At 50.0% G+C, this 572,523-nt stretch overlaps 6 protein-coding genes and 1 long non-coding RNA gene across 13 annotated transcripts; 3 read left to right on the top strand and 4 right to left on the bottom strand.

Moving 5' to 3' along the window:
- Positions 1-144,675: 144,675 nt before the first annotated feature.
- On the bottom strand, positions 144,676-167,511 carry CYP26B1 (cytochrome P450 family 26 subfamily B member 1). Its single transcript, XM_085059342.1, has 6 exons — positions 166,164-167,511; positions 164,075-164,299; positions 151,948-152,223; positions 150,832-150,987; positions 149,469-149,750; positions 144,676-148,090 (listed from the first exon to the last, which is right to left on the bottom strand). The coding sequence occupies exons 1-6, from the start codon at positions 166,365-166,367 to the stop codon at positions 147,698-147,700; spliced, it is 1,536 nt and encodes a 511-aa protein (XP_084915468.1). The 5' UTR covers positions 166,368-167,511; the 3' UTR covers positions 144,676-147,697.
- Positions 167,512-174,382: 6,871 nt separating this feature from the next.
- Positions 174,383-178,892, bottom strand: LOC146438562 (uncharacterized). Its single transcript, XR_014852096.1, has 2 exons — positions 178,585-178,892; positions 174,383-175,050 (listed from the first exon to the last, which is right to left on the bottom strand). It is a non-coding gene; the product is annotated as an uncharacterized LOC146438562 (long non-coding RNA).
- Positions 178,893-192,298: 13,406 nt separating this feature from the next.
- On the bottom strand, positions 192,299-446,834 carry EXOC6B (exocyst complex component 6B). 5 transcript variants are annotated; one of them, XM_085059335.1, is made up of 24 exons: positions 446,618-446,834; positions 407,462-407,627; positions 401,552-401,599; positions 400,594-400,684; positions 400,411-400,456; positions 397,096-397,300; positions 361,591-361,662; positions 338,027-338,203; positions 329,014-329,082; positions 302,701-302,784; positions 302,530-302,576; positions 300,949-301,069; positions 299,066-299,137; positions 298,540-298,640; positions 297,873-297,978; positions 296,588-296,697; positions 292,516-292,627; positions 290,852-290,986; positions 288,573-288,752; positions 283,317-283,346; positions 269,608-269,749; positions 258,848-258,921; positions 202,183-202,295; positions 192,299-196,378 (listed from the first exon to the last, which is right to left on the bottom strand). In XM_085059335.1, the coding sequence occupies exons 1-24, from the start codon at positions 446,728-446,730 to the stop codon at positions 196,252-196,254; spliced, it is 2,541 nt and encodes an 846-aa protein (XP_084915461.1). In that variant the 5' UTR covers positions 446,731-446,834; the 3' UTR covers positions 192,299-196,251. The 5 variants fall into 5 exon arrangements, with proteins under 5 accessions (XP_084915461.1, XP_084915462.1, XP_084915463.1 ...); XM_085059336.1 differs by having other exon boundaries at positions 298,540-298,637; XM_085059337.1 differs by lacking the exon at positions 283,317-283,346 and having other exon boundaries at positions 446,618-446,833.
- LOC146438561 (uncharacterized) lies at positions 315,376-318,277 on the top strand. Its single transcript, XM_085059341.1, has 2 exons — positions 315,376-315,544; positions 316,014-318,277. The coding sequence occupies exons 1-2, from the start codon at positions 315,476-315,478 to the stop codon at positions 316,464-316,466; spliced, it is 522 nt and encodes a 173-aa protein (XP_084915467.1). The 5' UTR covers positions 315,376-315,475; the 3' UTR covers positions 316,467-318,277.
- A 7,759-nt stretch (positions 446,835-454,593) lies between the features above and the next one.
- Positions 454,594-458,203, top strand: SPR (sepiapterin reductase). The gene is made up of 3 exons (XM_085059334.1): positions 454,594-455,041; positions 455,912-456,202; positions 456,956-458,203. Exons 1-3 carry the CDS (start codon positions 454,639-454,641, stop codon positions 457,144-457,146), a joined length of 885 nt encoding a protein of 294 aa, XP_084915460.1. The 5' UTR covers positions 454,594-454,638; the 3' UTR covers positions 457,147-458,203.
- A 15,021-nt stretch (positions 458,204-473,224) lies between these two features.
- Positions 473,225-482,156, top strand: LOC146438558 (homeobox protein EMX1-like). Of its 3 annotated transcripts, none has more exons than XM_085059344.1 (3): positions 473,225-473,770; positions 475,573-475,757; positions 481,482-482,156. In XM_085059344.1, the coding sequence occupies exons 1-3, from the start codon at positions 473,410-473,412 to the stop codon at positions 481,647-481,649; spliced, it is 714 nt and encodes a 237-aa protein (XP_084915470.1). In that variant the 5' UTR covers positions 473,225-473,409; the 3' UTR covers positions 481,650-482,156. The 3 variants fall into 3 exon arrangements, with proteins under 3 accessions (XP_084915470.1, XP_084915471.1, XP_084915469.1); XM_085059345.1 differs by having other exon boundaries at positions 473,268-473,770; positions 475,573-475,779; XM_085059343.1 differs by lacking the exon at positions 473,225-473,770 and adding an exon at positions 474,220-475,462.
- A 1,175-nt stretch (positions 482,157-483,331) lies between these two features.
- On the bottom strand, positions 483,332-569,636 carry SFXN5 (sideroflexin 5). The gene is made up of 14 exons (XM_085059346.1): positions 569,504-569,636; positions 562,484-562,552; positions 554,064-554,141; positions 540,530-540,556; positions 539,357-539,411; positions 537,780-537,805; positions 532,454-532,507; positions 530,799-530,855; positions 529,854-529,919; positions 519,318-519,408; positions 515,161-515,276; positions 513,037-513,122; positions 504,581-504,698; positions 483,332-488,513 (listed from the first exon to the last, which is right to left on the bottom strand). The coding sequence occupies exons 1-14, from the start codon at positions 569,558-569,560 to the stop codon at positions 488,436-488,438; spliced, it is 978 nt and encodes a 325-aa protein (XP_084915472.1). The 5' UTR covers positions 569,561-569,636; the 3' UTR covers positions 483,332-488,435.
- Between the last annotated feature and the right edge of the window lie 2,887 nt (positions 569,637-572,523).

The raw sequence follows: 572,523 nt of genomic DNA, 5'->3' as shown, positions 1-572,523 counted from the left end.
GCTCAGGGAATGGGATTTTCATCCCACTTTTCCTTGTCCCAGATCCTCACTTCACCTCCTAGCTGTGCTTTTGCTGGAGTTTCCAGGGGGCCAAACCTGGGATGGTTCCATGGAGGGGGATGGCATGGAATGACAGGACAAAGGGAATGGCCTGGATGGCATGGAATGGAGGAGGGAAGGTTTGGATGAGATGCTGGGATGGAATTCTTTGGATAAGGGTGGAACGGAGAAGCTGTGGCTGCCCCTGGATCCCTGGAAGTGTCGCAGACCAGGTTGGACAGGGCTTGGAGCAGCCTGGGATTGTGGGAAGTGTCCCTCTCCATGGATGGCATGGAATGGGATGAGTTTTAATATCCTTTCCCACCCAAATCATTCCATGATTCCATGATTATTCCAATTATCACGAGGGTGTCCCATTCTGCAGCACTAGCAGAGGGGTTCAACCCAATCCATGTTTCCTGCTTGGCTTCATCCCAATCCTTCATCCCATATCGAACAAAAATTTAGGGAGACAATCCAGCGACACCTCCTAATGGGAACTGCACCAGCTCAAAAATGGAAATGGAAAAATCCCTGAGGAATTTTTAAAAATTGGGGATTTTTAACATTGGACATGAGGATGGGGAAAACCAAGGAAAACTTTACAACATGAGATTCGTTCCTATTGCAGAAGGAAAAACAAAGCCATGGGAGAACAAAGAAGCCTTTTCCAAATAATCCTATTTTTTTGGGGATAATTACAGATTCAGAGGTGTCTCTCCCATTTCTAGATGGTTCCGATGGGAATAGCAGCATGGATCAAGGGCCCCAGACCTTGGGAATTCCACAAGGTCTCCAGCAGAAATGGGGGAAATTTTTCCAACCTGAAATCCAAATTATCCATCTATATTCCGGCCCCTTGGATGTATCCAGGTCTCCATGACCCCCAGCAGGGATAAACTGGGGATCAAAGGAAGTGGCCGGAGTGTCTGAGTGTATTTACCAGGATGTTTTGGGGTAAGAATTAAGGAAAAAGGGACTTTTCCTGAAGGGGAAAGTCTAAACAAGGAAAGGGTGGGGATGGACATGGATTTGGATTCCCGACCTTTTGCACTTCCCATGGGAATACCAACTGGAAACAGGGATTGCACCAGGGCTGATCCACTGCAAAATCACCCCGTGGTGATCCTAAATCCCAGAGAGCCTCGGGGGAGCCCAAATCCATGGGATTTTCTGTCGTTGTCCCTTTGGAATTTGCGTCACACCCCAGTGAACTCAGACCACAGGTTCCTGAGTCCCTCCTGGCGATTTCCATGTGTCACCGTTATCCTGCTGATTTTTTGGGAATCCAAACCAATTTTGGAAGGGTCAGAGCAGAGGAATGTGGCTCAATCTCCTGCTTTAAACCTTTTTCCAGCTTTTTGGAATCATGTCACCCTCACTGAAGCTCTGCCATCAGCGCCCGTGGAACAATATCCGAGGGATTCAAGAATTCCTGGAAACCATTCCCGTTCCTTCAGCTCCATCAGTGCACAGAGTTGCTCCAGTGCTCAGAACTTCACAGGGTTTGGCCTTGAGGCAGGAGGAGAAAAATCCCAGAATCCCAGAGGTTGGAAAATCTCTTCAAGATCATTAAATCCAACCTGTGCCTGATCCTCACCTTGGCATGGGAATGCCACATCCCTTCTCCACCTGCTCCAGTCCTTGGAGCTTGGATCAGCCGGAGAATTCCAGAGAATTCTCTGGAATCTCAGGAAAGCACCTGAACCCCAAGATGTTTCCCTGGAATGCTCCCGGATCTATTCCAGGTTGGCTCTCACCAGCAGCCCGGGGAAATAATTCAAACTCAAATCGGGAGACTTCCAAGGATCCTGAGCATTATCCTGGATAATCCGGGGGGGAAAAATGCCAGGTGGAAAAATAAAAGGTGCCAACCTTTTTCCACGACGTATTTGTGCTGCCTTGACACAGCTCCGCTTCCTCGCACCATTCCTTTGTACCCGGCTGACGGATATTTTTCCATAGAGTGGGAATGCTGATCTTGGCAGGGGCTGAGAGCAAATATAGAAGCTCCGAGGAGTGCCTGGAGATTTCCGAGCCATCGGGAAAGCTGCCGGGAGCAGCAGGAGGAAGCAGAAAAGAGCCGGAGGGCTGGAGAGGGCTTGTTCCGCATCCATAAATCCCGCGGGATTCGGGAAGGTGAGGGGAACCCTGCCATCCCAAATGGCAGGAGGCTGCCAAGGAACACCGCTGGCAAAATTCCCCCTCAATTATGATCCGATGTCTTTTATTCCTGCTCCTGCTCCGGATCTTTGGCTTCCATCATTCTAATATCCAACCCCTGCTGTCTTTAGTGTCTTTATCTTCTTTATCTTTTCCACATCCTTCGGAGCAGGATCCTGGTGCTGATCCTTGGATTCCAGGAGCACAAAAAGACTGGAGAGGCTCAGGTTTAGGACTTGGAATTCAAATTTCCTTGAAGCCAGGCTTTGGAAGCAGCTCCCAGAATCCCCATCTCCCCACTTGAGGCTCATTCATGTGTACTGGAATTTGGGATGGGACATTCCAGCTGGTTCCTGCTTTTGGGAATTGCTGGAGCGACCTCCACCACTTCAATCCATGTCCCTTCCTGCTCTGGAGAGATCCCAGCAGGGAATTGTGCAATATGGTTGGGTCAAGCTGCTCATTTTCCTGCAGGTAGATCTTCCCGGGAGGGAGCCACAGAAAAGATGGAGAGGGACAATTTCCAAAGGCCTGGAGTGACAGGACAAGGGGGAATGGCTTCCCACTGCCGGAGGGCAGGGAGAGATGGGATATTGGGAACGAATTGCTGGCTGGGGGGGGGGGGGGGGGCTGGGCTGGAATTGCCAGAGCAGCTGTGGTGCCCCTGGATCCCTGCAGTGTCCAAGGGCAGGCTGGATCCACCTGGGACAGTGGGAATTGTCCCTGAACATGGAGTCTGAACGACAAAATCTTTCAAGTCCCTTCAACCCAAACCATTCCATGATTCCTTGAAGGTCTTTCCAGGGGGATTTTTCCAAGGGATCCAAGCTGGGAGAATCTCAGCTGTGCTGAGGTGACAATGTCCAGGTAAAACTGCTCAGATCCCATTCCCAAGCCCTGGAATCTCTCAGTTTTCCCTCCGCATTTTACCGTCAGTGCTTGGACAAAGCCAGACTTCTTTTTAAGGAAAATTGCCAGAACTTAGATGTTCATCCGGGGATGGGGGAGAAAAAATTCTTAAAAAAGCAAACTCTGGATCTTCCAACGGTTTATTTTTGGAGTCCAGAGAAAAATGTCCTTGGATTTATTTTTTTTCACTGATCTATTTCGGTGGACTTTTTCCCTTTTTTTTCTTCATAAGATGGAGCTGTTGACTCCTTTCTGCCAAAAAAATGTAATTCCCATCTCTTTCATTGTTTCCAGAGCCCTTTTCCAAAGGTTCTCACACCCACACAGGAGCCTCTCCCAGAGCCAGGCCCAGACTCCGGGTGACCCCTCCATAAATCCTGGTGATTTATGGATTATAGTTATTCATAGCCGGCAGAAAAATTCCAAAACTCCAGGACTTTCTCTTCTGGCTCCTTCCGAACGAATCCAAGAGTCTCCACAGAGCTTCCCCCGTGTCTTGTGGGAAGTCCAAGAACTTTTCCATGCTTAATTAGGAGAGTGGATTCAGGGAGGAACGACAGAGGGAGTGTGGTTGGTTATCCCTGTTATCCATGATATCCCTGATTTACGATCTGCCGTTCCCAGAGGTTTGGAAGGAGGCTGGGATGAAAGGAATGATGTGACCACCTGTCATTCCGAGGTGATGGAGAGGTCTAGACTGGAATCCGCTTCTGGAATTCCAGCTATCCTGGAGAAACTCTTCCTGCTGGACTCCATTCCTACCAGGCCCAAACTCGGAGCTCCTCTCGCAGCAGTTCCGTGGAAAATAACCGGGATGAGCTTTCCAAAGGGTGTCCTCCCTTTGGAACAAGCTGGAATGTTGTCAGCCGGGAAAACATCGGATGGAACCACCAGGTGTCCTGAGGAACCAGGAAAAACCTGGATGAAAAAACATGGAGAAATCGGGAGTAGATCTTAAAATGCTGGATGGTCACTGTTAAATTCCCAGTTGAGGAGGGGAGTATCCATAAAGACAATGCTTGATCCTGGAAAAACATGGAATAACAGATGTCATCCACCCATATGGGGTGAAATGAGCTGGAAAAATCCCACAAAAGTGACATTTTCCTTGGATATGGGACTAACCAGGAACTAAGGCCTGGAAGTGTCCAGGTTGGACAGGGCTTGGAGCATCCTGGGATGATGGAGGTGTTGGATTTGGAATGAGATGGGATTTAAAATCCCTTCCAACCCAACCATTCCACAATTCCATGATTCCCTGGCTCCTTCTTTTGAGTGAGAATCTCCACCCTTCCACGCGCTTTTCCCAGATTCTCTCCGTGTTTTCTGCTCCTTGGAGAGGGAATCGCTTTCCTCACTGACCTGCACCTCCTTAATCCATGGATGAGCTGATGGAAACCCGGAACATCCGTGGAGGAGCAGGCATGGAAATTGCTTGTATTTTCCCATTTTCCTGACTAGCACCAACTCATTCCCAGGTGTAAACTGGGAACATCCCAATTTTTGACCACTGGGGGAGCAGGCATGGAAATTGCATGGATTTTCCCATTTTCCTGACTAGAAGCAACTAATTCCCAGGAGTAAAATGGGAACATCCAAGTTTTTGATCCGTGGAGGAGCAGGCATGGAAATTGCTTGGATCTTCCCATTTTCCTGACTATCAGCGACTCATTCCCAGGTTTCCCCTCCACCTTGGAGACCAAGAGCACCTTGGCCTCCATCTCCTCCATCCTGACATTCCCTCTATCCCGATTGTCCCTTTTCCCACCCCACATCCCCCTGGATCAGCTGCATCCAGCTGGAATTCCCTCCACATCCTCTTCCCATTCTTCCTGGCTGCCCTTCCCATTCCCTCTCCCAAAATTCCCGTGGCAAAAGCTGAAGCTCGGTGATGGCTTTTTATCCCAAGGCTTTGGAAAGCCACATTCCTGCCCTTCTCTGGTCCCATCCCGCTCCAGCCAAGTTTTCTTGGGATAAATCCAGGGATGACAGAGCTCTTTCCCAGCCACCCGCTCGCCACACCGTGGGGGGCTTGGAGCAGCTTGGGATACAGAAGGAAATAAATACTCGATTCTTGGATAATATTAAAAATTATATTTAAAATGCTATAAAATTATGTTTAAAATGTATTTTAGAATTTTATGTATTTTGGAATTCTGTTTAAAATTTAATTCCAAAGCGGGATGGTGATGACACAGCAGGGCCTGGGTAGGAATTTTCCTCTTCCTTGTCCTGCTGCCAATGTCTTTGACCTCTGGATGAACTTCCCAAAAAGTGTCTTTGGAGCCAATCTCGCCCTGTGACATCGGCGAAGGCTTGGGATTGAAATTCCCTTTTTTTTTTGGGAGAGGGGGAGGGAATGAGAGAGGAGCGAGGAAGGGTGGGAGTTAAAATGGAAAAAAAAATTAAAGTAAAAAGGAAAAAAAACAAAACCAAAAGATGGATGGGAAGAAACCAAAGCTAGAACTCAGGGAAATCTTGTGGTTGGAAAAAACTCGGGAAAGAGTGGGATAAGTCAAGGGCTCAGAATATATGGACATCTTTCTTCCAAGAAAACAGCGGGAAAAGGTAACAGAGCCTTATCTTGAGCCAGTTCCTGCTTCCCATGTTCCCTGGCAGGGTCATTCCCAGGCTGGGAATGTTGGAAATGTCCCTGGCTGAGACCCTGGAATATCCAAGCTCCCGTTGTGTGACCAGCCTTGGGAATCATCCATCCATCCATCCATCCATCCATCCATCCATCCATCCATCTCCTCTGGAGCCCAAACTCCAGAATTTTGTTCATCAAAGCCTTCAACAAAGAGCCAAATCCATCCCAAAATTCCAGTGCTGTCGGCACCACCTGGATCGGGATGGACTGGAGAGAGGTGGAGAAGAAAATGGTCTAAAGTTGCTGGGAAAGGGAAAATTGACTCTTTCTGGATAAAATTTTCCGAGGATCAACAATTCCTTCCCGGAGTGACCAGGAAATGATGCTCTGCCTCTGTTGAATTTATTTATGGATTTGTTTTCACTAAATCCAAGAAAAACTGCACCGTATCCATTGGGAATTCCATGGGATGTGGAATTTCTTGGACTTCTTGGATTTTCCTAATTTATGTTTAACAAGGACCTGGGTAAGAGCAGCTTTTTAAAACTCCAAATTCCCATTCCATGGGAAATTCCAGCATTTTGATTTTAAAAGGTTTTCTATTTAAAATTAAATTCCAAAATATATTTTAAAATAGAGTGAAAATGTATTAAGAGTCCTATTTAAATTATGTTTTAAAATGACACTTAAAAATCTACTCGAAGATTAGATTTAAAAATGATATTTAAAAAGCTATTTTAAGTTATATAAAATATATTTTAAATTATATTGAACATTATATGAACATTATATTGAAAGTGTCTTAAGAATTGTATTTAAATAATACTTTAAAATCACATTTAATATTATATTAAAAAATAAAATGTAAAATTATATTCAAACATTACATTTAGCAATGTATTTTAATTATATTAAAATTTTAAATTATATTTAAATAATATTTAAAATTATGTTTAAAATTATATAAAATGTATTTAAATTTATGTAAAATATATTTAAATTACACAAAAATACAGATTATATTGAATATTACATTTGAAATTATAGTTAAATTATATTTAAAATTATATAGAATTCATTTAAATTATATTGAAAGTTATATTTGAAAATGCATTTTAAGTCTATCTTAAAATATTTTTTAAATGATCTTTTAAATAATATAAAATATATTTATATTACAATAAAATTTGCATTTAAATTATATTTAGGATGATATAAAATTATTTCAAAGTTCAAATTACATTGGATATTATATTAAAATATATTAAAGTTATATTAAAATTTTATATTAAATTATATTTTTTAATTGCTTAGAGATTATATTAACACATTTATATAGTGTTTAAATGTTATTTAAATTTTATTTAAATTAGTTTTTAAAATGATATTAAAAATAAAAGATTGATCAGAAATCCCACAGCATTTCCCAGGCTGATCCTGGATAACGGGACAGGGACATCCTGAACAAGCCACTCCCTCATTTTTTTGGGATATCCCACCCAGATTTAGGGAATGCCACCTCCCACCTTCCACAAATCTCGGGATGCGGGATTTTTCCTTTGGAAAACCTGGGAATGAGATCCATGCTGCCCTTCCCGAGTTTTTCGCTGTCACCCAGGGACAAAAGGTGACAGCCAGGCCAGGGCTGGCGATGACGTCACCGACATTTGTCCCAGACATTTGTCCTCGGGAAGAGCCAAGCTCGGGATCGTCACCACCAACAAAGATTCCCTACAAAATCCGGGAGTCGGGACGTGCCGACCCCGCCGTTCCCTGTCTTCATTCCCGGCGCTGTTTGCGCAAAGCCGCCTTGGGAAGATCCCAATTATTCCTTCCCTAATTAATTCTTGGCCCGTGGAGCCTCTCTGTTAATGAGCTCCCTGCTCCAGCCTCGTTCGCCTTGGAAAACACTGGGAGATGGAGCCAGGAATTCTCACCCAGCTCCAGCGGGCTCAGCCGTGGGAATTGTTGATCCTGGGAAAAAAGGAGCTCCAGGGAAGGATAACAAGGATCCACATCCCGAAAATCCTACAGGGATCAGGGCAGAGCCAAAGGGAAAAGAGGAGTCAAAACGCTGGAAAACCAACAAGGAAACATTTCCAGAGGCCAAGGGAGAGGCGGAAAAGGGACTCAAAGGCATGGAAGTCACATGGAATTCCAAGGGAGGAGCTCAGGGTGGAATCAAAGCCATGCAGGTCCCAGCATGGAGCTTTTTCCACAGGGAAGGCACAGCCTGGATGTGGTTGGGATGAGGGGTGGGAAGGGATTTTATCAATGGCCATGGAATTATGGATCCAGGAGAGAAGAGGGATGGGCTTGGTCCTCCTGGTGCCAAACCTTCTCCTCCTCCTTTTCCCAAATCGAAAAAGGGGAGGAGGAGGAGGAGAAGGAGAAGGAGAAGGAGAAGGAGAAGGAGAAGGAGAAGGAGAAGGAGAAGGAGAAGGAGGAGAAGGAGGAGAAGGAGGAGAAGAAGGAGAAGAAGGAGAAGAAGGAGAAGAAGGAGAAGGAGGAGAAATTCCTGAGCCAGGAAAGGTTTGCAGAAATTCAAACTCCCATCCTGGAGGTCAGGTCAGACCTGGAATGGTCTGGAAAGGTGGGATGCACTCTGAGCATCCCGAAGCTTGGGATCTCACAGCAACAATCCCAAAAAGCTGAGCCCCCTGTTTTGGGAAGAAGCTTCCCACAGGTGTTTTTCCAGCAGCGGGATGAGGTTGCCCTCTCTCCTTCACCTCAGCCTTTCCAATGGATATTCCTGAAATTCCCATGGGCATTCCTGTTTTCCTTGGCGTTGGTGTTTTGAAGGAAAGCGATGGAGGGACTTCCCCCCTCCACCATCATTCCTGACTCCAGAACTCCAACCCAGGATTCCAAAGGTGCCACCTAAAGTTAAGATCCCGCTGATTCCAGCTTGTTTTCCATGTCAATCCTCCCTGGAGCCTCCAGCCCCTCTGGAAACAAGATTTTTCCCTCCTAATTTTGGCAAGTTTTGCTGGAAGTGTACAAGGCCAGGTCGGAGAAATCTGGGATAGCAGGAGGTGTTCTTGCCCATGGGAGGGAATGGAATGGGATGATCCTTAAAGTCCTTTCCAACCCAAAAGTTAATGGGAAATCATGCAGAAATTGTGGATCTGCAGGATACAGAAAACCCCCGGAATTTGGGAAGTTCTCTGTCTGTTGTGCTGATAAATTCCTTTAATCCCAACTTCAGGATCACTGGGAGAACCACAGGTGCCCTGGTTTATCCTTGAAACACAAGAATCCCAAACTGGATTCCATGGAATCCCATGATTCATTGCCCAGCCCAGCTGGACTGGGAAAAGTAGGAAAATCCATTTGGTCCTAAATCCTTATTCCAAGTCCCAGTGGAATTGCAGCTTCCAGGTGGGTCACATCCCTTTGAGGAAAATTAATCTTGGTTATCCTTGGGATCCATGGGATTCCCTCCGGAAGCCATGGGAACACCTTCAGTTCTCCCAGCATTCCCCAAATCCTGATCCAGAGCCCAAACCCACCTCTGGAATAACCCAAAATCCACATCCCAAAAATCCTCCTGCTGCTCTCAGCTCATTCCCAGCTTCCCTGCTCTTTTCCCCAGCCTGATTTCCCCTCCAGTAGTCCAATCCCATTTATTAGGAATTTATAGTCCTCCATAGGGTTTTTATATTTAGCTGCCTCCCCTGGAAAACCACATTTTTATGGATGTTGGATCCCAACCCTTTCCCTGCGGCTCCTCCAGGCTGATTTTCCCCCCTTTTTTCGTGTTTATATTCCAATTTTGGAGCTTAACACCGCTCCGTGTCCATCCTTCATTCCCATCCACCCATCCCGGAAATTCCTTATCAACAGGTCGGGTTTAAAAGGCCGCAGTTTTTCTGGGATTGGGTCATCCTTGGCTGCCGAAGCTGTTTGGCTCCCACAAAAAAAGTGGGAAAAGGGATCAGTTTACTGCCTGCTAAAGGTCAGCTGAGCCACTCCTGGTTTTTTCAGAGGGAGAGAGATGGAATCCTTAAAATAGAAGGATAACATCCCTAAAATAAAACCTCACACAGCCTGATCGGCTCCCTGTGCCAGCGGATTTTCCTCTGGGATGGGCAGGATTGATCCGAATCCCAAATTTCTTGGTCCAAACCCAGAGGAAAGCGCTGCCAGTCAATGATTCCCTGCGTTATCCGGTTATTTAAAGCTGGATTTTCCATGAGGAAACGGAGGGGAGAGAGGCCAAGGCCTCAGTGATTCCTTGCTTGATTCCAGCAGGGAAGTGGGAATGCAAAGCTGCCTCTGTTTTCCAAATCTGGATATCAGGGAAAAATCCCACTGATTTGGGATTTCCTTCAGGAATTATCGCAAATATAGGAAAAAAGAGGAAGGGAATGACCTCGTTCATTCCTTGGGATGAGGTTTTCCAGAGGGAGTGTAGATGCTCCATCCCTGGAAGAGTTTAAGGATGGAAATCTGGGAAAACCGGGAAAGATGAGTTAGGGATGGTTAAAAAGGTGGAAAATCAACTTCACGCCAAAAACATGGGAAAATCTTTATTTCCCTCTATATATCAAAAAATTCCATGGATTTCTCTAGAATCCCAGTCCTTATGAAAAGTTTTTTTCTGGGAATGAGAAAGGATTGGAGCTTCCCAGATATAAAACATGTCAAGGATTAAAGCAGAAAACTTTGGGATTTTGGCACTTCCCACGTTTTATCTCTTCGGGAATCATCCTAATTATTGGTATTTATTCATATACATGGAATTTCTTACAGATAAGGAGTTGGCAGAATGGATATCAGGAATCCATGGAATTCCAGGATACTTTGGTGACCGGGATTTCTATGGATTTTTCACTCCATACAAAGAGGGTTGTCCTAATCATGGAATAATCCAGGTTGGAAGACATTCCTGGAATTTCTGCTCCCCCATTCCCAACTCAGAATCGATCAAACTAAAACCAGATCCGAATTCAAAATTGTGGATTTTTCCCATTCTGTGCTTCCAAAGAATTCCACTTGTGGATGAATGACTTAATTGAACTCCCAACTTGTTGGTGATGTTGTGGAAAAATGGGAAATTGGGAATTTCAGGAGACTGAAGTCCTTCTGTCACCTTTTCAAACAGAGGGAGCCTTGGAAGGATGGAATGGTGAAATAAATTCCCAACGGAATTTGGGAATAAATCTGGGTGAGGAATTTCAATCCATATCTCTTTCCCCATGATCCGTTCTTCTACCCAGGCTGTTCCTCATGAGAGGAAAAACAACTCAAAGCTCTGGAAAAAGTGGAATTTTTCTGCTGATTATCCCAAAAAATCCAGTTTCTCCAACTGGATTCCAGGCTTCTCCAATTCCATGCATAAATTAACATAAATTAATTCCAACACCATTCCATGATGACAAACAGTCCAAGGATGGTATTGGAATGAAGTTTTTGGGAATGATTTATCCTTTAATACATCCCTGTTTTTATTAAAAACCTGGATCCCAGTATGGATTTCACATCCCATTAATGGTTTTGCCCTTAATTAAAGAAACCCTTGGCAGCTCATTAATACCTCATTAGGAGGTGAGAGTGCAAGATGGATACTTTGGGGAAAAAAGGGCTGGAAAATCCAGCTCCTCCCAGGTGAAATTCCGCAAGAATTTATCAGGAAAGGGCAAATCTCCTCACTTCTGGCTCGCACACAGTGGCTCCCTTATTTGGGATGACTCAGCCTGGAAAAATCCTATTTATTCCCAAATTTTGGCACTACGGCAGTTACCAGGCTCGGAAGTGATACCAGCCAAATTTCAGGATTTCTAATTCCCGGGAAATTCTGGTCTTTGGAAATTCGATTTTAGCCGGGGTTAAAAAAATAAAATTCTTTCCTTTCTTCTTGCCTCTGACTGGAATTTCTGACTCCAAAAAAATCCCGGCTTTGGAAAGCTTGACCTGGGATCATTGTTCCCATCCTGGAAATGGGCAGGGTTTGGAAGGAAGACTTTTTTAGGAGCAGGACTAAAGCTCCTTCAGGGATGTTATTCCCGGTTTTTATGGCTCTGGAGTGTTTTTCTTATCGTGGGAGGGAATAAATGCGGATTTGGGAACACATTGGATTGAAAAGGAAAAACAACGGGATGTTCTGGGAGGTTTTGCCGATGAATCCTCGGTGTCTTGAGGGATGAGATGGGAATTTCCAGCCTGGAAAAAAAAAGGATTCAGGGCTGGGATCTTGGGAAGGAGTCGCTGGCTGGGATGGAATTGCCAGAGCAGCTGTGGTGCCCCTGGATCCCTGGGAATCCTGTTCTGATGGAATTTCAACTTTTGCTCCCTCCCATCTGTGAGATTCCACCAAAATCTGCTCCACATGCAAATCTTTCAGATTTGCATGGAAAAGAGAGGAAAAATGTTGTCTCTGGAATATTTTACCAAAAATCCCAGTGTTTGGACATTTCTGGATCAGTTTTGTTTTGCTTCGTTGAACCACAAGCAAAGTTTTCCCTTCAGCTTAATCCAGGCTGATCCAAGTGCTGCACAGCAGGATTTGGGATGGCTTTTCCTGGGAAACCGAGGGACAGACAGGGAGCGAAAAAGGTCCCAGAAAAATCCATCCTCTTCCTCTTTCTGCCTCCAGTAAAACAAATTTTATGGATGTGAGCAGCGCAGGGGAAGGGGCTGGGCAGGTGCTGCAGTTAAAAACTGAATTTATCCCTGTTTTTCTGTCCATGGAATGGGAAGGAAATGAAATTCATTCTGATTGAGTCCCAGAATCCCAGACTGCTTTGGGAGCACCCTGGGATGGTGGGAGGTGTCCCTTTGGAATAGATGATCCTGAAGGTTCCTTCCCACCCAAACCATTCCACGATTCTGTTTATCTCCCGCATCACTCCAGGATCCTGGTCCATGATTTCCCAGGCTCCCCTTGGAAGGAAAACAGTAATTCCTGATTTCTTTTTCAAGGGAAGATCTTCAGGAACTCATTCAAGCCAATCCTCTAATCTGATCCATCTGGATTTCCCCATCCCACCTCCCACTTCCCAGTCTTTTCCCTAAATTCTGAGCTTCTCCCAAGCCACCCAACACCCACAAACTGCCAAAACTCCTCAGTGGGATCTCTGTCACAATTCCAGGCACTCGGATCCGGGTTGTCCCTGTCCCTCCAGGAAACCACGGGGGATGAGTCAAGGTCATGCCCACACCAAGGATTTTGGGATGGAGATTTGACCACTGTGGTTATGGACCAGTCTGAACCAGACAACCCCGGGATGAGTCTCATTCCCCTCCCGAATCCCACAAATCCCAAATTTCCATCCTCACTCACACAGCTGGGCTGAGGGAGTGCAGGGAAATCTCCCTTTTTGGGCGAATTTTGTCTCTGTCCCTCACTCAGAGTTGCTCAACCAGGCCAAGGCTTGGATCCAAGGTATCCATGCCCCAATCCACTGGGAAAAGGGCTGGATTGGGTTTTCTCTCCCAACCAGTTCCTCCGCAGGCATTTCCCAACTGGAGCAGTGAATCCCACATGTGGAATGGCAAGGGAAGCAAAGCTGAGGCAACTTCCGAGAAGGAAAGTGGCCAAAAACCACCGAAAAGCTGTTCCTGAGGTGGTTTGGGTCATCCTAAGGGAATCCAGGAATTCTGGAGGTCCAGAACAAGGAATTCTGGTGTACAAGGGCTTGGAAAACCAGGATTTCCGGGATAAAGCTGGGAATAAGATTGACCACACACTGACCATGCTCTGACCTCTCACATGGAATGGGAGGAGAATCAGCACATCCTCTTTATAACCTCAATCCCATTCACCCCCCAAAAATAAATGTGGATCCAGGATTTTCCTTCATCCGAAGAAATCCCAATCCCAACCACCCATTTTTAGGAGCACCTTTTATTTTTGATATTTCCTGGGAAAGATGGAAAATTTCCACTGTCCTGAATTACAGGAGCTGAGTAGGTCTGGGAATCCAATCCCTCCTTGCTTCCCATCTTGTTTCCCAGGATGCTTGAAGCCATCCTTTCACCAACCAACTTTTCATAGGGAATAAAGTCAGGAATATTTCTCTGCTCTGGAATAGGATTTCGGGGCCTCTTGTCCTCATGGATCCTGAAGGAAAAAAAATCTCAGTGCTTCCATTCCTCGACCAAAGTCCTCACCAAAAGTGAGGATTGTGCTCCAAGGGAAAGATTTGCAGCTCCAGGAGTGGATAAATAAATCCAGGGAAGGCTGGGAGAGGAGATTATTCCCACCTTGTTGCCCCATCCTGTCAGGGAATTTCAGAGAGGGAAAATGATCCCTCTGGATTCTCCTTTGCTCCAGGCTGAGCTCCTTTCCCAGCTCCCTCAGCTTTTCCTGGTTCTCCAGCCCTTTCCCAGCTCCATTCCCTTCCCTGGACACCTCCAGCCCCTTCATGCCCTTCTGGAATTGAGGATCCCAGACCTGGACATGGAATTCCAGGCGTGACCTCACAATTGCCTGGCACAGAGGGAAAATCCCTTCCCTAAAGGATCAGACAAAACCCAAATCCCTTTTAAAGGTGGATTTTGGAAGATCATCCTGCTTGTGGAATTCCAGCCCTTCATCCTCAAGGAAGGAGCTCCAAGCCCACCTCACCTGCTCCCCTCTGTGTCCAAAGTGTCCCAGAATGATTCAAGGAAACTATGGAGTGGAAATTTCAGGATTGGAAATTTCAGGAGTAGAAATCAGCATCAAAATGGGACAAAAATGGCCCAAAATGGACCCAAAATGGTATCGGAGAGAAGTCCATGGGGTGGGACATCTGAGGGACAAGGAGTTGGAGGAAAAGAGAAAGGAAGAACTTGGACAATAAGGATGCACAAGATTGTGTCAGAATTCCCTTCAGACAACTCCCAGGATCCCGAAAATCAGTGGAATTTGGACACGGCCTTCCCAGCTCTCAGTAAAACTGAAACCAAGCCCAAGAGGCTGGAGGAGTTCATGGCACAAATCCCGGGAAAAGGGGGAAAATGCCATGGATGAGGCACTGCCCGTGACTCACTCCGGTGACTCATCGGAGCAAAGCCGAGGTCAGGAATACAGAAGGAAAAGCTGCCACCTTTCCCTGCTCTTTTCCCATAAATCCGATACCCAGAGCCGTGTTGAACATTCCCAGGATTTCTCACCTGGAAAGTGACATGGAAAGGACACTGCAGGTGCTGTTTCCATGATTCTCATGCTGATTCCATGTTTCTCATGATTCCATGGGAAGAACTTCCCTGTCCCAAAACCAAATCCCAAAACATCACAAATCCAGGGAGAACCCCCATGGATTTATGTTCCCATTTTAAAGATGGTAAACTGAGGCATGGGAGGAGGGTTGACCCGAGTGTGAGCCACCAGCAACGTCAGGAATCCCACCTGGAATATTGTGGGAAGTGGTCTCTGGGACAGCAGCTGGAAGTGCCTTCAGATGGTGTCTCAGAATTGTGGGAATTTTACAGGGATTAGCACATCTCATTTGCCTGGAAAAGGGAAATTCCAGGAAATTGGCTTAACCCAGTGCTCTGCCCCTTTCACTCCAGAATTCCCAAGAGCTTCCATTGCTCCAGCCTGTCCCATGTGGATAGCTCGGGTATCCCACGGGATTTGGGAATTCCAGCAGGGAATGGGATCACACCCCTCACTATCAGCATGGAATCCCAGAATCCCAGAACGTACATCCAATCTATGAGGATCATTAAAATCCAACTCCTGGCACGAACACCCAGGGATTCATGGATCAAAGCCTTTCTAGGATGGGAAGAAAGGGCGAAGCTGAAGTGCCACCACTTCCTAAACTATTCCCAGCCATGGATCCCATCCAGCTGCTTCCCTCGGGAAGTTTTGCAGGAGTGGGAGGGGTTGTGCTCTGAGGTGGGAGCTGGTGGATGAGGAGATGCAAATTCCAGCCAGGGAGATTCTGGGATAATCTTCCCTCGGATCACTGGTTGTTATGGAAGGAAAACCTCTTCATCCATGAAAACCTTCACACTTTTCCTACAGATCTCCTGGGAAAACATCTCCTCCTTTTCTTCTCCATCCTCCTCACATTCTGCTCATCCCAATGGCTGAGACAATAAACCCCATTCCAGTCAATCCATGGATTTATACTCCCTGCATCCCATATTTTGTGTCTCCACATCACTCCCTTACCAAGGAAGAGATCATGACTTCTGCTCCGTGGATTTGCTAATCCTGGGAAAAAACAAAATGAAAAAGTTCTTGTAGATACCACTCACTCCCAGGGGAGATTCCTGCTCTTTTTGCTGGATACAAATCCTCTCCAGGACTCTGACCTCGGACTAAGTGGCTCTCCAGATGTTGGCACACGATGACTCCGGTAGGTCTCGGCATTCATGTGGCCACCGAGCTCCAGATGTTGGCCAGAAAAACTGCCTTTGGAGTCAACTCCTGGAGGAAAAGAGGGAATGGGGATGGATCGGGGTGAGTCAAGCTGGGTGTGGAGAAAGGAATTTCCCTCCAAGGTGGCTTTGATTGCCTTGGAACTTGGGATTTATCCCTGATGGACACAGGGATGGAAGATCGGCTCTCCCAGTGGATCTCGGGAATTCCCTTCGGACAGAAGGGACAAAGGCTTTTGGGAATGACATTCCCTGCTTGTGTGGAGCTGGAAAAGATACAAAGGTTTCCTCCATTTGGCTCCCAACCTCTGGATTGTTCCGGGTGGGAATGACTCAGCCGAGTGACGGGGACAGGATGAGAGGGAATGGCCTCAGGTTGGACCAGGGGAGGATTGGGTTGGATATTGGGGACAATTCCTTCCTGGAAAGGGGTGGAGTGTCCTTCCATGGAAATATTCCAAAGCCTGGAGCTCCTCTGGAGCCAGGCTGGGAAAACTGGGAATGTTCCCTGGAGAAGGGAAGGAGCCAGGGAGAGCTCAGAGCCCCTGGCAGGGCCTAAAGGGGCTCCAGGAGAGCTGCAGAGGGACTGGGGACAAGGCATGGAGGGACAGGAGACAGGGAATGGCTTCCCAGTGGGAAAGGGGAGCTTGGGCTGGGATGTTGGGAATGAGGGATTGCTGGCTGGGAGGGTGGGGAGGGGCTGGGCTGGAATTGCCAGAGCAGCTGTGGTGCCCCTGGATCCCTGGGAGTGTCCAAGGGCAGCTTGGATCCACCTGGGACAGTGGATCCCAGTCCCTGGATGGGGCTGGAATGGGATAAACTTGAAGTTCCCTTCCATCCTAAGCCGTTCCATGATTCCATGATTTTCCGTATTGTCTCCTAATTTCTCTGGAGCCCATCCTGCTTTTCCACATTCCAGGCTGAGCATCCCTCTTCAGCCTGGATTTCTTGGGAATGTGTGACAACACTGAAGTTTTAGGCCATTTTCTGTTCCCGATTTTCCTCTTGGATCAGCAATGGAAATGTCCCACTGCCAGCTCTGGGATAAAAATAGAAGCCTGGGATGTATGGAAAAGAGTTCATGACCCTGCTGGGAGAATTCCAACCCTAGGCCGGTTTGGAATTACAGGGAACACTGATTTTTTTCCTGGTTTTTATTGGCATAAAGGCAGCAAGTTCTATTTATAAAGGAGAAATAAAGCAAAGCCATGGAGCAGAATACCTGGGATGTGGTTGGGATCACTCCAGGATCCACTTCCCAGATATCCATCGGAAGCTCCAATCCCTTGGCCACATTCCAGAGGTGTCTTCCAGCATCTGAGAGAGGGAATATCCACAAGCCCAACTCTGATGCCGGAAAATATTCCTGTCTCCAGAGTTTCCAGTCATGCCATTTGGCCCCAGGGCTTTTTCCCAAGGCGGTGGAGGATCAGGGAGATGGAGAAACAGAAGAACACCTGGATTTTCTTGGGATGCAGGGCTTTCTCCAGAAAATGGAGATGGTTCTACCTCTTGGGTATTACCTTGGATATTGCGTTCCTTGAGAGATAACAGAGCAACCAAAGAGGGCTGAATCCAAGGAAGACTCAACATCCGTGTTTTCCTGAAAATCCAACTGGAATCTGGTTGTCCAGAGCTGGCTGCACCCACCCTGACCTGTCCCTGATTGGCCACCCAGAATTTCACCAGATATTTGTAATTTCTTTCCATCCTTTCCAGAATTTCCCGGGATTTCCGTGGCTCCGAGGGTGGAAAATGTGGTGGCGAGGAGCTGAGTTGTTCATCTGGAATGTTCTACATCCTCCTGAGTCACTCTGGCAATTTCCTGGAGCTCCCTGAATTATGGCCTGGATTGCCCGTGCCCTCCTGAGGGAAACATTAAAAAATAAAAAAGGGAAAAACAGGGAAAGAAGAAGAAAAATTTGGAAGAAATGCTTCTCATCTGGAGCCAAGGAGAGGGAGAGGGAAATTCCCCTGGTGGGTGTCAAGTTCTGGTTGGAAAATGAAAACAAATGGGTACTTTAGAGGCACCTTGGCCTTCCTGGGACTTTTCCTTGGAAAATTTCTCCCAGGCAGGGTGGCAGGGACAGCATTCGGCTGCCTGGGGGTTCCCATTCCCATGGGATTGTCCTCTGGAATGAACAGCACAGAGTCTCCTCTTCCAAGGTCCTTAATCCGAGAAATACAACTCAGAGCAACTTGTCCGTGAGGCTGGAATTTCTCCAAGCATCCCCAGGAAGGGGAGGTGGCTGTGCTGGATTTACACAATCCTGGAATCGTGGGATGGGTTGGGTGGGAAGGGACCTTAGAGATGATCCCATTCCCACCCCATCCATGGCAGGGACAATTCCCACTGTCCCAGGTGGATCCAAGCTGCCCTTGGACACTGCAGGGATCCAGGGGCACCACAGCTGCTCTGGCAATTCCAGCCCAGCCCCTCCCCACCCTCCCAGCCAGCAATCCCTCATTCCCAACATCCCAGCCCAAGCTCTCCTTTCCCACTGGGAAGCCATTCCCTGTCTCCTGTCCCTCCATGCCTTGTCCCCAGTCCCTCTGCAGCTCTCCTGGAGCCCCTTTAGGCCCTGCCAGGGGCTCTGAGCTCTCCCTGGCTCCTTCCCTTCTCCAGGGAACATTCCCAGCTCTCCCAGCTTTTCCTCCCAGCAGAGCTTCTCCACCACTCTGATCACCCAGAGAAACCAAAATCCTGAGCAGCTGCAAAACCTTGATTTTAGGGAGCATTCCTGGTGTAATTCCCGAGCAAATCCAACCTCTGTGACATTTCCTACAAGCACAGATCCCACTTCCCATTCCAATTCCAGGCTCTGGCTCCTTTGGATGAAATTCCAGCGTGTGGAGCTCCATGGAGTTAACTGGCTGATGTGATTCCAGAGTAATTCCTGTGTGGACAAGAACTTTCAGGGAAGAGGCATGACTTATTCCATTTTTTTTTTTCCTGGAGTCATCAGTAATGAGCTGGATTTGAGGGAATTTCTTGGAATGCAAACCCACAGACAGGGATATGGTTGTTTCTCCTGTGGTGTCTCGGGATGTTGGACTCAGCAACCCAAATCCCACTGTCCTCATCCATGGAGTCGGGAAAAGCAGCTCTGGAATTGGATCCTTTTGTCTCTTCACCCTTGGCCAACACAAAGTTATTCCCACTGTTTATTTCCACAGGTTTTCTTCTGGATGAGTCAATCCAAGGAATTCCACTGCTGTCCTTCAGCAGCTCCTGAAGTCCAGGAACTTTTCCTTTACTTTCCTTTACTTTTCCTTTACTTTTCCTTAATTTTCCTTTACTTTTCCTTTACTTTCCATGATTTCACACTGTGACTCCTCTTTCCAATCCGTTCTCCTTACAAAATTTCTTTTCCTTTCTGCTCTGGTCCTTTCCTGGGATTCCTGTTTCAGACAAGGTACTCAGATTTCCGCAAGGAATTTTAGGAGAACTTCCAGTCTGTCCTCTGCTCCCATTTTCTCTTGGATATTTTTGGTAGATCCAGCATCTACCAACAGGCTGGAGTGATGGAGATTCCAACTTTTCTTCCCAAAAGAAGCTTTGCCTCCTTTCCCTGGCAAAGGTGAACTTAAATTCCAATCCAAATTTCCTTTAGAAAACTTTTGGAGATAAATTATTTCCATTTTCCTTGTAATTCTTGATATATTCCAAATCTTCAGTGAGTTTTTCCTTCACCCATTTCTTTGGATTCATTGGAGTGTTACTCCTGGGCCATCTCTTTTATCATCCCATTCCTATTCCAAGGGAAATTTCCAGTTTCCCCATAAACTCCTTGCAATGGCTTAGCCAATCCTGAAACACTTCATTCCGTCAGAAAGACATTTTTCCAATCCTTTTTCTATACAACAGCAGGAATTTCTTGATTTGAGATCAATTTGTTATCCATCATTTCTCCCTCAAAAGATCCAGAGTTCTTCTCCAGCTGAGATTTATCCAGGCAATGAATCTTCCTCAAGAATAGTCCCTGCATGGGATTCCTTGAAATATTCCTTGCTTTTTCCATCCAGGTTTTTACTGCTTGGCTATGGATTCGCTGCCTGGGCCAGGAGAGGCACAAATTTGGCTCCCAAATTTCCCAGGTTCAGTGGCCTCTCCGAAAATAACTGCTCCAAACGATAGGAGCAATCCAGCCCCTCTGGAAAGCTGATATTCCAGGTGGAATAGCATCATCATTCCCAAATTTCCTTCATTTTCTCTTCATGGCTTTTGCCATAAAAATAGGAATTCAACTTTGTGTTTGGGTTCTGTGGGATCCATCGGTCAATAAATGTTTTTTTTTTCCCTGCAAGGAATTTCCTCTGCTCCAAGGGAAATCATCCACAGGGGAAAATTCCTTTCCACTGCAAAATACCAGGCTGGGAATATCAGGGAATATCGTAATGTGGGCAGGGAAAAGCTGGAGAGATTCCCTGTGTGAGTGATGGGAAATCACTCAGGACAAAACATGGAATCATGGAATGGTTTGGGTGGGAAGTGACCTTAAAAATCATCCCATTCCCACCCTCCTTCCACGGACAGGGATGCCACTCACTGTCCCAGGTTGTTCCAAGAATTACCCTTGGATATTTCCAGGGATGGAGCAGCCACAACCTTTTCAGGTCACACTTTTACCTGGAGATTCCCAAAGTGTTGGAATTCCCAAAATTCCCTGCTTTGACTCCTGCATTCCCGAGAAGAATGCGGAAAGCTTTCCTTAGGCAGGAAACACCTTTTCCTTGGACACAGAGCCCTCCCAGCTCCCACATCCCCCCTGCTCCACATCCACACCTCTTTTTTTCTCCTTGCCTGCTTCCCAAATATCATCCCAGTAGCCAAACCCCCAAATCCCGGAGCCAGCTGTGCTGTCGTGTGTATTCCAAGATGTTTGCGGAGTTAAATCCCAACAAAACCCTCCCCTACCTTCCAAAGGCCATCCCAAGTTAAAAACAGATGGGAAATGCTGGCGACGGAGGAATCAGGATTTTTTTTTTAAATTATTTTTTTTGTCATGAGTGATTCAGAAGGTCTGGAGCAGCCCTGTTGAGTCATGGCTGATGGCTGCACTCTAAGCTTGGCTTTGTTAGGACTTGTCAGCCAGGCTTGGAGCCCAAAATATCCCCCAGCCTGCCCTGCCTCGGGAATTCCAGGATAAATCCTCACCCTGGTTTCGGGAGGGCCAAAGGGCACGGATGGGAGGCAGGAAAACACATGGATTATTCCTTATCCTCTGGCCTGCTCCCACTTTAAAAAAAAAAAACTGCAGATAAAACAATGTTGGTTCAGCCAGAAAAAGAGGCTTTGAAGTGCCAGCATTCCCAGTTCCAGGCTGTCACTGGTTTTTTTCCAGGATAACAGCAGGAATTTTATCTGCCACTGGGTGATACTCTCTGCCCACGGACAAGATGGGAATTTGGGAATGCTGGGGAGGGGGATTAATTAAAATCCATCAAGTTCTGGAGGGTGTTGAAGTGGCTCTTGACCTTTAATGTGGTCATTTGGAAAAATTCCCAGAGGCAGGAAAAGCCCAAATCCAGCAAATCCAAACCTCTCTCTGGCAACACTTCCCACCAGATTTTTGGAAGTTCCCAAGAGTCCATGGATTTTCCCGCCTCCCTCCCTGCAGAGATCCCACATTTCACCCTGATGCTGATGGACAGATAAGGATCCAAACAGGGCTGAGCTGAGTTTAAGATTCCCACTGGAAAATTTCCCAAAATCCCCAGATGGAGGGTTTTGCCTGGCCTGGGTTACCGAGATAAAGCACATTTCCCACTGCACATCCAGCCCGGAGTTCAAACGTTCCCAAAACTCAGGAATTTGCGGCTTTGGTCCCAATCCACATCCACCGTTCAAAGGGAGATCTCCCCGAGATAGCAGCGAATCCATGGATTTCTCCAGACCTCTCCTATTTTTGGGCAGTAGCTGAAAGCCTCCGAAATTTCCCTTTCCAAGCTCTGGAGCACTTAGCACTTGGAAATTTTTTCCCGGTGAAACGCTGGGAGCTTTGCCACCGATTTCAGCGGAGCTTGGATTGCCTCCTAAACGTTTAATCCTCCATATGGGGGAAGGATTTTTCCAACTTTTTTTTTTTTTTGCGGATGGGGGAAATGGAAAGGAGTCACGTGGGAGCTGCTCATCCCAGGCCAAAGCACGGTCAAGGAGAAATCCCTAATTCCCAGGCTTGGATTGTGTGCCACGGTTTTCCTGGAGGAGAAAACTCCAAAGGCCACACACGGAGCGTATTCCTGCTCTCTTTTCCCTGACTTCTCGGATCTGGGAGGAAAAAGGCCTCCTGTGTCTTCTCCAGAGTGCAATCCAACCCTTGGGAATGTGCACAGGGACAAAAAGTGTCCCCAGACAGAATTTTTTTCCCAAATAAAACACAAAACTGGGACACGCTGGGGTTGAATTTAACACCCAAACTGCTTTTTTCCCGGAAAAACTCGGAGGTGATGGATGAGATTCCAAAAGCCCACCGTGCTCCCTGGTTTTTAATACCAAAATGGTTGTCCTGGAGGTGCCCAATCCCTGCTCCATCCATCTGGGATGGGAAATCCCAGAGAACTGAGCATGGATTTAAGCATTCCAGACAAGCACTGGGAGAGGTGGGATGAACCCAGAGCCTGGAAAAAAGGGATGGGGATGCAGCCCAGTCCTTCTCTGGGAACTTGGGAGAGAGGGAGAGCCCTGGCACAGAAAACCCGGAATTCTTTTGATCCATTGGTCACAGGATCATGGAATAATTTGGGATGGAAAACATCTTTAAAGGTCTCGTAGTCCAAACCCACTGGAAATAAAATTCCCAAATCTGTATGAGAATCCTAAGAAGGACTCTCTGGGATATTCCAATTATTTGGGAACGGGGAAGAGAAAGCCCTTGTGGGTCAGGCTGTGTCCCAGAAAATTCCTGGGAGTAAAAACAATTTCCTCAATTAGACAAGATTAAATGATTAACCTTTGGATCACTTTTCCCGGTATCCCCAGATCCCAGTGGGATCTGCAGCTATGGAATATGGAGCTGAATCCACTTGGGAAGGGAAACAGTGCACAGGACGAGGAGGACTGTGGGAAATTTGGTAAATCCTGTCCTTTTCCATGCCTCAGTTTCCCAAACGGGAAGATGGGAATGATGAAATCATCTGGGAGGTGCCGGAATGACAAAATAAAATAAAAATAGGGAAAAATTTTAAAAAAATTATATTAAATTAAATTATTTTTTTTAAAAATAAGGAATATTTGTTGCTAATTTTACATGGAAAGTTCTTGTCCTTGGCAGCAGGAGAGAATCCAGGATAAAGAATAAATAATAAAGGATAAAGTATAGATGATAAAGGCCAAAGGATAAAGGATAAAGGATAAAAGATCCCAGGGTGCTCCAAGCCCCATCCAACCTGGCCTTGGACATTCCAAAGCCATTCCTGATAGGTGGATTAAATATTCCCAATTAATACAACTCAATTATTAATTAAAAAATTTAAAAACCCTAAATTAAATGGAGCATTTTCCACTCTTTATGTCCCCCTTTTTTTTAACCCAGCCAAAAAAATTCCTTCAAAAGCTTGGCTGATAAATAATGGAAACTTTCTAAAGTTTCCTGAAGTTTGTTTAGGTTGAAATTGTCCAAATTTTATTCCTGAAAGAAATTCCAAACCTAAATCGAGTGGCTGATCTGGAGTCAGATTTTTGGTTGGATATTTTGTTTTAAAGGAGAAAACACCGATTTCCCTTGATTTCCTTAAAAATATGAGATTGGATTGCTGTGACGAGGGAAAAAATATTGAAAGGGAAAAAAATATTTCAGGAATGAGGGAAAAGTGGAATTATCTGAACCTTTTCACCAAAAGAGAGATAAAATATTTTAGGGTTTGATGTTTTTAAAGCTAAAATTCCCATGGGAAGTCAGCACAATCACTTCTCCAGTTTAGACTTTTCCTTTAAATCTGTCTTTTCTAAGAAATTCCTTAAAAATGAAGGATCCCACTGTATGGAGATCTTCCAGCTCAGCTTTAAGCAGGAGAAAGGACAGGACAACTCCAGAGATGCTTCCCCACATTAATTTTCCTTAAATTCCTAAATGACAGAGCTCCGAAAATCCTTGATTTTTAGAATATGAACACACTGGGGAGGAGAAATAAATGGGATGTGGAGGAGGGAATTCATCCCCGGTGGAATGGCCATGATTCCCGGATTTCAGGGAGCAAATGGATGGATTTTTCCAGGTTTGGAATTCGCAGGAGGTGCCAAATGGAAGGGAAAAGATGCAGGGTGAAGTCATGGTTTGCTCTTGTTTTTTAGGACAAATTCCCTAGGATTCCATAGGGTTTTGGTCCATCCTGGGCACAGAGCTGGAGTATTCCAAAACCGGGTGGAGAATGGGAATCCAAACCACACCAAGACATGGAATAACTCCTGAGGAGAACAATCCACATCCCAAAATCTGCATGGAGAACCATCCCAGAAATCTGGCCACGGCCACTTTATATCCCTTTAAATTCCCATATTATCTTATTTATCCCTTTTTATTCAGGAATGCAACTCCAGGATCCATTTCCAATGCAGGATATTCCAATTCCTGCTTCTCCCATGGCGTTGGGATCCCCCAGGTCTCCATCAGCATTTTTCCCTCTTTATTCCTGGTCTTGGGAACACCAAGTGATGGAAATTCTATCCTCTTCTCCGTGAGTTTTATCCAGGATGGAGCCGAGGAGGGAGAGATGTGGACACTGCCGGTGGGAAAGGAATAAAATCCCTAAAGGATAAAATCCCTAAATTTGACACCTGCTGAGTGAATCCAACAGCCACAAATCCCAATCCATGGGTGTTCCCATTGAAAGGAAAACATCCAGGCCTTCTCCTGAGGTTGGAGAGCAGCTTCGTTTCCTGGGAATTATTAGGACCCAATCCATGGAATTGAAAAGCCCAGGGAATTTGTGGTGCCCCTGGATCCCTGGAAGTGTCCAAGGGCAGGTTGGATGGGATTTGGAGCATCCTGCGATAGTGGGAATTGTCCCTGCCATGGATGGGGTGGGAATGGATTTCAGATCCCTCCCAACCCGAACTATTCTGGGATTCTGGGACTCAGTCAGAATAAATTTCATTTCTTTCCTATTCCATGGACAGAAAAACAGGGATAAATTCAGTTTTTAACTGCAGCACCTGCCCAGCCCCTTCCCCTGCGCTGCTCACATCCATAAAATTTGTTTTACTGGAGGCAGAAAGAGGAAGAGGATGGATTTTTCTGGGACCTTTTTCGCTCCCTGTCTGTCCCTCGGTTTCCCAGGAAAAGCCATCCCAAATCCTGCTGTGCAGCACTTGGATCAGCCTGGATTAAGCTGAAGGGAAAACTTTGCTTGTGGTTCAATGAAGTAAAACAAAACTGATCCAGAAATGTCCAAACATTGGGATTTTCTCTAAAATACTCCGGAGCCAACATTTTTTCTTCTCTTTTCCATGCAAATCTGGAAGATTTGCATGTGGAGCAGATTTTGGTGGAATCTCATACACAGGAGGGAACACAAGCTGAAATTCCATCAGAACAGGATTTCTTCTGGGCAGAAATTCCAAGCTCAAAACAAAATTATTGTTCCCTCAACAACGAATCGTATTTTTTTTTTTTAAGGAAACCTGGTCCTAGAAAGGTGGGGTGACTTGGAATCATGGAATGGTTTAAAAAGTTATGGTAAAATGTTTAAGTTTAAAAAGTTAAGTTTAAAAATGTTTAAAATTAAAGCCCATCCAGGTGCATCCAGGGACAACTCCCACTATCCCAGGTTACTCCAAGCCCCATCCAGCCTGGCCTTGGACACTTCCAGGGATCCAGGAGCAGCCACAGATTTTCTGGAAAACCTTTGCAATGTCTTGGAATCACCCTTCAGTCTCCTTCCATGGATCAGTGTTCCACTTTAACCCCCTTCCCACTAGTAGCTCCTGTGGGATAAAGATATTTTATGGATATTCATATTTTATGGATATTTCTATTTTATGGCTATTCCTATTTTATGGATATTTTCCTGTTCCTGCTCTAAATTCCTGCACGGTGTTGGCAGAGCCGCTTTCCTCCAGCAAATCCCTCCATTTCCAAATATTCCCTGTATTTTAGAAGCAATTCTGTCATCCTCAGCATCCCAAACTCTCCCCCAGTCCCGCAGGAAGGGAGGAGGTTTTTCTCCAGGATCTCCATTCCTATCCCTGCTGCTCCCAGGTGGCATTTCCCTTCTCCAGGATTATTTATAAACCCCAGCTCATTATCCGGGAGCAAAGAGCCGAGGAAACTTTCCACGGAAAGGTCAGGAAGTGGCTCTCAATGGCCAGACAGAGCGGCAGCCTCCGCAGGAGCCTCGCGGGAAAAAGGAGGGATTTTCCCGTCGTGAGTCACGGACTGTTGAGCTGGAAAAAACCAACGACATCCAGGGGGGGGAGGTCCTGGAAAAAGGGTGAAATCCATGGATTTGGAAGGGTCCTGGCAGGGGATTCACTGTCTGTTATCCTAGTTTAATCTTTTTGGTAGCAAGGCCTTCCAATTTAAGCCACTAACGCAGCATATCCTGGGAATTCAGAGGAATTCCTTTTCCAGGTGGGAATTGCAGGGAGGACACAAATAGGATACAAATTGGGACACAAATCCCATCAAAAGCTTGGATGGAGAAAGGGAAATCCCCTTTACAGGGGAGATTTATTTAATTTCATCCAGTTAAAAGCATTTATTCAATTCATTCATCCAATTAAAAGCATTTATTTTCATCCAATTGAAAGCATTTAATGCAAATTAATTAGTGTGCTGGGCAGTGGTGGGGTCGCTCCTGGAATTCCATGGCCAATCCTGAGCTCCCAAATTCAGGACCTGGAGGGGCTGGAGGTGTCCAGGGATGGGAATGGAGATGGGGAAGAGGCTGGAAAAGCTGAGGGAGATGGGAAAGGAGCTCAGCCTGGAGAAAAGGAGGATCCAGAGGGATCCTTTTCCCTCTCTGAAATTAACTGACAGGAGGGGGATTTGGGATCTTATCCCAGGGAACAACAGGAGGAGAGGGAACAGCCCTCATCTCAGGGTGGAGATGAGCAGGAATTTCCTCATGGAAAGGGTGGTCAGGCCTTGGAAGTGCCCAGGGAGGTTTGGAGTGTCCATCCCTGGAGGTGTCCAAGGAATTCCTGGATGTGGCACAAAGTTTCTCTGGGCAGCCTGAAGCTCTCCCACCCTCCCAGGGAAGAATTTTTCCTGGTATTTAAGAATTTTCCCTGCCCTTTGTGGGCTTTTTATGTTGATCCCGAGTGGATCGTTTGTCCCTAAGTTGGTTTTTGGGATCCCACTTGGAAGACTTTCCTTCTCCCTGATGGTTGCATTGGGATTTTAGGAGCCAATTCCCAATTTTAGGCATATTCCAGGAGACAATCCCTCAATTCTTGGGATACTCCAAGAGTCAATCTATCGATTCTAGGGATATTCCAAAATCCCTCAATTTTGGGAATACTCCAAGAGCCAATCCCTCAATTCTAGGGATACTCCACAATTGAGAAAACAAATTGGGAAAACAAATCCTATGGAATTGTTTGGGAACAGTGGCACCTGGAGAAGCCCTGAGGACTCTGAAGTTAAATTTGCTCTTGGAAATGACAGCTCTGTATCCATGGGTGGTGAAAAACCTGGAGGAATCCTTGTGGAGAAAGGGCCTTTTAGGAAAACCAGGGACGGTGACCAGTGTTGGACCCTGAATGTCTTGATCAATTAATTGGAATTAATTGGTGCATTCCACGCGATGGAATTCCCAATCTTCCTGAATTTCCTCCTTTAGATCCCTTGCTCCAGGCTAATTAGGGATCCTGGGAAAAAAAAAAAAAGGATATTTTGGGATATTTGTGGATCTGTTTGCAGCAAAATCCAATTAATAATCCACTGCAAATGAAATCTAGTAATTAGGATTTAACAGAATCGCAGATCCATTAAGGTTGGAAAAACTCTCCAAGGTCATCAAGTCCAACCTGTTCCTGATTCCCACCTCACCAAAAACATGGGAATCTCCACGTCGGCCGTGGCAACGAATTTATTTGTTGATGGAGACCTTCTCTTTCCAAGAGTTGCTGGAAACAACTTCTGACCTTGGAGCCGGCGGCACGGAATGTTGTGGATGTTACTCAGCCCCTGGAATTGCCCAGTTTCCTGGAAATTCTGAGAGAAATTCAGGAAGCTCGGTGGACAATGCGAGCGATTCCTGATTAGTTTTACGATTATTTTCATTATTTTTATGATTATCGGTATGAACTTTGTGCGTGGCGGCAAAAACAAGGGATGGTGAATTCCACGAATGTGGGAGAAACTTCTCTGGAACAGAATCCCTGTGGATTTTCCGAGGCATCCACCAGGTTAAGCCTGGTTTGTTTGTTTTTGGAACTCTGAACAAAACATCCTCTGAACACCAAGGCCGGAGCAAGGAAAGGCAACTTGGAGTAATTTTTGTTTATTCCCACATGGAGAAACCCGGAGAACCTGGGAATGGCAGATCTGCCACCACATGGCTCCGAGTGCTGGTTTGCCTCTGGAATGAGTGAGGGGGGATCAAGAGGAACTTGGCAATTTGGATGCCTGGAAGTGTCCAAGGCCAGGTTGGATTTAGATTGGAGCAACCTGGGATAGTGGGAGATGTCCCTGAACATGGATGAGGATGGGAGTGGGATGAGATTTAAGGTCCTTCCCACCCAAACCATTTCAGGATTCTGGAGCCCCTCAGCTCTGGGATTGCTGGGAATGTTCCCTGGAGAAGGGAAGGAGCCAGGGAGAGCTCAGAGCCCCTGGCAGGGCCTAAAGGGGCTCCAGGAGAGCTGCAGAGGGACTGGGGACAAGGCATGGAGGGACAGGAGACAGGGAATGGCTTCCCAGTGGGAAAGGGGAGCTTGGGCTGGGATGTTGGGAATGAGGGATTGCTGGCTGGGAGGGTGGGGAGGGGCTGGGCTGGAATTGCCAGAGCAGCTGTGGTGCCCCTGGATCCTTGGAGTGTCCAAGGACAGGCTGGATGGCAGGAATTTGGGAAAACAGTGAGAGTCATAATCTGTACTCAATCCATAAAATATTCCTACAATCCTGTTCTGCACTGCACATCCAATACCTTTGGATTTTGGGTTTCCAGGAATTTGAGACCTCATGACTTTAAATGTCCTCACAGGGCAGCAAGGAGGGAAGAGCCCAATGCCCCTGGATATTGGGATGGTGCTTCCCAAATAAATCCAAGCCGCAGAAATCCAGATTCATAAATCCCTTCAGAACAACAAAATCCAAGTAGGATCTGAAATCCGAGGGGGTTGAGGTTGTCCAGGGTGAGTCTGCCTGGGAAGGGGTGGAAACAGAATGAATTTAAGGAAAAGGAAAATTTCTGCTGAATCTCAGGAAGCGTTTCCTGATGGTGAGAAACACGAGGATGCGACGGCTCCCCCAGGGAAGCTCTGGGAAGAGCAGCAGAGAATGACAAGCGAAGGAAAAATCCGGGATTGCTCCCGTGGGATCCCAGAGGTGACATCAGAGGTGTTCTTTCCATCTCCAGTCTCCCCATCACCAGTCTGGGAGTTAAGGAAATGTGGGAATCACACCCTTTGGATCCCTGGGAAGAGCCTGGGGACAGAAATGGTGAATCTGAAGATGCCAGAGGGAGAATGGGATAATTCCAAAGGAGGTGGGAAGGGGGAATTGGGATAGAGTTGGAATCCAGCAGCTCCTTGTCCCGGAGCACATGGAAAAGAGGAAAGGAAAAGAGAGTTTGGGGATTCCCCATCCCTGGAATGTCCAAGGCCAGGTTGGATCCACCTGGGATAGTGGGAATTGTCCCTGCCATGGATGGGGTGGAATGGATGGGATTGAAGGTCCTTTCCACCCAAACAATTCCAGGATTCCATGATCATTCCTTGTCCAAAGTCCCTCCCAGCAGTTCCATAGTGGAGTTATCCCTCCTGACATCCCATCCCAGCCTCCAGGAAGCTCCAGTCACCTCCTGAGGGTCGAATTCCCAAAATCCAAGCCATGGATCTATCCTCTCTCTCTGGGAGGAGAGACCCTCACAGCCACATCCTGGGGGCAATTCCTGGCAGTTTTCCAAAAGCAACCTGGAGAAGGAATACAGCTGGACTGACACCTGGAAAATAAAAAATGAAAATAAAGTAATTTTAAAAATAAATAAAAAAGAAAAATAATTTTTAAAAGGTAAAAAAAATAAAAATAATAAACTTTTAAAAATAAAATAAAATAAAAATAGATATTCCACCTCGTGCTTCCATCCTTTTTCCAACCAGCATGAAGAGCAAATTCCCATGGATGCTCTGCCAGGGAATTACACCTGGATCAAAGTGGAATCTCTGATTTTCATTCTCTTCCCAGTTTTGGGTGAAGTGTGGATTTGGGTGAAGTGTGGATGCCTGGAGCAAGGAATAATTTTGGATCAGGGAAGCAAGGAAGCCAGGGAAGCCAGGAATTGTGTTCCCCCTTGGAATTCCCCCACCATTCCCATGGTGGATTCAGGAGCAAGGAAGCCTCACCACATCCCAGTTAAAATCCTGGAATTCCCTGGATCCATCCTCACCTCCCAGAGCCTTGGATTCGCTCCAGGAATTCAGGATCAGACCCAAGGGAGCCGAGCAGCCCGAAATTCCCTCCTCTCCCAAGGATGCTGATCTGATCCTGGATCAGCAAAAACCAGGGATTTTGCCTTGTTTGGCTTTCCAGAGAGGCTTGGAAAAGTTTCACCCCAAGCACGCGTGGTTGTTTTCCTTTCACTCCATGGGATGAGGCTGATTTTGAACTCTGCCTGAGCTTTTTGTTTTCCAGGGATGTTTGAGAGCTCTCCGGTTTCCTTGTTTATGGAACGGCCGGGGCTTTGGGGTGCCATAAAAACCCCATCCAGGATTCCGATGATCCCGATTGTTTTGTTGATTCCATGCTGGCTGAGCCAGGAATGAGAAACCTCCGGGATATGTCAGGAATGGGGAGCAAACAGAGACGCTCTGCGGCATTCCCTGGAAAAAAAAAAAAAAAAAAGGGATAATAAACCGAGATATCCTTTCAAATCCACTCGCAGTTGGTTGGGAAAACATCTGTGTTTGTTTTATCCCGCGGTGGCAGAGATAAGGATCTGGGACAGGGATAATTTCCATGGAATGTGTTCCTAATAATCTGCTGATTTTTAAACACGCGATAACCATCCTATTAAACCCCCCGCGTCGGATTTACGGGATAAGGATTTTCCCAGGCTGCCATTCCCGGTTTTCGAGGATTATCGAAACCATCCCGAAGATTAGCAAGGATTTTTATCATCCCACGTTTCCCTCGTTAATCCTTAATAAATCTGCTCCCAATAATCAGCTCCGAATAAGCAATCGCGGCTTCGCGGAGTTGGAATACGATAATTCCCAAGGGAATCGCGAACCTCTCGGAGCTCCTGCCAGGAGCTTCCAGGTGGGAAGGTTGGGATTGTCCTGCTCACCTGGTCAGGCCCTGCTGCTGTTGGGAAGTCGGTGGCTCCTGCAGGATGGGATAAAAATGGGATGGAGAGGGAATTTTGACAGGAGACAGGGAATGGCTTCCCAGTGGGAAAGGGGAGCTTGGGCTGGGATGTTGGGAATGAGGGATTGCTGGCTGGGAGGGTGGGGAGGGGCTGGGCTGGAATTGCCAGAGCAGCTGTGGTGCCCCTGGATCCCTGCAGTGTCCAAGGACAGGCTGGATCCACCTGGGATAGTGGGAATTGTCCCTGAACATGGCAGGGCTGGAACAGGACGGAATTTAAGGTCCTTTCAACCCCAATCATTCCACAATCCCATGATTCCGTGGGAATATCAATGGGATATAAATGAGCCTTCACTGGCACAACCTTGACATCAGTGAGGAGCCTAATCTGAGTTCCCAACTCCTGACAATGTCCCAGAGCCGAGCCAGAGATCCTTGTGCTCATCCCCAAAGTGGCTTTCCCCATCCTCCTTTTCCCTTTTTTCCATTTTCCCTTTTTCCCTCTGTTTTCCCTGCTCTCCCTCCTGCCACACTCCGAGGGGTGACAGAGGTCACCTAGAAACCCCGAATGAGGGCACAGCACTTCCAAAATTCCCTCCCGGAGGAGCTCCCGGGAATCTCGCCCATGTCCATATTATCTGAGCAGAGTCAGCACCAGAGACAGAAGCTGCATTTTTTCCCCACTCTCCTCCTTTTTTGTGCTCATCTCCAGGTTTTTTTTTTCCAGGGAAGTGAACTCCAGGCGGGAACACAAATCCTGCTGCTGCCTCAGTGTTTTCTGTCCTCTCTGCTGTCCTCTTCCTGCCTGGCACAGCCACTGCTGGGCTGGGAAAAGGAGAATTCCGGCAAAAACGCTCTCGCTGATGGGGAAAAAAATTCCATTTGTTCCGTTGCAGGACAAGGAGCAATGGATTTGAAGGGTAAAAGGGGGAATTGAAGTTGGATGTACAGGAGGAATTCCTTCCTGTGGGGAGTGGCATGGCAGAGGTTTCCCAGAGAAGCTGTCCCTGGATCCCTGGAAGTGTCCAAGGGCAGCTTGGATCCACCAGGGATAGTGGGAATTGTCCCTGCCCGTGGATGGCGTTGGAGTGGATGGGATCTAATGTCTCTCCCAACCCAAAACCATTCCAGGATTCCCTGAGACTGCAGGAAAAGCTGGAATTCCATGGGAAGACAGGAGAGCTGCCCAGTGCTCTTTTCCCTGATAAATCCAACCCCAGGCAGAGCAGAAACAATGGAATCACCAAAGGAGCCGGAATTTCACAGCCCAGACTCTCCGACTGGATTTTTCCCAGTGATATTTCCCAGTGCCAGAGTGTCAGAATCCCTCGGGAACAATAATTTTCCAGCAATCCCGGAGCTGGGAGTTAATTCCAATTAAGTCTCCACACTGGCTGCTCCCTCTGCCACTTCCAAGCCTTTGGAATTTGCTGCCAGCCCTGCTGGGATATAAATTATCCTTTGTTTTCAACCCTCTGGAAATCTTCTGTTGGGATCAGCATGGCTGGAATTATCCAAGGAGGATCTTTGAGGAATATTTTCCAGCAGGATGGATGGAGCTGTATCCCTATGATCTCCTCCAGGGATTCCCAGGGAATTTTAGGAATATTTTTAGTCCTTATCCAGGTTTTCCCAGGCATTTAATCCTGGCTCCGGCTGCAATTGGAGTTATCAAATCCATAATGAAATGGAATACATTTGAATAATGGAACAATTTGAAAAATATTTGGAAATGGACTAAATTCCAGCCTCTAGCTCGGGAATATCTGGAGTTTTTCCAGGAATGGGAGCCAGGATAATCCCAGTGACAAATTTCCAGGGGAGCTGAACAATCCTGGTGACAATTCCATGGCTCCCAGGGGATCCATCTGCAATCCCAGCCACAACCACGTCATCCTTCATCCCAGCATTCCCAGGCTGATGATTCCTTGTTTTTTTCTGGGAATCACAGATAAGGGAGTTGGGAAAACCAGACCTCCCTCTCTGGATCAGTTTTGTCAGGATTTTTTCCTAGATTTTTTAGGGATTGTTGGAAGATTCTGCTGGCAATGATCTGTTCCCGGAGCCTTAGGAAATGGGTGGATTCCACAGGGATTCAGGGATATTTGGCACCAAAATTCCACCTTCCAAAATTCCACATTCCAAAGCATGAACCTGGCTCTGCCACCTCAGCTCTGACCTGGAATTCCAGGTTTTTTATGGGATGAGCCGAGTGTCCTTTGGAATAAATTTATGGGAAAAGGATCCATAGCTGTAAATCCTTCCCTATCCAATCCCAAATCCTGCTCAGGGAACAAAGAATTATTCCCACCAAAAGCCATCAGGGATGACAAATCCTCTGGGAATGAGCATTGAATTCCATTGGGAAAAACGTGAGGGAATTTTCCTGTCTCCCTTGTTCAAGGAGATGGAGAAATCCCTGAAAATTCCTTAATCCAAAAGGCCATGGATGAAGGAATTCTGCTAAACCCACATTTTTCATCCAGCCGGAATGTTGTTCCCAACTTTTTCCCAGCGTTTTGCTGGAAATACGATGGATAATTTGGATTATTTAATATTAAATCCATGGTATTATCAATTACAGCTTATAACAATTTGATCATTAATTTGAATCTCGATTTTAATCCCAAATTTTATCTCTTCAAACCTGGAAAGGAGCATCCTAAAAGAATTTCTCCCTATTTTTTCAATTCCTGGATGTATGACTGGAATATAAGGATCTGGAAAATCTCTTTCCTGCCAGGAGCACCAAAAAATTCCAGAATTCCAGAGGATTTTGAGGCACCGAGTGTTAGACCCTAGAAACAGAAACTGTTTTTTTCAGGAATTGTCTTTCCTTTGCTCCAAGATTTTTTTGGGATTAAAAATCCCAACAAATCAGACTCAAGAAAATCCCATATTTAAGGTTTTTTTTTGCTTTTTCCATGGTGTTTTTTCACTCTTGGGAAGACTTTAGAGTTGGGAATATGCATGGAAGGGGTGTTGGGATTAATGAGGGGGAGGAAGGGTTTATTCCCACTTTTCCTGAGGAAAACCAGGATTAGAACTGGATAAACCGGATTAATTCCCTCATTTTCCCACCTGGGGTTGAGGTTGAACACCTCAGGTGTTTAAAGCGTGATGAGAAAGGGTTACTTAAAGAAAAAAAGCTGATTAATTAAAAAAGGGCTAATTAAAGACAAAAAAGCCAATTAATTAAAGATAGAAGCCAAAATTAAAGACCAAAGAGCCAATCAATTAAAGAAAAAAATACAATTAAAGACAAAACCCCCAATTAATTAAGGACCCAAAAGCCAATCAATTAAAGAAAAATAGACAATTAATTACAGACCAAAAAATCAATTAATTAAAGAAAACCCAGTTAATTGTAATACCAATATTAATATATTAATATATTAATAAATATATTTTACATATTATATATATTATAATATATTAACAAAATAACCCAAACCCAATTAATTAAAAAAAACCCAATTAATTAAAGACAAAAAATGAATTAAAGACAAATAAACCCTTCCACAACCTCTGGAATGAAACTCTTTTCCTTCTGCTCCAATGTTTTCCTTGGTTTTTTTCTGGAACAGCCAAGTTTGTGTTTGGACAAAATTTGGACAAAATTCGGACTTGGGATGTTTTGGAGGAAACTTGATCCTGGTGATTCCTGTTTTTCGTTTCCTTAGGAAAAATCTGCTCCCTGTTTTTTTGGAGTCACAGCTTGGACAAATATTTGACCTCTGGAATCCTTCGTGATCCGGATTTGACCTGGGAATGACTGATCGTTACTTCCAGTTCGGAATAAATCAGGAATTCATCTCGGAATTCCTGAGCCAAGGGATTTTTGGAGAACCAAAATGGAAAAGAAAAAAAAAAAAGTTTTATTTCTGGACGGATTTAAAAACTTTTAATTCAAATGGGCGGAAAATTCCAAATCAAATGGAATTTGGAGGGAAAATGGAACATGAGAATTAGGAATTTAGGAGTTCTGGCTCTTCCCAATGGTTTTTAAATTCATTTCTTTGGGATGAGCTCTTTGGGATTTTAAAATTTATTTCTTTGGGATGAGAACGACACCATTCCATGGATATTCCCCTGAGTTTCCAAAACTCCAGGAAAATTCCAGGATGCTTCAGTTTGAGCCCCAAATTCCCTGTGCCTGGCAGCTTCCCCAGGGGAATGACATCCCAGCCTGGATTTCTCCTGGAGGAAACTCAGGAATGTCCTTGGCTTTCATTAATTCCTTTCCGCGCCAGGATTTTCCCGGTTTTCCATGTGTTTGTGGTATTCCAAATCCAAGGATTTGTGCTCCCAGGCCTGTTTGGAAACAAGGATGAAACATCGCTGGATGTTCCGGGAAAATTCCACTTTCCCTTCCCACATTTTGAGATTAGGCAAAACCCAAAAGGCTTGGAGCCTTTTCCAGGGATTTCCTGGATTTCATTCCCAGCACTTCCAGGATCCAAAGGGGTTTTGTCCAGTTTTAGTGGAGCCAAGAACTCATCCAAGCACCACAAACAGGAAAACTCCACTCCGAAGGGTGAGAATTCCCAAATAATCCTTCTAAACAACCAACGCTTTCTTTATCCACTTGGGACAACTCAAGAAAGTTGAGTTGTCAAAATTTCCGCTTTTTTTTCCCCCTGGAATAAAAGGCAAAAGGCACTTTTTGACGGTGACCTTTCCCAGAAAATCGACCCTGGGCAGCTCCGCTGACATTTCCGAAGCGCAAAGCTCCGAGGAATCCGCGGGGAGAGCGGCTGGAATGACGCTGATTCCATTGGAAAGGCGCCGGATCGCCGGAGGTCATTCCCAGCCACAGAGCTCTTTGTCACCTGGTCCTTTCCCAATTCTTTTGGCAGAATTCTTTTTTCCCTCCTCGAGATCCGAGGAAAAGGAGAAAAACTTCGGAAAATAAAGGTTTGGGGAGGGAGTGGAATTTTTACTCGTTTTGAGTTCTCTTTGCTCCTTAAATCTTGGATTCCTTTTTTGAATCTCCACCTCAAATCCCGGGATTTTTGGGGGGTTCTCAGGCAAAAAGGAGCATCTGCTAAAATTTAAAAAAATTACAGAGGTGGTCTTTTAAATTTATGGAAAATGCAGGATTTTTTTCCCTCTCCTTGAAATCCAAATAATTAAAGACCAAAAAAACCAAATTCTGCAGCAATACCCCAAAAGGGGGAACTTTGTCCTGAAGGGAAAACTCCTGAAAGTTCTTCAGTCTGGAGCTGATCCCAGTCAGGAAAACACTTGGAAAAGGCACTGATTTGTAGGGAGTTGTGATTCCTGCTCATTTCTCATTTCACAATGCTGCTTTGCTCTAGCAGGACAGTCCGAAAAAAGTGGGAATATTCCAACCTCAAAGTTCAATTCCAGTCTCAGTGTTCCAGCCAGGGCAGGTTTGGGTTGGACATTAGGGAAAATCTCCTCATGGAAAGGAAATTCCTCATTGGAAGAAGCTCCCAGGGCAGGGGTGGAGTCACCATTCCCAGCGGGAATTAAATCCATGTGGAAGTGGCACTTGGGGACATGCAGCAGTGGTGGCCTTGGGCTCAGTCCTGGAGGGTTTTTCCAAACTCAATTCCATAATTCCAGGATCACGGAACCAAATCTTTCCTTCGGACCAGAACAGAGGGTTTGGTTTCTCTTCAATTCCCGGTTTTCCCACTTCATCTCTCCCTGAAAATCTGCCCGATCCTTCTAGGAACATTCCCCAGGATTCCCTGGATGAATCCCAAACAGCCACATTTTCCAGCTCCATCCTGGGGACAAAACAAATCATGGAGCACAGGAAAAGCTGGAAAAGCTTGGACACGAGGAAGGATTTCCCACAGCTAAACTCAATCCTGAGGGAATATTTTCTTGGGGAAAAAAGGGGATTTCTGCCACGTCAACTGGAAAAATAAAGAATTTTTTCCTGTGCAGGTTGGCAGTTCATCCAAAAGGTCATTTCTGGCCACTTTTCCGAGGTTTCTCAGCTCTTCAGAGGTTTAAGGGGAGTGAAAAAATTTCGGGAATGATGGAAAACCTCATAGGAGGGAATGGAAGGAATCCTTTTCGGGTGTCTTGGATTAGGGACAGCTTTTCCACCTCCATTTTGGAATTCTGATTTGGAAACTCCTCCTTCCTTCCAAAGGATATTCCTCATTGAAAACTTGACGCTCCTTCCCAATTCTTCCCTAACCAGAAGCACTCCCAGCTTGTTCTCTTCATGGCAAAGGAAACAGAAAATCCCAAAAATTCCAGCTTTATCCACTTCCAGCCTGGGATGCAGTTGGATTTTTAAGGGATGTTTTTCCCTCTCCTTTGTCCCCTGCTTGAGTAATTCCTTCCCATATCTTCCCAAAGTGGAATCATTCCTGGATTGCTCTCTTTACTGCAAAGGAAAAGGAAAATCCCAAAAATTCCAGCCTTGTCCACTTCCAGCCTGGGATGCAATTGGATTTTTGGGGGGCATTTTCCCCTTTCCTTTGTCTCCCACTTGAGTAACTCCTTCCCAAATCTTCCCAAAGTGGAAGAATTTCCATCTTGATCTTTTTTTGGCAAAGGAAAATCCCCAAAATTCCAGCATGGATTTCGGCTGGATTCAACCCCCGAGTGCTCCGAGAAAACAAATCCACCCCACATGAGGAAAACACGGAAAACATCCCTGTTTGGGGCCAAAATCTCTCCCAACTCCCCTTTTCCCAGGAAAACCTGGAGTTCAGCGGGAGGCACAGCGCATTCCCGCCACGCAGGGCTAGGATCCGGCACAAGATTCCTGGATTTTTCCTGGGATTTGGGCGCAGGGACAGAGTTCAGGCAGGGGCCAACCCCTGGATGTGTCAAAATGAGGGATGGCTCCGGGGGTCACCTCTCCTTTGGACTCCAGCGCCGCTTTTCCGTAGGCTGGAAAATTAAGAGGTGGGAAGGAGATTTATTTGTCCCCCCGGCCCGGTAGTTCCTTGTTAGGTTAAATTCCCTGATTTCCGGCTACAAAAGTGCTTGTTAAAATAATCTCCCTGGAAAAATTCCTCCGGGAGAGCTCCATCTTCCCCCAGTCCGACATTCCTGGGGAATGGAAGGGGCGAGGCGCGAGGGATTTGTGGAAAATTAAATGAACCCCCTCAGGAAAAAGGAGATTGTTCCCAGTAATTTTGGGGAATTCTGCTTGCTCCGGGTGTTTTGTGTGGAATTCCAGGTTCCCTGGGGATTTGCTGCCTTTCCCACCCTCCCAGGTTTTCCCACAGGTAATTCCCATTAATTTTACCTGGCTTGGCTCTGTCCTCTGTCCACAGATCCTGCTGGGATTGTCCCAAAGAGGCAGCAGGAAAATCCATGGGCTCAACATTCCCCTTTTTCTGGGCATTCAGAGGGGCTGATCCCAAAATTTCATTTATTCACATCCCTTAAAATTCCGTGGGAATTCTGAGCCAAATCAGACACAAATCTCACCCCAAAATCGAGAGAAAAAAATCAACCCAGCATCGTGCCAACCCCATTCCCAAAATCCTCCATCATCCCCCTTTTCCATCCCCTGTGGTCCCATTTTCTTCTCAAATCCCCCCAGACTGAACTTGCTCCAAGGATATTCCATATTTCCCATCCCAACCTCCCTCCATCCCAATGTTTTGGTCCTGTTGCCATTTTCCCAGTCCAAGATCCTGGGAAGATCCGTGTGGAAAATGGGACCTGAGGAGCAAATCCCAGGCTGGTTCAACCTCTCTGTATCCAGGAGATTGGGATTCCCTCCATCAGTGCTTTGGGATGGAGCTGCACAGCAGAGACCTGGATTGGGATCTCCGGCTGGCTTTAAACAGTGTGGACTTTTCCATGTTTTTCATGGAATGGTTTGGGTTGGGAGGGAATTAAAGATAATTCCATTCCCACCCCATCCATGTTCAGGGACAATTCCCACTATCCCAGGTGGATCCAGCCTGCCCTTGGACACTCCAGGGATCCAGGGGCACCACAGCTGCTCTGGCAATTCCAGCCCAGCCCCTCCCCACCCTCCCAGCCAGCAATCCCTCATTCCCAACATCCCAGCCCAAGCTCCCCTTTCCCACTGGGAAGCCATTCCCTGTCTCCTGTCCCTCCATGCCTTGTCCCCAGTCCCTCTGCAGCTCTCCTGGAGCCCCTTTAGGCCCTGCCAGGGGCTCTGAGCTCTCCCTGGCTCCTTCCCTTCTCCAGGGAACATTCCCAGCTCTCCCAGAGTAGAGACTCTCCACAATCCTGGAATGGTTTGGGTTGGAATGGACCTTAAATCCCATCCATTTCCACCTCCATTTCATTTTCAGGGACACCTCCCACTACCCCAGGTTGCTCCAATCCCTGTCCAACCTGGCCTTGGACACTTCCAGGATTCCATGGGATGAGCAGGAATCTCCCTCAGGTTTTCCCTACAGCTGAGGCCTCACAAACTCATCCCATCCCAGGCTGTGCCTCTCTGCCATTATCCCTCCCCTTCCCTTTCCCTGCAGCCCCTTCCCAAAAATCCCTCGGGATGCTGGAACCAAACCCTCCCCGCAGTCACAAATCCTCGGCGCGGTTTCATCCCGAAAGCCCGAAGCCGCGGGAGCACAAAGCTCCCATTGTATTCCCGGATTATCCCGGCCGCGGAGCGGGGAAAAAGCCGGGAATGCCGAAGGATGCTCGGGGAGAGAGCAAAGGGCACATCCCGACCGAGAGAGCGAGCGGAGATCCCCGGGGAGCTCCTGTCTTGCCCCGGGAGCGGAGATTGAGGAGCTGCTCGCTGCTCCCAGACATTACATCAGCTCCAGCAGCTCCCGGCCCCTTCCCGCCGCTCCCGGAATTCGGCAGGATCCGCTCCGCCACCGCCGCGGCCCGAGCCATGAATCACGGCAGGCTCGTTCCCGACAAACGGGGAAGGGAGGAGGCACGGGAGGGAGAGGGCCGTGCTCTTGTCGCTGCTGCGGGCAGAAAAAAAATTAAGAAAAAAAAAAAGAAAAAAAGAAAAAAAAAAGAAAAAGAAAAAAAAAAGCTGCTTTCCCCCCTATTTTTCTTTTTTTCCCCCTCTCTTTTTTCCTTTTCCCCCTTTTTTGCCTGCTCCCTCTTTTTTCTTTTCTTTTCTCCTCTTCTTTGCCCTTTTGGCCCTTTTTTTCTCCTTTTCCCTCAGGTTTTTTTCGCCTTCTTTTCTTTTCCCCCCATTTCCTCCCTTTTCCTCCTTTTCTCCCTTTCCCCCCTTTCCCTCCCTTTTCTCTCCCTTCCTCACCTTTCTCTTTTTCCCCTCCTTTCTCCCTTTTCGCCGTTTTCTCTCCCCTCCCTCCACTTTTCCTCCTTTTTCCAGTTTTCCTCCCTTTCCCCCTTTTCTCTTTCCCCCCCTTTTCTCTTTTATTCTCCAATTTCCCCCCTTTTTTCCCCTTTTTCTCCCCTCTTCCCCTTTCCCACCTCTCTTTCCTTTTTCCCCTTTCCACACCGAGGAACTCAGCGAGGTTTTCCCTCCCTTTTTCCCCCTTGTTCTTTCTCCTCTCAACCCCTTTTCCCGGATAAAACCAAACTCCCACCTCCCCGATTCTAGACCCTAAACAGGCTCAAGCCATTCCATGGGGGATAAATTTTGTTTTGCAATCCCAATTTTATCCCAACTTTGTCCCGGCCGTGTCCCAGGCTGATCCCGCTGGACCCGCGGGGAGGTTTTATCCCCATTAAGGGTAATTTACAGCCCATTCACAGCTCAGAAAAACAGGGATTATTGCCCCGGGATCCCGCAGGGAGGACAGGGATGGTGGGAATCGCGTCCCGCTGCTCCTGACTGCTTTCCAGGGGGATCCCAAATCCAAGGAGGTCCTGGGGGAGTTGGGAATGGGATGGGTGCGATTTTGGGGACTTCTCCAGGGTCACCCCAGCCGGGAATCCTCACAAATCCCATTCCCACCTCCCTCCACGGGGACGATTCCCAGGATTTCCGGGCACTGCCAGCTCCCCGAGCCGCGCTCTCCAACCCCGCAGGAGCATCCCCTTCCCTGCTTCCTGCGGCTCCATTCCCACCACTCGAAACCCCAGGAAAGGCATCGGGAATTTCGCCCCGACCGCGTTTTCAGAGTTGAAAAGGCGAAGGCTGAGGGGAAGAATCCATTAAGGAAGTTTGATCTTTCCCTGAGGTCCTGCGGTTTGGGAAGAAGGAGGAGGAGGAGGAGGAGGCTCCTCGCAGTGCTCTGTCTTCTGGACAGATTGGGTTTGTTTTTTCCTGTCCCCGCGCGAAAAATTTGGGAATAAACCCAGTGTTTGCCTCCAGCTTTCCCCTGGATATTCGCGTTGTTCGGGAGCCCAGCGAGCATCCATCAGGCTTTGTCATTCCCAATCCTTGCCTTTTTACCAGGAAAAACAGCAAATAAAAAACTCCAACTTCCCCCACCTCCAGCCTTTCCCCCTGTTATTTAAACACACCCCAAAAAAACAAATCAGATTTTGGCGCTAAAAATGGCAGATTTGGGGTGGTTATCTCCCATGGAAAGCCTGACTAATCCCTCTGCTCCACCGATTTTGGGATGGATCCTTCTTTTCCTTCATCCCTGGCTGCGCGGGAAGGAAGAGCTGCCCAGAATCCTTTAAAACAACATCTATTAATAGCCCCAGCTCCAAACAATTCCTGATTGCTTCTACATTCCCGATGGACATCGGGAATCTCCTGAGCTTTGCTCCAGAGCTTCCCAGAACCTCTTCCTCCAAGGACAGCGTTTGGAAGGGATTGTGGGGCTGGTGCTGTGAACAAAATTCCCCAAAAAAAAGCAGGAATTCCTTATGGAAAGCACTGTCAGGGATGAGAAACAGGGATGCTGCATCCTCGGCTTTCCCCTCATCCTCATCGGTCACGAACCAGGAGGTTTGGGAAGATCCGTCTGGAACCCCTGGGAATTCCAAGAGGAACCAGCGGGAATTTCTCCAGGAGTGCAGCCTGTTCCATTTATCCCACTTTCCCTGGCTAATCAGGGTGATCCGTGCGGGACTGGATGCCCCAGAAGGCGTTGATGTCACCTCAAATCCAGGATTTTAAATGGAATTTACCAGGCTGAACTTCCGTGGTCAGGATGGGTCAAGTGAGGGCACATCCTGGGAAAAATGGGAATTCCAGGATTGGTTTTGTTCCTTTGGGAAGGGGATGGATGAGGAGCTCCGGAGCTGGTTTGCTCTACCTGGTGGAGGGTGAGGAAATGCTACAAAAAACCCCAAAAACCAGCCAGGATAAAGAGGTTTATTATGACATCGATGCCTCTGAAGGGCCTGTGCTTAGGAAAGCCCCAAATCTTTGGAATTTTAGGTGTTTTTAAGGATCTGCCTCAATCCCAGCCGGCAGCTGGATCCCAGCAATTCCCTCATCCTAAAGATCTGCACTAAAGGAGGGGAGGAACCCTCAGCACTGCCAAATTTGATGATTTTTTGGAAATTCACAGTTGTCAGTGTTCTTCCCATAAAATCCCAGCTGTTGGGTTCGGGGAATGGCAAAAAAAAAACCCATTTTTTGGAAAAGAAGAAAAAGTATCTAAAAAAAGGAGAAAATTTGTGATTGGAACAGAAGGAAATCCAAAATGAGGAAAAAATTTTCAAGCTCCAAAGGTGGAAGAGAAATAGGAGATAAATCTGGGAATTCTGGAGGAAATCTCCGGATTGGGGTGAGATAATTAGGATCATCTCATCCCAAGGGCAGGGTCACCTTCCACAGCCCGGGATGCTCTGGATTCCGTGGAATTTTGGGATGCCAAGGCCAACGGCGTTCCCGGGGGATGGAGAACACGAGGTTTATCCCATTCCTGCCGATGCCCTCGGGATTTCCCGGGAATCTGGAGAGAGGGGAGGGGCTGGCGGCTTCGGCAGGTGGCGCTCCTGGCCTGACTAACGCTGGCAATTAGCAAATTAACCTAATTAAGCGGTGATCGGGGCCCTTTCACTCCGAGCGTGGTGGGAGCAGCCGCGAGAATTCCAGAGGGAACGGAGGGATGTTCCGAAGGCAATCCAAAGCAAACAGCAAGGAATTTTCCTCCCTCAGCATTGGGATGTTACTCTGGAATGATTCATCCCACCCCAAACTGTCAGTGCTGAGGCTGAATTCCCTTCACCTCCAGTGATCCCATGCTTGTCCCACTTGGATCCCTGCTCCGTCCCAGATTTCCCACAGCAGAATCCCAAAGTTTGGTTCCTTTAAGTCTTTTAACTTTGGTGAAATGATCCCAAGGTTTTCCATTTGGATCCGTGTTCAATCCCAGAGCAGAATCCCAAAATTTGGTTCCTTTAAATCACTAAATTGTGGTGGAATGATCCCATGGTTTTTCCATTTGGATCCCTGCTCAATCCCACAGCAGAATCCCAAAATTTGGTCTCTTTAAGTCATGGAATTGTGGTGCAGGGATCCCATGGCTGTCCCATTTGGATCCCTGCTCAACCCCAGATTTCCCACAGCACAACCCCAAAGTTTGGTTCCTTTAAATCAGGGAATTGGGGTGCAGCGATCCCATGGCTTTTCCATTTGGATCCCTGCTCAATCCCACAGCAGAATCCCAAAATTTGGTTCCTTTGAGTAATTTAACTTTGGCTAAAAGCTCCTGAGTGAACTCCTGATCCAATTTTCCACGATTTCCAGGTGGGAATGGGTGAGGGATGAGGGGAATGAGCACCAATCCTGGCCCAACAACGAGCACTGTGCCCTGCAGCTCCCAGGAGCTCTGGCGATCCAAGGGAAAGATCCTATCCCAAAATCCACTTTGGGAATGGCAGCATGGACCAGGAAGGTGCAAAATCCCACGAGGAGGGTCACCGTGTCCCTGGGAATGTCACCGTGTCACTGTGCCCTTGGGAATGTCACCGTGTCACTGTGCCCTCGAGAATGTCACCGTGTCCTTGTGCCCTCGGGAATGTCACTGTGTCCCTCTGCCCTCGGGAATGTCACCGTGCCACTGTGACCCCGGGAATGTCACCGTGTCCTTGTGCCCTCGGGAATGTCACTGTGTCCCTCTGCCCTCGGGAATGTCACCGTGTCACTGTGGCCCCTGAGAATGTCACAATGTCGCTGGGAATGTCACCGTGTCCCTCTGCCCCCGGGAATGTCACCGTGTCACTGTGCCCTCGAGAATGTCACCGTGTCCTTGTGCCCTCGGGAATGTCACCGTGTCCCTCTGCCCTTGGGAATGTCACCGTGTCACTGTGACCCCGGGAATGTCACCGTGTACCTCTGTCCCTGGGCATGTCACCCTGTCCCTGTGCCCCCTGGACTGCCACCCTGTCCCTGTGCCCCCGGGAATGTCACAGTGTCCCCGTGGCCCCGGGAATGTCACCCTGTCCCTGTGCCCCAGCACTCCTCCTCCTCCACGCGCGTCCGGAGGCGAGCTCTTAATGGCTCGCTGTTAATTGGCGTGACCTCCGCTTGCCCCGCGAGCACGCCCTTGCCTTTGTCAGCTAATTGCCCGGGCTTTCTCATCTCTTATGTAAATCGCCCCGGTCTCTGCGGCGCGGTGGCGTAACGCTCCGCATTCCTGCCATCCTGCGCTCCTTTTTCATGGAATTGCGGCTCCCAGCCCCGGGCGAAAACAGCAGCGACAACAAGAAAAAAGCAGGCGAGCCTTGGGGAGGCTCCGGAGATGAGTTCCAGAAGAAAGTGTTCCGGGCGGGAGTTCAGGGCATGGAGAGCGGGAGCAGGGGGAGGGAGGAGGTTGGGGACAGCGGGAAAAGCTGGATAATCCTGGCCTTGCGTCACCTCTGGCTGCCCCACGCGCGCAGGTAGGGCTGGGAATGGGGCCAGAGGTTGTCCCGTGTCACATCCCCGGGGGAGGAGAGGAGGAGGGAGGAGCGGCTCTGCCCTTCCCTCTGTGCTGGCAGTGCCTGTGATCCCAGTGCTGGGTCATTCCAGTCGGGAAGGGCTGGAGGTGTCCAGGGACGGGAACAGAGCTGGGAAAGGTCTGGAGAACTCCAGAGGGAGCTGGGAAAGGAGCTGAGCCTGGAGCAAAGGAGGCTCAGGGGGACCTTGTGGCTCTGCACAACTGCTGCCAGGAGGGGACAGCCGGGGGGGTCAGGCTGTGCTCCAGGGAACAGGGACAGGAGGAGAGGGAACAGCCTCAGGCTGGGCCAGGGGAGGCTCAGGGTGGACATCAGCAGGAATTTCCTCATGGAAAGGGTGATCGGGACCTGGAATTGCCCAGAGAGGTTTGGAGTTCCCATCCCTGGAGGTGTCCGAGGAATTCCTGGATGTGGCACTTGGGCACAGCTTGGACTCAGTGATCCCAGAGGGCTTTTCCAACCTCTGTGATCCCCACTGCAAGCACTGCGCCCAGGTTCCCTCCTGTGCTGGGACCAGCAATTCCAAATTGCTGGAATTCCATGGTCCCTCAGAGCCTTATCCATGGAAGCTGTAGTTTTTTTAAGGAATTTAAAGATATTTTTAATGATATTCCAGGAGCTGAGGAGTTCATGTGGCCAGGAAGTGTCTGTTTGACCAATCCACTGGTGCAGACAATCCAAGGAATCTCTTCCCATCCACCTCGGGAGATTCCACAGCAGGAGGAGACAACAAGAGCTGGAATGAACCTAAAATTCCAACAGAGATCCACAGGATGAGTTTTTCCCAAAGGGAACATTTCTGTTTTGGGGTTAAAGATGGCCTAAGTGGGTCTTTTCCAGCATTCCATGTCCTACAAACAGGACAGCTCCAGAGAGGAACCCCAAATATCCCAGCCAAGGTGGCTCCCCAAAATATCCACCAGTGTTTTCCAGAAGGGACACACAGAGGGAGGGAAAACTTCCAAACGATATTTATTCCCCAGACAAGCAGAGCTGTAAAACAAACGAGCAGAGTCGCCGCTCCGATAAATCCACTTAGAAATCCAAACCCAGTAGCAGCAGGATAATTTACATCCCGCGGAGAGAGGTCCAGGGGAAAATGGATGAAGTCTCGTATTTGGGTAATAAATCAGATTCCATTAATGGAACTCATCCACAAATTTATAAACACAGCCCGGAGCCCAGGCTGGTGCTCAGCTACCGGGAAGGAGGGGCTGGAGAGAAAAGGGGGATCTGATCCATAAACTCCTTCCTGATAAATCCAGGAAGACAATCTGTGAAAAGATAGCCGGGCTGGATTTATGGCACCTGAACGGGAGCCAGGCGGGAGTAAATCTTGTGTGCTCGGAGAAATAAATCTGGGAATGTTCTCCTCTTCTTCCCTGTCCGGAGAGCCACTCGCAAATCCAAGAGTGTTTCCAACTCCTCTCTGCTTTGGCCTTCCTGTCTCCAGTCCTGGGAGTGATGGGATTTTTGGGATCGTGGAATGGGTTGGGTGGGAAAGGACATTAAAAACCATCCCATTCCACCCAGGGACAATTCCCACTATCCCAGGTGGATCCAGCCTGGCCTTGGACATTGCCAGGGATCCAGGGGCAGCCAATTCTCTGGGAATTCCATCCCAATCAGGAATTCCTAATTCCCAAGATCCCATCCATCCCTGCCCTCTCTCGGTTTAAAATTAATTCCAGGGACAGGACAGCGTAAAACGGAGCCAAATCTTTTTCTTGGAGCAATCCCTGCATTCCTGAAGTCCATTTCATGTCAGATTCTCAGTGCAAAACCTGAAAACTCAGGAGGAATTCTATCCAGGACCAGGATACTTGACTGTCAGCTGTGCCTCATTATGCTCCTGTCGGGAAAAAATTCTTCCCTGTGAGGGTGGGGAGGCTTTGGAATAGAATTCCCAGAAAAGCTGGAAGTGTCCAAGGCCAGGTTGGACATTGGGGTTTGGATCCACCTGGGATAGTGGGAATTGTCCCTGGGTGGAACTGGATGATTTTTAATGTCCCTTCCCACCCAACCTATTCCATGATTCCGTGATTTACAGATCTGGGATTTAGGGATCTGGGAATGGAGATGAAGCTCCCCTGAAATTCTGGGATCACCCTAAGTTCTGGTTTGAAGGTTTGGGATTGCTCAGCTCCCAGGAATGTCTGAGACCCTGGAGAAATCCCATTTCCTCCATTTCCCGTGGCTGGGGAGTTATCGATGGATTCACCTCAATCCCCAATAAAATCATCTTACAAAATCATCAATCATTCCAGAGAATCCCAGGATGGTTTGGGTCAGAAAGGACCAATCCTGAAAAGATCTAGAAAGATCCTTAATTCCAACCAGGCTTGGGCAATGCCTGGAAAAAAATCCCTCAAAATCCTACAGGATCTTCCCTAAATCTTGACAAGCGTAGAAATTCCCAGGTGGGCTTCAGGGAAAGATGGGAATAACACCAATTATCCCAAACTTTTTGAAGTCCCTCCAGCCCAAACACCGAGGGCTCAGCACAGCTGCGATTCCTCCTGCTCTGCAAACAACCAACCGGAATTTCCAAATGGGGGGAAAAATGCCCTTCCCATTCCATCAATGCTCAGGAAAGCTGAGGAGAAATCCCGAATTCCCCTTGTGGGAAAAACTCCTTGGAGCTGCTTGGGGGTGCAGCAAAATTCTGCTGGGAATGAGCTGGGAATGATCAAAAAAAAAAAATATTATCCCTAAAAAATATTCCTTAGGGAATTTCCCCGGAGGTGCTGGGAATGAAAGGAGTGTTTGCCACACTTTCCTCAGGATAAATCCCCATCCATCCCCGTGAAGTTCCCAGGGAGGTTCCCAAAAATGGAGCTCCGAGGGAATTTCTGGGCATTCTGTGGAATTAATCATGGATGTTACACAAGGCAATTCCATGTGGAGAACATCCAGCAGGAATTCCCATTCCTTTGGAAAATAGAGGGAAAAGCTCCAGCCAGCACTCCCTGCTGCACTCGAAGCTTTATGGGCATCTCAAATCCAGGAAAAAAGGGGGAAAATGGGAATTTGCTGCTTTTTGACTCCATCCCAGGGTTGGCTCCGCATGGAATCACCAAAATGGAAAATGGGGAATTGTTGGATGGAAATTTTCCTTTGCATGGAGAATCCTTGGATGGAGATATCCAGGGAACTGATGATGAATGTGCTTTATTCCAGCTTCATTCCAGCTTCATTCCAGCTTCATTCCAGTTTCATTCCAGCTTCATTCCAGCTTTATTCCACCTTTATTCCAGCTTTATTCCATCTTTATTCCATCTTTATTCCAGCTTCCTTCTAGCTTTATTCCAGCAGTATTCCAGCTTTATTCCAGTTTTGTCCCAGTTTCATTCCAGCTTTATTCCAGCTTCATTCCAGCATTATTCCATCATTATCCCAGCTTCATTCCAGCTTTATTCCAGCTTTTTTCCATCATTATTCCAGCTTCATTCCAGTTTTATTCCAGCATTATTCCAGCTTCACTCCAGCTTCATTCCAGCATTATTCCTCTTTTATTCCAGTTTGTTCCTGCAGTGGGTTGTTTGGGAAGGGTTCCTGGAGGAATTGCTTCCCTGTTATCCCAAAAATTTTATTCCCTTGTGCTTAAGACCTCTTTAAAAAGTCATGGAAGTTCAGGGATTATTGCATGCGAGACTGAAGTGGTGGCCAGGATTTTTTTAATCCTGGAATCATGGAATTCCATTTTTATAATGGAATCATGGAATTCCATCTTTATCCTGGAATCATGGAATGGTTTTCCAAGTTTTCCCGGGGAGCCGCCGCAAGGCTTTGCCATCAATTTTCCAAACCCGCCTTGAAACCAATCCGTGGATTCCTCTGGAATGGACAACATTGGGAAAGGATTTTGGCCTTGGATGGAAATTCCGTCGGGACTTGACTGGAATTTAATCCCGACGGGGCACAGGGATAAAAATTCCTGTTTTCCTTTGAGGACACCGAAGGCAAATTCTGGCAGCGGGATAATCCAAAGGGAGGGATGAGTGAGGATTAAAATCTCCTTTGTAGAGGAATTTCGTCACCAAATCTCTGCCTTTCCCAGCTGGAAATCCATCAGGGATTGTCTGGAATGCTTTGATGAGGTGCCCTGGATTGGGCTTGGAATTCCAGAGGAATTACCTGGGATAGAGGTGAGGGAATTGCAAAAAATGTCAGAAAATTGAATTGGGATTAAAATTTAATTCCTCTTTTTCAATTTTCCCAGAGCTTGGAGGAGCTGTGGGAAGATTTCCCTTATTCCAAGGGGAATTTTTCCGTTCTCTTCCCCCCCCAGAAAAAATTGGATGTGTTTTAGGAGAGATGTCTGGAAATTTTAATGCCTTTTAATTCTTTTTTTAGATACTTATAAGTTATAAATTTTTTTAAAATTAAAATTACTAAATTTATTAAAATTAAAAGCATTACATTTATTTAAATTTTTTAAACTAAAATGAAAATCTGATTTTATTTCAAATTTTAAATTTTAAATTTTAAATTTTAAATTTTAAATTTTTATTTTAATACTAAATATTTTAAAGATATCCACTAAAACCAAAAGGGAATTGATAAGGGGAAGAAATAATGGGAAAATCCATAATTTTTATCATGAAATGATTCAGGAATAAACCTTAAAGATTTACTCCCAACCCTGGATTTCTCCAGATATTCCCAATTCCAATTCTCAGACACATAAAAATGAAAAATAACTCCAATTATTCCTCACACTTGGGATTTTGTGGAATTTTTTAGGTATCCTGAGGTTTCTCTGTCCTTTTGGAAGGAAGTGGATATTATAGGATATTGGTCACTTTGGAAAACAGGGAATTTTCTCCATTTCAGAGCATTTCCTATGAGTTTTCCCATTGTTTGAGACCTGGAATATTTGGAATATCAGTGGGAAGGGATTTAAAAGATCTAGGCTTGTGTCCATATTTTCATATCCATAGATTTTGAGGGATGAATTAGGTGGAAAACAAGGATTTTCACCTTAAAATCCAGGCTGGGATTTTTTCCCTTCCCAAATAAAAACCTAAAAACAATTTTTCCTCTAAAACCAAAAGAGGAAAAGAGCAAAGGAATGGGAATTAATGAATTAAAGAATTAAACCTTTGCTTTTACATCTCATGGTTTCAAGATAAGCTGCATCCCAAATATTTCCTCTTGGGATTTTATCTTTGTTCTGACCTGGAATTTTATATTCTGGGGGGATTTACAAAATATTTTCCAGTGGAAAAGCTTTAATTTGAGACTCAGCCAGGGATAGAAATTACTCATTTCCTATGAGTTTTCCCACTGTTTGGGAACTGGAATATTTGGAATATCAGTGGGAAGGGATTTAAAAGATTTAGGTTTGTGTCCATATTTCCATATCCGTGGATTCTGAGGGATGAATTAGGTGGAAAACAAGGATTTTCACCTAAAAATCCAAGCTGGGGCTTTTTCCCTTCCCAAATAAAAACCTAAAAATGATTTTTCCTCTAAAACCAGAAAAGAGCAAAAGAATGGGAATTTTCCCTGCAGGATTCTCCCACAGAATCAAACCCTTGCTTTTGCATCCTGTAGTTTCAAGACAAGCTGCATCCCAAATATTTCCCTTTGGGATTTTATCTGTGTTCTGACCTGGAATCTATATTTTGGGGGGATTTAAAAAATATTTTCCAGTTGCTCACGTGGCTCTGATGATTCAAACAAACATTTTCCCACCCGGTGGGGTCTGTCGGTGATCCAGCAGCGTTTCCCAACGATTATCCCGAGGAAAACATAAATTTCCAGGGTGGAATTTTGCAATCCTGTTGGAGAGGTCAAACACGGACAGGAAGGTGACTGGGAAGAAACTCCTTTTTGGATTGTGCTGAAGCCAAGGACAAGTTGGGACTTTTTAGGGAAGGAGACAAAGCCTGGGAAGCTCCAGGAAGGTTTGGGATTAAGAGTGGATAATGTGGATATAAATCCATGGAAACAGCAGGAATGTCCTCAGCTGGGGTGGCTGAAGTGATGATGAAACACCTGGAGGTGAAGCAGGGATGAAGTTGAAATTTTGGGATGGATGGGAGGTTGGGAATTTCCGTCCTGGAATCTGGGATGTCTCCAGGGGCAAACTGTCCTGCAGGAATTCGGCTGAGTTTTTCCGGATCCGATGGGATTGGAGTTGGATTTGCCTCTGGAGGAATTTTTGGGTTTGGAATGGTTTTGTTGTGCCTGAAGGAATGGAAGGTGTGAGTCCAAAATCCAGTCTAACCACAGAAAAGTTATGGGAAAACTTGGGGATGTTGGGAATACCATGGGATTAACGTTCCCGTGGGATCATGGAATATCCTGAATGGGATGAGATCCACAGGATCATGGATCCAATCCCAGCAATCCCATGTGGATTTAATATGTCTCCAAAATATTTAGAATTCAAATTAAATGGAATTAAATCCAAATTCATTTAATTTTATTTATTTAATTAAATTAATTTATTTAATTAAATTCAAATTAAAATTTAAAAGTTTTATTTTAAAAATTAAATTTTAATTTTAGTTTTCATAAATTTGAATCAATTTATTAATTTCAATTTAAAGCTCTGGCAACCTTGGGAATGTTCCCTATTCCTTGGGGAACCTTTTCCCAATATCCACCTAACCTTCCCCTGGAAAAGCTCCAGCTGGAAAATTTTATCCCTGGAAAATTTAGAGTTTCCTACTTTTTTTTTTTGTTTTTTTGGGTTTTTTTAAGAAACATTTTCCTTGAGATGCTCAAAGCATCCAGGTGTTTTTTCCTTTTTTCCCACTTTTTTTTCCCCCAATATATCAATATCTTATTTTTTCTTCCCAAAAAACTAAAACCGTTTTTGGCTGTGTCCTGACTAAGAAAATATCCATAAAATATCCATGTTGGAATTGAATTTCCTCTCATCCTGAAGCCATCAGGCTCAGGGCAGCAACTTCCCACATTTTTGGGCTCTCAGCATTTTTGGGAACTTTCCCTGATGGATCCAGAGAGGTTGAGAATCCAGAGAATTCAGATTTGCCTCAAGATTAGGATTAGGATTAAGAACATTAGGATTTTTCATCCCATTCCCGATGGATTCATTCAGGGAATGAATTCCAAGAAGGGGGAAAAACCACCCTGGATTGACACAAATCCATTTCTTAGCCATGAACCAGCAGAAGCAACTCCAGGAATCCTTTCCTGAGGGAAAAAACCCATTTTTTGGGATTTTTTGGCTTTTGGGTCAAGCACCTGGCTGGTGTCCATCAGAATTTTTCCAATGCCAGGGAATTATCCAGATTTTTGCCAGCTGGAATTCAAGCCGAGGATGTGGAGTCACTCCCTGTTCTGGTGGAAAAGAGCAGCTTTCAGGATGGATTTGAACTCCTCCAGGTGTTTAAAAAGAAAAAAATTGGAATATTCATTCCCTCTGGAGCCTCCAGACTCTGAATTCCTACAGAGACAGCGGGAAAAAGTGGATCTGTGGTTACAGCAGGAAAAATCCAGGGAAAAGCTGAGTTTGAAGGTGAATTGTTTGGGATTTGCGGATTATTTCCACGTTCTCCAGTGGGATTCAAGCCTGGCAGGAATCATCCTTATCCCATTTTCTGGCACAGTGATTTGCCCTCCCCTCAGCAGAGAAACCAAAAATTTGGGACACAAAAATTTGAGACACAAAATTTGGGACACAGAAATTTGGGACAATTTTGGGACAAAATTTGGGACACAAAATTTGGGACACAAAGTTCCTTCCTCAGTGGGAGTCTCTGAAGGGAAATGGAATTTTTGCAGCTCCACCTCTTCATTTCCTTGGGGTTTTCTGCCTTCCCCAAGGATGATCCCAAATCCTGGATGTGTAGGGATCAATTCCTGATTTACACCCATTTTTAGGGTGTCAGTGCCTGATTTTTCCAACCAAAACCAGCAAAAAGTGGAGATCTCGGGCCTTGAAATTTGAATTTTTTTAAGAATGAGTCTGAGGAAAAGACCAAAAAGAGATGAGCAGATAAATTCTGACATTTCAGGACCTGCTGGATGATCCGAGGGCTCGAGGGCTCCTCGTCGAGGAACTCATTAAATGCCAAATCCCTTCGCTGTCATTCCCACCCCTGCTATTTCGGGATGCGTGGAAATATCAGAAAAACAAGGTCAGGAAAACAAGACAATTCCGAATTTCTGCTGGAGCTGGGGCTGAGCAGCTCCAGGGGATCCAATTGGGAGCAGCAGGTTTGTCCTGGGAAGCCAACCTGGACACTGATTTGGGATGAATCCCAAAATTCTGCTCCCAGAGATCCAAAAAACCACAGCAGGGATTCCATTTCTTCCATTCCTGCAGCTCAGACCTTGAATTCCAAGGGCCACAACACCTCGGATCTATTTTCAACCATATTTCACTTTTTTTCATGGAAAAAGTGTCCAGCTCCGGATTTTTCCTGCAGGTGAAAATTGCTGGATGTTTTCTTTTGTCCCAGATGAAGGAAAGGACACTGGCAGTTGGAATTGTTGGAATTAAACTCAGAATTCCCGATTTTCTATGTCATTTTCAGACTGTTTCTGATGAAAATATTTCACTTTTTTTCATGGAAAAGGTGTCCAGCTCTAGATTTTTCCTGCAGGTGAGGAATTGCTGGATGTTTTCCTTTATCCCAGATGAGTGAAAGGACCCTGGCAGTTGGAACTGTTGGAATTAAACTCAGAATTCCCGATTTTCAGTGTCATTTTCAGATTGTTACAAATCCATGCCAGGAACAATCCTCACAATTCTGATTTCCTGAGCAGGGAGACAGATCTAGGACTTGGAGGGGATGAGGGTTTCATTCCCTGTGTCAACAATTCCAAAGGATTTTCCTTGGAATCTTCCCTTCCCTGGCACAGGAAAAGCCTCTCCAAGCCCTCATTCTTTGCACTGTTGGCTGAAGAAAAAATAAAGAAAATTCAAAAAATCCCAAACTCCCTTTTAGAGTTTTTCTGCCATCCCTGATTTTTGTGCTGGACTTTGACACCAGTGTGAATCCAAACTGCCCTGGAATTTTGCTGGAATTCCCTGGATTTCCCAGCAGGATTGGATAACACAAACAGGGAATTTGCTACTGGTTAAAAGGATAATGGAGGGAAAATTTTGGATCCTGCTTGGATTATGATTATGGTGGAGGGAAAGAGGAAGGAGAAGCTTTCCAGATCTCCATTCCCAAAGCAGGTGGATTTCCCTGTTTACTTGGGAGCTGTGCCAGCATGGAAATTGGGGAATTCAGGCTCTGGGAACTGTGCTTGGGAATCAGGATTGCTTTTCCTCAAGCGACCATTGCTTGGGGGTGCAAGGAGCTTTGGGAATTCCCAGTGATGGAGAAGGGATGGAGAAGGAATTCTTGTCCCTCTCACCCAGCTGAGGCTCTGCTCTGCCCTCAGTGATCTCAATATCCAAGGAGTGAATGGTGAAATAATCCCAGAATTCCAGACTGGTTTGGACTGGGAGAGACCTTAAATCCCATCCATTCCACCCCATTCCATGTTCAGGGACAATTCCCACCATCCCAGGTGGATCCAAGCTGCCCTTGGACACTCCAGGGATCCAGGGGCACCACAGCTGCTCTGGCAATTCCAGCCCAGCCCCTCCCCACCCTCCCAGCCAGCAATCCCTCATTCCCAACATCCCAGCCCAAGCTCCCCTTTCCCACTGGGAAGCCATTCCCTGTCTCCTGTCCCTCCATGCCTTGTCCCCAGTCCCTCTGCAGCTCTCCTGGAGCCCCTTTAGGCCCTGCCAGGGGCTCTGAGCTCTCCCTGGCTCCTTCCCTTCTCCAGGGAGCATTCCCAGCTCTCCCAGCCCTGCAGCAGCTCCAGGGCTCCTCTGGATTTGCTCCACACCCAACATCTCTCTTTTTTTGGGGACATTTTCCTTGTAACTCAGCCTGTTTGGCCTCCCCATAAATCCACACCCTTTAATTTGGGGAATCACAAGGACTTTTCCAGGTCATCCCGAGATGGGAACAACCCTTTTCCTCGGGGCTCTGCCGAGGGTTCAGGAGATGATTCCTGGTTTCTCCCTCCTGGAGCTGCTCTGACTCACCCACACCGAGCAGACACAACTTCCTTGGTCTCATTCCCACAGCAGCAACTGCCGCCGTTGGCTCAGCTTCAAAAAGGCTCCATGGGTGCTAAAATCCCACGGAACTGGCAGGAATCAGAGCCCAAAATGTTGTTTTTTTTAGCGCTGGGTCTCAGTCTCTGCTCGGAGGCTCTGTCTTGTTGCTCCTGGCGCCGGTGGGAGGCTCCGAAGGCTCCGAGATTGGGGTTTTTTGGGGGAAAAGATAAGAGGATCTGTCTGTTGTGTCTCCCAGCTGGTTATCCAGGCTCCAAACAGACTCCAGCAAATTGCTGTGGCTTTTCCTGCTTGGAGCAAGGCTGGGTCACTGGGATGAGCCTCACTGGATTTCTTTCCCGTGTCACTCGGATGAGGATTTTCTCATTTTCCCAGTTGTAGGGAGGGATCTGGAGATGGAAAGTGACTCTGCTTCATCACCAGATATTCCCTTTTTTTGGGGGGGAACGAGCTCTTGGTCTGGCACAGAGATGGTGAATTCCATCCATCTCCTGATGGGATGGGGCAGCCAGGTGGGATTTGGGATCTTATCCCAGGGAACAACAGGAAAAGAGGGAACAGTGTCAGGCTGGGTCAGGTTGGAGATCAGCAGGAATTTCCTCATGGAAAGGGTGGTCAGGCCTTTGAATTGCCCAGGGAGGTGTTGGAGTGTCCATTCCTGGAGGTGTCCAAGGAATTCCTGTATGTGGCACTCAGGGCTCAGGATGGGGATCAGGCACAGCTTGGACTTGGTGACCTTGGAAATCTTTTCCATCCCAAACAATTCCACAAGCCAGGTGAGATCCATGTGGTTCACTCCTTGTTCCTGGGACATCCCAGCCTGGGGTATGTGAAGCCTCCAAATCCACCTTCCCTTTCCACAGCCTCATTCCATGGGGGCAGGGAAGGAGCAGAGGGTTTGAAAGGTTCCCAGGGAAAGGTTCCCCATCCTGAGAGAACAACACCTGGACACCAATCCCAGATTGCTGAGACCTCTTTGCTGCGTGAGGTCTTTTCAGAAAGGAGAGATCCACAGTGAGATCTGGATTTAGATCTGAAAAAGATCATGATTTTGGTCTGAGCAGCCTGGTTTGGTGGAAGGTGTCCCTGCCCATGGCAGGAATTGGAATGAGAGGAGCTTTAAGGTCCTTTCCAAGCCAAACCATTCCATGATTTTTATTTCAAGGTCCCAGCCTTGTTTCAGAATCTTGCCATAAATTGAGGAGAAATCTCTACTAATTTATTTCCCCCTCACTCTGAAAAGGAGTTTTTTTATTTTATTTTCTGTATTTTCTCTTCAGCCAGTAACACAAATAATGATCAATTGAAAGCACCTTTCCCATGCTGGGGAAGGGATGGATCAGGGAATGCCAGCAAGGAACAGGTGAGGTGACTGGAACAGCGGGAAGCAGCAGGAGCTGCTGTGCCCCAGCCAGAGCCTTGGATCCCTGCCCACCTCTGAGGAACACATCCTGAGTTATTTATTCCTCCCCGGAACCAGGGCCTCTCCCGGGAGCCTCCACAGATAAGGAGTTCTTGGGAATTCTGCAGTAATTCTTGGTACCTTTGCCCTGCTGGTGCTGGGAGTTCATCCCATGGAGGGCTTGGGTGGTGGGTGATGTTTGGGTGGTGGTGGATGATGGTTTGAGTGGGTGATGGTTTGGGTGGTGGGTGATGGTTTGGGTGGTGGGTGATGGTTTGGGTGGTGGTGGGTGATGGTTTGGGTGATGTTTGAATGGTGGTGGGTGATGGTTTGGGTGGTGGGTGATGGTTTGGGTGATGGTTTTGGTGATGGTGGGTGATGGTTTAGGTGGTGGGTGATGGTTTGGGTGGTGATGGGTGATGGTTTGGATGGTGGTGGGTGATGGTTTGGGTGATGGTTTGGATGGTGGTGGGTGATGGTTTGGGTGGTAGGTGATGGTTTGGGTGGTGGGTGATGGTTTGGATGGTGGTGGGTGATGGTTTGGGTGATGGTTTGGATGGTGGTGGGTGATGGTTTGGGTGATGGTTTGGGTGGTGGGTGATGGTTTGGATGATGGTGGGTGATGGTTTGGGTGGTGGGTGATGGTTTGGGTGATGGTTTGGGTGGTGGGTGACGTTTGGATGGTGGTGGGTGATGGTTGAGAATGTGGTGGGTGACGTTTGGATGTTCCAGGAGACACCTGGAGCTCCAGGGACCTCATGCTCTGTCCCAACCTGTGCTCTGAGCTCCGTGGTGGGGCTGGACACCCCCAGCCCAGCTCTGAACATCCCCAAAAACCCCAATAAATCCACCTCCCCAACCCCCTCCTCCCTGCCGCTCCCAACCCGCCTGCGGTCTCCCGGCACGGGGCAGATCCCCCTGAGGAATTCCCGGGAACAGGAGCTGTTCCAGGAACTCCCGCGGGATGAGAGGCTGATAACCCCGGGCGCGTGACGATCCGGGAGGGCTCTCCCGGGTTTTGGGGTTTTTGGCACGGCCCTAATCTCTGATCTCGCGTGCGGTTTGCGTCCCCACATGGAGCGCAGCTGGGGCAGCAGCCCGATAAACGGGAATGGGGAAAGGGGTGGGAGAAGGGAGGCATTTGGGAGGGATTTGGGAGGGGTTGGATCCAACGTGCCGAGCTCCAGCTGCGATTCCCGGGAAATCAATTAGCCGGGGATGGGCGTGGCCCTTGGCAAACCGCGGGATTGGGAGGAAAACATCCCAAAAAGGAGGCGGAGGGGTTAGGGGGGAGAATGATCCCAGAAGTTCCAGCAGGAGTCGGTAGGGAAAAGCTGGGATTTTGGGAAGCAGGCTGCTGATTAGGGCGATCAGGAGATGGGAGTGAGTGGCTTTGTTTGAGGGAGATGCTTCCCAAAAGGTTCAGCAGTAGCCGGCAGGGAAAACCTGGAATTTTGGGAAGCAGGTTGCTGATTAAAGGGACCAGGAGATCGCACTCATTTCACACTGAAATCCTGGATTTGTGGTCTGCAGAGGCAAAGGCTGGGAAAATCCACATTTGGAATCTCCTCGGCAGTTTGGAAACTCTGGTAGTGTCAGATGGAGCATTTTGGATATTTTTCCCTCAGGCTTCAATTCCCTCCCAGAAGTCTGGAAGGCCTGAATTCTTCATCCTACTCCTTTGGGAATTTGTCCAGAGCTGCTGCATTCCTGCTGTTATCCCATGTGGAAATGGAGCATGTGGGAAAAATGGGCTGCAGTTGGATTTGGGGATCTTCCCTCTCCTTCTCCTCCTCCTCAGAGAGTGAAATTATTTTAAATTAAATTTTAAATTATTTCAAATTAAATAAATCTTTGGGTCTAGGTCCCTCCATTCCCAGTCAGATCTCCCCTCCCTGGTTTTCAGGGATTTCTAACTCCCATTAAGAAGGACCATGGAATTTTTGGGATGCAGCTCACTGCTTCGGGAGAGGGACTGCTGCTGGCAGGGATTGTCCTCATGGAATGTCTCATCCCACAGAATGTGGAGAGCTGGATTAGGGAAAACCTGGCCTTGCCCTTGGCTTTTCCCTGACAGGGTTGCTCCTCCGGAATTTTGGGAATTTTTCTGCTGGCACAAAGTGGGGAATGTGATTTAGGGTCCCTTGGACACGTGATGATCCCAACTACCAAATTCCCAAACCAGTTTGAAGGGACAACAGAGCTGGGATTGGTGACAGAGGAGTGAATCCCACTGCTCGGGGATCACATCCATGGCCCTGAGCTTTCCTTCCCAAAAAAAGGGAACTGAATCCCCATTCCCATGGGAATTGCTCTGAGCACAGGTTTGGGGTTTCCTCATCTTTCTCCTTTTCATTCCACTGGAATGGTGCCATGGGTACAAGGGTGGGAAGAAGCTCCAGGACACCAGGAACCTCTCCCTGTGGTGCTCCAAACCCTGTGGAGCTCTGGAGAGGATGGACCCGGAAACGAGGCCTCAGCTCCTGGGCTTGGAGCTGTGTCCTGGCAGGAATTTTGGTTTTCCTGGGCACTGGAGTGAGGTTTGAACTCCCATCCCAAGCTGGAAAACTGGGAAACAGCCCCTTGGGATTGAGCACTTGGGGGAATTCCATGGATCAGTTTCTCTGCCATCCATGTAGGAATGGTGACCCTGTGCATGGAAGTGTCCTTACACCTTAATCTGCATCGTTATTCCCAAAACATCCTTCCAAGATTTTTCCTCTTGCATCTCCCTGACTTGTAGGGTTTGTCAGGTCTGCTCGTTTTCACTCTGGGTTTGTTCCCCTGATTGAATTCCCTTGGAACTTTCTCGAGGATCTTCCCAAATGGTTTCTCTTCATAAATTCCCCTGGAACTTTTTCTGGGATCTCCCAAACTGCAACTGGGATGTTTCCTCTTGTTAAATTCCCTGAAAACATTTCCTAGGACCTCCCAAATGGTTCTTCTTACTAAATTCCCCTAGGACTTTTACTAGGATCATCCACACTGCTGTTTGGATGGTTCTTCTTGTTAAATTTGTGGAGAACTTTTCCTAGGATCTTCCAAGCTTCTGCTTGGATGGCTTCTCTGATTAAATTCCCCAGGATCTTTTCCTAGGATCTTCCAAAAGGTTTCTCTGATTCAATTCCCTGAGAACTTTTCCTAGGATCTTCCAAATGGCTTCTCTGATTAAATTCCCCTGGAATTTTTTTAGGATCTGCCAAAGGTTTTCTCTGATTAAATTCCCCTTGAATATTTTTTAAGATCTTCCAAATGGTTTCTCTGATTAAATTTCCCTAGAACTTTTTCTAGGATCTTCCATACCTCTGCTTGGATGGTTCCCCTCATTAAATTCCTTGAGAACTTTTCCTAGGATCTTCCAATCTTCTGCTTGGATGGATCCTCTGATTAAATTCTCCTATAACTTTTCCAAGGATCTTCCAAATGTTTCCCCTTTTTAAATTCCCCTGAACATTTTGTAGGATCTTCCACACTGCTGTTTGGATGGTTCCCCTTATTAAATTCCCCTGGAACATTTTCTAGAACCTTCCAAACTCTGCCTGGATGGATCCTGGGAGATGAACCTGCTGAGAAGAGGGACTTGAGCCAAAAGTTGGGCAGAAGAAGAGGGAAGTGCACGTGGCTGGGAGAGGGAGAGGACTTGGGAATGAGAGATCCTGATACCCTGATAGTGTCCCTGTGGGAGGCGGGTTGGTCCGGGGGTGTGAGAAAGGAATATTTGGAAGCATGTGGGCGTGAGGTGTGCGTGAGACTGAGCCCGCCTTTCCCTCCCCACACTCTGAGAACCTTTGGGGTGTTCCAACAGGCCCCAGTTCCCCAAATAATCCACCCATCCCCAAAAATTCCGGAGTCTGTGGCTCCCTGGAGGAGAAGGATTTGCTCCTGAGCCTTGGGACAGGTTTGGTGCCCAGGGGTGGTTGGGGTATCCCAAATCCATCTCCTCACTCCATAGCCTTCCCTTGCTGTCTTCCAAGGGATGGACAAGTGGAACATCTCCAACCTGTCCTCCATCACTTCCCATCGTGTCCCCAGAAAGCCATGGAAGAAGCAACTGGATGACCACAGGCTGGAGATGGCATCACTCCCAGAAAAGAGTGAAATTGTCCCTTTTTTATGTCATTATGACAGGCTTGGTTATTTTCCCCTTCCAGAGTGCTACTAAATCCACCTAAATCTTCGTATCCCTGGATTTAAGGCATTGGCAGCACGTGGAGCACGGAAACCCTTTTGATCCCAAAAAGTGCAGGCATCCCTGCAAGGGGATGAGGATTCTCCCACTGTCAGCAGTTCCCCTCACCAGCCTGGACATGTGGAAAATGCAGGCTCAGGTCCCTTTTCCCTCGGGAAAAGGCCAAGCCACATCTCCCACCTGGAGCCATGCGGTGGCAGGTGCCTCTCTGCACCCATTTTTTCCCTGTTTTGGGAAAGCCGTCCCGCCTGGAAGAGGGAAAACCGGGATTCAGCGGGTCAGCAAGAAAGAACAAGCAAGGCTGGCTGTGTCGGCGCTCGGGGAAATTCACCCGGGAGCTGCTGGAGCTCCAAAGAGTGTGGATGTGTTTGGAAATGAAACAACCCCCGGTGCTGGCGACTGGAATTCAGGTCTCCCCACTCCCAGGGGAGTGTCCCGATCCCAAGGCTCTGGAGTCATGCTCACTCTTGTCCTCTGGAGCTTCAGGCTTGGATTTGATGGATTTTTTCTTTCCTTGCTGAGGTGTTTCTCCCAAAAAAGGGGGGTGAGCCCCTCTCTGGCTCTGCTGCTGGGAAGGACAGGCAGGATTTGGAGGATTTCTGCCTCCAACATCTGAGTTGGAGTTTCCCAGATCCAGGGAGTGCTCGCTGGCATTTCAGTTGTTATTTGGGAAGGGATTGCAGGAGTTTTTCCTCCTACTGCTGCACATTGTGGGAATCTGCTGGATGTGGAGCATGGGATGGGAACAGCCATGGATCAGACCTCAGTGGTGCCACCAGGGAGGGACATGGGACACGGACTGGGACACCTCTGACCATGTCCTGATGCTTTGGGGTTGGGAATTTTCCCCAAAAACGGAGGTTTTCCGCTGACTGTGCTGCCCCCGAGGTGAGGCAGCAGGTGAGCTGGGGTGTGAGAGTGAAATCTTGGATATCCATGGATAAACACACCGGATTTGGCCGTGCAGACCCTCGTGGGAGAGTGTTCTTCCCGGTGATTTACCCTGGCAGCCTCCAAAGCCTTCGGAGAGGCCCCTTGGAAAGCAGCAGTGCCTGCAGCCTGGCAGGAAAATCCACCACGGAGCTCTAAACAGGAAAGCTTTGATATTCCTGGCGTTAGGAATGGCGAGCGAGGAGAGGCTCTCGCACAGCTCCCGCCGAGCTCGGTGCTCCCACATCCCCCTGTGGTTTTAAAATCTTTCTAGCAGACCCTAAATCCCTTAGGATCTCTCTCCTGACCCTTCATGCTCTGAGCTCCCCTCCGAAATCTCAGAGGGTCCCCAAATCCGCCACCGCCGCTCCCCCAAGTCCTGCTTTGCTCCCGAGCGTTGAGTCGGCGCCTGTGGGCAAATCACTTCCACCACTGTAGGATCTGGCCGTAAAGCAGGGTTAATAACCCCAAATTACCAACCTGTGAGCATTAATGAGCTCGGCCCTTTGAAGGCAGGAGGCATTCCAGCAGCACCGGGCCATTATTGCCGAGTGTGGTTTTCATCTCGGCCTAGTTTCACTTACAAATTGGAGTTCTGCTCCCTTTGCGCTGCACGGCACTAATTAGCCAGGGAAGGGAGGAAATAAAGGTTTCCAGTGTTGGAAACCAGTTAATTTTAGGGTGCTTTGCTTTAATTGCGTCTGCAAAGACATCGGGAAAACGTGTAATGAGCTGAGAACGCTTGAACTCGGCTTTTATTGGTCCCTAAACCCTTGCTTCTGCTAAGTCACAAAATGCCAGTAAAAGAGTGGAGAGCTCGACCCCTCTTTTATTTATTTTTCTATTTTTTAAAATTTTCTTTTGGGGAATGCTGAAGTGAAATAATTCCTCCTCACCCCGTTTCACGTCGCCCTCCTCCTCCATAAATCCCGGATCACTCCACGAATGCGGGTGAGGCACTCACTCCTCTTTTTTGGGAAGCACAGAGCCGAGGGAGGTGCTGGGATTTGCCCAGGGTGGCGTAAATGAGGCTTTGGCTCCGCGAGGAACATGTGGCGATCCGGGAAAACAGGTGGAAAACACGCTGTGGACACTTACCTCATTTCCAGGCTTGTTTTCCCTTCAGCCAATTCCTATGGATTTCAGCTGGTTTTGGCTTGGTGGGTTTGAAGGGAAGCTTTGCTGGGGTTTGTTGGATCTGGATCTGTCTGGCTCCAGCTTGGGAAGGATGTGGAGCTGCTGGAGAGATCCAGAGGAGGCACCAGGGAGATCAGAGGGATGGAGCAGCTCTGCTGGGAGGAGAGGCTGGGAAAGTTGGGAATGTCCAGCCTGGAGAGGAAGAGCTTTGAGGTGACCTCATTGTGGCCTTTTGGTGCCTGAAGGAGCAGCAGGAAAGATGGAGAGAGACTTTGGACATGGGCTGGAGGGACAGGACACAGGGAATAGTTTCCCAGTGCCAGAGGGCAGGGATGGATGGGATATTGGGAAGGAATTCTTCCCTGTGAGGGTAGGGAGGCCCTGGGGAATAAAATGGGGAAACCCCAGGTGGGATCTTTGGGGAAAGTGCCTGAAACAGCAGGACTGGGGAGAGCTGGGCTTTGGCACAAGGAGATTTTGGGGGATGAATTTGGGGCTGGAAAAGTGGTGGATGTGGTGCTGGGAGCATCAGAGAGCCAAGGCCATCCTTCCCCAGGCTCTGGAAAAATCTGGGAACACTTCCGGAATTATTGGACCAGTTTGCAGGCGACTGGGAGCTGCTGGGAGATGATGGTTTGGCTGTGGCAAAGGTGAAGAAGGGAAGGTTTTAGGGTCATTTACATGAATTTTAGGATCCAGACATTCTGGGGTTTCTGTCCAGCTCTCCAGAGACTTCCTGAGTGACCAGAGCATGTCTGTCGTGTGTACAGTGGGATCATGGAATGGGTTGGGCTGGGAGGGACCTGAAGCTCATCCCGTCCCAGCCCCTGCCATGGGACAAATTCCATCATCTCAAGGTTCTCCAAGTCCTATCCAGCCTGGTCGTGGACAATTCCAGGGATGGGACATCATGCCCTAAACAGGATTGGCAGAGAAATGAGGAGAAATGAAGGTGTCTTTAGACTGTGGTGTTCTACCCTTGCCTCTCCTTGTCCTCTGGGATTCCTGGAGGGATCCCAACCTGCCTCTCCTGGGACACTCCTGATCCCCCACGGTCCTTCCTGGAGGAACAGGACACATTGTCCTTGCTGGGCTCAGAAACCTCGGACATTTCATGGCACCATCTTCACTCTCTTTTCAAGTATGGAATCATTTCCAACTAAAAATCCAGTGGAGGCCCAGAGGTGTTTCCATGGCTGCTCCAGCTCTCCGTGTGTGGGAATTGTGGTCATTTCATGGGAATGGACATTTTGTCAGGCTTTTCCAGGAAAGCTGCCTTGCCTTTGGTCCTGAAAGAAAGACTTTGTGAGGTTTTTTATGCTTTGGAGGTTCTTTTCAGAAATGTATTTAGTTTTTAAAGCCCCCAGAGCAGATCCTGATGAGAATAAAACAGGTTGTTCCACCTGGAGAAGAGAAGGAGCCAGGGAGAGCTCAGAGCCCCTGGCAGGGCCTAAAGGGGCTCCAGGAGAGCTGCAGAGGGACTGGGGACAAGGCATGGAGGGACAGGAGACAGGGAATGGCTTCCCAGTGGGAAAGGGGAGCTTGGGCTGGGATGTTGGGAATGAGGGATTGCTGGCTGGGAGGGTGGGGAGGGGCTGGGCTGGAATTGCCAGAGCAGCTGTGGTGCCCCTGGATCCCTGCAGTGTCCAAGGGCAGCTTGGATCCACCTGGGATATTGGGAATTGTCCCTGCCCATGGATGAGGTGGCACTGGATGAATTTTAAGCTCTGTTCCAACCCAACCCTTTCCAGGTTTCAGGGATTAGTGTCACCCGAGAGCCACGCACTTCACTTCGGGAAATCCCAGCAGTCCGGGCACTTCCAAGCGTTTCCATCCCCCTTCTCCTTGTCCTCGGTAAGGCTGCGCAGCCCCGCGGCAGCCCCCGCGGCTCTCGGTACCATGGACAGCGCTAGGACGGCCCCGCTCCCCTGCCGGAGCTCCTGGTGGGACATTGTCCCCGCTCTGCTTCGTGCCCGCAGATCTTCGGAAGTTTTCTCGCAGTAGCACCTTTTATTTTTCCTGGATTAGCTGTGAAAAATCCATAAAATCCTCCTGATTTGGGAGGGCAGGGTGGGTTTCTGGACCCCTGAAATCAGCACGTGAGGGGCTCTCTGTCTGCCGCAGGAAAAAAAGGAGCTTTTCCTCCAGGAGCAGAGATTTTGACTTCTTAAAATCCCATACGGATCAGTGTCCCTGTGGATCATGATCCTGTGAAATGTGAGGGGGGAAAAATCTAAAATAAGGGGCATTTTTGGGAAAGGGAATTGGAAATTTCCCTTCCAGCCAGGGAAGATGTGGCTGCCCCTGGATCCCTGGAAGTGTCCAAAGCCAGGCTGGGCATTGGGGCTTGGATCCACCTGGGATAGTGGGAATTGTGGAATAGGGGGTGGAATGAGATCTTTAAGCTCCTTCCAATCCAAACAATTTTATCCTTCTGCGGCTCCTTTCTGGAGGTGGGAATCTCCCAGTAATCCACACCCTAAAGGTTCAAGGGCAGGTCATGGAGCTCGTTCTGGGAACACAGGGAGGTTCCTTTCCATGGAATCCCCTCGGCTCACTGGGACAAAGAAATGCCAGGAGCAGATCCGTGACATCTTTCAGGTCTGACTCCCCTAATTTAATGTACAGAACAGCTCCACCTTGGAGCCTGGGGAGCACAGAATGTCTAGAGATTCAAACCCAGCTTAGCCTGGAGAACAGAGTGTCCAGAGATTCAAACCCAGCTTGGCCTGGAGCACAGAGTGTCCAGAGATTCAGACCCAGCTTAGCCAGGAGCTCAAAAGAGCTTAAATTGCAAAACCTCAGGTGAGGATCTCCCCTCCAGCCAGGATCAGGATATGGGTGCTGAGCACAGGGAATTGAGGACATCAAAGGAGCATCTCTGCAAAAACTGGGAGTGTTGGAATTCCTGAGGAACTCGTTTGGCTTCTCGGAAACACGGGAGGGAAAAAAAGAGGTGCCAGGTCCTCAGGGAGGCTGTGGAGATCACCTGGATCTCACTGGGCCTGATGGATTTTAAGCTGCTGATCTGTGCTGAGCTGGACTTTAACACCAAGTGGACACTTGGACACCAGCTCGGTGATTCCATGGGTGCTTCCCATTGGGGTCAGATTTAAAGGGAAATTTGCGGATTTAAAGGGAAAACCAGCACCTGGAAATGAGTAGTTGTGGGCTCTGATGGCTTGCTGTGAGAAGAATTCTATTCCTGGCCTTGTCTGAAGCTTCACTCAGGGGGAGAGGTGGTTCTGAGGCTGAGGATGTCCATGGGGGATGGACAAGGTGATTTTGGGATGGACAAGGTGATTTTGGGATGGTTGTCCTGGGAGGTGTCAGCGCAGTGGATCAGGCACTGGGAGGATGTAGAGCCACAGGATGGTTTGGGGCGGAAGGGACCTTAAATCCCATCCATTCCCATCCCATCCATTCCCACCCCATCCATGGAAGGGACACCTCCTGCTATCCCAGGCTGCTCCAAGCCCCATGTCCAACCTGCCCTTGGACACTGCAGGGATCCAGGGGCACCACAGCTGCTCTGGCAATTCCAGCCCAGCCCCTCCCCACCCTCCCAGCCAGCAATCCCTCATTCCCAACATCCCATCTAATCCATCCCACCTCCTTTTGAAGCCATTTCCCCTTGTCCCACCACCACAATTCCTGATGAGGAGCCCCTTTCCATTTCTCCTGTCATTTCCCTTCAGATCCTGGAAGGACATCCTTAAACATCTGATCTGTATTTCGGAAGAGCCTGGAGATTCCATCCAAGATCATGTGGAATGTCCCAATTCCAGTTCCAGTGGAAGGTGTCCCATCACAGGAGTGGGAATGAGATGGTCTTTAAGGTCCCTTCCATCCCAAACAATCCCGTGATTCCCTGGTCATGGCTAGGTTGTGTTTGGTGCTGGACAAACACAAACTCCTTGTTCTGGGAAGTTTGTGATCCACACAGGGACAGAATAATAGCTGGATCATGGATAATTCCCTTTCTCCATTGGGAAGTGATTTAGAGTCTGCAATATCCAGTCATTCCAAACGGAGGGATGACTGAGGAGAATGAGTTGGATTTCACGATCTGTTGGAATCCAGGACCCTCTGGAATAGGACAACCAGAGCAGGTCCTGGATACTGGGAAAAGATGGTCCTGGGAGAGACTTTTTCCCTGTGTTTGACAGCTGGATGATGGAGCAGGGATGAGAGAGGATGTGGTGATCCTGGGAATGATGAGTTCTTGGATTCTTTAATCCCCTGGAGCTGAGGGAAATGGAAAGGATTCACCCTGGAAGACAGCTGGGAAAAGAGACATGGAAAACCCCAAACCATGAAGATCTCAGCTGGACTCTGCCATGGAAGAATCTCCCATCACCTTTCCGAGGAGTCTCCCAATTCCTCCCAATCCATTGGCTGCTCTCCTGCAGCTCCAGAACTTTCCTTGGGTCCCTCTGGGTGCTGCTGGGGGTTGGGCAATCCTGGATCCACCACTTCCATGGGACACTGGGGACAAGCTCCCTGCATGCCGGGACACGCCACCCCAAAACTGTTTCTCCGCGCGACTTTCCCACAGCCGGAGGAATTCCTTGCTGGAGCCACACCTGCCGCGAACTGGTTTAGCACCCGTTTGCTAAATGGGAGAAGCCGATAGGGACTGGAACTCTCTGGAAAACACCCGGCCCAGCCCAACCCGAACATCTGCACCCCGGGCAAAACTTCCCTCGGCACAGGAGGTGACAAATGTCACCTCCAGCGCTCCCAACGTCCCCATTCCACGCTGGGGAAGGGAGTTGGGACCCACGGGAGGAATTCCATGGAGAATCCCAGTGCTGGATTGAAGAACTCTGCAGGAAGGGGATGAAAATCATTCCTCAGTGCAGAGCTGGGATGAATCTCTGAGAACTGGGATCAATCCAAGCTCCGAAGCCCCTCTGGAAGTCTTGGGTGGGTTTAAAGCTCATCAACAAATCCACCCTCTTTGTTTTTCACTCGGAACAAGTTTTTCCGGGTCTGGAAGTGTCCCAAGTGAGAGGAAAAAAAAAAAAAGTAAAAATTCTCTCAGCTGCTTAAAGGAACACCTTTGAGAGGTTTTGGTGTCCTTTTTGCTGAGCCTGAAAACAAAAGCTGGGCTGGGTTTGGTTTTAAGCCAAGCCTGACATTTAGGGCAATTTAAGGCATTTTAGGCAAAATGGGAATTTTAGGTTCGAAATCTTCCTCTCATAAATGGTTTTACCCCATAAGATCAGAAATCTTCCTGATTATGGACTGGGAAAACAGAATCAAGTAAATGATATTTTCCTTGTTGCCTTTTCCAAGTAAATCTTTCCTGCTTAATTTTTTCAATTTCAGTTGAATTTTTTAGATTCAATTCTGATCTTTTGCAAAGGTTAAATTTTACAAATTGGAATTAAGGATTTCTTCCAACTCGATTCCATGAAATTATTTCCTCTTGTTGATTTTTTTCCTCCTGAACGATGGAAAAGGTTGGGTTATTTGGAAAAAAGATGGAAAAGGACCTGGAGTTTTCCTGATGAGTAAGGAATGAGTGGACATGGCAGGGAATGGGACAATTTCTCATCCTTCATCCCAAAAAACCTCCAGCCAGTCGAGCTGGGGGAAAATCCCAGTGTTCTCATTCCTTGGCTCCCTTCATCTTTGCCAAAAACTTCCCTCTTTTTTGGGGGGGAAAAAGGGAGGGATTTTCCACCTCCTTTTCCCTTCCGGAGAACTTTGGGATGTCCCAAAGGGAGACATCCCTATGGATTCTCAAACCCTTTGGCTTCTCCCACCTCCTCCCACCTGTGCCAGTGAAACTCCCCCTGATTTTGGCCCAGGGCCACCTGAAACCTCAGAGTGGCAAAACAGCGGAAAATCCCAAATGGAATCCCACGGGAACGAAAGGGAGCACCCGGTGTGGGGTCTGGAGCTGTGTAGGGCAAGGCATGGAGATCTGGAATGAGGAATTGGGGTGCCGGTTTTGGCATGAGCTCCTGGAATTCTGAGGGGTGATGGATTTTAGGGAAATGGGAGAGAAGCTCCTGAGCTTTGGAGCCTCCTGCTGGATCCCATCCCCAGGTGAGTTCCCTGTGCCAGGTGGGAATCTTCCCTTTCCCGGTTTGCAGCTGGATCGGGAACGCGTCACGGCTGAACTCCCCTGCAGGTGAACGCTCAGCCTCACCTGGGCTTCACCTGCCCCAGGTGAACGAGTAATCCCAGGATCTGAGGAACAGGATGGAACTGCCGAGGGGATTTTGTGTCCCAAGGAAAACCTCTGGAATTGTGGGGTTAATGGATACTCGAGAGACCCCACATTCCCACCCCATGTGGAGTAAATCCCATTTCCCACCACGCTGGCACTGGGAATTTGAGTCAGGCTCCCCATGGTCAGGTCCCTGACCCACCCATCAGGAATATCATTCCATGGGAACACCAAGGGGGGATTCCCAGGCTTTTAACTCCATACAAACGGCGATGGAGACACTGTAGGAAAAACAGGAAAAGAATTGTGGAACTTAAGCCAGGTTTTGTTCCTGAACCATCCCAGTGGGTTTGGGAATGGCCCTGGTGCCACACAGAAGCTCTGAGTTGTTTAAAACCCCCCAGGGGAATCAGATTTAATCACTCCTGGATTCATCTCCCTCGCTTTTCCATGACCCTTTGGAATTTAAATTCGCCCTGGCTCTGACTCACCCCTGTCTGAGTCGTGCACTGGAATTGGGTCAGGCTGGGAGAGAGGTCCCCGGGGTTGCTTTCTCTCCTCCAGGCTTTCCATGGGGAAGAATCTGGGGCAGGGGTCAAAAACCAGGAATTACTTACTGGAATTGTGACCGGGGAAATCGGAGGTTTAGAAGCAAATAGGAAACCTGCTGGTGCTGGGAAGGGGAGGAGGGGATGGGGCAGAGAAATCATGGAATGGTTTGGGTTGGAGGGATCTTAAATCCCATCCATTTCCATATGGGGACAATTCCCACCATCCCAGGCTGCTCCAAGCCCAATGTCCAACCTGCCCTTGGGCACTGCAGGGATCCAGGGGCACCACAGCTGCTCTGGCAATTCCAGCCCAGCCCCTCCCCACCCTCCCAGACAGGAATTCTTTCCCAACATCCTACCCAAATCTCCCCTTTTCCAATCTGAAGCCATTCCCTCTTGTCCCAGCACTCCAGGCCCTTATCCCAAGTCTCTCTCCTTTCCTATCCTTTCCCTCCAGGTCCTGGAAGGCCACAAGCAGCTCACGGCTCTCTGAGCAAGGTCCTTGCAGCTAAACCAGGGTTCCCAGGGCTTGGGAAGGAGGACAAGCCCCTCTGGAACTGAGAACTCCAGGAAGTTCCAGAGTTCCCCGGGAATTTTATCTGCTGGCTCCTTGTGCCATCAGCTGGGACAGGATTTTTTTAAATTTAAAAAGGGTTGATTTGGGATAAATAAGGAAGGGGTATTTTTTCCGGTGAGGATGGAAAAACCCTGGGAGACGTTCCTCGGAGAGGTGGTGGATGCCCCATCCCCGGGAACATCCAAGGTCAGGCAGGATCTGGTGAAAGATGTTCCTTCAGAGGGGTTGGGCTGGAGGAGCTTTAAAGATCCTTCCCATCCCAAACAATTCCAGGATTCCAAGCTGGATTGAAGCTCTCCTCACTCCGGGAATTGTTCTGGAATGATTTCATCCTGCCTGGAGCAGGGACACTTGTCCGGAGATGACCTTGCCTTCCAAAATCCTTGGGCCCTGTGGAGGACGCGGCTTTGGGGACAATGGGGCTTTGGGGACAATGGGGCTTTGGGGACAATGGGGCTTTGGGGACAATGGGGCTTTAGGAAAAACAGGGATCCTGGGTCAGGAATGCAGTTTGGGAGAGGCCTTGGGAGTCGGGAAGGCAGGAATTAAGGAGCCAGAGGTGACAGCAGGCTGGTTTGGATGGAGCCTCGGGAAGGCAGGCCCTGCTCCGTGTGGGATCGACGCCTCGTGTTGGAACGCGCCTTGACCCCAAACCCTCGGCTGCCTCCAGGGAATGCTGAGTCCGGCAACTCCTCGGGATTTGGGCCGCTGGACCCACCCTGAGATGGATCAGATAGGGAGAGAGAGTGAGACAAGGATCTGATGCAAGAGCTGACCTCGCAGGGGTGCTGACTTCCCCAAGGATTTTTTTTTTCCCCTCTCTTTGATGGTTCCTTGCAAAGCTTTCCCACAGCTCGGGGTGGGTTTGCTCACTCTGGAAATGCTGATGGTGCTGAAACTCTGGATTTGTGTCCCTGGGATGTGTCCCAGGAGCTGGACTGGATGATCCTTGGGGGTCCTTCCCACTTGGGACATTTTGGGATTCTGGGATAAAATCTCCTGTGTCAAGTCCTGCACTCCAGGTTTGTGTTTGGCAGACAAAATTTGTGCGTTCAGCTCATGTTTTGAGGCCAAAAGGAGGCACTTGGGGGAGTTTTCTCCCAGTGCAGCTCCTCATTTGCTGTGGATCATCCTGTTTTAGGATATTTTTCTGTAGGTTGTCCTTTTTTAGGATATTTTTCTGTGGATCATCCTTTTTTAGGATATTTTTCTGTGGATCATCCTTTCTCAGGATATTTTCTGTGGGTCATCCTTTTTTAGGATATTTTCTGCGGGTCATCCTTTCTTAGGTTATTTTTCTGTGGATCATCCTTTCTTAGGATATTTTTCTGTAGGTCATCCTTTCTTAGGATATTTTTCTGTGGACCATCGTTTTTTAGGAGATTTCCCTGCTTATCATCCTTTTTTAAGGCAGGGCTGTAACGGGATGAGTTTAGGTCCCTTCCAGCCCAAACCATCCTGGAATTCTGATATTCTGTAATTCCCCAGACGCAGCTCCTCTTCTCACTTCAGGGCAGCAAATCATAAAAATACAACAATGACAACCCAGACTTGATTCCATCTGCGGCACCCAGCGAGCCGGGAAGTGTCTCCTCGCGGCTCCGATTTTATTCCCTGAGCGTTTCTGCTGGAAAAAGCCGGAGCCAGGTCGGGTTTTATGGATGTCTCCCAGCACAGGGAAGGAATGAAGCCATCGGGGTGGCTCCACCCGGCCGTAAATCTTTTATGCATTGAAGAGAAAGACCAAACAACATGGGATTTGCAAGTCCCAGGCCGTGCTGAAGGTGGGACGAGGCTCCTGTTTTCCAGGGCAGGAAAATTTTGGGGTTTGCCAGAGGTCAGAGAGGAGACACGGAGCCCAAAGTGCCTTTGTTGTGGGAAATGTCCCTGTCAGGGCATTCCCCGGGTTTTATCCCTGACAGAAAGGTGGTTTTATCCCTCCAGAGCATCTTTAAATCCCTATTTTCCTTGCTGATGGTGATCTCTGCCTGTGGTACCTGTGCAGGGAGCAAGGGATGAAACCGGGATGGAGCTGGGATTTGGGGATTGTGGAATGGATTTTTAGAGAAGGGTTTTTAAAGAGTATTTTTCCACCCCATCCATGGCAGGGACAATTCCCACTGTCCCATTTTGCTCCAAGCCCCAGTGTCCAGCCTGCCCTTGGACACTGCAGGGATCCAGGGGCACCACAGCTGCTCTGGCAATTCCAGCCCAGCCCCTCCCCACCCCCCAGGGAACAATTCCTTCCTAAAATCCAACTTAAACCTTCCCTCCTCCACCTTGAAGCTCTTTCCCCTTTTCCCATCACTCCATTCCCGCAGGAAAAATCCCTCTCCAGCCTCCCTCTCCGATCTCCCCATCCCAAAATCCCAAAGCCTCCAAGGAGAACCGGGAACGGAGATTCAGCAATCCCGGGAGCTCAGCTGATTTATGGCCGCGGAGAGAACGGGGCCGGAGGGATCCCAGCTCCCTTTGGGGCGGCAGCAGACGGGCAGGGGGGTCAGCCGGGGCTCGGGGCAGTCTGGAGCTGCCGAGATGGGGGGCGCGACCCCCCTGGAGCCGGCGGTGCCACCGCGTCTGGCTGCACTTGGTGGAAATCATGGATCTGCAGCTCCCACTGGAACCGGGATGAGCCCGGGAGCTGCCACGGCTGGGGCAGCCAGGGGGTGAGGAGAGGGGGTTTGGGGACACAGGGAGTGAGGACAGGTGGTTTAGGGGCACAGGGAATTTTGGGGCACAGAGGGTTTGGGGACACAGGGAGTGAGGACAGATGGTTTAGGGGCATAGGGAATTTTGGGGCACAGGGGGTTTAGGGGCACAGGGGGTGAGGAGATGGAGATTTAGGGGCACGGGGAGTTTAGGGACACAGGGGGGAGGAGAGGAGATTTAGGGGAACAGAGGGTTTAGGGGCACAGGGGGTTTAGGGGCACGGGGAGTGAAGAGAGGGTGTTTAGTGGCACAGGGGTGAGGAGAGGGGTTTAGGGGCACAGGGAATGAGGAGAGAGGGTTTGGGGTCACAGGGGTTTAGGGGCACAGGGAGTGAGGAGAGGAGATTTAGGGGTACAGGGGGGTTCGGGGCATGGGGGGGTTAGGGGCACGGGGGATGAGGAGAGGGGATTTAGGGTCACAGGAGGTGGGGAGAGGGAGTTTCGGGGCACAGGGGGTAGGAGAGGGGGTTTGGGGGCACTGGAGGTTTAGGGGTACAAAGGGTTTGAGGTGACAAGGGACATTCCCAAGGCACAGGGAGTTTAGGGGCACAGGGGGTGAGGAGAGAGGGTTTAGGGGCACAGGGGAGAGGAGAGGGGATTTAGGGGCACAAAGGGTTTAGGGACACAGGGGGTTTAGGCGCACAAAGGGTTTGAGGTGACAAGGGACATTCCCAAGGCAGGACGTGCCCCAGGTACTGATAGGGAGTTCCGGGAAGAGCAAAAAGCATCTCCACCGGGTCTCCCTGGGAAAACTGCCCCTGCTGCAGAGCGGGAAGGCGAATCCCAGCTGCCAGTCCCTAAATCCCCCTTTTCCCCCCTCTTTCGGTATTTTCGGGGCTCCGTTCCCCGCGGAGGAGGCCGGGCAGGTGCCGCAGGTGACATTCCCGGTCAACCAAGCAATCCAACTTTTACTTTTCCCTTCCCTAAACGGAAGCGGCAGCCAGGGCCGGGCAGGAATGCTGCTCCCGATTCCTGTTCCCTAACGAGCTCGGGGGCGGAGGTTGGCCAGAGCTGTCCTTGGAATGACAGCAGCGCTCCCCACTTCCCACCTTTTACCTGCTGGATAAACATCCCGGCCGCTCCTGGCAGCGGCAGCCTTTGATCTGCGGGAGGGGTTGGGAGAAGGGAGATAAGGACGGGATAACGAAACCCGCTCCCGCCCGAGGGGAGAGAGCTGCGCATCCCGGCAGGAGCTGCGTCGCTGCCTGGCTGTGACCTCCCGGCGGTGACCTCTCCGCGCTGGCCTTGATCCTGACCTCGGGAAGTGGCTCGGGATAATGCCATGGCTCTGCTGGTGCTGCTGAGCTGGGATCTGCCTGAGGGAACAAAGGATGCCAGGATGGCTGGGGTTGGAAGGGACTTTAAAGATCCCATTCCCACCCCATCCATGGGCAGGGACAATTCCCACCATCCCAGGTGGATCCAAGCTGGCCTTGGACACTGCAGGGATCCAGGGGCACCACAGCTGCTCTGGCAATTCCAGCCCAGCCCCTCCCCACCCTCCCAGCCAGCAATCCCTCATTCCCAACATCCCAGCCCAAGCTCCCCTTTCCCACTGGGAAGCCATTCCCTGTCTCCTGTCCCTCCATGCCTTGTCCCCAGTCCCTCTGCAGCTCTCCTGGAGCCCCTTTAGGCCCTGCCAGGGGCTCTGAGCTCTCCCTGGCGCCTTCCCTTCTCCAGGTGGAATGCTTCATGTTCAAAGACACCTCAAATCCCATCTCACTCCAGCCCCGACATCTCCCTAGGCTGCTCCAAGCCAAATCCAACCTGGCCTTGGACACTCCAAGGATTCCAGGGCCACCCACAGCCATGGAAGTGGCAGGAAGGTTCCCTGGATCAGTGCCAAGGGTTTGGCTATTTGGTGCCACCTCGCTCCTTGCCCTCCTTCCCTCGGTGCTCCCGGGGGTTGTGGCACCTCCTGTGGTTCCCTAAATTCCACCACGGTGACCCTTTGTCCCTCATTTCCAGCAGGGTGTGGCAGTGGCCGAGCTGGTTCCGGGCAGGACCGGGAGCAGCAGGAGGAGATGCCAATGGCAGGGGCAGGACAGGTCACGGATTGTCCCAGATCTGGTGGCTTCTCCACCTGGAATGTGAGGCCACGGAGGAGCCCTGGATCCACCAGAGGTGCTGTGGGGACATTCCGGGATGGGATGAACTCCAGGAGGCTGGAAAGGTGGAGAGAGCCAGTTTAATGGAAGGTGAAATGGGCTGAATCCCTGACTAATTGGCTCTGTGCTGGGAGAGATCAGATCTCCATTCTCAGCTGGAGCTCTCCTGGCCCTCCAAGCATTCTTTGGAAAAAAGAAAAGAAACAAAAAAAAAAAAAATAGAAGGTGTTTATCCCAATGAGTTTGGAATTCATGCCTCAAAAAAACCCCAAACCCCAAATCTGATTGGGATTTATGGCTCCAAATCCATCCTGCTTTGGGATGGAGCCAAGGAATGCTGGCGGTGGGTGTTTTCTTCCCAAAAAAATGTTCCTGGATCCCTGGCAGTGTCCAAGGCCAGGATGGACACTGGGGCTTGGAGCAGCCTGGGATGGTGGGAGGTGTTTGGGTTGGAATTCAACAATTTTTAAGGTCCTTCCATGGAATTCCATGATTCCTGGTCCTTGGATGATCCCACACCCAGCACTGAGCACCAGATTTGGTTTTTCCCTGAATTTGAAGGATTGAACCCAAAATTACTCCTAATTTCCTTCTGGACTAATGCCAGGACCAGGGATAACGAGTAAGAATTTAATAATAAATTAATCACTGTATCTGATGTCCATGATGTGTTTGAATAATAAAACCTGGAATTACTCCTTGGATTTCCAGAAGCTGGGATATTTCCCCTTCCCTTCCCTTCCCTTCCCTTCCCTTCCCTTCCCTTCCCTTCCCTTCCCTCGGGGCTTGCAGTCAAATTTAATATTGTTTTTATTATTTCTATATGATTTCATTATTTATGTTATTTATATTATATATCAATCTCTATATTATTATTTATAATTTTATTGTTTTCTTTACATTATTTTATTATTTATAATTCATAGCTAATATATCTTTCTATCTACTATTATTCATATTTTTGTTATTTTACTTCTATTATTTTCATTATTTGTATTTTATATCTAATACATACTTTACATATTCTTTATATTTTTACTATTTATTTATATTATTCTATTATTTACTTTTTATACCTTATATATATTTTATATACTACTGGTTATATGTTTATTTTATTTATATTACTTTATTAAATATATTATATATAAAATGTATATTATATATTTTTATTTTTAATTTTTAGAATTTTATTTCTATCATTTCACTCCTTCAGCCTTTACCATTCCAAGGCTCTGAAATACAAAATTCCCACTGAACTGGGGAATCCAAACCATAAATTGTGGAGAAATCCCTGCAAAGACATTGGAAGTTTTGATTATTTCAAATCTTACCCTAAATTACAGATTTATACCATTAAAAATCAATATTTCCACCATTAAATCCATATTTTCCTCATTAAATCCATATTTATATCCTTTGCCGGTGGGATTTGGCTCAGGGGTGGTTTGGTGAAAGATAAATCGACCCAATCCGGCTAAAATTTGGGATTTACATCCCAAATTACCTAATTATTGCCAATTAGGTTTTGGCAGCAATTCTGTGATTCTGCTGTTGGGAAAAGCACAGCTGGGATTTGGGATTTGGGATTTAGGATTTGGGATTTGGGACGGGAAGCTCCTCAGCCTGGCTCTGTCATCCTCACTGGGTGAAAATTGGGATCCAGCAGAATGATGGCAATGGAATTTGCTCAGCTGGATCTGAAATCTGGTCCAGGAGATTGGGAAAAAGCAGCTTTCCACTCCTTGTCCAGAGAAAAATTCCATGGTGGTTCCTCTCCGGAGCCGCTCATTTGGGAATAGAAATACAAAAATTTATTGATATCAAAAGTGATTCATGAATTTAGGGGGGGAAATTCCCTGGGAATAACATGGAATACAAAAAAACCCCACAACAATCCAGGTCTCCCCAGTGTCTTTCCTGGAGAGGGAATTTTTTCCTCCAAGTTTGTTGCTCTTCCCATAAAAAAATTGGATTGAGGGAGGTGAGGTGAGGATTGTTTGGTTTGGAATGTTGTGTAGTGCTGGGAGCCACTGGATCAGGGAATCCTGCATTCCTTTGGGAATGCCCTGACCCCAAACCAGACATAAAACCCCTGTGGGATCACAGATCTGCTCCAGAGCCACATCCCGGTGTCCTGGTGGGTTGTGCTTCCCTTGGATCCCATGGAGCAGGGATTGGCTGGGATGAAGGGCTCAGACAGCCCCAAGAATTCCCAAAATTGTCAGAACCAGGAGCAGGAAGGAATTCCAGAAGTCACTCAGTCCAGCTCCAAGAATTCCCCAAACCATTGGAGCCAGGAGGGAATTCCAGAGGTTACTCAGTCCATCTCCTTGCCCCAGGGCAGGATGAGCTTTCCCTGCCTCATTCCCGACATTGCCCAAATCATTCCCGAAAACCTCCAGCGATGGCTCCTTCCCGGCAATCCATTCCTTTTCCTTATCTCCGTTCTCCCTCCCATCCATCTCTGCAGTTGAAATTCCAATCGCGGACTCCTCATCCCGAGGAGGGAGTGGTGATTGGATCATCTTCTCCCTCCCCATCCCTGATTCCTTCACCTTTTCCGTGCTCTCCCCCTCATCCCGGATTTTTTCCAGGGTCACTTCCAGGCTGGAATTTTAGGATCAGGCTGCCTCATCTGCCTGTCGCCACATCATTCCCAGGGAATGAGCACAAATCCATGTCTCCTGGCTCCTGCATTCCCACTTTTCCCCTCCTCCTGCTCTGTCCATCCCTCCTTTCCTCCAAGGATCCTCCTCCCTGTTTCCTTGGGATCTGCCGTTCTGCTTGGCTGGGGGAGGGATGTCATGGAGGGTTTTTTGGGATGAGGGTGATTTTCCTAGGATCAGGAAGGCTCTGGCCTTAATCCTGGCCTCTGCCCAGATCAGGTCTGGCTGGAATTTAAGCCCAGCCCAGGACTGGGAGCAACCAAGGGTGTCCAACCCACGATTAGCTCCTGGAATTCCATCATGGATCAGGATTTCCAAAGCTTTCTGCAGTCAAACCTGTCTTGAAGGAGCAGAAATTCCATGGATTTCATGGCAAACCCCATTCCAGGGACATCCCTGTCCCCATCCTGCTGTTGCTGGGCTGGGCTGGGGGTGGGAATTTTGTGTCCTGAACCAAAATCCCTCTTATCCCATGGAAATGTTGGCTTCCCAGTGGGAAAGGGGAGCTTGGGCTGGGATGTTGGGAATGAGGGATTGCTGGCTGGGAGGGTGGGGAGGGGCTGGGCTGGAATTGCCAGAGCAGCTGTGGTGCCCCTGGATCCCTGCAGTGTCCAACGGAATGGGATTTTCATCCTTCCAGCCCCATCCATGATTTTCTGTTCAGCCCAAAAAAGAGGCATCACTTCATCTGAACCGGGAATTCCATCGTGTTGATTTCAGGGAATCTCCCATCCTTCCTATTCCCGGTTTTCCCCCGGATTGCTCCTCCTGCAGCAGCACAGGGACCCTTTTGGGTGACACTGCAGCAGAATTCCTGGATAAGGTGGGACCCCCAAATTTGGCCACTTCCAGGATGATTCCAAGCGAGGATTTTGCAAGAGTGGGTGTGGAATCCCTGGCTCGGCTCCAGCGTTGCTGATCCCATGGAATCCTGGAAAAGAGAAACCCCAAATCCAAACCCCAAAGCCCTCCCCGATTCAATCTGGGATGTGTCCAATCATTTTCCGGAGCTGCCGCGCTGTTGATTTTTAGGAGTGGATGAGGTGATTATCCAAGTGTTAACGAGCTAACAATGATGGATCAATATCCCAGTGGTTTTTGGGATTGGCGCTGCCGTGGGTGATGGGAAGATAGATAATATCCCAGCTTTTTTGGGGGATTTGTGCTGCTGTGGGTGATGGGAAGATAGATAATATCCCAGTGTTTTTTGGGGGGGATTTGTGCTTCTGTGGGTGATGGGAAGATGGATAACATCTCAGATTTTTTTAGGGATTTGTGCTTCTATGGGTGATGGGAAGATGGATAATATCCCAGGAGGTTTTTGGGATTTGTGCTGCTGTGGGTGATGGGAAGATGGATAATATCCCAGGTTTTTTGGGGGATTGGTGCTGCTGTGGATGATGGGAAGATGGAAAACATCCCAGATTTTTTTAGGGATTTATGCTGCCATGGGTGATGGGAAGATGGATAAGCCAGGCTTTGCTGAGCTCCTGGTTCTGCAAATCCCCACGACTGTTTGTGCCAAGCTCTGGGATCAAAGCTGCTCCCGAAATGGGAGTTATTAATAATCCTAATTATTGCATGTTGGAAAATTGGTGCTGGGTGTTTTCCCATTAAAAAATAAAAGGGGAAGGATTAATCCCTTTCAACTTTTGCCCGGGAATATTAACTTCATTTATAAAACAATACTAAGGAATTGCCTCGAGGAGCCTGGAATTTGGGGTCATTTCTGGGGATTTTATCAAACAATTCCCAAACTGCAAGGGGAGAACTTTTGGGAGCTGGGATTTAATCGCAGTTTATAAATCCCGACGTTCCCTTTTTCATCCCGAAAAATCCTAAATCATTTTCCAGGGCAGGAATAGAGGGAAGGGGTTGCTCCCATCCCGTTCGAATGGGGTGGAACTCGGGAATTCTCCCGTGCCAGCGGGATGAAGCAACAGCTCGTTTGGGAGGTGAAGTCATGGGATCACAGGAATTAGGGCTGGGAAAAAGCTCGTTAAGGAATTTGCTCCATCCCTCTCCCCCTACGTGCTCCTCGCTCTGTCCCGAGCTTTGTCCGGACTAGTTGGGAACATCCCAGGGGAGCTGAGGAACATCGGAACATCTCCAAGCGAAACTGCCGCGGCAGGCGGGAGCAGACGGAGGGGTTGAATTCCAGCCAGGAATGGGAATGTTCCTCCCCAAAAAACCAAGAAAAAAAACCCCCAAAAAACCCCAGAAACAAACAAACCAAACCAAACCAAACCAAACCAACCACAAACAAACAAACAAAAAAAAAAAAAAAAAAAAGAGAGAAAGGAAGAGAGAAAAAGAGAGAAAGGAAGAGGGAAAAAGAGAGAAAGAGAGAAAGAGAGAGAGAAAGAGAGAAAGAGAAAGAGAGAGAGAGAGAGAGAGAGAGAGAGAGAGAGAGAGAGAGAGAGAGAGAAAGAAAGAAAGAAAGAAAGAAAGAAAGAAAGAAAGAAAGAAAGAAAGAAAATTCCACGAGATTTCCAGGCTCCCAGGAATGAGTCTCCAGCAGCGCAAGTGTTAAATCCCAGGATCATTTCCCAGTTGGAAAACCCCTGTAGGGTCGAGTCCAGCACAGCCAAATCCACCACTTGCTTTTCCTGCTAATTTCCCCCTTCAGATCCCGACAGATCCCATTATTTTTTTCCGTGTGGAAGCAGCGCGTGGCTGCAAATTCCAGGGAGAGCAGGAATGCCGGAGGATTCACGTGCACCTCAGGAATGGTGTCGGTGAGCTCGGAATGAGCATCGCTCCCACAAGGGTCATTCCGGGTCGGGAAAGCAGGAACAGCAGTTGGGATCTGCGGTGGGAAGGAAAAGCTTCACCACACAGGAAACTGTGGATGTGCTGCTGTTGGAATTCAGGCTGGAAAAGTGCATTGCAGGCTGGAAAAGTGGATTCCAGGCTGGAAAAGTGGATTCCAGGATGGAAAAGTGTCCCGTGTTGTATGTGCAGAGATGGGAGAGCCACCTGAACCCCTGGAAATCCAGGATGTGATGGAATGGAAAGTGCTGGGGGAAGGAAAGGAGATTTTTTTACCAAATTCTTGAGCCTGTGGAGAATTCCTCACCCTGTTAGGCCTCTGGAATATCCCAGAGGCAGCAAATTCCAGGTGCTGCTGTTCCCTCTGCCCCCAAATTTCCGAGCAAATATCCCAGCCAGGCCTTTTCCTGGACAAATCCTCCTGTTCTCCCTAAACCTTTCCTTGGCTGAACACTCCGTGTCCTCAGGGGCTCTTCCCTCCTTTTCCCAATGGATTTGGAATTCCCTTGCCCCCACACTCCCTCTGCCCCTAAATTCCCGAGCAAATCCCATCCAAGTCTTTTCCTGGACAAATCCTCCTGTTCTTCCTAAACCTTCCCTTGGCTAAGTAGCCTCAGTGGCTCTTCCCTCCTTTTCCACTCAATTCCTACGGATTTTTTGCCCCTGGGATGAGCAAATTCCTCAATCCTTTGGGATCCTGGGCTCAGGACAACCCTTCGGCAATCTGGGAATGAAGAGTCCAGGCAGGATGGGATGGGATGGAATCAGTTGGCCAACGTCAGTTTTTTGGGAATGCTGAGGGGATCAGTTGGCCAACGCCAGTATTTTGGGAATGCTGAGGGGATCAGCTGGCCAACGCCAGTTTTTTGGGAATGTTGATGGAATCAGTTGGCCAACGCCAGTTTTTTGGGAATGCCGAGGGGATCAGCTGGCCAACGCCAGTATTTTGGGAATGCTGAGGGGATCAGCCGGCCAACGCCAGTTTTTTGGGAATGCTGCCTTGCCCAGCTCCTGGCCACACCCATTTTTTCCAGGGTCGACCTTCCCGCCTCGGGATATTTAACACACAATGGCTGGCGCGGCGCGGCCGTCATTTTCCAGGCAATTATGGAATTCCACATTCCTGCGCCGCTCCTTTGATGTCGGTGATTTCACGGCGCTTAATGACAGGACACGGAGCGGGGGAAGATCCGATCCTCACCCTCTGGAATCAGCCCCCATTCCCGCGGCATCATTCCTCCCTCCACGTATTTATCCGCAGGATTTGATTCCCTCCCCACACGCGGCAGATGGAGTTGTTTTGAGCCTCGTTACTCCGGGTCCTTAATTAAGGCACCCTCGTTAATTATCCCAGGGGACACTCCTTCGCCAATTACCGGTTGGAGAGGGAGGATGGCTGCTCCCATTATCCAAAGGATTGGGAGATGTTCTGCAGGATTGGGATTTCCTTTTTCCATAGCTAAAAACACTTTTTCCTCCATAATTTGTGTTTTTAGGGATGGATGAACTCTAATCCTGGGCCTTTTTTTTTTCCCTGCGAGTAGCCAGATGGAAAAAAATCCATTGGTTTTTGGTCTGTCCATTGATTTTCAGTGGATCCTTTGCCACCTGTTCATGGATATTCAGTCTGTCCATGGATTTTAGTCTGTCCGTCATTCCAAGCCTGTGAGTGAGGAAAAGCTTTGGAAGTTGAGGAGATGCTTTGGGAGCCTCTGGAAGCAAAGGAGCTGCTGGGCAGGAGCAGCAAACTGCTCCATGTCTGGGAAACATCCTCGGGAAGTTGTGTCCTGAATGGTCTGGGAATTAAACCCCTCCTGGGCTGGATTTCTGGGAAGATGAGGAATTTTGCCACCTTCCCATCCCGGTTTTCCTCGCAGGAAATTTGCTCCAGAAATTGGCAGGGATTTTCTCCTCTTCTGCTCCTTTCCCATGCTGGGAAGATGAGTATGGAGCAGAAACATCACTGGGGTGGACGAGGAATGAGAACTGATTGGAAAATTCCCTGCTTGGTTTTCCAGAGAACATTCCAGCTCTGGTGGACACAGCGGATTTGGGAAACCCTGACATTCCCTCTTTTCCCCATCCCCATCACCCTGGGCTCCTGCCTTCCCATCAGAGGCCTTTTCCCAGAGGAACTGCAGGTTTGGGAAGACAAGGTTTTTGGGAATTGCAGATGAGCTCCTGGGAATCTGGGGAACAACATTCCCTCTTAATGGACCCAGCTGGCCAAAAAGCCTGGAATACCCCTGGGATTTTTGTTGTTTGAGAGTGAATTCCCATATTCAAAACCCAAGTGGTTTAATGACTTTCTATTAATCCAGGATGATTTTCCATCAATCCAGGGATTTCTGGGAGTCAAAGATCTCTGTATCCCCTTGGATTTCTTCTCCTTTATTTCACTTTTCTCTATTTCTGTCCTTTTCCCTGGAGAATTCCCGCATGTCCCCAGATTTCCTCCTAATTTTGGGATCACACATGGATAATGCATTAACGATAAAGGTTCATCCTTCCAACCTCCTGCAGGAGCTTTTCCTTTCCCCTCTCATGTTCTGGGAACACCTGGAGAGACTCCAAGCTCCAGAATTTGGGATTCAGAGCTCAGGAATTGTGGACATCCCCAGTGGCCAAACCGGATTGCAAATATCAACATGGATCATGGAATTATGGAATATCCTGAGCTGGAAAAGATCATAAGGATCATTGAAATCAGCTGCTCTCAAGCTTCCATCCCTGGAAATTCCATCAGCTTTAAGATCCAGACTCATTTTTCCTGGTGAAACCTTTCCTTGGAGAAAGTTTTCCTTGGAGAAAGCTCTCCTTGGAGAAAGCTCCAAGAGTGGGAGCCAGGATTGCTTTTCCCTGTTTTCTTCACAGTCCGGGATGGATCCACCCTCTGGAACTTTGGTGTCCTTGGGAATCCTCCCATTCTTTCAGGACAATGAGCTCCTAAATTCCTGACACCGGGACAAAACCCAAGGCTTTGGTTTGTTTCCCTTTCTGCTCCCGATCTTCTGCACCAGGAGACTGGAAGTGCACTCTGGAATTGAGCCTGAAATTCCCTGTAGAATTCCATATTTTTATTTTATTTTATTTTATTTTATTTTATTTTATTTTATCCAATTCTCAGGAAAATCAGCTCCAGGTTATTCCCTCGTGGGGAAGTTATGGTTCCATCACATTCCCAGAGGAGGTTTCGGCTCCATCCCAGAGTCATGGATGCATTCCAGGAGTTGAGGGGAAAAAGGGAATCTCATGTTTGTATCCAAGTGTGTTTGTGAAGGATGGAGCAGCCTGGATTTCCATCCTGCAGGGATCCATCCCTGGATGTGCTGGAATGGGACAATCGGTGTTGATCTCACAGCCGAGGCTGTCCAGGTGTGGATTGCTGGGAGAGATTGGAATTACGGAATGAATTTTTCCAGCAGTGCTTTCCCAGGAGGCCTCTGAGTTCATCCGTGTCCTGCAGATGGGATTAAACCTCTGGAAAACCCAAACGGGTCCCTGCTGATTCCATCCCCAAAATCCCATCCTGATCCCAAAATCCAGGCTGGGATCCTCCTCCCAGGACATTATAGGAGCGAAGTTGGAAGAAATCACGGAAAGTCTTGGCTGGAAGGACCTTAAGGATCATTTCATTTGGAACAACCCTTTCTTCCTGGGAGAATCCTTTTGTTCCTGGACCTCCTCACCTGTTTTGTGGTGTTATCCCTGGAAAATTTTTGTGTCAGGTTTGGAGATGACCCCAAACAAACCAAAGCCTTTCTCAGGTGAGGATTTAGGACCAAAAATCGGGAGAAGACAATCTCTGAGCTCCCCTGGCTGTAGGAAAAACTAAAAATTAAAAAATTAATTTTTTAAATTTTTTAATGAAATTAATTTAGTTATTGATAATTATTAATAAATATAAATGATAAATTAAATAATTAATTAAATAAACTTAAATAAATTGAAATAAAATTTTAAAAAATTAAAACAATTTTTTAAATGTAGGAAAAAATCCACCCCACTGATGGGAATTGTGGACATGGGATATGAAGATCTCTCCATCTTTTTTCCCAGCATGCAAATCCATGAATTATAAATTTTGTAAATGAGGGAAATTTGGGATTGAAGTCACTGATTGTCCATGTTGGGGGGGTCAGACCCATTCCCAGAAAAACTTTTAAATATTTCTCATAGATTCACTGAGCTTCCAAGGGACTCTGAGGTTTTCCACCAGGCTCCTGCTTTTTTTGGGAATTGAGACATGTTGGATATCCAGGTTGTTTGGCTGTTTATTCCCAGATTTTGGGGATAGTTTGGAGTCTCCTGGGGCATCCCATGGGGTTTTCTTGGTATTCCTTGGGGTTTAGGGTCCATAACTGGTTTATCCCACAAAGCACCAGACTGGGACTTTCTGGGACCTGGAATTGCGCACAGGAATCCTCCCTTGGCTCAGGGAATGTCATCCCATGAGGATAAAAGGGTGAACACAACCGTTCACATTTCCCTGACTTTCTCACCAGCTTACAGGAATTCCGGCTGGAATTCCCAGCAACACAAATCCCCAAAATCTCTCCCCATTGTCCAATCTCGCTCCTTCTCGGAATGTGAGCCTCCAGCACTGCTTTAACTGAATTTCCTCCCTGTATTCCATCATTTATCCCGTTTTTCCAGGAGGAGGATCAGCCTGGAAGGAACCTGCTCCAACATCCCCCCGTTCTGGAGAGGCTGCAGTTGGATCAGCCCAGCCTGCTTGGGAAGCTCATTGATTCCAGGTGCGGAGCCGCAGGAATATTTTCGGGATAATCCAAAGCAGGACGGTCGGTTTAGATGGGACGTAATTGCCGTAATTTGGGCAAGATGGAACTCGCTCGGCTCTTAAATCAAAAATGAGGCTTCGCATTTCATCCAGACACGGCTCCGGTCATCCCAGGGCTCTTAAATCCATGAGTTGTTGATTTGGGAGATAAACAAGGGATGGGTTTGAACCAAACACGAGGGGGAAAAAAAACGGAATTTCTCAACCACCCGAACTCCTAAAATTCCCTTTCAGGACGAATGGATTTCATCCTTTGACCGGGAGGAATTACAGTAGGTTTTCATCTATAAACACATTCCCGTAATTAAATTTCAGGAGAATAAAATTTCAGGAGAGGAAATTTCAACCATTTCATTTGGTTTTTGTTTCATTCCTCTGACTTAGGGGGGGAAAAAAAAAAGTATTTGTTTACCCCAAGCAGCTCAAATAATGGACCTGAATTTAATATATTTAAATATTTTATGTCTTTATTTGATTTTGTGGCAAGTAAAATATTCCCTGAGGGAACGAACAGGGTTTGGAAAAAGTGTCCCTCGGGATTCCTGTGGCCTCTCAAGCTGTTGTTCCTTGGTTTGGATTCTCAGCCCCATTTTGCATTCCCCGGGTGATTCCTCACAGGGAGAGCTGGGAAATGGGGGAGATATTCCGGTTTTTCCCTTTTCTCCTGCTGTCCCTGACCTGGCACTGTGTCCTGCCCTTTCTCCCCCGCGGATTGCCCAACTCTCCAGGCCTCTGGCACCGCTTTGCCTCCCACACCCTGCGGCTCCACACCCCTTTCATCGCAATTCCACACCTCCTCCACTTCCCTGGGATCGTTTTCCAACCAGAGCCGTGACCTCTCCTTGTTTTCCAGCCCTTTCCCCACATCCTTGGCTCGCTGTGTGTTTGGGACAACTCTTACTTCACCTGCCCTGCCTTGACTTGTGGGTTCCTCTGAAATCCCTGCCCACTCCTGCTGCCAACACCTTTGGAAAAGCCATTTATCATGGAGTGATGGAATGGCTTGGGTTGGAAGGTACCTTGAAGATCATCCAGTCCAAAATCCCACAGGCAGGGACAATTCCCACCATCTCAGGCTGCTCCAAGCCCCAATATCCAAGCTGCCCTTGGACACTGCAGGGATCCAGGGGCACCACAGCTGCTCTGGCAATTCCAGCCCAGCCCCTCCCCACCCTCCCAGCCAGGAATTCCTTCCCAACATCCCATCTAAATCTTCTTAATACTCTCCATTTGTTGGTTTAGGAGCACAAAGCCATCTGGATATTTCAGGATTGCTGTCCTAGGACACAGTTTTTATCCCAGAGGTTTTCCAGTAGAAGCAAAAATTCTTTTCCTTGGATCACACAGCAAATCAAAGTATCCCAGATCCCAGCTTGGCCCAGGAAGTTCATTATCCCAACACCTTTGGAAGCACCAAGAGAGAGGATTCTAAGGCAGTGGTGGCATCTCAGCTCCATCCTGAAGCAGTTTGGGGATCTCGTTTCATTCCTCATCTTCTGCACGGATACTCCAAACTGACCAGTCAGGTGGCCAAGGTGTGTTAATTAATTAATTAGTTAAGGTTTGTGAAGTGTTTTGGATCACCCGCAGCGATCTCAATCCCAAAGCACCTTTCCATTACGAATTCCCTGGCTGCAGGGAGCCGGAATTGTCCAGTTGCTCCATTAAACAGGAAAATTGAGCTGGCAGGGGTTTCTCTGCTGCAAGGTGAGCAAATCCCAAGCTGAAATTCAGGGATTTTCCACTTACTCATCCCCAGTCCAGCCTAAAGGTCCTTACTCAGCTTTCACCACCTGCAAATAAATATAATTATTGTCAACAGGGGATTCCCTGGAAAAATAGGAGCAATCCAGAGGAAAGGGCAAATGTGCAAGGCCTGATTCCTTCCCAAAAAAACACCTGGATTGAGGCAATGCTTCATCCTCCATGGCACAGAGCAGGAAGGTTTCCAGGTGTTTCCAGAAGTTGAGATTCTGGTTTTCTCTTTCCTCTCATCCCAGAGAAACGAGGGGAAGGGAATGAGCAGGGATCCGTGTTCACTGCTGATGTGTGAGGCTGGAAAAGTCCTGAACTTTCCCTTTGAGGATGAAGGAATTTATTTTTGTATTTTCCGCCCATCCATTGTTTTTTACAAAATTTGTGGACAGCGATATCCTCAAGATTCCCTTTTCCCACTAAAAGGAAAACCAACAGATCAGGAGGAAGGTTCTGGGTGTTGGCAGAAGTGGGAAGAGATTTCAGATCCAGCAGGAATCCAGACAGACATCAAGGAAGGGAAGGTGAAATAAGAGTTGTCCCAAAGTGGTGATGGGATATACAGAGAGAAAAACATGGGAAAAAGGCTGGAAAACAAGGTAAGTACAAGGAATTTCCTCAGGGAAAGGATGGTCAGGCCTTGGAAGTGCCCAGGGAGGTTTGGATTCCCCATCCCTGGAGGTGTCCAAGGAATTCCTGGATGTGGCACTCAGGGACAAGGTGGGGATCAGGCACAGCTTGGACTCGGTGATCCTGGAGAATTTTCCAGTCTCAGTTATCCCAGAATTCTGTGAAGTTTGATATTTTTGCATCTGAGCTTCACCTGGAAATGATCACAGCTGGGTTAAAAAAAAAATTGCCAAAATATCCGGTGCATCCACCCTCGGTGGATGATACAAACACACTTTCCATTTTCTGGGAATCTTGGCGGTTAAAAATCCCTGTTTTATTGGGACTGGGATAGGCATTTTAAACTGCCAGAGGGCAGGGATAGATGGGATATTGGGAAGGAATTCGTGGCGGGGAGGGGCTGGGCTGGAATTCCCAGAGAAGCTGGAATCCCTGGCAGTGTCCAAGGCCAGGATGGACACTGGGGCTTGGATATACCTGGGATAGTGGGAATTGTCCCTGAACATGGAATGGGATGGGATTTAGGGTCTGTTCTGTCTCAAACCGGTCTGGGATTCTGGGAAGAACACTCAGGTTAGTGATCACCCCAAAAATTAAACCTGATCCAAAGAGATGAACTGAGTGCAGCAGCAGGGGTTGGAATGGGAAGCAGAGCAGGATCACTGCAGGCCGTTCATGGAGGAGGAGATTTAGGGGAGATTTAGGGGAGATTTAGGGGAGATTCCATCCCTGCTATCCCGGTTGGAATGTGGATCCAGGAAAACTCCCCTTAACCTCAGCAGCTCCATCCCAGCTCTACATCTCCCACCTTCCTGAGATCCATGAAAATCCTGGCTGGATCCAGAGGCAGAGCTCCAGTGGGGCTGAGCTCAGGAAAAACAACAACAGAACAACCCAAAAATCCTTTAGGATCACGGGAGAAAGCACAGATGGCCTGGAAAAGGGCATGGAAGAGAGGGTGGGGTCACCCTTCGCCTTCCTCAGGGCCTGGAGCATCCCGAAAATCCTTCCAGAGCCAGGAGCTCCACATGGATCCCAGACCTTGGCAGAGGAGGGAGGTTTAATGGAGTCTCACACCTGAGGGCAGAGGGAATTTGTTTATTTGGAAACAAAAGTTGTTTTTCCCATATTTTCAGGGTTGTTTTGTTTCAGCCTCCAGGCCCTTCCAGCCGGGGCCAAGTCAGGGAGCAGGAGGCGTGCTGGGATTTAACTCTGCTCCTGCTGCTTCCTGGGAAATGCAGGAGAAATCAATGGATTTCCTGCAGATTAAATCCAGAAAAGACTCTCAGAGTGTCGTCAAATCCTGTCAACAGGGCTTTCCCTGGAAAAATAGGAGAAATCCAGAGGAAAGGACAAATGTGCAAGGCATGGTTCCTTCCCAGAAACATTCCTGGATTGAGGCAATGTTTCATCCTCCATGGCACAGAGCAGAAAGGTTTCCAGGTGTTTCCAGAGCTTGGGGTTTCGTGTAGTTCATCCCATAGAAATGAGGATAAGGATGGATCTGTGTTCACAGCTGATGTGTGAGGCTGGAAAAGTCCTGAGCTTTCCCATGGAGGATGCATGGATTTATTTATTTGTTCAGTGTTGTCAAATCTTTCCTTCCTTCCTTCCTTCCTTCCTTCCTTCCTTCCTTCCTTCCTTCCTTCCTTCCTTCCTTCCTTCCTTCCTTCCTTCCTTCCTTCCTTTCTTCCTTCCTTCCTTCCTTCCTTCCTTCCTTCCTTCCTTCCTTCCTTCCTTCCTTCCTTCCTTCCTTCCTTCCTTCCTTCCTTCCTTCCCCAATTCTGGCTTTTTGCCACTTCCTCGATGAACATTTTTGGGGATTTTATTTTCTCCTCTAGTGCCTCAGACAAGAAGAGGACGTTTTGATCACGGGGAATTCCATGGAAAAGAAAAGAAAGTGGGAATATTAAAAACCAAAAAATATCATTTTGTTCTTGGAATTACACCTTGAAAGGAAAGCAAAAAATTCCATGGGCATCCGAGGACAATTCCATCACCTCATCTTCCTCACGTGCAGCAGGTTCATCAGCCCAACAAAGCAAATTCTGGGCTTGAGCCTGAAATTTCTGGGAGCCAAAAGTCGAGGGAAGAGGGAGATCAAGGCAAATATCCAGGATTTGTTGTTCCCAATGTCCAAGGGGTTGAAAATCCATGGAAAGCTTTGCCACACCATTTGGTTTTCCAGGGTTTTCCAGGTTTTCCAGCAGCTTTGCTGCTCCAAGTCAGGAATCAGAGGAATATCATCCTTGCAGGGGCTTTTTTTAGGGCTTGCTCCAAGGAAATATCAAATCCCTCATGGAAAACAGAAAATCAGCCCATTGAACAACTGATTCCAGGGGTGAGCACCACAAAAGAGGCTGGAAAACATTCCTGGCTGGAATACTGAGCCTTTGGCTTCTCACGTTGCTTTTTCATGGATTTGCCTCATGACTTGGATTCCGTTTGTCCCATCAGCAGATGGGAGAGGAAGGTGAGGAGTTCCAAGGGTGAAATCAAAGGAATTTCTTCCAGGTCAGTGTCTCATTCCATGCTAAGGTTTCAGGAGAGGGAGCACTGGGAAATGTTCTCATTCCAGAGGTGAGCAGAGGGATTAAATATTTCCTTTTTTCCCCCTGTGTTTTCCAATTTGTCACCATGGGAACATGGAGGGGACCAGGAAAAGTGCAATGGAAATGGGAAAAGCCATATTCCAGCCACAGAGATGCTGGATGAAGCATAAACCCCATGTCCAGGTGAGGCAATCCTTGCTCAATCCTATGGGAAATGTCAGTTTTCCCCTTCTCCCAGGCTTCACCCCATCTCTGGATCCAGGATATCATCACGAGACCAAAGGCGATTTCCAGTGTGGATGGAACCCGGGATACAGGGAATGCCAGGGACGCAGGGATTGATTAACAGTGCCTTTGAGCTATTTTTCCTATCAAAACACAGAGATGAAAAGTTACAAACGATCGGGAATTCTGCCAAGGGGTTGCACAACCAGCGCTGAGGCAACAAAGCCGAAAGCGCGACTCTGTTGGGTGGGAATCGCTCCCGACCGGAAGGATTCCGGATCCTCCCAGAAAATGTGGTGGAGTGAACTCTGAGTAGGTGACAGTTCACCAGGAAGAGATGCCACCGGGATATTTTTGGAAGAGGTCCTGGCCAGGTGGAACCTCCGGGAGCTGACTGGTTGCCCCACTGAGCCGGAATTGCATCCGGAGGAAGTGTTTTAATCCGTGAGATGTCTCAGTCTGGGAGGTGGTTGGGGCTCCCTGTGTGCTCTGGAAACTTCTGGAAATGCTGGAGGGATCTGAATCCATCCAGTCCATCCTGTGTGATAAACCTGGATTCAGGTTTTCCTGGAATGTTGGAGAATCCAAGTCATGGAAGACATTGAGGGTCATCCTGACTCCAGTTGTTTCTCCACGAAAAATCAGTCTCCTGTAAATAGTGATGTGTCCACAGGTCTCTTGAGGATTTCCCGGAAAGTTTATGGTTGGAGAACCATGGAATTCTGGAATGGTTTGGGATGGAAGGGACCTTAAATGGATCTAACCTCAATCTTCCACTATCCAGGTCACTTCAAGCCCTGCCCAGCCTGGCCTTGGACACTTCCAGCCTGGGAATCTCTGGGAATTCCTGTGCCAGGGTCTCGCCCTCATCCCAACTTCCAGACACTGGGATCCCACACATTCCAGGAGGTGTCCCTGCCCATGGGGAGAGTGGAACTGGATCAGCTTTGAGGCCTCATCTCACCCAAACCATTCCATGATTCCAAGGGAAGCAGCCATTGACTATCCTATGGCTTTGGATGCTCCCTGGAAGCTCCAGGATGCTCCTGGATTCCACAGGGATGGGAACATTGGGAATCTGTCACTGGAAAATTTAGGAGAAACCCAAAAAGCCCAGCCCAGCAAACTGAGCCAGGCTCAGACTCCATAGTAAGGGTAGGACTTGTCCCACATTGTCCCAAATCTATCCAGGACAGCCCTGGCTTGGCTTTGGATACTCCAGGAGCTTCCCATCCCAATGAATCCCACTTATCCCAACATTCCCACTTATCCAACATTCCACATCCCGTTCCTTCCCCAGGCTGGACTTTGGGTTCAGCTCCAACCACTTTTTAAATTATTTTTAACTTTAGGACTCATTTAAACTTTTTCCCCTTTTTTATTGTAAAAAAGAGCCTTTAACACTTCGCTTTTCCCCGATTTATTCCATACAGGTGTCCAGTGGAGGGGTCCATGATTTTTGGGACAGGATTTGCTTTTCAAGGGACAAGGGGAGGATGGAAAAAATTGGAATTTTTCCTGGGAACAGCTGACTTAGGGCACCTCTCAGCACCATTTTGTGGGCAGGCTGCCCCAAAAAATACTCTTGGAAAACCTCTGCCATGAAAATTCCTAACTGAGAACAGCATTTTTTTGGACACACCACAATTCCTGAATTTCCCTCATGGAAGTGAAGACATTCCAGGGAAAGAATCACAGGGAGATGAATTTCAGAAAATAAGGAAAAACCACCAGGATCGTATTTCAGATTTCTGGGGCATTTTGTTTGTGTTACTTTAATTCCAGAGGAATAATTTTGATAATTTTCCATGGATCCATCAGGCAACGTGACTCAGGCCGTCATGACTCAGTCATGGAAGTATTCCCTGATTTCCTTTTCCAATCGTTCCAGGCAAATCTCTGATCTCCCTCTGGAGATCAAAGCCAGCCCTGTTTGTGTTGTAATTAATCCTTAACGAAGCACCTTAATTACAACACAAACAGGAGCTCCTTTGATCCGGGAGGGAGGAGAAGGAATTTTCGGGAGCAGCTGCTCAGAAGGATTGGGGAAAAGAAAATAAAAATAGGATTTTGGAATTATTTCAGGGCATTTTGGGATGCCAGGAGTGCCTTCCATAGCATAGGGAGAAATAATATAAATATAATTAGATGTTACTGAAATCCCATAAAATAACCCAGGAATTCTTTGAACTTTGAGCTTTGAACACATCCAAGATTCCTGTGGGATATTTATATGAATATAATAAAATTGTAGAAAAATATTATAGAAGAATATATAAAATTATATAACTATATATAAATATAAATATAAATATATATAATAAAATTCAATGGGGTGATGTAAAAATGGTGCTATTTAAATATTATTTAAATTAAATTATTTCATGCTTTTTAATAAGAGAAGGCAAAAATTAGGAAGAAAAAAGAAACCTTCTAAAGTTTTTTAAATTAAAAATTAATCAGAACACTCAACTTTTATTGAAATTGCATTAATTACAGGCAAGATAATTCCATCAACAGCTTCTCTTGGATTTTCTTATCCAACTTGGATAGGGAAGAAGAGTTTGTAAGGGCAGATGTGGAGAAACAAAGACAATTCCACAGAAAAGTGTCCTTGAGCTGGGCCAGGATTTGAGCTTTGCCAAAGGCATGGATCCACATGAAAATTCCATGATTTTCTATTCCAGTCCCGCCAGCTCCTTTAGGAAGTTCTCCTGCAGGCCCAGAGTTATCCAAGGTCATGGGAAGGCCTCTCCTGGGTGGTTCCTGCCTGGATTCCCAAGGATTTTCCTGCATCTCCCCCTGGCTGTGTTTCCTCTCATCCCAAAGGCAGAGCTGTCGGATTTCTCCGTCATCCGAGGGAGCTGAGGATGGTTTTTCTGGGAAAACCGAGTCCTGATCCCACCTGAGCTGATGGCTGGGAATTCACCATGTGGGTGGAAGCCAAACAAAGCTGTCTCTGGGATCAGAACACATTCCCAGCTTTCCTCCCTCTTCCTAAAGGCCCATCTTCTCCCAAGGGTGAGGAATCAGGAGTTTTCCACCCATCTCCTGGCTGAGGTGGGGAAGATTCCCATAATCCCTCCAGAATTCCCAATGGGAGACAATCCTGCAGCTTTCCAAGCCCAAAGGAGCACTGGAGACTCAGATCCAGGGGGAGAATCAGGATTTGCCCTTTGGTTTGCCCCACAAGGAAATCCTGGGCTTCTTCCTTGCATCCCAAACTTCTTCCTTGTTCCATTTGGGAAAGCTAAAACTCCAGGGGATGGGCCTTGAGAAAGAGAAGGAAGCAGGAATCTGGGAATTCTGATCCCAGAAACAGCTTTGTTTGGCTTCCACCCACATGGTGAATTCCCAGCCATCAGCTCAGGTGGGATCAGGACTCGGTTTTCCCAGAAAAACCATCCTCAGCTCCCTCAGATGACAGAGAAATCTGACAGCTCTGCCTTTGGGATGAGAGGAAACACAGCCAGGGGGAGATGGAGGAAAATCCTTGGGAATCCAGGCAGGAACCACCAAGGACCTGGATATGACCTTGGATAACTCTGGGCCTGCAGAACTTCCTAAAGGAGCTGGTGGAACTGGAATAAAAAATCATGGAATTTCCGTATGGATCCATACTTTGGCAAAGCACCAATCCTGGCCTAGCTCAAGGATGCTTTTCCATGGAATTGTCTTTTTTTCTCCACATCTGACCTTACAAACCCTTCTTCCTATTTTTTTCCCACTTTTTGCCCCCCTCCTCTTGTCCCTTCCCGTTTTTCCCTTCGTGCCACCAGCATGAAACAGCTCCGGGTTGGATCGGGAGCACCGAGAAGCTGCAAGGAATCAAGCGGGATAATGGGAAGAAAGGCTCAACGGCTCTCCCGGGGATTTCTCAGGGTTTTCTCTCCAACTGTTTTCCACGGAGTCGAAAGTTCAACCTCCCATTTGCTGGAAAGGAAGGGGAAAAAAAAATTTAAAAAAAAAAAAAAAACAACCCAAAAAAAAAAAAAAAAAGGAGAGAAAGAAAGAGGACAAGTCGTGATGTGGGAATCTTTGGCCTGGGATGAAGATGGAAGGCGCCACTCGGAAAAGCGGAGCTCTTCCAATGAGATCCAGATGTTCCTCGTGTTCCTAAACACATCCAGGCCGTTTCCAATTAGCCTGGAATTAGAGCAATAATGGGAAACAAAACAGGGGTGGTGCTTGGGGTTGTTTTCCCTCTCTCTCCGCCGTGTCCTTCCCTCTCTGCCCCAGCTGGATCGGGAATTTTTCTCCAGCTGCCATCTCCCAGTGCTTCCTGGAACAATCCCCATCATCCCATATTCCACCCATCCTTCCTTTCCTCATTTTCCCCAGACAATGGGATATGGGACGAGGCCTTCAAATGGATGAGAATGACCCATTCTGCTCATTTTCTGCTCGTTAGGAGCTCATGGATAACGACACTTTTATGGATTTTTGGGGGATTTTGTTGTTTTTTCCAAACAAAGCTTCAACCAAATGTCTTTTCTCAGCTGTGGGATTCCTCATTAGGGCAAGAAAAGGGGTGGATTTGTCTGCAAATGTTGAATTTTTGGGATTCCTCATTAGGGCAAAAAAGAGGGAGGGATTTGCCTCTGAATATTCGATTTTTGGGATTCCTCATTAAGGCAAAAAAGAGAGAGGGATTTATCTCCAAACGTTGGATTTTGGAATCAGAAATTGTCCTGAACTACTTTGTTTCCTCTTTTTTTTGTTTTCCCCAAAGAAATTAGGGAATTTTGTTGAGGATTTTTTGGTGGTCCAATACAAGTTCAGAGGGAAACCAAATTAAAGGAATCCCAAACCCAACCCCTCTTTCCCAACTTCCCCCAACTCCTTTGGCAAATCCGGATTTTAAACCTTTTCCTCGGATTTTTTTCAGTGGAAGGTTCCATGCCCATTGCAGGGGATTGAAAGGAGAGGATCCTTATCCCAAATCATTCCATGATTCCGTGATTTTATGATTTTATAGTGGGCGAATCATTAAAATAGTTAATTAATGAGAAAGGGACCATGTGGGGTAAACAAAGAACAAAGAATAAAATAGTAAATTATAAAATTAACAAGAAATATAAGTCATAAAATATTAAAATAAGAAACAAGAAATATAAAGAATAAAAACACACAGTCAATAATAAATATAATTAATAAATAGTAACAAGTGAATTATAAACAATTGTGGGGTGGGAACAGTCCTGGCAGGGCTCAGGTGGGAACATCCATAATTCCACAAATTCCATGTCCATAATGCTCCTGGGCCTGTTCTCCATGGCTCTTTCCATGTGGCTGCATCCAATCCCCTTTCCCGTGTTCCTCAGCCATGAACTGAGAGCAAACACTTTCCAACATCCCCATTTTTCCTCCCTCCCTTTCCTCTCCTGCAAAGGAGATCCAGCAGGAAGCTGAGGCCTTTTCCAGGGAAGGGCATGGAAGAGTAGGATTCTGCTTCCCAGGCCAAGCTGGAATCCATTCCACTTCCAGAATAAGAATTCCCTCGTCTCCACACCCCTGGATTGGGCAGGATATCCCAAACCAGGAATAACCTTACAAATTCCGTATCCCTAACACTCCCTGGCCTGTTTTCCCTGGTTCTTTTCATGTGGCTGCATCCATTCTTTTTTCGCATGTTCCTCAGCTGTGAACTGAGGTCAGACACCTTCCAAAATCCTCATTTTTCCTCCCTCCCATTCCTGCAAAGGAGATCCAGCAGGAAGCTGAGGCCTTTTCCAGGGAAGGGCATGGAAGAGTAGGATTCTGCTTCCCAGGCCAAGCTGGAATCCCTTCCACTTCCAGAATAAGAATTCGCTTGTCTCCACACTCCTGGGTTGGGCAGGATATCCCAAACCAGGAATAACCTTACAAAGTCCATATCCATAACACTCCTGGCCTGTTTTCCAGTCCCCTTTCCCATGTTCCTCAGCCATGAACTGAGAGCAGACATCTTCCAAAATCCTCATTTTTTCTCCTTCCCATTCCCACAAAGGACATCCAGCAGGAATCTCCCCGCTGCGCATCTCTGTCCTTCCCAACCCCAACCCTCATTTATCAGGAGCTCAATCCCTTTCTTCTTTCCCTTCCTCTCCTTCCAAAGTCCATTTACAGGAAGCCGCAGCCTCCACACGGACATTGTTCCTCTTTTTTTGGAGCTTTCCTTTATTTCCCCGGAGATTGTTCCAGGAGACAGAGGAATAAAATAAAACAAATGGATTCTGAATTCTTCGCTTTATTTTTTTCCTTTTTTGTTTTTCTTCTTTTTTTCCCCCCTGCAGTTTGTGTGTTTTAATTACGGAGAGCAAACCAAACAATGGAATCATCCCATCAGCTCCTAAATGTGCTGGATGGGATGTTCCTTGTGGGAAAGATGCCTCCTTGAAGGGAAAAACAGGAGATTCCCTGGGGAAACCTCTTCCCTGAAACTCAGTTTGTCCTGGCGCAGCCCAGAATGCTCAGGTCCAGCAGTATCCCAATCCCATGATCCCGAGGGTTTATTCCCTCCAGGATGAGACACCTGGACACCCTCCAGGTCCAGCTGGCCCCAATCCAGGTGGCTCCCGTGTTTCCAAACCTCAATTCCTGGCTTTTCCAGGCCTGGTTTAGCAGGGACAGGATTACCACAGGATCTGCTGGATCAGCTCCACGGCAGAGCTGATCCATGCTCTGGAAAACCTGGAAGCTACTGCTGGCATGGATCTGCCCAAGCAGCAAAGCCAGAGGGTGCTCTGGGATCTTGGAGATGTGTCCTGGCTCCAGGGAAATCCCAGTTTGGAGTCAGGACATGTCCAGGGATTTACTCCCTCAGGTGGCTGGAGGATCCCAGGACAACCCACCTGCTTTTTCCCACCTTCTCCAAGGGATTGGAATTCCTCCTGTTCTGCTGGAGAGGATTTCCACAGGACAGACCCACTGCCAGCTGTGGATGAAAGCTTGGGAAGTGCTGGCTTTGCTCCTGTGGTGCAGGATGGGGAGCCTGGAGATCCTTCCTGAGCTCCTGCAAAATCCCAGGTGGCTCCTTGGGACATGGAGGGGCTGGAGGTGTCCAGGGATGGGAATGGAGCAGGGAATGGTCTGAAGCACCAGGAAAAGCTGAGGGAGCTGGGAAAGGAGCTCAGCCTGGAGAAAAGGAGGATCCAGAGGGATCCTTTTCCCACTCTGAAATTCCCTGACAGGAGAGGGATTTGGGATCTTATCCCAGGGAACAACAGGAAAAGAGGGAACAGCCTCAGGCTGTGCCAGGGGAGGCTCAGGTTGGACATCAGCAGGAATTTCCTCATGGAAAGGGTGGTCAGGCCTTGAAACTGCCCAGGGAGGTTTGGAATTCCCATCCCTGGAGGTGTCCAAGGAATTCCTGGATGTGGCACTCAGGGCTCAGGATGGGGATCAGGCACAGCTTGGATTTGATGATCCTGGAGAACTTTCCCAACCTCAACAATTCCATAACTGAGCAATCCTCCCCTGAGCCCCACTGCTCCCTGCTCAGCTCCTCCACACCTCACCAATCCTTGCAGCTTCTCATTCCCACAGCATGGACAAGACCAAAGCTGCTTCCATAGGCTCTGGACATCAATCCCCAGGAGCTCCATCTTTCCGATGAGCGAGGAGAATCCCGATTTCCTCCATCCCTGCTGTTCCAACCTCGCGTCCAGAGGGGAGAGCAGCAGGAGGCTGCTGTCAGATTTCTCCCACAGCCTGTCACACTCCAGGAGCCCAAGAGGGAAAAATGACCTTTGGAGCTCCACAGGAGCCGAGTCTGAGGAACTCCTCCCGATCCTGCTTCCCACCCAACCTTTCAGCTCAGGCACATTCCCATCAGGAACATGAGCTGTCAGAGCTGCGTGAGAAGGGCAGGCAGGGCTTGGAGAAAGTTTCTGTGGATCTGGCTGAAGTTTAAGCCTGGCCTTGAGCGGGGAGTGATCCGAAGCAGGAGAGGTGAGGGGGAATCCAGGCTGGAATCAGCTCCCTGATACGGGAAAGGGTTGGAGGTAATCCCTATTTTTACAAAGGCCTGGATTTTGGGGGCAGAGATGGGATCATGCCTTGTTCCCTAAACTCTCCTGGAGGTGGCTTGGAAATGGGGATGAGGTGAAGTCCTGGAATGTTCCAGAGGTTGGGTTTGCTCCTTGGAGTTCCCATTTTCCCAACAACACAAAAAAGGAGAGGCCTTTGTTCCTTTTAGCATGGGAAAAAGGGATTCTTTCTTCCAGCCTTTATCTTTAGGAAGTATTTAAAGTTCAGTTTGCCCTTTGGAGGAGTTAAAATAATCTAAATTATTTATTTGCATTGTAATCAGAGATTTGAGCCCTGCTGTGCTCCCAGATCAAGGAATATCCTGGAATGACCAGGGCTATCTGGGATCCTGCAACGTGGAAACAAACAGAAAGGAAGAGGAAATAAGTGGAAGCTTTTCTGGGAATTTCCTGTTATCATTCTTTGGAAAAAGCAAAGGAATGGGGTGTAGGATAAAAGCTGGATCTTGGAAAGATCCACCTGGGAGCCAAGCCCATCCTGATTCCCAGGATTCAGCTCCAAGCTCACATCCAAGTCCTTAGGGAGCTATGGCTGTGAATTGGGAAGGAGCAAATGGAGATTTTGGATAAGGCACCAAACTTGGCCTCTTCCATCCCTCAGAATCCTCTTTCCACCCCAAAATCCATGGATTACTCCATCAAACTTCAACGAACCTGGCACAGGCTGCCCAGAGATGTGGATTTTCCATCCCTGGAAGTGTCTGAGGCCAGGTTGGACGGGGCTTGGAGCAGCCTGGGACAGTGGGAGGTGTCCCTGCCCATGGAAGGGGCTGGAATGGGATGATCTCCAAGGTCTCTTCCCACCCAAACCATTCCATGATTCTTCCCACTTTTAAAAATCCTGCACCTGCATTTTTTCCTCTCAGTTAGGAAAAGGATTTGGAGGAAAAGGAGCTTTTCCCACAGATAAATGGAGTTGCTTTGAGCTTTTAAAAGCAATTTTCCAGCTGCAAAATACATTCCCGAGTGACTTTAAGAGGGATCACCAACCTGTGCTGCTCCTTGGAATCTAAATAAACAAGGAATGAACTTCCCAACTCAAACACCAACCAGCACAGGTGGCTGAGGGATCCAGAAAGAGAATCCAAACTTTTCCAATCATCTCCCACTGGAGTGACCGTTGTCAAAGCTCGTTAATCCCAGTTCTCCATCTCTGCCTAATTAATCACTGGGATTATTCCAGGCACCACTTTGAAGAGTTCAGCTCAGGGTTCATCCTGGGGGAGCAGGAAGAGGAGAGAAAAGAAGGACAAATTCCAAATTAAATCCATCAAGAAGAACAAAACTCCAAAGGACCCCCCAACCCAATATTCCCAAAGCCCTGTTCCTGCTGGGAACTCATTCCTGGTGCTCCTGATTTACAAGGGACATATGGAGGCTTGTTTACATTGTGCTCCTGGTTTATGTTCTTCCAGAAAAGAGGAATTCCTCCAGTAGGATTTGATTGCTTTCCTGCATCCCTCTCTTCCCCCACCCCACGGGATCTGGTTTCGTTTAATGTGCCCAGAAGTTTCCGGAACAAAACAGCTCCTTGGATTTTATTTTTTTCCCCTTTTTAATGGCTGAACAAAAAGTTGGCTCTTTTTTTTTTCAGGAATGTTCAGGCTGAGTCCTGTTCTGTGGATCCATGATTCCAGACTCTTCCCTGTTTCTGGGGAATCAGGGAAGATTCCATGTAGCACATGGGTGAAGAGCTCTGGCTACCAGCACCAGCCAGGAAGATCCCGATGGAAACCATTCCCACACAATTCCTTTGGGAATTTTGGGTTCTCCAAGTTGAGCAGGACTCCTGGCCTTACAATCCCACTCTAGAGATTCCAAAACTTCCACAGACCAAGGAAGAAATCCAAAGGATTATTGTTGTTCACTACACAAGGGAAAAAGAGGATTTTTTTTGCTTTCCAAAGGATCCACACCAGAGCTGAAGCTCCTCCAAGATTCCCTGGAATTCGGGTTGTGTTCCTGATCCACGGATAATCAATGATCAAACTGTCCAACCAGTTTATTCCTTAAATTCCTGGAGACAGAGGACTTACTGGTGTGAATTCCAGCTCCGTTCCCATAGGATTTGTATCCCAGGCTGGATCCCAGGTTGCTCCAAGCCCCATCCAGCCTGGCCTTGGACACTTCCAGGGATGGGGAGTTCACAGTACAGATGATCCATGAAAAAATCTTGGCCTTGGCCAACAGAATTCCAAGGAGCCACGAAACTGGAAGATGTTATGGACAAGGGAAAAGGTTTTTGCTTTAGGAAATTTTTGGATCCCCGTTCCGAGTCAGAGCAACCAAGGGCCAGCAGGGCTCTCATTCCATGGCCTTTTCCATGAGTTTGGCTCCTGACAGCCCAGGAAAACACCTGGAAACCTCGGCTTTGTTGAGCCAGCCTCACCTGGGAAGGAACAGACCCATTCTTACATGGATTTTTCCCAAACATTACTAGGGTGTTAAACTCAATCCATCAATTCCTGGGTGCAAAATCTTCCACTTTGGGCATTTCTGTCCATCAAGTTATGAATTTTTAACAAACAAGAGGCTCTTTGGGGGGTTAAATCCCTGGATATACCTTGGCAAAGGAGAGGGAAAAGCATCCAGTCCGTCCCTGGATATCATCCTCGTCTCCAGGCAGGAATTCCCCAGCAGGGACTTTATTTCCTTATCAGAGTTATTATCCGGTGAGCTTGAGGCTTTGGGAATACAACAGGACTGTGACAAATATTTGGGATCAGACATTCTGATTTTCCTGGATTCCAGAAAAACACTGGAATTCAGGCCAGGTGAGACTCAAATCCCACCTATGTAAAAACAGAGGGAATGGCCAAAAAAAGGGGATAAAATCCCACTGAAATTTAGGGCAAATCAGCTCCTTTTAGAAAGGGGCAGCTGGAGAATTTGGAATTCATTTAAATAAGGAACAACGAGGATGGAATTGCATCTCCTTGGCTTGTCTGGTTTTTATTTACCCTTCCTCCCTTCCCTGGAAAAGCATCCCAGAGCAAAAAAAAAAAGGGAAACAAGCCTTATAAATGGACCATCAAGAGGGATAATTACTCCAGATAGGAAAATTCAATCGGGGCAACCACTAATCAGCTGCTCCTGCTGCAAGGAGGAGGCTGGGAAAGGAATTTCATTCTTGGAGGAGTCTCTGAGGCAGAGTGGAAAGGAAAAATCCAGCTGGGAAGGAATGAGAGGAGTCTGGGAGCACAGAACAGGTGGAATTGGTTAGGGAAGAGCTCCCTCCCACCCGGCTTTTCCCCTCTCCTGTTCTCCTCCTGATTTTCCTCCTGGTTGGCAGCTCTGGGAGCTGGGAAGGAAAAAATCTCTCTCTGCAAGGTGGGGAAGTTGGTGCAGCTGGGAGAGGCACTGGGAGCAGCCTGGTGGAGCGCCCAGCTCCAGAGGGATCCCAATCCCAATCCCAATCCCAATCCCAATCCCACTCTTTCAGGAATGGTTTCACAAGAAGAGGGGAACTCAGCATCCCCAGAAGGCTGATCCCAATCCTTCAGTGCTGAAGGGAATTCAGCACCCCTAGAGCCCCAGTCCCAATCCTTCAATTCTGGCTTCACAAGGAGAGGGGAATCTGACACTCTCAGAGGGCTGATGCCAGTTGTCCAGTGCTGGGAGGAACTCAGCATTCCCAGAGTCCTGATCCCAATCCCAATCCTTCAAATCTGAGGGGAATTTGGCATTCCCAGAGTCCTGATCCCAATCCCAATCCTTCAATTCTGAGGGGAATTTGGCACCCCCAGAGCCCTGATCCCAATCCCTCAGTCTCAGCCTCACCAGGAGAGGAGAACTCAGAACACTCAGAGGTCTGATCCCAAACCTGATCCCAAACCCAGGGGAAGCTATTCCTGGGAAAACCAATCCCAAATAATCCCAGTTCCTCGCTCTCCCAGGAGATGAAGTTTTGGAGGATCCACCACCAAGGCAGGAAGAAGCAGCTCCAGTTTTTCCAAAGCTGAAGCTCCCCCACGATTCCCTGGAATTTGGGTTGTGTTCCCGTTCCACGGATAATCAATGATCAAACTGTCCAACCAGTTTATTCCTTAAATTCCTGGAGACAGAGGACTTACTGGTGTGAATTCCAACTCCATTCCCATAGGATTTACATCCCAGTTTGGATCCCAGGTTGCTCCAAGCTCCATCCAACCTGGCCTTGGACGCTTCCAGGGATGGGGAGTTCAGAGTACAGGCGATCCATGAAAACATCCTGGTCTTGGATTCCCTTTCCAGCTCATTCCTCATTCCCTTAGGCTCTGGGATCTCCCTGCTCCTCCCATTCCCGTGAGGAATTCCAATCCAACCCTAGCTGGGATCACCATCCTTGGGGAATCTAAAAAGGCCACCATGGACAAGGAACCACGGAAATTCCGAAGGGAAATCAGGATAGGCAAGGCTTTGGAAGGCAAAGGGAATCCCTCAGCCCAGGGAAGGTTGGGATCTTCATCTCCCATTCCATTTGGGATAATTTAGCTGCCCAAAGCCCAGGGCTAAGCAAACTCTCATCTCCCGGAATGGAATCCATTCCAGAGCTGGAATGTCACAAATTATCCTGACACTAATTACTTTGGCTCCCAAAATACCTCTGGAAGGGATAAGTTACAGCCATGGGATGCAGGCTGGGGATTTCCAGGGAATGCTGGCAGGAGGGGCTCAGGGAGGAACACAAAATCCTCCTGTTCCACTTCCATGGGGGAAAATCCGTCTCCATCCCATCCGTAAGGAACAGACGCTTGAGCTGCAATTTGGGAGCCCAAAAGTTGGGATACGGGAGAAAAGAGCTGGAAGTTTTGCCTCTTTTTTTAATTTTCTCCACGCAATTTAGCCTAAGCAGGAATGTTCAGGTTTCCTTCCATTCCTATATGTGAAATTATGGATCTGTGAGTGGGAAAGCTTTGAAAAAAACCTAATTTTCCCCTTTTAAAGATAATTTTCTCCTCAAAATTTATCCTAAATAGGAACTCCCAGTTTTCCTTCTCTTCCTAGAAGTGAAATCATGGAAAAACTGGGAAAGTTTTTTAAAAACCCTCAAATTTCCACATTTTTATAAATTCTAAACACCAGAATCCAGACCTTTGTCTACCTCACACAGAATTTGGGAATTTCATCCCAGGTTACATCTGCCAGTGCTTGAAAACCAGGAATTCCAACAATCCCTCTCTCCTTCCTAAGGGAAAATTACCGTCCTCCAAGGAGGAAAAGGGAACCTGAAGAAAACCAGGACCGTATTTTAGAGAGGATGGTTTTTTTTCCCCTAAATCCAAGATTTTCCATAGAAAATTCCAATTCTCACCCAAAACAGAGTTGATTCTCTCTCATTCATGGATTGGGATGAGAGGTGGGAATTTTTTTTCTTCTCCTCATATTGGTGGGAACAGCAAATGGGATTTTTCCAAGCGAAGGTCACAGATTTCTCTTAAGATTTTTTATCTTGGAAATATTGAAGTTTTGGAAATGTTTATCTTCATCAGAGTATTCCTGCCATATTCCAGAAAAATCTGAAGGGATTTAAGGGGTTAAGGATGATATTTGGACACGGAATAAAGTGCGGGGAAAAAGTGGCCAATTTAAAAATAATCAAAAGTCGCAAGGCAGAGGATTTCAAATCCAAATATTCTCAATTTGTCAGGATTTTCTGAAGAAGACAAATCCAATTATTCCCCCTATCCCTGGGATAATGGGAGGTGTCCCTGCTCATGGAAATGGTGGAATGGGATGAGCTTTAAGGATCTTTCCAACCCCAACCATTCCACGATTCCATGTTCGGAAAAAGCGATTTCCCAAAGGAATTCCCAGTTCCAAGCACGGAGGGGCTCTTAGCCATCCCAAGATTTTTTGATCCAATCTCCAACCTCCCACCTCTTCCCAAAGACCCCTGAGATGTTTTCCAAGGTAAACACACAAATGTCCCCACGTGGGAATTAAAATTTCCAAAAACTAAAGACACTTAATTGATTAAAACCCCAAAAATCCCAAAAACTAAAGACACTTCATTGATTAAAACTCCAAAAATCCCAAAAACTAAAGACACTTCATTGATTAAAACCCCAAAATCCCAAAAACTAAAACACTTCATTGATTAAATCCCCAAAACTAAAGACACTTAATGGATTAAAACCCCAAAATCCCCCCCAAAAAAGAGATTTAAAAACCCAACACACCGATGGAAAAAGACATGTCCTGAGTTTAAGAACAATTCCTGAACAGAAAAGCCCAGAATTCCTTGAACGAGTGACTTCATCCCAAAAAAAAAAAATCAAACTTAGACCAGACAGACGTAACAAACCTGGGAGTCATCCCGGGGCCAAACGGAGGAACGAATCCGAGTCCAAAAGATCAGGAAAAGGTTTAGGATTTGCCTCGAAAGCTCCACTCTTTCCCACATCAACATTCCTGCGCAGTTAGGAAGAGCTCCAGGATCATCCCAGGGTTTCCAGAGGCAGCTCAGGCAAAAGGAGAGGAAATTTGCTGTGCTGGGAGAAAAACCACAAGAGAAGCTCTGGATGTTTCAGTTATTCCTTGAGCAAATATCGGGAGCCAAAATATTCAGGGATTGGGTTCAAACGTGGCCGAGGTGGGGGAGAATTCCAGGAATTTCCAGTTTTCCCGGGATAAACGGTGGCTGCACAGGAGGAGGAGGTGGATGGACACGCCTGGCTGAGGTCAGCATCGATCCTGACCCAGCACGGAGATTTTGGGATTAATTATTTATTCCCTGAGGAAAAAATCCCCCAAAATCCGGGTTTTGAGCCCACCAAAAATATTTGCAAACTCAGGGAATATCTTCCACCCAAAGCCTGAAAATATTTTGAGGAATCAGTGTTTGTTTCAATCTTTTTTTTCCCCTATTTTTTTCCCTCCAGTGCCTCTGCTTGAAACTGAATTTTGGGGCTAAACTTGAGTTGAAGCAGACTGAGCTTGAAGATGATCCCATTTCCCACGGAACAGCCCCAAAAAATCAGGGATTTGCACATCTCTGAGAGGAACTGCTGGCACAACCCCACCGGTTCAACATTCCCAGGGAAAGAATGGGAAGATCCAGAAGGAAAAGCCAGAAGATCCCATTCAGGAAAAGCCTCTCCATGACCTGCAGCAAGGAAGAGGAAGAACTTCTGGGCTGTGGAAATGTTGATTTAGGCTAGTCAGGGATCCAGGAACAAGAAAAGCTTGGAAAAAGGTGGGAAGGAGCAGGAAGGAGCCCAGCTTGGCATTCTGAGAGCAGAACTCTGGGAAGGAGATATCCCTGGAAATAAAAATCCACTGGGATTTGTGGAAAAAATAAAACCCACAGCCTCAGGAGAGTCCTCCAGACAAGATCCATGCTGAGATTCCATCCCCAAAACATTCCCAGTTATCTCCTGCTTAGGGATTCCCTAAGCCAGAGGTGCTATTCCTAAAATCAGCAGCCCTTGATAGAATTTTATGGGATTTTCCTACTCCATGCTGGAAGAGCACGGGAAGAAAACCCACCTGGATCCAAGGCAGGAATTGTGTCCTCGGTGCTTCCCTTTGTCCTGTTGGGAATTTGCTGAAGGAAACTGGATCCTTTTTTGGATATTCAGGAATTTTGGCCACCACCAGAGACTTTTTGACCTGGAAATCCTGGAATCTCTTCCCTCTGTGGAGTCTCCTCTGGAGGCACCAACAATTCCTGATATCCCAAAAATAGGGGAAAAAAATCTAAACAAACCCTGATTCCTTAAAATGTTTTCAGGCTTTGGGTGGAAAATATTCCTGATATGAAATCCTGATATCAAAACCAGTCCTGATTCCAGCTTTTCCTGGGGTCTCAACCCTCTGGCTGGGCTGGGAATGTCCCTGAGGGCTCTGGAGAGGTCTCTGGTCACACCCAGCCAGGTCAGAGGGAAAACTTTTCCACGCAGCCACATTCCAACCAGGAAAACCCTTGGGAAGGAAAAATGTTGCTCATTCCCAACGCTGGAGAAAACCAACCTGTGCCAGCTGTCACCTCTTCCACCTCGAGGCCACCAGAGGTGATCCCAACCCAAAATCTGGGATAGGAATTTCCTTCATCCCAAATTTGGCGCTCATCTCAAATACCCCTGGCTGGGAAAAGCAGGAACTGGGATAAGGCTGGAATCTGCCTGGAGTTGTTCCAGGAGCAACACCTGAAGGGCTCCTGGAGCAGGGAAAAGAAAATGTTGGAGTGAAAAGGGAATTTTTTAAGGATTTGGAGTTGGTGGCAAAGGGACATTTTGTCCCAGTGCCACAAAAACTCCCCATGGTCACCAATTCCCACCTCATTCCCGGGAGAAGAGGCCTCTGGAGCCTGAATCCAACCAGGAGAATGAGTCAGGCACCTGGCAGCGCATTCCAGGGACGTTTGCCAAGGCAGGTTCATTCCCTGCTCCTTTCCTTCCTCCTCCCCTCCCCCTTTCCCCACCTTTGGTGAGTAACCAGAGCCAAATCCTTCAATCCGCGGCTCTGGCACTGCCCTGGATTTGGCAGGAAGTTTCTCAGGTGAGGCAACACTTGAACTTTGACCTTTCCGTGCCTTTGCCGAGCTTTTCTCCTGGAATATTTCGGATTAACCCGGGAAACCTCCTGTTCTCTGATCCGCAGGGAATGGGGATACAGAGGAGGGCAGATCCCATTTTTTTTTCCCTGATTATTTTACGGTGGCAGGTTTTGGCACAAGGAGGTTGGGATGAGATCCAAGCTCTGCCTTGACAAGTCCCAGAAAAATTCCTCCCCATCCCAGTTTTGCCAGGCTGGATTTGCACTCCAGCTTGACTCCATGCACGGGGGACATTCCCAGTGTCCCCATGTCCCTCCCAGCAGATCCCACCAGATAAATTCCCACTCCCAACCAGGGAGATGCCTCATTGAGGAGTGGTGAGCACGAAATCCATGGAATTATGGGATATTCTAGGTTGGAAGTGACCCACAAGGATTGAAGTCCAACTCCTGGCCCTGCACTGGGACAGATCCAAGAATCCCCCCTGCTCCTGGGAGTGTCCAAGAATTCCTGACTCCTGGCAGGTTTGGAAATGGAAAATTCCATGTTCAGGGACAATTCCCACTGTCCCAGGTGGATCCAAGCTGGCCTTGGACACTGCAGGGATCCAGGGGCACCACAGCTGCTCTGGCAATTCCAGCCCAGCCCCTCCCCACCCTCCCAGCCAGCAATCCCTCATTCCCAACATCCCAGCCCAAGCTCCCCTTTCCCACTGGGAAGCCATTCCCTGTCTCCTGCCACTCTCCCTCCTTTTTGTAATCTCCCTTAAACTCCTGGAATACTGGGATAGGTGTCCCTGCTCCATTTTCCCATATCCCTAAAAACAGCTGGATGTGAGATGATCATTATTGCCCTAATTCCTCCTTTTCTCACTGATGGAAAAATGGGATCTGCCTCCCATTTTTTTTTTCCACCAGCAATCCTCAATTCCAAAGTCCATTTTAAATTTGGCCCAGCTGCGTTTTCTGGGATAAAAAGGACAAATGGGATCTCCTCATTTCTTGGGATGCAGGGAAAAAATTCCTTTTTTCCTCCACAATCAGAGAAGGATTTCTTGGTTATCCAGCCATGGCACAGAAGTGGAAGCAGCCACCTTTTCCTGGTTACCTCATCCCAACCCTTTCCTCACCCCAGGAATTCAGAAGAAATCCTAAAAATTTTGGGTTAGATGGAACCAAAGTATTTTGAACCAAAATCACATCTTAGGCTGATTTGAATTTTCCCTCTTATTTTCTGGCCTTCTCAAACCAAAGAATTCTAGGTTCATGTCCAGCAGTTCCTGCAGAGGAATCTCCCACATTTTGGGTCCAGTCACATAATTTATAGGATTTTGAGGATACAATGTCGTGATCCATGAACTCCAAGCAGAAACCTCTAAATAATGGGAAAAGAGAATATTCTGAGTGTGGAAATCAGGGGAGTTTTCAGCCATCCATTTTCAAATTATTCAGGATCCTGATAAAATCCTTGGGTATCGTTGACACCATTGATTGCTCAGGAAAAGAATTTCCCATGGCTTGGGAAAAGAATATTCCAGGAGCATCAAGAAATTTGGGATTTGAACAGTCAGGAGAAAAAGGGAAAAGAGAGGAAGCAGAAAAAATCCTTGGAATGCAGGGCAGTCCTGATGGAAATTGGGAATTGTTGCTGTGCCGCATCCCAGGAGCACAACTCCATCTTCCCAGGAAAGACTGACACAGGATAAGAGGTGAGGTCATTCCAGAAGAATTTTCAGAAGGAAAACTGATCCCTTTCAGGGCACTTCAATCCACCTGTCGAGGAGGTGACGTTAGATGGACAAAATTCCCTCCTCTCGACAAGGAAAAATGCTTGGAATGTGAAGTGACGGGGTGGTTTCACAGAAACCTCTCAAGGATCTCCAGCTTCCTCCTCGCCCTCCATGAAAAACAGGGAAAAAAAGCATAGAAAGAATAATTTTCCCATCCATGAAGTAATTGAAGTTCCTTGTTCAGGGTTTAAGGAATGTGGGATATTTACCAGCAGGGCAGGAATCATCCAGAAATGGAAGGAGTCCGTTAATTATAGAAGCAAATGCAATTAATACAGAGTTCCCATGAGCTCCTTTTAAAAATTATTCCCTTCTCCCCAAAATGTGGCTCCGGAAGGGAATTTCAGCAGCTGGCAGGAAAACAGCCAAGGGGACACATTCCCAAAATCCTGCTCCTCACTTGGGCTGGAGAAGAAAAATGCAGGGAAGACACTGAAGCCATCAGCACAATTCCCAGAGTTCTGAGCACTGGAGATGCTGGGAGGGAGCAGGAAAGGGAAAAACAAGGGAAGAGGGAAAGGCAGTTTTCCCCAAGAAGCAGCACAAAATTCCCTGGAATTTCTGTCGGTGCTGACTTTGGGATTGTCCTTATCCAAGTTGGGAATGATCCCCCTCGTTTAATCCAGGTGTAAACCTTTTAATTAATCCATTAAAACCCTTCTGGTCCAAATCAACTCATTCCCAGCCGTTGTGCACAAGGAATTGTGATTCCTTCATCTGGACAGCAAATTCTGTCCCAAGTCCCACCTGAGGACACTCTGGAAAAGCCCTGTGGAGCAATCCAGTGTTTTCCAGCTTTGTGCCAAAGTTTGGAAGGTGATTCTCTTGTGCAAAGCTCCTTGGCTTCTGCAGAATTCCAAGATTTTTTCTCCTTCCTAGTCCAGGAGCAGCAGCCTGAAAAGGCTCACATCTCTAAATCCACGTGGGGCTGGATGGGATCAGCCAGGACAGACAAGATTTTAGCTGGATTTTGAGGGAAGTCATTGCAAGGATCCAGCAGGAATTGTTCAGCATCAGGATAACAGATTCAGGCTCCTTGGCCTCTGCAGAATTCCAATATTTTTCCTCCTTCCTAGTCCAGGAGCAGCAGCCTAAAAAGGATTCACATCTCTAAGCCCATGTGGGGCTGGATGGGATCAGCCAGGAGGGGTAAAATTTACCTGGATTTTGAGGGAAAGCACCACAGGGATCCAGACAAGATTGTTCAGCATGGATCTAGGATAACAGATCCAGAGGTTTTTCCCAAATCCAAGAGGGAAGAGGCAGCTCTGATGTCCCTCCAGCAGCAGGACAGACACAGCCTTGGGAGGAAAGAACCTCCGGCTCACTCCAACCGTGCCAAGAGGAAAAATATCCGGCTTTTCCAAGGGATGAAAGGCTCCAGGGATTACAGCCCAGCCTCCTGCTGCCTTTCAGAGCCACTGAACCGTGCTGGGATCACTGTCAGCTCTGTTGGTTTAGTCGGGAGGCACAACAAAGCAGCTCAGCTTTCCCGGTGCTCACACCTCCAGGGAGGATTCCCAGATATTCCCGAAAACCCCACTGGGGCCAGGGCCAAGGAGGGGGCGAACAAAAGGGAAAAAACTTCAACTTTTGACCCTGCTGAGGGCTCGTGGCACAGGCAATGAGTCAGGAGGCTCTGGAGCTCTTCCCCACCCCACACGTGCCTCGGCTCTTTGTCACTCCTGTCACGGTTTCTCCCAGCCCCACCGGGTTGGGAAGGGGGATCCTGGGAAGTTTGGCTATGGATGTGCCCATCTGTGGTGGCAGCAAAGGAATTAAAGCCCTCAGGTGCCAAGGCCAAGCCATGTCTGGGGTGGATGTTGGTCTTGAGCCACAAGATGAGAGCAGATTTGATAAATCCAGAGAATTTGAGGCTATCCCTGGATCCCTGGAAGTGCCAGGTTGGACAGGGATTGGAGCAACCTGGGATAGCAGAAGGTGTCCCTGCTCATGGATGGGGTAGAAAAAGATGATTCTTGAAAGTCCCTTCCCACCCAAAGCATTCCACGATTCTGGAGCTCTGCTTCTCTGGAGCAGGCTGGGAGAGCTGGGAATGTTCCCTGGAGAAGGGAAGGAGCCAGGGAGAGCTCCGAGCCCCTGGCAGGGCCTAAAGAGGCTCCAGGAGAGCTGCAGAGGGACTGGGGACAAGGCATGGAGGGACAGGAGACAGGGAATGGCTTCCCAGTGGGAAAGGGGAGCTTGGGCTGGGATGTTGGGAATGAGGGATTGCTGGCTGGGAGGGTGGGGAGGGGCTGGGCTGGAATTGCCAGAGTTCCTGCAGAATTCCCTGCAGTGTCCAAGGGCAGGCTGGACATTGGGAATTGGAGCAGCCTGGGGTGGTGGGAGGTTTTTAGTGGAAGGGGTTGGAATTAGATGATCTTTAAGATCTCTTTTAACCCAAACCATTCCATTATTTTGTTTCCAGCTTTTCCACGCCTCCCAGGAAATCTCCAAGGAGCCCAATTCCCTTCTTTATCACAACAACAATGATCAGTGATGATGATCAGTCCCTGGCTCTGTTGAATTTGGGGTCACCCAACCTCCAAGAGGGGCAGAAGCAGCTCCTTTCCCAGGCCAGAGGACACAGGACAGCACCGAAACTTTTCCTGAACAGATTCCTCAGTCTGCAAAGCTGCGGCTTATCCCAAAATCTCCCCAAAGCTGGTTTTGCTTCAGCTGCACATTCGGGGTTTGGTGGTGCCTGCTCCGAACTGCCTTTGAAGTGGGGCTCAGACGAGAAGCCCTGAGTCACCTCCCGAGGGAGCTCCGGGCGAGCGACATCCGCCAGGCTTAGCTTAATCCCGACCTCGGGAACAACGGGTGACTCACAAAGCCCAGCCTCACCTCACCTCATCCCAGATCAGCCCCGGCCACGTCCTCGGAGATCCCAAACATCAGGGAGTTCCTGCCCGGGATGATTCAGAGGAACGCGGGAGAAAGCCCCAAGCCAAGCGGAATCATCGGCAGAGCTGAGTTCAGCAGGAAATGTTGGCCGTGACTCCAAGATCCCATTATCCCTGTTATCCAGCCCGTGGAAGGTTTTCATCAGGGCAAACAGGGAAGGTCACAGGGGATAGGAGGTGCTCAGTACCCTCTGCAGGAATCACACAGGGAAACTGAGCCCTGGTGAGCTCTAAGCCAAGCTCTGCTAATCCGAGCCTGAGAACCAACTCCATCCTGGACCTCCTGGTCCATCAGCAGGATCATCTCATGAAGTCCTGGTTTTAATCAATATTTTCCAGAGAAACACTAAAAAGAGGTTTTCAGGACTATTTCAAGCTTTTTGACAAGGAATGAAAGGCAGCAGAGCTTAAAATATCTGAAAATACAAATTTCCTAGTGTTTTCCTTCATGTTTTTACCCTACGGCAGGAATTCCAACTTTCTCAAAGGCAAAGTAAAAATAATTTACTCAACTTTTTAATCCTTCATGTGGTAAAGAAAGAAAACCACTCACACAGCACAAAAATCTCCATCCTTACCTTCACCAGCTGATGCCATCACCCCATCCCTGACTCAGCTCTCCTGGATTCAAAAAGAAAAACAAACCCACACAGCTGCAAATAAATTTATTATTCCTTAATAAATCCTTTTAAAAACAAGGCTGCTCGTCACCCACATGAATTAATTGCACCCGAGGTCTGCCCTAATTAGCTCCTGCTAATGATAGAGTCTCACCTGTGCTGGGCTGGAGGTTTACCTGGGAGGAAAGGACACCTGGAAGCCAAAAGCTCAGCAAAATCCAGCTTGGACCTGCTTGTCCTGTTCCACATCTCCTGACCCAGAGGGATTTGCTCTGTTTAATTCTGTTCGTGAGGAGGAGAAGTTGTTATTCCCTCGATATTTCCTTGGGATAACTGGGCTGGACAGTTGTCACAAGGCAAGGGCAGCAGATGTCACTCGGTGGCAGTGGTTTGGGTAAAAAATATCCTTTTTTAGGAATTGCTCCTTGGCCACTCCCTTCTTTCCCTGCATCCAGGCTTCTCAAAATTCCAGTTTTCCCAGTAAAACAGCTGAGCTGGCTACACTCACCTTAATCTGAGGATCTGGAAGCGCCTCGAGCTCCAGGTTGCTCCAGCCAGGTGGTTTTGATGGTCCCAGTGAGGTGATTCCCAAATCCCAGCACTGCAAATTCCTGCTGCCTCCTGCTTTTCTCATCCATTGAAAAAGAATCAGCAAAATCAGCACCAATAATCAATATCATCAATAATGCCACTGGAACCTTCTCCACAAAAAGAACCCAAAACCAGAGGTCCCTGGGTAGCAGGATCCCAAAGACTTGGAAATTTGTGGAGATCAATGAATTATTCAGGTTGGAAAAGACCTCTGAGGTCACTGAGTCCAAGCTGTGATTGATCCCCACCTTGTCAACAGCCCAGAGCACCGAGTGCCACTTCCAGGCATTCCTTGGACATGGATGGATCAATCCATCACCTTTGGAAGTCAGCTCCAGCCTGGATCCTTCTTTTCCCTGTACTGATCCCTGTTCCCAGCACTCCAGGCATGATCCAATATCCCTGAGGATCCAACTTGTTCCCAGAAACAAGTGACAGGATGAGAGGAAATGTGCTTAGGAGAGGTTAAGGTTGGATATTGGGATTTTTTTTTTCCACAGAAAGGATTTTCCCGCATTGGAAAAATCCCAGGGAAACGATGGAGTCACCATGCCTGGAAGTGTTCAAAAGATGTGGGAATGTGGAGGATGTGGGTTAGTGGTGATCATGGTGGTGGTTGATGGTTGGACTTGATGATCTTAGAGGACTTTTGAGAATTCCATGACTCTACATTTGGAATTAAGAGACACAGACAGAAATCATCACTGGCCTGGAGTGCATGGAATCATGGAAAGGTTTGGGTGGGAAGAGACCTTAAATCCCATCCCGTTCCCACCCCATCCATGGGCAGGGACACCTCCCACTATCCCAGGCTGCTCCAATTCCCAATGTCCAGCCTGCCCTTGGACACTGCAGGGATCCAGGGGCACCACAGCTGCTCTGCCAATTCCAGCCCAGCCCCTCCCCACCCTCCCAGGGAACAATTCCTTCCCACCATCCCACCCAAACCTCCTCTTTTCCAGTTTGGAGCCATTCCCTCTTTTCCCACCACACCAATCCCACTCCACACAACCACTCCATCCAGAGCCTTCAATCCATGGCTCTGCTTGGGTGACACCCAAATGACAAGGAGTAGGGACAGGAAAACCTAGGGAATCACTGACCCTTGGCTCCAGGTGAGTCCATCCTCACTCAGGAGACTCCAAAAACCTCACCCAGGCCCTGTGGATCCATGGAATGCAGCATTTTCCTGCTCTGGATTCCCACAGCCAATCGGTGCCCAAATCCCGCTTTCCCCTGCCTGTGACTCCACAGCCTCATCTCCAGTTCATCCCACACGGAACCAGTGAGGACAACCAGTGGCCACCAGCCATCCCCTCCTCCCTTCCTGGGAGCTCTGGATTCTATTCCCAGCTTCCCCAGGGAGCAAACAGCCATGGCCATCGGATTTGTTTTAGGGTTTGCTGGAATTTCCTGGGGTTGGAGCGAGGTTAACCACAGCCAGCTCTTGTGGCCACGTCCTCAGCATTCCCTATTGTTCCCTGAGAAGGTGGCCAGGCCTGGTTTTCTTGGAAGGCCGGGATGGCGTTTGGCATTCCTGGCTCGGTGCTCCGTGGTGACAGAGAGGAGGAAGGAGAAGGAGCAGCGCTTCCTTTTTTAGGCCTGTGGCTTTGAGGGAGGGCCTGGTGTCACCGAGAGGTCACCCCGAGCTCCCCGGGATGGGATTTGGGACAGCAGGAGGCTGGAACCGACTCTCTGCTTCCATAGGATTCCCCCGAGAGGCTCCAAAAAATGTCCGGAATCTCCCGCTTCGGCCTCCTTCCATGGGGTGTTCCGAAAGGCTCCTCTCCCGGGAAAAGGAGGAGAGGGCCGTTCCATAAAAAGCTTTTCCCCGCTGGGACAAAATCAGCCACATTCATGCTCTGTCCCGACCTTTTGCTACTGGAAAGCGGAATTTCCTCGGCTCTGCCAGGAGTCCATCCCTGTCCTGGCTGCCGGCGGTGCTCCCTGGTGGGAGGACACTCTCCTTCTCCGGCCACGGGGAGACAAATTCTTCCCAGCCTAAGAGTGGAAACTTAGCTCATCCTCGTGGATCATCCCGGAGCCAAGGGCTGGGACTCTGATTCATGCCTGGAGGGGAGGGAAGGAGCCAAGGATGGCTCCGTTGGCTCCACTGGGTTATTCCAAGGAGTTGACAATGGGAATTCTGTGATCACATAGGACACGGGAGAAGGAATAAGGAAATCTGTCTGATAGATGAAATCATGGAATCATGGAAAGGTTTGTTGGGAAGGGACCTTAAATCCCATCCCATTCCACCCCCACGATCCCAAGCTGCTCCAAACCCTGTCTGACCTGGCCTTGGACACATCTCCCACCCTGCTTTGTGATCCAGGCGATGACACAGAGCTTTTATTCCCCCTTTCCCACTCTTTTTCCAGGAATTTCAGCCCCAAGTGGAAACACTGGATGGAGTTGCTCATCCACAGCTCATGGACTGGAGAGGAGAAGATCCTGAAGGAACAAAGTCACCTCAGCCCAAAGCTGCTGCCTGCTGTGGTTTGGAGGAGGTGACACACACCTGTCCTCCTGGTGACATTCCCAATCCTTTGACGAATCCCTTCCAACTGGAGAAATCCCATTATTCCTTGAATTAATTAATGAATTAATTGGGAGAGCCTAAACCAGACAGTTGCCAGATTAATCCAGACATTCCAGAGGGGTTGTAAGCAGAGCCCTTGAGTAGCAAGAGGTACTGAGTGACCCATATTTGACTTCGCAGTGGTAGAATTCCCTTGGAATGGCGGAATTCCAATGAAACTTGGAAAACTGGCTGGAAAGGAATTTCAGGGAATCATAGAAAAGTTTGGAAAAGGATTTAAAGATCATCCCGTTCCATGGGCAGGGAAAATTCCCACTATCCCAGGTGGATCCCAACCCCAATGTCCAACCTGGCCTTGAACATTCCCAGGGATCCAGGAGCACCACAGCTGCTCTGGGAATTCCATCCCAGCCCCTCCTTCTCTTCCTGACATCTGATCTAATTGGGTTTTAATGATTTTAATTGGCTCTGACTTCAGTTTTAATTGCACCCACCTTCTCTCCCCTTCCCCAAAATCCACCATCACAAGATTCCCGGAAGACCTCTGCACTGTCCTGGCTGATGGGACAAATGGCAAATGTTCCCCAGAGCTCTCAGCTCTGTACCAACAGGCCCCAGGTACCTTCACCTGCTGGGAACAAGATTTTTGTGGAATATTTGGATGCCAATCCCGGGAATTTTCAGCCTGGGATGGCTCTGCTGTCAGCAGGATGCACAAGAGTGTGAAAGTGTCACAATCCTGAGGCCTGGCCAGGGAACAGGGGACATTTAAACAAAAAAATGAAAAAAGGACACTTCAAAATCCCAAAATCCCCCCAGGAAATGCCCAGAAACCCCAAATCCAGCCAGGAGAGAAAGCTGTCCCCCTCTCAGGGGGCACTGCCACCCAAACCCCTTTGAAAACCTCTCCCTTTCTCCTCCCAGGCCCGGCGCTGCCTTGTCCCGCTTTGGGGACAATGTAGGGAAGATTTCTGTGGCTCAGTCAGGCCACGATCCTGGATAAAAATGGCTCTGAAAGCACAGGGATGAGTCACCCATCCCAAAATCCGGGAGTCGCCAGGCCTGGCCCCGGAACGAGCTGTTGACACCACTGGGAAATGACTGCCAGCACCCTTGACCTTGCTCTGCGATGTCACCAGTTGGGACACATGAATCCAATTATTTTTTTCCCTAAAATCACCATTCAAGGGCCTCATTGTGCTGTCAGCCCCCACCCTCGGCCCAGATTAAAAAAAAAAAACCTGGATAAACCCCATTAAACGTCCCCCAGCAGCCACAGCAGGGCAGATCATTATCCCTGTGGTTAATTATTAACTCCTGGGATGATCCAGGGAAGGTGGAAAATGGAGGGAGAGGGAACTGTTCCCTCTTCCCAAGGGTTTTTTTTGGGGTTTTTGGGGGGTGGAAAACCCCACGGATCCCTCCTGTGGGAAGCAGAAGGGAAAAAAGAAAGGGGAAAGAGGAATGGGTGCAGAGATGAGGAGGAGGAAGGAACCAGAGGAGGCACCTCCTGTTGGAACACACGGTTCTGCCACAGTTTCATGGAAAACCAGGAAAAAAAGGACTTCCCTGATTTATTGGCTTCCCTTTCCCTGTGCCTGCTCCCTGAACATTCCCAGCTATCCCAGTCTGCTCCGGTTTTGCCCTCTGGAGCAGCTTTGGGCACTCCAAGTGCTTCCTCCAGCCAGGGCTGGAAACCATCCTTGGTTTTGGGCAGGGAAGAAGGGCTGGAGCATGGAGGAACCTGGCTGAACATCAGGAATTCCAGCCAAGGAGGTCAAAGCAGGGCTGGAGTGTCCAAAACTTCCTGGGAAGCTCAACTCCGGGGCTGGGAATGTGTTGGAGAAGTTTGGGAAGAGCAGCCGGGCCCCCTGAAGGTGCAGCTCCATCAGGAAGGAGGAAAATCCTGGGAAGGAGATTCCAACTCTCCCTGTCTCCATGTGGGAAGGTCTGGATGTTCCACTCCCGCTTCTCCCTCTCTCCAAAGCTTTGCTTTCCATGGCAAACGTGCCAGGAGAACAAATCTAGCACTGAGCTGTCCAGGAATATCCAGAGCTTTGCTGGGATTTGCCGCTGGGATTTTCACACGTCACCTGAGTGTTTTCCAGTTGCAGCACCACATTCCCAGTTCCAAATCCTGTGTTTTGCAGTTGCAACATCTCAAACCCAGCTCCAAACTCGTTTTTCAGTTCCACCATCTCATTCCCAGTTCCAAACTCCCCATTTTCCAGTTCCAGCAGTTCATTCCCAATTCCAAACTCATTTTCCAGTTCCAACAGCTCAAACCCATTCCAAACTCCCCATTTTCCAGTTTCAGTAGCTCATTCTCAGTTCCACCATCTCATTCCCAGTTCCAAACCCCCCATTTTCCAGTTCCAACAGCTCAAACCCATTCCAAACTCCCCATTTTCCAGTTCCAGTAGTTCATTCTCAGTTTCACCATCTCATTCCCAGTTCCCAACCCCCCACTTTCCAGTTCCAGCTGCTCATTCCCAGTTCTAAACTCTTCATTTCCAGTTCCAGCAGCTCAAATCCACTCTAAACTCCTCTTTTCCAGTCCCAGCAGCTCATTCCCAATTCCAAACTCCCAATTTTCTAGTTCCAGAGTTCATTCCCAATTCCAAATCCCCCATATTCCAGTTCCAGAGCTCATTCCCAGTTCCAAACTCCATATTTTCCAGTCCCAACAGCTCATTCCCAGTTCCAAACTCCACATTTTCCAGTCCCAACAGCTCATTCCCAGTTCCAAACTCCACATTTCCCACCCTGTGCCAGAGACGTGGCCAAGCTGTGCCACGGCCAAGCAAAGGACAACTCCTTGTCACACAAGAGCCACAAGTGACATCAGCAGGACATCCAGGACCCCTGGATGCCACCAGCCACAGGGACAATATTCAGGTACCTCTTCCACCAAAAAAATCAGGGGAAAAGGTGTAAAAAACAGATGGAAAAAAAATTGGAAAAAAGGGGGTGGGGACAGAAAAATAAAAAGTTCTGGAGTGTGAACTGACAGTGACCTGTCAGAAAAATGTTGCATCCAAACTTTCCCATCGAGCCCTGGGAATTTGTTCCTGATTAAAGAAAGAGGGGGTGTATTCGGTTCAAAGGAGAAGCTGGAGCAGGGAAGAATTCCGTGGCTGCTCCTGCGGTGGATTTTTTTTTCCATTTGCTTCCCCCCCCTTCCCCGCTCCCTCCCTTTCCAACCCCGATTTGCTCTGAATCTCCCAATTCCTGTCCAGTGCAAAAAAAAAATAACTAAAAAAAAAAACTAAAAAAAGGGAGAAAAGTCGTGGAGGAGGGAGGGAAATCTCCAATTTGTGGGAACTGCTGGTGCTGAAGTGGGAATGCAGGGAGGGGTTTGGGTTTTCCCAGGCTTGGAGCTCGGAATTCTATTTTTACAGAGCACAGGAGAAAGTGGGGGGTGGGAGGGATTAAAGCAGTGTAAAAGCAGGAAATAAATGGAAATGTCACGTAATTTGGGAGCTGTTGGTATTATTTATTATTTAAATCCTATTTATTCCTCGGGGGATGCACAGTAGCTGGAACACCAGGACAAAAAATTGGGGGAAAAAAAACCCTCAGAAGGAATTTTGGGACACTGACCGGAGTTTCCTGGTGTGTTTTACCTCAACGAGGTGGCAAAACTGCAGTGGAGGAATAAAATGTGGATAAAATCACCTGTCATTCTTCAGGAATTGTCCTGAGCTGGATCTCCATGGAATCATGGGATGGAATCAGCAAAGCTGGATAAAACTTCTGAGAAAATCAAATCCAGTCTTTGCTCCAACATCACCCTGATCAATTAAACCACAGCAATGAGCGTCATGTCCAATTGTCCAGTCCTTATTAAAGACTTTTGGATTCATGGTAATTTCCTGGAGTGCCCAGAAATCCCCTGGACTTGAAAAAATGCTCAAAGGAAGAGGGATGTTCATGGGAATGCTGCAAATTCTCCCAAAAAAAAACCTCCCTGTGGAGGATTTGGGCTTGAGGAGACACTTAAGGAGCACCACGTTCTCATGGAGATCCCAAAGACAAATCCAAGGGTCAGATCTTCCTCTGGGAAAGCAGGATGGGCAGGGAGAGGAACAGAATCCATCCCCAAATCCATGATCTGGGTTAATCCAAAATTCCAGCTAAATCCTAACCTCAACTTCAGGCCAAGCCAGCAGCAGATGCTGAAGGAAAACCTAAAACCTGGGAAATCACGGAGTTTTCCCAGTTACCAGCTGGAACTTCCACAGAAACCACATCCCTGGACTGATCTGGGTCCATTTTATAATTCCTGACCCACACTACTCTTCCTAGAGGGAATTTCCTGAACCTCCCGGCTCCTCTTCCTCTGAAATCCACTTATGGTCCCTTTATCCCAAATCAAAGCCTCTGGAGTGACTTTGAGCACTGCAAAAAGATCCTGGAAAGGCCAAATAAAAGGCAGAGGAAGGTGGGAGAAAGGAGTTACCTGGGATGCAGTTTTTGGGCTTTTTCCCAGGGAAAAATGGAAAGAAAATTTCCATTTTTTGGCTGTGAGTTAGATAAGGTCAGTGTTTGATTCTTTTTTTTTTTATCCTAATCTCTGTGATGTGGGAATTGTTCTCCTTCATCCCAAAACAGGGCCAGGCTCAGATAAACACCTTATCCTGATATTCATGGAATCATGGAATGTTAAGGATTGGAAAGGGCCGGAAACTTCATCCATTCCCACCCTGCAGGGCAGGGACACCTTCCCCAGTTCCAGGTGGATCCAAATCCTGTCCCACCTGACCTTGGACACTGCCAGGGATCCAGGGGCACCACCACTTCTCTGGGAATTCCATCCCAGCCCTCCCCACCCTCCCAGGGAACAATTCCTCCCCAGCATCCATCTAACCCACCATCCCTCATCTTGGAGCCATTCCCACTTATCCTATCACTCCATGCCCACAGCTGTGTCTGTGCCAGGAAGAAGCAAAGTTTCCTTGGAAGAGCTAAAGAAAAATCCCACTTTTTCTCGCCTTGCTGCTGCCAGATTATCCATCCAGGAGCCCACGGGAGCTCAAATCAATCTGCTCCTCTCCCGTGGGTGGGAGAGGAACAACACAGGCTTGGATCCAGGCAATGGAATGAGGTCTCCATCTGGGAGAGCACCCAGGAATTCTGCTTTTGGCAAAAAAAAATAGGCATAGAGATCCAATGTTATCCCACTTCTTTCTGTCTCCCAGCTGTGTCCTCGGAGGAAAGGGGAATTTGGGATGTGCCAGGTTGGCTGGGATGGAGTAAATATTCCTCCCAGGAGCTGGAATGGGGCTGAGTTTGGGATTTGGGCTGGATTGGGTGTTGGGAACACAGGGATGGATCCGTTATTTTTTGGAAGTGCTTCCGCAGAGCCAAGGACATTCCTGTTCCTCATCCCTGCCAGAAGTTTAGAAGTTGGGAACTCCTCATCCCACCAGGAGTTGGGAAGAGCCACAGCCATGAGCATTGGGATATTCCAGAACGTGGGAATCATCCTCAGTGGATAAACCTGAGGGGGAAAAGAAGGAATGTGGGGACATTCCAAGTGATAGCATTTTGCCTTCCCAGGTCATCATTCCCGGGATGTTGCCTGGTTTTCCCAGGGATGGGCAAACACCTGCCTGGGATGAGAAGTGGGGAATGAATTCCTTGTTTTGCTTTGCTCAGGTGGATTTTCCTTTCCCAATTCATCTTTCTATCAATCCATGAGTTTTCCCATTTTTCCCTCCCCCATCCCGCTGTGGATGAATTCCCAGTGGAGGCTAAACCATTCCACAGGTGTTTCCCACTGGCACGGAGCTCATTTTCATCCCAACTTTCCTTCCTTCATCCTGGTTCCCCCAGCATTCCTCAGGGACCAAATTCCCACTCTCTGGATCCAGGAGCTGATTCCTTGGGAAAATATGGGAATAAAGATGGGATGGCAGAGGATGTGCACAAAGGAGAAATTCCTTGCTGAGTCAGGGCCTGGGCAGCAAAATTAAATACAAATAAAAAAAGGATGGATTTTTTTAGGAAAGTGTTTGTCTCCCTATTTTTAGGAGAAGCTGTTGTTTCCCTATTTTTAAACCAGGCTGGAGGAGCAAAATGAGAGGTTTTGTTCTAAATCCGAAGAGGAATTTTCAGATGGGTTGAGCTACAAAAAAGCTGCAGTTTTGGGACACTCACTTGGAATTTGTATGGAGGAAGCTCAGGATTGCTCCAGAAATCGGGATGGGATGGGATGGGATGTGACCTTAAAGTCCATCCAGTGTCACCCCCTGCCATGGCAAGGACACCTCACACTCTCCCAAAGTGCTCCACACCCCTTCCAACCTGGCTTTGGACACTTCCAGGGATGGAAATCCACAACTTCTCATCCTAAATTCATTCTTCCTGCTTTTTCAGGAAACCCTGGAATAGGTTTTCTCAGTCCTGGATTAGAAAACACTTAAAAATACACAAAGAAAATGAGGTGAGCATCAGCTTTGGCTTGGGACAGATGGCACAGGAAAACTTCCTTTGTTTTTAGGCAGCAAAAGGATCCCGAGGGAAATGGAAAAGGCAGTTTGGGATTTTTCTCTGTCAGGACACAACCAAGCTGTGCCACTTGATAGGGAATTTTTGGGTTCCTTTATCCCTGCTTTTCCTGGGACCAACCCTTCCTCCTCCTCTCCCACTCTCTCTCCGCGACATTGACAAAAATAACCCAGCAGGACATCACGCCTTGGCTGTTCCCAGTGCCTGCATTCCGTGGAATATTTGGATGACACGAGCCAGGCCTCATGGGGAACACCAAACCCTCATTTCCACCCTTGAAAAAGAGGGATTTTCCCATAAATAAGGTTTTTCTGTCAAGCTCCTCCTCAGGCTGAGATCCCAGGGGATTTGATGTGCTCCTGGTCACCTCGGCAGCGCTGGAATTCTTGGAGAGAAGTCCAAGTGGGACAAAACGGAGTGGCTGGAAGGATGGACTTATGAGGAGAAAAGCTGGAGAAGCTAAATATGGATCGTTTGGGGAAGGAGGACAACTGTCTGCGGATGGACAGAAATATCCGGGAGAGGCAGGAATTGTTTGGGTCAGACCGGCTGGGGAATAACCAGGAATCACGAGATGGATTGAGGAATGGAAAATGAGCAGCGGCTGTCAGGGGAAACATTCCTGGCAGTGAGACCCAAGCTCTTGGATTGAGGAACATCCGCCCTCCCCGGGGCTGGGTGGGAATCCTGCTCTGGGTAAAAATGGCCTGGAGGGCTCTTGGGAATGATCCCTGGGGTTGGGATGGGGTGGATCCGGGCAGGGTGTTCCCTGCAGGAAGAACAAGGGGATGCCGAGAACACACGGACCATGGGAAGGGGCTCAGGGAGCAGGGGCTGCCCAAAATCTGGGAATATTTGGGAATGGAGCCATGGAATCACAGTATGGTTGGGTTGGAAGGGGTTCAGGTAGCCCAGGCTGCCCAAATCTGGGAATATCTGGGAATGCAGTCATGGAATTGCAGCATGGTTGGGTTGGAAGGAGCTCAGGGAACACATACTGCCCCAAATCTTGGAATATTTGGGAATGGAGTCATGGAATTGCAGCATGGTTGGGTTGGAAGGAGCTCAAGCTGCTGAAATCTGGGTAAATCCCAGCATGGACTCATGGAATCACAGTACGGTTCGGTTGGAAGAGGCTCAGGGAACACAGGCTGCCAAAATCTGGGAATATGTGGGAAGGGAGTCATGGAATCACAGTATGGTTGGGTTAGAAGGGGCTCAGGGAGCACAGGCTGTCCAAATCTGGGAATATCTGGGAATGGAGTAATGGAATTGCAGCATGGTTGGGTTGGAAGGGGCTCAGGGAACACATACTGCCCCAAATCTTGGAATATTTGGGAATGGACTCATGGAATTGCAGTATGGTTGGAAGGGGTTCAGGGAGCATAGGTTGTCCAAATCTGGGAATATTTGGGAATGGAGTCATGGAATCACAGCATGGTTGGGTTGGAAGAGGCTCAGGGAGCCCAGGCTGCCAAAATCTGGGAATATCCAGAAAGGGACTCGTGGAATTGCAGCATGGCTGGGTTGGAAGGAGCTCAGGCTGCCCAAATCTGGGAAAATCCCTGCATGGACTCATGGAATCACAGTATGGTTGGGTCGGAAGAGGCTCAGGGAACACAGGCTGCCCAAAATCTTGGAATATCTGGGAATGAACTCATGGAATCGCAGCATGGTTGGGTTGGAAGGGAATTTAAGGATCATCTCGTTCCATTATGGATATTTCCCACTATCCCAGGTTGCTCCAAGCTTTATCCAACCTGGCCTTGGGCACTTCCAGGGATGGAGCATCCGCGATTTCTTGGGATATATGGATTGCTCTCCATGCTGGGAGAAGCTCCATGAGGTGTGGGAAAAGAGTTGCTCCCGTTCTTCCTTCTCTCCAAGGCACCTGGAAATGAGGGAATATTCAGATATAAAGCTGGGAATTGTGTTTGGAATGTTCACCGTGGGTTATCCCACATGGAGGGCTGGCCTGGGCTTCAAATGGGCCAGAAAAGTCATTTATGGCCTCAAAATCCCTGCCAAGGGCCTGGAGCATCCCGGAGATCAGGGAAATGGATAAACAAGGAAAACAAAATGAAATATAAAAGCAATGGTAAAACCAAGGAAAAAACAAACTAGAGTAAAATAGGAATAAAATAAAATCAGGGAAAAGGATAGGGGAAAAAAGGGGAAAATAAAATGGAATAGGAATAAAATAAAATCAGGAAAAATAGGTATAAAATAGGGGGGAAATAGGGGGAAAGAGAAGAAATAAAAAAGAGGAAAAAGTAAAATAGTAAAAAATAGAAGAGAGAGGATAATAGAAAAAAGGGGGAAATAGGGGGAAAAGGAAAAAATAGGAAAAACAGGAAAAAAAGGGAAAAAATAGGTATAAAATAAAATCAGAAAAAGTGTGAAAAAAATGAATAAATGAAATAAAAACTAAGAAAGAGGAAAAAATAGGAATAAAAGGAAAAATAGGAAAAATAAAGAATGGGGAAAATGAAATACAACATAACAGGAATAAAATATTATTAACTTTGGGAAAACAAATAAAAAGAGAACCACACTTATGTAAGCCAAACCCACTTTGGTCCATTTTTCCTTGAAGATCTCCCTCTAATCCCTCCTGCTGACAGCAATCCTTGTCCTCCGGGGTTGGGAGAGATACAGACAGCTTGGAATCCCAGAATCCTGGAATAATCCCGGCTGGAAGTGACCTCTGGAGGTCTCCATCCTCTTGCCCCAAGCAGAATCAGATTGCTCAGGGCTTTTCCAGGCTGATCCTGAAGATCTCCAAGGATCTCCTTGTGTCTCCTCACCCTCCCCTGTTGGAAAACACAGTTTTCCAGCAAAACTCATGCTAACTGAGCAAGCCTGAGCAAGGCTTCAGCATGGTCAGGCCTCAGTAAAATTCCAACAAACTACAGTGGTTTGTTTGCCTGAGAATGTTCTGTGGGAAGAATGTCATGAGAAAGATTAGGAGTCAGAAGTGTTATGAGAAAAGAATAAGGGAGTTTACAGGAGGATCCCTGAATGTGTGAGAACAGCTGCAGGTGTGTGTATCTATAATTAGAAACATCTGTAACAGTATATAAGTTTCTCGTTTGGTGAAATAAAATGGAGCTTACTTTATATCTCATATTGAGACTGCCGTGAGTTCCCTCTCGTCGTTTCTCTTTACTCCCCAGCACCTTCTCCAGGCCCCACCATCCTCCCAGAACTCCCCAGTTCAGGAATGTCTTGGCTGTACTGGGAGAGCCCCAAACTGGGCACATCCTTGGGATGAACTCCGAAAAATGCTGAGGAAAGCAGTTTTTTAGGATTAGAGTCTGAAAAATCTCCAAAATCCAGCTCCCTGTGGGGTTTCCACCCGAAGGGAGAAAGTTGGGGACAATCATGGAGTGAAGGCCTTGGAGCTCCACCAGGGAATGGATTTTCCCAGCTCCCTGCAAGGTTTCCACCCCAAATGGAGAAGAATGATGGAGTGAAGGCCTTAGACCTCACCAGGGAATGGATTTTTCCATTCCATCCTTTGTTCTCCTTTACCCACAGAGATGTGACCATGGGGGAACTTCCCACCACGTTGGTGACCCAGAGATGTTTGTTCTTGCTCTGCACAGGACAAAATATTCCTGGCTTGGGATTCCTCCTCCTTTTGGAGGTGGTTCTCCACCCTCAACTTCCATCCCATGTTCCTAACCATGAGAGCACCACAGCAGGATCAGAATCCAACCAAATCCAGAAAAAAATTAATGAAAAGAGGGGATTTTTTCAGGTATTTTAGTCCACTTTTGTCCCTCCTGGGACCAGTTCCACCCCTCACCATGACCAGCCTTCTCCTCCTGTCCCACACAAACATCCTGCTCCAGGATTTGGACCCCAACAGGTTCTCCTCCCCTCTCCCCCAGTCCCCTTTTCCACACTCCCAGTCTCCCAGCAAATCCCTCTGCCCTCATCTCCCCTCCAGACTAAACAATCCCAACTCTTTCCATCCTCCCGTGGAGGTCATGTTTGCCGGACCTCTGATCGTTCCTGCCGCTCTCCCCTGGACCTTGTCCAGCTGGCCTGGGTCTCCCTCGGAATGCCTTGTCCTGGACAGTTGGGCTCCAGCTGAAGCCTTCTGGGACTCCTCAGCTTGGAGATCTCAGCTCAGCCCATCGGAGAGGGAGATGAAAGTTCCTAAGGCTGGGTTTGGTTCTGAATCGCGTTTCCTCCGTGCTTGGGATGTCTCTGCTGTTCCCACCAGGGACTGTGGGGAATGCAAATATCCCAAATGCTCCAAGAGCTGAGAGTTAACCCTGGAGACTGAAGAGAGACGGAGCAGAAAGTGTTCCCAAAAACGCCTCAAAGCACAGCACACCCGGGGATTCTCCAGCTCTGTGCACAGGGTTTGAGGTGGGATGAGGGAATTCTGTACCCAAATATCTCCCTTTTTACCTCGGCAGGTGATAGGAAGAGAGGAAATTAATTTAGACTAAAGGAGGAGAGGTTTAGATGGAATTTGGGAAGGAATTCCTGGCTGGGAGGGTGGGGAGGGGCTGGGCTGGAATTGCCAGAGCAGCTGTGGTGCCCCTGGATCCCTGCAGTGTCCAAGGGCAGCTTGGACATTGGGGTTTGGAGCAGCCTGGGACAATGGAAAGTGTCCCTGTGCATGGCAGGGTGGTGGAACTGGATGGTCTCATCCCAAACCATTCCATGATTTTATGGTGTTCCCAAATGTCTTTACACTTTGCAGATTTGCAGCTCCGCCTGCTAGCTCGGAAAAGAAGTCCAAAATCCAATAAATCCAACCCCAAAGTTGTCCCCACTTGCCTTCATCCACAACAAGATCTGTCCTTTCTTGAAGAGAAACCCATTCCCAAAAAAAACTCCATTTATTAAAGGCAATAAATTGACACTAATTAATGATTAACCGCTAATTAATGATTAACCACGTTAGAGCCCATCCAGGACTCAGTGAAATGCAAAAGGGAATAAAAAGCTCCAAGGATGAACCAGGAGATTCCTGTAATCCTTGCAGCTCCGCTCATTCCAAATGTTTCGCAGGAGGAGAATTCCAGGCAGACTCACACAATTTTTACCCTGGCCTTTTAATTTAATCATATTTGTTATTAAAGCAAATAATTAATTTGCTGCAAGCCCCCGTTTGATTTGGTTTTCCTTTTTTCTCTCTCCATTGCAAATTAATAGGTCCCAAAATGCATTTATTTGGTTTATTTGTAATTAAAAGCCGCTAAATCCTTGGCTTTTCCTGCACTTCATATATATCCACTGTAATACCAGTGCTATTCCGGTCTCCTTGCTTTTATTCCTTGCTTTTTATTCCTTGCTTTTTATTCCCTTCTTTTCTCCCTGGAAATGGAGGAGTGTGAGGACAAGCAGGAGCAAAAAGTAATTTTAGGTGAACGCCAAGTGCTCCACACCCTGTTCCTGATGGGATCATCCCAGAGGTGACACTAAGACCTGGCTGGAGTCACCTGCATGGATAATCCCTGAGGGAATCACCCTCTCCACCTCCTTCCTTTCCCTTTTATCCATGTTCAGCTCCTGTCTCTTGTTTCCTTATCCATGGATTCATGGGAGAAATCCCTTCCTTATCCCAGCTGGAGTTTTCAAGGAGCTACAACACAGACAGGGATTGTTCATGAGCCACCCATTATCCAAGCACGGAATAATCTCCCTTTCCCTCACACCTGGAATGAGACCTTGGATGATCCCATCTTGAGGAACCCACAGCAGGTCAGCGTTTCCTGGATCTGGGAATTCCCAGGAGCATTCCCAGCGGCTCTGCCCATCCAGCTCCCAAGGCAGGATTGGGAATCCCGTTAGCATTTCCATCCTCTCTCCATGGGTGCTTTTCCCTCCAATTCCTCTTGCTCCCGAGGCGTTTGCTGAGGGAACACCACGTCCATTCCCAGCTGGGTTGGTGCACAGAGCTCATGGATCAAAGCCTGTGGAAAGCTGGAAAAGAGGGAGCAATCCAACAACGCTGCCCTATAAACTTAGGCCATGTCTAAACTTTCTGGATAAAGGGAACGGGCACGGAGGGAATCTTGGAATTGTGTCCTGAGGATTCATCCTGAAACTCCGCAGCCTGTGACTCACAAGAGTCCTGAAGGGGAACAACGCATTTCCCAACGTTTGGAGCAAACCTTGGGAAAGCCATGCCAAGGTTTTCACGGGAGAGGCAATTTCACTGGGATAACTCTGCCTCCAAATGAATCCCTGCTCCTTTTCCCAGTCACTGGAGCCAGGCAGGCAATTCCAAGCAATCATCCCGCTGGGAGCCAGATGTCTGACCCAGATTAGGTGATTCAGCTCCTGGAGGGCCCGGGGAAGGAATTTGGGTCTGACACCCAACTGGAATTTGGATAAAATTATCCCAGGTGACACCACTCCGCCTCCCCAATAATTACACTGGCAGCAAGTGCCAGTTCGTGTTTTCCATGGGAAATGGGCCTGATCTCCTCCCAGAGGGAGGAATTCTGCTCATCCAAGGGGTTTTTCCAGGTAGAACTAAAAATTCGTGTGATACTGGAGGTTACATGGCACAACCCTGAGCTGGAACAGCTTCTGCTTGGGAATAAACCTCACATTCTATGGATTGGGATAGGGGGGAGCTGGGAGCTGCTATTCCAGTGGGAAATGATATTTGGCATGATCTGCTGCCTTGCCCAGAGGTTGTCATCAGCTGAGGTCACAGGAGGTGACAAAGTGACAAACAGAAGCAAAGCAGGATTATCCGGGTGCTGAGTGTTTTGGCTCCAATGGAATTTTTAGGGAATAAAATCCAGTGGAACATGCAGAAAACAAGGAAAAGCCACCATTTCCAGAGAGCAGAACAACAATGGTTTGAGGGCTTGAATATTTAAACAGGGACCAAATCTTTTTTAGGGCTTAAGTATTTCAGTGGGGAAGATCAACTTGATTTCCCAAAAAATAATGGAAAACAGGATAAAAGGAGAATTACTATGGCACAGAAACCCCTGACAAGACAGACACTGAAATTCTGAGTACAGAGTGTAGAAAAGCTGGATAGATCCAAGGAAAATCCAAGAGAAAATGCCGTGGTGGGAGACCTTGACAGCCCAGTCTAAGGAGAAAGGATTATGATATTAAAAGTGGAATTTCTCTCACCTTCCTTTAGGAGTTTAAAAGGCAACCCAGGCTGGATATTTGGCTTCCTGCAGAACCAGCACAGAGGGAATTCCATTTCCACCTTCCCTTTGCGGAACTCTCCGAGGTGATCAGCCCCACATTTCTGACCCTGATTGTACTGAATTTAGGGCAGAAAAGACCAGATTTAGGGCTCTCCGTTTCCATATCCCATTCCTTTGGAACCATTATCCCAGGTCAAGTCTCCCTTGTCTCCTCATTCCTCAACCCATGGAATGAGTTATTCCAAGCTGGAATAACCCAGCCGGGAGCAGGGAGGGGAGGAAGAGCAGGAGGTGTTCTCCCCACCATGTGGAAGTGATGGATTTGTGGGGAAAGCCTCCAGCTGCCAAGGAACATCGGGAATAACAACATCAAACATCTCTGTGCGCAATTACGGGAAATAAAACTCCACTCGCGCATTCTGAGACGAGAAACATTTCTATGTGGACACATCCTGGACAGACCTCCTGCTTCCCATCCCGGCTTCCCTAGGCTGGGATTAAATCCAGATTGGAGCAGCCTGGGAAAAGCCATTCCCGTGTCCTAACTCTCTCGTTAAACTGTAGGTGGTTCATCCTTCCGTGTGTTGGATGTCACGGGATTTGCTTTTCCCCATCTCTTTGGATGTGTCAGAACTCCCCACCCATCCCCAGAGAGTTTGCCAAGGAATTCCGTGGTATTTCCCTCTCCCTACCCATCCTGGTTAACCAGAGCACAAGGATTCCTCAGGCAAAGTTTGCTCTGTGGACATGAACAATCCCAGGAAATGTCCTTTTCCTAAATTATGTCAATTATGGGATCACTCAGGCAGAGGAAAGTGGGGCAGCTTCAGCTAAAAAGAAAAGGCAGGAAAATTTTCCCAGCCTTTTGTAGAACAAGGTGTTCAGAATCTGAAAAATTTTGCTCATCTGTACAAGGTAGTTCCATGATTATATCAGGAAAACATGGAATTAGGGATAATTTTTGAGTTGCAAATGGTTTTTCCCCTCTGCCTTTCCCAAGAAGGTGATTCCTCAGAAAGATCCATTTATCACCAAAATCCCAATAAAACTCTGGCATTCCAAAGAAGAATGGGAATAAATTTAACGATTTTAAATTATTTACAAATAATTTCATTTGTTAACACAAATGTAAAAATTACAAACCACGGAACAATGAACACCCCGTGAATTTGGATCTAAAAGATCTCCAAGGTCCTTCCCAATCCAAACCATTCTGGGATTCTCCAAAAAAAAAAAAACCACCGAGGGGAAGAGCTTTGGGCATTTCTCTGCCAACATTTTCAGGAAAACGAAACAAGGGGAGCATTTCTGTGCACAGACAGAAAATTACCTTTCTAATCCTTGAAAAGCCTCGTTTCCAACCTGCTCCAACCACAACATTCCCTGGGAATCCCACGGAGCATCCCACAGTGCTCTCCTCATCCATCCATGGCATATTCCAGTGCCAGTCATCCCTGGGGTGAATCCAGAGGAAAAAAGGCATCTCCTGTGGGGTCCAGGGGGAGGGATTCCACAGATTCCAAGTGCCCAGAGCTCCCATTCCCGCTCTGGTGGGTGGGAAGCAGTTGGATCCATGGCTTTGCTCCCCACAAAGCTCCTGAAGCGGCACAGGAAGTCCCACACATCCAGGAATTACCTAGGATTGATCCAAAACCAAGGATTTGGTCTGGTTTAAGGACTTGTACAGAGGTTGGATTTGATCCCTAGATCTCCAATCTATCTACCGGAGATTCCCAGTATCTCCAAACCGCTGGGAATGATCCGACATTCCACCTTGGATATGTCACCTGTGACACCCTGAGGCTCGGTCAGGTCACCTGCAGAGGGGCAAACAGGGCCTGCTCTGCACCCTCAGGGAATTCCAAAATCCACCCTTTCCAGCCTCAAGAAATTCCAAAAGCCATCCTCTCGAACGCCAATGAATTCCAAAATTCACCCTTTCAAACCCTGATGAAATCTGAAAGCCAACCTTTCCAACCCCAAGAAATTATGAAAGTCACCCTGTCCAACCCCAAGGAATTCCAAACCCCATCCTTTCCAACCCTCAAGGAATTCTGAAAGCCATCCTTTCCAGCCTCAAGGAATTCCAAAAACCACCCTTTCCAATCGACAAGAAATTCCAAACCCATCCTTTCCAACCCCAAGGAATTCCAAACCCATCCTTTCCAACCCCAAGGAATTCCAAACCCCATCCTTTCCAACCCCAAGGAATTCCAAACCCCATCCTTTCCAGCCAAATGAAATCCAAAAGCCATCCTTTCCAACCCTCAGGGAATTCCAAAACCCATCCTCTCAAACCCCAAAGAACTCTGAAAGCCATCCTCTCAAACCCCAAGGAATTCCAAAAGCCATCCTTTCCAGCCTCAAAGAATTCTAAAACCCATCCTTTCCAACCTTCAGGGAATTCCAAAAGCCATCCTCTCAAACCCCAAAGAATTCTGAAAGCCATCCTTTCCTGCCCGGAGGAATTCCAAAACCCATCCTTTTGAACCCCAAGGAATTCCAAAAAACATCTTCTCAAACCCCAAGGAATTCCGAAAGCCATCCTTTCCAACCCCAAGGAATTCAAAAAACCATCCTCTCGAACCCCAAGGAATTCCAAAAGCCATCCTTTCCAGCCCCAGGGAGTTCCAAAGCCATTCCAGTCCCCCCCAACCACCCTTTCAAACCCCACTTTAGGGAGAAAAAGGTGAGGCAGAACCTTCTGCGTTAAAATCCCTTTCCCAAGCACTGAGTGGAATATTTAGGGAAAACTGGGAATTTCCAGAGGGAGATTATCCCACTGCTGAGGCCATCCTCTTCCCAAAAATCCCTCGATTACAAGCTCATCCCAAAAATGTGCCGAGGAGATTTTTGTTCATCTTCACAAAGTAATTCCAGGATTTTAGCAGGAAAGCTTGGAATTAGGGATAATTTTAGAGTTGCAAATGGTCTTTCCCCTCTGCCTGTCCCACTGACATTGTCCAGCTCATCATGGATAACCACGTCAGGAGCAGAATTCCCACGGAGCTCATTTAGGAGCGGCTGAGACAATTCCCCGGGATTCCATTTGGGAAATCAAACTCATGAATGGCTCCTCTTCCAGCCCTGGCCAGGGCTGTGGTTTTCCATGGAGCAGGGAGGAGGAGGAGACACAAACCTCGGGAATGGTCTCTGCGGATGGGAATTCATCCGGGTTTGTTTTCTCAAGGCACAAATCCTTTTAAAGGCATGAGGCCTGGGAGGGGTGGGGAGAACAGGGAACGTTTGGGGTTATTTTTGGTCGGAGAGGAGAAGTTCCGAGGCCGTTCCAATCCCATTAATTGAGTGGTCGGAGAGCCAAAGCCCTTTGGACTTTTCCGCTTGGAGACACTTGGAAGAAGCAGAGGGGATTTAAGGGTGTCACCATGCTCCAGATATTCCCTCCAATCCCAAAACTGAATCCTGCCCAAGGATCCTCAGAGCCTGCAGCATTTTGGGAAATCCGAGGGAATTCGCTCTTCTTTCGAGCCTAAGGGAAGGATAAAATTCCGGGATCTCCCTCCATCCCCTGGGAGCAAGGTGGGAATCCAAGCACTCAGCCAGGGGACGGAAATGTCACCTGCCCAGGTGTGGCACATTCCAGGGCTGTGGAGATCAGGCACAGGGAGAGGATCTGATCCAGGTTTAAACATTCCCCATCAAAACCCTCAGGAATATTTTCCCTCAAAAAGGAGCTCTGCTCAGATGCTTTGAAGAGATTAATCCAAACTCTGGTTTCTCCATCCTTAGGATCCCATAAGGCCCAACAAAGCCCTCTTTCCATGGATCCCGAAGGAGTATTTTCCCTCAAAAAGGAGCGGGATGCAGTCAGAAAAGAAGCCTCAGAACTGCTTTTTACCATCTTTCTTGAAGATTTATCCATGAAAATCAATGGGAAACTCTTTTCCCAAATCCATCCTCGTGGTTTTTTTGGACCAAGCTGATATGAATTGTCCAATGTGGACAATTGGAGGAACAACAACCGGAGAAACATGGGACAATAAAGAGGAAACAAAATGTGAATTTCTGTGATCATAGGAGCACCAAAAACTCCTTATATCCAAAGAGTCTGACTTCCTACAGAATCCAGGCAAGAAAATCCCACCCAGATATTCCCGCTCCAACCACAACTCCCAGATGATTTATGGAATCTGCTTCCCAGAGTCCCCCAACCTGTTTTAAACACCTGGAGCATCCCTGGACCCAATGCCTTCGGGTTTGTTGCCTGGATGATCCAAGACATGGGAAGGGAAGGGAATAGGGAAGGGAAAAGAGGAAAAAAGGAAAAAGGAAAGGGCAAGGAAAAACATGGAAAATGCAACTCATGGAAGGTCCAGTGGGTGTCCCATCAGGAAAGCTGAGGGAGAGATCCTTACCTCTCTTCCTGATAATTTTTATCTTTTCCCAAGCTGCGGCTTTAGGCAAAACCCTCAGGATCATTTCCACAGTCGATGGTAGATCCATAAATCCCATCACCTCCCAGCCAGATCTCCCTGGAATTCCCGGGACAGCTCCTGGCAGCCCCGCTCAGCTCCTGGAGGTCGATTCCCGTTTTCCAGAGGCCCAAAACCGCGGGATGCCAATAATTGCTCGGTGAATGACCCCTTGTTCGGCTGCGCCGCCATGGCCGGGAGGCTGTTCCACACGTTTGGAGCTCACACTTCCTGACATCTGGTTCCAATCCCATCCCAATCCAATCCCTGCGCTGCTGCCGGAGCTCCTCTTACCTGGGAAAAGGTAGCAGGAAGCTGGAATTGCCCTCGGAATTCCCACCACAGCTGTTGCTTCTCATGCCGAACTCATTCTTCGTCCCAAATCCGTCACTCCAGGCCTGGAATTTCAGCCTCTGTTCCTCCTTTCTGCAGCTTTGTCCTCTCTTAGGGGTGGACAAATTAATTAAAATTAATAAATAATTATTTTCATTAATTTTTGGGTGCTTATTTGTGTCCCATTTCCCTCGGATTACCAGGATCTCCATGGATCCAAGCAGGATCCAACACCCTCCGTGCCTTAAAACCAATAAATAATTATTTTAATTCATTTTTGGGCTCTTATTTGCTTCCCATCTCCCTCAGATTACCAGGATCTCCATGGATCCAAGCAGGATCCAACACCCTCCATGCAGAGGCACCAGCAAAGCCTCAAACAAGACAAATTAGGGAATTTTGGTACTTAAATTGCATCCATCAGCTCCAGACAGCCTGGAGAAGTTTGGACATTCAGGATTCCTTGAATCCAGCTTGGATGATCAGATCCAACCATGTGTCCTGGGTTGGAATTCATCCTTTTCCCAATGGAAAATCCATCACTTCTCCCAAACCCAGGGAAGCACGCACAGGGACACAAGGCAGAGAACCAAAATCTGGTCGATTTTTCCACAAAAATGTCCTTTCTCCTGTTTTTTCCCCACCTTGACCCAATCTACAACAAATTCCAGCTGCTTCTCCTACCCTGTCAACTCCATTTTTTCAGCCATGGCCTAAAATTCCTGTATTTTCTGCTGTTTGGGGTGGGAAGGAATCCCAAACCAGTTCCCCCTCCTGTTTCTCCTTCTGCTGACCCATCTGCTCCTCCTGCTTAGCCTCAGGCTTTTTCCCAGTGGGAATTCCTCCAGAGCAAATCAATGGCCTGCTGAGCAGAGCTTTGATACCCAGCCACCAAAAATTCCCAGAAATATCAAAATCCCACCCATTCAACCCCAGGAATCAACACAAAACTCCAGGTCCTGGAGGGTGGAATCCCCCAACCCTCCAAGAGGGATTTTCCCATCCCAGCGGAGCCCAAAACAACTTTTTGGGCAAGGGGATGTTCCTGTTATCCAGAGCTGTGGGATTTGGGGGTCACAGTCAGGTTTCATCCCAAATTTTCTCACTCTGGTGTTGCTCAGCCACTGCGGAATTTTGTGACAGCTCTGGGCAGCAGGGCTGAAGCTGGGATTGTTCCTGGAAAGCTCAGAGCGATCCTGCCTCGCATTTCAACTCGGATTTTTTTGGGAAGTGCCTTTGCCACCTCATTCCCACCCTGCCACTGTCGGGATAACCTTGGCAAAGCCCCAGCTGAGCACAGTTTTTCCGTCTGCACGCTCGGGATAATTGCAAAGCCCCTTTCCCTCCCAACAAGGTGTTTCCAAATTCCCTGGAAAAAAGGCATGGTGGAATTGCAGAGCTGCTGGATTTTGGGGCGTTTGGAGATTCATTGGATGCCAAATCCAAACCCTGCCCAGGAAAATGAAGTGTTGGGGAAGCAGGGGGGTTTCAAGTTTTTCCTCCTTTTTAATGTTTGGATTTCCTCAGTGCCTGCAGAACCCAAATTCTTGCTGGAATTTTGTTTGGGCTCCTCTGGATCCCATCTGATCACAGCTTCTGGAAGTGGTGCTAAGGAATATCCTGGAGCTCCGAGTCCAGATTCCTGACATGCCGAAATTCCAGGATCAGCCCAAATTCCAGCTCTGGCTCCTGGGCTGGGAGAGGCTGGGCAGGAAAAGTGGGGATGGGGTGGGAGCAGGAGGCAGCAACCTGGATTTACCCAGCAGAGAGAAGGAAGAGGAAGATCCAGGTCCAGTCTGTGCATGGAAAGACTTCCTAAAGAACTCTGGGAATTGTCTGCAGTTATAATCCTAGTGAGAATTGGATTTTTCCAAGAGACCTGAGGGAATCTTTGCAGCTGGATGAGCTCCTGAATCCCTGAATCTCTCCCACCCAGCACGGATCCTGCTCTGGAAGCATCTCCACATCCAGAGCCACTCCTGGGCTGACTCACACCCATCCCACACACTCCTCCAGCAGCAGCCGCCGCCAAATCCATGGAAAAACAGCCCGGGAATGCTGCTGGTGCCCTTTGGCACAGCTGGCTCCAGCTGCTGCTCCAGTGCCCGGCTGCCCTCGCAGTCTGGCTGCAGCAGAGCACGGATATTTTGGGATAACAGGATGGGGGAGCTGCAGCAGAGCACGGTTATTTTGGGATAATGGCATGGGGAGCCGCAGCAGAGCACAGTTATTTTGGGATAACGGGATGGGGGGAGCCAGGCCAGGGCTGTTGCCCTTGGATATGGGATGGGCTGAGCCTGGACACGGGAGCTGCAGAGGGCAGCAAGGCAGCACAGCCATGGAATGGGTTGGATCCCGATGTTCAGTGCCAGAATCTGGCTCCAGGAGGTCTTGGGTGGGGACAATCGGGATCCCAAAAAGCCGACATCCTATAAAAATCGGCACCACAAATCAGCATCCCAAAAAGCCATGTCCACATGCATGTCCAGCCTCAGGTGTTCCCTTCCACCCTCGTGTTCCCAACAGCTCCCTCGGCCACTCCCACACCCTCCGGCACAGGAGGGATGGCGCTGGGCAACCCCTGCTCCCTGCACTTGGATTTGCAGCAGCAACAAAAATCATCCCACGTGGGAAAATCCTAAAAATTCCTCTCTCTGTCCCTGCCATTACGTGGATATCTTGTGAAAGAAATAAATGTGGGATGGAGGCATCCTGATCCGGGGTCAGGCTCCTCTCCCTCCTCAGCCAACCCCAGGATGCTCAGCCTTGGCACAAAACATTCCCAGAGCAGACACTGAACACAGGAAAATTCCCTTTTAGCTGCTATCCTGGGATTTATGAGCACAGGAGGGTGGGGAGGGGCTGGGCTGGAATTGCCAGAGCAGCTGTGGTGCCCCTGGATCCCTGCAGTGTCCAAGGGCAGGCTGGACACTGGGGCTTGGAGCAGCCTGGGAACATTCCTGAAAGTCCCTGCACAGAACTTCAGGGGATACACAGAGGGGTCCAGAAACCCTGGACTGGGCAGGCAGGGGGCTGGAATGTTCCCTAATTCCCTGAGTTCATCCCTGCATGGGGTAAGTGGGACTGGGCTGGACACAGAAGGAGTAGATCCTGCAAATGCCTGAAACTTGGGGATAACTTCATGGAGTCATAGAATGGTTTGGGTTATAAAGGATCTTAAAGATCCCATTCCACCTCATTCAGGGCCAGGGACACCTCCCACTGTCCCAGGTGGATCCAGCCTGCCTTTGGACACTGCAGGGATCCAGGAGCACCACAGCTGCTCTGGCAATTCCAGCCCAGCCCCTCCCCACCCTCCCAGCCAGCAATCCCTCATTCCCAACATCCCAGCCCAAGCTCCCCTTTCCCACTGGGAAGCCATTCCCTGTCTCCTGTCCCTCCATGCCTTGTCCCCAGTCCCTCTGCAGCTCTCCTGGAGCCCCTTTAGGCCCTGCCAGGGGCTCTGAGCTCTCCCTGGCTCCTTCCCTTCTCCAGGGAACATTCCCAGCTCTCTCATTCTTTTCCCAGGGGAAAGGTGTTCCGGCCCTCTAACCCTTTCCAATCATTCCCATTTTCCCTATGCAAAATCCCCTGGCTCCTGGTGCCGAGAATTTTGTCCCTATTTATTTTCCAACCTCCACAGTCAGGGTCACTTGTGGAGCCTCAGCTGGACAAAGCTGGGACCAAAGCCTGTGGCATTCCAGGCAGGAAGAGCATTCCCACACCAATCAAAGCCACATGACCACAGCCCAGCTCGGGCTTTCCCAGCTTCTCCAGCCTGGACTTTGTGGGAACACTCAAACCTTATTTTGAGATGCTGTGAAGAAGTTGGTTTTCCTCAAAAATAAAATGAGGAACTTGGAGAAGGTCAGGGCAATCTGAGTTCTCACAGCTTTCCCTACAAAGCAGAGGTGTTGGACACACGGAATGGTTTAGGTTGGAAAGGACCTTAAATCCTATCACATCCCATTCCAACCCCAGCCATGGGCAGGGACAATTCCCACTATCCCAGGTGGATCCAGCCTGGCCTTGGACATTCCCAGGGATCCAGAAGTGCCACATCTCCCAAAAAAAGCTACTCCAAAGATTTAACGTCCAGAATTACCTGAGGAGAATTCATATCACGAAGGTGGGAAAGGGAAAAATGGAATGGGATCTCCAAAGGGGGATGCTGGATGGAGATGGATTCTCCTTGGGGATTTCCCCCCACCGGGATGGATGAGGCAAATCTGTGCAGAGTTCGTGTCCCAGATTTTTAAAAGGAAGGTGAGTTAAGGAATTATTTTTAGGAAGACACAGAGAAATTATCAGAGCTCAGTAATTTTCACTTGGCTTATAAAAAATCTGGATCTGGTTTGATTCCATCCCACAAACTCCTTCCCAAGGACTGAAATCCAGGTCCTGCAGGACCCTTTATCCCGGTGGTGAAAGGCAGAGCAGGAATGAATGGCTGGGAGTCAGGAAAATTCCAAGTGGAACAAACAGCAAGGGGGATTAAGCAGGGAATTCCTGATTTCTCTGGATTCTCCCGATTTCTTCAAGATGGGAAGTTTCCCTGGAAAACTCGTGTGGAATTCCTATGGCACAACACAGGTAAAAGGCTAAACCGGATCCATCCCTGATCCCAGGAAAACAGCCTGTGGAGTTCATCCACACAAAGGTAGAGATGGTTCAGAGCCCAGCAGGAGAGACAGGAAAAGGGGAGCATTTCCCCAAGAAACCCAGTTTTGAAGGAATCACTGGATAACTCAGAGTGGAAGGGACCTGCAGTGACCACCTCATCACTCGGGAAGAAACAATGATCCCCAGGGGATGAGGAATTTTGGGGATGAATGGAACAAATTCCCCCTGGGGGTCTCCAGTGCCTTATCAGCAGTAGCTGATAACGATTCCCTTGCTGAGGCTCAGACAATTCCAACATTCCAAGCCCTGTAATCCTTAATTCATTGATCCCAAGAGGCTTCCCTATAAATCAACCTCACCCAGCTCGAGCAGCAGGATGGCTCTGGGAACTCCCTGGCTCCATTTTTCCTGCTTTTCCTTGGACAAACACTGGTTAATTTTCCAGGAGTAACCTGATCCATCAATTTCCTCGCTCCAGATTTATCCAGAGGCCCCTTTCCCGCCCCATGGAGCTCATCCACCCCGGGAGGAACGTCCAGCAGAGGAAATGTTCTGCTTTATTAATAGACGCAATAATGGCTTAATGAGGCTCCTGCAAAAGCCATTCTGGTGCTCCTGGGTTTAAATCAACTCCGGCAGGAGAAGCCCTGGCTGAGCCAGAGGCGGAGCTCGGGAATGGGAAATGCCAGAGTGTCCGACCCCATGACGTGATGGGAGCCCAGGACACCCACGACATCCTCCCCTGGGCTTGGGATGAGGTTTTGTGGTCAAAGCCCAGCCCTTGGAACGAGCCAGGCTGAACCCAGAGCTCTGCCGGCTCTGCTTCCCTGATCCCTCGCTTTTCCAACCTTTTCCCTCCTTCCCAAGTGCTCTCCAAGCTGCAGCAATGGGAGAGAAGATCATTTAACATGGATTGTTCCTTTATCCCAGGTGGATGATGGGATGAGGTGGTCACTGCAGGTCACTTCCACTCTGAGTTATGCAAGATTCCTTCAAAACTGAGTTTCTTTGGGAAATGCTTCCCTTTTCCTGTCTGTCCTGCTGGGTGCTGAGCCATCCCTACCTTTGTGTGGATGAACTCCACAGGCTGTTTTCCCAGGATCAGGGATGGATCCGGTTTAGCTTGACACAAATATGTGTTTACAGGAGAAAAATGCATCTTCCACACAGGAACTGAGAGGGACAAATCCCACCTGGATTTACCTGGGGACTACGGAACAATCCTGGTGCTCCACCTGGCCAGGATCTCCCAAACAACTCCTAGACCCAGCCTGAGGATCAGCCAGGAAAAGTTTCCATTGACACCTCCTGTGTTTCTCTCAACCTTCCATGGAACAGTTTGAGAGGACCATGAAAGGTCATCCGGTCCAACCTCTGAATACACGGAATCCCAGGATCACTGAGGTTGGCAAAGCCCTAAAAGGTCATCGAATCCAAACTGTGCCTGATTCCCACCTTGTCCCTGAGTGCCACATCCAGGAATTCCTTGGACTCCTCCAGGGATGGACACTCCAAACCTCCCTGGGCACTTCCAAGGCCTGACCACCCTTTCCATGAGGAAATTCCTGCTGATCTCCAACTTGTGCCTCCCCTGGCGCAGCCTGAGGCTGTTCCCTCCTTTTATGTTGTTCCCTGGGATAAGATCCCAAATCCCCCTTGTTGCCCCCTCCTGTCAGGAAATTTCAGAGAGGGAAAGGGATCCCTCTGGATCCTCCTTTTCTCCAGGCTGAGCTCCTTTCCCATCTCCCTCAGCTTTTCCTGGTTCTCCAGCCCCTTCCCAGCTCCATTCCCCTCCCTGGACACTCTCCAGCCCCTCCATGTCCTGAACTGCAGTGCCCAAAACTGGACACAGCTCTGGAGTTGTGCCCAGAGGGACAATCCCTGATTCCTTGATCCTGCTGGATGTTATTCCTGATCCAAGTATCCTCAGATCCCAGGATATCCTCTTTCCCTCACTGCACATTCCCGGCCCTGCTCAGAAGCAGAAATTTCCAGGACACCAGAGCTGCTCCTGCATTTCATGGATACCTAAGGAGCACATCCCAGCGTTTTGGGGTCATTCCCTGCAATCCCCCTCAAGCACATCCCAAAATCCCAAAAACCACCTTTCCCTCCGGAGCCAAACCAATCTGCGGAGCTGTAATTGGGCAAACATTGTTGGAGGAAAAGGGATATGGGAATGTAGACTAAACAAAGCTCCCATGCCAGAGAAAACTGCTCCTTCCCCTGGAAAAGGAACTGCTCATTCCATAACAAACGCTCCAGCCCGGTACCTCAGGACAAATATACATAAATATATATCCCATCTATATTTATAATGGGGAAAAAAGCCCGGAAAAGCCTGGTCCAGCTTCCAGCATTGGAAAGAAAGGCATCCATTGACTCTGTTGAGTGCTGGAGGAGGACGTGGAATTGTAACAGGAGCTGGAGGATGCCAGGAAGGTCAGTGGGATGCTGGGTTTTGATTGTTAAAAGGGAAGTCTGGCCATTAAAAGGGAATTTTTGGCTATTAAAATTGAAAATTTGACTACCAAAATGGAATTTTCTCAGTGTGAGGGAATGGGTTGTTCAAGCTGCTGCCTGGAATTCTCAGGGAATGTTTGGGTTTGAAGTCCACACTCCTCAGGATTAGTGTGGGATTCCAGGAGAGGATTGCCCTGCTCTGCTCTGGGGCAGTTTTGGGCACCACAATCCAAAAAAGAGCCAAAAATCTCGGAGATCATCTAAAGGAGGGACACAAGGATGGGAAAGGATCTGGAAGGACCAACTCCTGGTTTTCATCTGGATAATCAGTGACATTCCCACCCATGGCAGGGGCAGCTGGAATCAGAGGACTTTTAATGTCCCTTCCAACTCATTCCATGTTTTTATGAGGATGATTGCATGGAAAATGCAGCAACCTCCAGAGAAACCACTCTCAGGAACAAACCTGAAACCTCACAGGGATGCTGTAGCTAAACTGACCCTTCATTCCCTAATTTTGGGTCTCTCCGCTGCAGATTATTCCCCAAAAAATCCACACACCTATCCACTGAGACTTCATCCACAGCCTCAAAGCATTCCTGACCCTCCTTTTCCCACGTTTTTCCTTGCAAACCTTTATCATTTGTGCCTTATCAGATCAAAATCCCACATCAGCCATTAAACAAATAATCAGGGAGATGCTCCAAGGGAGGATTTCGGTGCAATCATCTCTCGTAAAGGGAAATTTTCATTCCTAGCATGGGATGAAATGAAAATCCTTCATTCCAAGTGCAGAGGGAGACCTTCAAAAAGGAATAATTGCCAGAAATCCATTTGCTGCTCCAGCACTTTACATCCTTTTGCTGTCACAGTTTATCATTTTTAAAAGTACAGATCAAACACTGAGGCTATCCAGGTACTCCAAGTTATTATCCCAACACTTTGGGAGATTTATTAGGATTTACTTTGGGGTTTCAGCCAGTTTTTATCAGGAGGAATTGGATGCATCAGGAATACCAAGCTGCTTTCACTGCAGGAGTCTAAAACTGAGGGATGATTCCTCCTTGGAATGGTTTGGGGTTGGAAGGGACCTTAAGGATGATCCCATTCCTACTCCATCCATGTTCAGGGACACCTCCCATTGTCTCAGGTGGATCCAGCCTGCCCTTGGACACTGCAGGGATCCAGGGGCACCACAGCTGCTCTGGCAATTCCAACCCAGCCCCTCCCCACCCTCCCAGCCAGCAATCCCTCATTCCCAACATCCCAGCCCAAGCTCCCCTTTCCCACTGGGAAGCCATTCCCTGTCTCCTGTCCCTCCATGCCTTGTCCCCAGTCCCTCTGCAGCTCTCCTGGAGCCCCTTTAGGCCCTGCCAGGGGCTCTGAGCTCTCTCAAGCTCTTCTATTCCATTCCAAGGTACCTTTCACATTTAAGTTCCAGCCAAGACCAGAGCACAGGGTCCAAATATTCCGGAGAAAAACGGCGCCAAGAAACCACCTGGAAATCCATCACTTTCTCCCATTTCTCTCCTTCCAATAATTCCTGTAAATGTTATTTAAGGACACTGCAAGATTTCAGCTCAGCTCTACCTTGGAAGGGCCTGGGGCTGGAGATTTTCAGGTTAAATCCACATTTCAAGGGGACACAAGGTCATTCCAGAATCCCATTTCATTTTGCGGGAGACAAAATTCCCTTTTGTTTTCGGAAGGGGGAAATAAAGGAGACGAAAAGAAGGAAAAAAGGAGGCTAAAAGAGGGGAAGAAAAAAAATCCTTGGATGTGTTCGCACACCTTTTCTGTGCTCTCACACGCAACCTTTAAAAAGAAACTTTCCAGGAGTTCAGCTCGAGTTAAAACCCAGGGAGTAACGTGAGCCTCGGAGCTGAGTGGAAAGAACACGGCGTGCGAGGGACCTGCGCCGGGATCCAGCGGCTCCCGTGAGACAATCCCAAAAAAAACCTCTCCCTGCTCCTGTTGGAGAGGAGCACGACACCTCACCCCCCTCCAGGGGTGGTGCAGCTCCTCGCTGAAAGCCATAAATGACCCATAAATTATAAATAAATCCGAGCAAAAGGGAGGGGAGCGGCGGGAAGAGGAGAAATCCCGAAAGGAAATGACCTTCCCTGCTCTGACAGAGGTGACAGACAGAGTTTGTGGGAGTTGGACGGGAAAGAAAGGACAGGGAGGTGCCACCTCGGGCTGGGAAGGGGACAGGAGCAGCATGAGCACAACGCCAGGGTGGTTTTTGGGACAGAGCCGGCAAAATCCTCGTTGGCAGGACACATCCCAAAGTAGGAAAAGAGCAACCCCAAAGCTCTGAAGGGAGGGAAAGGAGCCTCGGAGCCTCTGGCTGCTCCGAGGGGAGCTGGGCTTGGGTTTCACGGTCACATTTTCCAGCCAAAGTTCTGCTCATTCCCGCAGCCCTCGCTTGCCTTTGGATGTCATCCTTGGAAGCAACATCCTGTTCTCCACAGCTCCCACCACGGCTCCATCGGGGCTCTATTTATGGGGGAAAGAGGAAGGAGACAGAAGCCAATTACTTCACTAATTACCTAATTACCCTAAGCACTCCCAGCCCGCCCCGGCTCTGCTCCCGAGCAGCTGCAGCTGCAGCTCCCACCAGTAGCTTATCCTGGCACATCTCATCCAAAGCTCCTCTCCCACCAGGCACGGCCAGACGATCCTAAAAAATTAATGGTTTGGAAAGCTCGGAGCAATCCCTGCTCCCGGAAAAAAACTCCAGGATATGGATTTGCTGAGGAGGTGGAGTCAATCTCTTTGGAGCCCAACTGGGAGATGATGGGGACATCTTGGCTGCTCCCACCCCACCTGCTGCCCATCATGGGGTTCTTCCCACCTTGGAAATCATGTCCTGCCCTCAGAATTGTGTCCTGGGTCATCTTTTCCACCCCACCAATCTTCTCCACCATCCCAAGCAATCAGCAGTTGGGTGTTTGCTCTTCCACCCATGGAGGTCTCCTGTGCCAATTCCATACGGAGCAATTCCTGAAAAAAGCAGCAGGAAGGACCAGGATACACACACACCGCTGGAATATTTGCCTTTCCGTCTCTCCTCTGTGCCTTGCTGGGAAGAGGAAAAAGCTCTGGGCAGAAATGGTGTATCCTGGAGCTCCCAAAAACCTTGGGGTGGATTGGACCTCAGAGCCGTGGCACCTTGGTCAGGTCTGTGTCCAAACTCCAGGGGTGGAGACTCCAAACCTCTCCCACTTGATTCGACACTTGACCATCCTCCCCCTAAAAATTTTATTTTATTTTATTTTATTTTATTTTACTTTATTTTTTCCTGTACTTGGATTCACCTTGATCAAGGGTTCACCTTGATCTGGATCCTCAGGACTTTGTCCAGTCTCCAGGGATGGAGACTCCAAACCTCTCCCACTTAATCCACCTTTTGACCATCCTCTCTGTAAAAATACTTTAATGTTTTTCGTCATATTTTTAAGTGGAATTTTCCTGTATTTTTTCCGTGTCAACCAGGATTCACCTCAGCCATGGAGCTGGATGCCAAAATCCCAGTTTATGGGATGATCCAATTCCCAGGATAGTTTTCCCTGAACCCCCAACCCAGGAGGCCCAAGAGCCTTCAAAGGACCTGCGCTTGGAATACAAACCCAAAACCTGGGAGATTCAACCCTTTTCCTTCCAGAATTCTAGAAAGGAGCCAAAAGGATGATTTTTTTTGTTTGTTCGTTTTATTTTGGGATCACAAAATACACAACATTCATTTTAATATGGGACACAGAATATTCTGTACATATTAAAACCCACATGACTGCAACACAACCTCACACGGCACCAGTTCCCGAACGAAAAACCCCCACAAGTGCTTTTTTCCTTTTTTTTTTAATATTAAAAACAAATAGGATAAAACATTAATATTTTTCCCAGACGACGTTTACAGTAAAGAGGAAAAAAAAAAATCATATTTTTACTAAATAACAAATATTTAACAGCACAACTTTATCCTAAATATCTATTTTTGAATTATAACAAAAATAGCACTTATAATAGTTTATAAAGACAGACCAAAAAAAAAAATTTGTGTATAAAATAATATTATAGCAAATTGGACTGTGCTAATTAAAAAAAAAAAAAAAAACACCAAAAAATTCTGAGATTCAAAGTGCTTTATTCTGCAAACCCACTGCAGCAACTTTATTTTTTTAGTCAAGTTATATTAGTTAGGACTGGAACAACAAAGGCTGGCTTACTTCAGCCTGGATTAAATACTCCCCCACACAAACATTGTATATCCACGGGATGTACATGGAGTTTCAGGGATGGCTGCAGCTCCCATTCCCATCAAAACTCACTCCAGAGCAGGGTTGGTTCTCACTTTGGGATGACATTGGAAGTTAGAATTAAAATTTCTGGGAAAAACTCTTCACTAATTCCCCATTAGAAGGGAGACTGAGCTCTCCCAGAAAAGTCTCTCCAAGGGATTTTGCTCATCTGTCCAAGAGGTTTAGCTTTAACCAGACCTTCTATCCTGGTTGTCCATCCTCCTCTCCAGCTTCTCCCTTTTCCCAGTCTCTTCATCCCCAAGCGCAGATCCCAGGTGGAAATGGGAAATCCCAAGGGTTTCCATCCTACAGCTCATTCCCTTTCCATCCCCATTCTCTACAAATCCCATGGACACCTCTGTGTGTCCATCGCCTCTCCCCAGGTGTTCATCCCTGGGAGACTCATCCTTCCCACCACATCCAGCTCTGTGTTTTCCTTCGCCCTTTGGGATTTGGATTTTTTTTTTTTTTTTGGAACTCCTTTTATCACCAGGAAAGTTTTCTCCCTATCAGGGACAAGTAAACACCAGGAATCCCTACAGGTCCCGAGCTAGTGGTGTTCCACTCAAAATGCCAGGCTGGAAAACTGTCTGAGCCTCTGCTCCAGGGTTTCTAAAACCTTCCTTCGGGGTTTGGCACGTTGGTCACCACCCAGATATAAGGCCGGGTTTGGAATGGGAACTGGGAATCCCAGAAGACTGGGGATTCCAGCTCAAATCAAGGGATCACCATCCCCTGGGATGCTCCGGCGGCGATTTTTGGCAGCTTGGCTGACGGCATTCCAACCTCAAGTGCTTCCCTTGGCTCCAAACCTGCCTCCCTCATCCTTGGCCTCTCCTCCGCTCGCTCCACACTTCCCGCGACCTTCCCAAGAGGCACCTCTTGCCTGAGAGGCAAAAAGCACAACCTGCAAAGCCACCTGGTGAGCCACACCTGCCCCTTCTCCTTCCCTCTTCCAAGCCCTCGGACTTCTCTGGACCCTTTGGAGCTGAAAGCCAAGCTGCCCCACCCCAAATGCCACACCAGCTCCTGTCACCTCTTGTGTGTTCCATTCCACCTCAAGGGGTTGGGATGGGATAGGAGCGGGGCTGGATGGGCTGGAAGAGATGCCCCAAGTCCCAGAGGGATGTCCTGAACTGGAATTTGGCTCTGCTTTGAACCCAACATCTGCTCAGGGATCTCCTGCTCCTCACCCTCCCAACACAACTCCCCGAATCTCCAACTCAACCCAGATGCCTCTTGCATGCAAAAAATCGGAATAAAATAAATCCCGCCGAGCAAATGGAAGGCAAGATACCTCTTGGTGGCTGCTGGCTTGAGCTGGAGAGGCTTTGGGATTCTCCTGGGATATGGGGTGGAAGCTACACGGAGCTCTCTCCTTCCTGCTGAGTTCTCCCATGGCCAAAAAAACCCCAAACACGAGACAAACGAATGCACGTCGCCTGAATCCGAGAGATCACCTTTAATACAAACGCCTCTGGCAGGAGCAGCCCCGGTGCTCCCAGAGCCATGCTGGGGCTCGGGGGGTGGTGCCAGCACCTTGAGGGGACAGCAAAGGCACCAAAATGTTCCCAAAAGTGCCTTTGCCCGGGAAAGGGGCTGGCGAGGGGCTGCGGTGGAGGGGATGCTCACAGGCCGTGTAGCAGCAGCAGGAAACTCAAGGAGAGAAAAGAAAAAGGAGCTCCCCCTCCCTAGAGCCCCAAAAACATCTCAGAAAATGCAAATCTGCCTCACCCAAGGCCTCGGGGGTGACTCAGCCCCGGGCAAGACACCACAGGAGGGGTTTTTTGGGAAGCAAAGCCACCCCTCCTCCTCCCCAGCCTGCCCCGGCACCAGCGGGAGAGGGGCTGGGAATGGGCAGCGTTGTCTCCCCCTGGCCGAGGAAAAGCTCCAACGCCCCAGAACAAACAACAAAACCAGACAAAAGGAAAAAAAACAACCTCAAAAAACATAAAAACACTGTTATCACCAGCTAATTTAACACTGTTAAAAAAAAAAGGTCAGAGGTCACCCCAGAGCTGCCCCGGGACACGAGACCTCAGATTCTCGGCTGATTCCAAAGCCTTTCCCGCCGTCGGGCCTTCTCCTCCTGGCAGCAGAAGTGTTTTATAGATATTTATATATATATATTTATAATATTTAGATACTGTGTACGGTCAGCCATCCCAGCTCGACTCGGCTTTTGCGGATCTCCCTCCTTCCCAACAGAGCGAGACGACGGCGCCCCGACCTTCTCCGCGTCCCGCGGGAAGAGCAAAACGCTTCCGGCAGCTTCCCTGGTGGAAAAGCAGTCCCGATGCGGAGGTGGAGAAGCTCCTCATCCCTCTCTCCTCCCCTCCTGTCCATCCCCTCGCCCCCAACCCCACCCCCGCGTCCCCCGGCCGCCCGTCCCTGCTGCCACCGGCGCGGGCTCTACACGGTGGCCCCCAGCATGGCGTCTGTGCCCGTCAGGATCTCGTTCTGGTTGGAATCCAGTCCGAAGAACTTGACCTTGAGTCCGTCAACCGGGTGGACCACGGGCACCAGGGTGATTTTGGGGAAAGTCCTGGTGGCGAGCTCGAAGCGGCTGGTGCTGGCCAGCTCGATGGCCAGAGCCTTGAGGAACAGCTTGGCCAGGTGCTTCCCCAGACAGGTCCGTACGCCTCCTCCGAAGGGGAGGTAGTGGAACCTGCCGTCCTTGTCTTCGCTGCGGCCCTGCCCGAAGCGGTCGGGGTCGAAGACATCCACGTCCTTGAAGACAGGAGCAGTGTCGTGGGTGTCCCGGATGCTGTACATCACACTCCAGCCCTTGGGGATTTGGAAGCCCTGCGGAGAGGCGGGAAGGGGTGGAGGGAAGAGAAGAGCAGAGTGGGTCAATGCTGCTGGAGAAGGAGAGGGAGCAGGGCGGAGAGATAAAGGAATTTTGTTTCCGTGGAGTTGTGGAATGGTTTGGGCTGGGAAAGACCTTAAACCCATCCTGTCCCACCCTCTGCCAGGGCCAGGGACACCTTCTACTATCCCTGGTTGCTCCAAACCCCATCCAGCCTGGAACACTTCCAGGGATGTGGCAACCACAGTCTTTGGGCAATTTGTTCTGGGCATTACCACCCTCACACCTTTCCCTGCTTATTCCCCTTTCCTTTGGGGTCATCACTCGAGTATGATGCAGATTCAAAGAAAAACCAGGAAGCACAAAGGGCTGGGAGATTCCTGGAATGCTGGCTTCACTCATCTCTCTATCCCAGGAATCCGTGGGATGATCCATCTATGTATTCACTTTGTGGTCACTGGCAGGGGTTGCCTACCAGGAACCCCGTGGTGCTGAGCAGGGGGAAGCAGCTTGTCCCATGCCTGTGCTGTGCTCCACACACCAGCCTGCCCTTCCTAGAGCATCCCAGAGCATCCCAGAGGATCCCAGAGCACCCCACAGCATCCCACACCCTGCTGCCTGTCAGCACCACACACCCAACACCCACACCAGGGCCCGGGCGATGAGGAATGGGGTGGATTTATCATCCCCTGAGCACTTTAAAAGGTCTCTGACTCAAAGCATTGCATTAGGAGGATTTACAGTGACAAGGCAGCTCCCAAGATTTTGTTTTGCTGGGAGGAAATTCCAGCCATGGTGGTGACTAATCCGCCTGTCATCCAGCAGCCTGGAGATGCCCTTTGCCGTAAACCTTTCCCCTGTCACACCCCAGCTCAGAATTTGGCGTCACTGTCACGAGTCGGGCTTTGAAGCATCACACCCATCTGCCCTTTGACAGCTCCAGCACATCCCCTGCTCCACATCCCATCACTCTGCTGGATCAGGAGCGAATCCCATCACTAGAATCACAGAGTTAATCAGGTTGGAAAAGCCTTTGGGATCGTCAAGTCCAACCTGTGGCTTAATGCCACCTTGTCACCAGACCATGGCACTGAGTGCCACATCCAGGCTTTGCTTCAACACCTCCCAGATGGTGACTCCACCACCCCCCTGGGCAGCCCATTCTATCGCCCAACCACTCCTTTTGAAGGATTTTTTCCCAACATCCAGCCTAAACTTCCCCTGGAGCAGGTCAAGGCTGTATCCTCTCCCCCTGCCACTGATTGCCTGGGAGAAGAAGGACTAAATTAGCAGGACTTCATTTGTCCCCTCAGAGGTCTCCTCTAAGCCAGGCTCAAATTAATTTTGGGGAGCTCAGGCTGCAGCCCTACTCACATCCAGCTCGAAGGTCTGCAGCACCGTCCGGTACCCGCCGGAGATGGGCGTGAAGAGCCGGAGCACCTCCTTGATGACGCAGTCCAGGTAGTGGAGGCCGTTGATGTTGTCCAGGCGCAGGGAGCCCTCGCAGATACAGCCATTGTGGAGGATGCCTTTGCTCCGCAGCTCCTCCCGCAGCTTCTCCAGCACCCGCGGGTGTTTGAGGAGCTGCATGATCAGGGAGGTGCTGGCGCTGGCCGTGGTGGCGTAGGCGGCGAAGATGAGCTCCAAGGTGCCGTCCTGGGGGACAGGAGAAGAGTCAGGGTGAGACACAGGGGTGGGACAGAGAGGCCACCAGCACGGAGGGTGCCATGGGGTGCTTTTCTTCCTGAAATCTTTCCATCCTGGCACTGGAATCATGGAATGGTTTGGGTTGGGTGAAACTCAAAGCCCATCTTGTTCCAACCCCAGGGACATCTTCTGCTATCCCAGGTTGCTCCAAACCCTGTCCAGCCTGGCCTTCAACACTCCCAGAGCCACAACATCTCCCAGAAACAGCTGCTCCAAAGATTTAAGATCCAAAGGGGCCAGGTGACCTGAGGAGGAGTCCCATCACAAAGCTGGGAGAGGGAGAAATGGAGGGTGACCTGCAAAGGCAGAGAGATGGATTCTCCTTGGTGATTTCCCAACCACCAGGATGGATGAGGGAAATCTGGGCAGAGTTTGTGTCCATTTCTAACAGCCTTGGACACATCAGGGATGGGACAGCCACAGCTTGGTCATGTTTAACTGGAAGAGCATTCCTTGGACAGCCACCACAGGGAGCTTTCTGCAGAGGATCAGCCAGGCAGGACAAAAACCCAAGAGGTGACTCTGACATGCCATGGCCCAGCTGCAGGTAAGAACCTGGTGAGGGGTGCCTCTGCCCTGCAAGGGAGGCAGGAAACATGGAAGGGTCAAGGGATGAAGCTGATCAAGGCTGAAAGCTCCTGCTGTGACCAGGGAAGTTCAGGTTATCAAGAAAAATTTCTTCAGTGGAAGAGGGATGAAGCATTGGGAGGCTGCTCAGGGCAGCAGTGGAGTCACCAGACCTGGAAGTGTTAAAAACCGAGTGGATGTGGTGTTTAGTGGGGATGGAGATTGGATTTGATGATCTTGGAGATCTTTTCCAACCTTAATGATTCCATGGAATGCTTTGTAGAAAGGGCTGGGCACAATCAGCAAATAAATAAGGCAGCTGGTTTGGATCCATCAGACACATTGTGGTCCCTCAGCTCTCACTGCCCGCCTCAGATCTGCCCCAAAAATTCCTCCCTGGAGCATCCCACACTTTTCCCTTCAGGGAGGCCCTGCCCTGAGCAGGACAACCCCAAGGCTTTACCTTGAGCTCCTGCATGGTCAGCTCCTTGCCGTGCTCCTTCCCGCTCTCTATCAGGATGTCCAGGGCATCGGCGTAATCCTTGCCCTGAGTGTTCTGCAGCTTCTCCTGGATGGCTTTTTCCAGCCCCTTCTGCAGCGTCTCCCTGGCCCGGATTCCCTGCGGAGCAGGAAGCGCTCAGACCATGCCAGCAGCACCTTGCACATCCCAGGAGCTGGGGACGTGCTCAGGACAGGTCCAAGCCATAAAAGCAGAGGGGTGTGAAGGTGTTGGAGGTGTGCCCTGAACAGGAGGAGTAAACCCAGAGTTGGGGAGATCACAGGCGGAGTAATCAACACCTAGGTGTAAATGACGGGTCTGGGCTGGGAGCCCCTGTGTGGCACCGGTTCACAGCCCCTGGCTCCTCCTGGGATGGATGGAAATCCCTGGGAAAATTGTCTCTCAAAGGAAAGCCCATTCATCCCAAAGAATCGTCTTCCCGAGCAATTTGATCACCTGGTCCCAGTAAAGCAATTCCTAATGGGAGTGCAGCTGTTCTGAGCTAACCTGCTGCTGGGAATGATTCCATTCCTTCAGAGGCTGGAATCACTCCCACCAACAAATAACAATAAAAAAAAATTGCAGGGATATCAGAAAAATAAATTTTGAACCCCCGTATTTCTGTTTTCAAAATTAAGATTTTAAGTCCATTTTTCATTAAGTCCCTGTTTTACATCATTCATCCAAAAAAAGTGGAGTGTTTCGGGAATTAGAATTAGAAGGACCTGGTTTAGTTTTGGGAATTACAATGATCTGTTTCACTCCGAGGACAGGAGGGAATTAACAGGAGAAGGGTCCCACAAACTAAAAAAAATACGGGGAAATTGTCAAGTCAGGAAAAATATGAATGAAATTTGGGCAAGTCCTGACTATTTTCTGTTCTCAAACCACTCTAATCACCAAGGAATGGATCTTTGTCCCTCTTCTCAACTAAACAGCAATTGTGGCCCAAAATGGACCCATTGAGGTCAGAGAGTGAGAAGAAACCCCACTGAGAACCCAGAGAGATGCAGGTGAATCAATCCCCATTAATTCCACTAATTGGCATTATCAGGAGGGAGAACCCAACCCCAATCTCACCCTCCTGTAGCCGCTGAAGGGCAGATCCACTGGCAAGGAGAAGACATTGTCCACGAACTGCTGGTAGACCTCAAAGAGATGGCTGAGCTCCTCGTCCGGGATGCGGAACCCCAGCAGGACGCGGATGGCCATGCGGAACGTCAGCTTCTGCGTCTCGTGGTAAACATTGATGGACTCGGGGTTGCTGCTCCAGGCCCGCAGGGTGTCCTTGATCACCAGCTGGATCTTGGGGAGATAACTCTCCAGAGCCTCGTGGCTGAAAATCTTCGAGAAGACCTGCAAAAGATGATGAGGAGAGGTTTCTTCACAGCCCCAACACCCTGGGCCTTCTCCAGGGCCAGCATGTATCCTACACTGAGGTGTCACCATTCCAAACTTGTCATCCAGAAACACCAACTCCTAAAAGAGCTGCCAGAAAGGTTCAATGGAGAAACATCCTCCACTGAGGTTCCTCCAGAGACCCTTCAGACCCTCCCGAGATTCCCACACAACCATCAGAAGCGACAGGGAATATTGGAACAAATCAGGGATGGGAGGAATGGCTTCATCCCACGTGTGGCAGGAGGGACAGAGCCAGCTTTCCATGCCAAATGGATCCCAGTTACGTTCATCCCATGGTTTGGATGCTGCTGATGCACCTTTTCCACAGGGATTCTCCAGTGTCCAACATGGGCACACAGACAAACACAACGGGAAAACACAATTCTCCCAGCAGGAAGTGCTGACGATTCCTCCCACCTCTCCACCACCTCTTTTTTTTTTTTTTTAATGGATGTAAAACGAAGCAAAATAATTATTTTGGAGCCTTTAGGATCCCTGTGGAATCTGGCTGAACTCCGGCAGGGGTTCAAGCGGGGAAGAGCCTCTGCACGTACGCAGAGGCCGCGATCACCCTCGGCTCATTTCCTTGGGAAGCCAGGGGAAAAAAAATCCCTGATGTCAGCAGCCAGCGTTAATTTAAGCTCTGCAAGTAAACAGTGAGCAGGACTGGGCCTCCCCAGGTCCCCCACGCTAACGGCTCCTTACTCCAATTTTTTTTCCTCCAATTTGGGCCCGGGCCCGCTCGAGGAGCTCAGCAATGCCAGGAATGTCCCTTCCCGGCACAGCAGCGCTTTCATTCGGCATTCCCGCCGCATCCCTCGCCGAGAAAGGGGGGAAAGCGCTGTTTGTTTATTTTTTATTAACCTACACACACGCACGGGGCAGGGCGCACACGCACCGCAGGCCTCCAGGAAAATCCAATTAAAGCAGGATTCCAAGGAGGGAGCCGCGCGCCGGAGCCTCCACCGGTGGCCGCTTCCCGGCGGGAATGGAGGCGAGGTGGGGGGGCTGCCGAGCTATCAACCCACCGAGAGGAGCGAAATCAAAGCCGCCCCCTCTTTTCCATGAGCGCCGGGCTCGCCGGAGCTGTAAATGTGAGAATTTCCTCCGCAGTCAGCACTCCAAGGGAAAGGTAATATTTTCCTGGCTGCGACCCCTCATTGCTAATGCCCGGCGTTCGCTGGGAGTTTGTTTGGTGAAAAAACACCTCTGTCCCCTCGCAGCTCCGGGCAGGAGGCTCCGGAGGCTCCGCAGAGCCGCTTCACGGCACCCCAGGTGGAGCCCCGGGTGAAACTCGGCTCACGGCCGGCACGGCGCCGAGCTCCCCGTGGAAATGCCGGCACGGGAGGATGGATAGGGAGGAAAATCCAAGCAGATCAGCCTGGAGACAGGGAGCCGTCCCTGGATGGCCACACGGAGCCGAGGCATGAATGAATGAGAGGAGGAATCAATGAATGAATGAATGAACAGCAGGGAGCGAGAGCACGGCGAGGGCGCGGGATGGGGTGGCTGCGGCTGCCGCCTCCCTGCATCCAGAGCCGGCTGGAAGCTGGAAAAACAGAGATGTTCGGGAATTTTCTGCTGGAAAAAACAGCTGAAAAACTGGAGGGGGTAAAGGTGAGACCCTCGGCTGTGTGGGGAAGGTGGGAAGGCAGGAAGGGAATGGGGAAAGGGAGGTTCCTTTGTCCTGAGCAAGACGCCAGGGTTGGATGCAGAGCTGGAATCCATGAGCTGTTCCACAGGGATGGGACAAGACCACCTGGGTGGGACCAGCAAAGGAACACTGATGTGTCCCCTCCAGCTCTCCTCCACCCTTCAGCCATGCTGAGGAGTGTGGAATAAGGACAAAGGCTCACAGCGACACCCCAGTGCCCCCAAATGCTCCCTGTGCCTCAGTTTCCCCAGCAGGGGACAACCTCAGCTTTAGGAGCACTGAGCTGGCAGCCCTGCTTGGAGCCACCATCCCAATGGAAGTGGCTCTTGGAGCTCCTGACCTTGTCCTTCCCTGACATCTCCCATGGGAGAAGCACTTGCGGACCCCATGCTCCCTGAAAAAATAACACAATCCAAGCCATGCCTCTGACCCCAAAGTGCAAAAGTGCCACCCCTGGATCGAGCCAGGATCCCAGGAGGAAAGATCCCATCCCAAGGATCGAAGTGACCAGATGGGGAGATCCTTAGGAAGGGAAGACCGAACCCCTGTGGGGTCACCACAAACCAGCCCAGCCTGAAAAGAGGAACATTTAGCCCTGGGGGGGTTGAGGGGGATTTTGTTCTTGCTTCACAATTTTTGGAGCTCTCCTCATGCCAGGAGGCTCCTCCAGCTGGCTGCTCCCTGGAGCTCCCAACCACGTCCCGAGCCGTGGCCACGCTGCTCCGGCCCGGCCGCCGCCGCGCTCGCACCGCCTAATCCCACATGTCAGCAGATCCTTCCCCGGCCAGACACAAGTCTGGATCCCCTTCCAGTCACCTCCAGTTCAACCCTGCATCTTTCCAGTTGATTAAAAAGGAGGAGAAGGCAGCCAACTTTCCCCGACGAACCCCGGCGCGTTCCTTGCCTAAAATTCCTGCGCCCTCTAGTGAAGTCAAGCCGAGCGGCTCGGCTGCTCCAGGAGCGAATCCAGGCAAAGCTGGGGAGAATCAGGGCAAAAAAAGAGTTTTTTCCAGAGCTGCTGAGAGGCAAAATCATCTCTGAGCTCAGCTTTGTTAACCCCGAGATGCCACAGCCTGGCTGCTCGCAGCAGTGCCAGGATTTTTTGGGGGAAGCTGGAAAGAGCTCCCAGGATTTCCACTTCGGGATACGTCCCAAAAGAGCCAAATCTGGGAATTTGCTCCATCCAAGGGCATTGATTGACTCCACAACCCTGCACGGATGGAGCTCCCACCACCCAGTGAGCCTGGCTGGAACCTGCCCACTCCGCCTGGCATGGAAAAAGGATATTTAAGGACTGATGGTTTTCCAAAGTCAGGAAATGTCTTCCCAGTGCCTCAGCTCAGCTCAGAGTGACAGCAAAGTGTCCCCAGTCCCAGCTGGAGAACACCCCAGCCCCATCCTTAAAACACAGCCAGGAGGAGAGGGAATTTCAGGGAATTCTCTGTGCTCCAGCAGTGATTCCATGCATGGCTGGGATGGGAAGGACAACATTTCCCAGGGTATTCCACTTCCTACTGCAATCCCTGCCTTTTGCCATCCATCATTTGCCAGCCCCTCATTCCCACCCAGCACATCCTCCCAAAAGACAGAATGGAGATTTCCACTCCTCACTTTCCAGGAGGAAAACTTGGATTTTGGGATCAGCCACCTGCATCCCATCCAGCTCCGAGCCGCTGGCCCGACCAAAGTGAGGCAGGATGAGGCTGGAAATGTTTTCAGGAACCAATTTGGCACCTGCCAGAGGTTTGGCCGACAGGAGGTGTCGGGAAGCATCCAAAGCAACATCTCAACCTGGATTCATCCTAATTTTTCCCACATTTCCAAGACCAGGCTGTGTTTGTCCAGGGCCTGTCCCATCACCACATTATCCTGGATGTCTGCCCCTCTCCAGAGCCCATTCCCATGCTCTAGCAGCCTTGTAAATTGGGATATTTTTGGAGAGGTTCATGGGCAAGAGCCCGTCCTGGTACTGGGAGCACGAATAAAGGGAAAACAGCAAAAAAGCTGGAAAGGCACCACAAAAAGAGAGAAAATTCCACAAAATCCCACTCCTGCCCGGACACTCTGAGGTCTGTTTTTAAAAGGTTCAGCCTTTGCACACAGCTAAGAACTGATTCGTTTTTCTCTAGAAAACAGAGCACATGGAAGGCTCTATTTTCCAGAGAAATCCAGGAATCCAGGCCCTCGTGAGCCTGGGAGTCTGGGAACAGTAGCTGGAGTCTCCAGGCTGAAGCAAAGGAATGATATGCCTTTGCCAAAGGCAGTCGCACTGAAATTCGAATGATCCTCAAAAAAAAAGTGCTGGAAAAATTGTAAGGATCGTTTCAGATTCTTAGGCTATGTCATGATGCACCTTTCAGGGTTGTCACTACCCCTGATTTTGTCGTGTTTAAAAAGAAAAAAAATAAATGATTATGAGAAACTCCAGCATTTCCAGTCAAATTCAGAATAAAATCAAGAATAAAGCCAAGATCTGCATTGCTCCACAACCCAAAAACCTCCATGTCCAAGAATCTCTCCTACAAATCCTCCACATGGCTTGGGAAGCTTTCGACCCCAAATCCTTTGCTTTTGATCCCAAATCCTTTAAGGCTGAGGTTAAGGGGGCTGTAGGGCAGAGCCAGGACCAAGCAGGATCTCTAATCTTCCTCTGCTCAAACTGCCTCCATCTCCCAAACAATTCCATCACCGGCTAAATTCCATCCAGAAATTTCAGCTTCTCAACCCAATTTATGGGAATAACGAAAGACATTAGGATTCAGAAGCTCTGGAGCGCTGCTCCAAGTATCCTCTCCCTATTTATTAATGGAGAATCAGGAGGATAAAATTCATGTGATGCTCCTCAAGGAGGGAGAAAAATAGCACATCAGTAGATGCCATGGTGAAGGAATGGGAGCTGTCGGGAGAAAAGGGATCAGAAAGGTGGGATCAGCTGGCCAAGAAGAGATCCAAGTGGATCCATCTGTGGATGGAGCTGTGGAGAAGGAGAATCCCGAAAACCCACCGGGCATGGTTGGAGCTCTCATTCCTCAGAGAATCATGGAATAGCTTGAGTTGGGAAAGACCTGAAAGATTTAATTCCAACCTCCACGATGAGCTCTCCAGGCTGGTTATGGATCACCCTGTGGTGTGGACATGAGATTTGCCTTGGAGATAAAGAGGAGGAGAGCAGCTTTCCCCGGCAGCTTATGGAAGTGGAATATTAGGAGAAAAAAATCCCATTTTTTACTGACTTGTTGCATTTTCCTGGAGCACAGAGAGGGGACCAAAGAGAAGGATCCCTATGGATTTAAGAAACCCAAAAACAAAGCCAGACTTAGGAAAAACTAACCTCAGGGACTTTTCCATGGTCCTGCCAAGAATTCCAGAAACTGGGAATACAGCAGACCAAGAGGGGATGAGCAGGAAACTCCCACTCAGTGGTGCAGCCACTTCATCCCAGAGGAATAAAAACACATTTCAGAGCATGATGGTCTCGTGGTAGGAATAGAGGAAAAAACTTGGAAAAGTGATTCCTTCAAGAAAATCCCAAGGATTACAAGACCTCCATGGGATGACCAAACACCTGAGGAGCTCCTGCTGAGCAGGTGAGGCTCAAAGCTCCTCCAGGGAGGAGGTGACAAGGGCTGAGGTGACCCCACAAGGTGATCCCAACTCAAGGCCACCCCTTAAGGAGAAGGAAGCTGGAAAACCAGCGGCTGTCAGGTATTTCATGGAAGAAATTCCACCTGGGAAGTGATGGAAAACTCTGTTATCGCCAGAGGGATCAGTGTAGTGTTACAAACCACAGCTGAGGAAGTTCCTGGAGCTGCTCAGAAGGATGGAGGAGGATGAAGTAAAAAACAAAGGAAACACGGTATAGGATGGATCCTGACTCCCTGACATTCCTGGGATTTGCTCCTGGTCCCTCACATCCCTGGGATGAGCTCCCCATCCCTTTGGAAGTGGAGCCTGGGCTGTGGTTCCACCCAGCTTCACCTTCTCCACCAGAAACCTCCCACCCTGGGTTGCACTCACAGGGAGTTTTGGGGTGGAAGGCACTGTGAAATCCCACTGAATTTGTATTTTAGCCAGGAGCTCCTCCACTCATCTTTTTTTTTAATCCCTTGGAATTACTCTGGATTTACAGCCCTGGAGATGACAGGGCAAAAAATCATTGGGCTAAAGTCAAGGAGGCAATCCTGGAATTCTTCCCCTGGACTGGGAGCAGGAGCTCTCCTCCATCCATGGAAGACTTTTCCCCATGGATTAAGGTTCCCAGGGCATGGAGAAGGAGCTGGTGGCAGCTGGAATCCAGCCTGTTGGACACAGTTTTGGGAGCCAGATGGACTTCTTTTCCACCGTGGGATTTACACAGCATTTGGAAAAGGCTGGGAGGGTTGGATGGACATGAAAAAAAAACCTAAAAACTCCTTTTAACAACCTGGGTTCTTTGTAGGAAAGGTCCATTCCTGCCACCTCCCATCCCTTCCTCCCCCATCCCAATCCCAATCCTTCCCTCCCCCCGGCCGAGCCCACAGCAGCTGGTTTATATTTGCCTGGAAATTTACGGCCCCTTTTGTGTCCTTAATCCCCTCTGCCACGATATGAAAGCCTCGGACCTTTCCACTCGGTGCTAATGAGCTCAGCGCTCGTGTGCCTCGGAGGCAGAGCGTTAATTGCGGTGTGTTAATGAGCGATGGAGCTCCGGACACTGAGACAAACCAGGGCCGCTCCTCCGCTCCCTCCCGGAATATTTGGGATGTCTCCCCAGCAATCCCATGGATTGCTTTGAATTTATTTTATTCCTTCTTTGCCTTTTTTTGGGATGATTCCGCTCAAACATGAGTCTGGCGCTCTCCTGCCAAGCTGGATGATCCCAAAAAATGCTGTCCCGCCTTTCACGTGTGGATCCTGCACTGGGAATCTCCTTCCTGGCCCCAGGCGCTGCTCAGGCTTGACCTAAACCCTAAATTCCCATTTCCTTCTCCAGCAGGATCCCTCGCAGGCACAGGAGTGCTGAATTCCAGCTTCCCGCTGGAATTAGATCCCATAAAAGCAGAGCCTGCACTCCCCTGTGTTTAAAACCAGGTTTGTTCTGCCCTCATCACAGCTCCTGCTGTCCCAGGAATCAAGCTCCCAAAATCCGGGTGGGAATGGGAATTGAAGAGGCTTCCAAGGATGAAATGGGAAAAGGATGGCAGGAAGAGCCAGGCTGGGACAGGGAATGGCAGAGGTGGCACTGCTGGGGTGGCAAAACAAGAGCAGGATGGGGAAAACCATGGAGCAGGAATGATCCCATTGCTCCTTCCCAGGGAGAGCTCCAGTCCCAAGAGATGAGGGATCTGTCACCCAATTCCAGAGTAAAATCCCTGCTCAGAGCTGGGAGCACTGTGGTCACTCCTGTGAGGAACCTGGAGGTGATTCTGGACAAAAATTCCACTGTGGAGCTCCGGCTCCAGCAGGGGTGGCCCAGCTGCTTGTCCAACATCAACACAAACTCTGTGATCCAGCGGCAGGAAGAGCCTGGCTGGGATAAACATCCCAGAAAGGTGGGAGAAGAGTTTGGAGTTGTTTTTATTTATTCCTTGTAAACGGCTCTGATCTCCCAGCTCTGTCTGAGGATTGAGCCAAACCTGGGGACAGGAATTCCCTGCTCCCAGCCATCCATCCTGCCCCATATCCCTGCTCCAAGCAGACTCCAAACCTCCTCTAATAACTGGAGAGTTCATTTCCCAAAACAGAGAGGCTTTCCTTAATTTAGTGGAGTTTTCAAGGCCAGTGATAACTGCAGTGAAGCCATTCCCTGACTGAGGAGTTCCCTGCTGCAGGAATTCCCTGCTCCCAACCATCCATCCTGCCCCACAGCCCTACTCCAAGCTGACTCCAAACCTTCTCTAATAACTGGAGAGTTCACTTCCTAAAACAAGGAGGTTTTCCTCAATTTATAGGAATTTTCAAGGCTGGTGATAATGGCAGTGAAGCCATTCCCTGATGGAGGAATTCCCTGATGGAGGAATTCTCTGCTCCCAGCCTTCCATCCTGCTCCATATCCCTGCTCCAAGATGATTCCATACCCTGAGATTCCCTCTCTATAACCGGAGAGTTCATTTCCCAAAACAGGGAGGTTTTCCTCAATTTGTAGGAATTTTCAAGGCTGGTGACAATGGCAGTCCCAGTGACAATGCCCTCCCAAAACAGGGAGGTTTTCTCCCATTTATAGGAATTCTAACAGCCTCCTGGAGGGAAATTGCATCAATTTGGGATGGGAAAGCAGAGCTGCCATAGGGTCAGGATTGGGGTTTGTTCCTCCTGAGCATCGAGGAATTCTTTCCCAACACCTACAGGATCAACCCTTCTGGATATCCCATATGGAACAGGATAAGGAATCCACAAAGATCCTAAAAACCACCTGGGATAGGGAAATAGGAAAGAGAAAAGAGCTCCAGAATCTGTCACCCCACCTCACTCTGATCCCATTCCATCCCAGAGTTCTCCAGCAGATCCAGCGGCCAGAGCCGCGATTTGCTGATCCCGGAGTTCCACGGAGGAGCTGAAATTCCTTGGAAAGCTGCACGGAGCAGCTGATTCCTGGCAAGATCCCAGAATCCTCCTGCAAGAACATGTTGGGTTTGGAGCTCATCTTCCTTCCCATGCCGGTTGACAATCTGGGCCGTCAGGAGACCACGGATCGTTTGCCAGGGAATGCTGGAAGAGGAGCTGCTGGAAATAAATGCAGCTCCGTGGGGTTTTGGGAAGATGAGAGGGATTTATGGCCATGGAGAAGAGGTGGAGATGACCCCGAGTGGCTGGAAGGACAGCAGAGGTGAGTTCCACGCTCTGCTTTTCCTCGTTTTAGCCAAAATCCTGGGCCAGGTGAGGAATTCCACCTCGATTCCTGGCAAGACGAGGGAATTAAAAAGGAACAAGGGAAGCTTCGAGCTCAGAGATGAGGAAAAACCCAGAATTTCATAGGGGTCTGAAGGCCAGAAAGCCCCACAAGGCTTTAAACCTGATCATCATCCACCAGAAAGGTTTCCCAGGAAATCCTCTCTCCATGGAGCTTCCAACTGCTCCAAATCCCTTAATAAATCTTTACCAGCAGCATCCTCACTGTGGAAATTGGGGAATTCTGCGGAAAATTCTGCCTTTGCCAAGTTCTTCGCTCGGTTCCCTGGCGGGTCAAGAGGAAGATTTAGGCTAAGTTTAAGATTTAAGCCCATCCTAGGTACAAATCCTTCCTCCTGAGGCCTCCGCGGGTTTCGGGGTGGGGAGAGTTAAAAGTCAAAGTCACGGAACAACAAAAGCTCGGGGTTAATGAGCTCCGAAGAGGCCGCGCCTGATGGGAAAAGCTTTAATCTGCTCCTCGGAATCTTGATAAGAGCACAGCGATCGATTTTCGCCCCATTAGAGGCAGGTTCGGCTTATCTCCGCGTGTTCAACCCAAGGATGGGTTTTTTAGGGAGAAGAGGATTCAGGAATCGGGAGAAACCCAGGGTGGGTGAGGCAGGAGATGCTCAGCTCCCAGAAGCGGCAATTAGCAGGAGATGGAGTGAAGAAATCGGGATAAATGCCTGAATTCCAGAGCTGAGCGCTCTGTGCTCAATCTCCAGCCGATGAAAGAGAAAGCTTAAAAAAAAAATGAACTGCTGGAGCATCCCAGAGCTGCTGATCCCGGGAAAAAAGAGTTTTGGGAGCTCAACCAGCACCGAGGTGTGGGAGAAGGAGTTGGGGTCATCCTGGGATGGAGTTTTGTTAGAATTCCTCTGCTCAGGTGGATTTTGGCCACCCCTGATGTAGGAATTAGGATTTCGGAGTTAATTAGGATTTAGGAATGAATTAAGAATTAGGATCCTTGCCAGCTTGGAATCACAAGTGATGCCAACAATCATGGAATTATAGAATGGCTTGGGTGGGAAGGAACCTCAAAGATCATCAGTTCCACCCTTACCATGGGCAGGGATCCACCATCCCAGGTGGATCCAGCCTAGCCTTGGACGCTTCCAGGGATTTTGGGGATTCCAGCTTCTCTGGGAATTCCATCCCAGCCTCTCCTCACCCTCACAGGCAACAACTCCTTCCTAGCATCCAATACTTAATCAGGATGGAAAACTGGTTTTGAGAAGCACAGTGGAGATCTTTAGGACTCAGAATATCCCAAAAGGGCCGGATTTCAGAATTTAGGGCGGGTCAGGTATTTCCCAGTAGGAAAAACCCAGGAAGAGCTGTGGGGGAGAGAGGTTTGTGCTGCTGGCACTGCTCCTGGCTGGGGCTGCAGTCCCAAAGCCATCCAGATCCCACAGAGGTCAGGCCTCCCTTTGCCATGACCCCATTCCCATCACCCACACTCCCCCGAGCGCATTCCCGAGGTGGGAATTCCGCGGTTTTATCCAGGCCATCGCAACCAAAGGCCACTTTTCAGGAGCAAAAAAATAATGCAGATGTGGTGGAGGGTGAAAGGAGCAGGGAATGGACAGAGAGACACCTTCAGGCCTCTGCCTGATCCTAATAAACCTTCCCTGGATAGGGAATAAACATCCCTTGGATAGGGAATAAACGGGAAAACGCATCATTCCCATATCCCTGCACCTCTCTTGCCACCAATCCCACTCCCGGATGGAGGAAGCCCCACCACCTTTTCTCCTGGACAGCAAGGTTGGAAAAACATCTCCATTCTTCAGGAAAAACCCCAAAACTGGAGGGGCTGAGTTAGGCTGGCTTTAGGGCAGGGACAGACAGCTTTTTTGTGGTGTCACTCTCCAAAATCGTGACTAGTGGGTGTCATGTGCTGTTTGTTTGTTTTGCCATCGTCTCCCCCAGGAGAGAAGAGGGAAGGATGGGGTTGGGAAGGGATTTTACAGCCTCCAAATAGGAAACGGAGCTGGAGCAGAGGGGACCTTGGGGCAGGGATGGGGACAGCCTCGTGTCCCCACTGCGGGGGGAGAGGGGACACCCCCTTGATCCCAAACCCAATCCCGGCCCGGATCCAGCTGGGACAGAGCCCGGCCCGCGGGGGATGGGGAGTGACAGCCACGCCACCGCTGTCACCGCTGCCACCAGCTCTGCGGCAGGGGGACAGGGGGACAGCGCCCACCTCTGATGGGGCTCAGCGCCCCCAAACCGGGCTGACCTGGGGGCTCTAAGGGTGTCACACCTCAGGGGGACGTAAAAGGGTCTCAGCATCCCCAAACCCCCAAACCAGGCTGCCTTGGGGGCTCTAAGGGGGGTCACACCTCAAAGGGACACAAAAGGGTCTCAGCACCCCCAAACCAGGCTGCCCTGGGGTTTTAAGGGGGTCTCAGTCCCCCAGATCAAGCTGCCCTGGGGGGTCTCAGCATCCCCAAACACCAAACTAGGCTGCCCTGGGGGTCTCAGCATCCCCAAACACCAAACTAGGCTGCCCTGGGACTCTCAGGGGAGCTTAGCACCCCTAAACCAGGCTGCCCCGGGGGTATCACCGCAGGGGGACACGAAAGGGCCTCAGCACCCCGAAATCCCCAAACCAGGCTGCCCTGGGGACCCTAAAAGGGGTCACACCTCAGGGGGACTAAAGAGACACAAAAGGGTCTCAGCCCCCCACAGCCAGCCCTTCACCCCGGGAGCCGCACCCCAAATTCCCCAAAATCCAAGGCAGTTCTCAGCACCACGAGACCACCCACCCACCCCAAGACAACCCCCTCGGGGTGTCCCTGCAATTCGGGGGGGTCACAGTCCGTGGGGCCACCTCTGCCACATCGCCCTTTTAAGAGCCCCGCGTCACCATCGCGGGGTCTGGGGACAGGAGGGGACAAGAGGGGACAGGAGGGGCGACACGCGGCTCCCCCCACCCCAACCCTCCCCGCGGCCCTTTGAAATCCCCCCGAGTACCCGCGGCACCCACGCGGGACCTCCCACGGGCGGGGGAAAGGAAAGGAAAGGAAAGGAAAGGAAAGGAAAGGAAAGGAAAGGAAAGGAAAGGAAAGGAAAGGAAAGGAAAGGAAAGGAAAGGAAAGGAAAGGAAGGAAAGGAAAGGAAAGGAAAGGAAAGGAAAGGAAAGGAAAGGAAAGGAAAGGGGAGGAAAGGAAAGGAAAGGAAAGGAAAGGAAAGGAAAGGAAAGGAAAGGAAAGGAAAGGAAAGGAAAGGAAAGGAAAGGAAAGGAAAGGAAAGGAAAGGGACACGCGCGGGGACACTGACCTTCCTCTTGTGGCGGTGGATGTCGCCGATGGAGTTGGCCACGGTGTTGGGCCCCAGCAGCATGCGGGTGCTCCGCGGCCACTCGGTGCTCACCAGGTGGTGCTCCCCCATCAAGATCTTGCGCACGTTCTCGGCGCCCGTCACCCGCACCAGCGGCCGCCCCAGCAAGTGCGTCTTGAACACGTTGCCGTACTTCTCCCGCCGCGACGACTGGAAGCAGGAGCCCTGCGGGGGTGCCGAGGGGTTGGGGATGGGGTTGGGATCGGGGGGGTTTGAACTCCCGGCGCGGTGGGAATCGGGGCGGAATCTGGGGGCGTCGGGGTCACCCCGTGTCGCTCCCGCCCGCCCGCTCGTCCCGCAGCCCCGCGGGGGTCGCTGCCTGCCGCCCCCCCTTCCTCCTCCTCCCTCCTTTCATTTCTCTCTTTGCCTCCCCCGGCACTTTTTACCACATTTCTATTTTTTCCCTCATTTCCCCCCTTTTCTTTCCCTCCTTCACACCCTCCCCCTCTTTTTCCCCCTTTGCTTTTTGTCTCTTTTTTTTTTCCCCTCTCCCCCTCCTCGCTCGGGGCTCGATTTTACTCGAAAGGCAGCGATTTTGCCTAAGTAAATCTCCAGATTTCAGGGACTTTAATAACTTTCCCACATGCTCCAGGGGCTTTTGTCGGCGAAGAGGCTGCCGGAGCGGCGGCAATAGTGGGGGGGGTCCCCCCAAAAAACCCCCCTGGCGAGCGGGGAGAGGCGCAGCGAGCGCCGCGGCCGCGCAGCCGGGCTGGGAGTGCGGGGTGTTTATTTTGAAACAAAAGCGCGGTTGTGAGGTTCAGATGTTCAGGTGACCCTGTTTCTTGATCTGCGTAAATATAATTAAAGTCCTTTTTGTGGCATTAATAAAGAGTTATTTGTACACCATTTCCAGGGCAGCACAAAGAGCACCTTTATGCGGCACCGAGTTGCGAATGGAGTCCAATTTATACAAAATTTTGTATTTTTAGCCCTGGACTCTGTTTGGACGGAGCCTGTGGAAAAGCGAGAACCCTTTTCTGGTCCCCCTGTAAAAATCTGATAAATTTCTTTAAAAAATAAAGCCCTATTGAGAGCGTGCCGTTAACCCCTTCGGCGCCGGGCGGCGGAGCGGGGCCGCCGTGGCGGGGCTTCCCCGGCGGTGGCGGCGGGGGGGGACACCGGGGGACGCCGCCGCTGTCCCCGCCGGGACCGGGCTGTCCTGCCCCGCCGGCGGCTGCGGCACCGAAGGGCGGGAGCATCCTCCTTTGATAATTAGATTTTTTTTTTTTTGTCTTTTCGCCGGGAGGACACAGAGGGGGAAACCCTGGCGCTGCTTCGCCTCGGGGGTTCCCTCCCGGGATGCTGCGACCCCCGGGGGTGCCCTGAGCCCTGCCCGCGGCTCCCCCCGGTTCCGGGCACCCCCCGGCCGCCTCCTGCCTCTCCCCCCGCCGTGTTTTTGCCCCGATTTTTTGGCAGCCGCCCCCGAGCCCCGCGGCGCTGGGGGGATCCCGCTCCGCCCGCCGCCGCTCGCCGTTTAGCGAGGTTAATCCCGGGTTAATCTCCCGATTACCTCGGCGGGCTTCCCCCGCCGCGGGAGCCGCGCCGGGAGCAGCCCCGGCAGCAGCGCGCCGGCCCGGGAGGGAACCCTCGGCACGGGGGGAACACGAGCGGCGGAACCTCCGCGCCTCTCCGCGGCCACCCCGCGCCGCCTCCCGCCCGCCGCCCCGCCGCTCCGAGCCGCGGCTTTTTTGGCAAGAAGCGAGGCTGAGGAGGGGAGGAAAAGCAGCCCGGAGGCGATGCGGAGCCGGGGCAGCCTCGCCGAGCCCGGCCGGGAGCGCAGTGAGGAGCAAGCCCAGCCCGGCCGGGGCTCCCTCGGTGCCCCCGCGGCTCACCCGGCGCCGGTTCTCCCTCCCCAGCTCGCCGAGAAGCCGCATGATGCAATCGGAAGGAAAAAAAGACGAGGGGAGGAAAAAAATAAAGAAAGGAAAAGGCTAAAAAAACCCCGCTAAAAAAATAATAATTAAAAAAAAACCCAAAAACCCACCGGTCCCAACCCAGCTTGCAGCGACGAGCAGGGAATCCTCCTTACCTGCAGGAGCCAGTGGAAGGTTTCTCCGATTAAAGGGAATCCCATGGAGCCTTTGGGGATTGGTAGCTTGCAGGTTTTGTCGCGGGTGGCAGCCCAGCGGAGCTGCCACAGCTGTTGGGACACGGCCAGCAGCAAAGTCAGTGACACCAAGCACGCGGCGAGGGTAGCCAGTGCCGAGACGAGATCAAAACTTGCAAAAAGCATATTTGGAAGAAGGAGGAGGAGGAGGGTGGGGAGAGAAACAGCCCCTTGACAGGCACCACACTCGCACCCACACACACGCGAGGGGAGAGGGAGAGTGCGGAGCGCTCGCTCGGAGCTGCCTGGGGGGTCCTGGGGCTCGGGGGGCCCCGGATCGCCCCCCGCTCGGCCGGCAGGTTGGGGGAAAAGAGGGGGAAAGGATGGGAATTGGGGGGGGAAATGAAAGGGGGGGAGAGCTGTCGCTGCTGTGCCCCTCGCTGAGAAGTTTGGGGTTGTTTGGAATCAACTTGACAGAGTGACACGGAAAAAAAGCACCACGCGCGCTCGGAGAGAGAGGGGAAAGGGGGGGGGGGAAAGGAGGAAAAAACCCCGAAAAACCCCCGAAAGAAGGGGTGGGGGTGGGTGAGGAGGTAAAAAGTCGAGGGGAAAAATCGGCAATAAAAATGAAAAAGAGAAAAAAAAATAAAAAAGAGAAAAACCCTGGAGTGGCACGGGAGAGAAAAAAAAAAAAAAGACCCCAAAAAGTCCAACTGCAGATGCTCTGGCTCTCACTCGCTTTCAAGGCAAAGCCACACACACCAGAAGGAGGAAAAAAAAAAAAAAAAGAGAAAGAAAAAAAAAAAGGAGCGAGATTTTAAAAAAAAGTTTAAAAAAATCTTAAAATAATTCAGCCACGAGCTGGAGAGATGGAAGAATTAAATAGCTGTATATATGTATCTACACACACGCAGCGAGCCGGTTCGGTTTATAGCTCTATCTCTACGTATATATATAAATATCTCCCTATAAATACAGATCTCTCGCGACGCCGCTTATTTGGGAGCCCCAGACTTCTTTTTCACCAGACTTCTGTTTTAAAAAAAAAAAAAAAAAAAAAAAAAGGGAGGCAGGGCTGCTTGGGCAAAGCCCCCTCTTTTGCACTGTTCGCTTTGAGGCAAAAGAAAGTCAAATGTGTGTTTATATAGAGGCGGGGAAGCCGGGGCTGGGCCGGCCGCCAGCGCCGCTGCTCCCCCCGCGCCCCCACCCGCACTTCAGAGGCTCGGGGGGGCCGGGCGGCCCGGGGGACGCGGCGCTGGAGCGTGCGAGCCCTGGCTGCGAGCCCGCGCCTCGGTCACGCTGCTCCGCTCGGCCTCATCCTCCTCCTCCTCCTCCTCCTCCTCTTTCTCCTCCTCTTCTCCTCCTCCTTCTTCTCCTTCTCCTCCTGCTGCTGCTGCTGCTGCTGCTGCTGCTGCTCCGCGCTCGCTGCCTGCCTGCCTGCCTGCGGAGAGAGGAGCGCGGCTCGGCTCGGCTCGGCTCGGCTCTGCCCCGCCGCCCCCGGACCCCCCGCCCGGCCCGGGTTAACCCTTCGGGGGGCGCTGCTGGGAGCGGACCCTTCCCCACACCCCCCAGCACTCAGGGATTGCCCCAGGGTTCCCCCAGAATTTAATCCGGGATTGTTTTCCCCATTACGGGGTTCCCTCCGTGTTTTATCCCTGATTGTTCCCCCCTTGCCACAACCCCCCGATATTTATTCCCCCCAATATTTAATCCCCTTGAGATTATCCCCCCTTACCACGACTCCCCAAAATTTAATCCCTGATTGTTCCTCTCTTGCTACCGTCTCCTCAATATTTAATCGCCTTGGGATTGTTCCCCCCAAAATTTAACCCTCAATCATTTTGCCCTGGAAAAATCCCCCCAGTATTTAACCCTTGGTTTTTCCCCCCTTGCCGCAACCCCCCGATATTTAATCCCCATGGGGTTGTGCCCCCCAATATTTAATCCCTGATCGTTCCTCTCTTGCTACAATGTCTCCAGTATTTAATCCTCTAGGGGTTGTGCCCCCCAATATTTAATCCCTGATTGTTCCTCCTTGCCAAAATCCCCCCAATATTTAATCCCCTTGGGACTGTCCCCCCCCAAAATTTAATCCTCAATCATTTTGCCCTGGAAACTCCTCCTCAATTAACCCTTGATTTTTTCCCCTTGTCACAATCCCCCCAGTATTTACTCCCCTTGGGGTTGTCCCCCCAATATTTAATCTTCATTCTGTCCTGGAAAAAATTCCCCCCCCAAATTTAACCCTTACACATTCCCCCTTTGCCACACCCCCAAAATTTAATCCATTATTATTTCCCCCATAAGAGGACCCCCATTGTGATTCCCCCCCTTATTTTCCTGATGCGAGGGTGCCCCCAAAATTTAATCCTTGATCATTTCCCCCTCGGAATTGTCCCCCAATATTTAAGCCTCGATCATTTTGTCCTGCCAAAAATCCCCCCCATACTTAACCCCTGATCCTTTTCCCCTTGCGATTGTCCCCCCAATATTTAATCCTGACTCCCCCTTATGACTGTCCCCCCAAATTTAGCCCTTAATCATTTCCCCCATGTTTAACCCCTAAAATTCCCCCTCACAGTGACCCCTCCCCCAATATTTAACCCTTCACGCCTCCCCCCGGCAGTCATTTCTTCCCCACAAGAATTCCCCCATTAATTCCCCTTTTCACTCACCCTCCCCTATTTATCCCCTAATTATTTCCCTGTCGATGATTTCCCTCTCCCCCACCCCTGGCACTGATTTACCCCCAAACCTGACATTAATTTACCCCAAGCACTGATTCTTCCCCACCCCAATGATTCCATCCCATCTATTGATATTCCCCTTCCCTAATTTCCTCCTTGGAGTGATTTCCCCCATTCCCGAATTTCCCCTGCAAGGATTTACCCCTCAAGGGTTTGGCCCTTTGCAATAAACCCCTCACGCCCCAATTACTTCCCCCCTTTTAATTAATCCTAGCCACCCTCCCCTAATTAACAGCGATCATTAACCTTGCAATGATTTCCTCTGTGCCCCCACGATATTTTTTGGGGGATTCGCTCTATTTTATTTTATTGAGGGAGGGGATTTTCCTGTCTTCCTGCCTCCCAGCACAGGATGGGTAACCCCGCTTTTCCCAGGGGTGTCCCCGTTGTTCAGGAGCCTCCAAGCTCCCCGAATTCCCAAATTTCCCCCCCGGGATGGCAGCAGGTCCCAGGGCCGCCCGCTCGCAGCCGCTCCGGCCGAGCATTCGCTTCGGATTCCGGGAAAAACAAAAGTTCTTTGAGTTCTCCCTTCTCCCTCTCCCCCTCCAGCCTCCCCAGCCGGGTCGGGTGTGTTCCCGGTGGGATCGCGGAGTCTCCTGAGGAGCCGGGGGTGTCCCTAGTCCCTTTTTTATGAGGTTGGAGCCCCTTCCCTGCAGAACGGGATCCCCCAGTCCCAGCATCCCTGGATATCCACCCTGCTCCCCCTTTTCCCGCTGTATCCCGGCCCGGATTCCTCCCAAACCATGGGAATTCCCATCCCAGCACCAGCACGGGGACCCCTCGTTGTCACGCAGCCCGGTGCGGGATCTCCCTGTGGGGCGAGGGGAGAATTCCCATCCCGGGAATGGGTTGGAGACCCCGGAAAGCCCCGCTCACTCTTTGCCCTACGGCGCCACCCGGTGGCGGCCGCGGGAACTGCAGGAGGCGGCAGGTGGCGGTGGTGGCTCTGTCCCCTCCCTGTCCCCTCCCTGTCCCCTCCCTGTCCCACCCCAATCCCGCCCCCATCCCACCCCCTCCTCCCCCAGGGTGTCTCCGGGCGCATTCCCAAAACACCTTCCCAAAGCTCCGTCCTGAAGCAGCTTCCCAAAGCTGCTTCTTGAAGCAGCTTCCCAAAATCTCTTCCTGAAGCACTTGGTCAAAGCGCCTCCCCCATCCAAAAAAAAACTTCCCAAAAAACCTTCCCTAAACGCCAATATCCAAAAAAACCTTCCCATAACACCTTCCCAAAAAACCCTTCTCTAAACACATTCCCTAGATCCCAATATCCCAAAAACCTTCTCCAAGCACCTTCCCAAAAAACTTTCCCTAAACCCCAATATCCCAAAAACCCTTCCCTAAATGCCTTCCCAAACACCTTCTCTAAACCCAAATATCAAAAAAACCCTTCCCTAAACACTTTCCAGAACACCTTCCCTAAACCCCAATATCACAATAAACTTTCCCTAAACCCCAATATCCCAAAACACCTTCCAAAAAAACCTTCCCTAAACCTCAATATCCCATAAAACCTTCCTTAAACGCCTTCTCTAAACTCCAATATGGCAAAAAACCTCCCGTAAACATCTTCCAAAACACTTTCCCAAAAAGCCTTCCCCAAACCCCAATATCCCAAAAAACCTTCCCTAAACCCCATTAACCCAAAAAACCTTCCCGAAATACCTTCCTGAAATACCTTTTTGGAGTCATTTCCCAAAGCATCTTCCCAAAACATTTGGGAATTTGGCTCCCCAAAGCCTCTTCCCAAAGCACCTCACACTGTCCCAAATCCTTTTCCCTAAAGAGCTTCCCAAATCACCTTCCCAAAGGATCTTCCCGAAATTCTTGCCCGAAGTGCCTCCCAAAAGGATCTTCCCAAAGGATCTTCCCGAAACTGCTTCCCTAAATACCTTCCCAAAGCCCATTCCCAAATCATTTTCCCAAAGGATCTTCCTGAAACACCTGCACCTCACACCTGCACCTCACACCATCCCAAAAGTGCCTCCCCAAAACACCTTCCCAAAACTTCCTGAAGGCTCTTCCCGAAGCATTTTCCCAAAAAAAAACTTCTCCAGGCACCTCACGCCTTCCTGAAGTGCTTTCCTGAAATAATACTTTCCCAAAACGATCCCTGATCCCAGTGGCTGCCTGTGGAAAACACCCTCTGGAATTTCCAAGGAGGAGGCCTTTCCTCCTCCTCCCTTTTCCATGGAAAAATCCATCCCTGGGGTGCCCCAAAGCAGCAGAATTCCTATCCCAAAATCTTCAAACACCTCTGAGAGATTGGGAAAGGGGCAGGAATGAACCACCAGCACAGAATTCCGTAAGAATTTCATGGAAACGTTTCACATTTCTTTCCCTGCTGCTGGAAATTCAAGGAGAAAGGGGGGAAAGCCTAAAAAATTTTTAAGGGTTTTCAGGGTTTCTTTTAAGGGTTTCTTTCCCGGCAGATTCCCACCTTCCGGAGGTAAATCCAGGATTTTTCCAAGGTCAGAGGTGGAGCTCAAATAGGATCAGTGGGATGCAGCCACAGCATTCCCAACTTTTCCTGGAGCCTGGGGAATTTTTACCATCGCCCACAAACAAAGCCAAGGGGCCGTGAAATCGCAAATGGGGTGGAGAAAACCCAGAGAGAGACAATTCCCAAGGGGAATTTCCCGTCAGGAATGGGAAGGCTGAGATCTCATTCCCCCGGGATGCTGCAGATCCAATCTGGGGCTCCAGCAGCTCCCAAATCCCAAGGTTTTGATCCCGATTTTCCCTCCGGAATCCAAACTCGCGACACAAATGGGATACTGAGTTTCTACCTTGGGAAAAACCGGGAATTCCAGTGCCAGGAGGGAACAACCTGTCTGTAGGAAAAGCTCCCTGCGGCCTCTCCCTCCACCTGGGCCCTACAGCTCCGCAATTCCCAAATTCCCTGGATTTTGCCATGCCCGGAGTGGGCAGAGCTCTCCCTGCAGCTCCTGAAAATTCCAGTGCCGTTCGATTCCAGCTGGAGAGAGCAGCAGAGAGTGCCGGAGGTTCCCAGCAGAGCAGCATTCCCGGGATTTCCTCAATTCCCAGGGAATTTGGGGTGGTTCTGCCTTCCCAGAACATCCCAAAAGAGGTGCTGGAGTTGCTTTCTTGCACCTGAATTCTCCCGGTGGGAATTTTCTTTCCCTGTTTTCCACTCCCTGGCAGAGGAAGCTGCACCCCCTCGGATGGATTGGATTCCCTGAGAAAATTCCAGAGGCCCTTCTAGGTAATATTTAATTTTAATTCCTTTTTTTTTTTAATTTATTTTTTATTTTTTATTTTACTCCCAAGGGAAAAATCCCTTCCAAAATCACCATTGATGGTTTGTTTTTTTTTTTTCTCTCTCTGCTCTGGTTTTCCTCACATCCCTCCCCTTTTTATTTATTTTTTTTTAACATCTCTTTTCCTTATCCGGGCAAAACATTCCCAAAGGGGAAACTGGGAAGAACTTGGAATGCACAGGTGGAATTTTCAATTTTCATGCTTCACCCAATGTTTGGTTTTTTGGTTTTTTTTTTACCTCATCCCATGTTTAATTTAAAAAAATTAATTAAAAAAAACCCCAATTCATCCCAATATCTTTAATTTTCCAGCTGGGATTCCCTACTGATGATCCATTAGGAAAGTCAATCCCATTTTTTCAGTCTGATTGTGGGTTTTATTTCCGTTAATTAATATTCCTGATGACACTTTCACGGTTAATTTCATAATTGCAATGCGCCACAAGCTCCTTTCCCAGCCTCATCCACCTGCACAGGTGACGCTCAGGACGGCAGAATCCATGGAATTTTACATCCCAGAGCAATCCCAGCTCCGACCCCTTTGGAACTGAACCACTTTGATAATGGGAAGGGAGAAATCCACCTCAATCCTGACATGAAAATCATGGAATTCCCGAATGGAATTGACCTTAAATATCCCATTCCAACCCCCTGCCTTGGGCAGCGACAACTTCCACAGTCCCAGGCATTTATATCCCAAAATATTCCACTTTTCCAACTAATTCCAAAATTTAATTTTTGCACCCAAACTGCCGACTGGAATTTTTGCATCCAAACTTTTACCCAGTTGGTTTTTTTGGGGTTTTTTTTTACATGCAAAATCACAACTCCAATTTTTTTGCAGCCAAACTCCCATCCGGAATGTTTCCATCCAAACCCTCAACTGGAATTCTTGCAAATCCCCAAGTGGAATTTTTTGCAGCCAAATTCTGATTTATTTTCCTGCTCCCCACAAAACTTCCCAATTAATTTTTTCCTCCTTTTCTTAATTTCACTTTTTTATTCTCCCCCAAACTCCGCTGGGAGCCTCAGAATTCCACCATTCTCCCCATTCCTTGTTTTTTGGGCTTTCCTTCCCAAAATATTTTTCAAGCCCTGGCCACCTTCCCAAAAAAAATTTGGGAATTGTCATCACCGCTTTTCCCACCCTCTGGATGAACAAACCACAACAACAACAACAACAACAACCCCTTGGGCAGCAGGAATCCCACGGGAAAAAGCAGCGCGGATATTCCGCGATTTCCGCAACGGCAGCTCCCGAAATCCAGAAAAAATCCCGATTTGGGATTTTCCCTCATCCGGAAAAAAAATCCGATTGTTTTCTCCACTCACCCAAGGTCCAAGTCCAAGTTTGGCGCCGGCGGTTCCCGATTCCCGGGAAAAGCCGGAGTGGTTTTATAGCGTGGGAGCTCCGGTGGTCTCCGCCCACAGGGGGGAAAGTGCCGCTGGAAAATGAGGATTCCTGAGGATTTAGGGATGATGGTGGCAATGTCAGGCTTCCCTCTGCTCCATCACCTCGTTCCCAAAATCCCGGGTTTTTTTATTCCGAATGCTCCAAGGGATTCTTCAATGGGGGTTCTGACACCCTCCTGGGGTTTTTCCTCCTTTTCCTATTTTTTCCCTCTTTTCCCCCTTCTTTTCCTTCTTTTTTCCTTCTCCTTCTTTTTTATCTTCTTTTCTTTTAAATTATTTCCCCTTTCATTTCCCCCCATTTTCTCCCTCTTTTCCTTACTTTTATTCTTTACCTTCTTTCTTTTAAATTATTTTCCCTTTTTCTTCTTCTTTTCCCCCTCATTTTCTCCCTTCTTTTCCTCCTTCTTTTTCCCCTTTATCTTCCTTTTCCTTCTTTTGTTTTTTATTATTTTCCCTCTTCTCCCCCTCATTTTCTCCCTACTTTCCCTTCTTCCTTTCCTCCTCCATCTCCTTCTCCTTTCCTTATTTTCCCTATTTCTTCTTTTCCCCCCTCATTTCTCCCTTCTTTCCCATCCTCTTTTTCTCCTTTACCTCCTTTTCCCTTCATCATTTTCTCATTTCCTTCTTCTTTTTTCTTCTCTTCCCCCTCATTTTCTGCCCCAATTTTTCCTCTTTCCCCCCCTCTTTCCTCTCATTTGGGAAATTTTCTCCCCTCTATTTTCCCCCTTTTTTTCCCCCTTATCCCTCCTTTTTCCCCTTCTTCCCCCCCTCTTTTTTCCCTTTTTTTTTTCTGAAAAGCCTCCGAAACCCGAATGTTTTCTGCCCGGAGTTTATCGAATTACATTTGGGGACAAAGAGCTAAAGTGCATTTTCTTGAGGGCTTTGACAATTGGGGGAGCCAGCAAGGAAATGAAAAGAATGACAGCAAACCAAAGGCTTTTGTCGCACGCAGATCGGGAAAAGCCACCCTTTATTCCTCTTTTCCTTGGATTTCCTTCCCACTCGCTTTTCCCAGGTGTTCAACCGGGAAAATGTTGGAAAACCACGGGGAAGATCTCGCCGGATTGAGGGGGAGGAAGTTTGAAATGCTTTAAATTGTGGTTTTTTCCTGTTTTTTTCTGGTTTTTTTTTTTTAACAAAATGCCAGTGTTTCAAAGGAAAATGAAGCCCCTTTGGAAATGTGAAGCTCCGAGATAATGAGCGGATCGCTCCAGGACTGGATGGGAACACAGGTGATGTTTTTTTTCCTTCCTTTCTTGTTCCCATCTGTCCTTTGTTCCGGAGGAGACCGAGGAGAGACAGAAACGAGATCATTTTGATATTCCCCCTTTTTGTGCATCCGCCTTTTTCCCGAGGAACGGGGACGAGCCTTGGGCCGGATCCAGGCGCCGCCGGAGCCCCGGCCGGAATCCCGGGAAAACCCCGAGAAAATCCCTGGAAAACCCTGAGAAAATCGCAATAAAACCCCACGAAAGTCCAAAAGAACCCCAAGAAAATCCCCAATAAAAACCCCAAGAAAATCCCAGAAAACCCCAAGAAAATCCCAATAAAATCCCCCCCAAAAAACCCAAGAAAATCCCCAATAAAACCCCCAAGAAAATCCCAATAAAACCCCCAAAACTCAATTTTTTATCGGAAATTCTGCTCCAACCCCAAACTCCAGATGGACCAAATAAAACCCCAAGAAAGTCCCAAAAAACCTCCCAAAACTCCATTTTTTATCAGAAATGGCCAAGCTGGGGTTGCTCCAACCCCAAACTCCAGATGGACCCAATAAAACCCCAAGAAAATCCCAACAAAACCCCAAGAAAATCCAAAAAAACCCCAAGAAAATCCAAAAAAACCCCAAGAAAATCCAAAAAAACCCCAAGAAAATCCCAATAAAACCCCAAGAAAATCCCAATAAGAACCTCAAAACTCCATTTTTTTTTATCCAGGGCCGCTCTGACCCCAAACTCTGGACGGATCCTTGGAAAGATGTTCCAGGAAAACCCTCAGCATTATCCCAACCCAATCCATCCCCATTCCCAGTGCCTTTTCCAGCATTATGTCATCCCATCCCCATCCTGCATCCCCTTTCCTCCCCAAAATTCTTCAATCCCTTCAAACCCAATCCTAGGGCAACGATCCAAATCCCAAATTCCCAACAGAAATCTCTATGGGTGTTGCACAGAGAAAGTTTGGGGCTTCCGTTCCCTTTTTTTTTTCCCCAATTAGGAGAATTTTGCAGGATTTTCCCCTCATTTCCACATCAGGTGAGTGAGGATGGAACTGGGAATATTTCCTGGGAATAATCCCAGGTATCCAGAGTTTTTCCTTAAAGAAACTTTCCCTTAGTTTGGAATTCTCCTCAAGAAGAGGAGATTGTTTTCCCAAGTATCCCCATTTTTCATTTTCTTTCTTTATTTCACATCATCTCCTATTTTATCTCCCTTTCCCTGCCAAACATTCCCTAAAAAAAAATCCTTTAAATCCCAACCCACCTGAGATTTATCCTGGTTTTCCATCAAAAATTCTTTTTTTTTTCAAAATCTGCTACCAGCAAAGCCATCCTCCCAAATCCCAGCCCTTTTCCCTACCCACCTGGCTTTTCCCGCTCTGGAAGGAAAAGGAATCCCAGGGAAGTTTCTCCCTCCATTCCCAAAGTTCCAGGGAATTCAGGACCAGGAGGGAAGGAGGGAGTGAGGGATCCATGGATATATTTTTAAAAGATGGGATTTTGGAGATGTTGTTAGGACATTATTTATATCCCAAATATTTCAATACAAAACCTGGCTGCAGAGGAAACTCCAAGGACCCACAGAGCTGGAATATCCCAATTTTTGATCTTTGGATTTCCTTGCTGGGAATGCTGGGAAAGGAGGCTGGGATTTACCCAGTTATCCCAAATTTCCATCCTGAAGATTCCCACCTGCTCCTTTCCACCTCTCTTCCCAGCTCACCCAAAATCCTTGGAAAAAGAGCTTTTAAACCCAAGGCTCTCATCCCTGAATCCCAGCCCTTCATCTGGTGGAACCCATTGGGAAAACAGGGAAAAGCAGGGAGACAAAGGAAAGAAAGGAACCAAACCAAACCCCAAATGCCAACCACATCCAGGAGAAATTCCACGTGGGATTCACTGCCAAAGAAAAAGGCTTGGAGCTCCTGCTTTCCTCGAGGTCTCCCAAAATCCTATTTTTCCCTTCAGGATCATTTGAAAATTCCTCTTTTTTGGCTCAAACAGCTGAAATTTCAAGGCCCCTAAGCCTTCAGCACCTCCATCCCACAAGCCAAAAAACCAGGGAAAAACCTCTGGGATGAGGAGCAAGGATGTCACCCTGAGGACAAGAGGTGGCCCAGAAAAGCGGGATCAGGAAGGGATGGGAATATGTGGGATTTTCTCCATGTTCCATGGAAATAATTTTTTCTGTGTTCCACGTGGAATATGTGGGATTTTTTATCAAAGCGAGAAGGGATTTTCTTCTCTGTGCCCAAAAAATGAGAGGGAAGTTTGGGAGAGAGGAAGTGATTGGAGAAGAGGGAGAAAGCAGTGGGTTTTAGAGCCTTTTTTTTCCTTGTTTTTGGGAAGTTTTGGGAAGTTCTCCACTTCCCTTACGGATGGGCAATGAAGCTGAAAGCACCAGGGCTTCATTCTTTCCCAAAATCCCTTTTCCAACAGAACCACTCTGAGCATTCCAAACTCCTCATGGAGCCTTGTGGTTCCAAGGAAACACAAGAACCCCACGGAAATCCATGGAATAATTTGGGATATCACTCCTGGGTGATGCTGGCTCAGAGTGGAAACACACGGGATGAGTTCCTCCAGCTCATCCTTAGGATCACCGACTACCAGTTTTCCTATTCCTCCTGCAGAGTTCAGTTTTCCTTTAGGGAAAAGTTACTGAAACTTCCTCTCTTTGTAGGGACTCACAGAAACTTCCTTTCTTTTTAGGAAAATGCACAGAAACTTTCTTTTTAGGAAAACCTACGGGAGCTTCCTTTCTTTTAAGGAAAAATGGCCTTAAAATCAAAATCAATCCATGCTCCCAGTAAAAAATCAGGGAAATAAATTTATATCTGGTTTGAGCAGTTTTCAGGATTTCTAGGAGGCAAACCCTATTTTCCTGCATGGAATATCCCAGATTGGTGAAGGGAAGGGAAATAGATTCTTTTTTTTTCAGGATTCAATTTTTTTAATCAATTCCGAATTTCAGGAATCAATTTTTTTTTTCCCCCAGGACTTCTAGAAGGCAAACCCCATTATCCTGCATGAAATATCCTGGATTGGTGATGGGAAGGGAAATCAGGAATTTGCTAGGAGGCAAACCCCATTTTCCTACATGGAATATCCCGGATTGAGGACAGAAAGGGAAATCAGGAGTTTTTCTAGTAGGAAAACCCCATTTCCCCGCATTTCTTGCATTCTCAATTTACTGCATTTCCTGCATTCCCATTTTCCCATTTTCCATATCCCCCTTCTCCTGCATTTCCTGCATTCTCATTTTCCATTTCCCCTTTTTCCTGCATGGAATTTCCAGGATTGATGATGGGAAAGGAAATCAGGAATTTCCTAGGAGGCAAACCCCATTTTCCTGCATTTCCTGCATTCTCATTTACCTGCATTTCCTGCATTCTCAGGTTCCATTTCCCCATTTTTCTGCATGGAATATCCGGGATTGAGGATGGGAAGGGAAATTCGGATTTTAAGGAATAAGCGGGGTTCCGGTGGGGGATAACCAGGAGGAGTTGCCCCTTCAAGCATCCCTTGCCCCAATAAATCCCACCCCGAGCCTCAACCATTCCATCTGAGGAATATCCAGCATTAATCCCTCACCCTGCCATTCCCAGGGACTGGGAGCCGGGCAGGAAGTTGTTGCCATTTGGGAATGAGGAGGTTCCTGCTCCTCCTTTCCCACAGCTCATTTGCGTTCATTAACAGCCCGGGGTGATTAGCACGGAGCTCCCTGCCCCCCGGCCTGTCCCCCTCACCTGGGCAGGAAAGGTCCTTTCTCTCCTGCTGGAGCTCTAGGGATCGAGGCGATCGGGTGACACGGCAAAGAATTCGCTCTGAAAGAAGATTCATCCCCAGGGTCCGGCCGGCCGGAGGCCTCGGCAGAGGCGGATCGGCGCGGATTTGGGAAGCTCTGCTCCGCCGGGATGCATCCAACTTATCCCAGTTCCTGATGCTGCCCGTGGGGCTGGAGTTGGGGTTGATTCCCAGGGTGAGTGGGAATTTTATTCCTCCTCTTGTGTCCTTCCGGCCTTGGCGTGGGAGATGGGGTGTCGATGTTGGCCTGAGTTGAGTGTCCACTTCCTGAGGCCATTCTCGCTTCTCCGAGGCCATTCCTGCTTCCCTGAGGCCATTCCTGCTTCCCCGAGGCCATTCCCGCTTCCCTGAGGCCATTCCCATCTCCCTGAGGCCATTCCCATCTCCCTGAGGCAATTTCCACTTCCTGAGGCCATTCCTGCTTCCCTGAGGCCATTCCTGTCTCCTCGAGACCACTCCTGTCTCCCCAAGGCCATTCCCATCTCTGTGAGGCCATTTCCACTTCCCTGAGGCCATTCCCATCTCCCTGAGGCCATTCTCATCACACTGAGGCCGTTCCCACTTCCCTGAGGCCATTCCTGCTTCCCCGAAGCCATTCCTGTCTTCTCGAGACCATTCCCATCTCCCTGAGGCAATTTCCACTTCCCTGAGGCCATTCCTGCCTCCTCGAGACCACTCCTGTCTCCCCAAGGCCATTCCCATCTCCGTGAGGCAATTTCCACTTCCCTGAGGCGATTTCTACTTCCCTGAGGCCACTCTCATCACCCTGAGGCCATTCCCATCTCCCTGAGGCCACTCTCATCACCCTGAGGCCATTCCTGCTTCCCCAAAGCCATTCCTGTCTTCTCGAGATCATTCCCATCTCCCTGAGGCAATTTCCACTTCCCTGAGGCCATTTCCATCTCCCCGAGGATCTCCAGGAGGGCCAAGATGCTCTCCCAGAGATCTTTCCCATGGAGGAACTCTTCTCTCCTCTCCTCTCCCTCCAAGGGTCACCCCAGCAAGTCCTCCTTGGATTTTGGGAGAAACTCTGTGCTCAAGGTCACCCTCAACAGTGTCCCAAAAGCTCCTCCGGAGGATACCAGATGGACACAGCCTCCTGAGCAGGAGGATGAGGAAAATCCCAATGAGGGATCAAGGCAGGCCCTGCTGGGCATCCTGTGGGTTTCCTCCTATTCCAGAGGGTGACCATTGGATTCCAAGGGATCTGCTCTGATGGACATTGGAATTTTCAGAGCTGCCAGTGGCTTTTGGAGGGATTTGGAGCCCAAACCTGAGGTCTCCAGTCATTCCACAAATATTTGGCTCCCAGGAGTATGTAACACATCCAGGTCACTGGGGTGTTCCCTGGAAGGGACAGCAGAGCTGTCCTTGGGAATCCTCGCTGAGAAAATGTCCCAGAGAGCACCCAACAAATCCCAGAGGGAGACAGGGAATGCCCACAGGAGCAGATGCTCTTCAGATACTGAACTCATGCCAGTGTAGATCCTCCATCTCTCCTGGGGTTAAATCCCACACCTGGGTGTAAAGCCGGATCCTGATCCTGAATTTCCGGATCCCAACATGGCTGTGGGGCCAAGGATAGACCCACGGACCCTCATGCCTGGGATCAGGGATGGGAATTGCCATCAGTGCTCCCTGCTCAGGCTCAGTGCCGGGATACTCGCAAAGCCTGGAGCTGATGGGCTGGCTCTTTCAAGGATGGATCCCAATGCTCCGAGCTGCCGTAAAATCCCCAGGATGTCCCCATCCCGCTCCATTGTCCACCTCTGGCACGAGACGGTTCTCATTAAGGCCCGCAATTGATCTCCTGGCTTTGAAGGAAACAAGAAAGGAGGAACAAATCCAACGGGATCCTCCTTCCTCCGGCCCAGGGGAACAAATCTGGCTTTAATTTTTTTTCCTTTTGTCGTTCCAGTCGGGATTTCACTTTAACGACGCTGCCTTCCCCATCCCTCTCCTTCTGCTCCTCGAGGAACAGGAAAGTCCCCCCTCTGCTTCCCATGTTCCCTCCCTTTGTTCTCCACGGTTGATTTATGAAAGGACTTCTCCCTCCCCAAATCCTTCATTTCGGGAGTCAAGGACCCCCAAAATCGGCGGTTCCCACCCCGGAGTTCAGAAGAGCCATGCTGAGGCTCCTTCAGATGTTCCCGACCAGCACTAAATATTCCAGCTCCACTGGGAAGGTGCTGAGGACCACACCTTTGGAGGCATCCTTGGGGAAGGAGCTGCGGATTGGTGCTCCCGAATGGTTTTGATTTCCAGTCCTCCCTGAAGGAAATCCACTCCAGCTCCCGGAATAATCCACGCCCAAACAGGTAGGAAGAGCTTGATCCAGTGGGATTGATTTCTCCGGGGGATAAAATCCTGCATGGAAGAACTGCGGAAAACCTGGGAGAGATTATGAAAGCCACCTACTTTCCCTGTCCTCGCTGACACAAATCCCAGTGGATTCTCCCTTGGAGAAGCAGCTCTGAAGGAACATGACAATGATACCTGGGAAAAAAAACAGGATTTAGGGATTAAGGTGGGAAAAGGCATGGAGCATATTGCTCTTTTTTAATCAGCAAACGAGACCAAACTCAAGGTCTTTTGAGCAGAAAATGGTTTTTATTTTTTCACTTGGCACAGGCATCAAAAAGTCATTAAAAGGGCCTGGTTAAAGATCTCATTAATGAAGATGAACGAGGCCCCAGATTTGTTTTTAAACACTTCAAAGCCATTTTTTTCTGACCTCCCAAATTGTGAGCGTGGCAGGGGGATCTCAGTGCCTTCCAATGTTCCTTTTTTCTGGAATTTTAAAGCAGCTTTAACCGATTTCAGTGCTGGAGCTGCTGCTGCTCACCCCGGGAGGGAGAGCTCCGGCTGGGACAGGAGGAAAATCCGTTTGGTGATGCAGGAACTTCCCAGGCATCTGAGGGACAACTCTCCATCCCACGGGAGATGTTTATGGCCAGGACTGAGCCGGGAGTACACGGGAGAACCTGGGAAGAATCAGCTCCAGGGGATGAGAGATCTCAGCCCCTTAAAATCCCAGCTGATCCTTCTCCATATAGAAAACTGGGAAGGAGGCAGGTTATCCCATCATCCCATGGCCCAAGCATCCCCGTCTGGGACAACCTTGATATGGAATCATGGAATGGGTGGGAAGGATCTGAAGGATCATCTCATTCCACCCTGCCATGGCAGGGACACCTCCCACTGTCCCAGGCTGCTCCAAGCCCCAATGTCCAGCCTGCCCTTGGACACTCCAAGGGATCCAGGGGCACCACAGCTGCTCTGGCAATTCCAGCCCAGCCCCTCCCAGCCAGCAATTCCTTCCCAAATCCAATCTAAATCTCCCTATTCCAGTTTAACACTACCAGGCCGAAGGGGTTGAGCTCGGACCTCTCATTAATGGGGCCAAACCCTCAGGCTGCCCCACAAATCCTCAACCCCAAACCAAAAGAATCCTGAGCCCCAAGTTAAAAACATCCCAGAACCTTGAGCCCAAATGAAAAACATCCCAGAATCCCGAACCCCAAATTAAAAATATCCCATCTGCTGCCGAGGCCGGGAATGGGAGGAGCCTGGTTTCAGATGGGTTTTTGATACACAGCCCCAGAGAAGCTCCTCGGTGCCTTGTTTGAAGAAGGATGGCATTAAAATCACCCTCCCCATTACCCGACACTAATAGGGGCTCAGTGCATTATTCCCATCAAAGTGCAATTTGCATTTACAAAGGGATCCCGGGAGGTGATGGATGGGGAAGGAATGGGGACAGCCTTGTAAAGCCGAGCGTGCTCCTCACGGTGGAGGAACTTCCCGGCACCAGGCGGTTTTCCCTACACCTTCCCCTCCACCCCAGCCCGTGACGTCGGCTGGAATGAACATTCCGGCCCTCGCCTTTCACCCCACAGCCCATCAATAACAGCTGGAAGAGCTGGAGGAGTGGGAATACTCATTTATCTTCATTAGGACTCCGGCCAGCTCCTCTGATCACCACGTCGGCGTCGCTGGGGAGAGAAAAAGCTACTGTTCCTTTTTCCCTGGATTCCCAGCCCACACACCCGAGCAGAGCGCTGGGATCCCACTCAGCACCTGCCCTGGGCGGAGGGGAAAATGGGATTTTGGGCGGAATTCCCTTCTCTCTGCTCCTTCATGGAAGCAGAGCTGCAGGAGAACGGTGGGGGAGATGAGGGAAAAGCAAATTAAAGCCAGGAGATCCCATCAAGGAGGGAAATGAAAGAGGAGGAGTCCTGTTGGACAGGCAGAAGGTGGAATGGGAGACTTGGGAATGGTCCTGGAATTGGACTCGATGGTCCTTGGTGTCTCTTCACACTCAGCACATTCCATGATTCCATGATCTGTGGCTCAAGGATCTTAATGGGATAAAATCACCACGTTCCCAACTTGCATTGCCTGTTTAGAGGTTCAACTTTGGGTAAAAGGAACAATCTTGGGAAAAGCACTTCACCCTCCCTGCCCTTCCCAAGATTTCCTCCCGTGGACACACAGAAAATCCCCTGAAATTCCCTCCAAAGCTTGATGGGATGTTGAGGGACAGATCCAGCTGCTGCTGTCCTCAGGGATGTCACACATATGGGATGAATGTCCTGCAAGTGCCTCACAGCCTGGCACAGCCCCACTCCATGGCCATCAAAAAGATAAGGGGGAATGAACTTGGCTGATCCACCCTGGGCTGGGGAAAGGGAACAGAGACTGGAAAAATCCCCAGCTGAGCCAGGATATTCACCGGAAAAACACTAAAATTCCCAAACATTTTCCCTGGTTGGACACAGACATTTCACCTGTCCAGACTCCCTCAGTAACCTCACCCTGACCTGAACACCTAAAATCCCACTGGAGAATCCCAGGTGGAAGAATCAACTCTTTCCCTCCAGCTCTGGGAAGATTCCAGAGATCTACAGCTGGGTGAAATTAATTCCTCACCCACAAGTCAGTGAGGAAGGATTTGGGGTCCTCAGAGCACCAACTTCCCAAAAATGAGGGAATTTGGTGTTATTTCTTCTTACCTTTTTGGGGATCATTTTTCTCCTAAGTTTTTCTCCCTTGATTTCACCTGGGGGGATCCTCAGCCACACTCCAGGCTGCAGCCCCAGCCGAGGTGACAAAACTGTGGAGTTTTGTCACCTCACAGAGGGTGACCCCTCTGCCCTGTCCCCAGCAGCAAATCCCCCCTGGAGAGGAGCAAATGGATCCAGCAGGTGATTCCAGCACTAAAAATGATGGATTGGAGACCTTTTTTGGCCTAATTACCCAAGTGACATCGTTAAGTGTCACTCAGCTATCCTTGGCCAAAACTGGGCTCTGCTCTGGCCTCCCAAAAGGACCACAGGCCTGAAAATGTCCAAATCATGGGAGAAACTCCCGAAAAATCATTTTTGTCCCTAAAGCCCCACCTTGGGGTCTGAGAAATGGGAGAGAGAACAAAAAACCTCCTTTTTCTCTCACCTGCCCTTGTCTTGCAGAACAGACAAGAACACCACAGACTTTCCTCCACAGCCTGGAGTTGGGTCTGGGAGGTTTGGGTGGATTGCAGGAAAAGATTCCTCATCCGGGGGGGGAATGGTGACGTTCCCAAGGCTGCCAGAGCTCCAGGAGCGTTTGGACAATACTCCTAGGGATGCACAGGGTGAGATTATTGAGGTGTCTGTGCAGAGCTGGGGTTGGATCCATGATCCTTGTGGATCCCTTCCCAGTCAGGATGTTCCATGATTCTGGGATTCATGGAAACAAGGAGTTTTGTGCCTGTGCAGGACACGAGGAAGGAGGGACGGATGAGGGGCTGGGATACAAGGATGGACAGAGCTTCCATCCCACCCCTCAGTGATGGAATCACAAAAACTTTTAGGCAGAAACACCTCCAAGATCAAGTCCAGCCACTGCCCCAGCACTGCCAAGGCCACCAGATCCCCCCGAAGGCTTCACCCCGCTCCCTCCCTTCCTGGCTCTCTCCATGGATTTATTCCTTCCCTTTCCCTGTTTGCCCATGGAGGAGCCTGTTTGAACAACGCATTTGCTTTGCTGACCACACAAAGAGCTGGGAGCAGCTCCCTGACCGTGAGTGACCTTTGGCCCCAGGCCATGGCAGCCACCCCAGCAGTGTCCCCACGCCTGGGGGTCAGGCTGTGCTCCAGGGAACTGGGACAGGACAAGAGGGAACAGCCTCAGGCTGGGCCAGGGGAGGACAGGTTGGATATCAGCAGGAATTTCCTCATGGAAAGGGTGGTCAGGCCTTAGAAGTGCCCAGGGAGGTTTGGAGTGTCCATCCCTGGAGGAGTCCAAGGAATCCTGGATGTGGCACTCAGGGACAAGGTGGGGGTTGATCCCATCTTGGACTCGATGATTCTGGAGGATTTTCCAACCTCAGGGATCCCAGGATTGTCCATGACTAAGAACTCAGCACCTCTGGGGGAATTCCATCTTCCTTGGACAACAACCAGAGGCCAGGTGGCCTCCCAGGTCACTGAGGTGTCTGAATTGCACCTCCATGGAAAAATCCATGCGTGAAAATCCATGTGTGAAAATCTGGGAGCTGAATCCCAGCTGGAGTCCAGCTGGAATTCCTTCTCCAAGGACTGGTGGATTTGTCTCACTGGGATAGGGGTGGAAGGGCCTCACAGCCAATGCAGGTCAGGGAGCCTCAGATCTCATGGGAGGAGCAGAAAACTGCTCAGTTCCTGATTTTGTGAGGGAAAAACACTGGGAGAGACCCAGGGAGAGAGGGGGGAATGCTGCTCCTGTATCTGCAGCACCAGAACTATTCCCAGCCCTGGGGTTATTGGGAAGAGCTGGGTTTGATCCAAGAAATCCCTGAAGGGGACATTGAAATTCCTGTTGGAATGCTGACTTCCCACCATCTCCTGGTGCCAAAATCCAGGGATCTGAGCTTCCTCCTCCCTGTGCTGAGCAGGATCAGGATCTCTCTGGATGCATTTGGGGAGAACTTCCAGCCCATTCTCAACCCACGCAGGTGTCCCTGGGGAGGACCTGCTCCATCCTCATCCCGTCCTTTTGCTCTTCCTGCTTCTCCAGCCTCTGAGATGCTGCATCTCCAGCCCATCCCACCATCTTCCTCAATTCCAGCCTCTCCAGATCCCGTTTCAACCCATTCCCGCTGAACACGGAGAACATTCCATCCCCACCATCCTCCTCAATTCCAGCCTCTCCGGATCCCATTTCAGTCCATTCCCGCTGAACACAGAGAACATTCCATCCCCTCCCTGCTTGCAGATGGATTTGGAGACAGCTGGGAAATGTTTTCCTCAACTGAGCACTGCAAACCTTTGGATCTTCCTTCCTTGGCCACCATTCCCAGGCTCCTCTGGTCTCCTCAGCAGCTCGATTCCAGGCTGGCTCCATGTCCTTCCAGCACTGCAGCCCAAAATTTGGGATCTGTGGCACCAAACAAATGGGATATTTGGAGCATTCCCAGCTCACACCTCCCCTCTTCCATCATTTTTGGTGTTTCCCTGAGCATCCCTCATCCCCGGCTGGATCATGCCCCAAGTGAACACCCTCAGCTTTCCTTGGGAGTCATTTCCCCAGCAGGGTGGGGAGAGAGAAGCTGGAAAATAATACTTAGAAGGGAGCCAGGCAACTGGGTGTGTCTCAGGAAGGCCAGGATGTGCCTTAGTCATCGGCTTATCCATCTGGGAATGAGGGCAGGGTCATTCCGGGGGCACGGATGTCCCACGTCACATTCACCTGCTTTCCAGTAGCGCTTTGGAAGGTGAAACCATCCAAGGCTGTCCTCCAGATGACCAGAAAAACAAATAAAATCACAAGTGAAATCACAAACAAATCCAAAAGCGAGGGAGGAATCCATCCCCTCCTGCAGCGGGGAACTTCCTGGTTGGAATTCCAGCATGCAAATCTCCCCCGCCCATCCCACTCCCGGGCAGACGGGGAGGATCAAAAGTGCCAGGGAGGGGAGGAGCAGGATGGGATGATGATGGAGATTTTTCCAGTGCCAGCTGACACAGGCACTGCTGGATCCCGGGTTTGGGAAGGAATTGGTTTTCATGGAATGGTTTGTGCTGGAAGGGACCTCACAGACCATCCAGTTCCACCCCATGAGCACCAGGCTGCTCCAAACCCTCCTTTCCCAGGTGGAAATCAGCTGGAAAAATGAGGGATTCTCCCTTTTCTGCCCCAGGAATTGAGCCTTCCTTGGTGACAATCCCAGCTGCTCCAGGAAGGGCCTTAACCAGCAAAAAGGAGCCTTCTGGAAATTTAAAAAAATAAAACTAAAATAATGCAAATTAATGTGAATGCTCGCAATTAGAATTAACGACTCCCTTAGGAATTCAGGGCTGCACGGTTGGAAACCATCCAAGCTGGGAAGAGTGGAGTTTGGCAAAGCTGGGCCTGGTTGGCCATGGCACATCTTCACCAGGATCATGGAGGTGTCTGGGATCATGGAAGAGTCTGGGATCATCCTCCAGCCCCAAGGACACCTGGCATGGCCAAACCTTCACCCACTGGATGACCTCCACGAAAACAGGGAGCCAAATCCATCCTGCCCCTTGGGAATGCTCCAGGCACAGTCCGGAGCCAAGAATCACCTGGGCACTCATTTAATAATTAAACTGTGGGGATAATTGGTTGTCTGAACCCTGGAACTGCTTAATTTGCTGGGATAGACACAGCCCCAGGGCTTTTGCTCCAGCCCATCCCCAGGAAAGCATCCCAGGGGGTGGAATTATCCGAGCAGGTGTGAAACAGGGTCAGGACTGAGGGTTTGGTCTCCAGCTGAAGTCAGGGGTGGGGAAATCTCGCCCTGGTAACCCCACAAGGCCAGTCCTGACAAATTCCACGCTCCGTGTCCAATCCCACTCCATTTCCAACGAAACCAGCGCAGGATGAGTCACGGAATTCGGGTTTGGGTTGGAAAGGACCTGAAAGATCTTCTCATCCCAAAGCTCTTCCAACACCTGGGAGACAGAGCTCAGCCAGATCCTATCGACCCCTGCCTGCCCCCGCAGGCCCCGGGCTGGGCTGGCCTGCTGCAGACAGACCTCCCAGACCTCTCCTGAATCCAGGGAATACCAGAGCCGGCTGGGAAAACTGCAAATCCACCATTCCCGGGGTCTGGATGGGCAGGATTGTGCACAGGAATTTTTGTGCCCTGGAATTTCTGTGCCCAGGAATTTTTGTTCACAGGGATTTTCTGCATTTGGAGGTGGCCATGGTGGAGTTTTAATGCCAAAGTTTCCAGGAGATGAGCTTGAAGGCAACCAGCATTCCCTTAGGGATGAGCTGGGTCTGCATCCCTTCTGTCTGGAGCTGCCTTTTCCCATCAACCATGGAATCATGGAATTGTTTGGGATGGAAGAGACCTTAAATCCCATCCCATTCCCACCCATTCCAAACCCTGCCCAGCCTGGCCTTGGACACTCCCAGGGATGCTGGAGATGGATGGGGTGAGTCCAGCACTGAGCAGACTCTGGGAAACAAAAGGCTGGACAGGGTTTGGAGCTCCCTGGGATAGTGGGAATTGTCCCTGCCAGAGGGTTGGAATGGGATGGGATTTAAGGTACTTTCCAACCCAAACCATTCCAGGATTCCACAAAAAACAAAGGGTGTGGTTTTCACCCCTGACTGGCTGCAGCCACCATTCCACCTGGGAATTCCTGTGCTTCCAAGAGCTCACACACCTGAGGGATCACAGCTTCCTACCTGGGAATGCTGCTGAGGTCCCTCCTTCTACCACCTGCCCCAAGAGGAACCTCCTGCATCAGTTTAGCCATGAAAAATCCAAAGGGATCCAAATTCCACATGCTAGGACACTTGGATCACCTCATACTTCCCAAGCTGGGCAGGAAGTTTGACCCATCAAGCAAAAAGATTCCCAACCAATTCCATCAAGGATTCAATTCCCCTCTCACAATCCCCACAATCCCACAAGCAATTCCCCACAATCACTCAAGCAATGGCCTTTCCATGGGGAGGAGGGAGGAATCCTTGGAGCAGGGAATGGGAAGGGGTTGAGCCTCACGGACACCCCAGGAATGCTCAGCTCAGGGGCTCAGGCTGTTGGATCAAGCTCTGCTCCAAATCCCACCTGATGCAAAATCCCATTTTCCAGCCTCTCCCTCTACCCTGCCCTTGGAGCAGATGGATTTAAGTGGATTTATCCCAAACTTATCCCAGTCTGCTCCCGGAAAGAGGCGCTGGAAGTATTTCAGAGCCCAAACCACGATGCTGGAGCCAGAAGCAAGGAAATTTCCACCTAGGAAATTCCACCTGGGAAATTCCACCTAGGAATTTCCACCTCCAAGAGCCACAGTTCCAACAGAAGCCAATCCGAGTCAGCAGCTGCTCAGGCTCTTCTCACAACTTTCTGCTGCCTCCTATTCCAGTGGAGCCGAGGGCAGGAAAAGACTGGGATAAAGTTCTCTCCCACCTCAACCCCTGGGAACCTCAGCCAGGATTTTCCTCTCTCCAAAAGCCAGTCTGGGTAATAAATCTGAGGTTCCCATGATCACTCTCTACAAAGTGAATCCCACTGCCTCAAAAAGCCCCAGGTTTTGCCCCAGCAAGGGAAAATCCCAGCTTGAGGCAGGTTGGGAACGCTGAGGGAGGAGCAGCCATTCCTTGGCACAGGCTCCATCCCTCAGAGTGGGCAATATTAAGGATATTCACCCAAAAGCCACTTTCCCCCTTTTCTGTGGGTTCCTTCTGGTCTGAATCACGATCCTGTGGAGAAGGGGAAGAGCCAAAGGCGGGAAAAGAGGGAAGACCTGTCCCAGCAGGACAGCCTGGATGGGAACTGGAGCATGCCTGGAGATCCAGTCACACACCAGGCCTGCCCTGGAAAACCCGCGGCTTGGGAGAGCCTGGAAAAAGGGAGAACTGGGAGGGAAAGGTCAGAGCCGAAGGTCTGAGGAGGAGAGGAGGAGGAGAGGAGTCCAACGCTGCCCTCAGCCAGGGATTTTGGCACAGGGAAACACTCCCAGTGGTGCAAATGATGGTGGTGGGATGGGAACAGAGCATCCCGCGCTCTGCACGGCCCTGGGGCCACCAAAGAGAGGGACAAGAGAAACCCCGGCTCTCTCTCTCCAGGTGTCCCGGGATGGCTTTTCCAGGGGCCGGATGGAAGACAAACAGCACCGCACTCCGCAGCTGGCAGCAACAAGTGCCCTGGGACCACCGGGGCAGGAGAAACGAGGTGCCACCTCTTCCCCAGTGGCGGCTCGGCGCCCCCAGAGCCGCAGCCTCCATCTGCAGCCGGCGCTAATGAATACAAACGAGCGCCCCGTGCCCCGCCGGGGGGTCTTTAACACTTGGCACGTCGCGGTGACAGTGAGCGATCGTCTCCCACCGGCGGCCCCGGCATCCCGCGAGATGGATGAGCGGCCGGCAGACGCGGCACCGCCGTCGTTTGTCATTGCCGAAGCTTTTCGGGAGCAAATGGCATTTGGCCGCCGGCGGAGCGGGTTGGGTACCTGCGCGGGCCCCGCTGGGTCAGGGAGGGGCAGCCCTGATCGATGCTTCCCCGGCTAATCGCATCCAGCGCCGGGCAGATATGGATGAGCTCCCGCCTTTGATCCATGGCGCTCATGTAATTAGTGGCCCTCGGAACGCAATTAGCGCGGCTGGAGGGAGCCACGTGGGGCGCGGAGCGGGGATGGAGGGAGGTGCGGGGAATGTGGCTCATTCCCACCTGGATGCGCCGGGAAAACGCGGCGAGGGAAGGAGGGAAGTCCTGTTTATCCCATCCTGATTTTCCCATCCTGATTTTCCCTCTCCACCTTCATCTTTTTGGCCTCTCCTGGCATTCCCAGTGCCCTGCTGCTCCTTGTGACCCCATTCCCCACCCCAGATCTGGCTGCTCCAGCTCCGTGCCCGCATTTCTCAGCCCGCACGTCATGCTTCCTCTTGGATCCCATCCAGCCTCCCTGCCTTATCGCCCTGCTTATCAGGATTGCCCTATCTGCGATCTGCTCCTCTCCCTTCTCGCGTTTTTCTGCTCCCACAGCCTCCTTCCTTCACCCGGGCTCTGCGGGCAAGTGGGGACAGCTGTGCCACCTTGCTTGCCCTCAGCCTCCTCGCTCCTGGGAACCTCGGTGGTCCTGGGCCAGCAGCCACCTGCCCACTTCTTCCTGGCTCTCAGGGCTGGGAAGGTCATGGAAGGTGTTTTTGGAGCCACGGCAGGAGAAATAGTGGAATTACAGAATGGTTTGGAAAGGAAAGGATCTTAAAATCCATCCCATTCCAGCCCCTGCCATGGGCAGGAATAATTCCCACTATCCCAGGTGGATCCAAACTGGCCTTGGATAATTCCAGGGATCCAGGGGCACCACAGCTGCTGTGGGAATTCCATTCCAGCCAGGAATTCCTTCCCAATATCCCATCCATCCCTGCCCTCTTGCAGCCCTGTCCTTGGGACACGATGGGAAATGACCCCACAGGTGGACAGAGGCATCTCCTGGTCCCAACCCCTCGCCCTGCCCTATTCCTGGGGTTCCCCCGATGAGACAAATCCCATGGAGCCAAACTCACCTGCCAGCTCTGCTTCCCTGCAGCCACAGCCGATCCCATCCAGGAAGGAGGCGAGGAGGTGAAGCGAGGTGAGGGCAAGAAGGGACAGAGAGCAGGAAATGAGTTCGGGAGCAGCTGCTGGAAAGCCTGTGTCTCACCCGACCCGGAGAAAATCCCGAGGGAAGGAAAACCTCCCTGTTTGGGGCTGACTGTGGGGTGTCCTGGGCAGGGCCAGGAGCTCAGAGGGTGATCCCTGTGGCTCCCTTCCCATCTGGATATTCCATGATTCCATGGTTTGATGGAGTGGGACAAGTGGCTCAGGGCTGGGCTGGGGTTGTCCTGAGGACATGTGGGGTGACAGACAGGGGACTCTGGGGAGCCACAGGGCTCTGCTGAGCTTTGGCCTCGCTCTGGGTGCTGATTTAGGGCCTGGCCACACCTGGGGCCACTGCAGCATCCCAAATGCAAGCCCCAAAAGCCACCCGTGCTGCACTCACTGATCCCTGATCCAGGATGATCCAAGATCTTATCCCAACCACAGTTCCACAGAGCCACACCACATCTTGCCCCACAGGTGCTCCTCTCTCCCACCTGGAGCATCCCAGTTGTTCCCAAAATTCACCAGGAAAAGGGGACAAGGCTGACATGAAGGTCCTGAACTCAGGCGTTGGTGGATTTAATGGATTTTCTGGGGGAGGAGATGGAATTTTCCCTTTTGTCCACGGTGGCCATTAGCAGAGAGCACCCAGGAATATCGGCATTAAATCCAGGAGATTCCCACCCTCCTTCTCCCCTCTCTGATGGGGAAATGCCCCTGGCAGAGGTGGAGTCACCACCAACTCCAGGGAATGTTCTCCTTCCCACTGCTCCAGATTAACCCTTGGGAATTCCCAAAATCTGCCAGATACCAGAAGGGCTAAACGGCTTAGAAAAGGGATTGAGAGCAATTCATGGAATACAAACCATCCAGGGTTCTCCGCTCTCCCAGCCCATGGGTATTCCCTAAATCCTCCATCCTACACAAAACCCACACCAGCTGTCTGAGCCCTTCCACCATGGGATATCCCATAAATCCAGGTGTGCAGAGGAGATGCTGGATTTTTCCTTTTATGGGATTTAGGGGTCAGGTTTTCCCACAGGGATGCACAGAGCCACAGGAGGCGTCAATGAAACAGTTAAATGCTGTATTTGTTTAATTGGAATTACACCAGGATAAATGTCCAACATGCTAATTTCTAACAGAATTGAACCTGTAAACCATGCAGTCCTTTCTCCAGCCATTCCAGCTCTTTTTCCTCTTGGAATCAGTAGCTCTGCTAGTGAGTTTTAAGGAAAAAAAAACAAAAACCAAAACAACGAAATTCCCTTTAAAGTTAAACCTAATTTGCTAAATTTTCCCCTTATTGTGCAACGACTTGTGCAAAAAAAGCTGTTTTCACCCTCTCAGTTCCCAAAATCAGCTCCTTCCCCGCCAGAATAAATGGGAAAAGGCAACCCCAGCAGACAGGGAGGGATGGGATGGGGGATGGGAGTGTGTGGGGTTTTCCTGGCAAAACAAAATCCCAGGGATGAGCCAAGGCAGGGAGCAGCTGGACATGGAGAAAATTCCAGAAGGAGCTGCCTGTGGAATTTTTGGGGCGCTTTCCATGGAATTTTTGGGGAGCTGCAGGTGGGGATGGATCCCAGCTCTGGGAAAAGCTTCCCAAATCCAGCCCCAGGGGTGAGAGACAGGCTGGAGGTTGGAGCAGCAGCTTTGGGATGAAGCAAATTCCCAGTCCCCCTGAGCTTCCCCTCTCCCTCCGGCATTTTTGGGGTGAATCCAACCCAATCCCGGCGTGTTTGGGTTGCTTCCCTCCAATCCACAGCATTCCCAGTGGGCAGCAGAGCTGGGATCACCCTGGAGGCATTTGGGATGGGATTTACTGGAGTTGTGTTCCCTTGGAGCTGCCAGCAGTGGGATAAACATGGAATTGTGCTGGGGAGCTTCCCATGGAGCTGTAGAAAAAACGGGAGAGAGATCCCAAAAGCCCCAGGGATGGGACACAAATCCAGTGGGGTGTGGGATGGAGTTTGGATACTCCAAAGCCCTTCCTGGTCCCAAACCCCACCAAATCCAATGCAGAAGGAACAGGAAAAGCTCCAAACACCTCCCTGGTCCCAAAAAGCACCAAACCAAACCCAGAACTAACGGGAAAAGCTCCAAACCTCTCCCTGGTCCCAAAATATACCAAACGCAACCCAACAAACAGGAAAAGCCCAAGGGAGGCAGGAAACATCCAAGGGTGAGGAAGTCTCTGCCTGGGGTTTGGATTCCAGTTGGAATTTGATCCCAAAATTTCAGCACGAGGGATGTGATAGCAGCGATGTCACCGGAGTGGCCCTGGCTCTGTCCTAGCCTCAAATCCCAGCATTTCCCAAGGAATCTGGGGCCAGCTGCTTCCCAAAATTCCATCTCCCCCAAAGCAGCCTGTCTGGGAGAAAACGACCCCAAAACAGCATTATCCCAACACCTCCCATCCCCATGTGAGCTGGGAGTTGGGATTGGATCTGGAACAAAGTGCAAAAGTCACTGGGAGAATCTGGCTTGAACTCCTGCCCCAGGAATATCCAAAAAATCCCAGGAAAACCCCTCCTTTTCCACCTCACCCATGCTGATGGCTCAGGGAGAACACCCTACTGATGGGCTGGGCTGCAAATTCCCAGTTTGGATATCTCATATAGGATTATTCCCAACTCCTGGAATGCCTGACAATGATAAAGAAGGAAAGAAGCTCCTTGGGAAGCCAAAATTGTCCTTTTTTGTGTTAATATTTTTTTTTTCCCCACTGGTGCTGGAATATATTTGCTGGATCGGGGAAAAATTATGGGATAATCCAATGGGGTTTATTTTTCTCCTAAAAAATAAAATCCACTATGGAATGTTCAGTGGATGCAGAGAGAAGTGTTGGAGCAGATTTATTTTGGGGAGTTGGAAATCTTGGATTCAGGTCCTGCCTCTGTTTCTCACCCCCCTTAGAAATTCCCAGCAATTTCTGTTTCCCTCTTTTCCCTCCTAAGCAATTCCATCCGTGCTGGAGGACACCCATCATTAGGAAGAGACTGAGAAGGGATTTGGGATGTCTTCCAGAGGTTTTTTGGGGTTTTTTTTGGGCAATCTGTTTAAAAGATTAATTTTATTTGGAAGGGATGGAGCTTCATCTCTTGGAACAAAAAGTTAATTGGGACCAGAGTCCCAAAATCCCATTTTTCATCCCAAGCTCTGACTTGCGGTTCTGGCTTTTGACCTCCCGAGATTGGGAACTCCCTGAATCTTTCCCATGGCCGGATTTGACTTTCCCAACAGCAAATCCAGAGTGCCAGGAGTCAGTTTGGAGGATCCCAATACTGGTCTCCCTAAAAAGAGCCTGAGGGAGTGAAGAAAAACATCCCAGGTTGCTCCTCTCGGCATTCCATGGATTTGGGAAGGGTGGGAGCTGCCTGGAGCATCTGAAATGAGGTTTTGCCTCCAGACCCAGCTGAGGATTTTATTGGAAAATCTAGGAGGGAAAGTGGGAATTTCAAGATGGCAGCACAAAATCCCTTCCCTGTATCCTGGGGTTTCTTCTCCTTCTCCCCACATCCCACACCTGGAATTCCAATCCTTTATCCCTCTGGATAAATCCCAGAGGTGTCTCCAAAGCTGATCCATTTCTGGCCACGCTGACTCCAACTTTCCTTCACCTGCTGCTTTTCCCTTCATTCCTCTTCCATAACCCTCCGAGGAACCACAATCCCAGGATGGCTTTTCCCTCTTTTCCATGAAAATAATCCCTTGCTCCCTGTAGCTGGAGATGGCTGGGAGAGGCCAAGAGCTCCAGGAGGTCATTCCTGACCCTATTCCTGTTTAATTTTTGGGATTGAGTCACACAGATTTCTCCACTTGAAAACCAACCAGGAAATATTGCTGAGGGAAAACGGAGGGAAGCTAAAACTTCATTCCCTTCCTGCATCCAGAGGGTAGGGAATGGGAAAGGGAATGGGAATGGGATGGGAATGGGAGCAGAACTTCCAGGGTTGCAAAACCCACCATGATGATTTGAATTCCCTTCAAGGGTTTGGGAATGTGGCTGGATAATGCCAGTAATTCGAGCCACAAGGGTAATGAGATGAGAAGGGCAAAAATTCCCCTCTGGAACATCAATCCTGGGATTAAAATCCCATTGGTGGCATTTCCCTCCTCCCCAAAACCGCCTGGAATTTCGGAGCAGGGGAATTTCATCCATAGGCACTTTGGAGCAGCTCCATGGGGAATCTCCATGTTTGGCACTTCCATGAGATTCCCACTGAGCTTCCCAGCCAGGCATGTTCCTTCCCCAACTCCAACCAGGGAAGTTTTCCCCATGGAACCATCGGGAAGACAGGGAAGATGGGATTCCAGCATAGAAAATGAGGGAAAAACCCTCCTGGACACCGGGAGATCCCAGAGTGCCTCCAGCCCATCCCTGCGGAGCAGCCATGGATGTGTCCAGCAGCATCCCATTCCCAGATTATCCTTTGGCTCTCCCTTCCCAAACCTTCTCCATGGTCCCACAGCCTCTGGAGTGGAGCTCAGGGATTGCTATGGACACACGGGAAAGGGTCAGGATTTCAGGGATCTGCAGCCTAACATGGAAATCATCCCACGGAGGAGAAAAAGAGGAGAAAACCAACCTGGGAAATCCCTTTTTCCTACCTAAATCCAAACCACAGGACACACTCAGGGTGACCCTCTTCCCTCTGCCCGGAGGAGAACCCAAACCCATGGCTCCTCCCAGATTTTGTTTCTTGTTTCCCAAGGGAATAAATTAACAAAAGGAAGGCAGGATGTTCCCTTCAATTTGGCTTTGACAAAAAAAAAAACAAAAAACCAACAACCCAGTCTGGGTGTGAACTTCTCCAAGAATTCCCATCATTCCCTAAACCCCTGAAAATAGGAGTTTATCCACGAGGCTCCTGCCACCACCACCTCTTTTCCGGGAGCGTTTTGCCGTCGGGGGGGAGAAAAAACTCCGCGGAGACTTTCCGGGTGAATAAAAAAATACAAATCTTCTCTCTGAACAAGATTCCCGAGTCCAGGCGGCGGGAAGGAGATCCCGAGTCCCTCAGGAGTGGTGGCTGTTGATGAGGCCGCGGAGCTGCTTGGCCACCGTGTCGATCAGTTTCTGCTTGTCGCGCTCGTTTTTCCGGAATTGGGCGAAAACGTTGTTTTTCCGGCTGGTGTCTCTCATCCTGCGTGGAGCACAAATGGGTTACACCACAGGGATTGGGAATATCAAACACTTGGAGAGGAGGACATGGAATTTCAAGGCTCTACACCAATTTTTGGGGTGTTTTTAGGCATTTTTTGCTTTAAAGCCCTCCAATCCCAACCAAGGCCGCTTTGGTCTCTCTCCCTAATTCCCAAATGTGGAAAATCCTAAATCCTCCCCTTCCAAACAGGGATTTCTCTGTCCCCATGTCACCTTCTGGTGCAGCAATGGGATTTGAGGAGTAAATCAAACAATTAGCTTGGAATCCATAGAATTAAGGGGTTTTTATTCAAAATGGTGCTTTGCATGCACAAGATGCAGCTTTGGGGGAGGCTGGGAAGGTCTGGAGTTGTGAATTTAAAAGTATTATAAAATATATATATAATTCCAGAGAATCATGGAATGTTTGGGTTGGAAGGGACCTTCAATCCCATCCATTTCCACAGACACCTTCAGCTATCCCATTTTTTCCCAGCGAATATATTATATATATTATACAAATATATATAATTTATGTTAAATATAACACAGAATCGTTTCCATTCCAGGAAGGAATCCAGGTTTTTTGGAAGGAGCATGGCGTCTCCAGGAGGTCTCCATAAATCCAGAGCCCAGCAGAACAGGAGGAGGGTTGGGAACTCACAGCCAGGCTCTCCCCACATGCAAAGCTGGGGGGGTTTCATGCACTCCTGCATTCCCAGATCCATATTTTTGGAGGAACAAGGGTGCTGGGAAGGGAAAAGATCCCACCAGGATCAACATTCCTGCAGCTCCTGAGGGCACAACCTCCCAAAATCCAACCTGCTGGGGCTCAGCCCGTCCAAATTATCCCAATTTGTAAATGGTTTTCTGGGTGAATCAGATCTGGCAGAGGCTGACGGCTTTGGATGGATCCCATAATCCCGGTTTTTGGCTTTGGGGACCGAACTGAAGTGTTAAAGTGACAGGGATGCAGCACTGGTAATCCCTGGGAAGTTGGCACTGGATCATCCCGAGGGTTTGGAGTCAACTGAACACAACCCAAACCTCTCCAAACTTATCGAATACAAAAAAAAATATCCAAGGCTTTCCAGGCTTCAATCCTCCTAGGAAGAGCCACAGGGAATCTGAAATGTTCCCAAAAACACCCGGCTTGGAAGTGGAATACAAGGAATACAGGATAACAACTTTATCCCAAAGGGCAATTTACCGGAGTTAACGATGCCCAAAACATGGGATTTGCTTCCCAACAGGAACAGGAGAGCTTGGAGCACTTCCAGTCACCAAAATCAACTTTATTTTTCCTTTCCCTACTTTTTTAGCTGGAGCAGGTTGGCAGCTGCTCCTCCAGGAGAACCAGGGAGCGACTGTGCCAATGGGAATCAGAGTTTGGAGTCACCCAGGTCCTGCTGTTAAGGATTTAGGGATAATTATCCTCCCCGGGGCCACCTAGACATCTCCAAATGGCTCCAGGACATCTCCAAGCCCTTCCCCAGGAGAGCTGGGAGCTCTCCCAGATTCCAGATGGACATCCAGAGGAGTCAACCTCTGGAAAGCTCTTCCCATCCCTCTCCAGCCCTTCCCCACACCGGGAATTTAGAGCAGAACATCCTCTGCCACCAGGGACCTCCCATCCCATGGGAGCTGCTCAGGTCCACAGAATGTTCTGGAAGCAACGCACATTCCGTGCAAGAAAACCTTGGGATGTGTTTGGATGATTGGGAAGGAGCTGGATGGATAAACCTCCAGATAAGCATGGAAAAGACTTGCAGTTGGAGCTCTGATCCCACAGCAAACCCACAGATTCTGGGTAATCTGGGAAGGGTGGGAGCTGCTGGAATCTCCAGACACCACATGGAGGTGGAAATGATTAAATATTATTAACAAATTAGGCTCCAGGACACAGAGCCCTGTAGGATCTGGGATGGGCTGTGCAGATCCTGAGATTTATTTCTCCAAGCAGAGCTTTGGGATAACTGGGAGCACCCAGAACAAACCCAGGTAGGTGGATCTGGTGAAACTGGGAAGGATGGGAGCTGCTGGAATCTCCAGACACCACGTGAAGGTAGAAACAATTAAATATTATAAATGAATTGAGCTGCAGGACACAAAACCCTGCAGGATTTGGGTTGGGCTGTGCAGCTCCACAGTTTCATTTCTCGGAGCAAAGCCTTGGGATAACTGGGAGCATCCAGAACAATCCCACAGATCTGGAAAATCTGGGAGCATCTGGAAGCTGCTGGAATCTCCAGCTACCACATGGAGGTAGAAACAATTAAATATTATTAATGAATTAAGCTATAGGACATAAAACCCTGCAGGATTTGGGTTGGGCTGTGCAGCTCCACGGTTTCATTTCTCCGAGCAGAGCCTCGGGATAACCGAGGGCTCGGAAGCCAATCCCAGGATTGGGAGTGAAAGGAAGGGAAAGGAGAGCTCAGCACTGTCCCCACCCCTGTCAACAAACACCACCTCCGGGAGAGCCGAGCTTTGTTTCAATTAATCCGGGAGGGGAAAAAAGCAGCGGGGTAAAAGCTCCTCTTTTAGCTCTAATTAGTGCATTTGGGAGGATCGGGTTCCCCGCAAAGAGGCACTTTGCATTTCCAGCGTTTCGGGCTGCATTGAAAGCAGACAATCGAGGCCCTGCGAGGTGAGGCTGAGAGCCCGAGAGAGCACATACTTACACCCGGGATATCCTGGGAGAGAGGGTGATAAGGGAGAGAGATAAGGAGGAGAACAGGTTACACGGCGAACCGGCCCGGCGGAATTCCCAGCGGGATGGGAGCGGATGTGAGGAGACTCGGGGTGATGGATACAGAACCCTCCGAGGGGCTGGAGAAAAAGTGGGAAAAGGCAGAGCCTCTGGAGGGTGAGGATGGAGCCACTGGGATGTGGGACATGCAGGGATTGACTCCAAAAATCCGTGGGGATTGTCCTGTGGATTCCTTCTTACAGAGGCATGGAGGGACAGGAGACAGGGAATGGCTTCCCAGTGGGAAAGGGGAGGTTGGGCTGGGATGTTGGGAATGAGGGATTGCTGGCTGGGAGGGTGGGGAGGGGCTGGGCTGGAATTGCCAGAGCAGCTGTGGTGCCCCTGGATCCCTGCAGTGTCCAAGGGCAGGTTGGATCCACCTGGGACAGTGGGAATTGTCCCTGAACATGGATGGGGTAGGAATGGATGGGATTCAGGGTTCCTTCCCACCCAAACCATTCCATGATTCCATGACTTTATGAAATGAACCAGGCTGGGTTCTGGTGGCTTTTTAATGCCACCACCAAGTGTGGAGCTGCCCTCCTGCTGTCCCATCACAATCCCAGCCTCTCCACAGATCTCAGCTCAGGGCCTGACACAATTCTCTGACTCTTCCAGCTGCTGCATGTCCAAACTCTCAGATTCTTGATAAGTTTGGATTTTTTTTCTCTATAATTTTTTCTGGTAGCTCTGAACAAACCTCTCACTTTCACATCCTGGATGCTGGGTCATGAATACACTGCAAATCCCAGATTTTTTCCAATTGGAAAAGCTCTCCAAGATCACCAAATCCAACCATTCCCCAGCATTTCCACATCCACCCCTGACCCATGGCCCTGAATAACCCAGTGCTGACACGACCCATAAAATCCCAGTATAACAATAATTCTCTGAGGTGTAAAAGTGCTTTACACAGATTTTAGTCCTCGTGTCCCACACTGGATGTCCTGAGCTGCTGTGACATCTGCTCTGCTCCTCTGCTGGAGAGGAACTGGAGGTTCCCTGGACCATGAGGATACAGAGGCAACTCCAGAGTTCACAAACACCCCAAGGTCACTCATATAACCAAAAATTCAGGGAATTATCCAGGTTGGAAGAGACTTTTAAAGCCACCCAGTGCCACCTGCTGCCATGGGCACCTTCCCCATCCCAGGCTGCTCCAAGCCCCAGTGTCCAACCTGGCCTTGGACACTGCCAGGGCTGCAGTTGGGTTTGGTTGGATTAACCAGGGATTGAGACCATGAGGAGCAGTTGGAGTTGGGTTTGGGGTCTCTTTCTCCTTGAGGAGGAGGTGACGAGTTTAGAGTCGGGACCACATTTCCAGAAGTACATTCTGGAATACTTCCCCATCCCTGGAGGTGTCCAAGGCCAGGTTGGACAGGGCTTGGAGCACCCTGGGACAGTGGGAGGTGTCCCTGCCCATGGATGGGATGAGATGGGATGGGCTGGGCTGGGCTGGGATTTAAGGTCCCTCCAACCCCAACCATTCCATGATTCCATGAAGATTCTCTCCTGCCTGCTCCTCCAGCCCTGCAGCACCTGTGGCAGAAGCTGCTTGGAAAATCCCAAATCCCCATTTTTCCGTTCTTTCTCCGCCCCACCATCTAGCAAACGAGCTGGGAGGTCTGCAGGGAGCAAAGGGGCAGAGTGGATCCATCCCAAGGCAGCTTGGAGCTCTCCCAAGGCCGGGATGCCGCAGACCCACCGCGGGCAGGACGGGTGGCACTGCCCGCCCACGCGCCACAGGGGTGACAAGCAGAGCAAATCCCGCTTTTTTCCGGCAAATCCCCGCTCGCTGCTGGCCCGCAGGACTGGCACAACCCCCAGAGGGATCCCGAGCTCCGGGCGCTGTTCCCGGCACGGCTCCAGGGTTTGGGATGGAGCTGTGCGGAGCATATGAACTACAGCCTGAAAAGGATGGGTTGAGAAACCCAAAATAACTCGCTGACCCAAGGGGTTTGGGGTTTGGTCATCTGCGGGTGTCCCAGGGGAGAAACAGGGTGGAGAGAAATAGGGAGAAATAAAATGATGGAAATATAGGGAAATGAATGGAAGTAAATGGAGATATAGAAACAGAAATTTTAAAAAATTAGAAAGAAATAAAAATATAGAAATATATAGAAAAAAAGGAAATACAGAAATAGAAATAAATAAAAGTAGAAATAGAAATAAAAATATAGAAATATATAGGAATAGAAACAAATGGAAATACAGAAATAGAAATTGAAATAGAAATAAAAATATAGAAATAGATAGAAATAGAAATAAATAAAAATAGAAATAGAAATAAAAATATAGAAACAGAAATATAGAAATAGAAAGAAATATAGAAATAAATAGAAATAAAAATATAGAAATAGGAGGATAAAAATAGGTTATAGAAAAATAGAAATAGAAATAAATAAAAATAGAAATAGAAATAAAAATATAGAAACAGAAATATAGAAATAGAAAGAAATATAGAAATAAATAGAAATAAAAATATAGAAGTAAAAATAAATAGAAATATGAATATAGAAGTTGAAAAATAGAAATACAGAAATATGGAAATAAATAAAATTTAAAATATATAAATACTAGAAATAAAAATAGAAATGAAAATACAGAAAAAAAAGGAATAAAATAGAATATTTTCAGGTGGAAAGGAACCTACAACAATGTGGTCCAACTGCCCGACCACGTCACAACCAAAAGTTGTTGATGGCATTGTCCAAACGCCTCCCAAACACTGAAAAATTTGGGATTTTTCACTTCAGGCCACTCCTGCCTGCAGCCCAGCACATTTTAAAGGATTTTGAGCTGGAGGTTCATCTTTACAGGGAGATTTTCTGGTAGGACAAGGCGAGCTCTGCTCAGGAGCCAATAAAAAGACAAATCCACAGCCAAGCCATTGAATTTGGATAATGTGGGATTCAGGGCAATGGGATCAAATGGGATTTTCCTATTTGAGCTCTCACCATCCACCCAGGGCTGAGATCTTTGCTCACGAGGATGGAATGAGCTGCTAAAGCAAGATGGGGGTGGAAATGATCCCAGGATTCGGGAAAACTCACTTTTCCAGCAGGATGAGGGCTGTGGTGGGATTCACACGAAGGTATTTGCACGTGGGTTGTCCATAGTCAGCCAAATACGTCGACCAATCCCACTGGATGAACAGATCCAAGAGCTGGAGAGGAAAAACAAACAGGATTTGGAAAAGCTGGAAAAGAGAGCAGGTGTTCCCCTGGAAGCTGAATGAAGTTATCCATAAAAAATGGTCTGCAGGCTTTATTAATTTGTTTAATGTTGTTCTATTAGCATTTAATTATTAAATTGATAATAATTCATTATTAAGTTATGAATGTTAATTTGTGCAGGGCTGTATTAATTTAGCTATCAAGCATTCCTGCTCTGCAATGCCTGTTTTTGGGATGTGGGGGGGATTTGAGGTCTGAGACACTCCGAGGGCATGGGTGACAAACAACCCCAGCACCCTGACCCTCTCAGCTATGGCAGGAGGAGACTTCTGGGGTCCAAGTCACCCCAGACTTCTGTCCCAAACAACCCCAGTGCTGTTCCAACCATTCCCCACGGATTTCTCATCACCCTTGGTCCATCCCAACACCTTCCAAGAATTTTGGAAGTGTCTCCAAGGCCCAGAGCTCCCCCAGGAGCTGTGACAGCTTTGCAGGAACTCAGGGGGTTATTTTGGGTGAGTGCAGCTCCCTCAGCCTGGGAGTCCCAGGTGCTTTCCAGACGCTGGAAAGAGAAACCACCAGGCCTTGGCAGCAGGGGAAGGAAAAGGGATTAACTCAGCCATCCGTGACAGTCCAGAGTGCCAAAATCCCCACCTGCAGCCCTTCATCCCCACAAACCACCCCACTTCTCCCAAACAGGTGATGGATGGGCAAACTACAGCCCAGCTTCCTTAAATGCCCTCTTCCCACACCATTCCCATCCCTATTTTCCTTAAAAACCAGCAGCTCCCATGTCTTCCCCACACACAGATCTCCACACTTCGTGAGGACTCGGATTCTCCATGCATCCATGAGGGCACAGCCCAGGTTCTCTAAATTCCTCTTCCCGCACCATTCCCATCCTTATTTTCCTTAAAAACCAGGAGCATCCATGCCTTCCCCACATGTGGATCTCCTCACCTCCAAGAGGAGCCCTTCCCCACACGTGGATCTCTTCACCTCCATGAGGACTCGGATTCTCCATGCATCCATGAGGGCACAGCTCAGGTTCCCCAAATGCCCTCTTCTTGCACCACTCCCATATTTATTTTCCTTAAAAATCAGCAGCTCCCATGCCTTCCCCACACGTGGGTCTCCTCACCTCCACGAGGACTCAGCTCCTCCACCCACCCATCGAGCCACAGCCCAGCATTCCCGGTTCTTCACCTCCTCCACCTCCTCACCAGCCCCAGCAGGTTAATTAAGAGCTCCTGCCTTTCCCCCCTCGCAAAGATCCCAAAGCCTTGGAGCGCCGCTGTGACCACTGTGTTTGGGGACAGGCTGCCAAGCGCGTGGACGTCTTCATCGCGTCCCTTGCCCACCGCGGAGCCGCCAGAGGCCGGGCCCGTCCATGGCCGAGCGGGGCCCATAGAGGCCTCATTGTCCCCTTGTCGCCATGGTGCTCCTGGAGGCCCCGGCGCTGTTTAACAACGCATCCTGCCCCGCCAAGAAGGGGATTTAGCTCCTCCGAGACCTCCAGATACAAAACAAAAATGTGCAACAAGATTCTTTTTGACTATGTAGGTCAGGGCAAGGAAAACAAGCTGTTGGGAACAATCCCCCGGGCTGGCGGGGGGGACGGATTAGCCGGGACCTCAGAGGGCTTTTCCAGCCCGGGTCCCGCTCGGCTTTGTCCGGCGGGGCCTTTGTGTCCAACTCCAAACCCGAGCTGAACATCGTTGGCGGGAGGTTTTTCCAAGGGGCACCTTCGAGAGAGACAACCTTAAATATGATTTCACAGGCGCTTTTCAGGCCCGAGCGCCGGGGCCAAAACGCTTCCGCGGGGCTTGGCGGCTGCTGGGAGGAGTTGCATGGTTGTACAGCCTCAAAGGGAACCCCCACAACGCACCAAAGGACTCTTGCTGGTGGCCCCGGGAGGCTGAACGTGCCTCGGGCAAAGCCCAAACAAAGCCCGGCGAGTTCTTGCCACGGAAAGTGCGCGGCCAGGTAGCCCTTGGTGGGGAGGGGGAATAAAGAGCAGGAGGAAAGGGAGGGAGGAAGGAAGCAAGGAAATGAAAATGTGAGGTTAGGAAAGGTTGGAGAAGTTGGAAATTAAAACACTGGGATTTGTTCTGGCAGAGGTTTGGGAGTTGTGCAGGAGCTCAGAGGGACATGGAGCTGCTCTGCTTTGGAGACAGGCTGGGAGAGCTGGGAATGCTGGGAATGTTTCCCTGGAGAAGGGAAGGAGCCAGGGAGAGCTCCGAGCCCCTGGCAGGGCCCAAAGGGGCTCCAGGAGACCTGCAGAGGGACTGGGGACAAGGCTTGGAGAACACAGGGAATGGCTTCCCACTGCCAGAGAAACTCTGACGACCTGGAGACATCGATAGCAGCTCTACAGGAGCTCAGGGGTGCCCATGTGGCCAAGAAGGCAAAGGGCACCAGGGTTGTACCAGGAATGGGGTGGCAGCAGGACCAGGGCAGTGACCATCCCTGTGCTGGCACAGCTGGGGCCACACCTCGATTCCTGGGGCAATTTTGGGCCTCTCCTGACAAGAGAGACCCTGAGGGGCTGGAGGTGTCCAAGGAAGGGAACAAAGCCAGGAAGGGTCTGGAGAACTCCTGAGGGAGCTGGGAAAGGAGCTGAGCCTGGAGCAAAGGAGGCTCAGGGGGACCTTGTGGCTCTGCACAACTGCTGCCAGGAGGGGACAGCTGGGGGGTCAGGCTGTGCTCCAGGGAACAGGGACAGGAGGAGAGGGAACAGCCTCAGGCTGGGCCAGGGAAGGCTCAGGGTGGATTTGGGGAAATTCCTTCCTGGAAAGCCTTGTCCAGCCTGATGGAGTCCCCATCCCTGAGGGATTTCAGAGGCCTGTGGATGTGGCACTTGGGGACATGGGGCAGTGGTGACCTGGGCAGCGCTGCAGAAAGACTGGACTCGATCTCCAAGTGCTTTCCCAACTCATTTGGGAGATTTTTTCTAGCAATTCCCCACTCCCAACACTCCCACCTCAGCCTGGCCCTTCCCGGAGCTCTCCCAGAGCCTAATCCCCCTGGGTGGCTCCCGACAGTGATGGATGGGCTGTGTATTTTCCAACCCTTTGCCCACATCCATCTTTTTTGGCCCAGCAGGTCCAAGGATGACACCTTTGGCCTCGGCTGCCGGCGCTCCTGGCCCGGCCATGGGGAAAGGTCCTGCAGGAGGAAACCCCAAGGTTCAGGCCAAGCTGCCTCCAGACGATTTATCTGTCAAATAAATGCAGTTTTATTGGTTTTACTGCTTCAACTTTTCACCTCTGCTGCTAAATCTGAACGGGCTGGGGGGGGAGAAAAAAAAATAAAAATAAAAAGGGAAAGGAAAAAGCCGGAGGCTGCCGCGGGTCTGCCGGGGGAGTTTCCAAATCAAATATGCAAATTCCATTAATTCTTTAAACTGGAGTCTCCCTTTCAAGACCATAAATCAAACTCGACAGCACATCCATCGGGGCGGAAGGAAAAAGAGAAGAGGAGAAGGGAAGGGAAAGGAAAGGAAAGGAGGGAAAGGGAAACGAGAGGAGGGAAAGGGAAAGGGAAAGGAAAGGAGGGAAAAATAAAGAGCTTTCATTATGATGGTGTGGGAATGGGGTAAGCACGGGAAGCTGCAGATGTGCTCAGGGCTGAGGATCTGTGTCTTCCCAGGGTTGCAGGAACACCTTGTGCAGGAGCAGGGAGAGGTGTAGGTACAGCTTTATAGAAATGGAGGAGTGGAGGATGGTTTGAATAAGACGCCAGAAAAAAGTATTAAAAATATTAAGATTGGTTTTATACACATGTATGAACTTGTATTCAAATTGAAACAGTCGAATTCAAGAGAAGGAAATGCTGGAATGAAAGGATTAAACCAGCAGCCAGTTCCCAGCCCTATCCCAGGCTCCCCTAGGAAGAACCAACCCCCACTTAATGGAATCCCAGACTCACGGAATCATTTAAACTGGAAAAGACCTCTCACATCATCGACTCCAACCGTCAGCTCTACCTCAAAACCACTTCCTTTTCACTCCCCTTGCAGCATCATCACCTCAAACTCTTCAAAAATGTCCTTTTCACCCAAGCAAACACATTTTTATGCCCCTCACCTCAAGCACAGGGCAAGGATGGTCGGAATGTCCCTGCAGGAGGAAATGAGGCCAGGGTTTGACTCTGCATCTCTCTGTGGATGGGAAGGAGAGCAGGGACAGTTTGTTCTGCCTGATGACAGCACTGAGTTTGGATCAAACCCTCCCGGCCAAGCCAGGAATCCCGGAATGTGAATCCAAAGTGATTCCAAGCACAGTTTGGAAGCTCTGCCAGAGCTCCTGGATCCGGATCAAAGCCAGCGCCGGCGTTTGCACGCTCACACTCTGTCACAGTCAGGGAATCATGGAATGGTTGGGATGGGAAGGACCTCAGATCCCATCCATTCCCACCCCCATTCCATGGGCAGAGACACCTCCAACTGTCCCAGGCTGCTCCCAGCCCTGTCCAACCTGGCCTTGGACACCGCCAGGGATGACACTGTGACTGCACCATCCCCCAACAGCACCAGAAGCTGCTGACCGGCAGGAAATTCCCATGGGAATGCATCGATTTTCCCAGGAAATGGGAAGGAATTCGGTCGCATAGATGTTCACTCACCATGGCTTTCCAGTCCTTAAAGGTGGCTACCAGGAAGAGGAGGAGGAGGAGGAGGAGGAGGAGGAGGAGGAAGAGGAGGAGGAAGATCTCTCTCCACAAGAAACCACCTGGAGAAGACAAGGAGCAAAGACTCCAAGGTGCCACAGGAAAAGTTTGATCTCCACATAAGGAAGAATTTCTTTGGAGTGAGATCCATCTTGCACTGGGACAACTTCCCTACAGATGTGGTGGAAAATCCCATTGCTGGGTTTTTTCCAGGATGCACAGGACAGGGATCCATCCATCCATCCATCCATCCATCCATCCATCCATTCCTTTCTTCCATCCATTCCTTCCCCAGATGAGCCCTCAAGGTCCCTTCAGATCAGGAAGTTCTGGGATTCCATCCCAGAAAAAAGCGTCTTTTCCCTCTGATCCACTACCAGATTTCCTCCCAGGGACAAGGCAGAGCACCGAGATGGATTTGGTGGGATTGGATGGATTTGGATTCCGTCAAGATGGATCGGAAAGGACTTTCCTCTGCTAGTACCATCCCAGGGGATGAGATGGCACAACGATTGGTGGGAAACATTCCATAAAGAACTAAACCTTCCCTTCAACAAAAGCCTGTATTAGGGAATTCTTGTGCCCTGAGGATGTTTATCACCCTTTCACGCCTTATTTCTCCAATTCTTGTGCCCTGAGTATGTTTATCACCCTTTCAGTCCTTATTTCTCCAATTCTTGTGTCCTGAGGATGTTTATCACCCTTCTAGTCATTATTTCTCCAACTCTGGTGTCCTAAGGGTGTTTATCACCCTTTCAGTCCTTATTTCTGAGCCTGATGTTCCTCTTCCCAGTGTTTTTGGCCCCTGAAATGTACAACCTTTGACCCAACACGTTCCAAAAACCAGCCCTGCCTTAATCTTTATAAGATCACACCTTGAACTCCTGAACCCTTGGAGATATTTCCTCTCAAAAGCTCCTTTCCCTGATGGAACAGCACAGCTCCTCAGGAGACGTGACAACAAGAGTGACAACAACCTGTGTCCCACCTGGAGGATGGGACAAGATGCTCCAGCAGGACAGAAAACAGCCAGGTACCACCTGGTCCTGGTGGGGACTCCCACAAAACCATGGAAAACCAGCGGCAATTCCCAGTTTGCCCACATCCATAACCCATCCCACCACTGGGATCCCACCACTCCCTCCCACCAGCCAGCAGGGAATTGTCATGGATTACAAAAACCCAAGGAGCTTCCAACAGCAGCAGCCACGGACAAGCGCAGCGCAAATAATTTATTTTGGGGAGGTTTCAATTACGCCTCGTGGGAAAGGAATACTGAAAGAGAAAGAAATATTCCAACCCCTGGGAAGACGTGGGGTTTGGACAATAGCGTTCCCAAAATGAAAAGGCACCAGGAATTGGAACATGATGTTTGTTGTTGGATTGTGAAAGGCACGGAGGGGGAAACGGGGCCTAAGTGAAAACAGGAGAGGATTTGTTACTGGTTTCACTGGAAAGGAGGATTTGCCCTGGGAATTGGCTGTCCTTGGAGTGAGGGGTTGGAGAGTCCCAGCAGGGAACTGGTGATGGACAAGGAAAGGATCAACAGGGATGGTTAATCTGAATTAACCTGGATTTCTGGGAGTTACTGCAGATCCGAGAATCCTGCTCGGATCTCTCTGTGAGGCACAACAACCCCAAGTGACACCTCTGGGTCTCCTGGGATGTCCCACCCAGGGCTGTCCTTCCTCCTGGAGAGAGGGGAACCAATTCCAAGCTCCTCACCTCACATTTAACTGGACTGACTTTGCAATTTAACAGCAGCAATTTAATTTTTCTTTTTCTCTTTATATCTGCAAAAGTCAAACAGTTCCTGAGGAAAAAAAACAACAAACCATGAGAAGAATCTGGAAGGATATATGGCAGCCAAGACAGTTTGTAATGGAGAGAGGTTTGAGACCAACAAAGCCCAAATCTGTCCAGTCTGGATTATTTTCAGCTTCACATTATTGCCTGTTTATAGGTTTTTGTATTTGTGATAACCCAGATTTCCAGAAAGCTTTTTGCACCGAGAGATCTCCTGGTTTTCCATCTGCAAACGTTCATAGTTTATTAGGAGGAAAACCTCTGGATTTCCACCTCTGGCTTTCCACCTGCTTTGAAGCCACGCTGGAATTACACAGCGTTGACTTTTCTCCTCTTCCCGAAGGAATTCCTTCCCAGGGTCTCGTTAAAACCTTCACAGAACTTTACCTCAGAAAATTTGTGTTTCTGAGCCCCAGGAGTGGCTGAGGGAGCTGGGAAAGGAGCTCAGCCTGGAGAAAAGGGGGATCAGGGGGACCTTGTGGCTCTGAACAACTGCTGCCAGGAGGGGATTTGGGATCTCATTGCAGGCAAAAAGGGTCAGGATGAGAGGTGCCAGGCAGGATACTGAGAAAATTCCTTCCTGGAAAGGGCTGTCCAGTGGGGACACTGGGGATCAGCACCACGTGTTGGGGTGACAGCCCTGGGAAGTCCCCCAGGCTGAGCTCAGGGCGTGGATTTAGTCACCCGCTGGATCTCTGCCTGCAGGGAAAGCTCTGCTAAATTCTAGGGAAATCCCGAATTTCTCTGAACACGGAAAGTAAAAGAAACAAGGCCTGAAAATGATTTGGTGCAAAACCCCTGGGATTTCAACATTTCGGGGTCAAATCAGTTGTTCCCAGCGATAACACCAGGATAGGGGGATTTTATGAATGGCCATGGGAACAAAAGGAAACGGAGCCGCTGGATTTAGTGGCCAATTTACACTCCTAAAAATAATCCCTTGGACTCATCCCATTCTCCAGGCAGGTTCACAAGTTTGCAGGGAAGGCTGGGCCCGGAGAAAGGCGAATTTCCACCCTCCAGACCCTCACACGACTCGCGGGGACAATACTGGGCAGGAGCCAGGAGGAATGAAAGAGCCTCGGAAGAGCGTTCCACAGGGAATTCCACTATTGAATAACACTTGGCTTTTCCATTGAGCAGCCACAAAGGGGGATTCATTCCCGAGGCAGAGATGTCTCCTGTAGCAGCATCCCCCGGATCGGGTTTTGGTGGAGCTGCACCCAGCGAGGATGGAGCTGGAGAAATCCTCCTGGATCACCACAGGGGAGAAATTTGGGATGTGATAATTATTCAGAAATTCAGGGTGGAGATAATTGTCCTCAGAGGTGTTTTAGGGAGGAGAAGGTGGATTTTGGGAAAGCTCCGTGGTGGGGAGATGATGACTCCCTGCTCAGGTATCCTGTCTGTACAGAATTCCTCTTCCAATGCTGTATTCCAGGTGTGCATGGCCTGCTGGATTTCCCTGCCTGGCCCACATGTCAAAATCAAAGAAAATATTAGGAAATAATGTGGAAAATCCCAATATTTCAGCAGCAGACGATCCTTTAGTCAGGGAAGAGCAAACAGGGGAAGAAAAAAAGCACAACACTCCCTAAACGCAGGAAAGGGAGTTCAGAGGGGAGAAATCAGAAGTTCTCCAAATAAACTCATAGGAAACCACCTCCAGCATTGTCCCATTTGGGAAAAAATCATCCCAAAAAGGGAAAAGAGATCATTTTAATGCCACTTTTTTAGGAGGAAGTGTTGCCAGCTCATCGACGGAGCAGCCAGAGAGCTTTGGGACCAGGAGGGGTCAGGGAGCAGGTGACACCGAGCCACGTTTGGGGACAGACGGAGGCCAGTAAGTGCCACCAGCACAGGGCTGGGACACCCAGAAAACCCTGAGGATTCCTTCTTCCCATGGTGACAAAACCCCATGAGATCTGTGATGTTTGAACCAAACCTCTCCCGATATCCCAAAAACCACCGGCGTCCCCACGGGGCCAAGCACTGCACGCTTCCCTTCACTGTTTGCTGCTCAGCTGATGCCAAAGTTGCATTTTTCTTGTGTTTACACGTTGAGAAAGGGGCTAAAAAAAAAAACAAAAAAAAAGAAAAAAAAAAAAAAAGAAGGAGGTGACCTCTTGCTCACCCCGGGCGGGCTGGAGGAGCCGCCGCTGCCTTCACCTCCGGCTGAACTTCCAGATTATCTCAGCCAAGATTCACCTTGCACTGAACTTGTACCCGGAGCACGGCACAGTCACGGAGCCCTGATTAAACACCGCAGCACCACGGGGCCATAAATTTATACATTTAATGAGGATTAGCAGCGCTTCCTCCCACCCTCCCCGGGCTGGCGAGCGATGGAAACGCTGGGAAACGATGGGAAGAGCTCACCGGCATGGGTTGGATGTGGAAAAGCTGGGAACAGAGAGAGATAAAGCAGGTTGGACATAGAAAAGCTGGGAATAGAGAGAGATAAAGCAGCTCCTCTGCTTTTCCCTGCCATGAACCCTGGATGGAATCCGCGGCAAATCCCGCGGGAGCAACCGCGCAATGACCCATGGAGGGTTTGCAGCACTTTTCCTCCCAAAAAACCCCAGGAAAAGATAAAAATATCATGGGACACGGCGCTCTGGGAGCCTGCAGGTCCCTTGGCCCAGCAGGAAACCATCGTCAGGCCGTGGCCTCCTAAACTCTGGCTGCCCTCTTCCCACCGAGCGCCGCATCCCAGCGCCGGCCGGCCGTCTCCTCTCCAGGACGGACGCGTGACGGGAGGCAGAGGCTGCTGCCTCCTCCTCCTCCTCCTCCTGCTTCTCCTGCTCCTCTCCCAGCTGCCACGGAGGGAACTGAGAGCTCCTCGATCCCGACGCTGCCCGGGGTCACTCGGCCGCGCTGGGGGAGAACGTCTGGGCGGCGAAATGGATCCGCTCAAGTTCAAGTGCTTGGAATGCTTCCCTCTTTTTTTTTTTTCTTTTTTTTTTTTCTTTTTTTTTTTTTGTTGAAGAAACTGAACTAATACATCCCTGCTTTTCCTGATAACTTCCTCCTTTCCCTCGGAGGTTTTGTTTAGCAGATCCATTGTTCTCGGCCAGCCTTGCCCTGGGGTCCAATTTGAGAGCGTTCTCATTTTTCCCCCCTATGTAACTGATGCTTATTTCTTTAAGCTCCACTGTAAACACAAAGCACACGGCACAGCCCCGGCCTGGCTTTGCAGGAGGCAGCCTGAGCCCTGGAATTGCTGCTCCGTGGGGCTTTTTTATTGGAAACAAAGGGATTGGGTCTCCTTGCTCCAAGGAGTTGAACACCTGCGGGATGCAGGAACCCGCGGGTGGTCTGATGACTCCGTGACCTTTTTCTGCTTCCAGGAACGGGGATTTGCTAATTAGAGAACTCTTGATTGCTCATTAGGGGCCGAGGCTGAGGCGGCAGCACCCTTTGGAGGTGGCCTGAAGGTCCTAGAGGTGCCTGGGGTGACAGAGGAGCCAGCAGAGTGTCCCCGGGGAGGGGTGGCAGAGGGGAACAAATATAAACGGAAATATAAAATAAATCATTGCAAGAGGGGAGAACACCTTGGATGGTCCCAGGGACACACCAGGAGATGGGGATTTGGGGGATGACGCCACCAGTGCCCCATGTCCCCAAGTGCCACATCCACAGGGCTCTGAAATCCCTCCAGCCATGGGGACTCCACCAGAGCTGGACAGCCCTTGCCAGCAGGAATTTCCCCAAAATCCACCCTGAGCCTCCCCTGGCCCAGCCTGAGGCTGTTCCCTCTCCTCCTGTCCCTGTTCCCTGGAGCACAGCCTGACCCCCCGGCTGTCCCCTCCTGGCAGCAGTTGTGCAGAGCCACAAGGTCCCCCTGAGCCTCCTCTGCTCCAGGCTCAGCTCCTTTCCCAGCTCCCTCAGGAGTTCTCCAGACCCTTCCCAGCTCCTGGAACAGATTTCCCAAAGGAGTGTCCAAGGCCAGGTTGGATGAAGCTCGGAGCACTCTGGGATGGCGGAAGGTGAGGAAGGAGGTGGCACCAGGTTCTCTAAGGTCCTTTCCACCCAACCCATTCCACAATTCCATGATAAAAGAGGATTTAACATCCCCACTCATGCCAGCTCTGCCTGGGAGCACAGCCAGCCTCTCTCCCCCTCTACAACCTCCTCCTCCGGAGAAAATCCCGAGTTTATTTGAACCTGTTCCCTTTTTGGTGCATCCAAAACATTTCAGGAACTCGGAATTTGTGAGGAACAAAAGCATGGAGTTAAAAAAACTCCGTGCCATGCTTTTGGCAACCTGGAAAAAACTCCTGGATGACCCAAGTCCTGCTCCCGATTAATTAAAAGCCCCAAATCCTGCAGGACACACATTCCTGGGATTAAACTGATGCTGAGCAGGAGCCGAGGCAGGATTTGATCCCATCCGCCAGACGGCCCCGGGCACGGGGAGCCCCGGCAGGATTTATGGATATTTGTTGGAGATAAAAGCAACCCAAGAACCTCTGGAAAACAAAAGGCAAGGCTTTTTCCTTGGAGTGTCACACTAACCCCTGGATGGCCCCGCGCTCATTGTCACAGCCCTGGAAAGGTACAAACAAAGGGAGCTTTCGGGTGCCAAGAGCTGGAGCTGGAGGGAGAGGAGTGGCTGCGAAATTCCCTTCCAGGGCAGAAGTCCCGGGAATGGATGGGGTAGGATGGGCAGGAGGAGTTGTCACCTCGGTCCAAAGCGATTCCCGGGGGGAAAGGAGATAGGATTGGGAAATTTGACACCCCACGGTGATGGGGGAAGAAGAAAAAAATCCCTTTTGGGGTTAAAAACGCTCTTTAAGGACATTAATGGGGCTGGAAAGGGAGGTTTGGGGTCAGAGGATTCCTAAAGGATGGGATGGATCCTAAATAAGTCCCGGTTTAGGAAAGGATCCACAGGTGTTCCCTAAATCTGATGTTCCTGCTGTCCCAAGGATCAGCAGTGTCTCCACGGAAGGTGTTTTCCAGAATTTTGGGGGATTTGAAATGGGAGAAAACAGTGCTGGGGAGGTTGGGGTGAATGTGGAAGGGGGAAAAGGGGAAAATAATGGAAATAAAGGGAAAAGGGGAAAAGAAAGAAAACAGAAAGTAAAAAGAACGAAGGGAAAAGAAAGAAAGATAAAAGAAAGTAAAAAGAAAGAAGAGAGAAGAAAGAGAAAAGAGAGAAGAGAAGAGAAGAGAAGAGAAGAGAAGAGAAGAGAAGAGAAGGAAAGAAGCAAGAAGAGAAAAGAAAGAAAAAGGAAGGAAAAAGGGAGAAGAAAAGCAAGAGGGAAAAGGAAGAAGGAAAAAAGAGGGAAAAGTGAAAACATAAAATGAAAAGCCAAAAAAAGAAAATAGCAATAAGGAAATGAAAGAAAGAAAAATGAAGCAAAAAAAAGAAGGAAAAGGGAAAGAGGGAAAAAGGAAAGGGAAAAAAGGGAAAAGAAATTCAAAATTAGAAAGGGAAAAGAAGAAGACAAGGAAAAAGAGAAGACAGAAAATAAACATAATAGTTAAAAAAAAAGCCAAAGAAATTAATGTAGATGGAATTTCCTAAGAGGAGTATTTGCCAAAGCAGATCCAAACTCATCCATGGAAACTTCTTCTGCTACTGGGATTTGGGCACTGGAATCAGGGATTTGTCACCTGGATTTGGGCAATGGGATCAGGGATTTGTCACCTGGATTTGGGCAATGGGATCAGGGATCTGACACTGGGATTTGGGCAATGGGATCAGGGATTTGACACCTGGATTTAGGCACATCAAGGATCTGCCACCAGGATTTAGGCACCAAACTCGTGGTTCCAGGTCTGATGGATAAAACCCTCCAAACCCAGCAGATCCCTCCATGATCTTCCCCCTCACTCAACTCAGCCCAACCCAAGCCCAGCTCAGCTTTCATCCCAGCTTTAGCACCAAACCCCTTTCCTTGGGCATTTTCCACCCAAACCAAGGCCTATGTGTTTCCACCATGGTTTTCTTGCCTCATTCCGCTCTTCCCAGCGCGTTTTCCTGGCAGGAATTAGCAACAGGCAGGCCAATCCGTCTGCTGGCCCTTTCTGAGCTCCAACAGCGGCATTGGAGACAAATAAATTCATCTTTATTTACCCCAAACGTGTTTATTTTCTCCGTCCCTTTTAATTTCGTTAGTGTTTGATAGGAACATAAAGCAGAAGCCCCGATCAACGCCAGAGGCTCCCAACCCCAGGGTTCCTTGGAAACTTCCTTGGGGTTGTTGGAACATTTCTGGTGGGGTTATGAACTCCTTAAACAAACAGCTGAGGTCATTGTTAGTCACAAAAAAAAAAAAAAAAAAGAAAAAAGAAAAAAGAATAAAAGGAATTATTTAAGGAAATAAAAAAAGCAGGATTAAAGTTACAGCCAGAAGCTGCTCCCAGAGAAAGGAGCTGGGATGGGGGATGGCAAAATTCGGGATAAAACCAGCAAGGAACTGCAAGCCTGGCGCTGCTTTTCCAGATGTTATTCCAAGCCACTCTCTACATGTTTTTAAGATGTCAAATCCTCATCAAATCTTTGTCCTGCGACTCAAAGTCACAGATCCCAACCCCAATTCCAAGGGTCACTGTCCAGGGAAGAGGAACTTTGGGTGGCGATTTTGGTGGCTTTCCAACCTCCTGGTGTGATGGCACAGGAGAGGAGAAATTCCAGACTTCCAGTGTGGGATGGGAAAGGAATTGGGAAGGGAAAAAAGGGAATTGGGAATTGGGAATTGGGAGTTGGGAAGGAAAGGAAAGGAAAGGAAAGGAAAGGAAAGGAAAGGAAAGGAAAGGAAAGGAAAGGAAAGGGTTCATCAAAACCAGCAGATGCCAGGGTGAGCCTATCAAAGAATCCATGGATACAAGACTCGGATATCAATACGTTCAGGGACAGGGAGGGAGTGGGATCTGAGCACATTGGAAAAGAAAAGGAGAGAAGCCTCTTATCCTACAAATTCCCAGTCTTGAAGAAGAGTCTGCCTGGCTGCCTCAACCCAACCCCTTCCCATCTCCTGATCCACGTGGGATGGAATTCCCTCCATCCATCCATCCATCCATCCATCCATCCATCCATCCCAGAGGCAATGGCTCCACTGGTTCCATTTCCAGGGATCCCACAATTCTCACTGCACTGGGCAGGATTACTGTCACCCTTGGGTAAGCCTGGTAGCTTTGGAGATCCCAGAGCATCCTGGAAAGGTCAGGATCCACTTCCCACCTCCATCCCATCCCAAACATCCAACCCCAGGAGAAGGTGCATGCACGGAGCTTCCTGCACCCCCAAAAACTCCATGGAATGGAGAAATTCCTGTTTTATCCTGCTGCTCATCCCTCCCTGCTGCTAACGAGGCTCTCACAGCCTCATTGCTCATTCCTGCTTTCTCCCACTTTTCTTCTGGCTTTGTGCTTCCCCTCTCTGTGTCTGATCCTCTTTTTTTCCTTAAAAAAAAAATCCCTGTTTTCTGCACAAGCCCCGAAACCCCCTGAGCCTGCCCAGACAGCAACATGAATAAAATACAGAGGGAATTCGAAAAGAGAGGGAAAATTAAAAATAAATAAAAGCCGAGCAAGCTCCTGGCAGGTGCTGAACTCTCCTTGTGCTCCAGTTGGAATTTTTCATGACATCCCATCACTTATTTAGGCTGTGGCTCCGTGACCTCCTGCATTTCCCTGCATTCCAACGATGGATCAGCAGCTCCTCTGCCCACCTAAATCCCAACCCAGCCCTGGGATAGACAAACAAAAAAGCCTCCAGGAAAGCCTAGAAATAAAGAATATTTAGGGAATTGATTGCGCAACTGATCGATGGGAGTGCTGAGTTTAGGGAAAATGCAAAGGAGAAAGGGAAATCCTTGTGGATTGAGATGTGGAATCCAATGGGTTTTTAATCATCTGCTTGGTCTGATGCAGAAAGCAGAAGGGAAAAAAAGATGGGATGAGTGGGAGGGAAAAGCTGCTTTAGAATCACAGAGAAGTGGAATTGTTTAGGTTGGGAAAGATCCTCAGGACCATGGAGTCCAACCATTCCCAGCAATGCCAGGGCCACCACTGCCGCATGTCCCCAAGTATCACATCCACAGGGCTCTGAAATCCCTCCAGGGATGAAGATCCCATCATTTCCATGAGCAGTTCCAATGCCTGACCATCCTTTCTGGAAATAAATTTTCCCTAATTCCAACCTTAACCTCTGGCACAACTTGAGGCAGTTTCTCCTCATTCTGTCCCTTGTTCCCTGGGAATTCCCACATGGATTCACCTCCTTGGCATGCCAGAGAACCTCTCAGACCCAAAGATGGAGCTTCCTGGGAAAGCTGAGCCTTGAAATGCTCTGGGAAATAAAGAGGAGGAAATAAAACCCAGGAGACAAAACAGGAGGAGCAAATAAAGCCCAAATCTGATTTCAGAAATGCTGAAAATCAGCAGCTTCATTAAGAAATAAATTAATTAGACCCCCATGGGAATTAAGGGTCAAGCAATTTCCAGAGTCCTCATCCAAGGCATCCTAAATCCACCAAGTCCTGAGTTAAAGAAGTGTTCATTGAGCACCAAATTAAACAAGGGTGGTTTTATATCAATTTATATCAATTTCTATCTCGTGACTGCTCCCTGATCCAGGGATGGGCCAACCTCCTCCCTTCCTGCAGGATTCTCAGGGAGTAACGAAGCGTGAGCTCCTCTCCAGGGAAAACGCTGGATTTCCCCTCTTCTCCAATTTCCATAAACTGGGAGTAATTTAAGCATCCTCCACCCTTGGTGGGATTGCAGTGACTGCAGAAGGGTTGGGAGGAGCTGAGAGGGTAAAGCAGGGGCAAAGCTTTTCCATGAGTGCCAGGATCTCCATTTCCTTTGGAAAGGATTAGACTGGATATAGGATTAGATTTGATTGGTTACATCGTATTATAGATGAAAATTATATGGGATTTGTATGGTTATATATAGTATTAGATAATGTTGTTTATGGAGTTTATTATGTTATAAACTCATTATATGTTATGTATTATATTATATTACATATTACATGGAAATATGGAATGGTTTGGGTGGGAAGGACCTTAAAACTCATCCCATCCCATCCCATCCATGGCAGAGACAATTCCCACTATCCCACGTGGATCCAAGCTGCCCTTGGACACTGCAGGGATCCAGGGGCACCACAGCTGCTCTGGCAATTCCAGCCCAGCCCCTCCCCACCCTCCCAGCCAGCAATCCCTCATTCCCAACATCCCAGCCCAAGCTCCCCTTTCCCACTGGGAAGCCATTCCCTGTCTCCTGCCCCTCCATGCCTTGTCCTCCCTGCAGGTTGAAGGAATCAGAATCCAGAGAACTGAGAAGGTGCTGCTCTACCTGGACTCGTCACAGCTGCAGCCTCATGCACTGAGACAGATTTATTGCACTAATTAGCAGTAATTAAGGTTTAGGCTTAGAAATGTGATGAATCCCATTTTTCATACATTATTTTAGCAACAACTTCCTTGAAATCAGCAGGAAAAAAGAGGCAAAATCCCTGATTTGTCTCAAAAAAATCGCTGAACTCTGGGAACAAGCTTGGAGCTCTGGGTAAGGACAAGGATCAGAGCCATCCTTTGAGGTTCAGGGGAGCTGAAGGCAGGGAATATTCCCTGCTGGAGCTGGGATGAGAGCTCTGCTGCTCCCATCTCCTGTTTCTCTCCCCCAAGGCCTCAGTCGGGAGTTTACAATTGGATTTTCTGCAGTGTAACGTGGAGCTCTTTGTGTACAGAACGGCTGATGGGAACGGCCTTGTTCAAATTAACCTGGAATTCGGGGGGAAAAAACCTCCATGTGTTTCTGGTTCATTAGGGAAGGACATTTGGAAAGGGAAAAACACTCGGGGAGGGTTTTGGGTTTAGCTGGCAGGGCTGTGGGATGGTTGGAAAACAGGGATCTCCTGCCACAAACGGCTGCACAGCATCAAAATTCCTGCAGAAGGGAATGACTTTTGTTCTTCATGGAGTTCATAAACTCCTTCCATGACTCAGGGCTGCTCCTGCATCCTTCCCTCTCTCAGCCCCCTCGGCTGCTGATCCTGAGGCCTCAAACCCAAAAGTTGGATCTGATGGTGTTGGAGGGCTTTTCCAACCTTGTGATTCTGTGATTCTGGGATGTGGAGGATGGATCTGGATAAGGGACTCTGCTGCCTTCCCAGCTCCTTCCTTTAGGGAGGTTCCTCAGGAAAATGAGGCTTTTTGGGTATTTTTTATTTGGTTTAATACCTAAAAGGGTTAATCCTTTCCCTAAAATCCAAATGGGCAAGTGGAGATTTCAGAGGTAGGGAAGTTTTAGGGAAGTAAAGGGGAAAGGAAAGGAAAGGAAGGAAAGGAAAGGAAAGGAAAGGAAAGGAAAGGAAAGGAAAGGAAAGGAAAGGAAAGGAAAGGAAAGGAAAGGAAAGGAGCTCAGCTCTATCAGATACCAGAAAATCTAAACACAGGATAGCTGATGAGACCAGACTCCCTAAGGATGCCATTCCCAGGACAGTGGCATTTCCCATTTCAGATATTTAAAAATATTGGAGGGGAAAAAAATCAAAAAATATTCAAAAATATTGTAAAAATTGAAAAATTGAAAAAACATTGAAAAAATTGGTAAAAACTATTGAAAAAGATGCTCAGCAAATCCACTGTGCATCTTCCCCAATCCAACCCTTCTCCAATCAGTCTCCCTCTGCCTCTTGGAAACCACTTCCCTCCCCACTGTTTCTTGGGATCCACACTTATTATTCTTCCTCTCGTCTCCTTTGTTATCACTCTGCTCTCTCCCTCCAGGCTTTTCCTCAGCCCTGTTGCTTAATTTTTCTAATCCCTGCCCCTCGGAGGGAGGAAGCCGTCCTGTTTTCCTTATTAATCAGAAATCTCTGGCACTGACCACAAGAAAAGGCTCCAAGAGCACGGAACGCTCCGGTTCAGCGCATTCCATCACAACAGAGCTACCAGCAACTCGGAGCCCTGAAGTTTTCCCTGGAATTACCTTCCAAGAGCACAGCCCACAAAAGGGGTTTGGGGTTTTTAGGAGCCACCAAAATCCCCCAGAACTGCTGGGATGGATGTGGGGCTGAGGTTGTAGATTGGAGGTTTTGGGAGGAAATGGTGTTCCTAGATGGATTTTGGATATCTGCCCTTGGAATGGGGTTGGGAAGGAAATCCAGGAGCAGTGGCAGCAGCCTGGGAAGATCCTACCAGAATGGGATTATCCTGCTCTGCTGAGACCCCAGCTGGAATTCTGTGTCCAGTCCTGGTGTCCCCAACACAGAAAGGACATGGAACTGCTGGAGAGTCCAGAGAAAAATCAGGGAGAGTGGAGCATCTTCCCCATGGAGCCAGGCTGGGAGAGCTAGGAATGTTCCCTGGAGAAGGGAAGGAGCCAGGGAGAGCTCAGAGCCCCTGGCAGGGCCTGAAGGGGCTCCAGGAGAGCTGCAGAGGGACTGGGGACAAGGCATGGAGGGACAGGAGACAGGAAATGGCTTCCCACCGGGAAAGGGGAGCTTGGGCTGGGATGTTGGGAATGAGGGATTGCTGGCTGGGAGGGTGGGGAGGGGCTGGGCTGGAATTGCCAGAGCAGCTGTGGTGCCCCTGGATCCCTGCAGTGTCCGAGGGCAGGCTGGATCCACCTGGGACAGTGGAAGGTGTTAACTATGAGGCTTCCACATTCCCAGAGGGGTTTTCCCATCCTAAGCCTCCCAGCTTCAACCATCATCCCTCCATCACCTCTTCCAGGACCACAATAACATTCCATCTCTTTTCCTCACTTGATTCCATACTTTCCCAACACTGGAGAAGAGCAAACAGGTGTAACTGGGATCTCCATTGTTAAGGAACAACAAATGCAAGGGTGAATTCCTGATAGAAACAAGGGATGGAGATGGGAAGAAGGGAAATATTTCCATACAAACCCCACACTGAGATTGAGACACCACAGCCCATAAACAGCCAAAATCAAGGTTTTTCTCTATTTATATCTATTTATATCTAAATATCCATAAATCACTCCTTTTTCTCCAGGCTCAGCTCCTTTCCCAGCTCCCTCAGGAGTTCTCCAGACCCTCCCCAGCTCCGTTCCCTTCCCTGGACACCTCCAGCCCCTCCAGGTCCTTCTTGTCATGAGGAGCCCAAAACTGCCCCAGGGCTGGATGTGCCTCAGAAATGCCAAGAAAATCCCAAATTCTATCCAGGGCCTGTTGGAGAAGGAGGTTTGACCATCCTGATCCTGGTGGAAGAAGCATTTTTACATCTGATTCGCCATGGATATCCTTAATGATCCCAGGGATGATTTCCTGCAGCTCCAATCAACAATTCCCTTCTCACCTCCTGCTCAGCCTTCCCAGGCATTCCCAAATTTGCCATTCCTCAGCCTTCCCAGGCACTCCCAAACTCCTCAGCCTTCACAGGCATTCCGAAACTCACCATTCCTCAGCCTTCCCAGGCATTCCCAAACAGACATTCCTGAAAACCCATCTGATTTAATGGCCCAGCAGATTTTGCTGTGATTTCAGACCAATATTTTCATCCCTATGGGTCTTAAATTTTCCCCCGAGTTTATTCCCCATTCCCAAACATTGAGAGGATGCTCCCAAGATAACTCCAGACCCAAAGCCATTAACCCAGCACTGAACTTGAGCCCCCAAATCAGCATTATCTCGTGCCTGACTGGATGCAGGATCTCTGCAGTCATTCCTGGTGTTGTTTTACCCAATTATTAATAATTAATTGAGATTTCTCCTCCTCAGGATGAGTCCCTGAGGCTGATAAGTCTCCAAGCACTTCCCTGATGGAAGTGCCACCATCTGATATCAGCACATCACTCATGTCAGGAGCCATGGGCTGAGCCCAGGTTGTAGCCACCACAAACAGCTCCATGAAATGATTCCACTCCAACCAGGAGGCCAAGAAGAAAGGAAAAAATGAAAATAGTACCAGACCAAGGACAAATTAAAAAGTTAAAATAGTTAAAATAATTTAAATAGTTAAGATAGAACCAGGCCAAGGAGAAACTAAAAAATTGAAACAGAACCAGCTCCATACTAGTGGAGCTTCCATTGACACCAGGGAGCTGCAAATCTCAGGATTCAGCTCCGTGTGGAGGTGAAGAACAGATCACCTGGGGGTTAAAACACTGGGATGAAAATGGGGATTCCCTTAAAAAATCGGGATTTGAGTTGATTTCCTGCCCATCACAGATGAGAGATGGATCTGGGAGGACTCTCAGCCTTCCCTGGGTGCTCCTGTATTCCTGTCAGCTCTCCCTGCTCCAAAGCCTCTGGAATCCGAATGCCTTTCACAGCAGCAATGGAAACTCGATCATTAAACAGAGATAATGGAGCAGAGTCTCCATTGGGACATCGATCCTGACGTTCCCGCACGATACCTTTTCCATGGAAAAATGTTCCCTAAAATCAAAACCTAACACAGAATCAATGAATTTGCACTGTATAAAGGCACGGAGACTTTGGGTCCCGTCTCCTGCTCAGGAGGTAACACGAGGCGGATCTGAGTCGCAACCCAGGAATTATGGAATTGTCTGACATTCCCACAGGATAGCTGTGTGATCCCAACATTCTCCCATGATATCCATGTGATCCCAACTCTCCCACACGATATCCATGTTATCCTGACATTCCCGCATGATATCCATGTGATCCCAACTCTCCCACACAATATCCATGTGATCCCAACATTCTCACACGATATCCATGAGATCCCAATGCTCCCTCATGATATCCATGTGATCCCAACTCTCCCACATGATATCCATGTGATCCCAACGCTCCCACACAATATCCATGTGCAACCCATTATCCCAATGCTCCTTCATGATATCCATGTGATCCCAACCTTCCCACATGTTATCCATATGATCCCAACACTCCCACATGATATCCATGTGATCCCAACATTCCTGCATGATATCCATGTGATCCCAACATTCCCACATGTTATCCATATGATCCCAACACTCCCACACGATATCCATGTGCAGCCTATGATCCCAACATTCCCTCACGATACCCATGTGATCCCAACTCTCCCACACGATATCCATGTGATCCCAGCATTCCCACACGATATCCATGTGATCCCAACACTACCACACGATATCCATGTGATCCCAACACTACCACACGATACCCATGTGATCCCAACATTCCCTCATGATACCCATGTGATCCCAACTCTCCCACACGATATCCATGTGATCCCAACATTCCCTCACGATACCCATGTGATCCCAACACTACCACACGATATCCATGTGATCCCAGCATTCCCACACGATATCCATGTGATCCCAACACTACCACGATATCCATGTGATCCCAACTCTCCCTCACAATATCCATGAGATCCCAATGCTCCCTCACAATATCCATGTGATCCCAATGCTCCCACAAGACATCCATGTGATCCTGATGCTCCCACACGATATCCACATTCAGCCTCCATCCCGACGCTCAGCACAGCCCTGCCGGCTCCCTGCAATCCTCCAGCCCATCCCCTCTGCTCAGCCCTTCAATATGAGCACTGAAGGGTGGAAGTGTTTAATTCAGGACACTTCCCGGGATCATCGGAGCGATGGGAGATCTCCCGGATAACTTACACTCCCCACCATCCTTCTGGGACATCTTTATCCCCCTTTTCTGCCCTCCACCAGGACAAAGGGGCCTTTCTGGTGTTTTTTAGCAAGCCTGTTTATTTAGTGCATATTGTGGCTGAGCCGCTGTTGGAATATCATCCATTTCCCTCCCCGGAGAGATATTGCAAGGAGCAGCGAGGAATCAACTTTAAACAAAAAGGCCATCTAAATATACAAACCGAGGAGAACAATGGCAGCATTAATTACATCCCAGGCAGCAGGGGATCCAGGGGGAATTCGGGGCAGGGAAGTGCTTTCTGCACAATTTATTTCCCTCTCCGGGAGCTCGGAGAGGCTCGAGTGGAGCTGTGGCAGGGGATGGACAGGCAATGTGAGGATGGAGGGATGGAGGAGAGAGAAGAGTCCAAAAACTGGGAGCAGACGGGCTGAAAACAGCAGGAGGAGTGAAGTAATGGATTTTGGAGTTGGGAAAGAGGATCAGGAGCTCAGTCCTGCTTGGCTGGGGAAAGGAATCAACAGCAAAGGCAGGAACGTGTCCCACAGATCCAGGGAAAAGGGGATTGGATTTGCAACTGCCAGAAAACCCCAAAATCCTCCCTGTGGGGATAATAAGGCATCATGGAATGGTTTGGGTTGGGATTAAGGATCATCTCATTCCACCCCATCCATAAGCAGGAATACCTCCTGCTACCCCAGGCTGCTCCAAGCTCCAATGTCCAGCCTGGCCTTGGACACTGCCAGGGATCCAGGGGCACCACAGCTGCTCTGGATAACAAATAGTGATCCTTACGTGGTTTTTGACCTCCAGGATTCTGGGATTATCTCCCCAGGGAACACGTTCTGGTCGGTCAAAAACTGTGGGAATGTTCGTGTGGAAATGAAGGATTTGGGGAACACAATGGGAAACCTGGAATTCTGAGTTCAGGATATTAAATTCCAGGGGAAAACCAAAGAGTGCCTCTTTCCCACCACTTGGAAGAGGCTTTCCCCAGCAGAAACCAAGCTCAAGGCACTGAACCCATAAAACCTCACAAGTGGGACCCCCAAAAAGTACCAAGCTCTGTGTTTTCCTTTTTAAAAGAAATCTGAAAGCACAACTGAAAAATCCTCTTTCCATACAAAACACCCTCCTTGAAGTACGGGGAAATGGGACTATGGAAGGAAGAAATCCCAAGTATTTGGCCCTGACAGCAATCAGAGACAGAATGGTAGAATTATGGAATTATCAAGGTTGGGAAAGATTTTTAAGCCCATGCAGTCCAACCATCCCCCAGCACTGCCAATCCCACCACCGAAGCACATAGTGCCACATCCACAGGGATTTCCTGGAAAACTTCCTGGAACATTTCACCCTAAACCTCTCCAACAGCACAGATAAGGATTGGAAATTCATGTTTTCAATGGATTTTTCAGGACAAACCCCAAAATTCTGGGTTCCCTGGTAGTTTACCATCACAGCCCTCAACGAGTTGAGCAAATCTCTTCACCCCTGCTTTAGTTTTCCAGCATATTTAACAATATATAAAAATTTTGTAGCAGGAAATTTCAGTAATTTTATTTTATAGAAATAAATTTCTATAAATTTCTATAAATCATTTTTCCTTCTCCTCAGCTCTGTAAATGGATTTTTTTAAGGACTACCAAACTTTTTTGAGCAAGAACGTCTTGGCCGTGCTGCTCTGCTGTTCCTCAGCCATCACCAGGCTCATCCCAGCTCCATTCCCACTTTTCAGCCTCTTTTCACCTCCACATGACCTCACCTGCTGAATTTTTTGGAAATTCTTCCCCTCCCTTTTGCCTTGGAAGCCGAAATTTCTGTCAGCAAAGCTGCAAGGCCAGGCAGAGTTCAGAGTCACGACTCCCATTTCTTAGCAGGGTGCTCAGAACCAAACCCTGACACTAAACACGAACCTAAAACAGCTTTAAAACCCCAAAAATCAAAATTCCAGCCAGAGTTCAGAGTCACAACTCCCATTTCTCAGCAGGGTGCTCAGAACCAAACCCTGGCCCTAAACACGAACCTACAGCAGCTTTATAACCCCAAAAATCAAAATCCCAGCCTAGCAAAACCCCATTTATCAACGTCAGCAAGGCCGAGATCCGTGATCCATGAGCCTGGAGCTCCTCATCCCTGGGATATTTCAGTGGTGCTTTAATTGCAGGAACAAAAACAAGATTTTTCCAAGCCCAGCACATGTTGGATTTGGAAATCCTGACAATGGGGGCTCTCGGCATCATAAATTCCACTTGTCCCTTTCCCCGAGCCAAAGGAACACGTGGAGTGAAGCTCCTGCTGGCAGCTCCTCCCGGGGGTGACACAGCTTGGGAAAGATGCAGGGTTTAGAGGGAAAAACACAGGGATTTGCAGGGAAAAATACAGGGATTTATAGGGAAAAATACAGGGATTTATAGGGAAAAATACAGGGATTTACAGGGGAAAATATAGGGATTTACAGGGGAAAATATAGGGATTTATAGGGAGGAATATAGGGATTTACAGGGAGACATACAGGGATGGGGTTTTTGCCTCAGGTACCCTGGGCAAAAAGATGCCAAATATCTCCTGTATGGTTCAGAAGATCATGGAATGGTTTGGGTTGGGAGAGAACTTCAGGATCATCCTGTTTTCCCTTTTTTCCTGTTTTCCCCCTTCTTTTTTTCCTCTCTTTGCTCTTTTTTGTTTTCCCTTTTTTTTGGGGTCTTTTTCACCACCACATTATCCTGCATTCTTTTCTTTTTCCATTTTTCCTTTTTTTCCCTTTGTATATAAATTTTCCTTTCCCCTCCTCCATCTCCCCTTTTTTCTTTCCTTTATTTTTCTTTTTTCTATTTCCCCTTTTTTCTTTTATTGTTTTTCTCCTTTTTTCTTCCCCCTTTTTTCAGTCTTTTCCTTCCCCCCACTATTTCATTTCTCCCACTTTTACTTTCCCCTCCCCTTTTTCTTTTCCCCCATTTTTTATCCCATTTTTCCTTTATTTTCCCCTTTCATTCCCCCCATTTTCCTTCGCCCCTCTTTTATTTTTTCCTAATGTTTTCCCTTTTTTTCTCTCATTTTCCCTTTCTCTCCTTCTTTTCTTCTTTTTCTTCTCCCTTTTTTCCCCAGGCACAAGAGCTGTAACAGCACAGGGCAATCCCTACAGCCAAAAGCATTATCATGGAGCAGGAATAATTCCCAAAAAGAGATTCTTGGGTGCTCCCAACCTCCCTGTGACTTAAATGACTTTTGCAGCTCATTAATACTAATTAATATTAAAGCTGCTCTCCTGCCTCACCTTCCCTTTTCCATCGGCTGTTTTTGGGCTTCTTTCCCCCCTTTCCAGACCCATGGTGGGAGCATGAGGCTCTGGCACACCCATCAATATTTTTGCAGGGTTTCTTATTCCCAAAAAATTGGTTTTTTGGGAAAAAAAATGGAATTCCACTCAGGAACACGGAGGGTTATTAATATTGCAGAGAGTGAGAGGTGAGAGCACGTGAAGCCAAACTCCAGAGTCTGAACAGCTGCAAGGCTCCAGAGGGATAAATCATCCCAAAATGGGAGCAAAACAACACATCTCCATATTTTTAAATGTAAAAAAAAAATCCCCTGTACTCAATTACACCATCGATTCCATCAAGGAATTCCACTGGCAGAGCGGGAAGAGGGGAATGAACCAATGAAACCTTTCATGGTCATGGTGTGGCCTGAGTTTGCCATGTCTATCCTCATCCTCATCTTCATCCTCATCTTCATCTTCATCTTCATCCTCAAACTCATCCTCATCCTCATCCTCGTCATCATCCTCATCCTCAAATTCATCCTAAACCTCATCATCATCTTCAAGCTCATCCTCATCCTCATCCTCATCCTCATCTATCCTTATCATCATCCTCATCCTCATCCTCACCCACCTGGCAGGTTTCATTGGATTTCGTAATTCTCAAGGTACCAGAAAACAGCAGAAATGGGTAAAATCGGTTTTTCTGAGGGAGCAGTAGGATCTCAACGTTGGCCATGAGCTGCAAATATCAGAGCTTGATGAACTCCCTGAGGAATCTCCAACCCCAGAGCTGTGACCTTGCTGTCCCCCAGCCTCTCCAAAATGAAACACATCCCAAGGCTGGGTTTTCCAGCAGCATTCCCAGCAGTTCATGTCCCCTTTTCCCAAGCCAAGAGGCTTCAGCCTCCTTTTGATGTGCTGAGCTCTCCAAATCCAGCAGCAAGAGGAGCAGAGGCAGTAATTGATGGAGGTTTGCTGGCAAGAGGCTCGGCTGTCTGAGTTACCTTTCCCAGACCCCTCAGAAGTCATCCAAAGACTCAAATCCATTGTTTTTGCCTAAAAAAAAAACTCTGGGATAAACCTTCAAGCAACCCAAACTCCGTGAGCCAGGAGCAGCTTGCTCATGCTGATGGGAAATCAGAGTTGTGAGCAAGGAAAGGTCTGTGGGAAGCATTGGTGGGTGCTGAGGCAGAGCCGTGCAACCCAAAAAATTCAAGGAATGAAAAATTCCCATGGAGCCAGGCTGGGAGAGCTGGGAATGTTTCCCTGGAGAAGGGAAGGAGCCAGGGAGAGCTCAGAGCCCCTGGCAGGGCCTAAAGGGGCTCCAGGAGAGCTGCAGAGGGACTGGGGACAAGGCATGGAGGGACAGGAGACAGGGAATGGCTTCCCACTGGGAAAGGGGAGCTTGGGCTGGGATATTGGGAATGAGGGATTGCTGGCTGGGAGGGTGGGGAGGGGCTGGGCTGGAATTGCCAGAGCAGCTGTGGTGCCCCTGGATCCCTGCAGTGTCCAAGGGCAGGCTGGATCTACCTGGGACAGTGAAGGTGTCCCTCCCATGGCAGGGGTGGCACTGGATAGGATTTAAGGTCCTTTCCACCCAACCCATTCTATGATTCCATGACTAAAGCTGGCAAAGAGGGGCAGTTTTGGGGTTTGCAAGGTGTCCTTCCTGTTCCCAGGTGGAAGCTGAGGATGTCTGGCTCAGGATGTGTCACTGCAGGGCTCAACTGCACCCAGACGATGTCACCTCAGATTGGTTTCTGAATGGGAGGAGCAGGAAGCTGCACCATTATCCCTTTGCTCACCCCCAGAAATCACCAGAAATGCCTCAAACAGCTCCTGCCTTGGCTTTCCACCTCCACCAACAGCAGAAAAGGCCAAAAACCCAACTGCTTTTATCCCACAGCCTCAACCCATCGATTCCAAACTCTAGACCCAGACTCCTCACGAGGCCCTGGGGGTTGCTGGTGTTACTGGGAGCTCTTTGATGAACACCTCAGCCACAAACTGCTCCCCACAACCCCTCCAGGTCCCCCTGTCCTCCTTGTCCACGTCCCACCCCATCCTCCCGGTGCCAAGGCCGGCTCAACCCTAATTGACATCATGTGTGCACCAAGAAGCCGTGGAAAAATCCCATCATCAACCCCAAAAATCACATTTTTCCTCCCCATTCCGGTGCAGGAGCAGCACCCGGAGTCCACCCGTTGTTAGGCTCGGTTTAAATATAGATCCAGCTCGGAGCACATGAATAATTGCGGGGCTTAAAACGTCTGGCTAATCTTTAGCAGAGCTGCAATCAATCACCGGTGTCAGGCTGGGACGCATTTCTCAGTTTCATACACAAAACCTTCCTTCAAATGCAAACTATATCCATTTTCAGGGCCTGGCCTGCCTTCCCCATCTGATATTAATGGAAGAGCTCCCGGCATCAGGAGGCTCCAGGAGGAATTGATTTGGATTTTCAAAAAAAAAAAAAAGAAAATTTAAAAAAAAAAAGTTCAGTCAGGAATGACAGTTGTAGGGAAAAAAAGCCCTGAGTTGATGGAGGGGGATTTGGATGGGTTTGGAGATTTGGGAAAGAAAACACAGGGAACACGTTTGGCTGATCCTGATCTTTGCTCGCCGACGGAGCAGCGAGGAAAAGCCAAACCTCCAGCTCAGCCTAAATCCCTGGAGCACTTTGTGTCCTCCAGCCTTATGGTCTCCCCCCCAAAAGTGCCTCAGAATGGTGGAATATAAAGTAAAAATTACTGTATTGTTGACCAATTGGACTTTTTTCTGAATTAGCAGCTAATATTCACTAATTTGAGGGTCAGTGGCACACTGTTCCTGGTCCCAGCTATCCCAAAGCATCACCCATGCTTGATGGACAAAAGTCCCTCTCCAGCTTTCCCAGGAGAGCATTTCTCATGTTTTCCCATCTCCTAGGGAGCAGCTGCAGTTTTTCTGCAGCTTGGGGCTCACACAACCCTCCTGGGATGGAAGGAACTCCTAGCCAAGTAATCCTTTAATCCTCTAAATTAATTAATCTCCAGCTGACCAACAGCTCCACAGCATCATTTAGGATGGAAAAGACCCTCTGGATCACTGAGTCCAACCATTAAACCAGGAACTACTCATGGACTGAGCACAGGGATTCACATCAAACCAGGACTCATCTCCCAGAACTCATCCAGGAGATGGAAGAACTCAACCAGGAGAACCAGAGCTCAACTCATCCAGGAGATGGAAGAACTCAACCAGGAGAACCAGAGCTCAACTCATCCAGGAGATGGAAGAACTCAACCAGGAGAACCAACTCAGCTCTCCTTCTGTCCAACTGGAGAATTCCTGGCAGACCCTCTCAAGGGTCCACCTGCTTGTAAGGAGTGAAGCTCACCAGTTAATCCAGTTTTCCATCCAGGATTATTTCCCAAACTCACTATGGCAAAGACAGAAGGGTCCTGTCACCATTTCCCCTGTTAAATCAGAAAACCCCGGAGCCGGCAGCAGTGGAAGCAGAAACGTGCTGGTTCCTGGCACCAGATCATGGTGGAGCCCAGATTTCACCCGAAAATCTCTGCCTGATAAAATTCGCTGGTTTTAAGGTGCCAAAACCCTCCAGGTTGGCTTGAGATATGGAGGAACCTGATCTGATCAGATCCTGAAGAACTCAAGAAGGGCAACCTGGGCAAGCACGACCCTCATCAGGCACCTCATGCCACTTCTCTCTCTCCAGAATTTACGATGTTTTAACAATTTTTTCATTTATTGGGTATTTTCGTGGGCAGGCTCCGAAAGGCAGAGCGCTGACATCTCCCGACAAGACCAAGGGCTGCCCCAAAATTAAAACGTGCGAACACCAAACGTGGTGATGATATCTGGGGGCCCTTCGGGGGTGGAAAGTTGATAAAATCTGGTGAGTAATACCCGGATTTTTAATCAGCTGCCATCCGAGCACCAGGGGAGATGTGAGGTTGAGGTTTGCTCCTCCAAACACTGTGTTTGACTCATAAACACTCTCTTCTTTTCTTTCCTGGTTCGGCAAGCTGGCTCTGCTCACCTGGGCATGGATTTGCCCTTCAGTGAGGTCAGGAATTCCTGACTCCCAATGCTCACCGCCACTCCCAGCCCCCCATGCCCAGCCCTGCCTCGCTCACGGAGCTGCAGCCCAAAATCAGCTTGATTTGGGTCATGTCAGGAGATGAAATGAACTAAATCAGCCCAGCATTGGTTTGGTGGTTGGGTAGAGCTGCCTGAGGGGTTCTGGAGCAGGTGGCAGCATTTCTGGGGGTTCTCCCAGCTCGGAGAGCTATTTTACAGAATTCCTCTCCATCCTCCATCCCTGGAAACTTCCAGGGTCAGGTTGGACAAGGTTGTGAGCTGAATGATCCCACTGATTCTGTCTCTGCTCACTGCAGCCCCAGATGGCCTTTAACCCCTTCCAACCCAAACCATTCCATGATCCCAACACCATCCTTGTTCTTATCCCCACCAGCAAACCAAGGAATTAACAGCACCACCACAAACCCAAGGAAAACCCTCGGACACTCCAGGAACCGCCCCACCAAGGTGTCCCTGACCTGCTGTCTGATATTCCCAAACACAAATCCAGAATCCAAGCTGAGAACATCTGGGCCAGTGGTCCCAGACACCGCAGACAGCCCATCCCGAGCTGCAGCTGTTCCAGGGAGGATCAGTACTCCAAAATTTCCTGATTTTGGCTTCCCCTCTCCCGCAGGCAGGTGTGAGCCCAGCCCAGCTCCCCTCAGAGCCACCCCACTGCGCGGGAAGCACTGCAGGCTGCTCCCTTTCCCAGCGGATCAGATAAGTCCTTGTGGGAATGTTGGCAGCGGAGCGCCGAAGATGAGCTTGGCTCCCCTCCAAGCAGTTGGAAGCACCTCGGAGGCAGGATTTGTCTGATAAGGGATCTCTGGCTTCCTCCTTCCCTCCGCCCCAGCACGTCCAGGGCTTTGCTGATCCTGTTCCTCTCCTGCCCCACAAGGTCAGCACTGAGGATGTGCTGGTGGAGCTGCTGTGACCCCAGAGCCATGCGGGGCTGAGGAACCCCAAGGGGCTGGAGAAGACACTGAAGATCATGGAATGGTTTGGGTTGGGAAAAACCTTGGGGATCATCCATTCCACCCCATCCATGGGCAGGGACACCTCCACTATCCCAGGTGGCTCCAAGCCCCAATGTCCAACTTGGCTTTGGACACTGCCAGGGATCCAGGGGCAGCCACAGCTGCTCTGGCAATTCCAGCCCAGCCAGGAATGCCTTCCCAATATATAATTAGGAAAAGATCCTGGAAAAAAGTTATGGATTAATACCATAAAGGTATAAAGGACAGGGATAAAACTCATTTGGTGCACTCTGGGTTTTAGGAGGACTTTGTTACACATCACTGAGGTTTCTCACCATCCTTTGAGGTGAGCTGAGGTTTAAGGAAGTTTAAATAACATTCCCAAGGCATTCCCAGTCTGTGGTTCAGTCCAAAGCCATGGAAAGAGCCCTGTTTTCCTGTGTTTGTGGGAAACTGGAAGATCCAAAGCCCCCAGAAACCAGAGACCTGAGTGATGAATTCAGGGACCTGATGATTCAGTGGATGATCCCCAGGATCCACCCTGCCTATTCTCGTGGATATTCTCACCTGAAACATAGGACGAAGTGGCAAAGAGTGGATTTACTCCTTTTGAAGCTTTTACCACCTGAGCTCTCTGGTTCAGGGCTGGTAAGAGATTTGGGATGCCTCTGGAAGACAAACCCTGAAGGAATCCAGCTGAAAGATCCCTGAATGCTAACGTATGGTAGAAGCATTTTGCTTCTCGTGCAAGAAGGGACACTGGGATATTAATCAGGAATTCCTGCAGCATCAATTACTGGGGTTGCAATGGTCAGGATCGAAATGAAGCAAAACCTGCCAGTCCAAACACTAAAAACCCTAAAATTCCTCCTGTCTCCTGTCCTTCACAATGATCCAGAGCTACTCCAAGCTGACAGCAGCGATTCCTCCAGGCTGTAATTCAGCAGCTCGCCCTGCAGCAAGGCCTCATTGCCTTGGAAAAACAGAATTTATTAGGAAGGCTCCCAGCCATCCCTTCTGTGCCAACATCCAAAGTGAGAGCAGATTCTGCAGGAAAAGATCTGAAATTTTCTCTCCTATGGGAAAAGCCAAGTTGGGACATAGGAAAACTCAGGGTTTGTGACCTTCAGATCGGCAGATCATGGAAAATCTGCTCTGTGGGGACATTTTCTTCATGAGGAAATGGAATTCTCATGGAATGACTCTGGCTATGGAATGACTCTCCCTGGAGAGGCTCTGGTGGGCACAGGGTGCACAACTGGGGTAAAACACAGTCTGGAAGATCACAAAGAGGTGGATAATGCGATCTAAGGGGGGTCAAACTCCCATTCAGCATCCAGCGTGGGGCAGGTGGCTCTGCCCATAGATTGAGATGATTTTAAAGTCTTTTCCAACCCAAACCAGTCCGTGATTCCATGATTCCACGATTCCACAATTCCATGAACACAAGGCACCCAAAGCTCCAAGAGCTGCGGCTCCCTGTGCCAATGTTGCTGCTGGAAAAGCCAACATGATGAGGTTGGACTTGGAGAACTCTGCCTGCAGTAAACATGAGGAAATGAGGGCAGGATGGGAGCAGACAGATTGTAAATCCCAGCTCTCCAGCTCTGGTTTGCTCCCTGCACAACAACCCCTCTCATCGCCACTAAAACCATTTTGCCCAATTGTCAGCAGCAGCAGGCGACTGGTGGTGCAGAATTCCTGAAAAACCAGCAACAAAAACACGTCGACAGCAAGAGGCCTTTGGAAATCTGCATTGCTGGGGATGTTTCCACCCCGTAAACACCGCGGGAGTTCGATCAGGGCCCGGAATTCTTTTGCTTTCTGTTCTGACTTAGTTCTTGTGCCTCTGCCAGCTGACACGAGCGAGGGAGCACGGGATGAAGGACAGGGACATGGAGGTGCCATCCTGGAGCCATTTCACTGCCCTGGGCATGCAGAGAGTCCCTCCAGGAACAGAGACTCTTGCTCAATGCACCCTCAGCGTGCCCTGACACCTTCCTGGAAAGGCGCTAAAACCTCTTTTGTTCTTCACTGTCACACGGAGGTGACAAGAAATTAAAGCCAGGATGGTTTAAACCCGAGAGAAACATTTAAACCCGAGAGGAACGTTTAAACCCAAGAGGAGCACTTAAACCCGAGAGGAATGTTTAAACCTGAGAGGAATGTTTAAACCCGAGAGGAACATTTAGACCCAAGAGAAGCATTTGAACCTGAGAGGCGCATTTAAACCCTAGAGGAACATTTAAATCCAAGAAGGGCATTTAGACCCAAGAGGAGCATTCAAACTGGAGCTGAGATGAGCATTCCAACCCCTGCCACCTCAGGTCACTCCTGACGGCACAGGGCTGGCTCAGGGCTGGGGATCCCCAGGCAGAGCTGTCACAAAGCCACCCAGATGTCAGCCACCCTTCCAAGGGAGGATCCTCAGCATGGCCAGCAGCCAGGTGGAGGAACAAAAGGCGCCTGCTGGGTTTTCCCTGCCGTTATTCAATCCCAGCTTAGTGGTCACTGACAGATGCTCCTCGCCCTGCCCTGCCACACGCGGTGGGTCTCACCTTCCTCGGGCAGCCTGTTGTCACCTCCTCACTCCTGCGGGGCAGCCCAGGCCAGAATATAATGTTCCTTAAATTTGCCGGATGAGAGCACGTTAACAGGCGGATCTTTCGAAACTTTCCCATTCTTCTGGTAATTTATTGATGAAAGGATTCCTCGTGCGTTAGGCAATATCCCCGCGGATGAAAGCCTGGCTTAGGTTCTCTCCTTTCTCCCCCCTCGGTAACGTACACCTCCTCTGCGAGGGCCCCTGATGAAAAATTCCCTGCTGGCTGGGCTGAGCTGCCAGCGGTGCTGCTGATGGATCGTGTTCCTCTCTACCTGTGCAGATTAATCAGGTTACAGCTCCGGCCTGCCAACAAAGCCTGGCCTCACACCTCAGCCCAGGCCCGAAATCCAACAGCCCAGTGAGGCAAAGGTTTCCCCCTGCGTGAAACCCAGCCTAGGAGTCGGAAGAGGATGTTTTCACCATCGCTTCAGGTGAAAACAATACTTCATTTGCTCCACGTCTCACTCACAAATCTCATTGAAACTTCCAAATTGTGAGGCACAGAGCAGAGTGCCAGCCTGGGTGGTGGGAATTGAGATGGAGGAGCTCTGCTGCCCTAAAACACCACCAAGGTGTGAGCTCCTGGGCTGTAAAACCAGCACAAAGCTTCCCCTCCCACTCAGGCAGGGCTGCCTGGAAGTTTAATTTGTGTTTTTAATGATCTGCGACAGTTGTGAGTGAAAGCTGGGAGAGAAACACTCCTAAACACATCACGAACTCAGCGCCTGAGCAGGCAAAGTTTATCACTGGGAGTAACTAGAGGACAAGGCTCATAGATCTCCTCGGTGTTTGAACCCAGCTTAGTGCTCCTCAGGGTTTTACTGCAAGGGAGTAAATCCTGGCTGTGACCTTGTCTGATGGAAAACTTTACCACCTGCTCACCCCATGAGTGACCAGGCAGCTCCGGCTGTGACTGAATGTCACAAACCCACCTTGGAATTATGGTTTAAAACATTGAGAACAGGTTAGTTTTGCACACAAAAATGGATCTGAGGGGTTTAAAACAAGAAACTGAGGTCACCGTTCTGCCATGGACACAGGCTGAGGTGTGGACAGTGCAGATGGAATTGTTGGGTGCTGCTGATTTGTAAATTTAATTCTAAAGAGGGATGGACCAACCCTGGGGCAACAGCAAAAGGAGCTGCAGGTGCTGCAGAGAGTGCAGAGGAGTCTTGGAGTTGCTGCAGGGCTGGAGCCAGGCTGGGAGAGCTGGGAATGTTCCCTGGAGAAGGGAAGGAGCCAGGGAGAGCTCAGAGCCCCTGGCAGGGCCTAAAGGGGCTCCAGGAGAGCTGCAGAGGGACTGGGGACAAGGCATGGAGGGACAGGAGACAGGGAATGGCTTCCCAGTGGGAAAGGGGAGCTTGGGCTGGGATGTTGGGAATGAGGGATTGCTGGCTGGGAGGGTGGGGAGGGGCTGGGCTGGATTTGCCAGAGCAGCTGTGGTGCATCCCTGGCAGTGTCCAAGGGCAGCTTGGATCCACCTGGCGCAGTGGGAATTGTCCCTGTCTGTCACACAGGGCGGAACAAGATGGGATTTAAGATCCTTCCATCCCAAAGCTTTTAGGATTCAGCACTGGTGCTGAGCTGGACCACTGGTAGGAGACAACCAACCTTCCACAAATTCCAGCCTTTGCTTCATCCCCTCATTTCGCTCAAACCAGAACCGATTGCTCAACTTCTTCTTGGCTTAACCTTCACCAGACAACCAAATTCTGGTGAAATGAGGTAAGGTTTCACCTGTGGGAACCACAGGCAATTTCTGCAGCCAAATTCCTCAGCGGAGCAGCTCCAGCGCCGTAATTTGGCTGTCACTCATCGTCAGTGTCACGGCGATTATTCAGCAATTAACACCAACTCCTGAGAATTGCAGCCCTGAGACAAAACGAGGGCGTCTGGAAAAGCAGAGGTTTTTAACTCATTGCTTTTCCAACAGAATTCAGAGGCCAGGAGGCTGAATCTCCAATGCTGAGACTTAAGCTCCAAAACTGAAATACGTTGTGATAATCATAACAAAAATAACAACAGTAATAAAAAATACAGAACCAATAAGTAAAATCTATTTAACACACTCCATGATTCTGATTTTCTCTGAAAGAAAACCAGGAACTATTTAAGGAATTTTCTGAAGCAGTTCTAGCAGGTTTGGGGCAGCGTTGGAACTCGCAGTTCTTCGCTCACAGGTGAAAAAATCCCATTTCTTCCCATATTTAGAGTTATCATGAAATACAAATGCACTGGCATTTGTATTTGGCAAAACTGGCCTCATTGTGGTATTTTCCTATCAGTTTACGTGGCTGTGGAGCTCTTTGGGGCTTATTTTTTTTAATCTGAACCAGAAATCAGCAGATGAACTTGAGCAGAGCCTCAAGTCCTACATGAGGTACGACACACACTCCAACAGCTGTGCAAAACTCAAGGACAAAAGTTGCCCAATATCATCCAAACCTTGAGCTTCCCAACTCCCAAAATCATCTGTGGAAATTCCCTTTTTCCCCTCTCCCAAGCACTGCTGGAAGAGCTCTTGGAAACGACGTTGAAGGAGGTTTCTCCATCATTTCTTCTGTTCCTTGGCTCTGCCGCATGACCTGGGGTGGTCATGGCTCTCTTGACTCTTCACCTCCACACCCAGCATGTTGTAAATTACAGCTGGATTTCCATCTTCCCAAAATGCCCAGAAGTAATGGATTAACACCAGCCAGGATTCCCTGCAGGAGGAGAGAGATTCTCCGAAAAGCTCCAGCAATGAAAGGAATGCGCACGGAGCGGCGGGAGAAAGAAGGAACTACTTCAAAAAAAAAGAAAAAAAAAAGGGTCAGAACATCTGGCTTAGTTTAGCCTAAAGCTACAACCAAACCACAGTCGCCTCGGCTCCACTGGCACCGCGCTCGGGAAAAATCCCACAATTCTGGGATGACAGTTGGGAGTCGGAGAGGCAGCGAGGAAATAGCGCCTGATGAGGTGTCAAGGAAAACCATCCTCGTTGAAATAGAATAGATGGGACAGGGCTTGGATCCCCTGGGAATGTCATTCCGTGGTGTAACTGGATGATTCCGGTGAAGGTGAATGTGTTCAACCCCCTCGGAGAGCTGGTCAAGCTCTGAGGTGTTGGCTGAGAACCTCCGAGGGTCCCACAAGTCCAAACCGAGAGGTTTCTCTGCAAATTCACCTTCTCTGATTCTGCGCTTCCTTTTTAACCCTTTTTCCCAGCAATTCCATGGGAAAGTCATGCACAAACCAGCTCCAGCTGCTGACATCATCACAGAGTCATGGAATGGTTTGGGTTGGAAGGGACATGGAAATCATCCTGATCCCAACCCCTGCCATGGCAGGGACAATTCCCACTATCCCAGGCTGCTCCAGCCTGCCCTTGGACACTGCAGGGATCCAGGGGCACCACAGCTGCTCTGGCAATTCCAGCCCAGCCTCTCCCCACCCTCCCAGCCAGCAATCCCTCTTTCCCAATATTCCATCTAATCCATTTTCACCTTAAAGCCATTCCCCCTTGTCCTATCACTGGTTGTCCTTGGAAAAGTCCTTTTCCAGCCTCCCCATCATCTCCCTTCCCACCCTGGAAGATGCTGGGAGATCTCCCTGGAGCCTCCTCTCCTCCATGCCTTGGGAAACTCTGCCCTGACTCAGGGCATCGAAGCCAGAGGAAAACAAGGCCACTGAGGTCACCAAAAGCATTAAAATGACCCAAAACTGCTTTCATTCACTCAGTTTTAAGGTAAAACTCACAGCTTTAAAGATCAGGTACATGAGCTGGGTTTAACTTGCTCCCAGGCTTACTTAAGACACCACCAAAGCAAATTGAGGCTCCAGGACCAATTTTGGCAGGAGAAAACTGATCCTGAGGTCATCTCTATCAAGATGCTGTTCACACCTTGAAAGGCGACAGGAAAACATCGTTTAATATTGACAAATATGATGATGTCACCCTAAAAAACAGCCAAAGCGACCCAAACATGTTGATAGAGGCTCCAGCCCAGGCAGGATGAATGTGGCATTATAGAGAAATTTGGGAAGCACAGGAAAGCTCCTCATTGCACAGCCATGGGCAAAGAAAGCTGGAGCAGAGCAGGACAGGGGGTGGAAGGTGTCATCTTCCCAACAGATCCCCCAGTCATTCCGGTGTTTCTCCCATGTTTTCAGCACATCATTCCCAAGGGTGTTTGCTCCTCTGGAAGGCAGCCTGGCTGTGCTGTGCTTTCCTTGGAAAAACCCCATGCTCCTGGGAGCTTGCTGGGATCATTCCTGAGACAAAAGGGTGGTGGGAGCAAGGTGGGAATGTGGCATGAAGTGAGATGTGAGTGGGATGGTGGTGGGAGAGCTCTGGGAGCCTCACTGACCTCCCAGATCCTGCTTTTCCCTGGTGCTGCTGGGTGGCATCTCCAGCATCCCAGTCCTGCTCCAAAGACTAAACTCCCAGGGGTAACAGAATCAGAGATTTATGGAATGGTTTGGGAAGGAAGGGATGCTGAAGATGATTCAGTTCCTTCAGTGCCACTTCATCCATGGCAGGGACAATTCCCACTGTCCCAGGTGGATCCAGCCTGCCCTTGGACACTGCAGGGATCCAGGGGCACCACAGCTGCTCTGGCAATTCCAGCCCAGCCCCTCCCCACCCTCCCAGCCAGCAATCCCTCATTCCCAACATCCCAGCCCAAGCTCCCCTTTCCCACTGGGAAGCCATTCCCTGTCTCCTGTCCCTCCATGCCTTGTCCCCAGTCCCTCTGCAGCTCTCCTGGAGCCCCTTTAGGCCCTGCCAGGGGCTCTGAGCTCTCCCTGCCTCCTTCCCTTCTCCAGGGAAACATTCCCAGCTCTCCCTGCCTCGCTCCAGCCCCTGGAATATCAGGTTGGAAGCTCCTGCACCACATTCCTGCCCTTTGCCAGGGCAGCACCTGCAGCACCGCTGGAATTTGGGACACTTCCTGGGATCCAGGAGCAGCCACAGCTTCATTGGAATTCTATCCCAGGGCCTCCCCACCCTCCCAGCCAGGAATTCCTTCCCAAGGGTCATCTGGGGCTCTGAGCTCAACAGGAGCATTCCCGCAGGCAGCAGCATTCCCATGGGATGGACACGTGTCCCTGAAATCCCAATGCCATCACACACAGTGATTTCCAGCCTTTTTGATGGAACACAGATTTAAACTCCCGTGCCGGAGCCAGGCTGCTGCATCCAATCCTTCCCCACCCCCCAAAAAGCTGATTTCATCAAGAGATCCGATTGCAACCCTATCATTTACAAAAAAAAAAAAAAGGGGGGAAAAAAAATCCCTTCAGTGTAATCTACTTAAAAAACCCAAATCTCATTTGTAGGTTATTAGAGCTGCTCCCGTCTGTGACATCTGGGCATGGAGCTCCCAGGAATTCTGAGGAGTCAGAGCTGGTTTTAGAAATTTGGCCAAGTTTCTGAAGGGCTCCTCAGCTGCCGTGGCAGCCACAAACAGCTTCCCGAAAAGCCAGTGGAAAATCTGGGAATGAAAACCCAAATAAAAGTGACGGCCCTAAGGAGCTCTGTGCCGATCACTCAGCTCGCTGTCAGCTCCAGCTCCAAACTCCATCCATCCGTGTGTTTTCCATTTATCCCAGGCTGACAGCAGCAATAATCCTGGCTCTGCTGCTCCGTGCAAACCACCCACCGCTCTGCAGGGGTTGTTGGCCATCAACAGCCAAAATGACCCTTTTCCAGCCCAAATTTTCAATTTTTCAGCCCAAATTTTGTTTTAGGCGAATGAGCCAGGTGCTGTTGTTTTTCCAAGCAGTTATTCCAGCAGGGAGGATCCCAGTGCCAGGCTTTGAGTAGATCTCATTAAAATCAGCGTTGTCACCTCCAGTTAATGTCTGGGCAAACAGAGGGAAAGTGCTTTGCCCACGGTTTCTCCAGCAAGTCTAGGATAAAATCTGCATCTCCAGAATTTGTGTCTGTTGTAGAAGTCGTTAAAAAACATCACAAATGGGTAAAACTGAGTTTTGTTCAGTTCACCTGAAATCTGTGACCCCTCAAAGCAAAAAGCATTCAACTTTTCCATTCCTTTTTCTTCTTCCTTTTTTAGAAGAGGATTTTCTTGTCCCACAGGAGTTCACAAGAAGTTTCACTCATTAAAAGGATAAAACCAGTTTTTTTTCCCCAATTACTGCTTCGCTTCCTCTCAATATCCACAAATATCCACGGTTTTCATGGAGGCGAGGAGGAAACTGAGGCACAGGACTGCGGCCAAGCGCGGAGCTGCAGCCCCAGAGCATCATTCCCGCCAGCTCCATCCCAGTTTTCGGAACCTGGATCCCATTAGTGGCTTTGGCAGAGCCATCAGGCCAGGCTTTGCTCCTGGGCCTGGAACACGGGACTTTCCTGCTCCATGAGACACATTCCAGCCCAGCAGGGCTGCCAGCGCCGAGGTCGGAGTTTTGGGAACATCTGAGGGACAGGAGCAATGGGATATCAGGAACAGAGCAGCCTCTGCTTTACAGAATTAATTACCAAGATCACTGATAACTCATTTGTCAGGATTCTGGGCTGGTAAGCGAGGTGGAAGCTCATCCTGAAACGATGCTCAGGACAAGGAAAAGCTTGGCCAACTAGCCGGGTTGGAATGTTCTCCCAAATCTTTTCAAACCAAAGCTAACACAAACCTTCAAAATTACCCTGAAAACAAGGGGCAGATGGATCCCATTCTTGGAGCACCCTGGGATAGTGGGAGGTGTTCCAGATTGTTGGAACAAGATAGTCTGGAAGGTTCCTTCTAACCCAAGCCATTCCGTGGTTCTGTGACATCAGGGCAGGTGGAACCTTTTCATTAAAAATAAACAAATTCTATTTCCAGGACTACACCGGTCCCAAACTAAAAGCTGAGATTTCTGAGGTCTATTTTTGGGACTCCCCGACCTAAAGGCAGCTCCAGAGAAAAAAGCCCCAGAAGATTCTCAAAGGGACCAGCAAAAATACAGGAATAAAACATCCATTTCCTAGTGGGAAAATAGGAGTCCAAAGAGGTTGGGGAGTGTCTGGAAAAGGTCCTGAGTAAGCTGGTCCATCCTTATCTTGAGTCCAAGGGTCCTTTGTGGCCAATACTCTTCATTATCATCTTCTGGAATATTCTTTCTCCCAAAGAAACTGGAGTTATTTCAGATCTCCCACCTTAGAGCATCTCATGGAATCCTGGATTTGTTTCCTTCCTGCTCCTCAGGGAACACCAGGGGTTACAAACAGGATGGAATGAGATGGGGATGAGTAAGGAGAGGAGAGATTTGGGGCAAGAATGTGATAAAAAAGACAAAACAAGGGCAAACATGAACACAGAGAGATGAGTCTGCTTGCCCAAAGATATTGGAATCTGCCTGGAATGGGGAAAAAATCCTGGAATTCCAAACGAAAGTAGAAGTTAAATGTAGCTGTGAGAAACCACCAAGAATTTAGTTAATAATAAAGGCCAGATCCTGCCCAAAAGTTCAAGAAAAGCCGTTATTAGCTCCACTTGGAAAATTCCCACCTGGATTTTCTATTCCAGTCCCCATCTTCAAGCCAAGATCAAAGTCTGCCGTTGATGGCTCCCAATGCTGCCACATCCAGCCTTCCCCAGGACACTGGAGTGGGAAAGCCTCCCCAAATTCCTGAGGGAATTCCAATAAACCACAGATTCCCTTTGCTCTTCACCTGCAGTGAAGGTGAGGAAACAAAACTCCTGCAGGAATTTCCTTCCTTTCCTTGTCCATGTCTCACTTGGGATGAAATCAACTTCAGACTGAGCAATAACTGACATTATTCCCCAAAATCCTACAATACTTGGATTGGCTTCTCAGCTTCAAAATGCACGGAAAGATTCCCTGACTGAACTCTCCTATTCCCAAACCCCAGCTTGGATTGGGATCTGAGATGCCCAGAGGAAAACAAAGCAAATCAATCAATAATCGATAACTGTCAATCAATAACTGGAGTCAAACCAGTGCAAAACATGAGGATTCCCTTGGAGCAAAGTGCTGGGGGTTGGAATGTGGTGAATCCCACAGGACTGGCAGGAGAAAGGAGAGAATTCAACCAAACCATTCCCAGTTCACATTTTCACCTCTCCAGGAAAGGAGCCAACTCAGCCTAGGAAAATACAGCTGGTGCTGGAGAACCCCAGAAAAATCCATGGAAAATCATGGAATGGTTTGGGTTGGGGGAACTTAAAGATCATCCTGATCCCATGGCAGGGATACCTCCCACTATCCCAGGTGGATCCAGCCTGCCCTTGGACACTGCAGGGATCCAGGGGCACCACAGCTGCTCTGGCAATTCCAGCCCAGCCCCTCCCCACCCTCCCAGCCAGCAATCCCTCATTCCCAAGATCCCAGCCCAAGCTCCCCTTTCCCACTGGGAAGCCATTCCCTGTCTCCTCTCCCTCCATGCCTTGTCCCCAGTCCCTCTGCAGCTCTCCTGAAGCCCCTTTAGGCCCTGCCAGGGGCTCTGAGCTCTCCCTGGCTCCTTCCCTTCTCCAGAGAAACATTCCCAGCATTCCCAGAGGGAAGTGGCACTGAGCTGCTGACAGGGAGCAGCAGCAGATGAGAGCATCAATTCCAGCCCTGCTTCCTCCAGCTCTCCAGTCTCCCCTTCTCCCATTATATCCTGATTCTCTGGGCTATTTTTTACTCCTGGCCCTGCCTAACGAGCTGCTGACTGGGCTGGCCACCTCCAAGCCGTGACAGATGGCTCCACACGCTGCCGTTAATGTGCTGGAAAACACCCCTAGATGGATCCAGCTCTGCCTGACCCCAGCACGGAGCTCTGGGGAGCTTCCATTTCAATGCCTGCTCCTTTCCCCACTATTTATATCCTAAGTGTGATCAGATGAGGAGAAGGAATATAAAAAATATTCTTTCCACAGCCCATGACGTCACCTTTTCCTCTTGGAAAAGTCGGCAACTCCATAGATATTTCTGCACGCAGCCCCACACAGGCTGGGCTCTCTCCTTACAGGAGCAGAACATTCTCATCCATGAAAATTAAAGGATAATCTATAGGAAAAATGTGCTACTGGAGGGAAATTTGTGCTGGAGGCTCCTCTGCTTTCTATTAAGGGCCCTTTGGAAGGAGTTTCAAGTGGCAGAACGGCAGAGGGATAATTAAATGCCCTAAATTATGGCTTTAAACAGACAGAGGGCAGGGAGAGATGGGATATTGGGAAGGAATTCCTCCCTGGGAGGGTGCTGAGGTCCTGGCAGAGAGGTTGTGAACTCCTCACCCCTGGCAGTGTCCAAGGCCAGGCTGGACAGGACTTAGAGCAGCCTGGGACAGTGGGAGTTGTCCCTGCCCATCCAGGGGTCGGGATGGGATGGGATTTAAGGTCCTTCCCAACCCAAACCAGTCTGGGATTCGGAGTTTCACAGGGATAAAATAAAACATTTTTCCACGAGCTGGGAGAGGAGTTTGCTCACTCATCCCACCAACCTGCAGCCACAGCCAGCCAGAGGGACGTGGTTGGACAGCAGCTCTGGACCCCAATCACTCCAAACACAAATTCCTACCTCCATCAGGGCCGGAGAGAAAGGAGCATGAACTCGGGGTGACCTCCAAGAAATCCCTGAACCTAAAAATATGACGGACAAACTGTTTCCACTGCGAGCTGCTATATAAAACCACGGCGGCCGAAAACTCCTCTCGAGCTAACCTCAAACACGAGGCGAATTCCAGGCTGCTATTTTCCTCTGGCATCCCGGAATGTTCGTCTCCAGGACAGAACTGGCTGTTCAAACGAGCCCCTGCTCCTGCAGAAGTGATTGTTTTCAAACACTTTGGAAAAGCAATCCCAGCACAGGGGTTGCATTCCAGGCAGGATTCCCTCCCCCCTCCAGATTTTAAGCATTAAGAGGAGCAGAGCAAGAACAGACTTTGTCCACTTTGTTTCCAAGTTGTCACAAATTGAAGGAAGAAAAGGCATTTTTTAGTTTCTTTACAGCATGGAGAATCATAGAGTGATTTAGGTTGGAAAAGACATTTTGGATCATGGAATGGTTTGGGTTGGAAGGGAGTTTAAAGATGATCCAGGGCCACCCCATGGGCAGGGACACCTTCACTGTCCCAGGGTGCTCCAACTGGCCTTGGACACTTCCATGGATGAAGAGCTCACAACCTCTCCACCAGGACCTCAGCACCCTCCCAGCCAGGAATTCCTTCCCAATATCCCACCCAAACCTCTTCTCTTTTCCTTTAAAACTCTTCCCCCATGTCCTGCCTGTGTGAAAAGTCATTTTCCCTCTTTCCTTTTAACCTCCTTCAGGCACTGAGAGGCTGTGGGGAGCTCTCCCTGGAGCTTCCTCCTCTCCAGGCTGGACAACCCCAACCTGGACCAGCCCCACTGTGGATTCCTGCTCCCTCAAATCCCCCAGAGGCTGATAACAGCTGGAGATGAGACCAAACCGAGCCATTTGCAGGGAGATTTGGGTTCCCTGCGTGGTGACTCAGCTGTGGGGACTATTTCTGGTCACGGGCACACCCGGCAGGACTTGGAGCTCAGGTTCCCTTAATCTGTGCAACAAAAGATCCCAATCTCCCGTGGCTGTCAGGGCTGATCCCCACCTCGTTTCCCCATCATCAGCCCTCATGTCAGCAGCCAAATTACGGCATTACAGCCTGGAACATTTAACGAGATTAGATCGGGGGAGTGTTTGCTCTTCCAGCGGCAGCTGCCAGGCTGTGAACAGCAGTGTGGGGAGATGCCAAGGAGCCCTGGTCACACCTACAGCTCCTGCCCCGTCTGTCTGTCTGTCTGACACCCCACGAGACAAAAGCCAGACTTTGTTTGACGATGTTCAGCACATCAGGCTCCAGCCCGTGCTGAAAACACACGCGGGCTTGAAATAAAACTCACGGAATTTCCAACGCCGGGAACTCCCAGCCCCACCCAGCCCAGCACCCAACTCTTGGTGGGATCACAGGAGGGTTTGAGTTGGAGAAGACCACGGGCAGAGACCCTTCAGGCTGCTCCAAGCTCATCCAGCCCGGCCTGGATTCGTGGGAAGATCCAAAATAAAACCCCCAACCGAAAATCCCAATGCTGCTCACAACACCTCTCACCCCAAAACATACCAACCTCCCGATTAAGCACCACAAACAAAAGCTCTGTCTGGCCAAACCAAGCCCAAATTTTGACCAATTAATCAGAAAAGACAAGAATGGAGCCAGGGAGCTGAATTATCCCATTTAAGTAACTCAGGGTTTGCTCAAGCAAGAGGAAGGCTCAGGGTGACTCACAGGATCCGACTGCTGCCATCCCAGCAGATTATCCAGAAAACACGAGCTGGGTCAGGGAAGTTGGGCCAGTTAACACCAACTATTCCAGTATTTATTTATTTTCTTATGGGCCAGTTAACACCAACTATTCCAGTATTTATTTATTTTTTGTAAGTCAGAGCTGGTGCAGAGCTCTCAGCGTCGCGACTGAATTCTTACAGCTGCATTTTCAGACTTCGCTCAAAGTAACTCCAATGTCTCCTCAAAACCTTCCTCCCCTGGATATCCCATGGGTGAGAATCAGGGAACAAACATCAAGATCTCCCTATCATTCCTGCACCAAATCCATGCCATGTGCTGCTTCTCCCAGTGACTAAAAACTGCAGCATTCCCGGGATTCGTTTGGCTTCAAAGCAAGAAAATTCTCAACGCAAGGGAAAAGTTCATCCCAGTGCTCTGCAAAGAGTCAGAGTCACAACGGCACTGGAGAAGGGAAAGCTGGGAGTTTGTCACTCTGATGGGATCAATGAGGGACTTGTGGAATTATGGAATAGTTTGGGTTGGAAAGGACCTTAAATCCCATCCCATCCCAGTCATGGGCAGGGACACCTCCCACTGTCCCAGGTGGATCCAAGCTGCCCTTGGACACTGCAGGGATCCAGGGGCACCACAGCTGCTCTGGCAATTCCAGCCCAGCCCCTCCCCACCCTCCCAGACAGCAATCCCTCATTCCCAACACCCCAGCCCAAGCTCCCCTTTCCCACTGGGAAGCCATTCCCTGTCTCCTGTCCCTCCATGCCTTGTCCCCAGTCCCTCTGCAGCTCTCCTGGAGCTCCTTTAGGCCCTGGAAGTTTTCTCTGGAGCCTTCCCTCCTCCATAATTCAGTCTAAAAGGCTGACGCAGCTTCCTGAAGCCAACTTTGATGGATCCACTCAAGCAACAGCCTCGCTCTGCATTATCCCATCCATCCCACCCCATGGATGAGTTGTTTGCTCCATCTCCAAACTCCAGCTCCAGGGTCAGCTCATCACCAGGATCCTCTGCCCTAAGCCAAGCCCAGCAGGCCATGGGGGTGATTTAAACACTGAGAGCATACTCAGTATCCATCTGGGAGCCTCGATGCCAGTGAGCTTTTCCATGGAAATTCCCCCAGGCCAGGGCTACCACTGCCCCTTGTCCCCAAGTGCCACAATTTGAAATCCCTCCAGGCATGGGGACTCCACCAGGGCTGGACAGTCCTTGCCAGCAGGAATTTCCCAAAATCCACCCTGAGCCTCCCCTGGCCCAGCCTGAGGCTGTTCCCTCTCCTCCTGTCCCTGTTCCCTGGAGCACAGCCTGACCCCCCGGCTGTCCCCTCCTGCCAGCAGCTCTGCAGAGCCACAAGGTCCCCCTGAGCCTCCTTTGCTCCAGGCTCAGCTCCTTTCCAGCTCCCTCAGCCTCTCCTGGGGCTCCAGACCCTTCCCACAGATGGACTGATCCTCTCGCCCTCTGCATTGCCTGGACAATCCTGGAATCCAGGAATTCCTCCTGGTCCCAAAGGAACGTGTCCCTGCTCTGTTCACCCCACACCTGCTCTGAGGTCTGACCTGGCTCCACCTTCATCCCAAACCCCAACAAACCCCACAGCAGAAAACACCACCTCCCTGCTCAGACCACCTCCATCTTCATCAATTAAAGGTTGGGCCTGATAATCCCAGAGGTCTTTTCCAACCTAAATGATTCCGTGATTCTGCAATTAAAGCCCATTAGCCTAATTGCTCTCTTCCTCCCTCTACATGCAGCACAGGGAGCCCTCCTGGCACTCCGCTGATCCCACCTTGGAGGTCACGTGGAGCTGTTCAGGATATGTATAAAAACAGGGAATAATGAGGGTACTTGTGCCAATATTTAATCCAAATTGCACTCTGGATTTTTAATTTTTCAATTAAATCTCTGGTGCCAAGTAAAATCTCTGATGTTAAGTTAAATCTGTGATACTTTGCTGAAGTTTGCTCCATTTCCAGGATGAAGGGTTGGATTTATCAAAAGGCAGGATGTGAAGTCAATCTGAAGGACAGAAAATCACTCCAGGGTATTTCTGATTGGCTCACTTTGGGTGGGGATAACCATGGAATCATGGAGGTTGGAAAAGTCCTCTCAGATCCCTGACGTCCAGCAGCACCAAGGCCACCATGGACCATGTCCCCAAGTGCCACATCCACTCAGCTTTGGGGTCCTTCCAGGGATGAGGACTCCCTACCCATTCCAGAGCTGGAAAATCCTTTCCATTAAGAAATTCCCCTAATATCCAACCTGAATCTCCCGAGGCCATTTTCTCTTGTCCTATCCCACAGCGAGCAGATCCCAATCCCCACCCGCCACAGAAACATCCTTTAGGAGCCCAAATTCCCAAATCCTGCCTCCCTGGAATGCCAACAGCACATTTAACTCTGGGAAGAGAAGCTGGCTTGGCACAGCTGGAGCACACCCAGCCCTGGACTGCCACCAAGCCCATGTCCCCTCCCGTGCTGTCCGTGGGGAGCAGCGCTGTGACCTCCCAGCTGTTGACACACATCCGATTAGCCACCCGTCAGTCACCTCCAGCAGCTCTGCTCCTCCAGACGAGGGGCTGCTGCCATTTCAGGCACCTAAAAGCTTCCACCAGCTGCTGCTGCAGCGAGACACAAATCCCTTGAAAGCCCACGTCCCATCTATTTATCCTCTGGGTGTCTCCGACAGCAACATTCCCACACCTGGACAATTACAGCATCATCTGGGCTGGAAAAGCCCTCCAAGATCAAATCCAACCACTCCCAGCACTGCCCAGGCCACCACTGCCCCATGTCCCCAAGTGCCACATCCACAGGGCTCTGGGATCCCTCCAGAAATGGGGATGTCACCACTGCTCTGGGAAGTTTTGTTCCAATACTCAACAGCCCTTCCTGCTGTAGGAAATCTGCACTTAAACACTGAAAGAGCGATTTGGAGCCAGAGCACAAAACCTCCCACTCTCACCAGATCAACCTCTAAACTCTCCCAGTAGACCCAGCCTAAAAATAACCCATTTATCCATTGAACAGCAGCTCAACGCAGCCCACGCGCCCTGGAATCGGCAGAACCTCCAGGAATGCAAATGATCATTTTTACCCTGAGATGGCAGGGAGCTAATTAATTGAAAAACCATTCTATGATTCCGTAAATCCAATAGGAAAGTTGGAATCGATCCCAGCGCGATGTTCCTGGCTATACAGTGCCACCTTGCTGTCAACTCATCAGTGAGATGACATCTGGGAAGGGCTGGCTCTGCTGGATGGGACATGCAGCATGTTCACCTCGAATGACCCAGGAATTCTGGGCTGAAATATGGCATTAAAATCACCTTAATCCCAAATCTTAACGTATTCCAAGCAATCTCTTCCCTGATGGATTCTTCCACAGCTCCACGCTGTCATCCCCACAGTTTCTTTCCACCCCTTGGGGCACAAGGAGGTTGAGCTCCTTCTCCTCTGTCCCCATTAGTTCCCTGCCTTTCCTCATTGACCTTATCCCATTGATTCCCCTCCTAATCCTCCTGTCCAATGCTCCATAAACGCCACTCAATGTTTGTACTCCGTAAATCCGACGGGAAAACAACCAATGGGAGATTCCAACAACAGATTGCTCTGGGATTGTGTGTCTGGGAGGGAATTAATCCCTCATTCCTGAGGGATACAGGTGCTCAAGGCCTGGCATCAAAGTCACCTTGCTGGGGCAGTTTGGTGACTGGTGGTCCTGTCCCTCATCCCATGCTGTTATCCCGGGAATTTAGGATTCCTTGGCTGGCCAAACACCCTAAGAGCTGAAATTTCCCTGATCTGCAATGATCCAGCTGCCCTTGAGAGTTCTCGAGGAGAAGAATTACAGGGATAAAGTTTCCCTGAGGCTTCAGAGGTAAGAGAGCTCTGCACGACTTCCCTGACCACCCACTGCGACCCAGCTGGGGGATCCCATTCCAGGGAATGCTGGCAACAGGAGCTCCTGGGGGAAACCCAGCAGGTGAAGGTTGGATGTCATGAAAGGAACTCCATAAAAGCTCCTTTATGGACAGCTCCTCGTCTCCTGGGATCACCGGAGAGGGTTTGGTTTCCCGCCGGGGATGTGAAGGTGAAGGGCAGCACCTCTGGCCCTCTCTGTTCCCATCAATCCCACCCCAATCCGTGGGATAAAGGGGCATGGGGGCCCTGCAGCTCCAGTGGTGTCTGTTTTCCTGGCTGGATGAGTGACTGCAATTACAGGGAAGGAATCTCAGGAAGGAGATCCCACCTCCCACAGCATGGCCTTGCTCCGGCTGCTCCTTGTCCTGCTCCAGGGAGGATGAACCAGGGCAGCCAGAGGCTCCAGGTGAGTCTTGAAGAATAAAACTCAATGAGAACACATTCCTGTCCCACTGCAAGGTCCCCTTGGGTTCTCCATGGAGTGCCCAGGAGTGGCTCCTTGTTTTCCCACAGAATTCCACCAGACCAGGCTGGAGTTACTCCCCATCCCTGGAAGTGTCCAAGGCCAGGCTGGAGCACCCTGGGATAGTGGGAGGTGTCCACGTCTGGAATGAGATGAGCTTGAGGTCCTTTCCAGTCCAAACCATTCCATGATTCCCTGATTTTGGTGGGAAACGCATCTCCCACCTCCCCACCTCCTGCTCCATGCCCTGTCCACGCAGCATTCCAAGGAATTTAACACCCAACCATGAGGTACCACGCTCTGCTCCTGCCTTTCCAGCTCCTCATTCCCTCCCTTCACTCCCTTTGTCCCAAATGCTCCCAGTGACAGAGGATTTGATTGTTTGCTTGCTTTTATTGTTCCAGAGTGTCGACAGGCTCCACAATTCCCAGCGCCCAAAACCCCAGCAGCACTTCCCACCTCCCACAAGTGCTAACAGGACATGTTTGCACTCCAATTTTTTTTTTGTTTGGAGGCTCTGGGGAACATCCAGGCAATTTTAAGTCTTCCCCATGCCACTGCATCCCTCCTGGATGGAGAGTGATGGATTTGGAGCCTGAGCCGCCGAAGGGAAGTGGGGTTGGTGTGATTTTAATGGGATTGAACCACAAAAGACTGAGTTTAAAGCAACACTAAGGGCAGTTTAAACCCACCAGAGCAGGAAAAATCAGAGTTAAGGCTCTAAATCTGAAAGTTAAGGCTCTAAATCTAAATCTAAAAGCCCTGAGCTCCTGCTTTTGTGCTTCCTGCCCTCTTCCCATCCCTTTTCCACAGAGCACAGCGAGCAGCGGCTCGAATTTCCAGCCCAAACTGTGGAGGATCCTTCCTTTGAGAGTCAGGCAGTTAACACTGATTTAAAAATAAATAAACCACTCCATGTGCCCTTCTCCAACATTGCTGGGCTTAGGGCACTGGAAAAAAAAAGAGCCGTGAGCCTGACAAGGAAGAAAGAGAGTGGTTTGGCCAAACCTCTGGAATGTCCTTGCTGGCCGCAGCCTGAGGGATCCCTGCTGGCTCCCCGGGCAGCATCTGCCCAGCAATCCATGGCTGAGCACTTGGATCCGCAGGAAAACCCACTGCAGGGAGGAAAAATGGATTTATAGATCATTTATGATGAATGTCCAGTGTGGAACAGCATTCCTGGTGGGAATTGTGGGAAGGTGAGCAGTGCCTGGAAGAGCAGAGCCATGGGTTGGAGCTCAGGCTGAACTTCAGCAGCTCCCAAAAGATCTTCCAAACCATCTCTTGCTCCTTCATAGACATCTCCCAACTGCCCTGATGGGGACTTTGATCCCGACCAAGCTGGTTTTCCAGGGAAAATGCCTGGCTCGGATGTTATTCCCAGGGGGTCGCATGTGAACACCAAGGCATGAGGATCAGGTGGTATTGGGAGCAGGGAATAAAGCCCCAAAAAAGGCCCCTCGTGAAACATCTGCAGGTTTGGGTTTGATCATTTTGGTTTCCCTCCATCTTTCCTATTTCTTCATCTATTCCAAGTTTCTTTGGGAGCCATGGGGTGGGAGAGGGATGGATGGAGACACCTCGATATCTTGATTAATGGGGAATGGTCTCCTCACCCAAAGGAAAAAAACCAGGAAAAGAGGAAACAGCCCCAAGTTGTGCCAGGGGAGGTTCAGGTTGGATATTTGGGAAAATTTCTCCCTGGAAAGGATTGTCCAGGCCTTTAACTCAATAAATCTGTAACTTCACACATTGTCAAAGTTTATTTCCTTCCAAATATGGTTTCAGAACACAAATCCAGCATTTCTGGAGGGAGAAATCCAACGCCCAGGTGGTTTTTTTGGTTAATAAAACGATTGTCTTCCCCAGCAGATGACCTTGAGAGGACACTCAGACACCCCTGAGATCCACCAGGAATTAACTGCAGCTTTGCTTTGGCTTCTCCAGGCAATCTGGAAAAACCAGGATAATTTGGGTTTCTGGAAGCAGAGAAGTGGGACAGAGGATGAATGCGATAATATTATTAATAACAACTTCTGGGAAGCTGATGTGGTTCTGGACGCCTAGAGAAGCCTCCATCACACTCAGAGGTGTCAGGAAACAAAATATCCTTTAATTAGCAGTAATTAGTCCAGTTGGGAGTCAGACACCTGCCCTCGCTGCTCTCCATGATCTCTTCAGACTCTTCAAGGCTTCGTGTTTGCACAAGACGCAGCAAAATGGGCACTTTTGGATGGCCTGTGGGCACCACCTTAATGAAGGTGATTAATAATGCTGGAAAAATGATCCAGGAGATATCAATCAGTGGAAGGAACTTGGAGAGGAGCCACGAGAGTAATTAAGAGCCTGGAGATAGGATCTTAACAGCAAAATCCTGGATTTAAGGATCCAAGCAGCTCCAACCTCTCACTGCTGGGAAATGAGGAATTAGGGCTGACACTGGAAGCTGTGTCTTCTTCACACCTCTGCTTCCTGAGTGCTCCGGGTGTCTGCCAGGAAAGATTTGTGGAATTCTGGAATTCAGCATTTCCCTTGGCACGCTGGGAGCTGCAGGCAGGGATTCCGAGCTGGGAAAGGATCACCACACTGGACAGGACAGTGTGGCAGAGGCCACATAGAAAGGGGTGAAATAATTAAATTGTTGTTAAACAAGGACAGGATCCAGGGTAACTGCAGGAGCAAAAGGATGCAGGAAAATGGGGAGAATGGGAGAGGTTGATGACCTTGGAGGTTTCTCCCAACCTGAGTGATTCTGGGAAGATTATAAAATAGGAGAGACGCAAAATGTAAATGTTTTTGTTCCATGGCAAAAACTTGCCTTGCGAAGGGCATTAAACACTGAAGATGAGCAGAAACCCTAAAGTACAACCTGGCTTCTCGAAATCATGGAATCATGGGATGGGATGGGATGGGATGGGATGGGATGGGATGGGATGGGGACCATAGGGATCATCCAGTTCACACCCTCTGGGATCGACAGGGACAACTCCCACTATCCCAGGGTGCTCTAAGCACAAACCCTAAAGTACAGCCTGGCTTCTCGAAATCATGGAATCACGGAATGGGATGAGTTGGGGACCATAGGGATCACCCAGTTCACACCCTCTGGGATGGATAGGGACACCTTCCACATCCCAGGGTGCTCCAAGCCCCATCCAGCCTTCACTTCCAGGGATCCAGGAGCAGCCACAGCCTCCCTGGACAAAACCCAGTGCCCAAATCCCTCCTGGGCTGGAGCTGAGCGAGGGAATTGCAAGAACCGAAGCTCCGAGGCCAGGCAAGGCAGTGGGGGAGGGGACTGAGCCAAGGGAACAATTTGGAGATGAAAACCAACGACTGCAATGAGCTGAAAACCCCTCTGAGTCACCTTTTCATCTCTGCCCTCCTGCATCCAGTGACTAAGGCAGCAACAAAGCTCCTGTGCCGGCAGAAAGGCTCCACACAAGCAGGGGCATGCGAGAGGAGCCACCTCGGCGGGAGGCTCGGCTCATTGATCATCCCCTCGTGTGATCCTCACCTCCTGCTGGATCTGCCAGCAAAACGGCTGGCAAGGATCAGCCAAACCAGTTTGCTGAGCAGCAGGATTGGGGTGGCTCTGGGCTAACCCAAAGTCTTGTTTTTGCTCTGCTCCCCAAATATCTCCTGGCTCCGCAGGGCTGGTGAGACACTTTGAGGTGTAAAATAGAAAAACAAGGTAAAAAAAACAACACAGAGCTCCCTGCCTGGTGGGAATGAACCTCCAGGCTGTTCTGGATGCTGCCTTGGGAGGGCTTGGAGGGAATATTCCCACCTTCCCACCTCCAAAATGCCTCAGGTGACAGAGCTGAGAGGTGGCAGAGCCACCAGTGTCACAGCAAGGGGACCTTCAGCCCTGATTTCCAAGGGCTCTCCCTCAGCCACCATCTGGGGACGGAAGCCCTGGAGCACATGGGAGCAGAAGGAGACAGGAATGCTCCTGGAATGAACATCTCATGGAATGCTCTAAGCCAAAAGAGATGCACAAGGATTGAGTTCCAGTCCTTCTCTGCCCAGGACACCGCAAAAATCCCACTCTGCACATCCCAGTGTTCTTTCAGCTCTGGCAGCCTTGGGAATGTGCCCATTCCCTGGGGAGCTGCTCCAGGGAATGACACGAGGACACAATTCCAGTGTCTGACACAAGGACACAATTCCAAGCCTCCCAGTGCCTTCAGAGCACCCAACAGCCGAGCCAGAAGGGATTCCAAACACCTGATTTATCAGCTGGTGTTTGATAAGGAGTCAGGCTGGGTTGCCACCGTTCCAGCACAACTGGAGCTCTCAGAGTGACCTCACAGTTGCTGTTCCCTCCAAGGGAGCAGGTGGTTCCTCAAACCCAGGCAGAGAGCCCAGGAATCTAGAAATCTGGAATGTGAGGCTCGGGGATGAGCTCACTCTGCAGCTTTCTCTATCTCGTTTTGTATTTTTAGATAAAATGTGCAGGACTGGAAACAAAGAGAATATGTGACACCTGAACACAGGGCAGGAGAGAGAGGAAAGCGTGCGGAAGGAAGGAATGGGAGCCCCTGGATCCCTGGAAATGTCCAAGGCCAGGCTGGAAAGGGCTTGGAGCAGCCTAGGACAGTAGGAGATGTCCCTGCCCATGGAATGGGTGGCACTGGATGGGTTTTAATGTCCCTTCCCACCCAAACCATTCCAGGATTCTGGGATTCTATCACAGAGCAGGGATGGAAGGGAACTGTGCTCCCAAGGGGATCATCATTCTTTTATGAAGCATCTCTATTGGGGTAATAGGAGAATTATTGATGCATCAGAGGGAGACTTCCCATTCCCAGCTGGCCAGGATCCAGCAGGATCCCACAATAACCACAGCTGGATTCCAGCACAGGGAAAATACACATAAAGTATTTCCTATGGGACAAGCAGTAGCACAGAATCCTGGAATGGGTTGGGTTGGAAAGGACCTCAAATCCCATCCATTCCCACCCCATCCATGGCAGGGACACCTCCCACTGTCCAGGCTGCTCCAAGCCCCAGTGTTCAACCTGCCCTTGGACACTGCCAGGGATCCAGGGGCACCACAGCTGCTCTGGCAATTCTATTCCACTGCCTCCCCACCCTCCCAGACAGGAATTTCTTCCTAAGATCCAACCTCACCCTGACCTTGCCTGTCTTACCCTCCCTGACAGGGTCTGAGGAGCTGATGCTCAATTCCAAACCCACTGAGTCTGCATTAAGTAAAGCAGAAAAATACTGAGGGAGAAGAGCAGAACCTCCCTGTCCTCAATTCCAAACCCACCATGTTTTTTCTGCATAAAGGAAAGCAGAAAAATGCTGAAGAAGCGCAGAACCTCCCTGTCCTCATGCCGTGGCCATCCAGGCGCCTCAATCCAGGGGGGTCCCACCTGCTTTTGTCCAAATGTCCCTCAGAGCTGCCGTTGGCACTTGCAGAGGAAATGCAGCCGTCAGGATTTATAACTCACTGGACAGACAGAGCAGCTGAGAGGAGGGAGCTCTAATCACCACGTACATTCCCTCCCTGGAGCCCAGAGTGAAATTCCTCGAGTGCTGGAGACAGATTTTCCTTGGAAGGAGGCCACGAGTGCTGATCTGGCTTCTAGGAGAGATCAGCGTGGCTGGGATTGCAGGCATCTCACAAAACTCTCTTCTTCCAACAACCTCCTCACAACAAACCCGTGAAAACTAAACTAAAACACTTCCAGCTGCCCAGGAGCTGTGGAGAAAACAGGGAGTGATTCCATGTGCAGGCTTGGGAATGAGCTGAGAGCACCTGGAGATCTCCACAGGTGTTTGGACATTCAGAGGGATTTGTGAAAATGCAGAAGAGTTGATTATTTCAGGTTTCTGCGAGGGAACTAAATTTATTTCAGATTTCTAAAATACAGCACTGAGTGGGCAAGAGCAAGGTTTAAACTGGAAGGGAAAAGCAAATATTCCTTCCTGGTAAAATCTTACGTATTTGAGTCTCACTCTTCCAGAAGGACTTGAAATGGTACTTGGTTTCCTTTATGACATCATTAAAAGTATGTATGGATTTAGAATTGTCCCAGAATAGGTCATAAAATCCTATTTTGCATTCCTATCTGCTTGGAATTGTGATTTTGATTCCCTGGGCTTGACTCTTTTCCTCTTTTCCATACAGGGATGGAATTGCTCCTGGTTTCCTTGGGCACAAGGGGAAAATCAGGATTTTGAAGTACTGAACCAGTTTGCTGCCCTGAACAAGGACAAACTCTGATGTCCCTGCACAAAAATATCTTTTTGGGGTACAGATCCCACTACCAGGATCTGTATCAAGGCACAAACCAGGACACCACATTTTCCTATCACTCCGTATTTTATTAATTTTGGTAATTCCCTTCATCATCCCTCATTAATTTAGAATTTTCTTGGATTCACAAATGTTCTGTAATGGCTCCTGCTGAAATACATTGGGAAGGGAGGGGAAATCCCTTTAATTTCCCTACTTGGGTGCATTTTTACCCACTCATTTTTTCTCCCTCCCTCTCCTAGCCAGGTCATTCCATGTAAATCAATATTGTGGTAACACTTCACAAAATCATGGAATGGTTTGGGTTGTAGAGATCTTAAAGATCATCCATTCCCATCCCATCCATGGGCAGGGACAATTCCCACTATCCCAGGTGGATCCAACCTGGCCTTGGACACTGCCAGGGATCCAGGGAAAGCCACATTTTCTCTGGGAATTCCAGCCCAGCCCCTCCCCACCCTCCCAGGGAACAATTCCTTCCCAATATCCCATCTCATCTACCCTGTTTTAATTTCATTTAGTGGCTTAAAAGAGGAAGAACGCCAAGTCAAAAACAAAAATTTCAAGCCAAGTCAAAGAACAAATCCAAGACTTTCATCCATCACTTTCCCACCTATCTCTGCTCCCAGCTGGAGCTGAAGCCAACAGGAAGTGCTGGGAGCACTGGAGGTCTGCTGGCTACAGAGAAGCCACCAGAGCCTTGGTGACACATTCCAACATGTCACAGGATTAGATCATTACCAGGACCTGGGAGTGGGAATGACCTCATCTTCCCATGTTGTTGGTAATAAGCCAGAGATAGGTCAGCTCTTCTCCACTTGGAGCAAGGAGATGTTGTCCATTAGCTGTACAACACCTCGTTCTTCCTCACAACAACAAGAACTCCTGTTATCCACGAGATCCAGAATCTCACCTGCAACTTGGCACACCAGAGCATCTCCCCTTTCTCCTCATTGAATTATGGAATTGTTTATGCAGGAAGGGACCTTCAATCCCATCCAGTCCCACCCCTGCCATGGGCAGTGACACCTTCCACTATCCCAGGTCACTCCAATCCTCATCCAACCTGGCCTTAAAATTCAGAGATTCTGCTACTTCTAAATACCAGAAAAAACTTGGGATCACCTCCCAAAACAAATATGAAAACGTCATGTCCACAGACATGAAGGAGGAAGGATTGATTGGAGAGGTTCCTGCTCCGCTTCCTCCTCACCCAAGCCGAATCCCTTCGTTTTGCACTTACAAACCATGCAAACATTTCACTGGCTCAACCTCCCCAGCCATTTTCAGGCATTGCATTCTTCCAGCAGCCCCAGCTCTCCCCTCCAAAATCCCTGCTTTCACGGCCTGCTGCTTGGAAAAAGCCCAAGGCCTCCACATTTCCTCATACCCAGGAATGCCGAACACCGCACTCAATAAAGTGCCAAGGAGCTAATGAAGATAAAAGTGTCACCACGGCCTGGTGATAACACACACCTCTCCCATGGAGCTGCTGGGACCATTTTGAGAACAAATTTGGCAGTTCCTGGCAGGCGCAAACCCAAAAAGCGGCGTCCTGATGTTATTAAAGTTAACACGAGTGTCATGGGATGACAGATGGCTCCCTGCACATCAATTGGATTCTGAGGAGTTCTCAAACCCTGGCGGGTTGAAAGCAGCTCCAGCACGAATCAGAGGCAGGGGTAAGATCATCGATACAAGGGATTATGCAGATTTAAGAAATACCCTCGGCACCCGAAAGTTTTCAGAATGCAAACGACGTCAACCCCGCGAACAAGAGGCACTGCATCATGATGGCAGCAGGGACAAAGCCAGGGGGGTTTAACAGACAAAAAAAGATTGTTTTAATAGGAGAGAAGCATCAGTCATTGAGTCTTACTTCATTCAGACTTTCTCTCCAACCCATCCATCTTCAGTGCCAAGAGATGACAGGACCACCTCACTTTTCCCCCCGGCCTAGTGTATCAATAATGCCCATTTCTCCCCAAACAAATGACTCCCCAGAATGGCCCTTTTCCCAAAATTGGCTGCCAAGCCCCACAAAGGCCTCAGTACCTGCTATGGTCAACTTGGCTCCAACAGGGCCCCCTCCAGAGGTGGCCACCGATGGGTGGAGCCTTGCCCAGTCATCTTCCCCAGGAGCCACTTTGTCATTGCTGCCCAGGGAGCATCTGCGGAAGAGGGGAGTGGGGCGGGGGGGTGGCCGAGGGACACAGAGAGGGACACAGACGGGCACGGACACAGGCGAATGCAAATTCCTCCGCCCTCCAAACGCCTCGGTGGGCATTCTCTGGGAACAAAGGTCCCCGAGGCGGGCGGGCTCTGCATCACTGCTCTCTCTGTTCCCAGCACCTGCTCGGCGTCGGCCGCCGCATCACCGCACTCTCTCCACGCCGCGGCCACAGGAGCCAACGGGCACAATGGCCCCTGTTGGCCAGGGTCAGGCCTGGCTTTCTTCCTCGCCCCCTTCCACCAGCCCTTTTCACCTCCACCATCTCCTCGAGGAGGTGGCTTCGAGTGCCGAGAGGAGGAGGAGGGGGGAAATATAGGTCTCTGGCGTAAATCACTGACGCCGTTTCCCCTCCTCTCCCTTCCCTTAAGACCTGATGGTCTTCAGTCACACATCTTAAAAGCAAAACAAAAAACAAAAACACAAAGACTTACTTGTCTCAAGTCGATGAAGGCCAACTGCAGTGTGTCCCCTTGGAACCCAGGCACTGGGCCGGATCTGGCAAACTCTGTGGGAAAGAAAAGAGGATAAAAAGCGCCTTTAACTAACCATGGACAGGGAGATTGGCAGACGGATGACAGGGAAGACAAGAGAGGCTGGGGGAGAGGAGGACCGCGCTTCTAAGGAGTCATGTCTCCCTCCCTTCAGCGTCTTTGTTCGCCCTTCAAAATTCGTGTCATCAAAACACCATTAATTCCACCGTCCTGACAGCAAGGAAACTGTACTAATTCGACCTGAAATTTATTCCCATGAGCCGCACTGGGCTTCAGAGTATTTGTTTTGTGAACGGACAAACAACTCACCCAGGAGAAAGGGGGGGATGGGGGTGGAAAAGTTTTTCCTCTCAACACAATAAAATCTTCAGCTGTGAAACTCTTTTCAGTTCCGAAAGCTATTTATATTTTAGGGCACTGAAGGAATTTTCTAATTTCACGCCTGTCACCAGGCTCCATGAGCATTCATCAAAAAAATATGCCCGGCCGCGTCATTAATTATCAGGCAGCAGATTATTTGCATGATCTGGTGATGGCGCCTCTCGGTCAGCCCAAACGCGGAGAACCGCGGCCGTTGGGTGGCATTTTTATTTCTGCTGGATGAAGACATCTGACAACTGAATAACGTTGGCTTCTAAAGCGAAGAGAATATTTCCGAGGCCACATTTATCTCTTTCCAGGCTAATCTGGCCAAAATCTCATACTTTGGTTGTTCACTTTTCTCCTAATCCATTCTTTAAACCAAATCTAAAACCGCTGAGGGGGTTTGAATGGATCCATGTTAGAGGACCTTGGTTCTTCCATGGCATTTAACAGCTTTTCCTTGGGAATGCTCATGAAGTCAATGCCTGCAAGTATCCGAGGGCATCTTTTGAGGTTGGTTCTGCCCAACTTCACTTCATTTTCACCCTCTGCAGTTACAGCTTCATCTCCGCTCTCCTCACAACTAGGTTGGTTCTGCCCAGCTTCACTTCATTTTCACCCTCTGCAGTTACAGCTTCATCTCTGCTCTCCTCACAACTAGGTTGGTTCTGCCCAGCTTCACTTCATTTTCACCCTCTGCAGTTACAGCTTCATCTCCACTCTCCTCACAACCTCCCTGCACCGATTTGTGAGGCCCCAACTCAACGTCACCAAAAGGCTTGAGGGGAAGCATCTGACTGGGGTTGAGCTCATTGCTCCTGCAGGCACTGGAAGTGCTGGAGGAGTGAAATGTTTTCTTGGGACTAAGCCAGGTGCAATGGCAAAAAGGGAGAAGGGAGGGAGAATATACATCAAATACAGATTTTTCAGTGCTATGGCCCATTGTCACCCAACAATCCCAGTTTTCACCCTACAGGAACACTCAAACAGCTCCTAAAACTCCATAGAGATGAGGATTAAGGATGGCTTGGCAATATGAAAGGAGGATTTTGCCTTTTGTCTCCTTGACTAATCAGAGGTACCAACGGACAGAGTGATTTCACGTCAGGTGGTCTTCGCCTTGAATACTCGTCCTTCCAAAAGTTTTCCTATTTTCAGGCCAACGCCACAAAATCAGGAACATAAATCATCCATTCCTATTTCTAAAGCTTTCCCAGAGCAGCCCAATCACAGGAGCAGCCCCTTGGCTCTAACAAGAAGAGATTAATGAAGGAAACACCAGGATTCAGTCCTGTCCCTCAACCGCCTCATTTCTGGAAAGTAGAGAAGGGTTATTAATCAGCTCCCTTGCTCCACCTTCCATTAAAACCTTGGGATGGAGAACATCCTTCAAACCAGACACAGCCACCTCCAGGGGCACAGGGGACACTTCTCAGCCCCTGCTTTTTAATAGTCTCAGATGCCAGAAGAGCTTTGAGATTGAAACCATCGCTCATCTTTGCAGTGATCAGTCAAGTGACAACTGCTGCAGGACAAGAGCAAACACAGCTGGGAAATCATTGCTTTTATCCAAAGTTATGACTGAAAAGGAACAATAAAAAAAATAAAAAGAGAAATTATGGACGTGACTGTTAACATTTGGATTTTGGGTAGGAAAAGCACAGACCAAAGCCAGCAGGAACCATCCATGGTAGAGTTTTGCACAGGATGGGACTGGACAGAGATGAACAGGAGGTTCTTCCCTGTGAGGGTGGGGAGGAGCTGGGATGGAATTCCCAGAGCAGCTGTGGTGCCCCTGGATGCCTGGAAGTGTCCAAGGCCAGGTTGGATACTGGGGCTTGGAGCAACCTGAGAGAGTGGAAGGTGTCCCTGCCCATGGAATGAGATAAGTTTTAAGTTACTTCCCAACCCAAACCATTCCATGATTCCATGAGACTGGAGCGGCTCAGTTTCCAGCCAATTCCACTGACCAATCCTGCAATATTCTGGGTGCAAAAACAGCCCAAAACCACTTTCCATCCCTCAAAAACTGTTTTAATTAATCCTAACTGCAAAAGCATTTTAATGTACATTTGCTATAAAATTTGACTGCAGCTCGCCCGAGCCAGCAGGGAGGGAGGATCAACCCAACTCTCTGATCTGCAAGGGATAAATCATCTTTACACAATCCCTCTACACCCCACTGTCCCATCTGGAACAATTATCCCGAAAGCCACATCAGTCCTAAAACACCCCACTTTGGAAAAGCACAATACCTGTGAAGTTAAAAATGTTTAGAAGTGAGAAACGAGTGTTTGAGCACCTTCTCAAGAGGAGAAATGGCCACGGGTGGCTCAGGGCTGGGGACATCCCTGGGTTTAGGAACCCAACCGTGATGTCCTCCCCTCCAAGGATGGCATCACCTCATGTTCCTGATTACATTTGGAGAAATCCTGGAAAAGAAACCCTGGAAGGACTGCAAGGAAAGGGAGTTTCTATTTTGGATCAAGGGCCTCGCAGCTGTTCGGAATCTATTTAAGAGCTCACACGGAGTTAGGAAATTTAAGATCTTCCCAAAAGCATGAACTTCAAATCCTCATGAGAAAATGCCTGTGATTGTGAATGCTCTCACAAGGCTGGTGAATTTATCACTGCTGTCAGCTGCTTGTGAGCAACCCAAGGTAGATTTCATTCCAAGGCAGATTCCATTCCAAGGCAGATTTCATCCTAAGAGAGATTCCATCCCAAGACATGACTGCTCCTCAGCAGCTCACCTTTAGCTGTCTCTTCCCATTGTTCCCTGCCAATGAAGGGAGTTGGAAGTGGATGATCTTTAAGGTCCCTTCCATCCCAAACCAATCTGTGATCCCAAAAGAACCTACTGGATGAAGCTGGGAGAGTTACGGAGTGACGCTGCCCTTCAAAACTTACAACAGTCACACTTCGAGCCAACACTGATTTGAACAGCAATTTTCATCAAAGTACTGAATTAACGATGCTCTGGAACCTTCTAGAGAAAGGTGACCCTGCTCATGGTTGGAACAAGGTGGTCTTTAAGGTCTCTTCCATCCCAAACCAATCTGTGATTCCAAAGGAACCTACTGGATGAAGCTGGAAGAGTTATCAGTGACACTTCAAAACTTAGGATGGTCACACATTGAACCAATTCTCATCAAAAGATTAATCAATACTAAATTAACAACACTCTGGAACCTTCTAGAGAAAGGTGTCCCTGCCCATGGCTGGAATGATATGGTCTTTAAGATTCTTTCCAACCCAAATTCTGCAATTCTGGGATTCCATGATTGACATCCAAGAAGTGAAATGACGTCAGAACTAATTTCTTCTGGGATTCTTCGTATCCCAGAAGAAATTATGTAGGAGCTGATGTTCTTCGTATCCCAGAAGAAATGTGAGCGGGAATACAGCCCAGATGCTTGGAGAAAGCTGCTGCAGCCCCGGGCTGGAGGAATGAATGCAATGCTTCCCCCAGGGCTGCTGGAGAAGGAGCTGCACCTCCTGTAATCGCAGGTCACACTTTACATACCAATGCCACCAACCCATTCTGAAGGAGGAATGAACAAAGTCTCGGAGAAAAAAAGGAGAAACAAAGCCGAGAACGGAGCTTTAGAGGAGAGACACAGCCAGTTCTTCTTGCGTTTAATCTCTTCAAGCAGATTTCAGGATAATTTCCTTGGAACGACCGAGCGCAGTGTTGGCCTCAGTACTGTCGGATTCGTTTATTGTACTGTCTTCACTAGCGAGGCAAGTGGCAAACATAGCAAGCAACCTACAGAGCAGCCCCATGAGCAGAAAATCACCGCAGAATAGAGCAGATCAGTATGCGGCTGTTTGTACAAAGCATTTAGCCAGGCTAAAGGTTTGAGGGGTTTGTGTTCAGGCCAAAAAAGTAATGTCTTTGCAAGGTCTACAGGCTTGGGCCACCCAGGGCAGGTCACAGGGGGACTCTAACGTCTCTTCCAAAACATTTCAGTGATGAAAGAATCAAGGAACAGGAACCGTTAAGCCCTTTACAATGGACAAAGAATAAAGAGTTCAAAGGCGCAGCAGAAAAGAGACATCCACTGTAAATTAATTAATTACAGCCAACGGGGGGATCTCCTGGCTGCGCACGCAGGCACAGGGCCTCGAAGGGATTGAGTGGTAAAAATGGACCCATGGTAAAAATGGTAAAAAGATAAACACTTCATCCCTCAAAAACATCATTCCAGGCAAGATTTCTTCTCAATTACATGGGATTTGTGATGGCACCTCTGGGATGGAGGTGGCAGCAGCTCCTGGGGAAGGGAATGTGGACAATCTGCATGTGGCCATGGACAGGAGTTGTGAACGACCATCTCAGGATTCCTCAAGGAAGAATGGAGGTCTCAAAGTGATCTTCGGATAAAGCCTTGGAAGGCTATCCTAGAAAAGCCAAGTGATGGGATCTCCTGTTCTGTATCCACAGGAACAAAGTGACACCTCGAGGATAATGAGGCTGAAGAACAAATCCATGCATGGACTCTGGAGAAGCTCACGGGGGAGAAAGTGAGAAGTGATGGGTAGGAATTGAGGCTAGAGGAACAGAGAGAAGATCCCAAGTTCCATATTGAGCTTCCACCTCACCCCGTTTCCATCCTGAGCTTCTTCTCCCACACCATTCCCACACAACCCCGCTCTGAAGCTGTTCCCCATTACAGCCCCAACTCTCAAAGCTCGTTCCCATCTGGGTAATTCCAGAGAGCTGTGGGAAGAGGGAGGAGTTACCCAAAATACACTGAACTGGGTCAGATTAAAGAAAAATTTCTCTCCCTTACCATCAATCATTTCTCTGATGGAAAAAAGATGAGCCTGGAGCGCTCTCGCTGCAGAGACAGGAGTGGTCCCAGTCATGGGACACTGGCAGGGCTGAGGAGCACCCACAGCCCCAGAGAGGGACTCCTCAGGGGCTGACCACGAGATGTTTTCAAGGAGATGTTTCAAGGAGAAGCTTCTTCTGAAGCTCTTCAGAAGAAATTGGATGAGATGTGTGCCAAGAAATTCTGCACAGAATTAAGAATCGAGTCACGGGTCTCCACAGATCCCAAACCCAAGGTGTATGGTGGATGTCTCCTGGTAGATGTGAAGTTCTCAGCTTCATGAAATACCAGCACCAGGAAATGTGGACTGTGCTCATCTCACCATCAGATCCAGAGGGTGAGGACTCCTCACCCTGGAAGTGTCCAAGGCCAAGTTGGACACTGGGGCTTGGAGCAGCCTGGGAGAGTGGGAGGTGTCCCTGAACATGGACACAAGATGAACTTTAAGGTTCTTCCAACCTAAACCATTCTGGGATTCTGGAATTCTGGGATTCTGATTTGAGCATCCCTGGTGTGTCCATGGTGGGTGGGAAGGACAGGTGGGTGCAGAGCTGAGGGGCTGTGAGCTCCTAAATCTCCTTCAACAAAATGGGGTGGGACAGAGGTGTTTGCTCTTTGTAGAGTTACAAAGGATGGACAAATAAAATCAATGATATCTAGGGGAACACAGGAAGGGTTGGAGATGGAGAAGATCCACATTCCCACGGTTTGGGTTGAAGGGACCGTAAAGCCCATCCAGTGCCACCCCTGCCATGGCAGGGACACCTTCCACTGTCCCAGACTGGTCCAAACCCCAGTGTCCAGGCTGGCCTTGGACACTCCCAGGAATCCAGGGGCACCACAGCTGCTCTGGGAATTCCAGCCCAGCCCCTCCCCACCCTCCCAGCCAGCAATTCCTTCCCAATATCCCACCCATCCCTGCCCTTTTCCAATGGGAAGCCATTCCTCTCCTCCTGTCCCTGTTCCCTGGAGCACAGCCTGACCCCCCAGCTGTCCCCTCCTGGCAGCAGTTGTGCAGAGCCACAAGGTCCCCCTGAGCCTCCTTTGCTCCAGGCTAAGCTCCTTTCCCAGCTCCCTCAGGAGTTCTCCACACCCTTCCCAGCTCCATTGTCTTCGCTGGACACCTCCAGCCCCTCAGGGTCTCTCTTGTCAGGAGAGGCCCAAATTTGACCCCAAGATCTGAGGCACACTGAGAGATCAGCACCTCTGGGGTGGACATTCCTCCCCTGATTTTTTCTGCTTAAACCTTCCCATCTCTCCACTCCAACATTCCCATTTCTCACCCAAAATCCATGTTTTTCCTGTGCACCGCAGCAGGATCGACACCAGCAGAAACACCATGGGATATCCTCACTCCAGCACCACAAACTCCAATCCCTGATGGATCACAGGTTGGAAGAACACCTGGGAGTCATTCAGACCATGCCAAGAGGCCATCTCCTGCATCATGAGCAAATCCCAGCATTTCCCCCAAATCCAGGGATTTCCAGATGAGAAATTCCTTCGAGTTGGATAAGGCAGCAAGAAGGAGGTGGAGAACGGCTGTGTCGGGATCCATGTAGGCACATTTTGGGACATTTTGGGACAATCTGTTGGAATGGAGAATTCCTCAACCCAGCAGAGACATCTGGGTGTGTGCCTCATCCAGCCAGGAACGAGGCTGACTAAAAAAAGGGAATTCAATGAAATTTGAAATATAATTTTTAGGGCGCTTTTAATTTCCCATGGAGCAGCAGTTAAAAGACTTTGGAGATTGTGGAATTGCTGATTTTATGATCCAAGAGTTGTAAAAACAACCCTCAACCACTGCTGGAACCCGTTATGGAGATGGGAAACACTTCCTAGGAGTGAGAACAGCCCCTTTCTTTGGGATTTTCTGGTTGTCATCTTCAAATCTGGGTTGTTACATTTGATTCCCACTACATCTGAGGTACAGGAGAGATGGAAAAATCATGTATTTATCAAATTATAGATTTTTACAATAAATTTATCAGAACCAAGCAGTTCAAAAAGAACAGAGCAGGGCATGCAGGCATTAAAAAATCCCATTGCACTGCTAAATCTTGGATTATGGATGTGTTCTGGAATACAAGAAACCCTCTGAAAAAAGGAATTGCCTTTTCCGGACTGCAGGAAAGGAGCCATGAAAGTGAAACCATCACACCTGCCTAACCACAGACATCCCAAATCCACCTGCAGCCCTTCCCTGGAAACCACTCGTGCCATCTGTGCACTCAAATCCCTCTAAAGCTGCTCCCAAACACCTAAAACATCCTGGGAAAACCGAGGGACAATCACCTTGACCACTCGGTTCTGCACATCTCCACGAGGGCTTTGTCCAGGGCTTTGACCAGGAGATTCTGTGGTCTCAGCATTATTCACTGGGATAAAGCCAGGGGAGGCAGCTCAGATTTTTCCCAAGTTTCTCACATCACAAGCAACTTTAGAGGGTTTACAGCATGACTGCTCTACTCTTTTTGCCTCTCTCACACAAAAAACTCTGCTGATGGACGGGGGAATATTGAAATGAAGAAAACATGGAAGGTCTGGCTCTTGGTGTCTGTTAATTCACTGTTTCTCCCCAGTCCTACAACATCTTCCTGTTTGATCAGAAGATCAGAAAATGAATAAAAGTTAATAAATTTATTTTCTGTGCTTTGAATACACAAAAAAAGCACAGATTGAAGGGAGGGGGAGATTTAAAGAGCAGGTGAGGGGTTCCAGCACAACCTCCTTGTCCTCCTGAGCATCCCAGAATTCCAGAGTAGTTTGGGTTGAAAAGAGACCTTAAAGATCCCATTCCCACCCCATCCATGGGCAGGGACAATTCCTACTGTCCCAGGTGGATCCAAGCTGCCCTTGGACACTGCAGGGATCCAGGGGCACCACAGCTGCTCTGGCAATTCCAGCCCAGCCCCTCCCCACCCTCCCAGCCAGCAATCTCTCATTCCCAAGATCCCAGCCCAAGCTCCCATTTCCCTAATCCACAATGAAATAATTTCATTAATTCCCCTCACCCCTCTCTTAACCAGATTATTTCTTCAGTATTCACAAAGCCTTAAACAAAACCTGAATGAACTCCAGCATCAAACCCTGCAGCCCCATTCCCACCTCATGGCACTCACTGGAAGTGCTCTAAACAGCCACAAAATCCTATTTTATTGTGATAAATACAGGATAAAACTGCTGGAATAGGAAAGGTTTGGGAATCTGGGGGAGGGAGATGATGGAGGCAGAACTGCTGCTGTGCAGATGTTGAGATTCACACCTGTGCTTTCAGGTAAAAGATTAAAACAAAAAAAATCACCAAAAACCCAAGAATAAACCCCAACCTCGCAAACTGAAGCTTATTTTCTGCACACACCACTTCCCTCTTGGAACTGGCTTATCCTAAAATTCAAATCTTGATGGATCTCTGCTCCAAAAAAACCAAATTACAGTGATTCCCAGGAGCAGCCAAGCCACCAGGGATGAGGGGACACATTTCTGCAGCTGGAAAGGAAACAGATTTTGTCTGCTCTGGGCTGACAGTGATGGATGGGGAGGATTCAGCTCCAGCATCCATCTCCATTCCCTGCTCCGATGGCACCTGGGGACAGGGGTGGGGACAAATCCCTGACCCCACTGCCCACCCTGGCGTCACCTGCTCCGGGATGTCTGAGTGCTCCTGGACTGAGCTCCCAAACAACTGGAATTTAAGGAATTGTGCCTTTCAACCTGCTATGAAATCCCATCCATTTTCCTTGGCAGCAGCAGCTTTTAGGGAAGAGCTGCTGCTCCGTGATGCATGTTACGGATGGGGTGGGAAACAGCCAGGTTTGGAGGGTTTGCAGCTAAAAAACTGGGAATTGTTACGGATGAAAAATGCTTCCCATTATTCTCAGCTATGCCACCTGTCCCTGCAAAGACATCCTTGGGGACACAGCTGCTCCCAAGGCGCTGATGGGACACAAATGAGCAGCAGGAATTCAGGGATTGAGGCAGTGTTGGGAGAAAAATCAGGCATTGCTTGGTGAGTTATGGTCCAGCTGCAGGATTTGGGTAGAATCCTTAAATTGGGATCTTCCTCCCAGGCTGGGCAGCTGAGGGCTGGAAAATGGCAACTGGATGTTAAAAAATGGGAATACCCCTGCTGGAAACAGCAAAATTCCTACTGGGGGATTGTTCCCAGAAGTAAATTTAATCTCAGTATTGATGGGGGCAGCTGAAGTAAAACGTGATCAGGAAAATGTTAGATAAAGGCTGGAGGATTGCTCCGGCAGTGGGAAGTGCCAGGGGATGATGGAACCAACCCAGCTGATGTCACTGAGTCATTCCCCATCCCTGGAAGTGTCCAAGGCCAGCTTGGATGGGGTTTGGATCCACCTGGGATAGTGGGAGGTGTCCCAGTCCATGGCTGGGGGTGGGAGTGGGATGGGATTTAAGGTCCCTTCCCACCCAAAGCATTCCAGGATTTCTATGATGAACAAGAGACATTCCAATCTCACCCCAATCCTCAACCAAGAAAGTCAAAAAGGTGGATATTTCAGGGGGAAAAAAATCTCCAAAATACTTTATCAGAGATCATCTGGGTTCTTTAGGAACTCTACCAAGCTCTGTGTTTTCAACTACCACAGTGATGAATCCATCCCAGAATTAATCCCAACAATAAACTTCTTAAAATTCTCCAAGCTCCATCCAACCCTGCCTTGGACACTTCAGGGATGGGACAGCCAGGAAGAGTCATAAATAAATTGATTTTTCTTTAGTGCACTCCAATCCTTGCTATTTTTAACTCAAAAAATAGGGATGGTCTGGACAACCAGACCAAGGCAGCATTAAAGAGTAAAAATGTTTTTTCTTAGAATCTCTTGGGCTTCCTCTGTCCTGAAAATATTTGAGGTGTGATGCTAATCAGCATCACGAGCTCTGTGGGCACTCAGCACCCCCAGACCTTGGCAGCACCTCAGCCCTGTCCTGAGTCCCCAAAGCAAAGGGGCACAGCAGGACTGTAGGGTTTTCCCCAAAATTGGGGATGCTTTGGGGTTGCTCCTCTGGAAGGACTCTGTGCACACCATGGCCAATTTGGTGCTAAATTACATTTGATTCCAAATCTACCCTATTCCTTTTGATTCCTAATCTATCCTATTCCTTTTGATTCCCAATCTGCCCTATTTCTTTTGCCAGCTTAAATATTAATACAAATAAATTCAGAAATATAGTTTTAATATAAATACCTTAATATCACACACAATTTTATGTGATCAACTAGTAAATCTTTTTGGTTTATGCTGTGCAATAAATTATTCTGATTAAGGCTTTTTATCTGTTATCCCCTGTGTGGTTGATAAGTAACTCATTTTATAAACACACCTGATCTGCCATCCTTAAAACTCATGGTCCAAAGTCATTTTAGGTATGAACCACCTCAATTTAAATTATTGCCAAAAATTTGAGAATTTCCTGAAATTCCCCCTGGATGCACAACAAATCCCAGGGCAGGGTGGTTTGGGCTCTTACGTTCGCACTCCTCCACGTCCAGGTTGAACTGCTGTAAGGCTCCCAGGCTCAGCTGCCTCACCTCGGCCTCCAGCAGCAGCTGCAGCAGTGATGTCGAGAGGTGTTTGCAGGCTGACATGCAGGCTGTCTGGGCCACCTTCCCCTGCAGGGACAAACGGACACTGGTCAGGCCACCGGCAGGAAAAGCCACCAGAGAACTTCTCCAGCCCAGCCCAACCTCCTTGGTTAAAGGCAATAGCACAGAACTTCTCTAAACCAGCTCAACCTCCTTGGTGAAGCCACCACAGAACTTCTCCAAACCAGCCCAACCTCCTCGGGGAAAGCCACCAGAGAACTTCTCTAAACCAGCTCAACCTCCTTGGTAAAGCTGCCAGAGAACTTCTCCAGCCCAGCCCAACTTCCTCAGGTAAAGCCACCAAAGAACTTCTCTAAAACAGCTCTACCTCCTTGGTAAAGCTGCCAGAGAACTTCACTAAACCAGCTCAACCTCCTTGGTAAAGCCGCCAGAGAACTTCTCCAGCCCAGCTTAACTTCCTCAGGTAAAGCCACCAGAGAACTTCTCTAGAACAGCCCAACCTCCTTGGTTAAAGGCAGCACAGAATTTCTCCAGCCCAGCCCGACTTCCTCAGGAAAAGCCACTGGAGAACTTCTCTAAAACAGCCCAACCTCCTCAGGCAAAGCCACCAGAGATCTTCTCCAGCCCAGCCCAACTTCCTCAGCAAAGCCACCACAGAACATCTCTAGAACAGCCCTATCTCCTCAGTTAAAGCCACCAGAGAACTTCTCCAGCCCAAGCCAACCTCCTCAGGTGAAGCCACCAGAGAACTTCTCTAAACCAGCCCAACCTCCTCAGGTAAAGCCACCACAGAACTTCTCTAGCCCAGCCCAGCCTAGGCTGCTCACAGTATCCCCCTGTGATGGGATCTACCCACAGTGTCAATGTCACAACTGGAAGGGAACTGGAAGTGCCCCTGGCTGAGGGAAGGGCTAGGCCCAGGTCCAGCAGAGCGCTGGGGTATTTAGAGCCCTGAGTGTTTTCATCATGTCCTAAGGTGGGCAAGACAAAATCCCATTGATTACCAGAGAATCATGGAATGTTTGGGGTGGAAGGGACTTTAAAACCCATCTCATTCCATGGGCAGGACTGTCCCAGGCTGCTCCAAGCCCTGTCCAACCTGGCCTGGGACATTCCCAGCCACAAAACTGACCCTCTCTATGGCAGGTGGGTTTGCAACACGTACTGAACCCATAAAAATGGGGAAATCCTTTGGCACAAGAGTGGGATTTTCCCACAAAGCCTCAGGCTGACACCACAGGCAATCATCCCAACACCTGCGCGTGCAAATATCAACTGCGATGATATCTGGGATCATGGTGCTGCCCTGAAAACAGCTCCAGCAGGAGATTATCTTCTCAAACACTCACAAAGGCCTCTTAACACGCTTTTCTGACACCAAGGAGTGGCTTAGGAGCTCTCAGTGACTTTTACAAGCACTTTACAAGCTGTGTTTAAACTAGGATTAAACACAGAGTTTACACCGCGTTTCCAGCCCGGCATCGCCAGTTTTGTTATCACTGCACAGAAACGTTTGATGCCTATGCTGGGAAGGTTTTTTCCCAACTCTGCAAAGTTGGTTTGACACTTCAGGCGCCATTCATCTTCAGCAGGAGGGCAAAAATGCATTTTTTATTTAAAGAAAGAGCCGAGGTGCTCCATCTCCTGCTCACCGCCGCTCCCAGGCTCTGGAGCATCCATCACTCACCTCCCAGCAAACACCTGCACCAAAATGAAGATGAAGCATGGCAGCCATAAAGTTTAGCAGAGCTCTGGGGTTTTTTCTTTGCTTTTCATCATTTGTTTGTGCTTTCCTGACACACTGGGTTATTTAAAACCCCACTCGTGCCAATTCCTCATCCCCCAAAGCTGCGGGAAGTGCGGTGTTGCCCGGCTGTGATTTTTCTTCATTACTTCCAGCAGACACCTAAGTTTTTGCTGTGGCCGAGGAGTTTTGACAGAATCATGGAATATCCTGAGCTTGAAGGACCCACAGGATCATCCATCCAGCTCCTGGCCCTACCAGACACCCAACAATCCCACCCCGAGCATCCCTGGCAGGGCTCTCCAAACTCTCCTGGAGCTCTGGCAGCCTCGGGAATGTCACCATTCCCTGGGGAGCTGTTCCAGTGCCTGACCACCCTCTGGATGAGGAGTCTTTTCCTTATAGCCATCCCAAACCTCCCCTTGAACAGCTCCAGCCATTCCCTGTCACAGGAGCAGAGATCAGAGATGCAAATCTCAGTGCTGAACATCCCTTAAGATGAACTCCATCAGTTTCCCACCTGCTCACCTCTCCAGCCTGTCCAGATCCCATTGGATGTCCTCTTTCCCCTCCAGTGTTTGGATCAAATCACCCAAAGGAAAAAACCCCAGGAAGGTCTTCTACCTCCAGTGACAAAAATTTCAGAGGAACAACCCTGTTGCACCCAAGCATGGGTCAGACCAAAACCCATGAAGGGTGCCCAACACCTGCCCTGGACACCAAATCCTGGCCAGGCAAAGAGTGGATGACAAGTGACACCATGAGGGTATGAAAAAGAGCAAACAATTGAGATAAAATGTCACGTAATTAAGTCCTAAATGGGGAAAATGGGACTGGAATAAAAATTTAATCATTAGGGCTCTGTGAGGCTTCCCCACGTGGCAGTGGCACATCAGGATGCTTTTATGGGAATGTTCTCCCAGGACTTGTTGCAGAGATGGGAAAGGGGAGCCAACCAAGCCCAGGAGCAGCTTCTGGCTTAGCCTTCCATCCCCATTCCTTTTCCACACAGGATTAGGCCAGGCCCAAAACCTTTTCAGGTGCCAATGTCCTCCATCCACACTCTGGACCTGGATCTTCTCAGGCCAGCTGCGAACACAAATTATTCCCATTATTTTTGGGTTTCAAACACCTAAAAACCTTCCTGCTTTAAAAAAGACTCATTCTTTCCTCTCACAGCACACACAGGTTTAGATTCAGTATTATCGGATGAGAACCAAAAGAATATACAATTATTTTTTCTGCTTTTTAAGCCCGAATCCCTTTTTCCCTTATATTTATTATCAGAGAACTCGGAGATGCCACAGGAGCTTCAATCACGGTGCTAAATGTCTGCTCAGAGAACAGAAGGTACCACCAGGGATGAGCAGCAGCTCCTGCCCTGGGCACCGAGATTTAAAACCCTCCCAGAATTTATGGCTTTCACTCCTTATAAATAAGACCGAACTTAATCCTTTCCTGCCTCACCCCTGCTCTCCACGAGTTACAGCAGCTCCTTATAAAGTCAGCCACGGCTTGTGAACATCAATTTCAGGCTATTTCCCCGGGAATACAGCGGGAAATCTGCTGGATAAGCAGCTGCTGCTGACAGGAGACAAACGAGCGCCCGGCCACTGATATATCAGCACTAATAAGCTGCTGCTGCAGCTGAAGGTTGTTTGTATTCCCACTTGGAAGGGCTTGGGCTGGCAGGAATCAAGCACATCCTCCTCCACAGATGCCCATCTCGGTTCTTTGCAGCTTATTTACGATAGAGTTGCACTTCACGGTGCTGGGGGTTTTTCCTGGTTCGTTTCTGAGTTTTCATGCAGCTCTGGAAGAGTAGAACAGCCCTGCCTGGCCGTGTTTTCCACAGCCCCGACCCTCCCGAAATCGCTCCTGCCACACCCTCGGCGGCAATGCCAGGACTTGTGCCTTGGCACAGAGCAGGAGCTGTGAGATGTCATCCCAGACCTCCTGGAGAACCCCGAGGGCTCCTCAGAGGACTCCGACCCCGCGCTAATTCCCTGATGATTTTTGGGAGTGTGGCACAACCAGAGCCACTCCCAAAGGCTGTCCCAGTGCCAGTGCCCTGAGCAATCGCCCGGTGACATCCTGATCCTGCTTCCCGGCGTGGCTCCATCCCTGTCTGGATTCCAGGAACAACCTGCCCTGACATCCAGGTCCCTCCAGCCCGGGAACAATTTGTCCAAAGTGCAGGATGAGATCTGGATGGGGAGCAAAGAGCAGGAATGCCACCACAGCCTGAGCTCTCACAGGGAAGGGCAAAAACAAACACCTCAACTGCTCCTTTATCAACCTGGCAGAAAACTGAGGAGCTTCAAATCACATAAACCAATCCCAGGAATAGCTCTGTAGGGTCCCAAATCCCATTAAAAATCTGGATTTGCACTGGGAATAACAGGGGTTACATGTGAAAGCTGACAGATCTCCATGGCCAAGATGCCCAAGCACCTCCAGGCCAGCTTGGTCCAATGACACTCATACAAAGCCATTCTGAGGGTGTTATCCAAGCAAAATCCATGATTTATTGTTTTGTGGCTCAATCAGTTTGTACCCAGAGTTCTGGCAGTGAATCCCTCTGCCCATGGCTTTTCATGGAATCTCTCTGCACTCCATGACACCTCTCAAGGTGACACTGCCCTCTCCGTGCCACCCAGGCTCCCTCTGGACACACAGCAAGGACATCCAGAAGGTTCCCTGTGGCTCAAGGTGACACTGCCCTCTCCATGCCACCCTCTGGACACACAGGCAGGAAGGACATCCAGAAGGTTCCCTGTGGTCATTCCAAGCACAGAACTAGAAGAGCCAAACCTCCAAAGCTCTCCCAGAGATGCAACTCCTACCAGAGCAAATCACCACGGAATCACTGAGGCTGGAAAATCCCTCCAGGATCACCAAATCCAGCCTGTGCCAATCCCAGAGCCCTGAGAGCCACCTCTGGCATGGAGACTCCAAAATTCCCTGGGCTGAACTCCACCAAATCCATCCTATGGAGGAGATCAGCCATGAAATCCTATTTTTCCATCCTTATTCCATGCCTGGGCAGAGAGGGAAGGCTCTGGATGGCCAGGAGCAGCCCCTCCACGGAAGGAGGCTCCGGAGCCGGCAGCGTTTTGTTTAAAAATGGCCAATCTGTTACCAATTAGGGAGAGGAAACGCCGAGAGGCTGCCTTGTTAATTAAGGAACTGGCTATCAAAGGACTCATTAAGAGCTACTGAAATGGAATGGTTGTTCAAATAAATAGCCATTAATCTTAACGTGCACTCAGGAATTGCTGCCGGTCCCACCACCCTGCTGGAGCACCTCTGGCTCTCATGGAATCATGGAATGGGCTGGGCTGGACCTGGAACGTCACCCTGACACCTCCTGCTATCCCAGGCTGCTCCAAGCCCCATCCAACCCAGCCTTGGACATTTCCAGGAATCCTTTGGCCAAAATCAGGTGGGATTGATCCCTGAAATCCAAACCCAACTCCTGCTGGAGCATGGAAAACCCTCCCACCAACTCTCTGAGGAATTAACACAGCATTTCCACAGAAAACAAAGCCTGACAGGCTCTAAGTGCTCTCACAGTTTCCAAGTATTTCTTCTGCTACCAACAGAATTCCTTCTTCATCCGCAACAAGCATCAGGACTGATGTGATTAAGGATATTTAGATGTGCAAATCCAGGGACTTCAGACAGAAGGAAAGTGGGCGAAAAAGTGGGAATTCTTCGGTATTAAATGTACTATTTTCTATAAACACCACAAGTCATCCCAATAATTTCAACACCGAATTTCCTGACTTTCCCAATCCATAAGGCAGCACTGGGATGTTTTGCAGGAGATGGAAACGTGATGGGGAAATAATGAGCAATTGTTTGGTAGCACAAACCCGAGGATAATCCCAGTGGATCCTCTCTGTGTGGCCACAGATGGAGATTTCAGACCCCGCAGACCTCCCAGGGCTCATCTCCTGCCCCAAATCCCCCTAAACTGGGTGCAAATTCACTAAATCATCTCTGCTAACTTCTGGAAATTTTTCCTGGCCTGCCCATGCCATCCTGATTAGCCTTTTTTTTTAGAACAACAGTTCTGCACTCACTGAAGATGGCAAAAAACCCCAAACCGTCACCCAAAAGCATGAACGCTTCCCAAAGCGTCAAAACAAATGAACGATGAGTACTTGTAAATTTTAAAAATATTTTTAAGAGGTTTACTTCAAAAATAAACCTTTCATTAATTGCCCAGAAATCCATTTTCAACTGGACGAAGTGGCTTTTTGTGGAGCTTTTTGGTTGGATTTCTTTTTCTGGTTTGTTTTGGGTGTTTTCAGCTTTGTTTTATTTTAAAAAAACCACAGAAAACCAAACACAACCCCTACAAAAAAAAAAAAAAAAAAGAAGACAAACCAAAAGCTGTGGATTTTCACTTAAGATCCTGCAAATAAATGGACAAAGAGGGCCAAAGGAACAAGGGAGAGCCCCAAGCAAGGAGACCCCAAGCCCCACTGATCCATCTCAGCTGTCAATGTCACCCCAGGCTTGGTGGCCTCCAAATGTCCCCTCAAGGCTGAGCTCAGCTGGCTCCAACGACCACCTTAGCCACACCCACCTCTACGGCCGCATCCCAATTAAACCCAGCAGGTATCAAACTCCTAATTAACCCTGTTTGCTTGGCTTTGCACGGGACTCATTAAGAAGACGAAATCTCTTTTTCCTCCCTAAATTCTCTCCACGGAAGGAGGAGAGGAGCAGAGCAATTCCTGGTTTCCAGCTGAGGGCTGGGCTCTGTCACTTGGTGTTGATGTGACGTGTGTGGGACATGAGGGGTGGCTGATGGGTGATAATTAATGACCCCTGATTGACTTCAGCCACTGTCAGACCCGGATTGGATCCCTGGCTTGTGGAGTCATCCCAGGAGCTGAACACTGGAGCCACTGTTGGATTTATGGAGCTGGAAAAAGGGGCTGGAGCCAAGTTAGGAGGTGACGTTCCCGTGGGTTTGGGATTTGCCAAGGAAAAGAAGAAGGAAGGAAACCTTCCAGCCAAGGTTGACCTCTGGGTCAGGGCTCCTGGGAATATGGGAATGGCTGCTGGGGGAAGGAATATTCCGCAGCCTTGCAGCCATGGCATGATCCCCAGCCTTGGACCAATGGATAATCCTCAGCATTGGAGCCATGGGATGGATGCTCCTCAGTGCTGGACCAATGGGATGATCCTCAGTGTTGGAGTTATGGGATGCTCCTCAGTGCTGGACCAACGGGATGGTTTTCAGACTTGGACTGACAGGATGGTGCTCAGCCTTGGATCAACAGGATAATCCTCAACCTTGGATCCTTGGGATGCTCCTCAACCTTGGACCAATGGGACGTTCCTCAGCATTGGACCTCTGGGATGCTCCTCAGAGCTGAACCAATGGGATGGTACTCAGCCTCGGACCAACAGGATGATCCTCAGCATTGAATCAATGCAATGCTCACCAGCCTCAGACCAAGGGGATGAACCTCAGCCTCAAACCAACGGGATGCTCCTCAGGCTTGGACCCATGGGATGCTCCTCAGCACTGGATCGATAGGATGCTCCTCAACCTCAGACCAACAGGATGGTCCTCAGCCTCAGACCATTAGGATGTTCCTCAGCATTGGACCAATGTGATGCTACTCAACCTTGGAGCCACAGGGTGCTCATCAGCCTTGGACAAAAAGGATGCTGCTCAGGCTTGGAGCCATGGAATACTCTGGGCCTTGGACCTCCTGATGCCCCAACTCAAGGAAAGAGAGGCAATAGATTCTTTGGATTCCATCCACACCTGTGACACGTGGAATGGCCAATGTCACTGTCACCATGACAACACGCTCCCTTCCACCCTGCCACTCCCAGCTGACTCCTGATTTTCCAGGAGTGGGAAGGGCCTGTTCTGCCCAGGATCTGCTGTGCCGGAAGTGATTCCATGAACTGGAGTTCTTGGTTTAGGAGCACGACAGATGCTCCAGGAGGGATGGACCTTGGGCTGGGAGCAAGGCAGGCTGTACTCACCCATGGAAAACCCTCAGTGCCATCAGCAAATCACAAGATTTCAACATTTTCAGTTGGAGCTTTTTCTGAGTGAAACTGGGATTTTGGTCCTGACTTTGACCATCCCTATCTCAGCCCAGGAGACAACATCCCACCATGAGACATCTCAGGTTCACCATGGCAAACCTACGGAGAGCAGCACCAATCAACCCAATTCCAAGTGGAATTTGTCTCCTGCAAAGACCAACTCCAACAGAAAACTCCAAAGAGCCAAAAGCAGAGCTGCTCCAACCAACCCAGAAGGCTCTAACCCCTCCCTGACCCAGGAGCACTCCCAAACTCCCGTGGATGCTGAGCTGACTAAATCTCCACATTCCAGAGGTGTGGAGAAAACTCCATGGGGTGTCCTCTGCCTGGGGCAAACATTTCCCACTTACTATTTTGGAAAAACAGGATCCGGCAACAGGACCAACACATGGCAGAGCTGAGCTCCTACAGAAGCTCAGGGACAACCAGAAAAATACCAAAATATAAAGGAAAAGGGGCAAGAAAAGCAAATCCAGCAATTATCCTCACCACGCCAAAAATAAACCAGCCACTGCAGCCCAACACAAATCCCTGACATTCCAATAAAAGAGGAAAAACCCTCGGCTCTGTCCAAGATGCCCAAGGTCAACAGCTGGAAGTATTTTGGCTGGAGCTGGGGGAAGCTCAAGGCAGAGGCAAATCACATCGGGGTGATGGTCACAACCAGCTCCCGCAGACAGGTCTGAAAGGGGCTTTTATTAAAAACATTTAATGCTGTTTGATTCCGTTTGGGGCTTTTTTGGGGTCTTTAGTAACAACTCATGGAGTAAGCAGCTCCATGGAAAGGCTTTTCCTATGAAGGAATCAAGAGGTCTTGGTACCATGAGAAGACTGAGAGGCAGAAGCAAAAACACCCAACAGCAAAAGCACAACTCTGGGAGTTTGGAACCATGGAAAATTGTGGGATTCAGGATATCAGGGGCTCTGGGATAAGAGCAGGCACAGGAACACACGATTTGTCCCTCTGTCAGAGTCAGCAAGTGACTTCTGCTTGGTTATTTTTTGCGACATAGGAAAATAAATAAACAGGAGGAAGGCAGGGGTGGGGAAGGGAAGTACCTTGGGATGCAGCTGCCACAGCCGAGCACAGAGCAGCTCCTTTGAAGCCTTAAAAAGCCCCAAAGTGGGCAGAGGTCTCCTCTGGGAGCTCCACGGTTTGGCCAAAGCTGGGAAGCTGCTGGGGGAGAATCCAGATATGCATATATCCAGAAATCCAAGGAAATGGAAGATTCCATTATCCCCGTCTTTTTCCTCATTCAGCATCCAAAGACATGGAGGAGTATTTTTAAAGAAGTGGTTTTGAGGAGTCCAGAGAGTGGAAGTTGTTGAGCTGCAGCATCCAGCTGCTCTCTGGGCTCCTGGGATGCTGCAGGATCTCTCCAAGGACCTCCACACCAGTCACGGGTGGGGATGATTCCTGCCAGTCCAGGTTTGGGGTGGGACAGCACCACGCCTTGAGAAACTCTGGGAATTACAGGATTTATCCTCATTTGCTTCTGGGTTTAACTGCAGAGACTCAATAACCACAGAACTACCTGATCCCAACTCTTCCACCAGGCTGGATGTTGAGATTAGCATCAAAATCATGGAATCCTGGAATGGTTTGGGTGGGAAGGGACCTTAAATCCCATCCCATTCCATCCTATCCATGGGCACCTTCCCACTATCCCAGGTGGCTCCAAGCCCCAATGTCCTTGGACACTTCCAGGGATCCAGGTGCACCACAGCTGCTCTGGGAATTCCATCTCAGGGCCTCCCCACCCTCCCAACCAGGAATTCCTTCCCAATATTCCATGTAAATCTCCCCTCTTTCAGCTCAAAGCAAAAACATACACAAGGAACATGAAGTCACCTCCATTTTTTTGGTCCTATCTGTGCCACCCAAGGCTCTCTCCCAATCCCTGTGTCCAGGATCTGAGACTTTCCCTCCATTTTTTCAGTCCTGTTTGTGTCTCCCAAGGCTCTCTCCCAATCCCCATGTCCAGGATCCGAGATTTTCCCAGTTCCTTGATGCAAAGCAGAGCCGTGGCCCAGCCGTGATCGGAGCGCGCGGCTCCAAACTGGAACGAACGAGACCGAAAAAAAAGAGAAGGACATATTTCATCCTCCTCTTTTGTGGCTTTTATTTTCTTTTGTATTCGCTTTGGGAATAACATTCTTTCCATTGGGAAGAGCCTGATTTTCCATTAAATACAAAGCAGCTGCCATTTTGGAAACAAAAAGCTGATTAAATGCAGATTCTTTTTTTTATTTTTTCCCTCGCTTATGAAGAGCGAGAACCACGTTTGTTTCTGCTGATTTATCGGGGCAAAGCTGCCAATTACGGCAGCAGGAAAACTTAAAGACAGGCAACGGAACCGCTCCATCTTCCCGAAATTATTTTATAATTACAATTTGATGTTGGAGAAAAGGGGAAAGATTCAGAAGTTTGGAGGGTTTGTCCCCACCGTGGGACAGTGACCCCAGGGGTTCCTCACCCCGTGCACGCACAGGGATGCTCCAGATTCCCCATTTACGCAGATCCCTGCCCGTTGGGATGCCGAGGGAAGGCTCGGCACGTTGGGGTGACGTGCAGCGCCTGGAGGAGACCCAACCCCTGCCCCACTGCGGGCCCAGATGGTGAACAGACTAGGGAAAAGGATGAGCTCCGACCAAAAATCCCAACCCACCCACTCCATTCGTGCTCCGTGAGCCATCTGAGCTCGTTCCAGGAGATTTTCTCTTTTCCAAGAAGATCTGAGTGACCAACACAAGTGGAGTCCAAACGTTCAGCTCGTTTTGTCTTTTCCCAGAAACACAATCATATTTTAGGTTTCCATTTCCAAATTGAGGTGTTACAGCTAAAAAATGGGGAGAAGATGAGTGAAACAGAGGATGGATGGCGAGAGCTGTAGGAATTAGTGACTGATTTTTAATTAACCCATCAGGTTCTCCTGATTTACTGCCTTCATGAAACCCAACAAAAAACTCCATGGAGATCACAAGAATTCCATAAGGATCTGCACTTGGAAATGCTTCTCCCGCTCCCTCCCGCCATTCCATCCACCCAAGGCTGCAGGATCCAGGGGAAATCTCTGTGGAAAGGGACCCTGTGATGGCCACAAAGTCATTGTCACCCACACTGGTGGCATCAACCATGGCTGGTGGCTCCTGGCTCCAAACGACGATCCTGAGCACTCAGTGTTTCCACAGATCCTCAAGTCAAGTGTCCCAAAGGACGCTGCCCTGGGAGGTTGGGCTCCTCCCATGGATGGGAACAGGAAGGTGTGGAGAGCTTTGGAAGCTGTTCATAGATGTTCCTTTGCAAATTCCCAACTTAAGAGCCTTAGAAGAGTCAATGGATGAAACAAGAGGAAAGAAGGAAATTGCAGATCGCTAATTTCCCTTTAATTCCCAAAAGGGTAACAAATCCCAACTCAAACTTTATCTCCTGGTAGGATTTTTGGGATGTCCAGGCTGAGGCTCTGGAGCAGGAAGGAGAAGGCATGTTTGGATTCCAGAGATGGAATTTGGGCTGCCAAATTCCCTGTCCCACACATTTGTTATGGATGGAGGTGCAAGAGAAAGCGTCCGACAGGTTCATCAATCCCAGTCTGAAAAACAATTCCAAGCCAACCATGCCAAGGTGACTCCACAGAGGGAAGCAATACCTATGGAAGCACAGCCTGGTTTTAAGGATTTATGGGATCGGGTGTTTTGGTTTCCATTAATTTTCCAAGTGCTGAAAGCAGTCAAGGAATCATGGAATTCCAGATAACCTGGCTTAGCCAGACTTGAGTCCACCAGAGCTCCTGGGTTAATCAGGGGTCATCTGCCCCCATCCAGCACCATGAAATCCATGGATTTGGACACTCTGCTCCTTGCTTTAAAGCTCCTGGTTCAACCCCTCCATCCTGACAAATATTCGGGATTTGGGAGACACTTGAGAAGGCAATGAAAGGGCTGCTCCAGCCACGAGCCCATCTTTCCCCCTTCAGGGCATCCGTGTTTTAATGGAATTTTGTCTAACCTTCAGGCCAAGCAATCCCCTAAAAGGCTTGGATCACCTCTGGAGTGGGAAGCCCCTGAGTCCTCTGCATGGAAGATTCCGGATGCTGCTCATGCCCTGTCCATGTCTGCATCCCACTTTTTTTACCTTTCAAACTTGCGGGATTAGCCATAATGACTTCCCACCGGACAAACTAAACTCTGCCCTGATTCCGCCTTTGTCCTGCTACTTCGTGCAATCCCATTTTTATTTTTCCACCTCTTTCAGACAGACACATCCATGATTTATCCCCACCAATTAATCCCAACTAGGCAGAGAACAGAAAATTAGGAGGGATAAAAGGCAAACTGGGATCTGTTGCCATTAAGAACAAACCCAACCCAGAGCAGGCTGGCAAAGCCCCTCCATATAAAGGGATTACTCCATCCCTGACCCTTTCCAGGGGACCTCCAGGTATTATTTTCCATTGATTTACCTTAATGAAAGTAATGCCCCCCTCTCGGTAGGAAGCTGACTCCAGAGCTGTCTAGGCACTGGATCCAATTAAAGGAATAAATACATCCGGCTTCTCAACGGCTCCAAGTCTGGAAAAGCCGGAGGAAAAAGGGCTTTTTGCATCTCTCCCTCTTGGGCTACGCCCTGAGGACACCACGGAGGATGGTTGACATCCAACACCGCTCCTGGAAACCCCTGGCTGCAGGGAATGCCTGGAGCATCCCGGCTGCTCCCAGATTCCCACATGGCTTTGATGGGAGCAAGCCTGGAATTGCTTTAACGAGGCTTTGGAGAAGCTGGTGTTGATTTGAGTGCTGACTTAGAAACCCCCCAGGTGCCCAAAGCCTGCAAACACTCCAGGCTACTCTGTTTCCAGGGAAAGCGGCACAGGCATCCCACCAGAGCAGGGAACATCGGCCAGCATTCCCACAAAGAGCAGGGAATAAAGGCTGGGAAGCAGAAGCAGAGTTCAGGCTCTGAATGGCACAACCCCACAGAATTCCCAGGCAGGGCTGGGTTTGCAGCCATGGGAGTAGAGGAAACAAGGTGGCTCCAGAGCACTTTGTTTGCCGTCTATCCCTGGAAATGCCACAGGTTTTCGTCCTGCATATGGAACAAGCAGAGATGACAACAATCACAGGGTTGTTGAACCAGAAGGAAGGTCTGAAAGGTCTTTTTTGGGATTTTTTGGTGCTAACTGGACTAATCCAAACAGGGAGATGGCAAATGTCAAGAATCCACGTTATTTTCTGGGTAAAACCATGGAATCCTGGAATAGTTTGGGTTGGAAGGGACCTTAAAGGTCATCCCATTCCATCCCCTGTCACCTTCCCCTATCCCAGGGTGCTCCAAGCCTGGCCTGGGACATTTCCACTCCGTTTTGAGGGAAGGCTTAGTGGCTAAATCCTCCAAACCAGGAGGAACTTCCAGCTGGAATCCCAACAGAGGATTTCTCTGAACAAGGAACAAGGGGGGATTTTACAAACATCTTTTCTCTTTCAAGCAGAGCGTGAGTATCCCATCGAGCTTTCCCTCATAACAGGTATTTCCCTTAATTCCCTGAAAACTGAGGTAAAAAAGGAGCCATTTCAACGCCACAACCTCTAAGATCAACGACTAGCGACCCATCGGGAAGGAAACCCTTTCCATTTGGTCTCTGATTTATCCCAGAATTATTTATCCCATTGATTGGAACTTTTAATCCATCTTTTCCTTTCCTCCTGGCTGACACAAAGGACCTTTTCTGGTTCAACTCCCCCTGAGGCTGGAGGTGGGAGGCGAGCAGAGGCGGCGCGCAGGACACAGCGTCCGGTACTCACCGACATGGTAGAGTGGACATCTACCTGCCCCTACAGAGGACAACACAGGAGGTCAAGGTCAAAGGCAGGAGAGAGCAAAGCAACAGGACTGAGGCAGAAAGGACCCCAGAGGTCATCAGAGGGGCCCCAACCCCACCACGCCCCTGACGGCACCTCTGGCATCGGGAAAGGGTTGGGAAAGCAAAATAGGAAAAATGGAACCTGCTTCAGGAGCTTCAGGAGGAGAAGGAGGAGGAAAATAAAGCACCACAAAAGCAGTTTTGTTGTTACTGAGTGTCACAGAATCATGGAATGGGTTGGGTTGGGTTGAAAGGGACCTTAAAGAGCATCTTGATCCAAACACCTCCCTCTATCCCAGGCTGCTCCAAGCCCCAGTGTCCAACCTGCCCTTGGACACTGCAGGGATCCAGGGGCACCACAGCTGCTCTGGCAATTCCAGACCAGCCCCTCCCCACCCTCCCAGCCAGCAGCAATCCCTCAATCCCAAGATCCCAGCCCAAGCTTCCCTTTCCCAGTGGGAAGCCATTCCCTGTGTCCTGTCCTTCCATGCCTTGTCCCCTGTCTGCTCTCCAAGCCACCATCCCTGTTCCTCAGCAATCCCACCTGCAGGAGGTGACGGATGCCAATACCTCGGAGTGCCAGCTGGGATCAGCTCCAGCAGGACTCACTCAGCTCTCCCCTGGGCCAGGGGATGATATTTAAGCACAGACAGGACTTGTGCAAACCCAGAGGTGACTTTGGTGCTCCTGAGATGTTTTCCTGATGGTTATTTTCCACTTGGGTCCCTCCCAGCGCGGCCGAGGCTGTGGTTGGTGCAAAGTTCACAGCATTTCGCTTCCACGCACAGGGCCTTGGCTTATAAATATTCCAGTGGGATTTGACTTTTCAAATCAAAACACAGGCAATCGTTCTCTTTGGAAAGAAAATAAACACTTGCAAAGCTCTTTCTACCAGAGCGAGAGCTGCCGGGGCCGTTCGTTTGCGAGGGGGAAGAGATGCCAAGAGAAGGCAAAACCCGTCGCGGCTCCAGCTGAAATCTGTGCCTGCCATCTGGCAAAAATAAGCAGAAAAGGGGGAAAAAAAAGAAAAAAACAGGGGAAAAAAATCCCCTCTGCAGAGGGCTCACACTGAAGTGCTCAGCGGCAGAGGTTGGGTTTGCTGGATCGCTGAAAGATTGCTTCCCCTTCCCGGGTCAGCCTCACCTCTTGACCTGCCCCGATTCCCTTCCAAAGGAGGTTATCGAGATACAAGACTAACAGAGGATTAAAGGAAACTGAAAATAAAAACAAAACACCCCCCCCTTCCCCCAGCCCCGCTCCCCTCCCCCAAGAAAACATCCTTGCTTTGTTAACCTGACAGTTCAGGGGAGGTGTTGACACAACCCTCCATCTCCGAGGAGCTTAATGTCAACAAATCAGTGTGTTTGGAGTAGCCCTGTCAATGCCATTTACATTAACTTGTCCAACAAGAAATAAAAACAACAATCAGCCATCAAAGACAAAAGGCTTTTTCAGTCATTCTTTGCAAAGTCTTAGGCTGGAAATGTTCATTTTTGGAGGCCGTGGCCCTTTGCTTGCTGAAAACCAGAAACCACCTTTTTTTTTTCTTTTCCCCTCCTAAAATACTTTTTGTGCTAATTTTTTCTTTTTTCCCCTTAAAAAAAGAGGTTTTTTTTTAAAAGGAGACCCGAGCATCCCATATTAACGAGCTCCACAGCAGCAGCAGGAACTGACTCTCCCTGGTTAACGCAGGAAGAGGGTGGCCTTGGGAGCCAAATGTTAATTATGCTTTGATTCCCATCAGCGTTTTATTTGCTCTGAGACATTTTTGGGCACTTAGTGGAGCATTTTGGAACTGTGGTTCCAAACCACCATGACGGTTTCATGCAGCACTGGCATGCACCAAAACCCCGGGAAGTTCTCCGTGAACTTTTCCTGCCCCCCAGCACACGCTGTCCCCACGGCACTGGGGAGGGCTCAGAGTCCCCCAGAAAAGTGCAAATAAATTCCAGGAATTCCCAAAATCGAGTGGTTTTCATCATGTCCCGCAATGCCTACTCCAAAGGAAAAATCAGGGATTGCAAGACCTAGAAAAAGTGGAGATTTTTCAGGCCGCTCCACAAGTCAGGATTTCAGCTTGGGTTATTTTTGCTGGGTGCCCAGAGAGGTGGTGGAGGCCTCATCCCTGGAAAAATCCAAGGTAATGGATCTGGACAACCTGAGCTGGTTGAAGATGACTCCCAGAAAAGTGCAACGTGCAAATAAATTCCAGGAATTCCCAAAATCGAGTGGTTTTCATCATCTCCCACAATGCCTGCTCCAAAGGAAAAATTAGGGATTGCAAGATCTGGATAAAGCACAGGCCCTTGAGGCCACTCTGTGAGCCAGGATTTTGGGCTGAGTTATTTCTGCTGCTCAAACTAAGTGTCCAGAGAGGCCTCATCCCTGGAAAAATCCAAGGCCATGGCTCTGGACAACCTGATCCAGTTGAAGATGTCCCTGCTTACTGCAGGGGCTTGGAGTAGGTGACCTTCAAGGAGCCCTTCCAACCCAAACTATTCCATACAATCATTGCAGGCTTCCCGAGAAATACAGGAAAAATTCAGCCTGAATAGGGAAATAAACCCCAATCCCAAATCTTGGCTCGAATTCCTTTCAGCCCCTCTTCGCTCCTCTCCGATATTGAGTCCCAAGGATTTTCCAAGGCCATCTGAGCTGCCCTGGAGCTGTGACCCCACAGAGGTTTTCCTGCAGCTCCACAGGGACAATGGGATTACTCAGCCCCGTCACGGTGCATTCTGCAGCCTCAGGACTTTGGGCTCTGTTCTTTCCCATAACAGAACTTCTGGAGGTGTAATTTAAGCCCAGGAATTCCAACATGCCCAGGCTGAGGTTCTCTGATGGGCAGGTGGAGGTTACATTCCAGCTGGGACAAAAAGGACAGGAGCAGCTCCTGCTGCTGCCTCCTCCCTGACAGGGACACACTTCCAACAAAACTGCACCTTTGCACTTGTCCAAAATCCCATAAATTCAACAGGAATTTGAGTTCATTCCCATTTGAATTTAGCCCAAATCAGCTCTGGATTTCCAAAGCAGACATGAGGACAGCAATGGGTGGTGTTGCACATGGAATGAAGGTGCTCCAAGGATGCCTCATCCCAGGATGGAGCACAGTCCTGGAGCTACTGGCAATGAGGAAATGCTGGAATTTATAGGACCAGGCTGAAAACTCATCTCAAGCAGGGCAGCAGCTCCTCTCAGATGCCAAAATTCCTATGCTTTATTCCCAATCACACCTCTCGTGCTGATGGATTGGGATGGGTTTGGGATCAGCAGTGTAGGAACAGCTCCACCTTGTCCCCAGAGCCCTGAACATCCCAATCCCAGGTGAATTCCCTCAGAGCTGCAATTCACCCTTCTTGGAGATGTTCCATCACTCCTCTCCTCTTTCCTGTCACACCTGACACTCATCCCACATTTCTGGGGCTTCACCAAACACCTCCATCATTTTCCTGCATTGCTCTGGACAAATCTCCTGCACTTTGGGAATTTTAATGTGCACCTGAATCACCCACTGGAAAAAGGTTCTTCAACACAAGGATGAAAAAACAGGACACCAAAGGATTTGGAGGCCTTTGGGATGCAGCCTGGTCCTTCCTGGCTTGCTCTCAGCCACCACTGCTTGCAATTTGGGTGATCCATCAGCAACATAAGGAAAAACTCCAATAAATATTAAGAAATCCCAGATCTCCAATAAATATTAGAAAATCCCAGATCTGCAGCTCCCACAAAGCTTTGGACCAGACTTGCAGCTGCCCAAACCAGGCTGCAGCAGCTCCCTGAGGAGCCTCCCTGTCTCACCAGGCTTTGGCGAGGATCTGGAGATCAGCTGGGGCTTTTCTAAGCCACTTCTGGAAGACAAAAGAGCTGTCCTGGTGCTTTTGAGACCAATTTGTGTCCTCCCAGCCTCCAGACCAACCCTGAGTGACTCCAAGAGGAAACATTAATATTTAAGGAAGATAAATCACTCCAGGCCCACCTCATAAATCACTGTGGGCATCCCTCCCCAGCTCATCTCTGCTGCTTCATGCTCTGCTGCAGAGCCCAATCTCCTGTCAAATTCCATTACTGGCTCCTGAGTATTTCCAGTGGGATGGGTGGGAGCAGCCTCCAGGTGCTCACCCAGCCCTTTTTTAGGGAGAAATCCAGTAATTTCCAGCCCCTCTTGGCTCTGGAGGGCACCTGCCACACTGCTTGGGGCTATTTTGGTGACAAACCTGGCCGGGGAGGTTTGTCTCCCATAGGAAATCAGCTTCCTGCTGCTCCCAGATCTTCCTGCTGGGATGGGGATGCCCAAAGACACAAACCAGGCACAAGGCTGCAATGTTTGGGGATGAAAAACCTCCCAAAACAGCTCTGGGGGGCTGAGATATCCTTCCAGAGGGGAATCCCAGGGCACAACCAGAATGAAGGACCATCAAACCTTCCCTTCCTGTTTATTCCCCAGCTCATGAAAGATGCCCAGTGTGGGGACAACCCTGGACAACCAGAACCAACAAATAAATCCCAGTTTCAGAAAGAAGGAAAAGATCTCAAATCTTTTTTGCAACAACCACAGGGTTTGGGGGATTTGCTGTTTCAAAATACCTGCTGATCCCAGCTCCTCCTGAGCTCCACACAGCTCAGAACAAATCCCATTTCGAGGAGGAAAAAAAAGGCTGCTGGAGCAAAAATTACCCTCCCTGGTGATTGGGTTTTTCCTACCAATGAGACACCACTCAGCCAAGTGCAAAAAGCAACATAAAGCACATTTCTGATGCAATAACAGCGTAAACACAGAGGACTTCAGACAGCAGAGACAAGAAAGAAACATATGGTGCTTCCAACGGAGCAATTTTGGGATGGGAGGCATCAGAGACTTGACAAACACTTGGAAATGCAGCTGTCGTTTGAGCAAGGCACCCACAGGCTGGATTTTTTTTGAAAAAAATCCTGGGTGGCCATTAAGCTGGAAGTTAAAATACCTAAAATAAGGTGGGAGTGAGGGGTGGATGGTGGGCTGGCATAGTTCCCTCGATCTCAAATAATCAGACTTTAAATATTTGGGGAAACCCAATGTGTGGTGTGAAACAGTGCTTTTCCTCCAGAAAAACAGAATTTTTCCTCCATCCTCAACAGCACAAGGCCCAATTCCCACGACACCCCATGGAGTTGGAATTCCCAGCCCATCCCAGCCCAGCAGGAAGGGCTGGCTCACCGGGAGGTGGGTGAACACGGCGAAGGTGCTGCGCAGGAAGCCGATGAGATCCACCAGGTAGTCGCTGGCCCTGCTGCTCGGCTCCAGGGCCATCCAGTCGTAGTCAGCCAGCTGCAGGAACTGATCGATCTTCTGGTTGAGGTTGGTGTAGATCTCCTCCTCGGCAGCGTGCCGAGCATCCTGGGAATGGGACCAAGCTTGAAATGGGGCTCCAGAGCACCGAGATCCTACATGGGATGGGGGTTCTGCTCCACCCAGACCCTACACAGAATGGGGGTTCCACAGCACCCAGACCCTACATGGGATGAAGGCTCCACACCACTGAGATGGTGTGTTCCACTGGGATGGGAGATCCACTCCACTGAAACCCTACATGGGATGGAGGCTCCACAGCATGGAGATCCTATATGGTATGGGGGCTCCACAGCACCCAGACCCTACATGGGATAGGGTCTCCACACCACTGAGATCCTACACAGAATGGGGGCTCCAGAGCAACCCAGACCCTACACAGGATGGGGGCTCCACAGCACCAAGACCCTACACAGTATATTGGGCTCCACAGCACCAAAATCCTATATGAGATGGGGGCTCTGCTCCACCCAGACCCTACATGGGATGGGGGCTCCAGAGCACTGAGATCCTACACAGAATGGGGCCTCCACAGCAATGAGATCCTACATGGAATGGGATGGGGGCTCCACACCACTGAGATCCTACATGGCATGGGGACTCCAAAGCACTGAGATCCTACACAAAATTGGGGCTCTGCTCCACCCACACCCTACACAGGATGGGGGCTCCATACCACCGAGGTCCCACACAGGATGGGCCTCCACAACACAAAAATCCTACACAGAATGCGGGCTCTGCTCCACCCAGACCCTACACAGAATGGGAGTTCCACACCACTGAGATCCTACATGGCATGGGGGCTCCAGAGCACTGAGACCCTATACAGGATGGGAGCTCCACACCACTGAGATCCTACATAGAATAGGGGCTCCAGAGCACTGAGACTCTATACAGGATGGGGCTCCACATCACCGAGATCCTACACAGGATGGGGCTCCACAGCACTGAGATACCACAGGGGATGGGGGCTCCACACAACCCAGACCCTACACGGAACTGGGGCTCCACAACACTAAAATCCTACATGGCATAGGGGCTCCACAACAGTGAAACCCTACACAGGATGGGGGCTTCATGCCACCCAAATCCTACATGGGATGAAGGCTCCACAGCACCCTCTAATGGGGTGGGAGCTTCACCCAACCTTTAGACCAGGAGGTGACACAACCCAAAAGCTCACAAGGAAACCACAAGGCTGCTGCAGCCTCAGGCTGGTGGGACAGGAGCCACCAGGTCATGGTGGGTGGGATCGAGGTGGATTCTGCCCCTGGTGTGACTTGGGGACCACGAGGACAAATTCAGAGGAGAGACTGGCTCTGTTAGGGGAAACCTGGAGTTAACAACTCCAGGGTTGGGGTTCAGTGCCTGGATGGCCATCCAAGGGCTGATAATCCTTGTGGGATCCTCCCAGCCCAGAACATTCCACGATTCTGAGACGGGAGAGGAACGTCCCACGTGGAAACCCACCAAACCCAGTGCAGGGCTGGGAGCCTGGAGCCTCCCTGCCTAAACAAGGGCAGGACACTCAGCTTGAGGCCAAACAGGTGGACAATGCCAGGATGGACATCCCTGGGGACATGAGACTGAGTTACCCCAAGGCAAAACCTCCCCAGACCATTCCTGCCACCTCTGCATCTCCACAGGACACCATATTTATATGGATTATATTTTATTCCATATAAAGCTACTGAATGAACACTCCTGGGATGTTTTAGATTGAATGGCTGGGGAGTCTGGAAATTTCTGTCAGCCCTGATTTTTAGGGATAATGCTGAAAGGAGTGGAAAGACAAAAATAATTTCTGGAAATCTCCCCTGGGTGGAAGAGGAGCCTGGTGTCCATGGCCAGATGTGTGGAACACTGCACTCCGACAGCAAAGTGAAAATCCATTTAAAAAAGAAATTAATTATCAGGCTTTTGTTTAAAACCTCCTTAATCCTTCAGCTAATTAGGGCTGTAAATTAGGGAGAAAACCTCCCACGATCTCGACAGCAAGGACAAACCCAAAGCGATGGCGTAACCTTCCCAAAATAGGCCAGGATGATCCTTTGGCTCAGAACCAGTGTCTCCAAGGCCTCCTGCAGCAGATCCTGCCCCAGCAGCCACCCAGAGCTCCTCCCTGGGCCGAAACCACCCCTGCTCACCTTGAAGGTGGTGGTCCCGTAGAGCTTGGTGGTGTGGACGGTTTCGGGCAGGACGTTGGTGATGTTAGTGATGAATTCCTCCAGGAACCTGCAGGACTTCTCCAGATGGGTGGTGTTGATAATGATCTGCACGAGCTGGAAAGGCACGAAAGGCGCTGAGCCGAGGCTGTGCCAACTGCACGGAATGCTGGCGTGAAAAGCTGACGCTGTGCAAACACCCCGAGCTCTCTGAGCTCTCCTCCTCTAACAACACCTAAATCCCAGATAATTTTGGGGGGAAGCATTTCCCATGACAGCCACTAATGCCACGGGAGGTGATTTTTTTGGAAGGGCTTTCCTACATTGAGCCATCACTCAGGGCTCCCGTCAGCGCCGCTCAAACACGGCGCTGCTCCCCAAAAAACCGCCAGCACCAATCAGGAGGCTCCTGGCTGCCAGCGAACCCGAAACACCCCAAACCTGAGTGACTCTGAGCAGCATCACACGGGTGGTGAACAAAGAAACCACGAGATTTCGCTTGGGGTGAGCAGATCTGTCCCAACCCCTCAGGTTGATGGCATTGCTGAGGCTGTCTGGAGCCACCTCCCCTGCAGGGAGGGTTTGGGAAAACTCCCTGATCTGAGGGAGATGGCATTAATCAGAGATTTAGAAGGTGCAGGCACAGAGATTGTGAGGTGACACCACAAAGATCCCAGCAGCCAATTCCTGCGGCGCTGGTGGCGTCAGAAAGGTGATGGTGACACCTTGGGAGGTTCAGCCTGGGTGTCGGGAAGGAAAAGAGACATTGGGAATGTGGTGCAGAGCTGGGAAAGGGTGTCCAGAGCAGCTGCGGGATGTCTGGGAGAAATGGAGAGCTGGGTAGGGAAAGCCGTGGTTGACACGACCCACGTGAGCAATGATTAATTAAATAATTAATAACCTCTTGTTTAATACCAGAACCCAGAGGTGTCACTAAGGAAGCCACCTGTCCTGGGGACCAGGTGAAGATTTACATGGATTAAAATCATCAGAATCCTGATTTTGTACAGAAAAAAAAGATGGCCCATGACAAGAAAACCCCAAATTAGGGTTTGTGCTGCAGCAATGTGCTAAAACCACTCAAAGATCACCTGAAAATGAGGACTGCTCCCCCATTCCCTCACACTTCCCACCTGCATCTTCTCTGGTGCTCCCTGAAGTCCTCTTACTTTAATTCATATTTATAACATTCCCCAAAATCAAAAGAGGGAGAAATTCACAACCAACTGCAAATAAAACCTTTCACTTTCCCACAGACCAAAGTTTCTTGCTTTGTACAACAACACTGAGCAGTCCTATTGTTTTCCAGGCAAATATTTCAGGGAATGCTCCAAACCAGGACCTCTAAAGGTTCTTGAAGGAGTTGTGAGGGACCCCATTAACCCTGCCCTGGAATTAAACAATTAAGGAATGGTTTGAGTGGGAGAAGACCTTAAAAATCATTTATTCCACCATGGGCAGGGACACTTCCAGAATCCCAGATGGATCCAACCTGGCCTGGGACACTTCCAGGGATCCAGGAACACCACAGCTGCTCTGGCAATTCCAGCCTCCCAGCCAGCAATCCCTCATTCCCCAGATCCCAGCCCAAGCTCCCCTTTCCCAGTGGGAAGCCATTCCCTTTGTCCTGTCCCTCCAGGTCCCACCTCTGTCAGCCCAACATTTTTCCTCTTGATGACATTCTGTAAACAGTTGCTCAGGGTCCTGGTCAGCAGCAGATTTGTGGATTTTCTGATCATGTCATCAACTTCCGTGGAGCTGCAGGAAAGGAAAATGGAAGGAAAGACTTGGAAAATGCTCCATGGAAAGAAAATCACCTGGAATTCTCCTCATCCTCCTTTTCCCAACTCGCCTCACATCAAGATCATCTGTGCAGCACCGGCAGGAGCTAACATTCAATATCTATCATAATACAACAATTTAGGCCTTTTTGTCCATGTTTCAGTAGGAAAGGTGGATTAACACGTGCAAATCCCACATTCCCGAGCCTCCCATCCAAGAGGATCTGCTCCAGCCCAGGGAAGAGCCTCCCAGAGCATCAGCACAACCCAACAAAAAACTCTGGGCATTTGCACATTCGGGATGTGAGAAAATATCTCTAATGAGTGAAAAACTCAATCGAATCCCCCAGATCTCCCCTCAACCTTCTCAGGGCTTTTCAACTGAATTGCAGAACCACAGAATGGTTTGGGATTGAAAGGATCTTAAAATAAAGTGGAAAAAATTGCAGAAGTGATTGAAGTCACAGGGAATGGGTTTAGAAGGAAAAAATTCAATGATCCCTGGATTTCCACACACGGGGGTTCCTCAGCTCCCATCTCCCGGAATCCACTAATGGTTTGGGTTGGAAGAGATCCTAAAGATCATCTCATTCCCCTCCTGCCTCTTCCCACTATCCCAGGCTGCTCCAAGCCCCAGTGTCCAAGCTGCCCTTGGACACTGCAGGGATCCAGGGGCACCACAGCTGCTCTGGCAATTCCAGCCCAGCCCCTCCCCACCCTCCCAGACAGCAATCCCTCATTCCCAACATCCCAGCCCAAGCTCCCCTTTCCCACTGGGAAGCCATTCCCTGTCTCCTGTCCCTCCATGCCTTGTCCCCAGTCCCTCTGCAGCTCTCCTGGAGCCCCTTTAGGCCCTGCCAGGGGCTCTGAGCTCTCCCTGGCTCCTTCCCTTCTCCAGGGAGACATTCCCAGCTCTCCCAGCCTGGCTCCAGCCCTTGGAACATCAGACTGGATGCTCCTGCTGCTTGGATCTCTTCCTGGCCCTGGATTAGCCCTGACAGCACCAGGAATTGTCTCCTGCAGCAAGAGGCAGGAGAGGCATAGGGAATTCCCAACGGGAAGGCTGGGAAGTGTCAGTAACTTGGAGGCCCCAGTAAACGGAGTCTCTGACCTTTGGCTCCTCCTGCTCCACCTGACAGAGGGGCCACGGAACAGGGATTGCCATGGGAAACAAAAGCAACCCTGACAGGATCCAGGGAGAAAGGTGAGGAATGATGAGATGCTGCAACTGCGGGCTGGGAATGGCTTAGGCAGGATATTGGGAAGGAATTCCCGGCTGTGGCTGCCCCTGGATCCCTGGAAGTGTCTAAAGCCAGGCTGGATGGGGCTTGGAGCACTCTGGGATAGTGGGAAGTGTCCCTACTTTTTGTATCCGAAGTTTTTTCCAGGACTGGGGCTTTGTTGGCAAAAAAACCCAAACCCCAACCCAAGTCTTGGCAGATCAGGGCTGACATCTCATCCTTCACCCACCATTTCCCAAAGATATTCCCTGCCTTTCCAATAGGAAATTCCACTGGAACAAGCCAGGGAATACTTTTAAAGAACCCCTGATGAACTCAACTTGGAAAAAGGCAAAAGCACTGAGGAGATGAAGGAGTTTTCCCTTCTCCTAATCCAATTAAAAGAGCCAATCATAAAAATTCCACACCCTGAGCTCCAAACTTTCCTCCAACACTCGCAAAGTGAAACAACTTCCACACACAGCAGAACTCTCCCAATCCAACACAAGGAGCTGCTTGAACAAAATAATTAGGGGGGAAAAAAATAAAATAGGAGCTCTGCTTTCCTCCCAATCCAACAAACACAAGGAGCTGCTTGAACGAAATAATTAGGGGGAAAAAATAAAATAGGAGGTCCGCTTTCTGCCACGGGCTGCGTTTTGCAGGAAAAGGCTTGAAGGGAACTGTCTGGGATAATGATAGCTCCTGTCCCGGATCCTGTGGCAGTTGTGGTGACCTCCAGGCCCCTGTGAGTGACAGGCTGACCCCTGGCACTCCGGGGTGCTCCCGAAATGACAAGGCCAGGGGAAAGAAGAAAGGCAAGAGAAAAGGGAACTCGCTGCCGGCTTTGTAGCTCAGCTTCCTAATAAAACCTAATTCAAGCTGTCAGGGTGAAATGAAGAAAGTGTCAACAGGGGTTTGTGGGGAAATATTCCAAATGTTTGGCTGCAAGAGGCAGAGTGGGGCTCCCCTCCCCCCACTGCTCTGAAAGGGCTGGAAAATCCAATGGAGAGAGGAATTTTAATAATGGGTCCAGGGGAGCCCCGGGAGAGACCCAGGGGGACACTTGTGCTCCCTGTCCTGACAAAGCCAATCATCCCGGGAATGGTGAGGGGCAGGAGATCCACAGGGAGGGAGGGAGAAACATCTGTGTGAAACCAGAGTGAGGTGGTGGCCCCGGGAAGGGATGGGGCTCTTGATGACTCTGGGAAGGGACAGGGCTCCTGGTGGCCTTGGGGCTCAGAGGAGAAGCTGCCACCACAGCCAGGCTGGGATGGAACCTCCATGAGGGGACAAAGATCCCAAGATTCTGAATGGATCAGAGAGAGCCACAGCTCCGGGAAAAGAGCTGCTCCAGATGGGCATCCCTGGCACAAAGGAGAGCAGGAAAATCCTGGAGAGCACTGGACAGGCACCAGGAGACCTGCTGAGTTCTCAGAACTGTCCCAGCTTCCCAGCAAAAACAGGGTTGGGAGGGAAGGAAGGGACCTTAAATCCCATATGGATCCAACTCCAGGGACACCTCCCACTGTCCCAGGTGGATCCAAGCTGCCCTTGGACACTGCAGGGATCCAGGGGCACCACAGCTGCTCTGGCAATTCCAGCCCAGCCCCTCCCCACCCTCCCAGCCAGCAATCCCTCATTCCCAACATCCCAGCCCAACCTCCCCTTTCCCACTGGGAAGCCATTCCCTGTCTCCTGTCCCTCCATGCCTTGTCCCCAGTCCCTCTGCAGCTCTCCTGGAGCCCCTTTAGGCCCTGCCAGGGGCTCGGAGCTCTCCCTGGCTCCTTCCCTTCTCCAAGGAAACATTCCCAGCTCTCCCAGCCTGGCTCCAGCCCTGCAGCAGCTCCAGGGCTCCTCTGGACTCTCTCCAGCAGCTCCATGTCAGGTCATGAAGCTCCCAGTAACTCCCCCGACTCAATCCAGCCTCTTGCTTGCCCAGGGAAGGGAAGGAGGATGAATCCTTCCAGCCAAAATCTCCATTTTTAAGCCTCTCCTGAGCTGCAAACGCTGCTGATGCAAAAACAAAGCCCAAACTCGCAGCTGCTGGCAGATGCAGTTGGTTTTCAGCCTCACACACGTACACATGGGTGAAACGAGCATCAAAGCACCTTGGGATGGAGCAGGGAGGGTAAACACATGGAATATTTTGCAGGCTTTAAAAAAAAAATTGCATTATTTGTATATAAACTCCCTGAAGAAACAAGAAAAACAAAAGCATGAAACCAGCAGCCGAAACTCCTTCATGAACAAAAATCCAACCCTCAGAGTCCTCCTGACAACAGTTCCACGGAACCACGGAATTCCCATTCCTTGGGCGACAGTCTGGGCAGGCCTGAGACGTTCCAGCAGGCCCTGAGCAGCAGCAGCCATCAGAGCCTTTCTACAGGTTCATTAATTTATTAAAATAACGACGCAGAAACACCTTGGAGGAAGCAGCCCCTCACTCCTCACACAACCAGGATTGTCCTGGGAGTGTTGAATTTCCTGGAAGTGCCTGGATGAGACTCAGACCAGCCTGGCCTGGCAGAAGGTGTCCCTGTGAGGGGTTGGAATGAGATGATCCCTAAAATTCCTTCACACCCAAACCATCCTGGGATCTTCCCCTTTGGGAGAAGACTCAGCCAGCCAGGATCCCACTGCTCCGAGGCCACTTCCAGCCTGGCCAGGGCTCATCCAAAGGCTGAGGAGAAGAATCCACCTTGGAAACCTCCTACCTGAGGTGCAGATCCTCAGAGAACTTCAGGCAGGCGTAGATGAACTCCTTGATCTGGTTGTAAACCTTGGGCACAAACTCCGAGAAGGGGAACTTCTTTGGGAAGGGTTGCTGCAAAACACGGGAGAGAATTCCAGAGGGAGGGCAGGGACACCCCACAGAGGATTCCAGGTGGGAAAAGGAATTCTGGGATTGAGCAAAGTGCAGCTTTTATCCTGTTTTGTACAAACGCTTCGGCCAAGGGGAAGAGCAGAAAATCATAGAGGGAGCAGGAGGGATTTGGGGGTTGGAAGAGCACACCAGGATGCTAATTCCCTCATTTCCATGTTCACTCATGCCCTCGCTCCCTCATGCCCTCGCTCCCTCATTTCCACATTTCCATGTTCCCTCACACCCTCACTCCCTCATGCCCTCACTCCCTCACTCCCTCACGCCCGCACTCCCTCACTCCCTCGCTCTCTCAGCCCTCACTCCCTCATGCCCGCGCTCCCTCACTCCCTCATGCCCTCACTCCCTCATGCCCTCACTCCCTCATGCCCTCACGCCCTCACGCCCTCATGCCCTCACGCCCTCATGCCCTCACGCCCTCACTCGCTCATGCCCTCACTCCCTCACCCCTCATGTCCTCACTCTCTCACCCCTCATGCCCTCACTGGGAACACCTGGAACACCAAATTTTCCCACCTTTTCACCCCCATCCCAGCCCAGGCTGGGAGGTGCAGAGTGCAGCAGGAGGAAGCTAAACCCCATGGCTGAATTTTGAGATCCAAACCCTTGTCTTGGACCCCCAAGGTGGGATCTGCAGGCTGCCGGATGTGGAAAGCAAGGCCAGGTAGGATTTGGGATTTAGGGGACATTTGGACACACTTTGGTTTTCCAGGCACACACTTGTGCAAAGGCCAAGATCCACCACTTTTTTAGACCCTTTTTCTCTAAAAATGAGACTAAAACCAATAAAGGTCAATTCCAGTGTCCATAAAATGGGAATCAAATGCTAATGGAAGTGGATATTTCTACGTGTGTACTGCCAGGGCTGCTCAGCTGTAACAGAGCACCCTGAGAGGAAAACAAATCACTCTTCCCTCATCCACACCAAGAGAGCTGCATCCCATGAAAGGAATATTTGTTCTTTCTCACTGCTTTCCTTTCTCTTTTATTGTTTATGTTTTGGGGTTGATTTGGGGTTTTTTTGACCCTTTCATTTGCAGTTCTCAATACTCACAAAGGCTGTGAGGTTTTCCTGCCCCAGCAGCCAGGCCAGCCACTTTCCCCATTCCAAGATTTACCTTTTCAAGTTCAGCATCCTGGAATGGGAACTGTCCGACGATTTTCTTATAAACTTCTTCATTTGACACCGGAATGGGGCTGTAGTTATCTGAGTCAAGGATATTTCTGAGGAAAGGAAAGTTAGAGAGACAACTCTGAGGAGAAAGTTTTGCTGCTGGCTCAGGAGATTACCAGAGGTTGGTGCCAGGCTAAGGTGTGATCCCAAATTCCTGCAGCAGCCAGGGATATCCCAAACCAGCCCCAGCTTGGTGATGGAGCGAGGGCACAGAATCATGGAATGGTTTGGGTGGGAAAGGACCTTAAATCCCATCCATTCCACCCCATCCATGGCACAGACACCTCCTGCTGTCCCAGGTGGATCCAAGCTGCCCTTGGACACTGCAGGGATCCAGGGGCACCACAGCTGCTCTGGCAATTCCAGCCCAGCCCCTCCCCACCCTCCCAGCCAGCAATCCCTCATTCCCAACATCCCAGCCCAAGCTCCCCTTTCCCACTGGGAAGCCATTCCCTGTCTCCTGTCCCTCCATGCCTTGTCCCCAGTCCCTCTACAGCTTTCCACAGAATTCCACAATTCTGTGATTAATCTCTCAAAAAACTCCACTTATGGCCAAAACCACTCAGTGAGGAGCATCCCAGGAGTTTTCTTTTTTCTTTTCTTGGTCTCACCTGAAGATCCCTGCCCATTTCTTGAGCAGAGTCTCGCTGTACTGCTCCTGGATCTCCAGCAGCATGTCGAACAGCTGGTTCACCGGGAAGCCATAGCCCTGCTGAAGGGGAGAGAGCAACCTCAGGGAATGAAGTCCCCAGCAGGCAGCTGGGGATTGCTGTCTGTATTTAACAGGGGACAGTTCTCCTCTGGGAACAGCCCTGGTGCTGCTGAAGGTGTCAGGGGGATTCACTGAGGGACAAGGAAGGACCCAGAGCCACCAAAGGCCCAAGGGCTGGGGAAGGTGGCCAAGGCTGGTCCTTGCACAGACTCAACCAGGCTGTCCCTCGGGTGATCCACACCCAGAAATGCCCAAAAGGAGCTGGGCCAGCCCTGCTGAGGCACTGTAACCCCAAAGGACACTGTGGGATCAGTGCAGGATCAGGGCTGTCTCCACGGCTCTGAGATCAGGGCTGTCCCCATGGCACTGAACACTAATGGACACCCTGGGATCAGTGGGATCAGAGCTGTCCCCACCCCACATACCTGCAGTGTGTCAGCAAAGAGCACAATGAGGTTCTTCAGGTCCAACACCAGGCCAGGGTCAGAGCAGTAGGACTGCAGAGGGGGCAGAGATGGAAACATGGATCAGAACAAACCCCCGCCCTGAGCCCTGCTGTGGGATTGGGGCACTGATAGGAACTACCCGGGCCTGGGAGCAGCCCCAAAACAGCCATGTTATCCCCCATTTATCCATGAGTGCTGCTGAGGGCAGGGAGGGCTGCCTGAAAAGCCAACTCTCCAGCCTGGAGAAGGCTTTGGGCTGCTCCAGAAGCACCTGGATGTGTCTCGGACTGCCCAGGAGAGAGAGGATCCGGATGCCACCAACGCTGGCACAGCGGGACGGGCGAGGCGCCTCTCATTTAATATTTACTGTGTTGTGTCTGACGGTAATGAAGCATCTCAGCTCAGCACCCACGGCCCAGGCTGAGGGAAACGTGCTGGATTCCAGCTCCAGGACAAGGATTTCTCCTGCTCAGTGTCCCCAGAGCCACCCCAGGGCTTCCTGCACTGGCCAGGAGCAGCCAAAACCCTCCCCGTGCTGGAAAATGCAAAGTTTGAGACAGAAGCTGCCCAAATATAGAATCAGCGATCCCAGGCTGGAAAGGGAAGGGGATTTAAAGAGCATGGATTTAAAGCTGACTGGAAACTCCAGAGGAATGGCTCCATTAATCAGAGGGAAGGACTGGGAGACACACGTTTTCCATCTCCCTGTCCAAAAGGGAGAGTCAGAAAGAAAGATAATGCCCTGAAGCATCACGAGTGATTAAAGATGTCCCTGTCTGCTGCGAGGAGGAAAATCCAGGGATAAATTTGTCTGCCTTGGAAGGACTGAAAGAGCGTGGGCAAGGTGAGAGGCTCCCTCAAATCCCAGTATGGGATGCAGGGCGCTGGTTTAACTGTGGTGACAGCCACAGCATTGGGAAATCATGGAATTTTTGGCGATTCCAGAGAAACCCTCCCCCGGCAGCCACATCCTGGCACCACTTGAAACAACCTGGATGGCAACAAAGCTGGGAGCACCAAAAACCCCAGGCTGGGCCTGGCTGCTGCTTTCCCTGCTGCCAGTGCAGAAAATCCCACTGAAAACCAAAATAAACACAGCTCTGAACCCGGCAGGGTGGTGGAGTTTATCCCCTCGGGAGCTCAGCTGGAAGGAGGCGACTGCTGGGAATGGGGATGGACAGGGAAAACACTGGGAATATTCCAGGGTCCCTCATCCCAGGCCCAGGGAAGAGTCATGGAATGGTGTGGGGTGGAAAAGACCTTAAACCCCATCCGGTTCAATCCCATTCTGCTCGACCAGGCTGCTCCAAGCCTAGGGTTGATGTCCATTTTTTCCCATGTTTTCATCCCTTTCCCACAGTGCTCCTTGCTCTCTCCTGAGGTTCCCTCTCCCTGGATTTGCTTTTCCAGCCCATTTCCCAGCCATGAAATTTAAGGGATCCAGATGATTTTTAAGGTCCTTTCCAACCCAAACTACTCTGGGATTCTCTGATTCAGCATCAAATGAGGGGTCAAGCTTCAGTGTGCCAAAAAGATGCTTTTCCCTCCCCAGTTTCGGGGGGCAAATCAAAAATTATCTGTGAATCTGGTGGTGCTGCTCAAAAAAGATCAGTGAAATAAAGGGGAAAATATAAAACCACTGCTTTATTCTTCAAAATATTGAATTTTGCAGGGAAATGTGGTAAACTAAGAGGATAAAAAAGCTAGGAAAAGAGAATTATCAGCAAGTCTTTGCGTTGTGCTTTTAAAACAGCCATCGGAAAAAGGGGGAAAACAAAGAATCCTGGAAAAAAAAAAAGGCAGCATTGCAGCATGTCAAGGAGAGTCAAGCAACAGCTGAGCATTCCCAAGCTTTTACTCACGGAGTGAGTCCTCAGGGCGGCGATGGTTTTGGACAAAGCCATCTCCCACAGCTCATCAATATAAGCCCGATCGACCAGGCCCTGCGTCGTGTGCAGGATGTGATCCTCCACCACGAAAAACCTACAAACCAGCACAAAACGCCATCAAAACCCCCAAGTGCAGAGATCAAAGGAGATCCCCTAACCCCTCGGGCCATGCTGAACATCCAGGGGTTCTGGGCTTGTTGGGATTTGAGGGATTTGTCAAATCTGAGCAGCGCCGAGCAGTTTATTGCTCTGTTTTTAACAGCACTGGGTTGGATGAGGGAGGTAAAACATTCTCAGTGCCACTCTGGGTGAATGCAAAGGCAGAATTCCCCCTCTCCACCTCGTTATTCCCACAAGAACCGCGGATTAAGCTGCTCCAGCCAGCAGCAATCCCATTACAACGGGGTAAAAAGCCCTAACTGCAGGGAAAAATGCATTATCTGCAGGGAAAATGCTCTGACTGCAGGGAAAATGCTCTGACTGCAGGGAAAAATGCTTTATCTGAAGGGAAAATGCTTTAACTGCAGGGAAAATGTTCTAACTGCAGGGAAAATGCTCTGGCTGAAGGGGAAAATGCTTTATCCGAAGGGAAAATGCTCTAACTGCAGGGAAAATGCTCCAGCTGCAAGGAAAATGCTTTATCTGCAGGGAAAATGCTCTGACTGCAGGGAAAAAGACTTTAACTGCAGGGGAAAACACTTTATGTGCAGGGAAAATTCTCCAGCTGCAGGGAAAATGCTTTATCTGAAGGGAAAAATGTTGTAACTGCAGGTAAAATGCTCTATATCCAGGGAAAATCCTCTCCCACCCAGCTCCACCGAGTGCTTCCAGCCATTTCCAGACAATCAATTGACTCCAATCCCCAGTTACCAAATCTGCTGCTCCAAAAGAAAGTGTTTTCCAGGGAATGAGGGTGAGACTGGGCATTTGAAACAGCAGAACACAAATTCCCAGGTGTGTTTTCCAGGGAAATCCAGCCCAGGAGCAGGGAGCAGCACACATGGAATTTGTGATGGTTCTAGTTAGATATTGGAATTATCCCAGTTGGAATTATCCTCATTAGCTGATAAAACAACAAGTCCTATCCCATTTTTATGGATTGGCAGCCTTTGGAATTCTCCTCTTGGAGCTCGGTTTTGGAAGATTTCTGTCAAATTTGACTGTGACAAAGAGCAGCTCCCAGGAATGAAGAATCACCTTCTTCCCCAGGAAAACAATTAAAGAATAATTATTCAATATTCCAGAACCATTCAGGCCCATTTGTGTCATTAGTGGGGCAAGTAGATGCACATAATCCACATGGATTATTTCTCCTCAAATTCCCAGAAATTCCCAGGCTGCTCCAAGAGCTGGCAGCTCCCTCCAGCAACACAGCAAAGTGACTAAAATCCACCCTACAACACTTAAAAAGCACAAACCACCTTTTTTCGTCCTGTTTTGGCTTCAAGGACCACCAGAAATATCCCCATTCCCTCCTTTCCCGGTTTTTCCGGGCTCCTCACCAAGCCAGGGCTCACATTTTTAGCAGGGCTGTGTATAAAAAGGAACACCTACCCTACAATTTGATTGAAATACTTCCTGTAGCCATCTAAGGTTTCGTGCTGCAACGAAGAGAGAGGGAGCAGAGGTTAAAACCCAGGTGGCCAAGGGCAAAGGGAGGTTTTAGGGATGAGCCAAGGGCAGCAGGGATAACATTCCAGGTTGGGAAAAGCAGGATGAACTCACCATGTTGGAGGGAGGCTGCAGCACCAGCCGTGCTTGTTTTCTTCTCTGCTTCCTGTAGTAGCTCTCAAAGGTCTCCCGAGCTCCCTGGAAAATGGGAAAGGGCATTTGAGGCATTGGGATGTGTGTGAAGAGGAAATTTGGGATAGAAATCATGGAATTGGGAAAGCACTCATGGAGTCCAAGCACTGCCCAGGCCACCACTGCCCCATGTCCCCAAGTGCCACATCCACAGGGCTCTGAAATCCCTCCAGCCATGGGGACTCCACCAGGGCTGGACAGTCCTTTCCAGCAGGAATTTCCCCAAAATCCACCCTCAGCCTCCCCTGGCCCAGCCTGAGGCTGTTCCCTCTCCTCCTGTCCCTGGAGCACAGCCTGACCCCCCGGCTGTCCCCTCCTGCCAGCAGCTCTGCAGAGCCACAAGGTCCCCCTGAGCCTCCTTTGCTCCAGGCTCAGCTCCTTTCCAGCTCTCTCAGGAGTTCTCCAGACCCTTCCCAGCTCTGTTCCCTTCCCTGGACACCTCCAGCCCCTCAGGGTCTCCTGTCCCAGAGCTGTCCCAGCACTGGACAGGCACTGCCTTGGCCATGCTGCCACATTTCATATCCAACCCATCTGTGGAACTTCCCTCCAAAATTCCATCCAAATATCAGAGGATAAGGAATTTTTCTCAGAACACCGAGTCCAAACCCAACTGCTCAGGTACAGAACAGCTGATGGATGTCCCAAACCCTGTTCCCATGTGGCTGTGCAGATGTGGGATACAGAGGGATGTGTCCAGCTCTTTCCAAACCATCCTTTAGACAAATGTCAGAGTTTTTTGGCCATGGAGGCAGTGGAATAAGCAATGATGGGGTTGGCAAAGAGCAAGAGAGGCCAATGGACACCAAATCCTTCCTGGGGACAGAGCAGGGCAAGCACACAAAGAGGGAATCCAAGGCTGGATGGGGCTTGGAGCAGCCTGGGATAGTGGGAGATTCCCTGTCCATGGCACTGGGACTGGATGGGGTTTAAAGATCCCTCCAACCACCCCATCCTGGGATCCTGTGAATTCCAGAATGTGCCCATGTGGAGCTCAGCACTTCATAGGACAACTCCATAGAGCTGGGGGAAATAAATTTTGGGGTTTATTTCTCCGGGCTTGGCTGTGGCTCTGAGTTTCCAGGGAATGTTCATCCCATCAGCTGAACCTCCAGCTCCTTTATGGGCATCACCCCCAGTGACTGGTCCATGGGTTCTGCTCTGGGGTGGTTTTTGTCCCAAACCAGGCTCCACCTGGGCATCCCAACCCCTGAGATCCCCAAAACCCGAGGATCAGCTGCATTGCTCCACCACTGCCCCCCAGGCCATCCAGCCCTGGATGTTTCATCCCTCTCTCCCTCCTCCACACCCTCCCTGTTTTCTGTCTGAAATTGGATCACAAACATTGCAGGGAAAGGGACAACGTCTCACTTTGAACTCTCAGGAGCCAAGGGAGGGGGAAAAAAAAAACCTAAAAAAAACCCCAACACAACTCAGCCTCATTTAGAATTCACAAAACAAACAACACGCAACAACAAATATCACCTGAGAGAGGCACCAGCTGTCAACCTGCTCCTCTCCAGAAAATAAATTAATTAAAAGCCCAACCTGATGGTAATTTAATGATTCCCCAGCTGTTGTGGTGTTATACAACCAGGCTGCCTCGGGATGCCCTCAGCTCCCAGGGCTTATGAAATGTCTGCAGAGAAAGCCTGAGGAGCCATAGCCTCACTTGATCCTTGTTTTTCCCCAGTGCAGCTCCAGGCTCCGGCAGGAATCAGCCTGGGGATGTGCCCAGAGCTCTGCCACCTAAATCTGCCCTTCCCAGAGGTGCTGAAATCCACCAAAAACCTTCTCAGGGGCTAAAATCCATCCCAAAAACCTTCTCAGGTGCTGAAATCCATCCCAAAAATCTTCTCAGGTGCTAAAATCCATCCCAAAAACTTTCTCAGGGGCTAAAATCCATCCTTAAAACCTTCTCTGGTGGTGAAATCCACCCAAAAAACCTTTACAGGTGTTAAAATCCATCCCAAAAACTTTCTCAGGTGCTGCAATCCATCCGATAAACCTTCTCAGGTGCAGAAATCCATCCCAAAAATCTTCTCAGGTGCTAAAATCCATCCCCAAAACCTACCCATGGGCTAAAATCCTTCCCAAAAACCTTCTCAGGTGCTAAAATCCAACCCAAAAACCTTCTCAGGGGCTAAAATGCTTTCCAAAAATCTTCTCAGGTGCTAAAACCAATCCCAAAAACCTTTTCAGGTGCTAAAATCCATCCCAAAAACCTCCTTCCCACTGTGCACTGCAAGGAATTCACAGATTTTTAATTTGGATTTTGTCCCTGATTTATGATTTTCATCCTGGCTAAGGCCAGGGGGGCTCAGGACAAGCAGCTCCCAATCCATGCTGGGCTCATCCAGCCACCCTGGCACTTCTGGATCACAAATCCCAGCTTTTCCCCAGACCCAGGTTAAGGATCAACTTGAACCTATGAGAAATCTGACATTTTAAGAGGGATTTTAGAAACAGAAGCTGTGAAACAACATTTCTCTGTCAGGTCTTCCCAATGCTCCCAAAAGCTGTTTCCCTCAGGAAAGGGAAGGCAGAAATCAGGGATCTGCAGGTGAGACCCAGAACAAGGAGGATTATTATGATTTTTATCAAGCCAAGAGATAAAACTAGGTGATTTAGGAAGTGATTAATTCAGAGCAGGGAGTTTGAGCTTCTCTCCAAGGCATGAAGTTGGTGATTCTTGGGATTTTGTTGTCCACCTTCTTTCCACCACAGGAAAACCAAGGAAAAAGGGATTGTCCTGTTCCCATCCCACCACTGAGGAGATCAAATAAAGGGATTTATGGAATTCTGCTGGGCCTTGGCTCCCAGAACCTCCACAGGCAGCACAAAACCCCCTGATCATCTCCATCCTCATCAACTCAGCCCTGGCGGCATCACCGAGACCTTGGAATGAAGGTGAAATCCACCATTAGGCTGGAGAGAATTAACTAAAACATTTTTTTGGGGCCAGTTTAAAACCAAAGGTGGTTTTTCAACCATTTCCTTAAGAAATGAACGTGTGGCACCATCAGAGGCAGGAGCACAGTGAGGCTGAGCCATGACCAGCAGTGCCATGGTTGGACACTCACAACACCCAAACACCTCATTTGGATTTATGCAACACTCCCTGGCAGTTAATGAGTAATTAATTCATTACTGAACAGACAGAAGCTGCCACTTCCCCAGTGTTTTGTGGTGGCCTCAAGGACCTGCTGGGATATCCAGGAGTAGTTTATCAGGAGCAGGAGGCCTCAGACAGATTTTAGGAGCAGATTTTGGAGGTTGCTGCTGAGGCTGCACCAAGGCAGAGCTGGGAGCATTCCTGAGGGATCCTGTTCTCCCCACCCCTCCATGCTTTCCTTTGGGAAACAAAGGACAAGAGCTCATCCCACACGTGGCTGAACTTCCAGTCCCACCATGACTGTGTCCCACCCCGGATTTTCCTGTCTGTTCACCTCTGCAGGAAGCTTCTCCATTCCACAGAATTCCAGACTAGTTTGGGAAGGAAAGCACCTTAAATCCCATCCATTCCACCTCATCCATGTTCAGGGACACCTCCCACTGTCCCAGGTGGATCCAAGCTGTCCTTGGACACTGCAGGGATCCAGGGGCACCACAGCTGCTCTGGCAATTCCAGCCCAGCCCCTCCCCACCCTCCCAGCCAGCAATCCCTCATTCCCAACATCCCAGACCAAGCTCCCCTTTCCCACTGGGAAGCCATTCCCTGTCTCCTGTCCCTCCATGCCTTGTCCCCAGTCCCTCTGCAGCTCTCCTGGAGCCCCTTTAGGCCCTGCCAGGGGCTCTGAGCTCTCCCTGGCTTCTTCCCTTCTCCAGGGAACATTCCCAGCTCTCCCAGCCTGGCTCCAGAATCCTGGAGGATCCTCCTCTGGATTTTCCAGCAGTTCCCACCATCCCCATGGCGAATTCTCCCCCAGCTCCTGGGGCTCAGGGAAGCAGGAGAACCACAATTCCCAACCCCATCCCTCAGCTCCTTCCCCTCAGGGACAAACCCCAAGCCAGGTCTCCATCCCTGTTTTACCAACAGCTTTGAGGAAGGCGAAGCCTCTGAACAACTTCATCACAATCTCTGAAATGTAAAATCCCTTTGGAATGACTTCCAGAGGAAAAACATGTTTTCCAGAGGCAGGAGAAGCAGCAGTGATCCGAGCTGGCCTGGAGATGCCACAGGAAGGTCTCACAACGACCTGACCCCATCCCTGGCTGGATTCTCCTCAGCCTCAGAAGGTTTTGGATGTTACCTCCTTGTTCCAACCCAACAAATGGCCTGAACTGCAGCTGAAGAGAAGGAACAGCAAAGACCTTTGAAACCATTCCCAAAAAATCTCACAGAATCCTGCTCACATTTAGCAGTTTCCCGATAATTTATGGCCCAGGGACCTGCCAGCGTGACCAAAACCATCCCCTCCCACTGCACTGCTCCCTGGGTTTTCTTTCCTGAGCTGTTTTTGGCTGCCCCAGGAATCAGGGACTCTCTCACCAGAGGTTCCTCCAACAAAAAGCTTGTCCTCCCCAAAACCCCTGTCCTGACCCTGCTCCCATTTTTCATCCTCCCCGTTTCATCCCTTTCTCTAAAGTGCATTCCTCCCTCATCTCCCCAGATATTCTCATTGCTCCCATATTACATCCTCGTGAAAATGGAAAATATTTCTTCCTCTTCGTGGCAGTTTGAGCTCAGACCACCCAGTTTCCCACATTTGATCTGTTTAGGACTATTCAGCTCCTCAGGTCTCCAGATAATCCATTACTCCTCTGTATTCCATGTCTGAATCCTGTTTTCCTCTGGATGAAAAACCCAAAAATGCGAAAACCAAGCAAACACATCAACCACACCGAAAATCTTCCAGAGCAGCCATGAGAGCCTGAGTTTTCTGGGCTCCTCAGCTGAAACTCCAGGTAGGATTTGTGTTTTAATGCTGCTGGAAGTGAGAGGACAAGAGGAAACAGCATCTTGGGAAGGTTGAGGTTGCTTATCAGGGAAAATTCCAGCATGGAAAGTGTGGTCAAGCATTGGGGGAGCCCAGGGATGTCTGGAATTGCCATCCCTGGAGGGATTAACAGCCCTGTGGATGTGGCACTTGGGGACATGGGCAGTGGTGGCCTTGGAACAGCTGGACCCAATCCTAGAGGGCTTTTCCAACCTCAGCGATCCCATTAAATCCAGCAGAAAATCAGCTCCTTTTCCATCCATCCGCTCCGTTTGAATCCCATTTTCACCCAACTCTCAACCCCTCCGAGGGAGCAGAAGAATCCCAAGCTGTGCTCCCAAAGGACCCAATCCTTGTAATCACCAGTCCAGGAAAAACCCTCAATAACACCTCATATTTGTAAAATTACCGGGCAGGACTTTCCTGCTCAAATTAGCCCCGGAGTTCACAGAGTTGGCAGGGAGAGGGGGATAATTAAGAGCGGGATGAACACCACAGAAGGGAAAACAGAGGATAATCACAAGAAAGCAAAAACAGCAGCTGAACAAACCCAAAAATGTTTCGGGATTCGGGAGCAGCGCGGCGCTGGGAGCCAAGCGGGCTGGGATTACACCAGGAAAAATGTGCTCCAGGTTTTATTCTCCAGGAATAATTCAGATGCCCGGGAAAGTGGGATTTTTGGAATTCAGGTGACAATGGTTTGGAGCACAATTTCTCCTCAGAAATGCAGAAATGCACATTGTGCACTTCACATTATGGTATTTCCTACCTGGACAATGCAGGATATCCATAACCCAACATTCCCTTGGGATATGGGATGGCCTGAGCCATCCCAAATCCTTCCCATTTGGAACATCATTAATCCATTCCCTAAAGATCAGTGAATCTTCTGAGCTCTTCCATTAAAATTCTATCACAACGACAGCAAGGAAGGGGATGTGCTACAAGATCTGCTGAGAAGATTCCTCCTTGGAAAACCCAGGTTGTGTCAGTTTATTGTGGATATAATGACACAAGGGTAATAAATCCACAGAATACATGGAAACAGCCCAAATTCACCTGAATAGCCCAATTTTCCATCCACTGGAGGTTTTTGTACCCCCCACCCACAGAGCAGCAAAGTAATAAATAATAGTAATTTAAATAATCAGGGATGAACTCAGCTTTAATTCTGTGTCTGGGGAATCCCAAACCCAGCACCCATCTGGATTTATCAGTGTGTCAGCACCAAAATCATGGAATTATGGAATGGTTTGGGTTGGAAGAGGCCTTAAAGATGATCCAGTGCCACCCCTGCCGTGGCAGGGGCACCTTCACTGTCCCAGGGCGCTCCAAGCCCTGTCCAGCCTGACCTGGGACAGCAAGGAAAGCTTTCTATGAGGCCCATGAAAAGTGGGATTGGGGAACAGGAATTCTGGGATTAAGGAACAGGAATTCTGGGACTGAAGAACAGGAATTCTGGGATTGAGAAACAGGAATTCTGGGACTGAAGAACAGGAATTCTGGGATCTGCTCCCTCCACGTCTTCCCCGAAGACCTGCAGAGCAATGGACAAGGTCCCATCCACTTTGGAGATGCCCAAATTCAGTGAAAACTCCACAGATTTGAGGGCAGGGCTAACATCTGGAGAGGTCTGGGCAGGTTGGAGGGACAGCCCAACACGGTGACATCGAAAAGGACAAATCCCAATGGAAAGGAATCCTGAACCCCTTGCAAGGAGACCAACTGGGAGCACTGGTTTGGGAGCTCTTCTGAGGATGAAGATGCAAAGTCCTGGGAGAAAGGAAGTTTTTCCACAGGGAGAACAGTCAATATCCCTGAGACTGGCTCAGGTGATCCCTGGATGGATCTCTGGACATTCCCTTCAGAGTTGGACTCCACAAGCCCTGTGGCTCTCTTCCAACTCAGAACATCCCACAATTCCATGGAGAAGCACAAAGAATTCCCAAAGGTGGATCAGGATCTCCATCCTTGGAACCTCTCGAGGTCCTGACGAACCTGGTCTGATCTCCTAGCTCCAAGCAGGACTGGAGACCTCTTGAGGTCCCCTCCATTGGAGGTAGCCTCATCCTGGGTGGCCCCACTGTCCAACGAGGCCACACAGAGCTCCTGGAGTCTCAGAGTGTTTCACACATAAATGTATTTTATTCTGATCACCAACCCTCTTCCATGTTCTGGAGAAGGAAAGGCCAGAATTGGGACCAGAATCCCATTTCAGGTGAGGTGGGTGGTTCAGTCACAGTTTAGGCGATTTCAGTCTCATTCCAACAAAAATCTGAATTTCTTTCTCTCCATGCCATGAGCAGAGCCCTGGGCTGTGCCACCCTGAGACAACCCCAGCTCAGGGCTTCATTTGAATTTGGCTGCAAGTGCCAAACAACTCCTGGCATCATATCCACCCCAAAATCCAACCTGGATCCCACCTCGGCTCCCCTCTCATAACCCTGGAGTTTCATGGAAAAACCCCAAACCAAACCCCGATGACTCAACAGCTCACAGCAGCAGCTTGCATGGGACAGATCTTATCAAAAGCAGCACAGAAACTTTAAAACCTTACAAATCACCCTTTTTTACCCCAAATCAGTGAAAAGGGCAGGTTGTTTCAGGAGAAGTGATTGTCCAGCATTTGGATAAACACCAGGAGCTTCCCACTGGCCAGGAAGGAGCTGCCAAAAAAACCAGCCCAGAAAATTATCCCAACGTGCCCCACAGATCCCTGCAGATAAGAGAACCCAAATAGCCACTAATGAGGCACGAAGAGTCCGACTCTGGAGCAGAAAATGTTATGGAAAACATAAATATTCCCAGCAAATCTCACGGAGTGCATGGATGCATCGCAGGTGCTCGGCAGGGAAGCTTTGCCGAGCTGGGATCAAACAGGAGGCTCCTGTTTGTTGACTGTAAACACCCCCTCGATACTGAAAACACGGAGATGAAGTGCAGCAGGAATTGCGTGGGGGGAAGAGAGAGTGGCTGGAAAAGGCCTCTCCTCCCACCAGCCCGGCCCAGCCCTGACCCCGACCTGTGTCCTGAATCGAGGAGCAGCCACTCGCTCCTTCCTCGGGCGTTGAATCCCGAATTTCACAGGGAATTTCATATTTTGGGAGCTTCAGGGTTTGTATCCAACACCGGGGTATGGTTCCCTCCTGATTTAATGGGCTTGGAGTTAAGCATTTAAAAAGTAATTAATTGAGACCTGATGAAGAGGAAAGAGGCCAAGAAGGAAAGGTGATCCCAAAGGAAAGGAGGTTCCAGAGGTCATGAGAGTCCCTGGAAGTGTCCAAGGCCAGGTTGCACAGGCCTTGGAGCAGCCTGGGACAGTGGGAGGTGGCAGGGATGGCACTGGATGGGGTTTAAGGTCCCTTCCAACCCAAAATATTCCATAATTCCATGAAATGACCTCCAACCAAGAACCAGGCAGAGCCACACGAGCAGAAAGCCAACCTGGAAAGGTCCACGGAAGATCCACCTCTCCCTTCCCTCTCTCCCATCCCTGGCTTGGCAAATTAATTCAAACCAAACTCCGAAAGCATCAAAAATTTACGAGGCAAATGGGAGAAGGAAACCAAGCTCACAATTTGGGTGCAACAAATTCAGTGACTCCCCAGCTCCACTGAGCCCAAGTTCCCAGCCAGTAAAATGGGGAACAGAGGGAAAACAGGGAACACACGGATAAGGAACACATGGCCATCAATACATCAGAGAACTGTTTTAAACCAAATTCTCTCCTGGGTGAACTGTTTTAAACCCAATTCTCTCCTGGGTGATCTGTTTTAAATCCAATTCTCTCCAGGGGAACTGTTTTAAACCCAATTCTCTCCTGGGAAAATTGTTTTAAATGCAGTTCTCTCCAGGGGAAGAAGCTGCAGGCTTTTCCTCAGCTCAGGACCAAAAACCACTACTGCTCATCCCAGCTCCTGCAGCTGCTCCAGGCAGTTTCTCCCGCTTCCCGCCAGCCATGGAATAGTTAACCATGAGGGAAATAGGTGAGATTCCCCTCTTTTCCCCCTCCTTCCAAGGCTGACACCCAACCCCTCCTCTCTGCAAGGAGCAGAGCTCCTTCCTCCCTCAAACCAGGCCATTCCCCATCGCAGAGCCCCATTGTTCCCAGCCGCGGCGATGGGAAGCAATATCCATTTTCCATTTAGAGCAAGGCAAAGCCTTTAATTTCAGCCTCCTGCCTGCAGCTGGAGTTCCCTTTTAACTGCTGGGCCACGGAGTGAAGACAGTTTTATATGGAGGGAAACGCTGCAAAGGCCACTTTAATATGGTCACATGTGGGAAGGGGGAGCTTTTCCGAGGGCCTGGTAATGAGGGGCAGCGGGATATTGCACTTCCCATCTGGCTGCTCGGCACAGCAGGGACAAGGCTCTCCTGGCTTTTTAAGGACAGGCCCCACTGCAGTAAAACAAAACACACCCAAAAAATAAAAACCCGAGGAGTAAAGCGTGAGGAGGAGATGCCCTCTAATGTTCGAGGCCGGCAGCACATCTGTGCAATGGGGAAAAATTGAGAGAGTGGGGTAGGGAGGAGGCAAAGCACCGTGGTTTGGGGTATCCTGGAGTTTTGGGATCACCCCACACACTGAGGGGTCCCAGGGTTCGGCTGCTTGGCTGTGGCCACCTGTGATTGTCTTGGTGTGGCCTCAGAGTGACCCAGACAGGTCCTTACTGTCCCATCCTGTCCTCTCCTGCCTGCTGCTCCACAGCTCCGACAGAACTGCTGGGGAAAGACTGGGGAGCAGCGTTTGGAGAGGGAAAACAGGGCTGATTAACGAGCCTGGCTTGGGGAATCCAGCGTTGATTCATGGAATTCCTTCCCAAAGGGCCTTTGGAGCAGCCGGGTCCTGTCAGAGCCTTCCCAGCTCCCACTAATTAAGCGTTAATTGACTGCTGCTTTGCACAACCTCTGACCCGGGATGGCGAACGCTGGGCTTGGGACAGCAGAGGAGTTTCCATCCCAAAAGAGCATCCCAGTGACATGATGGGCTGGGATGAATCTGAGGGATGGGAAGGCTGGAGATGAGCTCATCTCGCTCTGTCTGGAGTAGAAACCAAGGTTGGATGAGGTGGGAATTGTGTCCCTGTGCCCTGCTCAGGTGAGAGCTCACCTGCAGAGCTGCCCAGCCCTGGGCAACAGCAGAAGGAGCTGCAGCTGCTGCAGAGAGTGCAGAGGAGCCCTGGAGCTGCTGCAGGGCTGGAGCCAGGCTGGGAGAGCTGGGAATGTTCCCTGGAGAAGGGAAGGAGCCAGGGAGAGCTCAGAGCCCCTGGCAGGGCCTAAAGGGGCTCCAGGAGAGCTGCAGAGGGACTGGGGACAAGGCATGGAGGGACAGGAGACAGGGAATGGCTTCCCAGTGGGAAAGGGGAGCTTGGGCTGGGATGTTGGGAATGAGGGATTGCTGGCTGGGAGGGTGGGGAGGGGCTGGGCTGGAATTGCCAGAGCAGCTGTGGTGCCCCTGGATCCCTGCAGTGTCCAAGGGCAGCCTGGATCCACCTGGGATGGTGGGAGGTGTCTGTGCCATGGATGGGGTGGAATGGATGGGATTTAAGGTCCTTTCCCACCCAAACCATTCCATGCTCCAGCATCCCTCAAAGACATCTCCACAGCCCTGGATCCAAGGTGCTCACAGGGAACATCCCAAGCATTCCTGGCAGCCCAGATTTCAATCCCCGGAGCAGAAACCTCCTGTGGTTTTCACCAAGACTTTCCTGCTGTGCAATCCTTCCCAGGGAGCCAAACCCTTGGATCTGGAGCTCCAGCCCCTCCTGCTGGCTCTGGGATGAGGTCTGACCCAGCACTGATCCCAGGACACTCCAGAGGATCCCAGCAGCATTCCAAGGATCCCAGGATGCTCCCAAGGACCCTGGGATGCTCAACAATGGAAGATCTGTCAGGGCCCAGCCAGCATCAGCACTCATCTGTTTTCCCTTACTCCAGCTGACCCAAACTCCATGCCCTGAACAAGCAGCCTGTGTTTTCCATCTGGAAAACTCCATGGAGCAGCTCCTGCTCCAGCCTCTCCCTCCCTGCTGGAATCAGCCTTTGGAGAAGTTACAAGGTAAGAAGATGCTGACAGACATTTCCTCGTTATCCCAAATATTTTCAGCTTGGATTTTTAGCTGTCCCTTCCCATCCCAGGCACCCTGTGAGGTTAAACATCGCAGGATGTGGCACGAGGAAAATCCCAACCTGACATTTCCTGGTCTAAAAATGAGCAGAGCTGCATCCCAAACACCCTGAGATGTGGCACAAGGAAAATCACAACCTGATATTTCCAGGTGTAAAAACGAGTGGAGCTGCATCCCAAACACCCTGAGATGTGGCACAAGGAAAATCCCAACCCAAAAAAACCCCAACCTGGTGTAAAAACGAGTGGAGCTGGATCCCAGACACTGTGGGATGTAGCACAAGGAAAATCCCAACATGACATTTCCCGGTGTGTAAAAACAAGCAGAGCTCGATCCCAACCCGGGGCCTGTTTCATGATATATTTAAAATCCATTAAAACTTTATCAGGAACGAGCTGCCAGGGAAACAAACAGATTCAGGACAAGCCCCACAGGGTTTTCCATGCGAGGCCACCGTGCAGAAAGCCTCTGGAGGGCTCTGCTGGTGGGGAAGCTCCGTGTGTGGCTCCAGGAAAAGCTGGAAATCGGTCACGAGCCTGGTTAAGGAAGGATCCAACCCCCTGAGTTATCAGCTCTTGTCAGAAATCCCATCCTTTTGGGGGGGAAATGACCTCAAATGGGGAAAAATGCGAGATGAGTGTTTGAGGAGGATGAAGGATGGGAGCTGAGAGGAGGAAGGCGCAAGGATAAGAAGCAAAATGTGTGGAAGGGAACACAACAGCACCTTTTTTCCACAGGGGGGTTTATCTCCCAGAGAGCCAAAAAGATCCTGAAATGGGGTTATTTCCAAGAGGACATGGTGCTGGAGATGATTTGAGGTCAAAGCTCTGCATTTTCCAGCTCCCTGGATCCCTTGGGATGGAGCAGATGAGCTCCCATCCCGCACACCATCCCAGGCAGGAGACTCAGCTCCTCCTGCAGCTCTGCTGCAAAGTGTTTTGGTTGGAAAAATCACATTTGCATATTTGTTATTGTGTTCTCCCATGGCGGAACGGGGAGGGAATGGTGGGGGAGCAGGGAGAAATAAAAACAGGAGAAACTCCTGAATTAACCTCCTGTTCCAAGCACGTCCAGCATGAGCTGCGCCCTCTGTACTGGGAAAAGCACATCCTAGCAGTCCTTTTCCAACTTGGACTGTGCCCCTTTGGAAGGCAATAACCCATAAAAATGGATCCAGAGCTCCGAGCCCCTGGCAGGGCCTAAAGGGGCTCCAGGAGAGCTGCAGAGGGACTGGGGACAAGGCATGGAGGGACAGGAGACAGGGAATGGCTTCCCAGTGGGAAAGGGGAGCTTGGGCTGGGATGTTGGGAATGAGGGATTGCTGGCTGGGAGGGTGGGGAGGGGCTGGGCTGGAATTGCCAGAGCAGCTGTGGTGCCCCTGGATCCCTGGCAGTGTCCAATTCCAACCATTTCTAATCAATTCCAACCAATTCCAACCATTCCACCTGGATGCAGACAGTGCTGTCGTTGTCAGGGTGTCCCAAGGCCCTTTGTGACACAGAGGCTGGGCTGTGCCCTGAGCCCATTGTCACCCCAGGGGACACTGCCAGGAAGGCCCCTCCCTTGGAGGCAGTAGTTCCAGGGATCCCTCAGAGGATCCCCCTGGTCCCTTTGAGACTTAGGACCACAGAGATGGCGGAGAGGGCAAAACCCAAACCCCAGCCCAGCAAGAAGCAGGCGAGCCCCCGGAGAACGGGCCAGGTGAGGGACAGGGGATGGGGACAGCACGGCACTGCCTGGGGACAGGGATGGGATTGATGTGCCAAGGCCTCCTTCCCATGGCTCCTCCTGCCTGCAGCTGGGACATCAGGAATGAAGGCTGGGATATGGGGAATAACAGGTGGGACACAGGGAACAATGGGTTGGACATCAGGAATAATGGGTGGGAGACAGGGAATAACAGGTGGGACATGGGGAACTGCAAGTGGGACACAGGGAATGGCAGGTGGGACACAGCTGCAGGAGGGACACAGGGCAGCCAGTGCCAGACCTCGCCCCCCCATGGCATGAGGCTGCCAGGGCCACCCAACCCAGAGAGCCCAACCCATGGGACACCGGGAATGGTGGCAGAGCCATCAGGAGACCCACAGAGATGGCACCAAACCCTCCCCAAGCCCAGGAGCTGGGACAGCAGCCAGGGCCAGCCTCGCTCAGCCTCTGTCCCCTGCAGGTGGTCCTGCCCTACACCAGGCTGGCCCACGAGGGGACAGCGGCCACCCGGCCCATGTGGGACCCCGGCCCCAGCCACCGGCCAGCACCGCCAGCCTTGGCCTTCCCTGTCCAGAGCAGGGCTCTGGCCACCGGCCACCGGCCCGGGCGTGTCCCCGAGGGGCAGGAGCCCCACGAGGAGCCTGGCACAAGCAGGCAGGGCCTGGCAGGGGACCCTCAGGACGGCACAGAGCCACCCCGGCGCAGGGTCAGGGCCAGGCTGACCGAGGCCGGCCTCAGGCAGCTGGGCAGGATGTCCAAGTACCAGAGGGTGCTGGAGTGGCTGGACAGCACCTTCCCGAACAGAGCTGAGCCACCGCCCGGGCTGGACGAGGAGCTGAACGAAGAAGAGGAATCCCAGGACTCCCAGGACTCTGAGGAGAATGAGAATCATCAGGGTGGGAAAGACCTCTGAGATCATCGAGTCCAACCAGTGACCGAAGCCCACTATGACCACTCAACCACCAGGTCACTTCTGACCCCTCCTTGGACATGGCAAGGAAATGGGGACTCAGCCACTCTGAGGGACCTTCTGGACAAGGACAGGGACCCCAAGGAGGAGTTGAGAAGGCAAAGCCACACCCTGCTCAGGACAAACGGAAACGCAGGAGTTGCCATGGAAAGTCACCAGAAAACACCTTTTCGCCAGGAGGATGATCCAACACAGGCTGCCCAGAGAGGCTGTGGAGCTCCATCCCAACAGGACAAGGAGCTGGGAATGCCCCTGGAGCTCCGTGGGGAGCTGGACATGGTGATCTCCAGAGGTTCCCTCCAACCTCTGTCCATGATGACGTGAGGATGGGACAGCAGCACTTTCCCTATGGAACAACAACTCTGAGATGCACTCCAGGGATCCCAGAGCCATGGGATGGCTTGGGTTGGAAGGAACCTTGCAGACCACCCACTTCCACCCCTGCCAGGGGCAGGTACATCTCCCATTATCCAAAGTGTCTCCAAGCCCCATCCAAGCTGGCTTGGAGCACCTCCAGGGTCTTTAACAAAAAGAGGATGAACCTTCCTCCCCAACACCTGTGCAAAACACGTCCTGGAGCATCCCAATAAAGAGTTCTTACACAGATCCACCCTTGTCCTTTGGTTGAGGCTTGAAACCATGACAAGACGCAACAGGAGCCTCTGGGTTTCCTAACAAGTTCGTATCCTGGAGGATTCCGTGGGGTTTCAATCCCACACCACAACCACAGCCGGGGCAGGACAGAGTCAGGAGAGGGGATTGGAAGGGAAGAGCCAAATCCCAGCTCCCCAAACAGCCCCCGTGGGCTGCGAGGAGTCTGCGAGGAGGTGATTAATCCCCCACAAAAAGGTGAAACCCAAAGATCAGAAGTGGCCCAGACCTCCAGCTCCCACCTCCAAACCATAAAAGAGACGCTTTTCCCCACAGCCAAACCCCTCATTCCAAAGGATCCACGGAAAAGCCTCTCCGAGGGCAAGGCCAGGAACAGGCAGCACATCCCAAATTTTGTGTGCAGCCATCTCCAACCCCCAGCTCGGAGTTCTCCCATCCCCTTCCCTTAAACACAACCCCAAAACCCCTTTTTTCGAGCTTCTCCTCTTCCCAGCCTCCCCCGGAACGCGCCGGGAATGTCGTTCATTGTGCCACACCAGCCTGGTTTCCACGTTTTCCTGAACAAAGGACTGCAAAAGGGGGGAATATGCGTCAGAAGGCCAGGCCTGGACATTGCTCACCCTTTTCCTGCACAAATATTTGTAAACACGGCGAGAATTCATGTCCAACCGGCTCAGGACCCTTCATAAAACCAGGGATTTATTGCAAACAGGATGGGAATCATTTCCCAGCTCCCAGAGCTTATAGGGCTTTAGGATGAGAAACAGAGGGAGCAGGAAAACAGCGGCTGCAGCTGGGCTCTGAGCCCTGCTGGAGAGAGAGAACACAGGGAGGGTGTGAATTTACAGCTCCTGAGCCCCCAAAAACACCCTCTGAAAATAAAATAAACTCGGGAGGTTCTGTGCTGAACAGGAGAATTCCCCAGGAATTTATGGACAACGCACAGAGATGTTTGGGGATAGGCTGAGCTCAAGGGTTTTCTGGGAGTGCTCAGCCTGGGGAAAAGGGGATCAGGGGGACCTTGTGGCTCTGCATAACTGCTGACAGGAGGGGACAGCTGGGAAGGGTCAGGATTTGTTCCCAAGGAACAACAGGATAAGGAAAATGGCCCTGAATTGGGCCAGAGGATGTTCAGGTTGGAAATCAGGGAGAACTCCTGATGGGAAGTGGAATCCCCATCCCTGCAGGGATGTGGCACCTGGGGACATGGGGCAGTGGTGGCCCTGTCAGGACTGGACTTGGTGACCTCAAAGGGCTTTTCCAACCTCAACAATTCCAGGGTTTTTCGATCCCAAAGCCTCTCCTTGCAATCCCAGAGCTCCCCTTTCACACCCACTCTGAAGCCCAGAGGGACACAATTCTCCCAGCTTTGCTTCCATCCATTTCCTACTCCTTTCCTTTTTCCAGGATTCCCAAACTGGAGCCAGTGCCACTAAGGCCAAGACCTCACTTCTAAAAGGGCTTCTCTCCCTCCAGTTTTAGGGATAATCAAGAAAAACTGGAACTGCTTCACTGGGGACAGATTTGGGTCGTTAAATGTCACCAAGAAGTGGCACAGAGAAAGCATTTTACTCATTTTTAGGAGCCAAAATAAGCCCCAAATGTGGAATATCAGCATCAGCCCAGTGGGATGGGGAGAGCTGAGGAAGGAGAGGAGGGAGAAAGCTGAGGAAGGATCTGATCCAGGATTCCAGGATCCCCTTGGAAACACTCAGCAGAACACAGGCAAGGGACGAAATGCAGAAGGAGAAATTAAAATTAATTAAAGAGGGGAAAAAATTCCGCAGAAAGTGATCAAATGCTGGAGCAGAGACATGAGAGGTTGGGCAGCCTCCAGCCCTGGAGATCCTCAAAATTTACATGGAAAAAGCTCAGAGATCCCTGATTTAACTTAAAATTCAGCAAATTTAGTGGCGATTTGGACCAAGTTTTCCACCAGCCTGTTCCAGTCTGATTCAGGTGTCCCTGCCATTGGCACAGGGTTGGGATTAGATGGGATTTAAGGTCCTTTCTAACCCAAACCTCTGCATGACTCAAGTCTGCATCCAGACGATGAGAAAAGAGTGGGAATTCACAATTTCCCTTTGTGTTACACTGAGTTTTACCTTGGAACACGAACATTCTCCAGGGAAATTCCTTCCAAATCACTTCACTTCCGCCCCTATCACTTGTTATTTTTGAGATATCTCCCTTCTGGACATCACCACAAAGTCCTCCAGGGCAGCTGAGGCGTTTTCCAAACATTCCTGGGACCCTCCTGAGCCCCAGAGCCCGGAAACAGCAAATCTTGGGAAGATCCTTCCCACGCCTGCACAGTACAAGGAGTGGGGCTGGAATTCAGGGGGGGTTCAGCTGGACCCAAGGTGAACATTCCCAACAAAATACTCATGGCCTTGGAGCTCCCTGTACCCAGCAGCTCCAGAGTGGTTAAAATTCCATGAAAAATGACATTGGAAACAAGCGGGAGAAGGTGAATGTTGCAGTAATTCAAAAATTAAATGAAAAAATGAGTTGAGGAACTCCAGAACTTTGAGTCTCATTTCAGCCCTGGAGCTGAGTCCTTCTGGGACACAATTCCAGCAGCATGGAGGGGAAGGGGAGTGGGGAAAATCAGGATATATTGAGCAGGAATTCTGCCAGTGATCTGATGGCACAGCAGGATTTGTGGGATGATTTCTTGATGACTTTGGCCAGGATTTCAATGTGTTTTTCCCCAATATTCTCACACCTAAAGGTGGATGTCCCTGTCTGGATGAGTGATCAGCTGGATAATTAAATAATTGGTCAGGTGCAGTGGGTTGGGATTGAGGAGTTGTATCCCAGAGAGAGCTGGTGACCAGTGGGGACAACAACAGGATCTGTGCTGGGACACATCTGGCTGCACTCCTGGGACAGTGACTTGGAGCAGCCACAGAGCAACTCCGGGAGCTCCTCAGTGACTCCAAACTGTGGAAACATCACAGAATCATGGAATTCTTGAGGCTGGAAAAGGTTGGAGCTTTAAGGCCATCAAGTCCAACCATCCCCAGCACTGCCCAAGCCAACACTGCCTCATGTCCCCAAGTGCCACATCCACAGGGCTCTGAAATCCCTCCAGCCATGGGGACTCCACCAGGGCTGGACAGCTCTTACCAGCAGGAATTTCCCAAAATCCACCCTCAGCCTCCCCTGCCCAGCCTGAGGCTGTTCCCTCTCCTCCTGTCCCTGTTCCCTGGAGCACAGCCTGACCCCCTGGCTGTCCCCTCCTGGCAGCAGTTGTGCAGAGCCACAAGGTCCCCCTGAGCCTCCGTTGCTCCAGGCTCAGCTCCTTTCCCAGCTCCCTCAGGAGTTCTCCAGACCTTCCCAGCTCCATTCCCTTCCCTGGACACCTCCAGCCCCTGCAGGGCTCTCCAGAGCTGTCCCAGCACTGGAGGTGTCCCAGCAGTGCCAGCGCAGGGGACAAGGCCAGGGCAGGACAAGTTCCCTGAGAAGTTCTGGACTCTTGGAGGTTTTCAGCAGAAAGCCCTGAACAACCTGGGCTGATCCCAGAGCTGCTTCCATGGAATTATGGAGTGGATGGATTGGAAGGGACCCTAAATCCCACCCATTCCCACCCCATCCATGTTCAGGGATACCTTCACCATCCCAGGTGGATCCAAGCTGGCCTTGGACACTGCAGGGATCCAGGGGCACCACAGCTGCTCTGGCAATTCCAGCCCAGCCTCTCCCCACCCTCCCAGGGAACAATTCCTTCCCAATATTCCACCTAAATCTCCTTCCAGGCAGTCAGACCAGAGCCCCTCTGAGCTCCTTACACACAGAATGATCCACTGAAACACTGAACAGATTCCATGAATTCCCCACTCGGGGCAAACAGAGTTGGCCACTAACACCAGGATGGGACTGAGGATGAAATCATCCCTAAACCCAACCTCCCAGGATATTTCCCATGGCTGGGAAAGCTCCGCTGCCGCTGTCCCCTCAGGTGACAATCAGCCAGCAGCATCCGGGCCATTGTAACCTCAGGGATATTTTTTCCCCTCCCCTTTCCATGCCTGTTTTCCTAGCGGAACATTTCCAGCCCCACAGGCTCCTTGATCCTATCTGTCCAACCCCAACGGCGTGCGGGTCGCTCTTTGATGGCAGCCAAGTGCTTCAGCGCGGGGCGGGAGGTCAAGGAGCGCGGTGACAATTGGGGACCAGGCTGGGGACAGGCTGGTTATCGCGGGTCAGCGGCACAGCCCGGCTAATGGCTTTTCCTGTGCCTTATCAATGCAGCGCACAAAGCTCTGCTGAGCTATCTGCCTGCAGCAGGCACTGAGAAATGCCAGGACAGCCGCAGAGTGACTGGGATGGGCGAGAAGGTGATGGAGACAGAGGGATTGTTGGAGGCTGTGTGCCCCTCCTTTATGAAATTAAAAAAAAACCCCAAAAAAAAGTCACCTCCCCCCAAAAAATACCTCCAAAAAATCAACTCCCCCCCCAAAAAAAACCCCACAAAAGTTGACTCCCCCCCAAAAAACGCCAAAAAAAGTCAACCTCCTACAAAAAAAAAACTAAAAAAGGCAACCCCCCTCCCCAAAAAAGCAAAAAGAACCCCAAACAAACAAAAAACACAAAAAGAAAAAACCCAAAACCAAATCAAAGAGAAAGAAAAAAAACCCAAAAGCAAATCGGAGAGAAAGAAAAAATAATAAAAACAGGTTTTAAGGAAACCGAAGCCAAACTAGAAAGAAGGAAAAAAAATATTTAGCAAAATGTTAAGAAAGAGGTTTTAAGGAAAGCAAAACCAAACCAGAAAGAAAGAAAAAGAAATTTGAAAAGATACGTTTCAAAGAAACTAGAGCCAAACTAGAAAGAAAGAAAAATTTAAAAAATAGGTTTTAAAGAAACCAAAACTAAACCAGAAAGAAAGAAAAAAAGGTTTTAAAGAAACCAAACCAGAAAGAAAGAAATATTTAAAAAATAGATTTAAGGAAACCAAAACCAAACCAGAGAGAAAGAAAAAAAAATTTAAAAAATAGGTTTTAAAGAAACCACAACCAAACCAGAAAGAAAGAAAAAAAAGATTAAACAGTAAGTTTTAAAGTCCCCAAAGACACTGAGGGAAAAGCTGACAATCCCAGCTCTGAAACAGAAGCGAAGCACAGACTTTTCATGGTGGGGTTTGTGCTGCAGGGTGGGATAAAGGAACAAGTGGAGCTGCAAAGGGGAAAAATGAGGTTTCATCTGCAAGACAGGGGTGGGTGACTCTCTTTTTTGGGGTTGTGCTTCCCAAAGAGCTTCTGTGCCCTGGAAGAACTGGAATGGTTTCTCCCATTAGCAAAGAAGAAATGTTTGTGCTGGGGATGCTGAGCCCTTCTGCAGGGTGGGCAGGGAGTGGGAGATGAGCTTCCCTGCCTCATTCCAATCCCAAAAAAATGGCAGGAAAAGGAGGATTTGGTCAGGCAGCTCCACCAGCAGCCCCATGGATGAGCTGAGCGCCCCCATTCCAACCCCCAAAAAAGGCAGGAAAAGGAGGATTTCAACAGGCAGAATCACCAGCAGCCCCATGGATGAGCTGAGCTCTCCCTGCCCCATCCTGATCCCAAAAAAAAGGCAGGAAAAGAAGATTTGGTGAGGCAGCACCAGCAGCACACTAGTGAGAGGAATTAAAACCCAAGGAATGATTGCAGTGCAGGGCTGGGAGGAGAACCAGGATCCAACCCCAGATCCCAATTCCAATGGAATCTGCTCCACACGGCCATCCAAGGTGGGAATTCCACGGGCTCTCCTTGGGCCCAGGGACCCTGAGCAGCAAAACCTCCCAATCCCAGCGATAATCCCAAAAGAAAACCTTGTTTCCCTTCCCAAGGCTGCGCTGGCTCTGCACTGAGAGATACAAAAGTTGTCCTTCCCTAGAATTCCCAAGGAGAGCTGCTCCAAATGGATACAGACTGTCCACACTTAGAGATATTCCTACACCCATTTGTTTCAGTCAAACAGGGGGGCTATTATTAACTGCACTTTTTTTTTTAACCTTTTTAATGCATTTTGTGCATCAAAGCAGCTCGAGGGTTGCCGAGGGTTGGGGGAGAAGCAGCGCAGATAAAAATGTCAGTGGTGAGATAGGACAAATTTATAGTAAATACTTTCAGCTCCCATTTATCTAAATTATCCAGCTCTGGATTCTCCAGGAATACTTCCCCAGCTCCAGTTTTTTTTTCTCCAGCCTGTTTTCATCTCAGATTTTGTTCCCTTTTTCTTTCTGGCTTGTTGGGGTTTTTTTTATTTTGGTTTGTTTTTTTTTTTGGACACTTGTTCTTTCCCCTAAAACGACCCCTTTGTAGCTGGGATCAAAGAGCTGGGAGTGTCAATCCCAGTGTCTTCGGGAACATGTGAAGAACCTCAAAGTAATTGGGAAGCAATTAGCACAAAGCTCCAAAAACCCACCCTGTTAGCCGGAATGAGCGAAACGGGAGGGGCGCAGGGACTTCAATCACCCTCAGACCACTTTTTGGGAGCACCTTCCGCACAGCCCACTCTGCCTGCAGTTTTTTTAGCTGTTTTTTCTTGTTCCTTTCAGCTGGGGGTTCTCTCTTTGCTTTCTGCCCCGCTTGCAGCTTGCCGGGAAACATGAAACACAAAACTGCTTTTCATTTTCTGTTGTGGATCCCGTGCCTTGGAACGCCTGGAAAGCCACGGCAGCTGCTGAGATGCTCCTGCAGATAATCCAGCTGGCCCAGGCCTCACCTTGCCTCGTTTATTTTGGATATTGATCAAAGCAGCCCTGGTGTTACACAGGCTTTGGTCGTGAAGGATCAGCCCACCAATGGCAAAGCCCTGCCACGTTCTGGGGTTATCCTTTAAATCCTAATATTGGCATTTTCCACAGGGAAAGAAAGGGGATGGACTGATCCCAGCAGAGCCCCAGCAGGCTGCAGGTGAATGTCCTGAGCACTGAGCTCAGCGTCAGCTTGAGCCAGGCCAGGCTTTGGCCAACTGACCTGCAATCCCCACGGATTTGCTGCCAGTTCCCCTCCTGGAATCATTCATGGATCCCCAGACTGGTTTGGGATGGAGAGACTGTAACGATGATCCCATTCCACCCCAACCTCCCGCTGCCTCAGGCTGCTCCAAGCCCTGTCCAACCAGACCTGGGACACTTCCACCTGAATCCAACACTCCTGGCACCCAAATCCCACCCAAACCCCACCCTAGCCACGCTTCCAGCTTCTCTTTTTTTCCTTTTCCCAGGAAAAGTTCAGCACACCTGTGTGTGACATCCTGAGGATCCCACTGAGGTGGTTCTGTGGCTCCAACCTGCACCCAAAACCTTTTTTCCTGCAATCCCAAGGGGATTTGCTGCAGGCAGAACTCACAGACAAGGTAAGGACTTGTTGATTCAGGGACATAAACCCCAAATCGTGGAATTGTCTGAGGAAAGCAGGAGCTGCACACATAGAAAACCTGAATGAAACAACACAAACCCACTTGTGGGATGTTTTGTGTGATATCTGTAGAGATCCAGACCTTCCCCACTCCTGTTGCTCCCTCAGGATAGCTCAGGCAGCCCTGAGGCAGAAAGCCCAGGAGAGGGATTGGGATGAACAATCCCATAAAACATCCCAGGAGAGGGATTGTGATGAGCAATCCCATAAAACATCCCTGGAGAGGTTGAAACACCCTATCCCTGAGAACAGAACCTGGGCTGGGCTTGGTGCTCAGGGTCAGCTCCAGTCTTGGCCAACTGACCCCAAAATCCCCTAGATTTGCCACCTCAAACCTCCCACAGAACCAGCAGTGGTTTGGGATGGAGACCCTCAAGATAACAGGATTTTCGTGCGATATCTGCAGAGATCCAAACCCTCCCCACACCCATCTCTCCCTCAGGACAGCGTCAGGCAGCCTCTTCCTCCCCAGGAAAGGGATTGGGATGAATAATCCCATAAAACATCCCCGGAGAGCCTGTCCTGTCCCGGACAAGGTCCAGCTCTCAATTAACCCCCGCCTGCCCTTCCTTCACTTTCTTTCCCCCTGCTCTGCCCTTCCTGCCAAAGTTCAGCGTTTCCTGGAAAAGCCTCGGTGCCTGTTGGATGTTGTCCTTCGCCTTGGTTGCCGAGGGAAGGATTTGTAGGATTTACAGGTGCCTGGCCCCTCTGGAAGCCCGTGACCGTGGGCTGACCCCCCGCTACAATATGTGAACTCCTGCCCCGCTGATAAGGCTGCCAGATAGGAGAAGGAGTTTGCAAATAATCCTTTGGGAATTTATAAGCAGCGCAGCCATAAAACCGAGGTGACTGGAAGGTCGGTTTCACTAAAAATAATAAATATCTCAATGTTTATTCAACGTGGGCCTTTTTAACTGCGGGCCAAGCTCTGAGATAACGCCATTGTAAATGACAAATATTGGGAGTTTTGGGGAACTATTACATTATGATCCTTCCGTCTGACACGGCCAGGGTTCTGCAGGATCTCGGACATTGTTCAGCCCGAGCTGGCCTGGAGAGCCAGGCCAGGATTCCAGCCCAGGTCAGGGAAAGGGCACTGTGCTGCTCAGGAGGTTTTTTCTCCTGCTCCCAGCTCCCTCAACACCTTCCTTGGAGCTCTGCTCGGGATTTCTGCTTGTTTTTCATTCCCATTCCCGATTTTAGGGGTTTTGGGGCTGGGAAAGTGTAGGAGGAATGGGAGCTCTGGCTGCTGCCAGCTCAGGATGGGGATAGAGGGTGCTGAGCTGCTGCACTGGTTTAAGCTCTCCATGGAATCCCTGAGGTGGGAAAAATCCTGAGACTGAATCCAAGGATTCCCAGCACTGCCCTGATCCACATCCCCAAGGATCTGGAATCCCTCCAGGCATGGGGACTCCACCAGGGCTGGAAAACCTTCTCCATAAAGGAATTCTCCAAATATCCAACCTAAACCTTCCCTGGCTGTTCCCTCTGATCCCATCCCGTGTTCCCTGCAGCAGCAGCCCCTCGAGTCAGGGGTTGTAGGAACAACAGGGTTGTAGGGTTTTTGGGCTGGGAAAGAGCAGGAGGAATGGCAGCTCTGGCTGTTTCCAGCTCAGGATGGGGACAGAGGGTGCTGAGCTGCTGGCACAGAACTCCTGCACTGGTTTAACTTCCCCTGAAGTGGGAAAAATCCTCCAAGACTGAATCCAACCATTCCCAGCATTTCCAGGGCCATCACTGATCCACATCCCCAAGTGCCACAAACACAGGGATTTGGGGGATTTGAAATCCCTCAGGGATGGGGACTCCACCACAGCTGGAAAACCTTTTCCATGAAGGAATTTTCCCAATAGCCAACCTACTGGTTTTCTGCTCCCATTCCCTCTGATCCCATCCTGTGTTCCCTGGAGCAGCAGCCCCTTGTGTCAGGAGCTGCAGAGACACCACCATGCAGCTCCTGCACCATTCCCACCTCCAGGAGGACACAATCCCACCTGGATCCATCCCACAGGTCTGCTGCTTCCCCTGGCACATTTCTGAGGATCAATCCCTATTTCTGATTAAAAAGACAACAACAACAACAACAACAAAAAAACCAAAAAAAACAAACAAACCAGCCCACACAACAGTGCAGAAACAAAACCATTTCTGGTATGACCAGCAAAGCAACTCCATGTCCCAGCCTTGAAATCCAAGGTATCCAACCATCTGGAATGTCCAAAACTGCTCCATCCACCAGCAGAAGCTGCTGACCCTCCTCAGAACACCTTTATGGACAATCACACCATCAAATCCAGGTTAAATCCATATTAAATCCATATAAAATCCATATTAAATCCACATTAAATCCATATCAAATCCACTCCCTCATGTTAAACCGACTCACAGGAGCCACTCCAACAGGATTCCCAAGCCTGTTTCCATTATCCACACCCCTCCCTGAAGTTTCCCCCAAATAAAGTGGCACTTTCAGACCTCCCCAGCCTTTCAGCTCCCTCATAATTCCCAATTAACAAAGTCCAGCTCCGGCTCCCAGCTCCACCTCGGAGCAGGAGGGTTTCCTCCAAGATAAACACAGCCACACATTTTGGGGAAGGGAATTTCTCATTCCAAGAAAATCTCACGGCAACGGGGCCAAATGACCTAATTATGACCAGATGAGGGGCACAAAAAAGAGATTTTATAGGAATGGCGTTTCTGACAGTTCTTTTCCTTCGGCAAAGCCGTGTGGATTGCTGGAGACGCCGGGAAGTGGAAAACAATTCCCTCTCAAGGCTGGGAAGGGAGGGAAGCTGTGGACAGAGAGCTCCTTTCATCTCCTGCCTGGGCTTTGGGTTGGCCAACCACAGGGAAAGGACTCACAACAGCTCCCGGGCTCCAAAGGCCCTGGAAAAGGGATGCAGGTTCTTGGGAATGGCAGATTCCAGGCTTGGATAATGCTGGAAAAATCCCAAAAGTGAAAAGGTGAAGGATAAGCTCCAAAGGTCCCTAAAATGGATGAGACCCCACAGGTTCCTTGGATCAGGAGATTCAAGGCTTGGATGCATTCCTGAAATTCAGAGTTGGAGGGTGAGCTCCAAATGTCCCTAAAAAAGGATGCAGGTTTTTCGGAATGACAGGTACAAGGCTTGGATAATGCTGGAAGAATCTCTGGAATTAAAATTTGGAGTGTGAGCTCCAAAGGTCCCTAAAAACAGACGAGACTCCACAGGTTCCTTGGATCAGGAGATCCAAAGCTCAGATGCATCCCTGAAAATCAGAGTCTCTAAAAAGGGATGCAGGTTCTTGGGAATGGCAGATTCAAGGCTTGGATAATAATGGAATCATCCCTGAAATTAAAAGTTGGACAGTGAGCTCCAAAGGGCCTGGAAAAGGGATGCAGACTCCACAGGTTCCTTGGATCAAGAGATTCAAGGCCTGGATGCTGCTGGAAGCATCCCAAAAATGCAGAGTCAGAGGATGAGCTCCAAAGGTCCCTAAAACTAGATGCAAACTCCACAGGTTCTGTGGATCAGGAGATTCAAAGCTCAGATGCATCCCTGAAATTCAGAGTTGGAGGGTGAGCTCTAAATGTCCTGGAAAAGGGATTCAGGTTCCTTGGATCAAGAGATTTAAGGTTCAGATGCATCCCCAAAATTAAAAGTTGGAGGGTGAGCTCCAAAGGGCCTGGAAAAGGGATGCAGGTTCTTTGGAATAGCAAATTCAAGGCCTGGATAATGCTGGAAAAAAATCCCTGAAATCCAGAGTTGGAGGCTGAGCTCCAAAGGTTCCTTATCTGCCTTCCCTATAAATTTATAATTAAAACAATCAGAAATTGATTTAAAACCCAAAATTGCCAGGAGGCAGCCCATGGAAGCCAGGAAGGTTCTGGAACAGCTCAGAGGGACAACTTCCTGTCAAAAAATGAACCCAAAACACAACTGGACCAGATTTTTCCAAGATGAGGAATTTGGGAGTGATCCATGCAGGGGTGGGTTTGGGGATGGCAGCAAAGCTGCTCCTGCCAGGCAGAGTTTGGAGGGCAGCAGAGTTCTCCAAAGTGCAGCAAATTATTCATTACGGAGCAATTCCTGCCCAAAACTCCACTATTTCCATGGAATAATGGAGTTATTGTATCCAAAGAGGAATTCTTGGAGAAAACAGCATCAGAATCCAACCAATTCCTGCCCAAAACTCTCCCATTTTCACAAAAAAACGAAATTACTGCATCCAAAAAGGAATTCTTGGAGGAAAATTAACCAACTAAGACACATAAATATATCAGAAATTCGGGATTTGGGACAGTTGGAGAAAATTCCCTTTGCATTTCTGTGCTCTGCAGGAAGCAACTCAAATTTGACCCAAATTCATCCGTTCCTGTCCGGTTTTCTCCCTCAGGGATGAACATTCCATGGATAAATGATGGAGCAGCAGATCCATGGAATTCCTGGATTTTTTGTTTTTTGCAGGAAAAGCCTGGAATTACTCACCAGCACGGAGTAGATGTGGAGGCATCGATAGACTGGGGAGAAATCCACCAAATCCTGAGCTCCAGGCACCTGAAACAGGGAGAAAATCCATAAAAATTGTGGAAAACACATCTGAGTCACCAAAATTCCATGGATAAATAAGGATAACTGCAAAAAATTTAAATATAGGTAAGGGGAGTTCAAAAATATCACAGGGAGACAAGTGAAATCCTAAAAAAAAAATCAAATATAAATAAATGCCACTCTAAAAAAATCACTTATAGGTGAAAATAACTGTAAAATTTCAATATAAATAAAGCCACTCAAAAAAATCACTTTAAGGCATAAATGACTCTTAAAAAAATCAAATATGAATAAAAGCCACTCTAAAAAAATCAAATGTAAAGAAGTTTCTCAGTAAAAAAAGAATCACTTTTAGCCGAGTGTAAATCTAAGAAATTCAAATATAAATAAATTTCACTCGAAATAATCACATCCAAGTGAGTGTGACTCTGAAAAAATCCCATTTAAATAAATGCCACTCTAAAAAAAAACATATTTAAGTGAAAGTATCTCTGAAAAAATCACATTTAAATGAGTGTCACTCTAATAAATCCCATCCAGGTGAGTGTAATTCATAAAAATTCCATCAATAAATACGGATAACTGCAAAAAATTTAAATATAGGTAAGTAGAACTCTAAACTATCACAGAGAGACAAGTGAAATCCTAAAAAAAAAATCAGATTTTAATAAATACCACTCTAAAAAATCACATTTAGGTGAGTGCAACCCTAAAAAAAATTCTCATAGAAATGAATGCCACTAGAAAAAATCATATTTAGGTGAATGAAACGATAAAAAAAATTCACATTTAGGTAAATGAAACTATAAAAAAATCCCATATAAATGAGCATCACTCAAAAAACTCCACTTTTAGGTGACTGCAACTCTAAAAAAATCAAATATAACTAAATTCCACTCTGAAAGATCACACTGAGATGAGTGGAACTCTAAAAATTTCAAATATAACCAAATTCCACACTCAATAATCACATCTACATGAGTGTAACTCTAAAAAATCAAGTATAAATAAGTTTATTACTCCAAAAAATCACTTTCAGGTGAGTTTAACTCTAAAAAAATCAACTATAACTAAGTTTATCACTCCAAAATATCAAAACATCATTTATGGATGAGTGTTGCTCCAGCAGGTTCAGCAGAGCAAACCCAAAATTCCAAGTGTGGAATAATCCATTGAATTCCCGAGATCTCCCAGAATATTTCGATTTTTCGGGGTTTGGAGGGAGGGAAAAATGTCCTTTAATGTTGGTTTTGCTCCACTGAAATCCCACTGAACGCTTGGCTCAGCGCAGATTCATTCCAACCAGAGAATCCAGAATCTCCTGGCAAAATCCCTGCTGCTCCTTATGCAACAATACAGGGGAAAAAAGGCAAAAAAAAGGCAAAAAAAGGCAAAAAAAAGGCAAAAAAAGAAAGGCAAAAAAAGAAAAAAAAAGGGGAAAATATGCAAAAAACAGGGGAAAAAACCAACTTATTCTTTAGATTTCCATTTCAATTTGGTTGAAGGCTCCGTTTGGGTTTTATTTTCCTTTTTTTTTTTCCCCTCCCAGGAAGAGGCGCCAGCACCTTTCAACAGGAAAGGGAATTTGGGAAGGGCGGGATGGAGGGAAGGAGAGATCAGAGGGGGAATTTGCATTCGAGAGAGTTTTTTGTGTCCTTTGGAGATTTTCCCTTTCAACTCCTTGGCCAAAAATCCCGGGAAAAGGGAGTGTTGGGGTGGAAAAAAGGGGGAAGAGATCAAAGGGATCGATGGACAGCACTGGGATGGTTGGTTTTTCCTGGTTTTTGAGGAGGCTGGAGGGAGGTGGGATGAAGGAAGGGGAGATTTGGGATCTCGGGGAGGATTTGCCAATCCCAAAGTGGGATCATCCTCGTCTGGAGACACCTGAGAGAAGGGAAAACAGGGATTTGGGGGATGGATCCCTGGGAAACGGGGAAATGGAGCTGGGAAAGGATCCCAGAGTGCACAGAAAATCGGATCTGGTGCTCCAGAGGGTTCTGGTTGGAGATGAAATGAGAAATCCCAGAATCCCAGGTTGGTTGGGGATGGAGGATCCTGAAAGGCCATCTGAGGTGATCCAGGATGGAATTCCCACATCTGCACCTTCACCTCCTGGAGCTTTTCTTGGAGCAGCCTGGGATAGCAGAAGTGTTCCTGTCATGTGGAAAATAGGGATTTTGTGGGATAAAACCCTATCTGACGTGGAACTGGAGTTGAAATGAGAAATCCCAGAATCCCAGACTGGTTTGGGATGGGAGTGACCCTAAATCCCAGCCCTGCCCTGGACAGGGACACTTCCAGCAGATTTCCTGCACCACCAGGTTGGGATGGGGAAGTTTTTGGGATCCTGAGGTGATCCAGGTGCTGCAGAATGGAATTCCCACATCTGCACCTTCAGCTCCTGCCCTGGGAGGTTTTCCTGGAGCAGCCTGGGATAGGGGAGGTGTCCCTGTCATGGAGGGGTGGAATGGGATGGGATTTAGGGTCCCTCCAACCCAAACCATCCCAGGATTCCCAGCTGACCCCACAACAAGGGCTCTGAACGTGGTTTATTCCTCTCACCAACAACTTTTCCTTTTCCCTTTTCCAAGACTTTCACAAGGCAACACTTCCACCGAGCTCATCCCAATTTTCCCTGTCTTCCTGCTCGTTTATTTTCCATTCCCAGCCTTCCCAAACTCCCCGAACAGCTCCCAAATCCCCATCCTAGCTCCCATGTGGACACAGCTTTATCCTCCTACATCCTCCTTCATCCTCCACTCACCTAAAGATGACTTTTAGAGTGGCCTTTATTTAAATGAAATTTTTCTTTTTTTTCGGATTTTTTTAAGGATTTTTTTTTAGGATTTTTTTTGTTTTAGGATTTCACTTACTCCTCCAGCATTAAGAGCCCTCAGCCTCCAGCTGGTGAAACTTCAAACACTTCAACCCTTCCAGCTCAGAAATCCGTGGAAAACCCTCGGAGATCCCTGGAGCAGCTCCTGCCCAGCGACCACCCAAACGAGGGGACAGCCCTGAGTCCATTCCGGGGTTTTTAGGGACAACGAATCTGTCATTCCTCCCCATCCCCATCAAAGCAGGCAACGTTTTCCAGGGAATTTGAATCCAGGATCAAACGGTTTTGCTCCGTTTGGATTCAGGACTCCAACTTGAACAGACTCCACAGAGAAATTGTTCTGATAAAGATTGAAAAAATCAGCATTTTGCCAAGAGAAGTTTGACTCCCCCAGAGAAATTCTTTCAAAGCAAGGATTTCAGGCTCTGATTTTTCTGGAGAAACTTCCAAGGCCACACACAGGCTCAGGAAAACTCTGCTGGGTCACTCTGCACATTCCCATCTCCATGAAAAGCTGTGGAATTCCTGATCCAGGAGCAGCAGGATCAGGCAGGGAAGGGCAAGTCCTTCACACAGGAAAGTTTGCTGCAAATAAAGCCAAATCCCCAAAACTGTCCTGAGGTTTTGTGCAGGGGAAAAATACAAGTAATCATATAAAAATTGTTACATAATAGATTCTAAAATATATAAATATTAAATAATTTAATATTAATAAATATGACATTAATAATGTATCTTATTTTATAATACAATAAATACTATTTCATAATATCTTTCAAGAAAAAAACCAAACAGACCAGCACTTCTGCACACACGGCTTTGTGGAACAAGAAATAGCAACCCTAATATTCAAAATCTTCCCAGGATATCCAATCCAGGGCTCAGAATATATGGAATATATGAAATTACATGCAGCAGAAGAACATGGAGCTGCTGGAGAGCCCAGAGGGCTTGGAGCAGCCTGGGACAGTGGGAGATGTCCCAGCCATGGATGGGGTGGAACTGATGATATTTAAAGTCCTTTCCATCCCCACCCACTCCATAATTCCATGAAATTCTCACTGTTACACACATTGCAAAATGAACCTGTCTAAAATCCCCAAATTCAGGCATTTATCTGATATTTCCATATTCACACACATCTCAAAATTCAGGCTCAGCACTGCAGCACTGCCTGCATCTCCCGAGCCACAGCTGCCCTGCCAGTGCTCCCAACAATCCATAAATCCCACATTTTTGAGCCTGCTGCCTCCCCTGCCATCCCCCTCCAGCCCAATCCCATTTTTTCCAGGCCTTTTGCTTTGCAGAACAAAGAATTCATTCATCTTGTCCCAAAATTTCCCGGTGCACACGACATCAGCTTCCCAAATCTCGTTCCCAAATCCTGCAGCAGGCACGTTCCCGGGGCTGGCAGCTCCAGAAACACCCAAACTCCTCCTGCAAGGGGGTTAACCATTCCTGCAGAGGGTTTAACCCCTGGAAGGCGAGTTGTCCATGGAAATGGGCAGCCCTGGCTGCCACCAGCACGAGGCTGGCTCGGAATTTAGGGATGCTGGCTCTGGATTTGGAGAATTCGGGATGTGAGGGTTGGAATCTCCGATCTTTGGCGAGGTTTGGTGTAAAAATATGAGGAAAGCACAGGGTTTGTCCCTCAGTGAGGGTGAAATCCCTCCAGACAGAACACCAGGAATTCCAGAGAACCTAAATCCACGAATTTGGGATTCCTGTTGTTTGGCAACCATGGATGAGCTGGGACAGGACAAGGAACCCCCAGGGCATGGAGCAGGGGGGACTGCAGGGGACACATTGCAGGAATTGTCCCTAAAACTGCTGCTGCCACCAGCGATGGCTCTGCACCAAGCCAGCCCTGCAATCCTCAGGATCTGGAGCTGCTGGAGAGAATCCAGGGAATGTCATGGAGCTGCTGCAGGGCTGGGAGAGCTGGGAATGTTCCCTGGAGAAGGGAAGGAGCCAGGGAGAGCTCAGAGCCCCTGGCAGGGCCTAAAGGGGCTCCAGGAGAGCTGCAGAGGGACTGGGGACAAGGCATGGAGGGACAGGAGACAGGGAATGGCTTCCCAGTGGGAAAGGGGAGCTTGGGCTGGGATGTTGGGAATGAGGGATTGCTGGCTGGGAGGGTGGGGAGGGGCTGGGCTGGAATTGCCAGAGCAGCTGTGGTGCCCCTGGATCCCTGCAGTGTCCAAGGCCGGCTTGGATCCACCTGGGATGCTGGGATGTGGAATGGGATGGGATTTAAGGTCCCTTCAACCCAAATCATTGTTCAGTCCAACAAATCCCATCTCTCTGGGCACCAGCAGCAGGGAAGGCATTTATCCCAGCCAAATTTACCTTATCCTGCATGGAATTTTTGCACAGACCAAACCTCTCTGTGGATTTGCCAAACCTCCTGTGGTCTCAGTATCCTTTGACCCTCCCAGTGTGTCCCACATCGGGGGAAAACAATTCCATGTATTCCTAGGGTGAGGAGGGTGTTGGGATATTGGAACACTGGAAGTGATCCTGCAGATTCCCTGGAGCAAACAGGCTCTGTCCGGAAAAATAGGAATTTTCCCAGATCCCAGATGTTCCCTGTGTAATTCCTGCCGGGAGCACACAGAGGTGGAGCTGATGGCATTGGATAAATCCATTCATCAGGGAAAGCCAGGAGAGCTCCCTGCAGTCCCTGTTCCTGCTCCCAAAAATCTGTAAGGAATCTCTGAAACTCCCTCAGAGTATTGCGCCTCATTCCCTGGGAAATGCCCAGAGCAGGATAGATCCAAAGTCCTGCTCCAGACAGAAAATATCTGGAATTTATGGATTTGTTCTCCAAACCCTCAGTTTTCCTGGGATGTCTTTCTCTGGAAATTCACTTCTGCCCCAGCAGAGCCCCAGGCTGGACTCAGCCCCTCCAGAGCCACCTGAGTGCTCTGGTTTGGGGACAAGAAGGAAAAGGGACAACTCAGAGTTCATCCTGCTGGGTTTCACACGATCCCAGAGGAGAAATGGCTGGAAATGGGAAGAATCTGGAAGAGCTTTGTGGTTCCCTGGATGGTTTTACTACAAAGGGAACTCTTGGCACCAACTGGGAGCTCCTGACTGGGAAATGTGGCTCCTCCTAAAACTGGACATCCATAAAACCCCGGGCTGGGCCTTTTCCACAGCTGTGCCCAACCTCTGGATCCCATTCCAGATGAGATTCCAGCTCAGGGAGGGATCTGAGCTCCACGGGAAAGTCTGGACTGTGGTGTGGCCCAAGTGGATAATGTCCTGTGTTTGTCCTCCTGCCAGAGCCACTCCAAGGGACAGCACTGTCCATGCTGGAGCCACCAGGACAACCCAAACCCTTCTGCTCTTCCTTCCCTTTCCAAGCTTTTCCTGGGAATTCTCTGCAGAGAAGGGGTTGTTCCACATGGGTGAGGAATATTGGGATCACAGCTCTGATGTGAGCTCTGTGCTCACAGACTGAGGGACCTCAGATCATTCCTGAGCAGAACAAATGACATTTTCCCACTTTTCCCTGCCTGTGCACCAGGACTGGGAGCTCTCCTGCCTGAACTTAAACTGGGACCACCCAGGATCCTCCTGTTTTCCATTCTGAGGTTTTCTCGGGAGGAGAATTCCCTGTTTCCTTGAGAAGTGTAGCCCAGCAGTCCTGAGGATGGACAGAGCCCAACCAAGGCCAAGTGTGCAGTCAGTGTAATTCCCTGTAATTCCCCAAACTGCTCCAGAACACTGGGAATGTGCAGGGAAAGACATCCAGGGAATTTCCACTCAAGACACTTTAAACCAATCATTTTAAGCACTGAGGATCAACTTTGGAGATTCCAATTGTGAATTAGTTATTCCTGTACACATCAATCATCAGGAGAAAAAGCTCTCAGGAGAAAAGTGAGGAATGACTCCATCGATGAGGAAAAGGGATGAGGAATTCCCCAAAATCCACCCTCAGCCTCCCCTGGCCCAGCCTGAGGCTGTTCTCTCTCCTCCTGTCCCTGTTCCCTGGAGCACAGCCTGAACCCCCGGCTGTCCCCTCCTGGCAGCAGTTGTGCAGAGCCACAAGGTCCCCCTGAGCCTCCTTTGCTCCAGGCTCAGCTCCTTTCCCAGCTCCCTCAGGAGTTCTCCAGACCCTTCCCAGCTCCATTCCCTTCGCTGGACACCTCCAGCCCCTCAGGGTCTCTCTTGTCAGGAGAGGCCCAAAGTTCGAGAGATTCCATTACCACCTGAGAGAATTCTTTGGGTCAATAAATAAATGGTTGCCATTCCAAAAAGAAAAATCTCCAGGAGGATTCACTCTGGGAGTAGGGACAGGATCCAGAGAAGGGCTGGAACTGTGCCAGGGGGATTTAGGTGGATATCAGGGAAAGATTCCTCATCCAGAGGATGCTGGGCACTGCCCAGGCTCCCCAGGGAATGGCGACATTCCCAAAGCTGCCAGAGCTCCAGGAGTGGTTGGAGAGCACTGCCAGGGGTGCCCAGGGTAGGATTGTTGGGGTGTCAGTGCAGGGCTGGGGTTGGACTGGATGATCCTCATGGATATTCCATGATTCCCATTCAGGATATTCCCTCATTCTACAACAATGGGAACTCAAAGCTCATCAGGAACAAACCACTCCCTGTTCCCTGCTGGCAGAAGGGGCTGTGGCTCTCCTCCATGGGGTGTCTCCAGGACCTCTGCCCATGTGGTCCTGGGGGTCTTGTGGTCACTGTCCCCTCCTCCTGCTCTTCATCACCACGGACAGCAGCCAGTGCCCACCCAGGGACAGGGACAGGGACAGGGACAGGGACAGGGACAGGGACAGGGACAGGGACAAGGACAGCCCCTCCTGCACATCCCCCCCCGCAGCATCACCCTTCCTGTGCCACCACAGCCAGAGATGGGAGTCACCTGCCTGAGATGGGGCAGAGCCATGGAATCATGGAATGGTTTGGGCTAGAAGGGACCTTAAATCCCATCCAGTGCCACCCCTGCCATGGCAGGGATAATTCCCACTGTCCCAGGTGGATCCAGCCTGCCCTTGGACACTGCAGGGATCCAGGGACACCACAGCTGCTCTGGCAATTCCAGCCCAGCCCCTCCCCACCCTCCCAGCCAGCAATCCCTCATTCCCAACATCCCAGCCCAAGCTCCCCTTTCCCACTGGGAAGCCATTCCCTGTCTCCTGTCCCTCCATGCCTTGTCCCCAGTCCCTCTGCAGCTCTCCTGGAGCCCCTTTAGGCCCTGCCAGGGGCTCTGAGCTCTCCCTGGCTCCTTCCCTTCTCCAGGGAACATTCCCAGCTCTCCCAGCCTGCCTCCAGCCCTGCAGCAGCTCCAGGGCCTCATTCCCTTTTTGCTGTAGGAATGAAGATCCCACCCAGAGGGCTCAGGGATGATCCCACAATTCCATCCCTCTGGAGGAAGTTGTGATCTCAGTCAGCTTTGGATGCACAGCAGCCACAGAAAGGAGGGAATTGATTAACAGGGAAAAGGCAGAACAGCAGCACAGAACCACCTTAACAACCCTGAAATTAAATTTCAAACTTGTCCCTAATCCACTCATGTCTGGTCCTGAGCTGTCACATCCAGGGTGACAAACACTCCTTAGGTCAGGGTGACAAACACCCTCCAGGTGAGGGAACAGCTGGAGCTGGAAAAATCTGTCGTTTTTTACATAAAAGGCTTCAACAAAAGAGAAAAAGCATCCAGAGGGGCACAAACAACTTCCCAAAAAGCCCAGGACATGGCTGCATCCAAAGGAATGATGGACAAGGAAGGAAGGAAGGAAGGAAGGACATTGAGGAATTCCAATTCCAAAGACAAACAGGGATAAATATCGCACAGAAAAGGCCAAGGATCTCATGGGCTATGGAGCAATTTCTCAGTGAAGGATGGACCAAGGTGCTGGGGACACTCTGGGATGGGCAGCTCTGAATCCTTCTGTGCTCAGCGTGGCAGCAAGAATAGCGATAAAACCATATGTGGTTTTATCGACACGACAAAATACCCAAATTCTGGGACACATCCCACCTTCTCCAGCCTCTTCCTCACCTGTACGCCCAGCAGGACCCCACAAGTGAGGAGCAAACCCCTTCAGGACATCCCAACCACCCCCCCAGCACCCAGCAGCCCTGCTTTGGTACCTCTTCCTCCTCATCCTCATCCTCCACATCCAGGATCCCCGAGTCCTGCTCCGACATGGGGCTGGTGTTCTTCACCTCCAGCTCGGAGCTGGCGCTGATCTCCTTCCTGGATTTCCTGCCGCCGCCGATCCTGGGCTGCTGGGACACGATGTTGTCCAGGTTCCTCTGCTGCTGGGCCTGCAAAACAACCACATTCCATTGAGGAATCCCACAGAATCCGCTGGGATTTCATTGGCTTTCCAGGCCACTCATGGAAAGAGACAAAGGCGGCAGAAACAAATGGAACCCAAACACTGCACCTTCTCCCCGAGCCCAGATATTCCAAGATCCATCAGAAAAACAGTCCAGGGATTATCCAACGATCCAAACACTCTCCCAACTCTTGACAACCCCAACTGCTGCCACATTGATCCATTTACGGCCCAGATGGGGTGATATTCACCATGTGGTGACTGTCACCGGCCCTCCCCAATCCTCACCCTTGGATCCATTCCTCTTTTCCAGCACAAAACATTCCACATCTGGAGCCCAGAGGCTCCTGAAAGCATTTTTGTGGGAGCCCGGGAGGGTTTAATTGCACGTTGTTGATGTGCAGAACGAGCTGTAAAAGGTACTCAAGGAAAATGCACTCGCCGGGATGGAGGGGAAGGGATATGTGGAGTTATTCCAGGGATTTTGGGGCTGTCTGGCGGTGGAGGTCAATGTGCTGCAAGAATTCCCTGCTTTTCCTTTGTGGAGCTCAAGAATTGACAGGAAACACAAATAACTGACAGGTTTAGCCCCAGTTGTTCAGAGTCGATTGAGTTCAAACTGAAGGACGAGGAATAGGAATGGCACAGACACCCAAGGGGTCTCCAAAAATCCCAGCCAAATCCCAGCCAAAAACAGGGAAAAAAGGTCAATCCCATGGATGTTGTGGTGCTGGACACGTGGCTTTGTGTGCTGGTGTAACTGGGAAATAAACACTCAGAAAAGCTGGAATTTGTACGGATTTAGACACAGATTTAGAGGATCTTGCCCGTGTTTTGGCTGTGGAATTTTTACAGATCAGAAGAAAGGTGTGTGGGAATCATGGAATCATGGAAGGGACAGTAAGGATCCTCTCACTCCATGTGCAGGGTTACCCTGGATACTCTGGAATCCTGTGATTCTATGAGGTGGCAAAAGGGGATCAACCCCTTCCCCTTGGAAATGTGACAGCCTGGATTGAGAAGGAAGCAGGAAAACCATAAATCCTGTCAATGACACCAAAGGAGAACTAGAACATTATTAATTGCTATTAAACATTGCTAATTGGTTTTGCTACCTGAACTGCAGAGAGCACAAAGCTTTATCTGCGTCCAAACCTCCCAGATTATTCCAACACTTGGAAGTTTTAATATCTCCCAAAAATAACTTGGGAGCAGCTTTTATTTTTTTTTTATCTTTCTATTTATCAGCCTCCAAGTCCCTTTGGAATCTCTCCCTGCGAAGCCAAACTCCACCAGGGATTGATCCCTGGAGTAATTCCTACATTTGAAGAATATTAAAATCCAAGCAGGGATATCCCATTCCTTGGAAAATCCACCTCAACAATCTCCTAACCCCGAGCACACCCAATCAGCTCTGAGTTAATTAACGAGCAGGGTAATTGAACCCAAAATTCCATGTACAGAGCTACCCCTGGAAGTGGCTGCTGCAGGAATTGGTGCCAATGCTGGGATTGGGATGAGTTCTCCCTGTGGGATGAGTTATCCCACGGCACAACCTTGACCTCTAGCGGTTGGAAAGCAGGAGTAGCCCTGCAGTTGATTTACTCCCAGTGCTCCTCCCAGCACGGCCAATTACAGAGATTCCTTCGGGGATGAATCCCAACAAAGGGAATTTTTGCAATCCCAAGCCCCAGAGGGAAAGGCCTGGGTGGACACTGCCCAGGACAAAGTTTCGCTCCCGCCGGCAGGACTTGAAGCCATCGAAGGGAAAAAGGGCATTTTTGGCCCAGGGAATCTCGGATTTCAGAGGCACCACTGCACAGAAAGGCCTTGCGCCATCCCATCAAGGGAATTAGGACTTCAAACAGGGAGGGAGCGTTGGGTCCTTCAGAAGAGAACACAACAAAGGCTCGGCTCCACCCTCACCCCGCCCAGCGCTGCCATCATTTCCCAACCAGCAGCATGAAGTTATAACCCCAAACCCACTGGAAATTCCCCCAAAAGCCAGCCCAGTGCACTCATTAAATGCACTGCTTATGTAATCCTCCTGCTGGAGAGAGGGGAGAATCAAAGAGTGGGAAAGGGCCGAGTTTGGGATGGAGCCCTGAGCTGGAATGGATCATTAACGAGGGTGGAGAGGCTGGAGAGCACGGCGGTCATGGGAGAGGGAAATTTGGGATAACGAGCTGGAGGAGGATGCTGCCAGCTCTGAGCTCTCCAGCATGGAATAATCAGAATTTCAGACTAGACATGGGATTGGGGTCACCACAGAATCCATGGAAATGCTCTCTGAGGACACCTGACTTTGGTCTCATAGTTGTTTTCCAACAGGGATTAATCTTCCTGCAAGGACACAAGCAGGTGTCAATACTGATAAGATCCAAAGCAAATATGGATAAGGTGGAATGAATCCCAGTTATTTAGAAATCAAGGAAATCAGTCCCTCTGAAATCGCTCCAGGAGCCCCACATGGGATTCACCCCCTGCACTTTGATTTTGCACTTTTAAGAGAAATAAACTGATTTATCAGAAGAATTTTGACCTGGACTGAAGTTCAAGGACCTGCTGGCAAAATCCCAGGATGGTTTGGGTTGGAAGAAACCTTAAAGATCATCTCATTCCACACCCAGGGACACTTCCCACTGTCCCAGGCTGCTCCAAGCCCCAATGTCCAGCCTGGCCCTGGATATTTCCAGGGATCCAGGGGCACCACAACCTGGCCAGGGCCTCCCCACCCTCTGAATGAAAAAAAAGGGAAAAAATGCACATTCCAAATTCCAGACATCCTCAAAAAGCAGCCAGAGGATGCTCCTCATGGCACAAAAGGTTTCCAGCCCACCAGGAGCAAACAGGACCTTAAGGAATCTTTTCCTTTCAGGACTTTTGGGAGAATTTTACATTAGACACGATTTTCCAAGGATTTCTGTCATAAAAAACAACCACTGGCCCCACAGTCAGTCAGGGGATGCTTGTTTCCTTCCATTTATGGGAACATCAGAGCCAAATCCCAAATGCAGCAGGAGCAGGAGCTCAGGATGAAGGGGTGACCCTGGATCCTGCACATTCCAGAAGGAATGGGAATGGCTTTTCCATCTCCAGCAGGGCATTCCCAACCCCCCAGTCCTGGCAGGAAACGATCTGGACTGAGGTGACCTAGAAGTGAGAAATATTGAATTTTCTGCAGCTTGGTGAAATCACTGAGGTTTCAGTTTCACCTTGAGGGAAAGGCAGAGCTGGGGGGAGGCACAGAGCAAGGAGCTTCGGAGAAATTTGGGATTATCCTAAGGAATTCCCTGCACCTCCCCAGGCTGGGGGTGCAGCAAAATTCCCATGGATTTGCCGTGGCACAGGAAGGATGGAATTTGGGATTTAGGGGTTCTGCTCCACATGAAGGCTCTGGAGGAGCCCAGGGAAGAAGCACCACATCAAAGGGCTCGAGGGATGGCAAATCCCATCCAAAATCCCCTCACCTTTTGGTGTGGTTTCCACAAAAACAAGGGCATTTTGGGGTTATCCTGTGAAATTATGTCTATTATCCAGGATCATCAATCTCCTGCCTCGCTCTGCTCCACAGGAACAAAAAAAAAACAGGAAAGCCAAGGTCTGTTCGTAGCTGATGTTGTGTTTAGGAATGAAACACCAAGTGTTGGATTCATGGGGGTGAAGTTCCATTTAGGAATAAAGCAGGGAGTGTTGGGCTCATGATGTGAAATTCATTTAAGACTAAAGCAGGGAGTGTTGGGTTCGTGGAAGTGAAATTCCATTTAGGAACGAAACACAGAGTGTTGGGGTCATGGTGAAGATCCATTTAGGAATAAAGCAGGGAGTGTTGGGTTTGTGGGGGTGAAGTTCCCTCCAAGCACAGCTACTTCCCCCAACCACAGCAGTCTGGAAGACCAGGACTTGGTCCATTCCATTCCAGATGGAATGATGGAACATCCCCATCATTCCATCAGGGCAGAATTCCCAGTTCCTGACAGGAATTCTCTTTCCAGGAGAAGCAAAGGCACCTTTCCCCCTCTGGGGTCAGGGTTACGTCAGTGAGCCATTTTTGGGGACTGAGGTTGCTCCAGGAGACCTTCCAGGAGACCTGGGACACTGGGAGGTGTCCCTGCGATGGAACTGGAGGGTCCTGAAGGTTCCTCCCAACCCAAACCATTCCACGATTCCCAGCCCTCAAAACAAAGGACTTTCCTCAGCATTCCAGGATCCATCCTGAAAAAACTCCCACAAGCTTGGGAACGGCAACTCCACCTTCCCCACCCCTCACAACCCAGCTGAGCCAAAAACAAACCCCACGTTCTGCAGGAAAAATTCCATGTATTGCCTGAAAACACCTGGACAAGTCACAGCTGAATTTTCCATAGCGGAATTTTTCCCAAAGTAACTCAATGTCCTATGATGGAGCAATCCCAAACCTTCACCCCAATGCCATGGGATCATTCCCAAAGCCATGGAGTCATTTCTGAAGCCATGGAGTCATTCCCAAAGCCATGGAGTTATTCCCAGTGCCATGGGATCATTTCCAAAATGATGGGATCATTCCCAAAGCCATGGGATCATTCCTGATGCCATGGGATTATCCCCAGAGCCATGGGATCATTCCCGACACAATGGGATCATTCTCAATGCCATGGAGTCATTCCCAAAGTCATGGGATCATTCCCAAAGTCATGGGATCATTCCCAATCCATGGGATCATCCCCAGAGCAGGCCATGGATTCCTCCACCCTAAGGAAAGTTGCTTTACCACCTCCAGGAGGAAGGAGCTTCTTTAAAACTCCAATATTTTGATTTTTCTAACTTCCCCTTGTTTTCTGCACCCGCTTGAGCCTCACCTCCCCTCACCTCCACCCACCAATATTCACTTCTGAGCAGAATCTAATGAGGTTTTTCCTGATGAGACATGAGATAAAGCCTGGGGAGAAGGGGCTGATGATTTAAAGGGAGCGAAGTCGGCTGTGGTTGGCTTTGGTGGTTTTGATTAGCTCCTGCTGGGAAGCTTTTACAGACCCTCTAATGGCCTGAGACACCCAATTTTCAAATATCATTTCCCAATATCCTCAGGAATGGGATACATACTCCTTATATGATCTTAGGGGAAAAAAAAAGGAATAAAAGCAAAGCGGCTACGGTGCGGAGGGGAAAAAAGAACATTAATAAAAAATGACAGCCGGGCTGGAGCTCTGCCAAAAAGCCATTCCAAAGTTCTGCAATCCCCCTCGGATCAGATAAAAGCAGGATTATTACTGCAAGGTGTAAACTCCTGCAGGATGGGGCTGAGCAGGGCTGAGCTCTGTGGGGTCACTGGGAACTCCTTATCAGAGCAATTTGTCAGAGGTTTGGCTGGCTAAGTTCTCCCTCAGATCAGGAAACCAAAAATGGGAGGGGTTTTGGTAAATAGAAGGAGTTTGGAAATGCAGTGTCTGAGGGGTTTGTTCTTCCCAGGGCCCTGCAGGGACTGAGGCTCAACTCCCACTCCTCATTCCCTAAAATGTCTCTTCCACCTCAGCCCATCCAGGGCTAAAACCCACCCCAGCACAGCTGATATTCCTAAATATCAATTTGGCTCAAATCTCGGGTTTTGGCATCAAATGTGGGATGAGAAAGATGCAATTCCTCCTTTGCTTTGCTCTCACCCCATGTTTTTTCCTCATCCCAACACTCCTGCTCCTTTTCCCAACCCATGGGATGAGCTCAGCCATATTCACATCCTTGGAGTCCATTGAGTAACTCGGTTAATTCATTTTTTCACACCAAACCTATTAAACCTCAGCTGTTTTTGGGGGAGGCTGCTCCATCCAGAGAACAATCCAGAACTCTCCCTTGCAAGGAGCTGTAAAAAGGAGTTTATCACATTAGGGTTGACAAAAAGCCTTGGGCAACCACAGCCTCGGGGGTCAGCTGCACGAGAAAAGCCATTTTTAAAGCACTCCTTTATGGCCAAAGTGTTGATTTACACTTCTGTGGGCTCCACATCCGTGGGCAGCTTCAAAGGGAGCTCAGCTGGGCGATTGCAGAGTTTATTTCTCACATTTGCACGCGGCGGAGGAGCCGAGAATGAGCTGGGGGGACTGGAAACAGCAGCAGCAGGAGGAGGAGGATGGATGTTCTGCAGGGAATTTCAAACACATGAAAAGCCCTGGCCTGACAACCCCAGAGCTCAGGGCTTTGCTCCAGCAGCTCCAGCGCTCGGGGAGATAAATGCTTTACAACAAACCGTGCAGGGAGGTGCTTTGATTCGCTCCTATCAACCATTTAAATCTCTTTTTCCAGCTGGGAGCACCCCTGGGTGAAACCATCAACCTGGAAGTGGTCTGGAGCTCCTCTGGATGAAATCCCCACCTGGGAGCTGCTGGATTGAGCTCTGCCTGCTCACACAGCCCCAGAGAGGCTCCTGTCCCCCCAGGAGACACAATTTTGACTCAAAGCTCAGCTGGAAACTCCCACAGGTCACTTTAACCTCTCCTGACTTGAACTTGTGGCCAAGCAAAGCCCTGGATAGGAGATGGAGGAGCAGAGGAATCCCAAAAGTGGTCCCAAAACACAGAAGAATCTCAAAACACAGAGGAATCTCAATCCAAACTGTTTCCAAAACACAGAGGAATAACAAGCAAAACTGATCATAAAACACAGAGGAATCCCAGCCCAAACTGATCACTGATCAAAACACAGAGGAATCCCAAAACTGTTCCCACAGCACAGAGGAATCACAACTCAAACTGGTCCCAAAACACAGAAGAATCACAAATCTGATCCCAAAACACAGAAGAATCCCAAAACTGTTCCCACAGCACAGAGGAATCCCAACCCAAACTGATCCCAAAACACAGAGGAATATTCCCAGCTCCAGCAGCAGGGAATCCCCAGCCCTCACCTCTCCTCAAACCCTCTGGGACTCTCCAGGTGTTGTCCCCACCCAACCTGGCCCGGGAAAGGTGGGATTCTCACCCTCTGGAAATTCCGAGGGAAAATGGATTCGATCTCATAGAAGGGGAAGGTGTTGGGCTGAACTTCCCAGGGTTTGATCCAGGGGGAATTCTGGAAAAACAACCAGAGCTGAGCCCTGACACCATCCAGGCTGATTCCAGCATTTCCCAAAGATTTTACTCCCATTTTCCCTTCCCACCAGCTGGGAAGTGCAGCCTTGGGAAGCTGCTGGTTTCCTAAGGAATTCCCTGCCCGTTATCCCTGTTTTCTGGGGCAGGAACTGCAGCACAGCAAGCTGCTCCCCCTGACAGGGATTATTGCTCATGGATGCTGTATCCTTTTCCCTGAGCACCCTGACCCTCCCAAAGTCACCCCAGGAGTCACCCCTGGTGCCTGGCCTGGCATGGAATCCTTGGATGGAATTCCTGTCTCCTGCTTTCCGTGGGAGTTCCCGAGGTGCTGTTTCACACTCCCTCCCCGGGCTCAGGCAGATAACTTTCCTTTCAAGATTCTGCTTTTGTTCCCATTTATCAGCCCGGGCTGGGCTGTTGAAGGATTCTGAGGGACTGGTCATGGTCAGAGCAGCTCCCTGAGATGGTTCCAAGTATCCTGGAGAACACAGGGACTCAGCAAATCCCAGGATAAAGCCCAGGGTGGTCAGTCCTGGACAAAACAGGATTTTGGCTTTTCCACAGGACAGCCTGGAAGTGTTTGAAATGAGATCTGGGAAGACCTGCAGAGACACTTTGGATCTAACTCAGACCTGCAGCCAGAATATCCTCAACCACTCCCACAATTATTTGGGATAACAGGATCCCAACAGGACACATTCCATGGCTGGAGATCTGGGAACACATTCAGTGCTGAGGGACAGAGACAGACTGAGTGTTCATCATTTCTGGGAAGAGTGCTGGACTAAAGGCTGTGCTGACATCCTAATTATCCTGTTTCCCATGGCACGGAGATGTTTTTCCAGGGATGAGCCACAGGTGCTCCCTGACAGTGCTGTGTGCTTCAGAGCTATGGACCAAAGCTAAATCCTCATGGAATGGTTTGGGATGGGAAGGACATTAAATCCCACCCATTCCACCCCATCCATGGACAGGGACAATTCCCATATTCCCAGGTGGATCCAAGCTGCCCTTGGACACTGCAGGGATCCAGGGGCACCACAGCTGCTCTGGCAATTCCAGCCCAGCCCCTCCCCACCCTCCCAGCCAGCAATCCCTCATTCCCAACATCCCAGCCCAACCTCCCCTTTCCCACTGGGAAGCCATTCCCTGTCTCCTGTCCCTCCATGCCTTGTCCCCAGTCCCTCTGCAGCTCTCCTGGAGCCCCTTTAGGCCCTGCCAGGGGCTCTGAGCTCTCCCTGGCTCCTTCCCATCTCCAGGGAACATTCCCAGCTCTCCAGCCTGGCTCCAGCCCTTGGAGCATTTCCATGACCTCCTCCAGACTCATTCCAGCAGCTCCAGGTCCTGCGGAATTTGGGATCCAGGGCTGGGCAGCTCTGCAGGTGAGCTCTCACCTGAGCAGGGCACAGGGACACAATTCCCACCTTTCCTGCTGCCCACGCTGTGGGATCAGCCCAGGGCACAGCAGGGTCTGGCTTGGGCCATTCCAGCCTCATCCACAACATCCCAAATCCTCCTCCCAGAGCTGCTCTCCATCCCTTTTTCCCCACCCAGCCTGGGTTTGTGCTGGGATTGCTCTGACCCAGAGCAGCTCCAGCCCTTGGCCTGCTGAACTTCCCAAGGTTCCCAACTCTTTGGGAATGACCACCCAGCCCATCCCTCATCCCTGAGTGTCCATCTGTCCACTCCACATCCGTCTGTCCAGTCTGGACACAGGGATGCCATACAGGACAGAGCCACACAGACCCCACTGGATCATGTCAGTCATTTTTCCCTTTTCCATCCAAACTGCAGCAGCAATCTGGGCAAGATCACAGTTCAAGGCTGAACCCCAAAATCCACAGAACCCCCAAGGATCATCCTGGGGAACAGAGGCAGCAGCAGCACCTCCACCTTCAGGAGATTTTTAAAAAATTATTATAAAAAAAGGAGAAATCCTCCTTGGAACAAAGCCCTTTTCATTCTGTTTAGGAATAACCCCTCTGGTTTTTTTGATGAGAAACCCACAAAGCAGCTGCCAAAGGGGTTGAGCCACAAAGAGCAGCTCGGCTGGGGAAGAACAAAATGGCTTTTTCAGGAATATTCATCTTCCCTGGGATCCCTGAGCTTTGGGGAGCAGCAGAAGAAAGCAGAGCATGGTTTGGTTAGTGCTGGTTTTAATTAATCCCAGAATTAGCCAGGCCCTGCCTCTCCCAGCACGGTGACTTGAAGGAATATTTAATCCCAATGTGAAAAGTTCCAGCTTTACAGAAGAGCTTCAATTTCACTTTGCTGCCTGCACTTCACAGAGATTCCTCTGATAATGGGAAATATTCTGTTGATAAATATATTTTTTTCTAAGCACTGAGGCGTGAGGGTTGGGGATTCAGAGAAGGGATTACAGCCGAGAAAAATGAAATTATACATTCAGCACTCAGCACTGCTCTCCAAAACCAACTCTCCCAACTGAAACCACTTTTTGTGGTCTTTTTTAACATAAAAATGAACTTAGTCAACACATTACATAATTCTCCTCTCCCACAGTATGTTCCCAGGACTTTTCTCCCTGCATCCATCAGTAATATTTCACTTGCACCACAATTTTTAGTGCTGAACCTAAAAAGATTTGAAGTCCACAGCAATAAATCAAAACCTGATCTCATCTCGCCGCTGTAAATTCACTTCATGGTCACCCTTGGAAGCACCACAAGTTATTGCAGAATTCAAATTACACTTTAAAAAATAAAAAAATCTCCATATTCTGAGTGCTCTAACCTTCCCAGTTCACCACCAGGAATATCAAATCCCAAATCTGCTATTTCCTGGACACAATCTGCCCTCTAAAGGCGTCTGGGGAAACTACAAACAGATTTTTTAGCCATAAAGAAAGCCCTGTGAGTGTTCCATGGATTTTCCTTTTCCAGGGAAATCAAGGAAAGGTCCAACTGCCCAGGAGGGTCCTAGGCTCAGCTTATCCAGGCTCAGGCTGAGCTCAGCCCAGCCCAGGATCATCTCAGCTCAGGGAAATCTCCACCAGGACAGAGCCTGGATGGCACTGTGGACACTGAGGGATGAGCATCAGGCTGGAACAGATTGAATCCAGGCCTAATTCCATGGATTTTATAGTTCTGTATTCCCTGGTCGGGACAAGGGAACCACTGTGGCTGCAGGACTCTGCCAGATTCCCAACAATTCCTGTTTGTGCTGCCCCTGGATCCCTGGAAGTGTCCAAGGTCAGGTTGGGATTGGGATTGGAGCAGCCTGGGAATGGTGGAAGTTGATCCTGCCCATGGAACAGGATGGGATTTAAGGTCTTCCAACCCAAACCATCCCAGGATTCTACCATTCCATTCAACCACCATTCCAAAAAATCCTGCAAGTAACATTTTGCCCTCGAAACATTGAACAAGAAGTTCCAGGCTGGAACAGCTGGAATTCTGCTCCTCATTTCACAGGAAACAACATTGGATCCATCAGCAATTCCAGGCTCACGGGGCTCCACCACATCCCTGGGGCACAGCGGATTTTTGGGGATTTGGAGCCTCTTCCTCACAACCCAAACACCATCCCTGACATCCCAGTGAAAAGCAGGAGGTGGAAAAGCCCAGCAGTGCCATCCATGAGACCTGAGCATCCCAGGGAAGGGCTGGAGGTGTGCCAGGGGGATTTAGGTGGATATTGGGAAAGATTCCTCATCCAGAGGGTGGTCAGGCACTGGGAATGGTGACATTCCCGAGGCTGCCAGAGCTCCAGGAGTGTTTGGACATCATTCCCAGGGATGCCCAGGGTGGGATTGTTGGGGGACTGTGCAGAGCTGGGGTTGGATGGATAATGCTGGTGGATATTCCATGATTCCCTGATTTTCTGTCCCCATTCCGTGCTCTTGCACAGCTGCCCCATAAATCCTGGGAGAGGAGCTGGCATGGAACATTTCCCAAATGAAATCCATCTTTCCCAGAGTCAATGTTTGCCCAACCACGCTGAGCTTTACATTGCAATTCCTGCCAGGACAGCAGGCAGAGAAAGAGGAGCCCAGGGGGAACCTCTGAAGGGAAAACCTCGACGTGGAGACAGAAATTTCCACCACAAAATAACCTGGAAATGCAAAATTCCCCTTTCCTGTGACCACTGTGTCAAAGTTTTATCACCTTGATGGAATCATGGAACTGCTGGGGTGGGAAAAGATCTCCCAGATCAGCAAATCCAACCTTCCAACAGCCCCACCACCACTAAATCCTATTTTTAACTCTTCCAAGGGTTTTGATTTCATCATTCCTAAGGCCAGGAGTGAGGTTTGGGATCTGAACATTCCACAGCTCCACGAATTCTCCCTCTGGACACCCAAATGGGAATCCTGGTGTTACATCCCAAATGGACACCATTGTCATTCCCTAGGGTTCCACACATCCCAGAAGGTTTTTGCACCAACCCAGGCTGGAATCTTTGCCCCATCCCCTTCCAGGGATGTCCAAACTCCCATTCCAAAGGCACTGGAGAAGGATTTAGTGCTCAATTCCAGCTGAATTCCCTGAAGTCATCAGGGGCTTCATAAATCAGCAGGATCCTGGTGACAAAATTCCTTCGAGGAACATCTGGGACACAACAGAGGAGCCCAACCTGGGGGCATTTGTGTTCCAAAGCTCCATTCCTGCTTCTCCCCCCTCCCTCCAATCCATTTTTTGGGGAATATTCAGGGAAACGCCCAGGGTGTCATTCTGAACCCTCATAAAGCTCTTCATGATGATTTGGATTGAAATTTCAGGCCATTCCCACATGGAAAGGATGGCAGGGAAAAGGACAATGGGAAAAAAGGGGAGAGGGAGGGAATTTCAATTGGCCGGGAAAGGAAATTGCCATTCCTGCACAAACTTTAATCCAGCAGCAAAAATCTTCCAAAGGGATTTAGGTAGATCCCAGAATCCCACATTTTGAAGGCTGGAATTAAGAATTAAGGCTGGAAATGTCCTCCAAAACACCCTCAGATCCATCCTGAGCCAAATCCCCACCCTGCACTGCAATCTTTCATGGACACTGCAAAGAAATCCTGGCTCAAAAATAATCTTAAAAAAAATAAAAATTAAAATGACAAAATCCAAATGATCCAAACCCTGTTGCCAAAATCAGGATTTGCAGGATTGAAACTCCAAGGAGAAGCAGCAGAGCAACCAGTCTGGATCCTTCCCACCCCTCCTTCCTGAGGTTTCAAACTCCCAGACTTCCAAATTACAATCCCATTTTTTAAGAGCCCAAAATAAACAGCAGCTCGTACCAGGAAAAAAAAAAAAAAGGAAAAAAAAACCTAAAAAAGGGCAATTAGAAAGTCAGAATTCCTCCAAGTTCTCGTTAGTAAAAGTTTTATATCCCTCCAACATGTGGCACTCCAGGAGAAAACCTGGCAGAGGGAAAAATGTCCTTTTCCACCTTTCCTAAACAGAGCAACATTTCAGCCTTGGCAAAGGTGGTTCCTATTAGGGGCTTTTTTTTTTTTTCCATTTGAAATTTACTGGTTAATTTTATGGAAACAAATAAAGGGACCTGCGTATTATAAATCTATTAAGGATAAAAAACATCGCCCTGCAAATAAAAACCCCGGAAAAATCTCACACCTCCCCTCCAGCCCTTTCCAATTTGCGTTTATGTGCCTTTTAAAAAGAAAAAAGTGGAGCTGGGAGGTCTTCCCTGATTCCCCAGCAGTGCCACACGTGTGGCATCTCTGCTCAGAGCTGGCAGTGAGCAGCTTTATGGAGATATTCCCTTCTCCAGGTGCTCCACCTGCTACTGAAAAACAGGAAAAAATCCCATTTTGAAAGGGAATTTTCCTCTCCCCCAGAATGGGGTTGGTAAGGGAAGCTGAAGGATAGAATTCCAAAGGGTTTTGAGTGGTTTGCCTCCATCTGGAGTTAATGGGGCTGCACCTGCTTTTCACAAGGTGTGAATGTGACCCCACAGAGAGCTCTGGGGCTGCCTTGATCCAAGGGAGCAGTGGGGAGAGAAATCCAGGTGGGAAAAGTCTGGAAAAAGGACATGGAACCCTCAGAGGTGGGCGAGGGACAGGCCAGGAGGTTCAACCACAGCAAGGGCTGGAGCTGCCCTGGGTCAGAGCAATCCCAGCACAAATCCAGGCTGGGTGGGGAAAAAGGGATGGAGAGCAGCTCTGGGAGGAGGATTTGGGATGTTGTGGATGAGGCTGGAATGGCCCAACCCAGACCCCCCAGCCCTGAGCTGATCCCCCAGGAAAGGTGGGAATTGTGTCCCTGTGCCCTGCTCAGGTGAGCACTCACCTGCAGAGCTGCCCAGCCCTGGGCAACAGCAGAAGGAGCTGCAGCTGCTGCAGAGAGTGCAGAGGAGCCCTGGAGCTGCTGCAGGGCTGGAGCCAGGCTGGGAGAGCTGGGAATGTTCCCTGGAGAAGGGAAGGAGCCAGGGAGAGCACAGAGCCCCTGGCAGGGCCTAAAGGGGCTCCAGGAGAGCTGCAGAGGGACGGGGGACAAGGCATGGAGGGACAGGAGACAGGGAATGGCTTCCCAGTGGGAAAGGGGAGCTTGGGCTGGGATGTTGGGAATGAGGGATTGCTGGCTGGGAGGGTGGGGAGGGGCTGGGCTGGAATTGCCAGAGCAGCTGTGGTGCCCCTGGATCCCTGCAGTGTCCAAGGGCAGGCTGGATCCACCTGGGATAGTGGGAATTGTCTCTGAACATGGATGGGGTGGGAATGGTTTAAGGTCCCTTAAGCTTTAAGGTCCCTTCCAACCCAAACCATTCTGCTATTCTGGGATAACTCTGGATCACAAGGAACACACTGAGGAAAAGGTAAGTCAAAGTCAACACAACCAACCCCAACGATTTCCCACCAGCTACAGTGGAATTTTTTCCACTGGAATTCCAGCTGGGATGTCACACCCACAAGAGGAACAGGCATGAATCTGCACAAGAAGCTCTGGAGCAGCTCCATCCGTGGCTGGCCTGGACATTGTGGTGTCCCAATTCCGTGGAATTCTGTGGAATTCCATGGGACAGGGAATTCCGTGGGATGGGTCAGGGTCGCCAGAGATGGCAGCAATTCCAGCAAATGGGAAAAAGGGGGAAAAAGAGGGAAAACCCAACACTGACCTGCCAATGTCTGAGCTCCACCCACAGCTCCCAACGGCAGGAATGACCCCCAAACCCTGAGCTTGGATCAAAGGGAATCCCACAACCTGAGCTCCACTGGATCTCTCTGTTCAATCTCCTCAGTTTCATTTCTTATTGGGAGAAGGAGGAGATTCCTTAACTCCTGGGGATTTTACAGGGATATTTGTTCCCTGTTCGCCTCAGGGCCACAGAATTCGGATTATTTCAGGCAGTCAGGTGAGAGCTGAGGGAGAAAATGATGGGACAAAACTGCAGGCAGCCCCAAAAACCATTCCTGCCTTGTCCCAGTCCATGTGCAGCACTGCTGGAATTGCCCAGAGCTCCCAGGAATGGATGAAGGGAAGAATCCCACCGAAAAATATCCCTTATTTTCCCCCTAGAACAGGGACTGGGAGAGCCCCTTTCAGAACAACCCCAAAGATTTGCTTCTGCAAATAATCAGAAAATCTTCAAGGACCTGGAACCTCCTCATCCTCCAAATAAATTCCAAGCTGCCTTTTTTCTTCCCTTTCCAAGTGAAGTGGAAAAGAGAGATCCTCCCATCTCCCAAACTCTTAATAATGCTCTTCAAACGCTTTGGAGATGCTTCAAGAGAAAGCACTGAAGAAATATTAACCAGGATTTCATCCCAAAGCCTTGGAGCTCATTTCAGGGCCAGCTCCACATTCCAGCCTCATTCCCTGCTCCCAAATCCCTCCTTTTGAAGGTGATGAGCCTTTGGGTGCTTCAAAAGCTCAGAAAACTCAAGAGGTTTGTCCTGGAGAGGTTATAAATCCCTTTCTCCCTAATTTGTGAGTGAAACCACAGGTTTTCCACCATCCCAGAGGGATATTAAGGAGTATTTCTCCATGGATGATGCCCCTGGAGCCTGAAAACTCCCCCAGTCTGACACTGATGAAAAATAAGGAGCTCTGAGCAGCTGCCATGAGAGGAAAACACCAGAAATGTGCTCCTAATTTCTCGCTCGGCTCCAGAGATTTGCGAGGACTTTGCGGAGCTACCGCGAGGAGTTGGGAATGATGAAGTGCAAAGCTCTGGCTGAGGCCAAGGGGAGGAGGATGAAGCTCCTGCCTCATTACTGCTGTGCTAATTGAGGTCCTGCTCGGCCCAAAACAGCCAGGGAGCAGCAGGGAAACGTCTGAGGTTTTTCCTTTTTCCAGGCTTTTTCCAGCCATCCCTTAAAAAGCACTTTATAAAATCCCCCTGGCCTGGGAAGTCTGGGGGATTCTCAACCAGCTCGCTCTTACTGAAGTTGGAACACAAATCCTGGGGAGCTTTTTGGAGAGGTGGATTTGAGGGGAAAATGTGGGAAATGGGGATTTTCCAAGATCACCTTGGAAACCAGGCTGTGGGAATTGTGTCTCTGGGAAAGCAGGAGCAGGGATGGGTAAGGAGATAATCCAGTTAAATGTTGGGAGAGTGGGGGAAAAGGAGGAGCTCATGGAATTCTGAAGATTTTGAGGACTTTATCAAAGCCAGATTGGATATTGGGGCTTGGAGAATCTGGGATAGTGGGAATTATCCCTGAACATGGATGGGGATGGGAATGGGATGGGATTTAAGGTTCATTTCAACCCAAACAATTCCAGGATTCTGGAGCCAGACTGGGAGAGCTGGGAATGTTCCCTGGAGAAGGGAAGGAGCCAGGGAGAGCTCAGAGCCCCTGGCAGGGCCTAAAGGGGCTCCAGGAGAGCTGCAGAGGGACTGGGGACAAGGCATGGAGGGACAGGAGACAGGGAATGGCATCCCACTGGGAAAGCGCAGGGAGAGATGGGATATGGGAAAGGAATCCCTCCCTGTGAGGGAGAGAAGAAACAAGTCCCTGCTTCTCCAAATGGATCCCATATTTTTCCAAAGACTAAAAAAAAAAATCCTAAGCAGTAGAAGCAGCAGGAGAAAAAGATGATTCCAAAATAGAAGATTTCAAATAAGAAAAAGAAGATTGCAAATGAGAAAAAGAAGATTCCCAAAAAGAGGAAGATGATTCCAAAGAAGAAGAAGATTCCAAAGAAGAAAATTCCAAAGAAGAAGATGATTCCCAAGAAGAAGATTCCAAAGAAGAAGATTCCAAAGAGGAAGAAGAAAGGGCCAAGGAAGGACACTGTCCCCTCACCATTCCCAAGGGACATGGAAATCTTTTCCTAAGCCTTCCAAGCATCCCTTGGGATACCCTTGGCAATTCCCTGAGCAGGGCCTGAGGGAATGGAGAGACCTGGAGAGAGGGAAAAGTGGGAATTGGAGAGGTGCAGAAGTGAATCCACACTTCAGCCACCAAGAGGGCTGGGAGGGTGTGGGGAAAGGCAGCAATGGGAGCTGGAGCTTGGGAGGACAAGCAGAACAGCAGGGGAAGCACTGGGAGGAGAGGAATGATCAGGGACTTCATCAGGAGGGATGGAAAAGCCACGGTGAGGATGTGGGGAAAAATCCCCGGAAAAAACAAGGGAATTGTAGAGTGAAAGGTGAATAAAAATTGGGAAAGACCTAAGTGCTCAATAAAAGAAGTATCTCAACAAGTGGGTGAATTCCAGAGGAAGGGGAGATAGGATTGACCCACAATTTTGGCCTTTGCAAACTCCTCCCGTTCCCAAGAATTCAGGACCTCATGGATAAAGTGTCCAGTAGATGTTGGAATGTCACTCACTGGAGAAGATGGCTCTGAGAATACTAGGAAAAATTCCTTATTCCATAGAATTCCTGACCGGGTTGGATTGGAAAGGTCCTACAAAGGTCATTTAGTCCAACCCCTGTGATGGGCAGGGACATCTTCCACTAAATCCGATCCAACCTGGCCTGGAATGTTTCCAGGGATGGAGCATCCCCTACCTCTCTGGGCAGCTGTGCCAGGCTTTACCACCCTCATTTTGGGATATTCATCCTTTCTATCTCATTTAAATCAGTTTTCCATCAGCCCAAGCCTTCAGCCCTTGTCCCCTCACAGGCTCTGCCATAAAATCTGTCCCCATTTGTGAGGACACAGCAATCCCTGCTCCCCAATCTCCAGACTGGGAGTTTCATGCCGGAGTTTGCCTGACTCTGGGCACACAGGGCTGGGGTTTGATGGGATCCTGGCACCCCACAGGGCACTTCAACACAAACCACCACAGACTCTGGTAAACAACTCCTGTGGTCTGGATTGAGAACAGATCTGGGAGCAGGAGAAGGGCCCAGCAGGGGGTATTTGATCTGATCCATGACCAAAACCATTCCCATGCCCCAAGCCAGCCCTCCACGCGCTGACCGGTGAAGCAATCCCGCCATAAAGGACGCCTTGTTTTCCCACAATCCCGTATCTGGGATCAATAAACCTCCTCAATGGCCACATAAAACTCCTTTCATCCCTTCTTCCCTCCAGAAAAGGTGGCAGCTGCCACCCCAAATGACCGATCCTACTGACCAGAGGGGCTCTGTGCCTTGGGATCGACTGCCAGCCCCACCACGAAGTGCCAGCAAACGAGGCTGCAGCTTCTCACCCCAAAAGCTGTGGCTCACGGCCTTGGCTTTGTAGGTCCTCTGGAAAGAGTTACCAAAGATAAAACAATCTTTCCATCTTCTGATTTAAAAGGGACTTCTGGGCAATGTCTGTCTTAAAAGTCAATATAAATTTGCATTTCTCCCTGGAGGCTCCTCGTTCCAAAGGGTTCCCATTGGGCTTTAACAATGCCATTGCCCTTTTTCGGGGAACAATGACAAATCCTCGTCCTCTTGATGGATGCTCCTTCCCTACAGAAGTCAACAGTAAAAATGTGAAAGGATTTGGAGCATCCACGATATTCCTACAACATTCCTCAGGCTGCCCAGCCAGGCACGATTCGGGACTGGGCACAAGGGGTGAGGATGTGCTGAAAGAGATCCCAATCTCACCAGAACACTCATCCCAGTTCCTCCCAGTTCAGCAGAGTGGGGCTTTGCTCTTTGGGGGGCTTTGGGCAGAGATTCCATCCCGAGTTTGGCAAGATCCACCCAGTGCAAAGGGGAAACTCCAGAGGGAAACAATGCAAGCAAAGGCAGAGGAGAGTTAAGGCACTTGGGAGCCTAAGAAGTCACTGAACTGTCGCTCAGAACTTCAGAAAGCCATTCATCTTCCGAGGGAGCCACCAGCAGTGACTGCAGAGCTGCTGCCACCCTCGTGGGAGGTCCTGTCACAGCGGCAGGATTTACGGAGCCGCGGGAAGATAACGCTGGGAGCACCGCGAGGAACAATTGTCCTCCCGAAAAACTCCTCCCGCCCACTCCCTGCCCCCTGGCTGGAGCTGAGGCTGCAGGTGGCACTTCAATCCCAAATACCCTCCAGGAGATGGGGAGACCCCAGGAACAGCAGGGAAATTCCTGCAGGGAATTCAGAGGGATGAGAAGCGACGCAGGGTGTTTAGTACCAATCCTAAAAATCTCCTGGCACAGAGGGGGTTTGGGCATCAGCAGAGCCAAAATCGGACCCTCACAAGTCATAGTTAGTATTTTTTGGTAATTACAGACACCTAATGAGCAGATTAAAGCCATAATTCCTAAGCCTAAACCCAAAATTCTGCTCTCCTTTGAAATAAGTCGTGTCCACCTGAGAGCTCAGCCCAAGATTCCCACTTTGCCATTCCTATCCCTCAGGAAAAATGAAACTTTGCTAACATCCAGCAGGAGCATCCCGCCTTTACCTGCACATCCTGAACATCCACGGAAAACAGGCAATTCCCATGGCTTTCACACCAGTCATACACACCACAGCTGCCCCTGGAGCAGCTGAAAATCCAAACCATTCCATGGATTTATCCCATCTACGGCTGGGATTGATGCCTGGCAGCAGAACGAGGTTTGAGCACATGGAAACAACTCCAGCAATGTCCCTTCCTGCCTTTGGAAGCACCAGAGCAATTTCCACTGATAATCCAGTGCTGGGCAGCAGCTCCAGGAATTCCTTGGAATTCCATGAGTTCCACACTCCACGTGGCCAGGATAACCCCGGGAGCACAGAAGGGCTCACTCGGCTCAGGGGAGGATTTGAACCACGTGGGACTCGTGTGGCACAAAGCTCTGCCCTTGTTGGGAATCTTCCCTCCCCAAGGGCTCTGAGAAGGGAAAATTCCCGGCAGGGAAAATTCCCAACTCCAGCTGCTGCCTCTGACAGAAGCTCATTAAGGAAATCTTCCCAGTCAGCATCTGCAGGGAATCCTGGAATGGTTTGGTGGGAAGGGACCAGAAAGATCATCTCATTCCACACCTCCCACCATCCCAGGTGGATCCAAGCTGGCCTTGGACATTCCCAGGGATCCAGGGACACCACAGCTCTGGGAATTCCATCCCAGCCCCTCCCCACCCTCCCAGCCAAGAATTCCTTCCCAATATCCCATCTAAACCTATTTTTTTTTCACTTTGAAGCCAAAACCTGGACATTTCACTTTCCATCCCACCTGGCCAGGGCTAGATCAGTCAAACTCATTCCCTGCCTCATCCCAAGCCGAGCAGACACCACAGTGATCCATGGAAAACATTAAAGCAGAACAAAAATGGATCAATGGGTAAACTCCACACTTTCTCCTCTCACCCAGTTTCTCTTGGGATTTAGGGACAGGTTGTCCCAGCACCTCCTTCTTTCCAAAAAGGAGGCTTTTCTCTGGATAATTTGGATAATTGGCACTTTCCAGCAGTACTGGAGGAATATCCTAAAATAATCCTCAACCTCCAGCTCGCAGCAAAAAACTTTAACCCTCAATATTCAATTGACACCTTGACTTGCTTTGTATGAAAAACAACTTTTGATGCAAAACTTGAGGGTTTTGTTCTTGGTTTTGGGTTGGGTTTTTAGGGCAGCAAATAAAGACTGCACCAGGTAAGAATAAAACAATCAAACCCCAAATGAACTCTATAAATGACAACCCCAAGGAGCAATGGGGGTGGAAACTCTGCCTGAGCGCCCAGAAAAAAGGAATTTCTGCGGCTCCCACTTTGAAGAGTTTTTCAAATCCCTCTCGACAGGATCAGAGCACTGCATTTATATAAAACAAATGTACAAACAGGCAGGGAGAGGCTTTGGGAAGCACTGGGAGCGGAGAGGAGAGGAGGAGTTCCCACGATAAGGCAAACGGGAGAACCCATCGGACACGGCAGAGAGATTCTGACACCCAACACGCAGTAGGTTTTAATTATATCGCAATAAGGAGCTATAGATGTGCATTCTTCTTGATTTACTAGATGGCTTCTTTACATTGTAAGCCAAGCTGTGTTGGTTTGGTTTGTTTTCTAAAGAAAAATCCCCCAGTTTTTTAGAAAATAATTAAAAATAGAAACGGCGCTGCAGCGAACATTTGGAAAATTTTTCGGAGTCGATTGTTTATTGGGACTCCGACTGATTTTAATGAAAAATATGGTTATGATTTGAAATAAAAAAAAAAAAAGCTGCACTTTTATGTTCTGCATAAGGAAAGGCCCTACAATGCAACCTCCGGGGCACTGCTGGAATCAAAAAAACCTAAATCTCAAATGGTCGCCGGGGCTCGCTGGCCAAAACCCCTCCTGGAAAGCCCAAAGATGTGGCTTGCAAAGTATTCCAAGTATCCACAACAAGTGAAACTGGATGTAGGGAAGTCTGTTCCCAACATTTCCTCCTGATTCTGGTGAAACTGGAACCAGATGACCCCGAGCAGCGTTGTGGGAAGAGGTCATTAAGCAGCTGCAGATGGAGCCCCAAAGCTGAGAGGTGACATCTGTGCTGATGGCTTCCATCAGCTCTGGGGAGAGGTCATCCCGGGGACAACGTGGGATCATCCTGTTCTATGGAGTGTCCTGGGGACAATGTGGGATCATCCCGTCCTTTAGAGCATCCCAGGGACAATGTGGGATCATCCTGCCCCTTGGAGTGTCCGGGGGGTAATGTGGGATCCTTGTGGGGAAATGTGGGATCATCCCACATTTTGGAGCATCCTGGGGACAATGTGGGATCATTGTGGGGCAATGTGGGATCATCCTGCGCAATCTGGAGCATTCTGGGGCAATGTGGGATCATCCCATCCTTTAGAGCATCCTGGGGACAATGTGGGATAATCCTATGGAGCAATGTGGGATCATCCCATCCTATGGAGCAATGTGGGATCATCCAGCCCCTTTTAGAGCATCCCGGAGTAATGTGGGATCATCCTGGGGCAACCTGGGATCATCCCACCCCATGGATCATCCCAGAGTTGCAGGGTTGGGACAGCTCAGCCCGGAGTTCTCTGGAGAGCACAATTCCAGGGGGAGATGCAGGACACCCCACTGGTGCCAGGATGGTGGAAGAGTCCTTCTCCCAGTTTTTTTCCTCTCCAGGCTGTTCTCCCATGGGTGGTTCTCCCACATGGTCCTTCCCTGCTCCTCCCACCACAAAGGTCACCCCAGTTTGGTTTCCTGGCACTGTGAGGTCACAGCAAAGGTCTCCAGGTGACCCTGGCTGGACTTGGCCCACCCTGAAGAGATGCTGCCTTCACCTTCCACAGGAACTTGGGCTTTGCTCCACTCATCCAGAAAATCAGGAATTCATTCACAGAAAACCAGGAATTTCTTCACTGAAGGGGTGGTCAGGCCTTGGAAGTTCTCAGGGAGGTTTGGAGTTCCATCCCTGAGATGTCCAAGGAATTCTTGGATGTGACACTCAGGGACAAGGTTGGGATCGAGCACAGCTTGGATTTGATAACCTTTGGAGGGTTTTTCTGACCTCAGTGATCCTGGGATGTTGTTAGATGGGATATTAAGGGGAAATCCCTTCCTGGAATGGAATTGCCAGAGCAGCTGTGGTGTCCCTGGATCCCTGGGAGTGTCCAAGGCCAGGCTGGATCCACCTGGGATAGTGGGAGGTGTGGAATGGGATGATCTTCAAGGTCTCTTCCCACCAAACCATTCCAGGATTTTCTGATCAAACAAACCACACCAAGTTCAGCAGGAGCTGAGGTTGTCCAGACATCAAAGGGTTGGAGATGATACCCCTTCATTACAGACCCACCATCCCCTAAACGCCACAAACCCCTAAATCAGTATCCCCTCTGCCAGTGCCTGCTTGGAAAAATCCCATTTTACAACCAGCAGCCACTTTTTCTCCCACTTTTTCGACAGCTAAAACTCAAAGAACCATGACTCGATCACAGAAAAATACATAAAAATTCGGAATCAAACAGCACCACCAATAGTCCACACGCACACAACATCCACACATCTACTGAAAGAGGGACCAGTTCCATCAAGCTGAAAATAATTACGGGGCAAATCAGTGGGGAGAAAGAACGTAATCAGAAAAATATGAAGCCTAATTGAAAATTGTTTAAGAACATTTTAACGAGATGCTCCAGAAGCCACAATCCCACAACTGAGCAAGGCGGCCACGCTGGTTAAAAGGCAAACCTGGCGCAGATGGGAGTTAAAGAGGCCATAAAAAAAGAGAGGGAAAAAGAAAAAGGGGATATGACAAATGGAATAAAGAGAAAAGCTCGGGCTGACAAAGGAAAATCTGGAGTTAGGATGTGCAGAGGCTGATATGGGAAGCAAGAGACACAGGGAAGAATCATTGGCTGGGTAAATTTATCCCTGATTTCTTTTTTTAGGCACATTCAAACAATCTAATGGATTCCTTCTTTAAAAGGGAATTTTTGGAAGAGTTCAAGGCCAGGTTGGATGGAGCAACCTGGGGTAGTGGGAAGTGTCCCATGGCAGGGTGGGACTGGATGAGCTTTAAGGTTCCTTCCAACCCTAACCACTCTGGGATTCCATGGGTTTTGGTTTTTTTTTTCTCCCTGCAGAACTTGAAAAAAATTTCAATATTGTGAACAGTTGAAGGAGGTCATGGGATAACAGCCATGGAAATCCCCTTGGATTTCAATCCTTGGATTTCAATCCAGCAAAGCACATTTTGGGGCAGCAGATTGAACAGTTCAGGTGTACAACCATAGAAATGTTGTGACTCCTCCTAAAAAACTGGAGCCAGCTCTGACATCCAAATCCCAGAAGTCTGGGGAAAACCTCTCTTGTTTCCAACCCCAGCAGATGCCCAAACTGGAAAAATGGGATTTTTTCCACTGGGAGCTGATTTACAACCACAGCAAAGGTTAGTGAGGTGTGAGTCCTCAGCCAGGGAACGCTGATTTGCAGTTTAGTGCCATAAAAACAGCCTCAGGAGCCCAAAGAAAGCCAAACTGGGATTGGGAATTAGGTCCAGGTTATTCTCTAGCAGAGAGAATTAGTGACCAGGGCAAAGTACCTGAACATTTGGAGAGAGCAGGAGACTGAAGAATATCCTGGCAATTATTTTCCACTGATTGTATCTGCAATCCTTTAGGGAATGAAGGGAATAAACATTAATAAAAGAGGAAACAGCAACAAGCAGAGAAGACAAAGAGCAGAGAGGCAAGAAAAATTCCTCAAGCGTGGAAGCAAAGAGGGCAGAAAGCTGACAAAAACATGGGATTAAGTAATTTGTACAACTGAAGGCAGCAACAAAAAGGGAAATTAAATCCAGAACTGCTACACCTGGAAGGACTGGGTTGGTCAAGAAGGTTGAAGAAGCTCAAGAGCTGCAGCTGCCCCTGGGTTGGAGCAATTCCAGCAAAAATCTAGGCTGGAAAAGCTGGGAATGTTCCCTGGAGAAGGGAAGGAGCCAGGGAGAGCTCAGAGCCCCTGGCAGGGCCTAAAGGGGCTCCAGGAGAGCTGCAGAGGGACTGGGGACAAGGCATGGAGGGACAGGAGACAGGGAATGGCTTCCCAGTGGGAAAGGGGAGCTTGGGCTGGGATGTTGGGAATGAGGGATTGCTGGCTGGGAGGGTGGGGAGGGGCTGGGCTGGAATTGCCAGAGCAGCTGTGGTGCCCCTGGATCCCTGCAGTGTCCAAGGGCAGCTTGGATCCACCTGGGACAGTGGGAATTGTCCCTGAACATGGATGAGGTGGCACTGGATAGATTTAAGGTCCTTTCCATCCCGAACCATTCCATGGTTCCATGAAATCCCAGATTTTTCAAGGCCTACAGATGAGAAAATCATCTTGATTGCACCTGGAGTTGTTTTTGCACCTGGAGTAAACCCAGAGCTCAGAAATGGCACTGTCTGGGCTTGGTCTGAACTCTGAGATTTTGTGAACATTGGAGTCTTCTCATCTAAAGTGAATTTTTCTGTAAAAAAGCCTTGTGCTTTTCAAGCCACCCAAACACCTCGGTCTGGAGTGAGAACAGACAGAGAACCCTTAACCCTGGAAATGGTTTGGTGAGGAAAAAATGTAAATACAGAGAGGAACAAAGAGGGAAAATTTAGAGACAGGCACCAGGAGAGCTCTCATCCTTCACGGCACCAGCTGATACCAGCCATGGGATCATTCCCAAAATAAATCCACGCCTGAGACAACCAAAAACCATTTTGTGACTCAGCCAAGCCCATGTCCAAGGCCACCCTCTCCCCCAAGGTCAGGCTCCTTTGTGACTCAGAGCTCAATTCCTTTTCCCGTAACGCAGCGAGTTCAGCACTCCAAGAATTTCCAAGTTTCATCAAAATCCATAAACACATTCGATTCCATCCAGGGGAACATTGAACTTGGCGCTGCCTGAGCACCACAGCGGTGGCGGCGAGTCAAGAAAAATCCTCTTTGGAAGAGGCAAATCATCTCCCAGGAGTGAGATGAAGGAGGTCTGGAAAATGGGCATCTCCCCTAAACAGAGACACCCTGTGTCATAAACACAATCTCCATCAAAAGCTGGTAATTATTCCCTATTTACGTTAACGGCGTGTTAAAAACGCCTCATTCCGTCGGGAACGCGGAGCTCCTGGACGACTTGGCACAGGGAGACATCCATGGATTAACAGCTCGCCCAGGGCCACACAAGGAGCGTTATCAGAGCCCAAATCGCAGCTCCAAAATCCTTGGCTGCCCCAGCTGGAGCTCAGCTTCCCTTCCCTTTCAACTCCTCTTGGCTTTTGAAATTCGCTCTTCGCCGCAAGAAGAAAAACAAGAAGTTTGGAGTTTCGTCCTACAGGGATGAAGTTTTAGGATCACGGCGCTCAGGTGGGCCTGAATCCCAAATAATGCAGATGGGGAGTTGGCCACTAATGAATGCCCACCTCGATTAATGTCAGGGGTTGTGGTTGGAACACTGAGTCATTGGGATTGGGAAGGGTTTCCAGGGATGATGCAATGGCCACCACAAAGCTCCATGGATCATCCCAGGAGGTCTTTATTCCACTCCCAAGCCTTGACCCAGCTTTGACCTTCATCTCCTCAACCCTTGGCTGCTTATTTGAAACAGTGGCTACTAAAAACAAAATCAAAATCCTCTTGTTTGATAAATCCAATAAATTCAATCCCTCAAGCCTCGTAAATCCAGTTTCCAACACTGATAAAGATTCCAATTATCCCATCTTTGTCCAACAAAACCACGAAAAACTCTGCAAGATGAGGACAATCCCTGTGTAAACCCCAAGCTCGAAGGTGAATGTTTTTTCCCTGAAGCTCTGCAGGTGGAATTGAATCCACACCTGCCATGAGGATATTCCAGAGGGATTGCTCAGGACATGGATCCCCTGGAATTTTTTGCCAGAACTGTTCTATTCCACATCCTGAAAGGTGCAGCAACTCAGGAAAAAAGGTCAAAAAATAAGTAAAAATTTGATTTGGAAGATGCCACTCCCAACAAAGGTCAGAGAGACAAACAGCTCCCTCTGTTCCCATATGGATTTTGGCCACAAGGAAATCCATTCCTTTACAACATCCTAAAACCCTTTTTGGAATTGATTTCAAATCAAAACTTGCTGAACTCCATCCTATCCAGACGCTCTACATAGCCTGAGGTGTCTCCAAAGGATCCTGGCACAGATTCCCAGAGCAGCTGTGGTGCCCCTGGATCCCTGGCAGTGTCCAAGGCCAGGTTGGACATTGGATATTCCATGTTCCCGAAGTTGCAAAAGCCATCAAACATCATTTCTTGGGATCAGAAGAGCACCAACCCCTCACTGTCCCAGGTTCATTGCTGATCCTGGTGTCCTACAGGAAAAACCCAACATCCAGGAGGTCCCAAGGGCCTCTGATCCACGTCCATCCCAGGCAGCTCGGATCTCCACACGGGAGAACACTGACCCTGCACTTCCCCTCCATCAGGAATGGTCACGAATGAGCTCTCCTTCCCAGACTGGCAGCCAAAAAGGGAGAGCAGCCCTGCTGAAGGCCATGGAATCATTTCCTGGTAATTCCCTCATTCCCTGCTCCCAGGGCTGCTCCAGCAGCAGCTTCAGCCTTACAGCCAATAAATAAAACCTTTAGGAACAGCACAGAAATCCTACAGAAAGCACAGAACTGGGAGGAGCGACTTATCCTCTGCAAGGGCTTCCTTCATCTTCCCAATAATCCCACTGGATTCCAAACCTTTCCCTGGAAATATTTGGATGAGAACTGAGACCCCACTGAAGTGTCCCACCCAGGGGACATCTGAGCCACCACAGGTCCCCAGGAGCTGGGAGATTCCAGGAGCAATTCCATAAAAATGAATGCATTTCCATTTCACCCTGATTTTTAGGATCTCAGAGAGGCAAACTAAGACGGAATTTCTCCAGTGACATCATCACCAATTTTGATATCAGATGGAGAATAAATTCCTGGACCTGATTTAAGCGACCTTCACCTTCTGCAGTTTTGAGGTTCTGCATTTCCCCAGCAGTTTCCAACCCCAGTTTGTGTCTCAGCCTCACCCTACCCCAAATCCTGCCAGCTCCAAGCAAATATCCAGGTGGTAAATTCCTCACAAAGTCCTCATGAGGTCCATGAACAACTCTTCTTCATGAGGTCCATGGGCAACTCCTCATTAGGTCAATCAGCAACTGCTCATTAGCTCCATGGGCAACTCCTCATTCCACGTGAGCAACTCCTCATGAGGTCCATGGGAAACTCCTCATGAGGACCATCAGCACTTCCTCATGATGTCCACAAGGCAACTCCTCATCAGGCCCATGAGGAACTCCTCACGATGTCCAGGTGAACAACCCCTCATCACGAGCAGAAGAACCCCACACTTAACCCATGAACCACAGTGCCCACACAGGGTGAAGAGCGTTAGGACAGCACCTCATGGACCATTTGCGATTGGTCACTTCTGGTTTTGGTGGCTCAAAGCCTCAGACCCACTGAGGGAACCAGCAGTGGTCACTGTGGTCCACCACCTCATCCCTGCACTTGGGCATGGCAGGAGATGACCACAAGGTCACCTCAAAGGTTGGACTTGATGATGTGGCACTTGGTCTGGTTGACAAGGTGGTGTTGGGTCATAGCTTGAACTTAATGATCTCAGAGGTCTTCTCCAGCCTAGTTAATTCTGTGATTCCGGGTGATCCTGGAGGTCTTTCCCAGCCTTCATGATCCTATGAAAAGCAGTGCTGGAGGGCAGCAATGAGGTGACCCACACCAGGTTTTACCAAATCCCAGGAGTCCACATTAACTTCTGGAACACTTCCTGCCTCGTTTAGTTTCCCATCTGCGGCCAAACTGAGCCCAGAGATTTCTATTTGCATCCTGGTATTTGGCAAGGGCAAGGAATATTTCCTAGCAGGAATATAAAAAGAAAATTAGCCTTCCATTCACACTGAAACATCTCCTGGACATCCCTGTGGGCCTAATTCCCAGAACGCCGAAATCCAAACCTCCGAATGGGAAAAATACACTGATTACCTGCCAGGAACCTCAGGAGTGGCAAGCCAAGCCCTAATAACAGCCTGTGTTCCCATCTGGCCACCACACAGCAACTGGGAAAATGTCCTTGTTGGGAGCTGGACCGGCTCGTCAGGGTAATTGCCTCGGAATTAATTAAATGTTCCTCTCTGCAGCTGCACAGAACATTCACGTGGATCATTCCCTGACTGTGCTGATGATTCCCTGGAATGGATGTGACCAGTAGACCCAATTCCATAAGAGATGGATCCCATGATCCTTGTGGATCGCTTCCAGCACTCTGTGAGGGAAGGATTTGCATCTAAATATTTGTATTTTAGGATAAAATCCTGAATATCTGTTTCAGAACTGTGAGGGCAAATTCACAGGATGAGTCTTTAACCCCTCAAAATATTTAAAACATTGGGAGAGGGAGAATGGCTTCCCACTGGGAAAGGGGAGCTTGGGCTGGGATCTTGGGAATGAGGGATTGCTGGCTGGGAGGGTGGGGAGGGGCTGGGCTGGAACTGCCAGAGCAGCTGTGGAATCCCTAGAAGTGTCCAAGGCCAGGTTGGACACTGGGGTTTGGATCCACCTGGGATAGTGAGAATTGTCCCTGCCATGGATGGGGTGGGATAAATGGGATTTAAAATCCCCCCAACCCAAACCATCCTGGGATTCTCGGAGATGGGAGCTGAGCTTGGCTGAGGAGCTCCTGTGTGTGGAGATCTGGGGATCTTCAGGGGATGGAAATGTGTCCTTCTGAAGCCATTCCCTGGCACTGCGTTTCCTCTGGAATTCTTTCCGTTTTCACGGATCCTTCGCGACTCAATTGTGACTGAGCAGGGCAGCAAAAAGCGGAACATTTCGCTCTAAAATTGAAACATTTGGCTGAGCCTAATTAAACCAACTCCTGATGATTATGTAAAACCTCATCCCAAGCCTTCAAACGAGTTCCTCAATCCCAGCTCTGCTCCAGCTCCGTGCCTAATCACCCCTGGAAGGAGCAGGAGCTGCGGGTGTTGAAAGGGAACAGCTCGAGCTTGGCCAGGGCACCCAGCGACCACAAGTGTTGGAATTTGCAGGGAACACGAGCAGAGCTTTGATCCCAAATTTCCCCAGCCCGGGACTCGACCCAGGGCACTGAGCAGACAGCAGGGAAAGGAGGTTTTGGAGAGACTTCAGAGCTTGTGACGGCGGTGTCACAGCTGTCATCTCATGGAACTCCAGCTCCACGGAATTTCCAGCACAAAGCCAGGATCCAGGTCAGCACAATCCCTTCCCTCTCATCCCAAGAACCTCTTTGGGTGCTCCAGTTTCTTCCAAGCTGGGTCATTCATGGAAGGCGGAGGAAGAACAGGTTGAGAAGCAGCCCAGGGAATGTGGGAAGGATTTGGGGCCAATGGAAGATCTTGGCACATTCCTTGTTTTCTCCAAGAAGGACAACGTGGAAACGGAGCTGCTGAACTCACAGGATAAGAAATGTCACTGGAGGGGTCCTGCAATTTTGGGGTCCCCATGCCTGGGACATGGTCCAGACCTGTTAGAAACTGCTGAAAGCTGAAAAACCGAGTGGGAGCTGCACCAGTGGTGGGTTTGGTTCATGGATGGCAGTGGGAATGTAAATGGGATGATCCCAATTCCTCAGGCTCTTTAGCTCAGGTAGGGTAGCTTTTTGGGGAACCTGTTAGGGATCTGCAGGGAGTTCATCAATGTCAGGGAGTTTCTGGGCACTCAGGTCCCTTGATCAGCTCTTGACTTTATATTTAATATTAATTCATCCTAGGTTTAACTGGACTGAGCAGGATTGGCAGCTGAACATCAGGAGAATGAGGACCTGAAGAAGAAGCAAGTTATTCCTGAGGCTGGGCCATCTGAAGGAGGGGAAAAACCTGGAACTGGACCATGCCAGTGGGAGAGAAAGGCTGAGCATCTCCTGGATGTAGAGAGAATCCCAGGATGGGTTGGGTGGGAAGGACCTCAAAGCCCATCCAGTGCCACCCCTGCCATGGCAGGGACACCTCCCCTATCCCAGGCTGCTCCAAGCCCCATCCAATATGGCTTTAAACCATTTTAAACTTTCAGTTAAGTCCTGAGTGGATCAATTACTGATCCCTGTTCCTTGGAGAAGCACAAGAGATCAAACAGGAGCTGCTGGAAATGAGGATTCCAAGCTGCTCTCCAGATGCACCAGGAAAAAGCTCTCTATAAATAGCAAAGTGGGAAGCGAAGTCTCCTTTAGGAACATCATTTGTACAAAGTTGGGTTTGTTCCCAACTCCAGAAGTGAGAAACAGGAGGAGGAATAAAAGCTGATTGCAATCCGATGGAGCTGCTGGATGCAGCTCTCTGATCTCGGCGTTCCCAGAGCTGCCTCACGTGAGAACAGCTCCAGCTCCAGAGCCCTGCGGAAAACACGAGCAGAGTTCACACCCCGACAGCTCCCAGAACTCAGGGACCTCCTGCGGCCCAGCTCTGGTGGAAATCAACAGCCCAGCTGCAAAATCAGCATGGAATTCTAGGAGATTCCAGCCCTCTGCTCCACCTCGTGCATGCAGGGGCTTCCCACTGTGTCCCACTCCATCCCAGAGCTCTCCAACCTCCAGCCACCTCCAAGCTTTCCTTAAGTGACTCCCTAAGTTTGGAGATGAAGGCTCTGCAAAGCTCTCCTGAAGTCTTCAGGAAGTCTGGTGGGAGCTGGGACAGCTCTGCAGGGAATGGTGACACTCCCAAGGCTGCCAGAGCTCCCAGAGATGTTCAAGGTGGGATTTTGGGGTGTCCGGGGCAGGATCAGGAGCTGGATGGATGATCCTTGTCATGGATTCACCCCGTGGCAGGGGCTGGAATGAGATGATCTTTAAGGTCTCTCCCAACCCAAACCATTCCATGACTCCATGATCCTTGTGGGTCCAACTCAGGACATTCTGCCCAAGCTTCCCAGTGTTCCACATGGAAAATATTTTAGGGAGAGAGGTCCTGGGCTATGAGAATTCTTTAGTGGAGGAGCTCACCCACTGCACCTGTGTGAGCAAAGCAGAGCTGAGACTTCACGGAATCCCGAGGCTGGAAAAGATCCCTAAAATCAGCAACTCCACGGATATTCCTGAAGATGCTGCACCTCCCAGGGTGGGGACTCATCTACTGCTCCCTGGCATGTGGGAGGAAGGGAGAGGATTCAGTCTGGACAAGGAGCAGGAGACATTTCCATCACCCCAAATGCCACATTCCGGAGTGATGGGAAACGCAGCCACGGCCGCTTGCGGGAGTAACATCCAAGTGAGCTCAGAAAAGAGCCTGGGATGAACTGACAGCTGGGGAAGAGGGAAAAACAGGGAAAAAACAAACCCCACAAACCTTTGGCCTGAAAAAGGCAGCCAAGCAAATCCACTGAGAGCCAAAAATCTGCAGAACACCTTGGTGCTCCTTCCCAGCAAGGCCAGTCCAGCCCAGCCCTGTGCAGCCAGAGGAGCAGAGATGCTGGGAAAGGCAGCAAATCCCTGGCATTTGGGGCTGAAGGGATGAACTCCCTAGCCCAGTTCGTGCCTTTCCATAGAACAAAGACAGAGAGACCAGGAATTTCTTTTCCAAGGCAGCTGCAGCCCTCGGCAGTGCCTGGAAGAGGCTCTGTGCCGGTCTGTGTGTGGCACCATAAACACAGAGCTGCTCCTTGAAGTGGGATCCTGCAGGGAATTCTGCTCCCAAGGCACAGCCCTGAGCAGACTCCACGTGGCTCCAGCTGCTCCGGGGTGGATCCCGTGAGCTCAGAGCCCTGATTTTCTCTCTTTTCCCTGGGGAATATTTTCCTTCACCATCCGAGGTCAAAGGCAACACCAAGCCCTGGCATTTCTCCAAAAACTGTTCAGACAAGATGGGGCTTTTCCCTGGGGGATGGAAATCCCTGGATGAGCCCCTTGGGAAGGCAGGTGATCCCAGATCCTGCTAGGGCTCCTGTCAGCATTCCCAGTCTGCTCCCAACATTCCCACCCTGCTCCTAACATTCCCACCCTGCTCCCAGCATTCCCATCCTGCTCCCAACATTCCCAGTTTGCTTCCAACATTCCCACCCTGCTCCCACCATTCCCACCCTGCTCCCAACATTCCCACCCTGCTCCCCAACCCAGGCACTGAACTTTCCCTGCACACACAGAGGCTCAGGCTGTGAAGGCAGCAAACCCCAGTGGGAATTCCAGGCAGCAGCAGCCTCTCCCACCAGCAGCATCCCGAGGATCTGCATGCCCCCCACGCTGCCAGCACAATGAAATCCATCAATCCCATCCCCAGCGCCCTTCCCAAATATCCATCTCCTCTCTGCCTTCCCTCCGAGCTCCCCGGCAGCTCTGGAACGTTTCAATTTGGGAAGCTCCAGGCTCCCAAATCCGGCGGCTGCTGCCGCTCCCCATCCTCTGACAGCCCCAGTCAGAGCTCAGCTCTGCCACGCTGGGTTCCTGTAAACACCTCCCCGGGGCAGCCACTCCGTGGGGTTTTTAAAGTGAGAAAAACCCCAATTTGGAGAGGAATTGGAATCCTTTCATGCCGGCCAAGAGCGGAGCAGGAGCTTCCCGAGGCAGGCGCAGGGATGGGGATGGGAGGTGGAAGAAAAGCTGTTTAATCTCTTCTTGATTTCAAATAATTATTTAAAGCTGCGAGGGACCTTGTTTTGAAAATCCCACTGTGAGCACTCCATATATCCCGCTCACACTGACACGAGGAATTAGAAAATTCCAGCTCCATCAAAACGGCTTTCGGGGCAATTTTGCTGCTCTGGACTTTCTCAGGCTGCAGACAATGCAATAAAAGCTCTCCCTACAACAATATTCCTCCAGATTTTAACAACACAGTGGAAATATTTCTTCTGTTCTGACTGTTTGCTACAACAAAATTTCCATCCAGCGCCAGATTTCTGCTGTTTTCCAGCAAGGCTCGGGAATTTGGGATGCTGGAATCAGCTCAGGAGCAAACCCAGCTTTAAAAATGTGCTTAATTTCCCCTGAAGGTGACTTGGGCACGCTGGAGGCCTTTCCTGAACAGCCCTACTCTGCTCTATCAGGGCACGAAAAAGAACATAAAAATTTCAAATACACTTTAATAGTGACTTACGGTTTCTCTCCTGACCGAAAATGAAAAATTAATATGGATGCAATGGTATTTTCCTTGGTCATTGCTGTGTTTTTCCAATCCTCCATGTGTTATTCCAGGCCATTTTATGGAGAGGCATTATTTGCTCAGCTGAATTATTCCCACTTTATCCCGTCTGATTCAGGCATTCGTTGGATTTCTGGACAATGGTGACTCCTTGTCAGAAATCAGAGGGGATTTACTGAGATTTCTTCTGAAAAGTCAATTCTGAAAAAGCTGAATTGACCTGATATTCAGTTTTAATTTTATGTTTTTTTAGTTTGTGGAATTCCCATCCCTGGAAGTGTCTGAGGCCGAGTTGGATGGGGCTTGGAGCAATCAGGAATCATCAAATTAGGAAGCTTTAAATAAAGTTATTGGAGCACTGGGCAGATCAGCCCCAGCAGAGAGAATCTGCACTGCAGAGGAAACCCCACACCACGGTGGAAAAGTGGGAATTCTCCTAAAATCCACCCTGAAATCCTCATTTGAACTCAACTCCTCCTTCAAATCCCTGAGATAAAACAGAATTAATTCCCTGGGAGATGCAGGAGTGGTGCTGATGCTCCATCCCTACACTGCAGATACGCCTGGGAGCAAGGAGAAGGCTCTGATAACATTTCCTTTCCCTAAAACATCTCAGAAAATGATGAAATTATGAAAGCCAGGCCTTATCAACATCACAAATTCCTGGAATTATTCCTGCTGGTTATTCCTGTTTCTAATTCCATCCCCTGGTGTCGCTTTTCCCCTTCACCTGCCGTTGGCAAACTCCCAGAGAGGACAAAGCAGGTCAGATATCAACACTTCAAGCCTTCTCTGCAGGCTTCTGCCCTTCCCAATCCTTCTGTCACATCCCCTGGGAGTGTTTATTCCAAAAACTCTGGTAATTCCCAAAAAAACCTGGTTTTAAACCCCAAAATCACCTGGCAGCACCGACGGAGGAGGAACCAAATGTAGAAAGGAGGAAATCTGCTTTTAAGGAGGAGCAGATTTCCAGAACGACATTCCCAAATTTCACCACAAATCCCAGGGAGGTGATGCTCAGTTGGTTTTGAGACCCAACTTAGATCCCAGAATCCCTGAGGTTGGAAAAGCCCTCCAGGACCATCGAGTCCCAGCTGTGCCCAATGCCCACCTTGTCCCCACCTCCAGGTGACACCTCCAGGGATTGACACTCCACACTCCAGATATTAGGGAAGATTTCTTCATGGAAAGGTTTCTTCATGGAGTCCCCATCCCTGAGGGACTTAAAGCCCTGTGGATGTGGCACTTGGGGACATGGGGCAGTGCTGGGAATGGTTGGACTCAATGATCTCAGAGGGTTTTCCCAACCTCAGCAATTCCACGATTCCAACACCAATTCCCAAAGTACTCTGCCAATCCCAGGGGCTGCACATCCACATCCTGCCATCCCTCCTGTCTGGCTGAGGACACCCAGGACACTCCCTGGAGCAGCTGAGGGATCCCCTGGGAAGCTCCAGAGAGTCCAACAGCAGCGCTGAACAACCCTGGGATCACTCAGGCCCTGATTTTCCATGTGCTTCCCGACAGCTCCTCCCCGAGCCCAGCAAGAAGCGACTCTTCTCGGCTCTGGCATTCCAAAGGCTGCTCTGAAAATAGTGCTGGTGCTTCCCAAGGATGGCCACATGTGGAGCAGGGCCTGGGGACATTTGCTAATTCGGCTCCTGGTCGGGATTACCGAGGTCAGCAGCAGGAACCCAGAGGAAAATGTCAACAATCCTGGCCTTCCTGCGGGGGGGAGAGGCCTTGGAAAAGCTTTTTTTTTTTTTTTCCCCTGCCATGTGTCTGGTTTTACACTGTTGGTTTTGGCTCTTCCCAGGAAGGAAATTAAATGAGCAGCTTCTTTTTTTATCCTTCTGGAATCCTCCAGAGGAGCGAGGCTGAGCTGAGGCTGCAGGAGGACCTTTGCTCTGGCCACACAGTTTTTTGTCAGGGATGGTTTAGAATTCCCAACCCCTGCGGAATAATTCCCTGCAGCTGTCATCACCCACACACCAGGTTCCCAAAAAAAGGCTCCAGCCACAGATGTCCCTCGGGAAAGAGCACGAGGCTGCAGGTTGGAAGAGCTGGAGGATGTCCCTAAATCCCACCCTCCAAGATGCTCTTTGTGGTCTCATCTCCTTCCCAGAACCATGAAAGCTGGAAAAGATCCCCAAGATCATCAATCCAGCCATTATCCCAGGATTTCAGCGTGTTCTTCCTCACACAATTCCAGTTTCAAGCCCGTGGCCCAAACCCTAAGGAGGTTCTGCTCCAATTCTGCAGCTCCCGAGCTCCTCCTCCACAAGAAATATCAGGAAATGCTCCAGGTATTCCTGCAGCAAGGAATTCCTGCTACTGGGATGGCTGCAGCAAATCTTCCCAGCCACCTGGGCCTGCTCCAAGAAAAGGCTGAGCTAAAATTTCCACGCCAAGAAATTCAATTCTCACTCCGGGACTGCAATAAGAGCTTTTAAAGGTCTGAGATACAAGGAGGAAGTGGTGCAAAGACAGGGAAAAAAAGGTATAAGGCGGTTAAAATTCCCAGGAAAACAGGAGATAACGATGCTTTCCAAGCTGGAGTTAAGAGGTCTGAGCTACCAGAAGTCATCACAAGCAGCAGGCAGACAGACAAGGTGCAGAACAACCTTCCCTGGACAGCTTTTCCAAGAGAAATCTGACGGCAGCAGTGATGTTTTTCATTTAGAACCCATTTACCTTTGCGGGAGCCAAGACAGATACAGAGCCTGGGATTTGGGAACAATCCCAGCTCCCTAAAAACCCCCGGCAGCTTTCCCACTCTCTCATTTCACTTTGCTCCGCCGTGGTTTCTCCTGTTCTGGCCTCACTCCTTGACCTTGCCCTTCCTAAATCCCAACTCCTCATTCCCTCGTCTGCCACCTCTCCTTGTCGGGTTTTGGCAATTCCTGCTGGGAATTCTTCCTTCCAGCAGCCCAGCAGGATGGAGCTGTTTCACCTATAAATCCACGGTGGTTACGTAAGTGGCCCTGGCAGGAGCTCCGTGCTCCGTGCTCGGGGTCGTCCGCAGCAATTTGGGATTTTAATAGACATCAAAACAGGAAAACATTCCCAGTTACGCAATCGGAGCCCTGATTGAAACCAGGAGCAGCCATCAGCTCCCAAAAAAAGAATTGGGAGCAGCCAAGTGGTGTCTGCACGGCTCAGAATTGCTGCTCCCTCCCTCACCGTCCCAGAATTCCCACATTTGTCTGGAATCAAATCCAATCTCCTGGGAGAGATGCTCTTCCAACAGGGACCTTCAACACCACCTCTGCTCCTCCTGAATCCTCTGCAATATTCCAACACTTTTCCAGGCTCTAGGAATCATTCCTTAGGTTTATAACCCTTCAAATTCACAGCAGGAACTGCCCAGGAGCTGGTGGTGAACTCATCCCTATTCCCCCATCACCCGAGGAAACCCAAAAAGCTCTCATTTCCTAAATATCAAGGAATTTTCACTCCATAATTTCCACTGCTCCCTCCCTCTCCATCCCAGAATTCCCACATTTGTCTAGAATCAAATCCAATTCCTCAGGAGAGAAGATCTCCTGCTCCTCATGGAAGAATCTCCAGAGGTGCTCCTCCAACCAGGACCTTCCACACCACTCATCTTTGCTCCTCCCGAATGCTCTGCAATATTCCAACACTTTTCCAGGCTCTAGGAATCATTCCTCAGGTTTACAGCCTTTCAGACTCATGGGAGGAACAGCCCAGAACTCATCCCTATTCTCCCATCACCTGAGGAAACCCAAAAAGCTCTCATTTCCTAAATATCAGGGAATTTTCTCTCCATAATTCCCACTTTTCCAGGCTCTCACTACTGTCAGGACACTGTTCACCTTCCCCAGAACAATGGGATAGAGCAGCTGAACCCTGCACTGATCAGGAACTTCAGGGATTAAAGGAGCTCTCTGGGTTTCAGGGGCAGCTGCAGGAGGGAAATGTTACCAAATACCAAACATAAGGAAAATTAACAACGATGGGTGAAGGAATGGGATAAAAACTCCAGGATTGGCTTTGTGGATTCTTCCCAAGAGGACTGAAACAGGAACACAGCGAGGGAGAAGGGAAAAGGCACCTCAGTGGCACTTCAATCCCTTGGGACAGAATAATGGAGTCATGGAATGGTTTGGGAGGGAAGGGAAATTAAAGATCATCAATTCCATCCCTCTGCTGTGGGCAGGGACATCTCCCACCTTCCCAGGGTGCTCCAATCTGGCCTTGGACACTTCCAGGGATGCAGGGCAGCCACAGCTGCTCTGGGAAGCTGTCCCAGTGTGGATATATATCCCAGTTGGATATTTCCAGCAAGGAAAACTGAGCCTAGGAACTGAGAGATCTCAGCCAGGTGGGGCTGACAGGGGAATCCCACAGGATTCAGGAGACTCCTGTTCCAACCAGAACTCTTCCAGGGCTCACAGGAGCATCCCAGTGTTGATTTTTATAAGGATTTTCCAGATTCTGTTGAAGCCACATCCAAGGAAGGATCAGAAACAAAAATCACAAGCAGCACATCCCTGTTGTCCTTATTTCCTAAATAAAACACGGACTCAACATTCCCATGCAAACAGCAGCTCAAGTTATTCCCATTCTCCCATTATCCAACAAGGTAACAGACAGAATTCCAAGGAAACAGGGTTTTCCATCCAATTGTGCAGTGGAGAATTTCAAATCACACCCAAGGAGCGCTGTTCAGAGCTGGTTTTACTCCTAAATCTGCCCCAAACTTGCCCCAAACTCTCCTGTAGGTTGTCCCCCCCTCAGTGACCACACAGGGACACTTTAATGCCACCACAACATGGAGCCTGCCCCAAATTATCCCCAAAAACAATCCCCAGGAATTTCACAGGGAATCACCAACAAATGAGTAGACAATCCAATTATTCTCTGGATTGGAAGACAAAGGGTCAGGGGGTTCTTTAACGAACAAGGGTGCAAAATCTGCTCAGGTCATTGTGCTGCACAAGCAATGGCTGGAGAGCTGATTGCTCCCAATCATCAAATGGGTTCCTTCTGCTCCATCCCAGCCTCGTAAACAAACCCATTATGCTGGATATGAAAGCAGTAAACAAATAGTTGGCATCTGACAGCACAATCCTTGCACAACTTCCCCCAAACTCTGCCCCTGCCGTGGCTTTTGGGGCACTCTGAGCCCCCATGGCACCAGGGACACCCCAGGGATGCTGTGGGGTCAGCCAGGTGGCACCAGCGGGAGTTCCAAACCCCTCCAGGGTGGTGGTGGCACCAGGGCATGGCTCAGGGTGGCACCAGGCCTGGCTCGGCCACGTGCCACCCTCTGGTCACTCTGTGGCCACCAAGGGGAGCCTCCAGTGCTGGCAGGAATCCCAGAGGGAGCAGCCAAGGGGATTCCAGACAATCCTGGAGCTGGGCAATCCCAGCAGGATCCCACTCTGAGAGGCTTTGGATGGAATATCCCAATGTTTGGGTGATCCCAGAGATCCCAGGGAGCAGCAGAGCATTCCCAGGACAAGGCAGTGAAGCACACAGGTCCCAAACTCAACCCCAACCCCAGCCCCAAACCTAAACCCAGCCACAAACCCAACCCCAAACCCAAACCCAGCCCCAAACCCTTCCCTCCTCTGCTTGTATGGGATTTTCCCCATTTCAGTGTATTTTATCCAAAATCTCATGGCCTAATCTAACACAAATCCATCATCCCATCATCCCAATGCCACCATCTACTGGATCACCATCCCAATGCCACCATTCCAGTGCCACCATCTCCTGGGTCACCATCCCAATGCCACCATCTACTGGGTCACCATCCCAATGCCAGCATCCCGATGACATCATCTACTGGGTCACCATCCCAGTGCCACCATCCCAATGCTATCATCCCAGTGCCACCATCCCAGTGCCACCACCTCCTGGAGATGGAGCACCAGACGCACGAGATCATAGAACCATGGAATAACCCGAGCTGGAAGAACCCACAACGATCATCCAGTCCAGCTCCACCCTGGATCTCCTCCCTCAGCTCTCACCCCATGGAAAGACCTCCAGACATGTTATCCCAGCTCATTCCCTGTGGATTCCCTCATGGCTATCCCAGAATTTTCTCCATTTCACCCCTCAGGAGCAGGAAGGGGGTTGATGTCACCAATCCCAGAGCAGGATTGGGTTCACCGTGGCTGAGCAGGGACAGGGATGCATCAGGCACTGGGATTCCCTAATTCCCTACAGGGCCCAGCATTCCCTGCACTCAATCCCACAGAGAAGGCAGCAAGCAGAGCCCAGCAGCTTTGTCAGCACCAAATTTGCACTCTTACGGCAGAAGAATGGAAAAAGGGAATCCGTGGGGAGTTTGTTTTCTCCTCCTGCGCCCACATTTCACTCCCAGTCCTGGTGCTGCGATTTCCAGCAGCTCTGGGCATGGACAGCATGGAAACACCAGAGGTGACCAAGGAGCGGATGGGACAGAAAACTGCCCCAAAAACCCTGCTGGCACCAAAACCCCCCAGAGACCGACAGAGCTGACAGAGCCAGGTCATCCCCAGAGCTCTGTCCATCTCCCATCCCCTTCCCAAGGCACGGCAGAGCTCCATGGTTTTGTTCCATGGTGATTCCCTGCTCCAAAGCTGAGATCCCAAGCTTTCCCCGTGAGAAAGGGAGCGGGAGGACTCTGCTCCCGAGGTTCTTTATCTCGTTATTCTAATGCAAACAGACTTCTGTGAGTTCTTTCACATCCAACATTTCACCATCGCGGCGACCGCAGGCCTGGCAGCCTCTCCCCCGCCTGGAAAGGGAACAAACTTCCCAATCATTTCTAAATAACCATTTCAAGAGCACAGCTTTTTCTTCTTTCATCCCACAAAAGGCAGAAATTTTGCTCGGGACCGCAAGCTGTCAACTTCCCAGCAAACCCCAAATCCCACTTAACTCTCTATTGTAAACAGTGTAGTATTGCGCTCCCACATCAATAAATAACATTCCTGAAGGAATTATTTCTGTGTTTGATTCACATTTGTTCTGCATATGCCACTGAGCCCAAGGTATTCACAGCGTTCAACCCCGAAAAGCCTCGGCTTTCAAAAGGGCCGCGCGAGGCACTGCAGAGAAACCTTCCCGGGGGATTGTGCGAGTTGGGATCAAATCCCAAATTGAGGATGTCATCCCAGGGCCTCCCCGCAACTCCTTCCTTTCAGCAGCAAAAAATTCAATGGCTCCAAAGTGCCTCTCCACGGGGTTGTTGAGCTTCAGGCCCCAGATGGGGCTAGCAGGGGACTCTGGGTTGCCACTGGGTGTTGACCCTTCCTGGGTTGCTCCAGAGGGACCAGGAGTTCTGGGAGGAGGATTTGGGATGTTGTGGATGAGGCTGGAAGGGCCCAACCCAGACACCCCAGCCCTGGGCTGATCCCACAGCGTGGGCAGCAGGAAAGGTGGGAATTGTGTCCCTGTGCCCTGCTCAGGTGAGAGCTCACCTGCAGAGCTGCCCAGCCCTGGGCCAACAGCAGAAGGAGCTGCAGCTGCTGCAGAGAGTGCAGAGGAGCCCTGGAGCTGCTGCAGGGCTGGAGGCAGGCTGGGAGAGCTGGGAATGTTTCCCTGGAGAAGGGAAGGAGGCAGGGAGAGCTCAGAGCCCCTGGCAGGGCCTGAAGGGGCTCCAGGAGAGCTGCAGAGGGACTGGGGACAAGGCATGGAGGGACAGGAGACAGGGAATGGCTTCCCAGTGGGAAAGGGGAGCTTGGGCTGGGATGTTGGGAATGAGGGATTGCTGGCTGGGAGGGTGGGGAGGGGCTGGGCTGGAATTGCCAGAGCAGCTGTGGTGCCCCTGGATCCCTGCAGTGTCCAAGGGCAGGTTGGACACTGGGGCTTGGAGCGGCCTGGGATGGTGGGAGGAATTCCTGCCCATGGATGGGGTGGGATAAATGGGATTTAAGGTCCTTTCCATCCCAAACCATTCCAGGATTCCATGACCACAGATGGGCAAAGAGCAAAGCAATTCCCGAGGGCTCTGAAAGACTTCCCAACAAAGCACCAGGAGAGAGGGGTGAAGATGGAAAATGGGAGTGATTTCAGTTGAAGACTCCCAGAAATTATCCCAAATCCCTTTCCATGAATCGCCAGAAGTCCCCTTTGTATTTCCACAGGTGATTCCTCACCAACACCCACTGGGAAGATTCTCCAAATCCACCACAACTCTGCTCAAAGACTGAAACCTCAATCCCACAGAAATCCCATCCCTGCCCTTTCCTCACAGGAATTCCCAAACGTGAGCAGCTAAGGAGCCCTGAAAGGGATTAACCCTCTGGAAATGAGGAATCCCTTCAGTCCCTGCCGCCCGCCCGGCACCGGCATGGGATTTGGGATTTGGGATTTGACCATTTCAACTCTCCACAGTGGGCGTCTGTCTCGCTGCACTAACAAAGAATTCCTCGGGAAGATTTCGGAAACAGAAGGATTATTTAGCCACCCACACACACAGGCGAAATTAACCAGTCATGGAAATTCAAGATAATAAATGCCATAATTTTGCCTTTAACTTCGCAATTTTTTCTTCCCCCCCCCCCCCAAAAGTGAATGTTTCTAATTTATGAAGAGAGAGAGAGAGAGAGAGAAAGAGGGGGGGAAAAAAGAATAAAAAAACCCTTTCATTACTTTGTTTTTCCATGGATCAGAACTCCCCAAATATAAGGAATTAACACGCTAATGTAAACAGCCGTCTGCTCGTGGTGCTGGAACAGATTTACCAAAGCACTACAAAAGGCTGCCCCTTTGATTACCAACCCCAACTGCAGAGTTTTTCTACAAAAACAACCCTATAAAGCTATTTTTTTGTCTAAATGAGAAAGTGGTTGGGCTCCATTTTTCCCAAAAAAAGCTGGAAGGGATGAGTTACAACCCTGGAGACCACAGAGGGAAACACAGGAGAGAACCAGGTGAGGGAAACCTGGAAAGGATGGGAAAACTCCCACTCCAGCAATGGAGCACTGAGCTCTGAAGCAATCAGTGGGGATGGGAAGCAAATAAATGAGGAATCTGGGGACTTTCAGGGAAGTTCTGAAGGGTTGGAGGCTCCTGCAGTCTCTGTGGTTATGGATTTTGGTGTCTGGGCAGGACAAGCCCAGGTGCTGCAGGCCCAGAGATCCCACAGCTCTCCAGCAGCTAAGAACTTATTCCATTTTATTATTCCATTTATTTCCTTCAGCTACAGCACTCCAGAGGCTCCCCAAGCTTCCCAGAGAATCAGAAAGGTTGGGCAAGACCTCTGAAATCATCGAGTCAAAGTTTTGACTGAATATCCTCATCCCCACTAAACGCCATCCCAAAGTGCCACATCTGCTCGTTTCCTGAACATTCCAGGGATGGTTCAGGAGCTAAGGAACTGCTCCAGTGCTTCACCACTCCTCCAGGGAAGCAATTTCTCCTCATATCCAACCCATCCCCATGAATCCCTTGGAACTAAACCTCCCAGGAACCCAAATGAGCCCAAATCCCATGTGACAGCCATGCAAGTGACAAAGGCCTTGGAACACAGTAGCAGAGGATTCCCTCAGGAAACACTCCTGGCCTTCCTGCTTCCCTTGTTCATTCCCTGGAAGGGCTGAGCAGCCAGCAGGACCTGCCTTCCCCTTCTCCCCACCTGGCTGAGAAGTTGTGTGATTGTAGCACAAACAACACCAGATGCTTCCCTTCCCTTCCCTTCCCTTCCCTTCCCTTCCCTTCCCTTCCCTTCCCTTCCCTTCCCTTCCCTTCCCTTCCCTTCCCCACAGAGATCAGAAGGGAAGGAGAAATCACCTCAAGAACAACCCTGAGATGTGCAAAACCCCCAGAAGTTCCTCAGATAAATCCTGGCTCTGATACAAATCCTGAGTTTCCCTCCAACTTGAGCTCTCCAGGCTTCCCAATCCCAACCCCCTTCACTCCACCCAGAACTTGAAAGGAACAATGATTTCAAAAAATGATCATCTCAAAAAAAAAAAACCTCAAAAAATGCTTTTTGAAAGGAAAGAAAAGGGCTGGTTCAGGCTGAGGAGTCAGTCCAAGGAAGCCTTGAGTGCTGATCTGCAGTGGGATGGACAGAAGGGATTGATTGTTCAACTTTGGGTTCCTTGGCCCTGCTGGGATAATCCCCATGGCTCCCAGACCCACTGAAGAGGTTTCCAAGAGCTGAAGCCTTGGATCAGCCTGTCAAACCTTGGGAAAACTCTGGGAAAACCAGAGCAGAAGTGCTGGAAGTGGGAGGGAGGCTGAGTGTGCACACAGCAAATTAATAATGCAGTTTAATAACCCCAGACTGCTCTTAGCAACCTCTGCCCTACAAATCCCAGCAGCCCAACTTCCCCATAGCCCTTTCCCTGCAGTTAAATCTTGAGAGAAATGACAATTCCAGGTGAAATTGTATTTTTCAAACTCTAAGTGTGCTTAGAATCATAATTATTCCATTGTGATGACCATCAAGTCCCCAAATTATGGGATTTACCTAAGGAAGGGATTCACAGAGCCAAGCAGAGATCCCAAAATATCCCTCAGGGGAGGTGATCAAACATGAACCACACAAATCTCAGTCTGTGAGCCCAAAAATTGGCACCTCAGAGCCAAAAGCAAACCCAGAAGAAGTGACAGGGATGGTTCCAAACTCCCAAATTCCTGTCCTGCTCCAGGAGATGGAATGTTGGAAGCACACAGGGTCACCCCACAGCCAACACAGGGATCATCCCTGGGAATGGAGCTGCTGGGTGAGAAGTGGACAGGAATCTCCAGGATCCCTTTTCCTGCTCCCAGATGGGTCTGGAGGATCTCCAGGACAAGAGAAGGATGCTGAGGACAAGAGCAATTTAGAAAGGAATTGTGGTTTAAAAAGAAAGGAATCACAGAGATGCTTTAAGGGACATTAAAGCTCATCCTGCTCATCCCCCTCATCCATGGCAGGGACATCTCCCACTGTCCCAGGTGGATCCAAACCCCATCCAGCCTGTCCTTGGACACTGCCAGGGATCCAGGGGCAGCCACAGCTTCTCAGGGAATTCCAGCCCAGCCCCTCCCCACCCTCCCAGCCAGCAATTCCTTCCTCAAACCTTTTATAATCCTGTTTTCCCTCAGTTTGAAGCCATTCCCTGCGTCCAGTCCCTCCACGCTCTTGTATACACACACATGTATCTCCACATACATCTATATGTATATCTATATATATATTTATATTTGATCTGTGCTGCACAAAGAAACCCCTTATGGAGAAAGGTCTGGGATGCACACAGGAATCCCTGGATGCACAATGGGATAACTGCCTGGCAGCCTCTCCAGCAGGGTCCTCACACCTCGAGCAGTGACAGAAAATTCCGATTTATGAGCTGCCTGGGCTGCCAGGGACTGAATTCTGACAGATAAGGACAGTGAATAAACCCCGATCCCCATCCTTATATGGCCTCTGGCTGTGGAGCTCTGGGAATGTCCTGCCATGGGAATTAGCTGAGCATCAGGCCAGGACACCTCCTGATCTGCTGGGTGTCACCTCCTCCCACGGCAGGAGAGCCCAGAGGGTGAGAGAAGCTCCAGCTCCAGCCAGAGCCGCTGTGGAACCTTCCAGCCACATCAGCCTCACCTGGAGAGGCACAACTCCAACCCTGCCTGCTGACATTCCCGACAGCCTCTCCCGGAAAGCGGCAAAAACCATCTCCGAGCGCCAGGGACCTTTGAATCCGAGCTGGGAAATGTGGAAGGCATTAAAGGGCTCACTTTCCCTGGGCAGAGAGGAACATGGACCTATAAACAACGCCCTGCAGGCATTTCAGCAGCTCCAGCCACACAGGGAACTCTGCTTACCACCATTTCTCGAGTCAATCGCAGATCGGCGGGGCCAGGAAGCCGTAAATTCGGCTTGAAAGGGAGAAAAGCAAATAAATACTTGCAGGGGGGGGAAAAAGGGGGGAAATGGGAATCACTGAAGGCTTCCAAGGCCTTGTTTGTTTGGGATAAAGCTCAGCTGTACACAAGCTGTCCCAGCCTGGTGACATTTCGCCGCGGTGGCACTGCGGGAGGCGGCGAGCGAGGGGGGCTGTCAACATTTTATCAGCAACAAGCCTTCCCGGGGCTTGGTGAGGCACAAAAGCTCCTTCTCCTCGGCCTTGTGGCTGCTCTGACTCACAGGAAATCGTTGGGATCTCCAAACCACAGAGCACAGAGCAGGGAGAGGACGTGGCACCCAAAATCTGGAGTTCTGAGGGGGAAATGTCTCCCAAAAACCTCTTTGGGATGTATGGAACAAACTGGGGAGTCCCAGCGTGGATATTAAGGCTCCACAAGCCTAAAGCTGATAAAATAAGGGAAATAATTCAATCAGCCAACAGCAAACCCCTGCCCTTATTTCGATATAAAATAAAAACACAGCATAAAATTAAACCTTAAAGACTCCAAGGTGGGCAGAGCTTTGCAGACAGAATGCGTGGAGAGCGGCAGGAGGGGAGGAAGAGCAAAGTTAGATGGGATTAAATAAAGACAGGGATTTTCTCCAGTGGTGTCCAGTCCTTGGCCACAACCCCACAGGAATTGTAGGATTCAGCCTCAGGACACCTGGGAGGACTCCCACATTTCAGAGGTTTCCATAAAACTGGGCAGAGCCACGTGCAGCCTCCATAAATCCCATCATCCCTCCCTGGGGGTACAATTTGATTGTCCCTGCTTGGGGAGGAGCTGATCCAAGGCTCCCTGGATGGGATAAATCCACATTCCAGACAATGATCTCATGAAGGATCTCCCCTCTGGAGGCTCTGCACACAGAGCTCTGGGTATGGACCAGAGACACCTCCAGCACCTCTACCTGGGTGATCCCAGAGCTTCTCATCATGAATCCTTCATTCCTCCCTGGGAGGGTGGAGCTGGGCTGGAATTGCCAGAGCAGCTGTGGTGCCCCTGGATCCCTGCAGTGTCCAAGGCCAGGCTGGACACTGGGACTTGGAGCAGCCTGGGATGGTGAAAGGTGTCCCTGAACATGGAATGGGATGGGATTTATATGGAACATACAATGGGATTTAAGGTCCCTTCCCACCCAAAGCATTCCACAGTTCTGTGACATCACCACATCCCAAGGACCCCACAGAGCAATGCACCCAGCTGGGATCCCTTGGGACAAGGATGGCATTGCCCAGGAATGTCAGTTCTTGCAGATCCTGGAAGAACATTCCATCCCCACAAAGGTCACCAGGAAGATGAAGGAACAAAGCATGGCTGATTCCTACTGAACAGAATGGAAAAACACACGGAGATTCCACAGCCTCATCCCTGGAGCTTTCCAAGATAAAACCCTGAGAAAGGCCTGACCCGAAAACCTGATCCTGAGCAGGAGATTGGGCACAGAGAGCACCCCCAGCTGTGCCTCACAAACCAAACAGTCCCAGGTTCACTGAAGGTGATCCCAGCTGAGGTTCTAGTGCAATGAATGGAGCTGAGCAGCATCATGGAGGTTACGATTTATCCAATCCTGGAATGGTTTGGGTGGAAAGGACCTTAAATCCCATCCATTCCCACCTCATCCATGGCAGGGACACCTTTCACTATCCCAGGCTGCTCCAAGCCCAATGTCCAAGCTGCCCTTGGACACTGCAGGGATCCAGGGGCACCACAGCTGCTCTGGCAATTCCAGCCCAGCCCCTCCCCACCCTCCCAGCCAGCAATCCCTCATTCCCAACATCCCAGCCCAAGCTCCCCTTTCCCACTGGGAAGCCATTCCCTGTCTCCTGTCCCTCCATGCCTTGTCCCCAGTCCCTCTGCAGCTCTCCTGGAGCCCCTTTAGGCCCTGCCAGGGGCTCTGAGCTCTCCCTGGCTCCTTCCCTTCTCCAGGGAGCATTCCCAGCTTTCCCAGCCTGCCTCCTGGAGCTCCATGACCTCCTCTACCCTTGTTCCAACACTTTTATTCCCATTCCAGCCTCTGAGATCTCTGCAAACACATCAGAGGGAGAGTCCAGATCTGCTCCATCCTTCCAGGTCTCTGTCCCATTTCCAAAGCTCAAGGAACAGCTTCTTTCCCTGTCCAATTTCCCTGTGGATTCTGGGGTGGAATGGGATGAGATTTCAGGTCCTTTCCACCCCCATCCCCCAGCAGTCTCTCCATATGTCCACCCAAGGCCCCACACGAGCTCTGCAGTAGCTGCAAACACAAACCCTCAGAGCTGCAGCTGCACCAACAGCGCTGCAAAGACACTTCCATCACATCTGAACCAGGCAATGTTCAGAACTCCCCTTTACGGGGCCAACAGCCCTCTGTAAAAGCCCCGAGCGGGCACAGGTGGCTGATAAAAGTGAGCTTTAGCAGCCACACTCGCAAAAGAAATTTATAAGAGTTAGCAAAGCTCGCAGCCTTTTAATTGCATGTCAAATCCAGGGCTCGGAGAACTAAACCAGATTCCCTGCAGGCTGTGCCAAGTGCTTCCAGATATGCTGTGTCTGGAGCTGATCCCGCTGCCAGCAAGGGGTTAAAACTCGGAGAAGCTGGAAGGCAATGCCACCAAGCCTGAAGGAAAGCAGAGAACATTGCTGCCAGCTTTGTTCCCAATAAAAGGTTATTGAAACCAGCCCCGGTCACTGTTAACAGGAACAGCCCGACAAGGAGACGTTTACAAAGCAGCTGAACTTGTAAATAAATGGAATTAATCCCCAGCAAATTCCTTTGATCCACAGGACATGAATTCCCTTTCCCTGCAGAGCTGTTCATTAATAGTTCCATGTTCCACTTGTGTCACTGGCCAGCCAGGCCTAAGGAAAACTATTCAAGTGACAAAGAGCATCTCCAGCTTCTCTGCAAATGGATTTTTGGGAAGTCCCTGGGAGAGGCTGATGGGGAGCAGCAGCAGGAGGACAGCAAGGGAATTCTCCTCTTGGAGGCAGGTGAGATGCTGGGATGGAATTCCCAGAGCAGCTGTGGTCCCTGAAGTGTCCCAGGCCAGGCTGGAGCCACTTGGGATAGTGGGATGGTGCTGAAGGTCCTTCCAACCCAAAGCATTCCAGGATTCTGGGATTGCTCAGAGCTCCACGCAGGGCTCTCAGATATCAATATTCAATATTAACCAATCCCCCACATCCCAGACACCCAAAATTTCCCACACAGATCAAAGGATGCAGCCCCACTGCTTCCCTGGAGCACCTGGAGATTGAGCTTGAGATTGAGCTTGAGATTGAGCTTGAGTTTGAGATTGAGTTTGAGACTGAGTGCCCAGATGAGGAGAGACCTCAACCCAGCCGATCCCAGTCCAGGCTGGGCCTAAACTCCCCAGTTATTCTGTTGCTCTTTTCCTTCTCAGCATGGGGAGGTGGAAGGGGAGGGATGAGGACAAAGCAACCACAAATCCAATCCCCCCTGGAAAAACCCCTGGATATTCTGCAGCCTCATCCCTGGAGCTTCCTGAGATAAAACCCTGAGAAAAGCCTGATGGAAATGTCTGATGTTGAGCAGGTGGGACACAGAGAGCTCCCCTGTCACCAGCAGGTGACCTGGCTACCTCCTCCCCTGGATTCAGCCACAAATCCCTGGAGAGAATTCAGCCATGTTTCTCCAGTCAGAATCCTAATTCCAGAATTCCAGAGATGGCAAATTCACCCCATTTTTCCATGCTGTCCCATCAGCAGCTCCTAGTGAGGATGTCAAGGCAGAGATGGATTTTGCAAGTTTTAATGGAACGTGGACAGAAAGGAACAACAGAGGTTGGAAAGAGGCAAAGCAGGAAAAAAGGAGATGAAAAAACTAATCTGGATTTCGTTGGAAAGAGGGAATAAAGTACTGAAAAGAGGAAGAATCCAGAATTTGTGAAAATCCATGGACACATCAGCCAATGGAGAAGGGAGTGTTGGTCCAATGGGCAAATTAATAGGAGGGAGAAGTTATTGAAGCAATAAATATCATGGAATGGTTTGGGTGGGAAGAGACTTTTAAGGATCATCTTGTTCCACCTCATCCATGTTCAGGGACACCTCCCACTGTCCCAGGTGGATCCAAGCTGCCCTTGGACACTGCAGGGATCCAGGGGCACAACAGCTGCTCTGGCAATTCCAACCCAGCCAAGAATTCCTAATTCCCAAGATCACAACTAATGTTCAGTTCCTGTGCACCATCCAGGGTTGTTCCCACAGCCCAGCTCAATAACCCCACAGCAGCTCAGAGTTAAAAACTGCTCTTCTCCAGAACTGTCCATCCTTCCTTCCTCCCTCCCTCCCTCCCTCCCTCAATCCAGGACTCTCCCCAGCTTCTGGAGCTGTTCTCCTGAAGCAGAAGGCCACAGCTGCTCCAAGTCACCCCAGCTGAGCCACCCCAAGCTCAGTCCCCAGCAGGATCCCAAGGACAAGGCGCTGGGAATGCCGACAATCCCAGCAAACCCCAAACACTCAGCGCTGCTCCGCCTGGGAAGTGTTTCTATCCCTGCCTGGAAGCACTGACACCCAATCCAAGGGGGAACAGCTTCCCAATGGCTTCACAACTGCTTTTGGAAGCTAAAAAAAACCCTGGAGCAGACAGTGCTCCAAGAAGAAAGCTCTGTTATTTTTAGAGGGGCAAACAAAGGAGGAAGCTGGCACAGGGAGATGGAATCAGTGGGAAAGCAGCTGGAAATGGAGTTTTCCTGCACAGGGCAGCACAGCTCCCTTGAGCTCCTGCATTCAGGGGAAGTTTTAGGCACCAACATTTCCAGGCACCTCCTGCTCCTCCTTCTTCCCACCCAGGAGCAGCTCCTGCCCCAAACCTTCCCCTGTCCCATTCCAGACACTCACACCAAACACCCTGGGCCAGCTTTGTTCCACAGCTTCTCCTCTTGGTTTTCCCAGCATCCTGCTTTAGTTTTTCCATAGAAACACTGCTTAAACTCTTCCCAAATTTACCTGAGACATGGGAAAGCTCCCTGCACTCTTCTCCTGCTGCAGCACAGGGCTGCACACTTGGAATGCCAGGGAAAATTCCTACAACCCGGAAGAATCATCTCTGATAGGCTGCTTCTATCCATCCCTCCATCCCTCCGTGGATCCATCCATCCATCCATCCATCCATCCATCCATCTCCTTTTCTGAGTGATTTTTGCCCTAATTCCTGAGTTTTGAAAGGCTTGAGATGCCCAGTTACCCAGGATGTGTCTGTGGAGGATGTTTGGAACAGCAGGAATGGGAACGCATCAGGACTCACAATTTCTTTCCAGTTCTCCACTCTGAGTGGTGGAGTCCCCATCCCTGGGGGATTTAAAATCCCTGTGGATGTGGCACTGGGGACACGAGGCAGTGGTGGCCTGGGCAGTGCTGGGGAATGGCTGAACTGACATCTCACAGGGCTTTCCCAACCTGAACAATTCCATGATCCCAAGGCACAGGTGAACTCAGCCCAAGTCAACACCAAAATGCAGAGATTTGAACTAAAAACTCCATCAGTGATGCACCAAATCCCATGCTCCCCGAAAATACAGAACCAGGGAGCATCCCTGGTAGTGTGGAGCTCTTTCCATCCAAGGAATGGAGGGACAGCAGAACCATTTTTCATCTGGAGTTCTCCTGCATGTGGGATCATCCAAATTTCTGGAGCCCAGAGCAGCCACAGGTGACACTTCCACCTTCACCCTTGGACATGTCCCAGCACAGATGACAAACCCATCCATCCCCAGCATAAAACACCTCTCAGTTCAGGTTTCAGCTTTTTCCCTCTAATCCCAGAGAAATTCTGATTTCTCCCAGAAATCCAGCCTGGGAACACTTAGAGCCTTTATCAGAGTCCTTGATGAACCAAAAGTGATGAACCAAAAAGTAATGAGCCAAATCCAGATGGAAAACCCCAAATCAAAGCCACCAGGGTGTCCCAGCCACCCCTTCCCTGTCCCAGAAACCTGTCCTGCTCCAGAAAGGAACAGGGAAGGGAAACAGAGCTGGGCTGGCCTGGAGCAACTGAAGGACATTTTTCCCCCCGAAATGAAAGCTGTTCTGAATTTGGCAGAGATGGGAATTAGAAGAATATGTGGAGAGGCTTAAATGACCTGAGCCTGTCAGCAGAACTGGGGGCTTTGGGAGGGAAGGGAACCTCGAGCTGCTGTGGGATTTCCCGGCGCTGCTGCAGCACCCGGGAGCAATTTGTCACTGAGTGTCACGGGGAGGGCAGGCAGGATGGCAGCATTCCCTGAAAACTGAACTGCAGCATTCCCTGAAAACTGAACTGCAGCATTCCCTGAAAACTGAACAGGCATCATTCCCTAAAAACTGAACAGGCACCATTCCCTAAAAACTGAACCTAGACCATTCCCTAAAAACTGAACCTGCAGCATTCACCAAAACCTGAACCTGCACCTCAGCTGGAGCAGCCCCAGCCCAACATTAACCCATTTTCATCTCGTTAGCACCCCCAGAGAGAATTCCCTGTGGATCTGAGCATTCCTTCCACGTGGATCACTCACAGCCCTGCAGCAGGGCTGGGACTGCAAAGCTCCCTGGAAATTCCATGGAAAACACATTCTCAAAAGGAGTTTTGGGTGCAGCTGGCACTCTGCTGCTCCAGGGTTCACATCCAGCATTTGCAGGAAGGACCAAGTTTTGCTCACCTGGATGAAAAGTCAGAATCTGAGCTCAGGGGCTGTTTGGGGTGGGTGTGGAACAGCCTTCCCAAATCCTGGAATTTGGGTCCCCAAGGGTGACCTTGGCAGAGCACAAGACCTTCTGCCACATCCACAAATGGTTGGGCAGCTCCAGGGAGGAAGACCTGCAGACTCTGCCCTTGGCAGGGATGGAATGCAATGGGATTTAAGGATTTAGGAATTTAAGGATTTAAGGATTTAAGATTCCCACCCAAACCATTCTACGACTTCATGATTGTGTGACAGCAGGAATGAACCCAAAACCTGCTCAGCTTCTCCACATCTCCAGAGCGGCAGGGCAGGAACAACACTGAGAGATCCAACCACTCCATGCTTCTGGAATTTTTAAAAGGAGAAATATAGGAAAAGCCAGCCCATTTCAAAGGTTTATGAGCAGCTACATTACAATGAGCCTGAGACATCCCAGTGAAAACTGAGCAATTTATCATCCTGGGCAGCAGCATCCTGATGGGAGTCATTCCCAGAGATTTCTCAGGTAATTCCATCACCTTTCTGACAGGGCTGTGCTGCCCAGACCTCTGTTCTCCTCCACACCAAATCAGGCATTAAATTTGGTTTATTGTGGGGTCTCCAGAGCTGGCACAGCCTCAGGACCCTCGTGTTCCTGGAGCCACTTCCCAGTCACGAAATGAGAACCAGGAGAAGGAAGAACAGGAAAAATCCCAGTGCCCAATCCAAAACTGACAGTCCAGGCTGGATGAACGGAGTTTAACAACCTCCCTTTCTCAGCTGAAATCCCATTAACACGACAGCAATTCCTGATGGCTCCAAGGAAGGAGCAAGGAGAGCTCCTGCCTCAATTTAGCACTTTCCCTTTGCCTTGTTAATTATTAAATATGAATGATTAATTATATCACAGTGGTTGGAAGATGCTCAAGAGCAGGTGGAAGTGTCCAGGGCCAGGCTGGATTTGGTTTGGAGCAGCCTGGGACAGGAGAAGGTGTCCCTGGACATCTTAAGGAACTGGATGGTCCTTAAGGTCCCTTAAGATTGGAAGATGAAAGGATGAAAGGATTTATTTCCAAACATCTCTGGATCTCAGGACTTTTAAAAGGTCTGAAAGGCAACCACACAAAAAGCTGGGCCAGAATACGACTGCCCTGTAGCCAAAGTTTGGATTTTCCAGTGACCATGGATCCACTGCTGGAATCCCACAGTCCCTGTGGCTGTTCCTCAGCCAGACGCTGAAATTCACAGCACCATGATTTAGCAGTTTCATTTCTGAGGCCATAAAAAGCATGAGGGGATCCCCATTTATTAATAAAGCTCCTATGGAGTATAAATTTTCAATGCAGACTTGAAGGCACAGAATTCCTCCTAAACAAACAGTGCAAGCTTCCCCGGAACGCCAGGAAACGAGGAATAAAAAGCTTTTTCATGGCAATAAGCACATTTGCACTCCAATTCTGGGATGTGGGAAGGAGCAGAAGCTCCTGGACTGACATTTCACTCTTCAAAAACCTCTCCCAGTTCTCAGATCATTCCCATTCCTCCTTTTTCCCTTCATTTTCATCCCATCCCAAGACATCTTTGGGACCTCTCAGGCTCCCAAAGTGCCAAGTGGGGATGGAAGACTGTGACAGATCCCACAAAAATCCTGCCTCTGGGATTTCTCCCACCTCATCTGAGAGAAGAAAACACAGAGGTCCCAGATTTCAAAGGTTGGACTCGATGATCCTGGAAGTCTTTCCCAGCCCTGCTGAAGTGGTGGCTCTGGTTTGGGGCAGACAGTGGGGGAGGTTTGTCCCAGAAAGTTTCCAGATCAAACATCAGTGTCCAGTGATTCATCGCCTTCCTTCCCAGAGTGCTCCCAGAAAAACACTAAACTCCTAAAAAAACCACTTTGGGGCCAAAGCTTGATGAGGAAAGAGCAGTGTCTTCCAGAGCCTTCTGTGATTTGATTCTGGTGCAAAACTAAAAAGCTTTTCCCCCTTTTCCTCAAGCAGGTTTTCCATGAGGTTAAAGGGGGCTGATGGGGGAAGAGGATGGGTGGAAACACTTCCTAAATTCTGGGAGTGTTGAAACCGAGGCACCTCTGAGCTCTCCCAGTGACACCTTTCCTCAGTGACCATCATTTCTCCAGCATCCCATGGGTTGTGGAAGCCTCTTCCCAAAATCCCACAAACCCAGACCATCTCCCTTCCCCATCTCTCCGACCCCAAAAATGCATTTCCTCTCCTAAGACTTTAATATCCCAAGCAGACGAGCGGCAGGAGCCAAGATTAAGAAGGTCTCGTTCCTAAATTTGACTGGAAAATAAACTTCCTGCTCCCCAAACCTGCCCAGGAGCACAAACCCCCATCCCATTATCCCCACCCCGCTGTGCAAATCCTCCCAGCCACCACAGTGACCTTTCCAAAGGCTCTCCTAGCCTAGAAAATTCCCTGCTTTTAATAACCAGCTTTATTTGGACTTTCTGTGCTCGTTAAAGCAGCAGGAAAAGCTCAGCTCCAAGGGTTCCTCTGGAAGTCCTGGGATAAATCCCAACCCCTGCAGAGCAGGAGCTTCCAGAGGCTCTGGCTGAGCCCTCTTGGCACAGGCAGCCCACGTGGCAGGGGACAATTCCATGGCTTGGTGACCTGGAATGCTGCCAGAGCTGTGACAGCCAGCAAAGGGACATTCCTGAATGTCACCAGGATCCAACCGACTCTAAACGATGCCTCTGGTGCCTGAATGATTCCCAGTGCCTGGGATGGCAGGGATGAGGATAATTGGGAATATGACCCTGCGTGCATTTTTGGAAGGTTTTTCTGGGACAGTAAAAGGTCACCAGGCAGTGGTTGGACACTGGAAAATGTCCCCAAGTCCCCTGGAATGTTGGGAAGTGTTGGCTTCTGGGGGTTTGGGGCGGGGGGTGATGTGGATGTGTTTGAACAGAACCCAGGGAGGGTCAAGATTTCCCAATAAAGCTGGAATCACCGTGTGCCACATCCCAGTGATCCCAATAAAGCTGGAATCACCATTATCTGCATCCCAGATTTCACACATGGGTGATTCCCAACTCTTCCTGGATCAGCCTGTCCAAATTCCCACTGGATGAACCTGTCTGAATTTCCCAATGGATCATCCTGTCCCAAATTCCCTTTGGATCATCCTGTCCAAATTCCTCCTGGATCATCCTATCCCAATTCCCACTAGATCATCCTGTCCAAACTCAGCTCTGCACCAATCCAAGCCCAGCTCTGCCACCTCATCTCAGTGATTCCCACACCACAATTCCTGATTTTCCTGCCCCTCTGGAAAGGCAACCCAAACCAACCCCAGATCCATGGGTGGCTCCTGGATGGGTTATTCCTGGGCTCTCACTCCATCCCAAGTGGTCTCTTCCACATTCCCAGCACATTCCAGCCAGAGTGAGATAACAACAATCCAGCCTGGATCCCAGTGAGTGTTCATGGGGTGGAATTCCATCCTGGCCAGCCCAGAACTCAGCTCCCTATAAAAACCCCCCAAACCCCAAACCCAGGTTTATGGGGACAATCCGAGTACAATTCCAGAGTGTGCAGCTCCTTCCATCTGGGAATTCAGACCAGGTTTGGAAAGCAGCGAATTCCCCTGGAACTGAGGTAATAAAACTCAGGTCGGGACAAAACCCAGGAGGGAAGGAGAGCTCCTCAGTGAGACCCAGGAATGCCTCCGTGATTCCATCCCAGGAGGAATGGAGAGCTCCCCAGTGAGACCAGGAATGCCTCCATGATTCCATCCCAGGAGGAATGGAGAGCTCTTCAGTGAGACCCCAAAATGCCTCAGTGATTCCATCCCAGGAGGGAAGGAGAGCTCTTCAGTGAGACCCCAAAATGCCTCAGTGATTCCATCCCAGGAGGGAAGGAGAGCTCCCCCATCCCTGAATTCCAGCCAGGAGCACAGCCACAGCTCCGAGCGCTCCTGGCCAGATCCTTCTGATTATCCCAAAAATGAAATGTTCAGCCCTTGTCAGCGGCAGCCTCGGATTTGTGATGTTACAAAAACCCCATTTCCTCTCACCATTGGAGCGAGGCCTCCTCTGCTCCCGCTGGTGAAATCAAACAATTTCCAAGGAATTTATATGATCCTAATTTAAACCGAATGCGTGGAGCTGCCAATCGCAGCTCCCTGACTCTCCCGGCCTCCTGCCAGCTCTGCTCCTTTCCAGAGAGCTGATCCACATCCAGGGAAAAGTCCCAGCAATCCCAGGCTGGGATACTGGGAATACTGGGAAGGGACAGCTGTCAGCAGAGGGACACGGATTTGGGAATGTGGGAATGGGATTTGGGAGTGTGGGATTGGATTTCGTGCAGCTGGGAGTGGATTTTGGGGAGATCAGGAATGATTTTGAGGGTTTGGGATTGGATTTTGGAAGGTTGGCAATCTGGGAGGAGATTTGGGAGTCTGGGATTGGATTTTGGGGGATATGGGAGCTCCCAAAGCTCCTCACCCCTTCCCATCCATGGAGCAGCACTTCCTGCAGGATGAACAGAGCACACTTTGCTCCAATCCCAGGATCATTTCTGATCAGTTTTTCCAAGTGGAAGTGGCAAATGGAGCTTCCTCCCCAATCCAAACATTGATTCCAAGCTGGGAGATAACTCTGATCCCACAAAGGGGGAAGGAAAACCCTGCTAAAATCTGCACATCACTCCCATAAAACAGCAGGAAGATGGGACTTGGAGAAGCTGGAAGATGCGAAATTCCCTGTATTATCCAAGACAAAGGGCTCCAGGAGAGCTGCAGAGGGACTGGGGACAAGGCATGGAGGGACAGGAGACAGGGAATGGCTTCCCAGTGGGAAAGGGGAGCTTGGGCTGGGATGTTGGGAATGAGGGATTGCTGGCTGGGAGGGTGGGGAGGGGCTGGGCTGGAATTGCCAGAGCAGCTGTGGTGCCCCTGGATCCCTGCAGTGTCCAAGGACAGCTTGGATCCACCTGGGATGGTGGGAATTGTCCCTGAACATGGATGAGGTGGGAATGGATGGGATTTAGGGTCCTTTCCAACCCAAACCAATCCAGGATTCCATGCAAACCATGCACAAGTTGCTCCACAGCTCTGTCACCCACAGGATGAAGAACCAACTTCCCTCTTATTTCCAGAGAATTTCAGTGACTCCTCATTCCAGGCTCCCCATTCCTGGATTTGGGCAGGGCAGGAGCAGCCAATCCCCACCATCCCCTGGGCCTGTCCTGGGTCTGCAGGGAATTTCGGGAGGAGGAGGAGGAAGGGCTGGAATTGGTGAGGAGAACACCAGGAGAAGCCACAGGATTCCCTCAGAGCAGGAGGTGGAGAAGGAACAGAGCCCCAGGAGCAGGAGGGATGGGAAAAATGGGAAGAGTAGCACTGGGGATTGGGAAGGGATGGAAACACAGAGCTACAGAAGGATCTCCAGGCAGAGGAGCAAAATTATCTCTTTGAAATGATGGGAATTTCTCCAGATTGGTCGCCTAAATTCCACAGAAACGTGGCTGGATGTCCACATCTCTCCCACCACATCCATCAGCACAGAGCCAGGAGGTTGGAATTTCTCTCCCAGAATCCTGAGCACGGAACTGGAAACTACCAGACAACACCTGCACCCTCTGATGTCCCTAAAACTGATAAATATCCTTCAGAGGATACAAAAATTGCTGTATTAAATCAAGTGTTCGCCGTACTAATTTGGCATCAAAAAGAAATTAAATTTCCTTCCCAGTCACATGGAGCAAGGAAGAACAGTCCCAAAGCTCTGCCTGCCACAAGGAATAAAAGAAGTATTTTTGTACAGAATTCCCAAGTAAAATCCAACACCTGGAGCCCTGAAAGACATCACCACTGGGCACATCTGGGCACATCTGGATGCCCAAGCACTCTCCCTACACCTCCATTCCACAAGGGAAGGCTGGCATTGCTTTCCCAAAAAACCAGAAAGGAGCTGGGAAGACAAAAAGGCGGCGGAAAGACAAGGAATTAAATTAATTAATTATTAATTAATTAATAAAACCCTCGAGTTCAATTCTGCCCCAGAATGGATGGGGGTTGTGAGACACAAAATCAAACTTTTCTCTGCCCATAAACACAGCAGCACAACCCCAGCAGATCCTGGGAATTCCAGCTGAGTGCTTCCCAAAAATCAGCACTTCCCAGCCTTCCATCACCATGGCAGGTGAGACTTCCCTGCCACTGCTCTGGAATTCCTGCAAAGTCCTTTTTCAGAGCCATTTCAGAGCTGGGAGGAGATGAACCAAAAACTCCTACTTTTTTATCCCAAAATTGGGGAATCAACACAATATTTCTAGGTCTCCCAGTAGCACAAACACCCAGTGCCAGGAAGGGGAAAATACAAGTTCTGGGGAGTTACAAACCAGGTTTAGCTGGGATTTTTAAATTAATGCAAAATTAGGATGCAAAATTCATTAAACTGCAATGCACAAACTCCTACTTTTTTATCCCGAAATTGGGGAATCAACACAATGTTTCCAGGTCTCCCAGTAGCACAAACAGCCCTGTGTTGGAAAGGGGAAAATACGAGTAGAAAATACAAGTTCTGGGGAGTTACAAACCAGGTTTGGCTGGGATTTTTAAACTGATGCAAAATTAGGATGCAAAATTCATTAAATTGCAATGCACAAACTTATAATGTTTTATCCCAAAATTGGGGTCAAGCCTGTGTTTCCAGATCTCCCAGCAGCACAAACACCCAGTGCTGGGAAGGGGAAAATACAAGTGGAAAATACTTGTATTTTTCTTGGGAGTTACAACCCAGGTTGTTAAAAGTTCTGGGGAGTTACAACCCAGGTTTAGCTGGGTTTTTTAAATTAATGAAAAATTAGGATGCAAAATTCATTAAATTGCAATGCACAAACTCCTACTTTTTTATCCCAAAATTGGGGAATCAACCCAGTTTCCAGGTCCCCCAGCAGCACAAACAGCCCTATGCTGGCAAGGGGAAAATAGGAGTAGAAAATACAAGTTCTGGGGAGTTACAAACCAGGTTTAGCCAGGATTTTTAAAATAATGCAAAATTAGGATGCAAAATTCATTAAATTGCAATGCACAAAGTCCTTTTTTATCCTGAAATTGGGGATCAACTCTATATTTCAGGTCCCCCAAGCAGCACAAACACCTCAGTGTTGGGAATTGGAAAATACAAGTGAAAAATACAAGTTGTGGGGAGTTACAGCCCCAACTGCACCTCCCAAACTGCCAGGAAACCAAGGAAAACTCCAGGTGGGAGAATCCAAAGACACCATGGATCATCACTTCCCAATGCCTTAAAAACCAGGATCAAACTCCAGGAGAAACCTCAGAAAGAACAACCATTCCTCACCCAGGAACAAAATTCCAACCTCAATCACCGCCTTGGGCTGGAAAAGCACAACCTCCACACCCCCAAACCTCCAACCTCTCCCCAAAAAATGGCAATTTTCCCCCAAATCCCACCTGTTTCATGGCCGTCTCGCCGATCTTATCCGAGTGTTTCCGGATGCTCTCCAGGAAGTCCTTGAGGTCAGACATGGAGAGCTCCTTGATCTCCTCCCTGAGCCTGGGGATGTTGTCCACCATCACCTTGCAGAAGCGGTAGTGGCTCACCTGGGGCAGGTAGGTGTGCTCCAGGTGCTCCAGGGTCTTCAGGGCGGGGTAGTGCCTGGAAAAGGGGGAAAAGGATTCCCAGGATGAGGTGGGAATTCTGCAGATTCCCAGGATGAGGTGGGAATTCTGCAGCTTCACCCCAGGCTCTGGAATTCCGTTCCACCCTGGAATGTCGGGGTGGGAGGGAATTCCAAGCTCAGCTCATCCCATTTCCACCACCCCTGACAGAGAGATGAAATCCTGGAGTTGGGAATATCCCATCAATCCTGCAGGCTGATAAACCACTGTCTGACTCATTAATTAATTAATTAGCACCCAACAGATCTGCTGGTGACACAGAGCTCCCTACTGTGCAGTGAAACCCTGGAGAGGAGCTCAGCCCTTTTTCCATGGGAATTCCAGGGTCTGATCCCAACTTCCTCCTCTCAAACACCATCAAAACCACTTTCCAAAATTATTTTTTATTCAGACAAAAGGAAAAAAAAAACCTAGGATCCAAATCCCAGATTAGGGATCCAACAGATGCGTTTTCTACCATCAATTGCTCCATGATTTTCTCCATCTTGGAATAACTCCTTTCTCCATCCCAAAAGGAATATTTCATAAATTAAAAAATGCAGGAATTCCATGGATGAAGAATTCCTTTTTATTTTGGTCACACCCAATTCCATTGGATCCTCCCTTTCTGCATAAAAGCAAACTTTGGATGCCAAATGGGAAATTCAGCTGAGAAATCCATTTTTTCTCAAATTCCCTCCCATTTTTTCCCTCTTCAAAGGGGAAATCCATGGGATTTGCCATTTACTGGAATATGGAACCACCCTGAGTGGTGATATAGGATTCAAGAACTGTTCCTCTTGTTCTGACCCCAAATCTGGTCCAAAGTGAAAAATAATGAAAAGGGAACCATTAATAGGGTCCATAAAAGCAGATTTAGGATCAACATTGGTCACTTTGAAGGTGAATTTAGGGAATTTCAGCTGCCACATCCATGGATAATTCTGGACACAAGCACCTGACACTTGGAATTTTGGGGGAGAAACAGTGTTTAGTCATAAAAAACATACAAACCCCACTGAAAAGCCTTAATATTCCCATTCAGAATAATTCCTGCCTGAACTCCAGGGAATTCTCTCAGTGGCTTTTCCCATTCCCAACCCCAGTGGATTCAGCCCTGATTTGTGGGATTCTCCCTCGACAAGGTGCTCCTTTCCCATGGATTCTCCATTTGGAAAATGTCTGAGTTTGGTTTATAAACATCCCAAATTCCTGCTGCCTGCCTTGGGAGAGAGAAGGTTATCCACCCCAAATACAAACCCCATTAATCCCAAATACAAACCCCATTAATCCTGAATTCAATCCCTATTAATCCCAAATACAAACCCTATTAATCCCAAATTCAATCCTTATTAATCCCAAATACAAACCCCATAAATCCCAAATACAAACCCCATAAATTACAAATACAAACCCCCTTGATCCAAAATTCAATCCCTATTAATCCTGAATTCAATCCCTATTAATCCCAAATACAAACCCTATTAATTCCAAATACAAACCCCATTAATTCCAAATTCAATCCCTCTTAATCCTGTATTTAATACCTATTAATTCCAAATACAAACCCTATTAATCATTAATTCAATCCCGAATTCAATCCCTATTAATCAATAATTCAATCCCTCTTAATCCAAAATACAAACCCCATTAATCCCAAATTCAATCCCTATTTATCAATAATTCAATCCCCATTAATCCCAAATTCAATCCCTATTTATCAATAATTCAATCCCCATTAATCCCAAATTCAATCCCTATTTATCAATAATTCAATCCCCACTAATCCCAACTACAAACCCTATTTAATCCCAACTACAAACCCCATTAATCCCAAATTCAATCCCTATTAAACCCAAATTCAATCCTTATTAATCCCAAATACTAACCCTATTAATCCTAAATACAAACCCTATTAATTCCAAATTCAATTCCAATTAATCCCATATACAAACCCCATAAATCCCAAACCCAACCCTGCTGGCAGCAAGCCCCCCCTGGCTGCCCATCCTGAAACGATCCAAGAGAAAAGTGGTGCAGATAAAATCCATGGAATATCCTGAACTCTGTTTGGTGAATGAAGCCATCAAACCCAGACAAAGAAAATTGGGAAAAAAACAGCCAAGGCTTCCAATATTCCTCAAATGTGGCTTTCAGCTTGGATTTGTTTCTAAATGAACCAACCCAAAGAATGGAGGGGAAAAGATGCAATTCTCAGCAAAGCCTGGGAATGCCATGCAGAGGGAGGGATGGAGCAGCACATGGATTCCCTGCAGGAATTCCCACATCTGTCAGCAGCTCAGCCCCTCGCTGCTCCCACTGAAAACCTTGGAACACTCAGAGAACTCAGCCCAGCCTTCCTGGGAAGAGCCAGGAGCTCCTGGAGTTGCTCCCTCTGACCCCTCCAAGCAGCTTTGAGGGGTCACATCCATCCCTACCCACCCCATCCCATCCCTGATCCCCTCATCCCGAATATCTGACTGCTCCCAGCTCTTCCCAGCTTTTCCAGCCAGGTTTACCTCTCCCCAGCAGCTGCTCCATGCTCAGTTTGCCACTCCCAGGGCTCCCCAGTCACTCAAACCAACCTGAGTTCCAGCCAATATCCCAAATTTTCACCCCTCAGCAGAGGCAGGGCGGAGAAACTCCTGGATTTACAGCCCAGCATTCCAAAAGTTTGGAGCTCAGCTCCCTCTTTTCAAGGATTATTTCTACAGCAAAGGAGTTTTAAGGTTTCTCCCCAGTTTCCACCACCCTGGTGTTTCCAGGTGTTTGGCTTCCACCCACATTCCCTGGAATCTCAGACTGTATTAAGATTTGTATGATGGCATTCATGGAATGAAATTTAGATTATAACAATCATTGATTGCTGCAAGACAATATTAAACTTCCATAAAAAACCAAGGATTATTCACCTTAATTCCCAAAACCTGAGCCCACTGCAATCCCAGTTTTTAGCTGTACCACAGCATCACAAGGAAAACCAGCCAAAAATCAGGAAATTTAACCCTGAAAGGCTGATTTTGAACTGCTGAGAATCTCCTTAAATTACCCAGCACCGAACAATTCCTTGGACTTTTCCCATAAAATCCCAATTTACACCAAATTTACCTCTTGGATTTCATCTGCTCCCGCAGTTTGCTGTACATCTCCAGCACTGGAAAAGAAGGAAAACACAGATCTGAGACTTTAAACACACAGCAAAGAGTCGGGAATTCAAACAAACTGCTCCAAAAAGGAAGCAAAATTTGGGAATTCAAACCCAAAAAGGAGGAGCAGGGGGAGATTCCTCACCGGGAAGACACAGCGTGAGTTTATCCACCGTGGCCGAGATGTTCCTCTGCTGCAGTCGGCACTGCTTCAGCTCTTCCATGGCAATTATCAGCTTGGAAAACAGGGAAAAAGCTCTGTTAGGATCACAAAACCTTCCTGGTGTTCATCCCAAGTGTGGGACGATCCCAAATCCTGCTCTGATAAATGGAAAGCTCGGGGAATGTGGCTGGAACAGGGCAGCTCCAGGGCCTTTCAGCGAGCGGCAGAAACTTCCCCAAATTCCCTGAATTTCAACTGAGGGAGCAGCAAAACCAAAGGAGCCTTGGAGCACGTCCTGTGGATTCCAAAAAATTATTTCCCCTTCCCATTTGAGGCATCTCTTCCAAGTTTTTTGGTTCTCAAAGGCAGGATGTGGCCTCTCGCTCCCAGGGGATTCTCCCCATCCCAAAACTAACGGGGATTTCTCAGTGCTCAGACTCCACCAGGAAAACCTGGGGATTTGGGAAAGGGAAAACAAGGATATAGGTTGGATAGGGAATTCTCGTCATCCCAAATAAACAGGGATTTCTCAGACTCCACCAGGAAAACCTGGGGAAGTGGAAAAGGGAAAATAAGGATACAAGGCCAGGTTGGACAGGGAATTCTCCTCATCCCAAAGCTAATAGGGATTTTTCAGTGCTCAAACTCCAAGAGAAAAACCTGGAGATGTGGAAAAGGAAAAACAAGGACACAAGTCCAGGTAGGACAGGGAATTCTCATCATTCCAAATAAACAGGGATTTTTCAGTGATCAAACTCCACCAGGAAAACCTGGGGATGTGGGAAAGGGAAAACAAGGATACAAGGCCAGGCTGGATGGGTTTGGAACACCCTGGGATGGTGGAAGGTGTCCCTGTCCATGACAGGGGTGGAATAAACGATTTTTCTGTCCCTTCCATCCCAATCCAGGCTGGAATTCCAGGTCTGCATGCATCACTTACTTCTTTCCCTTCGTTCTGCAGCTTCCGGTTGGTGTCTGTCACTTGGTTCTGTAGGAATATTGGGGAAAAGACAAAGCACATCCCATAAATCAGGACAATGATCTTCCCACCAAAACAAACTGTCCATAAACACCATCCCTCCCCACAGCAGCTCCCATTCCATGGAAAAGCTGTTTATTGCTGATTTAACAGCCACTGCTACTGGGGGACAAATCCAGGGATTTTGCTCCTTGCTGCTGGAAAAAATGGAAAGGGAAAAGGAATTAATAATGAGGGATGGAAGCCTTAAAATGCTGGAGTTTTCATGGATCCAGTTTGGATTTTCATCCTGAGTGGGGAGGAATTCATTCCCTTGCCCACCACCACATAAATTCCATTTAGGTTTTAACTCCTTCATATCCCAGCAGGAATGGATTCCTCAACATCAGCTTTCCCCATAAATAATTCTTTGTATTTATAGAAATTCCTATAAAACTTCCTTTTAGATCTTCACCTCTCTCTGGATGTTTCTCCTGGCTGGTTTAAGAGGATATTTTTATATATACTGTATATATTTATATACCTGGGATAAAAAACTCCATATTTTTTTCTGGATTATCCTGTCAAGCTAAGACTCTGGGCTGAAAAATTCCCCATTTGGCAAAGCTGAAGATTCCCTGGAATGGGAAGAGCCCTTCCCAGCCCCAGTGAGGACCCTCAGGAGAATAAATGGGATTTTTAGGCTCATCGGGATGGAAAATCAGGAGTTCATCCATTATTTAGCCAACACGGAGGAAGAGGACTTTGGGAATTCTCCTGAAAACTCAGTCAAGGTCAGGCAGGGAAAGGCTGTAAACCCTGGGACAGCTGGAAAAACCAACAAATTTCCAAGCCAACGTTCCCAGCTCCAGATCTCCAGAAGAGCAGCCAATTCCCGAGGGAATTCCAGCAGGACTGCTCAGGGTTCAGGTGACTCACATCACTCCAAGGTTTCCAAGCCATAAAATCCCTTTTTTCCCCAAAATACTCATTTTGCTGCTCCTAAAGATGGAAATATTCATTTCCAGGCTTGTCCCTGTGGAAGGTTTCCAGTTTGATCCAGGTTCTCCCAAGCTGGGAGCTGCTGCTGGATTTCTATCCCATTTTAGGAACTCTTTCTTGCCTGTTTTCTGCAGTTCTGCTCGTTCTGGAAGCAAAACCTTTCCCAGAGCTTGGAAAACACCAGGAGCTTTAGGGATATGCTTTACAGGGAACATGGTGATGGCTGGATTTGATGATCCAACCTGAACAATTCCACTATCCTACAATCTCCATCCTTTTTGACCTCACCCTGGTCAGACAGAAAAACTTTGGGATTCATCCATACAAAATTGATTCAGGATCCAATTTTCCCCCTCTTGGCAAAGATCCTGGGCAACCACGATTTCCCAGCCTGGTCCAACCTCCACCAGGAAGGTTTGTGGTGCAGAAGGAGCAAAAACATCAAACCTCACCAGTTCCCTTTCATTCCAACACCAGTCCTGCTGCTTTTCCAGCTTCCCAGGATCCAAGGAGAGGAGTTATCCATGATTTTCCCTCCAGCATCTGCATCCCATCTCTCCCCCTGCTGCAGTAGCTGCACTCTCCTGGCTCCCTGCCCTCTCCCAAACCTGCTCATTTCCTTTAGGATGTATGGAGCTTTTACGAGCAGGAGCTCAGCATCTCTTCCAAAGATCCTTTGATTTGCTCAGATCCTGAAAATCCCACCAGGAAAAAGGAATCCGTGTCGGGTAATTTAAAACTGCTCCGAAAATAATGCCGAGGCTGGAGGAGTTCTCTGTTAAAATTACACATCAATCCCAACTCCAGGAAAAAGGAGGGATGGAGAGTCTTCCTGCACAATCTGAGTTTCCTGGGGGCAGGGGTTGTGTTTGGGTTTGTTCCTTAAAGTCTGGATGAAAATAGGGGAGGATTATGGACACAAATCCTGGGCAGCCAAGTTGGGGATTGGAAATCCAGGCCAGACAGGCACAGGGGACAGACAGGTGGCATGGGAGGGATGAGACACTGGGAGAGCTCCAGGGATTTATGGGATGTCCAGGCTGTTCCTCCATCCATCCATATCCCAGAACATCAGCAGGGCTGTGCTGGGGGCTCAGAGAGTCCCCTGGGATCATCCCAGAGGGGAAAAGGGTGCTGGAGAGAAATGCTGGGAATGGACTAGGGGTGTGACCCTGCTCTGGATCTGTCCCTGTCCCCATCAGGGAATTCCACCTCCCGAGGGAAGAGTGACTGGAGTGATCCTTTGTGTTGGAAACTCAGGAACTTCCAGGAATTGCTCCCAGGTTTCTTCTCCACATGAGGGAAAATTCCTTCCTGGAAAGGACTGTGGAGTCCCCGTGCCTGAGGGATTTAAAGCCCTGTGGATGTGGCACTTGGGGACATGGGGCAGTGGTGGCCTGGGCAGTGCTGGGAATGGCTGGAGTTGGGCTCAGAGGGATTTTCCAACCTAAACAATTCTAGGATTCTATGAAATTAAGAAGGAACAATCTCTGGTTTATGCCTGACAGGTCAAAAGGCTGTAGACCTAAAAAAGATTTTCAGCCATGTGATCTGAGATTCCTGGAGAAGGAAGGACAGCTCTGCCTGGGATAACACAGGATGAGGTGGGATAAAAATCCATGAGGAATGACACAGCTGAATCAGAGAATAAGGGAATGGTTTGGGTGGGAAGGGACCTTCAAGATCATCCAGTGCCATCCCTGCCATGGCAGGGACACTTCCCACTGTCCCAGGCTGCTCCAAGCCCCAATGCCCAGCCTGGCCTTGGACACTGCCAGGGATCCGGGAGCAGCAGAGCTGCTCTGGGAATTCCATTCACACAATCCCAAAATCATCATGGCTGGAAAAGATCCTGGAGTCCAACCATCCCCAGCACTGCCCAGGCCACCGCTGCCCCATGTCCCCAAGTGTCACATCCACAGGGCTCTGAAATCCCTCCAGCCATGGGGACTCCACCAGGGCTGGACAGTCCTTGCCAGCAGGAATTTCCCCAAAATCCACCCTGAGCCTCCCCTGGCCCAGCCTGAGGCTGTTCTCTCTCCTCCTGTCCCTGTTCCCTGGAGCACAGCCTGACCCCCTGGCTGTCCCCTCCTGGCAGCAGTTGTGCAGAGCCACAAGGTCCCCCTGAGCCTCCTTTGCTCCAGGCTCAGCTCCTTTCCCAGCTCCCTCAGGAGTTCTCCACACCCCTCCCAGCTCTGTTCCCTTCCCTGAACACCTCCAGCCCCTCAGAGTCTCCTGTCCCAGAGCTGTCCCAGCACAGGACAGGCACTGCCCTGCCCTGCTGTCACCCCAGGGTGGCACAGCCACCAGCCTCCTGCCCACCTGGGCACCCCTGGGTTCAAGTGCAGCCAACTGCTGCTCAAGGAGTAAAATTCCCAACCCAATGCTTGGTTTTCTCAGGGAAAAAAACAGGCTAGAAAATTTCCTGCTCAGGTTCTGATCAGGTTTGAGTTCATTTGGGGTCACCCAGATCCATCCCGAGAGCCCTGAGGGTTTTGTGCCACATGAGGGAGGGAAGGTGACACATCCACGTCAGGCTCAGCACTCCTGAAACACCAACAGGGTGGACATTGCTGCAAAAATCCAGTCCTAAAGAATCCAACCCTACAAAACTCCAACCCTACAGAATCCAATCCTACAAAACTTCAATCCTACCAAAATCCAATCCTGCAAAACTCCGAACCTACAAAAATCCAATCCTGCAAAAACCCAATCCTACAAAAACCCAATCCTGCAAAAACCCAATCCTGCAAAACTCCAATCCTACAAAACTCCAATCCTGAAAAAATCCAATCCTACAAAACTCCAATCCTACAAAGCTCCAATCCTGCAAAAATCCAACCCTAAAGAGGTGACACATGCCCATCAGGCTCAGCACTTCTAAAACACCAACAGTGTGGACGTTGCTGCAAAAATCCAATCCTACAAAAACCCAATCCTGCAAAAACCCAATCCTACAAAACTGCAATCGTGCAAAAACCCAATCGTGCAAAAACCCAATCGTGCAAAAATCCAATCCTACAAAAACCCAATCCTGCAAAATCCCAACCCTGCAAAACCCCAATCCTGCAAAACCCCAATCCTGCAAAACCCCTGCCCTCCACTGCTGCTCCCTCCCGGTTCAAAGGCGCAGATCAAATGGAGGATGAATGGTTGGAACCAAACCCACTCTCACCACTCGATCCACAGATGATTCCCCAGGGCAAGCTGCACAAAGAGGCCTCAGCCTTTCTGCGAGGCGTTTTTGGGGATGTTTTTGCCATGTGGTGCTCCAGAGATCACATAGGCATGGAAATCAAGAGAGATCCTGAGGGGACAGCGATGGACTTCACAGTGAGCCACCAACAAAGGGCTGCTGGAATGGGAACAGCAACAGCAAACAAACAATGTGGGATTCTAGGCTGGAAACAATGGCTTAGGAGAAAAAAAAATAGGGGAAAAAAGAGACTTATTGCATGGTATTTCCAGTGGCTTCATCCTGCGAGTAATTGCTGGGTGAATCCTGCTCGGGGTATTCTCCAGGAAGGTGAGACTGAGAGCAAACCTGGTTTTGGGATGGAACCTTGGATGGGTCAGGTTAGAACCTGTCAGGAAATGCCCCAGGTAGCTTTAAATCCATCTGTAAATGTGTTAAAGGCAGCAGTTGGCACACTGAATTAGAGTTCTTCCTTCTTTTCCAGATAATTTGTTTTTTCTGGAAGATTTTTCCCCCATGATTTAGAAATTCAGCTTTTCTAGGGTCTGGAACACCAGGAAGGTCCTTCCCAACAGGACAGGCTCCACTCAGCCAGAAAATCTCCCTGGGGACAATCCACAACTTTTTGGGAGCCATACGACTCAGCCCCATTCCCCAAGTGACTCTGGGAAGTTTTTTGGTTTTCCAACCAAGGTCCCACCTTGCTCCTGCAGGAAGGGAAGGCACAGCCGCCTCTCCCTGCCCTGTTTGGATTTGGGGAGGAAAACCAGGAAGGTTTTGTGCCCTGGGACACTGATTAAATCATTGATGTGCTGTTTTATACTCCCCAAATCTGGAATATTTGTATTTTAAGGCACAGAAACCAAGGCTCAACTCCAAGCCCACCTGATCCCAAACACCTCCAACCTCCTGGTCCTTTTTTCTTTCCTTCCTTCCCACCCCTTATCCACATTCTCATCCTACAAATGGCTTCTCTTCATATTACTAAACGCACCTTTCCAAGAACTGGGTAAATCCCACCTTTCCCTCATCTTCCTGCACACCTTTAAAGGCTACCAAACCTCTTTTAGCTCAAGAAATCGGAAAAAGGTCCATGAAAAAAAGCACTTTTTCTAATGAAAACAGGATTAAGTTTTCTGGTGCTTTTAATGCACCACACCAGTCCAGCTTGGCCATATTATTGTCAGATTTTGACCGATTCAGGATTTCATTCAGAATTCAGAATTCTCCAGGAAGAATTCAGATATGCATTTTTTTTATAATTTTTTTTTTAACAGAAACGATGAAAAAAGATTAAAAGATCCAACCCTGGATTTTCACGTGGTTCTTCCTGCACACTTTTAAAGGGTACCAAACTTTTTTTAGCTCAAGAAATCGGAATAAGGTCCATGAAAAAAAGCACTTTTTCTAATGAAAACAGGATCAAGTTTTCTGGTGCTTTTAATGCACCACACCAGTCCAGCTTGGCCATATTATTGTCAGATTTTGACCGATTCAGGATTTCATTCAGAATTCAGAATTCTCCAGGAAGAATTCAGATATGCATTTTTTTTACAAATTTTTTTAACCGAAATTATGAAAAAAGATGAAAAGATCCAGCCCTGGATTTTCAGGTGGTTCCACAGAGAGAAGGAAGCTGGACCATCTCAAAAAAGAGTCCCCCAGGGCAATGTCAGAGCAGGATTTCCCCTCACCTTCAGCTTCTGGGCTTCCCCCCGGACCTTGAGCAGCTCGGTGATGGAATCCACGAAGCCCTGGTAGTGGAAGTTGCACATTTTCTCGATCTCGCGGTCGTGGTTGCGAATCCTCGCCTCCAGCTTCTCCATGAAGCGGCTGTGCTCCTCCCCATCGTACACAGACCTGCAGGGACACCCAGCACTGCTCAGTGCTCACAGATCCATGCCAAAACTCACGGGGAATACCCAAAATCTGACCCCAAAAACATCCTCCTGGGGTGAAGGGACAGATCAGACACCAGGCACTAAAGGTGTGAAATGTTAGGTGAAAGTTAGGTGTGAAAATGGTTCTATCCCAACCCTTCCTTTCTTTTTTCCACCTGTTTGGTGTTCCCTGACAGACCAGGAGGTGAAATGTTTCTATCCCAACCCTTCTTCTCCCTTTTCCACCTGTTTGGTACTCTGTGAGAGACCCAGACAGGCCAAGCCAGGGTTGAAATTCTTCTATCCCAACCCTTCTTTTCCTTTTTTCCACCCATTCAGTGTTCCTTGACAGACCAGGAGGTGAAATGTTTCTATCCCAACCCTTCTTCTCTCTTTTCCAAGCATTTGGTATTCCCTGGGAGATCAGAAGAGGCCAAGCTGGGGCTGAAATGCTTTTATCCCAACCCTTATTTTCCTTTTTCCACCCATTTAGTGTTCCCTGACAGACCAGGAGGTGAAATGTTTCTATCCCAACTCTTCTCCCTTTTTCACCCCTTTGGTGCTCCCTGACAGATCAGGAGAGGCTAAGCCAGGGCTGAAATGTTTCTATTCCAACACTTCTCTTTTTCAACTCCTTTGGTGTTCCCTGACAGACCAGGACACACCAGGAGATGAAATTGTTCTATCCCAACCCTTCTTCTCTCTTTTCCAAGCATTTGCTATTCTGTCACAGATCAGGACAGGCCAAGCCAGGGCTGAAATGTTTCTATTCCAACCCGTCTTCTCCTTTTTTCCACCCATTTAGTGTTCCCTGACAGACCAGGAGGTGAAATGTTTCTATCCCAACCCTTCTTTCCCTTTCCACTCCTTTGGAATCCCCTGACAGATCAGGACAGGCCTGAAGGACCTGAAACATAGATTTGTCTCTGAGCTGAGCCATTTGTGATTCCCCTGTCCTGAATTCCCCCTGGAATCCTCTGGATGTTCTTTGAGGTTTGAGGGTAAAAGGAACATTTTTTACCAGCCATTAATTCCTTCCCAATATCCCATCCATCCCTGCCCTCCTTCAGCTTAAACTCAAATATAAGGATGGAAGAGTTAAAATCAAATTTCTATCCCTCAAAGCCAATGTTTCCCTAGAAAGCAGAAGGACCAAGTCCCAACTCTGGGATTTCAGGAGTTGTTTTCCTGTTTTTTTTGCAGCAAATATGAATATTTTCAATGCATTGCGGCAATCCCACCCTCAGCCCTGCCTTTGGGAAGATTTAGGATTTCAGGAAGCAATGTTGGTTCTTAAACCTGAGCTCCCTCCCAGTCCAAGAGTTAAGTTTGGAGTGAGTTTTATGGATCTGAGCTTGTGTCAGATTCCAGGCAGCCTTTAGAGAGAAAAGATGAGAATGACTGGAAAGAAAAGATGGGAAATGATAGACCTGCAAAAGCTCTAAGAACCAAATTTTTAAAAATTATTAATCACGGAAGTAACAAGAAGCACTCTGGAAGGAATGAGAACTCCAGGAATCCAACTGGACACAGGAAATCTTTTTCCCTGCAGTGTGATCTGTGCTCTCCACTCCCTCTGCAGAATCCAATCCCTGCAACCCACACAGGTCTCAAAGAAATACCAACAAATACCAAGACAGAGCTAAAAGGTAGAGAAAATCTATGAATGATCATTCTTTCCAACCTGCCCAGGCCATTTCAGTCCTGCAGGTTCAGTAAAAGATTCTCAATGCAAAACAAAAATGCCAAATATTTAAAATCTCTTTAAACTCAACAGAAAAGAGTCCAGACACCCTGAGCAGGTGATGGGGAGGATATTGCCTGCTCCTGGTTGGACTAAAGGTAAAAAAAAGGGATAAAACTTCCCCAGATTCCAGGAGAGGCACTACTAACGGGATGCTGGTGAGTTTTCCTTGAAGTTTCAGGGAATTTTGGCTGGTGGAATGTGAAATTTGGAGCCCGAGTGCCATCTAGTGCTGCACAGCATCTTAGCAGGGCATCAGCAGTGACTCTGAGGGATTCTCAGCTCAAAGAGGAGAATTCCAAGAGGAAAAGAAAGGTGGATAAGTTGTGTTTGTGTTCAGGGATAAATCAGAACAATAAAAAACCCCACAGCAGTAATGATGTGTTTGTGTTCAAAGGCAAATTTGGGATTTATGTCCAAAAATGGAGAAAAAAAACCCTCAAAATTCCTTCAAATGTCCAGGCAAAATTCTCTTTGGAGGGAGCCAAGCTGAGATATAAAGGTCTAGTGACTAAAACCCTTTTATTATTAGAAATTCATATTATTTTATTCTTTAGTGTGGAAAAAATAAGGTTTCCCACGGAAAAACCATCCCTGGACCTTCATTTCTGAGCTCTCAGATCATCCTGGATCCTTTTCCAGGCAGAACCAGCATCCTCCATCTCCCTCCCAGCCAGGAGGAAATGGGAAACAGCCAAACCAGCCCCAGATCCAAGCACTCCAGAGCTGCAGGATGTCACCCCCAGCATTCTGGGATGCAGGTTGTGCCTCTGGAATATCCCACCATAGGAACTCAGTGACCCCGTGGTGACTCTGAGCATCAAAGACTCAGTTTGATGGTGCAAAGAACATCTCAAAACAGCCCCAAATCCCAAATCAAGTACAAAAAACACTCTGAAAGGAAGATTATCTTTTGTTTGGATTTGTGGCCATTAACAATCCTGACAGCACAATGCAAAAACACAGTGAGGAGAAAGGAAACAAAAATTAAATTCGCTTTGGGCTGTTCCTTCTCCGGGTTGGAAGAACAGGCTGGGAGAAATCTATAGAAAACCATCCTGGAGGCTGCTTTTTTTTTCTTTTTTTTGCCATCAAAAATGCTCAAAAAAGCAGTTTCTGGTCAGAAAAGCTCCTGCACAAAAAGGCTTTGGATTAAAAAAGGCTGAGGAAGATGGGTTGCCCCACGTGCAATTATCTGGTCATTCCAGAGCAGGCTGGAATTCTCCCCCTGCAGCCTCTGCTCTCTGACAGATCTCTCTGCTTTAAGGGTTTTAAGTGCACTCACTAAAAAAAGCCACTGAAGAGGACTTCAAAAATTCCTTGGATTGGGTTGTTAAGTTTCATTATTTCAGCATCCATTAAACATCCACTTTTTTTTTTTTTTCCTTTTTTTTTTCTGAAAGGTCAAACTGGAAAAAATCTTTCCAGGAAAGCCACAAATGGATCAGGAACTCCCATGTGCAGCAGTTTATCCCCCAAAATAGGGGCAACCAAAGCTGGAGCAGAGGGAACAGCCAAACCACTACAAATGGGATGTCCCAGACAAAGATCCAGCTGTGCCAGGGGTCAGAAAGTCATGGAATATCCTGAGATCCAACGGGATCATCCAATCCAACCCCAGCCCTGCACTGACACCCCAACAATCCCACCCTGGGCATCCCTGGCAGTGCTGTCCAAACACTCCTGGAGCTCTGGCAGCCTCAGGAATGTCACCATTCCCTGGGGAGCCTGGGCAGTGCTCAGCACCCTCTGGATGAGGAATCTTTCCCTGATATCCATCCCAAAACCCCTTGAACAGCTCCAGCCCTTCCCTGGTCCTGTCCCTGTCACAGAGATGGGAGCTGCAGATCCCAGTGAGTCTCCCTCACTCTCCTCTGTTCTAGCTGAACATTCCAAGCGCCCTGAGCCACTCCCCCTGTGGATCCACAGGTGCCTCTGGCATTTTCCAGGTGCCAGGAGGTGAGTGGTGGCTCCGGTAGGAGCACAAGGTGTCCATGGTGAATATCCACCCCTTCAGCTGCCCTGAGCCTCATCCAGCTCTGCCTTTTCCCAACCCCACGAGGCTCTGCATGGCCACTTCTGCACCCACTGCAACCAAAGGTAGGGAACAGCAGAGATTTGGGGATACAGCCCAGAGAGAACTCTGAGAGACACCAAGATCAGGAGGAAACCTCCTTCAAACACGGTCAGCTCACAGACAACCCCAGTGTTCTCAACAACAGTGTCCACACAACCTTAAATCCCATCCCATTCCACTTCCTCCCACCATCCCAGGCTGCTCCAAGCCCCATCCAGCCTGGCCTGGGACACTTGCAGGGATGGCAAGTGCTGCTTGGAGCACCCTGGGACAGTGAAGGTGTCCCTGCCATGGCACTGGATGGCTTTAAGGTCCCTCCAACCCAACCATTCCATGATGCCACGCATCACAGAGGGTCTGACCCAACTCCACCCCAACAAGAGCTGCCTCCAGGATGGGCTCAGAAGGAACCTAAACATGTTCAGCTGGACAAAAACACAGAGGAGGGAAATCTCTGGGGATGGAATGAAAGAGCTCTGGGACAATGCAAGGAGGACAAGCTGGGGACAATGGGACACGAGTGACTCGCTTTTGTTTTCAATTAATAAAGGGAACAAATTCCTGAGTCTGCTGTGGACTTCAATTTTCTTTTTTTTTCCCATTTAAAACCTCTGTAGTGGTTTTAGTCCCTCCGAAACATTTTCTTCTCATTAAGCGACATAAAAGCATTAGCAGTTTGTTTAATCTTAGTCTAACTTTTGTAATAAACAAATTAACTACTGAGCACGGCAAGAAAAAAAAGAACAACAGCTTTGAGAGTGGTGCAAGAGCTCCACAGAAAAAAGGGCAAAGAAAGTTTGAAGATTAATGCCTGGTTAGGATGGAACTGGCAGGATTTGAGCCTCGTGATTCCAAAGTTTATCCAATTGTGACACAACATCAGTGCTCCAAAGATTCCCTGCTGAGGTGCTTACACCTCTGTTGATCTGGAAAAGCAAGAGGAGAATCCACTTTGTGTTTCCATTCTGCCAGTTCAACAGAATTAACTGAAGACTAGAATTGAAGCCCAACATTTAAACCCAAAATCGAAGCCCAGGATTGAATTAAAGCCCAGAACTGAAGCCCAGAATTATCCTTAGCCCACAATTCAAGCCCAAAATTGAAGCCCAAAATTTAAAGCCAAAATTTAAGCCCAGAACCAAAGTCCAGAATTGAAGTCCAAAATTTAAACTCAACATTTAGGCCCAGAATTGAATAAAAGCCCAGAACTGAAGCCCAGAATTAATTTAGGCCCAGAAGTGAAGTCCACTTTACTTTGCCCTATTACCCCACACAGGTGTACACTTACACCAAAAATACAGAAAAAGCCAATTTTTGGTCCTTTTGGGAAGAGTATAAAATCTTCAGCCATAACTATTTGTCATTATCACCATTAAAAGCATTCCCACATGGCTTTGCTCTGCTCAGATCCCATCCCATTTCCAGTTTAGAGCAGCAATTATTCCAATCACTGTGAAATTCCACAAAACACCAGAGATATCCTATTATTGCCAGGTAGAAAACAAAGCAGCTGCTGAAAAGCACCACTGAAGCTCCTTTTTTCAGGATAACCCCAGTTTTCCAGCTGGGAACACCTCGATTCCAGCCAGAGATTCCCGCAGCTCCAGGAGGAACCCAGCACAGAGAATTCCCATCAACCACATCCATATGCTCCTTAAAAACCACCCCAAGAAAACCCTGGGACTTGTCAGTGCCTAGCCTCAACCAGGAGGAGCCTTTCAACAGAGTTTCCTCACGGATTTGTGCTGGGCCTGGTTCTCCTCAGTGGTTTTAGGAGGAAATTGGAAAATCTGACGCCAACTGTTCTTTGGGAAGATGTTGGTGCCACCAAAGCAGAGGAGGAGTCACAAGGCTTGGAAAGCAGCAGCCAAAAATTGGGAAACTGGAAGGGATTGCAGAAATCAAGGAGGATGAAGGTCAGCAGAGGGGCAAGGAAAGGTCAGGAGCAGGAATAGGAAAGGGAAGGAAGGAAGGAAGGAAGGAAGGAAGGAAGGAAGGAAGGAAGGAAGGAAGGAAGGAAGGAAGGAAGGAAGGAAGGAAGGAAGGAAGGAAGGAAGGAAGGAAGGAAGGAAGGAAGGAAGGAAGAAGCAAGGAAGGAAGGAAGGAGGAGGAAGGAAGGAAGGAAGGAAGGAAGGAAGGAAGGAAGGAAGGAAGGAAGGAAGGAAGGAAGGAAGGAAGGAAGGAAGGAAGGAAGGAAGGAAGGAAGGAAGAAAGGAAGGAAGGAAGGAAGGAAGGAAGGAAGGAAGGAAGGAAGGAAGGAAGGAAGGAAGGAAGGAAGGAAGGAAGGAAGGAAGGAAGGAAGGAAGGAAGGAAGGAAGGAAGGAAGGAAGGAACTCCCCCCAGCCACAGCTCCTGATTTACTGGGTCATGAAGAGCCAAAGGAATTGGGTTAAACCTGAAGGGAAAAGGCTGGGGAGAAAAAGCCATGGAAGAAGTCCTCTGCTATTAAAACATGGGATGATTAAGGTTGGAAAAGCCCTCTGAGATCTTCCAGCTCATCCCTGAACCCAACACCACCCCACTGACAACAAACCCTGTCCCAAAGTGCCACATCCCTTGTCACTTGCAGGGAAGGCAATTCCATCTCCAACCCCTGCCCCCGTCCAGTGAACACCCCAACCTCTCCAGCCCTGGAGCAGCTCTGGGGCCTCCTCTGGACTCTCTCCAGCAGCTCCAGCCCCGGAGCTGGAGGAAGCCTCATCCCGACAAACCTCCCAGCTCTGCGAGCAGCTTGTTTTACCACAGAACCATTTTAACGGCTGCTCTCGCTGTGTTATTGCCCAATAAAAGCTCCTTCCCCGCGAACAAAGCTCGTTTGGTTGTCTTGCTCATTGTTTAAACAAGCCGATTTGGATTTTTTCGGAGCATTCCTGGCCCGAAATCTTGCCCCCTCCTCCGTGCTGGGAAGAGACGTTGTCACAACATCCACCAGAGGCACAGCAAATCCTCGGGACGTGCGCGACATTAAACACTCGGCGTCGGAAAACCACACAAACCTCTCGGGCGGACAGAGCTGATTGATCACTTCCAGCAGCGCCACGGCCCCGCCAGCCAGCTCTGCTCATCCAGGGATTCGCTCAGCCATGGATTTTAGCGGGAAGGCAGCAGCCTGGCAGCACATCCCTGGCTCAGCAGCTTCCAGCTGTGTCCCTCAGGAAGGGCTGGGTTGGTATCAAGGTCAACTCGAGGTCTCCCTCAGGGCACAAGTTGATGGACATGGCCCAAGCCAGCTGCTGGCTGCCAAGCCATTGTGCTGGGAAGCTCCCGCTTCCAGCAGCAGATGGATCCATGCTCTGCACCAGCTGTGCCAGGGGGAAATTGCTCCTGCAGCCCCAGGAATGGCTGTGGCCCTGCCCAGCCCTCACAGCCTCTCCCAAATCATGGATGGTTGGGATTGGAGGGACCTTAAAGAGCATCCCAGTCCCCATGGGGCACCTTCCACCCAGCCTGGGCTCCCCCCTTGGGATAGTCAGATCCATTGAATCCAACCAGCCCAGCAGCAATCCCAGAGGAATTGCCAAGGGACTCCAGGCAGGGACAGCAATGGTGCTGCCCAGCTCCTGTGCTCAGCCTCAGGCACCCTCATTTCCAGCCTCATGGTGAACACTCCCGTGCCACCCTCAGGCAGAGGACACGGAGGATGCAGAGTCCAGATCCCTGGAATTCTCTGGGATGCCTGCTTTGGATCCCAACCCACCAGAGGAGCCATGGGCAGGACATCCCAGCATCACCAGGGACATCTAATTCCATGCCTGAAACCCCTCATGAGGGCATTTAGGAATGAGAATCCCTTTAGTTCCCCTGGAGAAAACTCAGGTCATGAACCCAAAGCCAGACAAGTTCTGCAGAAGACATCCTAAAAAACCCATCTGACTTTAGGCTTCCCCAAAGAGAAAACTGGGAATGGCAGGAGATTCCCTGTGTTTTATCTTATTCTTCTAGTTCTCCATCATTTCACTTCTCCAGGTTGATGTTCCCCCACATCCCCAGGATCTGTGCAATCTAAATGAGGGATGCACAGGACCAGGGGATGACGAATTTTCACTTAAGCTTCCCAAAAGCTTCATCAGACGAGTATTTTTATAACCATGTGCTCAGAGAGAAAAACTGGATTAAAGGGCAATGGGTTTGGGATCTGTGAGGAGCAAAGGAGGTCAGGACTCACATTGCCAGGCAAATATTTGTGTCTGTTGAAAAGAAAAACCAGGTAAATGGGCCTGTACTTCCCAGGAGAAATGGGCTAAACATTGGAGAAAGTTTCCTGACTGTAAGAGTGGCTGAAATGCAACAGGGATCATCCAGGAATGTTCTGGAATCTCTTTAAACTGCTCATCCCTAAGAATGAGTCAGGGAGACCCTGGGGAGGAGCAGTTTTGGGGCATTTGCTGCTGCAGAGATCAAACATCTCCTCAGGCAGGGACAGAACTCAGAGGTGCCTTCTGGAGGTCCCCAAAGCCTTGTTTTCCATAGGTTGAACTCCGGAAGAGCTGGAGCTCCATGGAAAACCCCCTGATCCTCACCAGTGCTCCCAGGAGCTGAAAGAACTGCTGGCTCTGACCTCAGGCACCAAATCCTGCCAGCTTTTCCAAGGATTTCTAAAGACCCAACTCAACTCTCCCTGATGGCAACAGACAAATTCCCACTTCCTTCATTTGCACAAGATCAGGGCTTTAAAATAATGGAATCATGGAACAGTTTGGGTTGGAAGGGACCTGAAATATCATCTCATTCCACGGGACACCTTCCACCATATCCCAGCTGCTCCAAGCCCTGTCCAGCCTGGCCTTGGACACCTCCAGGGATCCAGGGGCACCACAGCTTCTCTGGGCAACCTGTGCTGGGATAAATATTCCAAAGGCTTTTTAAAAGCTCACTGATGACAATAAAACACTTTCAGACCATACACTCATGGAAAAATCAAGCTCCCATAAAGCCAGAGCCACCTCTGGAATGGAATCCAACTACTCCTTGCCAGGCGAGATGCCGAAGGAAATGAAGAATAATTCCCCTAATTGCCAATATAACAGAACGACCTGGTTAGAATGTCCTTATTAAAGGAGGAATTTCAGATCCCTGAAGCCATTAAGAAGAGCTTGAACAAATCAGCTTCCAGAAGAGGCAGGAATGGAGGGAGCAGGGAAGACAGAGCAGCTCCAGGCCACACGAGGCCACGTCGGGGAGAAGTGGCCACGAGCAGAGCCACCCAACTCCCTCCCCTTTCTGGGAGGACATGGAAACAATTCCCCCAGAACAAAAGCGATGCGTCAGCGGCTCTCTGCGGCTCTTCCAAGCTGGAAGGACACTTGATTTGAGCCATGTGTAGGATGGGAATGCTCCTAGAACCAGGCGAGAGAAATTCCAGCCCATCCAAGCTGGGGAACATTAGGAGATGAATCATCTTTACAATGCCTGTAAACAACAGCATTGGAATGAAAAAAGGAATCCATGATATACTTTGGTCACACACACGCTGCTCCCAGTTTTGGAATGTTTGGACCATATGGACAATGGTTAGGAAAAGTGTCGAAATCAGGGGCAGACATGAAGCCTCGGGAAGGGGAGGATGTGGATGGAAAGCACCAGAAATGTTCCTAATCTGCCTGTGCCGTGTGTCACAGCACGTTTGGGGACACCAGGAGGGATGGAGAGGGATCTGATGTGGGGTTTGGATGGAGGGATGGAGCTCAGGGATTCTCAGCCTGACCTGCAGCCACACCACAGCTGTGTCACCTTTCCTTGGGAACTCAGATGGCGAGGAAATTCCAAACCCAGAGAAAATCCCAGTCTGAAAATAACTGCAGAAAACCCCAGCTGGACAAAGCACCTTGGTACCTCTGGATACAGAAAGATCTCCCTGCTTTGCTAATTCAGAGGGACACTGAGGCAATTTAATTACTGGAAGTGATTATCATGGAATTAGGGTTGGAAAAGATCTCCAAGATCATCAAATCCAACCTCTGTCCACCACACCACACCCCAAAGCACCACATCCACTCCTTTCCAGGGATGGTGACCCCAAAACTTCCCTGAGGAGCTATTCCAATGCTCAGCCACTCTGAGGGAAGAAATTCTTCCTAATATCCAACTTGAGTGATTTCCTTTTTAAAAAAAGGTTCCAAGGCTGTTTAATTCAGAGAAGGAATCCTAATGGGGTAAAAGCACTGTAGCCTTAAATCATATTAATTCCAAGCAGAAAGGAGAAATCATCATTTTTGTTTCTGTGCCTCCAGAACCTTTGGTGGAAAGCACTGGAAGAAGTGGAAGAATCAATCACTCCATCCAGGATCTTCCAGTTTGACCCCTGCTCAGTGCAGCAGCCACCAAGCAGAAAAATGCTGTGCTCACAGGTGGAAATGCCGCCAAAATTCCATGAAAATGGCAGGAAACGTCATAGAAATTCCATGAAAATGTCATAAATATGTTATGAAAATGCCACAAAAAAATCCATGAAAATTCTGCGAAAACATCACAGAAAATTCCATGAAAATTTCACTAAAATGTCACAGAAAATTCCACCAAAATGTCAGGGAAACGTCACAAAAATTCTGTGAAAATGCTGTGAAAAGTATGTGAAAACATCACAGAAATGTCACGAAAATTCAGTGAAAATTCAGTGAAAATGTTGCAAAAATTCCATGAACATGTCATGAAAATGTCATAGAACTTCCACGGAAATGGCGTGCAAATTCCATGAAAATGTCGCAAAAATGTGGTGAAAATTCTACCAAAATTCCATGAGAATTCCTTGACAATATCATGGAAATTCTGCAAAAACATCACAGGAACGTCACAAAAACTCCTTGAAAATGCCACAGAAATGTCACAAAAATTCTATGAAACATCATGAAAGTGTCGCACAAATTCCAAGAATATTCCGAGAGATGTTCCAGGCCCAGAACAGAGCTGCGGCCAAGGCTGGCAGGAGAAGACCTTTGCCACCAGCAGAGCTGAGCGAGCAGCAGAGGTGCCCAGAAGTTCCACCAGCCACAGGGAGAACAATGAGGAGACACCAAGGACATCGATTCCTGAAATTGTGTGATCCTTGGAATGGCTTTAAGGCAAAGCCTTGGAAGAGTCACCACAGTTTTGGGTTAAAATTCAAAATAATGGGAGATCCAGAGGGGGTGTGGGACACAGAGGGACTTTGGGAAGTGGGATTGCTCTGGAGGCCCAAGGTCCCCACATGGCCCAGGGACACAGCGTGGGGACACTGCTTGGGGACAGACCTGGGGAATTCACAGCCACACCAAACATGGATAAATCCCTCACCACCAGCAGCATTCAGAATGCAAAATATTCCAGAGAAGATGAACAACAAGGATTAAACACCGACAAGGTTAATCACATGACTGACCATAATTTCACCATTCCCAAAAATTCTAGGAGCACCTTCACCCAGGGATGGACTGGGAATGCTCACATCTCTTCACCAGCTCCTCCACAAATGATCCCTGGGTTAATCTGTGTGTTAGTCCATGTGGCTCATGGAGCATCACTGAGGGGCTTGGAAAAAGCAAACACACAGAATGAGGAAATCCAGTGCCACTGAGGGACACAGCCAAATAAATCCTGGGATCATGGCAGCCCTGGGACCAGCAGAGCTTTGGTGTCCCCAAGCTGCACTCAGGGAGCGAGGGACACATTGGGGACACACTGGGGACACGCTGGGGACACCCAGAGCCAGGCTGGAGCAGGGCCAGCTCTGGGATCTGGATGGCCTTGAGTTGAACTGTGCATGCAGAGGAGCCCAAGCCAAGAATTCCTCACTGCTGCGTGCTGCAGGCTCCGAATGCAGCGCTTCCCAAGGAGCCGGAGCCAGACACGGAACCAGCAGCAGGAAAATTCGCTCGCACGACTGAAAGATGAAGAGCAGAGTTCCCCAAAGCAATTTGGAAGCCGTGGATCACCTCCTGGAGCTCAGCTCGGCCTTTCCAGCTGAGTCAAAAGCCAGGAGGGCAGCCTGGAAGCTTTGTTTCCTGCTTGTCAAGGTGCTCCAAAGCATCCTGCAGAATTCCTGGAATATAACATTACCAAGGATATCTCACAATGTCTGTGTTTGTTTTGGGATGAGGGGAACATTCTTGAGACGTCGATACGTTAAAATTAACTTAAATGGACCAATTAATCTTTAAACGCTCTCTCTTAGCAGAAAACCTTCCACCAACCTGTCCCAATTCCCTTTGAAGGGAAGCATTGTGGAGATTTTAAATGCTGGCAAAGGTAGGCATGGAAAAAATTAGTGAATTCCTATGGCCACAGCAATCCAAGAGCTTCCAGCCAGCAGGAGCGAGGAGAAGCCAAGGAAGCTTCAACTCCACCACAGGGAGTCACCAAATCCCAGCTCTCCTGGAGAGAGCCAGGCCAGATTCCTGTGAGCCCTCAGGAGCTGGGATGTTCCAGAGGAAGATGGAAAACCAGCATGGAGCAGGAAGAGCTGGAGTGGAGGTTGGAGCAGCATGAGGTGCATCCACGGGACACAGGCAGAGCTCAGCCAGCAGGTATCCCAGGCTGCTCTGTCATCCCAACACCTCCCAGGGGAAGCTCTCTCCCACATATCTCTGTTATTCCAGTGTGCCCAAGGGAGCCACTGGGCTGTGCCACACTGGGGTGACAGCAGAGCAGGGCAGTGCCTGTGCCCTGTGCTGGGACAACTCTGGGACAGGAGACCCTGAGGGGCTGGAGGTGTCCAGGGAAGGGAACAGAGCTGGGAAGGGTCTGGAGAACTCCTGAGGGAGCTGGGAAAGGAGCTGAGCCTGGAGCAGAGGAGGCTCAGGGGGACCTTGTGGCTCTGCACAACTGCTGCCAGGAGGGGACAGCCAGGGGGTCAGGCTGTGCTCCAGGGAACAGGGACAGGAGGAGAGGGAACAGCCTCAGGCTGGGCCAGGGGAGGCTCAGGGTGGATTTTGGGGAAGTTCCTGCTGGCAAGGACTGTCCAGCCCTGGTGGAGTCGCCATGGCTGGAGGGATTTCAGAGCCCTGTGGATGTGGCACTTGGGGACATGGGGCAGTGCTGGGGATGGTTGGACTCAATCTCAGAGAACTCCTCCAACTTTACTAATTTTCTTATCCCATGAACCCTCTATCCACTCCCTGCCCCAAATCCAACAGCCAACAAGGAAAGCAGCTTCACAACAGGGACAAACCACAGAGACAAACTGTGCTAATGCTTGTTTTCCAGCCATGCTGCTTCTCCAAGGAGCACCTGCTGTCCCTGATCACTCATTAATTAAAAATTACCTTTTCCAGCTGCCAACTGCACAAGGAAAGGGAGAAATGCCCTTGGTAAGACCCAACTGCACTAAAAAGTGCTGGGTGACCCTGAGCCTCCCCAGGCTGCTGATCCAAGGATTTCATTCCTTCTCCCTCCCCAGCCTGCAGGGATGAGTGGCTAACAATTGTTCTGAGCCCTGGGGAATCCCCTGTGTGCTCCCAGGTGCTGCTCAGGAGCTGAGCCTTCATCCCCATCCCATGGGAATTGTCACATTCCCACCCTCCTCCTCCTCCTCTGCTCCACTCATTCCTCCTTTCCCAATAATTCAATTCCTTCCAGGAAGCTTAAGCTCAGGCTTTTTCCCTTAAGTGGCAAAGAATGATGGACAAAACCAATTTATCATTTGAACCAAGAGCTTGAGGGAGAAAAATCCCCCCCTCAGCGGGACAGCACAGGGAAACTGGGAAAATTAATTAATATTTAGGTGTAAACACCTCAGCAAGACATCATGGTTGGTCCTGAGTGAGGTATCTGCCCACCCTATGGATTTTAAAAGCTCTGATGAGCCTCCAGCACAGATCAAATTTGTTCAATCCCTGCAAATTAATGAGGAATTGCTGTATTAATGAGAGAGGAGATCCCAGAGCTGCAGCAGCAGCAGATCCTGCAGAGCTGCCAGCACAGGGAGCTCTCAGTCCTGCACCAAAATTCCCAAAAAGGAGCTGCCTGGGCTAGAAACAGCATTGGTTCTGCACTTGTTCTGAAAAATTGCAGCTCAAACAGACCCAGAGTGAAGTGTTTCAAGCACTACAAGCCCTCAGTGCACCCGAGCCACCTCTGAGATGATTTTTCCCTCCCATATTGCCTATTTCTGGATGAGGGAACAGGATCTGAGTGATCCCAGCACCCGTGGGTGCTCAGAGTCAGAACTGCAGAGAGCAGCTCCCTCCCAGAAACATTGCACTCCACATTTATTACATTTATTACATTTATTAACATTATTAAGAAGAATTTTCACGTTTTTCCTTCGGAGAACCTTTAAAGAGAATCTCAACTCACCAGAAAGCAACAGTGCCAATAGGAACAACTTCATCCCTAAGCCACGTTTTGGGAAAACAGGGGGTTTTTAACATTTAAATGGAATTAAAGACCAAAAAGAGTTGTTGGCAGCAGGATGTTGTTCCCATAGATGGGAAATGTGACCCCTGTTTGTCCAGGATGGATTGTTCCAAATATCCCAGGAATGGGCAGGAATGGGAATGGGAATGGGAATAGGAATAGGAATAGGAGTAGGAATGAATAAATAGGAATAAAAAGGTCTTGACTGAGCTTGGGTCTTCCAAGGACCCCAGGAATTGGCAGGAATAGAAATAAATAAGTAAAGAGAAATATAAAGTTCTTGCCACAGCCTTCCACATCCTCAGCTTGGGGTTTGTTTTTCCCCCAGGTCAACTCATTTTTCTCATTTGCCTACATCTAATTAAAGAAGTTCATTATCCCAGTTTTTATTCTCATTAAACTTGGCTTTTTTTTTTTTCTCCTCGTCATTTTTTCGTCATTTGAAAGCCTTCCCATTTCCTTTGGGATATTATTTTTAGAGGATCTGGGCAGGCTGAGGTGGCTCTGGGAAATCAAGGGCTAATCCCAGGATAAGGAAAGGGCAGGAGGGAATACAGGGAATTCCAGCCTGGATAAACCATGCTGGGATGCAGAAACACCTCCTGAGCATCCATAAACCAAACTGGGAGGTATTTTGAAATACGTAATTTATTACCTCATGTCGGGACTTCTAGATTGTATTAAATTGGGCTTTTCCACACTCCAGAGTGAGGAGGTGAAAGGAGATTTTATCAGTCAATGGAAATACCAGGATCTGGATGGTGACAAGGATTTTCTGTGGCACCAGAGCCTTTTCCTGGTGGTCTGCAAGAACCTGACAGGGAGCCAAAGCCCCTGGAACTGGGAAAATGGGAACAAACAGCACAGAAGGAATGGGATTCACTCAGGGAGGGAAAACTCAACAAGGACAGCTCCAAATCCATAGGAAAGGGAGAGGGAAAACCAAAAACCTGAGCTCACTTTTGTGAGTAAAATCTGTCTGAATCCTGGGAGCAATCCCAAAGGGAGCTGATCAGAGCAAAGCCAGGAAAACTCAGCACTTTCCAAGGAAAACATCCCAGACCCCCAGCTGAAGGGAGGGATCACTCTGAGATCTGCTCCTGGAATTAACAAGAAAATTCCCATTTCCTTCTTATCCATTCCCAGGCAAAGCCACCCAGGAGCTTTGAGATGGAACTTCTCATTCCAAGTGCAGTGCAATAACCCCAAGGAAGTCCTGTGGAAGCCAAGGAAGTGCTGGATCAATCCCCAATCCCATGGATCATTGATCCCAAATCCCCAGCTGATCCCATGGATCATTGATCCCAAATCCCAGCCCTTGGAGTTTCCTCCTGGTGCAATATTCCAGCAGCTCCCCAGGGCTGGCAGAGGAAGGATTTCACATCCCAACGGCTGATCAAAGCTACTCAGCTGTTCAAAGCTACTCCTGGAAATTTGTTTCTACCAAAAAAAAAGCTGGAAGATCAGGAAAAAAGCTCTGGATAAGTGGATGTAGCAACAGGTACAACACCAACCCCTAAAGGAGCTCAAATCCTGCTCCCATCCCTGCCCAGAGCTGTGGGATGTGTACCTGGGAAAAGCTCCAGGCTGGGAGAAATAAATCCCAAAATCCCAGGATGAAGCTGTAGCTGCCTCTGGATCCCTGGAAGTGTCCAAGGCCAGGTTGGACATTGGGGCTTGGAGCAATGTGGGATAGTGGGAATTGTCCCTAAATATGAATGAGGTGGGAATGGGATTTAAGGTCCTTTCCCACCCAAACCATTCCAGGATCCCATGAAATTTTTTCACACCAATTTACACTTTTTAACTTTTCACCTTCTAACTCAATTTCCAACCCCAGAAGCAAAACTCTCTTTTTCCTTAAGGAGGGTGCTACAGATCATGGGATCTTGGAATGGTTTGGATGGGAAGAGACCTCAAATCCCATCCAATTCCACCCCAGCCATGGCAGGGACACCTCCTGCTATCCCAGGTAGATCCAAGCCCTGTCCAGCCTGTCCTCCCAGGGATCCAGGGGCAAGAGGAGCTATTTCAGCACCATGGAAAGTGTGGATTGTCCCAAAATCCTCTCTAGGAATTGATGGAATGCGAACTGATCCTCCTGAGCCAGTGGGATCCCGGTGAGCTGGGGATTCCCTCCTTTCCCTCTACCCTATCCCACCCTGCTCCAGCAGCTCCACATCCCCCAGTCCCACCAGGCCAGGTCCTCGGGGCTGGATGGATCACAAATCCCATGGATTGAGCAGAGATCACCCCAGGCTGAGCTCATTTCAGCAGCCAATTAGCACTAATTAGGTTATCCTGAAAGCCTGGATGAGCTCAGGGTGACATTTGTGCCCCCAGAGGTGCCTGTGTGGAAGCCAAGCTGCCAGGTGGGACTGCAGAGCTTCTCCACAGCATCATGAGGAATGTGGCTTCCAAACATCCTACAGGGAATCAGCCAAAAATCCCAAAAGTCCTTCCCCTGAAGCACCTGCTGCTGTTCTCCTGGTAAATCTGGACCAGCTTTGTATTATCTACAGATATTATCAAAAAATAGGATTTTGGGGGCTGAAGCTTATGGATTCATCCAGGATGCACTCCCAGGTGGTTCCCTGTCCCCTTGGAATTTTCCCATTTTACCCATCCCCAAACAGCTCAGCCATTTCCCAGCCCAGCCTTAAGAAAAGAGCATTTTTCAGTGTATTCCCTCTTTCCTGACCCTCTCCAGGAAAATCAACACCCTCAAGATTTGGGATACAAATCCTCCCCCCAACCAAAAACGGCTTTGCAACAAATCCAGAAAGTTTAGTTAGAAAACTGGGATTAAAAACCATCATTTTTAATTTTTTTTTATTTTTTTTTAAATTTAAAGTTGAAATTTTTAAAAACCATTATTTTTTTCAATGGATTTTAAAAACCATAAAAACCACTTTATTAGGAGCAGCAAAGCCAAATTCACCTGGTGGGGAGAATTATGTGCAAATTCCATTTTCATCCCTCCCTCAAGCACAGCAAAATCGGATGCAGGTTTTGGCAGCAGAAAAGGCAATAATTGGTCTGTTCCCAGCAGTGTTTTTGTATTTAAAGGTAATTCCATGGGGTGGGAGGAGAAAGAGGGAGGAATCTGGGATATTTTTGCAGGATTTGGGAATGTCTTTCATCCCCAGCTCTGCTGGCAAAGGAACGCTGGGATCAACCTGCAGCCTCTGCTCCCTGCTCTGGATCTTCTCACCCCGTCTGCAAAGCTTCATCAAGGATTAAATTAATTGCAAGCCATGGAAATTCATTGTAAACCATGTCAATAAACTTGTAAAGCCTGGAAATTAATTGTATGCCATGTAAATAAATTGTGAACCAAGTAAATTAATTGTAAACCCAGTAAATTAATTGTGAAGCAGGTCAATAAAACTGCTGGAATAAATCAGTGCATGGGATTCATCACGCTAGGAAAGAAGAAAAAGGAGACTCATCAGATCATGCATAGGATTTCTCCTTTAAAAGTAGCATTATTCCCAATATTCCCATGTCCTGCTTTTCCCATACAAGGCACATCCCAAAAAATCTCGCTGCATCCTTAAGCAAAGTCCTTTTATTTCCCAATTTCCCTGCTTATCCCAGGAACAGCTGCAGCCAAGCCACGATCCCGGATTTTGCCACTGGATGGCACCAGAGAAAATCCTAAATTTTCACACTGCCAGTCCAGACTTGGAATTCAGGGAAAGCAAAATCCAAACCCTAAAGGAAAGAGCTCATGGGCAAGGGTTGGTGTCAGGAAGATGTGGATTTGTTGGAACAAATCCAGAGCTACTGCAGGGCTGGAGGCAGGCTGGGAATGCTCCCTGGAGAAGGGAAGGAGCCAGGGAGAGCTCAGAGCCCCTGGCAGGGCCTAAAGGGGCTCCAGGAGAGCTGCAGAGGGACTGGGGACAAGGCATGGAGGGACAGGAGACAGGGAATGGCTTCCCAGTGGGAAAGGGGAGCTTGGGCTGGGATGTTGGGAATGAGGGATTGCTGGCTGGGAGGGTGGGGAGGGGCTGGGCTGGAATTGCCAGAGCAGCTGTGGTGCCCCTGGATCCCTGCAGTGTCCAAGGGCAGCTTGGATCCACCTGGGACAGTGGGAATTGTCCCTGCCATGGATGGGGTGGGAATGAATGGGATTGAAGGTCCTTTATAACCCAAACCATTCCAGGACTCCACGAATCTAATCCAGTGTTCCATGAATGATTTAATTCATGTGAGCACCTCAGTGTTTAAAGCCAGCATTCCCTGCCTGTGAATACTGTGGAATATTTTCTATTTATTGCCATATCCTGGGATATTCTGAGTTGGAAGGAACCCTCAGGGATCCTCCATTCCTGCTCTTAAGTGAATCATCCCGGGATTGATCTCTCCAACCAACAGAGACAATCTCAGGCTCTAAAATTGGACTAATGATCCTTCATATTAATTATTTTTAATTCTTGGTCCCCTAACTCCTTCCAGAGCAGTCAGAGCCACCTGCATCCCCAATCCCTGGATGAGCACAGCCTCAATCCCTAGAGCAGCACTGCCCAGCCTGGGCTCCCTGCGGGAAAGTTCATTTGTTTTGTGGTGTTCGTTGTTGTTTCCCAGGATTTGGGATCCTCTGGAGATGGATGGCTGTGGCCATCCCTGCCCCACGCCGAGGACAAGCTCCCTTTGTATTTTTGGTTGGACCTTTCAGCAGGGGCTTTTAATTAGGATTTCCACTGGAGAGGCTGTCTGGTCTAACAAAAACAGGGATAAATTTGAGTTAAAATCCTCTTGGATGCTGTTGGCACTCGCGGGACCTTCAAACCAACGAGGAAATCCTGGTTTCTTGGATATTTGGAATAACTGGATCGTATCCCAGCATTTCCTGCCACAGGCTGTGTTTTCAAACCACTCAGACCTGGGTTTTAATTACTTTAGTTCAATTTTTGCCCTGTTTTCCTGTCGGTCCAGGCTATTAATTCCTCAGAATTAAGAGGTGGTTTGTGGAAAGCAGAAATAAACGTGGATGTGGCTGCTAGGGATTCTCCTTATGGACGTGTCCTGCTGAGGGATGGCAGTGGGATTTCTGTCTGCTGGCAGGGATGCCAAGGAAAAGCAGGAACCCCTTTAGTTCCCTGCCGAGCAGCAGGTGTGGGATGGATAACCCAGGCTGGAAATCACGGGAGTTTTCCAAAGTGTGTTGCAGCAGATTCCAGGGGAGGGAAGGACCTTCCTTCTCCATCCACATGGATTTGTGTCCCAGGGAAGGAGGTTCTCCTGGGATTTCTGTACCAGGGCATCATTGCAGGGCTGCCCAGGGTGACTGAGGAAGCTCTGGATAATCCAGGATTTTGGATTAATTAATTCTGGCTAATTTTAACGGGATTGGGGATCTCATCCCACCACTGCTCTGAGCTCACAGCCAAGATTCCAACCACTGCAGCTCTTCCCAAACTCCAGCAGCTCCTTTTGGAGTGCATTTCACAGAACAGCACTAAAACAACGAGGGTTTGAAGAGGAATATTCCCAAAAGATGGGAAGCAGCTCTCCAGGATTCCTGGAGAGTTGTCACTTCCAGCTCCTGTCACTCTGGCCGAGGCAGATCGCAGCCTGCGCCGTTCCCCAGGACAGGAAGCCAAGGATGCTGTGTCCAGCTGATAGTGCAAAAGGAATTTTAAAAAGGCAACATCTCCTGCCTCAGGCCTGCAGCCAATTCCCTTCAAAGCCCTCGCTGGCCCCGCTGGGAAAATTAAGGAGAAGGGGAAAAAAAAAAAAACCCAACAACAACACGTGGAAAACAAAGAAATTCCGCACGAAGGTTTTGTGTCCTCCAGCCTTGAGCCCCTAAATCTGTTCCTCAGCCCTGGAATTGCTCTGGAACTCTCCTTATCACCAGATCCAGGCATTTCCAGGCCAGAGGGGCTGGCGTGGCCATGGATCTCCCTCACGAACATGGAGAGCAGGAGCATCATGCTGGATTCATCCCGGAATTCCTGCTCCAGCCCGAGAGGTGCACACAGAACATTTTATCCGTGGGATTTACAGCAGTTTGGAACTCTGGTTTTGGCCAGGGAAAGTGGGAGGTGAGGGATCCTGGAGCAGAACAGGGATCTGCTCTCCACCTTCTCTTAGGGTTGGAGTGAATTCCCTGGGGATCATCCAGCATCCAAGAGAAGGGAATTTTGCCCCAACCACCCCCTCAGGAAACGAGCCCTCTTATCCCAGGGTTTTTCCCCAAAAACAGCTTCCAAAGCCTCATCACCCCCAAGCAAAGGTGGCAACAGCCTGGAGCCACCACTGATAGAATTCCACAAGCAATCCTCTGGAATTCACTCCTCCAAGCCCCATCCTACGTGGAATGAAGGAGCCAAATCCCACCTCCCATCCATTGACACCTCAGGCCTGTCCAAACACAGTGCCCTTCAGAGCAGTTCCGATGTCTTCCGCGAGAGGAAAAAATAAACTCCTGACTTTTCCTGTTTGGGAAGTGGGCAAAGGGAAAAACACCATAGGACATTGCTTCCAGTTGGAAAAAAAAAACCTAAAAACACCGCGGCCCTCGGCACAGGATGTGTAAAAATAGAGCTGCTGATAGGATCAGGACAGTCCAGGATTCCTGAGTCCCACCTTCTTGGCTTGGAAAGGGATTTGTCTGTGTGGGAATGCTGGCTGGAATGCCTTGGAGCAGAGAGAAAAGGGTTGAAGAACATCTTAAAGCTTTGGAAGGGCACAGGGGGTAATCAAATCAGTTTGATGGCAATCAAGGAGAAATTAATTAGTGCTACAATTATCACCTGTGCTGTGCAGAGATGGAGAAGAGACAGATCCAGGGGGAAAATTCCAGCACATTCCAGAGCCTAAAGGGGCTCCAGGAGAGCTGCAGAGGGACTGGGGACAAGGCATGGAGGGACAGGAGACAGGGAATGGCTTCCCAGTGGGAAAGGGGAGCTTGGGCTGGGATGTTGGGAATGAGGGATTGCTGGCTGGGAGGGTGGGGAGGGGCTGGGCTGGAATTGCCAGAGCAGCTGTGGTGCCCCTGGATCCCTGCAGTGTCCAAGGGCAGGCTGGATCCACCTGGGATGGTGGGAATTGTCCCTGAACATGGATGGGGTGGGATAAATGGGATTTAAGGTCTTTTCCCACCCAAACCATTCCAGGATTCCATGATCCACAGCAGACACCAGTAACAAACCTGGGCAGCTCCTGGTTTTATCATTCCCAAATCCCCCCTCAACCTTCCCAGCCCTCCTTCCCCATCTCAACTATGGGGACAAAAAAATCCCAAAGCCAAGGAAACCCCAAACTCTGCCCAAAATCCCTCCTCAGCAGCTCCCATGTGTCCCAGGATGCACACAAATCCCCGGAGCAGCTGCACCCCAGGATGTTCCACTCATCCCTTGGGATTTGCTTTTTTCTCCCAATCCAGGCAGCAGAGAATTCCCAGCTCAGGAATTCTGTCCACGAACCGCTAGAAAAATCCCAAAAAGCCTCCCCAGGAGCTCAGAAAGTTCAGCAAAGGGAAAAGCAGTCGGGAAAGGAGGGTGGGAGGAAATTTGGGAATGGCCAGGGTGTCCCAATTCCAGGTGGGAAAAGGGAAACTCCAGAGCCAGGAGCAGGGGCAGCCTTGGGGCTTCTGCAGACAGAGCCAAAATACAGCTGTATTTGAATGTATAGTTGATGTGTACTAGATCTATTTATACTTTTCTATTTTACATGTATATTTATATTTTTATATTTTATTTTTTATATATTTATAATTTATGTGCATTACATATTTATATTTTACGTGCATTACATATTTATATTTAATGTGTATTGCATATTTATAATTTACGTGCATTATGTATTTATATTTTAGATGCATTACACATTTATATTTTATGTGTATTATAGCTATACATTCATATTTTTACGTGCATGACTTTATATTTCGGGGTATTATGTATTTATACTTTCATATTTTTATGTGCATTATATTTTAATATTTTCTGGTTTACTTGTATTGTATATTAAGATTTACATTTTATGCATAATGTATATTAATTTTTTATACTTTACATGTACTTTTTATACTTTTAAGTGTATTATATATTTATGTGTTTTATGCTTTTGTATATATTATACATTTACCTTTTTGTCTTCTATGTGTATTATAGCTGTTTATTTTATATATTTACATTCGTATTTTTATGTGTATTATATCAATATTTTTATATTTTACACATATTATATATTCCTATATTTCTATTTTACGTAGATTGTCTTTTTCTATATTTTATGTGTATTACATCTATTCATATTTTTGTGTATTATAGCTATTAATATATATTTTACATGTATTATATGTTTATATTTTTATATTTTCTATGCATATATTTATATCTTACATGTGCTGTATTTTAATATTTTTCATATTTTCCATTACATATTTCTAATTTTATAACTTTATGTGCATTGCATATATTTTTTGATATTTTAAGTGTATTATATATTTTACACATTTAAATATATAGTTTATATTAAAAAATACATTCTAAATATATATTATAAACAACAGCTGGAACACACCAAATTCAAAGAAGTGACCAATGCATTAAAGAAATACCAGACAACAACTGGGGATGAACTTAATTAATCAGCAGCCAATTAAGAAATTAAAACGGGAAAGAGAAAAGGAGGAAAAGTTCCCACATCGAGGATTTGCAGCAGAGATTAAAAACTCAGGTGAATAAATTAAAAACTCGGTGGTATCAATTAAAAAAATCAGTTGTATAATTAAAAAAATCAGTTGTATAAATTAAAAAATCAGTGGTATCAATTTTAGAAATGCGGTGCATAAATTAAATCAGTGAAAAAAATTTTAAACAATCAGTTGTACCAATTAAAGTATCTGCAGTATAAATTTGAAAAAATCAGTGGTAGCAATTCAGAAAAGGAACTGTATAAATTTTAAAAAAATCAGTGAAAAAAATTAAAACCAGCTGTATCAATTAAAGAATCAGTGGTAGCAATTAAAAAATCCGTTGTATAAATTAAAAAAATCAGCGGTATAAATTTAAAAATCAGTTGAGTAAATTTAAAAAACCGGCTGTATAAATTAAAAAAATCAGTTGAATAAATGAAAATTGAATTAAAAGATCTGTCAGTAAAGTGGGAGCAGAGGGAAGCCCCAAACCACAAGTGAGCAATGATGTCCAAAGCCTCTCCCGGAAGAGGAAACAACCCCCAGGAACAGGGAAATGCCTGGAATTCCTCGGGATTTCAAAGATGTAAATCATTCCCAAAAATAAAAAATCATCCCAAGCAACCTCCACCTGCTTGTGCTCACAGGGATTGAGTGAAATCGTTCCCAGGAATATCCTGACGGAAAGGGATTCCCAGGAATCATGGATGGAGCTCTGTCCTTGGACACTGCAGGGATCCAGGGGCACCACAGCTGCTCTGGCAATTCCAGCCCAGCCCCTCCCCACTCTCCCAGCCAGCAATCCCTCATTCCCAACATCCCAGCCCAAGCTCCCCTTTCCCACTGGGAAGCCATTCCCTGTCTCCTGTCCCTCCATGCCTTGTCCCCAGTCCCTCTGCAGCTCTCCTGGAGACCCTTTAGGCCCTGCCAGGGGCTCTGAGCTCTCCCTGGCTCCTTCCCTTCATCCAGGGAAACATTCCCAGCTCTCCCAGCCTGGCTCCAGCCCTGCAGCAGCTCTGGATTTTCTCCCACATGGAATTTCTTCACCTTGGAATTCTCCCTTTGCCCACTTCACAGGACTCCTCCTGAGCATCACCAATTCCCAGCCCAGCGATTCCCAACCCTGCCAGAAGGACCACGGAGCAGCCTGAGAGATTCCAAGGATTCACCTCCTCCTTCCCTCCTGCCAGACCCCAGGCAAAGAGACCATAAATCTCCTATTTACAGCTTTAAAAAACAAATCTTCCAGAGACATTTCCAAGTGCAATTATCCTAAACCCAGCAGGTTTTTATCCTGAAGCTCTGCCAACATTCGTTTTTCCAGGGCATTTTCCAGCTGCTGGATGGGAATTTGTGTGTTTCCATTATCTTCCCCACCTGGGCGAGCTCAAGTCTCCCAAACTCCTAGCCAAGCACCCATCAAAAATCAACAAATTGCTCCTTTATTTTACATTTTCTGAGCAAACAGAGTGAAAAAGTGGAAATCCTTGACACTTTGCAAGAAATTTCTGCTGGAAACCTGGAATACCCAGCCCCTTCCAGCAAAAGATGGGATGCAAACACACCATTCACACAGATTTACTGCAAGTGGTGGCCAAGAAATAAAGTGAAATATTTTAAAAAAACAGGTTTTAGTGAAGAAAGTCATCCCCAGGCTACATTCCTGGCTATGGGAAAAGGACAGAAGTGTTTTCCTGCATTTTTCCTGACCCATCCAGCTCATATTCCAGGGTTTCCTGGGTTTCCAGCCCTGCCTGTGAGCAGATGGTCAGGTTAGAAAATCCTCTCACTGGACACAGCAAGTGCTGGTGATTCCAGCAACAACCAATGGGAATTTGTGCTCTCAGACCCCCGGGATCCCCTTTGGCACTGATGGAGCATCTGCACAATTCCTGGATGGATCCATCCATGGAAGGAGCTGCCAGGATCAAACCTTCCCAAATCCACGCACAAAGAGCAGAAAAATCTCTGAAAACAAAACAGCTGAAGGGCAGTTTGGTGACACCTCATGGCTTCCTAACTCCTTCATGGATTTAAGTGATTTTCCAAGGAATAAAGGAGAAAATGGGGATTATCCCAGTGACAGGAGCACTGCAGCAGCTCCAGCTCTGTGGTTGGGATTTGGAGCTCCAGGAGGTTGGAATTATCCTTCCATGAGATCCAGGCTGAGGATGTGGAGCCCAGAGGAAACATCTCCTCACTCAACACTCGGGAGCACCAGGAGACAATTCCAGCCACCCCAGGGGTGGGACAGGCTGGAATTCAGCCAGAGGGTGACACATCCGGACAATCCCAGCTCAAGATGTGGTTTCCTGTCCCTGGGCATTTTTCCTACCTCATCCCAAATGTCATCATCGCCTTTCCTTCTCCTCAGGGCCTCTCCCCAACTCCTGCCTGCCCCATGAAGAGCAATGGGAGGGGCTGAGCATGGAATCCTGCAGTGGTTTGGGATGAAAGGACCTTAAAGATCATTTTTTCACTCCCATCCATGAGCAGGGACAATTCCCACTGTCCCAGGTGGATCCAAGCTGCCCTTGGACACTGCAGGGATCCAGGGGCACCACAGCTGCTCTGGCAATTCCAGCCCAGCCCCTCCCCACCCTCCCAGCCAGCAATCCCTCATTCCCAACATCCCAGCCCAAGCTCCCCTTTCCCACTGGGAAGCCATTCCCTGTCTCCTGTCCCTCCATGCCTTGTCCCCAGTCCCTCTGCAGCTCTCCTGGAGCCCCTTTAGGCCCTGCCAGGGGCTCTGAGCTCTCCCTGGCTCCTTCCCTTCTCCAGGGGAACATTCCCAGCTCTCCCAGCCTGGCTCCAGCCCTGCAGCAGCTCTGGATTTTCTCCCACATGGAATTTCTTCACCTTGGCATTCTCCCTTTGCCCGCTTCCCAGGACACCTCCTGAGCACCACCAATTCCCAGCCCAGCGATTCCCAATCCATCCTCACCCAGCCTGTCCCTGTCATTGTCCCAGCCCTGCCCTCACGCCCAGCTGCTCACAGAGGCTACAAACACAACAGCACCAGGATCTCCACACAGAATTCCTGCTGCCAACACCTTCCCAGCACTCTGTTCCCACCAGCCCTCTTTGTTTGGGATCACATTCTCTCCCTGACTTTATTTTTATGTTATTTTTCACAGCCACGTCACTTGGGTCGAGCCAGGTTGAATCTCTACTTGCACTTCCTGCTTTTATTTCCAGCTTCCATTTATTTTCCTGGCCTGGGCACTGCCTGCAGCCTCTGCTGTGCAGTTTTAACCCCGTGGAGAATTAAATAAGAGTTTGTTGTTATTCCCTAAAAGCCCAAGGACTTGGAGGACAGTCAGGGAGCAAAACAGGCACTTAAGCAGCAACATCCCTCATATTTTGCCATTTTAACTCCATTATTACTTATTATTACTCAGAGTTTCCAATAAAAATTCAAGCACTGCCCAACGAGCCAAATTTGGAGCAGAACTGAACAGAGCATCCTGCATTTTGTACTTCTGGAGCAGACCCAAATCTGAGCATCAGCACTAAAAATATTCAAGAAAAGAATAATTCTGATTATTCTCTGAACCTGCTGCACCAAAAGCTTGTCCTGGATGGGACACAAAGATCCATTCCAGAAGGAAAACCTAAAAATCTGAGCCAGAATCCATCCAAAGCTGCATCCCACATCCCAGCTATGGCATTTGGGATTTCATGGATTTGGAATGAGATGTTAAACAGCCATAACCTCACCTGTGTCTCCAACAGACAGGTGATGTCAAGGAAAATAACAAAACACAATTTTATGTCAAGGTTATTTTGCACGGATTTCTGTTATTTGGGAGACTCAGACAGGAAGGAAATTAGATTTTGCTTCCCAAGAGAGAATATTTAGTCATTAACTTTACACTACCATAAATTTAGGTTAATAACTAAAATCAAGAAATAAAGATTAGGTGAAAAAAAAAAAAAAATCAACATTTTATGGCCAGCAGGCCCAAAAAACTGCTGGGTTTTTTCCTATTACCACTGGTTTTGGCAGAAGATTTGACCCCCTGGAGCTGCACAATAATATTTAAGGCATTTTATAAAAACACAAACAGCCCTGACGTGTTTTACTGACTCCATGGATGATGTGTCATCCCTCCAGCTCCCTTCCAGCACCTATTTTGGAATTCTCTCCCGAGGCAAAGCGGCTGAGTTTGCCTGGCACGGCTCAACCCATGGCACAGCACCAACTGAAAATGGGCATTTTTAGCTGCTGCTTCCCAAGCGAGAGGCAAACATGAGAGCAGGAATTTGGGGTTGGGTTTTGTCAGGGGATAAATCCAGACCCAAAATCTTGGGTTGAACAGGATCTCAGCACAGGCAGGAGAAGATGCTCCAGGAGAGCACCCTGGGATAGTGGGGAGGTGTTCCTGCACATGGCAGGATTGGAATAAATGAACTTTAAGCTCCTTCCCACCCAATCCTAGGAAGTGCTGAGCAGTGAAGTCTGGAAGATTAAAGGGTCAATCTGGGATTATAAATCCTTACTGAAGCATGGAATTTTTATTTCTTCCAAAAGCATCACCTCCCTCCTGCAGGAAGATCCCCCCAGGTTGGTTCCTCAAGCCAAAACCACAGGAAAATTCCCTCTGGATGGAAAAGCTCCAAATTCCCTCCAATCCTACTCCAAGATTTGACCACTCTCTGGTTCATCCCACATCCCACCCCAGCTCCCCACTTCTGGACCTTTTCCAACCCTCCTGACCCCAATCCTAACCCCATTCCCAGCTCCATGTCCTGCAGCACATTCCCACTGCGCCATTTCCACACCTGCACACAAATAGTCAGAAAATATTTTTTTCAACAGGTATCACCTTCCAGGAGATTTCATCCACAGTTCACATTCCCTTGGGATACCAGACAACAGCCATGTCCACCCCCAAAACCCTGCCTGGAGCTCCACATTCCCAGCAACTTCTGCTTTGGAGCTCTTCATTACTGAGTAGAAGAGGGAAAAAAGCACTCCTGACCCTCATCCTGTCGCTTTCTGTTCTTTGGGATGGCCACGGGGGGGGGAAAAAAAAGGAGAAACCAAGACTTGGCTTCTGAGAGAACCTTTTAGGGGAAAACCTGGGAAATCTCTTCCCATCACTGATAGATTTTAAGGAGGAGATTTGGTTTCCTCTTTTTGTGAAACACAAAGCAAGGGCTGAGCTGAGCTTTGGTCCAACTCCACATCCCTCTCCCTTGGCATCCTTGGCCCTGGCTGGGTGGGCAGGCAGAAGGGAATTATTAAAATAAATTAGATCAGATCAAACAGGTCACTCCATAGACCCCAGGATTCCTGGGACCTGGGGGAGATGTCCCTGTCCTGGCACAGGGTGGAACTTGCTGGTGTTTAAGGATCCCTCCAAGCCAACCCATCTGGGAGCTCAGCAAGAAAAGTCACCTCTGCACTTTTGGACCCTCCCTTTGCTGCCTGCACTTTAAAATCCCAAAAGGCACCCAAAAAGCAGGAATTAGCCTCATCCTCAGCTTCCTGAGAGGCTCTGGGTGAGGGTTCCCTCAGGATTCCATGTGCCAGGGCTTGGAAGCACACAGGGTGTGTGTCCTGCCAGCCCTGAGGCCATCCCTGCAGGAGAACCAATTATCCCTGAGCTCATTTTCCAAATCCAAATGGATTTGGAAGCGGAGAGAGGAAGTGCCAGCAGGCAGGCACAGTGTGCATCCTCACTCCTGCAAACAGGCTGGGCATTCCCAGAAATCAGGGAATCATTTCTAGCTGGAAGAGACCTACAGAGATTGTGGAGTTCAACTCCTGACCCTGCACAGGACAATTCCAACAATCCCACCCTGTCCCTGAGAGCTTCGTGCAAATAAATCTTTACAGTGACCTAAAGCTGCATCTAAAGATTTATTAAAGGAGGTTCTTTCTCAAAGTACAGCCACAGGAAATCCTGTGCAGCCTGGGCTCCTGGATTCAGATTTTTCAAGGAATTCTGGTCCTGGTGGGGGAAGCACCTTGGGCAGGACAGCACAGCACAGGGATCACCCCAGAGCAGGGGTGACAAGGGACACTCTGGGGGCAGCACAATCCGAGAGGAGCCTTTCTGGAGGCTCCTTAAACCCACTGAGAGCAACACAAACTGAGCCCAGAGGCTTTAATAGGTTCTCCCTGGAAATCACAGAATCCTTAAGGCTGGAAAAGATCTTTAAGATCATCAAGGCAAAACACTAACCCAGCACTGCCCTTGCCACCACTGCCCCATGGCCCCAAGTGCCACATCCACAGGGCTCTGAAATCCCTCCAGCCATGGGGACTCCACCAGGGCTGGACAGCTCTTTCCAGCAGGAATTTCCCCAAAATCCACCCTGAGCCTCCCCTGGCCAGCCTGAGGCTGTTCCCTCTCCTCCTGTCCCTGTTCCCTGGAGCACAGCCTGACCCCCCGGCTGTCCCCTCCTGCCAGCAGTTGTGCAGAGCCACAAGGTCCCCCTGAGCCTCCTTTGCTCCAGGCTGAGCTCCTTTCCCAGCTCCCTCAGCCTCTCCTGGGGCTCCAGGCCCTTCCCAGCTCCATTCCCTTCCCTGGACACCTCCAGCCCCTCAGAGCTGTCCCAGCACAGGGCACAGGCACTGCCCTGCCTCTGTCACCCCCAGGTAACATTGGACACTGGGTGCCTGGGGTGTCACCCAGGCAGAGGGAGCTGAGATTCCAGAGGGACACAGCACATCCTGGAGCCCCAAACACCATCCTGGATTTGGGATGGGCACAGGATGTGCTGAGGGAACCCTTGGCCAGCCTAGTGTCACCTTTGGTCCCCAGATCACAACCTGACAGCCTGATGGGAGCAGAGCCAAGCACCCCACGGATTCCCAGGGAAGGGATTCCCAAATCCACCTCCTCCACGAGGTCACCTCCCCATCCCACTGCTGCCAGACTCCCCAGTCCCAAACCTTTCCCACAAGATGCTCCGTAGGAGACGAGGGATCCGTGCCAGGATTCAGGGTATGGGTTTGCCAAAGGATTTTCTGCCCAGGCAGGATAACCCACAGTGGGAAGTGCTGCTCCTCCATCCCTCTGAAGTGTTAATGATGCCAACAGTTGGGATGAAACACCCAAACCTCGGTGGGAGCAGGGAGAAAAGCTGTTAGCATCCCATATCCCAGGGAATAACAGCACTCCTTCCCTATCCAAACAGGGAATTCCAAAGGAACAGCTAAAAGCATTCAATGCTCGTGGGTGGCAGTGGAGCTGCTTTGAAAGCCATTTCTGTGCTCCGAGGTGTAACTGAAAAGAGAATTTCAACATTCACACCCCCCTCACCGGGGTTCAGCAGCAGCAGAGGAGATTTTCAAGGAATGAAAAGACAAAAAAATCCTACCCTGGCAAATTCAGGAGGCTGGATTGCAGCTAAGCACACGTGCAAAATAATCCGTGCCAAAAGCAGAGCCATGTGAGGAGCTAATTAGTTAATATCGGAATAATGAGGAGCTTCTTCAAATATCAGGAGCAGGAAAGCTGCCAGAGCAAGGCAGTGGGAGTTTAAGGAAAACTCTTCTACATGACTGGGCGAAGTAGAAATAGGAATTCTTTTTTTTTTTTTTTTTTTTTAGAAATAGTTAATAAAGATGTAAAAAAAGCACAATAGAGCAAAGGAGACAAGAGATTCCTTGGGTGGCATTGCCACATTTCCTTCACCAGGACTCTTGGAAGGAACCAGCCTTGTTAACCAGGGGGATCTGGACACCCAAATGCACTCAGATGTTGAAAGCATTGTGAAAATTCAAAAAAGAAAAAAAAAAAAAGTAATAATAATAAATCTCTGTTCGTCTAATTCAGAGTTTCCCAGTGGTTTTCCACAAGGGAGGAACATCAAGCTGACATTCTGCAGAGGACACAGAACCATTCCCCTGGATCGGCTCCAAAGCCAAAGAGCTGCACAGGATCTCTCAGCACTGAGGATCAGGTGACAAAGCGACAAGGAGAAGCAGCAGGGACAATTGGAGGGGACAAATCCTTTGAAAGGACACTCGGAGGGGACAAACCCTTTAAAATCCCCAGGACTGAGGGATCCAAAGGAAGCAGCCCTGAGGAGGGGACAGCAGTGACACAACTCAGGGTCACAACTGAGAGCACAGAGATGCAAAAAAAAGAGGAGAAAAAGCAGGAAATACCCCTGTGCCTCTTCCCACATCTCCAGACAAATCTGCATCCTGATCCCTCTGATTTTTTCCAGCAAAAAGGTAAGAGCTGCGTGAGGAAAGAGAGCAAAAAAAGCAGCGGGATAATGAGCCATCAAAGCAGCTCTGCCAGGAGAAAAAAAAAGGGAATTCATTAAAAACCTGCAGATTGGAAGGCAAAAAAAATAAAAATATGAGTGAGTTAAAATTCCTCCTAATCCTTTGCGACAGCCTAGACCTGGTCCTAGCAACCAAAGGCACCAAAGTCCATGGAGCAGAATAATGGAGCAGTGCAAGCTGTTCCCTTTGGATTGCAGCAGGGCTGGGAGAAAATGGGATATGGGAATTACAGGGATTCACATCTCGGAGTTGTCTGCAGAACCTCAGTACTGGAGAGGAGAAATGATCCATAAAACCCGGGATAATTGAGGATATTCCTTCAGGAATTACAGACAATTCCAGACCTCATCCCTCCGAAGCTTTCAGTGGGAAAGAACTCCAGCAGTGAGGACAGAGTGGTGGAGGGAAGATCCATGGGAAGCTCCTGAATGGAGAATCTCTGGCACAAACTGTATCCAAAGTGCAGCCTGGAAATCCCTGGAAGCACATGGAATAAGCACCATTCCTCCATCCCAAGCCAGGACAATGCAGGAGCACCAGCATTCCCAGGATTTTCTCCACGAGGAAGCACTTCCTTCATCTCTCCTAAATCCCTGCTGCCATTCCAGCCCAGAGCTTTTCCTCATCTCCTCCCCAGCCCATGATGAATGGTGGCCTGCCCTGGCTTCTCCAGATGAAGCAATCCCAACCCTTTCAGATTTTTTCCCCCAAAGGTTGTGTTTGCTCTCCTTTGGGACAGAAATTCCGACAGTTCCGCTGCTGCGGCTGCGGCCTGAGCTGCCAGTTGGTTCAATTTATGGGAGAAAAGGACAAAAATCCCCCAAAGCATTAAAGCAGAAAGGCAGGAAGGACATTTGGGGTGGATTGAAACCCACAGGACTCTGCCTGCACAGAAATGAGCAGCCAAGCTCCCACTTTTCCACAGTCCCCTCTCCTAAGATGAGCTCAGCTCCAGCTCAGGATGAAATACTGCAAAGTCATCCTCAGTGAGATCCAAACACACCAGCAGAGCAGCCCTTCCCCAAGAATTCCAGGGAAAGCTCCCCTTTTAGCTTCTCACCCCCCAGCACTGCTATCACACTCCTGCTGCACGCAGGAATAAATGGGAACAGGGCTTTGCCAGGCTGTCCTCTGACAGTGATTCATAGAATTCCAGAAAGGAATGTACTGGTGGGGAAAAGCCCAAGAAAATCCAGGGGATAAATAATGGAGCAATGCAAGCTGGTCCCTTTGGATTGCAGCAGGGCTGGGGGAAAATGGGATATGGGAATTACAGGGATTACAGCACTGGAGAGGGGAAATTATCCATAAAACCTGGAAAAACTGAGGATATTCATTCCTTCAGGCAAAGATGCCAGTGCCCCACAGATTAAGCTAGATCTGTGTGGATCACAAATGCTGATACCAGATTACTTCACAGGAGAAATTCCCGATACTTTTCCAGGAATTGCAGCAGGGCTTGGAGAAAATGGGATATGGGAATTACAGGGATTCACATCTCAGAGTTGTCTGCAGAAACTCAGCACAAGTGAGGGGAAATTACCCATAAAAACTGGGATAATTGAGGATATTCCTTCAGGCAGAGACGCCAGTGCTCCACACATTAAGCCAGACCTGTGTGGATCATAAACGCTGATTTATTTCCTAGGAGAATCTCCTGATACTTCTTCCTCTCCACCAAAAAAAAAACTTGGGAGCTGCACAGCATCAGCCTGAGCTGAAGGGAATGATAATACAATTCCAGCAGCACTGCGAGGAACTGTGTTTTAAAACCACTTAATTATGGACACATGAAGAGAGGCCCAGGCTGGTTTTCAGGAGGGAAAAATCAGGATTCAGGGGTTTTTTGGTTGGTTTTTTTTTCCCCCTGTGTGGGTGGCAGGGAAATGGGCTGAAAGATCCTTCAAAAGAGCCTGGAAGGTTTTTATGAGCAGACAATTTACAGTTGTTGCAGGCAGCAACAACTCTGTGTCTAGGGAGACTCTGCTGGTTCTTCCTTGCTGGGAGTTGATATTCCATGAATTACTGCCTGGAAAAAAAGGGATGGGGCTGGAGAAGGTGGGATTTGTGGAGATGAGGCAAAGCCTGGCACAGGGAAAGGGGCAAAGGTAGAACCACTCAGAGTGATTTTAGCTCTGAGCTCTCAGTGTTCAACTTCAGGGGATTTACAGATCCCGGGGATGGTCTTGAGGTGATTTCCTCAGGACATTTTACAGATCCTGGGGATGATTTTGAAAGCATTTCCTCAGGGGTTTTACAGATCCATGGGATGATTTTGAGATTATTTCCTCAAGGGATTTTAGAGATTATTTTTTAGATGATTTTACAGATGATATTTAGATTATTTCCTCAGGGGATTTTAGAGATTATTTCTTAGATTATTTTACAAATGATTTTGAAATTATTTCCTCAGGGAATTTTACAGATCCTGAGGATGATATTAAGATGATTTCCTCCAGGGATTTTACAGATCCTGGGGATGATTTTGAGATTATTTCCACAGGGGATTTTACAGATCTTGGGGATGATTTTGAGATTGTTTCCTCAGGGCACTTTACAGATCCTGGGGATGATTTTTGGATTATTTCAATTCCTGCTGAGGAGAACATTTCTGTCTGAAGAGACATTTCCTAGTCCTGGCATGAGGAAAGTCCCTTCACCCCAAAGCTGGTCCAGGATCTCCTTGCTCCCTCCTTTGATGGACACAGCCCAGCAATCCCAGCAAAGGATGTCTCAGGAGTGATCAGAAATTCCCTCCTCACTCTGGAATACACGCAGGGAAGCTGTGGCTCCTCCTCATCCCACATCTGCACCACAGCCCGTTCTCCTCACATCACCCCAGAACAAAGGAGGCTCCAAGGGATGCTCCTGCTCCATGGATTCCATGCCCATCTGAGCACCACAGAGCAGGGACACTAGGGGAAGGGACAATCTGGGTTCAGGGACGTGTGACAGCCAGCTGCTCCCCAGAGCAGCCCTGCCCCAAAGCCAGTGCCAGTCTAGACACTGGGAAGCCACAAACGAGCCCAAGATGAGGGGGAGGGAGCAGATCCAGCTGGAAAAATAACTCCCAGGAGGTGGGAAAAGGAACACAAACCCTGACAGAGCCCCAGCAGTGTCCATGAGCACAGAGCAGGAATGACCCAGGTTTGTGTCTGGCTGGACAAATCCTGAACTCTGAGAAATCCAGCAAAACTCAATCCTGGCTTTGTCCCTTCCACATCCCTCTCTCCCATTCCCACACAGCCTCCTGCCAGGGCTGGAAATTTGGGATACCACAGGGCCAAACCTTCTTCAGCTGGGTTATTTTTCCATCAGTTTACCACAGGGACTGTGCTAAAGGCACAACTCCCAGCTCAGGAGACGCTGGGAGCTCAGGGGGGCCAGGACTTGCTGGACTCCATCCCTCAGTTTATGTCCCAGAGAAAAGCCTCAGTTTTCCAAGTTCAGCTCCAGAATCCTGGATGCCACAGGGACAGGGCTGTCCCAGGTCTGACTCAGCTCCATTGGAAGCTATAGGAGAAAATAACCCAGAGAACATTCCCTGTCCAGGGCACCATCGCAGCTCAGGAGTCAAGGAATTCCTGCCTGGGAGGGTGGGGAGGGGCTGGGCTGGAATTGCCAGAGCAGCTGTGGTGCCCCTGGATGTGTCCAAGGGCAGCTTGGATCCACCTGGGATGGTGGGAGGTGTCCCTGCCATGGATGGGGTGGCACTGGATGGATTTAAGGTCACTTCCCAACCCAAACCACTCTAGGATTCCATGATCTGTCAAACATTCCAGACACAAAACCCATAATCCTAAAAAAAAAGAAATATTGAGGACCTTGAGCTCCTCTGTCTCAGCTGACCTGGGCACAGGGAGGTCCCAGGCAGGGAATGGCTCAGGCAGGAAAACACCAACCCCAGACACTGCCATGGAGGAGCTGATAAAGGAATTAGGGAGCACATCTTAATTACAGCTCTGCTTTAATCCCAGTCAAGAGCTGCTTAAAGAACCTGACCTTATCCAGAGCTTCATTTCCCAGCTCTGGAATCCCTGCAAACACACAATTCTGTTTCACAGAGCTCCAGGTCTCTGTGGTTTTATGGAAAACCACAATGGCTGATTAATTCCCATCTGAGGTACAACATTCCCGACTTTTCCAGCAGAGCACTGGGAAGAATCAGCCCCAACAGGGCTGATAAAGCCTCAAGGAACAACCCGAAAAGTAAATAAAACACCTCAGAGGAAACAAAAAAAAGGGAGGAGCTCATTCACAGAGGAGCAAGGCAGGGAATCAGGCAGGGAAAAACCAGAATCACCTGGAAATCTGGAGCCTTCCCAGCAGCTGGCACTGCAGGGAGCTCAGAGCGAAGGTGCAGCTGTAGGGACATGATCTGCACTAGGGATAACTGAGCTCCAGGGAAATCACTCAGAAAGGATCCACAATTCCTGCTAAAACTGAGGAAAAGCAGCTCCAGCCTCTCAGGGAAAAGCAGGAGAGTTTTGCAGTGTGATGTGATTTTATCTGAGTTTTCAGCAGAGAGAAGATGCAAAAATATTGCAACCACACCTGCGTGGCCTCCCAGGGCTGCTCTAATTCATCAAATGCTGATTACAAACCTCTTGAATTCATCAAATGCTGCTTTAAAATCCTTCATCAACCCCCAAAAGCTGCAAATGCAGCCTGGGAGCAGGCCAAGGGTTTTAGAACCTCATTTCATGGGGTGCCATACAATAAAACCCCACTGTTACCCATCTTCACTCAGTGATCTGGGCTAGAATATCACAGGCCAGCACTCATTTCCCAAAACCAAATAAACAACACAGCTCAAGTGGACAGAAAGGGCAACGAACTTCAATTAAACCTAATAAAAATGAGAGCATTTGCGTGTCACAGTTTAGCCAAGAGCCGGTTAAAAGCTAGGAACAGTTTCTCTTCCCCCACAAGGTTTTTTGACCCGGCAGAATTAAGGGATTCTTCAAAACTCAGATCAAGAGGGGATCTAAAATTACTCTGTATAATCAAGGGTAAGGAGAGAGAGGAAAAAGAGGGAGTTAGAGCTGCAGAAGGAAGTGGAATTAGAAGCAATGGGTGTAATAAGAGAGGCTGAAAAGCAGGAAAGACATCCTGATTTGGATTCCAGGAGCATCGCAGGGATCCCTAAGCTCGGTGTCCTTCAAACACCTCATCCCCGGCAGGGCACAGCCCTCACACCCAGCAGGGCTGGGACAGCACTTCCCTAGGTCCCAAATCCCATTTGGGAGGCAATTCCCATCTCCCAGGAGGGCCAGGCTGCTCCCAGGCGGCACAATGGAGCTGCAGCACCCAGAGCTCCGCGGGAAAGCAGGGCTGGAAGGAACTTCAAGGAGGAATCTCCTCCTTCCCTGCCCCGGGGCAGCAATTTCTGCACTTGCCATTTTGCCAGGCCAGAACTCTCTCCCCGCTGGGTGGGACGCAAACCCACCCAGACAGATCAATGGCTTGGACCTTGCAGCTCCCAGTTTACCCCTCCAGCCCCTCCGGGGGGAAATGCAGGGCATGGAGAGAGAGGCTGCTCCTGGAATAGCTCCCGCGGAGAGCCAGGAACTGATAAAGGCACAGTTCTGCACCCCAAAGGGGCCAGGAATTGCCAAAAGCCCCATTCTGCACCCAAAAGGGGCCAGGAATTGCCAAAAGCCCCGTTCTGCACCCAAAAGGGGCCAGGAAGTGCGAAAAGCACAATTCTGCACCCAAAGGGGGTCAGGAACTGCCAAAAGCACAATTCTACAAACCAAAGCAGCAGCAGGAGCTGGGCACTCCTGCCTGGCTCAGAGCTGAGCTCTGGGAATGCTGTTCCTAGAAGGGAAGCCAGCCTGGCTCCTGGACACACAAATATTCCATGATGCCCACAAGAAATGAGTCACCTTTTTTAAAAAAAAAAAAGTTTCCACCATCCTCTTTTCCTGACTCTCGTGTTTACACTGAGCTGGTGCAGTTTAACTCTGAAATCCTTATCACTATTATCTACAATCACTAATCACTTATCACTAATATTCCTGGTGAAATATCCCCACATTCCACCAGTGAATGAATAAAACCCAAACCCTTCTCTGCCCAGACATTTTTAGTGTTTCTCCCGAGGGAATGCAAAGCTCCACATCAAGCTCAACTCCTCACCTAACTTTAACCCTAAAAAACAAGATCAGCTGCACTTCATCCTCTGAAATGAATAAAAAAACCACCCACACTCTTCATTCATCCTGGCAGTTCCCACCCATCCAAACCAGTTTTTTCAGATTTAATAAATCTAATTCCCAGCATCTCCCGCTGTTCAGTTTACCTTGAAAAGTTTCACAGCAGAACTTGAAGAAGAAAACTGCAAGAAGTCTGAAGAAACAAAGCAATGGGCACTGCTGAAGTCAATCCAGAGCTCTGGTACTCCACAAATTAAAAGCTTTCTCACTTTAACTCCGTGCCAGCACTGCAGTATCACTGCAAACCCCACAGCTCTGAAGCATTTCTTTTTAGAGCTGCCCCAGGAGCTGTTCCAAAGCATGACTTGGGAAAATGAAGGCGCAGAAATTAAGGGCTCTCGATTGGGGAGGGATGGGAGGGGAGAATCCAACCCTGATCCTCCCAACCATCCCCACCTGGGCTGATTCTCACATGGGCAGCACCTGGGGCTGATGGGGAGCAGCTGTGAGAGAGGTGAAACCCCAAATTCCCCTCGTGACAGGGACAAAGCTCAGCACAGAGATGGGGAGGTGAAACCCCAAAGTCCCCTCAGGAAAAGCACCAAGCGCAGCCCCAAGATGAGGGGGTGAAACCCCAAATTCCCCTCGTGACAGGGACAAAGCTCAGCCCTGATATGAGAAGGTGAAACCCAAAATTCCCTCAGGACAACCACCAAGCTCAGCCCCGAAATTACCTCCGAGATAACCCAGCTGTTTCCACTTTAATCCGAGTATCTCTGCACCGCTCCCCTCTCTGCCCCACCTCTCCCTGCTCGCTGTGGTGACAAGGAGTTATAAATACCCTTTATCCATCGTACCATTGCTAATCCCGAGCACAGCACACACCTGTGCTCAGCACACATTCCAGGCCCATTCCAAGTTCCTGGCAGAACTTGTGCTTTACTTTCAAGGCGGGGAAGGAGGGATGAGTTATCTCAGCATGCCAGGGCAGCGATGCTGACATGGTCCAGCGAAGCAGGACAGGGCTTAGATGCGGATAATTTATCTAAAATAACAATATTTTCTATGAGCTCGGGTGATTTCTCATCAGACACACCTGAGGCCACTGAAGCAAACCTGCCGTGGCCACAGACAACTCCCCAAGGGGTGTAAGGGCAGCTGCAGGGGATGGAAGGGCTGGAGAGCCAGGGAAGGGCAGCGCTCCGGGCCGGACAGCTCGGCACCCAAAGATGATGCTGCCGGGCTCTGCCGGGGCAGGAGGTGCGAGACAGCCCCAGGGATGATGGAGCTGGGCTCTGCCGGGGCAGGAGGTGCGATACAGCCCCGGGAGTGATGGAGCCGGGCTCTGCCGGGGCAGGAGGTGCCATAGAGCCCCGGCGGTGATGGAGCTGGGCTCTGCCGGGGCAGGAGGTGCCATGGAGCCGGGCTCTGCCGGGACAGGAGGTGCCATACAGCGCCGGGGATGATGCTGAACCGGAGAACAAAGAAGCCGCCCGGGGTGACCCCGCTCCCCGCTCCGGACAGACGGCGCCAGCCCCGCCGTGCCACCGCCGGTGACAGGGACTGACAAAGGGCACGAGGGGCTCGCCCGGGATAACCCGGCACAGCCCTAGGGAAAACCTCCTTATCCCCCATCCCCGGAGCAGCGAGGGGCGCGGAGCCGCAGCCGGGGCTGAGCGGGATAACCCCGGGGACACCCGGAGCCCGCGGTTCCCCCGCGCCCACCGCAGCGCCGCGGCTCCGGGCGGGGCGCACCTGAGCGTGGGGCCGATGCAGGCCGTGTCCGTGCTCTCGATCTCGCGCAGGATCCGCTCGTGCTCCGCCGCCGTCTCCAGGCTCTCCAGCTCCGCCATCTTCGGCCGCTCCATGGGGCCGCTCCACCTGCGCGGCCCCGCCCGGCCCGGCCCGGCCCGGCCCCCCCGCGCCGGGAGCGGCACCGCCGGGGCTGCTCGGCCCCGCTCGGCTCCGCGCGCGGCACCGCGGGACATGTAGTGCGGGACCGCCGCCGGGCGCGGGGAGCCACGGGAGCTGTAGTCCGGGAGGGGAGCGGGACGCGCGCGGCACAGCGGGAAATGTAGTGCGGAGGGTGGGCGCGCGTGGAACCATGGGAAGTGTAGTCCGGGTGGCCGCTCCGCCCAGGGAGGGAGGGACGGACCGGGGACGGTCCCGGGACCGGGGGAGGTGGCGGGAGATTGAGCGGGTGTGGTGCGGTACCTGCGAAGGGGACACAGCCCCGTGGCTTGGACACCTCCGAAAGGGACACAGCCGCATGGCACAGTCCCGTGTCCTCCTCCGCAGAGGACACAGCCCCATGGCAGTGACACCGCTGTGACATCCCAGCAGGAAAGAATCTGTATCCCTGCCCCGAGCAGAGGCAGCCCCTGCTCCTCCTGCCCCATCCTGTCCCTCAGCCCCATAAACGATGCCATCCCCGCCCGAAAAGGTGCCATTGGCTGTGGTCCCAATACATGAAATCCCGCTGGGAAAAGCCAGTGTCCACAAAGGAGACAGAGGAGTTCTGCAAGTTTATTCAAATAAAGGGGGAGAGTTCACTGGGGCACAGGCCCGTGGCGATTTTTCTCTCGAGGTTTCAGAGGGCACAGCCTCCCTTTATCCCAAACTCCGGGCTGCACGTTGCCCTCTTCCTTTCCCCATGGGATGAGGTCCTGGGAAGGTACAGCCTTCCCAAACTGCCTACCACATATCCCTCCTAGAACCTGTCCTTTTGCCCCAAAGTTCAAGAACTCAGGCTTGTGCAGACCCATTTTTCTGTTTTGGGAGTCAGGCTGGCTGGGCTCTGCAACAAACCCCAAAGTTCAGGAACTCCTGTTTGGCTGTTTCAGGAGTCAGGCTGGCTGGGCTCTCAGGTAAAGACATTAAAGCCAATCTCAAAGTCCATTCACACCCATCCCCTCATCCCTGGAATTGTTTGTAAAATCATCAGCACATCAGCACATCTTCCCTTTCATAAGGAAACTCCTGCAGACACCGATGCATCCCCCTGAACTGTGGCATCCAAGGACACGGCAGAGCTTCCTCCAAAAAACACCAGCATCCTGCAGGAACATCCCTGGATGTCAAGGTCTCCTCGTGGTTCAGCACTGCCACTCCTTTGGAAGCAGCTGGTTGTTATTGTTATGAATTTGTGTTGGGAAAACAGCTCTGCAAGGTCCCGTTCCCAGCCACACCTTATCAGGTGTTGTCCTTGCACAGGAATGCCACAGTGGGATGAAGAGCAGCAAGCCCAGATTGTGGACACCACCAGGGGTTTCTGCCTTTGCTCTTGTTGCTTCATCTTCTGAGATATAAATGAAATACTCCAATTGCATGAGCACACCTCGGGCCTCCCTCACGGCTGCTTGTAAAGGCAGAAGGCTGCTGGTTAAAATGAAATGGAATCGTGGAATGGTTTGGGTTGGAAAGGACCTTAAAGATCACCTCATTCCAACCCCCCTGCCAAGGGCAGAGACACCTCTGTTGTCACTTAATTAAATGAGAAGGGGATAAAAGAATTCCCCAAAATGAAGTACCATGGCTGGAACAACGCTGGAGAAGTGAGGAGAGCCTGGTAAAAACTTAGAGTCATTAAGAACCATTAAGGTTAGAAAAGACCTTTAAGACCCTGGAGTCCAACCATCCCCAGCACTGCCCAGGCCACCACTGCCCCATGTCCCCAAGTGCCACATCCACAGGGCTCTGAAATTCCTCCAGCCATGGGGACTCCACCAGGGCTGGACAGTTCTTGCCAGCAGGAATTTCCCAAAATCCACCCTGAGCCTCCCCTGGCCCAGCCTGAGGCTGTTCCCTCTCCTCCTGTCCCTGTTCCCTGGAGCACAGCCTGACCCCCTGGCTGTCCCCTCCTGGCAGCAGTTGTGCAGAGCCACAAGGTCCCCCTGATCCTCCTTTGCTCCAGGCTCAGCTCCTTTCCCAGCTCCCTCAGCCTCTCCTCACTAGACCTGTGTTCCAACTTCCTCAGTTCGTGTGAAGTTCACCAGCTCTTCCCATGGCTTCTCAAACACGGTGTCACTTTGGATGTGACACCAGGGAGGAAATCTGTGCTCTGACAGTGTCACCGCGGGGATCTGTAGGAGCTTTCCGAGGACCGAGAATGAAACAGACATGGAACGACGGGGGTGAAAATCGCAGGGTGAATCCTGACCCTGGGCATGGATCGGGAGCTGTTCCGAGGGAAGCAAGGCTCCTCTGGAGCTGCAGTCGAGCCGGGCATCCCTGGGGAAGGAGGTCTGGAGCTTCCAGCAATCCCTTCTGGCAGCACAGCGACAATCCCTCCAGGCAATCCGCCCTGCGAGGAGCAGCCCAGCGGTGACTGAACCGCTCTGGAGCTCAGCCCGTGGCCGTGGAAATCCATCCCGGGCTGCTCTGGGTGTGACACAAACTCCGCGGTGAAATCTGGGGGTGCCGCCGCCAGCAGATAAGAGGATTATTGTTATCTCGGTTAGCGGGGTTTGTGCTGTGGGGGGACTGAGGCAATATTCCTGAAGTCAGCGGTTGTTCCCTGGGATTGTTAAACAGAGTTAAAGTACAGCCGGGTCGGGAGGGAGCGGCTGGTAAGGATCCTCGATGGTTTAATTACGGGATGGCAATGACATCAGGGCCAGGTTCAGCTCCGAGGGCTCGGCCGGTGTTATCAGCAACCGATCCGGCGGGAGGAGGCTGATCAGCCCAGGAGATTGTGGTACAGAGGGCTTGAGCCCAGAGCTGGGAGTTTAGAATCACTGAAGGGTTGGGGTTGGAAGTGATCTTAAAGATGATCCAGTGACACCCCTGCCATGGGCAGGACACCTTCACTGTCCCAGGCTGCTCCAAGACCCAGTGTCCAAGCTGCCCTTGGACAATTCCAGGGATCCAGGGGCACCACAGCTGCTCTGGCAATTCCAGCCCAGCTTCTCCCCACCCTCCCAGCCAGGAATTCCTTCCCAATATCCCATCTAAATCTCTCCTCTTCTAGTTTAAAACCGTTTCCGTTGTCCTATCACTATGTAAAAATTGCTCTCCCTCTTTTTTATAACCCCTTCAAGTACCAGAAAGCTGCCATAAGGTTTCCCTGGAATCTTTTCTTCTCCAGGCAGAACAACTCAGGCTCAGAATCCCTTCCCTCAGCCTCTACTGCTCCTGAGGGTGAGCCCAGGATGGCTTTGCCAAGGAATGGAAATCAAATGGTCCCCAAAACCAAACCACAAAGGGAACATCATCCATCTTCTCCTCCCCAACGTTGTGTGGCCACCAACAGCCAGCCCTGCTGGCCACAGGGTCACCCTGAGCCTGATGTCCAGCTGATTTCCCACCGCCACCTTCAGTTCTGTGTGGTCAGGGAGAAAATGTTCCATTCCATAAGAAAAGCTCCGTTCTTTGTCCCCAAACACGTGGCATTTGGTCACCTTCACATGAATATTCATTGCTGGCATCTGCCTGGGATTTGTCCTTATTATTTGCAGCCCCACACACTTTGTCCCATTTGAGAGCCTGTCCACAAGAAGTTTATTTATTTATTCTCCCCAGGCACTGACATAAACAAGCTGAATGTGTATTGTTGGAATTTATTAATCAAATCATCGGGCAAGACCAACACAAATGCAGCAAAGATGGCTCTTCCCAGCTCATAATCCTTGAGAAATGAGATTGGCTTTGCCTGACAGATTCCATTTTCCTTAAACCCATCTGGCTGCCATTAACCCTTTTATGTTCCCTTAATTTCCTGCTAATGAAGTTCCATATAATTGGGTTTTATGGAGCTGACAACAGCCTGATAATGCTTTAAAAACTCTCCCTTTTAATGACTGACCTCACAGTGTTTTTCAGGCCTCCAGAACTTCCCTAGTGGCCCAAAACTTCCTAAAAAAAAATGATGTGATGGGTCGGAGAGCTGGAGGAACCTCTGTGCAAGTTCCTTTCTGGTTCAACAATCTGCCTCTGTCCATGACTTCCCAAATCCAGGACCAGTTATCCTGAATCCCTGGAGCAACACCATTACAAGAATTTATTTCCTTTTCTTTTTTTAACTTCACAACCTCCTGCTTATTTTGTCTAATTGGGGTTTCATTTTGTGCTGTGGTTTGCTGAACTCCTGCAACATCTCCTGGCTTTTCTCCTTCCTTTTTCTCTTCCCCCTGTCCCTGCTGGATTTTCCAAGGTGCCTCTGTGCTCTCCTTCCCTCAATGCAGCAGTGACAGATGGGCATGAGGCCAAGCTAGGCTCAAATCTCATCTCTCCAGTGCCATTCAGGAAAACATTTCCCATAGGAATGGGGGTTTAGCCACAGATCTGGGAATTAAAAGTGGGAAAGAAGGAAGGAAGGATCAAACACGGCCCGACGCTGTTCACCTGGAAAACCCCTCCTGCAGGGTCCTGGGCACACTCAGGGAATCCAAAAAAAACCCTGTGGGCGGGAGTTCTGGAGTTGCTTCCATTCCCAGCCTACTCCTGCTCTCGCTCCTGGCCTCACCAACCCCCGGAGCTCTCAGCCCAGCTGGGCATCCTCAGGGCTTGTTCTCCCTTCCCGGACAAGGCAAATCCCGGGATTCCTGGAGCAGTAACAACACCTCGGTGCTGGCTCAGCCCCCGAGCCACGGATCCTGTTTGCTCTGGAGGAGCAGCAGCCCCGGTTCCTCCTCCAGGGCTGCCCTTCAGCACCTTCCTTTCGCGGCAATCCCAGGCCATAAACACATCGCTGCTCCCGCAGAGGTGCCTGCAGCTCGTTTATCCCTTCCCTCAGCCCATTCCGTGTTTTACCGAGCAGTGCCACCTGAAAGCACCCCCTGTGCCCACGGAATGCAATCCTGCCCTTTCCGGGGATAAACTTTTGGCTTGGCTGCTACAGGGATTCCAGCCTGGGCAGGTGCCCGGACTCCCTGGGGTTTGTTGCCCCCACGTGGATTCATCCACACGGCTACAAAATATTCCAGTCTTCCACCAGATATTTCTGCAGGATAAATCCACATTTTTCCAGCCACTCGGTTCTGTGCTTAAAATCCTGCTCTGTGTTACATTTAAGCAATGAAAGCAATTTTTAAGCCTGTCTAATGTTATTGGATTGTTCCCTGTTTGGGACACACCTAGATGCTTCTAATGATGCCTTTTGTTTTCTCATGCATTTTATTCCACCTTTTAATCTGAACAGAGGAAGTTATTATCTCAGACAGACTGCAGGTGGATTTCAGCTGTGGAGTTCTGGCTTCAACCCTTGAGGAGGATTTTTCAAATCTGAATTTCTGCTTTAATCCAATACAGCTCAGTGGTCTCTGGTGGCAATTTTGGGGTGAAGATCTTTTAGCAAGCTGTGCTGGGGTTTCTAAAGTGCTCCCAAATCCCACACGGAATGGCTTAGCTCCATTGAGGCAGGATTTGAAGAGCAAAGAGGTGAATCCCCACCCAGGGGCTGCTCCGTGTGGGAATCCTGCGCTTGGACTGCAAGATGGCAAAGGAGGAGTCATAATTTATGATTAGGAGGGACATCCCACCTCATATTCCAAAATGAGGGGAGATTTCCTTCCTTCAGGCTCCTCTTCCCATCACAGACAGCTGCAGGAGCAGCGTTGGTGACAACAGCCAGGGCCACCTCGGGTGGCTGCCAGCCCTGCACTCTGCGGTGGGGACACAAATCCCCAGGGCTCCTCCTGAAATCCACTGCTGACAGTCCTGTGCCCAAGGAATTGAGAGTTTCCTCTCCAAGGAGCCCTGGCAGTGTCACAGCAGGGCAGTGTCAGCTCCACGGCCTTCCCACTGCCCTGGGATGGATGTGTTTTCCACCCTGGAAAGGGCTGCCCACAGATCCCTCTGGATTTTCCATGTCACTGACACAAGCAAGCTCTCACATAGCTGCTCAGGGCAGGGGTGGAGTCCCCATGCCTGGAGGGATTTCAGAGCCCTGTGGATGTGGCACTTAGGGACATGGGGCAGTGGTGGCCTGGGCAGTGCTGGGGATGGTTGGATAATGGGGTCAGAGGGAGCTTCCAGCCCTGAGGATTCTGTGATTCCCTGACACCAAGTGCTGCTTCTCCCAACTCCAGCCCGAGCCTGACCACTGATGGAAGAGTTATGTGGATTTCCTGCTAGTCCCTGTTTCGAGTTCAGCTCCATCTGCCTCTGGCTCTGTGAAGTGCACAGGGTGGGAGGATGTGGAGCAACTTCCAGCATTTAGGAGATTGATCCTCCCCATGAGGGTGGGGAGGGGTTGGGATGGAATTCCCAGAGAAGCTGTGACTGCTCCTGAATCCCTGGAAGTGTCCCAGGCCAGGCTGGAGCCATCTGGGATGGTAGAAGGTGTCCCTGGAATTCCATGATCATTTCCCTGCAGTTCTGCCCTTCAGTTCCAGGTCTGGGCTCGTTTGCTCACCAGTTCCCTCCCCCCGATTTTTTGGTTTTTAGTTAATTTTAGCACAATCATCTTTTATCAGCTAAAAATAAAATCCTTCCCAAACCCTCACTCCTACTTAGAACCACAGAATAGTTTGGGTTGGAAAGGACCTTAAATCCCATCTCATTCCAAACCACAGGTCATTCCAAGTCCCCTCGAACACTCCCAGGGATCAGGAATCTCCTGCATGTTTGGTGCAGCCTGGTCAGATGGAAGAACTGGGCGGCTGGAAGGAAAGTCCAGTAAAATGCTGCCCATTTCCAGTTGGCCCAGCTCCGTGTTGGGTGCCAGGCTGGGAAGCAGGGCAGGAATTGTGATGGATGCAGGAGATTGGAGCTGCCAAAGTGGGAAGAGGGGAACTGGCAGTGACTGAAGCAAGTTCTGCCATCAAGAAGCTACTTGTGAAAAAAATACACATTTGCTGTCTTATTTTTTTTTTTTTTATGCTGATGATCTTAATTTCGCCGAATGTGTAAGATTTGCTTTAGCAAAACAAATAGCACTCTTGGGTTTTTGCCATGCCATGAATTTTTAATGCTTTATTAGAGCGCTGGAGGGTTCCAGCCCAGTCTGTGGCTGTTTAATTGAGTGAAATCCCACTCGGTTACCTGCCTGGAACCATCTGGCTTCGGGATTGCACAGCTGGGAAACCAAACTGCTGCCAGCTCATTCCACACCAACCAGGTATTCCTTGGAAAAACCCTCCGTGAAAGCTGTCTGCACCTTCGTGCACAGAGATATTTGCTTTTGAAAAGGATTGTAGGGCTTTTTGCGATCCGACAGGGCTTCCACTCCCTCATCAAGTACCAGTGCTGGGTGCCAAAAATTGGCAAAAAGGGAAAAGGGAGTGAAGGGTTTGTTGGGTGTGGCCCTGCAGGGGTGGCAGGTGGAAAGGGGACAGGGCAGGTACAATAAAAAAAAATTAAAATGGATTAAAAATATATTCGAAAAATATATTGAAAAGTGCATTGGAGAAAAACGTTTTGGAGGAAAGGCCAAGGGCGGCCGAGCTGTGGGCAGGCGGGGCCCGGCGCTCCAAGGACAGCCACATTACCAGACCTGTTCCCGTTCCCGTTCCCGGTCCCGTTCCCGGTCCCGTTCCCGGTCCCATTCCCGTTTCCGTTCCCATTCCCATTCCCGGTCCCGGTCCCGGTCCCGGTCCCGTTCCCGTTCCCGTTCCCGCCCCGCCTCTCCCTCACGGAACCCTCAGCCCCTCACAGCGGCCGCAAGGGGGCGCACCGCCCCGGCCACGCCCCCCGAGCCGAGCCCGCCAGCGGCGACCAATCAGAGCGAGCGGCGCTGCCCGCGCGCCCGGAGAGGCCATTCACAAAGCGGCGGGGGGATGAATGGGGCGGGTCACGTGGGCAGGGGCGTTCCCACGCCCCCTCCGCTGGGTACCGGGATGGAGCCGCGATCGGGATCGGGATCGATATCAGGATCCATATCGGGATCGGCATCGGGAGCGGGGCCGGCATCGGGATCGGGGCGCTGGGCCGCCACCGCCTGCGTGGTGACGGGCGCTTCCCGCGGCTTCGGGCGCAGCCTGGCGCGGCTGCTGGCCCCGCGGCTCGGCCCCGGCTCGGCGGTGCTGCTGCTGGCGCGCTCCGCCCAGGCGCTGGCCGAGCTGGCGGCCGAGCTGCGCGCCGGGGCTGACACCGGCAGCGAGCCCGGCAGCGGCGGGCTGCGGGTTCAGTGCGTGGCCGCCGACCTGGGCTGCGAGGAGGGGCTGCGCTCGGCGGCCGCTGCCCTGCGGGAGCTGCTGCGGGACGAGTCCTTCTGCCGCCTGCTGCTCGTCAACAACGCCGGTAACACACGGCCGTGCCTGTCCGTGCCCGGGGGCAGCGGGGTCAGCCCCGCCCGGTGCCGGCTGAGCCGGGGCTTGCTCCGGGCTTGGGGCTGATAACCTAGAGGAGTAAAGGAGCAAATAACCTGGAGGAGTAAAGGAGCTGCGGGGGTTTGACCCTGTCCGGGTGTTGGTTTATGAAAGGAATTAATAGGGGGAGCAGGTCCCTGGCAGGGCTTGGCTGCTCTTCAAGTTTTACTAGTGGCATAGGAACTGTTGGTTTTCCTCCTGCACCTTCTAACCCCTCTGCTCCCCAAATCCAGACCTTCAGACAAACTTCCAGCCCCACCTCGTGGGTCCTTCCTTGCACCGTTAATGCCTTTGGAGCCTTTTTTACCCATTATTGCTATAAATCAGCTGTGGGTTTCTGTACGGAATGGGGGCTCCAGGACCTGGGTGTTCGACTGGCTTATTCCATACAGGAGGACATGGGGACATTGGGAACATTGTACTTGAGGCAATGGAGAGCTGTTTGTTTTGGCAGAGGGGTGGCAGGGCAGGTCCCTGTCCCCTGTCACTGTGGGTCAGTGTGACCTGAGCTGTGAGCTGTGCTGGGCTCCTCAGCCTGCTCTGGGACCCTGATGGGGCAGCAAAGCTCTGCTCTGAAAGTGTTCCGTGTGGAATGTGGAGGGAAAGGGATCTGCTGTTGTTGGATCCCTCTGTAACTACTGTTAACTCATTTCTCCAGCTTTGTGGAAGTGTCCAAGGCCAGGCTGGACAGGGCTTGGAGCACCCTGGGATGGTGGGACGTGTCCCTGCCATGGCAGGGTGAGGGACTGGATGTTCTCTAAGATCCCTTCCCACCTAACCATCCCACCCTTGTGATTCCCAGGCTCCCTGGGCGACATCTCCAAATCCGTCCTGGACCTCACCGACCTGGCTGAGATCAACTCCTACCTCTCCTTCAACGTCAGCTCAGCTCTGAGCCTGACCTGCACAGCCCTGAAGGCCTTTGGGGCTCGGCCAGGCAGCAGCAGGACAGTGGTGAACATCTCATCTCTGTGCGCCCTGCAGCCCTTCCGGAGCTGGGCTCTGTACTGCGCCGGGAAAGCTGCCCGGGATATGATGTTCCGGGTGCTGGCGCTGGAGGAGCCCGAGGTCCGTGTGCTCAGCTACGCCCCAGGTGAGGGCAGCGGCTCAGGGATGGTTATCCATCTTCTCCTGCCTTTGGGAATAACGATTGCTGCAGCCCAGCCCTGCTCCTGGCCCTCCAGCCTTGGCCCTGGGCAGAAGTGGGGCTGTGGTTTCAGCAGCTGTGGATTCAGCAGCTGGGCTCAAACAGTGTCTCTCAGCCAGCTTTTCCATCAGGATCACGGAATTCCAGACTGGTTTGGGTGGGAAGGGACTTCACAGCCCATCCCATTCCAGCCCCTGCTGTGGGCAGGGATACCTCCCACTGTCCCAAGTGGATCCAAGCTGTCCTTGGACACTGCAGGGATCCAGGGGCACCACAGCTGCTCTGGCAATTCCAGCCCAGCCCCTCCCCACCCTCCCAGCCAGCAATTCCTCATTCCCAACATCCCAGCCCAAGCTCCCCTTTCCCAGTGGGAAGCCATTCCCTGTCTCCTGTCCCTCCATGCCTTGTCCCCAGTCCCTCTGCAGCTCTCCTGGAGCCCCTTTAGGCCCTGCCAGGGGCTCTGAGCTCTCCCTGAGTCCTTCCCTTCTCCAGGGAACATTCCCAGCTCTCTCAGAGGCTTCAGAGGGAAAATGAACCCTGGATTTTCCTTTCTCTGTAAATGATGTTTATTTGTGATTTTTTTCAGTGATTTTTGTCCTTTCCTGGCTGCAGAGCCGAGGGGCTCCAGCCCTGGATTTTCCTTTCTCCTTAAATGATATTGTTTGTGATTTTTTTCAGTGATTTTTTCCTTTCCCCCAGGCCCCCTGGACACAGACATGCAGCTCCTGGCTCGGACCAAGACTGCAGACCCTGAGCTGCGCCAGCACTTCCAGAGGATGCAGGAGAACAGGCAGCTCCTCGACAGCTCAGTGTCAGCCCAGAAGCTGCTCCAGCTCCTGCAGGAGGACACCTTTCCCTCTGGAGCACACGTGGATTTCTATGACATCTGACTTCCATCTCCACCTTTGCCCTCCTGCTTTGCTTCCAGCCCAGCCTTTTCCTGGTGCCTCCAGCAGGATTTTGTTCGAATCCTGAGATCTGGGAAGCTTTTAACAAACCCCCTGGTGCCTTATTAATCCCCTTGCTGCCCTCATGGGGACTGAGAGCAATCCCTGCTGTTGATCCCTCACTGCAGGAGCAGGAAATCCTCAGCTCCTGGGAATGGGGAGCAGGGGTGGCTTTTCCAAGGGAATGGCCCTGGAAGGTTGAAACTTCTGCCAGGAGCCTGTGGGAGCCAAGGAGGTGTCCAGGCACACAGGGCAAGGACAGGGAGGGCTCTGCCACCCCCAGGAGGTCCCAAAGAAGCCACCAGCAGGGTCAGAGCTGAGTGTCCCCATGGGTGTCACCTTTGTCCACAGGAGCCATTCCTGGGGGTGCTGATGTCCCCCCAGAGCCCTGACTGTCCCCTGCTCACCAGAGCTTGTCCCAATGTCCCTGCAGGGCTGGGGTTGTCCCTGTGGGAATTCTGGGTGTCAGGGCAGCAGCAAAACCTGTCCTGCTGCTTTTTCCACAAAGACCAGTCATCCACAGGAGAGGGATTGGAGAGGCCTTGGAGGAGCTGGGAATTTTGGGAGCCTGGCTGGGGTGAGCAGCTCCCAGAAAGCTGTTCAGAGCACAGACACAGCCCTGAGTTCTGCTGTGCAACTTCTGGGCCCAAGCTTTGGGCTGGAACTTCAGCCCCTCCTGGGTTATCCTTTAAATTCTCTCTGGGGTTTTATTGTCTTTTTCCCATCCGATTCCAGCAGGCACAGCCACAGAGACATTGCCTTCTGGAAAGCTGCTGCAGGAGAGTTGTTTTGAAGCCCAGTGGCACCTCCTGAGTGCCTTGGAAATGCCTGACAATCCCCCTCCCTGCAGCCTCCATCCCAGCCCTGCAGCTCCAGTTTTGTCCCCTAAGCTCTCCGATCATTCAAAGCTTTAAAATCATTAAAATCATTTCAAATATCTGAGCTTTAAAATAATTTCAAATGTCTGAGCTTTAAAATCATTAAAATCATTTCAAATGTCTGCTCTGGGTGTTCTGCTGCATCTTTCAGGGTGGGTAAATCCTTGGCAGGGTGTGAGGAGGATCTTGGGTTCAGCACTGGCTTCATCCAGCAAGGCACCACCATTCCCTCCTGGAGTTCTGTCCTTCCCCCTCAGAGTCCTTTAATTAATTCTGGGTTAACTTAATCCTGTCAAGCTCCCAAATCCCTCCTCCCCAGCCATTCCTGCCTGCTTGCAGCTTTCCTCTCTGCCTGGGAAAGTTTTATTAGCAAAAAAAAAAATCCCTCTGCTGTTCCCTGCATTGTTGATGGGAATGTTATTCTGGGATTTGATTCCTGCTGGGGTTTAGTGGGGTCTGGGAATTCCCCCTGGACTGGCTGCTGCTAAAAATCCCCCCTCTCCTCACCTGGGGGTCTGTGCCATGCCTTTTTTTGGCAGGAATATTCCTTTGGAACCTGGCTCTCTGCAGAGCTCAGAGCTTCCCAAAATCCCACCTATCCCTGCCCTTTCCCAGTGGGAAGCCATTCCCTGTCTCCTGTCCCTCCATGCCTTGTCCCCAGTCCCTCTGCAGCTCTCCTGGAAACCCTTTAGGCCCTGCCAGGGGCTCTGAGCTCTCCCTGGCTCCTTCCCTTCTCCAGGGAACATTCCCAGCTCTCCCAGTCTAGCTCCAGCCCTGCAGCAGCTCCAGGGCTCCTCTGACCCCACTCTGACAGGTCCATGTCCCTGCTGCTGGGCCCTGGATCATTTTTCAGCCTCTTTTCTCTCTCCCCATAAGGACCAGGAGCAGAAATCAGTTCTGGAGCCCCCAGGAAACCCTCATGTGCTCCAAGGGGAAACCTGCACACCCCAGGCACATCCCAAGTGCAAATCCCACAGCTCTGGGATGGGCTGGAGCTCCCACTCTGGGATTTCCCTGTTAAAACAACCTCGTGCTCACAGTTCCATGGAGGGAGTTGGTCTTCAGTGTGACAATTCCATACTTTGTGCTCCAAGCTCTCCCAGAAGGTTTCATTTTCAGGGATTTCATCCCCTAAATTTCATCATTTCACCGTGGAGCTGTCTGGTGTAGGGATTGCTCTGGGATCCCCTGGGTTTGGGATTCCCACACCAGGAGCAGAGCTGTGCCCAGGTAGAACTGACAGTGATGTTTTTGGGACACCCCGTGGGTGTCACCATCCCCTGGGTGCCAAAATCCACTGGGTGTCACCATTCCCTGGGTAACAACATCCCCTGGGTAACAACATCCCCTGGGTGTCACCATCCCCTGGGTGTCACCACCCCCTGGGTACCAGCATTGCCTGGGTACAAATATCACACTGGGTACCAAAATCTGCCAGATTCCAGCATCACTCTGGGTACCACCATCCTCCAGGTACCAATATCCCCTGGGTACCACCATCCTCCAGGGTGCCAGCGTCTCCCAAGTATCAGCATCCCTGGGTATCAACATCCCCCAGCTACCGGCACTCCCAGGTGCCACCATCCCCTGGATATCGCCATTCCCTGGGTTCCAGCATTCTCTTCCCAGGGAGCCAACCCGTGCCCCCGTGGGCGCTGCGGGATGGAATGACAGAATGTCCTGAAAGCTTTTTCTCCCCTTTTCGTGCACTTTGTGTCACCAGCGGAGGGCGTTCCGAGACCGGGAAACACCGCGGCTGGAGCGGGGGGAGCAGGGAAAGCCTCTGGAAACGCAGCGGGATGTTGGGAGGGGATGGAGAGGGACTGGAGTCTCCTCTGCCTCTCATTTCTTCATTAAGGCTCCTTGTCCCGGAGCCGCGGGGCTTTGCGGGAGGCTCGAGCGGGGAAAAACGAAAGGGTGTTAAAAATGAAGCAGTTTGGAGCTCTCCTGGTTCTGGAGGCAGGAGCTGAGCTCGCCTGGCCGAGCGGATCTGGATGGATTCGTGAGTCCCCACGGGATTTGGGCAGTGTTGTCTGCTGGGTGAACCCTGCGGGGAGACACCCCAAATCTGCCATCTCCCCTGTCCCAGACAGATCCAGGGATTCTGTTCTCCCCGGCAGGAATCAAGTGCAGCTTGTCAAGCCCAAAACTCCTCCAACCATGGGGTGTCCCTGCAAGCAGGTCTGATTTCACCCCAACTTCCACAGCTTCCTGTCCTGCTCCCTGCAACCACAACCTCTGCAGGGCGTTTTATCCCTTTTCCCGCTTTTCCCCATTTTCCTTCCCCCAAAACAGGGAGGAGGAGGTGTGCAGGTGCCTCCCCTGTGAAATCCCTACAGAATGCTACAGAAAGCCCCACGATGGCCTCAAGAGCAGTTTGGGGCAGGAAGGGAGGGGTCTGTGCCATGCTGTGGGGTGACACCGCCCCAGTGAGCAGCCCCAGGGGACACCCCAGCCCCCTCCCCTGGCTTCGGGGACACACTGTGCCCTTTGTGCCCAGGCTGGGATGGGATGGTCTGAGCTGAGGAGCCAAAGCCACGGCTGGGTTTTGTTTGCAGGGGCGAGAGCAGCGAGGCTGAGCCCCTAAATCCCCCCCAAAGCCACCCAAATGAATCCCACGCTCACCCCCTGACCTCCCAAATCCCAGCCGCTGCCCCGGGCTGGCCCTGGCTCAGCAGGGAGGCTCTGTGCCCCTCAGGGAAGGTTTCTAACACGACCTTTATTTTCCCGGTGCCCAGAAGTGCTGAGCTCGGCCGTTCCGCAGGGACACCGAGTGCCCCGGAGCTCCGAGCTGCAAACAGGAGCTGCCTTTGCCCAGGGCCAAAGGTACAGGAGCTGCTCTGCCCCCAGAGGTGCTCCCAGCCAGGGGGAAAGGGCTAGGGGTGCCCAGGCTGCCCACAAGTGAGACCCCTATCGTGCCCAGCCTGGAGATGCCCAGGGAGACACAACCTCCATTCCCAAAACCCCACTGGGACAGAGCAGGAGCTCTGTGGGATCACCTTGGAGCTGTGGCTGGGATTGGAGGGAGTTCAGTGAGCCTGGGAGGGTAACAACAACAAACTCCTTTCTGCTGAGCTGGCAGGGCTCTCACAGGGTCTCCGGCTGGAGGCTGAACTCACTGCATGTCCTTCTGTCCCTCTGGCCATCCTCACTCTCAGCCCAGTGACACGTTTCAGTCACAGGTGTCCCTCGCTGTCCCCTGGCTTTGGTGGCCTGAGAAGCAACTCCAGCACAGGGAATTGTGCCTCTTTGCCCCCTCAGGTGAGAGCTCACCTGCAGAGCTGCCCAGCCCTGGGGCAACAGCAGAAGGAGCTGCAGCTGCTGCAGAGAGTGCAGAGGAGCCCTGGAGCTGCTGCAGGGCTGGAGCCAGGCTGGGAGAGCTGGGAATGTTTCCCTGGAGAAGGGAAGGAGCCAGGGAGAGCTCAGAGCCCCTGGCAGGGCCTAAAGGGGCTCCAGGAGAGCTGCAGAGGGACTGGGGACAAGGCATGGAGGGACAGGAGACAGGGAATGGCTTCCCAGTGGGAAAGGGGAGCTTGGGCTGGGATGTTGGGAATGAGGGATTGCTGGCTGGGAGGGTGGGGAGGGGCTGGGCTGGAATTGCCAGAGCAGCTGTGGTGCCCCTGGATCCCTGCAGTGTCCAAGGGCAGCTTGGACATTGGGGTTTGTAGCCACCTGGGACAGTGGGAGGTGTCCCTGCCATGGAACAAGATGATCCTTAAGGTCCCTTCATCCCAAACCCTTTGATGACTCAGGTCCCTGCAATAACCATTAATGAGTAACGAGAGCCTCTGGGCCAGCGAGGAGCTCTGACAGATTAACCCAGCACAGAGCAGGGAGCAGAGGGTTTGTGCTGAAATGTCCTGTCCCAGAGAGCTTCCCACGCCTTAATGAGTTATTAGTTAGTTGGCTGTGGAGGGTAGTGGGGAGGCAGTGCAGAAATGATCTGTGATTAATTAAACCACCTTCATCTGGGGCAGGCAGAGCAGCTCCTTTGCTGGGCTCTGCAGACCAACAGCCACCTCCATCCCGGTGGGAAAAGTTACCAGGAATAGAGGTTTTCCCTGGTTTTTTTAATGTATCACCCCAAAGACAGACTGTCTCTCTCCCCCAGGTGCCTTTTAAATCTCCTCCCCTGCATCCTGGAGTCACAGGGTGGTTTGGGTTGGAATGACCTTAAAACTCAACCAGTCCCACCCTCCTGCATCGGGGAGGTTGCTCCATCCCAGGATGCTCCAGGCCTTATCCAAGCTGGCCTCGGACACTTCCAGGGATGGGGAATCCACAGCTGTGCCAGCATCTCACCCCCTCACAGAAGAATTGCTTCCTTAGAATGACCCAAATTTCCCCTTCTTAAATTGGTTTCCATTACTCCTTGTCCTTTTCCCGGTGAAATCTCCTGTCAGGCTGAAGCCAGGCTGTGACTGAGCTGCTCCCAGGCCTCTCCCAACATCTGGGGACATCCTGTTGTCCCCAAACCACCTCCTCCCTGTCCCCTTTCCTTCAGCAAAGCCGCCAGTTTAGCTGGGCACGTCCATCCTCCTCCGCTGCCCATCCCGTGCCACACCCACCCCTCATCCTCCACCCGCCCTCAAAACCTGCCTGTGCCGATGGCTCAGCCCTTCCCTGGGCATGAAATAAACCCAGCTAATCCTTTCTCTTCCAGAGATTCTCTGGCTAGGATCTCGGCAGGTTCTGGAAGATCCTGAGCCCTGAGTTCACACAGAAAGGGTGACCAAGCTCCCACCCCTCTCATCCCTCCCGTGCTGGCAGCTGAATCCCTTCCCGACCAGGGATAATCCCAGTGAATCCCTGTCCTTCCCGGAATTCTCGGGTGAGGATAATGATGGGCTCTGAAAGATTCTCAGCCCTGATTTCAGGCAGAAAGGGTGAGAAAACTGTACCCATCCTTCCTGTGCTGGTGGCTCAGCCCTTTCCCGGGCATGGAATAATCCCAGTGAATCCCTGTCCTTCCCGTTGTGAGGGGGTCTGGAAGATTCTCAGCCCTTCCCTGAGCACGGGATAATCCCGGCGAATTCTTGTCCTTCCAGGGATCCTCAGGTTAGGATCCCGGCAGGTTCTGAAAGATCCTCAGACCTGAGTTTAGACCAGAAAGGGTGAACAACTTGTGCTGCTTTCACCCCTCGCATCCCAGCCCTTCCCTGAGCACGGGATAATCCCAGCAATTCCCTGTCTTTCCCGTTGGGATGTGAGGGGGTCTGGAAGATTCTCAGCCCTTCCCTGAGCACGGGATAATCCCGGCGAATTCTTGTCCTTCCAGGGATGCTCAGGTTAGGATCCCGGCAGGTTCTGAAAGATCCTCAGCCCTGAGTTCAGACAGAAAGGGTGACCAAGCTCCCATCCCTGGTATCCCAGCCCTTTCTCGAGCACGGGATAATCCCAGCGAATCCCTGTCACTCCCACTGGGCTCCATCCCGCCAGGCTCTGAATCTCCTCAACCCTGAGTTCGCACCGAAAAGGGTGAGCAACTCTCCCTACCTCCACCCCGTGCGGCATCCCACGGCAACCCCAGGCCGTGTCCTTCCCGAGGGATGCTCCCTGGCCCCGATCCCTGATGCTCCCCTATCCCCGATCCCTTCCCGAGGGATGCTCCCTGTCCCCGATCCCTTCCCGAGGGATGCTCCCCAGTCCCCGATCCCTTCCCCAGGGATGCTCCCCTGTCCCCGATCCCTTCCCCAGGGATGCTCCCCGGCCCGGCCGCGGATTTCTCAGCGAGCAGCTCGGCACGGCCGGGAGCCGCATTCACATTCCTGCCGCGAGCGCACTTGTCAGCCGAGCTGTCAGTGCTGCCGTAATAGGGCCACGGCGGTCACTCGTGTTGGGAGTAAACACAGGCGAATCTGAGAAAACAAGAGCAGAGCCCCGAGCTCCCGGCACGGCTGCAAAGAGCTCCCGGGGGGGTGCCCAGCCTGCCCAACGCCGACCCCAAAAAGCCCCGGAGGGATGCGGGGCAGGGCCGGGGGTACCCCGGGGAACGGGGGTGCGGCTCGTGGAATGAGGATCCGGAGAGCTGGGTTTAAAAATGGGTGGTTTGGGACATGCAGGGGACGGATGGGGACATCCCCGGCCTGGAGCTGCTCGGGGACACGGGGCGGTGGAGCTGCAGGTCGGTGATTCGCAGCACAAACCCAGCCCTAGCTGGGGCTGCGGAGCTTGGCTCTTATTTTTTTAACTTAAATAAAAAGATTTTGCACATCCCAGAGCTGTCCTGAGCCAGGGGGAGCTGTTGGGGGTGTTGGTCCATCCTCCTCGCCACCCTCCAGCATCACCTGCTACCTGCAGCGGTGTCACCAGGGCTGGAGGGGACAGCTGGGCCAGGCGGGATGGACCCGGCTGGGCACCGGGAGGGACTGCGGGCTTTGTGGAGGAGGAGGACGAGCAGCAACCCTGGGAATCGTTAGCTCCGCTCGCTCGGTTTGGAATATCCCCCCAACTTCTAAACCCTCCCAACAAAGGGGAGGCCGCGCTGAACAGCCGCGGCTTTGGGACAAAGGAGGGGATGGGGATGCCGAGGGCATCGCCTGCTCCATCCCCACTCCCCAAATCCACGGAATGCCGCTCTCCCCACTGCCGGTCCTTCATTCCCACCCGCAAACCCTCAAAAAGCTGCGAACGGCCCCGAGTGTTTCCTGCGGGCGGGAGGGGAGCGGGCAGCTATTATCCTCCTCCAAACCCGACGCGAAATGTTGGGGTCACTCCTCCTTTGAAATCCCCCGCGGCCTTTCTTCCCATTAAACCAGCTCCCAGCTCAGAAGTTTCTTCCCCACCCTTCCCCCCCTCCTTTTTTTTTTTTTTAATTTAATAATAAAGCATCTCAGATCTCGGAGCTGCAACTCATCTCACACCTAAGCGAGATTGCGTTTTGCACAAGCCTTTCAGCTGTTTTCTCAATCTCTCCTCTGTCTCATTCTCAATTCAGGCAGTTGCTATAGGTATGTTTTAATCCCCAGCATGGTAGATTTTAATTAGTCTTTGTACAGATGGCCAATTAACATTCATTACTTTTGCCTTGAGCGATTAATTATGAGTTTGGATAGAAGGGGAGATGGAGACAGGAAAGATGGGCAGGTGAATAAAAAAAGGGATTTTAATCAGAGTTTGGGATTTTTTCCCCCTTCTGATTTATATATATACACACACACATGGAAAGAGGAGCGAAAAGAGGCAACACGGTGCGAGTTCCATTCCCAGCGAGTCATTCCAGCCCCGGAGCCGCGGGAATGGGATCTCCAGGGAGAGGAATCGCAGGGAATGTGATGCTGCAGGGCCTGGAGGTTGCGATCAGCCAAACCTCACCGCAGGGATGGGAAAAGCGAGGCAGGGAATGCCGGAGTGACCCCCAGCTCGGGAATCCGAGTCCCGGTGGATTTGGGTGCCCGGGCATCCCGGATTTGGGGCCGCAGCGGTGCCAGGGCGGTGGGGACAGCTGGGGGAGCAGTGCCACAGAGCCACCTCCTCCATGTGCAGGACGGGACCGCGATTGTCCCCTCCCGACGGCGGTGACACGTCGCTAATTCTTCCTAATTGATTTTTCACGCCGGTGGGAGGGAGACGGTGACATCCAACAACAGAGCCCTGATGTCGCGGCTTTCTCCGGCATGAAAGGGGTCGGCATCTCCCCCCGGAGCCCAAATACCTCAGCCGGGGCTGGGTAGCCATGGAGAGCCGCTGCCCCAACCCCTCCGCCGCACGATGCTCCGTGCCTGCCGCGCCAGCCGCTCCCGCAGCTATTTCGGGCCGCGGGCTGGCGAATGAAAATAGCAAAGCCCCTCCGGGCCGCTCCGTGCCCCGAGTCCCCTGGCACGGCGGCTGTGCCCGCATTCCCGGCTGTGCCCACCTTCCCGGCTGTCCCGGCATGCGGAGCCCAGCGGCTCTGGATGGGGAAGGTTTGGGGTGTGGAGAGAGCGCGATCATCCCTTTCCATCCTCCTCACCCTGTGGGGGCAGGAAAATGGGAACCGTGTAGGGATCCATCCCACAGGGCGCCGCTGGTGGCTTTGCAGCCGCTCTGCCCGGAGTTGGGGTGGATTTTATCAGCCCGTTTGGGGTTTGGCCCCGGGCAGCTCGGGATCGGCACTTCCCGCAGGAATCGGGAATTCGGGAGGAGCAGGGAGGCTCCGGATGCCTCCCGGCACGGCAGGGATGTGGCTGCTGTGTCCCGAGAGTGGCGTGACTGGGTGATGTGTCACCTGCAGCCCAGTGAGGTCCCTGGGTGATGTGCCACCTCCATCCTGGCATGGTCCATGGATAGTTGTGTCGCCTGCATCCCAGTGAATTCCCCGGGTGGCTGTGTCATCTGGATCCCAGTGTGTTCCCTGGGTGGCTGTGTCACCTGGACCTCACAGTGTCCCCTGGGTGCTTCCCACCCCGGGATTGTCCCCAGTGGATTGTCCCTCCCTGCCTGCTGAGGCTGCACAGAGCTCCAGGGAAGCCCTGCCTGCCCTGGAACCCCAAATCCACCAACCCCCGGAGCTCTCCTGCTGCAAACACCTCCTCCCTGAGCTCAGTCCCACATCCTGCAACCGTCATGGCCTCAGCCAGGCCATCCCACCAGCTCTGTTTCCCAGGACAAACCCAGGCGGGACAAACCAGAGCCCCCAGGGAGGACAACCAAACCCCTTCAGGCACCTCGGGGTTCCCTGTGAGGTGAGGCAGAGCTCGCTGGGAGCACGGGAGGCTCGGCACAGCTCTGTCCCCACCTGCAGAGCCGTGGCAGGGTATGGCCCTCTGGAAGTGTGTGCCATGGAAATGTGCACATTTCCTAAAAGCAATATGGAACAGCTAAATATACTGCTCACAAATCTGTTTACACTAATAATGGCTGGGAGCCTGCCATCCATATGACTGCACGGAACCATTGATTCAACAGCAATTCACTGAAAATTCCTTGCGGGAGGAAGGAACTCACGGCGGTTTTTATTCCATTTTTTTTTTTCCCCTGCTATTTTTCTTTTTCCTGCTGGTTGGGAAAGGGGAAACAGGGGATGCCACGGCTGGGTTGGCAGCAGCTCTGCCCATCCCTCTGCCCCTTCTCCCTCTCCACATCCACCGGGATTGGGACACTCCACAAACCAGGATTTCCCAGCCCGGCTCCAAGCACTAGAGCTGCCTCCAGGGCTAAATGAACACAATATTTACCCATTTCCCACCAAACGGACGGGTCCGAGGCAGCATTTTGGCGCCGCTCTCGCTTCCATTTTCAAAAAAAGGGAAAAAAAAAGAGGGGGGAAAAAAAAACCCCTCCGGAATTGGCAGCTCGCTGCGTATTAATGGAAATGCTGCAGACTTGGCTCTCGCTCACCTCCCCAACATAATGTTAAATGGCAGCAAGACAGTATAGCAGTCATTTACATATGGTGCTTATAGACGCCAAACTTATTAACACAATAAAACTGCTGCGCAAGGAGCTTTCCTGCCTATTTTTCTCCTGGAGAATGTCAGTGTTGGAAGCACCTAGCCGCCTCGTATGGAAACACCCGGGGCTGCCTTTCATATGGCACCGGCAAAATAAATAGATGACTCAGCCAGGGGGCTCTCCGACCACTCCTGCAGGGAAGAGCCAGGGGGGTTGGTGGATTTGGAGGTTTGGGGGTGGGGGAGATCACCAGAATCCACCAGAATTCATCAGAACCCACCAGAATCCACCAGAATCCACCACAAACCACTAGAATGCATCAGAATCTACCAGAAACCATCAGAACCCATCAGAATCAATCAGAATCCATCAGAATCCATCAGAAGCCATCAGAATCCATCAGAATCCATCAGAATCCACCAGAATCCATCAGAATCCATCAGAATCCATCAGAACCCACCAGAATCCATCAGAATCCATCAGAATCCATCAGAAGCCATCAGAATCCATCAGAATCCATCAGAATCCTCCAAAATCCAGCAGAATCCACCAGAATCCACTAGAATCCACCAGAACCCACCAGAACCCACCTGAATCCACCAGAACCCACCAGAACCCATCAGAATCCATCAGAATCCACCAGAACCCATCAGAATCCAGCAGCAGCCCTTAGAAAAACACATTTCCTGCCTGGTTGGGATGGGGCAGCTCCACCCCAGGATTGGCTTTAAATCCCACCCTGCTCCGAAGTGTCCCCAAGGTGTCCCCAAAGCTGGAAGGGACACCCTGGGTGATTCCTGCATTGATTTTTCTGGGTTTCACGACCCAGATGATTCCACAGAATGGAACTCCCAACATGGAAGTTCTCCACGTGGGAAAGGAGGTGGGAAAGCAGGGAAATTCCCAGTTTTTGGGAAGTTTGGTGTCCATGAGTGACGTTTGTAGGTGGCTGGTGCAGTGTCCTGATGGCATTTCACGGCATTTTGGGGAGGGGAGGGTAGCCAGGTCACCTGATCCCCCTCAGGAGCAATTGTGAGGGGGACAGCCCTGCAGGGAGGTCTGTGGTGGGACATTAACTGGGACACCGATCGTCACCCCAAAAGCACCAGGGAGGTCTGGCTGACCCCAAACCCAATGTCAGTGGGATAAATCCCCCAAAACCGCTCCAGGAATCAATGCTGGAGCATGGAGCTTCTCTGAGGAGACTGAAAGGATCAGGGATGAGGGAGGTGTTGTCACCCAGCCAGGGCATGGCAGTGCCACACAGCCACCACTGCTGCCACCCCAGGGACAGTTTGGGGTTTGGGGTCTGGATTGGATCCCTCAGGATCCCAGGAGCCCAGGGAGTGCCATGTCCCCTGTCTGCCACCCATGGCGGGTGATGCCACCCTGGAGCCAAGTGTGCTGCCAGTCCCTGTAGCACCAGGGCTGCTGTCACTGCTGTGTCACTGGTGCTGCCCCAAATCCCGGTGTTCCAGAGCCTTCCATGGGCCCTGCTGGGGGACATCCAGCTCAGCCCAGCCTGGCAGGGGACATGGAGTCAGGGGAAGGTCCCCAAATGCCCAACCTCTGCACAGCACTTTACACTAATGGGGTTTGGATGGCCTTCCCAAAATCTCTGTCCTGTGTCACCTTGCCAGACAGCAGTGACCAGAGCACTCCCTGTCCTGTGTCACCTTGCTGAGCAGGAGTGACAGGAGCACTCCCTGTCCTGTGTCACCTTGCCAGACAGCAGTGACCAGAGCACTCCCTGTCCTGTGTCACCTTGCTGAGCAGGAGTGACAGGAGCACTCCCTGTCCCAAGGACAGCCTGGGCCACCAAGGGCTGAGGGTGTCACCGTTCCTGGAGAGGCTTTCCCAGGGCTATGGGCACCTGCAGAATCACCTGGAGGTGTTTCCAGGCTGGAGATGATCCATCAGGACCTGGATGTTCAATGTCCACAAGGATCTGGGAGTTAAATCCTGTTTGCTCTGTGAGCTCAGAATTGCTGTTCCCCACAGGTGACTGCAGCCACCAAAGCCACAGCTGTGTCCCCACCAAGGGCCCTGGGGATGTCCCACCCTGAGTGTGCCCAAAGCCCAGGCAGCACCTGGCACAGCAGATCCACCACACCTGGGCAGGGTTTGGACAGGGAAGGGTGGGGAAAGCCCATGGAAAAGCCACTGAGAGCCCTGTAGAGGTGAGTGGGAACACAGCAGCCTCTGTCCCTGCTGGAATGGCCTCTCCAGCCCAGAACTGAGGGATAAATTATAACAACCTATGAATTACCACTAGCCATCCATCCATCAATCCATCCATCCATCCAGACATCCTTCCATTGATCCATCTATTGATCCACCAATCAGGCACAGGGTGGGATTGTTGGTGTGTCCTGTGCAGGGCCAGGAGCTGGAATGGGTGATCCTTGTGAGTTCTTTACAACTCAGGATATTTTGATTATGTGATACTGTGATCCATCCATCCTTCCATCTATCCATCCATCCATCCATCCATCCATCCCCCATCCATCCCTGATAGTCCAGGTGACAAAACCACCTTAAAAAGGGACACCCAGGGAGGTGACAGCAATAACCCACTGGATCCCACCAGGTGGTTCAGGGACGATTTATTCCAATCCGGAATACTCCCGAACCAAGTAAAATTCAAAATAAAACAAAATAAAAGCCGAGAAAGCAGGGAAGGGACCTCTTTACCCTCTCAACTCTAAATGCAGCCCCATTTCCCCCGGGAAGAGCAGGTGGGAGGGCCGAGGAGGAAACGATTCGGCACTTTGGTGAACTTTTAGCGCGGGTCTAGCCTTGCCTTGCCCGCGGCCACACTCCGGCCCCGGGCTGCTTCTCCACAGGCTGTCCTCTGATGTTGGGCCGCGGCGTTACCGATTACCGAGGGGACAGCACCTGCCGGGCCGTGGGGACACCGGCGACACCTCCCTGCTGCGGGGCCAGGCGCGGGCAGGGCTGTGGGGCTGGGGCGAGGATGGATGTGGGCACAGGGCGGCCCCACACACCCCAGAAATGCCCCTTTGCCCCCACCCACCCCAGCGCTTGCTGCCTGCCCTGTCCCTCTTCCCCTCTCTTCCCTCCCCTTTCGTTTTCTCCCTGCCGAATGCCCCCGGCTGGATTTTACAGACACTAGACCCCCTTTTCCCCCTCTCTTCCCCCTTTTCCCCCCTTTTCCCCCCTTTTCCCCCCCTTTTCCCCCGATCCCGTGCAGCCCCCCTGCCCTTCCCCTGCCGGCCCTCGGCTGCTCTCGCACGGTCTGCAGCTCTGCCGTTAGAAAGGAAAATGCCTTTTCTGCCCTTCCCGGAGCTCCTCCCGGCCACAGTCCCGCAGGATCCCTGCTCCCCTCTCCGGGGAATTCCGCGGGTAAAGTTTCCCTCCTAATGAACCAGAGGCACCTCGAGCCGGAGCAAACCCCCGCTCGGCGAGTCTGGGGTTATTCCCGGAAGGAATAAAAATCCTGTTTCAATTGTCCTGCAGGCCTGGGAGCCGAGGAGGAAAAGAAATTTAACGATCAATTTGGGGTTCTCCAGCTGTTATAGGTTAGCAGCTCCAGGGTTGCCTTCGGAGCACCCGAGCAGCCTCGCCTGGACACGGAGCCGGGATTGAAAACCGCTGGGGAGAACTGGGGGGAAAGGAAAATTCAGGTTAAAGGTTTATAAATTCCCGAGAGGGCGATTTACCCCCAAACCAAAGCTGCTCCCTCCCAAAAAATTGTTCCAGCGGAGACAGGGCGCCGAGGGGAGCTGCCGCCGGCGGGGATCCCGCGGGAAGCAGCCGCAGCTCGGCCGCCTTGCCTTTCCTTTCCCGTTTTCCCCCCGCAGAAGATGCCGAAAACGAGGGAGATCCGCACGAAACGAAATCCCAGCCCCGCTCCGCGCTCCGGGGCCGCGGATCCCGCAGCGCCAGCTCCGCACCCGCGGCTGCCGCAGGGCAGGGCTGGAGGGGCAGCAGCTCCCCTGGGCCGGCCCCGGGGGCAGGGAAAAGGTGGAGGGAAAAAAGAGGAAAAAAAAGAAATTCAATGGAATTCAATTGGATTAAATTGATTGAGATGAAATCCCACAAGCGGTCCGGAGCCGGGCAGAGTTTCCGTGCTGAGCCGAGCTGTTCCCGTATCGCCTTCTCCTTCCCCTTCTCGATCCCATCCCTTTCCCTTCCCCTTCCTCATCTCTATCCCTTCCCCTTCCCCTTCTTCCCCATCCCTTCTCCTTCCCATTCCTTCCCTCCGCGGCTGTTCCCAGCTCCGCTCCCGCTGCCCTCTCCGCCAGCTCTCTCACCCAACTCCTCTTCTTCATTTCCATTTTTCATATTGAAAAAACAAAAAAACAAAAAAGACCCCAAAAAACAAAAAAAAAAAAGGAAAAAAAATTAAAATCTATTTTAAAAATATTTTTAATGTCGATTATTTTCACCTCTCTCTCTCTCCCGTGGAAATGAAAATAAAAATACAAATACGCTTTGCCGACGCTCTCGCTCCATTTTTAGGCTTTCACTTCTCTGGGATTTCGTGTAATGTTTCCTTTCCTACCCCCATCCTCCTTCCCGCAGCCTCCTGCGGGATCGTGGCCGCGCAGAGCCCGCGGGCGCGCAGCAGCGCTCTCCTCTCCGCGGGGGGAAGCATCCCGCGCGGAGTATTTCGATCCAGCCAAGTGGAAAATAGACTTTCAACCCCCTTTGTGCGGGAGGGGAGGGCTGGCCGCCGCCTCCGCGGGCCAACAAAACTCCGAGCACAGCCAAACTGCGGAGTGAACTCGGGAGCGGCCAGCGCAGGGGCTGCGCGCCCGCGGATCCTCCGCGCCGGGGCGGAACGGCCGAAATCGCCACTTGCTGGGAGCTTTTACCATTTATTTTTGTTTTAATTCCCAGAGCGGGATCGGAGCCGCGGGAAGAGCTTCGGTCCGGGGGAAAGTGCTGCTTTTGGGAGGAAGGGGTTACGCGGAGGGGAGCGCAGATTGCGCGGGAGGGAGGAGCGGCTGGGGAGATTTCACCTGTCCGAGCCCGCGGGCCGCGGAGTTCCGCACCGGAGAGGTCTGGTTTGTTTATTTAAATCGCGGGGGAGAGGAAAAAAAAAAAGAAAAGAAAAGAAAAAAGAAAGGGAGAAAAAAAGAAAACCAAAAGGAGAAGAAGAAAAAAAAGAATTTAAAAAGATTTTTTAATTTTTTTTTTTTTTTTAAGACTGAGGGAAAGCCCCCCGCAGCCGGAGCCCCTCTGCCGCAACTCCGCGGCGCGCCTGCGGGATCAGCTCCAGTCCAGTTTTTCGGGAGCTCTCTGCATCCCTTTGCCTCCTCTGCCTCCCCTTCCTCCCCTGCCTGCCCCGTGTTCCCTTCCTGCCCCATCTCCCCCTGTGTCCCCTCTCTCCCCTTGTCCTCCCCTGCCTGTCTCTACCTCCCCCAACCTCCCTTTGCCTCCTCGGACCTTTCCTGGCTGCCCTTGTCCTCCCCTCGCTCCCTCTCGCCTCTCCTGCCCGTTCTTACCCTCCTCTACCTACTGCCTCCCGTTCTGTCCTCCCATCCCATTGATCCCATCCTATCCTATCCCATCCCATTTTCCCATCCCATCATCCCATCCCATCCCATCCCAGTATCCCATCCCATTATCCCGTCCCGTCCGTGCCTCCCCATGCCATGCCGGCCCAGCCTCCCCGCGGGGCTCAGGTGAGCTGAGGCCGCCCCTCGCCGCCCCTCGCCGGCCCCGCCAGGTACCGCCCGTATTTGTAGGGCCGCCCGGGGCTCGGGGCCGCGTGGGCGCCCGCGGGTGGGCGGCGGGCGGGGGCGGAGGGAGGGAGGGAGGGAGGCAGCGCGGAGAGGAGCGGAGCGGAGCGCGGGGTCCGCGTGTGAGCGCCGTGCCCAGGGGGAGGTTTCTCGCACACGCACACACACACACACACCCGCACCGCACACACGCGCGCTCCCGCACCACCGGCCCGCTCCGGCCCCCCCCGCTCCCGGCTCGCACCATGTTCCAGCCGTCCGCCAAGCGCTGCTTCACCATCGAGTCCCTGGTGGGCAAGGACACCCCCCTGGGCCCCGAGGACCCCCCGCGCCCCGCCGCCCTCGCCTACCCCGGCCCCGCCGCCGCCGCCGACGCCGCCGCCTTCGCGCCCGGCTTCCAGGGAGCCGCCGGCCGGGCCCTGTACGGCAGCGCCGAGCTCGTCTTCCCCGAGGCCGTGGGGCACCCGGCGCTGCCCGTCGGGCCCCCCCAGCTGGGGGGCTCGGCCCTGCCGCACCCGCACCCCTTCTTCGGGCCGCAGCACCGCGACCCGCTCAACTTTTACCCCTGGGTGCTGCGGAACCGCTTCTTCGGCCACCGCTTCCAAGGTGAGCGGGGGCCGCGGGGGGCGAGGGCTGCGGGGCCGCGGGGCTCCTTCCCCGGGGGGCACGGGGGGCCCGGGGAGCACGACCTGTTGCTGCCGTGCCCCGGAGCGCGGCCGGGGCCCGGGGAGCGCCACAGCGGGGCCGCTGCTCCGAGCAACCCGGTGCTTCTGCGCTGCCGGTGCCTCCGAACTCCCGGTGCCGGTGCTTGCCCGGTGGTTCCGAACAGCACCCGGTGCCTCTAAACAACACAACACCCGGTGCTGCTGAACACCCGGTGCCTGTGCCCGCCCGGTGCCGCCGCCTTGGCACCCCCGGGCACCGGGGCAGAGTTCCCGGCCGAGCATCGCGGCGCTCCCGGGGACAGGACCGGAGCCGCAGCCGCCTCCGTGCGCAGCCGAGCCGGGAATTTGGTTTTCTGCTTCCCGGGAACGAAGGGAAGGATTTCGGTGCGGTGGATCTCGGCTGCGCAGCGAGATGTTGTTTGGTTCTGTAGATTTCTTCTCCATTCATTTTCTTCTCTCTATTTCTTTCTTTTCTTTCTCTCCTTCTCTTTTCTTCACTTTCTCTTTTTGCTTCTTTCGTTCTTTCCTTCCGTTCTTTCCTTATTTCTCTTAATTTCCTGATTCTGTCTTTATTTCCTTTATTTGTATTTTCTTTCTCTCCCTTTCAAACTATCCTCTTTCTTTGCCTTTTCCTCTCTTTATTTTCATCCTTTTCTTTCCTATTTTCACTCTGTTTTTTTCCCCTGGATTTTTTTTCCCCCCTCTTTTTTCGCCTTTCCTTTTCCCCTCCACCGCCGTCCCCTCCGTCCCGCCGGGATGCCGGGGGGTCCCGCGGCCCGGATTAGTTTTATCTGCTCGGCACCAACCCCTCGCTTGTCTCCGGGGCTCCGCCGGGGATTGCGGTCGCTGCCGGCGGCGCCCGGGGGCATCAGGCAGACCCCTCGGGCCTCGGGAGCAGCTCCGGCCGGGGCTTGCCGGGGCTCCCGGCGCCCCTCAGCCCCCGGGCCCTGCCCGCCGCGCCGTCCCTCTGTCCTGCCTGCTCTCCCCGCCTTTCATGTTCTTTTTCTTGCCTTGCTTTCGTTTCTTTCTACCTTGTTTTGCTCGCTTGCTTTACGGCTTTCCTTCTCTCGTTCGTTGTTTTTGCTTCTTTCCTTATTTCCTTGCTTTCCCACTTTCCTCCTCTTTCTTTCCTTCTCTCCTTGCTTTCCCACTTTCCTTCTCTTTCTTTCCTTCTCTCCTTGCTTTCCCACTTTCCTTCTCATTCTTTCCTTCTCTCCTTGCTTTCCCACTTTCCTTCTCATTCTTTCCTTCCTCTCCCCTTTCACTTTCTTTTCCTTCTTGTTTTTCTTTCTCTTTCTTTCCTTCTCCTCCTTCTTTCTTGCTTTCCCACTTTTCTTCTCTCCTTCTTCCCACATCCCCTCCCCTCTTTCTCCCCTCCACTTTTTTTCTTTCTTAGCTTTCCTTTCCTATTTTTTCCCGTCACTTTCTCAGTTTTTCTCCTATTTTGTATTTCCTTTTTCTCTCTGTCTCAGTTTCTCTCTGCCTCCCACCTTCTCTCTCTGTTTCTCCCCTCTTCCTGCCGCTCTCCCCGTCCATCCCTTCTCCCTCTCTCGCCTCTCTCTCCTTGCCGAGCGTCCAACTCCACCGCGGGACGGCGAGAGGGACACTGGGGGCCCAACACCGCAATTTTGGGGTGGGAAAAACACCCGAGACCCCCCAGCTCCCCTCCCAATTAGGAGCTCACTCCAACACCGCCCTGCCCGGGGAGCTGGGGGTGACCTGAGCTGTGTTTTGTGCCCGCAGGGAGCGAGGTGTCCCAGGAGAGCCTCCTGCTGCACGGCCCCTTCGCCCGCAAGCCCAAGCGCATCCGCACGGCCTTTTCCCCCTCGCAGCTGCTGCGCCTGGAGAGAGCCTTCGAGAAGAACCACTACGTGGTGGGCGCCGAGCGCAAGCAGCTGGCCAGCAGCCTCAGCCTCTCCGAGACACAGGTAGTGTCACCTGCCCTGCCCGGCTGTCCCACCGGTGTCCCCGAAATCTGCATTCCCGGGATTGGCAGCTCCGAACAACCCCAAACCCGCGCTGGGCTGTGGAATCCCAGCTGGATTGCCCCGGAACTCCACCATGCGGGGTTCCTGGGCTCCTCGGGGTGCGTTTGGGATTTTCTGCGTGGCAGAGTTTGGGTGTCGCGGTGGCTGTGGCAGGTTTGGGGCTGGGAATGCAGCTCTGGCTTCATCCCGCTCTCCAGAGCCGTTTGCCGCTGTTGTTTGTCGCTTGCTTGGGGTGTTTTTCCCGGGGAAAAAAAAGCACTAACTGGGTTTAAAAATCCAGTTAGAAAAAGGGCAGCAGGCCGAACCCTTCCCTGGGAAGGTGGAAATCCGTGGCTCAGCTGAGCAGCTCTGGGTCTGTGCGCCAGCAGCCGGAAATCAGGATGGGTGTGGAGACGGTGCTGCCGAAGGGTTTGGAGGAGATTTCTGGGATCAGAACAGACATTTCACAGGGATTTAGATGGAATGAGACCCAGGAGAAGCACAAGGATGGAAGGGAAAGTGCGCGGTGTTGGGGGAAAATGAGGGAATTGGGGCTGAGCATCTCTGTGTGTCCGGATGAGCGGCTGTTCCCAAACGCTCCAGGGGAAGGAGCGCTAATTCCCGGGATATTCACTAACGGAGGGGATGGAGAAAGTTTTCCCCAAATTTTAGTGAGGCAGCTAGGCCTATATTCTGAATTAATTCAATTTTCATGTTTTAATTGAATTGGGAAATAAAGCTGGAGCCGTGGGTGTTCCCAGTGCCCGCCTGGCTCATCCTCGCCCGGGCTCTGCCAAACAAAACCTCCAGACGCATCCCTGGCAGCAGGAAATTGCCGGGAAGGAAATGTCAGCGGCACGGGAACAGCGGGAAGGAGCAGGTGTGGATGTTGGGGAGGACAGGCTGAACCCCAAAAACCCAGAGGGTGTGTGAATCCCCGGGGGGATGCTGTCCCGACCCTCGCTGGGCACGGCGCTGACACCCAGCTCGGGGCCGGGATGGAGAAAAAAGGAAAAAAACAGCTCAAAACCCAAAGGTCAAAGAACAACCAGGAACTTGTCTGGGCGGAAAGGGCAGCTGTGGGATGCCCGAGGGGGAGCTCAGCCATTCCCCGGCCTTTTCTAGCGTTGCCTAAATGCAGTAATGCGATTTATTGGGGAAACGCGGCGGCATCCGAACCCAAATCTGCGGAGATTCAGGAGCGGAAAGAGGCCGTGTAGATATTTTTAATTTGAATTTTTTTGGTGTGTGTGCCGCAGCCTGTTTGGTAGCCTGGTGTTTCCATGTTTTTGGGGAGCTGCTGCTGCTGGCAAGGAGCAAACTGGGGGGACAACGGGAGGAGGCTGCAGGGCCGGGAAAGGCTCCTGTATCCATCCGGGAAGGGCCATCCGGCAGCAGGGAAGGCTTTTTACCTTCTGTTTTTTGCCTCTGGAAAACTGATCTTTAAAAAAAAAAAAAAAAAATCTTGTTTTAATTACCTGGAGGTAAATAATCCCAATGTACAATCCGGGATATGGGCTGGGTGTGAAGGTGTTGGGGTTGGAGGAGTGGTGGTTGTGCCAAAAGCAGGATATTAGCATTATTATTATTATTATTATTATTATTATTATTATTATTATTTATACATTCAGTGGTAAATCCTGCATGGAATCAAATTTCCATGGGACACCAGCCCCCCTTATCCCTGCCACGTCCTCGGTGTGACAGCGGCTGACACAGGTGTGTTTCCACCTGGGCCCCACACCCAGCCCCACAGTTTGGGCTGTTCTATGCTTTTTTCATGGATTTAATAATTCCCAGGCAGTATTTCAGGCTGTGGCTGTGCCTGGCCCTATTTCCCAGCTGCTTTTCCCCCCGGAAAAGGGGGTTCTGCCCCTCGGGCTGTGCCAGCTCTGGGTCCCCCAGCCGGGGAACAACACCTGGAGCAGCCCAGGGGAAGTGAGAAGGGTTCAGATCCTGCCCAGCATCGGGAAATGCCTTGGGACATGGGGTGGAGATGTGGTGCAGGTGTTTAACCCCTTCCCGGCCTTTGTCCTAGCAAGGAGCAGTGTTAGGTTGGGATAGGATTGGAACAACAGCGGGGAAATAAAAGGGACTGGGGGAACAAAAAGCAGCTCCTGGTTCTGACAAAAATCCAGGTGCTCAGGAAGTGGGATGAGGGTGGAGCAGGGGCAGGGAGGGCTGTGCAGGGACTGTGGTACAGTTTGGGCAAGTGGAGGTGTCCTTGGGGTTTGGGTGTGATGGGGGACACTGGGATGTGACTCGGGTGGCATCGAGCTGGGTGTGTGGTGGGAGTCTGGGCAGGGTGGTGGCACTGGGATCAGCAGGGATTCCAGGCAGGGTGGTGGCACTGGGATCAGCGACGGTTCCAGACAGGGTGGTGGCACTGGGATCAGTGGGGTTCCAGGCAGGGTGGTGGCACTGGAATCAGTGTAGTTCCAGGCAAGGTGGTGGCACTGGAATCAGTGGGGTTCCAGGCAGGGTGGTGGCACTGGGATCAGCAGGGATTCCAGGCACTGAGGTGCTCCAGGATCAGTGTGTGCCAGGCTGGGATCTGGGATCTGCTGGGAATGGGGTGAGCTGGGGGCACTGTCTGTGTCCTGCTGGGTTGGATATGTCACTGCCATGCCTGTCACTGGTGACATCAGGTCACCTCACCTCCCTGGGAGCTCCCTGGGCTGGGAAATCTCTTCCCTGGATTCCTCTGGCATGAGGGAGCTCAGACCTCCCAGCAGAGCAGCTCCACCCCGGGCAGCTCAGGCCCAAGCCCCACTTGGGGTCTCAAATCTGCATTCCCAAAGCAAAGGCCTCTCCCTGGCTCCTGCCAGAGGGAAGTTTGGGATGGTTATGGGGTCACCATGTATCCCACTGTCCCCTCCTGGCTTTGGGATGGTTATGGGGTCATCATATATCCCACTATCTCCATCTGGTTTTGGGGTGATTATGGAGTCACCGTGTATCCCAGCGTCCCCTCCTGGCTGTGGGGTGATTATGGGGTCACCGAGTATCCCATTGTCCCCTCCTGGAGCTGTCCCTGCAGGGATGGAGCAGCTCTGGCCAGGGGCTCAGGGCCAGCCGGGCACCGCAGCCACTCTGTAATTAATAATTAATAATTAACGGAGCAAATGCCTGGGAAGCACAGGAGGAGAAAGATGCCCAGATAGAGCTGGAGAGCAGCCGCAGTGCAGAGCCCAGGGCTGGCAGTTGTCCCCGTGTCCCCAAGGACTGTCCCCAAGAGCAAACCCACGAAAGTTTTGGGATGTTTTTAGAAGCCAAGTCCCAGCTGGGACAGCAGGGCCAGGCGAAGGTGCAGCGCTGGCACTGGCAGTGGTGGCACTTTGGTGACAGCCTGGCACACGCGGTGTCACCCTGTGGCAGGGGGCAGCGCTGGTCCCTCTGTGTCACCCTCCAGAGCCATCCCAGCGCTCTCAGCTCGGGGTCATTGCCCGGGGAAGCTCCGCACGGAGCCACCGGCTTTTAATTGTCCCCAGCGTGGTGGTGGCAGCGTCACCTTCAGGCCAGGGCTGATTGTCCGGGTGCCACCGCGTTCCCGGAGCAGAGCGGGATGTCCCGGTGGCCCTCAGGGCACTGCACAGGTGGGAATGTGCAGGAAAAACCACGGATGGAGGTGTATGGATGCAGGATGGGGATGCAGGAGCCACCCAGGGACCTGCGGCAGGACGTGACCCTGGGGACAGAGCCAGACCGGGAATGGCGGGCTGGGACCTCGGGATGTCACCGCAGCTGCTGCACGAGCAGCCGGCACGAGGAGGGTTAACGGGGGAGGATTTGGGAGAGGATCAAACCCCGCGCTCGGGTTTGGAGCAATTCCTCCGGCATGGGGTGCAGCTTAGCCCCAGCGCCCACTGCGAGCTCATCGCACTGTTCCCATCGCTGGGATGAGGGATCGGGGGCTTTTCCAGCCTGGAAAAGTCCTCATTCCCACAGCTGGAACAGCTGGAAAATCCCTGGGATCCTCATCCCGCAGGAGCCGAGAGGAGACGCTGAACTCTCCCTGCCTCACTCGAGCGGCTTAATCGCTTCATGCCTTGGTTTCCCTGCCTTAATTCAGGGATAATCAACCTCCCCGCTCCCAGAGGGCCGCGAGCTTTAATTAAAGTTTGCAAAGTGCTCTTCGGTGCCTGAATGAAAGGCGCCAGCTCGGCATTGTTCCGGGAATGCCCCAAAGGTAGGAAAGCAAATGGGATGTGTCCCGGGCGGGGTCAGGACACATCCTGGTGCCACACGGAGCTGTTCGCAGAGCCGGGACAGCCTCGGAGTCAGGGCTGAGAATGCCGGGCTGGGAATGGGATGGGAATGCCGGGATGGGATGGGATGGGATGGGATGGGATGGGATGGGAATGCTGGCACAGGATGGGCATGCCGGGTCGGGAGGTGGGAATGCCAGCCCGTGCCGCTCCGGGAAGGCTCCAGAGTAGGGAGCAAGCGGTGCCTGTAGTTAGCGCCGAAGGAGAGTGGGGAAAGGGCCGATGGTCCCGGCAGCGAGCAGTGCCAGCGGCTGCAGGATCCGAAGCAACTGCAGCGGGAAAAGCCTCAGCCTGGGCTGGGCTGGGCTGGCAGCAACGGCCGAGCAGCGGCACCTAGTGCTGCGGGCCTGGGAGCCAGGCAGGAGCCGCGTCCCGCCTGTGGCATCCTCATCCCTCCTGCACCATCCCACCCCACTGCCATCCCTCATCCCACATCCCTGCCTGAAGCACACAGCCCTGCTGTCGAGGGCATCCCAAGTGCAGCATCCCTCTCCTTGCCAGCTGAAGCATCCTGCATCCCTTCCTGCATCCCATCCTGCATCCCATCCTGCATCCCATCCTGCAGCCTTCCTGCATCCCTTCCTGCATCCCATCCTGCAGCCTTCCTGCATCCCTTCCTGCATCCCTTCCTGCATCTCATCCTGCATCCCATTCTGCATCCCATTCTGCATCCCTTCCTGCACCACTGCCTGCAGCCTCCTGCCCCCCTGGCTCTGGCACCCCTGACTGCCCTGCTGCCCATGGGGCATCCCAAAGTGACCCCTGTGCCTGTGCTGCCATGCCCACCCCACAGCCCAGCGCCTGCTCCCCGTGCTGGGATCGAGGATTGGGGGGTTGGCTGAGGATTCCTGGGGCCTCGGGCGGGTGAGGAGGGTGATGTCCCCAAGGATGGAGACCCCGCTGCCTCTCGGGGCTCCTGGGACAGTGTCTGGCACCATCGCAGTGGAAAAGATCTCCTGAAAGTGAAATGTGGTCTATTAATGATTGATAATGGTAATTACAGCCCTGGCTGGAGGTGTGGGGATGGTTCCAAGTGCCATCCCAATGGTCACTGCAGCCAGTGGCATCCTGGCACTGGTGACATTGGGAACAGGGCTGGGTTTGGCTGCTCCCTGAGCCCAGCTCAGGGTGACAGGCTCCGGGTCACCGTGGGTCCCCTGTGCTGCTGTCCCACGTCTGAGGTGTCACCGAGTGACCTTCACCCCCTAGGATTCGCAGATGAGCAGGGCTGGGAGATGACAGCAACCCCATTTGTCCCCTGTGGGAAACTGAGGCCGGGCAGGGTGGCTGTGGGACACTCCTGGAGGGGCAGGGGACAGCGACGGACAGTTTTGCCTCTCTCCACGGCAAACCAAACCTTCTGCCTGGCTGCAGCACCGTGCCAGGACCCCAAAAACCCGATCTCCGTGTGTTGCAGGTGAAAGTGTGGTTCCAGAACAGGAGGACGAAATACAAACGGCAGAAGCTGGAGGAGGAAGGGCCCGACTCGGACCAGAAGAAGAAAGGCTCTCACCACATCAACCGATGGCGCCTCGCCACCAAGCAGTCGAGCGGAGAAGACATCGACGTCACCTCCAACGACTAAGGCAGGGACAGGCTCGTGGTGCTGCCACCATGGCGAGGAGCCCGGGGCAGGAAGGAGGGACACGGGCGGCGGCACCCACCGGACTGTAGGGATGTCGCCCGAGCCGCCGCCGCCGCCTTTCCTCGGGGATCGTCCCCTGTCCCCCCCGGCGCCCGGGGCGTCCCTCGGAGGGGCTTTTCGGGAAGCTGCCGCCGCCGAGCCGAGGAGGAAGAGGAGGCTGCCAGGGCGCATCCTCCCCGGCGCTGGAGTCCGTGCGATCCGACCGACGCGTCCTACCAGAAGCTCAACGTTCCGACCCCTTCTTCATCTGCCTTTTGGTTATCATTTTCCACTTTTTTTCCCCCTCCATCCCCTCCCTGGTTTTCTCCGTCGGTTCACTGTTTGGGTTTTTTTATGCCGATTTAATTTATTGTTCCTTTCCGTGCCCGAGTGCGTGCGTCCCCCGGCGTAGGTAGCAGCTGTAGTGAGTGTTCCTGCGTGGAAATAAAAGGCAAAACGTGCTGGAAACGCGTCTGGTCACCCGCGGGGGACACGAGGGGACCTTCTGATGGTGGGGACAGCGGTGTACTGGTGGGACGGGGACTGGGAGGGCTGGCAGCCGTGGGACAAGCGGAGTTGGGTGCTCCCGTTGTGGTGGTTGAGGATGGAGGCGTCCTGGGGGTCCCTGGCTGTGACAGGTACGTGGGGTGTCCCATGCAGGTCCCACAGGTGTGACAGGTCTGCGGGGTGTCCCTCGGGGTGTCCCTGGGTGTGACAGGTATGTGCGGTGTCCCTAGATGTGTCCCTGGGGGTGTCCTCGGGGGTGTCCCTGCAGGTCCCACAGGTCTGACGGGTATGTGGGATGTCCCTGAGGGTGTCCTGGGGGTGTCCCTGGATGTGTCCCGGGGGGTCCCACAGCTGTGACAGGTATGTGGGATGTCCCCCGCGGTCCCACAGGTGACACAGGTCTGTGACAGCTCCAGGCCAGCGCAGGGATTGAATGTCAGGAGAGCTTCCAAACAGCTCCACTTCCCCACAGATCCCTCAGGAATATCCTTGCAGGGAGAACCCCCCAGGTGCTTCCCAGGTTTTCCCGGTTCTTCCAGGAAAAATACATACCATAATTATATACATAGATATAATTATATCTACAATTTTATGACATATATATGTATATATTAAAAATTCTATATAAAATATTCCATATACACATATATATACATTAATAAAGCAGACAAATAAATGCATATATAATGTGTATATTGCGTTTTAAAATTGATATTTTATATAGATTATATATTAGTATGCACACAATATATGCATATATTTGTGTAGATAATATGCATATATGAAATATAGGTCGTGTGTTATAATGTGTGTATTATATATAATGATATCTAATTACATATTTTAAAATATATCAATTTGCTTGTATATTTTATTATATGTACTAGATGATAATTATATATATTATGCCTATAATTCTGCATAATTTATATTCTAGCATTATACATAATCTGTAATTATTTATGTCTAATTATACACAGACACACAAAACTAATAATTTCTGCTGTTGGGGAAGCTCCCTCCCCACATTCCAGGGAAAATCCCCACAAAACCAACCCACAATAACCTTGTCCTTCGCCAAGACCTTTAAATCCCACCATCCCCACGGGAATTCCCCAGGGAGCTGGGAGCACAGCGAGTGTTTAACCTCTTTTATTCCGACAGATCCCAGTGTTACACCAAGAGTCGCGGTCGGTGACTACGGAGAGGGTTTGAAAGCTGGAGCCGTGGGGGATCCTCGGGTGTCCCTGGGGTGTCCCAAGGGTGACCTGGGGTGTCCAGGGGATCCTAGGGGTCTCTGGAAGTGTCTGGAAGATGGCTGGAGCTGGCATTCCCGAGGGATTTGCCATCCAGGTGTGCTCAGATCCAAGGAGGAGATGCCAGGTGTGGAATTAGCCATAAAAACTGGGAAAAAGCCCCAAGTGGTGTTTGCTAAAGGGACACACTGGAGTTGGGGACAGCCACCACCACCTGGACTCCACATCTCATCCCGGCATGCTCCTGGAGCACCCCAGGGGAGCTGATGTGTTCCCTAAACCTTTGCCCACCCTTTGGGGTCTCACACACCCTGGGATCCTCCGAGGGCAATCCCAGGCTCCGGATCTCCATCCCAGCCCTCCCAGAGGAGGTGACACCACATGTCTTGGCCCTGGTGGCATTGGCAGGGATGTCCCAGTGTCTCCTGTCCCAGGCCAGGTGACCCCACAGCCCACAGGGACCTCCTGCCCACCTGCCAGGACCTGGGGACACCCCAGGATGGGGAGCAGGAAAGGGAGCAACAAGGAGAAAGGGAAGGAGCCGAGCCATGCCCGAGCTGAGAGGTTTGGGACACAGGTGACACCACCCTGACTTGTCCCCTGGCTGTCCCCCGGCCAGCTCAGGGAGCAGCCAACACCCCCATCCTCCAGGAGGGACTCAAAACTCCTCACCGGCACCTTTTGCCGCAACCCGGTCCTCATTATTTCTTAATTAACATAGCCAAGAAATCAATTAGCCGCGCCATTTCTAATTAAATACTCCGGGAGACGATCATCTCATTATGATTCTCCGCCGAGGTGAACGCCTCGATGTGAGCGGCGGCTCGGCGCTCCCCAAACCTCCCCAATTACAGGAAATCGGCAATGCAAACGGTCAGGGCTGTTCTGCAAACCCAGAGCTCCGTTCTGTGCACGAGGAGAGTCGAGGAGATTAATTAGCGATGGAGTGAGTGTGCAGGATGTTGTCATTAGTGCAGTGTGGAGCCTTTGCTGGCAGCGCTCGCTGTCCTGATCACCAGAGCTAACGTGTCACTGTTCCCAGCTCCCTGATCCCAGCCCCAGAGCAGCGTTATCCCAATGCTCTCCAGCATTCCCACCAGCAGGGCACAGCCAGGAGCAGCCAGGGCTGGGATTGATGCAGGAGGGAGCCCAACCTTGACAGTGAAACACTGTTCGAAGATCCAGAAGGGTCAGGTTTGGGTCTGCTAAGCTTTTCTGCTGCTCAGAGAGGAAATTCAATCCCAACAGTCGTTGGGACGTTGGGATCACATCTGTTCGGTTCAGCTGGGGACATCTTGAGCTTGCTGTCCTCACTCTGGGATGCCCAAGGATTCTTGGTAGCCCAAGGGTTTGGGACAACAGGGCCACCACGAGGTGCTCCTCACACAAACCCCTTGTCCTGCTCGTCACCAGGCTGGGGACAGCGAGGGGAAGGGCAGCAGAGAAGGGTCTGCAGCATCCTGATTGTTTGGGGGGTTTGGGAGATGTGGGGACAAGTCCTGGGGTCTCCAGCCCTGTGACATCACTGAAGGCAGGGCCACCTCCCCACCCCAGAGCTGTGGATGTCCCTTGGAGCACCCTGGTCTGGTGGGAGACACCCTGGAGGGGTTTGGAATCGGATGAGCTTTACAATCCCTCCCAACCCAAACCATTCCATGTTCTGTGCCTCCAGAGGAGCCTGGAGAAGGGAGCGGAGCGCAGGCCATGGTGGCTCTGCCCAGATCCCAGCTTTGGGCGGGGCCACTGCATTTTGAGTGGCATTGGGACAAAATTTAGGAAAATTTTGGAAATTGGGAGCAACCACTGCTGCCAAGCTGCCAGAAGCTCCCGGAGGTAATGGGGAAAGTCTGACTCAGGCCTGGGATGTTTATATTCCTGGGCACAAACCCCACCGAGCTGACTGAGTCCCATTTTGCTGCCACACAAAGCCAAACAAGTCTGACGGGGTTTGTGCGGGCAGACGACAAATCCAGACTCATTTAGGGCCTGTGATTGTCACTTGTTTGACGGAGCAGCTGCCTTTGAGCCGAGCCACGATCACAGCACAGCTCCTCCGACATCCCCCAAGCTGGTCCTCAGCAGGATCAGACCCTCTGGATTCCCTGGAGCTGCCTGGTTTAATAAATCCTGAGTCTCTTCTCTAAACTGATTTAGTCCCTATTGATAATCGCTGGGTTAACGTGATCAGCACCCATTGCTAATTAACAAGCTCTGCAGGTGATGTGTGCAGGGAAAGCATCCACACTGCTCCCATCACGGGGAAAACTGGGAGTTGGCTCTTTCCCGAGGCAGAACTTGATCAATCCCTCTTTTCCTTGGGTGTCTCCTAAAGAAACCCAGGCCTTGCATCCTCTGGAAATTCCTCTCTCCAGCCAGCAGGTACCCACAGCTCACACACACCAAAACCCTCCATCTGACAAACCCAAATCCCTGCTCCCTCCTCGCTCCACCTCTCCGGAATCTCCCGGCAAAGCGCAGCCTCCATCCCTTCCTCCTTCCCCCTCCTTGGAACAAAAGCCTGGGATGAAGGAGCTCTGCAGCAGAACAGCTCTGACAGCACCCAAAGCCACCAAAAAGGGGGAAGGATGCACCCAGACAGGCAGCAGAGCCAGGAGGCTTCTCCTGTCAACACAAGAGGCTGTTTCTGTCTCAGCCCCAGCAGGAGGAAGGCAGCGAGTTGTGCCTCGTGCAGCACAATCCCTTTGGCTCTGTGGAGCCCTGGTGGGAATTTGGGGCTCAGAGGAGCTTCTCCTTGCTCCCCGTGCTCCCCTGGATGTGTGTGCAGGGGGTCACTGCACCTACAGCGATCCCAGCCCCTCACAGGCCCTGGAAATGCCAATTCCAGGCTCATCCTGGCTGCCTCTCCCAGCCTGGCCATTCCCATTGCCCCCTGCTCCTGGAGACTGTCCCATCCCTGCTCCCCTCCCTGGGCAAAACCCGCTGCTGCCAGCAAGGCAGGTGGCCAGGAAAGTGTCCCCAGGACAGCTGTCACCTCCCTGCAGCCCCCCCAGATCCCACCCATAGCACTTCACATCCTCTGGAATGTACATTCATCTCATCTAGTGCATTAAAGGAACTTGCCTGGGCCAAATCCAGCTGTCCTGGCTCTGGGGGAAATCCAGAATAGCCCCAGCAGTGAACTGGACCCACTCTGGGTTTCCAGCAGTGTTTGGGACCAGGAGCTGTCCCAGAACAGCAGCTACGAAGAGCCTGGAGCTCAGCCCCTCCTTCCCTGTTTGCTGATGTGTAAATCCATGACAGTGATTCCTTTTGTGCAAGTATTCCTGATTTACACCAGCACAGGGCAGACTCCACACGGGGGGCTCAGGCCTCCCAGCTCCAGGCATTGCAATAAATCCATCAAATACATTCTGTGTCAGTGGTGATTTGGTTTTCCCTTTCCTCCCACCCTCCCCAACCCCACGACAAATTGGCATTTGAAGGGTGACAGCCTGTGGCACTCCCAGCACCACTGTGGCTCCATCCCCACACTGATCCCGCAGGCACATCCTGCCTTTGGAATGCTCTGCTGGTGGCCATGGTCCCAATGGACCTGAGGGAGACACTCAGGGCTGAATTTGGGGTGTGAGACACCAGAAAGACAAATTGTGGTCCCAAACCCAGGGGAGGGCAGGACTTGGGGTGAAGTGTGGGGGCAACTTGCCTGATTCCATTTAATGACCCCACAGTGGAGCCATTGCAGGGACTGACAGACAGACAGACAGACAGACAAACAGATGTCCCCAGAGGGGAATGTCTCCTCTGAAGTCACAGCCACTGGCTCAGCACACCTGCCAGGACCTGCCTTTGGGTCCTCAGCTGCACCAGCACAAGGCCTTGGACAGAGCTGGCTGTGCTGGGTGGAAGGGTTGGAAAAATGGAGGAGAGAAGAGGAAGAGGAAGAAGAGAAAGAAGAGGAAGAAGAGGAAGAAGAGGAAGAAGGGGAAGAAGAGGAAGAAGGGGAAGAAGAGAAGTGAGGAGGAGAAGGAGAAAAGGAGAAGGAGAAGGAGGAGGAGGAGGAAGGGGAAGAGAAGGGGAAGCGGAATGGAAGACAAGGAATTCCAGTTAGAAGAGCCTCCTTGTCCAACCACCTGAGCAGCTGACTGACCCAAACTTAAACCCCATGCTGTCCTTGGACAGCAGCTCAGCAAACCGTGGCTCAGCCAAGCACCCCAGATCAGCAACACCGCAGCCAGAGGGACTGCCTTGGCTGACCCAAACCCCCCGTGGCTGTGCAAAGGGAAAGAGCAGCTCCAGCACCACTTCTGCTCCAAGACTCCACATGTGGACACCTTGGCTTTCCAGGAGCTTGGAATCCAGGCAAAAGCCCTCGTGGAATTGTGGGTGGTGGGATCCAGGGACAGCCAGTCTTGCAGTGAAGGGCAGGGTGGCACCAGGAGCTTCTGCAGGAGGAGACGGAGGGATGGAGGAAGGCTGAGCCCTTCTCTGGGCACAGGACACGGGAATTCCTCTTCAGCACACGGCTGCTGCAGTGGGATGGGCAGGAAATCAATCCAGGGCACTTCCCAATCACCTGATCAATCAATCCATGCACCCCTTGGCCTCTACAGAGTTAGTGTCGTGCAGCATCAGTGTGGAGACTGAATTCCCACGAAAAACAAGATTTGCTGGGTGATGACTACGTCATGCAGTCAGCTCTGACCACGCCAGCTCACCCTGGAACACCCTCCATGCAGTGCTAGTAATTCTGAGTTTTGTCAGCTAGTTCTAAAGTGTTTCAATGTGATTTCATTTGTTGCAGTTGCTGCTCCTGTCGCTACGTTAGAACTTGGAATATTAATCTTTTAGTGGTGTGAGGTGTCAGTTCTGTGCAGGTGTTAGTCCAGCCCCGGCTTGCCGGGAGCAATTCCTACCACTGAGCTCTATGATTTGATCTTCTTGTTGTTTGCTTTCTCCCAGTCAGGGTCTGAAGTTTCCCCTCTTCCCTCCCCAGACCTTCTGGGCTGAGCTGATCCTCTTCCACCTACAACCCTTTGTTGTACACCACGGTCTTGCTGCTGGTGGCCATGGCGATCTCTGGCTCCAGCTGGGACGTCTCGATCTGCGGAGGCAAAGAGGAGCAGAATCAGACCAGGAGCTCCCCAGATCGATCAATTATCGTGGGGAAGGAGGAGATGTGAACAATTCCACGTCAATCACGCCTCAGCCGCGGTGTTTCGCGTGCTCTGCTCCTCTGCAGGCTGCAGCCCCCCTGATTTGGATGGGTTTGCAGCACACGGAATTCGGCACGTTCGCTGCCTGGCAGCGCTCAATGAATTATAGAGTGTCTGAGGCTCCAACGCATCCCACCCATCCCGCTTTTCCAGAGACATCCCTGCCTTTCCCTGCAGCCAGGATGCTCGGAGGGCCCAACTGGACCTGGCAAAACCAAGGGTTGAGCAGTGCCACGAGAAAACAGCCTCGTCCTGCTCCATCCTCCCAGCCAAGCCCTTCTCCATCTCCATGAAATCTCCATCCGTTTCCTAATTTTTCCCCTTCACCATCTCCTCCCAGAGCTCCCCCTTGCTCTGAAATTACTTGGAATCTTTGCCTCTGCAGGAGGGATCCGTGGTGCTCCCATGAATATCCCGGGATGGGACACCTCGGAAAACCTGGAATTTTCGCAATCCTATACATTGAACCCACGCTGGTGCTGACACAATGCGAGGAACCCACGTTAAAAATCGAAATGCTTTTGAAAATGTTTAACCTAGTTAGACAAATTAGCAAAAATTTGTGCAAAACAATTTAGGTATTTAAAATATTCAATGTTTTTAAAAACTGGAAAAACTGTTCTTAGCTTTCAGCTGCAAAAACCCAACAAAATATAACATCAAAGCAATCTTAACATGAGGTGCAACATAACCCTTCAGCAAAGCTGTTAAACAGCTACTGAAGCATCATGGGAAATAGCACTTCATTTATTCAAATGCACATATGTCAGGTTTTTGCACCATATGTCATTCCAAGCTATTTACAGTAATAATTAAATCTTAATCAACGTTTAACCTCTGTAAAATGTTTGAAGGGATCTAATCACCCTTCAGACTGCACTAATGAAGGAGAAATATATAAACATAAAAAGAAAATGATGCATAGATAGCACACCAGAAAGAACAGTAATTGCAAAATTGTATTTCTTTTAAATATAATCAGCAAATTATGTAAAGTAAAGCCAACGAGTATTTTAAGTGAAGACATCTTGGGTGTCAGAGGTGTGATCAGCTAATTTTGTACTGCTATCCATAACAGATGTAGCATATTTTCTTTTAGTGCCATTATTAGCAACTTCACCATTCCTTTCAGTGCTGCAGCACAAAGTGAAGCATTGTGCCGGGAGAGCACCAGCAAAGGTGCAGCAGATCCGGATCCGCCGGATCCCTCCGGAGGGAGGATTAACTCCGCTCTGCCTGCCTCTGACGCAGCTTTTCTTCCCGTTCTCTGGGGGTTTTTCTGCCAGGGACACACAGAAATGTGCCGAGGTTTTGGGGCTGGGGGGTTCAAACACCAGTGGGAAAATATCCAGGTGGGGTGAGGAGCAGCCGCCTGGGGGGGTTTGAGGAATGCCTGGATATGGCACTGGTGCCAAGGTGGGGTTGGTCACAGGTTGGACTCAATGAGCTCAGAGGGCTTTTCCAACCTCACTGATCCTGGGATTCTGTGTTTCAAATGACCTTGAATTGGGTGGTTCAGCACTGACCATCCGTGGTAAGGCTTGGGAAAATGGGGCAACTCAAACCCAACCTGCTCCCTGGAAGTCTCCACAGAAATCTAACAGATAAATCCCACAATCCCATCCTATCCAACGGGGTGGAGAGCTGTGATCTCCAAGGAAAGTCTCATCTGCCCCGGTGGACCCCAAATCAGTGCTCTACAAGCCCTGAGAGGATGCTGAGGATGGGATGAGCCGAGCCTGGAAGCAGAAATTCCACGGATTGGTGGTGGGATGTGCGTGTGCACGAGGCTGGGGAAGGGAGGGAAGGAAGGAGCAGTGTTTTGTTCACTCTCTTGGGACACAATTCAAGAAGCAGCGAGCACGATCCAAGCTGAACAGCAGGAAGAGTATCCTGGTGGGAAGAGCAAAATCTCGCAGCCGACGGCTCGGGGAAGGTGTGGGGCGTCTGTGGTGGGAAGTTTGCAGCACAAATTACAGGGAACCCAGCAAGAATAGTTTAGGCAGAGCTGAGGTTGTCTTGGTGGAAGGAAGAGATGAGATAATTGTTTGGAGATCCTTCCAGCTTCCATCCCCTGGTCCAGGAGGGAAATAATTCCTTTCCCTACGTGGGGGATGAGCTCTTCACCATGGCAAGGCTGTGCAGGAGGGTCTGAGGTGGGTTTAGGAAGGATGGGATGGAGGTGGGAGAGTTCTGAGACAGATTATGGTGACTGAGCAGGATTTGGGAATGCATGCCCAAGGCAGAAGTGCTCAAAAACCACGTGGATGTGGCACTTGGGGACACGGGGCAGTGGTGGCCTTGGCTGCGCTGGGGAATGGTTGGACTGGATGGACTCTGAGGGCTTTTCCAACCTCAGTGATTCCATGGTTCCTACTCAGGATGGACACAGGGTCAGGGATCCTCTGACACATCCAGCCACAGGCATGGTTTGGAGCTGTGTGATACCAAACTCAGCCCAGGCCCTTCCCAAAGCCCAAACTGGGGGTGATTGGTGGCACTGGGGTCACCTCTGCAGGATTGCTCTGGCTGAATTTAACCAAGCAGGTATCAAAAGCTGCTCTGGAGCCTCAGGAGCTCCAAGGCTGTTGTCTGCACCGTGGAGAAATGTACAGGAAACTGGGAAAGTTGTTCAGAAATCCACCTGGAGGAACCTGCTCCTCCCTCTGGGAAATCAGAGGGAATTTCCCTCTGGGAAATCTGGGGAAGAACAGGGACATGGGTGGTGACAGTAAATTGCAACCCCACTGTGTACCAGTCCAGATTTTGACTGCTTTGTTAATTTTTTTTTTTTGTTGTTGTTGTTGTAAAGTGTAATTTCACTCATTTTGGTGCAGACTGCTGTTCCCGCTGTCCAGAACCCTGGACCTGCTCAGCCAACCTTCCACTGGCCATGGAGTTGAGACAGACATGGAGAACATGGCTCCTTGTCAAGTCTTTGGTGTCTCAGCTCACAAGAAGACCCCAGTCGTGGTCCTGGCCATGCTGGGAACACCTCTGTGAAGGAGCAGCTGCCTTGGAGGTGAGGAGCAGATTCCACCCTGTGGGGACCACACTGATGGACCTGTCCCACTGTCCCACAGTGACTTTGTCCCTTCAAACCAAGTGCCCACCATGGTTCTGGGGTGGAATTGTGTCCATCCTCCATGCTGGGGCAAAGCCTGCATCCCCTTCCTGGCTTTGGGATGATGGCACTGGGGTATCACCAGGAAATGAACTCCAAGAGTGAATCCAGGAGGATCTCCTGGAGAAGAAGTTCCTCCTGGAGAAGTCCAGGAGGGACAAAAGCTCTGCGGGATCTGTGGTGTGAAAGGACCATTCTCAGACAGTGCTACAAGGTGGCTGTTTGGGGCAAAACCCTGGGATTTTGGGCTGATGGTTGCACTGACAGCTTGGTATCCAACATGGGAAATGCTCTGAGGCCACGGCAGAAGGGGGAATTCCTCCAACACCCCGTGAGGCTACTGAAATCTTTGCCATAAGTTTGGGGAGTTCCTCAGTGGGGACACAACCAGGGTGCACCTCTGACTCCTCTGGCATTGACCACAGCCCATGGCAGCACCTGGGAGCAGCTGAAACTCCTTTCCCTCCGGCAGAGAGCCAAGAGCATGAGGGAAAAAGGGGGAAAACCCCAAAACTCTGCACCCTGACCTTAATAAGCACCTGCTGATGACCCAGCATCCCTCAGGTGACTCAGGCTGGTGACAGCAATGACAACCCTGGCACACTCAACCCGATGAGATCCATCCTGGGGAACAAAGCCGGGAATCGCCACCCGGATCCCCATGGCTCTCCAGCTCTCTTCCCCCCATCCCTGCCTTGCAGTGGAAGCCTCTCTCCTCTCATCAGCTCCGACAAGGCTAATTGGGGTGATAAAGAACTGGCTCCGAGTGCTGGCGTGGGCTGGAGGAACAAATGGCGCGGTGGTCACAGCTGGTGCTGCGGAGCCGGCGCGGGAGCGGCGCGGGGGAGCTCCGGGCACCCCAAATCCGCCACTCGGGCCCTGCTGGGAGCGAGCTGGGGGGTTGTGTGTGTTTTGCATGGCTGCTGACACGGGTGTAACGTGCAGGCGCGGCCGGTGAGGCAGCAGCAGGCAGAAAGCAGATGCTTTTTGTTTGGGGTTGATACTCATTTCTATCCCAGCTCGGGAAAAGGTGTAGAAAGGAATGTGCTCCGGAGAGTGCAGGGAGAGAGATAGGTCTAGGCTCGCTGCCAGGGATCCTGGAACGATATGGAAGGCAGCTAGGGGAGACAGGAGCAGATGGATTTGGCATACAGCTCATCACTCAGCCAAAAAAAAAAAGGAGGGGGGGAGAAAAAGGCAGAAAGCAGCCAATTTTGGGAGGGGGAGGGTCATGGGGACTGACGGATCTGCTCCAGGGCTGGGGGAAGGGAGGACCAGGATGGTCACCACAGCTTCTGCTGCTGCCAGCGGGGAGAGGTGGTGGTGGCTCGTTTGGAGCCTGGGCAGGAGATCCTGGCACTGCCAGCAGCTCTCTGCCATCTCCTGCTGGGCCTGTGGTCATCGGGGCAAAGCCAAGGGCAGCGCCAGGCTCTCTGAGCCCTTGGGAAGCTCAGCCAGGTGTAAGGAGGATTGTGGAACGATGGAATCTTTGAGGTTAGAAAGGACCTCTGAGATCATAAAGTCCAACCATCTCCAGTACTGCCCAGGCCGCCACTGCCCCATGGCCCCAAGTGCCACATCCACAGGCCTCTGAAATCCCTCCAGCCATGGGGACTCCACCAGGGCTGGACAGTCCTTTCCAGCAGGAATTTCCCCAAAATCCACCCTCAGTCTCCCCTGGCCCAGCCTGAAGCTGCTCCCTCTCCTCCTGTCCCTGTTCCCTGGAGCACAGCCTGACCCCTCGGCTGTCCCCTCCTGGCAGCAGTTGTGCAGAGCCACAAGGTTCCCCTGAGCCTCCTTTGCTCCAGGCTCAGCTCCTTTCCCAGCTCCCTCAGGAGTTCTCCAGACCCTTCCCAGCCCCATTCCCTTCACTGGACACCTCCAGCCCCTCAGGGTCTCTCTTGTCATGAAGGCTCCACCCATCTGCAACCCTCCAGTCCATTGGGACCTTCCCAGTTGTCCAGGGGTGCTGACCAGAGATGGATCTCAGTGAGTCCTTCCACAGCTCTCCCAGCATCCTTGGATGGATCCATCCCACTGCCCCATGGATTTGGGTGTGTCTGGGTGGCATTGCAGGTCACTGACCACCTCCCCTTGGGTTATGGGGCTTGTAGCAGCTGGCTGAGTGGAAGATGTCCATGGAAGATGCCCATGGAAGCTGTCCATGGAAGGTGTCCCTGCCTTGTAGGACAGGGGAGAAATGAGAGGATTTTTAAGGTCCTTTCCAACCCAAATCATTCCATGATTCCAAGATTCTCATCTTGAACTGACAGGAGATTTTTTTTTTGCCATGGATGCTTTGACTACCAGCATCCACCTCCCTTCTACCTTTCCAGAACACCTTCTTCAGACAATAAAAATGGAGGAAAGTTGGAATATTTGGATGTTCTGGAATATTTGGTTGTTCTGGAATATTTGGCTGTTCTGGCTTTCGAGGATTTTCCATTTCAGGAGACTTTTTGTTTGCCAGGGATGTTCCTGCTTAAATGGGAACAACCGATTGCCCTGAAGCAGAGCAGATCTTGGGATTTATGGGGCAACTGTGGGACTGCAACTTCCTCACTTCACTGGACTGGGCAGTGCTGGGTTCATGGTTGGCCTCAATGATTTTAAAGGTCTTTTCCAACCTAATTGTGTGATTCCATAATCAAGGGGTGGGAATTTTTAACCTCAGCCTTGGGAGTTGTGAATTACCAGAGCCCAGCTTCTATGAGGAAGAATATTAAGCCAAAACCTCAACGTTTAACCAGGTGGGAAGAAGGGAAATGTGGGATTTGTAGCAGGAGCAGATCCACCTTGGCTGGGAGTGACCCCATTCCCATTCCCATTCCCATTCCCATTCCCATTCCCATTCCCATTCCCATTCCATCTATTCCCATTCCCATTCCCATTCAATCTATTCCCATTCCCATTCAATCCATTCCTCCTCCCATTCCCATTCCCATTCCCACTCCCATTCCTATTCCCGTTCCCATTCCCATTCCCATTCCCACTCCCAGCCTGTCCCAGGGCACCTCTGAGTCCCCACAGTGACCTTCTGGAGCCTCCAGGTGACATCAGTGACATCTGACAGGCAGAAGGAACTTCTTTTTGCTCTTGCTGTTTGGAATCTTATGGACTCCGAGCCTTTATTTGGGGTTTTTGGTGGGTTTGGGGAACACTGAGCCCACAGGGCTCTCAGACTCTGAACACTTCCAGCTTTATAAAACCTGGAAGGTCAACCCCCAACCTCCAACTCATCACCAAGCTGTGAGTTTGAGCCTGAAAAATCTGAAAAATACAGAAACCTCAAGTACTAAACCAAACCCACCAACAACCCCAGATAAAGGCTTTGAAACAGTAACATTTCAAACAGCAAGATCAAAAATAGTTCCCTTTGCCGGAGCTGAGCTGCCTTTTCCCCTCTGCTCTGGAGAAGGTTTGCTCAGGGTGGGTTCAGGGTGGGTTGGCTGCCCATGGAGTAAATCCTTTTACCTTAATTGGTTTGCCACACTAAATTAATTTCCACAGGACTCCAGGGAAGTCCTAGGCCTGGACAGGGCAGGAGGAGCTGTGCTGTGACCTCAGGAGAGGGACAAAGAAACTTCTCCCTGGTTTCCAGGAAGAACCCTCACACTGCAGGATGAAGATTTTTTTGGGTACATCCAAGCCAATGGATTGGTGGAAAAGTCATCAGCCCACTTAAAATATGGCCTTGAGAACTCCCCAAAATTGCAGAGTTTAGTTATGATCACTGATCCCTGCTGGAATGAAAAGCGTCCTCGAAGAGACTCAGAGCTTCTCCTCTCTTGGAATAAAAAAAAAAAATCCTATTTTTGAATGTGGACATTATGAGAAAGTTTCCCTTTGCATGAAAATGAGCTCATAGGTCCATTCAAGCAGGAATTCCTCAAGCAGCTCTGCCAAGGAAGAAAGAATTTGTTGCTGTTTGCTGAAGACATTGACACCTCTGCAATTCTCCTGCTATCTGGGAGAAGAGCATGGTGGAAAACAGGGATTTAGGGATGCCCTTGGTGCTTTAAGGATACTGAACAAATTCCTCAAGATCCCAACCTCCTGCACATTTCCTTCCCTCACAGACCACCAGCCTCACAGGCTGCTGGAGCCACACGATTTCCAAAGCAATTACAGATAATTATATACGTGAGATGTGATTAATATGGCATTCTCAGCCCTAAGCAGGCAAGTCTGGACAACTGATTGCCTTCCTTTGTATGCTGCACCTCCTGGAGTAGCCAGAGTTGTTTCAGGTAAGCCAAAATGAGTCCAAATGCACCAGAAAGGAAAATCCAACCCTGTGTGATGAGAGGGGGAAGGCAGAAAACAGCCCAGGAAGGTCTGGGGGTGAACCAAATAAAGAGGATTTTGACCAGGAGCAGTTGGACTTGATGAAATATTTTCTGATATTAATGATTCCTGTGCAGGATCAGGAGTTGGACTTGATAATCCTTGTGGATCATTCATCATTCCAACCCAGGATATTCCACAATTCTCAGAAAGCAGCCTGAGTTTTTCGGGTGGGCTGGCAGAAGAGGGGAAAGGACTTGGCTTTCAGGCGCAGAATAAAGCAGCAAAGCCAAGGAGGCACCGGAGGAGCCAGGAATGGCCAGGGCAGGGCAGGAATCCTCGGGGGAAGTGCTGGGGAGGAGCCCCTCTGTTTACAGTAGGTGCTGCTGAAAGGTGTCTCGAAGAAAGACAGCAATTAACAGGCCGGCAAAAAAATGGCTTCTTTCCACAAAGAGCCTTTTAAGTCTGTTTTTGGAGCCCCTCGAAGGGTTAATGTTTAGCTGTTTATCCGGAGTTGTCGGATGTCAGCGCTTTCTTTTGACTCCTAATGGCTTATAGCCATCAGGAGGTGAAAGCTCCTCAAAAGGGTTGGTGTCAGGAATGTTTTTTTATGCCCACCAGCACCCACACACCTGCAGCAGCCTGCAGGATACTTTACATACTTGAACCTGTCTCCCAGGGCCAGGATATAAACATGAAACTGGATCCTTGTGCTGCTGCAGCCCCTGGGCGTTCCTGAGGGGTCCCTGATCCCAATCCTAAATCCTACTGACCACACTGAGCAGCTCAGCTCAGCTCAGCTCAGCCCTGATCCCAATCCTAAATTCTACTGACCACACAGGGCAGCTCAGCTCAGCCCTGATCCCAATTCTAAATCCTACTGACCACACAGGGCAGCTCAGCTCAGTCCTGATCCCAATCCTAAATCCTACTGACCACACTGAGCAGCTCAGCTCAGCTCAGCCCTGATCCCAGTCCTACTGACCACACAGGGCAGCTCAGCTCAGCCCTGATCCCAATCCCAATCCCACTGACCACACAGAGCAGCTCAGACCTAATCCCAATCCCACCCCACTGACCACACAGAGCAGCATGGCTTAGCCTGATCCCAATCCTAAATCCTGCTGACCACACAGGGCAGCTCAGCTCCAGCTCTGTTTCCCAAACCACACAGCTCTGCTGCTCTACTGGGGTGTTTCTTAGGGCCAAAGGCTGGGAAATGCTCAGCACCTCCATGGGGTGTTTTAGGGCCCCCATGCCTGGGAAATGCTCAGCACCTTTGAGTCCTGAGGTTGCTAAAGGGGAAACAAAGGAGAACTGCCAGGAGCAGCCATCAAAAAGCAGCTGGGTCACAAATCAAAGCCTCTGGGACAGGGAGGGAAGGGAGAACAAAGGCACAGCCCTCAAGGCCAGCAGACCTCTGCTCACTCGTGACCTTCCCCAGCCCTGAGATGTCACTGAGCCAAATCATCACCCAAACAGGCTGAGCAGGTGGAAATTTCACTTCCTGAAGTGTTCCAGGGACTCCTAGCAGTGATGGTGGAGGCCCTGAATGCCAGAGCCTTCCTCTCTCTTCCTCTTCCTCTTCCTCTTCCTCTTCCTCATGCCCCTGGAACCCTGGAAGTGTCCAAGGCCAGGCTCAACAGGGCTTGGGTCAGCCTGGGACAGTGGAAGGTGTCCCTGACCGTGGCAGGGGTGGAACCAAGTGAGCTTTAAGGTCTCTTCCGACCCAAGCCATTCCAGGATTCCATGATTCTGTGACAAAAAGACATTTTTTCACAGAAGAAATGACTGGGATCTCCCAACGCCAGACCACTGGGAGTGAGCAGGGAAGTGCTTTGATTTTGAGATTTTGAGAAAGAAGTGGGGAAAAAACCCCAAAATATGGAAAGAGGAGATGCCATGATCCAGAAATGTCCTTTGCTTTGCCAAATTGGTTCCTTCTCTCCTGGCCAAGAGGAGTTTCAGCTGTGCTGGGACATGAATAATCCAAAGGGCACCGCAGGGAAGAGCTTCCCAGTGAGATAGGGAAAGGGGAGGTGGCCCTGGATTTGATGATCCCTGTGGATCATTCATCATTCCAAATCAGGATATTCCACAATTCTCAGAAATCTGCTCACCACCTCTGGGATCACCATAATGGATTTCCCATGGATTTCCCCATGTGGAGCAGGCTGAAGGGAATTCCCACATCATCTTCCCTATCCATCTGCTACATCCCAGAAAGAGAACCTAAGAGTATCCCATGGTGGGAATGAGGAGTTGTGACACAAAAATGAGAATTTGGGGTTTTTCCTGGCTTGCTGGGGACAGGAATGTTGCAGCCATGTAGAGTCTGGAATGTTTTCGATGTGTGGCCTCTGCAGAAACACCAGACTCTGACCTGAAGCTCTCTATCAACTGGTGGCTGCTGCCTGCCCACCCTTTTGGGGAAGAATTTTTTGCTAATATCCAACCTAAAGCCACCCTGGCACAACTTGAGGCTGTTCCCTCTGGTCCTGATGAGGAAATAAGAGAGCAGAATTGAGCACTTGGTGCTCTGAGCTGCTCTGGGGACCTGAGGAAGACTCATGGCCAAGGCTGGGATTTGATTTGGAGCAGGGAAGGATTTGTCACAGGAAGAGCTGGTGACAAACTGGTCTCCAGGCCTTTGATGTCCAGGTGGACAGCAAGGGTTCCGTCAGAGATCCATGGATGACAGATGTGTCCTTCACATGTGACAGTGTCAGACTGGCAGCAAAGCCTGAGGAGATCTTTGCCTCCACTGCTCACCTGAGGCCTGTCTGGAGCAGGGACACCTGGAATGGAGGATTCTCATCCTCTGAGCTCAGAACTCACTCAGGTAAATCCTCTCAACCCAGAGAAATCCCAAAATAAACCTTCACCCCACAACTTGAACACGTGCAGGGCTGCAGCTGTGGGGTGCACAGGAAGCAGGAGATGGCACAGCTCGTGTGGCCAAAGCTCTCCCCTCCAAAGGGAGGCTAAGTTTGTCAGGAGCATCCCTGGCAGCACCTCCTGCCTTAGCTGGGATGCCCAGACTGCTCCAGGGAAGGTGGGGACAATTCACTTGTCACAGCTTCCTGCTGGCCTGGGAAGCACAGATGGATTTAGGACTTCTTTGGGACATTATTTCTTACCAAAGCTGGGCTGGCAACTCGCAGTGAGTTCTGAGCAAGCTCTGTGTGCAGCACTGATTTTGGGGACCCTGCTGTCCCCAAATGCCACCTCCTCTGCCACCACTTCACCCTTCCAGCCTAGGGCAGAAACAAGTCCATCCTGGCTGAGAACACCACATCCCTCCTTAAGCACCACCATCCTCCATCCCAAGGCCAAAACAGAGCTCAACACATTCCCAAATCCCACAGATCCCAAATCCCTCAAGCCCTACTTGAACTATGTCACTACTCAGCCACTCAATGTCATGTAAATCCTGGGGGTTCTGCTCAATAAATAATTTCATAGGCATTAAAGAAGGGATGGAGATCACCTCTTCATTGGAAGTTCACATGGAGAACAGAGATGCTCTTGCCTTAGTCAACGAGAGAAAGGCAAGAAGATAAGGGAGGAGATAAGGGAGGAGATAAGGGAGGAGACAAACTGGGTCAGCACTCAGCAGAGGAACCTCAGATGAACCTCTTGAAGCCACGATGGAGCAGGAGGAGACAAACCTCAGAGGCACAGCTTGAATCCTCTGCACTCTTCAAGAGTCACTTCCCATCGAGCTTCCAACCTCCTGCCAGCCCTCCAGGCCCTCGTGCCACCTCTCTGCTGAGAGCAGCTCCTTCCAAGCCCAACCTCCATCCCAAGGCCTCCCAGGAAACCATTCCCCAGCCCCAGAAGCAAAGCAGAACTTCTCACTTCTCCAACATTTTTTTCCCCCATGGCAGCTGGCAAATCCCTTTCCCTGGCTTCTCATCCAACTTGGACAAAATTACTGCAGAGAATCCCTCCTGCTCCCCTCCCCCCTGAGCAAAGCAATCCCAAGGGAGGGATGGTTCCATGGGGACCCCCTGCTGGATTGCATCTGATTTCCCTCCTAAGTATGGAATGGGGAAGCGTCTCGAGGGCTATGGCTGTGACCTCCATACAGCTCTTTTGTCAAGTGCCATTTCATTAAAAAATCAGCCTTTTAACTGTGGACACATTTCAACCTCACCAAATCTGCTAATTATTGACAGTTGGTGAAGAGGAGATTTCACTTGTTCCTCCTGTTAAACTGCATCTAATTAGTAATTACTGGTTCACTGTCATCTTTACTGCAATAATCCCACTGCACATTGGCTCATTAACCTTTTGCTTTTCTAAAGCAGCCTGCCAACAAGATGAAGGCTAAAACAGATTGGAAAACAATAGCTCAGCCTTGGATTTTAGGCTGTTTATTCCCCTTGTCCTGGAGATCCAAAAGGAAGATTATTTTCAAGGGAAGGCTTTGGGCTGAAATCAGCCTCATTCCGGAAGATGCCTCCGAGCAGCACCCAAAAAAAGCCATTTAAACTTCACCCAGGTGAGGGCAGGAGTGCTCAGGTGACTGAAGGGTTTCTCTGCCATCATCTCCAGCTCCATTTCTCCATTCCTCACCCTCTCCACCCCTCTTTATCCCTACAACCCCATGGGATGACACGAGTTCCTCGTGGAAGCTGCAGCAGGAACCATCCGGAGCAGCAGGGTGGAGAAGCAGTGGAGCAACCCCGTGGCTCTTTCTCCTGCTGCTACACTGAATTTCATTTGCACAAGTCCCATTTTCAGTTTGGAGCTGTCACAGCTGTTTCCATTGGCAGTGCATAGCTGAGTAGGAGTTGTCAGTGGGGATGCTGTAGGATTGGGAGAGGGAAGAGATTCCCCGGGGGGCATGGGAGGCAGTTGGAGGTTGTGGGCTAAATGCATTAACTACATGTTTCTCCTAAACTTAACAGCAGTGAATTACTCAGTGCATATTGATGGCTTAGGGTAGCAGAGTTAACACTATATTGGGATGACAGGAACGTTTCTCCAGCGTGAGTATTCCCAAGGATCCATGGTTTCATGGCTGATACGAGGGATTTATTTTTATAACGTTATCTCTGAAGCCATAATATCCAGAAACAAGCTGTGATTCTGGAGCGCCGTTGCAGAAAGCCAAGTGGAATTTCATCCCTCCAAAAGCCAGGGCTTTGCTAGGCTGGATATCAACCCAAGAGAGGCTCAGGCTGCATTAAGCTTCCCAGCATGAGGAGGTTGTTCACCTCCAGAATTTCATTTCCCTGACACTGGTGCCTCTGTTTGCAACCAGATCTGAGCTCTGATTTCACCAGAGTTGTTTTAACACAGGAATAACTCCACAGCAGCTATAGCTGATGTGGCAAGGTGGTTGCATTCATCCAGCAAATGTATTCAACCTGTTGGAAAGTTTCAGTGCTGCTGGAAAACCAATTGTGGGTTGGAATGCCTTTAGGAAAGAGGATCAAAGGTGGCCACTCGAGCTCCTGGCCCAAAAAACCCACTCAGTATCAGCCTCTGTGTTTGCTCCCTGACTTTAAAAGGGCTGTGAATGTGTGATGAAGGGAAGAATTTGGCTCTTCTGGGATTCCCCAAGGGGTTGTGGCTCAGACCACGATGATATTTTTGGAACAGAACACGTCTCTTACACCTTGTTGGTAATTTGCTCCCTGTAATGCTCAGTAGAGCAGTGTGGTCCTGTCCCGGGGTGTCCCTGACTGAGGCCCTGGGGACAGCAAAGACATTTCCACCTGCACAGAGATCAGTGTTTAAACACCTCTAAATTCCTTATCTGACAAGACAAATTCATGGAATCATTAAAGTTGGAAAAGACCACCAAGGCCATCTAGCCCAACCATTGAAGTTCGTGGTCTGGTGATAAGTGCCCAGCAATTCACAGGTTTTGAGAAACACTGCCTGCAAGCAGACTTGGATTTGCCAGCCCAGGCTGCGAAGAAATGGATCCAGAGATTGTTCCATGTAAGTCACTTGCTCTGCTCACTCGAACATCCCACAGAAACCTCTGAAGAGATTTTGGAGAAGGGGGGAAATGTCCTTTATAAATATTCATAAAATGGTAAAACAGGCAGGAGAAGGGAAGGAGCCAGGGAGAGCTCAGAGCCCCTGGCAGGGCCTAAAGGGGTTCCAGGAGAGCTGCAGAGGGACTGGGGACAAGGCATGGAGGGACAGGAGACAGGGAATGGCTTCCCAGTGGGAAAGGGGAGCTTGGGCTGGGATGTTGGGAATGAGGGATTGCTGGCTGGGAGGGTGGGGAGGGGCTGGGCTGGAATTGCCAGAGCAGCTGTGGTACCCCTGGATCCCTGGAGTGTCCAAGGACAGGCTGGATCCACTTGGGATAGAGGGAGGTGTCCCTGCTCATGGATGGGGTGGAATGGATGGGATTTAAAGTCCCTCCAACCCAAACCAGTCTGGGTTTCTCCGACTGATCAGCCCAGGCTGCCTGTGGAACACCTGATCCCATGGCAGGAGCAGATATGGATCCAGCTGTGCAGGAAGGTCTCCCTGCCGTGCAGCAGAGCTGAGCTCCCAGTAAGCAAGGAGCTGCACTGGGAACTGTGATGGTTCCTGGATGGTTCCTCCTCCCTGCACAGAGCGTGGGCAGCGCTCGTCATCCTGTCTGATCCCTAATCAGCGCTGATTCATGGTTACCCTGCTGAGAACATCTCAGCTGCCTGCAGAAGGTCACTCCCGCTGCCGCCGGTGCTTCCAGGACTGCCTGGTGCCTGCAATCCCAATATGCTGGGAGGCAAAGCAGACCTGAGTTTTCCTGGTGGGTTAGAATTCATTCAGCTGCTAAAATCGATGTGATTGTCCCTGCTGGAATATCAGACACTATACAGGAGGAATTATCTGTCACCCAGAAAGTTACAATTCCTGTGGGAGGTGTCTCTGGTCATGGCATGAATGAAAGGGTATTTAGGTCCCTCCCAGCCCAAACCATCAGCCATCAGCTCCAGCTCCATTTCTCCATTCCTCACCCTCTTCATGTCTCTTTATCCCCACAATCCCATGGGATTGATTCCCATCCAGAATTCTGTGATTTGATTTTTGGGGAATAGTGGCAATGTCACCTTTGGGGTCAATGAAGTTGGTTGTCCCTGCTGTGGCCTCACCTCCCTGAGTATCCTGAAAGGAGATCTCTGGTGCTGCAGCTGCCTTTCCTGGAAATGGGGAGGAAATTGCACCAGGAAAGGTTTAGGTTGGATTTAGGATGGAATTGGTCACTGGAAGGAGTGAGACTCCTGGAAACTAGAACAGGAGTGCAGTCCTCATCCCTGGAAGGGTTTCAGAGCCCTGTGGATGTGGCACTTGGGGAAATGGTCAGTGCTGGGGAATAGGTGCACTGGATGATCTCAGAGGGCTTTTCCAACCTTAAAAACTTGGATTCTCTGGAAAAGGAGCAGAAGTGATGCTCTGTGCCCGAGTCTCTTTCCAAGGGGAAGGCTGGACGTGCTCCAGGGATGTACCTTGAGCAGGTGTGAGACCTGGCAGTGCTCCTCAGCCTTTCCCAACCAAAACCTTGGAGCAGATCTTGGGATCAGAGCAGAGCTGATGGCCAGGGAGCTGAGCTGAGCTCCTGCCAAAGGCACTGCCAGGCTCTGGGGATGCACGGGAGAGGCAGGGAAATCACATTGCTCCTGCAGCTGGGACTTGTGTAGCTTCTGACTGGAGTGCTGTGTCTGCTCCTGATGGAAGAGCTCCAAAAGGGATGTTGACTAATTAGAAAAAGTTTAAGGAAGAGCCATATGAATCATTAAAGCTTCAGCAAACATGTCTTTTAGCAAGAGCCTTCGAGATTGAGATAAATTCAGGTTTTCAGAGGGAAGGGACAGTTTTATCTCAGCCTCTCAGAGAATTCCCAACGTTTGTCAGTCAGCACACAAGTGTACAGCAAGATTCCCTGGCTGGAAGTCATAGACAAACCCATCCATGACTTCATGAAAAAATATTAATTAACCCACAGACTGATTTCTGATCAGTTCTCCCAGCTGACAAACAAAGAACTGTAGCAAAGGCCTTGTTAGACAGAGGTTGTGTCCCTTTGGGATAGTGACCTTCTCTGGAAATGCACAGATTTACAACCAGGAAAAGCCTCAAACACCAAAATGAATGACTTACAAATAAACCCACCTGAGCAATTTGTTCAGCTAAAGTGATTTCATTGCTCATTCCCCCTTTCCTTGCCTGGTTCTCCTTTGTTCACCCCCAAGCTGGGTCTTCCCAGGAGATGAAAAAGCAAAAGCAGAAACTCTGTGGAAGAACATCCACCTCAAGTGGACAGTCCAGGCTCTTGGCTTCATGGAAAACTTGGATTTGGTATTTCAACTCCAAGGAAACACCTCAGGGTGTGATGGGGGAGGGCCTTCTGTCTTGGTTTGAAAGACAGGTGTCTGCTAAGGAAGGTGGAAACCTCCCTTCCCCTCTTCAAGTGAGCAATACTGAAGCCAACTCCACCCAGGACTGGAGGAGGACCATGGGACAATGCTCCAGGAAGGCAAAAAGGCCATGATTTGTACCCCCAGGAGTGACCAGAGCTGCACTGACCTCAGACATCTGCGGGAAGAGGCTGATGGCCAGCGGGAGCGCCAGGCCAAAGGCAGCGAGGCACACGAGGCTTTGGACCGGGAGAACCATCCGGGGACGAGACCTCAGCAGAGAAGTTCTGCAAGGGAAAGGCTTGGTTAGAGAGTTTCAGGGACAGGGGACAGCAGGACATTGCCAGGGCTCAGCTGGGTCTGCTGGTGTCCCTCTCCCTCACGGGGTTGGGGCCCTGAGGACCATCATGGAATGGGTTGGGATGGAGAACCTTAAAGATGATCCCCAATCCCAATCCAATCCCCCTGGGACACCTCCCACTCCAAGCCCCATCCAGCCTGGCCTGGGACATTCCAACCTCTTTCTGAGCAGATCATCACCACCTTCCCCCCACACAGCCCCAGCCCAGCACTGGGGTGAGGCAGATGAAGTGACCCAGATGAGGTGACCCAGGCAGGTATCACCTGCAGCAAGATGGAGCTGAGGTGGGGTGAGCAGGGGAAATTAGGTCCTTCAGAGACACTGGGAGCTCTGGGAAAGGCACTGGAAAAGGCACACAGGGCTTCATTCATGGGGTAATAAAGCCATAAATGTGACTATCCATTAATTAGTTAAAAATCCAACATCTGCAGTGGGTGATGAGGATGTTTTAACTTTTGGTGTTCCCAGGGGATGTTTGTGAGTTCAAGGCTTGTTAACAGCAAACACTGAAGATACCTGCAAGGTCAAGGACCCAAAAGTGACCCTTCTGATGGAATTAACATCGGAAAACTGGCATAATGCTTGGTTGGCAGAAGCTGGTATATTAAATATGTTCCAGGACACAGGACCTCGGGCAGATTATGGATGTTAAGGGAGAAATACAATTCCTGAGAGGTTTACTCTGAGCCATTGACAAGAAGGACCCTCTCATTCAACTGGAAAAACATGGGAATATAAACCAATAACCTGACAGTGAGTTTTGTTGGAATAGTTGGGATTGCTGGGGTGTCTGTGCAGGGCCAGGAGCTGGATGGATGATCCCTGTGGATCCAGCTCAGGATATTCCATGATGTCCTAGTGAACACCTTCCCTCTGGGGCAGTGACAGGAGCTGCCCCTGCTCAGGGAAAGTACCAGAGATGACACCAAACCCTGACCATCCCTGTGGTGACCTCACTGGGTGACATCAACCATACCCAATCCACAGCTCACCATTCCCAGCTGCCAGCCCTTCCCATCCTCAGCACAGCCACCCCAGGATCCACTCAGCCCCTCTGCTCCAAACACACCTGGTGGATCCTTGGGAGAGTGGGAATTCATTCCCTGAGCTGTCTGGGCACACTCCCACTGCTCATCCCTGCTGCAAACCTTCCTCTCCAGGAGCTGGGGGGAGTGGGGAAGGCAAACCCACTGCAGAGCTCTCCCTCCCTCCTCCCCCAGCTCAGCTCCTCACTAATAAGCTCTCGAGACAGAGTTGATCCTATCAATTTGTGCTGTGAAAGTCAAGCTTCTGCTCTCCAATATTGAGCTGCTTTGTGCTGCACAGAGCACGACTGAGTCCCAGATTCTCTCACAGAGCTGCAAGGGCTTTGTCCAAGCAGGAAAGCTGTTACCTGCTCCACTCCTTAACCCATGTCCTGTTCAGGACTGCCACGGATGAGCTGTGATTATCCCTGGGCAGCTCCTGGAGCTGATTTTTCTCCTGCTGAAGCTGCTGTGATCCATGAGAGCTCTCGCTGGGACAATCCCAGCACTAGCATCCTCCAAACCTCCCCGGGGTTCAGTTTAAAGCCAAGGCATGGCTGCTGACACCACCCCTGACACCTTAATTTGGAGCTGCACCCTCGCTAATTACTGCCCTGCTGGGGACCTTTTAATCACCCAAGCAAAACCTCAACCAATTTAAAATGAACCCAAGTCCAGCCCCCAAGGTGTGACTTCCAGGGGTGCTTCCAGCTCAGGCCAGTTCAAATTACAAGGGCCGACCTCCTAATTAGGAAGAGTTACGGCTTGATTTAAAAAGGAGAGCAGACTAATTAACACATGTAGTGCAATGTCTTAATTGGGCTTCAGATTGGAGAATTTGTGTGGTTCAGAATAAATGACTCATAATTAGTCGAGAGGTCCAGTTTTTCTCTGTCCCTGGGATTGCTGCTCCCGACACAGAGCTCGGAGGGATGGGAAGTTAAATATTGCATTTTGTGAGCTGTCAGCTGCGATGCAAATCCCTTTTTTCACCCATTAACCCCCCGCTGGAAGGGAATGACGAGGTGGTTCCGAGGGGTTTAACTGCAGAGGATCAGCGCAGATTAAAAACAAATGAAATTAATATCCATTTGGGGAAGAGGGATTTGGTTTACAACGCTGCCCTGTGTGCTCTGCCCAGGGGTTGGGTCAGGGGCTGGGGAGGTCTGGACCTTCAGAGCCCCCTGACAGCCCAGCTCTGGCATCTCCTGGAGCCTAAAAAATCCCAGGGTGAGCAAGGTTGGGAGAGAGGTCACCCAGTGCAACCTCCCTGCTCCAGCAGGGTCCCCTGGAGCACAGGATTCAGGATTGTGTCCTGATGGCTCTCGAGTATTTCCAGAGATATTAAAAACCCAATTACTGAACATTGCCAGAGATGTTCAAAAAGTAGGTGAAGGAGAATCATCTGTCCACGAGAGCAAAGCCCATCCTACTCTGCCACAACTCTGCAGAAGTGCTGCTGCTCTTTACCAGGAGTTTTACAGATTTCACCCCACACAGGACAGGAGCAGCTTTGGAATGAAACCCTGGCTCAGCTGAGTCAGCAAGGAACTGTAAAGTTTGCACCAAGAGCTCTCACACTGCAAAGCTGCAGGAAGACAAGGGAATCATGGAGTCCTGGAATGGTTGGGGTTGGGAAGGACCTTAAATCCCATTGCACCCCATCCATGAACAGAGACACCTCCTACTATCCCAGGCTGCTCCAAGCCCCAATGTCCAACCTGCCCTTGGACACTGCAGGGATCCAGGGACACCACAGCTTCTCTGGCAATTCCAGCCCAGCCCCTCCCCACCCTCCCAGCCAGCAATCCCTCATTCCCAAGATCTAATTTAAGCCTCCTCTCCTTCAGCTCCACACCATCTCCCCTTGTCCTTCCCCTCCCGGCTCTTGGGAAAATCCCTCCCCAGCCTTTTGTAAGCTCCCTTTAACATATTTTTTTTCTTGTCCCCCATTTTAAAAGCTACATTTTTGGTCTATGTCATCAGCACAACTGATCCATGTTTATTATGCCACCTTTGGATGGCAAAGGAAAGGAACTTTGGCAACACTTCACTCTTCCTCTTCCTCTCTCTCTCTCTCTTTCTCTTTCTCCTTCTCTCTTTCTCCTTCTTTCTCCTTCTCCTTCTCCTCCTTCTTCTCCTTTTTCTTCATCTTCCTTTCTCTTTCTTTTTTTCTCTTCCTATCATCTTCCTCTTTATCTTCCTCTTCCTCTTCCCCTCTCTTTCTTTTTCTCTTCCTCTTCCTCTCTTCCTCTTTATCTTCCTCTTTCTCTTCCTTTCTTCTTCTCTTTCTCTCTTTCCCTTTCCCTTTCCCCTTCCCCTTCCCTTTCCCTTTCCCTTTCCCTTTCCCTTTCCCTTTCCCTTTCCCTTTCCCTTTCCCTTTCCCTCTTTTTCTCTTTCTCCTCAAGCATTGCTCCTTTACCCCAATGCCTCTCCCAACTGCAATTTCCCATGACAAATTTCCCTGGGAAGCCCCTAGCAGAGGCAGGGAGCTGCTGGGAATCCTCAGCTGAGCGCTGAGCACACACCTCCGGCAGCAGAGCCCACGGCTGCCGCTTCCCGCGGTGTCCGTAGGTACCAAACACACAGACAGTGCATCTGCTGCACGGAGACAGAGTGTTGGAGCTCTTGTAAATACACCTTCATTCAACTTTCATCACATTGTTCATTAGTGGTTTAAATTTTGCATAATTTGGCAGCTGCCTCTGGCGTTTTTCAGGAGGTGCTGTAATTTATTCCATATGGAAGTCAGGCGCTGCACGAAGAAGGAGTTATCGGGAGCACTGAACCAGGGCTGTATTTGTCAGGGAGGAGGTGTCAGATGCTAAACTAAACATGACAGGAGTGAACCCAAGTCTCCCAGCTGACAGATTCTGTGGGGTTTCTGCGGTGTTTGCTATAAACAGGTTCAGAGGCAGCGCAGACACCGCGAGACGCCGGCGCCGCCGCGGGGCACGGGGATCCTGAGGGATTTTGGGGGATCCCAGACTCTTCAGAACACCCCTGTGATGTGCCAGGGGAGTCTGGGGTCCCCAGAGACCCTGCTGAGACCCTCCCCGAGCCTTTTGCTTTCTCTCTCTCTTTCTCTTTCTCTTTTTCTCTTTCTCTTCCTCTTCCTTTCTCTCTCTTTCTCTTCCTCTTCCTCTTCCTCTCTTTCCCTTTCCCTTTCCCTTTCTCTTTCCCTTCCTCTTCCTTTCTCTTTCTCTCTTTCTCTCTTCCTCTTCCTCTTCCTCTTTCTCTCTCTCTCTTTTTTTCTTTCAGAGTCAGGTCTCTCTGCTGTTTTCCCAAGATTTTCTCACTCATTTTGGGTCATTTGGGGAAATTTGAGCTCTTCCAGCACCCAGCAGCTCTGCTGTCCCATCCATCCTCACTCCCAGCTCCAGCCCTGTGCCACTCCAGAGGACACAGCAGCAGCAGAATGAGGGAGCTTGAGGATTTTTGTGCTTGATTGACACCATTAGAGGAGCAGTTTCCGTGTTTACCCTGGAACAGCCCCAGCAGCCAAGGTGTCACTGCTGGCAGCTGCTGAGCCAAACAAACTTCACCCAGGGTGGAGCTGGATGGAGACTCGGGAGGAAAAGCACCTGTGGGAACATCCTGCATGCACTGATGGAAGAATATCTCCAGGAATTCCATGGATATCTGGGCCAGGAGGGCCTCCTACCTCACCCACAGCTCTGCAGTGATAAATGTGGTTCAAAGGGGAGGAAATGCCCTTCCAGCACCACAAACCACGGGCTGAGTGCTGCCCAGACCCCAAGAAAACCCATTTTTCCTGGTGCCACTGGTTTAGCTCAGCCAGAGCAGCTCTGCAATGTTGATCCAGGCTGGGAGCATCCTGATTTTATGGGATTTACAGGAAAACAGCCCCAGGAACTGCTGCAGGAGGATGATTTGGAGATGAAGAACAGCAGAAATTCTCCTCTTCTATGGACACAACTGCTCTGCTCCCCATTGCTCCTTCAGCTCCTCCTCATTGCCAGCAGCTCCAGCTTTGTCTCTCCCACAGGCACTGCCCAGGCAGCTCCAAGCCCTTCTCCAGTGTATCCTGACATTCCCAAGCTCTTGGAACCTTCAGACCCTGTCTGAAAAGTCTTCTCTGAGAGGCACAGAGGAGGTTTATGGATGTAAGAAGAGCTGAGTTTCTTCAGTCTCCACTCAGAGATCATCCAGAGTGTCCCCAGCAGACCCTGGGGATGGACTGAGCTTCTCCAGCTCTTGGCCAGACCACAGGAGCCCAGAATCTGGGCTTTGAGCTCAGGGAAGCTGAGGCTGCACTCAGCCCTGGGTTGTCCACACAAGCAGCTGCAGGATGAGCTGCAGCTCTGGGAGAAAACAGCCCAACATCCCAAGTTTCATCCCAATAACCACACAAAGGATTCCCAGAAGTGTCTGAGAAAAGGGAAATAGGATGAAAAGCCCCATTTCTCCCAGTGGATGCTGTCCCCACAGCTCTGTGACACTGAGACACCAAAGAATTCCCACTGCCAGCTCCATCCCAAGCAAGAGTTGCCCTCATCTCGCCAAACCCAATCCTTCTCCGTATTAAAGTTGCCAGCGCAGCTTATTATTTATAAAACTTCCACGAGAATACATCTGCACAAAATAACTGACACCGTGTTCCCTGCGTGGCATATGCAGGCTGAAAATAAACATTGATTCTATATGTTCACTGCTCCAGCAGAGCGGCCAAGCAGCAGGAAATGCATGAAACATGGGGAAAGAATGGGAGCGAGGCAGTGGGAGGGAACATGGAATTACTTGGAGAGCAGAGAAGGAGGCCCTGGGAGTTAAAATACACAGCAGGCAAAGAGACGAGAGGAGCCAAGAGAGCTGAAAAAAATGGCACAAGAGACGAGAGAGGCAGCTGGGGGAGTTAAAACATGCAGATGGAGAGATGGCTGGGAGAGAGGAAAGACCTGGATGCGACGGAGAGACGCGGCCGGGAAGTGGCCACTTAAAATAAACTTTGGGAGCGGTGAGGTGAGAGGGAGGCAGGGAGATTTCCTGGGATCTGAACCCTGCTGGGAGCAGGGCTGGGGTCTGGAGATCTGCTGGGATCTGAACCCTGCTGGGGTCTGGAAGGGTGGGACTTCCACCCAATGAGCACCATCACCCACCTGCTCCAGGATCACACCAAGCATGGGAATTGTCCTCTCTTTCCCACAATCCCAAATGCAAATCCATTGGAAGAATCATCCCTTCCTTCCCACAATCCTAAATGCAAATCCACTGGAGGAAACACTGCCTGCCATCTCCACATTCCCAAGTGCAAATCCATTGGAGGAATCATCCCCTCCTTCCTCAAAATCCCAAATGCAAATCCACTGGAAGAATCATTCCCTTCTTCCCCACAATCCCAAATGCAAATCCATTAGAAGAATCATTCCCTATTTCCCCACAATCCCAAATGCAAATCCATTGGGGGAATCATTCCCTCCTTCTTCAAAATCCCAAAAGCAAATCCATTGGAAGAATCATTCCCTTCTTCCCCACAATCCCAAATGCAAATGATTTGGAGGAATCAACCTTCCTTCTTCAAAATCCCAGATGCAAATTCATTGGAGGAATCATCCCCTCCTTCCCACAATCCCAAACACAAATCCATTGGAGGATCCAGACTGTGACTCCTCATTCCCAGCTCTCCAGCCTCCAAATAATGAGTGACACATCCATCCTTCCCATTTATAGCCTCTGCAGGGATTTCTATAAATAAATAAATGGATAATGCCTGCCTGGCTCTCACCCCCATTACACCCTCCTCAAACTCAAATCCCACTCAATTGAAAAAGTTACACTTTTCCACAAATGCTCCAAAGTTGTTTTGGTTTTTTTTTTCCCAAAATGAGGTTTCACCTCTGACTGAACCCTTCAGGAACTAGTTTTAAAGATCTCAGGGGTGGACAGGGATGCTCTCCACACCTCCAGGGTGATTCCCAAACTCCCAGAGATGCCAAACCACACCTCACTCCCCATCCCTGCTGCTTCTCCCTCCCAGCCTTCCAGGAATCCAGGGATTTCTGATAGAAAAGGAAGCAGGCAAAAGCAGAGCCCAGATATTTTTATACCCATGGATTTTTTGTGGCAGTGGGAAGGAAAATTTTCTGTCACAAACGTGAATGAAGGCTTCCAATTAGTTAAAACAATGATTTTTTTGAGGGTGAGCTCCTGTAAACCCACAGATAAAATCAGGTTTGATAAGGGCTGCGCTGAGCACAGGTGCATTGAGCAAAACTCACAGCAACACAAGGATTTATGATGCCCCTGAGGACAAAGAAATGATTTATTGGATTTATTTTGCTCCAGAGGATGGAGCAAATTTCACCCTCAGTTTTACTTCACCCCCAGGTGCCAATCCAATTTTACTGTCAGGTTTATTTAAGCTTGGGGATGCCCCAGGATGGACCCTCAGTGTCCTGCTGGGGACAATCATTTCATCATTTAGAGAGGAGTTTTTTACCAATTCCTCTGCATTTTTTGCACAGGGAGGTTTTTGTCTGTGGATAACCTGAACAGCAAAGGTTCTCTGAAACAAAAAAATAGTTTTTCCTCTCTCTTGATAATATTTTTTGGTTAAATGGGAACCAGTTAAACCAGTGGGAACAAACACAACCACCTCGGTGCAAAGCCTGAATTTCTACACACAGGTTGGAGTAAACCCTGAGTAAGGAATTCGTGAGTAAATCTTGGTCATTCCCAAGCACATTCCCAGCAGATCCTGCAGGTAAATCATGGTTTATGGGACCATGTGGGTGACAAAGGGTCTCAGGGCAGGGAAAAAGCTGCAGAGATTTTGTCCAGGAGGAGAATGAGTTGAAAATCAAATGTTTTGCACAAAATTAGGGGGGCTGGAATTCACTCCTCGTGGGGATTAGATGGTCTTTAAGGTCTCTTCCCACCCAGACAATTCCATGATAATCTCTGGCTGAACAGCAGCCAAACCCTTTTAATCTCTAATGTTTGCTGAGTGGAGAACTGAAAATCATGGACAGTTTTCCACTGATTCCAGAGGATTTTATCTCATCCTGACCTTCCACAATGGGTTATTCAAACTTCTGGGGTGTCAGAAATGAATTAAAATAATCACATAAAAATGTTAATGTTTTAACATAAAACATTAACAAACTGGACGCTGGTCCAAAATGATGGAACGTGGAAATTTAATTAGCAAAAAAATTAGCAAATAAATAAATAAATAAAATAGCTAAAAACTTCCCCCTCCCCTGGCCCAGCACTCACTTCTCCAGCACAGACATGATGATTGGAGGTAGAACCAGTATAGGCATGGGCAGAACCACTCTGGTCAGGGCTGTTTCCAGCAGAGCCTGCGGAGCAAAACCAAACAAACACATGCAGACATCTCCCACATCTCAGGAACAGCTCTGGGGTGTTCTTTGTGGGGATGGAAGGATCAGAAAACACTCCCAGCTCTGCCAACAGGAGCTCAAATCCTACTCAATTAAAAAAGTTACTCTTTTCCACAAATGCTCCAAAGTTGGGGGGTTTTTTCCCCACAATGAGGTTTCACATTTGGGTCACAAATGCAGCAGAATAAAGAGACACTCAGAGCTCCCTGAGTTCCCTTGGTGTGACCAGAGGTGTGCAAATATCCCATATTCCCATAGAAACAGGGCAGGGCTTCCTGGAGGAAGACGGGGAGCTGGAACAGCTGCCTGGGGATGCTGTAGGGGAAATGCTGTAGGGGAAAAGTTGTAGAGGAAATACCCCACCATGGGCTGAGCAGCAGCTTCAACCCTTCCTCCCTCACCTGAGTTTTGATTTCAGCTCCATCCTGGGGGAAGGCAGCACCTCACTGCTGCTCCAGGAATTGTTTTCAATCCCTGGGGGTTCATTGCAGGGGATTGTGACACTCAGGGCTCTCCTCTCCCAGGAAAACACCCAACCATGGAGCCACAGCTGTGCCTTGCCTGGCTCTTCCTTCCTGGCAAGACTGACCAGGAGGAGCAAACAAAGCAGCAGGATTTGGATTTATCGAGGCACAGAGATCTTAGCAGGGCCTAAAGGGGCTCCAGGAGAGCTGCAGAGGGACTGGGGACAAGGCATGGAGGGACAGGAGACAGGGAATGGCTTCCCAGTGGGAAAGGGGAGCTTGGGCTGGGATGTTGGGAATGAGGGATTGCTGTCTGGGAGGGTGGGGAGGGGCTGGGCTGGAATTGCCAGAGCAGCTGTGGTGCCCCTGGATCCCTGCAGTGTCCAAGGCTGGGTTGGAGCATCCTGGGACAGTGGGAGGTGTCCCTGAACATGGATGGGGTGGCACTGGATGGGATTTAAGGTCCCTTCCAACCCCAACCATTCCAGGATTTTATGTCACAGGGACATCTACGTCACAGCATCCTCTCAGAGTGGGACAGAAGTGTCACACTGAGGATCTGCCACATTTGCCATGACAAAACCCAGGATTAAACCATCCAGGAAGAAGCACTGGGATTGGATGGCAGCTGAGCAAAAGCTTCCAGAACCCCCAAAATTCATGTTTCAACTCCACCCACATCATTCTGCCAGCACCTTCACTTCCAATCTTCATTTCCTCCATTGCCTCCATTCCCCTCAACCACCAGGCTGGAGAGGGGAAAGTGTCTCCCGGAGGAAGTGAGGCAAACTGCCTCCAAGAAGTGTCTGTTAGCCCTCCAGCAGATTGTTTGAATCCCCCTGTTCCCCAACAATATGGAGAGCAACTCGAGATCTCGCCGTTCCTGCCGAGGACTGCAGAGCTGCACGTTAATTGCTGTCTCGGAGTGCCTCCCGAGCCGTGGACAGAAGGAGGGAGGGAAATGCCAAGCATTATATTATTAACTCCTGTGCCTGGGCGTGTGCTCGGTACACATTTCAGCTGGGAGCCCACTTGGAAACAACAGGATGCTCAGGAGACAGAGCTCAGCTCACAGGGAGGGGAAGGGAAGGTTCCAGACAGAGGGGTTACAGGGAAAGCAAGCCAGCTGTGCATGAGGGTTAAAACATCTGGCTGAGTTCAGCTTGGGGTGGCAGTTTAACATGGCTGTGGTGTGGGAAGGGTTAAAGAGCTGCTCAGCTCTGGGATTGAGTCTTCCTCACTTGGGAAGAGGTGAGAGTGATCTTTGCTGGGTATTCTGCATGGGCTGCTCACAAATTCCCGTGAGGAATTCTGGTGGAAACACCAGGGTGACACAGCCTTGTCCTACAGCAATCTGTGCCCCTCAAAACCTTCAGGGCCAATCCCCAAATTTCCCTGCACAACACAAACCCTCTGGAATGCTGATCTCCTCCATCCCCAGCTCTTCCAGCCATGGATTAATGACAGATTCCATGGATTTGTCCAGCCTGGAATCAGCTGTGTCCCATCTCACCCGACACCTTAATACTCACATGTTTGGCAGCGACTCTGGAGGATCCCACAATGTTCCCATTGTTGTCCAACACATCAATGCCTTCCTCCAGCTCCGTGTGCCTCATCAGGACCACGTTGCAGATGTTGGCACTGGCTGAGGAGGAGAAGAGCAGCAGGATTAGCTCTGGTCAAGCCCCACTGGTAGCTTCTGCTCACCCTGACAGCCCTGCAGCTTCCCTTCCCTCACTCTGTTCAGAAGCTTTGCTGAGTTGCTCTGATCCTGAGAAAAAATGGGATTCTCAAGGAGAATAATAACCAATTTTTTTTCTTTAGGAAAATAAGGGCAAGTAGTCAGGACTACTGGAATGTCTAGTGCAGGGTGTCCTGCAGTTGGAACTGGATAGTATTGAAGGTTCCTTCCAGCCCAAACCATTCAGTGATTTCACACATTTTAGAGGAAAAATGGGCTCAGTGCACCAGGACCTCCTGACCCCTCCAGCCTGTGGCTTGTGAGGCCTTCTGGAGATGACCCCAAATTCTGTTCCTCACTTAAAGGATTGAGGGTTGGGGTTGAGCACCACCCTGCCACGTGCAGCTCCTCCCGGGGCTCAGGCACTTCCCAACTTCTCCCAGAGAAAAGCTGCTAATTCCCACAAAACTTTTGGGCTGCTCAAGTGGCATTTTCCAGCACCCCCCACACCACATTTCCTTGCAAACTTTCCACCCAGAACTCAGACAAACCCACTGTTGCTGCAAGCACCAGTGCCTTCCAAAAATGTGTTTCTGCGCTGCTTGATGGGTTAATATTCGCTAATTAATCTCAATTCATGTCATATAACAAATGTCTAATTTTTTGAGGGTGGTGGGTGGGTGAGCCCTCCACGAAGGCAGCTCTGTGCAATCAAGGATGATTTGTGGTGACAAATGCTCCTTACACTCGAGAGGGAGAGGAACATACACACACGCACACTCTGTCTCTCTCTTTAATATTCCAACTACCAGACCCCTCTTCCCATCTATCAAAATATCTGTGTTCCCAACCCTACAGCTCCTGAATCCCAGGGAGAAAAAAAAAAACACAGGCCTTTCATTTAAAGAAAGTTTAGCCCCTGTTTTTTTTCTCATTTTTAACACTCACATGCCCCATCCTTCTCGTTGTCAATCAAAGCTGAGCAGATAAAAACACCCCAGCAGAGCTGCTTTGGCCAAGCAGCCACTGGCACAAAGTTCCTGACAGACTCAGGAGGGAAGTCCAGACCCCAGAATGCTTTTCCAAGGCTCTGCATTCCCTGCCCTGCTCCCAAATCCAAAAGCTGCTTCCAGCCCGTTTGTCTGCGATGAGCAGCTCACGTTATTGCTCCCCTTCTGCTTGCTCAGAACGCAGAAAATGCTGCTAATTGTGGCTAAACTTGGATTTTATGGACGTCTCAAACGTGGAGAGGGGGGAGAAATAAATAAATAAATGCGCAGACAAATCGATCTGCAGGATTTGGGAAGAGATTGTGATAATATGGCCTGGAAACTAGGGCTGTGAAAACACACTGGCAATTGGGTTCAGGCTCCAAACCCAGGCACCACCTCACTCCTGGGTGTTTGCAGGGATTTTTTCTGTCCCAGGGTGCTCTCCACACACTGAATGTGTCCTTGAGCATCACCTCAACACAACCATTTAACCACACAAACACACAAAAGCCCAAGGAGAAAAAAAATCCTTCCTCCCTCTCCCTTCTCTCTGATGAGGATCTTTCTGGCAGATTTCACTTCCGTCAGAGCAGGTTTGGGATGCAATTTTTGGGGTTTCCTGAGCATTTTTTCAGCCATTAACATCTCCAGTGTAAAGCACACCCTCAGCAGTGCCACCCTGACCTTGGAGACAGCTGTTCATAGCCAGTGAGCATCACCTGAACACAATCATTTAACCATACAAATACACAAAAAGCCCAAGGAGAAAAAATCCTCTTCCCTCTCCCTTCTCCCCGATGAGGATCTTTCTGGCAGATTTCACTTCCGTCAGAGCAGGTTTGGGATGCAATTTTTGGGGTTTTCTGAGCGTTTTTTCAGCCATGAACATTTCCAGTGTAAAGCACACCCTCAGCAGTGCCACCCTGACCTTGGGGACAGCTGTTCACACCCAGATCTTGGGAAGAAAAGCGTGGATTTGGTTCCTTGCATTCCCTGGGCAGCACGATCCTTCCCCTCCTCATCCCTGAGGAAGGATCCAGCCCTTCCCTGCTCCAGTTTGGAATCACAGATCTCCAAAACACAGCCCTTCCCTTCTCCATGGAGAATCCCTTCACCCCCAGTGATGCTCCAACACCAATCCCAAACCCATTTCCACCAGGGCAGCCTCCTTTCCTCCATGACTGCTCCCCTGCCTTGATTTCTGGATCCAAGCCCTGCACCTGGGCAGGATTTTAGGGACAATTTGGGATTTTCAGCTACTACAAAATGATCTTTGGAGCAGGGTGAGGGCAGAGTCTGACCCAGCAGCTGCTGTGTTCAATGTGTCCTCCAGGCAGAACTTAATTTATTGTGCAAAACCAACTTTTCCATGGCCTGGAGGAGACCCTGCCTGTGCAGAGCATCTCTGGAGCACCAAACCCTTTCCCAGCCCCTATCCCAGATTTCCAAAGCTGGGAATCGTGGAATCAGTAAGGCTGGAAAAGATCTCCAAGATAGTCAAGTCCAGCCATCAACCAGCACTTCCAGATCCATCACTAAACCCCATCCCTGACCAGAAATTTTTTGGAGCAAGAGCTTTGCCCCAGTGCCTGGCTTTTTGTGTAGAAATAGAGAATTTCTGCCTTTATTGCTGGGGGCTGGAGGCTCAAAAGCAATGGGGAGACACATCTTAATTAAAGGGTTTGTCCAGGTCTGCAAACCACAGACCAGCAGTTAGTTAGTGGGAGGATCCCTGATGTCCTGGCACACAGCAAAGCATGACAAATAAAATATTAGCTGGAGAATTAATTACAGGCTAAACAAATTAATTAGGGGCACTCAATCAATGCCAACACAAACACCTTGGTGTGAAAATAGATCAACCCTGCAAGGATTTCTCGAGTGTCTTTGACTCAAACTCTGCTTCAGAGCTGCCTCCCTGGGCTTGAATTCATCCCTCGTGCTCTCCTGGTTATAAAAACCAAATCCCTCAAAATTACATCCCAGAAAAATTCCAGGAAAAAACAACGACCTCCACAGATCCCTTTTTCACAAGCAAAGTGCTCAGTGCAGCCCCCAGACCACAATCCTCGTCCCTCCTGCTCTGCAGACAGGGAAAGCAGCTGCTTTTCTGACAGCAAAGAGGGGGAAAAATCCAGCATCCTGGGGATTGAGGGTTGGACGGACACAACAACCAGCTCTCTGTTAAAAAAAGGGGCAGAAAGGCCAGAGAAACTGAGAGCAGCAGACAGGTAAAGGGGCTGAGCAGCCTCCAGCAAAGCTTTGAGAATGTGGCACTTGCTCAGCAAAGGAAAAAGCTGGAAGGAAAATTTAAATGGCTGAAAAGGGACCTGAAACAGAGCAAACCCCATTTTTCAGTGATTTCCTCCATGCTTGGGCAATTTTGGCAGCACCTTTATAAATAAACAGAAAATTACTCTAAAACCACTGCTCCTTTCTTCAGGGCTAAAATAATTCGGTGTTTGCCAAAGGTTGTAACCACAGGGCCCAGAAAAAGTTGAGTCCAGGGACTCCTTTCTCTCAAACACTGGGCTCATAAAACACTGATATAATGCTCCACCAAGCTTCAGTTCTGCCCACATTTTGGGCTGCTTTTCATCAGTGGCTATCAGAAATCTGCACTTTCACAGCAGAACCATTTCTTTGCATTTTATTGTAAAATAACCACAATGCTGCTGCTCATTTGAGGATTTGATTCGACACAGTTCAACCCCAGATCTTGCCACTGAAATCCTCTCAAATTTGAATGGTCAAGGAGCAGTCAGTGATGATCATTTCTGGAGTGGAAAATGCAGCTGCAAAGCCTCAGGAGCTGCTTCCACCAGCAGCTTTGCACCATTTTTCTGCCAAAATTCTGCTTTGCAGAGTCCCATCCCTGCCTGCCCCAGCTCAGGGAGCACCACAGAGGGAATGTGAGCAGGAAGGCAGGAGTTGTGACCATCCCAGTGGCTTCTGGCCACCTGCAGGTTGAAAGCCAGCACTTTGAATAAAAAGAAAAGGGGTTTGTCCTTACCGACGGCAGGGAATGGCACAAACCTCTGGATCAGGAGGCGAGTGGCTGGAGTAAACTTGTTTGCTCTCTGGATCAGAACATTAAGGCCCACCTTGGAATGGAGAAAAACAAACCAGAGAGGCAGGAAGTCAATGACCAGCAGGGCAGATGGAACAGTTTGCAGACTGATCGGGGTCTCCCCCATGAGGAAGTGTTTGAGAACCACACCTGCCCCCACTGCGGGGTTTGGCTGTGTTGGGCTTAACCCTTTGGTCAACAAAGGGTTAAATGCAATTGCTGGCTTAAAAGGAGGGTTGAAACCAACCTTTGGGCTTAAAAAAAAGGTTGGAGCCAACCATTGGGTTTAAGTGAAGTGCTGAACCCAAGCATCGGATTGAACCCAACTGTTGGATTCAAATGAAAAGTTGAACCCAACCAAACCACTGGGTTTAAATTAAGAATTGATCCCAATCATTGGGTTTAAATGAAGGATTGATCCCAATCATTGGGTTTAAATGAAAGGCTGAATCCAAGCGTTGGGTTTAAATGAAGGATTGATCCCAATCATTTGGTTTAAATGAAAGGTTGATCCCAATCATTGGGTTTAAATGAAAGGTTGATCCCAATCACTGGGTTTAAATGAAAGGTTGAACTCAAGTGTTGGGTTTAAAGGAAGTGTTGAACCCAACTCTTGGGTTCATATGACGTGTTGAACCCAACAATTGTACTGAACCAAACCACTGGGTCTATATGAAGTGTTGAACCCAACCATTGGATTGAACCCACACAGTTTGGTTTAAATCCAGCTGTTGGATTTATGTGAAAAGTTGAACCCAACCAAGGGGTTGAACCAAACCACTGGGTTTAAATTGAGGATTGATCCCAATTGTTGGGTTTAAATGAAAGGCTGAACCCAACAATTGGGTTTATATTAAGTGTTGAACCTAACCATTGGACTGAACAAAACCATTGGGCTTAAATTAAGGACTGAACCCAGCTAATGGGTTTATGTTAAGTGTTGAACCCAACTGTTGGATTGGACCCAACCACTGGGTTTAAATTAAGGATTTAACCCAACTGTTGGGTTTAAATTAAGAGTTGAACCCAACCAATGGGTTTACATTAAGTGTTGAATCCAAAAATTGGATTGAACCAAACCACTGAGTTTAAATTTAGGATTGAACTCAACTATTTGGTTTACATAAAGAGTCGAACCCAACTGTTGGATTAGACCAAAACACTGGATTTAAATTAAGAATTTAACACAACTTTTGGGTTTATACAAAGGATTGAACCCAACTTCAGAGTTTACACTAAGAGTTGAACCCAACTGTTGGATTGGACTCAATCACTGGGTTTAAATTAAGGATTTAACCCAACTGTTGGGTTTATATGAACCCAATTGGGTTTAAACCCTTTCCAGCTAAAAGACAAGCCAGAAACCACCACAACACCATCCAGTCCTCCCAAAAATGCCCTTGGCTGCATTTTTACCCAGTTAACCAGAATTTTCCCCATCCAGCACAAAATCCTTGGGACTGGCAGTCCTCACCTGGCCAGGAAAAGGCCACATTTCAGTGGTGCTGGTGGCCCAACACAATTAATTCCTTCTCCAAGAGTCTGGACTACACCACCCCACCCAGTGCCAATATTTGGGCTGGAAAGTTTATCACAACCATGGATTTATTGGCTCAGAGCTGTTCATAGTTTTCCATGGATTGAAGTCATTGTGGATGTTCATAGAAAAAGCATGGAGGAGTTGCGGCCTCGTCAGCCTCAGGTTGATAACAGTGAAAGTTTGGAGCTTCTCCATCAAAATTGGCTTCAGGCAGAAGTGGGGTTAAAAATGACCCAAACCTATTCCTGGGGAATGACTTCTGCCTTCAAATTACTCTTCTTCACAGTGTTTTCACTTTTTCATGCCCAAAAAACCCCCACAAATGCACAAACAAAACCCAACAGCCCCAACCCGGGAATTTTCAGCTGGAAATGGAAGTCTAGAGCAATGTGTGGCCTTAAAGTTTTCAGCCAAAAATGCAGCAAAATTTTTAAAAATACCAAAAGAACAAAAAAAACCCAGTCAAAGCCAAAAAGCTGCCAGAAAACAGCGATTTGGGGGGTTTTAAAAAGAAAAGAGAAGCCTGGAAGAACATATTTTGCAGGCTGCTACATTATACATGCACATCCCAGCACATCCCGGCGTTCCGGAGCCTGGGAGGAAGAGGTGGAGAAGCACAACTGCTGGGTAAGCCTTGCATGAGCACAGGGCTGCTTTTCCAGCCCCAGGAAGTATTTCCAGAGCCTTTCCCAAGGTTTTTACCCAGACCTCCAGCAGGAGCTCCTCCTCTTGTCCTCAGCAGATGCAGCTCTAGAGCTGAGCCCAAGGATGCCATGGTGATTCTGCTTAGTCTGGACAGCAGTGAGGGTTTGGCTTCATCTTCTTCCCCCTCAAAAATGACTCAATTTTTTTTTTTTTTTACATTTTGCAGATGTTGGAATGAACATTTTCAAATTCTGAACACTTGCAGAAGCTGTAACACAGTCTAAAACGTGGGGATTTAAGAGAAGATGGTTGTAAGCCTGGCTTTGCTGGTCTGCCCCATAGATTGGGGTATTCAATCTGGATATGGTTAATCTACGCCACTGACAAATTTTGTTGGGTTTGCAGCCTCTGCTTGTAGGTCTGAGGGAGGATTTGACCATGAAGTGGAAGAGCAGCAGCTTTTGAAAGAGAAAAGCTGAGTCTGGGAGAGCCACCGCTGTGAGGGCAGTGAAATAAAAATGTTTTACTTCAATGTGATGAGCTCACTGCCCACTTACAGCAACCCCCCTGCTGGGAATATGAAATTAAATGTTGATGGAGGTTTAAATCCACCTCCCAAATTCCCAACACAAGGATTGGATCTAGGAAACTAATGAGGGTTTGTTTTGTACTGTTTGGAAATTGCTTCAGCCAATCTGTGAACTCCTTCCCACAGGCCAAGGACAGGAACTGCTCAACCTCAGGCCACCACAGCAAAAGGGCCATCAAGGAGATGTTAATGAGTTTAATTACCTGGGGCTGGCCAAAGGACACTGTCGACGCAAGTTCATCATTAAAAACCAAGCCAAGGTTTATAATTGTGATCATCACAGGTCACTGGGTGGGACCTGCAGCACTGGTAGATGGAAACATGGAACAGAACCAGGGGGATTCATCTCACCAAACCTGCCACAACCACGGAATCACTGAGGCTGGAAACGCCCTGTGAGGTCATGGAGTCCAACCATCCCCAGCACTGCCCAGGGCACCACTGTCCCATGTCCCCAGGTGCCACATCCACAGGGCTTTAATTCCCTCCAGGGATGGGGACTCCACCAGGGCTGGACAGCTCTTTCCAGGAAGGAATTCTTCCTGATATCCAACCTAAATCTTCCCTGCCACAACTTGAGGCTCCTATCCTATGGAGGAGACACCTCCCACTATCCCAGGGTGCTCCAAGCCCTGTCCAGCCTGCCTTGGACACTGCCAGGGATGGAGAGTCACCCACAGTGCAAATTCCTGCACTGTGACACAGATTAAATCCAGCTTCGACTCAGATTAAATCCAGCTTTTTCCAATTGCCTGATTTGTTGAGGTTTCCTCCTCCAGAGCACTTCCTTGATCTGGCTGCGGGAACCAGGGGAAGCTGGACACAGGGACACATGGGTGACACAGGAAGACATGAATGGACACAGGGACACGTGATGGACACAGGGACACATGAGGGACACAGGGACACATGAGTGGACACAGAGATATGTGACACCAGCACTTCCTCCCTCCCTCAAACACCAGAAATTCCTGCCATTTCTTTAGCTCCCAGTTTTGTTTTCAGCATCAACAACATCCCCTCAGAAAAGGACAACTTTTGTGGCATTGTCGCCCTTTGAAGCTAAAATCATCAGATCCTGTCAGAGAAACCAACATTTCTGATTCTTTTTCTTCTTCTCTTTGTCTCAAAAAGTTCTGACCTCACATCCACCAAGACACCAATTTTAAAAACATGGGAATTTAAAAAAAATCCCTGCTTTTTCCCCCCCTTTTATGAAGATTTTTGAATCTTGAGGGATGGTTTGAATGCCTGATGTCAGCAAGGACTGAGCCATTTGCTAAAGGTCTAAACCCACACCTCTTCAACCAGGCCTGGAGCAGTAAATACATCTAAGGAGTTATTTCCCTTCATCCTGAGAGGGAATTTTTATCAAATAAAGGAATCTTAGGAGTCCGGAGAGCACCAGCTGGTAGATGACACCACCTAAACATTTCTGCTCTCCAGACTTCATGACCTGTGCTGGAGAAATCTCCACCAGTTTAAGGGAAAGTCAACTTGGAAAGAGGAACTGGATCCAAAGGAGGTTATCCTTCATCCCCCCAGTCACCAGATTGAATTAGGACTAATTGGATCTGATGAGTCCCATTCAGCCAAGCTGGAGAAAAGAGCATTAGGAGAAGGAAGGAAAAAAACTCCTTCATTAGGGCTGGGAGGTGAAGATGGAGGCAGAGAGATGGAAAACTGGGCTCTTTCCCAACTGGAGCTTTCCCAAGTCAAGGAGAACAGCATGGAGGAGTCTAAGGGAAGGGAAAGCAGTAAGGATCCGAGGGGAGAAGGAAGTTAGAGAGAAGCAAAAGTAAGGAAAGGAGGAAACATCACTCCCAAGAGAATTCCAGGAGGGATTGCCACGGCAGTTGGATGCTTCAAGGGAAGAAAAATGGTGTAGCTTGGAGCAAGAGTGGAGGAAAATGGGAAGGAATTGGAGGAAGATGTCTTATTATTCATGCTGATAATGAGACTAAATTGATTTGGAAGATGATGGGGTCCTGCCCAAGATAAGAGGTTGTTGCATCAATATGGAGTTTTCCATGCACCTGGATCCTGTGCAGAGGCAGTAGCACTCCTGGCTGTTCTGGGGATGGACTGGGGCAGAAGGAGAGGAAGGGATGGAAACAAACTTCCCAGAAAAGGAGACATCCCAGTGCAACAAGAGAGACAAAGCTGCAGAGGAGCACATGGAGTTTGGGAGGGAACAGCCATGGAATTGTGGAATCACAGAGTGATTTGGGTTGGGAGGGACCTTAAGGATCATCTCCTTCCTTAAGGACCGTGGACACCTTCCACCATCCCAGGATGCTCCAAACCGTGTCCAATCTGGTCTGGGATACCTGCAGGGATGGGTTTGGCAGGACTCAGCAGTGGCCATGACTCCAGAGGAAGGATGATGATGGGCACTGGGAGGATTACCACAAAACCCCAAGTCCTCGTCTCCCAACACACCAAAGGCTGTGCCTTTGGGAATGGCTGCTACGGCTCCAGTGATTTCTGGGCTCTGGGGAGGAATCACCAGGCTGAGTTTCCAGCCTGAGAGATCCAACCATTCCCTCCTGGAACCCAAGGATCAACAGGGAAGGGGCTGTGCAGGAACAGGAGCTTTGCAGCAGAGAGATGCAGGTTTTAGTGCCAGGCACTTCTGTTTTCATTTCAAACAGATGTTGATCACCAACTCCTTGCATCCACGGGGATTTTCCCCCTGCTCCCCATGGAGGAGAGAGCCAGGCTGTGCTCCATCCCATCCCTTCCCATCCCTCTCCCGACTTCTCCAGCTCCTGAATGTCTCCTGGCTGCCCTGAGGGAGGGCAGAGCTGAGGCTGATTATGGACATCACACCCCATTCACAGGCTGTCAGCCCAGCCTCACAGACAATTATCGGGAGCAGGGAATGGGATTGGAAAAATCCACAGGGGCACCTCCACCTAGAGAGGAGAGCGAGAAATGGTGTGGGAGAGTTCAGTGTGCCAGAGGGGAAGGAGGAACAACCCCTGGATGGTGCAGCCCATGGCACGGGAAAGAGTGGGGTTGCTGGGATGGGAAAAAGTGGGATTGCTGGAACGGGAAGGAATGGGATTGCTGGAATGGGAAAGAGTGGGATTGCTGACACGGGAAGGAATGGGTTTGCTGACCCAGAGCCTGATGTGCAGGATAATCTGCAGGGATCATGTCCCTGCCCCAGGTCAGAGCCAAGACTGAACTCGTGGCTCAAAAACTCCTCCCTGGACATGGGAAAAAAATATCCAAATCCCGATTTTACTGTTGAACTTTCAAGTGCAATGAGCCCGACCAGCATTAATTGATCTAATTAATGTCCTTAACTTCTTCCAGCTCTGTTCTGAGACCCTCAAGCATCACCTGGCTTTCTCTGAGAGGGCAGAGCTCCAACCAAAGCCAGGATTTGGGGTCAGGAAGCAGGAAAACCCTTCTGGAATGGAAAGCCTGTGAGGAGCTGCTTCAAACAGCCTGTGCAGGAGCAGCAGTGTGGCCAGGGTGGGACACCAGGGGCTGACAGAACCAGAGGTGTTCATGGCATCAATCACCTGAATTGTAAGCCCAGGTGACCTGGGGAGGTGAAGGAAAAGGAACATCCAGGTGCTGAGCACGTCCATGGGAAATGTGGGATCAAAGCCCCCATCCTGGCTGCAGCCATGGTTACCTGACACTCTCCCTCTCACCCAGAAGAAGACAAAACACCTACTTTTGTCAGAATTTAGCTCAGGTTGCTAAGTGAGAACCAAATATTTATTTGTCTCCGCGCTGACAAGCCCATAAACCCCCAAAGCTGCACTGAAATGAACCTTGTAAAAGTTACAAATCCTGCTCTGTTGGGAAGGAGAAGGAGGGAGAAACCCCTTGGAGATTCCCCACAAGGCCTCCAGCAGCACAAGGAGCAAGATTTGCAGCTGCTTCTGGCAGAACTTGGAGCTGTGATTGTGGAAATTGAAAAGCTGATGGATAAAGTTGTGATCCCAAAGGAGACCCATGGGAAAAACATGAGAGGATTCAAGGAGAAGGCACAGAAGGACCCAAAGGGTGACCCCAGGTTAACCCCAAAGGGACAATGCAGAAAACAGGGAATGGCTGCTCATGGTCCTTGTCTGGAGCTGATTGAATCCTCAGGTTTTTCAGCTCCAAAAGTCACGTCTGACTCCAAAGTGAAGGTTGAGTCTAAGGCCAAAGTCCTGAAGAGCTGAGTCAGAACCAATGGGATCAGCAGTGCCACAGCAAATGGAATTTGGAGCTGAATTAAGAACCTGAAAATACTGGAATGGGTTGGGTTGGAAGGACCTTAAATCCCATCCAGTGCCACCTCTGCCATGACAGGGACACCTTCACTGTCCCAGGCTGCTCCAAGCTGGCCTTGGACACTTCCAGGGATCCAGGGGAGCCACAATTTCCCCAGGCAACAGAAACCTATTTCCACATATAAACAATAATACTAATAATAATTATAATATATATAACATTACCATATCTAAAAAGCAATTATTACCAATAAAATTGGCTCCATGCAGCTTTTTTAACCTTTGGGAAGTGTGAAAAATAGCAGAGTAAGAATGTGTGTGTCAGCTGGAAAGAGTTTCTGTCTAATTACAAACCCCCTGATCTGTGCAGCTCTTGGCTCTGGAATACTGGGGGGAATAAAAAATTCCAAACATTTAAAACACGTTTGGTCTTCCTCAAGTCTTTTTACTTCTCCCTGCCTTTGTTTGCCTTGTTTAGGGAAACCAGCTGGCATTAATTGCACTTCATCCACCAGCAGCATGAACAGCAGCCAGGGATCAGGAATTAGAGGCTAATCCCAGGAATCCACTCTCTTGTTTGGGGAAAAAAATGACATTGTCACTCTGTTCAGAATGAAGGTAAAATGAGGGATCAAAAGACAAGGCAGGGAAGAGGCTGCTGGGGGGAGAGGGAGATAAAAATTAACTACAAGCATAGAGAGAGAAAGAGATTTGAGAGGATTTCCCAGAGCAGCTGTGGCTGCCCCTGGATGGGATTTGGGATCTCTTCCAACCCAAGCACCTTTTCCAGCTTTATTCCAAGTGATTCCTTCACCTGAGTCATGTAGAGGAGAAGGGATAAAGTTCTGGACCTGGCATAGCTCTCCCTGTATAAAATGTCCTGTGATTTGTGTTGGGATGGGAGAAGTTGGAGAGAAAAGGGAATATTGGGAGGAAAATATGGAATAAAAGAATATTGATTCCTCCTCAAATTCCTCCTGTAGGGCTGGGAATCAGGAATCATGGATGTAGCATTGGATTCAAGAGAGGAACATCACCCACATCCAACAGTGATTCCTCTCTCTAAACTGGGAAGAAAATCAGGATATTTGCAAAGATTTCCCAAAACTTCTCATTCAGCTGCACAACAGTGAGGCCAAAATCTGCTCATCCTACACCTGAGGAAGGAATTTGCTTGTCCCTGGTGTCACAGGAGGGTGAGGCTGGTGGGAAGTACAGGCACAACTTCACTGCTCTGTGCTCTCTGCGCTTCTCCAGCCCTTTTCCAACTGCAAGGGATATTGATATTGGACATTGACATTGGATATTGATATTGGATATTGATATTGGATATTGACCCAATATCCAAATCCCTCAGTGCCCTGCAGGGTTTTCTCCAGTCTGTTCTACGTTGGGATTGTGAGGGATTATCAGGACACAATTCCATCTCCTTCCCTTCAGGAAGCAGAAGAACTCAGGAAGGTTTTTCCCTTCTCCACCCCACAACACCCATGGATCCAGGGGAAGCTCCTGTCTCTCCCTGAGCACCATAGGTCCAACCCAGAGCTATTCCCAGTCTGGGGGGAACACTGTGGCACTTCCCAGGAGCTCTCCTTGCAGGAAGAATTAGCTCACATGAAGCTGAGATAATTTTATTATCTCCACATCTCATGGACCTTCTCACACCTCTTTTCCCAGGGGTGTTTCTCACAGCACCCCAAAGGTCCCTGCTCCAGCTCTGCAGGATCTGAGTGAACCCAAGGAATTGAAAATTCCCAAACCTGGACCAGCTGTCCCAGCAGGGACTCCTCCACACTCCAAGGGTTTCCTTACCAAAGCTCCTCCTCAGAGGGACAAAGCTCTGCCAAGATCCTTGTCCGTGTGTCCTGCCCCTCTAATCTGCTCCTGTTCCAAGAGGGAGAGGAGCATTAATGCCAAAGCCATGGAATCTGCAGCACTGGGGTTGGAAGGCAGGGTGTGAGTGGCAGCAGCACATCCAGCTGGAAAATGTGACCTTAGGAATTAGAAATTAGGGGGAAAATGCTGCCTTGGGGATTGAGGAGGTCAGTCAGAGCACCCCAGGCTTCACCAGGAAGCTGTGGATGGAAAACCAAAGCGTTGAGGTTGTTGGGATTTGGGTGAACCTGCATCTGGAAAAGGAGCTCAGGGTGGGCTGGGAGCAGGGAGGGGACAGCAGAGGGGACAGGGAGCAGCAGCACTGCCCAGCACACACACCATGGGACATGGAAAACCACCCAGCAGAGCTGCATCCAATCACATGGAGTTTTCCATCAAAGCCTCGAGGCACTTCAACAACTCCACACCCTTTGGAAAAGTCCAGCAGCTGCACGAGGAGCAAAAGCAAACTCTCTCCCACCTGAGAAAATGGGAAAAGGACTTGGCCAGAGGAACAAATGCCAACTGCTGTGGGGTCTTTTCCAAAGGAAAAGGCACAACCACTTAGTTCAGAGGCTTATTTGAAAACCCAGCACAAGGAATAACTTCCAAAGCTGCTCCTCAGAACTGCACCTGCCCCTTTGGGATGAGCTGATCTGCTCTTGATGTCAGCATAGCCTGTGCTCCTGGGAAATGTGATAGTAGAAGCCACGACACCAGGATTTTAGGAATGTTAGAAGCTCCTCTCTCACGGATTGCTGCACACAGAACCTCAGAGAGCTGCTCCAGTTCTGGAGCCAGGTTGGGAGAGCTGGGAATGTTCCCTGGAGAGGGGAAGGAGCCAGGGAGAGCTCAGAGCCCCTGGCAGGGCCTAAAGGGGCTCCAGGAGAGCTGCAGAGGGACTGGGGACAAGGCATGGAGGGACAGGAGACAGGGAATGGCTTCCCAGTGGGAAAGGGGAGCTTGGGCTGGGATGTTGGGAATGAGGGATTGCTGGCTGGGAGGGTGGGGAGGGGCTGGGCTGGAATTGCCAGAGCAGCTGTGGTGCCCCTGGATCCCTGCAGTGTCCAAGGCCAGGTTGGATCCACCTGGGACAGAGGGAGGTGTCCCTGCCATGACTGGGGTGACACTGGATGGGTTTAAGGTCCCTCCAACCCAAACCATTCCATGATTCCCTGCTATGACCTGTACATGATTTCCAGCCTGCAAAATGTCCATGGGGGAAAGATGCAATTCCCAGCACTGGGAACCAAGACAGCATTCCAGAATGTTCCCTCTCTTCAGCTGCCACCCAAGACCCTGCAGCCTTGAGGGCTCTAATTAGGCCAAGGTTAATTCTCCATTAATTAACACACGAGGAGAGAGCTGGAGGTCACAGAGCAGCAAAGCCACAGTGCAGGAGGTGCTGGAATTCTGGCTCTGGTGGGAAGCTTGGGCATGCAGGGACAGCCACCACTCAGGTGACACAATTGTCAGGGTTATCAAGAGGGAATTGAGTCAATTCAAAGATAAACATGCTCAGCAATCCAAAAAACATTTCCCAAGCAGTTCTTCAGTCAAGAAATGCAGAGATATAAAGAGTTACCCACTGCTATTGAGACAGCACTTATGACAGCTCCCAAGTAGCCCTGGATGAACTTGGATGTCGGAGAAGGCTTTGGAAAGAAAAACAAAACATATTTTCAATAAACAAACTTCTGGTTATTAATATTCAACCCATTTCCCTGCCCCCCTCCCTTTTTTTTTTTGTTTGTTTTATTTTTGGTGTATTTGTTTCGAAGCAGAGACAGGTTTAATTTTGTCATATTGTTCTGTGACACATGGTCTGTCATCCAGAGAGGCAAAAGCCAGGGAAATTGTGGCCTCCTGAGCAAGGTTAAAGGGAATGGAAAATTAATTGGCATCAGAAAATTACAATAATAGCAGCTCAAAGGAAGGATGTGAGTGGAATTCAGCAAATGGTACCAAATTAGCATTTCTACCCTCAAGTGCTGAACCCCAAACTCACCACAGTCAATATTTTGTCTGTGCAGTGTTGTCTCAATGAGCTGGATGGATTCCAGCTCAGCTTCCCACATCCCAACACGGGATGAACGGAGGCTGAGGGGAGGGAAGGGAGCAGGAACAGCCCCACTGAGGGAGGAGGAACATTCCAGCAAGAACATCCCAACCCCTTCCCACTGCTGCCTGCATGAACAAAACCCTCAGGAGCTGCCAGTGGGATCATGGAGCTTCCTGCTGCTCCCCCAGCCCAGGGATCATTCTGCTGGGTGCTCTTTGAGATCCCAGTTCAACCATTCCAGCCCAGTTAGAGACACAAACTGGTTCAGCTCCTGAGCATCATTCCTGTGCCTTGAGTGATTCCCAGATCCTCGTGATGCTGACAGAGCTCAAACAGCCTGCCCAGGGCAATGGCCAATGCAGAATTGTCCCAGTGCTCTCTCTGGGGATTTTATGGCTAGGGAAGAGGCAGGATTTGAGTTTCCCTGCTGTCCCAGCCCTGTCCCTGTCCCCAGGGGGTGCTTGCTCCTCACCTTGCTCGCGTTGCGGTTTGCATAGTTCACACAGGCGTTGTGGCTCTGGTTCAACCACTGCGGGGACAAGGAGACACAGAGTCGGCACACAAAAGCAACCAAGCTGGGATTCTGGGAGCTCTGCAGCAAAACTCAGCTGCCTTGGGGCTTCTCCCAGCTCAGCACCTCCCTGGGCAGGGTTTAGGGCTGGTTTGGTCAGAGGGAGGATGGAAATGCCAAGGTATCCACTGAGGGCAGATCTTCATCCCTAGTGCTGGATGGGCAACTCCTCCCCTGGCCTGACCCACCCCAGGGCTGCTGGTTTTTAATCTCACAGAATCCCAGGATCTCCAGGGTTGGAAAATCCCTCCAAGGTCACTGAGTCCAAGCTGTGCCTGATCCCCACCTTGTCCCCAACCCAGAGCACTGAGTGCCACATCCAGGTGTTCCCTGGACACCCCTGGGCAGCTCCTTCCAATGTCTGAGGTGAAGAAATTCCTCCTGATGTCCTGATCAAATCCAGACATTCCAGCAGTCACTTCCTGAGCTCCAAAGGCTCCCAGAGGGTCACAGGAGGCTTCTGAAGAGCAGGAGATGGGGAATGTCCCAGATTATGGATACACATGGCATTAAACTGGTACTGGGATCCCTGGAAGTGTCCAAGGCCAGGTTGGATGGGGCTTGGAGCAGCCTGGGACAGTGGAAGGTGTCCCTGCCCATGGCAGGGGTGACGCTGGATGGGATTTATGGTCCTTTCCACCCAAACCATTCCAGGATTCCATCCCAGATGTCCATAATCAGGGGAAGTGATTTGCCTTCCAGACTCTGAGTGACTCAGGATGTCCCCAGCCCACTCCTCCTGTCCCAGCAGGTGAAGCCACCTTGGACAGCTCCCAGCCAAACCCCAGACCCCAAATTCCAGGCACATCCCGAGGTATTCTTAGCTCTGCTCCTTCCTGGCACTCCAGGCAGATCCCACTCTGCTCAGAGCTTCCCTGCCTGCAGAATTCTCCATCCCCACTCACACTGCAGACAATAAAAAGACGTTTTGCCACTAGAAAGGAGGCTGAAAATAACTCGTTCCTTCGTTTTCAGCTGCTGATGGAATCACACTCATGGTGTGTTTACTATGGAGCTCTCATTCCCCTGCCTGCTTCCTCCCCTTACTCCCAATTCCCAGAATTTTTAAGGGAAATCACACCAGCACCTCCCTGCACACAGATTATTTTCCCCCAAAGCTCCTGTGGCAGACTGAATGCAGAGATCCTGGGCTTTGCCATGCACACCTATTCCCAAAATTCCTGGCACTGCCATCCCCAGCCCTGCACAGATGTTCTGTCAGGAATTCCCCAAGGAAGATCCCAACTCTTTATCCCCCAAAAGGCAGATGTGTGAGCTTAGGGCAAACATTTCCATGGATGTGCACATGGAACAACCCCTTACACCTGGACAAAATGGCTCCAAAAAGCTGATCTGGGGGATTCTGGCTTGTTCTGCCTCTTCCTTGCAACAGCACAGGCAGGTGTGGGGTGAGAAGTGGAGCCAAGAGTGTTTTTAAGCCCTTCCAGGCCTTTCCCTAAATTCATCCAGCCCCATCCTGTCCCTAAGGCACTGCCAGGTTTCCCTCTGGGCCAAACACAGCTTTTCCCACATTCCCAGCCTTCCCAAAGCCTTACCTGCCAAAACACAGTGGATGCCAGGGTCTGGTTGGGCAGGAGAAGACCAACAACCTGCAGGAGGAGAGATTCTCTTATTATTAAAGCATCCTTGCTTTGCTCTCCATGCTTTTCCGGGCATGCAAGCAGCCAAGCTGATTTCTAGGCACTTGAATAAATTATCCTCATTTCTGGCTCCATTTCATCCCAGGTTTTTTTTTTTTTTTTTTCATTATCAGCCTCCTGTCTCTCAGTTTTCCAGGGGTGAAAGAGGCTGCTGTGGCTGTTCCTGAAAGCTCTGCAGCATTAATTAATTACTTGCCATACACCTTGAAAATCCCCTGGCAGCTACCACTGCCCAGAGATCATCCTGTTCCAATCCAAACAATTCCTTAATCCAGGGATTTCTGGAGGGAAACACAAAAACCACACCAAAGCAAGGGTTCAGCGTTGGTTTCTTGTTTTCCTTTGGCACATTCCCTGTTTCGAGCACCAGGAAAAAATCCCACTGGGACATCTGAGGGCAGCAGACCCACCTGCAAGTGCTTTTCTTCAGTTTGGGAATGTGGGATTTGTTTTAATTGATTGATCTTCATTGGGGTGTCACACCCTGAGCTGGGGCTGGCGCTGTGAGGCTCAGGGCAGCCTGGGCCAGCACATCTGGCCAGATGTTGGGACGCCAGAGGTCACCCACGGCAGCCCTGAGGCCACCCAGGTGTGTCCTGGTCCTGAGGGTGTCCTTGGGATGTCTCACTCCACTCCAGGACATGCCTCTGCAATTCCTTAAACCCATCTCTGACACTCTAAATACTTCAGTTAGGGTAATTTTTCCTTCTTTAGGGCCATTTCTCCTGCTTTAAGGCTGTTTCTCCTGCTTTAGGGCCACTTTTCCTGCTTTAGGGCTGTTTTTCTTGCTTTAGGACATTTTTTTCCTGGTTTATGGCAATTTCTTCTTGCAGAAGAAGCTGAAGAGGAGGAAAGGGATGCAAAGCAAGGGGATCCCAACCATCAGCCCAACACACAGAGGGCAGGACCACGAATTCTCAGCAACAAACAGGTGAGATAAGAGACTTTTCCTGCTTTAGGGCCATTTCTCCTGCTTTAGGGCCGTTTCTCCTGCTTTAGAGACTTCCCACCATCATTCCCTCCCTTCCTGTGCCTTCAACAGCCAATATTTCTGGAGGTATTTTCTCCCTGCAAAACCCCAAGCAGTGAAAAAGGCTGAGCAACTCTAACTAACTCCAAGACATTTCTTTTCAGGCCACTCATGTCTGCGAGGCAGGAAAGCTCATTGCCACCCTCAAATCAAGAAAGCTCATTCCCACCCTCAAATCCTTCCAGCCGATTCCTGGGAAGCTGGGGAGGGAGAGGGATGAGCTGAAGAAATTCCTGCACATCTGCAGCAGCTGGAGAGGAGGAGGAGACTTCTGCATTTGGGACAGGAGAGAAACACCACCCAAAAGGGTTTTTGGGCAGTCTCGTTTCATTCCCATCTTCTCTCCCTCCTCCTCCTCCTCCTCCTCCTCCTGCAGTTTTTCCTCCCACAGCCTCTCGTGGAGTCGCAGTGACTTTGTTCCTTGGCCCCAAGCCAGTCCCACTCATTTACGGCTCATCCCCACGCAGAGCTCGGCTTTAATTAACAAAGCACCTAACGAGGCCAGGGTTGGGACCTTCCTAGCCCCAGCAGTGCCTGGAGCCCCGCAGTTGGAGGGATAATGAGGCTGTGGGAACACAGCGAGGCAGAGGCTGGCAGAGGATTGGGGGGGGAAAATTCCGGCGGGAAATAAATAAATAAGAAAAAAGAGCACCCAAAATCTGTATGACTGAAAGAGGCACGTTTAAATGCAAACTCTCCATATGTGCGAGAGTCTGTCAAGAAATGTACAATTTCACTTTTAATTACTGTCAGGGGGAAAAAATAACTAAGAAGGAAAACAAAATAAAAAAAAAAAAAGAGAGAGAGAGAGAGAAAAGAGCTTCCAAACACTGGCGAAGTATCAGTGATGGAATTTAATTGGTGATCAGGGGTGAAAGGCCCTTGGTGGCCCCAAAGGGACATCAGGGAGCTCTGAGCAGCCCCAGCTCTCCTCTGCACACCCCAAACCCTGCCTGAGGTGGGACAATCACCTGCAGCCCCCACATCCCACCTGGGCCTTCAGAGCTTCTCCAAAACCTCCTCCAAACCCTCAGCATTTCCAAGGGCTGAGGGAAAGCAGGGGTTAAAAGCTGTGGTGGCAGCAGGACTTTGTCCCCAAGGCCACGTTTGAGGCTGAATTCCCTAAATGTGGATAAATCTAACCTCCCTGGAGGAGGAAACACCAACCCAGGGGAAGAGGATCCAGCCCAGCTCAGCACATCCCAGTCCTGAAGTGCTGGGAGAGAATTCCAGGGGAGAATTCCAGAATTCCAGGGGAGAATTCCAGAATTCCAGGGGAGAATTCCAGGGCTGGATCCCCTCTCTCCTGGGCTGAAAATAGGAAAAATGGGCAAAAGCAAATTCTGTACACTCCAGAGCTTTTAGAGAATTCCAGAATTTCAGGGCTGGATCCTCTCCCTCATGGGCTAAAAATGGGGGAAATGGGCAAAACCAAACTCTGCACACTCCTGAAATTGGAGAGAATTCCAGGGGAGAATTCCAGAATTCCAGGGCTGGATTCTCTCCCTCCTGGGCTGAAAGTGGGGAAAAAGGGGGAAAACCTAACTCTGCCCAGTCCCACCTCCCATGCTGTCCCCTCTCTGTCCCCAGGGTGATCCTGGGTCAATCCCAAACTGGCCCAGAGAGGATGGAGGAGAAAAGCCAAGGGAAGAACAAACAGCTCAGGGTTGGTGGCTCAGGGGAGCTGTGGGGTCAGGAAGGATCTGAGGATTTTAACAAAACTTAATCTCCTCCACTGCAAAATCCCCCAGACCGAGTTATTCTGCAGAGGGAAATCACCCCACAGGAGGGGGATGCAGAGATGGCCCTAAAGTGATCATTTCTCACCCTGCTCATGGCTTGGGGGTGTCCAGCTGACCCCAAATCCTGCCCTGGGGCATCCAGCTGACCCCAAATCCTGCCCTGGGGCGTCCAGCTGACCCCACATCCTGCCCTGGGGTGTCCAGATGACCCCAAACCCAGCACTGGGGTGTCCAACTGACCCCAAATCCAGCACTGGGGTGTCGTGTTGACTCCAAATCCTGCCCTGGGGCATCCAGCTGACCCCAAACCCAGCACTGGGGTGTCCAGCTGACCCCCACATCCAGCACTGGAACATCCACCTGATGCCAAATCCTGCCCTGGAGTGTCCAGCTAACCCCAAACCCAGCACTGGGGTGTCCAGATGAACCCAAATCCAGCACTGGGGCATCCAGATGACCCCAAACACAGCCCTGGAACATCCAGCTGACCCCAACCCCAGCCCTGGGGTATCCAGCTGACCCCAAATCCTGCCCTGGAGTGTCCAGCTGACCCCAAACCCAGCACTGGGATGCCCAGCTGACCCCAGCCCCAGCCCAGCTCGGGGACAAGACCAGCCCAGCCCGAGCCCAGCGCAGCCTCTCTTGAGGAAATCCCATCCCCCTTTGTGAAACACAAGCCTCAAACTGTTTTTATGCCGGAGCAGGCTGCCAATTTTGTCACTAAATTTCACAGATCGATTGGCATAAATGTTACATTTTAATTTTAACATTTGAAACGTTTGGGTTTTTTTTTTTTTCTCTTTTTTTTTTTTTCCTTCTAAATGACAAGAGGTTCCAGTTTATCCTTTACAGCTCCCTGAAATTGGGCTCATCTGACAGCTCTCGGCTCCTGTGACAGCTCTGGATTGGGGCCGATTTCATTGTCAATTTGATGGTTAACTCGTTTTTGTTTAACCTTTTCTTTTAAAATGCCCCACACACACACAGAGTTGCCACCAAAGCTTTCCTCACCACAACAAACAGCAGGAGCCCTGCTGGTTTTAGGGTTCCCAACCTCCATCCCTGTTTGGGAAGGGGGAGAAGCAAGTCTAGACCAGCACTGGGCTTGAGGAGATTAAATTTGGGGTATTTTGCTCCTTCAGTTATTTTTATGAGATAATAAGCTGAGGCAGGAGTTGGTGGCTTTGAGGACAAACTGCCTCTTGACGCCAGTTTTGAGGGAAAACTCTGTGCCTCAGTTTCCCCATTCAGACAAAATGGGGTTAATTAATTGTCCCTGTTTGGATGAGCTGAGGTTTCAGCAGTGCTGAAGAGGCAGAATTTGGGTGCTTTTGCCATGGAGAGCACCCAAAATTCACAATATTCACCAAATTCACCCTCGCAAAGACAAATCAGCCCCATCCTCAGCAATAACCTGGGAAAGCACTGCTTTAACCATGGAAATGCAGAATAAAAGTGCTCAGAGATGAAATCCCAGAGTTGCAGAAGTTGCATTTTGCAGGCAATGAGTTCAGCTTGCCAGAGGGAGAGATGAGGATGGTGGAGGAGGTTGTGGGAATGATGGAAAATGGATATATAACCTCAAATAGAGGTTGGGTTAATTCATCAATATCCTCAAATAGAATGGATAAATACCATCAATATATTAATAGATAAATAACCTCACAGTAAATAAATAACCTCAAACAGAGGTTGGGTTAATTCATCAATAGCCTTATACAGGATACATAAATACCATCAATATATTAATAGATAAATAACCTCAATAGTAGATAAATAGCCTCAAATAGAGGTTGGGTTAATTCATCAATAACCTGATATATAATGAAAATAATCTCACTATATGAATAGATAAATAACCTCAATAGTACATAAATAACCTCAAACAGAGGTTGGGTTAATTCATCAATATCCTCATATAGAATAGATAAATACCATCAATATATCAATAGATAAATAACCTCATAGTAGATAAATAACCTCAACCAGAGGGTGGTTTAATACATATATAATACATATATAATAGATAAATAACCTCAATATATAAATAGATAAAACCCCCTTAATAATAGATAAATATCCTCAAACAGAGGATGGTTTAATACATATATAATACATATATAATACTTAAAAAACCTGATACAAAATACATAGATAACCTCAATGTGGTAATAGATAAATAACCTCAATGGTAGACAAATAACCTCAAATAGAGGTTGGGTTAATTCATCAATAACCTGACAGGTAATAAATAAATAACCTCAGTATATTAATAGATAAAAACCTCTTAATAATAGATAAATCCCCCCAACCAGAGGGTGGGTTTTCCAAGATGGAACCCTTGTTAACAGGAAATGGGGAAGGTGGGAATCCTGTGGGAATGCTGAGGTGGAAGGTGGAGAATTGTGCTAGAAAACGCATTTCTTTGTTCCCACAATCAAATACTTACAATGGGGGTTCCAAAGGGAATGTAACCTATGGGAAAAAAAAAAATTAATTAATTTTAATTTGAATTAATGTCCCAGTTTAGGGGAGAAGCTCTGGCACAATGAGATGCCCAACCTGGGACATCCTGGGACATCCTGGACCTGTTCCTGATGCACCAACCACCAGCTGGAGCATCCTCCTGCTTTTCCCCATCCTTCATTTGCTTTTCCTGGGTTGTGATCTCAATTCCCTGGAATTTAACCCCTCTAGACAGGAAGGCTCCAGTCAACCCTGTCTGGGCCAGCATGTGGCACAGAAGAAGGAAGCTGAATAAAGGGAATTTTCAGGAATTTCAGGAATTTTCAAGAATTTCAGGAATTTTCAGGATGGAGAGAGAGGAGCTATTTTAATCCCAGGTGAAGGGAGGTTCAAGCTTTCTAATACAGAGAGAAATCTTCTCCTCAGATTTGATTGAGCACCGCAAAAAATCAAATGCTTCCCATTTCTCCCCTGCTAAGGCTGCCAAGTGCTGTGCTAATTATAATTCATCTCTCTGACTTCCACTAGAAGGTCTCAGAGTGTTCTCCCAATATTACTGAATGAAGCTGGATCCAATTTACAGCCAGAAAGGGCGACAACCTGAGAGGAAGGAATATTTGGAAGAGAAATTCAGGACAAGGCAGCAGAGCTCAGGGTTCTGGCTTCTCCCCTACTCCACCCTGAGCTTCATCCCACAAAAAACTGAACACAAACCCTGTGATTTTTCCCCTGTGCCCAGCAGGCAGGTGAAGATTTCCACCCAAAATCATGGAATAAGTGCTATTAATTGAAATAGCTCTGTTGGGAAAGGAGCAGGGCTGTGCTGGCATTCCCAAAAGGGTTGATCCCAAACTGGGGAGGGGGAAGGCGATGGTTTCATCATTAAACAGCTCGTTAAGGCACAGAGAAATGATCCTTCCTGGGATCCCAATCCTGGGGCTGTTAGATATCAAAAACAGGGCTCATCCCATTCTTTCCTGGAGAATAAACCCCGAGAATAAACCCCCCTCAGCCTCCTCCTCTCCATCCACTGAGGATGGATCAAGCTGCTGACCTGTGTTTTACACCCTTGATGTTGTGGGCATCAAGTTTTGCCTTTTACTGGAAAATTAAAATGCTCCAAACAGTGACAGATCCCTCAAAAAATGCCAGGAAAGGCTCTGGCTGCAGTCCATTAAAAATTGAAGTTCCTCTCTCCACCATGAGGAAAAAAAGGAAATGAAGAGGAAAAGAAAGAGGAGAAGAGAAGAGGAGAAGAGGAGAAGAGGAGAAGAGGAGAGGAGGAGAGGAGGAGAGGAGGAGAAGGAAAGGAAAGGAAAGGAAAGGAAAGGAAAGGAAAGGAAAGGAAAGGAAAGGAAAGGAAAGGAAAGGAAAATATCAAGCATTACATCTCGCAGTGGAATTTTGGATCCTCATTTTCCTCACCTGCAAAGGGATTTTGGTATTGGAATGCCTTTCTGATCTCGGTCTAAACGTTGTCAAGATGAAATTCAAAAAGAACAGGTTCTCCCCCCACCATTTTGCCCAAATTCCGGGTGAAATGAATGGGACAAACCATACCTGACATTCGGAAAGGCATGAAGATGGTCTCGTTGGTGTCGGGGTGGATGATGGCCTGCAGAGGTGGCACCAGAGAGACACAGTGAGGGCACAGCAAAGCCACCCCTCAGCTCCAAATTCTGACCACACAGCACCTGGAAATTCCCTTTTTTGGGACCCTGCTGGCTTTTACAGCTCCCACCAAAGGCAGGTTTTGCCCCACAAAACCTCCTCCCGCCACTGCTTTCCCCTCTCCTGGAGCAACTGAACATCAATTAATCATTTAGGAGGAATAATTGAACCTGAAATACAAAGAGTGGTTCTTCCTTGGTTCCGTGATGTCCCCAAAAGCCACCAAGCTCTACCATAACCCCAGCAAAGGCAGATTTAGGAGGGGAAGAGGAAAATGATTTTCTGTCCCTGCCAGTTTTCAGCACCTCCATTGAGGCTGAAATGTCCTGGCAAGCTGGGAAAAGTCCTGGCTGTGGATTGGGAGGGAATGAGGAGAGAAATCCCAATATTCTGCTCAGGAAGCAAAGCAGAAACCCCAAGGATTTGTGGTCCAAACACAAGGGTGGATCCAATTCCAGGAAAATCTTCCCATCTGCCCCAGGAGGAGCTGGGAAAACAACACAGAGGTGTTGGAGCCACAAGGGACACCCAAAAACCCCACATAGGATCAGGATTTCCCAGAAAATCCAACCCTGATGTGCATTCCAAACTCCTCAGGCAGCTCTGGAAATCCCAACCCCCATGGGAATCCTAAATCCTGATATTACTGGCTTAATTTTCCATTTCCCCCAGCTTTCCCAGTAAGCCCAGGAGGCTGCAGTGGAACGAACTGGGAATGAGAAATCAATTCCCAAAGGATCTGGGAGTGCAGGGAGGAAGGTACAGCCCAGGCACAAACCTTCCCAAGGAACTGTCAAACTATTTGCAAAAGACTGGAGACAAGAAAGCTCTTGACTAGACAGGAAGGAGAAAATGAAGACATCAAAATATATAAATATATATATAAAAAAAAGAAAAATCAGGCTTTTTGGTGGCAGAGTGTTCTCAGCATTTACATTTCCATGGGAAGGCAAAACAGCAACTGGCAAAGGGAATGAGGGAGAGGAGGACAGGGAAAAGGGAAAAAGCAGCAATAGTTGGAAACAATATGGAAAATTTAAAACATTTTAAAAAATGTATTACCTGTTTGATTTTTTGAGCTCCCCAGAGCTAGAAAAATACAAGAGAACATTAAATGTTAAAGCATTAAATGCTAAATGTTAAAACAACCCAGTGTAGCTTTATCCCACACCCCAAATATTCATCTTTGAGCTGCTGTAGGGAATGAACACAAGGCATTGGTACAAAACCCTCATTTTCTGCAGCCCTCCAGGATGGATTTCAGGATCTTTTCCACACCTGAGCTCCTTCACACCTGCATGGACAGCGAGGCCAGCAAGAGACAATATTGAGCTGATATTAAACAAGGAGAAAGAACAAGAGGCAGACCTCAGAGCTTTGCAAATCCTGAATTCTCTGCTGCACAAGGTAAATTTAGCACAGCCTCTCCCTGGATGAGCTTCCTGCGGAAATCCAGCCTTGCTGGGGAACAAAGGTAGAGCAAACCCTGCAGGGAGCACGAGGATCTCTCCAAATAAACCCCAAGATCAGAATCAACAGAATGAACAACCACGAGTTCTCGTTTTTCACAAGGGAAATGCACCAAAAAATGCTCACAGAGAGGAAAAATCTCCTTTCAAACTCTCACTGTTGCCTCCTGAAAGCTTCAAAGCACCCAAATGTGGCTCAGGGCAGGGAGATGGAGGAGCACTGAGGGGGAAACACCCTGTGAGAGGTGCAGGTGGAGATGAGGAGGAGACACCAACACCCAGAGATGCTCTGGCACAGACACAACCCCAGCTCACCCTTCCTTTAGAATGGCAGAGGGGTTTCCTGCATTAATTACACCTAAATCCCAATTATAACCTCCAAACGACCCAAGGTTGATGTGCATCATTGCAGAGATGGGTGGGAAGCCAGGACTCTGAAACATCCCAGCAGATCTTGGGTTTTGCTGTTCCAAACTCCAGTTCAGCTCCGAGACCCAGAACTGTGGCACCTCTGGCACCACCTGGGATTGTTCTTCCCTCAGGTCCTTGGAGCTGCAAATCCACCCTTTAACCTCCATTTCAATTTCAAAAAAACACAAATTCGCTGCGAGCCAGGAGCCTGGCTGCTTCCCTGGCAAGGCTCCTTTGCCAATCCTTCCCCACCCTCGCGGCTCTTTTCCTTCTCTCCAATTTGTCAACATCCTCTCGAGTGGAGGCCGCCAGGAACCAAGGGAATTATTCCAACAAGAGTTGTGCCGGAGCCAATCCCAGGGCAGGAGAACCTGGGGAGTTCTGTTCCCACTGCTGATCAATCCCAGCACAGGGATGGCTCTTTTTGGCTCATGATTAACCCACCAAAACCCAGCCCAGGCTCTGGGGGCATCCTGCAGATGAGTTGTTCACCCTGCAGATTTCATCATTAGCGGGCCTTTAATTAAGCCTCATCCCTCACCCGAGGTTTATTGCCATTCCCAAAAATAAATCCATTAAAAATCTGTTGGAATGAGGTGATTACTCTGCTAGAAACTGCATCAATTGACCCATTGATGCCAACAACCCCAAATTTCATTCCCAGTTCACCTCACATTCCAGAACGAAGCTCTGCGATGAACTCCACTGCTTGAGATGACCTCAGGATTCTGCCAGCTCATTTTCCCTTCTTTCCCCTCTAATTCCCTCTCTGTCTGCAGCATTTTCCAGTAGCTCCACATGTCCAAATGTCACATACCCACAGGCTTTTCCCTGAGGAAAAATTCCCTTTTGAAGGAAAAGCATTATTCCCCCTTTTCCAGGTGGAAAACAGAGGTTGGGGGGCACAAAGAGAAAATCCTTGTGGGTGGTAAAGATGAGGGGAGTTTAAATCCCAAAATCCAAAGGGAAGAAGGCTCCATGCCCAGACAGTCACCACCTCAAGCACTTCCATGGGGTGAAGGTGGAATTCCTTGAGCTCCAGGTGATTTCCCAGCACATCCCAGTAATCCCACAGCTTCCCAGATCTCCTTTCTCCCGGATGGGAAACAGAACTGTGGGATTTTCCTCTCCAACTGCCGGCACTGACACCAGCAAAAAGGAAGAGGGATGGTTTCTGAGCCAGCATTAGGGCTTTTTTGGTCAAATTCTCTAATTTCATTAATTGATCCCAATATTTATGCCTTTCCCTGCTGCAGTGCAAATATTGTTAGAACATGCGATTTCATTACTTCTCCCAAAGAGACTTCACAAGATGCACCTGATGAGTCACCTCAGGATTCTGCCAGCTCATTTTCCCTTCTTTCTCCTCTAATTCCCTCTCTGTCTGCAGTGTTTTCCAGCAGCTCCAGCTCCCTGATGAGTCCTGCCAGCCTGGGGGCTCCTTTGGGAGAGGAGGCTCTGTTTTTTCTGGGATTTCATTCCCGCTCTCTCCGGCCATCCTGGAGGAATAGCCACATTTCCATCTCATTACACCAGCTGGGGAATCTTCTCTGGAGCACAGGGAGTGACTCCAAATCGTGCTCAGTTTGGTTGAGATCTCAGGCCGGGTTTGATGGATATGATCAGCCTGGATCAGGAGGGTCTCCTGGTATGGAGGATTTTCCTTGGATGGCTCAAAGCCCCACAGGGGCTTTGCCTCCATTCCACTTTGGGATTACACCAGAGAAGCCCAGAGGGCTGGAGCACCATTCTCCTGATATTCCACTCTCCAAGCAGGCAGAAATGAACACTTTCCTCCAGCCTGTGGCCACTGCAACTTTCCCCTAGGTGAGATCAGGCTCTGCTCCATGGAGAGCTCCTTCCTGGATGGGGAAATCAGCTCCAGGCTGTCACAAGTGCTCTCAGATCCAGCTTTTCATGGCACTGGACTCAGGGATGAGATTTCCAGCCATCCTTTCCAGGATTCTGTTTTTTCCACGGTTTTTTTGATGAAGAGACATCACTTTTCTCACCACCTATAGGAGACCCTTAAAGCCCTGAGTTTGGGGTCCCAGCACAGGAAGGAGCTGGGCCAGCTGGATAGAGGCCAGAGGGGCACCAGGATGAGCAGAGGGATGGAGCAGCTCTGCTGGGAGAGCTGGGATTGTCCAGCCTGGAGAGGAGAAGCTTTGGGGTGACCTCATTGTGAGCTTCCAGGACCTAAAGGGGCTCACAGGGAACATGGAGAGAGGACAATTTCCAAGGGATGGAGGGAATGGCTTCAAACTGCCAGAGGGCAGGGAGAAATGGCATCTTGGGAAGGAATTGCTGGCTGGGAGGGTGGGGAGGGGCTGGGATGGAATTGCCATTCCAGCTGTGGTGCCCCTGGATCCCTGCAGTGTCCAAGACCCGGTTGGACAGAGCTTGGAGCAACCTGGGACAGTGGGAGGTGTCCCTGCCCTGGCAGGAGGTAGAAAATCCTCATCTTTAAGGTCCCTTCCAGCCCAAACCATTCCAGGATTCTGTGACTTTATGAACTCAGGAGCTGAATTCAGTCACACAGAAACATCACCTGCTCACGATATTTGAGGCAGGGAATCAAAGACCACCAGAATCTGAAGAGAACCAAAGCTGTGGTGAGGAGATGGAGACTGGAATAAATCTTGGGAAGAGATGTGATCTTTGCTTGTCAGGACATTCATTAGCGATCCTTATTTAGCAGCAGAATTGCAGCTTAGAGATAGTTTAAAAAAAAAAAAAAAAAAAGAATTTATTTAAAGAATCCATCCAGCCCCAATCTCTTCACCAACACCTGTCACTATAAAAGCAGCACGAAGGGTTCCAGTTCTCCTTAATGGATGAGCCTCCTCCTATTAAACACAGGAACACTTCCCAGTCCTGCACTCAGAGGGGGGAATTTATTTGTCACCGCCGTCCTAAAAGCCTTCTGCCTTATTCCTAACCCAAATCAATCCTTCTTCAGCTTAGAACCACCTGGTGCCACCGTTTAGGCACTGATCCTAAATCCATGGGTGCCTGCTTCGGAATAACTGTGGAGAAAAGCCCTTACGGATGAATCACTCATTAATCACTCATCATGACAAGGCATTTTATAATCAAAGAACTAATTAGGAGTCCAAGGGTAGATGAGCCCAGTGTGGAGGAGAAAACCCAGAGGTTTAAATCCTGCAGAGAACCTTCAGTGGGGCCTGCCTGGGTCGGACTTTGCACCATCACACAACAAAATTCCCTAAGTAAGGACAAGGCCAAAGAGGAAATCATTGAAGAAGGAGCATTTTTAGTTAATTTTTTTCATCTGCCCAGTCAGTTCCAGCTCAGAAGCTGTTCCTTCCCTTCCTGCTCCATCAGGGACGTTCTCACCTCTCATGGGCCCCGCCTGCACCCAGGAAATCTGGATTTTCACGAGGTAACAGCCTGGAGTTTGCACCCCGTCAGGAATTGCCAGTGGTTTCACACCCCGGGAGTTGTGAGGTTTATTAAAGCACAGCTCGGATCATCCATCCCACGCTGAATTCCAAATATTGGGTGGTGCAGAACGTGTGATGCAGCACAGCTCCTCCTGGGGCACACCAAGCTCCTTTCCCGTGCCTCCAAACCCAGATGTGCTCTCCCAGTAGTCCCAGTTGTTTAAATGACATGAAACCAGAGGAGGAAAAAGAATTAGCTCCACTCCACCTGCTCATGGATAGGGAATCTCCTGTCTGGCTTTTCTGATAAACCTGGAAAATGAGTAACACAATCCACTGGCTGCCCTTGCTCCTCACAGGAAATCTCCCCACTGGAGCTTTTACAGCCTTGCTCCTAAATTCTTCCCATGAGAAGGTTTTGGACACAAAGTTCAACTGACCCCACACATGGGATGAATCCCAAAGGGATCTGTTCATGTCCTGCCCCTGCTGACACTGAAAGGAGTCAGCACAGGAGGTGCCTGAAACTCTCCTGGGATGCCAATGGAAAACTTTGCCACTCTAAGCATTGTTGAGGCATTGAACAGAATGACAGAATCAAGGAATTGTTGGGGTTGGAAAAGAGCTTTAAGACCATTGAGTCCAACCATTCCCAGCACTGCCCCATGTCCCCAAGTGCCACATCCACAGGGCGCTGAAATCCCTCCAGCCATGGGGACTCCACCAGGGCTGGACAGTCCTTTCCAGCAGGAATTTCCCCAAAATCCACCCTCAGCCTCCCCTGGCCCAGCCTGAGGCTGTTCCCTCTCCTCCTGTCCCTGCTCCCTGGAGCACAGCCTGACCCCCTGGCTGTCCCCTCCTGCCAGCAGTTGTGCAGAGCCACAAGGTCCCCCTGAGCCTCCTCTGCTCCAGGCTCAGCTCTTTCCCAGCTCCCTCAGGAGTTCTCCCGACCTTTCCCAGCTCCGTTCCCTTCCCTGGACACCTCAAACCCCTCAGGGTCTCCTGTCCCAGAGCTGTTCCAGCACAGGGGACACACACTGCCCTGGCCCTGCTGATTCCCAGCACCAGGAGCTGCTGAAGGATCCCAAACCAAGTGTAGGTGGATCCAGAATCGAGTCCCCACGGATAAAATAAGGCAGCACTGAAATAACACCGTGCAGCCTCCCAGCACTCAATAAACATTAACTAATTAATCCTCCCAGCATTATCCTGGAACGGCTTCAGCAGAACGAGAATCACTCAGTGAAAGCCATCATTGCACCAGAGTTGGAAAAATACTTGGATACCATTGGAATCATGGAATAGTTTGGGTTGGGGACCTTTAGGGACGTCCAAGCCCTGCTCGGGAAGGCAGACTCCCTAATCCAGCCAAGGCTGCTCCAGATCAGATTGGTTTAATCTCATTTTAGCCACACCAAGCTCGCAAATATGATCTGCTCTGTAATCTGGACATGGCTGTGGATAAACTCCCTAAATCCTGAGCTGATGAGCTGAAATAAAGCTAGTTTGGGAGTGAGGAGGAGCAGCAGGAGCAACAATCGGGATCAGGGAGGTTTCTTGAGGTGCATTTACAGCTCCCTCCTTGCTTTCTGTCCCCGAAATGATGCCTAAAATCCACTCAGTTTAGGGACACCGAGAATATTCAGATTGCAGGGGATATTCAGATTGCAGGGGATGGAAAATCCAAGTCCAGCCTTTGGCACTTTCCTGCCAAGAAAAGGGACCAGCGGGACAATGATACATCCCGGTTTTATCGCATGCTGCAGGAGACCAGAGGGGGAAAAAATTACAGTTTACTGCAAATGGACCTCTTCGCTCTTCATCAACACTGCTAAGAAAAGCCATTATTCCCCAAAAGGGAGGCTGTTTAGTCCCTGATGGATTCATTGTTCTCTGCTGCGTCTGGGCCAGCATGAGAGCTCTCCCCGCTGCTAACCTGATTGAGGCAAGAACACGGCAAGAAATCCTTTCCCATCAGGCCGGTGAGCCTCTTTGCACTTCAGCGACCCTAATGGGGGAAGAAATGAAACAGTTTCAAAACAGCCGAGCTGCCAAAGGCGCGTTTGGAAAGGCTGAGGAGTGAGAAGTCACAAGTGGCACACAGCGCGGTTCAGGCTCCGCCAACGCGCAGGAAGGGGCTGGCTGGAGAATAGCAAACGTCTGTCTCCGTGGGACAGCTTTTTGCACATCAGTCAGGCTGGGGTTATTTTTAATTCCTTTAATTTTTGAGGTTTTTTTCTCCCCGCCACGATGCTGAGGGGTGAAGCTGTGCGGATACAAAGTCATAACGGGGCTAGGCCGCTGAGGGTGCAAAGTCAGTGACTGAGCTAGGCCGCTGCTCCTTTCCTCACAAATCATAAATTGGCTCGCAAATTAATTGTCAAAATGTTAATTGGATGAATTGTCACATTGTTCCTGCATTTTGACAGCAGGTAAACACCCAGTCCAGTGCACAGGCAGGATTCCAGCAGGAGATCCAGGGAGCTCTGCTGACCTAGGTAACCTCCTGAGGTTCTCCTCAGCCTAAACCATCCTATAATCCTACAGCAAAAATAGAGATGTGGATCAAAAATCCCAAAATGTGGTGTCTCGTGGCTTCAAGGGTTTCAATCAGCAAAGATCCACACTGCAGGGTGTTTATCCTTGGTTTTATGATCCCTGGATGAATTTCCAGCCTCCAGCTCAGGTTTATCTCACCTTCAGCAGCTCGAGGTGGTTTGTTTGCAGCACCACAGCCCCACCGCCCTGTCCATCCCATCCCTCACACAACAGGGAAAATATAGGGAGTCAAAGGCAAGAAATGCAGCATTTTGGGCGAGGGGGAAGGGAGCGGGAGGTTTTATTAAGCTCAGCTCCCCGGAGCAGCCAGCTGTGGCAGCGAGGTGGGAACACATGGGCGGGAGAAGGAGCAGAGCAGTGGCACTGCTCCTGCTGCCATGGCTTCACACCTCCCTCCAGAGCCTGGGCACCGAGCACACTGTGCCAGCTCACAGCTGAACTCCAGGGAATGAGACATTTCATGGGCAGCACCTTGATTCTGGCAGAGGACAGAGGCATCTCTGGGAGCCTGACGGCCCAAGGGGTGCTTTTCATTCATTATCTACGTTTTTAAACCTCTCCGTGGCATTAAAAAGTAAAATCTTTTCATGATAAAATGCAGAGCCCCCCCTCCCCGAGCCACTGCTGCTGTTTGTGGCTCTTTACCTCTCTCTGCTGGCAGGAGCACAGGGAGGAGCTGAGGTGCCAGCCTGGATCAGCCCCAGGGACTGAGGAACCTTCCCCACTGGATTCCTCAGAATCCTTGGATTTCTGGATCCCGCTGCTTCTTTAGACACTACATTTTCAGGACAGAGTGGTAGGAAGCTACAAATGGGGCAAATCAGGGATTTTATCCCAATTTCTAGCAGCATTCCAGCACCCTGGGCTGCTGCTGGTCAATATTTGGAGCCCTCCAAGGCTGAGATATTAAAGCAGGAGCTCAGCAGCTCTTCCCACCTCAATTTCTAAGGCCAAAATTCAACCTGCAAGGGAAAGGAAATGCAGTTCAAGCACAGAATGACTGCAGGGAATTCTAGCTAAGAGAATGAAAGTACTTAGAGGGAAGAAGTGATGAACAAACCTGAAGTTCATCATGAAGTACCCCCAGAGCTGATGCCCAATGGCAATTCTGAGGCAGATCTTTGGTGCCCAAACCCTGAGCTCATCCAAGGTTCCTCAGCTTTGGAAAGGGTTTTCCTGGAGCCCAAAATTGCCCCAGCCAAAGCAGCTGTGCCATGAAGAGGAGGGATTTGAGTCCCTGTGGAGCTGGGAGCCGCCGAGTGCTGCTTCCCTCAACTTTCCCCATGCCTGCTACCATGCCAGCATCAATCTGTTCCCCCAATCTGTGCTGGGCTCTCGGACAGGTTGGGAGAGGGACTCTCACACACAGGGCACAGATGCCATCCCACAAATTAGTGGGAGAAGCCTGAGGATAAAGGACAAAAGCCACATCATTATGCCCTGCAGTTGGTACAGCCTTTTGGTTTGAGGCTAAACCTCAGCACCAGCGTTCCCAAAACAGGGAAAATGTCCATGTTTAGGCAAGCTGGCTCTTCCTCCTTGTTTATCAGGCTGATATTTCACAGCCCTGGCTTTCAGGGGAGAAGCTATTCCCTCAAATGAAACCTTTTCCCTCCAGCCGAGCTTCCCTCCAGGAGGCAGTTTGGGGAATTGTCTGCCCTGTTTGGAATTGGATATGTTACAGTCTATACCTTCTGCTGCAAATTGGCTCCCTGAGCCCTCGTGTGTGTCATTTGCACCTTCCCACTCGCAGCAGCCACCGGGGCTCCGTGGGGACAGATCCTGCCAGCCCCGGGAGCAGCCCTCCGCTAAAAACAGCTAAACACGGCTCCAGCACAGGGACCCTCACACAGGGACATCCCTCTGCCAATCCCTGGGCAATTCTGGCTGCAAAGGCTGCTCAGGTACCATGGGAACACCTAAATGAGCAGCCTGGGCTGCTGGGAGGTGTCCCTGCCCATCTATTGGGACTGGATGAGGTTAAGGATTTTTCCTGCCCAAACTGGACTGGGATTCTGGGATTCTGCGGTTAAATGAGGAGCACAAAGAGCAAAGAGTGAGGAATCTTTATAGGAAAGTAATAATAAAGCCATGGAGCTGCTCTGGGAGAGCTAGGAATGTTGCCCTGGAGAAGGGAAGGACTCAGGGAGAGCTCAGAGCCCCTGGCAGGGCCTAAAGGGGCTCCAGGAGAGCTGCAGAGGGACTGGGGACAAGGCATGGAGGGACAGGAGACAGGGAATGGCTTCCCAGTGGGAAAGGGGAGCTTGGGCTGGGATGTTGGGAATGAGGGATTGCTGGCTGGGAGGGTGGGGAGGGGCTGGGCTGGAATTGCCAGAGCAGCTGTGGTGCCCCTGGATCCCTGCAGTGTCCAAGGGCAGCTTGGACATTGGGTCGTGGAACACAGTGGGAGATGTCCCTGAACATGACAGGGGTGGAATGGGATGGGATTTAAGGTCCTTTCCAGCTCTTTCCAAACCATTCCATGATTCCATGAGTGCAACACCTCCAGAACTGGAAAAGGTAGGACATCAATGCCAACTGAACCAGTTTCTCTCATCAGCACAAACCCTCCACCTCCCTTTAAGGATCCTCTTTTCCCCCTTCCCCTGGGCTGGGGGGACAGAAGGGGACCAGGGACCCACAGTTGTCACAGCAGCACTGCCCACTCCCCTCTGCAGGAGCCACAGGAGGACAGACACAACCAGGGAAGAGGAATTTCACCAGACACACCAGTTCTCTTGGGCTTTTCATAGCAAAAATGTCTAATTTTCTAAAACCTCTAAACCCTGCTGAGAAACAGCTGTTTCTGCCATCAGACATTTCTGGGTCCATGGAGTTCCATCACCCAAAATGTCCCCCCAGGAGACCAAATCTACCCAAGGCCTTCAGGGGGTTTCTCCTCCAAGCATTTCCTCTAATCCTCCTCAAATATTTAACCCAAATGACCAAGAGAACAAAAAAACCACCCCAAATAGTTGCATTCCCGAGGACATCTTTTCATTTTGAGGAGAATTAGGAAATCCTAAGAGCCTGTTGGGGATTAAAGACAGCATGGGGTATTTCCACTGCACAGAATATTTGGGGTTGGGGGGATTTAACAAAAACTCAGCTGTATATTTAATAAAAACCAAGCCTGACTTTTAAATGTTTAAATGAAAACTCAAGGAAATAAGCTCAGTTGAAGAAATTGAGCCTGGAGTGTGTTTTCTTGCTCCACTGAATAAACACTGATCAAGCAGCTCTTTCTCCCCTGTTTTGCTGACTACATAATTGATACACCCAGGCTAAAAATCCTGGTTTTAAAACATCTTTCTAACGTAGGAATAAACCCCCCAGCTCCCCTCCACAAGGAGCTCTCAGCAGTGCAGCAGCTATCGACAGGTGAGAGATCAATTCTTCATTTTTCCTATTGAGGCCCCAGAAATGGGTTTTTCCCACCTTGAGTTAATGGTCATTTTCCCGAGTGGTGAAATCACTCTGAGAGGAAGAGCAGGAGAGACCTGGAAGGGGCAGAGGTGTCCACATGCCAGAATTTATTCTGGAAACTGCCTCAGAGCCCATCCTGGGGAACTGCTGCAAGCACAATTCCATCTCCTCCGAGGTTTTTTTATCTTTAGCTAGCCCATAGCTGTTCCATTCCAGCTCATTTGGAAAAATCTGCCTGGGGAACGCAGCAGAGCAAGGCTGGTTGCACAGAGCCCTGTCAAGAAGCTGCGTGCGGAGGAGCTGCTCGCGGTGACATAGCTCTAGGCTCTGTATTTTCCATTTCTCACGAGGCAGAGCCATTGCAGCAGGCGCCAGGGAGTGTGCAGAGCTGCTGCAGCTCCATCCCCGCCGAGCTCCGCCGATTTCTGAATGAGGCACGAGCAGAGATTCGAGCTCTGTCGGGAGCTCTGTCAAAACAACTCGTCTGCTCCGTCTCTGAGTTGTTCCCGAGGGGGGAGAGCTGGTTTGGGGAGAATTAATGCCTTCAAACTCGGCCCAGAGTGCTGCTTTTTGAAGTCTCCCAAGGTGAGCATGATTTTCGGGCTGATTATGAAAACTCGGGAGATGAAAACTTACGATTATGAAACTCAAGCCCATTCAGAGATTTTTTTGTGTGTTCTGTATCCAGGCCACTCCAGCTCAGTTCTGAGGTGTTCAAGCGACCAAAGAGGAATCAGTTCTTCAAGGAGATAAAGTCAATTCTCTGATGAGATCACTGAAGTTCTCCCCAGCCTTTCAGATGAGCAATAACAGCGATTTATCCTCCTTCAGACTCTGTGTTCTCAGGTCACTACTCCAACACCCAGTCCTTGCCCACAGGAACACAAAGAGATCAGCTCAGATCCCAGTCAGAGAGGGCTTAAAGCTGCCAAAATCAGTCAAAAATCAAATTACCTCTACCCAGATCCTCATCAGAGAGGGCTAAAACCCACCAAAATCAGTCAAAAATCAAATTACCTCTATCTGCTGGTGCCCTGCCACCTGTGGCAACCTCACCAGTGCGGCAGAGGAAGGTGTGACACTCAGTTGTCACACAGGACGTGGCTCAGTCCCTTATCCCAACACAAATCCGAGCAGTTGTGCCACAGATCAGGCACCTCTCCACAGCTCCACCACTTCCCTTTCCCAAATTAGCACCAGAAAACTGCAAATTGTCAAAGCCCCACAGCCAGAGCTTATCCTGCAGAGAGTGGTGCACAGAAAAACCAGGAAAACCGTCAATCTTAGCTCCAGGAAAGCAAAAAATGCATTTTCCAGGTGTCTTTGTGGCAAGTTTGGGGTGATAATGATGAGAATGGGATGCTTTGGGATCTTCTCCCAGGGAACAGCGACAGGAGGAGAGGGAACAGCCTCAGGCTGGGCCAGGGGAGGCTCAGGGTGGATTTTGGGAAATTCCTGCTGGCAAGGACTGTCCAGCCCTGGTGGAGTCCCCATGGCTGGAGGGATTTCAGAGCCCTGTGGATGTGGCACTTGGGGACTCCCTGAAGGTCACCTAGTCCCCTCCACTCTCACCCTTCCTGGAGAGGCTGTGACATCCTGGGACATTCAAGTCTCACAGCCTTCTGGATCTGCCATGGAGTCCTGGAAGGGCTTGGGTGGGAAGAAACCTTAAAGTATCCCAGGGTGCTCCAATCCCAGGGTGCTCCAATCCCTGTCCAGCCTGGCCTTGGACACCTCCAGGGATGGAGGTTTGGCTTAATTAATGCTGTGGTTTGGTTTAATTAACACAGTAATTAAATACAAGCAGCTCCTGCTGCAATCCCCCCCCCAGGAGCCAAACCCCTCTGCCATCCCTGGCACTGTGACCAAAGGGAGTTGGGTCACCATTTCACTACAAACCCCTGATTTTTCACGCTGATGCGAGAACATTTCCTTTTCCCATCACTTCCTCTCCCCTCCCTCACCTGGATTTTCACCCAGAGCCTCCCAGCTCAGCCTCACCCCCTGCACACCACGGAACACAAACCAGGCTGCCTTCGCCTGCTCTCCCCACGGGAATTCTGAATGAACTCTGCGAATAGCCTGGCTGTGCCACTCTGCCAAATGTAGGTCAAAAGTCTGCGTGGTTTGTCACAGAGAGTGACTTGTGTGTCATCTGCCTCAGGCAGATGGAACTGAGTCACTGCTGCTGCATCACTGCTGCCTCCTTCCCTCCCCAGCCCTGGAGCTTCTTCCTTCCCATCAGATGCTGCTCGGGAGAATGCAGTGACATCAGCAGAGCAGGAGGCCAACGCCTTGTGACAATTCTCCGTTTATTTTTTGTGGCAGACGAGCCTCTTTCCCAGCACAGCACCTCCCACCCGAGCTGCCCCTTTCTGAAGTGAATAGGAATGTTGATTTCCTTAATTTACCTCTGATATTTGTCTTTGATGAGAAGAAATTATCGCTTGCGGATGGGGAAAAATAAATAGAAGAGGTTTCTTGACCTACAGGGTGTGGGAGAAAAGCTCCCCACCACTTCCCTCCCTGTTTATTTGGGAGATGCACTGCTCCTCTGGAATTGCTGCTCTTCACATCCCCTCAGGCAGGCCTGCTGATCGTCTTATCCTGCTCTTGATATGACATTAAATGACACAGGACTGATTAATTTTGTGCTGGATGCCCAAGCAGGACCACAAAAAAGCCCCTGGGTTGGTGTCATGGTCAGGAGTCTCCACATGGGCAGGACAGGAGAGGAATTTGGGGTAACACCCCCAAGAAAATCAATGATTTTTGTTTCATGGCACTGATTTGCAGGTAAAAGACTCCAAAAGCAGTTTGACACCTCTAAAATCCTCATCTCTGCTTCCACAAGTTCCACACGCAGAGGAATGTCAGGAAAAAGTCCAGAAAACTGATGAGGTCTTGGAGAGATCACTAAATGCATCCCTCTGTCCCAAAGTCCCAAAAATGACTCTTTATTTTCTCAGGAACCCCCCAAAGCTTGTAAGGACCTTCATCCATGGGGATTCCACAACCTCCAGGATCAGAAGGGGCTGATGGAGCCCAAACAATGTTTATATCTGGGCAGAAATGGAAATTATTGGAACAGGGCAGGGGCTGATGCCTCACAGCTGCTGCTACAAGAACCCACAGCACTGACAAGTGCTGAAAAAAGGACTTTTTTTTTTTGCTGTACAAGCAGTTTGCAAGGGAAGCCAGTATAGGATTTTATCAGTAAAAACACCAAAAATGTCCTTCAGCAGAGCATAACCTGAACCCCCAGCTCAACCTCCCCACAGAACTGCAGGAATAAGTAGAAATGGAAGAGTTTTCCCCTCTGACCTCTTTGTTGGTGACTCCTGGGGGCAAAGTGCCATGTTTGTAATCCTCCAGCAGCTGCACCGCTTCCTTCAGGCGACTCTGCAAGAAAAGCAGCAGCAGGGAATTAAAGACATGGAATGATGTTTTCTTTTGGGAAAATGATTTAATGGAATCCTGGAATGGTTTGGGTGGGAAGGGAGCTTAAATCTCATCCAGTTTCAACCACATGGATGGGCAGGGAAAGCTTCCACCATGCCAGGTGGATCCAACCTGGCCTTGGACATTCTCAGGGATCCAGGGGCACCACAGCCACTCTGGGAATTCCATCCCAGCCCCTCCCAACCCTCCCAGCCAGCAATTCCTTCCCAAATCCCATCTATTCCCATGCTCTTCCAGCTTAAATCCACTGTGATGGGTCCTTTTCCTCATTTGATATAAAGGGAAAAGGGAGGAGTGGACACTTGTCCTGCTGGTTTGGATTTAGCCCCAGAAGCTGGAGGAAAACAGAGGTGAGGAGGGAGGAACAGAAGAGGAAATAGGAAAACCTTCCCCTGGCAATGGAACTGTAGAAGACACCATAAATACTGGAGTCTTCCCAAAATTCCAGCTGGGAAAAGCAAGCATCACCTGTAGGAATTCAATGTCCCCTAAAAAGTCATGTCCTCCCCAAAAATATCACAGGCAGCTGTCACTGTGATGGAAGTGAGAACCTGAGCAGCACAGGGGACTCCAGTGCAGGTTTGGAAAAGAAAGATCTTCCTCAGAGTGCCATAAACAAAGGAATACAGAAATACAGAAATGGTCCTACAATTCTATATTGTGTGTATATATATTGTATTGTATATACATTGTATAGTATATATATTGCATATATATTGTATTGCATTGTACTGCATTGCATTATATTATATGATATTGTATTATATTGTATTCATGCTATATTATATTGCACATTACATAGAGTATACATATAGAACAATATATATACACATACCAATATATACATATTTTTTCTTCAAAGAATATATATTTCTATAGAATATATGTATTTATTGAAGCATAAAACCCCCCCAGGGCAGAAGCAGAGACTCAGAAAGATGCTTTGATTTGCCCAAGCTCTAGAGGAAGAAACCAGGCTATGGAAAGCAGTTTCCATGGGGTTAAATGTGCTTATCCAGGTCTGCAGAAAGTTCAGGATAACTGAGCAAAGGCTCCCAAACATCTGAAGCCAAACACCATTCCAAAAGCCTCCTGCAGGTTGTCCTTCCTCAGCTGAGTGACATCGACCTTGGGCTGACATTGCAGCCCCAGCTGGGCTGTTTGGCAGCTTTTCCTGAGAAGGACACTCCAGGAATAGGGAATATTCTCCCTGCATAGCCCAGAGGTGCTGGTGACTCCCCCAAAGCTCTGTTTGGGCTCCTGGGTGTCACCCCAAGCTCCATCCCCAGCATTCCAAGCTCTTTAGGAGCTCAAATCCATGGATCCACAGCAGAGAAACTCCTTCTCTCCCTTTCATGCCCACATCAAAGGGGACTTTGTTGTTGCCTTGCAAGCCCAACCTGAAAGCAGCAATTAATGACTGACTATTGTCCTGACAACATTCCAGATGTATGGAACAGCAGGAATAACAGGAATAGCAGCCATTCCTGCACTTGGGACCAAATCCACAGCCCTTTTCCAGTGCCTGAGCTCACCCTGCCACTGCCACCTTATTCCCAGCCCCAGTGGATTCTGCACTTTCCATCCCCTGGCAGGGATCAGCAGCTGCTCAGCAGAGCAGAGTCTGTGAAAACTCGAGGTCTGGCAAAAAAACTCAGCAAAAATCTCTGTATTCCAGGCAAAACATGGGCTCAGGAGTGGTTTGTTTGGTGCAGGTCAGGGTCACCAGGCAAAGCTCCCAGCTTGTGTCACCACACTCACAGAACAGGGGACAGATTTCCCAATTCCTGCCCTATTTCTGGGAATGCTGGCCTGGAATCATTCCCTCTTTTCTGGACCTGAAGGACCCTCCAGGAAGAGCTGCCCACCACCCTTCTCCCACTTTTCCAGGCTGCTTGCTTGGGACTTCAAATCATGGAACATCCTGAGCTGGAAGGGCCAGCAAGGATCACCAAACCCAACTCCTGCTCTGGATTTCTCCCACCAGATGGAACTTTGGTCCCCTTGCAGGTTCAGGATTCTCCACTACTGGCACCTTCATTCCCACCCCAAAAGGGCCCAGGCTGGGGGAGAATCTCCAAGAACAGCATTTAAGATCTTATTTAGTGCCATTAGATCTTATTAGATCTTATTTCAACATTAGATCTTATTTCAGTGCCAGGTGTGAGCAATTCCTTTCATTCTTCTATTGCTGTTTTATTGGAGCACTGGGAAATCCATAAAACCAGGTGTTGGAGAGTTAAACATGGATTGATTGTGTTCAGAAATCTCCAAAGGCCAGGCAATCCCATTCCACCTAAAAAAAACTGTGTGGAAACCCTGTGCCTTGCTCCAAAAATCAGAAAATTACTTGATGTATAAAAGCTTTGATGACTGGTTCAAAAAACCCCATTGAAAACTGCCTTGCTCCAAAAATTACTTGATACATAAAAATATCAAGATTTACTTGATATATAAAAATATCAAGATTTTTTCTTTTATATGTCAAGAAAATTACTTGATATATTAAAGCTTTCATGTCTGGTTCAAAAAACCCCATCCACACTTGCTGAATCTGCCTTAAAAATTAAGCTCAGATTAATACAAAATAACACGGAAGTGGTAGAGTGAATATTTCCTGGAAGGAGCTTGCATTCTGTAAGAGCACAGATGTGTCCTGGATGCTTCCCTGGATTAGGACAGGCACTGGGAATTCTTTTCTATGTCTATCCAACAGCCCTGACAGAGAAATGAGTCATTACTTTAGCCAAGTCCTCTTGACACTGGAGAAAAAAGGAGAGTTTTGAATTTGAGGTGGTGTTTTCTGGGGATGCAGAAACATCACTGGGAGACCTGCTTTTCCTCTAGAAAAGGTTTAGGGAGAAAAGGGAGAAAGGGAATGAAATCCAACACCATGGACATTTGGGAATTCCTACAAGAACCTCAGGGCCTCCAGCTGGAATGACCAACTGCACTCAAACCCACTCCAGGCTGTGGTTGATCACTGGAAATCTGGGAAAAGTCACAGGGCTGAGAAACAAATCGGAATTTTCAGCTGTTTCAGGCATTTCCAGCCTGCAAGGAGAAGCAATCAATCCTACAAGATCACAACTTGGGTCTCTTGGAGTTGTTCTTGAGTTGTTTGGCTTGTTCCAAAATATCCTCTGGGGAAAAGCTCTTCCCTAGCAGGCCAGCAGTAAATGATGATTGTCCAGGAGCACAGAGATAATCCCGAGGTGAAGAGCCAGAGCTGGGAACCAACTGGGAATTGCCATTTGTGCTCATTTGGGGGCAGAGTTTTGCCCCTGGAATTACCTACACCGAGTGCCTCGCAAACAATCTCCGCAGAACTCTGAATGGGAGCTGCCAGCAAGGCATGAATGGGGCCCTGTGCTATTTTTTCCCCCTTCTCTTGAGGAAATCTTAGTAGTTACTATAACAACCCTGGCCAGATCCCATCTTGTTTAGAATGGTAACAAACAGCAAACAAAAAGGCTCAGGCTCGCTGTTAAAATCATAGTCTCCACGAATTCCCTCTCTGGGCTCCTTGGGGACAAGAGGGGAATTTTTGCAGAGGAAGGAGTTCTGCAGCAGCACTGCCAGTGGGTCTCGAGGGACACAAAAGGGTGGCAGAGAAAGGGAACAAAAGTGTGAAAGTGAGTCCAGGAGATCCTTTCACACAGCTCTGAGGTGCTCAGGTATTTTCAGCAAACACCCCCCAGCCTCCAAATTTAGGGAAAAGACTCATTGCCTCTTATTCCTTCTGGAAAAGTCAAGCACGTTCTTTTAACCAGAACCTCCAAAAAAGCCAGGAGCAAACTTTACCACATGCAAGAGCTCCAAATGCCAGGCAGCTCCACTCGCCGGCTTTCAGCACGATGCAGCTCCACTTGATAGCTGATAATGTCTAAGATTACACTTCAGCTCCTTTTTAACAGCAAAAACGAGGTCTGTCTGCAAGGTTGTGCTACTGTTTCAATATTTATTGTTGCTTGGTTTCTCTGCTGCTGTCTGTGGGATGAAGTGTCACTCGATATTTTACAGCATCGCCGATTGAAAAAAAAACAAACCCCACAACCACGTTTTTCCCCCGGAGTGTCTCAATCCTTCCATACCCCTTCCCTCAGGAAAAACCTCGAGCACTTCTAGCGGTGGCTGCTGGGGTCTGAGCTCTCACAATAGGGTGCCAGACAGACCATCTGCAGCCGGGGATGTTCCTGCAGAGCTCAGCCCTGCCAGCACCCAGCAGCTCCAGCCTGGGCTGAGGCACCTGGGGAGGAACACCCTTCACCCCTGGGTGGCTCCCAGGGAGGAGCACGGCTGGAAAACACCCAGGTTTGGGATTATGGCTCGATAAGGGGCAGGGCTGGGCCATGGGTGCTCCCTCAGCAGGGCTTTGTGGCTGTGGATGTGCCACAGAGCAGGCAGAGCTGGGATGAGTCTACACCCATCCACCAAATCCATCCTCCAGCAGGATTTGGATCCAAACCCTCCAGGCTCTGCCTCTGTTCCTGGGGACACACTGGGAGTCACCAGGGGTTGGAACAGACCTGCAGGGAGCTTCTGAACAAACCCCACCAGCTGCTGCACCCACACCCAGCCCTGACCAGTCTGAGTGACAGAACTGCGCAATCCCAGAATTGCTGAGGTTGGAAAATCCCTCAGATCATTCCAACCATCCCCAGCACTGCCCAGGCCACCACTGCCCCATGTCCCTAGGTGCCACATCCACAAGGCTCTGAAATCCCTCCAGGCATGGGGACTCCACCAGGGCTGGACAGCTCTTTCCAGCAGGAATTTCCCCAAAATCCACCCTGAGCCTCCCCTGGCCCAGCCTGAGGCTGTTCCCTCTCCTCCTGTCCCTGTTCCCTGGAGCACAGCCTGACCCCCTGGCTGTCCCCTCCTGGCAGCAGTTGTGCAGAGCCACAAGGTCCCCCTGAGCCTCCTTTGCTCCAGGCTCAGCTCCTTTCCCAGCTCCCTCAGGAGTTCTCCAGACCCTTCCCAGCTCTGTTCCCGTCCCTGGACACCTCCAGCCCCTCAGGCTGGTGTCCAGGAGGAGGAAGAACAACCCCAGCAGGAAATCAGTTCCACCCCATGAGCTGATGGCCACTATTCCAGCCCCATGGCAGGACAGGGGACACCCGAGCTGTGTCCCACAGAGCCCTGCACACCTGTAGTGTGCCAGAGCCCTCCACCCAACCCCATAGCTCTTCCCCTGAGTTGTCACCTTGTCCCCCTTGCTGCAGGGCTGTTTCTGCCGGGAAGATCTGCGCCTTGTCTCCTCTTGGATCCCAACAGGAGCTGCACATGGCTCGGCGCAGCCTCCAGAACCCCATATGTGCACATACAGACCGCAATAAAGTCATTATGCCAGGAGCACGACAACATTCCCGCCTCACAACCAACACACAGCCAGCAAGGGCTGCTTTTGGGGGCTCTGGGAGCAAACCATGGCCAGGCCAGGGCACAGGGGACAGTCTGTGCCTCACTCTGCTCACACTGGGATTGTGGGGATGATGATCCCCAGTGAGCTCTGCTGGTTCCACGCTCAGCCCGGCTGGCACTCGGTGCCACCTGCCCCAAACCAAGGCTCTGGTGGCCACCAGCAGCAGTTCACCGTGGCTGTGGAGATCCAGCTGTGGCCACCAGCAGCCACACCCCGGCTCGGGGCTGTGTCTCCCCGGGATGACACACATGGCAGACTTGACTCCAGCTGGCCTCCATTGTATTGGATCCACAGCGCCAGACAACAGGAGCCAGAAACTTTTTGTTCGAGTGGAGCCAGCAGATGTGACACTGAATAAACACAGACAGTCAATCTGCTGAGTAAGAAGGTATCGTTCGTATAAATAACATACATCTAATCCTGCTTCCATTTTAAACCCAAATATGGGAATGCAAGATGCTCTGCAGATCCAGCCTTCGAACAATGAGATAGAGCAAAGGCAGATAACACACAGCCCCTTCTGAGCTCTCTGTAATTCTGATTTCACTTCTGCTCGGAATTATCAGAGCTTCCTCCAGGAGGAGCTTCCCACAGGGTGTTAACAGTGTGTCCAGCCTAATGGCAGATGGGATAAGTTCACCTTATCAAAATACCTGCTGCTCCCGATGGACCTTAATTACTGAGCAATTAAAAGTATGACTCCAATCATTTTAAGCTCACACATCTCCAAGCCAGGCCCTGCACCCACCGAGGGGCCTCTCGTGGTCTCAGGGACAGCACTCGGTGACCTCTGGAATGCCACATTTCCCACTTATTGAGAAAGTTGGCAAACTTGCAGCTGCCAGGAGATGATTTCATTAGAGCAGCAGTAATGAGCTGAATTAGCACCCAAGTAAAGCCCCTGGTCAGAGGTGCTGCAATATGGACACAAGGTGGATGTGGGGAAGGATTCCCCCAGGAGATAAAAGCACAGGAACAACAGAACCCAAAGCTCAGCAGCATCCCCCGAGGATCTCCTCCTAAAGAACCTCGAAAAGACAAGCAAGTTTCTAATTGTGCTGAGAATCTGCTTTATTGAAAAATGAATGAGTAAGGGAAGAGTGTCACTGAGACTAATTATCCTCAGCATCACTCGATTCCCCCTCGGAGTGATCCCTCCATCCTCCCTCAAAACACAGCCACTGGCATGGAACAACACAAAAGCATGGAGAAAAATCAAATGTTATCACATTTCCCAGCATTTTCCATGGGATTAACCCCCATTCCCATTAGACACTCATTTATCTACTCATTTTTCCCTGTTTGCCAATGAGCTCCTCCAAGACAAACAGGGATTTGTTTGCTCCCCAGGCCTGGGAGCTGCAGCCATCTGTCAATGGCAAGGAGCTCCCTGCACACGGCTGGGGCTCAGCAAACCCTGCCCAGGTTTTATTTGCCCTCTTTGTTATCAAAGGAGAGCAAAAAGCTTGGAGTTCCATGTCTGCACACACTCGTTGCTGTAAAGCAGAGAGCAGGACAAGCAAAAAGCAGATTTTGTTCCCCAAAAAGTCACCCAGCTCTTGCCAAGAGACTTCTCCATGGAAAGGGAACTCATGGGGACATCACAAAGGTGCTGCAGCTCTACTCAGACATCCCTGTCATGGAACTCCAACTCCCAAAGGCAATGACTGAGGGTATTTTCCCCCTTGGAAAGCCCCCAAGCCATTCCTGGAGATGTGGAAGTTCAGCCCTGTCCTTCCCAGACTCCAAAAATGGACACAGAACCTCCCTGCTTGATTGAGGTTCACTTTGGAACCCAAAACTGCTCGATTTTGACTCAGGATAAAATTGGGCCACTCAGACTTTGCTCTTTTTTCTCTCTGCATTTCACCTTTTCTAAAGAACCTCATCAAAAGCTGCCTGGAAAAATGAAGTTACACCAAGTGATCCCTCTGAATCCCCAGCCTTACCAAACCCCCAAAAACCTGGAGAAAGGTGACCACAGGAAGGTGGAAAAATGCATGGCTGAGCCAGAGGTCACCCCATGGGAGCTCAGAGGAGGAACCAGGAGTTCAGATTCCATGGAGAGTAACGAGCAGGAGAATTCCCTCCAGGAGCAGAGAAGATTCAGCCCTTAAAAAGTGCTGGGAAGGGGCTGAGGGAGCTGGGAAAGGAGCTCAGCCTGGAGAAAAGGAGCCTCAGGGGGGATATTGGGGAAAAAGATAAAATAAAAAGGAAAAAGTAGCTGCCCTATATTGAGAATCTGAAGTTTTCTGGCCAACAGGCAGAATTCCAGCTCAGGAATTCTTCCTTCCCAATTCAGAACTATTCCTTCCCAAGGATTCCCCATCACCCTCAGGTATGATTTGCTGGAAGCAAAGAGCTGCAGTCAAGCTGGACAACACTACAAGGAAATAAAGGAGTAGGAACTCCAAATCCTGTTACAAACGGAGCAATAACCAAGGAAAAACAATAAAAAATATCTCTTTGAGTGCAGCCACTGCAGAACTGCACCACAAACTCACCCAGCTCACTCCTCCATGAAATTCATATCTGCTCTCTCATCGCCTCACCTGCATTTTTTTCCATGCAGACCTGTAGGAATTCTCCTTCTGAGAAGACCAAACCACTGCCAACTGTGCCCAAAACCAGTTCAGGGCCTCCCCAGTGAGCAGGAAGAGCTGGGAGTGTGGATTCACTGGTGCTTGAGCTCTGTTCCAGACTGAACAGCACTCGTTTGGGCAATCAATCACCTGTGAGACACAAACCCACTGGAAATCTGCTTTCATTACTGCTGCTGCTCACAGGAGCAATTGTTTTTCATCTCCAGCTGTCTAATAAACAGTCCTGTCCAAAACAGAGGTGTTGCACACATTACCTCAGTCACAAAGAGAGTTCGTGGGTCGATGATGTCCAAGAAGTGCCTGAATCTGCCGTAAAATGAAGTCTGGAAAACAGGAGACAAAAAAAACCCCAAACCACAGTCAGTGAGAAATTGCCTTTCAGGGTTTATTTCCTTTGCAGAATGAAGTAGCAACTGAAAATAAATAGTACAGGAGGTCTTCAGTGGTAATTTGGGATAGGAAATCTGGAGGGAAAAAGTGAGGATGTGGACCTTGCCAATAGGACAGCAAAGAGATGATTTAACAAAGAGATGCTACCAAGCTGCTAAAATATTCTTTGGGGGAAAAGGATCAAACATTGCCTGTGGGACTCCAGGGAGATGCCTGAGGCCACAAAACCCCACAGTGCAGCTCCAGAGCTGGAATTCCCACCCTGCAGTGCCTGTGCCACCCTGTGCTGCTCACCCTCACTCCTGCCAGTAGCTCTGAGCACCAGAACAGCCCCAGGGGCATGGATTTTGGGACAAACCAGGATGAAGGGAGAGGCTGGGGATTCCCCATCCCTGGCAGTGTCCCAGACCAGGCTGGAGAGGGCTTGGAACACCCTGGGATAGTGGAGGTGTCCCTGCCATGGCAGGGGTGGCACTGGCTGAGCTTCAAGGTCTCTTGACCCCAAACCATTGCAGGATTCTCTAAATCCCTCCTTTTATTCTTCAGCAGGTTTTGCAGTGTTATCCCTGCACAGGCACATCCAGCTTGGATTTTTCCAGATGTGTCCCTAAAAACAAACCCAACCAGAGCAGCCTCAGGGCTCCAGCCAAGCTGGCCTTGAACACCACCAGAACCAGGAATAGAGCCTGAAAGAAGGGGAAAGGATCTGTGAGACACCATGGGAGGTTCATGGGCAGCTCCAGAGGAAAGGAGAAAAGGAGACTTGGAATTAAACAATGAAAATAAAAACATCCATGGAATTTGTGCCAACTCCAAGCACCAGGCCATGGAATATTGATGGATTAGGGGCCCTTGGGATACATGAACATCATCACTCCAACACCAGTGTGGATTCCATGATCCAGAGGGAGTCAAGTGGACACAGAGCAGCCCTGTCCAGGCCCTCCCCAGAGCCCAGAGCCCATGGGGATGTGGATCCTGGAGCTCCATGGGTTTGTGGATCATGGCCACAGAGCTCCTGGAGCTGCACACCCTCAGGAGCTCTCCAGGCACACGTGGCACATCTCCTGCTGGGCTGTGCTGCAGGAATGGGCTATAAATAAAGGACTGAGTGTGGATGGAGCAGCGGGAATGGCGTTTAATCACTGCTGGCAGAGCTCCCCAGAACGTGCTGCTGCCTCCCTGCTCATCTAGCAATTCTGCCCCCTCATTCCAGCAAATCCCTGTCCAAGGGCTCTGTCCAGGACACTGCTGACCACCTCACTCCACAACACCCATCCCTGCAAAACTCTGTTATTTTCCTGTGTTCTGCACTAAAAAAAGAACAAAATTGCTCCACGCAACTCCAGGAGAAAAAGCACAGCGGTTTTTAATTAGCATTGGATTTAATTAACACTAATTCTGGTACTTTCGAGCATTTTTTGAGCTTGACATTTTCTTCCTCCCTTTTATTTTGGGTTGGAGGATGCCTGCAGATGCCAGCAGCCCCCAGCACCGCTGTCCAACCCTTCCCAGGGGTGCAGGGGGATGTGAGCAATTCCTGACTCAGCCCATCCACCCCTCAGCCATCCCACAGAGCATCAGCCCCATCCCACAGCTCATCCCACAGCCCTCAGCAACAGCAGGACAGGGGGATCCTAAATCTGAGTGCTCTTGACTTCCCCACTGCCTTTATCCGTGTGACACAGTGGGGAAAAGCAACATTAAATAGAATTAAATGGAATTCAGTAATGGAATTAAATAATGGAATTAAATAGAACATCAGTGTTTTACAGCCAGTTGACCAAGGAGTAAATGACAAGGGAGGGGGAAGGACACCTCAGGTTCAAAGAGACAGGAGGTAAATGTCGTTTAGAAGCACAAGTTGCCATTTTCCAAGCTGCCCAGGCTCTGGGGAAGCCAATCCCACATGCCAGGGTTGGGGTTTGGCTGGCACTGAGCTCCTGCCCTGATCCTGCCTGGCCAAGCTCAGCAACAGCAGCTCAGGACAGGTTGGAGCAGCTCAGCTCATCCTGATGCTATCCCATTGCCACTCCCACCTGGTGCTCAGCTGGGGAGCTCAGAGTGCCCCAAACCCTTCCAAATCATGGGTTCATTGAATGGTGGGTTGGAAGGACCTCAAAGCTCATCCAGTGCCACCTCCCAGTGTCCCACAAGCCCCATTCCAAGCTGGCCTTGGACACTCCCAGGGATCCAGGGGCACCACAGCTGCAGGAAGGAAGGAAGAAGGGATTTGTTCCGAGGTGCTGCTGCCTGAACTTGTCCATTCCATAGTCAGAGAACACCAAAACCACTGAGGAATCAGAGTCTGGGCAGGTTTTTTGTTTGTTTTGCTGAACTCTGCTGAGCTGGAGCCTCATTTCCCCACCGCAAAAAATCCCTGGGAAGCACATCCAGCAGAGCCAGGCTCCAACCCAGAGCCACATGGGCTCCTCAGGACTGCACCTCACCTCCCTCCCTGCACACCTCCCTGCTCCTGCAGCTCTCCACTATGCCTGACCAGCTCCTGAACAAAAAAAATCCTTTCTTTTTCTGCAGCCCAGCCGTGGAACTCCGTGTTTTTTCCTTCCTGTGGAAGCTGCCTCACTGCTGGGCCTTCCTGCTTGGCTTCCCATCATCCTGGCCATTCCCTGCTTCCCAGGGTTGTTCTCCTGACTGGAAGCCAGGAGAATCTTTTCTATCCAAGATTGGTTTTCAAAGAGCTCTGTGCAAAACACAAGACAGAAAAAAATCCCCAGCAATTCCTAATAATTCAGAAATTTGGGGGAAATTCCTCCCTGAGAGGGTGGGGAAGCCCTGGGATGGAATTCCCAGAGAAGCTGTGGTGCCCCTGGATCCCTGGGAGTGTCCAAAGCCAGGCTGGACATTGGGGCTTGGAGCACCTGGGATAGTGGGAATTGTCCCTGAACATGGATGGAGTGGGAATGGATGGGATTTGAGGTCTTTTCCAGCCCAAACCAGTCTGGGATTTCACGTCCAGCAAACCAAAAGCTGTCAGGAGAAGGAAATGGGATGAGAGCATCCAGCCTTTGGACACAGAACAGCTCAGTGCTCTCACTGCCAACCCAACCCTGCTTCCCATGAGAAGTGGAGATGATTCCCTTTTCCCAGGCTCATTCCCAGCCCTGCTCTCATCCTCATGGAGCTTGTGAGATGCCCAGAGGTTTGACCTTCAGCTCCCAAATATCCATCCCTGGGCTTTTTCCCCCTTTAATTCCTGGAGCAGCTGTAAACCGGGAGCAAACTGAATAACACAAATTCCCTGTGATTAATCGGGGCTATTTTGGGACCACTTCTCACCAGCCTGCAAGCAAGATGAAGTGGCTGGGAATATTAATTCCCTTCCAGGGCACAAGGAGTGTCATGGATCCGGGATTTGGGCCATGAAGGTCCAGCTGAGCCCAAGAACCAGAAGGAATAAACTCCTCGTAGGCTCCAGGGATTTGAGAGCAGGTAAGTGGTCATTAGCAAGACGTTTGTTAATCACCTTCCAGAGGGAAAGGATTCCCAGGAGTCTGTGCTGGGCAGCCCTGGGAAGAGCAGGAGGTCCAGACAACTTCACCATTTAATTACAGGCTGGTTTTAAAAACGAGTTAATTAAGCCAGAGCAAAAGGCACACAGTTTAGGGCGGGGCTGAGCTCCAAACCAGGCTTATGTCAGCTTCCAATTAATCAAGAGAGACTTAAGATAAATCAAACAAAACGAAGACAATTAGAGCCATTGAGGAACAGAACTGTGATGAGGCACAAGCTGCACTCACTTCTTGTCCAGCCCAGGGAAAGTTTAGAATAAAACTGAGGATTCTCAGTCTGATGGATTCTCAGGTCCTTTCCAGTCGAAACCATCCTGTGATTCCACCATTCTTCTGCACCCTTTTAAGAAATTCCCTTCTCCATAATGATATCACTCGAGGAGAGAGGAGTTCCATTCCATGTGTTGAAGTGAACAATACTTCAGTACCATGGATTAATGGATATTAATGGAATAATGAATAATACAATTCCATGTATTGAAATGAACAATAACAGCCCATGGAGCAGCAGCTGAGGCATCACCTCATCTCCTGAATCTTTGTCTTGAGCATGGAATCCTGGAATGGTATGGGTTGAAAGGGACATTAAAGCTCATCCAGTGCCACCCCTGCCATGAGCAGGGACACCTCCCACTGGGTTTTGCCCAGGATAAATGTCTGGGCTATGACCCCAGAGCACTGGGAACACACAGCAGGATTTGGGAGAGGGAGCACTCAGCAGATCCTCAAAGGAAGAAGAATAAAATAAGGAAATAAAGAAGGAAAAAAAAAAAAAAGAAGAAAAAGAGTGTTTCTAACAAATTAGCCCTACTTGTCAGAAAACGCAGTCCTTATCACACATTCTCAAGCCCAACGTCCTCATTTCTTCTTTCACCTAAAAATAGCCCCGTTTCCACTGGGAGCCTGAGCCTCTTTCCGGCAGGGAGCTGGAAAAAAGGTGACTCGACAGAACATCGCCTGGGGAGGAGCAGGGGAAGCAGGGAGCTGCACAGGCAGCAGGGGAAAAAGGGCATTTCATGAGCCCACAGGTGCTGCTGGGCTGGATTTGTCCCCCTGCTGCCCCAAATTCTGCTCAGCGCTTCCCAGGAGCTCCGAGGCACTGCGAGAAGGGAATTCCCAGTCTGCTCTGAACCAAATGCCAGGCTCTGCTCCCGAGGCTTTTGTTCCCAGCACACAACTTCTCCTTGTTCTCCCCGCAGGGAGGAGGATGTCCTGTGTCTCTCCCAGCCCCAGTTTCAGGCCAATGTCCCTCACAAGGCCCCAGAGCTGCTCCCAGCCAGCACTTCCTGGGAAAAAGGAGTGTTGGCATCCCAAGGGATATGGCTGGAATTTCAACAAGCGCCCCGAGCTGCTAACCCTGCCCAAAACAAGGAGGAATCTTCGTTGGCTAAAACAGATCTTACAGACAGATAAAAACCTGGAAAGGCCCTGGAAAGAACAGGCAAAGGCAGGGAGGTATGGGGAAAGCAGGAGCAGCCGGTAGGGAAGGTTTAGGGCCTGCTGATCTCTTGGGAATGCTCTGGGGTTCCTCTCCAGCACTGCAGCTTGGAAGGAAAGCCCAAGGTCAAGATGGAGGAAATAAAGAACTGGAAGAGTCTGATCTGGAGGAAATAAAGAACTGGAAGAGTTTGGTCCAAGGGTGGAGGAGCTGGGATCTCCCAGGCTGTGGGGGGAGTGGGAATGGAGTGGTGCTGCATCCCAAACAGAGCCATGAACCCTGCAAACATCCCATTCCCCTGCTCTGTGACCCCAAAACGCTGTCAGCTTCCAGACTGGGATGTCCAACCTGGGGCAGGGGCAGCAGGAGAAAACAGGGAATGAGGGATGAACCAACAGGACACCAACACCACAACCCCTCCTGCAGCTCCCAGAGCTCCAGTGCTCTGCTGAGGATTCACAGGGAAGGGATAAAACCACTGAAAAAAAAAAAAGAAGTGGGATGATTTGGGATGCTTGGGGCAGCTCTGGCAAAGCATTCCCAAAGAATCCAATCCCAAGGGCACTTCCCCCAAGGGGTGACCCTCGCTCAGGCCCAGCCCCTCTCCCCTCTCTGCAGCTCCCCTCTCCCCACAGGCAGGAACATCCTGCCACAGCCCTGCAACGTTTTCTCAATGCTGCCACAAGTGACAGTCGCTCCTTAATGAACAGAACGCACCGATTCCGTGCCTGACTCGCTGCCAAGTGTGCCTGGAATCATCTGTGGTGTCTAGAAGGGAGAAGCGTCTCCTCCTCCTCCTCCTCTCCTGATGAAAAAGCTCCCTCTCTCCCCAGCCGGAGCATGCCTCACGTTCCTGGGGGACTCAGCCTCTCCCTGCTGCCCCGAGGATGTCCCCAGTGCCCTCCTGCCCTGCTGGAAGGGACCTAAAAGCCCATCCTGTTCCCATGGGCTCTGAGCCCCACAGGGATATGGGGTGTGGGATGAGGCAGCAGATCCACCATGGGAATGGGGAAACCCACAGCTCATCCCAAAGGGGTGGCTGGGTCAAGCCAAGTGTGGTTCAGCTGGGATACTGGATTCTTGGGGATAGTGGGAATGGCCTGCTTGGGATTTGTCCCAATGGTGGGACACAGTCACAGGCCCAAGTTAAAGAGATGTTATGAGCTTTTTGAGCAGCCTGAGTGATTTCACAAGCACAATAAATGGTCTCTGGTCAACCACACTGGGTGGTGGCAGCATGGCTGAGCTGCTGTGCCCCTGCTCTGCTCACCTGGGGACAGGTGCCAGGTACAGAGGTGACAGGGATGTAGAGATCTATCACCCTCTGCTGTCCTACAGCCCACCCTGGGTGTCACAACACACCCCTCAACTCATTGGCACCAAACCCGAGCAGCCCCGGTGCGGCTGGCAAGATTCCCACCTGGAGCATCCCTGACATCGCAGCGCGGCCCTTCCCCTCCCTGCCACCTTGGGCTGCCCGGGCAGAGTCCATTCCCTCGCACCATCCCCGCGGGGTAAGGACGAGCCCGCGACATGCGACACCGGACCCTGCCTGTCCCCGCTGCCCTGCGCTGCCCGCGGGGCTCGAACCCGCGACCCTCAGGCCCCCCGCCCGGCGCGCTGCGCCCCGCGCCACAGGGGCGCGCTGGGACGCGCCAGTGCCCGCGCGCCGCGGGACCCGCCGCGGGCAGGGGGCGGTGGCTCTGATTGACAGCCCGGCCGGCCAATGGCGCGGCGGCTGCGGACCAATCAGCGCGCCGCTCGGCGCTGTGGGCGGGGCTAAGCGGCGCGGGGAGCGGGGGGCTCCGCTGAGGGGTGGGGGGGCGATGGCGCCCTCAGGGCTGCTGCAGCTCCCGCCGCCCTCCCGCCGCCGCTCCCGCCGTGCCCCCGCCGCTTCCCGCAGCCCGCCGTACCTGCTCGAAGCGGGGCTTCCCCAGCTGGAACGGGGGATAGTCCGCCGGCTCCGCCATCCCGCAAGCGCCACTTTAAACAGCCTCCCCCGCCGCCGGGCCCCGCCCCCAGCCGGCCCCGCGCTGATTGGCTGCGGCCAACCGCAGCTGCCGCGGGGCACGCCGGGACATGGAGTCCGCCGGGCACTGCCGGGGGCGGGGCCGCGCCGGCCCGCCAGCCAATGGGGAGGGTGGGGCCGCGCGGGGCACCATGGGAAATGTAGTCCCGAGGGGGTGTGGGAAGCTGCGGGGGGAGCAGGGAAAGGGGGGATGAACAGAGTGAGGGAGTCCTTTGTGAATGTGACATGGAAAGGCGACTTTTGCCTTAATGGTGCAATGGATTGACCAAGAAATGAGACATGGAGAGGTGAAAGCCCAGAAACTTCTGAAAAAACTACCCCAAATGTCATTAAATTTTCATCCCTACGACATCTATGACAAGAAGGACATGGAGAGGCTGGAGGTGTCCAGGGAAGGGAACAGAGCTGGGAAGGGTCTGGAGAACTCCTGAGGGAGCTGGAAAGGAGCTGAGCCTGGAGCAAAGGAGGCTCAGGGGGACCTTGTGGCTCTGCACAACTGCTGCCAGGAGGGGACAGCTGGGGGGTCAGGCTGTGCTCCAGGGAACAGGGACAGGAGGAGAGGGAACAGCCTCAGGCTGGGCCAGGGGAGGCTCAGGGTGGATTTTGGGGAAATTCCTGCTGGCAAGGACTGTCCAGCCCTGGTGGAGTCCCCATGGCTGGAGGGATTTCAGAGCCCTGTGGATGTGGCACCTGGGGACATGGGGCAGTGGTGGCCTGGGCAGTGCTGGGGATGGTTGGACTCCATGATCTAGGATTTCTTTCCCAACCCCAGCAATTCCAGGACTCTGTTTCCCTGTGGAAATGCAGATTTCCTTGCTGGGAGCCCCACAGTCCCCAGCGACCTTTGCAGCAGCTGATTACAAACCCAGAGCAGAGGACCTGGCGGTGATAACTATTTGTGCAGATCAAGCCAAGGTCGTGCGGGGCTGGGGGCACACAGAGCCATCTCCGGAATTCTCTTCCCCAGATTAGTGGGATAAGAAGTGTCTGGACCTTCAAATGCCGGCGAAATTGTTTGGAGGATTAGGATCAATTCTCCGAGGAAGAGCGCGGGGACAGCAAATAGATGGAGGTGTGGGTGGAGCAGGCAGGGAACCAGGGGAAGGGTTGGTGCAAAGGGAGCAAAGGCAGCAATGACAGAGCAGGTCAGGAACAGGATTTCCATCGAAGGAGGAATTAAAAAATACACCTGAAATAAAAATCCCTTATTTTTCTACCCAGGGGAAACTGTGAACATCCCATTCTGCTGTGGGAATGCTGTTTGTGGATTCAGAGCTGATCATTTCCTCTTTTCTTCCCACCTGCAAAAGCAATTCCTGTTTTTTGGCTAATTCAGCACTGATCCCCTTCACTGAATCCCAAATTTCCTGCAGCTCCAGGTGGAAAACTGATGGAAAAGGGGCAGAGAGATTTTCACGGGATCTCGGGTCTTTATCCCAAACTCAGGGTTGTTTTCTTCTCCCCAACTCTGTCTTAAAAGGGAAAATAAACCCATCAAAATAAAATCAGCATTGACAAAAGCTTTCCAAGGCAACTCCCCCTTCCCTGCAGGTTGCATCCCGAGCTTCCCAAGGCAGATATGTCTCCAAGGCCAGGGCTGCTCCCCCAAATCCCTGTCTCTCCAGGGAAACCCCTCCCTGCCTGCCTGCAGCCTGAGCCAGATAATTGCTCCAGTCCCCAGTGTTGACACACGAAATGTTTGGTAACAACAGAGGGGAGAGAATCTGTTTATCTCAAACCACATTTGGAGTGACATAAGACTATCACTTTTTTGGTTAAATACCAGAAAGAATATCAATTCTTTGGCTGATATCAATCCCGCCAGATCCATCCCGACTGACAACTTGTGTTTCCCTGCTTGGGGGAAGGAGGGGGGGTGTTGCTTCCCCAGTCAAAAATTAGGTTTCTTTCCAATTTGGCTTTTTTTTTTTGGGGGGAAAACACCCCCCCAGACACTGTGTGAGCTGATCTAGCACTGGGTGTGCGTGGGCAGGTTTGGGGTTTTGGGGCTCCAGGGGTGGCAGATCTGTGAGCCCAAGGGAAGCCCAGGGTGGAGAAGGTCCTGGCAGCACTCATGATCCTGGCAGGACCCAAACTGGAGCATTTCCTGAGGAACTGTAGCCCCAGGGAAGGACTCAGAGCTCCTGGAGGATTTGTGTCTCATGCTGGAGCAGGGCAGAGTGTGAGGAGTCCAAACAGAGACCATGTGTGATGGACTGAGCATTCCCCGGGGGAAAATTCAGGAGGGAATTTGAGTGTGGGGAGAAGGGAGGGCTGAGGGAAGGTGATTGAAGATTTGGGTTTATTTCTCATTGCCCCATTCTGATTTGATTGGAAATAAATTAAACTGATTTCCCCAAATCAAGTGTGTTCTATGAGTTCTGAGGGATCTCTCCCTGCCCTTATTCCAAAATGAGCTTTTTGTTGTATTTTCTCTCCCTGCCTGGCTGAGGAAGGGAGTGAGAGCAGCTTTGGGGTCACCCTGTGCCCATTCAGGGTCCCCCCACCTCGCTGAAGGAGTTTTGGGGTCCCAGGGCCCCTCCCCAATGGGGACAGCTGGCTGTGGGGCCAGGCTGGCTCTGGGACAAAGTCACAGGAACATTCCTTGTCAGCTCCCATCTGTAAAGCCAGATTTGGAGAAAACTTGTGTTGGGCAGCAGAACTCCAGCTTGGAACAACAATCCCAGGCAGATCCTCCTGCAGGGACAGGAATTATTCCCATCAATCCCGAGCCTGGGCTGAAGGCAGGCACAGACCTGATGGTTGGACTCAGCAGGAATAAAGGCTTTAAATCCTGTTTTTCCAACTTCCAGACGCAGTGCCTGCCCCAGTTAGTCCAGGCTGCCTTTCCTTGGGGTGGATCACCTTTCAGAGAGGCACAGCTCAGCACCCTGAGCCCACAAT

This window comes from Lichenostomus cassidix, chromosome 4 (assembly GCF_008360975.1).
Source record: "Lichenostomus cassidix isolate B80296 chromosome 4, HeHo_3.0, whole genome shotgun sequence".
Taxonomy (NCBI): domain Eukaryota; kingdom Metazoa; phylum Chordata; class Aves; order Passeriformes; family Meliphagidae; genus Lichenostomus; species Lichenostomus cassidix.
Note: the sequence above shows the minus strand (reverse complement) of the source record. Positions and strands in the feature narration are given on the sequence as shown.

Excerpts from the sequence above, each read along its gene's own strand:
- LOC146438561 (XM_085059341.1), top strand. The coding sequence starts at position 315,476 with ATGGCGGAGAGGGCAAAACCCAAACCCCAGCCCAGCAAGAAGCAGGCG. Across the intron at positions 315,545-316,013 it reads GCCCCCGGAGAACGGGCCAG|GTGGTCCTGCCCTACACCAG; the intron begins GTGAGGGACAGG and ends TGTCCCCTGCAG.
- SFXN5 (XM_085059346.1), bottom strand. The coding sequence starts at position 569,560 with ATGGCGGAGCCGGCGGACTATCCCCCGTTCCAGCTGGGGAAGCCCCGC. Across the intron at positions 562,553-569,503 it reads GGAAGCCCCGCTTCGAGCAG|ACTTCATTTTACGGCAGATT; the intron begins GTACGGCGGGCT and ends CCTGTTTTCCAG. Across the intron at positions 530,856-532,453 it reads CATCCACTGTGTTTTGGCAG|TGGTTGAACCAGAGCCACAA; the intron begins GTAAGGCTTTGG and ends TTGTCCCCGCAG.
- EXOC6B (XM_085059335.1), bottom strand. The coding sequence starts at position 446,730 with ATGGAGCGGCCGAAGATGGCGGAGCTGGAGAGCCTGGAGACGGCGGCG. Across the intron at positions 400,457-400,593 it reads ACTCACGCTGTGTCTTCCCG|TGCTGGAGATGTACAGCAAA; the intron begins GTGAGGAATCTC and ends CTTCTTTTCCAG. Across the intron at positions 338,204-361,590 it reads TGCTCTCTCCAAATGTTCAG|GCCCAGCAGCAGAGGAACCT; the intron begins GTACTTTGCCCT and ends GTTGTTTTGCAG.
- LOC146438558 (XM_085059343.1), top strand. The coding sequence starts at position 474,586 with ATGCCGGGGGGTCCCGCGGCCCGGATTAGTTTTATCTGCTCGGCACCA. Across the intron at positions 475,463-475,572 it reads CCCAACACCGCAATTTTGGG|GGAGCGAGGTGTCCCAGGAG; the intron begins GTGGGAAAAACA and ends TTGTGCCCGCAG. Across the intron at positions 475,758-481,481 it reads TCAGCCTCTCCGAGACACAG|GTGAAAGTGTGGTTCCAGAA; the intron begins GTAGTGTCACCT and ends CGTGTGTTGCAG.
- CYP26B1 (XM_085059342.1), bottom strand. The coding sequence starts at position 166,367 with ATGCTTTTTGCAAGTTTTGATCTCGTCTCGGCACTGGCTACCCTCGCC. Across the intron at positions 150,988-151,947 it reads CCTTCAGCGGCTACAGGAGG|GGAATCCGGGCCAGGGAGAC; the intron begins GTGAGATTGGGG and ends CCTGCTCCGCAG. Across the intron at positions 149,751-150,831 it reads TGACCATGCAGGAGCTCAAG|GACGGCACCTTGGAGCTCAT; the intron begins GTAAAGCCTTGG and ends CCTGTCCCCCAG.
- SPR (XM_085059334.1), top strand. The coding sequence starts at position 454,639 with ATGGAGCCGCGATCGGGATCGGGATCGATATCAGGATCCATATCGGGA. Across the intron at positions 455,042-455,911 it reads GCTGCTCGTCAACAACGCCG|GCTCCCTGGGCGACATCTCC; the intron begins GTAACACACGGC and ends TGTGATTCCCAG. Across the intron at positions 456,203-456,955 it reads TGTGCTCAGCTACGCCCCAG|GCCCCCTGGACACAGACATG; the intron begins GTGAGGGCAGCG and ends CCTTTCCCCCAG.